Source organism: Antechinus flavipes, chromosome 5 (genome assembly GCF_016432865.1).
Source record: "Antechinus flavipes isolate AdamAnt ecotype Samford, QLD, Australia chromosome 5, AdamAnt_v2, whole genome shotgun sequence".
NCBI lineage: Eukaryota > Metazoa > Chordata > Mammalia > Dasyuromorphia > Dasyuridae > Antechinus > Antechinus flavipes.
This window is the reverse complement of record NC_067402.1, coordinates 35,761,296-36,304,600: the sequence shown is the minus strand read 5'-3', so window position 1 is coordinate 36,304,600 and position 543,305 is coordinate 35,761,296. Positions and strand designations below refer to the sequence as shown.

Genomic DNA, 543,305 nt, shown 5'->3' with positions numbered 1-543,305 from the left:
CCCTCCTCTTGTTACTGGAAGCTCCTAAGATTTAAAAGGGTGGGAGCCTTAAGGATCAGTACCTTTGCTTAGTCCTTTGAGGATTAAGCAGGCAGGCCTAGGAAGAAGCTGGAACTTAATAGCTAGTCTTCTTTCCATCTAACTCCCAAGACCACAGTCCCTACCCTCAAGCATCTCCCTTTTCTTCACTGGATTAATTTTTAAGATTGAAAAACTTGTGACTTGCCCTAGTCAAGTGTCTCTAACTTTGATCCTCATATAACCTCCTGAGTGTTTTGGACTAAAAGGTCTGAAAGGTTCCTTTCCACTCTAGTCTTTGAGCCTGGGATGAAGCGCCCTTGGTGTACATCTATACATCTCTGCTCTCCTTCATTTGTGTTCTCCAATCAGTTCCTCAGTCAGACTGCTTGGGGATATCTCAGGATGCCCAGAGCAGCTTCCTGAGGCAAAGGGGGGAAAGCAAGGGTCTGCTAGTAAATGTTTAACACCAGTTGTCCTATAGGAGAGGAAATCTAGCAAGACATACTGCATCATTTAATCTGAACATTAACATTTTCCCATTGTGTAGAGGGTCACAGTCAATGGGGAAACTCTGGGTGAGGTATAAGACCCTTCAGCCCAGAAGGAATCTGCTGACAATGTCTGGCTTGGTTCCCCATCTCCTTTAAGGGCTCTCGGCCTTCCTGAGAAGTCAGAGGGCAGTGACAAACAGTGTTGAGATTGAAGCAGAATGATACCAGGTGGAAGTGATACTAGGCGGCAAGCTCCGTACAATAGCAAGTTGTTCATGTGGTCCCACGAGCTCAGTGTTGTTTTTGTTACATTATAAAAAGGGGAAAGTCCTTGAAATAAATGACTCCATTTTCCACCATCCTCTGAAGTCCCGCCTCATCACTTCTCCACTAGGAAGGTATATTTTAATCACCCCAGTGTGGGGGCTCTAAAAAGCAGGACACAACACCGTTGTTTTCTCAAATCCAGATAAAAAGCAAATGCAAAAATATCGAGCCCTAACTTGTAGTTTGCCGATTTCCAAGATGTAAAAATCTCATGCTGAAAATGCAACAATTGGCTCTTGCCTGCTGCTCCCAGCATACCACGGGGTGAAATGTTCCCCTTTAGAGGATTGTTCTTCATGGCCAAGGGCACGGTCTCAGAGGTCTTAAACCCCAGAACTAAATCTGCTTCTCTTTTAGGTGAACCATGCTGGCTATATATATTCTCTGGGATTTCCCCAGAAATAAGAAGTGAAAGGGGGAAAAACACCTCTGACCTGTTACCTTGAAAAGGGAAGCAAATCTTGCGGTGATTTTTTCCATCTTTTCTAAATCTCACTCTGTGAAGTACAGTCTGCTAATTAAATCGGAAGCTATCAATCCACAAGAATTTATTAAAGTGCCTACTTTGTGTTGGAGATACAAGTACAGAACATGAAACAATCCCTATTTCCAAGAATCATCCAAAGCTGTCTGTGTGGGGAAATGTGCCAGGAGAAGCAGCCAATGTCTCAGGCAGAGACAGAGAGGAAGCACTGATTGCTCAAAGACCCTGAAGTACTAAATTCTTGCCCTCAGCACCGGATCCAAGCCTGGCAAGGGAGCCAGGGGTACTGTCTTACCGTCAGGAGGAGATTCCTACCTGAGCATCAGAATGACTGTATAAGTCATTGTGAGGTTGATGTAATACTTTAAGTGAAGTGTGCAAAGCACTTTCTGGGATTTCATCTGACCTTCACAACAACTCTGGGAGGTAGGTGCTACTACTAATGCCTTTTTACAGATGAGGAAACTAAGGCTGCATGAGATTATTCTACTTGCCCAGAGTCACATAGCTAGCAAATGCCCGAGGCAAGCTCCTCACTCAGCTCTTCCTAATTTCGATCCCCAAACTCTATCTACTCTGCCACCTATTAGGACCATCTGTTCATCTAGCTGTATTTGTCTGTCTATTTACCTATATCTATCTATATCTGTCTTTCTATTGGTCTGTTCTGTCTACCTAATTAGCTGTCTATATCTGTCAGTCTATTCCTATTTACCCACCTATCTATCTGTATCTATTACTTATCTATTTAATCTCTCTCTATATATCTACCTACTACTGTCTAGTTCTAGCTACCTACTTATCTATCTGTCTCTTGTCCATCTATATCTACCTATTTATCTATGCCTGTCTGTCTATGTGCCTAATTGTCTATCTAGCATCATCACAAGAATTCAAGAGAGCTAACGCAAAGCAGAGGAGGACGGTGGGCGATTCTGGGCTCAGGGCTTTGGATTTGGGTTAGGGGGTACTCCCAATGGCTTGGCTGCCCCCCTGGGCACACTGATTTTGTGGTCAGCTCTTAGTAGAGTCTGGCCTGTGCCTTACAAGTTATTCTGCATGTATCTCATTGTACTCCAGAGCAATGTTCCTAAAAATCTAGGCACAAATTAAATTCTATTTTAAATGTTCTCCAAGAGCTTACAATTCACTCCTACGGTGAATCTTTCTTGGAGCAAATAATTACCCCCTTATGCACGTGGGTGTTTTAAATATTAGCATTTTCATGAACAACCAGTCCCCAATTTTCAGTTTCCTCTTTTTATTCCTGCCTAATCAAGGATATACCTTGTTCCATAAGAGTGGAAAGGATTCTGGGTTTGGAGTCGGAAGGACCTGAGTTCAAATTGGACCTCAGACACTTCCTAGTTGTGTGACCCTGGGTGAGCCATTTCACCCTGTTTGCCTCAGTTTCCCCATCTGTAAAATGAACTGAAAAAGGAAATGGCAAAACCGCTCTAGTATCTTTGCCCCCCCCCAAAACCCAAAAAGGGTCACAAAGGGCCTGACCCAGCTGAACAACAACCAAGAGTGACACGGTGAAAGGGCCCCAGACTTAGACAGGAGAGTCTTATGTTTGAATGTTGCCTCTGTCACTTGCTGGCTGAAAGTGAGAAAGTTCTTTCTCTCTGAGGTTCCATTTCCTCATTTGTAGACAAGATGAAAGGCCTCTCAAGACCATAGATAGAGGCCTTGGAGTCAGGTCCTGTCTCTCAGGTATATTTATATGGAGGGAGAGAAGTCCAGTACTGCTGCTTTATGGGACACAGAACATAATTCTACTTTAAATCATGCTAAAGATTCACAATTGTTTCAGCTTCACTATATGTCTATTGTATGAGTGTGGACACATACTCCATTGATGCAGCTTCCCTTGCCTTAATATATTGTCTTTGGGGATAGCAGCGGCTGAATAAATCCACTATCTTCTGTCCAACCCAGTGAGAAATGGTTACAAAGTTAGCTGGACTGGTCCTCAGGAAGAATTGAGCCTGTGCCTGAAGGCAGGCAAGCTTGGCAGAACCTGCCAGGGCTCACATTCCCCCTGGCAAAGTCTTTGTGAAATCATGATAAATGAATGAAAAAAGCAATTGGAATAAAAAAAAAACTGGCATGTGATGAATGCTGGGGATAGAGTTGCAAAAGTAAGTCAGGAGCTACCCTCAAGAAGCTTCCATTCTAATTGTAAGAATAATCCACATGGAAGAGTAGTAACCAAGGAAGGGTCTTGGGGCCTGAGAAATCAAAGGAATGGAGAATTTTTTTTTATTATTATCCTTCATATAGCTAAGAAATATCTGAAACTAGATTTGAATTCTGGTCTTCCCGACTCCAGATCAGTCACTCTATCCATATACCACCCAGTTGCCCCATAGGCCAGTCCATTGATCTGACCTTTCCAGAAGCAATTAGTCAATCAACCAGCGTTTATTTGGGCCTCTTTGCTCTCCTCTAAGGACTTAAGTACAAAGAATGAAACAATCAATACTCACCATGAACTTATATTATAATGGGAGACACAAAAAGGACATTAAAAATCCCTGTAACATAATTATAAAATTCACAAATATATGTATATGTATAGACAAGCTAATTTACATATACATGTAAAATGAACTGGAAAAGGAAATGGTAAAATCACTTTAGAGTATCTTTGCCAAAAATATCCAAAAGCATCACAAAGGGCCTGACCCAGCCTGGGATGAGATCACTAGTGATTGGGGAGATGAAGAAAAGCTTTACATAGATGATGGCACCTAAACAGCCTCTTAGAAGAGAAGGACTTTATGACATAAGGAAAACAAAATGAATTCCATGCATCACCAGGACCAGGAGAAGGCCCAGAAATGGGAGCAATATTGGTATGGATTTGATGAGTGTACCCAAAATAAGAGGAAGAAAACGGAGGCGGGATACTGTGTAGGGGCCACACCAGTACAAGATGGCAGGTGTACTATGGTCCACTCTGGGGGGCTCACAGTCATCAACCCCAGCTCCAGAGCCAGAAGCTCAGCCTGGAGCTGGAGTGCCAGAGCTGAGTCCCAGTGATCAGGGGCACAATTTCCAGAAATATCAGAGAACTGCCTCTTTCTAGGAGACATTGGAAGAGGACTTCAATGAAGGTCAGCTGCCCATATCTGTGATACCTCTGATACGAAATCCTCAGTCACGGGAACCATCCTACACATGGCATAATTGCTACTAGAAAATACAGCCTGTTTTATTATGCTCCACTCCTGAGACCCACTGCAGCAAAGCCGGGGGACCTCCTGCCCAGGAGCTTGCTTTGAAATAACAAATAAGCCTTGCCCCTGGGTGTGGGCCCAGTCACACTGGTGCCCAGGAGGCAGCAGATTGATAGATGACTGAGGCCCTGTGGAAAATCCCCAAAAAATGATATCTGGAAACAGCCTTTCCGGCACCCACTGATATCCTGTTTATTTTTGTAACTTCATTTCTGTTTGTTTCCGTCCTGAGGATACTGGCCCAGAAATAAGGTATGAGTCTGTTCCTTGTCCACTCCCTCTCTGAAGTCACAAGTCATACTCAGTACCTCCAGAACACCCGATGGCCATTTAAAATGAAGGATGCAATCGGGCAGGATGAGACTGTTACGTCTTTATCTGATGCTCAGTTTCAAGGTCCCTCTCCTTCAGTGGCCCCGACAATGCTAGCTCCCTGAGGCTTGGTGGAATGGGTTGGAATTTTGAAGCCCAAAACAAAGTTTTCAGAAGCAGCCATATTACTCTTTGATGGCCCAGAACTGAACAGGACCTACGCCACGTCAGGAAAGATTGAAAGAACTAGAGAGGTCATAAACCATAGATTACAGACTTAGAAAAATTCTTCTAATCCACCCCTCTAATTTTACAGATGAGTAAACTGAAGTGCATAAGGATTAGTGATTTGCCTGAGATTACATAGGGAGTAAACATGAAGAGACAGAATTTGAAACTGGATTCTTTTACACTTTATAACCAGAGTTCTTTTCACTGGTTTAGTCAATCAATCAGTTAATCAATCAAATTTCTACTATGTTCCAGGCACTGTGCTATTCCCTAGGAATATGGATACAATGAAAAGCTATAGTTAGTTGTTTTATACTGCTCTGAGATATCTGCAAAGTGTCTTAAAATATCATCTCATTTGATATCCACAACAACCCTGGAAAGAGGGAGCTATTATTACTTCCATTTGACAGGAAATTGAGGCAAACAGGGTTAAGTGACATGCCCAGAGTCACACGGGTAATAAATATCTGAGGTTACCTTTGAATTCAGGTCTTCTTGACTCCTGGTCTAACATGCCAGCTGCTTCAAATAATAAATAAAATGAATCCACCGGACTGACAACGAGCTCACTATTTAATGGGGAGGATAACAGGTATGTTAAAAAAAAATAAAAACAGCATAAATTTAAAGTGAATCAATGCAAATATACATACAAGGTGGTTTGGGAGGACACAAGTGTTGAGGGAATCAGGAAGGATTTCTTGCAGAAGATGGGATCTGATTGGCTTCTTCAGGACCACAGAAGGCAGAGGAGAAGCATGGTGACTGTCTTAGAAGTGTGTAAAAGGCTGTCCCAGGGGAAGAGGAGCCAGATTTCTGCTTGGCCTAGGAGGGTAGCACCAAGAGCAATAGAAATGGATTTGGGCTGAGTGTAAGGAAAAACATCCCTTAGATGTTTTTAGAATTCCCCCTTCTCTCAAAGTAGTGGGCTGCCATTAAGTGGTGCATTCTCACTCATTTGAGATCTTCCAAACAGACCAGATGAAGATTTGGGGGATATGTAGATAAAAGATTCTTATTCAGGTAGGATTTGAACTAGTAGTCTCCTGAGATCAATCACCATTTATTAAGTGCCTACTGTATGCCCAGAAGCAAAAGGACAGCCCCTGGACTTTGGGGTGTGCTCAAACAGTGAGAAAGGGGAAAATGAAATCCAGGCCAGCTCTCTATCCATTATACCACACTGCCTTTTAATGTCATTCTAGTCAGTGCAAAGTCATTATGACTCTCATTCTGTCCTTTAGAGCGATGGACCCCAGCCTGGCCTGTTAATGTTTTCTTATTAAAAGGGCTTCAATTTTCTTTTCACACAACTTAGTAATGGCCAAAGCCAATCTGGTGTTTATGGATGCCCAGCCTTGTCCCGAGCTCCGTGCTAAGTATCACAGAAGTCCAGGATCAGATCTGAGCCCACAAAGAGCTTCTAGTCTTCACGGGGGGCTCAGACAAGCCGGATGCTGCCTCTCCGGACACAATCTGAGAATGTGTGGGTCCGTTCTTGCACAGTCTTTTCATCATTTCATCATCATTTTGGTTGCTTTTCTCTGACCCTTCTCCGAGGGATGCTACAGCTCACACTGATGCAACACCTACTGTGTGCCAGGCGCTGGTCTAAGCACTTTCCAGATATCATCTCATTTGACCCCAAAATCAGAGAATACTTCAAAGCCTCTGGCTCTGTGGCAGAGTACAGGGCTTTAATCCCACTGGTATTTGTCTGTTTGTGATGTGCTCTTATCCACGTGGATCCCTTTTCCTGTTGTAACCCCAATCCCACCACAGCCTTTGGGCTTAGTAGGGTGGGTTGAACTTTGAGACTCCAGAGCAAATATTTCAGAAGGATGTTTGCTTTTGAGAGGGGGTCTCGCTATCTCCCTCAAGATGGAAGTAGCGCTCCCATTTTGGGGTGGGTCCCATTGTAGATCAGTAGCGGGGCATTCACTCACTCTATTTCTTTCCATTCTGAACCTGGTGTTTCCTCCCTTATCCCCCCCCCCCCCAATGGGCTTATCCTGCTGGGACCAAACTGAATGTGGGCATCCCCCTGGCGTAGCCTGCTGCCACTCTCCAGCTGCAGGCCTCCACCAGCCTCAGTCCCCCCTTTAGCAGATATTGCAGGCATGTGCCACACTACCAGAACAGAAGGGATTGTTTACTTTTCAAATGTGGAAAGCTACATAGATCTTCCAGAGAGAGGGAGATTCAGAGGATGAGGGTCAGGAGTCCTTGACTCCGGACAATCTGCTGAGGAACGAGATTGATTAGTGTAAGAAACAAAATATCTTCCCAAGAACTCCACTGACTCACTGACGAATGCAGGAAAGCTTTATTTTACATTCTTGCAAGAATGGGTGCCTGGGTCAATAGAAACACCTTGGTCACTCCATTTCCTATTCTGAAGCACAAGTCCCTCCCCTGAATTGGATGTTACAGAAGTTACCCAACATGAATCTCCACTTTTCATTACATAGCCAGTCCCTGCCCCAAAGGAGCTTCCATTCCAGGAGGGGAAGATAACGGGAGGGCTGAGGGCAAAGAACAAAAGATTCTTTTCAAATCTCAGGTGTCTGCCCCCAAGGAGCCTCTATTCTAGAAGGGGGGAGATAACTTCTACCCTTGATTGTTCTTTGTGGGTTTCAGTTTCTAATTTAAGTTTCATTTCTCCAATTTAATTTTCATAACAGTGGGAACCAAAATGCCCATTCACTTCTCACACTTAGCTTGGAAAAGAGAAAGCTCGGAGAACCAGAGGGCTAACCCCCCAATACTGAAGGGCTGTCATGGGGAAGAGGGGTTAGCTGGGTTCTGTTGGCTCTCTGAAGTCAGATCCAGGAACAACAGGGGGAGATTAGCAAGAGGCAAGTATGAGGGCTAAGTCTGGAGAAACTTCCCAAGAATTAGAGTTATGCAAAAAATGCAGTGGGCTATCCCCCCCCCCCCCCCCCCCCATCACGAGCAGACCTTCAAGCAAGTCGCTGGTTTTATTAAATAAAGCAGGATTCGTTTACAGGGGGAGACTAGGTGGTTGCTAGGGTCTCGTGATCTAAAAATCTGAGATTATGAAATAGCTAACACAATCTGGGCAGCTAGATGGAGGAAAGGTGCCAGGGCCAGGAGCCAGCAAGATCCAAATTCAAATTCAGCCTCAGACCCTTCCTAGCTGTGTCACTCTAGGCAAGTCACTTAACTGTATGCCTCAGTTTCCTCATCTGTAAAATGAACTAGAGCAGGAAATGGCAAGCGACTCCAGTATCTCTGCCAAGAAAAACCCCAAATAGGATCACGAAGAGTCGGACAGACCTGGAATCACTGAACAACAAATACCCCTCCAATGACAAGCCAGGGTTTTGATGTGGGTAGAATGCAGGTCCTGGAATCAGGAAGACTCAGGCTGAATTTTGCATAAGATATCTACCAGTTTTGTGACCAGGAGCAAATGCCCTAAACTCTCCAACACTGTTTCCTTATCTGTAAAATGGAAAGCTATCTCACCAGATTAGTGGGAGGATCAAATGAGATCATGGTGATTAATCAGTTTATTTGATCATTAGTCCAACCAGTCATTAGATGCTTACTGTATACTACGCATTGTCGAGGCTCTGGGGGCATGCAGACAAAAATCTAACACTCCTTGCCTTCAAGGCATATTCTATAAGAGAAACAACACGCACAATATAAGTGTGTACAAAACAAATGCATGGCATTGATTGCATTTATTAATGATTAACTTATTGGATGGGATAAACCGAGTGAAGACCTCTCATGGGAATGTGGCTTCCACTTATACCCTAATGGTGACTTAAAACTTTGCAACAATAAATGGAGCTATAGCTAAAAAGTTGCAGGTATTCCATTGTCTTGGATATTTCCCCTCCTGTTTCCCCTCCACTTATTAATTAGCATTTAAGACCTTAATGGGTAAAGAATTTGTTATTTACTAATATTCTTTTGTTTCTGGGGAAATCAGGACTCCCCCAGACAATGGAAGAAAAAAATGGGAGGGGAGAGGGCTTCTGGTTATGGGCTAGCTAATCTTGTGTTCTGCAGTTTGTGCTTTGCACTCCTCTACTGACACCTTGTCTATTGGAGTTGCCCTTTCTCTGGAGATCATAATAAATCCCTTTTTTGCTTTTTTTATCTTGAGAGTCTCTGATTTTAATTTGGGTAATAGTCACTGTCCCACACACTTATTAATAAAAGTGTGTATTTATTATATTTGTTAAGAAATCTATATTGATAAAGACATAGTACTTGCATTTAATATTATATCCATTAATTAATATGTCATTTATTAATAAATATGTGCATTTATTGCTTTTATTAATATACATACTTGTTAATTTATTAATAACTGATTTATTAATCAGTGCATGTATTTATTACATTTTTAATAAATCCATATTAATAAATGCATAGCATTTATTGCATTTATAATAAATATGTTGGAATTATTAAATATATCAATGCATCATGGTATTTATTGAAATGATTAGTGATTAATTAAATGGTAATTTGAATATGGATATTGATAATGTGGTTGTATGTTATTTCATTTATTATACTTATTAATCAATGCACTGTTCCATTTATTGATAAATATAAGGTATGTATTACAGAGGGCTTTTATGGGGAGAGTTCATGCCAGTCATGGAGACTAGTTCAAAGAAAAACAATGGCTCCCTATGCCGGGGAATAGCAAAGCCAGTTTGGGTGGACCATAGAGTTGATGAAAGGGTGTGCAATATAAAATAAGTCTGGAAAAGCAGGTTGGATCCAGGCTGTGAAGGGCTTCCCATGATAAATAGAAGCATTGGACATGTTTGATCCTAGCGGTGATGGGAAGCCACTGGGGTTTATGGAACAAGGAGAATAACAAATGTCTCTGCTCTATCCTATGGAGGGGTAGAAGCCAAGAAATCATGGGTTGGAATTATCACTGAAGGGCTGCTGTGGTGGAGGATAGATCAGAGATGGGGAAACTTTCAAGGCAGAGATCAGTTTACAAGGGAGTGATTGCAAGAGTCCCCCAAGAGGTGATGAGCTCTTAATGTAAGGGTCAATGGAGAGGAAGGTGGGAATGGACCTTTAACCCCATTATTAATGGTAAGATGTGTTTGGGTGGGACAGGGAAGTCAATGGGTGTCCCTAAAGCCTTTTTCTCTTTTCTCACCCCTTCTGCCCAAGCATGATTGGTAACAACTTTGGTTGACATGAATCCAAATCCATCCAGTTTCCCCAGAGGGATTCTTAGAGATTTAAGAAGACAATTGAGGAGAAATACAGCTATTTCCACATTAAATTCCCTTCTCAATCAATTAATTAAGCTCTTCCCATGTCCTCAGTACTTCCCCCATACTGGCCAGCTCTCTGTTCCCTTGCACATACGCCTCACCTCCCACCTTTTCTAGGCTGCCTCCCATTCCTGGAGTGTGCTCTCCCTTTACCTCTACTTTTAACCCCTTCTAGACTCAGCTTGTGGAGCTTCTTCCTGGAGCCTTTTCCTGCTTTCCCTCTGCATTTATTTGGTATTTATGCCTTTCATTTCCATAGATTGTAAACTCCTTGAGGGCAGGAACAATTTCCATTTTTGTTGGGATCCCAGTACTGTGGCACATAGTAAGCACTTAATAAATACTCAATGAATCCAATCTAATGATGAATCAGACATGATTTTTCCTCTCTTCCTCCTCCTCACAAGGACCTTACAATCTACTTGATAGATAAGACCCATAAAATAATTAAAACCTACAGCAGCATATCATAGATGCTGGTGTTACTTGTTTGGCTGTGTTCCATCACGTCTGGCTCTTCATGATCCCGTTCTGGGATTTTCTTAGCAGAGATATCACAGTGGTTTGCCATTTCCTTCTCTAGGTTGACAGATGAGGTAACAGAGGCAAAGAGGTTGAAGTGACTTGCCCAGGATCACACATCTAGAAAGTGTCTGAGGTCACCTAACTCTGGGCCAAATACTCTATGAATTCCTAAATACCAAGCCAGCTATTTTTCCTCAGAGTTTGTTGTCCTCTCAGGGAGGTGAACTTTGCTGGCTATAAGTAAGAAGATCTGCAACACCTGTTTCATTTCTGTTTATATTTTTAAATATGTTAATATATTTATTATTAATAATAATATATGAATAATATATATGTAGAGAGAGAAGCTCCCAGCAAGCTATGGCCCAAAAGAAAAGTGTGACTGCTGCTCTCAATCAAGAAAACCTACCATGTCCTGGAAGAAGCCTGGTGTTTTTCTCACTGGGATACCTCAAGAGATATACTTCTTATCTCTGGGCATTTCTTTCCTTCTAATAGAAATACGATGGAAAAACAAGGAGTCAAGTGGCCAAAAGGGGATTTGCTAGTTAGGTTCTAGGCAGTGGGAAGGGTCTTACATGATTTTGGCCAAGTCCCTTCTCTGTGTGCCTCAGTTTCCTCATCTGTAAAAAGAAGAGATGGATCTGTCCAGTCGCTCCCTGTTCTGATTCCTATGGGAGTGACCTTATTGGTCATGGGAGTTCCCCAGCCAGGAAATTATTATCTCCAAAGAGATATCTAGTTTCATCTCTCCCAGGAGACTTGCAAAGAATCATCGTTTTTATAGATGGGAAGGATCTAGAGGTCATGTAGCCCAGACAGGGGAGGGATAAAACATGGTCCTCAGACTGGAAAACCAACACTGTCCATCTCAGCACACACAGCAACGTGCCCTCAGAGGGCACCATAGTACACAGAGTGTCATCTTCCCAAGTTCAAATCCAGCCTCCAACACCAGCTGTGTGACGCTGGCCAAGTCCCTTTGTCCTGTTTGAGTCCGTTTCCTTGTCTGGAAAATAAGCTGGAGAAGGAAATGGCAAACCACTCCAGGGTCTTTCCCAAGAAAACCCCAAATGGGGTCATGTAGCATCGGACATGACTGAACAACTATGCTCTCAGACAGATGACTTCTTAAAAATAAAGAAATCATGTGGATCAGAAATAAAACATGTTATCTTCCCCACTCCCATCATTTCTAATGACTTCGGTTTCCTCCACTGTAAAACGGGGCTCAACACAGCCCCTACTTCCCAGGATTGTTGAAAGGATCAAATGAGACGCCCTTACTACAGGGCCCAGCCCAGAGTAAGCATTTAGTAAATTCTCGTTTCCTTCCTCAATTCAGGAATGAGTATAACAATTGTTTGTACCTGCGGTGTTCAGAAACATGGCAGCCCCAACACTGCCAAGAAGTACTTTTCCATCCCTTGATGAAAAAATAAAATATATTTGCTTGGAGTCAGGAGGCCCCGGGTTTCAGTCCTATCACACTCTGGCTGCGTGATCATAGGCAAGTTACTGGAAGTCTCCATAGGCAGGTAACTTTCTAAGACTAGAAATCACAGCTGAGGTGCCCATCTGATGAATGGGAGGGATTTCCATCCCAGACATTCCCCAGACCAACATAACCCCAAATTCCAGCTAAAACAAAACAAAACAAAAATACAAGAAATTTAAAAAGACAAAGTTTTGTTTTCAAAAGACTTCAAGGAGAAACAGGAGCCAATCCTTTAAAACACACACACACACACCTCAAATTAAAGGCTTTCTTCTGTAACCTTGTGCCTCAGTCTCTCTGAGGCCGGCCTGGAATTGGGCTCTGGGATGCACCAGCTGCCCCGGGGGTCCAGTCTCATGCTACTTGGCCATCCATCTGCTGATTAATTTCATCTGAGCAGCTCATCAGTATGCGGGAAGCAGCCAAGCAGAAATCCATCTCCACATCCCCAGTATCGATAGGGAGCAAACCCAGAGAGGGGAGCCGGCAGCTGCTGAGAAGTGAGAGATTTGCAAATTGGCTTTTCCCATCTGCAGGGAGACTTACCAACGTGTACCCCAGCGGGTTCCTTTCGTGCTGGAGGTGATGGGCTCGCCCCCCTGCCATGCCATCCCAAGGAAATCTGGGAATACAGCAGGGCTGCTAATGAGAAAAATGGGGCAAGGGAAAAGCAAGACAGTTTTCCCAAACAAGACACTGATGTCTTTTGTTGGAGAATCCAAAGCAACATTTCCATCCCAGAATTTTGTTATTTTCTCTGGAAACACTTGGGTTTTTATGGCATATGCCCAGAATAGCCCACACATAAACACACACACAAACACACCCCAAGGTGATAGGGAAACAGTAATAGAATATAGTCACGTCCAAGCATCCATTCTGAATGTAGAATTTGGGCTAGTTGTGTCTTTAATTCAGATCATGGATTGGGCCAAGTAGGAAAGCTGAAAAAGATTGCGTGCTAGGTCATTACCAAGTTTGTCTGGAATGAACAGGCCCCATGGCCAGAAACCAATTTAAGCACACAATGTAAGTATTCCTCCTTAGATTTATCAGGAAGTCTTGAGACCTTGAAAGACAAGGAGTCTGGGGCCAGGCAGGAGGAGCATCTGCCCCTTCGCCTGCCTCTTCCCTGGGATTGCCCCTCTGAGATGAGTCTCCCCTAACATGCGTGGACCCTTTTCTTTCAAAATGAGCCTCACCCCAGTCCCTTGGGCTGTCTTGATTAAGCTCCATGAGACATCATCGCTGTTCTTGATTCCAACCCAGTAGGAACTTTTCAAGGTAGTGGAGCAAAAACCAATTTAGTCCCAACCCCGAGTGACTTAATATCTAAATGTTTCTTTTCTTTAAAATGAGGGTGTTGGAGCAGAGGACGGCTAGGTTCCTTCCAGCTGCAACATCCAGTGAGTCTCAGTGACCACCAGCTCTGAAGCCATCACAGGAAGTGGGGGGAGGAGGGGAAGAAAAGCTCCTTATCCCATGGATATTTCATTAGCTTTGTCACTTTCATCCAATCATGTTGGCCTCCATTCATAATTGAAATGTATGGTTTCCATCTAAAAAGCCCTGCAGTGCTTTGAATGGGCTACCTTCAAAATTGGCTGTCAAGCGATGTCCAAAGAGGATAGCCAGTCTGAAAAATTGATTTGCAAGTAATGTCCAAGGGTGTTAGTGATGCTGACTTTCTAGGCTCTGCTTTCAGACAGAATCAGAAATAGAATTAAGTGGCTCTACAGGAAACAGGGAACACAGGCTCAGAGATTTATAGCTGAAAAGGAGACTTGAAGGGGCTCATCCTCTAAAATCCATAAACTTGTTTTTTAGAATATGATAATTGCTTTTCAGTGTAAGTGTAATTCTTATTTTATGCATAAAAACATTCTTCTAAGAAGGATCCATAGGCTTTCCAGACATGTCACAAAGATCCAGGACACAAAAAATGTTTTAAAAACCCGATTAATCCACCTCACCCCCATTTTACAAATTAAGAAACTAAGGTCAAGAGAGTTTAAGTTTCTTGTCAATGTCATACAGGTAGTAAACGGACCTGATTAAAGGGCTTTGGACTTCAAATGAGATAATATTTGTGAAGCACTTTGCCAAGTGCTTAATAAATGCTTTTTCTTTTCCTCTCTCCTTCCCCTGCTAGATGGGAGGTAACATTTGGTAAACTTATGGTCCACTGAACAGACACCATGGAATCATAAAAAGTGCAATGAATTTGGAGGTTGGGAAGATGTATGTATTGAAATCTCTGCTCAGCTACTTACTAATTTTGTGACCTGAAGATGGTCTCCCTACCACCCTCACTTAATTTCCCAGTAACGTGAAGGAGTTGAACAATTCAATTCAAATCAACTTCACAAGCATTTATTAAAAACTTAGTAGGCTCTAGGCAAGATCAATCAAGCAATTTATAACCATTTATTAATTGTTGTTCAGGGCCCTCTGTACTAGAAGCTGGGGACACAGAGACAGAAATGAAAAAGTCCCTACTTCAAGGAGTTTACAATCTAGTCGAAAGATATTTACACAAATTTTAATTTGTAACTGTATTTGTTTATATAAGTACATATAAATTTTAAAATTATAAGATAACAATAAAACAAAACATTAAAATTTAAAATTTATGTATGTTTATGTAAATAGCTATACTCAAAATATATATGAAGTTGTATTTAATCTTTAAGATCTTTCTATTTTAAAATATTGTGATGCCTCAAAGACCCAAGGGTTTTCTCAGCCCTCTCAGGAAGGGTGGGGCAGGCAGAAGGCATTAAGCGTTAAGTTGTAATGCTTTCCTTTTTATACCCTGAAACTTTCTTTTCCTTGCTGTTCAGTCAATTTTTAATCAAAATCCCATTTAGACTTTTTTGTCAGAGAAACTGGAGTGGTTTGCCATTTCCTTCCCCATGTCATTTTATAAATATGCAAACAGGGCTAAGTGACTTATCCAGGGTCATACAGCTAGTAAAAATCTGAGGTCCTTCAGACCTGGTGCTCTAGTCATTGCATCACCCAATTGCCCCAGCAACTTTCTAGTTAATCACCCTTCATCGAACAATACATATATGGAAACTCCCCCCACCTGCTCCTTCTGATATTTAAAATTAAAATTGCCTGTTTATTTAACAAGAGACAAGACTTACTAGTAACAGGTAACTGGGTTGCCCATGAAAAAAGAAACAGAAAATCTGTTCTAATCATTGATGAGAAGAGTTAATAGATGAGAACTTTAGGTTAGAAGGTACTCCCTCCCAACTTTCCAGGTATCCTGGAAACTCTAAGAAAGCCTTGTGACTCTAGCCCTCTTTTTATGATAGAGTGAAGGAAACGAGGACCATAATGAAGAGCTCATACAAGACAATCATGAGGAATAAGGCCGCCTCATCTCCCAGGGGCCTCCTTTCAATTCACAGAAAGGAAGTACCAAACCCATCATTACTCTGGGCTGTTCCAATGAGAATCAGCAATAACTGAGAAAGGAAGCCATCATTAGCATCGCTCCAAGCAATTTCAGGACAAGCCATCATTTGGGAACCTGTGGTTCCACAAAGAGGCTCGTGTAATTTCTGAAAACTTGGTTTTCTTGATTTAACAAGTGCAAAGCTTATTTTAATTAATAACAATAATGCTTTACAAACTAACTTCATTTGATCCTCACAACAGCCTCATGAATGATCCCCATTTTGTAGCAGAGGAAACTGTAGGGACTTAAATAACTTTCCCAAGTGCCTGCAGGGTTACCTGAATATGGATTTTTCTGCAGATACAGTGCTTCAACTACTATATCAGGCCACCTTTCAGGTCTTTAAGACATCTGGATGGCTGAAAGTACATTGCTGAGTGATGGACAAATTATACTATACTAGTAAGGTTGTCTGGCAAAAGAGAAACTTCTTTTTAGATAATTAAGTAACTCCATCACCTAAATTAGCTTTCAAAATAGCATAGAACTCCACTGTAAAAACAATTAGTCCTTCATTTACAGCCTTGCATTCTCAGTGGCTATCAGCTTTCCTTCAATTCTAATAATCAAGTCGATCTAATCAATAGAACAAATCATGTAATTCTAATAAGTCATTTCAGAGAGATAAGACCTGGTACTTCCCCAACTAATAAACCAATTACCAAGCCTTTATAATAGTAACTTATGTTGGGCCAGCACTGAGCTAAGTGCTAATTACACAAAAAGAAAAATGAAATAGTTCCTGCCCTCTAGGAGCTTACATTCTAATGGGCCAGTCAACCTGAACAAAACTAGATCTGAGATACCTGCAGAGAAGATAAGGTAGACAGCAGGGTCCTGAAGGTAATGGTGGATGGGAAGGCTCTGGCAGTTGGGGAGCAGAAAAGACCTCCTGAAAAAGGTGGTCTGGGAGCCGAGTCTTGAAGGAGAATCCAGGAAGCAGAAGTGAGGGGAGAGAACATGAAGGGTCAGCGGAAAAACAACAACAACATGGCGCCAAGAGATGGAATGTTGTATACAAGGAAAGCAAGTCAGTATGGTTGACCAAAAATAGGAAGGGCTCAGGTTGGGAAAGGCTTTAAATGCCAACTGGAGGAGTCTGCATTGGAGCCCAGAGTTGAGTAGAGAGAGGGTCAAAATGGCACTTTAAGAAAATCGCTTGGGCCATTGAGTGGAGAATGGATTGCCATGAAAAGACTTGAGCTCGAAAAACAATGAGAAGGCGAAGTGATTGTCCAGGTGAGAGGTTATAAACATGGGAAGGTCTCTGTTTATAGGAACAGAAGGGGATCTCTCCTATGAGAGATGTTGTAGAGGGGAAAACAACAGGCTTTGCCATCTGATGGGATATAAGGGGGGAATGAAGCGAGTTAGTTATCAAGGATGGCCAGGGTTGTGGCCCTCAACATTGGAAAAGTAGTAACACCCTTGACAGTAAGAGGTCAGTTTAGTGTGGCTTTTAAGGGAAATATAATGAGTTCTGTTTTAGACATGTGAAAGGAGAAGCGGTATTCAGTCCTGTGGCTTCTGACCCCAGATCCAGCATTTTTTCTGTTGTACCCCATTACATTCTATCATGGTGAGTAAGAAGTAGCCTCTCCCTGCACCGTGCCATTTAACAGAGATTAAGTTAATCCCATCCCAGAGCAAGCCCACCAACATCCCCGCTATCAGTACCAGGAGAGGAAGCCAATCTGGACAAAGACCATGATCTCCAACTGCAGCAAAAAACCCCATTTCCCATTGTTTGGCTTCTGGGGAGGGTCACTCAGGAACAGGAATGTGATCCATATGGTCAGTGAGAAAGACATATCCAGACTGGGAAATAGAATGCATTGAGTGGAGATTATTCACTATCCCCAAAAGAGATTCATGAAGAAAAAAAATCTTAAAGAGAGAAATTTGCTTATGTCGAACTGACTTTTGACATTTGACTTTTTTATCTTTTTAAGTTACTTGTGGAATTTTAGTAGTATATGGATTACAAAATGACCACTCATGAGTCCAAAGGCCCAACAAAGGAGCAGGCTAGCTACTTCCCGAGTGAGAGAGAGCTGATGAATTCAAGATGCAGAAAGAGAAACCCATTCTTGGACAAAACCAATGTGGGATTTTGTTTTGCTTGACTGCATATTATTACATGCATTTTGTTTTTCTTTCTTTTTTTAAATCTACTGTGAAGTAGAGGGAGAAAAAAAATCAATGCTTGCTAATTGAAAAAAAAAAAAGTTTTAAAAATGGTTTTCATTAGCCACGGACATTTGGAGGCAACCAGGATCTCACCAGAGAAATTGCTCAGTCCTTCCCTTTAGCTCCATAACCTTCATGCTTCGCAACGACAACACTGAGATGCTGAATGCCGTTATCTTGCATTTAAAGTCTACTCCGGCAGTTCCCATTTCCCAGCCTTCTCCTGTTCCGACCTTTTTCTTCCCCTGAGTCTTTGAAGAAAACAAAGATGAATGAGTTAGGGACTTTATGAAACTATTCCAAGCCTTGAGCTCTGAACTAACTTGGAAGAGGCACCAAGGCTAATTGGAAGCACATATTAAAATGAACACAAGATGGTGGGGGGGAGGGAGAATTATTTTTAAAAATAAAGAAAGAATACAAGATTGCCTTTTGTTCACAGAGACCTTGTGACTGAGCCACCTTCAACTTTCTGTGCTGTTTTTGTAAGTCAGCGACTCTGGATTTGTCTTCTCCCAGCCAGGTCCTTTCTCCGGGGCTGTTCGGACCAATGGTACATGCATTTTTGAGATAGCAGGCTGTGGGCACGGAACAAACAGAGCCAGCCAACTGATCCTTGTCAATCACGATCCATAGCCTTGGACTTTTTCACACTGAGCCCGAAGCTCACCCAAGTATCTCACATTGAAATTAAAGTTGCTTTTTAATTTAAACCAAACCAAAAATATCACAACTCGGCAACAACAGAGCAAGCAAGAGAAGCTGGTTGAGGAGTTAATTTGCTACATTCATAGTCCTTGGAATGAAATGTTTTTAAAAGTTCAAATATCCTTGATATAAAACATATGTGTGGGTGGCCTTTGACGCCACTGTGTGAATCAGGAAAAAATGACCCATGATCAAATCCATCCAGATAATAACTGGCATCTATATAGGACTTTAACTTCAGAATGGGAAACTGAGTCTCAGAGAAGTTATTTGTGTAAGATCATATAGCTAAGACATACCAGGGACGAGATTCAAAGTCAGATTTTCCTGAACAGTTTGGGGCTGCCTTAAGTTAGACAGGTCTCCATAGAGTTGGTGGTTAAATTCTGGATAAGCAAATCTTCTAAAGCAAGAATTCTTAATTGGTGTGTGTGTGGGGGATGTTTGAATCCCTTTGGCACTGTAGTGAAATCTATAGACTCCCCCTTTCCAGAATCTGAACGCATAAAATAAAATAAAATACACAGGAATACAAAGAGACTGGTGATATTAAAGTACACTAATCCAAATACGTTTCTAAAACTAAATGTTCAGGCCCCAGGTTAAGAACTCCTGTTATCTAAAGCCCAACTCCTGAAACTATGACTCACGACTGCATCCCGAGTCTTGTAACTGAATGTGGAGATTGTGAAATTACGATTTATTATTAATTAATGTTTGCTTTGTATACCTATTTTATATACCTTGTGGTCACATAAAAATTTCTTGGATGAAAAAAATTTCTTCAAAGGGTCGCGAATGGAAAAGGTTTTAAGAGCTTTGGAAACTACCCATAGTAAAAATCAAGGATATAGAAGCAAAACAGAAATTAAGAGGTTTACAATGATCAGCAAATATCCAAATTAACTCCCCCCAATACACACACACACACACACACACACACACACACACACACACTTCTTCTTTCCTTCTCTGTCCCATTATAATCCAGTGAAGAAAAAGAGATACCATTGGTTTCCCTTCTCCATTCAATATTTGCAAGTGTGATTAAACCCACATCCCAGACAGGGCTTTAAAATGATCCCATTTCTAGCAGAAATTTCTGACTCCCATTTGAAAAGGATCAGAGAAAAGCAGTCAGAACAGTGAGAGGGGGTGACTGGCCTGTCCTAGCTCCCTACCCAATCATGAGTCTCTGGTGGGCCCAGATAACAGCTTGTGCTCATTTTGGACTATTGTCTGTAAAACCTACAGCAAAGCAAAGTATAAAGTAATCAATAGATACTAGGGTTGTTAAGTGGCACCATGCTGCCCAGTGACAGACTTGGAATCAAGAAGTTTCATCTGAATTTAAATCCAGCCTCAGACACTAGCTGTGTGACTTTGGACATGTCACCGCACCCTGTGGGTGCCTCAGTTTCCCCATTTGTCAAACAAGCTGGGAAAAAAAATGGCAAATGACTCCAATATCTATGTCAAGAAAACCCCAAATGGGGTCAGGGAGAGTCAGACATGACAACCACAAGCCAATATGTATCAGATTGATTGGTTCATTTATTGGTTTGGCCTTTTTACTACTGAGTGCAGGAAACAGATTTCAGTGTCTTTGTGAGGGCATAAGAAGGCATTAACAAGCAATTATTCATCTCCACAAAATTATGGTCTTAAATTGTAGTCACAGAAAGGAAACCCATATAAGGTTGGCCCCAGATAAGGGGTATAAAAAGACATTTTCTCTCCCAACACCAAGTGGCATCCATGGGTGTGGAACATTATATATACTTTCAGAATTTTTTTTTAATACATATGCACTGCGTTTGCTTTTCCCCCCCTTCTTTTAAAGAATTATTCACTACAATGGATGGTGCTCTGAGAGGGGAGAGAGGAAAAATCTAGGGAGAAATTCAGTCTGTGCAAAAACAATTATCAATTAATGTTTGGTCTGTATACCTATTTTATATTCCTTGGTGGCCATTTAACAATTTCTTTGAACAAGGCTCTCCTCCTCCCAGGGAGTAAAACTGTATCAGGAGTTTCTTTCGAGAGGTTCCCATTCTGAAATTCTCAAATTTAGTAATATTTTTTAAAAATAGATTTCTTTATCAATATCTTTTGTTCTTCAATGAACAAAATATCCCTGTCTCTTTCCCTTTTCCCCCCTGCTATAGAGTCATCCCTTATACAATGATTTTTTAAGTGAAAAAGAGAAAAAGTAAAATCAGCAAAATGATCAACATGTAAAAACTACTGGCATTGTATGCAATGTTCCATTCTGATGGAAGCTGATGTATGCAAGGAGTGGAGAGATGTGTTTTCATATATTTTCCCCCTGTGGGCTAAGTTAATTCTTTATCATTTTGCAAAATTCACTTTTTCTTAAAAAATTTAAGCCTTATTCAAGTGATTCCCAGGAAACACTCTAATGGGAGAGCAAAGCCAATAAGTTGTGTGAACAGAGCACAGGATGGATGGAAAGGAGACTGGTCTTTCTATGGAGCTAAAGAAATGAATAGTTAAAGTCATATAGGGATGAAGGATCAAGAAGATCTGAAAGTCTACAAAATTCTCAGAGACCCATTTAGATGAGTAAATTAAAAAACTTTACAAGGAGTAATAAAGATTTGTATTAAAGTAGAAAGAGTAGTCTTGACACTCCCTTTGCTCTCAAAATTTTGCTCATCAGGATATTCTGATCTATTTTGTCACAAATACCTAGAAATGCTCAAAATATGTTGATATTTTATTGTAACATTTTTGTATATATTACATTTTAAAAGAGCCAGTTCTAAAATAATATCATAGCAAAGAGAAGTTTGCGGTGTGGGGAGGGAGGGAAGGCAAAAAACTTAATTCTATGTAATTTGTGGCCTATGGCTGACATGGATTAGATCCTGGAGGGAAATCTATCCCTAAAGTATCAGGTCCTATCCTTGGCTCATGGTCCCTACTTGGAATGTTTCAGAAAAATCTCCAAATATAATAATGTATAGCTAATGAAAATACTTCCCCAAATATAGATGATAGGGTCCTTTACTCCTACAGAAACACTCAAGATAACAGAGTACATTTTGGTCACGGAACACTTTTGATTTTCCCTCATAGAAAATAAAAAAGGTACAAGCTAATTAGATGTACAAATAAAAAATACTAAAATAGTTCATTTCAAGGAGAGAAGTAAGCTAAACGTCAGTATGAGGGAAACATTGACACTGCAGTGGAATCCCTCTCTCCCACAGGGTCATTTACAATCTGTCTTTCCTGGGCTCAAAGTGCCATGTTGTGGTTTACATACCCCTAGAAGTTAAATATACTTTGGGATCTGTTAAAAAAAATTCTTTTAAATTATAGGTTTTTATTTTCAAAATATATATGTGGATAATTTTTGACATTCACTCCTACAAACCCCTGTGTTCTAATTTTTTCCTTCCCTTCCTCCCCCCTCCTCCAGTCAGCAAGTGAGCCAATATAGTTAAATATATGCAATTCCTCTCTCTATATATTTCTACAATCACACTGCACGAGAAAAACCAGATCCAAAAGGGAAGAAAACAAGAAAATAAAATGCAAGCAAACAACAGAAAGAGTGAAAATGCTATGTTGTGATCCACATTCAGTTCCCACAGTTCTCTCTCTGGGTACAGATGACTTTCTTCATCATAAGATCATTGGAACAGGTTTGAATCTTTCATTGTTGACGAGAGCCACGTGCATCAGAATTGTCCATCTCTTTTCTGTGAAACTTAGTCTATCCGAGAAACTCCCTGGTCTTGTTCCTCATGTAGGATGCTTCTCAAGAGTTTGTGGACCATCTCCTTCTCCACCCTGCATCAGGAAATTGCATTCTAGAACGTCCGATCTTAGAACTCTTGGACTTGAAAGCTCTTAAACCTGGGATTATCCACAAGCTGCTGCTGCCCAGGAAATCTCTCTTCTATGGTCAGCGGGTTAGATTCCAGGATGATGCTGCCCAGAAAACTCAAAATATCCCCCCTTCTATGCAATAGTTTGGGGTTCATCATGGTGACTAATCCAAGGTCCCACAAGTAGCAAGTGGCTGAGCTGGTTGACTTCAAATCCAACCCCCAATCCATTACCTTCTCTCTCTCTTTTTTTTCCTTTGTGTCACCAACATTTCATTCTTGAAAGTGGACCATTCTTGTTAGGCCAACTCCTATGTGAGACACTTCCTTTCTATGAATATTATCAAATCTATTCTCTAAAAGTCCAGATTGCATGTGAAATTATGCTAGATTTTTCTTCTCTCTAACAAATTTTTCAGGGGAGTAGCTATAAACCCCAATGATTCCATCATTTCTCTACTTAAACAACATTGTGATTAAAATCTAGTCCAAAGGAGAATTCTCTTTTTGGTTCATTAATTTTTCAAAGGAAGAAATGATCATCAGAAGAAATTGGAACATTATTAGCTGCTTTTCTTTTGGCTAAACCAGAATTCCAGCAGAAAGCTGAAGAAAGAAATCCTTAGATCATCACGTAATTCCTCAGGGCAAGCTTGTGATCTATTTCCTAAACCAGCTCCAGGCAAAATAGCAGAAGGAGGCAAAGTTTATCAACTAATAACTAATTCTCATCTTGACAGACCCTTGCTTTTTCAGCCTCTTTCTCTACATATTATTCCAAGCAATTTGCATTCACACTGGTCCACAAATCTCCATCTTTCCCTTCTCCTTAGCAGTCAACACACACACAAGTAGCTACTCCCATTTTCCAATTCCACCCCAATCTACCATCTATGACCCAGCTTCTTAAGCTGTGGGTCATGATTCCCCTATGGGGTCATAACCCCATACAATTATAGATCTCCTAACTGTATGTGGGAATCACAAAATTATGGTTTATTATTAGTAAATGTTTGATTTTTATCCCTGTTTTATATCCCTATATATCTGGAATCACAAGAAAAAAAAATTGGGGGAGAAAAGGGTCCACTAAGTAGAAAAAGTTTAAGCCTGATCTATGGGAAGGAGGCAATGCTTCCTTTCGATTCTCTTTATCTTCTTTAGAGTGCAATGAAATAGAAAGAAAATCATATTGTAGCCACAAGCAATTGGGTACGGATTTCAATTCTACAGAGAAACAAGATATACGATAACTAAATTTCTGCAAATAAAAAAATTTTTAAAGGAGACAAATATTGTCCAGATACAATGATCGAGGTTGGTTTCAGATGACCAATTTTAAAACACACACCCTTCCTTTTTATTTAAAAAAAAAATGGTAAACTCTTAACACTGGAAAATTTTATGTACTTTCTGTTGAAATTTTCATGTCAGATTTCCTTAAGTATTGTTTATGGGAAGGAGGTGGCTCATTGGGAGTCAACTGATGTGTCAAAAAAAAATAGCAATAAAAATATTTATTAAACTCTGATCCTGCTACTTCCTGTCAGCGTGACTTGGCAAGCCACCTTGCCTGAATTTTTCTATTTCCTCATCTGAAAATTGAGGGGGTTAAGGTAGATGATCTCCAAGATCCCTTTAGTGTATGGTATGGCAGTTAGTCAATCTGATCACCAATATTAAAGTTAGTGGGTGCTGATGAGATTAAGAGATTCTGGGATAGAACCTAGCAGTAACTGGCCCCGTACCTGCTCTCCCAGGGCACTTGGCTAACGACAACACTGGCCTTGCTAGTCTCTACACTCACCACTCCATCTTCCAGGCCTGGAATGCTCTCCTTCTTTGTCCCTTGGCTTCCATCACAACTCTGCTCAAGCCCCACCTCCTACAGGAGACCCTTCCTGACCCCCCTTCTCAGTGGCTAAAACCTTCCCCTGTCCTTATATTTATATTGTAGTTATCTGCTATATGGCTGTTTCTCCTCTTAGAAAGTAAGATCCCTGAGAACAAGGACTGTGATTTTGCTTTTCCTTGTATGCCCTAGCACAGGACACAGTACCTGGATAACACGGTACAGGTCTGATAAATGCTTACTGACCGGCCAGGCTGAGTTGCATGGAATGGGAGACCTGAATGGGATCTCAGGTCCAACTCCCTAGAAGCCCAGGAGATTAAGTCACCTGCCTCCAATCCCACCAGAAATAAGCAAGATTTGAACTTCAAACCTCAGAGCTAGTGCTATCTGACTGGACCCTGTTGTCTCTCCCCCCTCCCCCCAAGTCCTTCAGAGAGACAAGACCACCCTTGGCTTCCTTTATGGGAGAGATTGTAATGTTTTCTACATTCATAGTTAAACTAATTCAGGAACTCTGAGTTCAACAAAAAGGAAAAAAAAAAGGCCAGAGGAGTCTGGGAAATGGGCTGTGTTTCCTGCTCTCTGTACTTAGCCAGCCCAAGGAGAGAGTGCCACCTTTCTCCTTGGTCTGCTGGCCCCGAGTACAGCTGTTTTCTGATTTCTGAAGGCTCCCAGTGAGCTGCCCGAAGGACCAAGTCCAAATTCCTTAGCTTGATATTCAAGGCACCTCCCAGGTCAGATGGGCTTTTTATCTGATTTACTACTTTCCACTTATTTACTATTGCCTTATCTCCTCCTGTTATTCCTACCTCTGATACACAGACACACCCTCAGGATCCCTCTCCTTCCAAACATGTCCTGTGTTCCCCACCTTGGCTGATGTTCTCCGAAAAGATGCTCCTCCTTTCCCCTCCCTCTAGTCCATCAATTAACAAGTACCTGCTGCTGGCTTCTGCAAATACAAAATCAAAACAATTCTAGAACCTTGGGGGAGGCTGGGAAATCCCGAGGTGGGGAAGAGTAATCTGGGGAAAGAATACAGAAGGTGGTATTTAGATTGGGAGATATTCCTTCGCACCTCTGCAAAAACTCAATCGGGAATCTAGCCCTCTCAGGATCAAAGTAGTTAATATAACTGGAGGGAATCTCAGTGGGCTTTTCCTCATTCACAGATAAGAAAAGCACCTGTACCATAATGTCCAGAGCACAGGGCCTGGAATCAGACTGCTGAACCCCCTTCCTGTTACAGGTTGGACCAGATGCCACAAAGACCAAGATAAATCCATCTACTGGGTCTTACTTATCAACAACGTGTCATGGAATGGGTTTAAAGGAAAAAGTAAAACCGAAAATGAGCTCATGATGTAATATCATGGAAGGTAACTCCACTAGGCTTCTCCTTATGAGAACTCGGTTGTCATGACCTACAAAAGTCACCTGTCTTGGAAGAAATGCAAGGTAATTATTTAGTTGCCTGAAAAGAACACTTTGGGTTGTACTGAAAACAATAGTAATTGCAGAGTAAGTCTTCTTCCCTCCTTCGGTGATGGCTCCTGAGAGTCCCAGTAATTATCTTTTGTCTTGGATGAGCACAGCCCACCTACCATTCTTGTTCCAGGACACGGACATGTATGCAAGCCTCCTCCACTGGAGGAGGCAGTCAGCCCCCGGGGATGGAGGGAAAGAACTCGTGCTGAGGAAACTAAAGATGCTCTTGATAGCACTTGGAGCCATTGGTCTTAAAGATGTCCCTGTTTTCAGAAAATGAGAAATTGTTCTGTTGGCTGTGGTGATTGTCTTTGGTTCTGTCCTAATGAAGATTTCTAAATGGCTCAATAGATAGAGCACCAGATTTGGAGTCAGAAAGACCTGAATTCAAATTCTGCCTCAGATACTTATTAGCTGTATGATCCTGGGTAAGGATCTTAACCTTTGTTTATCTCAGTTTCTTCATCTGTAAAATGAACTGGAGAATGAAATGGCAAACTACTCTAGTATCTTTGCCAAGAAAATCTCAAATGGGGTCACAAAGACTCAAACACAACTGAAAAACAACTACACAACAGCACTGACTTAGATAATGAAATACATGGCATGTTTATCAAACTCACTGCCAGCACAAAGGCTTATGGTAAGGTTAGGATAAAGATAAGGAGAATTAGGATGATAAAATTGAAATTTTAAAAAAGTATTGATGAGCTAGAAAAATAATAGAATCAAATTTAATAGTGACAAAGCCACTTCCAAAGAATCAGCTTCCCAATCACAAATTAGGGAAGATATGACCAGATAACATTTCATCTGAAAAAGATCTGGGGGTTTTAGTAAACCACATGCTCAATAAGTCCATGATAAGACCCACAATAAGAACAACAAGATTAACACAATCTTTGGTTATATTAAGAAAGAAATATTGACTGAAATTAGGGAAGTGTTCATCACTCCAGGTTCTCTCCTCTAGTCAGTCTGGATTACTGTATTCAGTTCTAGGTACCTATTGATAAGGTGGGGAACATACAGAAGAGAGTGACTAGAAGTATAGAGGATTCTATAATTATTATTTATTAGACATCGATAACTTGCAAGATTTTACAGAGATCGGAGCTAGACAACAACCCAGATCTGAGAGAGAACCAAACCTGCAGGCAAAAAAGATACAAAAGAAGCATCCACTTAGGAGCATCACCTCATTCTAGCTTCTCAAAGTAAGTCAAAACTTTGTGGAAGGAGAAATTTGGTGCTCAGTTGAGCGCCACCAAAACAAAAACCAAAACCCTGCATACAGATGAAAACAAACAAATTCACATCGGCATCATGGAAAAACCCAGCAATCTCTATAATTTAACAGTATGAGTCATCTCCTCAAAGATTTGGGGAAATTGCAAAATTAGAAAATGTGTAGGTTTGATAATAATTATTCAAATAAACTCCTGACTGGAAAAAAGCAGAATTCTGTCAAGTGTTGTTAGTTTTTTAATTTAAGTATTGAGCTGTGTTGGGATTGGGGAAATTATTCCTTTGAGATTTTAGTTAAAATAAATAAGAAGCCTTAGATTATTTTCACTAGTTTCGGCTTTAAAGTTAATAATGCTCTAAGTTGCCCTGAACTCAATATACAGCTATTATAGAAAAAGCGCCGATCTTAGAACTGGGAAAAGCCAAGATCAAATCTGGCTTCAGATACTAATTAGCTGTGGGACCTTAGGCAAGTAATTTAAATTATGTCTGCCTCAGTTTGCTGATCTGTAAAATGATTACACATTTTACTGTTGTTGTAAGGATAAAATGAGATGGTATTTGTAAAAGTGATTTTCAGACCTTTAAGCACTATATAAATGTTAACTAGTATTATTGTTTAAATTTTGATTATGACACAAAACTATAAGTGAATAAATGAGTCACCTCTGAATCCTTCTGGTCCTATAGAAAAACATACAGGCAAAAACTTGCCAAGGAATTTTGTTCTCCCAGAGTCATGAGAAAGCGGAGCCCTCCGTCCAGGACCAGAGCTCAAGACGCTGTTCCAAAAAGAAACATACAGACTCATGACACAAGGGAAAGGGATCCCGGTCTCTAAAAACTGTGAACAGGGATTAGCCAGAACAAATACAGTTCAGGCAAGAGCTCCCCAGCTCTTTATCGATCTAAAGCCCAGCCCTATCAATCTGGCAGGAACAAGGGCATGAGTCTCTGGAAAAGGAGCATTTTATACCTGTTGTTCTAAGCTGCAGTGGGGAAAAACCGATATGGGTGTGGGACTTGAACTCCTCAGGAAGACCTGAATTCTGTTACTGGGCCAAATATTTACTAGCTGTGTAACACTGGATAAGTCACATGTCCTTTGGCAGTTCTGTTTACTCATCTATAAAATGAGATGGTTGGACTTAATGACTTGTAGGGCTCTTTCCAGCTTTCAATCTGCCATTCCTCTGGCAACTTGTCTCCAGATGAGGGAGACTTCTTTCGAGTTTGTCAGTCTCTTTGCCCAAGGTCTGTGGCTGCTCAAGGACTGAAGGGTCATTCTGCATTTTGTTGTCACAAAAGCGACAGCTTCGGTTCCTGGTCACTTCCTGCCTCCATGTTTATTCCTTACCCGGGCATCATAGTGGTTCAGATTTTACCATTAAATATGTATTCCCTTGGATTAAACACTGATCTGCTCTCTTCTTTTTAAATGCTATTTCAAATATTCCATACAAATAATGTATTTCAAAATAACTTAAAATACTACACTATAAAGTCCAGTAGAATGTAATCTCCATGAAGGCAGATGTTTCATTGGCTGATGTTTTTGTTCCTTCCTGAACCTTAGCACAGTGCCTTTAACATAGTAGGTGTTTAATAAATATTAACCAAATTGTATTGAACTAGCACTTTAGAATGAATTTCTATACCAAGTTGCTTTCCTCCCTGAAAGGAAAAACCTGGGGTTCTAGGAAAAGATCCAAGAAATTACCAAGATCAATCAGGATTATTGATTCAGAGCCATGGGGGGGAGGGTGTTAGGAAATAGAAAGGTCGCCTGTTTCCTAGGGTGAAAGAGGGGGGCTTTCCTGGCCCTCACCATTGGGCTTATGAATAGGGTAGGTATGATTTTAGGGTTTCAGGAAAGCCTCTGTTACATTGTATTAGATCACCATAAATCAGCCCCACACAGGATCCCAGTTGAATAAAGACTGATTATAATAATAGCTAATATTTACGAAGTGCTTTGAAGTTTGCAAAGCACTTCACACATATGATACTGTGAGATCACAGCAACCCTGTAAGGAAGGTGCTGTTATTATTCCTATTTTACAGATGAGGAAACTGAAATAGGTAAAAGTAAAGTAACTTGCCCAGACTTACATTATATAGTAAATGTCAACAGCAAGATTGGAATTGAGGCTTTCATGACTCCAGATTCACTGTTCTGTCTCCAAGTTATCACTCAGCTACTTCTAAAGACCTTAAAGGTCTTTTCTAACTCAGTTCTATGATTCTTGGGTTCCAAGTGTCTTCTGAATGCTGAGAAACAACACGGGGGAAGGGAGCAGCAAAACCAGAATATCATTGAGTTTTGAAATGAATTATCTTCTAGGTCATACTCTGTGAAGTTTGGTTAAAGAAGCTGGGGATGTGGAGCTAGAGAAGAAGTGGAGAGAGAGCAGACACCGGTTGTCTCTAAATACTTGAACATTTTATCCTGCACGAACCAGATTAGACTTGTCTTGCCTGGCCCCAGAAGGCAGAACTGGAAACAGCAAAAATTTCAAAGGAGCAGATTTCGAGGGAGATTTAGATTTAGAGCAAGAAGGGTCTCTAGAGATTATCAAGCCCAAGCCACTCATTTTACAAATGGAGAAACTGAGACTGAGAAATTAAGGGACCTGCCCAAAGTAACACAGGGAATAAGTGGTTCAGCAAGGACCAGGGTCCTCTGACTCCAAATATAAAGGGCATCTCAGGAAGAGCCAGCACCAGTGGAGCCAGTCTCTCTCCTCTTCCCTCTGTCCCCAATTTATTTCATTCCCAGTCCACAAGCAACACCTGTGTCAGTAAAGGCCGCCCTGCAGCTCCTTCAAGTTTATGATTCCCAGCTGTGGAGGCTCCCGGAGAATTGACCTGCCCCTTCACCCAGGCCTGGTCCTTAACAATTCATGATACAAAAAAAGGAGCCCGGGCTCCCTGAGGAAACGCCGTCTCCCAGCGGGGATTCCCTGAATCATCAGCATCAGCATCAGGAGGGTGGGGACCCTTCCCAGGGGGGGTCAGATGGCTGCCTCTCTGCAGGGACAGTGAGTACGAATGCCAGGGTCCCACAACTCCCCATGTGATCTACATGAATATTCACAAGCACGGAGGCCGGGTACCCGGTCAGCAAGTGCCAAGAAAGCAGTGTGTGTGTGCATGGGGCGTCAGTAAAAAGTCCTGCAGGAAGGTGACGCCGCACCGGCCACAGGGCACTCTCCACAGCATGACCCCAGCTTAGCAAAACCAGAGCCGCCCCACAGAGGAGGTGGGAACGTCAGGGGTGCTGCTTGCTGTGGATCCTGATTTAACCTTGTGTGCGATGGTTCTTAATAATAATGAAAATCAATAATAATCCCCCATCTATGTAGCCAGGGCTTCAAGGTCACTTGGATCCTTGCTTTCTACTCCCACATATTACCTATGTGTCTGCCCTGTACTAAAAACGTACAAGTGAAAATGAAACGATCCCTGCTCTTTAAGAGGATTTAAGAACCAACTACTCGATCAGGTATTTATGAAGTGCCTACTATGTGCCTTACTAGGGGTACAAGCACAAAGAATGAAACAATCCCTGCCCTCAAGCTTACATTCTAAGGAGAGATAAGTGCATGTAAAAACGTAAATGGCATAAATACAAAGAAAATAGACATGAATATGTCCAAAGTAGCCAAAAACAAGGAACTTGGGAGGGGCAGCATTAGGTTTTGCAGGGATAAGGAGAGGTTTTTTGCAGAAGATCCTTCAGTGCATCTTGAAGAGACTCTGTGAAACAGGGATAGGAGAAGGGGCTTGGTGGGGGAGGGAGGGAGGAGGGGAGCGTCCTGTGGAAAAAAGCCAGAAGGTGGGTTTGGATCAGAGAATCTGGGCAGGGGAGGGTGACTAGAAATATGGGAAAGATAGAGCAGGTGATAAAGGGCTTTCAGTGTCAAACAGAGGATGTTGTGTTTGGTCCAGGTGGATGTAGGCGGCTGGTGCAGCTCCAGACAGTTCTCACATCACCGAGCCAGAGAACTCAAGGCCAGTGGACATGGTCTGAATGCAGGTCTCAGGTCCCAGGCCACCACAGGGCCGATTATCTCATCATGGATACAAGAGCACTCAGTTCTGTGACTGAACAGCTCAGGAGAGCAGGGAGCCTCCCCACGGCAATTGTCCTTTCTGGCTTCTGGCTGGCTCCCTTATCTGTGGCCCAAGTCCTGGGAGGCTCCCCCTCCAATCCCTTGGAATCTTCCTGGAAGAACAGAATGAACCGGAGGCAGATGAGCTGCGAATTCAGCCCATAAGCTGCCAAATTATCCTTCAGGCTGGTCCACAAACTGGAAAACGAACGCCCATCACTCTCTAGCGGATCATAATGTGGATCCGGATTCGCCCTCCCTTCCCTTTCTTGCCCCTTGTTTTACCTTCCCTAAAACGAAAGGGCATTTCTTCAGCTTCTGTTTCTAAGTGCCTTCGGGAGGGCTGAGAGAGACCTCGGATGGTACCCAGTCTGATGCCTTTATGTCCTGGTACACTGGATGGATGAACATGAGTTCAAATGCAACCTCAGACAACTACAAGCTGTGTGATTCTAGTCAAGTCATGGAATCTTGCTTTCCTCAGTTTCCTCAATTGTAAAATTATAAATTTGATAATTTTAAATTATAAATTATATAATAAATAATGGCACTTACATAAATAATTGTTTAGAAATCATGAATTTATAATAAATTATAACACTTAGCTCCCAGAGTTGTTATGAAGAACAAATGAGATAACAACTGTAAAGCATTTAGCCCAGTGTACATAGTCAGCAGTACATAAATGATGACTATTATTATTATTATTATTACAAATGAGGAGACAAAGGTTCAGAAAGGTCAATGACTTGACCAGAGTTACCAGGATATAAGGTAAAGCTAGCATTTCAATCCAGGCTAGGGTGACCAGGACTTTGCCATAAGGAGCCATCATGCTAGGGGAGGACCCGTCCTTCCCATTACAATCCTCCAGCCTGTTAGCTGCCCGATGTATGGTATAGATACCTGTCTGCTCCTACTTTTCCATCCACTTTTAGGCTGCCACCCTGGGGGACCAGAACGCTACAGAAAGTGTCAGAAGTAGCCGTTCAGGCAAGAAATGTTTGTTACCTCGCTATTCTTCTTTGTTACCAGGGACAGTTCACAGAGAACGAGTGGGGACAGGGTGGTCTACTGGGAAATAACCATCAGGAAAAATGAAAGGACATCAATAAAACATCTTTTAAAAAACTTAATGCAGTTCCCAAGGACTTGTGATGAAAAATGTGATCCAGCTCAGAGAAAGACCTATCAGAGTCTAAATGCAGATTGAATATCCTTTTTTATTCTTATTTTTCTTGGGTTTTTTTTGGCCTGAATTTTCCTTCATGATGTGATTAATATGGAAATATAAGTTTTATAACTGCACATATATAATCGACATCAAGTTGCTTGCCTTCTCAATAAGGGGGGAGAGGAGGAAAAAGGAAGAAAGAGAAGATAGAACTCAAAATTTTAAAAAACCTAAATGTTAAAAATACATGTAATTGCTGCAACCCATTCAACATGTAAAGGACTGCTTGCCATCTGGGGGAAAGGGTGGAGGGAGGGAGGGGAAAAATCGGAACAGAAGTGAATGCAAGGGATAATGCTGTAAAAAAAATTACCCTGGCACGCGTTCTATCAATAAAATGTTATTTAAAAAAAATACATGTAATTGGGGGGAAAAAGTAAATAAAAAACCTCCACAAAATAACTCAATGCAAAGTTTTAACAGTAAGGATCCCATACAAATGGATGGATTAACTTCCCCAAGGACTCAGTTCAGGTTTCTTTTGAATTTATGGTCTATTTTAACCAGTCATCTTTTTATCATCCATAGGGACAGACCTAAAAAGGGATCCCTCCCTGGGGATCCTGTGGGAGGAGATGTCAGGAAATTAAGTGGGACATATCACTCTAAACAGATGCTCTTGAGAGCTGCTCATCATATCCAAAGTTTCAGGATTAGCTGCCCTTCCACCTCACTCCTGCCCCCACCTTTGACCAGTTATTCCTACAATTTGGTCCCCAGAGAAAAGGGCAGATTCCGGGGCTCCTGCCCAGTCACAGTAAAAGGCCCCTCATCATCACCTGAATAAGCAGAGGCAGGATGCTCCCCTAGCACCTTACGGTGACCCCAAATCAGGACGAGGCATATTTCATCTGATTCTAACTTTGACAGGGCAGTCATTCCTTTTTGAAATGAATTCTAAGATTTAGAACAAGAAAGGGGCCCTAGACCTCTCATTTTTCAAAGAAAGAAATGCAGAGTCCCAGAGAATCCAAGAGGAATGGGTTATGGGAATTTCAACATAATTATTACCAGCAGAGCTACCACCAGGAATCTTGGCATCCAGGGCAAATTGAATTGGCATCGGATGCAGAAAGGCACAGAAGTACCCACTGGAACAGAGCTACGGATCTCAGGATCCCCTGATTCCCCAGGCGGGTCCCCAAGTCTGGCAGAGACATGACATAGCCCTGGTTGCATATAATCCTATCAGAAATAGAGATAGGATTAATTCCAGAAGCTCTATCCACCTGGGATCACTGACAGTTCTCAATTTCCAATTTTCCAAATCCCCGGAGCAGGTAGAGACCAATGCAGTAAGAATTCGGAAGGTAAGTGAGCCCCAGAAGAGGGGCTTTTGACAGAATTTGGCAGCCTAAAGAGTGGATGAAAAAGTAGGAGCAGCCACATGTCCATAATTTCATGGAGCTAATAGGCAGGAGGATTGTAATGGGGAGGACATGTGCTGCCCCCAGTATGATAGCTTCTTAAAGCAAAGTCCAGATCATCCTAGCCTAGTTAGAGCTGCCGACTGGAGGCAGTAGGATATATTATTCAATAGAATGTTAGACTAGGAATCAGGGACTGTGTTTAAATTCACTCTCATCAGGTATATGGTCATGGGATATGACCATAATTTCCCTGAGTTTCAGTTTCTTCATCTGTGAAATGGAGATAATAGTAGTAACCTAGTATGCCTCTTGCAAAACACAAATAAGATAAAGTATCTCAAGTGCTCTTCAGACTTAAAAGTACTGTGTATATGTTGTTGTACCCTGTCCAAAGTCAACATGGCCAGTGACAATATTAGGGCTAGCCCTGGGGCTAGGGCCCAAACTACACTCACCCTTATCCTAATTCCTGCAACATTTCAATTTGAGTGAAATTAATTTAAGATAAACATTAAGAGTAGCAGTGAAGAGAAGAGTAAAAAAAAAAAAAACCCACTATTAAACTTTGGGATTTTCCCCTCCAATTTATTTTATTCAAAGAAATAAGAAAAAAGAAAAACAATACAAAACAAAAGAGAATATTATCATGTGCCCAGCAGAACATCAGGAAAGCTTCAAAATATATAACAAATACCAATTTAAGAAAGCATATATAGTATATAGAAGAAATTATATTCATAAGTGTCCATCTTTACTTCCTTGTAAATTGTTCTTTGTCCTCTGTTGCACACCTTTTTTTACTTTATTCTTTTTTTCCCCCTTTCATCCTACTCCCACCTCCAAGCAGGCTATACTTAAGAAAGGATATATATATATATATATATATATACATATATACACATTTATACACAGACACATAGACACATACATATCTCCTTTTCATCCCCACCACCATTCCCAAATAGGCAATCGCCAAGAAAAGATTTATTTATGTATGTGTGTATATATATATATATATATATATATATATATATATATATATATACACACACATACATACACAAATTCAGACACACATATACCCCACATACACCTGTCTTTCCTATACCTGCTGACTCTTTCATTAAATTCTGCTCCATAATTTGGTTTACTATTGGTTTACTATTACTTAACCTCCCCCCACCCAGGGATCCCTCCTTTGTCTTCGTCCCTCACCATTTGCTTCCCCATCTACCTATCCTTCCCTCCCTAATTTCTTTATAGATTTTGGAGGGTACTATACTCTTTATATTATATTATATATATATATATATATATATATATATATATATATATATATTGCCTATTGAACCCATTCCCGATATGTGTAAGTTTTCAGAACTTTGAGCCTTCCTCCCCCACTCTAGTGCCTCTATATTCTTCCTCTGCACCTCATTTGTATAACATATTTATATAATTATTATATAATCATATTATAATTCTGATAAGTCTTAAACAATTCTAATTTTAGCTCCAGTGTATTTGAATTGGTTTTTCTTGTTTCTTGCAACATTTTCTCTTTGATCTAGGGGTTTTGAGATTTGACAACATTCCAGTGTGTTTTCCACAAAGGATCTCTTTGATGTGGTGATCAGTGGATTTGTGGTGAATCTGGATGATGAGGAGCATAGAAGTACCCTTCACAGATAGGGGAGTTCAGAAGGAGGGAAGTTTAGGGGGAAAGAGAATGCGTTTTAATGAAAGACCTGAGTAATAATCTCCAACTTCAGTGGAGAATCTTCATCCTAATGCAGTTTAACTAACTCTCTACTCTGGGTTTGAAGCACCCATTCATGGAGATTATCAAAGTCCTGTACTTTTTTCTCTTTTGTATATAGTCCAACCAAAGAGGCAGGGGGGCGGGGGAAGATGAAGTGGAAACATCTCTTATTTCTTCTGTTATCTTGTTCATTTGCTCAGGAGAGGAGATGGACTAATGTGAAGATTTTGGGTGAAGATCCAGGAATTTAAATTACCCAGATTATCACTGCAGAACAACTTTCTAAGATTATGTCCTGCATTCTTGTGTCAAGGTTCTCTTTTTTGTAATAACTTTCTGATAATCCAATTATTCTTATATTTTCTTTTCTTGATCTGTTCTTCATATGTTGTTTTTCTTATAAGATGTTTCACATTATGTTCTATTTTTCCCATTCTTTATAATCTATTTTGTTACATCTTGGCCTCACATAACTTCACTGGCTTCCACTAGCCTGATACTAATTTTCAAAGAACAATTTTCGTCTTTGAAATCTGTACCTCCTTTTCTAATTGGTTAACTTTTTTTTTTCATAATCTTCTTGGTTTTTTTGGATAGCTTTAATTTTTTTTCTTTAGTTTTTCCTCAACTACTCTCATTTGATTTTTTAATTCCTTTTTTGAGTTCTTCTATAAATTCTTTTTGGGCAAGGAGCCATTTCGTGTTACTCTTTGGGGTACAAGCTTTATTTTTCTTTTACTAAAGTGTCCTCCTTTGAAGATGAATTACGATCTTTTCTGTTCTCATGTTTTTTCTTCTTTACCAGTTCTTTTTTTTTTTTTTTTTTTTTTTAAATAAGAGGTATTAGTGTAAGCACCTGTAATCATGGAGTGGGGGAATGGTGTCTCAAGCTTCCCTTCAACTCTCCACTCTGACCAGGAACCCCAAACCAAGAGCTCCCCCTCTTGCAAGTGCCCACAGCCAGCAGTGCCCCTACCCACTGCCTCTGCACTCACCCTGTGCTGGTTCCTTCTCGCCCAGGGCAGCAACTCTGCAGCTGGGCCTGGAGTTCCCAATCAGCCAGAGTTCACTCTATCTTAGGGGACTCAAACCCTGACTCCACAAATAGTCCAGGAGGTTAAGTTTCTGTGGTTCCTGCAGAGGCTCCAGTCACCCCACACCCATCTCGCCTGAGGAGTCCCCACTTGATGCTTCTTCAGAGCTAGTCCAGAGGGGTTTGCCCTTCAAGCAGGTTAATCCCCAGGCCAGGGTCTTTCTTCAGATCTTCTAGAGTTGTACCAGGTGGACCCCAGTTCTGCCCCAAGTCTTCTTGGTTTTTTACCAGTCTATGTTCACCCCAAGCGCAAATTTGTTCTGTTTGTGGGAAAAATCGGGAGAGCTTAAAATTTATCAATCTACTCCGCCATCTTCCCAGAATCCTCCCCCCACCATTAAACTTTGAAAGGCACAGGGTCTGATGAGCTGGGAAATCCATGGCAGAAGATTCTCTGCTCATTGTATCCAAGGAAAGAGCTTGATGGGCAATTAAGGAACTGGAGTCCCACAATGTCTGAGAGGTCTGCATTGATGTGAATGTGATAGTTCGGAGGCCAGATGGGAAATTAGAGACCTGAGTTCGAAGCTTAGCTCTGACCCTTACAAACTGTAAGCTAATTGGCAGAACTTCCTCTCCAATCCTCAGTGTTCTCATGTGTGAAATGGGGATGATAATATTTGGATAGACAGTGCCAATATGATAATTACTCGTTTCAGAACTGAAAAGGAAGAAGAGATAAGGTTGTATTGTATTTAGAAAACTGTTTAGGTGTTTTAAATAACTGGCATAATAATAACAATAGCTAGCATGTATCTAGTACTTCAGGGGTTATAAAGTACTTTTAATCTCATGAGATCCTTCTGACAACATAGTGAGTTAGATGTTATTATTCCTATTTTACAGATGAGGAAACCGACTGAAAGGTGTTAAGTGACTTGTCCAGAGACATATAGAAAGATCATATTAGTGATGGAATACTTCCAATTACACAGTCCTAGGGAACACTGATCAAAGACTGCCCAGTCTTTCTGGAAGTAATAAAGAAACCAAGAAATGGTGTTCAAGTTTATGATGGCCCATGTACTCTCCTCACAATGACCTTGCAGAAATGACCCTGGCCATTTACCTCCCATGGGGGAAATGCCTTCATACTTGTCTGATAGTAAGGGTCAGGGGTTCAATTTAATGCACACATAGTTTTTAGCAGCAAGGTGAGAGGAAGACTGGGGATTATAGCCTTAGTGGAGGATGGAAGCTTAGCAATCAGTCATCCAATCTGAGCCATTCATTTTATAGATGAGAAAGTTGAGACCCAAACTAGGAAGTGATTTACCCCCAAGTCATGCAAGGAGTAACTCACAGTGGCAGAATTGGAGCCCAGGTCCTCAAAAATCAATCATCTTTCCACTGTACCATATTGCTTCTCCAGTGAGAAATCAGGATAGATTCCCTAAAAGCAAAGCCCACCTCTTGTGCCTCTCCCCTGCTCCCTAAAGCCACACTTCCCTTAGAAAGTATCTGAGATGCTTCAAGTCCCTTCATTGCTTCCCCATTGATAATCCCAAGTGTTCTGGAACAGGGGAACCTCCAATGAAAGTTCTTGATTTTTCCTTGCAGGGATCTGAACATTTTTGCTGATGCTTTGGGAGGGATACATGGGAGTAAGGAGATTGTTAGGAACCAGAAAGATCACTGGGATTCCCCTACTATTTTCTATTTGATGGGATTACCATCAAAGCAGGGCTTCTTGCAGGGGTCCTCAAACTACGGCAGCAGGCCACATTCGGCAGCTGATGACATTTATCCCCCTCACCCAGGGCTATGAAGTTTCTTTATTTAAAGGCCCACAAAACAAAGTTTTAGTTTTTACTACAATCCGGCCCTCCAACAGTCTGAGGGACAGTGAACTGACCCCTTATTTAAAAAGTTTGAGGACCCCTGACTGGGGTCTATGAACTGATATACATTTGTTCATTTATTTATATGTATTTATGTATATATAATTGCATTTCAATGCAGTTGGTTTCTTTTGTGATTCATTGCATTTCATTTTATGCATTTAAAGATATTATCCTAAGAAGGTCTGGAGGGGTCCATGACACCCCCAAAGTTAGGAACTCTTGCATTGAAGCTTTGACCTTAAGAGAAAAGAAAGGGAAACTTATCTGAGTAGTTAGGGGGAGTGGGGGGGGTGGGGGATACAAATTCTGAGATATGATTGGAGGGTGAAGATACGGGCCCCTAGGCAACCAACATTCACGGAAAGATGGAGCCAACGAGTGAAGGACAATCAGTAGCTCTGAGAACTCAAGAGATAGTGGGAACTTGGTGGATGCTCCGGAGCGCCCTCTGGTGCTCAGTCCTGCTCATCTCATTTGCATCAATCTCATCACCACGTTTGGCTGCAATTTTTTGAATCGTTTATAGATCTATAGATCTAATGGGTCAATAGTTACAAGTAACTAATGGAGCCTATTACCCAGCGAGCAATGGTGATAAACTCAAGGTGGGCGCGACTACACTAAGGCGTGTTGCCCACAAATAATTGTGCAGGAGATGAGGCAACGGAATGTGGGCGACAGAGAACAGCTTTGAATTCTGTCCCCAGACACTGGTTGTGTGATTCAGAGCAAGTCGCTCGACCTTGCTGAGCCTCAGTTTCCTCATCTGTAAAATAAAGGAGCTAGATGAGCTGACCCTCAGCGTTCAAAGTCTACAATTCTGTGATAAATGGCAGAAAGGATCATGTCAAAGAGACAGAGTCCCAGAGAAGGGGGAGAGATGACCATGTAGCAAGTGACGCTCAACCTGAGCGTGCCATTAGTGTCTGAGTAATATCTAGTGATCATTCTAGAGGAAAGGCCCAGGCGCAGCGGATGGACACTTCCAAGAGTCATGCAGATGAATGGACAATATCCCCCCACCCCTCAGGAAGTGCCCATCAAAGTATCAAAGCCTTCAATATCTGTACCTCCTAGGTAACCTTGCTATGGATAAAATGCCTCATAGTTTTTACTCATTTATTAGCATTTGTTGGGAGAATCCTTCCCTACTTGCTGTCTCCAAGTGAAGGAGAGAACGTGGGGATTGCCTGAACTCTAGGGAAACCTCAGTCTTTCTGGGTAAGGGCTGGAAATCCACCTGTCCCCTTCTCTACATACTGTTTCATTTGGCGATCTCATCAGCTCCCAGGGATTCAGTTATCATCTCTAGGAAGACAGTTTTCAGATCTATTTGTGACTAATAGTCACAAACTATTAGACATTTTGAATTATACGGCCCATAAACATGTTAAACTCAGCATATCAAAAACTGAACTATCTTTTCCCCAAAAAAAACTCCCCTTTTCCAACTCCCACATCCTCCTAGAGTCATAATGAGGTGCTGTCTTCAATTCCCAGTTCTCTCTCACCCTCTATATCGAACTGATTATCTGTCAAGTCCTGAAATTTCTACCTTTGCAACATGTCTTATAGAAGCTCCTTTCTCTCCTCTGACACCGCCATGACTGGTGCAGCTCCTCTTCCCCACACCAGGATAACTGCAAAAGCCTTCCTTCTTGATCCAATTTTTCTTATATAGCAACATAACTGTATAAATACGTATACATATATTGGATTTAACATATTTAACATGTATTGGATTACCTGCATCTAGGGGAAGGGGGGTGGGAGAAAGGAGGGGAAAATTTTGGAACAAAAGGTTTTGCAAGGATCAGTGTTGAAAAATTACCCATGCATATGTTTTATAAATAAAAAGCTTTAATCAGAAAAAAAAAAGAAAAGAAAAATATATTAGGTACTATGCTAAGTGCTTGGGGGGGGGGGGGGGACGTGAACCTATATCCAAGCTCTGTATCCAAGGAGCCTCAAACCCTTTTCCCATCAAATACTAGTTCCACAATGAATACACATAGAGAAATAGGAAAGAAACTCATTTATCCAAATCATAGACAAATGGAAACCAGAGAAGAATATGTAGAGGAACATAGCACACAACAATGAGTAAGGAGTAAGGGATTGGGATCGAGGTAATATAGCTCAATAGAGAGACAGAGACAAAGACAGAGACAAGAATCAGAGACATGAACCGAGACAAAGAGATAGAGAGACGGAAAGAGAGTTCCAGATCTCACCTAAGGGGAAATCTCTCCACTCCCTCACCCCCCAACCCCCACTCCCACCCAGCCTCGGTGTTATGCCACAGTTCTCTTTAACTGTCCTGACTCAGTTTCCCTGTCTCAGTTTCCTTAACTGTTCTGTCTCTGACCCAGTAAAACTAAGGATTATTCGCTCTCGGGTTATAAATTAGCAAGATAAAAGAGTTGTTATGCCACAGTTCTCTTTAACTGTCCTGACTCAGTTTCTCTGTCTCAGTTTCTATTATCTACCCAGGTCCTGAGCCCCCCTCAGGCCTAGGTGGAGAAAGAGTGTCCACTGTAGGCGGGACTGAGGCTGAAGAACCGCTTCCTTTTTTTTTTTTCCTCAAGGAACAGACCCAGGTCCTGAGCCCCCCTCAGGCCTAGGTGGAGACCGAGAGGTCTCTAATCTCTAATCCAGTTCTCAGTTTCTATTATCTCGGTAGGACCTCCAAATTGTAATGCCGGAGAAACTGAGAAATTGTAATGCAGGGAAACTGAGTCAGGACAGTTAAAGAAAACTGTGGCATAACATCGGTAGCAAGTTCTAAAGATTGTAAAGACTGAGCTACTGTAGGGAGAGTATCTCTAAATGGAACCTAGACTTGGACATTTTCCTCCCTGACGGAAAGGAAATTCCATCATTTGCCCTATTTAGGTTTAGTGGGACTTTTAACCCCTCCCTTTTTTATTCAACCCCTGAGTTCAGTACCTGGGCTCCTGCCAGCGTTCTGCATTGCATGAAGTATGAAGGAAGATACGGACCCTTGGGGGGCTTTGGGGAGACAAGACATAGAAACTTGAAGTAATTAGAGAACAGTGCAGACAACACAAGAAAATTAATCTGGATCGATGGGCAAGAGGGAAAAAATGGATTTTTTTCGACCTGGAAAAGTCTAAATAAAGAAGGCGAGGAAATTACACCAATTTGTAAAAGCCACCTCCACAACTCTTAGAGGAGGACGGCCTTGAACCTGGGACCACGAGCTGCTAAGGCCGACAGCCTCCCCACTACACCACCTACTTGGCAGGCAGAGGAGCGTCTGTAATTTCTGTGTTCCTCGCAACAGCCTGCAGATTTAGGATTTCATTCTCTCCAGGCGATCTCAGGCTGTCTCTCCCCAAAGGGCTTTTCCTCTGGAGTTGCCCGGATCTTTTAGAACAAAGAGAGAATTTGAAGCATTTATTTAAAAATGACAGATGGGACCCGGGAGTAAGGGGAGCCCCGCACAAGGGTAGAAGGGGGACATCTCCAGGCAGCTGGTGGCTTTAACTTTGGGGACCTAAAAAAAAAAAAAAAGGGATCATTCGGTCCACCTCTTGAACATTTAGCTTGCAGCTTTTGTAGAAACAAACCAAAAACCTCATCTATTTTTTCAGTGGCTTTCTTTTTTCCCATTGCCAATAAAGATGAAGAAAAATTAAAAAGTATTTCTGGAATAGACATAACACGCCAAGGAAGGCTCAGTTCCTAAGATTTTAAATGTGTAATTTTTTAAATTAAAAAAAAGTGTATTTGATTTTTAAAATTAGCATTTAGCGAACAACACAACAACAACAAAAAAAAAAACTTCTGGGAGAGGGGGGGAAGACTTTTGTAAAGTCACAAATGACCCGCGGCGTGAAAGCTGAGCTGGGGAGCACCCCGAGAAAACCAGGACGAAGGCCGTCCCCGCCCCCACGCCGGCGCGAGCCGGACGTCCCGGGTCCGCCAGGGATACATTGTAACACTCTAGGGCGCCCACCTGGGCCTGCGGCGCCTGCGCAGGGCAGGTAAGGCCGGGGCATTTCCCCTTCACTCTGGACGTTTCAACTTGAAACTTCCAAGCGGTTGATCGATTTCTTGCGGGAGCTCGCGCGCTCCCCCAGCCCCCTCCCGCGCGGGCTCCTCCTCGGGCGCTAACCTTTGGACTTAGTCTTCCGTTCTTTACCATTCATCTCGTTCCTTTGTCCGTGGCGGCGCCGTGGCTTAGTTGGTTAAAGCGCCTGTCTAGTAAACAGGAGATCCTGGGTTCGAATCCCAGCGGTGCCTGGGTCCTCTTAGGGGGAACGCGCCTCTTATTATTCCCCGTCTCTATGTCACGGAAGGTGGGAATCCGCTCCGTTTCTAAAAGTTTGGAAGCCCCCATCCCTCCTGCTTCTCAGGTACCCGCAAGGTCAAACTTTGGGGGTGCGGGACAGCCACCTCTCTGGAGTGTGGACCCCTGGCACGAACCTATTTTCCACCCTTACGGTGCTTACAACTTATAATCCCTCCGCCCGTCCCCGTCAGGGAGCAAGCATCCTTTTACCTCCTAAATTTTACTTGCCCTTCTCCCACCGCTCTCCTTAGAAATGATCTCATTTCCCTCTTCACCTCGTCCCCAGCTGAGGCACCTCCCCTGGACGTAAAAGCCCCGGCACTCTCCCGTTAACATCTTCCCAATCAATCAGTCAATATGCAATTATTAAGTACCTCTCTTGGTCACTGGACTGAGAATCAGAAAGCCCCGGGATCATGATCTTCCCTCACCCACTTACTATTCATTTAATTAATTAACCTCCGTGCCTCAGTTTCCTTATCTGTAAAAGTAGGGAGTTGGCCCGGATGGCCTCCTTGCGGTTTCGCATCTATATATAATCCTATCATACCATGTGCTCAACTATAGGGATAGGAGGAAAATGGATTGACATCTAACACACATACACACATTACCAATATAAATAAATGTAATTTGTGGAAGAAGTCCTAGGAGAGGGGCAGGAAGGATCTCCAGTAGAAAATGGTACTTCCGCTGAGGTTTTGTTGAAGGTCAAAAGGAGACCCCCAAGAGACAGGTGTCTCAAAAGGATCTGCAGGGTTGAAGTCATCTCCAAGTCAAGGGGCAAAATTCATCGTCATTATAACATTTAAGCTGGCTGAGTTCCAAAAGGATTTAGCAAAGAACCAGGAGCAAGGAGACAAATTCGTCCGGTTCTTCCTGTCACTGATTGGCTCATTTTATGGCCCAGAGGTCGAACCGAGGGGTGGTCTGTTCACTATTATCTCAGGAATCTGGTTATCACTGACCAGCAGATCATCTGACAGTCAGCAAAGTTTGTAGGACTATCCTAAGGCCAGAAGACTTTAGAATCATCGACAGATTGTTAGAACCAAACCCCTCTAAGGTCAGGGGACTCCATCGCTGCTGTGTTTCCCTTAGAAGTTGTACCCCATCAGTTTGAAAGAAGGGAGGGGCAGACAAAAAGTGTAAAATATTAGCACATCTGCAGTTCAATTACTTTGGCTCCAACAACATGGGGGGAAAGGGGGAAACTTTCACTTAAATCATCAACAAGCATTCATTAAATAAATGAAAAAAAATACGATAGAGAACAAGTATTTACTAAATACTTATTATATACCAGGTATTTTATAATTACCATCTTATTTTTTCCTCACAGAAACCATCAGAGGTGGGTGTATTATGAGCCCCATTTTACAGATGAGGAGATTGAGGCAGATAAAGCTAAATGGCTTGCCCAAGGTCACATATATAGGAAGTGTCAGACACCGTATTTGAATTCCTATTTCTCCAGTCCAAAGCTCCTCCACAGCCTGTTCCTATACCTATTGTGTCCATCATTCTAAGAGCCTGAAATACAAACACAAAAGTAATGAGTGTCTTTAATTTTGTAGAACTCACATTCTAACCTAGGCCCTCCTTGCCTTTCTGGTTTGATCCAGTGACATTGGTCTGGTCCTTCCTTGATTCTGGACATTTTCTTGGGGCTATACCCCAGATTTGCCACACTTTTCCTCCTCTGCTCTGACTACTGGACCTCCCTAGTTTCCTTTAAGTCCCATTTAAAATTCCCCCTCCTACAGAAAGTCTTCGCCAAATGCTCCCCTGCTACTGCTTTTTTTTCCTACTTATCCTGTCTAGATCTTACTTTGTACATGTTGCTTTGCTTGTCTCTTTTTGTAATCCTTGCCTTTCCACATGTCTAGCTCCCAGCAGGTGCTTAATCAATGTTGATTGATCAGAGAGACACTTAAAGGTAAGTGGTCTTGAAGAGGTACTTGGAGGGGTAGCAATTCCTCCTACAAGACTGAATTCTTTTTTTAAAAAAATCTTTTAGATTGAATTCTTTAATGGAGTCGAGGATTGTTTTTCTTGAGAGGATTAGATAGATTATATAGATTTTGAAATAGAAGGGATCTCAAAGTCCATACAAGAAGTAGCTGGGTGGCTCAGTGAATAGAGGGCTAGGTGGGGAGCCAGGAAAACCTGAGTTCAAATCAGCTGCAGACATTTATAAATTCCATTTACATAGTACCCTTCTATAACTCCAGTAGGTTGTATGTTCCTCGAAGGCAGGGAGTGCTTTGCCTGGTCATTGTAACCCTCACTACTTGCTTAACATAAAACGGATGCTGATGAAAAGCTTTAATAAATTGTCAACCTGAACTCCTCTTCCAAGATCTAGAAAAATTGAGTGGAATAGTAAAATAATAATAATAATAATAATAAGCTTTGTTTTCTATGGTTTGTACTCTGCCACCTAAATCATACTTGTCCCGTTGTCATTTTCAATTTCACAAACTTTTTTTATGTTTAAAAACAAAATCCCTATTCAGAAATTCAATGAACATGCCTGCTATGTGCAAGGGAGTATGCTTAGGCATGGGGGTGCCTTGAATTGAAGGACTGGATTTGGAGTTAGGAAGACCTGGTGGTGAATCTTGCCTCTGATGCCTGCTACTTGGGTGGCTGTGGGCACAGTTAGGCTCTCTGAGCTCCAGCTTCCTCATCAGGGATAGGAGGGAACCAGGAGGATGGACTTTGTTCTTGTTCAGTCTTATGTGGATCTTCGTGATCCTGTTATTATTATTATTATACCTTTTTATTGACAGAACCCATGCCTGGGTAATTTTTTTACAACATTATCCCTTGCACTCACTTCTGTTTTGATTCTCCCCCTCCCTCTCTCCACCCCCTCCTCTAAATGGCAAACAGTCTTATACGTGTTAAATATGTTATAGTATATACTAGATACAATATATGTGTGCAGATCCGTACTCTTGTTGCACAAGAAGAATTGGATTCAGAAGGTAAAAAAATAACTTGGGAAGAAAAACAAAAAATGCAAACAGTTTACATTCATTTCCCAGTGTTCCGTCTCTGGGTGTAGCTGCTTCTGTCCATCATTGATCAATTGGAACTGAGTTAGATCTTCTCTTTGTCAAAGAAATCCACTTCTATCAGAATACATCCTCATACAGTATCCTTGTTGAAGTATATAATGATCTCCTGGTTCTGCTCATCTCACTCAGCATCAGTTCATGTAAGTCTCGCCAGTCCTCTCTGTATTCATCCTGTTGGTCATTTCTTACAGAACAATAATATTCTGTAACATTCATATGCCACAATTTACCCAGCCATTCTCCACTTGAAGGGCATCCATTCATTTTCCAGTTTCTAGCCACTACAAAAAGGACTTTTAAAGGCTATGTCTTAAAAGTCTTGCTTGACCTCAGGTTGTAAAGGAGGTTTACTTAGGCCTGTAGTTTCTGTACAACAGAGTTTGAAGGACTTCATGTGAGTTCTCCCTTATAAAGACTTCCAAGGATAGATTCTGGCAATAGAAGAGAACTATTTCATTAATGGCTCTAAGAAATAAATTGTAGGCACTAAAAATAAACTTTTCACATTTGCTTAATTTTATCAGTGGAAAGAGACTGTTTCAAAGGGAGTTAAAGAATTGATACCAAAAATTAGTTTGCCAGTAGTCTCAATAGATTTGGAGTCATATTGCTGAGACTTAATTTTTTTAAAAAAATTATCTGTCAGCATTCAGTGGCAAGTTATTTTAGATAACCAAAAATGCAGCCTACATGATTGATTCTCCCACAAAAAAGTCTCACACCTAGAAATTTTCCACAAGTTTTTTTGATATTGATTTTTTTTTTACATTAAGCCTTCTTTCTCAATATATGTCTTCCTCTATATAGACAGCCATTTCTTATAACAGGCTAGGAGATTTTCTTGGCAAAGATACTGGAGCAGTTTGCTATTTCCTTCTTCATAAGTGAAGTAACATAGTCCAGGTCCCAAAGCTAATAATGTTTGAAGCTGTATTTGAACTCAGGTCTTCTCAACACCAGTCCTAGGGCTCTATCCACTGAGCCACCTAGCTATCTCCCAGGCAAACAAGGTTAAGTGACTTGTAGCCCAGATGCCAGAGCTAATAAACTGGATTTGAACTCATTTCCCTGACTCCAACTGTGCTCTGTACCACCCAATGACCCATGGCATAATAATCATGGTGGTGATCCGTAAAACCCTCTGGAAGTGGGCAGTGTGTCTTAGTTTCTCAGTCACATTTTGAACTTTAAAATCTTTTACATTCACTCTATCACTATCATGTGGTAAGAAAAAAAAAAACAATAGTGAGTAAACAAAACAAAATCATTACAAACATGAGAGAAAAGAAGAGGAAAACACACTTTGGCAGCTATTTTCAGACAACATTTGACCACTTTTGTTGAGTTATTTTAGTTGAGTCCAGATTTTTGTGACCTCCTTTTAGGGTTTTCTTGGCAAGGATATTGGACTGCTTTGTGATTTCCTTCTCCAGTTCATTTTACAGATAAGGAAACTGAAGCAAATAGGATTAGGTGACTTAATCAAGGTCACACATAGTAGCTGAACTCAGGACTTCCAGAGTACTGTCTAGCCACTACAGATACCTGATTTATCCCTGATGTCCTGCCCTCCTAACCCTGACAGTGTTATCATGAGAGGTCTTGGCAATGCTCCCCTCACTGTGTGCTCTGTGCTGTGGGCTGCTCAGTGAAGCCAGTGGGCCCAGAGAAGCAGAAAGGAGGGGGGACAATATGGATTTGGGAAACACCCTGGGCGCCCATTCAAATGTGCACCAAACACTAATTTTCCCACACACCTACCAAAGAGACCTAATATCGCTGTACATAGGTTACAAGAGGACCTAATATAGATGGACTTTAATTTTCAGTTTTAAGTGACTCACCAATGACTTCCCTATCTCATAGGTATTAGCCATTAGCCACCCATTAGTCTATCCCACCACTACTGCCAAGCCCTTCTCCTTAGTGTGTTATCTTCCCTCCTTAGAATATAATCTATAGGAAGGCAGGGATTGTTTTACTTGCTTATATATGTCCCTAGAAGTTTATCTATGATGAACTTGGCACATACTAAGCTCTTAGAAAAGCCCCACTTATCTCTCCATCCATCCATCCGTCTATCTATTACAGAAATTCAATTAAAGGCAATTTCTTCAATTCATCTTTCTTGCAACCTTTTTTTTTCCCTTCAGAAATTGGGCTGCCCCCTGCAAATAGTCTTGAAAAGTGAGTCCTTTGTGCCCCAAGCAAACATACAAACTTGTGTGTTTTCCTTCCAAGAAAGGCAACCTGTACCTCAGGAAGGTACTTTCATTATCCATGTTCTGGGAAGCTGGCAGACAGCATAGAAGTTAGCATCTGCTAATTTAGCTATCTTTGGAAATCTTTTTTTAAGACTGACTTCATAACAAGGCTCTCTCTCCCCGTGCCCCCTAATACATATCCATTCAGTTCCCACTAAAGTCCATCTTCAGTGTAGAAAATAATAGCAGCTGTGGTTCATATCTGACTGGATTGAAGATGCAGCTGTTTGTCTTTCTGAGAGTTTAAGCTCAGTTCTAAATTGGTCTGTTCCTTAAAAAGGACATAATCTCCCACTGCTCCCAACACACACACAGAGTAACCTCTGAATCTGGCATAGAAATGGAAATGCAAAATGTTCAATTTTGCCTCCAACTCTCAGGAAAGGCTGGGGAGTCTATTATGACCTTCACAAAAAAAGAATGTGATTGATTGCACATTATGACTAGACTAGAGGTAGGAGGAAAGTTTTAGAGAAGATGTACAAAGGACTGTCTTATCTCCTCTCTCTGTCTCTCTCTGTCTCTATGTCCTATTTGTCTCTCTTGCCTTTTTTTTTTTTTTTTCCTGTAGCTAAGCCATTATTTTCTGTTGGAGATCCCTATGCTTGCTTCTCTGCCAGAAGTCACACAGATCGTGTGTGGTACCACCCTCCCCCCCTTTCTACCTCTGTGTGACTTCACACCAAGTAAGCCCGACAGATTTAAGGAGGTATTTATAATCTAATTCCATTCTGCTTGCAAGACTGTTTGGAAGTCTACAAAGTTAAGATCAGCATTAATAATTATGTTCTCAATTTAGAGAACTCATTTTGGAAGGATTTACATTTCTATTGTGTTAAGAATTTCCCTGCTCTAAGGCATTGTTGGAATTATGACATGAGCCAATCATTCTGGAAAGCAATTTATAACTATGCCCAAAGAGCTATCAAACTGTGCACACCCTTTGATCCAGCAATGTCTCTATTGGTCCTATATCCCCAAAAGATCATAAAAGAGAGAAAATAACTCACGTGTGCAAAAATGTTTGTGGCAGCCCTTTTTGTAGTGGCAAGAAACTGGAAACTGAGTGGATGCCCATTAGTTGGGGAATGGCTGAATGAGTTATGGTTTATGAATATTATGGAATATTATTGTTCTGTAAGAAATGACCAGCAGGAGGATTTCAGAGAGGCTTGGAGAGAATTACATGAACTGATGCTGAGTGAAATGAGCAGAACCAGGAGAATATTGTACATGGTGACAAGATTATATAATGATCAATTCTGATGGATGTGGCTCTTTTCAACAATGAGATGATCCAGGCTACTTCCAATGGTCTTGTGAGGAAGAAAGTTATCCACAACCAGAGAGAGAACTGTGGGAACTGAGTGTGGATCACAACATAGCATTTTCACTCTTTCTGTTGATGTTTGTTTGTATTTTCTTTTCTTTTTTTCTTTTTGATCTAATTTTCTTGTGCAGCAAGATAATTGTATAAATATGTATGTATATATTGGATTTAACATAAAATTTAACATGTTTAACATATGTTGGATTACTTGCCATCTAGGGAAGGGGGTGAGGGGAAGGGGAAAATTGGAACACGAGGATTTTGCAAGAGTCAATGCTGAAAAATCATCCATGCATATGTTTTTAAAATTAAAAAGCTTTAATAAAAAAAAAAACCTCCTGGAAACAAAATTTAAAAAATAAATAAAAAATAATTTCCCTGCAAATCCATAAACAAATACCCTTCCTCTTGTTAACAGACTAGTAGAAGGCAATCATGTTTGTTTTATTGAATGAGATTCAATTTAATATAAATAACAGTATATCGCTATTTACTGAAAGAATTGCTGACCGGGAAGGGAATTCTTGCTCACTTCTGAACAATATTCATAAAAGGTAATGGGGATGTGAAGCAGTGTTGATAAGAGTGCCAAAGGAATGCTGCTAGCATAGGTTAATATTCAGACCAGTTAAGAAAATGATGTCATTGAAATTCAATGGAAATTCAAGGAAAGCCTTCTGTGGCTTAGGGAACCTTGGTTTTGTGAAAAGACGTTCCTTCTGGCTCAGTAGTGTCTAGACAATGAACAGTTGCTGGGTCAAAAGCCTAACAATAACTTCAGGAGAAGGCAGAGCTCTGCCACCACCAATTTTCAGTCATGTTCCTACCGACATGGATGCTTGTGTTTGTTATGGTGATTAAGGCGAGGATGGAAGAAGCCAGTTGAAAGCGATTGGTCTTTACTGCCACCTGGCGAACACAACATCAATACCACCCATGCCTTTGATCTCAGTGCTTTCCAAGCCCTACCTGGCCACTGATGGAGGCATCCTGGAATTAACTTGGCTAAGGACGAGTAACCCGTGGTGATCTTGTTCTTCTTTTAAATAATATAAGATGATTCTCTCTGGGAGAAAGAGCAGGTTTCTCGGGGAGCTTTTCTTGGAGGCAGCTTTAGTATCAGTTTGGATCAATAATTACCCCAAATGCAGCCAGCTGGTAAAAATACAAACGTTTATTTTCTCCTTTCAAAAATAGCCTAGTTAGTTGAGGCCTCTTTCTCTGCTTGATTCCAAGAGCTCTTGCAGTTTTGTCCTTTGCTTCTGCCTCTGCTTTCTTCAGTCTTCAATCCAGCTCCACTCTTCATGTAATTCCGCTGAAATCTGTCCGAGAGCCTCTGTCTGTTTCTTTTATACGAGAGAGAGGAATTATGGGTTTCTTCCCAGAGTGCTCTCTGGACCTTCAAGGGAGGTGTGAATTCACAAAGTTAGAAAGTTTACTTTGTGAATCTCACATACTTGTGAACTCCAATGAGTAAAGGTGTGAACACAAGCATTGTATTAATTAGTTCTACTTAGTACCTTGTTTCAGGTTCTGCCCAAAACATCTTCTTGTAAGATCAGATCAATAATCTATCAACTCTAATGAGTTAGCAGTTTGTAAAGATTCCAACAGTAACCCAGCTGGCCATGCCCTTCTCTAATTGCCCTGGCTCCGGGACTGCCAGCCTTAAAGCACCAGAAAATGGACTTACGCGTCTTCCCATCAAGGGCTTGGTAATTCAGGTAGCAGTGAGAATCTGCTGCCTTGTGGCTCCACTCAGAATTCCTAGGAATCTGAGAGGTAGATTCTCGGTCAGTCAATTTGGACAAAAAGAAGTTAGCCCGTTTTCCCGAAATTAAGTGAACTACTACAGAAGAGTAAAACAGAACAAACTCATCTGTGCGCCAAAGTTTGTGGTCACCATGTCTGCTTTCTCGCATCCATTCAGGCTTTATCGCACCCTCTTCCCCCCAGAAGTTCCTGTCCCACTCCTGCTTATCCTGTTGGGTGCCCTGGAAGTTCTGTTCTACTTATGTCATGCAGGAAATCACCTTCCATGTATTTTGTATTTTTTTATATGTATATGTATTTCCTCCCAGAAGAATGTAAGCTGCTGAAGGCTGGTATTCTTATCTTGTTTTTGTATCTTTAGTACTTGACATAGTGACTGGTACATAGTACTTAATGTTTACTGAAATTCTTTTAAAAGTCTGATATGACGAATTAATAAAGTACTTTGTGGTTTGGCTTTTTCCCACGACAATTCTGCAAGATGGATCCTATCACTGCTTGCCATCTGGAGGGAAGGAGGGGAAAAATCGGAACAGAAGTGAGTGCAAGGGATAATGTTGTAAAGAATTATCCTGGCATGGGCTCTGTCAATAAAAATTTATAATTATTTTTTTAAAAAGCTGGGGTTCTATCAATCATTAGGCAGAAGCAGCATCTAGCTGTGTTCTCTAAAATTGAGGCAGTCGCTCAGTACGTTGAAAACACAACACATATTCTCTCAACTCTCTTTTTTTTTCCTGCTAGTCTGTGGAATCCCACTGTGCTCTAATGGACAGGCTTGGAAGTAGGAAGGGGGTTCAGAGCCTGCTCTGGACAGTTCCCATGTGTGGCCGTCCATGGTCAAACAGGTCACCAGTCCTCCCTGAGTCTGCATTTCTTCATCTATCAAGGGGGAGGATTGGATTAAGTGCCCTCTATTAGGACTTCCTGCTCCAGATGTAGCATCTAGGAGAGAAATTTTCCTGCGAAGTGTTTCCACTATTTGGCTACACTCCTGGGTGGTTATTTCATCTGGGCAAAGCGGGGGTGCTTTGGCTGTATGAAAAAAAGCTTTATCCGGTGTCAGGCAAATACAAATACAAATACAAGAAGCCCACCAGTCCCATTCCAAGAAGCTTCATACTCGAAAGACACAGAGAAGGGAGCGATGTTTTGGTCTGGGAGGTCACAGTGGAGGTGCAGGACAAGTAGGTTTGGAAAAGGGAAAGGAAAAAGTGTGTATTTTAGCCAGAGAAGCCCGATTCATCTCATGGCATCAAGTTCCACAGACAACAGGGGAGGCTCCAAGCTTCAGAAGTGTGTGAGCAGGTGGGAGAAGGCCACAATTTTTCACATTTGCCTACAGCTAACAAGTATCAGTCCTGGCTCTGATCCTGGCAACATTCAGTTTTACCCAGTGTCTTAGTTCTCTGCTCTGGATTTTTCTGTTTTTCTGTGAAGAAAAGTCAATTGTTGCTCCAATATATTCTAACCACCTTTTCTCATCTGTCCTGGAGCTGTCATTGGGTCATCCAGGAGTGTCCTTGGACTTCTAAGAGGGCCCTGACGGCTCCTGGGTATTCAACCTGTGAGATCAATTGTCCCTCTGTTGTCTCACCTTGCAACTAAGTCTTACTGCACTTATCAAAATAAGTAGCTGGGTCCTAAAACCAACATAGCAGGCCTAATGAAAATCAGGCAGAGTGAAAAGAGAGTTAATATATTCTGTCTTCATTCTATTCTCTTGTAGACTTTTCTAGAGGCATCTGTGTTTGTGGCCAAACACTGTATTTGCTGGAGGCAGATACATCTGTTCCTAGCCCAAGGATGTGGGGAGCAGTGAAGAGAACACACTCTCATACTTTCCCGAAAAAGAACAAATGACAATGACAAGATTCAGAAAATAAACAATCTCCTGCTGAAACATACATTTTGAGGGTTCCCCCCCAAATGAATTCCTCCCTTTTCCTCCCATTCCCATAAAAGTTCAGAGAAGATTACAAAATAAATTTATTAAAAATGTCTTTGTTTTCAATAAAAATATAAATTCGACTTTTCTCTTGGCTTGTTTTAAAATAATTCCCAAAATAACCATTTATGGGACATCATAGTGCACAAGGACAAACAGAATTCGGGAGCCTGGAGCTGACAGTGAAGAACAGAACAACTGCTCTTCAAATGGCAAGGTTAACCCCACACTCTTTAATAATCCAGTCCTTTAAGTTCTCTTCTACTCAAAGGACAGTTCCATAATCTGCTGGGGAAATCTGCATTTGTGGTAAAATTAAGCTGTACTGGGATCTTCCTCTAGACTTTTCTAATAGTTCAACCGTGGAAATCAAGTTAGCAGCAAGGTACTGTCCAGCTAGACAAGAGATATCAAGATCTTGTCCTTCTGGATCTCAAAAGCCATGAGCCACATCTTCTATTTCCCCTGGTGTGTGTACACCTCCCGACTGTATTTACTGAAACAAGACTGGGGTACTTGGCTCCCACTCTCTTCAGTCTTGGGAGGGCGACTAGTATCTCCTGCTGGCACATGGTCCTGCGTGCCTGAGGGTTCAACACCCAACGTGCCAGTGGGTCAGCATCACATGATGACTCCCTCCAGTGAAGGACTTCATGGTTCCTTGCATGGAGTCAACTTAGGAGACATGGAGGGCAACAAATGGGAGCACAAGACCGAGAGCTAACTTGGCTAAAATTTCAAGCTGCTGCCCATTAGTCATGAAAGGTATCCCCTAGAATGTTCTTGAACAAAGGGGTAGGCCGGTTGCATGACCGAGAGGGCTCCCAAATCCCCATGGGCAACCCTGAGCAGGGGTCCTAAACCTCTGTCTGTATCTCAGACCCTCTGGGAGTCTGTGAAACCTAGAACACCTGTTCTCAGAATCATGTTGTTAAATGCATGAGATGCATAGGATTACAAAGAAGACCAAATGTACTGAAATATGTTTGAGAAAAGTTCCCCAACACAAGGTAAGAAGTCTGACCCAAGAAGGCTTCCAGTGGGTGCTGGGGAACCTCCATAGAGCACCTGGGGAGGACCCGGACAAGAACTGGGGAGAATGGGGTGTGGATGGCCTGTGCTCTCACATTGGAGGAAAGGTCCCCATCTGGGAGATTGCAGATCCCCTGAAAAACTGGATTCCTAAATTGTGACTAAACTATTAACTTTTAACCGTGAGCCTCTGCCCCAAGTTGTTTGATTCTGTGAAGGACTAAGACTTGTAGCCACAATAGCGAGAATTACGGTGTTCTTGGAGGCTTCCGAAATTTGCTCTGAAGAAAAACTCTTGGTACACATAGGCCTTCTTTTTTATTCACAGTTTCTCGGAGCACATACTCATTGACCACTTCTTCATATCCTGTTGCCTTGAAGAGCTGAGCCAGGAATCCTAGAAGAGACAAAGTAAATGGCACTGATGATCTCAGGAGAGCTTTTCGATCTCCTCACCAAGTCATGGCAGAGTAGGAAGATAAGAGCATGTTTTTACTTCAAACAAGTGAATATTTTACTTTGACATTTTAGGGGAGATTACACTTGGGGAGATATATATGGAAAAGGAAGACAACATGATCCTATTTCCTTCAAGCTTGTTTTTTATACTCACAAATAGAGTATTTTAATTCACAACAAATGGTTTCATAGGCTCGTGAACTGGAAGGTTCCTCTTTTCCAAGGCCACACATAATGATGGAGCAGAGCCAGAATGAAAAAAGTTTCTGACTCCAAGCTCTAAGTGGTTTCTGTGACCCCACATGGTCACTCACCCAAAGACTCCTTCTCTTCCAGATCACACATTTCTAGCATAAAGTGGGATAGTTCCAACTTGCCTTCCACATGTGCAGGGTAGGTTTCCCATTTAATTCATTTCAATGACCATCTAGGAAATACCTGCTCTGTGCCCAGCACAGTGCACTAATGATCCTTCAAAAGATGAGCAAGCATTCATTAAGCCCCTACTACATATGAGGCAGGGGTTGAACAATGTACCATGTCCCCATTTAAGTAAAAAGAAAAGACAAGAATTTGAAAAGAGGCTATGCTCAAAAAAACACTCAACCCCTGGCTGGTTTACTCTCAGCACCTCATTAATTCTGTTCCTCAAGCAGGAGAACTCAAGTAAAAAGCCTGGTGACTGTCATAACATCTTTCCTCTCCCATGAAATGAAGACTGAGTCCAAAGCACTCTAATGTACAATCATCCCTAACCCAGTGGCCCTTTAGAAGGTCTTGGCTTAAGAAACAATAAAGTGGAAGGTCTTAAACACCTTTAAAAAACTTCCCTCATTCATTTCAGTCTCAGGAGATTTGTTTTCCATGGCACCCTTGCCTACCTACCAGAGCCTGCTGTCCCCCTCGAGCTCCTGATAATTAAACATAGCCCACCTGACTGTTGCTGCACCCTTTTCCTCCTCCTCTCCGCAACAAACTGTTCTCCAAGCCACTTCAGGCTGCATTTCCTCTTGACAGCGTCTTCCTACCCACCTTCACCTCTGGCTCTCCTCCCAGCCATTGAACAGAAGTGGCTTTGTGTGGTGTTCTTGTTCTTCTTTAAAATATAGAAGTGAGTTCTCTCTGGGAGAGAGGGTGTAGGTTTCTTGGGGGAGGTTTTCTTGGAGGCAGTCTTTGTTGCAGTTGAAAGTAATAATCACCCAAATGCAGCCAGCTGATAAAAATGCAAACGTTTATTTTCTCCTTTCAAAATAGCCCGGTTAGTTGAGGTCTATCTCTGTGCTTGGTTCCAAGAGCTCCCTCCGAATGTCTCCAAATCCAAAGGTTTTGTCCTTCAGCCTCTGCCTCTGCTTTCTTCAGCCTCCAGAGCCAGCACCACTCTTCATGTAATTCCGGTGAAATCTGTCCAAGAGCCTCTGGCTCTTTTTTCCGAGAGAGAGGAATTGTGGGATACGAGAGAGAGGGATTATGGGTTTTCTCCCATAGTGCTCTCTGGCCCTAAGAGCTTCAAGGGAGGTGTGAATTCAGATATCTCATACTAAACCCTGAAATTTCCCAAACGTGTGAACTCCAATGAGTAAAGGTGCAAACACAAGCATGGTATCAATTAGTTCTACTTAGTACCTTGTTTCAGGTTCTGGCCCAAAACATCATCTTGTAAGATCAGATCAATAATCTATCAACTCTAATGAGTTAGCAGTTTGTAAAGATTCCAACAGCTTTGAAAGGTCCCCAATGACTCACTTCTCCTTAAATCCAGTGTCTTTTCTTTATTCTCATGCTCCCTGACTTTGGCGGGCTCTGTCCCTGTTGAATATCCCCTCTATGATGCTGTCTGTAATACATGGCTTCTTTTCCACCCTCATGTATTACTGAACCTCTCACCACTCACCAGCCCAGTACTCTCTTTCTTTATTTCTCCATTTTTTAATTCAGAAATAATATCCATTTTATGGAATTTACATGAGCCCTTCTAAATTCTGTCCCTCTTCTTCCTAGTCCTTTATCTCTAGGGTCTAGATATTTTTGTTAGATGACTTGGCTTCCCTTCCAAAAACCTAAGAATTATAATTCAGACAATTGAAGAGTTACAAAAAAGCACTTTAAAAGGAAATGACCCTTTTATTTTTCTTACCATCAGTAAAGAAATACGCTCTGGTGCCATCTTGTCTAACGTAAAAATTTTCTCCCAGCTTGTTGCCAGCTTTAAACCGAAGCATCGCATGATCGTTCATCCCATAGTCACGAAACAAGACACATTTACCTGGCTTTAACACCTAGTAAACACAAGCATATATTGCACATTATTTCCATGTATTAAGTAAAAGTTCACTAAAAAATTGAGTCAAGTGAAATCTCCTTAGTTAAAATGTTATTAATTCAAGCTTGTGGAAGTTCTGAGCTGAGTCAAACTGGATTATAGCTGTGACGTGTGGCACAACAATCAAATGAATGAATAAAAGGAGACTGCAGGCTAAGTTTTTTAAGAGAATGAATTCTGAACACAATTTTTAGTGGTTGTATCCATTCCCGCAAATGCTTTGAGAAAAAAAAAATTCTAGGTTCAAGGCTTTATCTAGAAGGAACTTTTCCTTTGCAAAGTTATTTCAGAAAAGAAAGATCCTTTCTTTGCCAAAGGCCATATTCTCTAACACTTAAGTATTGTTCTAAATAACAGGATTTAATTGCTACATGTTGCATGTTACTTAGGGGCCATCAGATCTTCAAAAATGAGTATTTTATAAACCTATGTTAAGCAGGTAAGCTTCTTAAGGTTAGGAAGGCTGACTTTTTCTCTATATTCTCTAATCGTCACTACAAGTCCAGTTCATCTGTGGCTAGCCTGAAGCTAACCAGTTTCATTTTCTAGGACCAAAAGGCATGAGGTATCATTTGCAACCCATTCAATTTTCCTTTTAAAGTACTAAAATTTGTTACCCTATGTCCACATGAGAAATATTTTAACTATTATTCAAAGTTTATCTGTCAACCCCATGAAGCAATTATTAAGTGTCTGAATCAATTTACAACATTTTTTTTTTCTATTTACAAAAATTGCTTTGACTTGCATCATCTCCAGAGTAAAGACTCAGTTTTTGATCTCTAACACAGGAACAGTACAATGGACTGCAAGAAAGGTGTTCCCCAAGAGCTTTCCAGGGAGCATGATTTCAAAGCCACCTTATCAGGCCCTCATCTACCTTGTAAACATTTTGCAAGACCAGGTGCATCTTGTCAGGATGAACAGCAGAAAGCACAAATATCAAGGTGACCACGTCGACAGAGGCTGCTGGGACATGTTCCAGGAGATCATCTTGGGTTAGATCACAATGGAACGCCTTACATCGCTCAGCATCATACAGAGGGTTTTGCTATTCCGTAGGGAAGGGAGAAAAACACGACAAATGGTTTCATAATTAAAACATGGCAACACTGAAATAATTCAAATTCAACATTTATTATGTATACTACATGCAAATAATTGTATTAGACGATGGGAAAACCAAGAAAAAAATTAGATTGTCCTTGCCTTTACACTAATGGGGAGGGCTCGAACTGAATTAACCCAACAGTATAAATTAACTTCATGAAAACATGGTGTCAAATGAAGCTCTTTAACAGAGGGCAGTGACTTTGGCAATAATAGGTATAAATCAAGTAATAAGCCAAATGTCACTGGCTGTTTCATTATATTATGGATAATGGTGGTCATATTATAACATCGTAACACAGTTTTAAATAATGGTTTGGTTACAGCATATGCAATTGATACTATGGGAAATAAATGTCAGAGCAAAGTTATACAGGATATGCCCCTGCTACAGAGTATAGAGAAAGGATTACTTGTAGTTCATTAAATCTCTCATAAAGTAACTAATTCGCAAATACTGCTAGAAATCATAGGCTCTCTTTCTTGCCCCTGGCATTTTATAAGTCTCAAACACTTAAGTATTGTTCAAAATAACAGGATTTAATGGCTACATGTTGCATTTTACTTAGGGGCCATCAGATCTTCAAAAATGAGTATTTTATAAGCCTATGTTAGCAGGTAAGCTTCTTAAGGTTAGGAAGGCTGACTTTTTCTCAGTAACCATGGAGTATCTAGTATATAGTAAATACTTGGAAAATGCTTGGTGACTGATAGAGGGTCAAAGAGATAGTTTTTAAAAAAAAAAAAAAGCCCAAGCCCCAAATCAAAAAGGATAATCTATGGTCACTTCTTAGTAATTTAAGAGCTGACTATCCATTTGGAAAACTAGATAAGCCCAGTGGGTATGAGCAAGCAAACATCAAGGAAGGGCGTGCCCATACTCCTCCCTCCTGACATTCTCAGCCTCCTAAGCAGGGGCCCATGGCAGTGCTTCCCCAAACTACTCAGGCTCCCTGGGAGCAGTCATCAGTCTGAAAGTGGAAGGACAAACAAAAATCTCCTTAATCATAAGAAATTTCTTCTCTAGCTCCCTCAGAGCCAGCTACATCAAGGATATTAAAGCTAAGAATGGGAGGGGAAGAAGGGAAAAGTCCTGTTTCTGCAGCTGTAGGCTCCCATTCTGTCTTTCTTCTTCTTCACCCAATCAAATTCTTCTTGTAGCCCTCAGGAAGGTACAAATGGAGCCCAAATTCACCTCCTCCTCTCCTTCTCTCACTGCCCATTATTTCTGTTCACCAAAACCCCAAAAAGCAAATGAATTAAGGAAGAAGGCCCAGAGTCAGTAGGAGGTGGTGGGAAGCAGAACTGGGCCATGTTCCCTTCCTTTCCAACCTCATGGCTATCTTGAGGTTTGGGATCACATGGCTTTTAGCTCTCAGCATGTACTTTCAAGTATTTCAATCTTGAGAGACTGCACGGGGAAGGGAACAGAAAGCTGGTTTCAAAGTCGGGAAAAGCTGGATTACAGTCCTGCCTCCAGCTTCTCCTGGTGTGACATGGGACAGGTCCCGCAGGCTTTCAGGGCTTGGCCCAGGCAAGCTGAGTGGCCTATACTCCAGGTCTAGTATGTTATGTACATCCACACAAACACACACAAGAGTGAAGATATATACTTGTATAGAAGCATCCACATTTGTGTGTTCTAACACATCATAAAATATAATTTTTTGTCAAGACAGCTTACAACTTTGTGAAGACATCCTTTTGGCTCATGTTTATGATAATGATTATCTCCTCTAAAGTCCATTCAAAATATTCCTGCTCTGAGGCTAACACACACACACACACACACACACACACACACACACACACACACACAATATGTAAGTACATGTATATATTTTATGCCATCAACTTTTCATGGTCTAAGTGGACTACCAGCTCAGGATGAGTCAGCAGCCCCCAAACAAACGTGGTTGGGATAAGAGCACAGGCCCCCTGGATGTTGGTGAAGGATCTGCTCTCAGAAGCCCCTGGCTCTACAATGTACCTTTTCCTCCATGAGAGAAAGGCCAAACTTAAGGAAATTCTACCATGGGCAAAGTCTTCAAGCCTCTTCTGGGGGTTGGAAGCCAAGTGTTCAAGAAAGACAAAGTTTTGCTGTCCAGCCCTGGTCAGAGCACAGAGGACAGACCAAGTCTTTTTACGGGGTTCCCTGGATGACGCCACTTCCTCCTAGAACAGGGATCATGAAGCTGTAGGACCTGGTACCGCCCAAGCCAAAACAGGAGCAGCTGACAGAAGTGGGGTGTTTGGCTGCGGACGTGAGAGCCGCCTGCAAATGCCTGAAACCTGACCCACAGGCCTGTCTTGCTGAGCCCTGGAGGACAGATGGAAACTGCAGGAAGGCAGATTTCAGGGCAACACCAGCAAAGATATTTCACAGTTAGTGCTGATCTAAAATAGGAGTGGATCACTGAGTCTTCACGGTACACTTGCTGAAGATGTCCTTTCAAAGTCTCTTCTATCTGCCATTCTATGCTTCCAAATCAAGAGTCGGTTGTCAGAGGTCATGAGCTGGGTGAGCAAACTTCTCCCTTTTTTTTGCCAGTTACCCAAACGGTCACTACCTAAAAGCTGCTGGCAGAAGAATTAATCTTGCAGTTGCAGTATTCGATGTCCACACAACCAATTTTCCCTTTCACAATTAGCACTAAATGGTAACATCAGTTAAAAGAGCAAAGAATTAATTAATTTAGCCTGGATTGTGCTCAAACTTGTATGGAAACAGGCAGTTTTTCTCTGCTGAGAAACCTCCTTCTTAAAGAAATATTATCACATGCCTATTACACCAACCTTAACGTACTCGATGGCCCGGGGTGAGAAGTCACAGGCGTAAGCAAAGATGTTTAGATCTTCTTCTAGAAGTGGGAATAGACAGTTTCCAACCCCACAGCCAGCTTCAAGGATAGTCAACTTCTGATCATCAAACTGGGGGAAAGAATAAGAGACTGTTGTATTTGCATGATCAGCAAAAGAAACTGATAATCCTCTTTCATTAAAAATTCAGGTCTTATATATGAATAGAAAGCATATGATAATTTCATATTCTATTTCTGTTCTCTTAATTTGTGATAGATTAAGTTTCAGCTGGTTTGTTGGCCAGCTGTATTCTCCATGTCACAAGCACCAATTTAGCTTAATAAGATGCCCAGGTTTAGGACGCTCAGAAGAACAGAAAAGCTCCCCCTTGACTAGACTGCTAAGCATTTAATGAATCTTGACACCTGAGACCCAATTATTGGTATTTATTCAGTACCCACAAAGTCAACTATAGTCAACCAACTTATTAGTGTCTACTGTGTGCTAAGACTGTGCAGTGCTGGTACTTCTGGGCAGGAGAGGGGCCTCAGGAGTCTCTGACACTGCTGGGTCCAGTAACTCGGCTCCCTAACCCCATAAATTACAAAGGGCATCAGCCCCGGGAGTCCCTGCTCCCTCTTCAGGCCTCATCTTTCAAATGAGAGGCAGTGTCAGAGGGCTTACCTCCCTACAGGACCTCAGTTCCTCGAACTCTCTGGTGGTCCAGTGTCTATCTCTGAAGAAATTGGTACTATTTCTCTTGTAAAACAGGTCCCAGTTCTTCTGGGCCTCTTTTTCCAGTTTGGCTTGTTTAAAGGCAGACACTACAGGACCACTGCCCTTTTGCTTGGCCGGTTCTCCAGGACCCAGAAGCCTGGTGGCTTGTCCTTTCTCACCAAGTGGATCCTCTCCACAGCTGGACATTGCCGACTGCGATCTTGTCCAAGAGCCCTCAGGCTTCTCATTCCCCGACAAACTCATCTTCCCACAGCCCTTTTTGAGGAGAATTTCTTTTAACTATGTTTGCCCATATTCATTTTCAGGAAACCGAATAGGCTTCCATAGCTCAAGCCAGCTCGGGAGCTAAAAAAGGAATAAAAATGAAAGTTCAATGAGAAGCGAAACATTTTGAGGTGGATAAGGTAAAATGAGATAGAATTGATAAAGCAGATCGACAAATGAAGTGGCTAACTCCCACTTAGCAACAATCCAGGTCTTACTGCCCGATGAAAGCAGGGGATACTTTTATATTTCATTCCTGTGGTTTTTTGGAACTTTAGAAGTTACAAAGTAACTGGTTTGCTGTCTGCGGTTTTAAGTGTAGCACACAGGAGGGGCGATAATGACAGGACTGCAAAGCCCCTGGCCCGGGGGCTGGCACACAGTAGGCGCTTCGGTGGCTGTTACTTGCACGGCCCCCGAGGCCAGCCTGCTCTCACCTAAAGCCTGGCTTGGCCGGCACGGGGCTCCGATCCATGTTTATTAAGAGCCTACTCCGAGTTCTCTGCCTAATTTTCTTTGCCCCCATTGAGTGGGAACAAGGAAATAATGGCAAATGTTGAGGGGTTTGATATCCATTCCCCCTCCCCCCCAGGGCCCCGCGGGTCCTCCTGCCCCCTCCCCCCTCGTGGTGCTCCTAGAGCGTAAGCCCCTGAGGGCAGGCCTCTCTCGGCATTTCCAGGGCTGGGCGCCCCCGATTTTACAGATAAGGAAACTGAGGCCCAAGGACGTTGGGGAGAGTCTTGCCCACGGGGGCGCTGCTAGATCCGAACCGGGTTATTCGACTCCACCCGGATCTTGGCACCCAGTTTTTGCAAACCGGGCGGGGTGAAGAGGAGAGGGGAAGGAGAGAGTTGCGCGTCGCCACACAGCTAGTGAGTGGAGGGTCCAGACAAGGACTCGGGTTTCGAGGGCCTCAGTTTCCTCATCTGCAGGATGGACGCGACCCTCCCTACCTGGCGTTTCCTACCTCCCTGACTAGTGGCGAGAAAGGAACTCGAGAGTCCAGAGCGGTCTGGGCCGGCGGAGAAGGCACGTGCCCCGCCCCCAGAGAAGAACACCCCGCGGGCGGACCGGAAGTGCCCTCAGCCACGGGTCTCGGTCGGAACGATTTTGTCACGACACTTCTCCTCCCCCTTCCGGTAGGGGCGGAAGCTCCGCCCCATTTCGCTTAGATTCCACCCCCGGCGCGGCGTCAGGGCAGAAGGCGATTCCGGCTTCTGTGGAGGGTCGCACCCGCCCCCCTCGGCCTCACAGCGGAGCGGTGTCCCCGTTGCACCGGTCCCCCGGCCTCTGCCGGAAGTGCTGGCCGGCCCTCAGGGCGGGGGCAGTACTGAGGAAGCCCGGGCAGGAGTTGCACCGGGCGGTGACTAGAGGCCGCTTCCCCCGACGGGGAAAGGGCCATGAACGGCACCGCGAACCCGCTGCTGGACCGAGAGGAGCACGGCCTGAAACTCGGCGAGAGCTTCGAGAAGAGGCCCAAGTCCTCCTTCCACACGATCCGCTGTAAGTGCGCGCTGGGCCGGGCGCCCCGGGGCGGAGGGGAGGGGACTCTGGTCAGGGCCCCCCACCCGAGATGGAACCTTCCCCCAGTCTGGGCCTTCCAGGATGGAACCTTCCTAAGAACCCCTCCCCCCACTCCTCCTCATGGAGCCTCCCTCGAACCTCCGCGGGACCTTCCCGAGATCCCCCTTGGGGCGGGCGCCTCCTCCCCACTCTGAACCTCTGCCCCCGCAGGCCGGAGAGGTCTCTGGAGATGGACACTGCCGAGGGGGGCGGGGAGGAAGGGGAGGGATGGGGGAGGGCTGCAGCGGAGCAGGAGGAAACCCCCGGGGAGGGAAGAGGGTGGACGTGGCTTTAAACCTGGTCTTTCTGGACTGGCCGGGAGGGGGAGGGGCGCGTCCCTCCGCGTCCCTCGTAAAGCCAGGGGCCCCCCTCATGATGGAGGCCCTACGCCCCGGGCTAATCGGGGTAAGGTGACCTGCCCGGGGTCACACAACCGAGCTCTGATCCTCCAGATCCCGAGGCACCCCACAAGTCTCTTCTGGGACTCCCAGCTGGCGGAGGGGGCAGGGTCCGTGCCTCTGAACCCCGGGGGTTCCCTTTTTGGGGGGACCCTGATGTCCGGGTGACCCCTCCCCCCAGCTCGCAGAGCGGGGTGGCCGTATACCTACAGACCCTGAGTCCCTCCCATCTACTCAGTCCCTCTCGTCAGACACGGCAGAAAAGACACGGTTATCCCCGACAAGTCTAGAACCCCATGCCGGATAAATGACATAATGTACCGGGGAGCCCCTTAAGAATCTCCTTTTTAATGAATTCACCCTTGTGGGTGTGAAAGAGTGGTTGGGGTAGGAACGCATCCCCGCAGAGCCAGAAACACCAACCCGCCTTTTGTCATCTTCAGATGATTTCAAACCAGCCTCCATAGACACATCGTGCGAAGGGGAGCTCCAGGTGGGCAAGGGGGACGAGGTCACCATCACGCTGCCGCACATCCCCGTGAGTCCGGCTCTGGTCTGTGTTGTCTGTCCTGGGGGAATCTGAAGGGGGGAGTGATGTTGGAGGTGCTGGGATCAAGTTTTCTCAGGGGGCCCCTCTAGCCTGTGCAGGGCCGGCAGCCCCCAGCCCAGAGTGGCCGGGGCCGGCAGAGGGGGAAAGCCCGCTTTTGTCTCGGAATCTCCGAGCTGGCCCGTTTGCTGCCCATTGGTGTGCCATCATGCTGCCATCCCTGGGGAAGTACAAAAGCCAAATCTGAAGTCAGTCCAGAGTATTCCATATTCACAATTTTAATGGTAGGAAAAAGATGGAACTACTTCTTCAAATTAGTTGAGGAATTTTAAAAAATGTTTTCATGTTCCCTGACCATTTTAAAAGATAGTCACTTGTCTAATCTGTGTTTGTTCTGTATGTCATTTTGAGATTACTGTCTTGTTCTTTTACTTTAAACAGGGATCTACGCCTCCAATGACAGTTTTCAAAGGAAACAAAAGACCATATCAGAAAGACTGTGTTCTCATCATTAATCATGACACTGGCGAATATGTGTTGGAAAAACTCAGTAGCAGCATTCAGGTCAAGAAGACAAGGTATGTATCCAATGAGTCCATACCAGCATCCCACCACTTGGCCCATCTGCCACAGAGCCATCCCAGGCTCTCTTGTGAGATGGGAGAATAGGCCCTGGGTCTCTGCTATCAGTAGAAGGGTTGGTTTAGTAGATAATTCCTAGCAAGTTCCTTGAAGCACCCAGGGGTTATCAATCTGTCCGGGGCACAGACTTGAAAGTGCCAGCTCTTCTCAACTCCAGCAGTCCATCCACTGCCGTGTTGCCTTCCTCAGGGGTACCAAGGTGGAGAATGAAACTCAAAGGGCCAAAGTTAAAACTGGCTCAGGGTCATATGGTGAGGAAGGGCAGTACTCAGAGCCCAGTGGACTTGTTCCAATTGTTGTGCTCCATCAGGGAAGATACTTACCTTTCCCTTGGTTACATCAGTTCAGTTATCGGGTTCATTCATATGTTTTCGAGTATAAGTTACCGCATGAAGTGTACTTTTCTCTAAACAAAATCTGAACCACACAAAATAATTTTCTGAATTGTCGTTTTGTTGACATGTTTGAGAAAACAGACTTTCTTCATTTTCAGAAAGATTGTGTGTTCTAAAGATGATTAATGCTTTGTTGAAAATGTGGGTTGAAATAGGAAAATCTGGAGACAGAAGATTTTGGCACCTAGCATTGTAATGGAAAAAGAATATTATCATAGAGACTTTTACTAGGGTGAAAGAACAAACTCTAAGCATGAAGTAGTATAGATGACTGTATTTAAAATGCATAATTTAGTCTTCATGTGTAACAGAACCAGAGAGCTTTAGTTCATTGGAACATTCCTCAACTTTATAATCTAGGCTCGTTAAATATTTTGCACTTGTTTCAGAGCTGAGGGAAGCAGCAAAATCCAGGCACGAATGGAACAACCCCCTGCACGGGCACCACCACCTCCCATACCATTTAGAGCCCCAATGAAGCCACCGATTGGACCAAAAACCTCTCCTGTGAAAGATAACCCTTCCCCTGAACCCCAGTTGGATGACATTAAGAGAGGTAAATAACGGTTTGTGAAATCTTTCTCTTCAAGAAAAATAGACAAGAAGAAGTCTAACCACCAAGGGGTCTTATAAGCATCTGTGCTGTAATTTGGTGCTTGGGATTTCCACATAAGGATTCTGCTTTTCAAGACACAAAGATACGAGCTGTACTTGTTCTGCTTGGGGACTTCCCAGGATGCTTAGGAAGGTTATTTCAGGAATTAGTGACTTGAAATCCCTGAACAGTTCAGAATTTAAACAAACACATACTGTGGACATGAAACACACACAAGGCAAAATATTAAACCTCTGTGGTCAGTTGGGAAGCCTTGAATATCATGGAGTTTCCTCATTGTGGGAGTGTTACCTTGGGAATAAAAGGCCATATTTATAAATATTGATTGTTTCGTTCACATTATTCTTTGTTGAAGATGTGTGGATGTGAGCAAGGGTGATAGAATTGAGCAACAGTAAGACCTGGTGAATCAGGCCCTGTCTTGTATCTCCCATTAAAATGTAAGCTCTTTGAGAACAAGAATCGAGGTAGTTGATTGATGGGAATTTTGGGTAACTCTTCCCAGTTACCCTCAGGTACTTCCTCTGGAAAATGTGACATTTAGTACCTTCCATTGGAGGGATATTTTGAGACTGAGTCACACTACAAGTCTATGAAATGCTTCAAACGTTGCAGATGCTAATAGACATCAATAGATGAGATAGGAAGGGGCATTGATAAGTAGTCCCTTCTGAATAGTTTCCTGTTAGCAAAGGGCTCCACAAACCAGATGGTGAATATAAAAAACAAAATGAAAACCAGGCACTAATGCCGTTTCAGTTTTCAGTCTTCAGGAATTCTCTGTGATACTTTCTGTTACAGGCATTAAGAACGTTTTTTCTTAGGGTGTTCAGGCTATTTTTCTGACTTAACTGGAATGTCAAAAACTCCCTCTCTTTATTTGAGTAGTAATTATGGATCGTGAATACCTAATCAGATCTGGTTATACAAATATATATATTTCCTGTTGGAAACAAGTGAATAGATTGTACCATATGTGGCCAGGAAGATACATGAATGAATGTATGAAACAGGTAGATTCCAGCAATGGATAATGTGTTTGCAAGAACAATTAAAATACAGACTTGATTTTAAATCCTGCAATTGCATTTTAGCCAAATCTGTTGGCAAGACACGATTTATAAAATGTTAAAGTGTCTTCCTACAGATGTTCTTAACAGTGGAGTGGAGTAGAACTTGTAGTGACCTCAAATGCCATTTATATCTAGTCCAGCCCCCTTAAGAGGGGGAAATAAGAGTCCCTGGCAATTAAATGGCTCATCTCCTATCACTCAGGTGTAAGGACCAGAGACAGGATTCGAGCCCTCAAGCTCCAGAGACAGGCTGCCTCAGCAGTCTGGCATTTTCTTCTCCATGTGATCAGTGTCATTTACATCTCGGTTCCTTCTGTTCCTAGGATCTTAAAAGGCCTTGAGAAGATTGATTCAGCATATTGGTTTCTTTGGAGATGTGAACTTTTTGGCTCACATTTTGAATCTTTTCTCCTTATTAACAGTTTCATATTATAAATGAAATCACATGTGTGTGTGTGTGTGTGTGTGTGTGTGTGTGTGCATATATGTGTATAAATTCATATAATAAATGCATAGTTTGCAGAAATTTTAAATACTATACCTTAAGAATGTAGCAGGACCTGTTTCTCTCCTAATCCACCAGCTGCCATTCTGTTTCAGAGCTGAGAGCCGAGGTGGAGATCATCGAGCAGATGAGCAGCAGCAGCGGCAGCAGCTCCTCTGATTCGGAGAGCTCCTCGGGCAGTGATGATGACGACAGTTCTAGCAGCGAAGGCGAGGAGCCGGCCGCCCGAGCCTCGCCCTCCCAGCCTCCTCACCAGCAGTTCAGTCACAGAAACCCTGTGGCCAATGGCACCAGCCGCCCCCCCGGGAATAACCAGCTAATGAACACATTGCGTAAGTGGGGAGCAGCCCGGGCCCCTCTGCTCAGTCATGTAGTAGCAGCCACTTGGCCCCACATCAGGTCCCAGCCCAAATTCACTTCAGTTTTTGGATTGAATTTTACACTGTTGACTCATACTAAGGCTTAGGAATATCAGTATAAAAAGGAATATTCTCATTGTTCACTGTATCTGAAGAAATATGGAATATCAACAGTTATATGTGACCCGTAGGAATTTGGGGGTTGTGGGAGATTCTGATCACTAAAGAGGACAGTGATTATTGACTCCAGTGTATATCAGGGACATCGTCAAGCATAAACTGGTCTTTTAGCATTCTCTCTGCACACATGCAGCTGAATTCCCAAAAATGCTGTCCCAGATGTTTGCACAGCCAAGTTTAGAGTCAGTCTGGCCTAATAATTCAGGGTTCTTTGTACTTTTCCCGTTTCCTTGAGAGTCTCAGTCGCCCAGCCTCGTAGATGCTGTGACCTCCCGTGAACACCTCATCTCGGAGAAAGCCTCTTACCTGAGGCTGCCAGAACCTGCTTTATGAAATTCTTTTGTATTTCTTATATATGTAGATATAGATATCATCTCTCCCCCAACAGAGTGTAAGCTTCTTGAAAGCAGGGACTGTGTCTTTTTTGTATGTTATGTCACCAGGATGTTCCCCAGCAGCTAGCATATTTTTTAGTCCTGACAATTTTCTTCATTGGCATGAGAGACTCCCCATACCAGCCAGTGCAGCAGCTGTTCTGCTGCTGATAGTCTCAAAGAGTCTTTGGGGACATGCTGAAGGGACCAGCTCTGGGTGATAGTCCACAAGACTTGAATCTAGGTCTTCCAGCACACATTGATGGCATATTACACATTTAATGCTTGCTGATTTTTGTCCTCAGTGGAGGGGTGCCTCCATTGGCCCAGGGGGCTCTGGCCACGAGGAATGGGCACGGGAGTAGGAAGGGGTTCAGGCACTAAGTTTCTGGCAGTATTTTACCGCAGCCAATTAAAAAGAGAAGAGGAAGAGGAAGGCCAGTCTTGATGGGGAGGTTCTGTTGAGTCTTTCTATGCCCCTAATCTGATTATACTGCCTGTCTTTACTGATGAATGTTTTTCCCTATTGTGTTTAATCTGTGGAGGAATTGGAAGCTCTGACAGTAACAGTGAGGAAACTAATTGAGTTAGCTCTGCTCCTGTTATAAGAATTGGTGGTTCAGCTGAGTTAACTCATCACAAGCAGATACAAATTAAATGTAATGTCTCTCCCCAATCCCCATTGCTGATCCAAGCATATGTAATTATAGGTTTCTTACAGTTTCAGCATTACTGAAACCCAACCCAGCAGCATCACTGTATTAAATTAATAAAATTGGGGAGTCTATCATAATACTAACCAAAATAATTTTTTTAAAAAGGTGTCCTTGTAAGTTTTAAAAGATAATTCTTTACTTGGTGATGTTGAATACTGGCAGCCAAAGAATTTTTAGGCATTAGCTTTTAATTCTGTGATTTTGCTTTTGATCTGTTCTCACAGGAAATGATTTGCAACTAAGTGAGTCTGGCAGTGACAGCGATGACTAGCATTGGAGCTTCCTGCATCTGTCTCTGGTAGAACACCCGGGAACTGGAGGACACAAGCAGAAACCCACCACCAAGGAGAGCACTTGGCCATTAGTGAGCCCTGAATTGTCACTGAGCCCGAGCAGGAGTGCTCTTGTATATATTATGTGAATACAGTTTTAAAAGTTTTACCTAGGTCTGTAGAATAACCCTGTAGGAGGGTTTTGTTGTTTTTTGGTTAACATTGTGGATGGAAAACCTGATCAGTTGGTGGGGTGGGGAATTGAGGGTATGAGGTGTTGGGTGTCTTGGTTATTCATAGGTTGAGTGATAGATATCCTTGGCAGTCACTAGTTTGGACGTGTCATCTTCATTGCCGAAGCAAATTCTTTGGCCTTTGGGGGGGAAAACAGCACCCTAAAGTGTATCAAAGTCTCTTCTAATTATTGACTATCTGAAGAGGAAGGTTGTAACCTTCCTTGCCTAATTAGACCTGACAGACCAGTAGAGACGAATTTAATCATAGATTTTCAGAGGTAGAGAGAACATTATATATGATCCAGACCAAGTGGGGAAGTATTAAGAGAGCCTGAGGCACACTTCTACTTAATAATAGAGATAGATGTAAAACCCAAGATTCCAGCACTTTCTGTACTGTACCATAATGCCTCCCATTATATTTAATTAATCCAATATTTATTGAACACCTACTGTGTGCAGAGCTTAGGTATGTAGCAGAATCAATGATCTGTGTACATAGAGCAATCAGATACATATTGGAGCTTTGTAGCTAGACTGTGAAAGTCATGACTACCGTGTTACTTCTAGTTTGAATTTGGGCCAGTAAAAGCTGGCTCTGTACAAGACAGAAGAACCTTATGTGGAGGAGCAGTGACTGTATGAAATTGGAGTTATAAGAGAAAACCATGAGTCCGTGTCCAGCTTTCATTGGACATAATTGATTCAGTGGATTTTAAAAGGAATGAGTTTTTAAAAAAAAGAAATAATAGGAATGGGTATAAGTAATAGGGGTTAGAGGAGAAAACTACTGAATGTATGAACTAGAAGTGAGTTTTTAAAAATATCCCAGGAGGAGTTTAAAAGTATCAAACAAGAGTACCATAACTCTACTTGATTTGGGGATTCCCCTTCCCCCTACACCCCCATGCTTTTTATACAACTATGTTAAATTACAAATTGTATTTTTACATAGCTGGAAGCAAGACAAAATATGCCCTATTTTGTACAGATCATCTACAAAATTCTTAAAATACTGACAAAATGAAAAGGTTGTTCTAGGATAGCAATCCTAAGTTACAATTAAGTGTACCTTATTAAATGGACATGCAGCAGGTCTCCCTACAATCTAAACGAACATCCCATTGCCAATAATTAGAATACATTTTTCTAAGTACAAGAAAATTCTTTTGCTTATGTTTGCTGAGCATATAGATTTCAAACTAATTTCTGGCCTATTGCCTTCCTGACATGCCTCCTTTTCATTCCCACCATTTCCCTACCTGTCAACTCTTTGATAGCAGTTCTGAAGTAGAAGGAAAATTTGAGTCTAAACATGGGATACAAGACACATGGGGGAAGCTCAAAGGCATACTATTAAGTGGAGTCATAGTTAGAGAGCCAGAGGAAGGGGGGAAAAAACTCTGCTTTCCCCTTACAGATTGTCCAAAGAAAGCTGGGAGTTCAAGTAAGGGGGAATAAACCTCATTGCCTTGTGACCTTTAAGTACTTTTTGATTCTTACCCAAATCTCAGGCTTTTAGATTGAATTTAATGGAGTTGAGAATTTATTTATAATGAATTTATAATTTATTTATAATCTGTTGGTAGTATTGACATTGGACAATACCATTATCAGTTTATGTTGTTGCTGGAAATAAGGAATATTTAAATATTTCACTACTATTATTAACTTGCCCAATTCTTTGAGCCAGATTTCAGTCATTTGAACTAAGGTTTCTGTGTAAGCTTTTAATTTTAAATAAAACTAATACTAAAAGAAGCAGACAGAGCCTTGGTTCTAACGTCTCCAAGTTAAGATGCTCATTTGCTAATCTCTAAAAAGGATTGTGTAAACGCATTATTTGCACATAGCACTATGGTTAGTTATTCAGATATAGTAGACTGGTAGGGGAAATATGGAGGATAGGACATTCCAAGAATATGCACACTTTGGATGACAACTTGGACATGGGAGCCATAGGTGTTTTCAATGTTTTGAAGCATCTTATGGAATTTTTCAAAATTTTCTTTTATTTGTTATTTGTCTCCCATCCTTTTGTGTTTGTTCAGAGACCGGTGGTCATAGTGGTTAGTGAGAAATCTCAGAATTTTGTCTTTTGGAAATACTTGTTATGCTTAAATTATACATCTAAAATCATAGGAGGGTTTGGATACTAGCAAACTCGAGATTTTTAGCTGAAACCAAGACTACTTATTCTTTATTTGCCTTTTGTCTATAACAATCTCGTGTTTTTGTATGGTGTTTATATTTGCTTGTCTTTGGTGGTGGGAAAACTTAAGACTCCAGAATCCTTATTTTCTTGATTATTTTCCTTGATTAAGGTAATAGAGTCAATAGGATGTGTGTGTGTATATATGTGTGTGTGTTTGTGATGTATTTATATGTTGTCTTGAAAGAAATATTCTCATGTGGATGTATATTAGGGTATAGTAAAAATGGAATTATTCCAGTGTGGTATGGTAGATGACATTTTGAAACTCAGGTGCAGATTGAAATAAAAGTTCCGGAGAATAATGTTCATCACTTGCCATTTCCCCATCATCATTTTTGTTCTGAGTTCATTTTTAACAATTTAACTTAAAGTTGCCTGGCTCTGTGATTACAATTTTTAAAATCTTGTGCCTAGAGTTTTATTTTCATAGCTGCTTTACTATAGGGTAGACATATGCATGTTTACATTTATGTAAAATATTTGCAGTGTAAAGTTTTATAGTTTACTCTTTTAAAAAAATCACTATATTTAAATAAGAAATTAAAGTCAGCAATTCTTCTTTTGTCTTGTTTTTGTTTTTCTTTCTTAAGCTAGAAATAATAAAAATAACTTTTCATACTTGAACCTAATGGCAATGGAATCTTAAAACTGGATATTTAGGGCCCTGAGGAACAGTCCATAGAACACTGGCCCTGCAGTCATGAGTACCTGAGTTCAGATTTGACCTGGGATGCTTGACAATTGCAGTGTGACCTTGGACAAGCCCCTTAACCAAAATCAAAAACAAAAACAAAAAAAAAAAAAACGGATATCACTAAATTCAGAAAGCTTGCAATGCTAGTAAAATTTGAAAATAAATAGTTAAAGGAATAGCTTATGATCACTATGAAGAGGAGAAAGGGAGATTCATCAAAAACAAATTATACTAAACTAATTTCATTTCCTTTTTGACAATATCACTAGAGTAGGATCTAGGGAACCTCTGTGGAGACCCAGATATTAATAGCTCATTTGCCAGAGTTATAGTTGCCTTGTAAACAGGATGAAAGGATATAGATTAGTGATATAATGGATTGGAACATGTTGATTGAACCCAGACAAGGAGAGACCAGCATGAGGCAGTAGAAATCATTCAGAAGACTTACCGGCTCTACGACTCTGGATGAGACACAGCATCTCTTTGTAGTAAAGGGGCTGGATCAGGTGATTTCCAAGATCTCGAGGGGCACTTTATGAAAGCCACTGAATAGCTGTCACAAGATAGAACTCTGTTGGAGGGCCACACAGTTCTGTTCCTTGGCATTGTTTTGGAGACCTTTAAAGAAATCAACACTTTGAATGATTATACATTTTTTATGCTTATTGAATGACATAAAGCCACAACTAGCCAATATTTAGATGACAGAATTAGAATCAAAAAGATCTTGAGCTGGAATGTTGACAAAAGCCAACAAGATGAAGCTGGATAGGAATAAAGATAAAGTCATTCCCTTAGCTTAAGAGAAAGCAACTATCCAAAAACAGAATGAGGCAAAATTGTTAAATAGCATTTTCTAAGTGGGAAAATCAGGTTAGTAGACCAAAAATCAAGTTAGGAGATCTAGAGTCAAAGAGGTGATTGATAATGTTACTACTTTTTCTGGATCAGCCCAAATATGATCAACTGTGGCCAGTGCTGGGGACCATTCTAAGGGTCATTGACAAATTAGAGCATGTGCAAAAAAGACTTGAAACCATGACATAGACAAGTGGAAGAACGTCATGATAACTGGAAGAAGAGAAGGCTTAGGAGGGAGATGATTGCTTTCTTCAAATACTTTAAGAGTTGTTAAGCAGAAGAGGCATCAATTGTATCCTGTCATGCACCAAAGCACAGAACAAGGACCATTGAATGGGACATTAATAGAAGCAGATTTGGGCCAACAAATAAAATCTTCCTAATTAGAGCCATCCCTATAGAATTAGCTGTCTCAAAAAAATAATGAGTTCCAAGTCTTTGCTGAAGGTCTTCAAGTAAAGGCTGTGTGGATATAGTAAAAAGCATTCTTTTGGCTAATGGTCAGCGCTCCGGTGTTCCAACTGTGAGTCTACAATTTTTTAAAGCACAGCTGGCATTTACAAATTCATCTCTTTCATCGATTCCCTTTGCCAGATAGGCATGCAAGCAGTAGGAAACCAAGCATTTCGCTTGGCACAAGCCTGAGATTTGGCCAGCCTTTGAGGCCATTCTGGCAAGCTCCATATTTTTCTGTGAAAGCAAGCCCCTATCCTCAAGCAAGTGCATCATGTTACACTTATTCTTCCTTCACTCAAAGGGCATTGTAGAGGTGCACAGTGGATTTAAACAGACCTGCAATTACCAACAAGGACTGCTGAATTTCTGGTCATAAGGATAATATGGAAGGACCTAGAGGAACCTGGTTCTCCCACAAGCATTTCGGCAAAGATCTGTAAGTGCACCAGATTGAAGAGTGATCCAGAGGAACATCAGCAAACTCTTCCATCTTATCCAGAACTGTCCATGGAGGTGGCCAAAAGCCTGCAGATACTGAGGGGAGATAGAAGCCAATACAAGTTAACTGTGGGAGCTCTGAACTGAGACATACCAGGAGAGTCAGAAACCAGGCCAATCCAGCAAATTAGTTACTTGCAGGGGTTATGCCAGGGGATGTCATTTTCTTGGCAAAGACACTGGAGTGGTTTGCCATTTCCTTCTCAATTCATTTCACAGATGAGGAATCTGACACTGTTAAGTGACTTGTTCAGGGGCAGCTAATAAATGTCAGACTGGATTTGAACTCAAAGATGAGATTTCTTGACTCTAAATATCTAGCTGCCCAACAGTTGTGAGAGCTTATCTATCTTGTTTTTACTTAGTCTGCCATCTTGAGGAGACTTAACAATTTCATAAGAAAAGAAATAGGACAAATTTGGCTTACAGATTAAAGTGTAAAAGTATATACTATCAAGGATAGCAGTCATTTAAAACAGTTTGACTAAAGACAATTTTATTTCCAATCCAGACTATGACTGATAAAAATCTGGGTAGAATATTTAAAAAAAAAAAAAAAAAGACACGTCTTTGCTTTGCTATAACTACAGAATAAAGTAAAAATAGAAATCACCAATCATTTCCACTTTCTGAAAGAAACCCCAAATCAGAAACACTCAGAATCAAAATTCAGAGTATCCAAGTCAAAGAAAAAAAAGTGCCGTGAACAGCCAGAAACAGAGTTCAGGGACCAAGGAATCACAGTCAGAATCACACAGGACTGCTGTAACTACTGACTACTAACAAAGGAGAGAGGTTCAATCTCCTAAATGGTAAAAGATAAGATTTTTTACAAGAAATAATTTACCTGCAAAACTAAGCATTATTGTACAAAGGAGAAAAAATGGGCCTTGAGGAAGAATTTCCAAGCATTCCTGATAAAAAGACCAGAGGTAAGTAGAATTTTTTAATTGTAAGCACAGGAGATAAAAGAAGCCCAGAAAAGTAAATACCTTTGGGCATTTGGAAGGGACTTAATGATAATGAAACACATGCTAATAGAAGTGATGAATGTCTCTTAAATCCCATTATGTTTAGGGGTCACAGGGAATGACACAATTAAAAAGGGAGTGGATTTTGTTAGATCTTCTTGGGTTTAAGAGGCAAAAAAAGAATATTTTGAGGAAGAAATGAAGAAGAAGGGAAGGAAGTGACTTGCATAATTGAGGTATAAGAGAAAGTAAGCATACTGGCTAAGAGGGACCGGGCATCTCATGAACCTCATGTTTACCTGATTTGGGACAGTGAAGGTTCATTGTAAACACTGCTGTAGAAATATATTACATTCAGTAGGGAAAAGGGCTAGGACAAGAAAAAGGAAGGGGTGGGTAAAAAAAGGGTGATTGATTGGAGAGGTAAAAATCAGTGAAGCAAACTAACATTAAGATGTGGAGGGATTAAAAATCGAGAGCAGAACTAGCCATCAGGCTGTAGACCAAGAGAGGCTGAGGAGAGGCAGCAGACCGTTTTAGTTACAGCTCACTAGGAATCCATCATTTACTTACCATCATCATCTTTATTTGCAAATGGAAGCAAAGAGGAAAAAAAGGTATGAAGTTTTGATGGAGGGAAAAACAATCATTATAGTGAATTTGGATGGCATAAACTCACTAGTCAAAAGGAATGGGTAGCAGAATGGATTAAAAAACATTGCTAATAAACACTCAAAAAATTACAGTTAAAACAAAGTGTTGGAACTGAATTTATTATGCTTTGGGTAAATTTTAAAAAGCAGGGAGTGACAGTTATGACCTCAGACAAGGCAAGAGTAAAAATACACAGGTTGGATGGAGATAATAAGTAGGGAAGCTTCATTATGTTTATAAATCCAAATAAAGTAATATCAATAATTTATATGCACTGAATAATATATCATCTAAGTACTTAAAGGAAAAGTTAACCAAATGACTACAAAATTTTAATAGTTCAAGGTCTTAATTTTGGCTCGACGTGACCCTTTCATATTTGGATACATCTAATAAAAAGATAAGAACAGTAAGGACTTGAATAAACTTTTAAAAAATTGGATGTTATTGATCCTTGGCAAGTACTGAATGGAATAGAAAGAATTATACAATATCACTCAGTTGTACAAGTCACATTTACAAAAATCAAATGTGCTATGGCATTAAAAAAAAAAACTACAAAATTCAAAGAAGCAGAAATATTTTAAAGTAATTTCTATATTTTTTATATCATGTACATTTCCTCATACATCTTTTCCCTCCCTCCATTTAGAGAGCCATCCTTTATAACAAAGAATTTCTTTTAAGAGGAAGGAAAAAAATTTTCTCAAAAGCAATTAAGACATTTAAAAAAATTATGTTTATACATAATGTTCCATACCTGTGGACCCCTATTTCTACAAAAGAGCCAGGGGGATGTTTTTTTTCCATTTATTTATTTTTGAAACTAAAGTGGTATCAATATTCAATCCATTGTTCCTATACAAGTTAGGATAAGTTTTTACTTAAAGGGTATTGAACCCCCTCCTTAATTGATTCAGGGGACTAAATCATCTGGTCACTTGAGTATAAGATTTTTGAGGAACTCCAGAAGCTGGAGGTCATCATGGCAATTCAGGAGGAGAGTTTGGTTCAGAATGAAACAATTTGATCCTCAATTATATACTTTTAATGAATGTCCCTCTGCTATGGTTGAGTTAATCTCCATTTGTTTATCATTAATAGCTCATAGCTCCTGTATCATTCCATTACCACATAAAAACTAGTGGGGCACTGGCCTAAGTAAGAAACCAGTCTTTATGATTTTACCATTTACAATCTTATTTTCTGGTTGTTCTTTCCATTTGTTGTAGTCATTGTGTATATTGTTTTCCTTACTCTGCTTCACTTTGCATCAATTCACATAAGTCTTTTATGGCACAATGATATTTTATTGCATTTATGAACTACAATTTATATAATATATATATATATCCCAATTCATGGGCATCTACTTTGTTTCCAGTTCTTTGTTAACACAAAAACTATCAACATTAATATTTTAATGTAGAGGGAGCTCTTTTAAAGTCACTATTTGCATAGTCACAAATTGGAAAAATGAAGTATTTAACATTCTTTACTCTCCTGTAAAATAACAAATATAATTAATAAAGAGCACTTGAAGAAAGAAGTCAAACTTAAATGGAGATTAATTAATCCTAAAGGATGCATGGGTAAAAGAAGAAAAACAATGAAACAACATATGAAGACTTTTGGGATGCTGCCTCAAGGTAATCCTTGGGGAGAAGTTTATATTTTGAAATGTTTATCAACAAAAGAAAAAAGAAATCGATGACAAAGGCATGCAACTTTAAAAAAAAAAAACTAGAAAAACAACAAGTCAGAAAACCTTATCTGAGCACAAAAATAAAAATTCTGAAAATCAAAAATAGGAAATGAAGAAAAAACATGTTGAGTTGATAAACTGGCATTTTGGGGGAAAAAACTTAATAATAAATAGCTTATTTAGTCAAAGATAAAAGAAAGCCAAATTGACAAAAAAAAAAGATGCAAAAAATAAAATTATTATTAACTTTTGTTCAATTTTATGCCAACAAAAATGATAGATGAAATGCACTACTATTTATAAAATATAAAATGCCTAGATTAACCTAACAAATTTAAACAGCTCCTAAAACTTTTATGTCTTAAATAACCAAAAAATCCCTTTAATTTTAATGAATTTCTGGCACAAGTAGCTATTGCCTTAATTTTAATAAGCAATATCATCTATCTAAAACCAAAAACTAACATCATCTGTCATGGGGAAATGCTATATCAGTAATATCAAGGGTAACACAAGGATGTTTACTGCCCTCCCTGTTATCTGATGAAGTTCTAGAAATTATAACTATAATAGTAAGATAAGCACAGACAAAGAAGAAAACAAAATTATCACTTTTTCAGATGACATTTTACTTCAAAAACCCTAGAGATTCAATTAAAATTAATTAAAACAGTAACCAGCAACACATGGATATAAAATAAGCCCACACAAATCATCAGTGTTTCTACATAGTATCAATAATATCCAGACATGGAAAAAGGACTTCCAGTCAAAATTACTACAGAATATATAAAATATCTCAAATTCCACTTACCAAAACACACACAGAAATTATATTAATATAACTACAAGACACTTTGCAGAAATACACAAAGACTTAAATAATCGTACAGACATTGATTGTTCATTGTTGAGTAAAGTTAATGTGATAAAAATGACAATGCTACCCAAATTGACTTATAGATTCAATGCCATGGCAATCAAACTACCAAATAATTATTTTATAGAACTATACATAATAATAGTAAAATTATTTTGTAGGAACAAAATATCAAGAACTTCAAAATAAATAATAAAAAAAATGGAAAGGAAGGGGACTTAAAAGTATTAGATTTCAAACTATTCTACAAAGCAGTAATCAAATAATCTGGTACTAGTTAAAAAATAGAAAAATTGATCTGTGGAGAAAATTAGGTCCAAAAGTCCCAGAAACAAAAAATGTTGTATGGTAGTCAACAAATCTCTGGACACAACCATAGAGGTAAGAACTCAATATATGACAAAAACTGCTAGGAAAATTAGAAAACAGTTTGGGAGAATTTGGGTTTAAACTGGCATCTCACACCATACACCATAACAAATTATAAATTATCCTGGACTTAGATATAAAAAAATATATATATAAACAAATTAGAGAAGGAAGGAGGTACCTGTAAGAGCTCTTGAACAAGCAAGGAATTGAGATATTTGTAAAAAATAAAATAAAATAAAATAAAATAAAACAATAATTTTGATTTTGTACAATCAAAAAAATTTTGCACACAAAAAAAAGCGAATGCAATTAGAACTTGAAATAGATAACTTGGAAAAATCCTTGCAGCAAATTTTTTGATTAAACCAAATCTAATATTGAAGACGCAGGGAACTGATATATCAGAGAATATGAACTAGGCATGTCTCAAAAGAAATGTAAGCTATCGACAACACATGAAAAAATGATCCAAATCATAATAATAAGAGATATGGAGATTAAAATGATTTTCTATTTTATCATCATCAGATTAAGATGGCTTAAAAAAAAAAAAAAAAGTATGACAAGTGTGGGAAGATTGACCGACTAGTGCCCTGCTGGGGAAGGTATATAAACGGATCCAACTAGATTGGAAAGCAATTTGGAACTATATTCCCAAATTCATTAAACTGCAGACTCTTTGACCTAGGGTTACCATTTTTAGTTATATATTTTAGAGAGACTAAAAATAGATGGAAAGGATTCATTATAGAAAAATAATTTATAGCAATATTTTTTGGTGTCACAAAGACCTGGAAACAAAGTCTGAACAAATTATGGCATTTGACTATAACCTTATTCTTTGAGAAATGACAAAAAAGAACAGATTTAGAGAAACAGAGGAAAACTTGCATAAATTGATGTGCAGAGTGAAATGAACAAGAACCAGAAGAACAATTGTAAAGGAAAACAAATTTGAACAACTTAAGAACCAAACATTACTTTGTATGACTGAAGATGGATTCTTCCTACTTCTTGGCAGAGAGGCGGTAGGCTGTCCGTGCAGAAAGAAATATATTTTCAGATAGTCTTAAGGCATGAATTTGTTTTATTTAATTATACTTTTAATTACTTAGAGAACTGGCCAGAGGGGTTAGTAATAGTAATTTTAAGAAATAAAATTAAAGAAAATCATCAGTGAAACATTTGAAAAAACACACAAGAAAAATCAGTAATGCTCAGAAGAAAGGAAGACGCAGACAGTCTTGATATCATGTTAAATTTAATGTATAATTTTTAAAAAGAAACAAATGTGATTGAAATTAAGTTTCATATACAATTTTTTGCTGTTCTTTATAAATGAAAATATTCACATCTGTCAAATTAATGAAAAAGGAAAGACAAGACCCAAAAGATTATGAGAGATTAGCTTATTTAACAAGCTTTGATACATCTGGACAAACAAAAACCCCAAGAGACATTTTCTACATTCTGGTACTAAAATTCACATGGTAAGAGACTGCAAGGATGAATATGATTTATCTCCATTCCTACTCCCCAATCTCCTGATTCCATTTCACACCAAAATCTTGACTAACCTGCATGTTTGGGTTCTGAACAACAGCTTGAAGAGCGTTGGGTTTGGAAATAGGAGACAGGGATTCCGTCTGTGTCCAAGAAGTTTCTGCTCTATGGGCCCATTCTTTCTAATAGGGTAAATGTGGTAATAATGTTCACACCACCTACCTCACAGGATTGTTAGAAGGAAACAATGAGCTCAACATTTCTATAGCAAGTTCAAGTGGACAAAGTGCTTTTGTGTTCACTCTCACATGAGTGTTCTAGCAATGCTGGAGGTAGGGACTATCACTATTATTTTTTCTACTTTACAAAAAAAGAAATTTCAAGTTAGGGGTTAATTGCTTTGCCCGTGGGCATGCATTTGAACTCAGATATTATTGACTCTTGTTTTATCTATTACAACAAAGGAAACCTTAAAGTATTTATTTTTAAGGAGGAAAAAAAAGGACTTCACAAGACGGAACCTAATTATAAATCTGTAATTTTATAACAAACATAGAATAGCCCAAAAGAACAAAAACTTGCTATTATCTGACATAGAAGAATTTTATTGTGTGTACATTGTGCAATTTGGTCAGTTCCAAGTCTATATGGTTGATATATTAAATGTGTATTTTAAGATTACAGGGCTAAAAAGGAAAAGCATGTGTAACAGGAAGGACATGTCTGTATGCTGTACACTTCAGCTCTCAAAAAAATATCCTCCCAGGAGAACCTCCTTTGCTTTAGCGACATGGAAGAAAAGCCCTCAGAAGGACGAGAAGATGGACCCCCAGGGATCTTCCTGTGCAGAGATGGCACATCCAGGAATAAGCACATGCCCAAGAGCCCCTGTGGCAGCAACACAGTTAGCAGCAGAAGCTATTTTATGGGGCACAAAAACCCATGGTAGTAGACAATGGTTATAGACAAAGGAGCCCTGCGAGGTGTGTGGTGTGAACATTTTCATCTATCCATCTCTCCCTAAAGGAGCTATCCAACAGAACATGCCTCCTCTGGTTCATTCTCTGTCCACAAAGATAGCACAAACATGGATGAGCCATTAAATCGTGATTTTACAAAATCTCCACCGACCCGCCCACAATTTCTGAGCACGCAGGTCCTGTTTGTGAGCATTTAAGAAGATGTCTTCATCACTACGTAGAAAGGCGTATCAAGGATTGGACAGCAGTCACAGACAGAGGCAAAGGATGTTAGAAGTGGAAGCCTTCAGGGTCAGCATGTTTACTGCGTCCCCCAAACTGACACACAGGATTACTTAACTCACTCCCAACCACTCCCCATGCCCCAAGCTTTGCTCTGGCCACCTCTGTCTCCCGCCAAAGTGCTCCATGCTAGCTAAATTTAAAAAAACCAAAATCCTTTTTTTTCTCCTTCAAAAAATTTCAAATTACCCCACTTAAGATAATAGGAGTCAACTTGTGCCATCATAGAGGATTAGTAAGAGATTTAAACCCAAACTGTCACTCACCACCTGTCCAGCAGTGTTTAGCCACACTGAACAAACCACTATGCAAAAGCCAGTCACCGGGAGTGAATGAACTGCCTTTATTCCTTGTGAATCCCATGTCGGGCACAGAGCAGTGGTTCCTCCCCACCTGATGAAAGGGTAGTGTTCTGGTGGTTGACACCAGTCGGAGACGTTCTCACCTGCATCCAGTCTTGGAGAGACTGAGTCTAAGCCGTGCTCATCAGTGCACGAAGGAGACACGCCTTCATTTGGAATCCACATCGTAAACTGGGACACCCATTGCACCGGCAGCTCACCCCTGCAGCCCATAGACATGCACCTTCCCTGCCCTGTCTGGATGGGTTTGTATGAAAAACACAGAACATCCTGCACACAACAAGCCACTTGGTAGTTTTAGCGAGCAGAGACCACTATCGCTAATGCTGCGGGGACAGAGATCAGAACGTTTGTGGCTTCTTCACGAGACAGAACACAAGGCCCTGCCAGCCCGACAATTCACAGGCCTAACGGACTCGCGAGTGGAGAAACTGGGCGCTCCCCTCTGCAGACGCAGCACTAAGACCCGCCCGTGATTCCTGCCCCCGGAGAAGCGCCACGACTCACTAGAGAAAGCGGAGAAGCACAGAGACAGTTTCACACAATAAGGATGGGGTTTTCTGAAGGACGGAGGAGATGGTGGGAAAACTGGCTGGGAACTATACAAGAGAATGGTGTGGAGGGGTGGTCACCGGGATTAGGGGACGAAGCTCAGCCCAGAGAAATGGAACCACCAGAGAGACAAGGAAGGCTGGGATGCAGAAACAGGCCCTAGGAGAGGTTTCCCAGCTAGTCCAGAGAGGTCTCAGTAAGCCTTTGTTCTCATGGAAGTCAAAATGGAACCGATGTTTCATGTTTTTTTTGAAGCTGGCTCTGAAGTCTGAGGGAGCCAGTGGCTGCTCGGTCTGGGGTTGAATCAGCTTCTCCCCAAGGAGGATGGCCGCATGCCCTCCGTAGTCTCTCACCCGAGAGCTGACCAGTAGCCAAGAGTCCTCCATGACGGCCCAGGAGCCGTCGGTGCTCCGTGTCGCCCAAGTCTGCCCTGTCGTGTGGTCCTGACGTGGCCCAAGGTCAGGGGAGGAGGGAAGAGTCTTGTCACGACCACCACGCCAAGAGACGACTGAAAGCTGCAGATCAAAACTCAATTCAGAAGCACCCCGAAGCCTGTGGATGGAGAGTGCTCCGCTGAGGCGTCCCTGTCTCCTCGGCTCGTTTTCTGGAGGATGGAGATGGGTGGCTGTTTTCCGGCAGAATTGCCTTGACGGTGGGGCAGCAGGCCAGCTCCCAAAGGGAGCCGTGAGATGCCTTCTACGTTTTGGATTAAGACAAGGATACAGTGGTCCATTTTTCTTCCAGTCGGAACTAATGAAACGTACGTCTCCGATAGCTGTCAGCAGCAAGATGGTTGGTTTTTGTTTTCTTCATGCAGAATTTGGCATTTCTATGCCAGTCTGAAATAGCATTTTAGCAGCTGCTGTCCATTCCACACCCTGCATCCCTTCATGTGAAATAGCGACATGGTGTGGAGTCAATATAACAGTGGGAAGTGCATTTCAATTCCCCATAAGACCTGAGACAAAAAAGAGAACCTTGGGTCAGGAAGAATTCTACAATTACCATGGGATCTTGCGCTCTGAGAGGTGGAAGGAGCCTGAATGATAACAGCTAGCACTGAGAGCTTTACAAACACCATCATCCTCAGGACAACTGTGGGAGGTAGGTGCTATTCTCATCTCCATTTTACACAAGAGGAAACTGAGAGACGGAGGTAATCTCTCGGGAAGTAAGCTGGAATTGGATTGAATTCATATCTTCCTGGCTCCGAGCTAAGCACTCTATGCACTGGACCATGTGGATACCTCCTTAGAGATCATCTTGTCCCCAGACAAATTTTGGGTACAACCCCATATGGAGTCTTGTAACTGAATATGAAGGTTGCAAAATTATGATTTATTTTCAGTAAATGTTTGATTTATATAGCAGTCTCATATACCTATATACCCAAGGGTTGCATAAAAATTTGTCAGGTGAAAAGGGGTCATGAGTGGGAAAAGTTTAAAAAGCCCTGGTCTAGTCCAAAAGCTCTTTACTTTTTGTCATTGACCCCTTTGGGCAGTGTCCAGTGAACCCTGTGGACCCCTTCTCAAATTCTGACTTTAAATGAACAAAATGAAATACAGAGGATTGCAAAAAAATACTATTTAGGAATAATCTACTTATATCTATTATATAAAATATAAATAAATATAATCTAAATAATTACAAATTTTTTAAATGTAATAAAAACATAGCTTGAAATCAAATTTTTAGATCTCTGGGTTGGGAATTCAGACCCCAAATGAATTCCTGGTCTAGTGGAATGCACTCACATTTCACAGATGAAAAACAACAACAACAACAAAAAAAAATTCAAATAGGTGAAATCAAAGAACTGGGATTTTAGCCTAAATTTTTCTCCAGTGCCAATGAGAAGGAGCCTTTAAGAAGTTCTCTTTTGAGGGAGGAGTTGTTATAAGTAATTGCCCAATAAACATTTATCAAGCACCTACTATGTGCCAGTCACCATCCTAAGTGCTTAGGACACAAAGAGAGGCAAAGACAAGGAGTTTACAATCTAATGGAATTATAATTGTCCATTATAAAAGTCAGTCATCCCAACCTTGGCTTCTCTTCCCCCCCTCCACATTTAACCTCCAGGAAGGCATTTCCCTCTTTTTGACGGCCGCACCCCTGTGTTAATGCCCAGCCAGAGTCCTCCGTAATCCTTCTCTTATTCTTCATTGCCCACGCTGCCAGTATTTGGCTAAGTCTTCTTGGTTCTCCCCCGTGTACAAGCGTAAATGATTTTTTTCCTTCCCTCATACGGCCATCACCTACTCGGACCCTTATCTCCTCTCTCCCCAGCCTCGTGATAGCCCCGACTGATTTCCACAATTCCAGTCTCTGCCCTCGTATGGCCTCAGACACAGATCTCACCACGTCATTCCCTTGCTCAGATCCATTCAGTGGTTCTCTGTGGCCTTGAGAATAAAAGACGTTTCCTAGCCTGGAATTTCCAGTTCTTGACAGTCTGGTTCCTCCTAACAGCCTGGCGCTTTGCCCTCTCTATCCCGGACGGACTGGATGAGGAGCTTTCCCTGGGCTTCCTTGAATTCCTACAAACCATTTCATTCTACAACATTCTCCCTGCTCATCTTTGCCTATTTTTTTTCCCACGGAGCCTCTGAGCCCGGGGGTCGGAGCCCTCTCCCTCCTCAGCTTTTCCTAGACTTCTCAGCGCCTTGTGCTGTGTTTATGTGCGCACAGGGGAGACAATCGGCTCCTCTCCAGCCCAGGCGAGCCGAGCTCCTGAAGAGAAGGGGCGGTTTTCTGTCCCGGCACCCTCGGGGTCCAGCACGGGGCCGCGCAGTGTTTGTGCACCGGGGTTTGGGATGGAAAGGGGGGTGTCTGCCCCACCCAACCCCGAGCATGACTTCAGCTTCCCACAATCCCCCTGCAGCCTCCAAACCTGGTTAATGAGTAGCCACTGCTGGATCCCTCCTCTACAGACATGATAGCTGACAGGAAACAGGAGGAAGGCTGATGGGGGAGAAAGCCTCTCCGAGGACAGATGAGGCCGGGAATAATCAGGAGATAATGTGATGAGCAGCGCTGGCTGGATGCACCAAACGTGCCCCCCTCCCATCGGGCTCCAGAGCCTGGCTTCCCAGGAGGGCAGCCTCCCACGTGCCGCCCTAGCCGTCAGGAGAGCCACCTTTCACCAACGCGGATGGCCACCAGCCTCGGCCCTTCAGCTTCCTGCAATCTCTGGGGCTCCTCTTGGCTCTGTTCGGTTCATCCCACTGCTTTTCTTCCCTCTCCCAGGATGCAATATTTCTCTAGTGTGGAAAGCCCAACCAGTCTCCCTTGGGGGAGGGAGGGAATCCACTGGGACCTATTTCTCCACCTCTCCCAGAAAACACCGCGCCCCCTTCTTTATCAATGAGAAGCGTTATTCCCATTAGCCTCTGAACTCCTTGGCATCGTCTGTCTTTCTTCGCTGCCCTGGTGCTCAGCACAGTGCCGGGCACTTAGTAGGTGCTGACCTGTTCATTTAGAATGCAGAAAGGAATGGGTCCCTCAGCACAGCGGGGTCCCTCGCTTGGGTACAACCCCATAGGGAGTTGTTTTGAGTATCTGGAGACACTGGAGAGCCTCAAGTTCAAGGTTATCTTAGGCCAGCCTCCTCCTTTTCTGGAGGCACAGAAGCAAAGCAGCCTGTTCCTGGACATGGGGCTGGTCAACAGACGAGAACTAGGGCTGGGGACGCAGGCTCCTCCTCCGAGTCTGTCACCTCCCGACAGCAGAGGATGGAGGCCGTGGGCTGTCCACTGGTGGGCCAGTCCTTCCCCATGGGACCAGTCCATCTCTTTTTTTTCCCTAATCATAGCATTCATTGGGCTCCTCCTCCATCATTTATAATCATCGCGTGCAACGTATTTACACCTGCCATGAGCCTTTCGTTATTTGTGGGTAATCTTCAACCTGAAGGATCACTCCCCTACCCCCATTATCTCCTCTCTGTGGATGCTGGAGGTGGCTCAGTGGATACAGCACTGGACCTGGCTAAGTTAGGAAGCCGTGACTTAAACCCGGCCTCAGACACCCTGTGGGATCCTGGACAAATAACGTAATTCCAGAACACCCGTTTTCTCATCTAAAAAATAGGGGAAACAATGGCGGCCATCTTGCAGGGAGGTTATTGTGAGAATATAGGTTCTTGTTTGTGAGAATATACTTTCTTGAGGATAGGGAATCTGTCTCTCCTTCTAGCTCCGGCTCTTTACATGGTACCAGATAGAGACTGGACCCGTGATTTCACAGGCATAAGGCGCCTTGGTGAGGAGCTTCTTCTGCCAGGGCAGACTGGCCCCTTTCCTTTAACCGAGTTCTCTAGAAACCTGAGAAGCTATTAAGTGTTTGATCCAGGCTTGTGCTGCAAGTATATATACAAGGTAGCACTTGAACCCAGGCCTTTCTGCTTCCATGGCCAGTCTACTCTCACAGGCACACATTATGTGTTTAATAGTTGCTCATTGATTAACTGGTTTTCACAAAATTAAGGCTTTCCACATTGATTTTTTTTTTCTTTCCAATCATATTTCCCTTTCCCAAAGGGCAACTTCAGTGACAAAGCAGTGGAAGGAATTGCCCGAGATTATAGTTACTGAGAGCAGGAGACTCATCTCTCCTAATTCCAGCCCAAGAATGGAAAAAGGAAAATAGTTGAACAAGGAATTGTCTGACAAAAATGCCAGCCCAGGTAGCTTTTGAGTGCAACAGGTTACCTGCCAGAGTTCAAGCCAGACGTTAATCAGGATGTTGGACTGGACGAGGGCTGCTGAATGGGTAGAAATAGTTTTGAAAAGCGGTTTGTGGCTGGGTGGCTGCTAAGAATGGGTTAACACAAAAGCTGGGCCTATGTGAGCTTTTCTTTCTTTTTTTAATCTCTTCCTTTATCTTCCTTGAGACAATATAATATCTTGTAAGATATCATTCAGTATTCAGAAACCCAGGCTCTTTCTATGGAAAGCTCTTTTTCAGCTGCCTAATTTGAGACTACCAGGAAGAAAGCCCATGGAAAATCTCTCATTTTTGGAAATGTGATCGGACCAAGAGTATGCAAGGACAGTGTTTTATTCTTCATCACATCCCTTCGGCTCTTACTGCAGTTATCTTAGATACAGTAAGTACTCAATAGTCATTTGTTCAATCTGATGCAATTGCTTTGTTGCTCGTGACTCTCTTTCCATTCACCCCTAATTTCTCTCTCCAAACTCATGGTCAAGGAAGCACAAGTATTCAACATCATTTGGGGGCAGAGGGTAAAGAAGGTTTTCTCATGAAATTTTTAAAAAATCATGCATAGGAACAGATAGCTTTGTCCTTGCATCGGCTCAAGAGTGATGCAAACTGCTTTCCCCTCCCTCTATCCCTGTGGGCACAGCATGCTCCCAGGAGAAATAATTTGTGCTTTCAAGTAATTGTGGCCGAGACAAAAACTGACTTGCTTAAATCCCTTTTGCATACACTCAAACAAGGTATCGCGGCATCCCTACCCGGGGAGATAGGTCTCGCAAGTCAGATAGCCAAAGTCCCTTCCGTCACAGTCTTCCACACCTTCGTGCCGATAGCCGTCGCCACAATACGCTCGATGACATCCTAAGCGGGCACAGGAAGACAGCAGCGCTCAGGTGAATGGGGAGACTGGCTTTGGGTCCCCTTCCTGCCTCATCAAGGAGGACGCCATAGCTAAAAGGCCTTTTGCAGTTAGCAAGAACTTGTGTATTAAGATCTATCGACTGGGCTACGTCGATCAGCGACCTCCATGTACGAGGTTGAGAGGTTGGGGGAAGTCAACAGCCAGAGCCAGAGACCCAAATTATTTGCAGTGGGACTCTGCAGTTTAAATGAGTGTAAGTTGTTAAAAGGTATGTCTGGTCCACTCATTTGTGTGGGAAAGAAAGAGGCAACTGATGGACCACCCCAACCCTTATTACTACCCTTTCCCTGCCCTTATTCACTTCATTACTCGTCAGTGTCTCTACTGATGAAGAAACTGGATAGAACTCAAATCATCTCATTTGGAGGAGCCTCTGGCAAACACGCTCTCCCGACAATTAGAGAAGACCCTTCGCCTTCCTCCCAAAAGCCTGTGTGCCGACATCCTCTGCACCCCCGTTCCTGACGTAATCCCTGAGCCTGCCCGTCCTTCTCACTGAGACTCGCCTCCTGGCCCAGGGCACCTGGCCCGCACTTACTGATGCAGTCGTCAGCCACCATGTTGTTGCCATCATCACACTCTTCCCCGGGCTGTAGGACTCCGTCTCCACAAGAGCTGCCTTCGTCTACAGGGTAATCCACAGGATAGAAAGGGGTAAGCTATCCAAACAAACACACAACAATTACCGGGAGAGGACAACAGACTTCCAAGGAACAAGAAAGAAAACATTTGAAACGATGGAGTCTGAATGCATAATATTTTCAGTTTTGTTTTTTTCTTTCTCATGGTTTTTCCCTTTTATTCTGATTCTTCTTTCACAATATGACTAATGTTTAATATAATTATATAGCTATAATCTATTACAGATTGTCATCTTGAGAAGAGAGAAAAAATGTAAATCAAAATATCATAAAATGAAATCTTGAAATCTAATAAACTAAAAAAAAAGAAAAACTTTGAAAAAGAATACATTTGAACTTGGAAATAAATATATTTGGGGCAGGGGAGTACAAGGGAAACACTACCAAGGCGGCAATAGTATTCCACATAGGTTTTATTAAATTGCCAGAGGATCTCTGGCTGAGGGGAAATCTGGTGTCTTGGATAGAGAGTTAATGTGGAATCAGGAAGCCCAGGATTCAGTTCCTGTCTCTAATTTTCCCGTCCTGGCTATGTGAACATGGCAAAGCATTTAGCCTCTCTCAGTTTCAGTTTCCTCATCTGAGTAAAATGAGTAAGATAGAGGAAGGAAAAGAATTTGGAATTCAATATTGAATTAGAAAAAGTAAATTAGTATAATAATACCTATATGGTACGTATCCCATAGGCTTGTAATAAGATTCAAAGGAGACTGCAAACTTTGAAGCATTTTTAAAATGCTGCCAATTATTTCCAAAAGTTGAAAAAGTTTGACTTTTCACTGAATTAAGGAAGGTAGTCTGGTATTAAAGAGGCCAGGATTGCACTGGCAAATATGGGCTCTGGGAAATCTCTACCTTGAGCTTATCTTTAGGCTTTTGTTCAAAAATATAGAGGGAAAAAAACTCAACAGAGAAGTGGGATAATGTTCTGAGCAGTGAGAGCTAAGGACCTTCTTCCTATCTTTCTGGTAGCAGGAGTCATAGAAGGTGTGTGGCTCCCCATATATGTGGCCAAATCCTGTGATCTTCTGATTTCTTGCAGACTCTTAGAGTGGATCCTGAAATGATCCCTTGGATTACCTGGATGGGGAGCCAACCAACATTGTCCTTGAAATAGAGAGCTCGCTGGTCTTTGCGAAAAGCGATGGCGTTTCGGGTGTTCAGACGCTCCAGCTCCTCCCTATTGTTCACCACAAAAATCTGCCCAAAGAAGAGATCAGTGAGGACTCCAGCCAAAGGTTCTCTAGAGCAGAAAGGAAATAGTTGGAAAGGAAACAAAACCCCCAGCCCCAAGGCCTTTGATCAATGGATCCCATTGATCATGACTACTTTCTCGGAGACACTAAGATTTGAGTTTCCACTCTGAAAGTCCATATTGGAAGGAATGATTCATTTGGAAGGGTCTCCACTGGGCCGTTGCTCAGGACTGCCGAGGAGCTTGAGCACAGATTCACCATCAGCCATTGTCATCAAACTAGCCTTACCACGGGCACTCGGGGGTAGTTCGGTCCGTGCTCATATTCCTCATAGGACGGGCTATTCACATTCACGGAGGAGCGACAGAGACATCTCCCCGGAGGTCCAGGAGGTCCTTTTTCCCCTTTGGGTCCAATTATAGATTGTTCTGGAAAACAAAATACCAGGCCACCCTGTTTTACGGCAGACGTCCAAAAAGCTGGTTCCTGGAGACAGCGCACTACGTCTTTAACAGGATGGTTAATGAGAGCCGACATTAATACCCATGTACCTTGTGTGATCTTTACAACAACCCTAAGGAGGAAGGCATTTTGAGCTCTGTTACAAATGGGGAAACTGAAGCAAAGACAGATTAAGTGACTGTCCAGGATCATTCCGCTAGTAAATGTCTGAGGCCGGATCGACTTGAGGCTCCGTGCTCTCTACAGTTTTTTGCCCAGTCAATGGTTACAATGGAAAGAACCTTGGATGTACCTGAGGGAGAGTGACTTTTAAAACTGCTTTAATTTTTAGACTTTTTTGTTTCGATGAAAGCTAGTGTGGTATAGAAGCCAGGACAATCCTGCTGTGACACATGCTGGCTGTGGAGCCCCGGAGGCATTCCACCCCCCTGTTCCAGGCAATATTCCGAAGTACAGAAAAGGTGCCGGTCTACATTAGTGGAGAGAGAAATTCCCTATTCCAATGAAATTCCAAATCCTTCCTACTCCTCTCCCTTAGGATCAACATTTATAAAGTTCCTACTACGTGTTAAGTGCTAGAACATAGGTTTCTGTCTCAAGGATTCCGCCTACATCTGAATCTCACAAAGGCTGTGCAGACATTAGTTGGCAAGGATGAAGACTTCGGCTCAATCCCAAACATACTAAGTGCACCCTGGGCGAGGTATTGTGGGTGCAAAGGCCAAAACAAAGCACTTCTGCCCTCAAGGACCTCCCAGTCTACTGGCAGGACACATCATACACACAGATAATTAATAAAAAGTCACTTCACGAAGGAGAAAGTGCTAACAAAGGGGGATTCTGGGAAGCCACCCTATAAGGGGAGACACTGAATGGAACTTGAAGCAGGGGGTCCAAGGAGACGAGATTAGCTGCAGATGCATCCTAGGCCTACAGAAGCCTGCCGACTTGGGTCCAGAAATTAGCCCCCCATGAGCCCCTGGGAGGGGGTGGGCAGCCAGCACTCATGGCTTCACCAACACGCTGTGGGAGTCCAGACAGGAACTTGACCCCAAATGGTCCCTCCAGGACCCCAGGTTAGTTGGGACACAGGGAGAAAACCAATGCTCCCAAGTGTCCATGGAGTCGAGGAGGGGAACGGATCACGGGCAGCGGATGCCCCCTACCTGAAGCTGGTTCTCCTGGGGGCCCAGGTTTGCCAGGAGGTCCGGGCCGGCCAGGTGGACCTGTCACTCCAGAGTCGCCCTTCGGTCCCTGGTGGGGAGGAAAGTGCGGGGTGTTAGGCTTTTTGACAGGTCAGCTGAACTCTACGCTCCCAACTCCACCATCTCGCACTCAGTCCCAGAACAAGAGAGAGCAATCTGCAGCAGGAAACCACGAGGCTCTTGTGAGAGAGGGGGTCTTTTAAGAGAGAAGGTGGGAGGCTCCTGAACCCACTTTATTTTACTAAGAATGAAGAAAAAAGAGATTTGGAGAGGTCACGTACTGGGAAGCTTTTTCCTAGTCCTTGTGAGCTTCCAGTGTCCTCCTCTGCTACAATCCCCCCAACAACCAGCGTGTAACACCCCCCTTAACAGCTGGGGGGCCCAGTGGCTCAAGTATTGGACCTGAAGTCAGGAAGATCTGGATTCAAATCCAGTCTCAGACACTTAGTTGCTGTCACTTACCTGTTTGCCTCAGTTTCCTCATCTGTAAAATGGGATAATAATAGCACTCACCTTGGAGGATCAAATGAGGTACTATTTGTAAAGCACTTGGCACAGTGCCCGGCACATAGTAGGTACCATATAAATGCTTTTGATTCTCTCAACCAAACAACATGAATGGAACCACCAGATCACCGTGTAATGTGAGTGTTCAGAGAAGGTCGTTCACATGGGGGGCAAAAGGGAAAGGTTTTGTGGGGGCTGAGAGTCAGCTGGGCAAAAAGAGGGAGACTGTTACAGAGCAAGTCGCACAGGGACGGAAGAGGGGGACCACGAGGAGACAGTGACCAGGCCCAGGATGGAGTCCCCGGACCTCGGCCAGCTCTGGCTCTGCTGCCTGTAACCCAAGGTCAAACGCCACTTCTCAGATCCTCAGTTTCTTCGTCTGTAAAATGAGTGTGAGAATCCCTGCCCCGGCCCTCATGGGGACCCCGAGAGGTTCAAATGTGAAAGAGTTTTTGTGGGAAGGAGGAAGAGCCCCAGCCTAAGGACAAAGCTCCTCTCTGAGCCAACATTACATCATCTGTAAAGGAAGTCACTGAACGGACCATCTCCTCCACAGTGGGGGGAGCAGAGTGCTGGCAACCCTAGGGCTCCCAGGGCCGTCACAGCGCGCTAACAAGTCCCCAAAGTCCAGCAGGAGGCGGCGGCCAGACCCGCGCCCCTCAGACCTCCACGGCCCAGCCCCAGTGCCCCTCGCGTCTGCCGCCCACCAAGGAGAAGGAAGAGCTTAAGGGAAAGGACTAAAACCAACAATCCGACCACTGGCAAAGGCTACGGTGGCCCGTGCATGAGAACGGCACCAGGGCGCAGGGCCACGGCCCGTCTGCTCTAGTTCCCAAAGTCCTCTCCAAGGACACAGTTCTACAGGGCTCGCACTCAAGCGGCCGCACGAGGAGCCGTGCACACGAGGCGGACGCTGGGCTCGGTGCTTCCTATCACTGACCGGGGTGACCCAGAGGCCTGTGCCGCAGAACGGCCATCAGTGAGCAGCAGCTGCCAAGGGCCAAGTACACGTGTAACGGGAATCCCCTTCCCCGAGTCAGTCGCTTTACAAGCCTGACTTTTCCCATTTTCCTACAGGACAGAGACGACTACTTTTATAACACCAAACCTCAAAAAGGCTCGTGCAGCACGGAGCTCTGGTGTGTGTGTGTGTGTGTGTGTGTACAGATATATATATAAAACTATAACTATACACACACACACACACACACACACATAGACCTATATATATATGAATGAGATTTCCCAAGTACCCGCACCTTGGCCTTGTGTCCAGAGCCCGAGACTTGGTGAACGAAGCAGGGCTTGTTTCCTCCCTGTAACCCAGCCCTCGGCCAGGCACTAATCACCTTTAGGGTCTAAGCAGGACAGTGATTGATGCCCCCCGTACCTTTGGCCTGGATTCCCTGCCCACAAGCCAGCTTTGGCAGGCTGGCCCTCCTGATGAAATACAATCCCCCAGCCCCGAAGCAGCCCCTTCCCCGGGCCCCCTCCCCGTCAAGCCTGAAGGAGTGACTTTCCTCCTCGGGAACGCGGCCCCTTCTTTGGGGTTCCTGGCCCATCTCAAGTCTGGGGGGATTTGGGTTCTTTTTAAAATCTTGGGGAGAGAGAGGTCCCGATTCAGTCTCACTCTAAGGCTCCTTTCGGAGCTGGAGCGTTCAATGAGATCACCAAGATGGGTCTCGAATGAAAGGAAATCACACCTTCTTAATATAGCTACTCAGGGGCTTTTTTTAGCCAGCAATGCGAGCTAGCTCCAGGACGGGAAGCGGGGCGGGGGGAGCTGGCTGCCACCCCTGGTTCCTGCCCAAACAGCCCCTGACCACTTCCCAGTTAGATAACAGGGAAGGTCTCCGCGAACACACTCGCGCCACCCAAAAAACGGGCTTTCCTGGGACGTGTGAGTGACGGGAGGAGTCACTCCTCCCTCTGGGTGCCCACCTTCAGGCCGCGAGGTCCTGGGCTCCGGAGGCAGAATAAAGCAGCTTCTTAGACAAAGCCAACGAAGGCCGATTCTGCAAATTTGTGCCCAGGCTCCTTCCCATCGCACCTCGCCCTCCAGAGTAAGAGGGGATGGAAGGGAGAGAAAGAGAGATTTCACTGACTGAAAAAATAAATTAAAAACTTTGAAGACTTTCTCAAGGGGATCACAAGAATGAGGTCCCCTTCCAGGCTGAATTAGAGAACCTCCATTTTTGTTTTGGTCTGAATCTGGGGTTTCCTCACATGGGGACTTGGAAAGCTTCCTCTCCTCCCCGGTGCAGACTGGCAACCCTTGGAGGACTTGGGCAGGGCACCGAGAGGCGCACGGACGGCACACGGCAATGGGAAGCGAGGTGCCCCCGGCTACAGATTATGGTGCTCGTGGACCTCTGGTTTCTCTACAGGGCAAACTGCCATAACTAAGAGCCTTTCTTCTTTCAGACTTCTCAGAGCAAGCAAACGTGACCTCGAAATCTCACATCCACCCTCAGAAGCACGAGCCCATGGGGGTCTTCGCTGCCAAGGAAGGCCCGGCCCCAAAGGAAGCGGCTCAGCCCATCAGCCCGCTGCCCCTGGGCAGGGGCCGTGAGCACATTGGGGAACGATGGGAACCTTTCCCGGGGACGATGATTTCACTTGACTCGTTTGCGAAGAAAGCCCCCAAGAACAGCACGGCCCGTGAGGTCACGACCGAACAACCCCCACAGCAAACATGGGGCCCCCAAGAAGGGGCCCCCCGAGACGCCGCGCGGCCTGGCGGAATGAGGATTCAGGCCAGAAAGCCTGGTTCGGATTCTCACTTTTCTCCTTTCTCCCAGGCGACATGGCCCATCTCACACAAGATTTACAAGTGATGTTTAGGATAGGAGCCGGCGTGCCAGCAAGACGGTGTGAACCTCAACCAGGACAGCCGTGGCTCTTCCCAGCAGCCGTGGCTCCGAGACGATTCCCACAGGCTCAGGTTGGAAACTGCCATCCGCGCCCCGAGAGCCACGAGACCGAATGTGGCCCGGAACTCCGCATTTTCATTTGGGGGCATTTCCCCTTTTTCTTCTCTTTGGTGGCTTTTCCCTTTTGTTCTGATTTTTTCCCCCAACATGACTCATATGGAAATATATTAAAAATTGATTATACACGAATAACTTATATCAGATTGCTCACTATCTTGGTGGGGTGGAGGCAAGGGAAGGAGGGAGAAAAAATGAGAACCCCAAATCTCACCAAAAATGAATGTCGAAAACCATCACATAACTGGAAAAACAACATGTCATTAAAAGAAAAGAAAACAAAGCAGCCAACCGAGAGTGAACTTAACTTCCCAAACCACAAGCACCTGCACTGACAATGTTTAGACCCCTACTGTATACGGAAGCAAGCAGGGAGCAGTACCAGGATGCTGGGCCTGGACACTTGGCTGTCTGGCCTCAGACACTTAGCGGCTGTGTGACTGTCACTGGGCAGTTACTTTACTCTGTTTTCCTCAGTTTCTTCATCTGTCAAATGGGCTGCAGAAGGAAATGGCAAAGCACCCTAATATCTCTGCCAGGAAATCCCCAGTTGGGACCACCAAGAGTCAGGCTCGACTGAGCAACAACGTCCCGTGCCGAGCACTAGGCGTTCTTTGGTGCCTCCGGGACACGGCCAGAGCTGGCCAGCCCCTACAGTGCTGGGTTAGACCCGTGCCGGAGTAAACGAAGGATGAAGGGCGACTTCACCCCTAGGATGCACGTAGCCATCCCTGGACAGTTTCGGTCCCTCTATGGAAGCGGTGCAACAAGGGGTGGAGCGTCGGGTTGGAAGTCGGGAAACTCAGATTCCATCTCATCTGGGAACTTGGTTTCTGGGTCTTACTCTGCCCAGAGCAGAACCTAATCAGCCTTGGAGGAGGAAGTCTCCACACCTAGAGTGCCACGTGGCTGTTGGTAGGGTTCTCTTGCTTTGGGGCAGCCACGGGAAGAGCCAAGGGCCCCTCTGCTCATGACGTAATGGGGGTCAGGATGGTCCAAGGGAGTCAGGGACACTGAATTATTTTCCTCCATCTTTCTTTTTTAGCTTTAATTTAGTTTTTATTGGGATTCATATTGAACAGGGACTGCCAAGTCTATAAGCCCAAAGGGCAAAGGGCACTCATTCCAATTCTTTGCTCAACGTAGAGAAGCAAACTGGAAGATTCAAGTTTCAAAACTCTGTTTCGGATTTTCCAGCCCGGTTGTCCGATCTGTCTGTGAATGTACCTGGAAACTCAGTCTGCCTTTTTCTGCAGAGGCAAAACTGAGACAGGCTAGCAGGGAGTGCCGAGACCTCCTAGCCTCGGGATATGGAAAGGCCTGATGGAAGGGCTGGGGCTGGCAATGGAGGACGACTCCTGCCCACCCTTCTCTTCCAAGGACCTTTCAACTCGATTGATTTTAGATGGATGGGAAACCTGAGAGTCATCACCACACAGAAGGCAGGGCAGCCAGCCTAGGAGTCAGAAGCCTTGGATTGGAGCTCCAGCTCCGACATTTAGGAAGAGTTCGGCCCGAGCAAAACTTTTGACCTTGGCTTACCCATTTACAAAATAGAAAAGCAGGGGCAGCTGGATGGTGCAGTGGGTAGAGCACCAGCCCTGAAGTCAGGACTTGAATTCAAATCTGGCCTCAGACACTTAATACTTCCTAGCTGTGTGACCCTGGGCAAGTCACTTAACCCCCATTGCCTCAGCAAAAAAAAAAAAAAACCCAAAACTCAAAACCAAAACAGAAAAACAAAGTAGAAAAGCATTTTGTAAGCTTTTAAGTACTGTTATCCATGTAAGCTATTATAAGGTGAGCTGGTGTGGTGGAATGGTGGAAAGGAACATGCATTTATTAAGTACCTACTATATATGAACATGCATTTATTAAGTACCTACTATATATGAACATGCATTTATTAAGTACCTATTATATATTAGGTGCCAAGCTAGTACTTTGACCTTTTATCCATATCTGATGAGTCAAAATGCATTTGGAGTTAAAAGAACCGGCTTTCTGTTAGAGCTCTACTACTTACTACCAACCAACCTTATAACTTTGGGCAAGTCCTTTAAGTTTGAAATCCCATGATTTTTGTCTATTATTAGACTCCAAAAGAACAACCCCTTTAAAGAACAACCTGTTTAATGGATTGTTCAGAAAACAGCGGGCACAAACTTAGGCCTGTGAGCTCAGTCCTGTGGAATGGACGTTTGTAAGGGAAACCCCAAGGTGGGTTAGGCCAGCCGGAACCCCAAAAGGGACATACCCCGGGCCCTCCCTTCAACTCTGCAGGGCAGAGTTCCTGCCCCTTCCCCACCACAGCTCTGTAACTGTGAAACTCCCTCACAGGAGCCGTTCTGAAGGGCTCACCCCGGAGAAAGCGGGCCGGCTAATGACCAAGAAGGGACACTTCTCCCTTACTCCTGGTGATGAGAGAGAGAAAGATGGAGAGCCAGAGACATAGATGGAGACACAGGAGACACCAAAGGGGACACCAAGGGGGAGGGGCCCGAGCACGATCCCATGGCCGCGTGCACCAGGGAGCCGGCAGGTTCTCCCTTTGTTACTATGGAACTTCTTTATCCCGGCTCCCAGCGGGGAGGACAGATAATCAGCTTCCGAGTCTGGCCACTGGTAGAGCCATTTCTCAGAGCCCAGTCCTTCCCCAAGTGAACAATTTATAAAGCTGAAGGAAGAACAGCTTTGAACCAAAGTTAAAACAAACCAACCCAGAACACCAAGAACTCGCCCGTCTGAAACGGGGCGGGACCGCGGACATCCTAAAGCTTTCAGCAGATCCCGGCGTCATGAATGTGTTCTCCCGACCCCGGGTTCTAGCTCCTCGGCACCGGCAACGTCCCCCTCCACCCGATGCTGCTTAAACGCGTCCCTCCTTTGCGCTCGAGCACCCTCGGGCCAATTTACCGTTCCTAGTGCCTAATACCGCACGGGGCAAAAAGTCGGCGCTTAATAAATGCTCGTCAAAGAACGAAGGGACCACGGGGAAACGTTGCTGTTCCTCTGGCCGGGCTCCTCCAGATTGCAACCTGATGAGAAGTGCCTCGGTGGCCTGAGCCTTCTCAGCCATTCCCACCGGGTTGGGGGTGTGTGCCCATTATACAGACTGCAAGATCACTAAAGCCGTAGAGCCCGGCCAAGTCCTAGGCAGCTGTTTCATTTAAAAGCTAGTGCTTCCGCAGCTTCATGAATACTTACAGGTGCTACATTATTTTGTCCTCACAACAACCCTGGCTGTGGTTACTAATTAACTCCATTTAACAGAGGAGAAACTGAGGCACGTGCAAAGCCGGTCACTCTCTAAGGCCACAATGAAACCAGGTCTTCCTGCCTCCCCAGCCAGGTCCCAGCCAGGTCTAGACCCGAATCCAACCGTAGGGCTCGGTCCCTTTCAGTTCTAACATCTGGGAATTTTGTGAACTAATCCCTTCTCTCAGAAGGCGTCAGAAAAAGGGGCAGAAATGGGTCGTGTCATTAACTGGATCTGGCAGAAAATGGACTTGTCTCTTACAGAGACAAAGGGGCAGCCTCCCCCGGAAGCCCTCTAATTTACTACAGAACCCAGAAGGTAGAAAGGACAGTTTTGTTTCCATGCCTCAAGAGATGGGGCAGAAGAGCAGACTGTAAAAACTAGCAAATATCCCTTTTTAAATTTAATGATAGTAAAAATATTTTTATCATAAACCAAAAGATTCTTTTATTAATTTAAAAAATCTTTTGTTTTTTATTATAGCTTTTTATTGACAGAGCATATGCATGGGTAATTGTAAAAATAATTTTTAAAAGAAAACTTGAGGAAGGAGGAATGTGGCCCACCAGACATGTGGTCCACTAAGACATTTAGCTCTTCATGAGGGCAGAACAGCTGGTAAGCTCTGCTCACTTCTCTCCTGGTGGACAGAGCAGCAGCTGTAATAGCTCTCTATGTGAGGGGAGGGGTGAGAAGATATCTGGGGGTGGTTGGGCAGAGAGGGGTGGTCGTATTTGGTTTAAAGCCAGGAGATTGGCCTGGGGACCCACCCATGGGACCAAGAGGACTCCATCTAAGTCTGATATTTTTGTGCTTTTTGTATAATCCTTTTAGGGTCATCATTAAGAATTATGCCCTCTATCCACAGGAGTTATTTGTATATTTGGATGTCTGCACAGACCTAGACAGTTTCCCCCAAATCTTATTAAATTAAATTATTAATATTATTAATTTACTATTTATTATTGAATTAAAATCCCTATCGGTCCCAGGTTCAATGGTGTCCCTCAATAACAGAGCTGCTCAGGATGAGGCAGCAGTCTGCTCTGCCCCCAGATCCCTTCCAGGGACCCATGTAAATATTCTGGCCAAGGAAAGGAGAGAATAAGGAAAAAAAATACCTGGAGAGCTCGTGATTTACACCAAATCGACCCTTAGCTGGAAAATTAAAGCAAAGAGCCCTGGGCTGATGCCTTCTGAGTCAAGGTCAAATCCTTCCTTGACCATTTACTTCTTGTGTGGCCTCCCACACAACAGCATCAGTTTTCTCATCTGTTAAATGAGGTTGTTGCCTTAATGACCTCTAAGGTTCTGTCCAGCTTTAAATCCATGATCCTCCAAGGCCCTCAGTTTCCCCTTTTGATTCACTGAAACCAGGCTTTAGTGACCCAAAACGTCCATTGGACTCCTCTGGTCTGATCCATTTCTAACTGCCCTCTCCCTACCTGCCTGCAACCCAAACAGCCCATGGCAGGAGATGACCCAGTCCGTGATGGATAATGATATTTTCCTTTCTTTCTCAAACCAGCTCAGTTGTGTGTGTGCCCATTATACAGACTGCAAGGTCACTAAAGGCAACTGAAGGGAGGAGGTAAAACACGGGGCCCTTACTTGCTTGCCTCGTTTTCCTGGTCTTCCTGTAGGTCCCCTGGGTCCTGACGTACCAGGCTCTCCCTTTGGACCCATTTCTCCCTGCAGAGAAAAAAGAGAGGGATGAGAAACATCAGGGAAGGAGGAAAGGCACTTCTAGTCAACTGGATTCTATTCAGTAGAACATTTATTCCAAACTTAATATTCACAGAGAAAAGGTGGAGGTGGATGGCGGGGTATGGATAAGGATGATGAGGGAGAAGGAAGTCTGGGCAAAGAAGGCCTGAGCAGTGGCTGAAGCCGAGCAATGGATTCCCTCTTCTCCCGGAGCCCGGCCAAGATAGAGGAACGTGGGTATAAGACAGGAAAATGTCTGGGCCCTATTTGCTTACTCTGTAACCAAAGCATATGCTCAGAAGAAGCTGAAAAGAACCACAAACACTCAGGAAAGAATTTTATCAGAGCATCCTTCTCTTACTCTCGATTTCCCCGTTTTTGTCCCAGGAACTTCATCTGTGGGTCTGGAACAATCCTTGTCAGGCCCACAGTGCTCTATCCGAGCAGGGTTCTGGAGTGCTAGTGACTCTAGATTAAACCCTCTGTTAGATCTCTCTACACAATTGTTTTCCTTCCCTTAAATCCCAATTATTTTGGGTGCTACCTCCTTTCCATTTTATTTTCATGGAACTTTGGTGGGGTTACATTTTCCTGACTTACGGCCAGAAGGCGGGTATGGGGGGATTACAGCACACGAGCAGCGATGACTCGTGTGGAAGGAGTAGATTAAGAAACATGGTAAAGAAAATGGGTGATAGGAAAGGGTGGTGGGTGGGTGGGTCACGTAACAAGAAAGAAGGCGAGATGACAGACGGATGCCCGAGTGCCATCGCTGGTGCCCTTCACACGGAAAGGTCTCCCGAGCTGGATGGATGTTCTTGGGAGGATTTATGGGGGGAGACGGACGAGATCTGTCCCAGAGTCGGCTGGGTGTGGCCATATGGTCTCACGGTGAGTATTTTTCATTAAAAGTCATGAAGAAAGCAAGTGGAAAAATATCCCTAACTGAAGATCTGCCAAATGTACCAACTGCAAAAATTCAGCAAAACCTTAAAATATCCCATTTCTCCCATTAGGCCTTGCGTCTCTCCCCTACTTCCACTCAAGACTCCCTATGTCTGACTGCTTGTTATTATTTTTTGGACACGTCTACTAGGTGACAGCAAGTTCATCCGTTCTCTACAGGGCTAAATGCCCTGCCAAGGCCTACTGATTTATAATTACCATTGGAAAGACAAAGGGCATTTGTCAGAGGTCAGGCCAGAGCACACAAGGCAAACAGCTGCCCCAATATTTATCAAGCTTGTGTTTTTGACATTCAGAAACCTGATAGAAATCCCCAGCAAGAACCAGCATAAAAGAACAATGTATTTAAAAAAAAAAAAAAAAACCCAATCTTATACAGCTGAAATCAGTTTCTGTTAAGTGTAGATGATCCCTGAGTTTATTCCTTGCTAGGTATTATGTATCCTCCCTTCCAACCGGCTCTCCCCAAATCCCTGAGTTCCTGCCCTTCCCCACTCCACCATTAGCTTTAGATAAAAGGGAGTGAGATAATTCAAACAGATAAAAGTTAAATTTGTTGTGAAATTAAAGACATTTAAATATCATATCCTTATCCCCTCCTCCTCCCTTAAATGTTTTAAAATTCCTATTTAAACTAAATTAGGCAGCTGTCTAAGAAGTAGTTCAAATAAAAGGCTTATTTGATTTTTCCATAACATCTGAGGCTCCTTTGTAAGGGGTCTGTGGGGCAGTGAGAGGAAAGAGCATAGGGGAAAATATGTCAAGTATCTTACTTCTCATTGCCCCACAGATCCCTTACAAACAGGATGAAAAGTGACCTTTTTAACCCAGAATAGTAGTCAAAGGGAAACGGTCTGGGGGGACTGTCCCCTCTGGAAACTCCCTGGCCTCTGCAAAAGTTCTGTGCCAGCACACACACACACACACACACACACACACACACACACACACACGTGTTATTTATATTTTTATGTAACTATCCCTAGGACTCGATTAGTACAAATTCCTGCAATCCGACCCTGCCTTTCTCCGACCGGAAACAGCCAGCATTTTCTTGATCTAATTTCTCTCCCAAGACTCAATTATGGGGATCATATATAGCCCTGTCTTAAAGGAGCATGTCCAAGGATGGAAGAGAGCATTCTTTAAATTGCAGGGGTAATTACCGGAGCGAGCGGGGAGAGAGCCGTCCCACCGGCTCTCCCATTTTCTCCCGGCTGCAATGAATTGAATTCTCTCTAGAATTATTTAACCTAATAAGAAGGAAAGTTTTTTTTTTTTTCATGTTATCAAGGTGATGATGAAATATAATATTTTCTCCAATATATGACAGCCCTGCCAGCGAGATGGGAACAGTATAAAAATGTGCTAGAATTCTGAAAATATGGAAAATTGGGAGCTTACAAAAAAAACGATTCTATCAGCCTGTCTTAAATACGAAGGGGATGAAATTTAAGCCCCGAATCAGTCTCTCCATTGTCCTTCCCCAGAATCCAGAGGCAACATCTTACGTTAGGAGAGAACAGCGCCCATGGATCTCCCCCCTTTCCCCTCCCTGCTTCCTCGGACCTTCTAGTACTTACTTTCTGTCCCAGCATCCCAGGAAGGCCCGGAAAACCCTGCCAAGAGAACAGAGGTGAGAATCAAGTGCGGAAGGGTGATTATCTACGTCAGGTGTGGAGGGAGCCAGCTCCCATGAGGCTTTTCAAACTGCAGCCTCCCCCGTCAATCAGGCCGGGGCACAGCTGCTCCCCCATCTGGCTAATCGCCCCAAATCATTACCTTTTCTCCTTTGGGGCCCAGGATGCCCTGGTCACCTTTGGAGCCCTGGGAGAAAAGCATAGGAGAGACAGGTTACCTTAACGTGTTAACGGGAAAGAATCCCAGAACCCTAGAACTGAGGTCCGGAGAAATGAGCTAAATGACTTCCCAAGGGTCACAGCCAGTAAGTGAGCACGGTAGGATCTGAACTCAGGTCTCCAGACCCAGACTGAAGGCTCTAACTTCTACTCCACATTCAAACACGTTGGATACTGAGCCGTAAGAGCCCGGTCCCTCTGCCCTGGGCTATCTCTCCGACTTTGGCCAAGCCAGTTTCCCCTCCTGGGAAACCTCCTCGGTACCTCAGTTTCCACATCTGCACAGGAGTCGGACACAACCGCCTCCAAGTTCCCTTCCAGCCCACAGCCCATGATGCTGGGGCTCGGTCCCTCCTTCAGAGAATAAGGAGGAGAGAGCCGCCCTGCAAGCCCAGGCCCCCCCACAGCCCCCAGCTCCCCCCTGAGTTCAGTGTCTGGCCACAGCCCAGAACTGCCCCCCAGGATTTTGCTGTATGTGATCTTGGTGGGAGCAGGAGAATGGATGCTCTGGAGGATGGAGAAAAGGCCAGACCACTTGGGTACCTGAAAGAGGTGGGAATTGAGGGAAGGTGGGATGTCAGCTCTGCCTCCACCTGCCTTTGGGGGGGCCGTGGTGGGAGAGGCCATCGGGCCTCAGTGCCCGGGCTCCCCCGGCTCATAAGTGTCCTAGCTGCCCCCTCCCCTGCTTTTTGACTGGGCTGAAGACCCGGGTGGGCTTCAGGCCTAGCAGACACTTCTCCTTCTCCTTCTCCTCTGCGAGCAATCGCCCCTTGCCTCTGAAGGAGGCCCGAGGGGTCAAATGGCTGGAAGGGGGGCTGCCCTCTGAGGGGGCCGTTCCCAGATGAGCCTGGCTGCCCCGGGCGTGGTGTAGAGGGGCTTCCTGGAAGCTCAAGATTAGCTTTTAATCACTTTTTACTTTCTATGTGCTGCAAAGCTGGGCCGCTTGTCAGAAAGGAACACTCAAGTGTAGCTGAGTGGAAGGAGCATTTCACTGATTCTCCTCAGAGCCTGGGGGAGAGGGATGGGAAGAGGCACTGTGGGCCTGAAGGCCACAAGAAGGGCGATTATCCGCAGCCCTGGGGCCCGAGGCTGGGAGGGGAAGGAGGGGAGCCGTCCCCGACCCAGTCGCTGCTAACAAACCCGGCTGCGGCTCAGGCCTGGGGTCCCTGGATGGGCTGTGTTTTTGCTAATAAGCAGAGTCCTCCTCCCCCTCCTCATCACCACTGCAAGGCTGAGTGTGCAAAGTGTGTTACCAACAGTATTGCTCTTTATCCTTCCAACAGCCTTGGGAGGTGGGCACCGTCATCGTCCCCAGTTTACAGATGGGCAAACCGAGGCAGAGCCTTTAAGTGATTTGCTCAGGGTCCCCCAGCTCTCAGGTGCTAGCATCTCCTGGCTCCCCCGCTAGGCCATTATGGTCATGGTGACGGATGTACTGGGCAAACACGGCCTGGTCCATCCATCCAAGGAGAAAGGAGGGAAGGAAACAAGCATTTACTAAGCTCCTACTGTGTGCCAGACACCGCTAAGGGCTTCACAATGGAAGCTCTCCTCAGCCCTGGAGGGAGATGCTGTTGTGATCCCATTTTACAGAAGAGAAACTAAGGCAGCAAGTGTCCGAGGCTGCATTTGGCCGGCGCCCTGGCCACTGTGCCCCCCGCTGCCTCTGAGCCCACCATCTGACCCTCACCCCAAAAGAACCTTCCTCAGCCTCCCTGTGAGGAGGCTTGGGGTCGTCCCACTGGGGGAAAGGTCGGAAGTGGTGGGGAATGTCAAACAGAATCCGCAGGATCAAGTCCCTCCGATTCTGGAAGGGCTGCCCCCCGGGAGACCTCAGCAGAGGCTGGGTGGCCACTTGTTGGCCACGGAATGGAAGGGGCTCCTCTGGGGCCCCGTGTCCGGCTCCCGTGCCGTCCCTGGTGCTGCGCGGCCCGGGGGCCTCTGCCGCCAGGATTCCGCAGCGCCCCGTCCTGAGCCGGGGGGCTTCCTGGCCAAACGCACCGGCAGGGCGGTGGCAAGGACCCCCTGCCCTGGAGACAAGGGCCCAGGCTCCGCTGACGAGCTGTCGGGCTGAGGGGTGCCGCGTATAAGTAAATGTGATCGACAAAGGCCTCTGCTGACCCCCTCGCTGCCAGCAGGGAGCTTCTCTATCATCGTTCTGAGGAATCGTCCCAGAAGAACCTGGACCTGCCCAGACCGCTGCGGCCGCTCAGCAAGGTCTAGGAAACCAGGGCCCACCCGTGGCAACAAAGGCACCGGAGCGCTTTACAAGCCCAAGCCCGGAGTAGGAAGAGCCGGCCCTTTCCCCACCCACCATGAGCAGGTCCAACAAGGACAGACCAGGAGCTGCAGAATTCCCCCGGGCATCAGTATCTAAGGTGGTGGCAGCATCTGGCTCTCCCTGCCCCCTTTCTTTGTGAGGGAAGGCCCAGACATCGTTATCATTCCTTACACACCCTATTAGGCCATTTTCCAGCAGGGCTTGGTACGAGCCTATGGCTAACTTCCCGGGCCAGGACCCATCTCCCTCACCTGTTCTGGAGCATGGTGCCGGCCAGATGCCAGCTCCTAAAGAAATGGCCGCCCAGCCATCCTCTGCCCTCAGCCTCCCTCCCTCCCTCCCAGCCTCCGCCCTCAGCCTCCCTCCCTCCCTCCCAGCCAGCCTCCACCCTCAGCCTCCCTCCCTCCCAGCCAGCCTCCGCCCTCAGCCTCCCTCCCTCCCTCCCAGCCAGCCTCCGCCCTCAGCCTGCCTCCCTCCCTCCAGCCAGCCTCCGCCCTCAGCCTCCCTCCCTCCCAGCCAGCCTCCGCCCTCAGCCTGCCTCCCTCCCAGCCAGCCTCCGCCCTCAGCCTCCCTCCCTCCCAGCCAGCCTCCACCCTCAGCCTCCCTCCCTCCCTCCCAGCCAGCCTCCACCCTCAGCCTCCCTCCCTCCCAGCCAGCCTCCGCCCTCAGCCTCCCTCCCAGCCATCCTCTGGCCCTCAGCCTGCCTCCCTCCCTCCCAGCCAGCCTCCGCCCTCAGCCTCCCTCCCTCCCTCCCAGCCAGCCTCTGCCCTCAGTCTCCCTCCCTCCCTCCCAGCCATCCTCTGGCCCTCAGCCTGCCTCCCTCCCTCCCAGCCAGCCTCCGCCCTCAGCCTCCCTCCTCCCTCCCAGCCATCCTCTGGCCTCAGCCTGCCTCCCTCCCTCCAGCCAGCCTCCGCCCTCAGCCTCCCTCCTCCCTCCCAGCCAGCCTCCGCCCTCAGCCTGCCTCCCTCCCTCCCAGCCAGCCTCCGCCCTCAGCCTCCCTCCTCCCAGCCAGCCTCCGCCCTCAGCCTGCCTCCCTCCCAGCCAGCCTCCGCCCTCAGCCTCCCTCCCTCCCAGCCAGCCTCCACCCTCAGCCTCCCTCCCTCCCTCCCAGCCAGCCTCCACCCTCAGCCTCCCTCCCTCCCACCAGCCTCCGCCCTCAGCCTCCCTCCCAGCCATCCTCTGGCCCTCAGCCTGCCTCCCTCCCTCCCAGCCAGCCTCCGCCTCAGCCTCCCTCCTCCCTCCCTCCCAGCCAGCCTCTGCCCTCAGTCTCCCTCCCTCCCTCCCAGCCATCCTCTGGCCCTCAGCCTGCCTCCCTCCCTCCCAGCCAGCCTCCGCCCTCAGCCTCCCTTCCTCCCTCCCAGCCATCCTCTGGCCCTCAGCCTGCCTCCCTCCCTCCCAGCCAGCCTCCGCCCTCAGCCTCCCTTCCTCCCTCCCAGCCATCCTCTGGCCCTCAGCCTCCCTCCCTCCCAGCCAGCCTCCACCCTCAGCCTCCCTCCCTCCCTCCCAGCCAGCCTCCACCCTCAGCCTCCCTCCCTCCCTCCCAGCCAGCCTCCGCCCTCAGCCTCCCTCCCTCCCTCCCAGCCATCCTCTGGCCCTCAGCCTCCCTCCCTCCCAGCCAGCCTCCGCCCTCAGCCTCCCTCCCAGCCATCCTCTGGCCCTCAGCCTCCCTCCCTCCCAGCCAGCCTCCGCCCTCAGCCTCCCTCCCAGCCAGCCTCTGGCCCTCAGTCTCCCTCCCTCCCAGCCAGCCTCCGCCCTCAGCCTCCTCCCTCCCTCCCAGCCATCCTCTGGCCCTCAGCCTCCCTCCCTCCCAGCCAGCCTCCGCCCTCAGCCTCCCTCCCAGCCATCCTCTGGCCCTCAGCCTCCCTCCCTCCCAGCCAGCCTCCGCCCTCAGCCTCCCTCCCTCATCCCTTCCCAACCTCCCTTAGCACTTACAAAACCATTTTCTAATGGACCATCTTATTGTCACACTGACCTTTTCCCCTCTGATGCCGGGGTGACCCTGAAAGAAAGCAGAAAGCCTTTTACACCCCGCACCGCCTGCATCTTCTACAATTAGCTCTTGGGTGAAGGACTAGGGCGAGCAATGGCGGTCAGAATTCGGGGTAGGCAGGTGGCTCTGCGGCTGGGATGGGAGGGACCCCCTGTTTTCCCTTGTACGTTCTAGAAGGTGTGATCATGGCTTCCATCGGGGCCTCTTCCCCTTTCTTTTGCTTTCCCGGGCTTCCGGCCGCTGCAGGCACGAGGCTTTTCCCCCTGAATATGACTCTTGTGGACAGTATTGCTGGGGAAGCACTTCAGAACGGGCCAAGAAGCCCCCCAGAAGGAAAGAACTGCAGCTAAAGCCTTTAACAGCAAGTCAGAAATCTCCACAAGGCTTTGTTCATGGCTTGGAGGTGACTGTGGAGCCTGGAGTAGAAGCACTGGCAAGGTTCACAGTGCCGGAAAGGTTTTGGGGGGACGGTCCTGGCAACAGTTCAAGGCTAGATTCTGAGGGATAACTGAGCTAAGGGTAGAGAGATTCATCAACATTAGGGGGGCTATTCAGCGATGTCCTTTGTCCATGACAACCCATGACACTCCCCCCCTTTCTCTTCTCCCTCTATTTCTCTGTCTCTCTTTCTTTCTCTCCCCCAGGTGTCTTTCTCTCTGTCTTTGTCTAGCTGTCTCTCTCTCTTTTTCCCTTTGTGCGTCTCCCTGTCTCTCCTCCCCTCCATCTCCACAGCTCCTCCTCCTCTCTTCCTTTTGTGCATTCCTCTCCCTTTTTCTCTCTCTTTGTATATGTACAGATACATACACATATATGTGAGTCAGAAAACTTTTTACACCCTCCGACCTTGAACAAATGAATGAATGGAAAAAGCATTTGTTAGGTACTTCTCCAGTGCAAAGAACTAAATGTTGGTGATACAAATAAATTAAAAAAAAAAAAGACAGAACCTGTTTTTAGGAACAACTAGCTCACTACCGGGGCTCATATAATTTAAAAATATTATGGATAGAAAAAAACAACAATGAACCTGTCCAAAAAGATATCTGGCAATGGTGACAGTGTTCAAAATAATCTATGAATTCAATAACATAAGAAAGTCTTAGTTTTAAATGGCAAAACAATGAACTGGGAATGGCTGAACACATTGTGGAACATAAATGTAATGGACAGTTTTGTGCTCTGAGAAATGACCAATATGAAAAGTATAAAAAATAAGAAACCTGTTTGACCAAAGAACCAAATGTACACACTGACTATAACTAGGCAAGTAATATAATACTATTTGCTTGTGTTAAACATGAGCTAGCACAGATCCACTGATAACTTAGAGACTCAGAGGGTCATCGAGAATCACAGAGATTAAGTGAGTTTCCCATAATCATCCAGTTAGTAAGTGTCAGAAGTGGGATCTGAGCTTCAGACTTTCTGAAGCAAAGTCTAGGATTCTACCCACTATGCAGTTCTGCTTTCCAATAATGAGAACAGCAACAGCAAAATTCATAAAAATAAAAGAAATAAAAGATCAGTAGATGAAAGAGAGAGAGAAAGAAAGAGATAGAGGGAGAGGGAGCAGCTGATTTGGATGCCATCTTGTTAAAGTTACACTGCGTATTTTTAAACTGCAAATGACAGAAATTTATCAAAATACAGTTGTATTTTTTATTCTCATTTGTTCTTTTGAAAATCTGTTTTTTTGACTTTTAAAGCTTTAGATAATAATAAAAAACTAATAAACACATTTTACCGATGACATTACCCTTTGCTAAACCTTTACCCAGAACTGGGAACAAGTAAACCCAAGGTACTCTTGTTTCCAGGTCACTTTCTGGTGAAGAGGTTAATAAAGAGTGACTGGTATGAATATATCAGGGGAACAGGTAAAAACAAGGCTGGACCCTTCACAAACAGTGTCCCTGAAGAAGTGAGAGCTAATTGGAGGACCAGGATGAAGTAAGAGGGGACCCAATGAACAAACAAGTATCACTAGCCAGGGGCATGAGTACTGAGTGATCTCTTCCCACCAGGCATTCGCCATCAAAGCATAGACTGGAGGCTTTCACATTGAAGCTAGGAAACTGGCAATGAACTTGAGGATCCAAAAGCTCCCGTGATTAGCCCAAAGATAATCCAATGGGAGCTGCAAAGATATCTGGATGCTCTGCCAGCTACATCATGCTAAGGAAGACATTGATTAGGTCTCATCGGTGACATGGGGCTGAACCGTGGAGGAATTACAGTCACAAAGGGGGCTTAGAAAGGCATCCTTAAATCTTGGAGTCCCTTTCTCTGCCTTTATTCTCCCCCTTTCTTCTATTCTGTATTCTGCTATATTCTGCTGCTGTTTATACCCACAGTCTGCCTAGTGTTAACTTTAGACTTTATGGTTTCAATAGATAATTGGAAAACAAAATCGGAAAATGTTCCAGTTCACAAACCTGGGAGCCCACAGGTCCTCTTGTACCTGGTAATCCCATCAAGCCCAAATCACCTTTTTCACCCTGGGGGGAGAGAGAGAGAGAGAGAGAGAGAGAGAGAGAGAGTGAGTTATGTCTCCTACTGGAACCAGCTGTCCAGAGCTATTTGATCATTAGTAAGTAAGGGACCTGGGCAAACTCACCCATGGACAGAGTAGACAGCAACCTCCAGATAGGATTAGAAGCTTGAAAACCTGTCTTTATTTTATTTATTTTGGGGGGGGGGGAGGTTGAGGCAATTGGGGTTAAATGACTTGCCCAGGGTCACACAGCCAGGAAGTGTTATGTGTCTGAGGTCAGATTTTATCTCAGGTCCCCCCAACTTCAGGGTTGATGCTTTATTCACTGCACCATCTAGCTGCCCCCTGATCCTCTTTATCTCAAACCTTCCTTACTTGATCCCTAAAATCCTGTGAAAAGGGGATAAAATCTTTCATTTACTTATGAGAGTTCAGGCTAACAATATAAATATCTTTTCACAAGGCGACAGATCACTGAGTCTCAGAGTTGGAAATCCCCTTCTACATTTCCCCCCACAAATGGCATCTAGCTTTTGCTGAAATCTCTAGTAAGGGGGAACACATGCCCCATCCAATTTGGAAGAACTTAAAAAGGACGCCTGCCCCTTATCCAAAGCCCAAATTCAGCCTTTGGCAGCCACAGTGGCTGCCATATTAATACTTTCTGGATTTCACTTCTAGAATTTTGAGCAAAGCAAAAGATAATAGGATCATAGATTTTAGACTTGAAAGAGAGTTTGGAAGCCCCCTATTCTAACACTCTCTTTATTCAACTGAAGAAACTGAGGCTTTGAGAAGCTGACTTCTTAGAGTCACAGTGAGAACCAGGATTCCAATCCAGCTCCTAGGTATCAAAATGTAGGATCCAAAAGCTCCCGTGAACAGCCCAAAAATAACCCACTGGAAGTTGCAAAGATACGCTGGATGCTCTGCCAGCTACACCATGCTAAGGAAGACATTGATTTGGTCTAATCGGTGACATGGGGCTAAATCAAAATGTAGTTTCAGAGAATATATCTCCAGTTTCATAATGGAAACTAGAAAGGAAGGCACAGAATCTGAGAGCTGAGAAAGTCCTCCACTTCTCTCAAGAAAACAGAATTCCCTTGGCTGAAGTTTACCCCAGAGTTCCTAGAGCAGCTATCTATTGCATTAAGAAGGAAGACCTGTAGATCTCTCTCCTTTGTCCCTCTCAAGTGCTTCTCTTTCCAATTTTGAGGGTTTATTCAAAGATTCTCACACCAACATACCCTTTGGTCTTGTCCAAAGACCCAAACTTTCTTTTTTTCAACTGTCCCTTCCTTTTTGACACCTGCTAATGTAGCCTAACTGCTCTATTTCTATAAGAACCCAGAACCAGTAAGATTTGCAAGGGTAAATAAATGGCTGGTGCTTGACTTGGGGCTTGGGGCAGCACCTAGAGGCGGGGATGGGAGGGCAGAGATTCTCTGCTGTTTGGAGGGTTTCAGAGAAGGAGACCCTGAGCAAAGATCCTTTCTAGAACCTCCCCAGCACTGGGTATACAGTCCCTGCTTAGGCAGTCCCACTGGGGAGCCCATCCCTATGGGGTAAGGTCACATAGATTGGAACACATAATTCCTGACTCTATGGCCCAGTGCTTTTTCCAGTAAATCACGCTTCCTCTCTGCACCCTGGGGCGGGGAGGGGGCACAGCGGCAGGAGACAAGGCAGATAATCTTCCCCCCTCCTCCTCATCCTTCTGTTGGCACCCCAAGCTTTTCTGCATGGCTCCTAGCAGCTGGTGTCCCATCTTCCTCTCCCCTTGTTGATTTAGGGCAAAATGAGGTCCAAGGAGTTCAGCACTTACCTGAGATCCAGTAGGGCCTGGCCAGCCCACAGGCCCAGGCATTCCGGGGGCTCCTGGAGGGCCGGGTCTCCCCTTTAAAGACCAACAACAAGAACCATGACAATGGTTAGTTTCCCTCGGAAGCTGGAGTCCCTTAAAGGTTTCACTTTAACTTTTGAGCTTCACTATAACTGAGGTCAGCATCATGCTTCCCATTTTGTAGATGAGGAAACTGAAGTTCAGAAAAATTAAATGAGTTTCCCATAATCCTACAACTATTAAACATTGGAGGTAGTCTGCAAACCCAAGCACATCTCTGCCGACTGCTCCATGCTGATTTTTTAGACTGTACATGGAATCAGACTATTGAAAAGAGGGGAATTGGACTCTCTTGGAACAAATCTCTGACTCCTCATAACTTACAAAACATCTTTCTGTTTCTGGTTCCCATCTAAGGCAAACTCTTTGGCATGTTCTCCCTGCTCCCAGGTCAACATCTAGCAGAAATTATTATTATTATTAATTTTTTTTTTTGCTGAGGCAATTGGGGTTAAGTGACTTGCTCAGGGTCACACAGCTAGGAAGTGTGAAGTGTCTGAGGTCAAATTTGAACTCAGGTCCTCCTGACTTCAGGGCTGGGGCTCTATCCACTGCACCACCTAGCTGTCCCATAAATTATTAATTTTTTTGTCACTGATTCTTTAATGTCTGGCAGATTTCTCAGAAGAATATTATTCCTTAATTATATTTATTAAAATATAAGATAACAAAGGAAATCAATTATATTGAAATAGTTTGGGATGGAAAATACCATCTGCATCCAGAGAGAGAACTATGGAGACTGAATGTGGATTGAAGCAGAGGATTTTCACCTTTTGTTTGTTTGTTTTTTTCTTTCTCATTTTCCTTTGGTCTGATTTTTCTTGTACAACATGACAAATACAGAAATATGTTTAAAAGGATTATATATATTTAATATATATCAGATGCTTGCTGTCTTGGAGAGGGGGAAGATAAGAGAGAGAGAAAGAAAAATTTGGAACACAAAGTCTTAAAAGATGAATGTGGAATGTGGATATGTATTTGGAAAAATAAAATACTATTGAAAATTTAAAAACAGAAAGTTATCAAAATATTCCAAAAAAACAAGTACACAAACTCCAAGTTAAGAACTCTTGCCATACAAGATGGGCTGATTGCATGCACTTGGAAAATGTGATGGGGAAGGGAGAGAGGGCCTATGGATCTTCAGGAATTTCTGTTTTCACCCAGGAAATCTTCCTACCCTTTTCTTTGGGGGCTCTTCTCAAGGAGACACCATGGGAGGGAGGGAGGGAGGGAGGAAGGGAGGGAGGAAGGAAGGAAGGAAAGAGGAGTGGAGGGAGGGAGAAAGGAAACCCAGAACTTATTTATTTAAAACAGAACCAGAAAAATATACTTACCTTTCTCCCTGGCCGGCCGAGCTCCCCCTGTGGAAGGAAAGGGCAGGTCAGAGGTAGGAGTGTCAGAGTTGTGGCAATGACTTTTTAGTTCACACCCTTGTGTTCTCTGCTTTGGTCACAGATCTAGAATGGCAGGAGAACTCAGCGGTCATCCAGAACCACCTCATCCTCTAACAGATGAGAGGTTCTCAGAGACCAAGTGACGGTCCAGAGTGACACACCAAAGCCTCTGGCCCCCAAAGCCTCCAACCCCCAAGGCTTCTGCCCCCCAAAGCCTCCAAACCCCAAGGCTTCTGCCCCCCAAAGCCTCTGGCCCCCAAGGCTTCTGCCCCCCAAAGCTTCTAGCCTCCAAAGCCTCTGGCCCCCAAGGCCTCTGCCCCCCAAAGCCTCTGGCCCCAAGACCTCTGGCCCCCAAAGCCTCTGGCCCCAAGACCTCTGGCCCCCAAAGCCTCTGGCCCCCAAGGCTTCTGCCCCCCAAAGCCTCCAAACCCCAAGGCTTCTGCCCCCCAAAGCCTCTGGCCCCCAAGGCTTCTGCCCCCCAAAGCTTCTAGCCTCCAAAGCCTCTGGCCCCCAAGGCCTCTGCCCCCAAGACCTCTGGCCCCCAAAGCCTCTGCCCCCCAAGGCCTCTGGTCCCCAAAGCCAGCTTCTCCCTGCTCTGCTTATCCTTTCACAGCATCCAGGTGTTTCAGCAGCATAACTGGAAGGCCAGTGAAAAGCTGAGCCCACCTGTGATTGGCCAGGACCCCTCAGGGCCTTCTCCCTCTGCACCCCAGTAGGACGTCACCAGATAGAAGAGGGGCTGTAAAATCTTCTGGGCCAGATGGGGGTTTCTCCAGTGGAACCAGAGAATACAAGGAGCCTCCCCATTACCGCTTTGCTGTTTGTCCCTGCTGCCGGCTTGTAGTTTGGGGGCAGATTTGCAGCCATATCCCTCCTCACGTCCCTGGAGAAGACTTTCAAGTCTTCTCTGGTAACAGGCCAATGTCTCACCCCCTTAAAGGCCCCAATAGGAGCCAATCTGGCCTTGTCCCCCCCTTCCCCTCAACACACTCACAAACCCTCAGACTCAGACTCTGTCGGCCGCAGGCAGTACTCACTTTCTCCCCTTTGGGTCCTCTCACTCCAGGAGTCCCTGGGGGACCCTACACGAGGGAGAAAATAAAACTCAGTGAGTGTAGGGGACGTCTCCACGCACAGATTCCATCTCCCCCGGAGCTTGTGGATGAGTCAGCCCCAGGACACGTTTGTCACGGAGCAGCCGGACCGGGGAAGAGCCAGGGCTGGAACCAGAAGCCCTGTTGCTCCGCTGCTTTCTGTTGCTGTGACTTGGGGAAGACCAACAACTGTGCTCGATGACCTTTGTGTTTGCAGTGTCCCTCTGAGGCGAGCCGAGAGGCTGAGTGTGGAGGGGGGACGGTGGGGGGGGGGGGCAGTGCCTAGGGGCTTGTGCCGGGCTAAGTGGACACACTTTCCACGATCAGCCCCAGAAAACCCCAAATTCCTCTAGAACCAACTCTTTCTTCCTCTTCCCCGTCTCTGCATCCGCTCGGGTTCCATTCTGGACTTTGTTTTCCCAAGACCGCCATACTGGCCATCCTCACAGACTTCCTGCTCCTACCTCCACCTTTTCCGAGACAGAAACTCTCCCGGGTTTATTTTCCTTCCTGGGCTATTCAGTTTGTGGGTAATACCCAGAGTACCCCCGGCACTGGAAAAGAACCTTTGAAAAGTCATCAAATGACCTTATTTTGGAAAAGAAGGGAGGGCTCCTGTCTCAATGGCTGACCTACCCAACCTTCCCAGGCTGCTTCCAGCCAGACCCTCAGGCTTTGGCTACTGCACACACAAACTCTTCTTGGAGTCCTGGGGCCGAACCTAATCAGCAACAACCTGGGAAATCTTCCTACTCTGCATTATCACCAAAATGCCTTTTTGATTGTGTGATGGTCTGACTCTCCTCACTAAAATGCGGTGATTCAGAACAATTCCCATAGACTTGCAATGGGAAATGTCATCCACATCTAGAGAGAGAACCATGGAGACCCAATGGCAATCAAAACTATTTTCATCTTTTTGTTCTTGTTTTTTCTTTGTGGTTTTTCCCTTTTGTCCTGATTTTTCTTTCACAACATGTTTCAGATGTTAAAAATTCATTGTACGTGTATAATCTATATTAGTTTCTTTGCTATCTTGGAGAAAGGAGAGATAAGTGAGGGAAGAGAAGAAAAAAATGGAATTCCAAATCTTATACAAATGAATGTTGAAAATTATCTTTACCTGTCATTTGAAATATACTATACCATTAAAATAAAAATTTTATAATTTAAAATAAAAATAAAATGGCTTCTCAAAACAGGAGGAGCTGTCCCAGAAAAGTTGGCATTTGTATTCCTTGGGTCAGCCACAAAGCTGAGACTAGCTTTGGCTTAGAAATGAGGAGTCCTGCAGAGCGAGCAATACTACCACTTGTAATGATCCTTCCAAGAGTTATTTTCTGCTCTGTCCATCTGGGAGAGGCCCACTCAGCTAATTGCTTTTTAAAGTCCTCAGAATTGAGTGGTGAGGGGTGAGGGCAGAAATCCATCAAAATTCCCAGCCACATCCTTGAAGTCTGAGACCTTCAGCTACCGTGCTGACTGTGGATTCTCTTTGAATTGTGGGAATGAAGAGATTTGTTCAGGATGGCAAAGAAGTAATCCTTCCCCACCTTCCCCCCCCCATTTCTTTTGGGGGTTTTAATTTCATTCTTAAGGTAGCAGAACAGATCACATTTCTTTTCACAAGGTATATAGGCAACAAGCATTCTAGAATCATGGCTCTAGAACAAGGCTCAAAAACAATCTTTTCTTTTATGTGAACTAGAGTTCTAGAAATATTTGTGTTTTCCTTCATACCAGCTGCAGGTTCTAAGATGTCCTGTGTTTTCTTTTATGTAGGCTCAAGTTTCTAGAACAGCCAGGTTTTCTTTTATTTAAATTACAGGTTCTAGTACATTCTGAAATGCAGCTGACTAAACCACTTTCCCCATCTGTAGCTCTCTCAGGTCACTAGGACACAACCCTCTGGGAAAGTAACTGGTGGAATTTCTCTAAACTCCATTTTATAAATGAGAAAACCGAGACTCAGAAACCAGGCTGCCAGGTCATTCCCTATTCAACTATACAATGATACCCTATTAGATCTAGGATCAAGGGTAAAATCTTCTTTTCAGTTTTTAAATCCCTGAATAATCTGGTCCTTTCCTACCTTTCCAATCTTCTTACACCTTAACCCCCTTGCACATACTCTTCTATTCAATGATGCTGACCCCCTGTCTGACTTCCATCTCTTGGTTCTCACTGTCCCCCAGGTCTGGAACACTCCCCTTCCCATCTCTACCTTCCGGTTATCCTGGTGTTCGCTAAAATCTCATCTTTTACAATTCTTTTTTTAAAAATTAATTGTTTTATTTTTTCTGGTTATAACATATATGTTAACTTTTAAAACACACATTTCTTTATGAATCATGTTGGATGAAAAAAATCAGTACAAAGGAAAAAAACCACAAAAGAGAAAAAAAAGAAAAAAGAAGTGAACATAACATGTGCTGATTTACATTTAATCTCTATCAATCTTTTTCTGGATGCAGATGGTGTTTTCTGTCTAAATGTTATTGTGATTGCCTTGGATTTCTCAGTTCTTCATTTTAGTGCCTTCCCTCTAATATTGCCTCCAATTCCATCTGTCTCTCTGTAACTGGTTTGCAATAACTGTTAGCAGATCTCTCCTCCTTTAGACGGTGAGCTCCTTGAGGGAAGAGACTGCTTTGTTTTGTTTTTTGCCTTTCTTCCACACTTAGTACAATGTCTGACACACACAGAAGACAGCTACTAAATGCTTGCTGATTTGATCTGCTAGTTGATTTACCACGGCTTGCTCAGGGTCACCCAGAGAATAAATATTAAAGTTGAGATTTGAACCCAAGACTAGTCTTTTCCCACTATTCTATTATATTTACTATTAATGCTCATAAGAAAAAGTGCTTCCTGTACTAAGAGGAGCAGAGACCTTTATTCACAAAGAAATATTTCCTTCTGATAAATTGCCTGACCAATCTCCTTTTGGTGTCTTCCTCCTGCAAGCATTCATACAAGCTCTGAGGCCAGTCTAGGACCTTTGTGGCTCTGGAATTTGTCTCTGTGCTCTCACGAGGAAGATGCATTTGATTCTTTAATATTTGTGAAAGGTGGAATTGGAACATTAGGACCAAGCATCCATTTTCCTACACTCAAAAGAAATCTCTCCCTCAGGTGCCTTGGCAAGAATTTCTATGGAATATAATCACTCATGAGTTGGAGAGAGGCCCTGGCCCCAAAGGCTTTGAGAGAGTTGATGTGGACATTAGGGAGTTAACAACAGTGATGCACACATATATGTAAGATACTAAGACTACAATGACAAAAATGAAACTGGTCTTGCCCTCAAGAGTCTCAGTGGCTCTTACATATTCCTTTAATCTATTTCCTGCTTCAATTATTGTCTCTGACAGCTCCTTAGTTTTCTTCATTTTTATGGGGAAGAATGCTTGGTGCTAATTCTCAGGAGCATCCTGAGAGTAGGAGTAGAAAGAGAACTCTTCAGAAGTCCGGTTCTGTGCATACCTCCCTGATATTGCTTTTGCCATCTGATGGATCCAACACAATAGAAAATGGTCAAGAAGAGGAATTTATCTTCCAGTCAAACTCTAATTCAATGTATCACCTCCTTCAGAAACACTTCTCATGTCTGAACAACCTCCTTCCTCAGTGTAGCTTTTCCTGATTCTGTCAGTTGAAAAGATTCCCTGCTTCTTCAAATTTTTCTTTAGCATTTTGTCTGCACCCCTTCTAAGAATTCCCTATCTCATATTAGTCTTATCTGTATATATATCCTATTTTCTTTCTAAATATAAGCTCCTTGAAAACAGGAGCTGCTTTGTTTTGTCTCTGTTTGCTTATTACTTAGCATACTACCTTGAATAGAATTGAACCAAACTGAAAATTCAGCATATTCTTCTGGGCCTGAATGATGGAGTTGGAGGCACAAACTAAGAAAGTATCAAGATGATCTACTTTTGAAAAGAAAATGTTAAGGGAAGCAAAAACCAGCATAGAATAAGTCCCATATAGAATGGAAGCTCCTTGAAGGCAAAAACCGCTTTCATTTTAGAACTGTATCCCCAGTGGCTAGCATGGTAACTGAGTGCAGAGGTACTTTAAAAAGATTTATCTAATTTAGTTTCATTAAATGTAGCTTAGTGCTTTAAACAGAACACTAAGAGTGCTATAAGGAAGATACTAACCTGGGGGCCTGGAAGCCCAGGGGGGCCAAGAGATTCTTGAACACACGGAGACTGGGTTGTCTGTAACTCTAGAAAGAAGTCTGGCATATCTGGGGAGAGAAGCTTCAACAGAAAACAATGTACAGGATGGAAGATTAGAGCCAGAGTCTAAGTGACACGGTCCCCAGCTCACCAGATAGATCTCCTCAAGAACTAGCCTGTTACCTTTCCTTTCTTCCAGCCACACCTTTTGGTATTCTTTTGTGTTCCTGGGAGCATTAAATGGCCTGTCCTGGACAGGCAATGGCAACTTCTAAGAAGTTAGGAAGCTCTAACTATGTGTATATGTTACCAGGTTTGGTTTTTCTTGCTTTTCATTGGTGAGAAGAGAGTTAGAAGGGAGAGAAAATCAGTGTTTGTCCACTGAGAAAAAAACATTTAAACAAATTAGGGAATTTGTTGTAGTATCCTTCACACCGAATCTGGAAGCTTCCTGGGTGGCCTGAGAGTCCTAAGGAGGGGGCACATATACCTCTCAATAGCTATATTTTCCTTTCCACCTAAAGTGCCCTACCCTCAGGTGGAGGCTCCAGACACAGGAATGGGAAACTAGGGTAATCAGTGGCCTCTGCCTCTCTAAAATGGTTGATATGTTTAGGTAATGAGAGAATTTTACTGGCCAGTAAATGGTTAAAGCAGAAAAAAGCAAAGAGAGGAAAACTCTACTTCCCAGGTAAAGCTGATAAGAACTGAGAAAATGGAAAGTTACAAATAATTTTCCATTTTTTTCAAGGGCATCCATCCTGGAGAGACATTGATAATTTTACAATTTCGAATAACAAATGAAAAGAAATTCCCTGCAGTAGTTGATATTTTCAACAGAAAGTCCCCCAAATCCCCTAAACCCTTAGATAAACAGGCCAACGCCTAAGCCTATAAAACACAACTGCTGTCGGGGACTATCTGAAGAGCTGAGATAAACAATGTTTTTATACTGATCGGGAAAAGGCACTGGAAACAGAGTTTTTTGGTCTGAAGAAGAATTCTGCAACTCCCTCCTCAAACAAGTTCCAAGGTACTCACAGAAGTCCGGCCCCCTCTGAAAAATGGCAGTGGAAACATTGGTGGAGGAGGAGGGATCACGAGGCAGCATCCTTTCTGATTACCTCGTTTCTTCTCTTCTAAGCCGGGAAGGGCTGTGCAAAGAAAGCTGTCATTCAGTGCCAGGATGTGGGAAAGAAGACTTAGATTCAGGGACAGGTGGTATATATGTACTAAGAAATTGTCCAATTGTCCAATTGTCATTGGATTGTGACCACTGGGATCAGGCCATCTATGATTCATAAGATGCTTCATAACTTGCCTAGTTTAATTAAGAGGTTTAATAAGTATTTTGATCAATTTGGTCCAAATATGCTAATTCTATCCCTAGTAAATATTTACTAAGCACATACTTAAAAAAAAAACCACCAAACAAACAAAAAACCACCAAACAACACCATAAGGGAGCTTACAGTAATGATAAAGATGATTACTCACAGCATGAAAAGACTGACAAAATATTTCCCAGGAAAGTGGTGAAAGTGTTAACATGCCCTAGTAAACATATAGGGAAAATGAAGCTTAAAGAAGTTAGGTCATCCCAAAGCAATCCCAATAAACTTTGGACAGAAAATGCCATCTGCATACAGAAAAAGAACTAAGGAGATTGAATGTAAATCAACACATGCTATATTTATTTTTTTCTCTCCCATGATTTTTCCCTTTTGCTCTGATTTTTCTCTCCCAACATGATTCATAAAGCAATGTGTATTAAAAATAAACAAATTTAAAAATAAAAATTTAAAAAAGAAGTTAGTTATTTGTCCAAGGTCACACAGGCATTAAATGGCACAGCTAAGATCTACTTACTTACTCTATTTTGTTGTATCATGGAGTCCAAAGCTCTTTTCACTGTTTTATTCAATTCAACACACTTTTTCTAAGTGCCTACCATGTGGCAGGAACTATACTGTATTGTTTAAAACCCGGTAGGAACAAGCATTGAATACAAATATCAGTACAAGGCAGTCTATGCAACATTAATGGTAAAAATGAAGAGTTCTTTGGAGGGAAGAAGCTGGAGTGATCAGGAAATCTATCAAAGGACAGAATATTTGAACTGGAATTTAAGGCAGGGGTTCTTAATCTGTATAAACTTCAGGATGTCTATGACCTTGGATGGAGGAGAAAAAAATGACATCTTTATTTTCATGAATCTTTGTAAACAACCATGTATGTTTCATGCATTAAAAAACATGATTCTGAGGAATCCATCAGCTTCAGCAGATTCTATTTTTGGCACCACACAGGTAAGAACCCTGAAAAAGTTATTTCAACAGGACAGGGAGAACCCAGACTAAGGATCAGAAAGGTGGGCAATTATCTGGAATATGACTGGAGACAGGGATACAAAACAAAAGATATTTCTTCTTATTTTTCATAGATGCACTTACATTTAAAGCCAGAAAGTGTCATGCTTTGTGGAATATGATATTTGTTTTGTGATAACTCTGAAGACTCGAGACCCCCACTAGCCAGCAAGGTACAAGGGGTGCACTTTGTGCACAGGGAAAACAGATGCCTTTGCACAGCCTGATAGCAGGCTAAAAGGAAGACAAAGGCAAAGATGAGGAGGTGCTACTACAGTAAGGAAGCCAATTGAGATATGGCAGGAGAGGAAAGGGAGGGGAGGAGGAGGAGGAAGGACGAGTGAGCGAGTGCAGCTGTCTACACTAGAAGAGTGCATTAATGGAACTGCCTTAGCCAAAAGTGTTAGTATATTTAAAGGACACAAGCAATAGTACTTGATGGGGTATCTGAAACTGCAACGCAGTTTAACCAGTATTGGGAAACAGAGGGGTAGTCAGATAATGGGAGGGAAGAGCAAATGGCAAAGTTTAGGTGCCCAGTGTGTTTCCCTCCTTTGCATCTCAGGGTTTTTGGTTGGGGTGTTGTGATATCCTGTGCTCTAGGGGCAAATATCCCTACACCCACTTCCATTATACTCTCTCCTAGAAGAGAAACTGGGAAGGCTGCAGAGCACCAGGACTCAGAAACACCATTTGAAACAAAATTTGACCTTATCAACTTTTTATTATGGTTTGAGCCTTGTGGGAAGGAAGTGGGAAGGCACTAGCAAGCAGGACCATTATTCACTATATTACCCCTCTGCTGTCTTTTGCATATTATGGTACATTATCAAGACCTGTCAATCCTACTTCTGTAGCATCTCTTGTCTATTTCATCGTTGCAGCATCTCTTGTCAATTTCACCTTTGTAGCATCTCTTGTTGATTTCATCTTTGCAGTATCTCTTGTTTTCATCTTTGCAGCATCTTTTGTCTATTTCAGCTTGGGCAGCATCTCTTGTTGATTTCATTTTTGCAACATCTCTTGATTTCAGCCTTTCAGCTCTCTTATTGATTTCATCTTTGTAACATCTCTTGTCTATTTCATCTTTGCAGCAATTTTTGTCTATTTCACCTCTGCAGCATTTCTTGTTGATTTCATCTTTGCAACATCTTTTATCTATTTTACCTCTACAGCATCTCTTGTTGATTTCATTTTTGCAACATCTCTTGCAGATGTCATTTTTGCAACATCTCTTACAGATTTCATCTTTGTAACATCTCTTACAGATTTCATCTCTGCAGCATCTCTTGTTGATTTCATCTTTGCAACACCTCTCCACATCTCTCTGGCTGCTGCCTCCCTGACACAGATTTGCCTTCATCCCTTTATGCTTAAATTATTGCAATAGCTGCCGGGGTGTGTCTGCCTCAAGTCTCTCTGCACTCTAATCCATCCTTCAATCATTCAGCTATCAGTGATTTTCCTAAAGCACAGGTCTGACGATGTCATCCCTCCTACTCAGTAAGTTCCAGTGGTTCCCTATTAAGTTCAGGATGAGTACAAAATGCTGAGCGTGGCATTCAAAATCCTTCATTTCCAAGACCCTTCCTATGGTTTCAGTCTTCTTACACATTATCCCCCCCCCCCCACGTCCTCTTTGATTCAGTGACACTGGCCTCCTAGCTATTCCATGAACAAGAACTTCCAATCCTTGGTTCTGGGTTTTTTGCCTGACTATCTGACATGTCTGGAACACTTTCCCTCCTCAACTTTGCCTACTCTCGTTCCTTGGCTTCCTTTAACTACCTACTAAAATACTACCTTCTACCTATCTCTCTTAATTCTAGTACCTTCTCTCTGTTATTTACAGGCATACCTCATTTTACTGTGTTTCACTGTATTGCCTGTTGCAGATATTGAGTTTATTTTTGTTTTTTGTTTTATGAATTGAAGGTTTGTAGAAATCCTGCATGAAGCAAGTCTATCATTGTCATTTTCCCAAGCAGCATGTACTCGCATTGTTACTGTGTCACATTTTGATAAATTGTCACAATATTTCAAAATTTTCTTTATTATTACATCTGTTATGGTGATTTGTGACCAGTGATCTTTGATGTCACTATTGTAATTGTTTTGTAGTATCATGGAACCATGGCCACAAGACAGTGAACTTCACATGTCTTCTGACTGCTCCACGACTAGCCATTCCCCATCTCTCTCCCTCTCCTTCCATCCTCCTATTGACGGAGACATAACACTATCAAAATAAGGCCAATTAATAATCCTACGATAGCCTCTAACAGTTCATGTGAAAGGAAGAGTTGATCAAAGGGACAAACTTCCTTGTTTATTTTAAGAAATTGCCAGGGCTACCCCAATCTTCAGCTGCCACCATCCTGATGAGTCAGCAGCCATCAACACTAGGCAAGAACCTCCACCAACAAAAAAGATTACAATTTAGGGAAGACTCAGATGACAGCATTTTTAAGCAATAGGTATTTTTTTAAATTAAGGAATGTCCATCTTTAAAGACATAATACTACTGCACACCAAATAGGCTAATATACTGTACTATAATGTAAACAAAACTTTTATATGCTTTGGGAAACCAAAAACTTCATGTGGCTCACTCTATTGTGGTATTCTCTTTACTGCTATGGTCTGGAACCTGTATTTCCTATTTATCCTGTATGTATCTTGTTTGCATGCATTTATTTACGTATTGTTTTCCCTTTTAGATTGTGGCCTCCTTGAGAGCAGGGACTGTCTCCAGCACTTTGCAAAGTGCCTGGCACAGTATTAAGTGTTTAATAAAAGTTTATTGATTGATTGCTAATTGACTGATGGATTGAATTCCCTGAAGTGTCCCCTCTGCTTCCCAAACACCCTACTTTTTCATTTTCTATCTTCCTGCAGCCTCAGGCTAGTAGTACTAGCTTCTTCACAGGATGAAGCCCTACTACTGGAAGGGGATCAAGAGAATTGTGAAGCCTCTTATTTTACCAATAAGGAAACTGAGGAAGTGTTTGGTCCAGGGTCACTCAAAGAGTTCTTGGCTGGGATTTGCTCTCAGATCCCTTGCCTCTGAATCCAGCACTCATTTCCTTTGAACCATGTAGCCTTCAAATGGAAGAGTTTCTCAACTCTAATAATACCCAATTATCGAGATCCTCCAATTTTCTTGAATTCCCTTCCTAAACTGATGCTTTGCCGGAGCTGGTTGCTACTGGAGGTCCAGAAGAGAAGGCTCCTTTTTATTAGGGGGAGAAAACGTGCAACAGGCCGGAATCCTGGGACCTATTTAAGGCTCCCCGGTTCCTGTTTGTCATTAGTTCCTTCCCGGCTGTGATGACCAGAACTGCTTTCCTTGTGAGAGGGGGAGAGCAAGTGGGAGCTGACAGCTGAGGCTCGAGGGGGCAATTTTCAGCGGTGCTTCTGGAAACCCCAGGAGGGCAGCTCGGGATGGGAGGGGGAGGCTAGCTCAGAGAGGTAGGCAGATTAGCGGGGCTATTTGCATTTGCTGCAATTTATCGATTTTCCACTCCATATATAGCCTCGGAGTCTTACCTCCTCCCTACCCATTAATGGAGGGGCCAACGATTCCAAAGCCCTTTGAGACTCACGTCTAATACCTGGGCTTTCCCAGAAGGCTGAAATTTGAAAAGCAAAGAGACCCTATCCCGGCCCGGGCAACGGGGTGACCTCAGTGCTGGGGCTGGCCTGGAGCCCCCACCTCCCCCTCTGCTCGGGCATCCCCCACCCCCACCCCCATGTCACTCTACATCACTTTGCTCAGGCAATCCCAATCTATTTCTGCCTAAGCTGACTCCATGGAGCTGTTTGTTTTTAGCACAGTCTAGTTTATTTACGGCTCGTTCCAGCTCGGAATATTTCCACCAGGTGGACACGGATGGAAACAAGGCTGCCCTGGCAAGTGAGCTCAGAGCTTCGAGTGGATTCTGTCTGCAGGGGATCAGGGGGCCCCTCCTCAGCCCCTGCTGCCTGCTGCTCCCACTCCAGAGCCTCTGAATTCTGGCTAGAGAAGCAACCCCCCCAATTAGCATGCTGTCATGGAGACAATGATCCCAGATTTAGATGATCCAGGGGGTCAGCTAGTCCAAACGTCTCATTTGTCAAATGAGGAAACTGAGTCAGGCAGCGATTGTGACTTGCTTAAGGACAATTACAAGAAAAAATCAGAAGAAACCAGGTCTTCCCCATCCCAGCAGTTTTCCCACTACATCCTGCCGTCTTCACACTGGCTCCCATTCAAATGTTCTCAGTCCCAAATCATGCCCCTGCCCCCCATCTCCAAGTTCATATTGTGGGGAGGGGTTCCGATTGCTCAGTAAACCTCCAAGTTACTGACATTCCCTGCCAAAATGGTTAGAAATAACAGTGGTTCCTATGCTGGCTTTAAACAAATATCTTTGCTTCTCAGATAGGCTGACTGTTTTTAAGAATCCTTCCCACCATAAAACAAACAAGGCGGAGAAACTGAGGAACGGGTTAGTGAAAGTACAAATTGGCAGGACAGAAAGGAGATGGATGGGATCAAAGATAATGGATCCTCTATTCTCAATTGTGGACCGCGGGCTTTTGAGGAGATTTCCAAGGCTCCTTCCAATGCCCAAAGGTTTTTGGCTATATGAATGCAAATGCTGGATCATGCAGACCCGCTAGTATGCAAGTTGCATATTAGTCACAGCCATAATTTCCTACGGTTAATTATTTCTAGTCCTGCTCTTGCTCCAGCAAAGGTAACGATGAGAAATTAGGAGCCACTGAAAAAAAGAAAAAACAGGCAGGAAGTTGGAGATCGCAAATCCATTCGTCAGGTTCATCATCCAGACCTTGCTTTGGGGACTCTGGACATGGGTGCAAAGATGCACATCTGTGGGCAAGGGAAGGGGGAAAAGGGATGCTCAAATCAGCTCACCTTATTCCCTAGTCACCACGACAGAAAAGTTCAAAAATCTGGGCTAAACCGCCCTGTGGGGAGTTACAGGGAATTTGCCTTCCCTGAGGAGCCCTTCACTCTACAGCCAGCCCAATTTTTCAGCCCATTCCTTCCCTTTCCCCTCCCCCATCCATTAAGGGCCTTTGAAGGGTGGGGAGCAGGAGCTCTGCAAGGAGCGTCAGAGAAACTCTACTTTAGAGAAAGGCATAATGGAGATTCCCCGAGCCTCCTCGGGCTGCGGGTGCTGGTCCTCGCAAAAGCTGAGGAGTCCAGAATTGCTTTGGGGAGGTGTGTGACAGGTGGGGGGGGGGAGGGAAGGAGGGATCAGAAGCAATGCAAGCAATCAGCTTGCGTATTTGCTCTCTTCCCAGGTAGCTCTCGTGCCCAGAGACCAGACAGGCTGCAGAAGCAAGACCCGAGAGCCTCCGCTGGCTGCAGCCTGGGGCCCCATCACCGAGCAGGCCCCCGAGGGAGACTGGGAGGGAGGCGGCCGGGGCCCAGCGCAACAGCGGGCAGGTGACTTCACGTGTGTCCCTCCCTGCTACCTGCTGCTGCAAAGGCAGCTCACGGGAGATGCGGTGGCGACGCTTGGAGCCGAGTGGGCAGTGTGGGCGAGCGTCGGGGGCATACGCGGGGGCACACGCGAATGCCCGCACCTGCCGGCGGTCCTCAGCCATCTACGCGCACATGCATTCAGGCGCGCACTCGCGAGCGGGGGTCCCCCCTACTAGCTCCGCAACCTACAGCATCTGAATCCCCCCGCGCCACTTGTAAGAACTCCAGAGAGTGCTCGGAAGGTCCGGCCCCTTTTGGCCGGTTGTTTTTCCAAGAAGCCCAAGACACCTTCCCTCTTTCCCTCCCTCCCTCCCGGCTCCGCTTTTCCCCCTTTTCCTCCTCCCTCCCTCCTTGCACTCACCCATACAGGTGGAGTAATAGAGCAGCCCCGAGATGGTGAAGAGATGGGAAGGCCTGAAGGACGGGCTGGCCATAGCGGACCCAGCAAGTCAGGGTCAGGAGGAGGAGAGGGGGCACAGGAGGAGGAGAGGGGGCACAGCCCAGGCTCAGGAGCCCCGCTCTCTGTCCGCTCCCGGAGCCCGCAGCATGTGCTGTGTGCCGGGAGCCGCCTCCCCCGGCCAATGAGAGCTTTAAATATCTCCGGCTGCTCGCTGCCCCACAGGCCAACGGTCCAGGGGCCAGCCCAGAGCTGTCTCTCCCCAGCTTGAATGGACAGGCAGCCTGTCCCGGCGGTGAATGAACCAGGGGGCGGAGCGACGGCCCGAGGGCCTTCCCTCCCCCACGCCCCCAAAGTCAGCCCGGCCGCCGGGAGTCAGAGCCCGCCCAGCTGAAGCGCCCTTGGTCCGCAGAGCTTTCGCCCGCTCCGGGGCCCGGCTCCCGCCCCCCGGCCGTCTCTGGAGAGACCTTGGCCAGTCTTGTCTTAAGCGGGGCCGGGTCGTTAATGACGCCCTTTCAGTTGGCTCCGGGTTTGGGCCGAGTGACAGTTCGGGAAACTGGAGTCAAAGAGGCCCAAAGTTGTCTGACCGGCCACGTGACAGCAGTGACAGCTACCGGCGTCTGAAGGCTCGGCCATGGGCGCTCCCCGGGAGAGCCAGCCGGCATTTCTCCGGCACCTTAAAGCTTCCAAAGCGCTTTGAAAATATCTGACCCTATGGGTCCTCATCGCGACCCCGCAAAGTAAGTCCTATTATACCAATGAGGCAACTGAGGCAGAGAGAGCTTAAATGACTTGCTTAGGAACCACACAACCAAGAAGTGTCTGAGGCAGAATTTGAACTCAGGTCTTCAGAAGGGGAAAGTCCTTCCCCTCTCCCTATTTTATAGAAGGGGAAACTAAGGCCCAGAGAGCATAAGTGATTTGCCCCAAATCATGCAGACAACAATAGGTCGTGGTGGTGGGATTTGAATTCAGGTCTTCTGCCTTCAAACGCAGCACTTCCCCCCCAAACGCCACTGCCCATCTGTGCTCCTTTCCCTTATACATGGGGAGTAATGAGACCATCTCTACAAGCCAAAGGTCTCCTTGTCTTCCAGTCAAACATTGTCTAATAGAGTTGGGAAAAATAATCTATAATAATTTATTTATTTAATATTTTCCTCCAGTTATATTCAAAATAATTTTTTACATTTGTTTTTCAGATTTTTGAGTTCTAGATTCTCTCCCTTATCTCCACCCAAACTATGCAAAACAAATAATCTACATTACAACAATAATCTACATGACAAATAAATAAATAATCTACAAAAGGCATAATTCAGTGATTGGGGATCAGGATTATTTTGGACTGGCAGTGAATACTCCAAGATACATTGTGTACTATGCAAAAATAAAAAGTTCTTAAACCTACTTAGAAAAGAGTAAATTAAAAAAAAAAAAAAAAAAAAGACTGCTCTATGCCTGAAAACATAGATTTCTTTAGTCTTCCTCTTTTGTTTTTCCACTCAAACTCCATCATGAACTTTCTGAGAAATCAGAGAAAGCCAGAATGGAACACTGCAGATCTCATTCCACTTTCAATGATAATTGTAGAAAATGGAGCAATACCACTTTTTCTGAAACTGTCCCTGCGTGGTTCTGGCTAACGCAGCCCCTGGGTCTGCAGATCTCAACTTTGTTGGCCCAGCCATCACTACCAGTATCATCATCATCATCCCAGCCACCACCAGACAGAACAGTTAAGACCCTGGCAACCTGGAGACGTCATAGAATGAGTCATGTGGGATAGTTAATGTTTCTAAATAGCCAAGAACCTCCCTCCCCCTCCCCTTAAATAGCACAACTTATGTTCTAATCCTTTTGTATAGAAATCTTCTCAAGATACTTTATGAATATGAACGCATTGAACATTAGGTTCTGAGTTTTTTTTAATGAGACAGTTGGATCGGATGACCTCGAAGGGTTCCTTCAGCTCTAAAACTCCCTGAATCTATAACAGGGCCTTCTCTCAGTGTTTCAGGTTTGTCATTAGGAATATTCATGATTGTGGCTGCCCATCCATTGGAGAATGGCTGAGTAAGTTATGGTCTATGAATGTTATGGAATATTATTGTTCTGTAAGAAACAATCAGCAGGAGGATTTTAGAGAAACCTGGAGAGACTTATATGAACTGATGCTGAGTGAAGTGAGCAGAACCAGGAGATCATCGTACACAGAGACAGCAAGATTGGGTGATGATCAATTGTGATGGATGTGACTCTTTTCAATAGGTGATTCAGGCCAGTTTCAATGGCTTTGTATTGGAGAGAGCCATCTGCACCCAGAGAGAGCAAGCACTGTGGGGACTGAGTGTGGATCACAACCATCCACAACGGTCTTCACTTGTTTTGTTTTTTTTGTTGTTTGCTTGTTTGTTTGTTTTTTCTTTCTCTTTTTTCTCTTTGATCTGATTTTTCTTGTGCAGCATAATAATTGCGAAACTATGTAGAGAAGAATTGCACAGGTTTAACATATAATGGATTACTTGCTGTCTAAGGGAGGGGAGTGGGGAGAAAGTTTTGTACAAAGTTTTGCAAGGATGAATGTTGAAATTATGCATAGGTTTTGAAAACAAAAGGCTTTTAAAAATGAAATCCATTTCTCTTTGATATCCTCAAAAGAAATTAAGATGAGGGGGAAATATTCATGATTATTCTGTATTGTAATCTAGTGATGATGGGGCTTACTAAATGAGGTTCACTTATGCCAAATGACTGCTATGGTTTGGGACTTTATAAACATATATTTTCTGACTTCCCTTTTACTGTCTGTTCTTTCTCCTGGGGCCAGTTTGACTGCTTGAGTGAAGACACTTTCTCTCTAATTATTATTTGCTTCTTTTGATGCATTCTGGACTAAGAAAATACACTAAGTTTGATAGAATTGTGTGCAAGGTAAGGGTTAATTGGTTCTGAGAGACTATATTATTAGTATATGTAGGAGCCTTTTAGAGTCAGCAATTCTGGCAGTAAGGGTCTTTGAAAACCACTGGAAAGTCTCATGGACCCTCTAGGACAAGGGATGGGTGGCCTTTCAGAGTGGCAGCCATAATGGTCCTTCTCCCCATTGTGCTGGACAGAGCTGGAGTCGAATGAAAAGGTCACAGTCACCTAGTTCTTGGAGGTTTCTGAAAGTCCTTCCCCTCAGTCAAGACTGAGTCGTTTGTTCCACTTCTGATACCAGCCCATCTTACCTTCTCTGTCTTTCATGAGGACAAAAATAAACCGGAGATCTGAGGCTGTCACCTTATCTTCCCCGGGGAACTCATAGGTCTTAGTGGCCCAGTGGGAAGAGCCCTGGATTTGGAGTCCAAGGTTAGACTTACTATCCTGGCAAGTCATTGCTCAGTTTTCTCACGTGTTAAAATCAGCTGACCTCTACCCTGCTGAATTCTGTATTCTAATGAATTTAGATATCTTCCAGAAACAGCTCCATCATTTCCCAGACAAAATCAGAGATTCAGAGAAAGAAAGGTGGCCACAATGGAAAGAGTATGGACCCAGGGAGCCCTGAATTCAAATTCTACCTGGGCAACCACTTCAACTCTGTCAGTTCCAGTTTTCTCCTCTTTAGATGGCATACTAATATTTATTTCAAAAATTAACCAACCAACAAGCATTTATTAAGCACCTACTCTGGGCCATATTAGATGTTGGGAATGCAAGTCCAAAGAACAAAATGGTTCTCACTAACTGGAAACTAAAATTCTCATGGGGGAGATGATAAGCACACATATCAATATAAATATAATAAAGAGAGAGAGAGAGAAAAGAGAAGAGAAGAGAAGAGAGCGAGAGAGCGAGAGAGAGCACATACAAAGTAGTTAAAGACAAGGTGGATTGGGAGGGAGGGCATGAGCATTTGGGGGAGGGGAATAAAAAAAGGTTTCTTGCAGAAGAAAGACTCTGGGGGCAGACTGAGATATTTTCTGGACACAACCAATGCAGGGTTTTATTTTTCTTTCTTGCTGTTGCAATGGAGAATCAAGAGCAAAGTGGGAGGTAGTGAAGGCAGATTTTTGTTTATAGAAAAAAATAGATTTTAAATTTAAAAAAAAAAGTGGCAATAGATTGGATATCTGAGATAAGGGAGGGTAATGATGAGGTTATGTACCTAAGAGGCTGGAAGGATGGTTGGCGCATTTATTTATTTATTTTTACTGAGGCAATTGGAATTAAGTGACTTGCCTAGGGTTATACAGCTAAGAAGCATTAAATGTCTGAGGCCAGATTTGAACTCAGGTCCTCCTGACTTTAGGGCTGGTGCTCTATCCTATTCCCCAATTGATGCATTTATTAAGTGCTTACTATATGCTAGTCACTGTTCCAAGTAACTTACAACCATCCTAGGAGACACCTGCTATTAGTAGACTTATTTTACATTTGAGGAAATTGAGGTAGCCAGAGGCGAGACGATCCAGTGCTCCGTGCACTATGGCTACCTGGGCAGCCAATAAACATTTAGTGATGTGAGACTGGAGCTCAGGGTCGAATAGAAATGATCTGGGAGTCATTAGTATAGAAAGTGCAGATTGAAGCATACTTTTTTAACTTTATTTTTAATGTTTTAGGGTTTGTTTTGTGATCTGTGTTCTCTTTTGCAATGGGGCTAATACAGAAGCATGTTTTGCATGATTGTACATGTATAATCTATATCAAAATGCTTGTCTTCTCAAGGTAGGAGGAAAAAAGGGAATTTAAAACTCAAAAACTATTAAAAATGAAAGTTAAAAATTATCTTCACATGTAATTGAGAAAAAAATTCTTTAAAAAAGAAAAAGAAATAGCCTAGAGGTGCTGATATGGTTCCTAAATAAGAGGATGTGTTAAAAGATCTATTTACTTCAGGATACTTTCCCTGGATTGATATAAGTATCCAACAAAATATGTAAAACAAACAGACACCTCCCAAACCCGAAGTCTCCATATAAACGCATTTGCTCTTATTATTCAGGCTGAAGGATCCCTGAGGAGCTGGCCTGAGACCGAGTCCAGTGTTCCGCTTTTGACGTAGCCTCTCCCCCCAGCTTCTGAGTCAGCCCTAGAATTCAGGGAGTGGACAGATGGGACCCCGAGACACCCAAGAGCCTGCCGCGTGTTTTATCCCTCAGCACCCCCAGATGGACGGCTCAGGGAGCAAAGGTCAGAGGGCTGGGGCCTCCCTGACCCCTCCTGTACATTTCAGGCTTGGCCATGACGCTGCACAAGCTGGACTTCCGGCCTTCCTGTCCACGGGCCGCCCAGGGGCTCTCTGCTTCTGCTGCCCGGGCCTGAGCTCTGTCAATTATCCAGCTCCTCATTCACAGCTCCCGCAACTCTTCCTTCATTTGGCTGTTTGTTATATCACAGGCTGTCCATAAGCAGATTAGCCCAGACTGGGAAGCTGCACAGAACCCTGCCTCAAGGACCCACAGGAGCTGGAGAGGGGGCCTGGAGGACGGAGGGCCTGCCTTCTGTCACATTCCCCCGGGTTGGAAAGTACCAGTTGCCCCCGTGCGGCGTTGCTGGGCCTTTCTCTTTTCTCCCGCGTGTTGGTAGAGTTTTAGCCCAGCATGGCCCACTCTCCCAGGGTGCCTGCCGGACAGCACAGCTGGGCTTCCCTCAGGGTTCCATCCTTCTCAAGGGCAGGGCCTTTGGCACAGGGGTGCCATACACTCTTCCATAACACCTCCCAACTGAAGGCTGGAAGTTCCCTCCAAAGGGCCATCCCAGAGAAACTGAGAACACTTATATGAGCAAAGACAGAGGGACGGCAGAGGGAAGGAGGGCAACAATCCACACAATGATCACAATGTCGTAAAACCAAAGCAGCGACCAAGGACGAGCAGGGGGTCTTTGAGGATTCCCAGATTCAAAAGGAGACAAACTTCCGGAGGTGGCTAATCTGGGAGGTTTTTTGCCTCACTATTCGTGTTTATTCCAAAGGTTTTTGTTTTGACTGAGAAAAGGGCAGAGGTTTTTTGTTTTTTTTTGTTTTGTTTTGTTTTTGGCTTTGTATTCCCAGCCTCTAGCATTGCTCTGCTCAGAGGAGAGCCTTAATAACATATTGATTGAATTAAATTGGTGACTTGGATGGATAATTTTCTGATTCTTCATTTCATTTGGATGTGAGGAGGGTGAGAATGAATGATCTGTCCATATAATTTTTTCTGCTGTTTGGTTCTTGTTAAAAGTTTGTTATTTGATTTATAGTTTGGGGTCTGTTCTGCCGGTAGGCTGGGCACCGGGAGGAAAGCTTGAACTCTATTTTCTCCCCCCACCGAAACAAAATAACTTAGGAACTCCATTCCCATGTATTAAGAGCCTTCTGCACCCTTTGAAATCAAAACACTCCTCTGGGTCAAAACAGGTAAACTGACTGATCACAAACTCAACATTTCCAAAATTAATATCATTTCTCCCTCCAAATTTCCCTTCCAATCAATTTTCCTATTTCTCTTAATGGCAACATCCTCCTCTCAATCATCTGGACTCGAAACTTTGAAGTTAACCTTTGTTCATATGTACATTTGCCCAGGCTTCCCCCTGCAACTGGAGGGGGGGGCTTCCTCCTCACCCCCATCTTTCAAAGCACACCATCCCTACTCCTCATACCACCTCCAAACCTTTATTCTGCATTCACTCATCAAAACCCTACCATTGTTTCCGGAAAGATAGAAAGGGGATCTCCATTAACTGACCTTTGGAGCGACTCCCCATGCCAGGGACTCCTCAGGTCTCACTTCCTCCGTTACCACTAGTGCGTGTGTGTGTGTGGGGGGTGCATGTTGTTTCTCACATTAGAATGCAAACTCCTGGAAGGCAGGACCGTGTCACCTTTTCCAGGGACGTTGCCAAAGGTTTGGAAAGCACTTTAATGCTTTTTCTTTGATCCTCTTATACATCCATTTCAATTCCCGCTTTCAAGGCTCTTCTCAAAAGTCCCTTCCTCAGGAGGCCCTTCATGATTTCCCCAGCTTCGAGCCCTCTCTCCTTTCTCTATCACTCTGAAAGTTTTTTGTCTGTTCTCTCCTTCCCATCTGCCCACCTTTATCGCTGAACAGGGTCTTAGCGGTCAACTCCTAGGAACCTGAGGCTCAGTAAGACTAAGTGACTTAAGTACCGGGTCAAAGACAGGATTTGGACCAAAACCTTTGCCTTCCACTGTATCATTCCTGCTTTCTGGTCTTAGTCTCCCCATCTGTAAAATGGATGATTTGCAAGCCATTCTCCAATTGATAAATGGTCAAAGGATATGAACAGACAATTTTCAGAGGATGAGATTGAAACTATTACCACTCATATGAAAGAGTGTTCCAAATCATTATTGATCAGAGAAATGCAAATTAAGACAACTCTGAGATACCACTACACACCTGTCAGATTGGCTAAGATGACAGGAAAAAATAATGATGAATGTTGGAGGGGATGCGGAAAACTGGGACACTGATGCATTGTTGGTGGAGTTGTGAACGAATCCAACCATTCTGGAGAGCAATCTGGAATTATGCCCAAAAAATTATCAAATTGTGCATACCCTTTGATCCAGCAGTGTTACTTCTGGGCTTATATCCCAAAGAAATACTAAAGAAGGGAAAGGGACCTGTATGTGCCAAAATGTTTGTAGCAGCCCTGTTTGTAGTGGCTAGAAACTGGAAAATGAATGGATGCCATCAATTGGAGAATGGCTGGGTAAATTGTGGTATATGAATGTTATGGAATATTATTGTTCTGTAAGAAATGACCAGCAGGATGAATACAGAGAGGACTGGCGAGACTTACATGAACTGATGCTAAGTGAAATGAGCAGAACCAGGAGATCATTATACACTTCGACAACGATATTGTATGAGGACATATTTTGATGGAAGTGGATTTCTTTGACAAAGAGACCTGAGTTTCAATTGATAAATGACGGACAAAAGCAGCTACCCCCAAAGAAAGAACACTGGGAAACGAATGTAAACTATCTGCATTTTTGTTTTTCTTCCCGGATTATTTATACCTTCTGAACCCAATTCTCCCTACGCAACAAGAGAACTGTTCGGTTCTGCAAACATATATTGTATCTAGGATATACTGCAACATATCCAACATATAAAGGACTGCTTGCCATCTAGGGGAGGGGGTGGAGGGAGGGAGGGGGGAAAAAAATCGGAACAGAAACGAGTGTCAATATAATGTAATTATTAAATAAAAAATTAAAAAAAAAATAATAAAATGGATGATTTGAACTAGGTAACCTTTAGGAGCTCTCCCAGCTTTATGCCTGTGATTCTCTGATTCCAATGAAAAGCTGAGATTAGACTTTTTTCTTTCTTTCTTTTTTTCTCAATAGTATTTTATTTTTTCCAAATTCATGTAAAGATACTTTTCAGCATTCCTTTTTGTAAAACTTTGTGTTCCACATTTTTCTCCCTCCCTTCCCTACCTCCCCCTCTGCAAAATAACAAGCAATCTGATATAGGTTAAATATGTGCAATTCTTTTAAACATATTTCTGTATTTGTCAGGTTGTACAAGAAAAGTCAGACCAAAAGGGGGAAAAAAACATGAGAAACAAACAAGGTAAAAATACTCTGCTTTGATCCACATTTCGTCTCCAGACTTTCTTTCTGGATGTGGATGGCATTTCCCACCCTAAGGCAATTGGAATTGCCTTGGATTATTGAGAAAAGTCAAATCCATCAGAATTGATCCTCATACAGTATTGTTGTTGAAGTGTATAATGATCTCCTGGTCCTGCTCATTTCCCTCAGCATCAGTTCGTGTAAGTCTCTCCAGGCCTTTCTGAAATCATCTTGCTGGGTCATTTCTTACAGAACAATAATATTCCATCATATTCATATACCACAACTTATTCAGCCATTCCCCAACTGATGGACATCCATTCAGTACCCAGTTCCTTGCCACTACACAAAGGGCTGCCACAGAGTGATTCTCCATTCCCCTTGCCACAGAGAGCAGATCTTTCAAGTGCACCTGACATTCTCTCTGTCATTCAAGGCTCAGTTCAACAGCCACCTCCCCCATGAAGCCAGCCCTGATCTCCTCATGGGAAACGATTCTCTCTTCCTCAAACTATGCAGAGACATTCTGGGCTTCTCCTGTTCTAGTCCATGTATTTATATCCGTGTCATCTCTCACTTAGCGATTGTAAGCTCCATGAGGAGCTCCCATGGGGACCCCCTCCCCATCCCGCCCTTCTACCAGTTCCTTGGGGGGGCTCTGCTTAATAACATTCCATGTACAGAGTGGAGTTGCTGCACTCCCCTCCAGGGCCGCCTGCCCCAAGGTCCCCGGGGCCGCCCCCAGGTGTCACGCCGATGTCTCTGTGCTGCTCTGGGCTTCCTCAGGCTGTGGGAAGCTGCTCTGGGAGCCGCCTTCCCCAGGACACCTTCCAGGAGCTGTCTGCCCTTGTCTTCATCAGGCCTGCTTCCACTCCAAGCTGGGCTCCCGAGGAACGTCTTCCCGGCAGATTGCACTCCATTCACCTTTCCTAGGAAGCCTGGTTTGCATTAGGGTTGGCTTTGGGCTCCTTGTCATGGCCACGCAGAACTTGGAGGGTGGGCTGATTCTGAGCGTCATGGTGGGGGGGGGGCCCTCCCTGGGGGTACCTGGGCCGCCTGGCTCCTCCCTGGTCCCCAGCAGAAAGCATTGGGCTGGCTGGTTCGGAGGATCCCTCCCAGATGTTCTCTCTTTGATGTGAAGATGGAAGCACCAGGACCCAGAGCAGGGAATATGGGGATCCCTGGATGGGTGACAGACCCCGGCTCCCACTAACTTGGTCTCATTCCTCTGGAAGCCTCCCTGTGAGATGAGGGGCTTGGGTCCCCCCAATCTGAGGGCACAATATCTCATTAGGATTGTCCCGACCCAGTGAGCCCCCTCGGACAAGGTGAGGCTGTCTGTGAAGATCTGAAGGATTCCCTAGTTTTCTGAACCATCCAAACGGATAGCAGCCCACTTCCCTTCCCTTCCCTTCCCTTCCCTCCACTTCGCTTCACTTGGAGGATTCACCCCCAGGTGCTATAGCCTCTGACATCTTCCACCCCTAAGGACAAAACTACTTTGCACAAGAGGTGAGACACTTTTATGACTCCCCTAAAATGTTTGCCCACCAGAGGTGGATGGCGATGGAGGAAAGCACCCTGGCTGAGCAGTCCGAGGGTGTGGGTTCAAATGCTGCCTCTGAGCTTTCTGGCTTTGACCTCAGGCAGTGTTCTTAATGTGAGCAGTTTCCCAAACTCTGCCATGGGAGAGTCAGATAAGTCTTCCATCTCCGGAACCTCGCCCACCTGGGCACATCCTTGGAGACCACAGGAAGAGTAACAGACTTTGAGGGGAATTACAGGGAAATGAAATTATCAGGTGTCGGAGATCACAGGGCCAGCCCAACCCCCTTAATGTTACATCAAGCGGCCCAGAATTTCGCATCTGGGAGAGTTCTGATGGCCACTTAGTCAAACCCCTGCCCAGAGGAGACTCCCCTCCCTCCCAACCGAGCTGACAAGCAGGGGGCTGCTGGGCTATTGCCGGGAAATCCCCTCGGGCCCAGCAGCTCTGGGTGAGCCGCAGAGAGGTGGGGTCCTGCCCAAGAGAACGCTGGCCTTCTCGAGCCCAGTTCTAATGATGCTAAACTGTGTGATCTGGCCCCAACCTCACGGGACCCCTTCAAGTCCAAACTATGAAGTCTTTGGTGACTTATCAAAGGTCACCGGGCAGTTACCAGCGGAGACCTAACTAGGAAGACCTCACACACTGAGCCAGCGCCCGAAGTCTGCGAAGCGCTCAACAGAGAGCATCCCCTTTCACAGCTAACGTTTCTATAATGCTTACTGGGTGCCAGTTGTAAGTCCTCAGCACAAGCCTGGAAGGAGGGGCTGCCATTATCCCCATTTTCCAGATGGAGCAAAGATGAAGTGACCGGCTAAAACAGCTAGAAGTGTCTGAGGCAGAACTCGAACTTGGACTTTCCGACTGCAGCCAGTCTCCTTTTTAGACAGCAGCATCCTTCCCTGAGGGGCTTCCTGGCTACTTGATGTTTGTCAGCTCCCTTTGCTCCCCCACTCCTTTTTTTACACTCATGTTGACCTTCAGTGTTCTGGGCCTGGCTTCCTTCACCCTGGATTTGGAGGCAAAGCTCTGTTGGCCACTTGCTAACCTTGTACCACCCTAAATAAGTTCCTTCAACCTCTGGATGTCCAGAGTGACATGTGGACCCCGGGCTGGCTGCCACAGCTCAAGGGGAAGAGCCATGTAATCAGAAACCTGGGCAGAGCCGGCTTCCGGCCTCCGTGCCGGGCTCCCCCGGGCCCTGCTCCCGAGAGGGGCCCCAGTGCTCCAGCTGGCCCAGGCCTCTTCTCTCCTTGGACTGACAGGCCCAGCCTGTCCCGGCCACCACCTGCCAGGACGCTGCCCTGGGCTCGGTCACTCACAAGCAAGCAGAAGGACACGGCCGCCCAGAAGGCTTGGACTCTCTCCCCCAGAGTCCTTCCATTCCTGCTGGCAGAATATTCTGATGCTCTCAGCAAGGCAGCTGGGCCCAAGGCAAGGCCATGCTCTCTCTCTCTGCTGGGGGTTTTGGTCTGTTTTTCATACTGGCCCCTTTCCCACTGAACCATGGGAAGTGATGTCAAGTTCACCACCTGACAAGAAACTGAGACAAGCAGGACTAAAAGTAATGATTTCCTACATACATGTGGATAGCAGCTAAAGGTCATTAAAAACCTTCACTATACCTGACTATATTTTTTTCTCAATATTTTATTTTTCCAAATACATGTAAAGATAGTTTTCTTTTTTCCTTTTAAAAAATATTTTACTTTTCCTCAATTACAAGTAAAAAAAAATTTTAACATTCACGTTTTTTTTTTTCAGTTTTGAGTTTCAAATTCTATCCCTTCCTCCCATCCCTATCCCCTTCCTGAGATGCTAAGCAATTTAATATAGGTTAAACATGTGCAATCATATAAAACATTTCCATATTAATCGCTTTTCAAAGAAAAGTTAAACAAAAAAAAGTGAAAAATAATATTCTTCAGTCTGTATCCGGGTGCTTAGGAGTTCTTTGTCTGGAGCATCTTTTCATCATACATCTTTTGGATTGTCTCGAATCACTGTATTGCTGACAATAGCTAAGTTGTTCACGGTGTTCACTATACAATATTGTTGTTACTGTGTACAGTGTTCTCCTGGTTCTGCTCACTTCACACTATGTCATTTCATAGAAGTCTTTCCAGATTTTTCTGAAATAATCCTGCTCATTGTTTCTTATAGTACAATGATACTTCATTCCAATCTTACACCACAAGTAAAGACAGTTTTCAATATTTCAGTTTTTTGGGAGGCAATTTAATCATTTTATTAACAAGGTCAATAGATTATTAAAAAGAATGACCATCTCTCTTCTAGATCACTTTATCAAGGATTTCTTGGGACTTATGAGGGGAGACACTATAAAAGGGAAAAAATGTCAAAAAAGACAACCCCCTTTAATAACATTGACAAAATCCAAGAGGGCAGTCCCCTTTGATAAGTAGACTTTATAGATAAAAGATGCAAAGGAAAAATGAGAAGTCTCCCTTCCTCTACATGCATCTGATGCAGCCCTGTGGCTCTGGTCTATTCTTCTCCAGCTCAGGTCACTTGTAGAAGTTTCCCGTAAAATTGATCTCAAAACAAGTTACTTTACTAATAGATAAGTCAACATTCATTTTTGTAAGACTTTGTGTTTCAAGTTTTTCTTTCTCCCTTCTTTATCTCCCTCTTCTCCAAGACATAAAGCAATCTGATATAGGTACATGTGCAGTCCTTTTAAACATATTTCCATATTTGTCAGGCCAAAGAGAAAACCAGTCCAAAGAGAAAAAAAAGAAAAAAGAAAAAAAAAACACAAGAAAGAAACAAATAAAAAAATGTGAAAACACTATGCTTTCATCCACATTCAGTTTCCATAGTTCTCTTATCTGAATGTGGTTAGCTCTCTTCATCTCAAGATCCCTGGAACTGGCCTGAATTACTCATTGTTTAAAAGAGCCACGTCCATCAGAATTGATCATTGTATAATCTTATTGTTGCCATTTATGATGATCTGGTTCTGCTCATTTCATTCAGCATCAGTTCATGTGACTCTCTCCAGGCCTTTCTGAAATCATCCTGCTGGTCGTTTCTTATAGAACAACAATATTCCATAATATTCATATACCACAATTTATTCAGCCATTCTCTAATTGATGGGCATCCACTCAGTTTCCAATTCCTTGCCACTACAAACAGGGCTGCCACAAACATTTGTGCACATATAGGTCCCTTTCCCTTCTTTATGATCCCTTTGGGATATAAGCCCAGTAGAAACACTGCTGGATCAAAGGGTATACACCATTTGATGACTCTTTGGGCATAGTTCCAAACTGCTCTCCAGAATGGTTGGATCAGTTCATAACTCCACCAACAATGTATCAGTGTCCCAGTTTTCCCACATCTCTTCCAACATTTGTCATTATCTTCTCTTGTCATTTCATCCTCTCCTTTGGCCCTTTTTACTACAAAAAAAGTGCTGCTAAGGTATTTCATTGTATATGGAGCCTTTCTTTTTTGTCATTGACTCCTTAGGATATATTTCCAGCAGCGGAATCTCTAAGCCGAAGGAGAGCCATAATTGCAAAGTGCTTTCCCAAATGTTTATTTCAGTTTGCAGCTCTACCAACAGTTCACTAGTGTGCTCCAAATTGACTATTCCTATCTGTTGTTACCATTACCATCTTACTGAGCTTGAAGTAAAATCTTAGAGTTCTTTTTATTTGCATTTCTCTTATTATTAGTTATCGGTAGCATATAATTGTTAATTGTTTGCAATTCTTTTGAGAACTGATTATTCATATTCTTTGATTATTTATTTACCAGAGGATGGCTTTGCCCTCCACTCCTAATCAATCCTCCTTCTTTCTCTTTCTCTCTTCTTCCTTCCTCCAGCCAAAGAAGACTTCACATGACTGCCAGAGTTATCTTCCTCATCACAGATCTGGTCAAGTTACTGCTAGGCTCAGTGGCTTCCTGTCATCCTCCTTCCACTTTCAGCCTCAAATGCTCTCAGGCTGATCTAGCTGTAACAGGTCTCTCACTAAGCAAACTTCAAACTCTATCTGTCACTCCAGGACCTCCATAATCTTTTGCCACCCAAGTCTGGCTTTACTTATCTCTTATGTCTACTATCTATTCCTCCCAGAGCCCCCCCTACATATCTTTAGCTTTCCATCAGGCAGTCTCCCAGGTCCTGAATAACCTCTCTAATCCCTCTTCCCCCTTCTTGAGTTTTTTAAGGGAGTTAATTTTTAATTTCAACATCATCTCTCCCAAGGATCCTGGCCTGATCAGGCCAGCAAAGCCTTTAAAAACAGAACTCACAAAACAATCCACATCTCTTTCTCCAAACACTTTTTTGAATCTACACACTCTTTGGTGGACCAGTGCAGACCTGCAGCTTACACCCAAGACAATAATACAAATAAATACAATAACACAAATAAAAATAATACATGATATTTTGTATCACTTATATTTCCTCTTGCATCTTCTGCTCCCCTCAGTCCACAGCACCATCTCTTATAAAACAGAGTCACAGCTTATAAATATTCTATTTATAGTGTGGTCTTGGCTAAGGCATCACCCTCCCTATGTCTACTTCCTCATCTACACCTGTATTTTTGATAGCTCTAAGGAAAGACCTGTGAGATTCATCTTGTGGTTTCACCATCCCCTCCGTATTCATCTCCCCTCAAATACTAGACAACCACCCACAGAATAATAACAGCTCGGATTTCCATAGCATTTTTAGGTGGGTAGATGCTATTATTATCCTCAGTTTATAGAGGAGGAAACTGAGACTTGTTTGTGGTTGCAGAACTAAAGCATACTGGAAGCAGAATTCAAACTTTCGTTTTCCCAACTGCAAATCCAGCACATTATTCTCTGTATATCTGGCTGGTTTATCTTTAGTGAGCAATGGATTGGGGCTTGGAGGGGCAGACATGAGGCTGGGAACTCCTCTGACTGGCCCCAGGGTCTGGGGCTGCCACCAAGGTGATTGTGAACTCACAGAATGGATTAAAGACCTCTCCTCACTTACTTCCTTAAGGAACCAAAGATGGTAGGCTCCAAGCACCTGCTGGGAAGGCTCCTGGGTACTATTTGTGCACAGGTGGCTGAGAATGCAAGGCTGCCTTCCATAGCCTCCCTTAGCCACACATTAACAAATGTGTGACTATTGTGATCTTCTTTCTACAAGAATACAACTTCTATTTCCTTCTACTTGTCTTAATAGGGTTTTGTAAGAAAACCACTTAAGCTACTGAGATACAAGGAAATCCTCTTAATTATATTAATCCTCTTTATCATTATTATTTATCATTATAGTACTTTAAAACTTGCCAAATATTTTAGATATTCTACCTCATTTGAAGCTCATAATAATTCTGAGGTGGATGACACTCATTTAATAGATGAGGAAACTCAGATTGAGAGAAGTTCTGTGATTTCCCATGCTTGCAGTTAAGCAATAAGGACTGGGGGAACTGAGTGTGGACCCCAACATAACACTTTCACTCTTTTTGTTATTGTTTGCTTGCATTTTTTTTTACTGGTTTAATTTGATTTTTTGGATGTGGCAAGATAATTGTATAAATATGTATGTATATACTGGATTTAACATATATTTTTACCATGTTTAACATATATTGGATTATTTGCCATCTAGGGGAGAGGGTAGGGGAAGGGAAGGAAAATTGGAACACAAGGATTTTGCAAGAGCTAATGTTGAAGAATTGTCCATGCATATGTTTTGAAAAATAAAAAGCTTTAATAAAGAAAAAAAAAGGAAATGCATTTCCCTACTTTGGCTGAGAAATGGGAGACTTATTGGTGTGAAACGTAGCTGATGTTTGCTTGGCTTTGTTTATCTATATTTTTTTTCTTCCTTGTAAGCAAAAGTGAATGTGGGAGGAGGGAACAGAAGAGGGGCATATTGGGAAATGACTATGACATAGAGCCAAAAAGCATTAATACAACTTGAAAAACAAAAATGCTGGTGGAGGGAGAGGGATTATCGCTGAAGGAATGTTTTTTTTTTTTTTTTTTGACCTCATCCAGGAAGACATCAGCTTTGAGAATTTGAGTCATCATTTGTCCAAATGACCCAGGGCAAGCATAGAAGGAGCAGATAAATGTCATTACAAGGCTAAGGGAACAGAAAGAAAGCTCTTAACTCTCTTGTCTGTGTCTTTTTTCTTAACTTAATTAAGGGGACAGGCATAAATCCCTAAGTGCTATTAAACTGTCTAGTCAGGAGGCACAGGGAGGGTATGAGAGTTGGGGAGCCTGTTTTATAAGATAATTCTATAGGATTGGTCCTTGGCCAACAACAAAACTCCCTGGCTGCCTCCCAGAGCAAGAACAGATAATTTCCAGTAACAGCTGGATGGAAAGACCCTCTATTTCCAGCTGCTGGAGTCATCTGTTTTTGTTTTGATGATGAGATTTAAATGAGGAAGGAGTTACGGGGTCAGACGTCTTCAGTGGTTTACTCAGCTTCCCTCCCAGGACTTGCTCTTCTTGAACCTCATCATATTCAACATGGATGGAAGACATCCACAGTGAGGAGAGCAGGGCAGTGATCGCCTTCATCCTTGGGAGCAGGTCACCATGTTCCCAGGATCCTGTGCGACCTGAGACAAGTCCCCAAGTCTGGGCTCTGTTCCCCCCTCTATAAAAAGAGGGCATTGGGCAGGATGGACTCCGGGGTCCCTTCCAGCTTGAAATTGCTGAGATTTGGTCATTTCTGGCTGCACGTCCCATAATAATCTCAAAATTAAAATGACTGACCCGAGATTCATTATTTCTTGCCCAAAGTCATGCTGTTCTGTTTCAGTGAAGGGGTGCCCCTGTCCTTCTAGTGCCCCATCCCTGGTATTCTTCAATTCTCTGCCCTCTCCATTTGGAATCTAACCAATGGCTGAATCTTGCAGATTCTACTATCACTCCATCTCCCTCTCCGACCCTCTTCTCTCCTCCCCATGGCCTCGTTGCCTCTCACCTAAACTAGTGTAGGGATCCCAACTGGTCTCAAATCTCTCCCCTTGCCAGTCACCCTCCATACATATTTTCCCCCAACACAGGTTCCAGATTCTGGCTTAAGAAGCTTCCCTGGCACCGGGCTGCTGCTAATATACAATATCAAATCCTCCATTTGGCATTCAGAGCTCTCGCAGGCTGGTTGTATGGGCTTGCTCTTCCTGGGACATGACGTTCTGTCTCCCTCCTTCACTCCTTTGCTCTAACTCCCTGTCAGGGCTTGAATGCCCCACTCCTTCCCTCTCTCTCCTCCAACTGTCCTTAGCTCCCAATTTAAAGCTCAGCTCAGCCACTTCCTCCACGACTGCGTTTGAAGGGATCTCAGAGGTCCATTTTAGAGGTCATTTTACAAATGAAGAAGCTGAGTGCAGAGAAGTTTAGTTGACTTCTCCAGAATCACCACTAAGAAGGATCTGAGGCAAGATTCAAACCCAGGGCTCCCCGACTTCCAGGTTCCTGGAGCTCCTCAAAAGAGGAACTCTTCCACTTTTGTCTTGGACTCCCCAGTCTGTTAAGTGCCAGCAGCTTCATGAATGGACCCTGGTCTTATAGAGGCAGTAACGGAAGCCAAGGGAGGTGAAGAGTCTCCTGGTCCCAGAGCAGGGAAATGGCAGGGTTTGAACCAGCCTCCCAGACAGGGCTCTTGTCCCGACCCAGCCGTTCGTCCAGAGCTCCCCGGCACCTGGTGCTAGAGCCGCCCTGCATCCCCCACAACCTGGATCTTGGAGCATCAGCTTTTTGGTGGGATCCAGATGCCATCGGGCCAGAACCAGAACCAGCCGATATGAAAGAGCAAGATTGAAGCCAAGCCAGAAAAGAAATGGATTTGTGCTGCAAGTCTAATAATCAAGAAGCCTGTCTCTCCTTAAGAACAGCAAAACAGACAACGTGTTCTCAAGGGCGTCTCATGGGCCCTGAAGGAATTCCACATTTTTAACCAGGGAGTGAGCCTCAGTTCCCAGCTCTGTAAAATGGGAAGGCTGGACCTGGCCTTGGACAGGCCTCCTGGCTCCCACCCTGTGACCACGGGCCCCTCGGGTCGGCTGTCACACTGTCTAGCCTGGAACCTCTCCTACCATCACCACCACACCCTCCGCGCTGAGCTCTGCCCTCATCCTGCCCTCAGCATCCTTCCTGGCAGAGAGTACAGCCCTAATCAGGCCTTGTTCATTTATTGGGGTAAATGGCGCCCAGAAAGACGACCTCCGGATGCTGATGTTTTCTGCACCTTGGGAGCCTCTTACCCAAGGGCAGGATCGTGGCTGATGAGAGGCCCTGCTGGTGGGCCTGTCTGCCCCGGGAGAGCGCCCTGCCAGCCGGGAGCTGATCCTAAGGGAGCAACCCTCAGGAGGCCTTCCTGGGCGCCAGATCCTGACCCAGCGTCCTCCAGTAACCAGATCTCCAAGGTCATGGGGTATGAGACCGTTGGCTCCACCTCCGGACTAATTCAGCAGAAAGCTCCAACGCCCGTGACTGATTTAGAACACAAACCTGAGCTTCATTCGGCAGGGAAGCTCCTCCCAGCAGCAGCCTAGGAACTCATTAGCCCAGGTCACCCCCCACGTTCACGCCTCAGACACGGACAGGCCGAGGATGCCCTGTCTACACCGGCAGAATAACGCAGGGAACCAGTGCAAGTGCCAGATAACTCAGGCAAGCTCTGACCCTCCTCCTCCCCAACTCCAACACACAAAATCCCTGTGTCTCAATTACTTATGACTTCTATCATTCAAATAACTGCCTTGATCCTCTCATGCTCAGTGTGTGAAAATTAGCCAGGCCAGCATCGTAGGGAGAACCCTGGGAGCTGGGGGACTGGGGTTCCCCGGGCCATAGTGACAGACTCCAAGTTCTTGGCAAGAAGCCATCTTGGCCAAGCCCACTTTTCTATTTGGTCCCATTATTTATGGAGGCTGGCCCAGGAATGGGCAAGGTGGGGAATCACTCACTCCTCCAGACTACATCGTCAGCACTTTCCAAGTGCCACATCTCGGGGCAAGGTCCGGACAGCCCTGCTCGTTCACCACAAGCTGTGTGATTATGGGGTCCCCCCCACCTTTTTTTTTGCAAGGCATTTGGGGCTAAGTGACTTGTCCAGAGGCACACAGTTGGAAAGTGCTAAGAGCCTGAAGGCGGATTTGAACTCAGGACCTCCTGCTGCAGGGCCAGAGCTCCATCCTGCACTCCATCGAGCTGCCTCAGTGCTCCCTTTAGATGCTCTCTACCAGCTGGCACCTTCCGTTGTCTCTGCCCTGTGGCCTGGTGGCCGGCGAGCCCTCCAGGCTGGGTGACTAAGCAGGCCCGGGAGGCTCGTCACACTTGTCCTGGATGACTTTCTCTGAAGGGAGAAAGAGACCACCTGCTATGTAAGACGGTGGCCCATGACCACAGGACGTTCCCGGGAATGAGTCCCCAGGTCGGCCCCAGCCAGGATGGTCTGGTCCCATGCAGCAGAGGGGCTTGGCAGGGCCATCCTGGGACATGGAATGACCTTCCATGGCCCCGTCTCACTGTTCCCCAGTAGTCAGATCCCATAACTTGGCAGCCAGAGAATTGCCTTTCCTGTTGCACTTCCTTTAGAAACGGAGCATCAGAAGTGGGAAAGCTGACGGGACATTTCCCCAACTTCTAGGAAGGCAGGAAACCGTGTGCTCAGCAGAACTCCCGGAAGGGGCAGTGGAACTGCTGGCAGCGCCAGCAGTAAGGGAACATGGCAAGGGAGAGCATGACCAACTCCCGGAGCTCCCGTGCTTTTTACACCCAGACTTTTGACTTTTTTTAACCATCAAGCTGACCTTCAGTTGTACAAGAAGGTGATCCATCATCCCTGCTTCCCAGATCATTACCAATGGTGGGATGCCCTGGGGAGGTGTGAGGACCTGGGTAAAAGTGCTTCCCCTCATCCCATCCCTCCCAAAAGAAAAGGGACAGATGTCTTTTTTTCCAGAACCTGCCGACCACAAGTCTCCCGAGTCCATGTGGCTCATTCTGTGGCTAGGGCAGTACCCGCCTACAGCACCGCTGGGTAGCATTCATTTTTTAAAATGTTGAGTTTGAAATTCTCTTCCTCTCTCTTGCCCATCCCTCCCCCTCCTTGGGAAGGCAATTAATTGGATAACAAGTATACGTGTACTTCACAATTTTTTGAGCCCAAACTTTCTCATCTGTAACATCAAGATAATAACAACTGTAACATTTACCAGACTCCTATTGCAGGGGGTTGTTTGACAATTAGGTGATAGGATGCCTGTACCGTTCCCTGCAATCATAGAGTGCACTATATTTGAGTTATTATTACTAAAACCAATAAATTGAGAATAAAGCAGGTGCTATTGTGACGATCAAGCTTAATGAAAGCAAAGGCACTCTAGAAATGTAGGAGTAAAAATTACATTTATATGTGTATATATACTAATCTGTTCTATCAACTTGTTGATTAGACTTAAAATATTCAATAAAGTCAAGATATCACTTCAATAATAATTCATCAAAAGTAACAGGTCTTCCCATTCATTCTAGAGACTTATTATATTTAATAAAATCAAGATATCATTTCAACAATGACTTATCAAAAGTAACACAGGTCTTCCCATTCATTCTAGAGACTTATTATATTTAATAAAATCAAGATATCATTTCAACAATGACTTATCAAAAGTAACACAGGTCTTCCCATTCATTCTGGAGACTTATGTTTATGAGTTCATATAAAATATTGAGTAATAGAGTTTTTTCTCTCCCAGATAATATGTTAAAAGAAAGAAGAAGACTCAAAGCATACAGATGAGTTCAGGAGGAAAGAGAACAGTGAATGGGACAATGAATTCCCTGATAAAAAAGAGAGCAGGTCCTGAGGGCCAGGAGATAATGGCCCGGGATCTGGATTAGGTGATCCATCTGAAGGGAAGAGATGCTACTTAGATGGTAGAGGGAGAACCCAGTTGTGGGAATGGGGGTGGGATGTGGATTTGGCCATCCTGCTTCCCTATCCTTAGGAGGAATGAGAAGACGTTCAGCTCTAAGCTAACATTTACAAGTTTCTTCCCATGACCATATGAGCAAGCCAATGGATGGATGACCTGTGTGCTGTAAGAACAGCCATGGAATGGATCTGAGGGAAAGCCAACCAGCCCACTGGGGTGAGTCCATTTAGAGCCCAGGTTCTTAACCTGTGGTCCGTGAACTTCTTTCTCTAAAAATATTTTGCTAGCTGTGTACTGATATAATTTCCTTTGTTATCCCATGTATTTTATTTTATGCCTTTAAAAACACAATTCTGTTGTGAATACATCCAGCCATTCTGGAGAACGATTTGGAACTATACTCAAAAAGCTATCAAACTGTGCATACCCTTTTACCCTGCAGTGTTACTACTGGGCTTATACCCCAAAGAGATACTAAAGAAGGGAAAGGGACCTGTATGTGCCAAAATGTTTGTGGCAGGTCTCTTTGTGGTGGCCAGAAACTGGAAACTGAGTGACTGCCCATCAGTTGGAGAATGGCTGAAGAAATTGTGGTATATAAATGTTACTGAATAAATTGTGGTATACAAATGTTATGGAATATTATTGTTCTGTAAGAAATGACCAGCAGGATGAATACAGAGAGGACTGGCGAGACTTATATGAACTGATGCTGAGTGAAATGAGCAGAATCAGGAGATCATTATACACTTCAACAACGATACTATATGATGATCAATTCTGATGAACGTGGCCCTCTTCAACAATGAGATGAACCAAATCAGTCCCATTTGTTCAATAATGAATAGAACCAGCTATACCCAGAGAAATAACTCTGAGAAATGAGTGTGAATCACTACGTAGCATTTCCACTCCCTCTGTTTTTGCCCGCTTACATTTTTGATTTCATTCTCAGGTTATTTTTACCTTATTTCTAAGTTCAATTTTTCTTGTGCAGCAAAATAATTGTAAAGATACGTATACATATATTGTGTTTAACATATACTTTAACATATTTAACATGTGTTGGTCTACCTGCCATCTGGTGGAGGAGAAAAGTTGGAACAAAAGGTTTTGCAATTGTCAATGCTGAAAAAAAAAAAGCTATAATAAAAAAAAATCTATTTTTTAAAAAGCCACAATTTTGAAGAGAATTCCTAGACCTTATCAGCTACCAAGAGATCCATGACAGGTCAAAGATTAAGAGCTTGTTGTAGAGGATTTATGAGGAGATAAGAATCAAGAGTTTTGGTAAATAATGTGTTCAGGAGAATAATCATTTCAATGTGTGATCACAAATCGACTGAGATATGGAAATGTTGCATTTTCCTCCCAGAATGCTGTGAGAATTAAAGTGAGATCTGATGTGTGTTTCTCAAGCTTAGGGGTATTATAAATGTTAGACAGTGTGACTAGTTTTCCACATAACTGAATGGGTAGAGGGTTCAACAGGATGGGTGATTTATTCATAAGACTTAAGGACTGATGGCAGCGAAACTTAGAACTCCTTAGAAGTCTCCTTACATAAATACGAATGATTGCTTTATTACCTAGAAGAAAAATGGATATTCGAATGGGAGAAGGCTGGGAAGTCCATTATGAGACCATTTAAAGAATAACCAATTACTATCAAGCACAGACAAATAGCTCTGCCACATGCCTGGATGAGTCCAGTCTCCCTTCCTCCCCCCCCAACAATTCTCTGGCTACTTTCCATGGCCAAACTGTAAATATCCTTAATATTGTTTGTATCATGTAGGATGAATATACAAAAAGCTCTGCCTTGGTGAAACTAAAACCATCCAGGCAGCAAACGTTCAAAAATTCAGGCTTACCCTCCCAACTTCCTGACCCTTTCGTATTTTTAAATTATTAGATCTTTGTGTCCACACCACTCGAGGACAGAATGACTTCAGGACAAACTCCTGTGAATCCATCGCTGGAAGGGCAAAGGGCTTCTGAGTGGCACCTCAGGGAAAAGCCAATTACTGGGAGCAGATTGCTGCTGAGTTGTCCACATTTCGGTGCTTTACTGAGTGGATCCAGCTCTCTTAACATTTTGGGCATTTCCTAGTGAAGCAATGCCAGTGTCTCTTGGGGCAATCCATGGGTTCTGGGAGGACCATGGGCTGACCCGGGCCTTTGAGCTTTGGGAGATGGATCCTGGGAAGGTTTCCTCCACCCTGCTGTTTAACAGATGCCAGATATTCCAGCTTTAACCACCTCCTTCCTCCACCCTTCCAGGCAGAGAGCCATGAAGATCCTAGAAGTTAGAGCTGGAAGCGAGTTCATCAGCTCATCCAGTCCCAAGTATTCCCATTTTTCAGGGGAGGAATTAAAGCCTGGGAAGGTAAGTGACTTGTGCAGTCACAAAGTAGCAAAGAGCAGGGGCGTTTGAATCCAGGTCCCCAGCGTCTTCCCCGTGAAATCAACCCTGACAACTGCAAAAAGCCCCAGAGAGGAGTCTTGTATTCACATAGAATCATGTGTCCGGACATTTTACACAAGGACCGTGATTTGCCCCCATGGCAGCCTTGAGTCTTATTGATAACATATGCCCCTCCCTGCATCACTGGTGATTGGTGGCTCTTCTTGAAGAAGAAGAGGAAGGAGAGGGAAGACTTTGGACAAGAACCCGGGCCAGGGGGGACTCAGGTGCAGTGGGGGGCCCTGTTTGGTTCTTCCTCCGGCTTAGACTGAGCTCGGCCTGGAGAGAGGGAGGCTGGGAAAGCAGAGACTGAGGTTGATAGTGAAAATAAATTAACCTGGTTCTCTGCCTCTGTCTTCTGGACTTTCCTCGGGAAGGGAAACTTCTCTAGGAAAAGGTGGGCTCCTTGAGGGCAGGGGCCTGTTTAATCATCCCTGGTCTTTGCACTCAGCGAGTGCTGAACAAAAGCCAGTGGAACAAACGCATCGATCAGAGCTCAGTTATCACCCACCTCCTATTTTCACTTCCACAACTTGACCCTTAAATCTGTATCCCCACCCCACAGACCCCACAGACCCGCCAGCAGCTGCCCCCGCCCCGAGCTCCAGTCTCTCCTCTCCTGCAGGATTGTCTCCACTCACTGCAGAGCTGGAACTTCCACCTTCCATCTTGTTTCCACACACAAAGGCCGGCCAGACCCCCCAGGCCGCCTTGCTAGCATCCACATCCTCCTGCCTCCTGCAGGGCTGTCAGGGGGATGCCAGGGAGTTTGTTCCCAACGAGGGTCCATCCAACTCTTGATCTCACCTTTCTTCCGTCCGACCTTACAAGCCCCCTTCCCTCTGCTTGACCCTTTTGATTGTTCCATGATTTCTCATGTCAATAAGGGCGCTTTTTGGGACTGGACTGGGATGGGTGCTCCTGCGCACTCTCCCGATAACTAGCTGGTACTTCCTCCACGTACTCTGCGTCCCTTGGCACCCTGCTCCTTCCCTCTCTCCTCCTTTCTGCTCTCCCTCTCCTGATTTCAGGATCTGTAACGTGACCACCCGTTAGGTCTTCCCTCTCAGCACCAGACATCCCTGATATTGTGACTATGGACTTCACTTAATGACAATTCCAGGGGTATGAAATGCCTCCCACTGCTCACCGCTATGTGACCTTGGACAAGGCTGTCACATGAAGGTCTGACTGGGGCCTCTGGGGTCCCTTCCAGCTCCAACTTGAGCCCCACTCGTGTCTCCATCTGCTTATTGGATATTCCCAATGAGATGATCTGGAAATATCTCAGATTGGACATAGTGCCCCCCAACTGGTCTTACTAGCTTTTCCAATCCAAATCCAACCTCCCTCAAAACTTGGCTATTTCTGTCAAGGTCATCCCCATTTTCATCATTGACATCTATGATGCTGGAGTATTCTTGACTTTGGACTAGAGGTAATAGGGAGCCACTGGGGATTAGTGAGGAAGTAGAAGGGTGACATAGTCAGAACTGTGCTTTATGAAGTTCTTTGGCAGCTAAGTGGAAGTGGAGTCAGAGATATCAACTAGCAGCTTTTGCCAGTCCCAATGTGAGGGGATGAGGGTCTACCGCTGGTTTCAGTTTATTCATCTTTAAATGGGGCCCCTTTTGTGCTAAATCTATGACTTCACCAATAAAATACGTAGATTTTGCTTGTTGCTTAAGACTCGATGCTGGAGATGTTCTAGTTGAGGAAGCCAGAAAAGTGAGGGAAGAGCTACTTCACTGGGTAACTAGAACATAATCCACCAAATCAACTATTTTACTTCTTGTCCTTCATTTTGAGTGGCTAGAGCACTTTTATCTCCATAAAATAGGGACAATGGTTCCTCTAGCACTTGTCTCCGAGGCTAGGAAGATGACAAGGGAAAACCCCAAATAAATCTAACACATCATTGTGGAGGAACAGAGTGAGAGCTGGCATTTTCTCAAGTCACTGCCAATTGCCAGAGTTCTCTAAGCCCCCAACACCCCTTTTCAAAGAGGAGAAAATCAATTAATCAAAAATCACTTAGTGCCTCCTATGTGCCAGAAGCCATGTGCAACAGGCCTTGCCCTCAAAAGGAAGACGATACACAAAAGTCTGTACAAAATGAAGAGCTGGCCGAGGGGAAGTGCTCTGTCCCAGGGCCCCCAGGGCCCAGAAGTCTCCTATCTCCCCTTTTCAGCCTGTTCTTCCCACTCCACTTCCCATGGTGTCTTACTGAGCTTTTCTTAAAACAAGGATGAGGACCCTTGGCCCCAGAAAGACTTGTGGGTGCAGACACCCTTCCCTTCTGGGGGTTATGTCATGCTGCTGCCCTTAGATGCCAACTTCCTCTCTCCAGCTTCTTTCTACTTGGTGGTTATAGCACAGACAACCAGCCCTCCTGGGGCTCCTCTGTCCCTTCTTGCCAGCATCTTCCCACAAATGAAAGCCCAAAACCAGAAGCCACCCATCCAAGACTCTTCTCCCTTGCTTTGAGGAGGAGCAGTCAGTTTCCCCCTTTTGTTTCTTGAGGATTTTCTAAGCAGGGATTCTGGATGACTGAAAATCACATCAGGTTAGGGACATCTCCCCTGGACCAGATGAGGGGGCCGGCTCCCAGGGACAAGGCTGGGGACTCTTTTTAGGAGCAGTCTTATACAGGGACTCTTTTTTCTCTCTCTTCTCTGTCTGCCTGTCATTGAAAGAGATAGCCTCATGCAGTAAATGTGCAGCGAGCCTCCCTTCATCCCCAGGGGCTGACAAGGCAGTGGGTTTTTAAACGGAGGCTTGGACTGGGCAGTCTGAGAGCAAGTTGGGACAGGGAGTTGAGGGTTTTTCCAGGAAAGAGACAAAACAGCGAACTGAAAGAGGGAGGCAAAACCAACCGGACCTTCCTTCTAGCCCAGAGCCCAACTAGAGCCTGGCTGACGGCTAGCTGGCGGCTAAGAGATCCCAAACACTTTCAGCAAACAGACTGAGAGTGCTGACATCACTCACCTTCTGAAATGGGCAAGAGGCAGTCAAGAAAATCCGTCTGAGCCAACACGAGGGAGAGGAAAATCTGGAGAGAAATCCCCAAAGTGACCGGCCTCAACACCATGCTGCCGGGGTCCAGGAATTCCAAGCCAGCGCCAGGGCTGCTCTGGGTTTGGGGCCGTTTTCTCTCTCTCGGCCTTTCTCCTTGACTGGCTGAGCAATGTGGATCTCTCTCTCTTCACCCTCCTCTCCCTGTTCCAAGTCATTTCAAAGAAAGAATGCCAACCATTTCCCATGAAATCTCCCTACACCAGACGGGGTTATTTATATTTAACTCAAGCTGCGGATCAAATGCCCAGATTAAAATGAAAATCTTGCAATTTTATTTTTCAGACAGCTCTAACTGGATGCTTGTAACGTTGTGGAGGGGGAAATGGGAATGTAATCCAAATTATTAGAGGCAGATATATGGGTTGGTTATCCTCCATCATTTAACCACTTCATAACACAGTATGAACCCAATCAACTGGTCCAGTGACAACGAGGGTCCATGTGCTGCCAAACTCTGCCTTTTTCCACTGAGCACATTTTCCCTTTGTCATCCCTCTGGTGACAAATACCATACCTTAACCTTGGAGACTTCTACCATTGTCCCTTTAGATAAGTAGTCTCAAACTATATATATATATATATATATATATATATATATATATATATATATATTATATATATATATGTATATATATATGTATATATATATATAGCATACTATATATTATATAGTATATTTTACATATATATGTGTAAAATGGGAATTATATTCCAACAAAATTAAGTTTCCTTTGCAATCATATATTTTAAAAATATATTATTCTAAGAAGGGGTCCATGGGTTTCCCTGGACTGGACCATGATAAAACTAATAGAAATGATTATTTCTCTTTTATATTAATAACCAATTATTACTGGGGAGATTCAGGATGTTTTACTATCCTTACTCTACACTAGGTCAAATCAGCCTCAGAAGAACGAGGCTGGGCATGGGGATGGGCATGGGGTGAGAGGAGAGCCTTTATCTAGATTGCCCAGGCTTATGGAGGTGGTCTAAGAGTAAAAGTGACATAATCAAAGTCACATCTTCCAGACTCTTATTATAATAACAATAACAATAACAATTAGTGAGAGAATTAATATTGTAATGAGAGATAGGCTTATTCAATATTAATTCTCTCACTAATTGTTAACCAATTGTTAACCACCTATTAGGAATACCCACTCTTCCAAGGGTATGTAAGCATCCAGAGGTCTCCAGGAGGGGTCTTCGGTTGATGACAGAAGGCCAAATAGAGGGCATTAAAATTATGCCACTTCCAATAAAAGAGACTGAGACAGAACTCTGAGCCAATGGCATTTTATTAAAGGACTCATGGTCCCCTCCAATGAAGTGGACCTCAGGTTTTCCTCACGATCTGAAATGATTCTTCCTTCCAGGACCCTCTTTTATAGGGCTAGATGTCCAGATATTCAAGAACAGCTCTACCAAATACAGAATAATTCCTGACATGTGACACATGAGCTAAAATAAACAACATAATAGTTAGCAGGGCCACAAATTGGGTAAAGCGAGCAATATCTCCACACAAGATGGACAGGCTTCTCCTTAAACAGGAGAAAATGGTACAAGCTAAGACAATCAATGACCATGGTCACCGGCTCCTATTGGACAAGAGTCTGGTCCAAAGGCACAAGAATGTTTGGGGGGGACTTTCCGTGTAATTGTCATCTCTGGGCTTGGCCACGTGACAAGGAAAAAGCAGGGTGCAAGGATTTCAGCTAACTTCCTCTGATTAAGCAAGTGAACTCAGAATCTGCACTCACAGCTCTGGGACCTTAGATACAGAACTTTGATACGATTCCAGTAAACTGATTAATACTGACTAGAATACAGGAGGGGTCCAAATGAATTATTTCTCACATACCCCTTCAATCCCCAGATTCTCTGGATCGTTACAACCTGGATGCATGGAGGGCAGTCCCCCATGGGCGACGCAAAACCAGAAGGGGGCAGTCCCCTTACTGAGGCGCAAGGGAGACATTAGTGAAGAGGGGAAATGGGCACAAGTCATGACATGATGTTTATGTTCCCTTTGATTCGACATTAACTCCTAATAAATATATAATGATTATCTGAGGTGACTCTCCCATTAGCTAAGGGTCCTCCTATTAAAGCATGCCCTTCGAGAGATGAAAATTGAGGGTCCCCAGGCCATCTGGTCAAGCACAGCATCGTCTTCTGCCCTACGTGAGTTCTGGAAATCTGAGTCTGTGGAAAAGTTATTCCGTCCTGGTGATGCACGGCCTTGGATACGGTCCTCTGGGGATCTCTCCTCTTGGGAATTCTAGAAGGAGTGGGACTTCAGAGCAGCTACAAGTGCATTTGCTTCTCCAGTTCAGGTCACTTGCAGAGATCTCTGTTAAACATCTCTGACAAAATGGATCTAAATACAAATCTAGTTTGTTGTTACAATAACAGGTTAGGTAGTAAGAGCCAACTTAAATCTTAGTAGCACTATTATAAACATCACTAGATCAGAGAATTTATATTTTAGGTCAACAAATTCAAGTAACTAAATTTTTTTTAAAAATTCTCAACCCAAATTTTATATTTTCATATATAATTATCTCTCTTTGATGTAGATGAAAAAAGTTCAAGGCACTTAATTTTATATTTCTAAAACAAGTTTTGTTGCTAGATAAGCTCTAAAAGGGGCTTCTTCCTTCTAGATCTATGTCTCAGGTGACAAGACTTAAGTCGAACTCAATATAAAATAGAGCTATAAGAAGAGTTATTATTAAAAATATGCAATTCACTTAAAACATCACAAAAATTTAACTGTTGCATCAGGAAGGCCTAAATTTTAAAAAAAATGAATCTTTCTCTCTCTTAATATTATAAATAGATGTTTCAATTTTTTACACAAAAAATTTATAATCCAATTTTGTGACATCTCTCTATATATATTTGAAAGAATGTTATCTGAATCAAAAATCACCATAGGATTCAATTTTTTTCTTCTTTTTTTAAACACTTGTCCTTATCAGTGGAATTTGCTATGTGAGGAGAAAGGCAGGGACATAGCAGCATTAGTTTTGTTTGATTTTAAGTATGAGTCATTAGGAGCTAATTGTGTGACAGGATGTTAGAACCAGGTTCAGAATTAACAGGTAGGAAAACTTATTTATAAAGATGGGGACAAGTCAAGAGAATCCTACCTTCACCTTCGCAAGGTCGTTCTCTCCACTTTCCCAGAGACATCCACCTGTGGCAGTCTTCAGACTGCAGGGGCACATGGCATTTCCCATAAATGATGAACTAGCAGCCTTATGCAGGGTCAAGACATTTACATCTGGTTTCAAGACTTAGATAACAGCATAGTGAAGTCCCAAGAGATTCTTCCTCAAAGAGCAAATTCTACTAAATATAATTTAGGGCTAGATAATTGTTGTTTTTCTCATATATTAACTTCAAAATCTCATCTAGAAATTTTTTTAAAACTATTCACAAATTGCATCTATTCAAAGCCATCACTCCAACCATCATTCCCGCCTTGGTCTTCAGACAAAGCCAAAGGAAAAACATCAGACTATTTCTAGAATACAATGGGATGAGAATGAGATGAGATGCCCCTCAGCAGAGTCCATGTAGATACATAAGTCATACCTGGGCACAATTTCCTTGGTGAAAGCTCTGGTACTAGGGAACAGTTTAACCTTGGTCAAGAATTTGCTTGGGCACAATAATCACCTTTTTATGTAAGTAGTCCAAGAAGGGTTCTAGCTAACATAAGGCCAAGGTGACTTAAAAGGCAAGCTGATTATAAGCTCCACAAGTCAGACAGTGGCTGCCACGCAAGTTGCCACTGGGATGGTGTCTGAAATAACCCACTCTTATTTAATTAAATCTGTTATCCCTTGTGTGCTACGATTCCTCCTCCAACCCCTTTATAAATTCAAAACGATACTTGATGTGAACATTCTGGGAAGGAGTGCCCTACCTTCCAGTCGCCCAGACCCAAGAGACCTGTTTAGCTTTGTACTGCTATTTCTATTTCTTCATTACAAGTTCATACACAGTGAATACTTGGTTTGGTAATGGCATTAAAAGATATACGAGTTTCCAAATGATCCCAAATGACATCTACTTTACTATTCAAAAGTATCATTTCTCTACTTTGGTGGGAAAAGCCCTAGTTCCTCAAATGGCAGTGCTATAGTTTCACAATACCCTGTCAAAAGGGCTCACCCTAAAGAACTTCACAGACAAAGCTCTCCCAAGAATATTTTACCATGCTTTTCTCCCAACAGGGAGTCATCTTTAACTATTATTTTCTATTTAAAAAAAAATACCCCAATATCATATAATAGATATATTTATAATGTAACAGTGTTCACATTGAAGAGGAAAAAATATATTCTAACAGTTTCTTTTAGCCTTTTCTCATTTAAAACATCACCAAATATGTGATAATAATTCTAAATTATTATATAAAATAATTCTAAAACTTATCAATTCACAGAAAGTCATTTATCTTATTAACCCCAATATCTTCATGGTAATCACAGTAGTTTAAGTAGTGCCTATCATATGCCAGACCTTTTCTATATTTGGAAAGTTGCTTAAGCCTGTTTTTAGTAATACTTGAAAATCGTTAGCTTATATTTTCCCCAATTTTGTTAACATTCCATGCCAATTAGAAAAAGTACCTATAAATGGGATACCATTTGTTTAATTATATTCCCACAAGGTCTGAATAATATAGTGCTCATCTTTTACATAAGCCAGGCTCTGTGTTAAATATTTTACAATGTGGGTTTCTCCCAACAACCCTGGGAGATAGGTTTAAATATTTATTATTTTCTTTGTATACATACAAGGACTAATTTAATTTACTACCATTATAATATTTTCAGTCCAATCAATTTTGGTTCTTAATGACTAGTGGCAATACCTAAACATCACTTAGTACCAAGTTCATTTTTAGTTGGCTTACATTAAAAAAAAATTTCATGGTAGTCTCAATTTCCCTTTTTTTTTTTTGAGTTATCCAAAGAAACCAATTACTTTAAATTTTCTCAATTTATTGATCCTCTAATTTAACAATTTAAACCAGAGCACAGAGATAATCCTTTCTCTATCAATCAATCAACATGCATTTTATGAAACATATTTTGCAGTGTTATGTTGATTGGGGAAGGAAGATAGGTGGCAACTATCAAAGGAGCATTGCTTAAGAATTATTACTAAATCTTGTCTAATTCAGTGGGATTAAGACCCTCTCTGAAATTTCCTTTTCAAAATTCCAAAACCCTTTACTTTGAAACCCAGAATTTACACTGAAAGTGCAAATAGACTCCAACTTTCTTTCCCATCCACTCATCTTTAACTTTTTTTATTTCCTTAAGCAAAATGAATCTTTCTTTCTTCTTCCCTACTTAATTTCTCTCATAAACTCCTTTTTGGTTCTTTAATGATTATGATGGGAGGAACCCTGAACCGGTCCTCGGACTTTGAAGGGAAGAAACTCTCCTCTAGGAGAAGGCCGCCTCAGGGAATCAAGATGACACAGCTTCATTCTGTTATCTTGGTGGGACTAATTGAGTCCAGGACCCCTCCTACTTAGCTCAAACTTAAGTGGTCTCTTTCGATTGGAAATCTAGGCCTAGGGACAGTGACAACATTGAAGAAATTTCATTCAATTGATCTCTTATTTAAAAAGGGCAATTTTAAACTCATGATTTGCAGAGGCCTGAAGCAGAATCATGCTGTGCCAAGGGACCTCTCTTCCCTTGGCACAGCTGCCTACCAGGACCCCTGCCCACTGTGAAGAGGCATTCTCTTCTCAGTGATAAACCTTTTGTTATCTTTCTGCCAAGATTTCTCTGCTAGGACCTTTACCTCTGCCAGGACTGACTTCTCAGTGCCAATAAAACTTCCTTTTTGCCAAACTTTTTGGGTTGGTGAATTCTTTCATGTTGAACCTGTGCTAACCAGAAGGGGATTCTCACACCTCAACCCTCTTCACTGCCATTAACCACATCAGTTACAAATGCACAATTCAACCTAGTATCTTTAAGGACTTTTAAGCAATCAGTTCGTTAAAATCACATAGTTTTATTTTGTTTTTGTAGGTAATAGGCAAATAAACTCAAAAACAACTCATTCTGCACAAGTTTCTCATTGTAGGTGTCATAGATTTTAGCAAGCAGAATGATTTTAGAGAAAAAAAAAATCCTCTCTCTCTAAAATTAACCTATTTTTTCCCTCTCACAACATGGCTAATTTGAAAATATGTTTAAAATGATTTTGTTTGTATCAGATTTCTTGCTGTCTTGGGGGGAAAGGAAGGTAGAGGAAAGGGGAAAAAACAAAATTTGGAACTCAAAATCTTACAGAAGTGAATGTTGAAAGCTATCTTTGCATGTAGTTGGAAAAATGAAATACTATTATTAAATTTTTTCTAAAGTGATAGTGCCCAATGTAAAAAAAAAAAATTTAAACATCTTTTATGCTGGAAAAAGCACTCATCTAACTATTTTGGCAATGCCCAAAGGATGTGGTCAAATTGCACTACTGGAAAACTATTTGAAGGAGATTGTATTGATCTGAAGAGCTCAGAGTGTAACTTTTTCTGTTTCCCTTTAAATCACTCAAAATTAAGTACTTTGTTTCTTTTCCCTCTGAAAATTTCAATATTTAATACCTTTGTAAGTCATGTGCTCATTTAATTTAGATCTTTTCTGAGAGCTCTCCATTAGGTGTGCTTATTCTGAGATCTATCTTTCGAATTATACATATTCTTCAGTTCTAGCTTCAATAATTCTCTCCCTAACTTACTATAGCCTTATTATACAATTTGAATTTATTTTCACTAACCAATTAATTTCAACACAAGTTTTATTGTGTTTCTAATTTACCTAAAAAATTGATTTAAATTGTAGTGGTATCGCTGAATTTCACCAACCTTCAGGTGTTATCTGATTTCAAACTGAGTTTTCTTTTTCTGGGAGCATACTAGGATTCATCTTTAATCTGAGTCTTAATCAAAACTTGATTGGTGCCCAGGCTGTTTGTTTAAAAGCAGCAAACAACAGAAAGATAAATGAACTCCAATTCTATTCACATTTATCCTTTGCTGAAGATGGTCTAAAATTTCCTTATTCTGCCTTTTAATTATATTTTTTCCTATAATAAATTTATCCCAACTCTAAGTATTCCCTTATTCTATACTAAAATTAAAATTAATTTTACAAACTTATTTCTCAAAACTTTAGACTTAGAAACTGACTAGCTGAAACTTCTCTAGGTTTAGAAAATTTCTTTTAAAATTCTGAGTTATGGAATTATTTAAACTCACAAGATTTTTAAATGAATTTCTCCTATAGTATTTCCTAAGATTTTCTTAACACTTCCCTGAATTCCTATTTACCTGAATCTTTTTCAAATCTATCTCATGACTAATGAGACAAACCTTAAAATGCAAACTTCAGCTTTAAAGCAATCCCTATCGCTAGTTATTTTTTTAAAAGGTCCCTTTGTTGCTGTCATTATTTTCATTGAACTCTACAGAGTTGGGTAGTTTCCTATAAGCTCTTCAAATTTATTCTTTATGAAGTCATCCAAATTTAGAAATGAAAGAAATTTCATTATTCCGGTTTCCCCCACAAATTTGGTTTTCAATCTTTTTTTTTATCTTAGTTTTCAATTAATTTCTGTATCTATCTTTTGTCTCCAACATGGCCAGTATTGATAAGAGAGAGAGAGAAAAAAAAAAAAAGAAAGATTTGTCTTCTAAGCCTTTTTTTTTTTTTTTTGGTAGCCTGTTTCTTTTGGTGTCATCATTTATAAAAAAGACACTACAGAACATGTAACAAGACACAACATTAAATCCGTCCTGAACTTCTCCTAAGATTTTGAAAGTAAGATCTTACCTGTCTCCTCTATAAAGTATAGATTTTATAACCCATTAATTTCCTAATTATGTTAATTTAGTAATAATACAAAATTGCTTTAGTCTAATTTGCCAGTTGATTTCACTTTATATTTATTCTCTAATATTCATCTATAACTTTCTAAGTAGTTAAAATTTCCATGCTTTGGCCAAAACGTTTTGTATTTTCAAACCAAACTTTACAAAGCTTAATAGATCTTTCATTAGTCTTCCTCCTGACAGGGAGTCCAACTTAGTCCTAACTGGATAGTGTAGGACACAGTGCCCCTTTATACCTGACCCCATCTTTCCTGCAGACATCCTCAACCAGAATTTGCACTTACTCAGAGGAACTTCCCCTAAGAAAATTGGACTAGATTCCTGAGGACCCTGCCTTATTTTACTGGCTGTTCCTTCTGAGAAGCTCCCCAACTGATGGCTCTGGAAATTACCTCCCTCAAATATGAAGCAAGGGGAGTAATTTCCTAGTGCCTGAGACCCACCCACATGGGCATCTTTCCTACAGCTTACATGGTAATATTCAGAGGTTTGTTCTGGCAAATTATATCTATTGTTTCTATATCTATATATTGTTTAATACCTCCAGAAAATTTCACTGCTTGTCAATATCTGAGCAAACTACTCTAAGCAATCATAAGCGAAGATAACCTTTTGCTTTCCTCATCGCTGTAAAACTAAAATGAGTCTTCTTAGGGCAGAAGAGAGTGGGATTGCTCCCAGAATGGTCACATGTCCTGCCAGCTTAATGTTGTGGTAGGGAATCTCTCTCCTAAAACCGATCGCTCTCTCAAGATGGTGTCAGAGTGTTAGTGTGGGAAATCATTTCCCCAAACTCTACCCATCAAGGGATTGATCATAGGATGGGTTCCTTGACATACTGTGAGCCATTGAAAGTTCTCCCTCAACCAATTTAGGCAATTTCTCTACCAATAATAAGAATGACTTAATTATACCTTGCTAAAAGAATTTAAGGGCAAAAAAATCTATTTTAATTCTGCCAACAGGAAATTTTAAAATTAGGTAAGTGGATAGATGGCTGAAAATGAAGAATTAGCAATTCCACTGCTGAATCTTAACAAAATGAAAGAAAAATGGAGAAGGAAAAAAGCCTAGTAATCTGTTTAAAGAATTAAAATTATGGATGTTATAATTTTTGCAATACAGAATGAGTGCTCCAGAGCTTATAAATTTAGATAAATTAGCCACAAATTCAAATAGTCCCTCTTAGCCCAATTGGGGAGACCCTTCTTAATGAAAATGAACTTGGGGCAAATCAGAGCAGACTCACAATCTTGAAGAGTGAGGGGAACCTCCCGGGGCCTGTATCCATGGGGGAGTCATCAATAAGAATTTGACCTGGGATGAACTTCCTTTTGGGGTCCCTTACAGGGGCTGGCCAAAAGAGCCTGGGATTCATGTATCATTATCCCACCAGAGTTGCCATCAATATGGGGATTAAAATTATCCCATTTACAATAAAAGAGACTGAGGCAGAACTCTGAGCCAATGGTACTTTATTAAAGGGCTCATGATCCCCTCCAAAGAAGTGGACCTCAGGTTTTCCTCACGATCTGAGGTGCCTCCTCCTTCCAGAGCCTATTTTTATAGGACCAAATGTCCATTCAAAAATAGCTCTACCAAATAATGATGCCATTGATTGATATGCAACAGATAAGCTAAAATAAACAAAATAATATGTCAGCAGGGTCAGAAGTTGGATGAAGCAAGGAATATCTCTACACAAGATGGAAAGGCTTCTCCTTAGACTAGGCAGGATGAAATAGTATAAGCTATCACAATCTAAGTGGTCGGAAGATGGTCACCTGCTCCTACTGGACAAGAGAGTGGTCCAAAGGCACAAGAATGTTTTGGGGGACTTTCCATGTAGTTGTCACCGTGACAAGGAAAAACAAGGGTGGAGGATCTTTAACTTCCTCTAGTTAAACAACTATAACTAAGTTCACTTAAAAAAAAAAAAAAACTTAGAATCTGTAGCTCATGGCTTTGGGGTCTTATATACAGAACTTCAATTAATACTGATTGAAATAGGGAAGAAGTCCAAATGAATTATTTCTCACAAAAGGAACATCATTTTATTAAATATTTGCTAGCCATAATTAATAAAATGATTAATTACCCAGAAATTGTCTCTTGAATGTTGTATTCATCACATAACAAAGGTTAAGAATACCTACTTTTAAAAAAAGTGAGTTAAATTTTAAGATGCCACTTTCTATAAAGATTTTTTAACATTTCTCGGTAGAAGGAGTCTCTTGTTTGTGTCCAGACCTAAGTACAAGAGATTCTCAGGCTAATTGATAATATGAGGACTCGTTTGTCAATTTGTATTTCAAGAAATTTGATCATATCACATCCTATCTTAGGTCATGCACAGTTGTCCCGATGAAAGTTTTGATATCTAGAAATGATTACTTTTTACTTTGTCAAAAAGTTGATGGCTGGGTAGGCAGACGACGGGCCTTGGGGTCAGAAAGGCCTTGCCTCAAGTCTCCACCTGGCGCCTCCTGGATCTGCTCCACACTAACTGCTTAGGGCCTTGGGTATTTCCTTACACTCGTGAATTGAAAAGTAGGTGCCCCTATTCCTGGGGGAGGGCATTTCTTTACTAGAAGTTCCCCACGCTAATGACATCAGACCCTGTTGCAGTGACCTGAGGATAAATCAAATTTCAGCGGGTGCAGCTGATGGCTGGGTTGAAGTGAATTTTCATGTCTTGAGTGTCTTACAAGAGTTCCCCTGAGAAGTGCTTGAGGTGGCCTGGCAGCCCCTGACAATTAGGATTCTGTTCCTGTGGCAGCTAAGGGGACCTACAGCACACAGAGCGCAGAATCTGGAGTCAAGAAGACCCTACTTCAAATCAAGCTTCAGATACTATCTAATGACCTTGGGGCAAGTCACTTAACCTAGGTCTGCCTCAGTTTCCTCAACTGTCAAAAGGGGATAACAATAGTATCTACCTCACAGAATTGTTGTGAGGATCAAATGAGATAATATTTGTAAAAAGTCATTAGCACAGTTCCTGGCAAATAGGAGGCACTTACAGCTTGTCTCCTTCCTCACTGTGTGGTAAGGACAACTGGGGGGCCTACTGAGGGCCCCCAATGCCCCAGTCAGGATGAGGGGAGCTAGGGTTCCTTTGATTACAATCAGAGAGAATGGGAAAGGATCCATCTCATAGGTTAGGACAGACATGAGGTGGATGCTTTAGGACAAGGGTATTCACCTTTTATTTATGTTTTTGTATCTTGTATCTCTTTGGCAGTCTAGTGACCCCTTCTCAGAAGAATGCTTTTAAATGCATAGAGTAAAATAGAGAGGGTTACCAAAGGAAACCAATTATATTGAAATACATCAGAATTTCTTAAAAGTTTGTATTTCAGAACCCCTGCTTTAGAAGGAAAGTCTGTGTTTTAGAAGAAAAGCAAAAGAATCCACTCTGGTTATTACTAGAGTAGAAGAAAAGGAGCTTCTGTTTGGGCAGCTCACTCTTGAAAGATTTAGCTCAAAAGACAGGGGATCATGGGTTAAGTCAGGATGAGGGGATTCCCAAGCTCTCCCTGCTTACTTCCCAGAGTGGAAAAGGAAGCTGGGGGACATTTGCTGGGGGGGGGGGGGGGGAAGGCACTGGGTTTGCTGACAACACAGGGAAAGTAGCCTGCCTTCTTAAGTGGAGAGCACCCTGGACTTGGAATCAAGAAAGCTGGAGTGAGAATTCCGGGGCAGACACGAGTCATGTGTCCCTGGCTGCAATCTCAGTTTCCCAGGGTGTAAGATGAGAATACAAAAACACTTTGTCCAAGGTGGAATGAGGGGCAAGTAAGACCACCCAGAAAGCACGGCCAAAGCTCAGCTTTATTATAGAGTGTTAGTAGCTATCCCCACTACCATTCTAACCATGATGCCGTCCTGGCCCGCAGCGGAGCTAACCTTGGCCAGATGGACAAGACACTCCGACTCAACGGCCAGAGTGGCCGGGCTCTGCGCCCGCCCTGAGCAGCTGTCTGTCCGTTGTCTACATCTCCACAGACACCCTAGAAAGGAGGCCCCTGGAGAACACGGACCATCTCACAAAAGACAGGTTCAGAGATGGCTAAGAAACCGGGAGGATGGCTGGCTCTAAGCAGGAGAGCTGGAATCTGAGCCGGGGCCCTGGGACTCCAAAAATAAAAGATGAGTCATCAAGAGGAGCCAGCGCATAATGGTAGGGAGCACAGAGGCTTGGACAACCCCAGGAATAGCTGAGGCTGGGTTCTGCTTCCCTCATTTCTTGAATCACCATGGGGCAAGTTGCTCCTCCCCAACCTCCATCAGCCTCAGTTTCCTCATCTGAATCCATGACCCTGTGAAAAACTCCCCATAACCAAGTTCTCCAGTTTTCAAGGCCAATCAATAAGCTGTGTATTGGGGTCAGCCTGACCCTGGCACTCAGAAGCCTGCCGCCCCCTTGCCTATGTCCGCCCTCCTCTGGGCTCCTGGGACCTGGCTGGCAGCATTCCCTGGCCCTGGGCAGGCCGAGCCTGCCAGCGGGGTCCTGGGTTGGGTGGGCTCAGCCTGCTGCTGGCATGACAAACCAGCAGGGCCGCTTTAAACCCACGGTACAATATTCTCTGCCCTACGCCCTATCCCCCTCATGTGGGCTTAGTCGGGAAGACTCTGTCACACATTTTCCAGCTGTGTGACCCCAGCCTCAACTTCCTCCTCCATAAAATGGGGATGATGATAGCATTCACCTCCCCAGCTGTGGTGGGGATTAAATGAGATGAGTGTAAAAAGCCGCTGTTGTTACCACTGGGGCTGTTTGGGGCTTGTTACTGTTGTCTCATCGAGCTCACTGGTTACCGACCCCCCGGCTCCCGATGTCTTTGGCATGAAAACTATTCTAACAGTGACGTGTGAAAGCACAGGAGATATCCGGAAATGTGACCCACAGATCATGTCACCGAAAACTCGACAATCAACAACTCAAAAGACTGGACTCTTTGGCCAACCTTGTCCAAGCAGCTGAGACAACCTCAGAATTCACGGGACCCAATGACTAAGAACCAAGAACACAGGAGGAGGAATGAGCTAGGGCGCTGAACCTGCCCGCATTTCCTCGGCATTTACTCGCCGTGCCATCTTTGAGGAACTTTGACCCTTCCCATTGTCAGTTTCCTCCTCTTAAAATGGGGCTAATACTACATAGTTTTGAGCCTCAGGGGGCTGGTGTCTGGATCAAATGAGGTCACCTAGATAAAGAAAGCACTTTATAAAACTTAAAAGTGCCACAGAAATGCCAGCACTCCCCCTCCTGTCACAAGAGACAGTGGGGTGTGGTAGATAGTGGGCCAGCCTTCAAGCTCGGAAAACCGGCTTTGAATTCTACCTTTGGGACTATGAGACTGGGAGAAGCCACTTCACTTCTCTGATGTCCAAACCTGTGATGGCAGAGAGTTTCTTTATTCTGATAAAAGCACAGGTCCACTCCCTTTTCCCCTTCACTACCAGGAATAATAATGAAGGAACTCCATAGAACAAAATTATTCCTGGTTCTTTGAGAGCCAAACAGAACAAGTCTAATCCTTTTTATGACATATCCTCTCTACTCAAATGATCACATAGACCTTGATTTCCCTACCTCAGAGTTCCCGCCAATAGCCATTCCCCTAGCACCTCTTGTCCATGACCTCCCCTAAATCCTCCAAAATGGGCACAACCAATATATTGAGGTTTTTCTTTGATTTTTTTCTGACCCTGTGAGGAGACCAGTGGAGTGTTCTGGCTGTCCACCTCACATTCTTTCTCTTGTCACCTGACCAGCATGGTTTTTCCCTAGTCACACAATTCACTGATGACTTAATTTACTTTTGTTCTATGGAGTTCCTTCATTATTAAGTCAGAGTCCCCGTACTCCTGTCCTTTGTGTGGAATTCATCTTTAATTGTAGGCTTTAGTGTTCCAGGTCTCAGTGTCAGAGAGCAATATTGGAAAAAAAAAAATGTTGAGATAGAAAATATCTATTGGTATGGGAAGCATGGGGTTGGTAAAAAAAATGTTTTTTCCAAAAAGAATCCAGCTCACTTTTTCCCTCTTTTTCAACTCTGGGCCCAGCTCCTTGTCTAGAACCTATATATAAGCCCACTTTTGAACAATTTTTATTAGATGTCCACTCAGATATATCCATGTTAAAATTTAGGCAATAGACATATTTCACCCATTTCCTCTTCCCTGTGTAGATGGTCAGGTCAAGCTCCTTTGAGTGATTTAAAATCTCTTCCAAGAGTCTCTACAATTTGTAGTCTTGGGATTTGATTAAATAAATATAATTTCATCTACAAAGTGGAGCATGTGGAGGACCTCCCCATCTACTCTAAAGCTGTCCTTAAACCACACTCTTTCTTCCATAAACAGTGGCAAATTTGTTGGGTAAATATACATATCCCTGTTTTATGTTTCACTTGACCCTCATCAGACAGATGCTGAACAACAGTTGTTACAACTTTCAAGAGATTTTGAATATAAATACAACATAAGGATGGGAGATACAACCATGTAAGTTGTAAGATGTAAGATCAACCTTCTAAGAGAACCTATAAGTATGGTAGCTTGTTCTGCAAAGTTGAATGGTTTTTTTCCCCCATAATCAACAATGAGCCCAATGGGATCTTGTATTTTTTTGAGTCAGCTGTGAGATGGTAAAGATGCTGTCCACTGTCAAAAAAAAGTTTGCAAAATCCTGCTTGTTCTCTACCAATACCCTCAACGAGGAGGTCTTCAATTCATGTTCAGATAAACCTCATAAATGTTTTGAATAGGTGAGAAACTCAGCATATAGGTTGACAGTTGTTATTCTCTTCTTCATTCCTTTTTGAGATCAACGAGGTCTGAAGTTCTTTTTTCCACATCCTTGGCATTTACTTCCTTCAGATAAATGAATCTCTCAATGCTTTTTGGTTGTGTTGTCTCTAGCAGTGATATCTTTTCTCTATTTTAATTCAATCCAACTGCTCCTCTCACCACTCTTCTTCTTAATACCTACCATCTCTCTTTCTTCTGTGATTATGCTGCTAGGGTCCAAATGTGGTAGTTTCACTATTTTTGATGGAAAAACAGTTTGTTGTGATAGTTTTTGCAGATCTTTTCCATTTTTCTTCTATTTGTAGTTCTTTGTTTTGATTCTTAAATATCCTTGGGATTACTTTGCTTAGTAGAGTATCTTCGTTCTCTTGCCAAGCTTCCTTCAGACTGGTTTCCTCATAGTTTTGCCATCTGAGAAGCAGAATAACTCAGATCTTTCTGTTTTGCCATAGACATTTAAACACTCTCAAGTCTCTCCAAGCTAAATCCCAATTTCATCAACTGACCCTCACAAATATCAGGCCTTTTACTCCTGCTCCCTCTGGAAACTCTCTAGTTTACCAATGGCCTTCCTAAAAGGCAGTAGCCAGAACTAAACACAGTATTTTAGATGTGGTCTGACCAGATAAGAGAACAGTGGTTTTATTTTCTCCTAAGAACTGAGAGCTTTGTGTCTCATTATAGCCCAGGGGTGAATCAAAAAATCTGCAGATTTTTCTGTAAATGCAGTTTGACTACAAATCCCCTATCCTTTACTTGGGAAGTTAATTTTTTTTTTTAATACAAGAGTTAGAAGTTCATCTCTTAAAAGTCTCTTTTATAGAATGACCCAATATTCCACCTGACTTGCTTTTCATGAGGAAAGATATAGCAATCAGGGGCAACACAAGTTTAGAATATATACTAATCCATAAAATCTTTGGTGAAAGATTATGAGCAGTAGGTTCTGATAATGTTTTGCTTAACCGATTTTCTTTTTTTATAAGGGAAGGCACAATTGAAAATTGACATTGGAATAAAAAAGTAAAAAGCAGCAACATAACATGAAAGAAAAGGGATAGAAAAAATAAAGAAAAGAAGAAAGGGAGAGAGGGAAGAAAAAAAAGAAAATTCAGAGAGTCTCATAATATCTCCAAAAGCATATTTGGAGAATTTTACAATGATTTTTACTTTTTGACTTCTTTTTAGTTGAAGAATTATTCTTCTGGCAATTAAATAGTAATCTAGCCTAACGAGCTTTTTGATGAAAGCCTGAAAGGTCATGAAATTGCCTATACAATTTGTTTCTATTTCTGTTCTATGGACAGGAATAGGAATGTGACTGTATTGGGCTTTCTAGGATTCTAATTACAAGAGAATCCCCCGAGTCAATGGAGAAATCTATCAAACATATCCTGCAGGAGGAGAAACTAAAGAAACGTTTTCCCGATCATTCCAAACTCAAGAAAAACAATGAAGCTCTGGAACTAGAACACATCATCGTGGAAGAGGAAAACAAGAAATACTATTTAGAAATATTTCAACTCTGAAATTTCTCTGGAGAAACAGAGAAAGTGAATTCCAAAAACTAGAGCTGCAAAGAAAAAAAAAGATTGGGAAGATAAAATGCTGAATTCAAGCAGGATTACCAAAAGACTTATGCCAACATGGTGAAAGAGTCCAGTTCTGGGGAAAACAATGAAACTCTGGAACTAGAACACATCATTGTGGAAGAGGAAAACAAGGAACTCTTTATGTATAATGCTTCAACTCCAGAAATTCCCTGGAGAAACAGAATGTGAATTCCAAAAACTGGAGCTACAAACAAAGAAGACTGGGAAGAGAAAATGCTGAAATTCCGTGAGGACATCAAAGAACCGTGCAGCATGAAAAATAATGGAAGATATAGAAAAAGAAAATGTCATTGATGAGGAGAATTTTATTTATGAAAACGTTGACTCTGGTATACTGGAAATCCAGAAAGACTGAATTCAAAACCCAACAACTATTTGTAACATCACTTTTGAAAAACGCTGCCGAGAAATACTTTGAAAATCAGCGAAACTAAATGACAGAAATGATGGCTAAAAAATTCCCTGAAGAGGAAGACTTTTCCTGAGAAGGAAATCCTCCCTGAAAAGGAAGTGAATGCAGGGCGACAAAAAAGTTCCCTGAGGAGGAAGTCTTTCCTGAGAAGGAAATCCTCCCTGCAAAGGAAGTCAATGAAGGAAATTTGGACAAAAAAATTCCCTGAAGAGGAAGACTTTTCCTGAGTAGGAAATTATCCCTGAAAAGGAAGTGAATGCAGGAAATTTCGACAAAAAATTCCCTGAGGAGGAAGACATTCCTGAGAAGGAAATCCTCCCTGCAAAGGTAGCAGAAGTGGAAGAAAAAAGAACAACAGAAGAAAATGAAGGAACTAAGGGAAATTCAGAACTTCAGGTGAATAAAGAACAAGAACCACCTATAATATTATTAGAAACCCAAAATTCTTCAGTTCAGTTCTAGAACTTTGAGAGGACCACTACTGAAGAAGCCCACAAGATGTTTTGGAACCACTTGCTTTCAAACCCTCAGGAAAAAACTGAGCAAGGGGCCAAAAGAAAGAAAAAACAAAAGGATTGAGAATTTTTTCCCTTGATAAAACCCACAAATATCACACCGCACCATGGAAAGATTTCCATTAACTCACCGGTACAGATTGCAGACTGGAAAACAGAGCATGTGCAAATATGGCATAGACTGGTATTCCAACCGTTTACCTCTGGATGGATAGATAGTCCTTAGAACAACAGCCCCCTGAAGAGATCTGCCCTCATAAATAGCCATGATAGGAAGAAGATTCTGAAAGCAATCAAAAGGCTCAAAGATCATGAGGCAGCCCAGGAAAAAGAGAATGAGAGAAAAGTTGCCATAAGGATTGGAATTCATGAGATTCCTCTACTCTAGAAATATTCCCTACCGGGTATTTTGCTCCACTCGAGTCTCCGATTCCCCGTGTGTCATCTACTAGGGATCCTATGATTTCTGCTCATTCTGTAGCTCCTTGTTAGCTCCATATATCCCAGGCCTCTGAACCCCAGTGATCTTTCTTCCTTCATTGAAGAGCAGAGATTCTCCATTTGCTCCCGGAGCATGTATATGCTCCTACGGTCCTCGGCCTAAGAGCTCCCTCAGGACCACCCCCAAAGCGCTCCGATTTTAGTAAGTCTTTCCAGCAGACAGGAAAAATCTACACCCAGCTTTTTTTCTCCATGATCAGGAGTAAAGAAAATGAAGAAATCTTTAAAGTCAGTGGGAACAGAATGGGGAGGATTGGGGCAAAAAAGACTTTAAAGAAACTCCGAACAATGAAGCTGGGATAGGAAGATGTCTTCATCACTACTGGCTGACGACACTGGTTTATTTAGAACTGCAGCAGCTAACTGGGCCCTTGGGAGAAGAGCCGGCTCTCGATGAGCCTCTTGGGGCAGGTGAGCAGGCTTCCCCTGCTGCCACCCACTATAGGGTCAACAAAGATTTCAAACTATCCCACTCCAGGGTGTGCTGGGGAGAGACAGTGTAGAGCATGGCCCTCAGAAGTACCCTTTTCAAGGGCATGATGATCCTAACAGAGGAAGCCCTGGCGGGAACAGGGAGGGCCCTGGCAAGGGCTGGGCTATACAAGTACAGCATCCAAATGGGGGAAGGCAGCGGCAGGGCTGGGCGTGAGAGTTTGGAGAGGACTTGTGCAGTCTCCTAACAGGATACTTATTATCTCTGCCTGCATTGTACAAGAGGTAGATTGTTTCTACCATCTCATCACGTTTACAACATACTAACATAAAATGTGACTCCGTAAAGTATGCTTATAAGCATTGTGGCAATAACATTTATGTGAATTTGATTTTTTTCATGGTAAAGAAAGACGTCAGAAATATTTATGGATATGCTATGTAACCTGACAAGTGGTGATTTCCCCCCTTTAGGGGATAACGGAGAAAGAAGTCAGAAAAAAGACACGGTGGAAAGAGAATGGTTGCTATCTAGAGTTGTAGAACCTGTAGATCTCTCTCACTCTGCCAGAGAGAGAGAGACTTAATGACCGGGGTACTGTCCGGAAATAGAGACATCAGAGGCCATTTCTGGCCCAGATCAGAGCACTTCAGCTAAGAACTATAGCTGCAGGACAGAAGGAGTCAGAAAGACAGGGCTCACAGAGCAGACTGGGGGGAGCTCCTCCAAAGAGGGGGAGACAAGGCTTTTGAGCCACAGCTATTTCCAAGGAAGAGGGTGATGGTCTCAGGGAGCTGGTGAGTAGGCGGGAAGCCTAGGATCCCGGTGAACGCTGTACGCTGTGCAGGGGATCAGGTTGCCCTCAAGATAGCCAGAGTTGAGGAGCAGTTGGAGTGGAGAAAACTCTCCAGTTGTACCAGCAGCACTTCAGGGAAAGGTGGCAGCAAGCCAAGCTACAGGCCAAGCTACCATGGCCAAGAAGACTTCAGTTGGGCCAGTCCCAAAGAGAAGTCGAGTATCACTCAGAAGTGAGCTGTTTTCCACCTAGTCCTGGAGGCGTATTTCATAAGAGCATCTCTCCAAACAAAGGCTGGGCTACATGAGCACAAGATCCAAACATAAAGGCAGCGGCAGGCCTGGGCATGAGAGCTTGGAGAGGACTTGTGCTGTCTCCTAACTGTATACTTATGCATCAGTTTTATTTACTTATACTCTGCTTTGACTATATAAGAGTCATGTTATGATTTGGTCATGTTTACAACATAGTAATATGATGTGATTCCATAAAGTATGCTTGTAAAACACAATATAATTGGCAATAACATATATGGGAATTTCTGATTTTTTTCATGTAGTCTTGTCACAAAAATTCCCGCTATAAGCAGACAATTGCATGTGTTTTTCTTTTATCTCTTCATCCCTGTGTCTTTCATTGTCTAGTGAACTAAAAATTGTTTTGTAGGGGCAGATTGCAAATTATGCCTGGACTTTGCTATGATTTAACTAAAACCTTTTTCTTATTAAAAAAAAAAGAAAGAAAGAAAAAGGAAAGAAAAGAAGGAAGGAAGGAAGAAAAGAAAGAAAGAAAGAAAAAGAAAGGAAGAAAGGAAGGAAAATGGAAGGAAAGAAAAGAAAAGAAAAGGACAGAAAGGAGAGAAGAAAATTAAGCAAGCACATGTCTTGAAGGCAGCCAACTGGACTGGCTGGAATGCGTTTTATTCCACTCCATATCACCTTGAACAAATCATTTGTTGTTATTTCTCTTCTCTTTTCTCATCTGTACAACTGGGGGACTGGACTTGGTTATCTTAAGCACCTTCTAAGCCCTGACATTCTAGTCTAGGAGAAAGCTGGCCCCCGGATTTAGAGTCAGAGGATTTGGATTTCCATTCCAGCTCTACTCCTTATCAGATTCCTCACTGGTAAAAAAGATGGACCACCTGATCTCCAAAGGCAGAGAGGCTGGGATCCTGGTATGGTTTAGCCCTTTACGGCCACAAGGGGGTGATGAATCCTCATCAGTAGCAATAAAAGGCACCGTCCCAATGAGTGATGGGACAGTTTGGCTGGAGGATATATTCCCTGGGGATTCCCTGCCCCCGCTCCCTGGGGTCTCTGGTCCCTTCTTGGGATCAAGCACTGAGAAGCTGAGTGAAGAAGGATGTGCTTCTTTTCACCCCCTTTCTGGTACAGGCCTGAGTGTCCTGAATAGTCTGGCCCCAGTCTCCCCAGACACGGGCAATCACTGTATTTCTGTACAATCTCATTATCTTATGCTCAGATACAATAATTTGAAGTATCATTAACGGTCTAAGAAGAGAGAAGAAAAACCATATAATCCACGCACGACCTTATGTTGGGGGGCTGACCGAGTTGGGAGGAAGGCTGTTTCTGCCCTAAACAAAGAGCTTTTAAAACTCCCAGCCTGTAAGTAATGCTAAAAGTAATAGCAGGCAGAGGGTTATTGATTGGCTCTGCCCTGGAAAATGGAATTAGGAACCTGGCCTTCCTGCTTACAGATTAGTGATGATTCAATTAACTGGAGAGGGGGCTTCATTTTCAAGTCCACCCACTCATCCTCAGCAGATCTGTCCTTGGGCCAGGAGAGATGACTATGGGTGAAGATGAGTTAAGGGTGCCCAGGGTCCCCAGGGAGCACAGAAGGGGCATGGGGTGAACAGGGGCTTTTTTAGTTCCAAGGACAGAAAATCTGCATGAGAGCAGGAAGGAAATGAGAACCAATCCAAGGATTTAACATCTAGTGGTAGCTCTAAGTTTTCACAACAGCTCTGGAAAATAGTGGAAGTATTGAAAAGTAGCAAAGTGGTGCACAGGCTACTTCCAGTTTGGAAGGCTGGAAGACCTGAGTTCAAATTCAGCCTCAGATACTTACTAGCTGTGTAACTCTGGGCAAGTCACTTAACTCAGCCTCAGGTTCCTCATCTGTAAAATGGGGATGATAATAGCACTTATCAGGGTTTTTATGATATGAGATCTGTAAAACTTAAAGTACTATATAAACACTATTATTATTATCTTTATTTTATAGCTGAGGGATCTGAGACTGAGGAGCTAAAATGGTCAGTCAGTACTTTGTAAAACTTAAAGCACTATATAAACACCATTATTATTATTATTATTATTATTATTATCTCTCTTTTATAGTTCAGAGATCTGAGATTAAGGAGCTAAAATGGTTTTCTGCCCCATAGTCAGTAAATGGCAGATGAAGGATAAAAATTCAGGTCTTCTGACTTTAGTAAGACAAATTTTCTTTCCCCAAACCATGTTGCTCAATTACTTCAGCTGTGTCCAGCAGGATGCTGCCTCTATTCTCTCTATAAATTTCCACAAACAACCAAAGTTTGACCTGGACCAGGGCCATTTCCAGTTTAGAGGATGCTAGAGAGATTAACGGCAGTCTGGGGGACATTCTGGAAAGTTCAGTTGTTGCCCAGCAGTTTGGGGGTTGTTATAAGCCTTGGACCTAAGAGAGCCAGGAGAAGACCTTTTAACCTTCTGAAGATGATGAGATTTGAGTCATCTTTTCTTTCCTTTTTTCCCCTCATCTGGATCCTCACTGTTGCTAAGCAGTCCTTCCATGCTTTCCTTATGAACTCACTCTCCTTCTCTCCACAATGGCTCCCCCAAACCTTTTTATCCCTCCTCTAACCCCTAGGCTCCCCTCCCCTCCTCTGTCAGCCACGCTAGTGAGCTCCCTCTTCCCTTCCTCATTGCTCATGACCAACACGCCTTCTGTCACTGCCTTCTTGGCCTAGCTTGACTGAAGCGGCCTTTCTCCTTACCCAAGCCAACCCTCTTCTTGTTCAAACGATCCCAATTCCATCTATCTCCAAAATTCTGACCCCTTCTGCCGTGCCAGTTCTCTCATTTACTTTCAACCTCCCTCTATTCAATGGCTCCTTCCCTACTGTCTACAAACTCGCCCATGTCTTTCCCATCCTGAAAAAACCTCTCTGGGTCCTTCCATTGCTGCATCGTCCTCTACCTCTCTTGCCCTTTGTAGACTAACCTGAGAAGGTTATCTCCCACTTTTTCTCCTCTTACTCCCTTCTTGATCCTTTGTAATCTAGCTTCTGCCCTTTTTATTGCACTGAAATTGTCCTCTCCAAAGTTACTCATAACCTCTCAGTTGCCCAATCCAGGGGCTTTTCTCAATGTTCTTCCTCCTTGACCTCTGCAGCCTCTGACACTCCTTTGGTCCCTCTCTCCTCCCAGATACTTTCTGCTCTCCAGTTTTTCAGGTTGCCTCTCTCTCCTAGTTCCCCTGTTGCCTAGATGATCCCTCCTCCCCAATTTTTTTTGCTAGATCTTCTTCCAGAACAGTTCCTCTAAGTCTAGATGTCCCAAAGGATTCTGTCCTGGACCTCTTCTCTTCTCCCTTTATACAACTTCACTTGGTGAGCTGACTCCCAAGGATTTAATTTCCAGATTTGCTGACCATTCTCAAGTCCCCTATCCCGGCCTAGCTTCTCTCCTGACCTCCATACTCACAACCCCAGCTGCCTTTCTCAGATGTTGATCTGGTTGTCCAGGAGATAGCTTAGTCACAGGTCCAAAATAGAACTTGCTCTCTCTTTCCTCCTAAACATTCCTTCCATCTTGTACCTTCCCCATGACAGTAGAGGGCAACACCATCCTTGCAGGCCGGTCATCCTGGATTCCTCACTCTCTCATTCCTCATCTCCAACAGTTGCCAAAAATTGGTTGATTTCATCTGCCACATTTCTCAAATATGCCCCTTCTTCACCTCTGACACTTCCCCCCCCCCAAGTACGGGCCCTCATCACCTCACATCTGTGTCTGCTTGCCTCAAGCCTCTCCCCACTCCTGGCCAAGCTCCATTTGGTCATAAAATGATTTTCCGAAAACATATATCCCACCATGTCACCCCCTACTCAATCTAACTCCAGCGGCTCCCCCTAAGACTTCCAAGATCAAATTAAAAATCATCTGCTTGGCATTGAAAGCCCTTTACTTACGACCTTGCTCCCTTCTACTTTTCCAGTCTCCTCACACCTTCTTCTAGACATGTGCTCTTTCATTCGTAACACTGGCCCCTGGGCTGTAGCACCTCTCAGCTTTGGGTATTCTCTTGGCTATCCCCCATGCCTAGAACGCTCTCTTGCTCTCCTCTCTATTGACTTCCCTGGGTTCCTTTAAGTTCCAACTAAAATTTCTTCTTCTACAGGGAGCCTTTCCTAACTTCTCAATTCCACCCAGTTCCTCTGTAACTATCTCCTCAATTATTACCTTGCATTTGGCCTGTTGGTACATATTTATTTGCTTTTTCTCTGCTCCATGATATCATAAGCTTCTTGAGGGCAGGCAGGGACTGTCATTTAGCTCTTTTAGTATTCCCAACATGTAGCACAGTACCTGGCACACAGTGGCTGCCTAATGTCTATTGATTGCTTGACTTGTAGGAGTTGAGCTGAAAGACTGGTAAGATTGGTGGTATTCAACAGTAACAGAGAAGATGGCAGGTGGAGGTAGGACTTGGAGGAAAGATAAATTAGGTCAGCTTTAGACATGTTAAGTTTAAGATGTCTACAGAAAAACCAGTTCCAGGTGTCTAATTAAGCAGCTGGTGCTCTGAGACTGGAGATCAGGAGAAATGTTAAGAGTTGGATAAATACATTAGAGAATCATCTCCATAGAGACGATGACTGGATCCATGGGAACTGATGATATAGAGGGAAAAAGCTGACCCAGGGGGGCACCCCAAGGACAGCAACAGTTAGGGGGTGTGATCTGGACAAATATGCAGCAAAGGAGACTGAGAAGTGGCCAGATAGATGAGACTAGCACCTGAAGAGCCTAGTATCACAAAGTCTAGACAGGGAAAGATCTCCAGGAAAACAGTGGCTGATGGTAGCAAAGGCTACAGAGAGGTCAAGACAAATGACCGCTGGGGGAAAAAAGAAAACAAATCTACATTAGATTTGTCAACTAAGAAATCACTGTAACTCTGGAGAAGGCTGTGTCTGTAGAATGATGAGTTCAGAAGCCAGACTGTAAATGGTTTTAGGAGTGAGAAAAGAAGTGGGTGGCCTTCAGAAAGAGCTCAGTTACAGAAGGGAGTAGAGATAAAGGACTAGCAGAGAGGCTAAGTTCTAGCAATAATAGTTTTTAAAACATTCAGGAGATATGTATGGTTGTAGGCAGTAGGGAAACAGTCCAGAGGGAGAGACTGAAGTTAATAGTGGGAGTGATAAAGGGGGCAAGCTGGTGGAGAAGATAAGACCAACTGGATTCAAGAGGCCATGCAAAGGGGATTTGTTGTGGTAAACAGAAGGTGGCCACCTTATTCTAGAACGGGGTAGAGGAGAGATATTAGGAAAAGATATCAGAAGGATCTAAGGTTAGCAAGAGGGGAAAGGGGAAAGCTCTCAGGAAATGGCTTCAATTTTTTCAGTTAAGTATGAGGTGAGATTCTCTCCTGAAAGGGTGGAGGGAAGTGGAGCTACTTGAGACTTGAGGAGGGATGAAAAGTTGTGGATGAGAAGCTATGGTGAGTAGAACAGTGAGTGAATAAGGCAGGTGTGAAAGGATTGCCTGGCAGCAGTGAATGCCCAATGAAGACTGTGTAACTGAAGTTTCTAGGAAGCCAGTCAATACCACTGCACTCCGATTTCATTCAGGAGTATGTAAAAAGGTGCAAAGGTAGAAAATCGTGGGAGAGATTACTTCCTTGGATTCAATAATGGATCTTGGAAGGGCATAGTAGGCAACAAGATAAAGGGATGAGGACCTCAAGTGTGAGACATGGAGTTGAACTAGTTTACCAAAGTGTGCGGAGTGGAGTAGAGATAAAGTGAAGAACTTCCAAGAATGTTTAAATTCCTCTTCTGTATTTTAGTTTCTCTAGGTCTCTGTGACCTGCATAAGTATACTGAGTAGTAGCCAATATGTACTTAGATTTTAGATATATGTATTTAACCTAAAATGATGACATTTATCGCTCTTCAAGTTATCAATGTTTAGACAACTAGTTACTTGATGTATGGTTCCTCCCGGAACTAGGGAATCAGCTGTTTTGGGCACAAATAACATCCAATTAAGGTGGGGGGGGCACCTATCTCTTAATGTTCCCCCAACCCATGATGTAATCCTTTGTAACTAAAACCTATAAAAACTGTATATCTTCTCCTAATTCTTTAGCCCTTCTACCGTGAGCTCTCTCTTTCCCTCCTCATGGTGGAACTGCTCATTCTCATGAGAATTTATTAAATAACTTTTCTGCTTTTTACTTCGAGAGGTCTCTGAGTAGTCGTTTTTGGATAGGATTTTCTATCCCTCACAAAAGGGCCAAGATAGGGAAGAAAGCAGAGGGTAGTCAGGGAAGGGATCAAAGTGGGAAGAAAGAACTCACACCACTATTTGGAGTTGCAAGTCAGAGAAAAAGACATGGGATGACAATAGATCAGTGTGATCCCTGAAAATCTGAAAATTCATAAACAGAAGTGGAACACTTAGGGCATGTGGCAAGACCAAAGGTGTGGCTCTCCTTGTGTAACTCGGGGAGGTAAAATGAGTAAGTTGGAGAACTACCAGCTTAAGGGGTTTGAGGAACTATCAACATATACATTGAAATCCCCTAATATAAAAGGAATGGGAAAAGAGAAAGACTGTTGCCAAGCACTGAACCCAGAGGAAAGAAAAGAGCATCCTGGGGGTTGGTGGAGCTTGACAATACTGACTATCCTCAGAAGAGGTTTCTGAGTGGTGATGGGACAGGGAGAGGTCAGAAGTGGTCATGGGGTGCAAGAACTTTTCTCATTCCCCATCATGATCAATGAGTTGGGCTGTAACTGGTCCTCAAAGGACAGCCAAGGAAGCTTCAATTATCAGGAGAGAACTAGGTTTCAAGAAGTGACAGAGGAAGAGGAGTGAGGAAGGAAAAAGTTTTGGATAAAAACAAGTTGTTTTCCAGAGGACATGGGGGCTAGGCAGAGATTGGGGCTGGGGATGAATGGCTGCCACGGAGGGAGGCAGATGCTTAAGACTGTCCAGGATCCTCCCTGAAGTCCCACCTTGGGGCCAAGAGGTCTGACAGCAGGCAGAAGCAGGGGAAGGTCCAGAGAGGAGCTGGCACTTTAAGGTGGGCCTGAGCCTGGCACAACCTCTGGAGCCCTAGAGAACAACAGGATGAGCTGGTTCCACATTCCCAGGTGGACTGTCTAGGCTGAAGGCAGAGGTCTCAGGCAGGTGACCCAGAGTAGGCCCGCGGGGGACTGCCTGGAAGTCTTTGGGGAGAAAGCTCCTGGATGATTCTTGTCCAGGCTTTCCTTCAAGGGGGTCTCTGCCCAATATGCCAGGGACCTTCCTCAGTTTCTGATGGAGTCCTCAGGGCACCACTGGAGTCTGTCTGACCCTCGCTGTGTGGCTAGCTTGTCTTGTTTTTGGTTTTTTGAGGCTATTCTTCTCCATCACTTCTTCCTAATTCCTGGACTGTTCCGTGTGACGGCCTATTTTTCAGTGAGTGATTTTCAGTTTCCTCAGACGCCGCAGAGGCATTATTCACAACAAAGTAGCCACCTTGAATTCTACTTTATGTACAGGATGGTGGTCTGTCCTTGATATCAGGGAGGTGACTTCATGACACCCAACTGAAGTGGATCTAAGGGAGGGAGGGCTGGGCAAAGTCTTCACCTTCACTTTCTTCTCCAGAACCCTCTGGGCCCAGCGACCACATATAGACCAGAACGACTGGAGATGGCGCTCAGTGTTTCAAGCTAAGTTCTTTCCTGGGTCTCAGTCTGACTGAAACAACACTCAATCAGTGATTAGGGCAAGGTAGGAAATGAGGCAGAGAATGGCCCAACAGTCTGGGATGGGAATAATTTAGATGCGGACATTCTGTTCTCCCTCGCTAGGGCATTAGCTCCTTGAGGACAGAGATAACTTCCTTTTGTCTGTATCTCTAGTATCACTTTAAAATGAAACTAAAATGTTTACAAAGTTTAATTTGTATATTTTCATAGAAACTCCTAGATTGACATCAGTCCTTCAGATTTAGGTAACATGGAATATTCCATCCCTTCCATCTTTACGGGCTTCACCCCAGGGCCCTGTATAACATGAGTGCAGAAGAAGGCTTAGAGGAAGGAGAGAAGCTGGAGCATGGGGGGAGGTACTGGGGTCCTAAGTCAGCAAAGGATGATCCTGAGAACCGACCCGAGTTACTGAAGCAACTGCTGCTGAGGGAGGCTGGCCTGTTCTGGAAACCTCTCACTGCTCAACACATTAGGCTTGGAGCTGAGCCAGGGTATGAAGAGTCGGAAAGGGTGTAGGGGCAGATGGCCTCTGCTTCCCCAATGATCACTAGGCCAGGCATAGAGGAAACTAGAGGCTCACTGGGGGAGACCAGACCAAATTAGTGGAGAAAGGGGGCTGGCCATTCACCATGTAGCTTCCTGCACTGGCTCATGCCCCAGATCTACTCACATTTGGCTCTCTGACCACGTGATGGAGAATTTGGCTGAATGTGGTTGGGCTGAATGTGCCAAGACAGAGGGCCAAAGTCCCAAGATCCCAGTATTTGGAGGAAGAAACCCGGAGCAAAGCCAGGAGGCAGCAGTTGTGGAAACTTACTGGCAGGAGGACGGTGGGAAGCCATGAGTCTGTGTCATCATGAAAGTGAATCAATGAAAGGACTTCCTGAAGAAAAAAACAGTCACCCACCTCTGGAATAAAAGCTGGCCAGTGGGAGGGAAGAGCGGGGAAGAGGATTCCCTGGGAGAAAAAACTTGCAGGCTCACAGAACCATGACTAAAATTGGGAAAGCAGTCTGCTCGGGAAGCCTGAACAGGAGGAGAAATGTGCAAAACACCATCTGTCACTTCTCTGCACAAGCTGATGGCTTTAACTCCTTGTGGCCCAGCCATGCTGGATTGTAGAAACAAAGACTGGCTGCTCCCGAGCAACTTGTCAAGCCCTCTGCCACATCTATTACCATGAGGCAACCCCATCCTGATCAGGTCACCTCCATCTCTCCTCAGCTCTCCTCCATTTCTATCCTTCCTTTTCCCTCCTTTCTTTCATCCTTCTCTCCTTTCCTTCCTCTTCCTCCCTTCCTCTTTCCCTTCCTTTATTCTTCCCTCCTTTGCTTCCTTTCTACAGACCTTTATTTCTGAAATACTACTATGTGGAAAGCATTGTGCTGGGGAATGAGGAAACAGATGTTCATATAAACACCAAGCTAGGGAAATGAGAGCAAGGACGGCTATGGCCCCCCTGGGCCTGTCTCCTTTTACACAGTTCTAGTACACTTAAGGTTTCTAGTAAGAACTGGCTGCCAAAATTTTCTGGCAAGCTTGGTGTGACTTATTTAAAAATTCTACTTTCCTCATCCTGAGTGGACCTTTCTGGTCCGTTTTAGAGATCCTGCTTTTGATAATGGTCCATGCTACCTGACTCCATCGCCTGACCTGTGTGGTATGACAACAGATACAGGAGGCTTTCTGAAAATCCTATCTAAACTCAGCCTGCAGTGGCTTTGGGACTCCACTATTTGTCTCAGCTGCCAACTGGCATGTCGCCTCATGAGACAAGGGGTGGGGAGGGGAAAGGAAGGCAAAATCCCTAAACGCACTACTTGTATCAACATTCTAGCCCATTCTAATGCTGCTACTTGCCATTCACCTGAACCCGGCCCTCAATTTGGAGGACATTCCCCTGACTTCTAACAAGACCCACCTCTTGCTAGAGACTATCCCTTGTCCCTAAGGCTGCTAAGGCCTTCTTCTTTCCCATTACCTTCATATAGGACAGATCTTGTATGATCCTAGTTATTTACATATTATTACCTCCATTCGAATAGCATTCCCAAGAGCAGGAAATGCTTTTTTGCCCTTCTTTGTATCTCCAAGGTTTTAGCCCAATAGCCTGATGGCTGGCTGATCTTTCCATATGGTCTAGGCCTTAGCTTTACTCTGCATCTCCAGAAAGCTCCTGTAGATCACCAGCACACTCTGGTAGACTGGCATCTACTCAGAACCAAAGCTCATCAGCCTCCCTTCCTTTCTTTAGACCAACTAAACACCTAGTTAAATCAAAATAAGTAATTAAGTAAAATAAACGACAGGAGAAATCCACCTCCCTCCCCTTACGTGCAGGAGTAAAATTTCTTAAAGCAAACTACTTCTCTGAATTCTTTTCATAAGGCATGGTACAGCAGAAGAGTGCTGATTCTGGGGGATGGGACAGTGTTGAGACTTTGCTATTGGCACAAGTTCCCATAAACTTTGGGATTTATGCCAATAGCAAAGTCTCGATATTGTCCCATCGTAAACTTTGCTCCCTCAATTTGAGGAGTTCTTGACACCACAATTCTCCTTAACCACTTAAAATTAGCTTTACAAAGAAATCTGACCTTTCTAGTGAACAAACTATCTGGTCTCCTCCACTAAAATGCCTTTCTGATGTTTCACCAAGGCATGGAGGGAGTATCAAATCTATTTATTTTGGGTATTTAAAACTTAAATGTGAAGTGAGAAAAAACAAAATAGAAAAGAAAATCAAAAAAAGAAAACAAAACAAAAAACCATTTTTATATACCCAGCAGAGCATCAGGGAAGATTCAAAATATGTAACAATAAATTTCTATTTCAAGAAAGCACATATGATAAAAGACAACATTGCATTCATAACTGTCTATTTTTTCTTTACATCCTTGTAGTTTTCTCTGTTCTCTGCTGTGTATTTTTTACTTGGTTCTTTTTTTTCTCACACGCCCCCTCCTTCCCATTCCCCTCAAGCAGGCTGCAGTTAAGCATGGACATATGCATGAATGTAGATTTCTCTCTTGATTGAATCCTTTTTGAGGTTGACTTTGAGATACCTCTACTTTTTATTCTAATAAATTCTATTCCTGATCATTGTTATGTCTGTGTTTATCTCTTATTTTCTATTCCTAATACTTCTACCTATTGATTTGCCTTAACACCTCCCTGTTCCCCTACTACTCCCAAAGATCTCTTATCTTCTATCCCAACTTTACCCTCCCTCTTTATCATATTCCCATTAATCTAAATACCCTTCTGTACCTTACCTTATCCCCTCCCTTCTACACTCCCACCTTATCCTATTCTATCTCCCTTTAGTTCTTTATAGATCCTTCTTGATAAATTTTATCTATTAACCCATTCACAATGTGAGTATGTTTTCAGAGTTACCAGGCCTTTTCCCCCCATTTAATTCTTCTGCGTGGGTTCTCGCTATCGTACCTCATTCCTGTAACACAATTACTATTTTTACCTTTTACTAGACAGTTTTCCTTTTTAGAATCACATCATACTCAGCTCTACATCAGTCTTTCTTTTGGGCTAACCAATTACTAATATAAAATTTAAACATATGGTTTACACTTCCATGCACAAAAAAAATTGTCCTTATTTAGTCATGAAAGTAGTCTTTGATCTTGGATCTTATATGTTAAAATTTTCTATTGATTCAGGTTTGTTTGAGTCAAAATCCCGAAAATCTGACAGTTCCCTGGATGTCCATTTTTAATTTTGCTGAATATAATATTTTTTGGCCACAACCCTTGTTCTTTTGATTGTTAATATATGCTATTCGAGGACCTGTGATTTTTTATTGTAGCTGCTGATAAATCTTGTGCAATTCTTATTGTAGTTTCAGCAATAATCTGAATTGGTTTTGTTGTTGCCTCTAAAATTTTCTCTTTGATCTGAGGGCTCTGAAATTTGGTGCTGTTTCTTTTTATTTTCCTTGTAAGTTTTTTTGAGTTGAGTGGTGGATTTCTATTTCTTCTTTCCTTTCTTGTTGTACTACTTCAGGATAATTTTGAAAATTATTTCTTATACTATTGTGTCAAAGTTCTTTTTTTGGTGGGAGTATAAAATCTTATATTCCTACCAAGCTGAAGGCTTCAAAAATATAGGCCTGGATGATCAAGGGAGAAATAGCATAGATTAAGTTTGGAGAGCCTTATCAGTTCTCTCAACTGTAAAATGGGGATAATAATAGCATCTTAAGTCTCAAGATTGTGGTAAATGATACAAATGATAGCTATTATTTATAAATGATGGCTATCATTGTCATCATCACGAGAAGGTTGGATGTTAGGGAATGAGTTTTTTTGACCACAGGAACTCATGGGCTTTATCCAAGCAGCACAGGTGGTTTGCTTTTTGTATTATGGGAGACGAACTCATCAATATGAGCTTAAGAACTGAAGCACTATTGAAATTTGAGGGCAATTGATGAAATAAAGCTGGAAAGGTTGGCTAATACACCAGACAATTCTTGATAGAATGAAAGGTCCTCATGGGCCTTTGTATTCTGGTACCCAGAACCGTGCTTTGTCCAAAGAAGGGACTTGATAAATGCTTACTAATTGACCATGACAGTCAGGATTCAAAAGATCTTCACAAACTGTGATATCAGGAAGGAAGGAAGAATGCGGTCTGACTATTGTTCCCAAAACTCTATATCCACGTATATGGGAAGAGTACAAGCAGAAAGCAAAATGTGCCAACTGGAAGACACCGTGGCAACCATCTGGCTGGAGCCAAACTAGACAGGGCTTTTAAATGTAAAGAGATGAGTTGGTATTTATCTTAGAAAGAATCAATTACTAAAGGTTTTACAATGGGGAAGTAAGTAGAGAGCTTCAGAAACCTCCATTTGATAGTCTTGTGGACTGTGGATTGCATTTGGGACAGTAATGCAGGAAGACTGACTGGGAGGTGACTGAAATGAAGTGAGTGAGAAATAAGGAGGGCTTGTGTCTTGGTGAGTGGATGAGTGGAGAGGATACAGCAAAGAAACTGAGGCTCCATGCCAAGAAAAACTTCCTAACAATCACAGTCCCTTCAAAGGTAAAGAGGCTGCCTCCAGAAAGAATGGATTCTCCATCATTAGAAGCATTGAAGCAAAGGGTAGATACCAGCTTGGTGGATACACTGTGGAGGGGACACTTGTTCAGGCAGGGACTTTGCTATGTATCCCATTCCTTATTAATAATCTGAAAATGTGTGCTTCTCTAAGGAATTATTTTCTCTTTTGCTTGTCAGAACAAGGGAACAAAAATAATACTAACATGATTACATGAAACAGAATCACCCTCAATTTTCTTTGCCTGTAAGTCATCAAGTAGCAAAGATGGATGGTGTAGTGTACAGACTGTTGGAGTTGGCAGGAGGAAGATGAATTCAAATCATGTTTGGCCACTCACTAGCTGTGTGACCCTGGACAAGTCACTGGTTGACTCAGTTTCTTCTATTGCAAAATAGATAATTGTTGTTTAGTTGTGTCTCATTCTTTGTGATTCTGCAGACCAAGGCACGCTAATCCTATTCATGGGGTTTTCTTGGCAAAGATACTGGAGTAGTTTGCTATTCCCTTCTTCAGTGGATTAAGGAAAACAGTGGCTAAGTGACTTCAGACTGCAATTGAACTCTGGTCTTCCTGAATCCAGGCCCAGTGCTCTACTGATTGTCCTCTGGTTGCCTGGGAAGTCAAGAAAAGAACTAATTTTGGAGGGATCTGGAGGAGTTTTTTCTGATTGTTCATTTTTTGGCTGTTAGTCCTAACACTTTAGCTTAAACTGTCTCCCAAAGATTCAGTCAAGTAGATGACAGGCTGGAGTCTAACATCCAGGAAGGAATTCCTTAGTAAAGAGAATTATTTTGTAATGGGAACAATCACTCCTAACTTAAGAGCCAGCAAAATATGGCAGAAGTGAATTTGGAATTGATGAAATAGGGTTCACTCATGGTGTAAACCCCGGGCAAATTCGTCCCTCAAGCCTACAGTTCCAAAACTAAGAGGTGGGATTAGATGATCTTCAAGGCACTCATAGCTCTAAAGCTTGTGATTTTTGCACATTGGATCCTTAAAGGATGCAGTTCCTATGCTCTATTATGTTCTGATACTCTATATATTTGGACTTGGGTAAAAAAAATAGTTAAGAGTGGCCCACTGGATAAGAGTCTGGAGACAAAGAGACCTGAGTTGAAATCCAGGCTTAGACACTTACGAATTGTATGACCCTGAGCAAATCAATCATGGCTGTCTCAGTTTTCTCATCTGTAAAATGAGCCAGAGAAGGAAACGGCAAAGCACTCCAGTATCTTCAACAAGAAAACCTCAAATGGGGTCATGAAGCATTAGATATGACTGAACAACAACAACAAAATGATACATTACAGCAAAGAGGAAGAAGGAATATTATTGCCTATAACAATAATGGATATAATATTTTCACTTTGAAAGGTCACCACAAATGTTTATATTTTTCTTACTAGTAATACTCTGTAGAATACATAAACCAAAATGGCACAAAGAAAAGTGGCACTTCCCTTTCACTTTTATAAAGCAAAAGAAAATAAGTTCAGAATAACATAGTCAAGTCCAAGTATCATGCCTGTCATTAAAACAACATTTGGGTCAAAGGTTAAGAACTAAATGGTTCAACTGTCTTTTGTTATCTATCCCTATTATAGTCCTTCACTGGGGAACAGCTAAGAAGGCAGTATCACCAAGTCCACATCACCAGTTGCTATGGTGACAGGTCAATCTCCATGGCCCCCCTCCCTATTCTACTCTCCAGCTGTATATTCTTCATACTTATCAAGCATGTGGACAGTAGGCTTCTTTCCATCCATGATCTACATGGCCAGATGAATGACCGATATCCACAAGCTTTATCATTGCCAAACAAAACAGAAGCAGGTACCATTTAAGTCAAAGAACTAATGCAAATCAATTGTTTTGTCATAGCAAACACAATCTTGCCAATAATTTCTTGGTTAGGGATAGACACCAGTAAGTCTTTTAGCTAAATCCCTGACTTCTCTTTCCATATTTAAGGTCACAAAGCACAGCCCCTCAAAACGAAATCTTCTAAAGAGTGTGATCTAGGATACTGGATAGTTATGTTCCAATTCAAAAATCCATTTAAGCAACTATCTGGAATGATGCTGAGAAAAGATGAATCTGCCAATTCAATAGCTTTGTGCAATACTGCAATATCATACGGCTTTTCCTTTTAGATCATCATCATAAAAGCTCCATTTATTTGGGCATTCCTCTGTGTGCCAAGCACTTTACAAATACTATCTCATTTGATCCTCACAGCAACCCGGGACTGGAGGGGCTATCATTATCATCCCCATTTTACAGAGGAGAAAACTGGTTCAGACAGGGTTTAAATGACTTGGCCAAAGTCACACAGACACTAGATTTTAACTTGAATCTTCCTGACTCCAGGCTCATGTTCTATCTACAGCACCACAGAGTGGACTCAATTTATGCTGTCTCCATCTTGTTTGCACATAGCTGTTTGCATGTTGTAAACCCTTAAAAGCAGGGACTGGTTCTTTTGGGGGGGGGAGGGGTTGAAAGAGGGGATTATCTACAGAGTTTAGGACAGTGTCTAGGACATAGTGTTTAAGAATTGTCTGTTGACTGATCTGACCAAATTAAATTAAAACTTCTATTTTAAATGAAGCCACTCCTGATACCATTTTTCTTCTGTCAATCATAAAGAGCGTTTGGGGAAAAAAAAGTTTACAATAACCTGGGGTAAGAGAAAAGGGAATAAATACCCCAATTTAGCAAAAGAGGAAACTGAGGCACATAGTAAATAAGACAAGGAATGTAGAGGAGCAATTTAGGACTCATGATTTATTATATAGGTCTTCCCATTAGGCATTACAGCACTCTATATAAAGTGTTTTACTTTTTTAAAAAGTTCTTTTTAAAATGTACCTAATTTTAGGAATGGATTTAAACAGATGTTGGTTTTATGCAAAACAAAGTGGCTTATTATACCATGATTTATAAGATTTTCATTTTTACCATATCTTTAAATAACTATTTTCACTGAATAATCCTGGTAAAAATATTGCAAATCTTTTTTGTCTAATTCGAATAGTTTTTTTCTTCTTTTGCTTCATACAGTTAGAAAAACTGAAATAATGTTGCTATGTGCTATGGATAATAGCCTTCACCCAGCTGAAAAGGATGGATTCCTCAAGGCCTCCCACTGACAGCTTCGGTCACATATTAGAACGAGTTAGCCAGTGGAAATCCTAAGAAAAGAGAAGAAGGATTAGGGCAGCAGATACTCAGCCATGAGCATAGTCATCTGGCAGGGAATCTTTGTCACAGGCTGCTTCTTCAGGTCCCGTTCTGGCAAGAATGAAGAAGGTGGATTAGCTGTGTACATTTACTTCACTTGCTTAAACACAGATCATTTTAAAACTGTGGGTATCTCCTCACCAGATGAGTCTCTCAATCTCGCCTTGCTGAAGAAGATCGTCTTCGGAGTTACGTGCCCATATCCAAAACCAAACCCACATCTGGCTCCACTCTCTGTGGAGCTGGTTCCCACTGCATCCACTTGGCTGGTGGACCTTGGGCACAAAGTACTTCTGTGGGGCCAGGCTCAATCAGCAAGTGCCCACTATATACTGGCACTGTGCTAAGTGCTGGGGACAGAAAGAGGCAAAAGATAGTTCCTGCCTTCAAAGAGCTCACAATCTAATGGGGAAGACAACAAACAAATCTGCACAAATCAGTTACCCAGGGAATAATTAAGAGAGGGAAGACACTGGAATTAAGAAGGCTTTCTGAAGCCAGAACTTAGGGAAATTTGTGGGGATCAACCAACAGAGCAAAGAGAGCCAGAGAAAGGACCAAGAGCCAAGACCTTGAGTCTTTTGTTTCCTGAACAGCCACAAAGTCAGTGCCACTAGAGTGAAGAGGACATATGGGGAGAGGGGAATTAGGGGGAATCCCAAACAGAGGGCTGTGTATTTGCTTCTAGAGGCCACAGGCAGTGACATCACCAAACTTTTAGAAAAATCCAGTTAGTGGCTGGAGGATGGAGGGAGGCCGACTCAGCACTTTATTGCAAAGTCTCACCAGGAGCAGCCAAAGGCCTGCACTAGGGTGGTCAGTGCCCAAAGCACAGACTGCCGGGGAGGATGTGCCAGAACTCCTATTTCTGATGGGAGACGGCGGTAAAAACCACTGGGAGCAGGGCCCCAGTGCAAGAAGGCTTCTAGCAATCATGTAAACGAGGACCGATGGGTCTTGTGGCTTGATTCTCCACACCTTCCCAGAATGTACTTCTAGATCCTTCTCTATTAGCTACAGTATTGGATAGAGGTTAGAGGTTCAAAAGTCATTTGACCTCCAATGACAGGAGAAGATAACAGGAAGTTTGGATACTGTATGGTAATGTTCCAATTCAAGGATACATTAAAGCAATGTTAAGGTGAAAGAATTTATAACATCCACATCAGGGAGACACTTTGTACAAAGAGTAAGGCTTAATTCTCCGTGGTAAATGTTCCCAAACAATGTAGACTGTGGCACAGGTAGTAATTAAAATAGTCAAGCTTTTAAATCTATTTCAAAATGCTTTCATAACTTGAATTTTAAAATGTTATGAAAATATTTTGAGATGAATATAACTATAAGGGGATCCTCATCAAGCCATCTAAAAAAAGGAAATCTGGCAATTTTCCTCAACCAATATTCAAGAGAAAGAGATGGCATTTTTTTCAAAAAGTAGATGAGTGGAACAGAATAACGAAAGAAGAATCAGAAACAAATGAGATCAGTAGCTCAGAGTTTGATAAAGTCAATAGCATAAATAACTTGGGAGAGAACTCCCTAATTTCAAAAGGATTTTGTTATTTCGTGGTCACATTGGAAAGATAAAATACTGTTAAAAAAAATGAGAGGTCATTGAAAATGCAATTGCTCATAATTATTCTATATAAAGTCGTTTCTGGCTCCAAAATGAAAGAACAGATGGAAGAAGTAAAGAAGGCATTCCAGTCAAAAGGAAAATGTTTTCTAGAGTTTCTAGCATTCTAGACTTTTCCATAGTTCAGATATAATAACAATGCAATCAGAGTCAAGAGATGGAACTATCCCACAAAATTGTTCTGATTGCATGTTTATGAGGTCATCTGATTAGTGGCCTTCTGGGAACTTTACTCCCTTCCTGGTAGTACTACTCGGCAGAGGGGCCACACATGCTCCCCCACCACAAAAGTACCGTCTATCCTTCTTTGCAAATTTGTCTCCTCACTAAAATGTGTTTGTAACCCCCTCAGCCTTTCAGATTTGTTTGTAGATCTGTAGAGTGGAAAAAAACCAAAATGTGAATTGCCCAATGCACATGGTCTTTGCTGACATCGAATATGGTAACAATATGTCTTCTTGTTTCAGCTCCATCTTTTTCACCATCTAGCTAGTGCCACGTTTCCCGCTGTGTGCTTTTTGCTGATGCATTTTCTATTTAGAACAGCCTATGTCCAGTGTTCCTAAACTCAAGAAGGATGTGACATGAATTAGAGAGGCTTCGGTCAGACATGAGTCACTGCTGTCAGTTCAAGGTTAATGAATCAACCTTTGTTGCACCCACTGATCTCTGGGCCAGAATCCCCCAGTATTTCCCCTAGGAGCAATGGTCCAGTGTTACCAGAACAGGTTCCCAGGGCCTTTAGAGAACACAACTACTGTGTGTAATTCACTGGCCCCATGGTGGGCCTTGGTTGGCCTGCCTTAGTTCACCTGGTGAAATGAAATGAGTCAAAAACAGGGCCTAAGACTCCCAAGGGGCAGCAATCCTTGTCTCAGTGAGCCTCAAAGTGGGCCCCAACCCTTAGGGCTCACTGTAGCAGCAGCGCCTGCCAGCGCCTCTGCCCCCCACTCTCTTCAGCCCATCGTCATCTTCCTTTGCTTTCCCTTCTGCAAACTTCTCTGGGTTCTCCTCACAGCCTCGGATGCCTTGTTATGAAGAGGGAGTCACTGCAGAATGCCCGAGTGGTTGCTAGAGAGTGCCCGTGGAAAGGACCCAGGCCCCACTCCTAACTTATGAAAAGGAACAAAGTGACTGGGAACATAAGGCCATGGCCAGAACGTGGAGGCTGGGTTTGGAAACGGTGGAGTGCACAGCCAAAGGGAAAGCGCAGGCAATGCCAATTGAGAGGTGTAGAGGCAAAGGTCTGTGTGGAGTGGAGTAGAAATAAAATGAAGAACTTCCAGCTGTGTGGAGTGGAGTAGAGATAAGTGAAGAACTTCCAAGAATGTTTAAATTCCTCTTCTATATTTTAGTTCCTCTAGGTCTCTGTGACCTGCTTAAGTATGTTGAGGAGTAGCCAATATGTACTTACATTTTAGATATATGTATTTAACCTAGAATGATGACATTTATCGCTGTTCAAGTTATCAATGCTTAGACAACTAGTTGCCTGATGTATGGTTCCTCCCGGAACTAGGGAATCTGCTGTTTTTGGCACAAATAACATCCAATTAAGGGGGAGGGGGCACCTTTCTCTTAATGCTCTCCAACTCATGATGTAATCCTTTGTAACTAAAACTTATAAAAACTGTATATCTTATTCCTTTCTTTAGCCCTTCTACCGTGAGCTTTCTCTCTTTTTCCCTCCTCTTAGTGGAACTGCTCACTCTCATGAGAATTTATTAAATAAAACAACTTTTCTGCTTTTTACTTCGAGAGGTCTCTGAGTAGTCATTTTTGGATAGGATTTTCTATCCCTCACAGATACATGTGGGTGTTGGAGTTCACCATTAAATGGCACCTTTGCCTTTGTTCTCAATCAACCACAATAACAACAGGCACAAAAGTTAACATTTATCTGCCACCTCAAGGTCCTCATGTGCTACAAAGTTTACCAAGTACTCGCCATGTGGATCTGAAATGTACATTTTGGAGGGCTGTGTTTGGGTATCTGTTAGGGAGCATCATTTGTGCCAAGGCAAGTTGTGACGTACTTAATGGAAAGCCAGCCCTCAAGTAAGAAAGGCCTAGATTCAAGTCCACCTTAGACCCCTGGTGGCTAGGCAGCCCAAGACAAAGCCCTGACCTCTCTCAGTATCTGCTTCTTGGCTGATCTGTTTTGGAAAAGGGAATTTCTTCACTGAAATTCCCTATACCAATAAAATCACAGATTTAGTCCAAAAAAACTGTTATTAAAAGTATTTCCATGAATTGGAAATGGGATTCAAGTAATTTAATGAAGCAATCAAAACCTATAGAAGGTAGCAATGTTTAACACCCTTCCTATTTTTCTGGCTACTATTTCTCCTTTCTAAGTATTAACTTAGAGGACATTACAACTATAAAAATCAGGGAGGAAAAAATGACAAGAACTCCATTAAATCCATTTCTTAAAGATGTCAGCAAACGTTTTAAAAGCCTTCTGATCAAGTCTCTGCCCTTTTTCTAAGAAGGAAGTCAGAGCTAATTGGAATCACAACATTGGGGGCATTTTGGTGGTCAGTGAAGATGGCAGCCACTAGAGGAAGCGCCTTTGGCCACCCTCAGGCCACCACTGAGTACCAGCCCTGACCCAAAATTTGAGGAGAACTGGAGGATTCTCAGCTTGGTGGGAATGTTTCCTTCCTCACTAATATGGGTAGCACTTACCTGTTTCTTCCGACTGGCTTGAGGCTCAATCATAACGTTGATAAGAGATGGCACTGTTTTCTCAGCTAAGCTTGTTCTTAGAGCATTCTGCAGCTCTCCTGGAGTTTGCACAAAATATCCCTTGCCTCCAAACGCAGTCATAATCTGCTCATAACGGGAATTTGGCAGGAGAGAAACTGGAGGGGCCCTGAAAAAGGCAAGTAAATGATCACTAATATTTACTGATATTCTGAAATAATTTATTGAATTGGAATAAAAACTTACGCTTATTATATAAATATATATATAATTATATATACATATATATAATTCTACAGGCTTTTTTTTAAACTTGTAAAATAAGTTCACAAAATAAGTCAAATACTGACTCGAATACAAAGTAATAAAAAAAAAAGCTAACTAAACAAGAGTTAACTAAGGAAACTGTCAGGAAAAGTGAGAATTCAAGAAAGTTATTAGAATAATAGTAAGCCATTTGAACAGAACAATGAAAAATTATACATGACAGAGAATCTTGAAAGGAAAATAACAAAGAGGGAAAAATTTTTTTATGAAGATTTCTGAAAAAATTTGAAACAAAAGGTAAATTTTCAGCCACTGCTCAAAGAACGTCAATTATTCAACAACGGAGGTGGCAGCACCAATGTAGACGGGAGAGTCCAGAAGTCAGATAGATTTGGATCACACTCAACACAAGCCAGAATAGGAAGTCAAGTCTTCCTGATGATTCAGGAGAGGAAAATCCAGTAAGAATGTTAAAACATTGCTGCTGTTTATTTCTTATATCTTACTTTGTGTGATATTAATAGTCATACTAATCCTGGCAGGCATCTTTGTTTTATTCAGTGTTCATTTCAAATTTCAAACAAATCTTAGCAACTTGATCAAGCCTTGGAAGTTTAATAGTTTCCCCCCAAATAGTATTTTATTTTTCCAAATACATGTAAAGATAGTTTTCAATATACATTTTTGCAAAACTTGGCATTCAAAATTTTTCTCTCTCCCTTTCTCACCCAAGGAAGCAAGCAATCTGATATAGGTTAAATATATGCAATCCTTTTAAACATATTTCCATATCTGTCATGTTATGCAAGAAAAATCAGACCAAAAGAAAAAAAACACAAGATATAAAAAACCAAAAAGCTTAAAAAACTATGCTTTAATCCACATATAGTCTCTGTAGTTCTCTGGATGACTGGCATTTTCAATATTAAGTGTATTAGAATTATTTAATGCCCTTTCTAATTAGTGTTATTGCACTGGATTAATTTCATTATAATAGAAATGGCAAACCACTCCAGTATCTTTGCAAAAAAATACCAAATGGGGTCACAGAGTCAGACATGACTAAAACATTTTAACAATAACACTGCATTCATTAGATAAGAATATTCCAAAACTTTACCACCAAAAAACAACAAAACCAACTACAAACAAATCCCAAATCCCCAAATAATTCCAACGTTAGAGTAAAGTACAGGTCTGGAATCCCAGCGTCAGGGGTTCTTGGAATGGTTTCACCTCTACAAGGTCCCAGATGAAGACTCAAAGCCGAGAGTGTGTAGGAAGGGAAGTTTTGCCTCAAGAGTTTTTGAAAGTTAATTTTATCTTTGATTTTTAACTATGAGCTTTTATTGATGTCTTTTGTTTTTTATATCATCACTGTCCTTCCTTTTCTCAAAGAGCTACCCCATTTAAAATTAATATTTTTATAGACAAAAAAAGGGGAAAATATCATTACAACTGTTCAGTATATTGAAAAACTCTGAAACTCTGCACAATGTGCCAAACCGTGGTCCATTCTCTCACATCTCTGGAGCCAAGCTTGTTCTTGTAGTTTTTCTAACTTGCAATTTTCTGGTGTGCCATTCTTTCTATTTACACGGTTGAAATTATTGTGTATTCTGTTTTCTTGTCTCTGGCTTACTTTACTCATGCATTCATTCTTTCTTTTTTGGAGGCAATCAGGGTGAAGTGATTTGTCCGGAGTCACACAATTACTAAATTCTATCTAAGGTCCTCCTGAACTGCAGGAATGATACTCTATCCACTGCACCACCAGAGACAACCCTCATACATTAACACTCCATTGATTAATACCCAATTAGCATAGTAATGCTCCATTACATTCATGTCCTATGATTTATTTTAGCCATTTCCCAATTAATGGACATCTACTTTGTTTCTAATTTTCTATCACAAAGAGGGTTATTATACATTTTTTAGCATATAAGGGGTCTTCTTATTAATGGCTTCTTTTGAAGAGATATGCCTCATTGTGGAATCTTTAGGTCAAAGACTGGATATATTTTAATCACTTGATTTTTATAATTCTAAATTGCTCTTCAAAATGGTTATATTGTAATGCCAGAGAAACTGAGGCAAGATGGAGATTAGAGAGTTTTTAATATTTTTTGAAAGGGAGAGATTTACTGGGACCGAATGGATCCATGATTTGGTCCCAGGGCTTGGAGACTATGTCTCCAAGAATCTAGTAGCCAATATGAGTGACCAAGGCAGGGGCAGAGTCAGGGTGCTGAGAGTGGGAACAGGACTATGGATCTGGTTCTGACAGGGTCGGGGGAGGCATGTGGGACATCTGATAAATTGGGATTACAGAATGGGGAGAGGCACCCAACAGAAGATCTTTCTCCTTATCTGGATCATCATGATTAGGAGGAAGGGATAGTGTTGCAGGATTGAGCAGAACAATTCAGGGAAACCGAGGCAGGACAATTTAGAAAACTGAGTCAGGATAATAAAAGAGAACTGTGGCACAATACCAATTTACAATTCCACCAACCATGCAACATGCCCTATTATAGTTTCCTACAACCCATCCAACATTAATGACTGCCCTGCCCTTTTTTAATCAAATTTGCAGAGTATAGGTAAGCCTCAATACTTTTTGATTTGCTTTTTTCTTATTAGTAATCTGGAGCACTTTTTCATGTGACTGTGAATACTTGAGTTCTCTTGAGGACTGACTGTCACTATGCTTTGACTATGGGTCTTTTGTGAAGTTGCTAGTGGTCATAATATAATAAGGACTTTGTCTCACTGATCTTTGTGGAGGATGGGCCACCTGATCTGGGGAAAATTCCGAAAAAATTATTCCCCTCCCCTCTACCTGGTTCCCACAGGAAATTCCCACTTCCCAATTGATCTGGGAATCACTTTGGTCTGGGAAATAATTACCATCCTTTATTGATTTGAAAATTAGCCCCTAATGGCTCCCTGGCCCAAACCAGAGAAGGCTGGATAAAAGTCAACATTCTGTACCCAAACCTTTGCTAATTCCTATCAGGAACTGGCCCACTGAGTGGCTTCTCAATGTAAATAAACCCATTTTTTGTCAAAAAAACCCCAAAAAACCGACTTCACTTGGAGGTCAGGACTGTGAATTCTCTCTCTCAAAAACCTATGACACTGACACTGGCCTGGGGTCCCCATTGCTGTTAAGGGTATCTCTTATTCTTTAACAGTCATACATAGTCCCCCAAAAAACTATTGTCTGTACAGAAGATTTTCAGTTTTACATAATCAAATTTATCTATTTTCTCTTTTATGACTCTTTCATTTAAGACTTCATCGCCTACCTACAAGCTGTGAGAGTTGTATAATGTTTTTCTTTTAATGCTTTTATAGTGTCATCTTTAATATTAAGGTCTTGCATCCAGTAATAATGTATTGTGAAGTATGGTATAAGGCAGGGGTCCTCAAACTTTTTAAATAGGGGGCCAGTTCACTGTCCCTCAGACTGTTGGAGGGTCGGACTATAGTAAAATCAAAAAGTTTGTTGTGTGGGCCTTTAAATAAAGAAATTTCATAGCCCTGGGTGAGGGGATAAACATCCTCAGCTGCTGCATCTGGTCCAAGGGCCGTAGTTTGAAGACCCCTGTTAAGGTGTTAAGTCTAAGCTTAATTTCTACCATACTGCTTTCTAGTTTACCTAGAAGTTTTTATCAGACAGAGTTCTTTCTTAAGTAACTTATATTTTCACCTTTAGACTGCTTGCTATCTTGGGGGGGGGGGGGGGAAGGAGGGAGGGAGGGGAAAAAACGAAACATAAGTGATTGCAAGGGATAATGCTGTGTAAAAATTATCCTGGCATGGATTCTGTCAATACAAAGTTATTATTAAATAAAATTAAATAAAAATATATATATATATTTTCACCTTTATCCAACTGGATTATTTAACGCCACTGTTTCTGATTCTTTCCTGTCTAGTCTGTCACACTACTCTACTTTCTATTTTTTAACCAAGACAAGATGGTTTTTTGTAGAAGGCTGGCAGGTCCATGCCCATACTGGCTCACCATCTCTAACACCTGTGGAGGGCCCGTAGGTCCAAGCCATGTTGGCTTACCATCTCCCTAATAATTGAAAAGACATATTAAGTAAAAATCAGGATAATCTCGATGGAGAAGCCAAGCAATAGAAACAAGGCTTTTTTAATTATACTATTTACCCCTAAACAATGAATGAAGGACATACTTGAGGTAATACATTATTAGTATGATAATTTCTGCTGTTTACTACTCTGTTTCAAAAATACCTTAGTAAAGTTAAAACATTGCAACTATTTGCAATTCTGTTGATGAGCATCACAATTAGGCTATTTACAACTCTGTGAATAAGGCTCTTGGTCTGGATGGTTGGGGTGGATATACTGAAATGTCAAAATATTTTGTCAGTGTCAAAGTATGGAATGAGCTTTAAGCCAGGAGGGATATGATGTCAACTGAAGCCAGGCAGTAGTTACACTAGCCTAAAAGATATATTAAGCTGGCACTCAGATTAATAAAATGAGGACTGCAAAGCAGATTTTCTGCCTGGCCTTGGGTTACCCACACTCTTGTTTTTCACTGGAGCTGGACTCCAACAGGTTTTGATGACTGTGCTTCATTATACAGTTTGAAGCCTAGAAGTGCTAATTCTTCTTCATCTCTATATCTTTTCCCTTGATATCTTAGATTTTTTGTGTTTTTTTTTAAATGAATTTTGTTATTATTTTATTAAGTTCTATAAAGTATCTCCAATACACTTTGGCATAGCATTAAACTCTATTAAATTAATTTTAGTAGTATTATCATTTTTACCATGTTGGCCCTTTAGTTTTAAATGTTTTTAAATTTAAAGTAGTTCGGAGTCTTCTGGACTTTCCAAGCAGTAAAAGTTATAGTCTCCAAGATATAAACTCCTGAAAACTGTAAGTTATTTTAGTTCAATTGATGAAGTCTAGATTTGGGGTATCTAAATGAAATTAGGGTTTAGTTGAGGTCTAGTGGCAGGTTTGGGGTACAGGGAGTCAAATAGAGCTCTCCTGCAACCCTCCTGGGTTTGGCACAAGGATATTGAGTTAAATGAAGTCTAGTGGTGGCGCGAGTCCCCAATAAAAGAATATTGGGCTGAAAAGCTAGATTGATAAAAGAGGTTTATTATGGGGTTTGGAAGTAAGGTTAAAGTATAGTTAAGGAAATAGGTAAAGGTAGAGATAAGAAGGGCACCGGACACAGGATTCCAGTGGACAGAGGGTCCTGGCATGCCAGGCATAAGGCTGGCATGTTTGGGATCTCTTCCAAGAGGGGGGTCCCAGCTTGGCCCTTTTATAATGGGAGATTTAGCTATTGGGGCCTGTGGGTATAGCCAAAAGTTGGCTCAGATGCAGGTGAGGCTGGGCCTGTATCTACTATTGGAATTCAAAGGAACCAGGATTTGTGAATCAAAAAGTCCTTGATTGATAATTACATTAACTAGGAGAGGTTAAGAATCAGAAAAAGAAAGGAATAAGTCAATTCTTAAATGGACCACACGCGCATCACAATGACTGCAAATTCATACAAATCACTGCACTTCACAATATGATTCCTGTGATATTTGGAAGAGGATGAGGCAGATGACACAGTTGTCATGGAGGCAGTTAACCAAAATGACCTTATGATAGAATATATCCAAAAGCACACTTGTCCTCATAGAGTGAGACATCTTAAATTAGGCCTGCTCCTGCCAAAGCAGACTTTTTAATCACCACAGGTGATAGAAGGAATCTGTGTTAGCAGCAATCACATAAATGCTGCTAACTAAATTCTGTATACATTTAAAGCCAACTGTAGATAAGTCAATTTATAAATGGAGAAAAATGGAGGTAGAGCAAAATAAATGACAATTCCAAATCATTTACATTTGGTTCTGGAATACAATATAATACAACACAATATAGGATGCACTTACATACACAAATTCAGCACCACATCCATCTTAATCTGGCCCTATCATCAACAACCAGGACTCAGCAAGTTAGTAGAGAGAAGAAAGTCCTGGGTCATTATAGATTACGTACAAAACTTATCATCACACTCATAAGTGACCTGCTGCAACAGATTAGGATCTCTAATGGTTAGATTTTATATTTAAACAATGGTTTTATCTATTTCTTTTCACTTACAAGATCTAGACAATTTATTTTCTTATCTGAACTTGACAAAGATTTAGATTCTTATAAAACATCAATTAAATGAATAGCATTGTATAAAGAACTATCCTTGAGGAGGCAAAAGCCTATAGACTGTATGAAAAACATTTTAAAAATGATTTTAAAACTAAACAAATACAAGAATGGAAAATATACTGAAATTCTGAAAATATGTTTGTCAGTGAATCAATGTCGAAATTTTATGATACTCACACTTGGGAAATTTCTCCAAGTTTTGTTATCTCGTTCCAGGTATCTGCATCAAAGCCTTGATAAATTCCATTATTGTTCACCACAATGAGAAGAATTGGCAAATTATGCCTAAAACAAATGAGAAGAAACTAGATTTAGTGGTGTGGATTCAAATCATGGCTCTTGTATTTACTATGCCCATGTGACCCTAAAAAAGTAAGTCACTTAATTTTCCTTGGTCTCAATCTCCCTGCCTATAAAGTGAAGTAGTTGGACTGGATGACCACTGAACTGCTTTCAAATTTTAGAAATATGACCTAGGAAATCAATCTTTTACAGCTCTAAACCAATTTCCTATCTTTATCTAACATTTAGGCAAGAACTACTTTATTTTTCCCCTCAAAAGTTTTTTATTTTTCCAAACACACATAGTTTCCTACATTTAATTGTGTTGTGGAATTTTGTGTTCCAAAATTTTTTCCCTTCCTCCCTTACCTCCCCCCGCGCTAAGACAGCAAGCAAATTGATATAGATTAAACATGTACAATCCTTTTAAACATATTTCCATATTTATCATATCATACAAGAAAAATCAGACCATGAGAAAGAAAAAGAGCAAGCCAACAAAAAAGGTGAAAATGCTATGCTTCAATCCACATTTAGTCTTCATAGTTCTTCCTCTAAATGGGGATGGCATTTTCTATCCCAAATCTATTGGAATTGAATCAATGCATTCCTGAGGAGAACCAAGTTCATCAAAGATGATCATCACATAATTTTGTTGTTACTATGTACAGCGTGCAAAACTTAAAAAAAATCTTTACATATATAAATTTCATCTTAAAACTCATTGCTAGGACTCTGAATGAAACTGTATACAGATGAAATGTGGATTTATAAGATAATGCTACATAGCCTCAGTTTGATTATAAGAAAATGAATATAAATAACCACTGGGCTACAGACCTCTAAAAGGCTTATATAAAATTATTATAAATGGTCTCTATATGAATAAAAAGCAAACATACCTTTCTTTACGTTGAATAATGATTTTTTGAAACCACATCTGTGACTATAAAAGTACCAATCCAATTAAAAGTGAAAAAAACCAACATTTTGGAAAAATTAGTAGTTGACTATTTTTCTAAGTTTGCAAAGTATTTTTACATACACTTTCTCATTTGAAAATAATTATTACTGAAATTTGAGTCCTATAGGTCTTGAAGAAAAAGCCTGTCCATGGAGGGGAAGGCATGCTGTGACTTTGTGGGCTCTTCTATTTGTGAGCACTCTCTAAAGGATTATGCTTTAAAGAATGAAAAGTAAGGTGATCTCAGACAAACTTTGGGATGACTCTATCAGTGGCATTAGGACTTAAGAAAACAAATTGTCATGATCTTTATATTTTTTTTCTAGCATGTAATAAAGTTGCAGTTAGCATGTCTATACATACATAATTTCTCTTATGTAGGAAAAACTGGAATGTATCATTTTCACCTGCAGATAGTTTCCACTTCCATGCCAGAGAATCCAAATGCACTGTCTCCTTCCACACAGACCACACGTTTTTCTGGATTTCTGTCTTTAGTCACCAATGCAGCAGCAATAGCGAAGCCCAAACCAACTCCCATTGTTCCAAAAGTACCAGCATCCAATCTATAGGGAAAATGCTCAAATGATTTCTTTCCTCAGAAGAAAAATTAACTCTACAGAACAGCAAGACTATAGATCTTCATAATCATTTCGAGCTTAGCCAATAAACTACTTGAGAAAAATTTGAAAGTCAGATAAATGCATTTCAAATCATTTTAGAATGAAAGTTATTGTACAATTGTCAAAGACAGTCAATAGAAAAATTCCATATGACTATAATTTCAAATTTTAAAATTAACTTTCACACAAAGCAGGAAACACATACTTAAAACAAAAAACTAATTTTGATCTTAAAATTAAATATAAGTTTACATTTATAAATTTATAAAGAAAATACATTTGTCCCATTAATAATAAACATAGTCATTGATACATTGAAAAATTTAGTGAATGTAAGTTAATTCATCAAGTACACATATATCCATGCACATAAATAATGGCAGTTATCTTAAAAGAAAATTTTGGTTTTTTTACCTATGTCGAGGAAGGTAGTTTTGAAGCACAGTCCGTCCAATGTCCATAGTATTTGCTCCTTCACTTACTATAATACAGTCTCTTGGTAATTGTTCTTGTACATGGTAGAATACTGTGTAATAATTCATAGGCAAGGATTTTTGCGATGCTAACTCCTAAAATTAGAGGAAATCATTAAAGGAGCATATTTAATATGCTTATAAATGACTGTCAGGAAGATATTTTTAATAATAACTTTTAATTTTCAAAATACCTGCAAAGATAAGTTTTCAACATTCACCTTTAAAAACCCTTATGTTCCAAATTTTTCTCCCTCCCTTTCTCCTACCCTCTTTCCCTGGACAGCAAGTAATCTGATATAGATTGTGCAATTCTTCTAAACATATTTCCACATTTATCAAGAAGGTATTCTGAGAGGACCAACTAATTCTTATTTTTGGAATTCATTGCTTTTCTACATCCCACTCTTAAAATCTTGAAGTCTTCTTCCAAATTCAGTTCACATCACCTTGTATATGAATGAGGTCTTTCTCCAAATGTAATATATCTGACCTCAACAAAATTATTGTATATTTATGCATTTATTTTTAATATATACTTATATATAACATACACTTATATGTGTACATATTATCTCCTCCTATCCAGTCTATTGTCTGAAAACTCTATGAGGCCTCACTCTGTCTCCATTAATAACTGGTGCACAGGAGGCATTTAATAAATGCTTCCTGGGGCAGCTAGGTGGCACAGTGGATAGAGCACTAGTCCTGAAATCAGAAGGACCTGAGTTCAAATCTGGTCTTGGACACTTAACACTTCCTAGCTGTGTGACTTTGGATAAGTCACTTAACCCCAATTGCCTCAGCAAAATAAAATAAAATAAATAAAAATTAAAAATAAAAATAAATGCTTGCTGATTGACGGACTCCTAAGATACATATATATGGATGGATCTGTAAAGAATAGTATAGTAAGTACAAAGACAGGATAAAAAGAGGGAAAGATCTTTTTCCTCCCCTCTTCTCAGAAAAATATGATTCATGAAAATGTGATAAGAGGAAAACTTGCTAGTTATTATTAATTAGAGAAACTGTCACTGACTAAAAATTTTAGCAGCTGACCTGATGAGTGAACTCCAAAGCTTGTAATGGTTGACATGTAGTGTTTTATTATTGCTTAGATTCCCAGAGCAGTCTGTAAAGTTACCCCACTCTGAAGATGAAGAAACTGAGGCTGAAAGAGCTGATATCATTTCCCCTAAAGCACAGTTGGTAAGCAGACAAAAGTGGGACTCTGGATTTTGACTCCAAATCTAGCTAGATCTCACCCAGTCATCACATCTGAGCATCTCCCCAAAGATTTCTCATTACCTTGGATGCTTCTTCATTGCTCTTCATTTTTTCTCTTAATACCTTCCACCATCCAGCATTAGAAGGATATTGCCATGGCCTTTTGTTGTATTGTTCTAAAAGCTAAGAAATAATCTTAAATTAGCATAAAAAAGCCTATATGATACACATATCATTTGTACTTTTAACTTTTTTTTTTAAAAGGAAACTATTTTTTTAAGTTAATTTTAATCTTTTTAAAAGTTAGGGTTGTTTTTTAAGTCAACTTATAAAGTGTGAAATTTATTATCATTTCAATAAAGAATCCCTTCAGATAGTGAAATGCTCGTAGGACAGGGTATATCATTCCATTTTTCTCCACACTTCCAGACTGACTTATCAAAAGGTAAAGCATTTCCTAGCTCCACACACACCCATTAATAGGCAAAGATGGAACTCCATCATCTCATTCCTAACAATGGACCAGGTTCCCCTAAAATCTCCAACAAAAAGAAAAAGCTCATCCTGATGTGGGGCAGTATTTAGTTTATAGTTTTCTATCCTGCAATCAAGATAAACACTATTATTTGACTATGAGAGCTATTCTGACAAAAAAGCCTAGCTAAACCAAATCCTCTTAAAACAGAAATTAAAATATTGCAAAAAGATCACCCGCAAAGAGAGAAGAGAATAAGAATACTAAGATTTGGACAGTCTCAAATTATAGGTGGTTGTTAAGGACCATGCCTAGATGAAAGGGCAGGTCAATTCCCCAAGAGCCTCCACAGCTGTGAATCATAAACTTGAAGGAGTTGCAAAGGAGCCTTTACTGACACAGGTGTTGCTTGTGGACTGGGAATGAAATAAATTGGAGGCAGAGGGAAGAGGAGAGAGGTCAGATAATACAATTGCCTCTCAGTCTCCTTGTATCATCATCATCATCATCATCATCATCATCATCATCGTCATCGTCATCAATCATCAATCATCAATCATCAATCATCATCCATCATCAATCATCATCATCATCCTCTCACATGAAGGGATTCATTCTGCTGATCTGAGTTGGATCCCCAGCATCCACTAGCAGGTGGCTCAGTATGGCAACTGATGGTAAATTTGCATCAATGGATTTTCTTTTTTTTTTTTGACTAAAGAAATACTGAGACTTCCTGTTTTCTGTAAATTACTGAAGGACTAAATAATATTCTTCTTGCACTAGAAAGCAAATTGGGGGAGGGGGAAGAAAGGGAAGTAAGAAATATTCACAGGTTACTATGATAGAAAAATCTTATGGTATATAATACCAAGAAATATGGTTGCCAAATTTCATTTGGAGCTCCCAAAGGAAAGCTTTTTTTGTTCTTAATTCATATAGTTTCCAAAAATTCCAAATTTGCAAGTAAATATGGATAGGAAGAGTTTTAATTTCATATTTCCAAGTGAGTCACATAGTTTGGATTTAACAAAAAAATAAACATTCATACTCAATTGATTCAAAAAAAGTTTTAAAGAACTGAAGGTTCTAAAAATGCCCATATAAATGATGAGGTGCGAGAATTGGGGTGGGAGATCCCCTCTGCTTGGAGGCGCAGGTTCTATGCGAATGAATTTGCAAACCCAAAATCTGTGTGGCAAAAAGGGATTTATTGGCACTGAGAAGCTAGCTAGCTAGGAAGACAGACTTCTTTAGTGAGCAAACCATCCTGTTAGGAAGATAGCAAAGGTTAACATTGAGAAGAGAATATCTTCACCAGTGGGCATGGTTTCTTAAGGTCTGCAAAAGATATCTGGGCATGTAGCCCTAGATATATTGGGGCTTGCTTTGATCTTTGGCCAGGAGATGGGGGCCAACTCCTGAGAGACTGATTTTCAATTCAATTTAAAATTGAATGAGATTACTTAAGTGGGAGTTTGAGCCATAGAGTTGTTTTGGGCAATTCAATGGAGGGTGATTGACAACATCTCCAATTGAATGAGACCACTTAACTGGGAATTTACAGGCTTTTCCCAGGGTCTGAGAGTGCCTCTCCCCCCACCCCCTCCAAGGGGACATGGTTTACATCCTGAGCCCCCCAAAAGCTCAGTTTATGTCATAAGGAAACTAAAACCAAGGTCTTACCTGTGCAGTGACAGCATTTATATCACCTAATAGAGCTGCAGCAGGTTTAACATTATTCCCCAGCTCTTCTGCACAGATATCAACCTACAATGAGATGCCAATAGTGGGAAAACAAGGTGAGTTAGTTCTTTAACAAGTATAATAATTCAATCAGAAAATTTATATTCAGCTCCATGTAATGAATGTTCATTATTCTTGAAGAAGGCTGTAGCAGGCAAAAAAAGTCCTACAAAAAGTGGCCTCTCAGCAAAAGAAAAAAACAACGAAAGCATGAAATAATGTAACTTGACCATTAGATTAGGTCAGTGTAAATGAGGCCTAGTTTTAAGTTTGTCTTCCTGAAACTCTGACACAGATTTTATTTCAGTATCTCCACACTGAGAGTAGTCAATGTGATTATTTCAAACCTGATAGAGAGGAAAGCTTTTATCAATTCTGTACAAATTCTACCTCAACCAACAAAGCAGCAACTCATTCCCATTTGTCTAGAAGTCAGAATTTCAGATGTTTGGGACAAATGGAATATAGATTTAGATATTAACCCCAAGATAAACAAAAATAGCCTCTGGGTGAACCCAAAGCTTTGTAAGATACTCTTAATTAAATTCAACTCAACAATTCAACAAAAATTTAGTAAAGGTGTCCCTGTATTTTCCAGCACTTGAGACACAAAGGCACCACGTAAAAAATGAAAATTGTCCTTGCTCCCCAAAGAATAGAAATAGCATGTACATAGGTAAGTAAATACAAGTTGCAGAGTAAACAAAAGTAATTTGGGAGAAGAAGGAATAGGACATTTGGGAGGACAATGAGGAATCTATGTAGGAAGTGGTACTTAAACTGAGCTCAGAGATCCCAAAAGGGGAATGTGAGGACAAAGAGCATCCTAGGCATGGAGGACAGCTCCAGGACATTAAGTCACGTATGGGGAATAATACACAGGTCAGTTTAGCTGGAAGAGTTAATGAAAAGAAGTAATGGAAATTAAGTCTGTTAAGACAGATTGTAACCAGAATGTGACAAGGCATCAATAAAATTTACACTAACAACTGTTTCCCCTCTTATAAAGACAATTCAGTATACTTGCACAAGTAGATTGAAAGTAGTACGTTTTTGCTCACTCTAGTTTTTGAAAATGGTTCCAATTAATTAAAAGGAAGCCTATCCAAAAAACATCTACCAACAACTAGTGGAGATTATAAGAAGATAGTACAAGTATTCTTAAAAAAAAAAAAAAACAACTTTCATTTAAATTTCTTTCCTACTCAGACCTGGATAATCTGCACATCAGCTTGATATCTTGGTGGGAGTCCAAAATGCAAAATCCAATTTAATCTGGCACCAAGTAATATGATTACATCAGCATGTTGCAATGCCCTGATAAAAGAATGAAAAGATAAAAGATGACAAAAATCGTATATAATAATTTAATGTTACATTAGTATTAATAAAATCTTATATGATACTTATTATTAACAATTAATATTTTAAAAGTAGTACACTCAATTTTTTGGAAAATCTAAACAGATAATTTGTCACTACAGAAATAAGTATAAAACCTATTTCATCTTTCATGCTAAAAATATTTAATTAAAATTCATTTATTTTTTTAAAGTATCTTTTTTGATCACTATGTTCTAAGTAAGGGAACACATTTAAAAAATCACAATTGATGTGTGTTCTATTTTCTCTGACTTCTCAATCTTTATTGTTACAAAGATTCATCTATCTGTTTTTAATTACTAAAACAATTTAAAGTCTGTTTTGGGGCTGAGAAAATGCTTCTGAATTAAGCTTGTGCTATGAAAACATCTATTCATCACAATCATGTTGTCCATGATATTACACTATGGAATTCAAGAAGTTTAGATTAAGATATACTGAGCCTCTACTTATAGACTTTAACTTAATGGGAAGATAAGATGATTATTTCAAACTATTCATTAGCCTCCTTCCTGTCATCATTCTCTTCTCCCTTACATCATCCAGCCTTCGCATCTCTGATTACGTCCTGTTACTGGCCTAAATGTCTTCAGGGTCCTTCAGGTACAAATATCTTGATGTGGCATATGATATCCTACACAATTAGATGCAACCTACTTTGCAGATTAATACCACACAAATTCCCTTAACAGTCTATGGTCCAGTCAAACTAAGTCCCTATTGTCATTTGTCTCTGGGCCTTTTCAGGGGATACAAAGAGAAAAACAAAGCACTCTACTCTAAAGGCTCTTGTTGCTACATTCATTTTCTAATCAGACTACATCTGATTCTATTTTTATTATCTCCAGAACATAGTACAACACTGTGCAAATGGTTGTTAAATTCAATAACAAATGCATTAAAAAATAATTTATGTAGGACAACTTCAAGGTCGGCCTAAAACATAAAAAATCTGAGTTAGGGTTATTTCTTATGTTCAGGTGTTTTTCAGTCATCAGACCTTCGTGGCTACATTTGGGGTTTTCTTGGCAAAGATGCTGGAATGGTTTGCCATTCCCTTCTCTGGCTCATTTTACAGATGAGGAAACTGAGGCAAACAGGGTGAAGTGACTTGCCTAGTCACCCAGCTAGAAAGTGTCTGACGCCAGACTTGCTCTCAGAGGAACTTTCCTAACTCCATGCCCAGCGGTCCTCTGTGCCACCTAGCTGCTTCAGATTATTTCTAGAGAAATGATTTTATAAATTTCAAGTACACACTAATTACTAATAAAAGCTTTCTAGATCTAAGTCCTATGAAATCTGATTTAATCAACAGCCAAAAAATGTAGAGAATGCAATATAGTTTGTGCACAATGCAGCAATGATTAATTATTTTAAGTAGTGTGTCAGTTTGTAATTTAGGTTATAGTACTTAAAGGCTTATGACAAAATCTGAATTAATGGAATAGTTTATAGCAGCTAAGGGGTACAATACATAGAGTGCTGAGTCTACAGTTCAAATGTGGCCTCAGACAATTTATAAGATGAGTGACTGGAAAAATCACCTGATCTGTTCTAGTTTCAGTTTCTTCAACTATAAAATAGGGATGAATAATAGCATCATCTGGAGAGGGTATGTAAAGTGAAACCATATTTGCAAAGTGCTTTGTACATCTTAAAATGCTATATAAAAACTAATTCTTATCGTCATCATCAACATCATTACTATGACTACAGTTTTACTGTCCAGGAACTAGGAAAAAAGATCACAGGATTTCAGCAATCCATGAAAAAAAATTCCTCTCTACAACATGGGTGGCAAACATTCAGCCTTGGCATGAAGACATCCAGTGAGGGGGTCACGTCTTCACCACCCTCTGTGATGGCCCATTCCACTTCTGAATCCCTCTACTTATCAGAAAGCTTTTTCTTCTATCCAACTATATTTGTCTCTTTGCTATTCCTAGTGGTTTCTTCCAATTCTGTATTCTGGGAACAAATAGAATCCAGCTCTTTCCTCTCTTCTACATCAAATATTTAACAACAGTTATTATGGCTCCCCCAACCCCCAAGTCTTTTCTTTCCTGGCCAAATATCCCCAGACCCTTCAATGTTCAGATGACATACAAAGTCAAGTTTTGAGTCCACTTGAAGGACTGGCACATGACTCCCAGTTGGCAGATACACAGCCAACAAGCTCTAAAAGTTTTTCATTGATCTCAGCAATAAGCACATTTATGATGTTTCCAAATATACTCCCTATTAACTTATTGGCAGGATGGAATGGTGGGGCAATTATGGCTCGCCACACATATTTTTTTCTTAAGCTTACTTCAATTGGTTTCATAATAACTGTCAAAGGAAGCCTATTTTCATTATACAGTAGAGCTGAGCTGCAGGGTGTTTTAGGACTGATTAAAAAGATGGGTGTGATGACATAATATTTTCACTCTTTCTATTAATGTTTGCTTGTATTTTTATTTTCTTCTTCTCAGGTTATTTTTATCTTCTTTCTAAATCCGATCTTTCCTGTGCAACAAGATAACTGTATAAATATGTATACATATATTGTATTTAACATATACTTTAACATATTCAATATGTATGGGACTACCTGCCATCTAGGGAAGGGGGTGGAGGGAAGGAGGGGAAAAATTGGAACAGAAGGTTTTTTTTTTAATAGCTTTTTATTTACAAGTTATATTCATGGGTAATTTTACAGCATTGACAATTGTCAAACCTTTTGGAACAGAAGGTTTTGCAAGGATCAGTGTTGAAAAATTACCCATGCATATATTTTGTATATAAAAAGTTATAATTAAAAAAAAAAAAAAAAAGATGGCTGTGATTTCATTGCATGATATTCTGTTCAATTCTTTTAATGAATTCTTCCTGGATTCATTAGGGTCATAAAAACCTAGATGACGTTAAACCACCTGTAGAATTTACAATTTGGCATCCCACCAACCTGGATCTGGCTGCAGCCACACAGTTGGGATGGTTGTCGGGAACAACACCTTTACCCATGGGTGTGGGCAAAAATGGCAAGCCACACTGCTCGACCAGTTTTCTGATGTTCTCTTCAGCATGTGCATAAGCAGCACCTGGAACCAGAACAAGAAATATGGGAAAAGCTCCTTGGGTAACCTTTGCGTAAACATCTCCTCTACAACTCATGGAGAATTACTTGTTTATACATGCCAGGATGTTTTTCTTCTTACCTCTTAAATTTTTTTTTTCTTCCTAACTTCCCCTGGCTGGAGGAGCAGCAGCCACAGAGGATCCTAATCCCTCAACTGATCAGCATGGAAGTTTTAATTTTCTCCACTTCTGATCTGGGCAGGTTCACCCCACCCCATTTAGGCAATCTGATGCCCTCCTTTGCTCCTCCATCCCAGAGCTCATCATATTGATTGTGGACTTAGTGCAGACACTTTATTACCATAGTCCATAAAGGACAGAGTTCCCGAGCTCAAGCAATCCACTAAAACCAATCAAAGCTTCTCCCAGGAGCAGGGATTACAGGCATGAAATACCACACCTGATCCTCCTCTCTCTATTAAGTATTATTCTAAAATGATTGCTATGATTTTGGTTTTCTTTTTAAATACTTGAAAAAAAATTACTTTATCTGAATTATCCCCAAATACTCTTTATCTTCAATCTTTTACTGATTCTGTTTTCACTATGCCCAAGTATCTAATACATTCATTGATTTTTCAGGCATAATTATTTTTCACATAGATGAATATAATACTAAGAACTTGGAGAAAGAAAACACATCAGTTAATTTTTATTTTCCAGACTTGTGATTTCCCGGTGAAGAAAGCCCCCATGTGCCTGCAAAGCAGTGCTCGTCTACATCTCATGGTATTTGGCCACTGAGAGTGAAGTGAAATGAAGTGAAGTGATGGATACCAGAGTAAGGCCAGTTCTCTAGCTTCTGGGGGCTCCTATGGGTGAGACTGAGATACCCAAAAATACTTAGGAAAAATGTCTGATTCAGAGAAGAAATTTGTAATCTACTGCTTTGTTCACAATTTTCTGAAAATCTTTTATGTGAGAATTTCTTAAGAAAAAAAAAAAACTCTTGGAATCCACAGGTAACCCTATCACATAACTAACACATGTGGTCAATGGATAAAAAAATTGTATTCCAATTTCCTATGGAATTGTTTGATAAGTAAGTGTGAGGCTAGGAAACTTATCCTGAGTAAGACACTAAAGTATGTCTGCCTCAATTTCCTCATCTGTAAAGTGAGCTGGAGAAGGAAATGGCAAACTCCACCAATATCTTTGCCAGTAAAAGCCCCTTATGGGATCATGAAGAGTGACTGTAAAAGAGTGACCAGCAAAGAAGACTGGAAATTTCCCAATGGAATTCACAGGCATTTTCGAGTTCGAAAATTCATTCATTACCTTTTCCGATGATAAGGAGGGGCTGCTTTGCGTTCCGGATGATGGATGCTGCTGCAGATACGGCAGAAGTATCTGCCATGTTAACTGGAGGGGGCAGGCAGCATCCCACATATCTGCCAAAAAGAACCTTCACTTGTGTTATCAAATAAAACAAGGGTCTTCAGCCTTCGAACACTAACAAGCCTGACTTCCTGGCCTGCCTTTGCACTGAACTGCCTAATGTTAGACCATTAAAGAGGAAGTTAAAGTGGGAAAAGGTCAAAGTTGGTCATTATATTTAGACATAATTTTTATCTATTAAATAAATGCACAATCATTGGTTTTTAAGTCAAAATACGCCTAAATAAGTTGGACTAAGAGGGAAAAAAAAACCCTAAGGTTTTATTCTATTCCTAATCATTTTCCACTGCATAGACGAATAGCATCACCTGAGTAGCGAGCCTGCTTTGTCTGATTTTCCCACCTACAGAAATGTTCCCTGGTAAATTTGGGCCTTAAGGAAGGAAACAAGGTTTTCTTCAGCACCCACTGTATGCCAGACACTGTGCTAACTAAGCAAGCACTTCTAAAATATTCTCTCAGGTGATGCTCACAACACCTTTGGGAGGTAGGTGCCATTATGATCCCTGTTTTACAGCCGAGGAAGGAAATAGAGTATTTTTTTTTTTTTTTTTTTGGTCAATACAGTAGTTTCTGATGAGATTATTCAGACAGGCAAACCAGCCTAGCTGATACAGCATGGTTCTCTGAGACAAAGAAAAAATTACAATGTTCTAGGCAAGTCAATATTATTACAGCCAGCCTTGGCTGCATCATCAGGGCATCCTAAGGGAAAGATGGGGACAGCAATCGCCAGATAACTGATACCAGCAATATTTCCTCAACTACTACCTACCCTTAGATCAAATGGAAAGTGCCCAGCCATACCCTGAATTTTAGGGTATCAGGAATAGCAATTTTGACCATAAATCCTGCTTCCTGCCTGGACCTCCAGTCATTATCAAGGGGAACAATCACGGTGATGAAAGGACTCATATCCCTCACACCAATGCCACGTGCTGCCCAGCTTCCACCGCCTGACAGGCAAGCCCGAGAATCCTACGAGAGGAACCACCTTCTAGCTGAGCCCCCATTGTCACTGCCCTGGGAAGCAATCCCCATAAAGATGAAACCAAGGAACTATTGCTGAAGCTCTAGGGCTGGAAAAAGTTCTTTCCACCAAAGTCCTTGACATTCTCAAATGCTTCGAGATCACGAACAGATTCGATTTTGTCAGTGGAACTGACATTAAAGCAGAGACAGGACCATCTGCTTTTGTCCTGCCCCTTTAACCCACCATGGGACTGACCTTTCCACCTGCCCCACAAATTTCTCTACTTGTTGTCTCTTCTAGGAGAATGTGACCTTCTTGAGAGTAGGGGCTTACTGGTCTATTTGTGCCTAGCAGTGTTGTGTACATTTTAAGTGCTTCCTAAATGCTTTTTCATTCATTCAATGAAAGGAAATGGGAAGGGCTAAATGGTGTCCTAAGCTTTTTAAAGTGGTGAACAAGATAAAGAAATGCAAGGGAGAATGAAGCAAGCATAACACTATTGTGGGTTGATCTGTTTTTTTTTGTTGTTGTTGTTGTTTTTTTAAGGTTGAAACAAAAGAGAGTCATGTACTGAAATGAGATTGAATACTATCCTGAAATTCTGACCCCAAAGAAGGCTCAGATGTGAGAGACTAATTTCTTTTTTCTTTCAGTAAACAGCTCTAGATGTAGATCTTCTATACTTCAAGGAGCTATCATTCCACCAGTATTGACAACCACTCTATCAACACAAATTCCAAATCAGGGAATGTCAGAGTTGTTACAGCTCCCCAAATATGTGTGGTGTATATATATATATATATATACATACACACATGGAGCTAGGATAGGCTTCAGACACAAGCTCATCAGGATTGTGCTTTACTAAGATGACCTCTTAGATTTGTTAACTTTAGAGAAAAAAAATAATTGTGGGTCACACTGAGATTATACAATTCTTTCAATGTAACTTTTTTTTTTTTTGGTAATTATCTGTATTTTCTATTCTGTATTTAAAAACACCATCTTGCAGTGGGATCCATGATCCAGTCCTTCTCTTCCATGCCAGAATTAGTTAGGTGTCAAAGTAAGACTTTTAGGTAGATAATGCTAGTATTTCACAATATAAAATAACCCCAATGGTTCTCTGAACTGACATAATCTCTGGTTACTGTGAAAAAACAAACAAAACAAAACTTGTGGAGAGTGTGGGTAACTACTTTCTAGAGATAACAAATACATTATTAAGTAGCTCGCTATTATTCTCTAAATGTTACAGTAGAATCATTTTATTGGGGGAAAAAAAGAATCAAAATGCCCTTTCTATTATGATCCTTTTAACCAAAAGTTGAATTCAGATACTTTCCATAATCACAGAACCTTAGAGCAGGAAAAGTCAACACAAACCATTTTACCCACAAAGGCAAGGAATAATTGACCCCCCCCGAGGTAAGGTGAATAGTCCAAAATCATGTTGGTGGCAGAGCCTCATCTCTAGGTTGAGCCCTTCCTAAATCCTTGGCTTTCTCCTCGATATAATCACATTCATCATCAGCTTGATCTAAATCTTTCAGAAGCTACATCATGACATTCAAAATCAGCATATTCCCACACAAAATGTGAAAAGCTAACATAGAAATACAATAATAAAATGAAATTAGCCTCTATGCAAGGCTCAATTTAATTAAAAGGAAATAGGCTTAAAGGATTAAAGAAACTTAAAAAAAAAAAAAAAAAAAACCTTGATTGTTATTTCTTGTAAGGTAAGTCAAATATCTGGAAATACTTTAATCTAATTAGAAAAGTTTCACTCTAACAATTACTCACTTTATAGAGCTTGCATTCACTTGTAAGTTCACAAAGTCTCCAGGTATGTCAACATAGCAGGCACCTGGTCGACCATAAATACTGGTTCTCACAGCCTAAATTTATTGCAAAATAGTAGAGGCACATATTAGTATTTTTAAAGATCTTAATCTACATGATTTTATTTTATTTTCTCTTTTAATGTTATGAAATGAATAATTTTCTAAATTTCCCAGCTTATTTAATACTATATTAGTAACACAGGTTTCATGTCCAAAATGAGAGATCTTTGAAAAGGTAACAAATTACACTGAGCCCACAATGGAAAATAATAATTATGGCTCACACTGAAGCCTTGCAAGCCAGATTTGGAGAGGAAATATAGCCTATATTTGGACCATACTGAAAATTAGAGTAAAAGTAGACAAATGAATTATCTAGGATGTTGGCCTTGGGATTTGGAAATTCATGTGGATCCCACCTCAGACCTATTAGCGGGACCCTGGAAAAGACAGTGCACCTCTCTCTCTCCCATAGTTTTCCCATCTGTGTTACTGTGACAATCACAAACCCTTCAAGTGCTAATATAAAGGCAAATTGTTATTATTGGTGGGGAAAGCGAGGGAATATTTCTATAGCACCGACTATATACTACGCCCTGCACTAAATGCTTTGCAACTATTATCTCACTTGATCCTTACAGCAAGCTTTTGATATAGGTGCTGTTATTCCTATTTTATAGCTGAGGAAAGGGAGGCAAACAAATGGGGGAAAAACCCAATCAAAAATAGAATGAAACTAAAATTTCTCTCCAATGACACTGTCTTTAATTAAAAGGAAGATCAATCTACATTACTGAGGTCTTAAGTCTTATTTCTCATTATTTTTACTCTTAAAAATGACCTACTGTCATGAATTCACATTTTTGCATTCAAAAATTTTTATGCTGTCTCCCCAGCAAAGGTAGCTGTGGCCTGTCAACTCTGTGGATGAATTTCTGTGCCTCACTGTTTAGAGTCAGCTCAGTATGGAATTACCCATATCAAAGTTGGTCATCAGCATTTCTCTTGTAAGGTAATATTAAAAGTGTTCATCATTTACCTCAACTCTTTTCTCAACTATAAAGAGTATTACCAGTATGGAACATACAGGTTGGGACCATGGAAGGTGAACAAAATATTTTTTTATGAAGAACTTTTGTTCTCTGGTGCATATTATGCTGTTTCTTTAATCAAGAGAAATGTTAAACATCTTTAAAAGATGCAACAGGCAAAATTAATAGTCCATGAAAAGCAACTCATTTTTAAAGTATCTGGCAATGTTCCTATTTGTTATATTTTACTAACTGGAAGGACATTAACAAGCTTTCAAGCATTAAAAATAACTCCCAAATTATGGACAACTTACAATTCTATACCATACCTTTTCAATAACAAAGGGAATAGCTTCTACACTGCTTGGTCTGACAGACAGCTTGCAGTATAATCTACAAGCTTCAACCTATATACAAAAAAAGAGAAAGGGTTCAAATTCAATCCACCAACCACAATATTCTTCTACATAGAAACAAAAATAATAATCATGGCTTTCCATTACAGTAGCAAGTAACAGAATATAAATGGTTAATACCCCAAAATAATAATCAATAGAACTTAAAGATTAAGGCTCTGGAAGCAGAGGGCCTGGATTCATACCCTGCCTCCTTATCTTTGGGCAACCATTCTGGGCATCAGTTCCTTTGCTATAAAAGAAAGGATCTGAACCACAAAACCTTCTTAAGTCCTGTGCAGCTCTATGAAGAAGCAACAGTCTTTTGTATTAAGGACAATATTTCTAAACTGGCAAAGAGAAATCTGAAATCATCTAGTATTTCCACTTTTCCAGAACTCAGCGTTTCTCCAAACATCAAACTCAATCATGGTAAGTATAAAATGCTAGGAAAATATTTTAAAGCTGATAGTGAGATAGAAGCAGGATCAAGGATTCCTGGAAGTTAAAGAACAAGAGGTGTAGGTTAAATGTGGATGTCTTCCACGGTTGCATCCTTGCCCCTCTCCATTTCTCTGTCCTGTTCTTTCATAGTTTTGATTATCACCCCAAGGCAGCCAAATAACTTTTTGCTAGAAGGATACATTACCTGCTCAGCTATTCAGTAGTCCAGTGTGACCCCGGACAAATTTATTTACTTCTCAGCCTCAATTTCCTTATCTATAAAATGAGGATGCTGAGTGATAGTATTTACTTTCCAGGCAATCAGATCAGTGAAAAAAATTAGGTAAAGTGCTTTGCAAACCTTGAAGTGCTATGTAAATGTTGACTACAACAATGAAAATAATACAGTAAACCTCTTTTAGCATGTTGGTCACACCTTCATATAAGGATTTTTTTTGTGTGTGTGTGTGTCTTATTTTTAAAGTTGTATTTCAAAAATGAAGTCAATTGTTATTTAAAATTAAGTTGTTTTTGTTTCTTTGAATTGATGAATAAAAACATTCTTTCAGGTTAAATATTCATTCAATATTTACTTTAAGAATCATTCATGTCCTGGGGATGTGAGCCACCAAATAAAATGTCCTAAATCTCTGTTTCTTTCCTAACTTCCAGTCTGGCAGCACTAACAGCCTGTGGACCACTCCACTTGGCTATCCTACCAGTCCCCCATACTGGTCAGGTCAAAAACAGAACTTGGGGTTGTTCCCCAACCCCAATTATATTGACCTCTCTTCTCAAGTTTCAGTCTTCCCAGGCCCTTGACCGTGATCCTATCCGACTCATCACTATTCCTCCCCACTAGTGTCTCAGCAGTTGCCAAGTCCTAATCTTTTTATTTCCACATTGCCCTTTGCCCTTTGTCCTCCTCTCTACTCACAATGCTCACAGGCTGGCTCAGATTCCCATGATCTTTTATCTGCACAGTTGCATCAGTTTCTGTGTCTCCTGCTCTGATCAGCCTTCCTGCACCTACCCAATGCACACATTTGATGAAATTGCCATTTGTCCTTCCTGCTTGGGTTCATCTGCACAAAAACCTTTGGCCCTTAGGCATGCCTGGTGTCTGTCTCTGATCTGCCTTCTTCAGTTTTATCTTCTATTACCAACAAGAAGCAGCATCTGTTAAGTGCATCTATCTGAAGGGATGAGACACTCATTATTCAAGTGGTTTTGTGATTTCACTGATTTGGAGTTTCACAGCCCTGCTCATCCACCACAGGGTAACAAACTAATGTGCTAAAGATTTCCTCAATTTTTTCCTGCTATTGGAACACTTGTCTTGGACGCCTGCTGGCTCTCACCCTCACCACCAGCCTCTCTTCTCTGCCTAAACCATTATTTCTCCAAGACTTTTTTTTAGTACTTTCTTCTTCAAAGTTCCTTCCTGCCTGTGGCTCACTCCCATCTGCCACGTACTTGTCCAGTGCTCTCTATATGACATTCAGTTTTAATTCTGCAGAGACAAATTTATTCCAAATCTTGCTGCCATCCAGCAACTCTGGTAGAATGTTGATGTTAAGTTAAGACAGGGCTTCCAGGAAGCTTGAAATTATTAAAGAAGCCTTCCAAGTTCCTGAAGGCAATTGAGCAATGTTCTCCTGTTTAACTGTGCGCCTAACCCACAGGAATGCAGCAGTCTTGCCTTCCTGAGACACCCACCAAGGGACGAGGCTGCCCATCCAAATGGATATCACAGGCTAACAGACACATTCTTGGTGTTTCTGTATGGATGCTTCTAGGAAGCTTTGCAATATTCCAGGATTTAATGTATCCCTCACAAGGACCCCCAGAGATGGCATTTCAGCATCCATGAGAGAATCCCTCTGTACCCTGGATTCTTCCATGGGTCTTCTGAGTCCTAGCCACAAAACACTTTTGTCCTAGAATTCATCTGAGCATTAAGATAAGAGAGTCATTCATCAGGGTTGCTTCTGGTGTTTTTTAATGAGATTGCAGGCAGTGAAGCAATATAGCAAAACACTGGTAGGAGAGGAAACATCAGAGGTTTGAAATCTTTTGGAAGTCGAGGAACCCATGTTATTCTCAATGTTTTTTGAATTTCTCCCTCCCCAAAAGTTTACACAATTAGTATCAAATGATTAAGAAAAATACATTAAAAAAACTACCAACTCCAATAACATTTTAAAATTAATGTGTATTCTACTTGAATTTACAAGAACATCTATATATTCCTGAAAAAGACTTAACACACATAGATGAAAGAGAGGATTTATTCAGTCCCCAGAAGGCAGGTTCACTTATTTGTGGATTTGTGTGTCTTTCTGCATGGACTCATTTTCTCCAAAGTCTGCAGCTCAGACACAAGCAATGGCATTAAGGAATAAGACTGAATTTTACACTGAATGCTACATGCTACATGAAGCTAATTATGGCCAAGTACCTGGGGGAACTCCTGGAAGGCTCCCATCATTTCTTGATTACAGTCAGAAGATCCACCAACAACAATCAGAGGCCTGAAATAAAATATTTTAAAACAAAGATAAATTTCCTAAAATTCCCCTGAGTGGTTGATTCTAAGAACGATAAAAAGGAGACAAGCTGAAAAGCTTTGCACTAAACATGTCCAACCTGAGTAGACGGCTGAGTGTTAATAGAGTAGAGGACATGGGGGGGGAGGGAGAGGGAGAAGGGCTTGAGGTACTGTGAGGGATCTACGAGACAAAAAGACAGGAGAACAGCATCAAATCATATATTCCTCATAGAACCAAATGGAGGGTTAAAGTTGGGAGACACTTTAGAAACAGTGGAGCACACAGAAAGATCAAAGGACCTACCCACCGGCTTCCCAGGGACAGGAAGTGGCAGGGAGGACATCTGAACACAGGGCCTCTGATGCCAAAGCCAGTGCTCACCATACTCTCTCCATTTCATCCATAAAACAAACATTTATTCAAAGAAGTCCTGTCATAACAATGTCATTGGGGAAAGAAATGTAAACACTTCTTGTAGAGTGAGCTCTCAGAGGGCCAGGGGATGCCTGAAAGGGAACGTGACTCAGTCTGGTATTTCCCATAGGTGATACTCTTCCGCCTGAATCTCCTCCCAGGGCCACCAAGCCAGAGCAGGCCCTGTACTACTGCAAGAGCCTCCCAATTCTCTTCTGACAGCACGGGTACTGAGCAGGTTACTTTCCGGCTTCTTGCACACTGGTGATTCCCTAGCCTGCTGGTTGGTCTGTAAATCCTTTCCTGGCCAGGCCAGGCTGGCCTCTGGAGTGTCCATTACACACTGCTCCCTTTCACACATGGGGAGTCCAGGCAGAGGGGCCTTTTGGATGTGCCTCCCACATGATATTCCAGCTCTCCTCTCTGTCCCTTTCCACTAAGGGTCCCCTCTCCCCCCCAGCCAAGCCAGGAGCACTCGAGGTACCCATCTGGTTTCCTTGTCTGAGGCCCAGGTCAAGTGCACCTTTTATATTACTGATATCATTACATTTGTCTCATGGTTCTAGTCCTATTAGCAATCTCCCCAGCTTTATGTATTTAACTGCTTCAATGAGTATACCTAGGTCATAACAAGAAACACTCCAGGCTTTCCTTCAGGCTACATGGCATTTAGAACTAGAATCCTCCTATCTGAAAGATAACCCTTGTCCCTTTTAAACCATTTAAAAAATTTGCTCCCTTTGTTTTTATATCACTTTCATTTCCAAATATGTCTCTCTTCCCTTAACTAGAAAGTCATGCCTTGTAACAATGATTAAAAGGGGGGAGAGGAACTTCAGCAAAAAAATAAGTAACATTTCGATCATGTCAGAAGAGATACAACATGACCCCAACACAGCCCTCCACCTCTGTAGAAAAAGAAAAAGGAGAATATTCTTTCCACTCACTTTCCAGGTCAAACTTGGTCACTATGATCTACAATGCAGTCAATTTGGGTTTTTGATTCTGTTGACAGTATTGGGGTCATTGTGTGCATTGTTTTCCTGCTTTCACTCACTTTCCTCTTCATTAGGTCATATTCTCCTTTCCATTTTTAGGTCTTTATTCCACTAGCTTTGTCTTCCAAAGAAGATCGAGTCCAAAGCTAGAATGTTACTTCCTACAAAGAATGAATAATGGCCCCAAAACATATAAAAGCCAGTGTCAGATGGATGCACTATCTTTCAGTCCAAGGACTTCTGGCATTTTCATACACTCATGGCTACATCCTCATTTTAATTTCATTTCACAGTGATCAAAGCACTGAATACATCAAGGCTTTCTTAAGCCTTTGGATAAGGCCCTTCCCTACTCTGGACAACAAATTCTTCTCAGATAAGAAATAAAGGCCAACTCAAGTTTCTTTCAGCCCCCAAATCTGGGCAAAACTAGTGAGACTGAGGGTTCACTCTCTTGAGGAGTAGTTCTCTTTACTATGCATACAATCACATTTAGTAAGGATTTAAAAAAAATTACTGAACTTGGAAAAAAAGATTTAATTTAAACGGAATTACCAACAGTTCATGTTTGCATTTGCCATTCCACCGAGTGCATGGATAAGACCTGGACCAGAAACCACAAGGCAAACTCCTGGCCTGAAAGAAAAGCATAATGAATTAGGAGGAGTGTGGGTATGATTAATATATATATATTTATTTATATGTAAATATAGATTATATGTAGAGGGAAAGCTCCTTAGATCTTAAAAGTGCCAAACAAATGTTAATAACAAATCACTTTATAAACAAACATGCAAATCTCCATGGAAATTTCAGTGTTATTTTAGGCCTTTTTCAGCTGTATTTCTACTTAGGAAAGAGGAACCACACCAGAGTATGTGACTAAGGTTATTTTGACCGCTGATGTATGTTCCTTAAGAACAGGAGACTTCATTTTTCTCTTTGGATCTCCAGAGTTTTTAGTACAACACTCCACATGTACCAGGCACTCAAATGCTTATCAAGAGAACTGGGCTCCTTTGTGAGCAGAGTATTTTAAGGAAATTGATGAGTAAGAGCGTTTCCAAAGAATGGAAACCAGAAGGGTAAAAGGCTTTGAGTTTATGAAACAAAGGAGGTGCCGAGGTGTTTGGTTTGAAGAAGAAAATCTTGTCAAGTGTCTGAGAAGCTGTGGAATGGGAGAGGAAGCCTGGCTGCAGGTGGTTGTAGAGGGTAGACTTGAGGGCCAGAAGTACCCCTCCTAGGTTCCCCTCCCTGGAGGTCTGTAGAGGCCCAGTACCCAGTCACTCTTGGATCTTCACATTGGGGATCATGATTAGGCCCCTCACAAAGGCTATGTTCTGTAATTCTGGGAGTATGAATTTTCTATTCTAGATTAAGACAGGAGTCGGAGGGCCTTGGATCAGATATTTCTAATAATATCTCAGAGGAACTGTTTTAGCAGCTTGGAGAAAAGCAGCTGGAGGCAAGATCAATTGGGAAATTGCAATACAGATAAGAAGGGACAAGGGTCTGAATGAGGCTAGGAGCTATGGGAGTGGAAAGGAGCTAGATCCAAGAGACAGGCCATGACTTAGCAACATTCAGGAAGGTCGCTTTGGTGGAGCTGGTGAAGTAGGAAACGGGAAGTCAGGCGTGACTATGAAATCTGAGTAACTGGGAGGATAATAGTGCTCGCTATTTTATGAATCAAAACACTCAACTATTATTTAAAAATCATCAAGAAAAATGGAAAAGATGAAAACAACTGTTTTTATTTATAGGATAAAGAACAAGATTTACTGGGGGAAAACTGTTGGAAAAGCCAATATTACTTGTTGTTCCCAGGTAACAACTGGCACCCAGACTGGAAGCAGCCTCTCACCTGCCAGATTAGGCCATAGACAGAAGAAAGGTGAGTTTCAAAGAGAGGGAAAGGGCAAGGAGGCTGATTACACACATGTGCTGGGCCCTAGGGAGGGGGACCTACTGTAGTGTGGCCAAATCTCCACCCTTGTGCCTCTGGCCACTCAGTCAGCTGTAGCCCTGACAATGGGAGATAATAGCATCAATGTGACAAATCTGATTCACTGCAAGGTTTCACGACCAGAACACAGATACAAAGGCCATTATCCATGCTGAGAACATTGATACTGGTACTGGTCAAAGCGATCCAGTGAAGTGGTTCTGGGAGTTTCTTGTGACTGGCCAAGGATCCTACTTAATCCTGAGCTCAAGGCATAGCTTGCTTAGGAAAGGGGAAACACACCAGAGTATGTGACTAAGGTTATTTTGATTGCTGATGTATGTTCCTTAAGAACAGGAGACTTCATTTTTCTCTTTGGATCTCCTGCTTTTGGAAAGCAGAGTGTCCCTGTTCCTCACCCTCAGCACAAAGGTGCCACTGTCACCAATTCTTCCTGACAAGTAATGTTTCCACTGTAAAACAGACCCTGGATTTGCTCAGTTAGCTATGGTTACCAATGAGAACAAAATAGAAATGTTCACGTTACCTGCCTGTTAGGTATCCCACGGCTGAGGCAGCATAAGAAGCCTAAGGAAAACAACAAAGACACTCAAGACATATTGGCACTCACTTGGAACCATCTGAACTACAATGCTGACCCATTCAACTTGAAGTAGTACACATCGAAAGGCCATTTCCACTCTTCCCCCTTGTTACGATCTCAAGCTTAGCAGTGGGCCTGGCACACAGTATATGCTTATTCAATAACTGACTGATTGAAAAGCTATTTATTGCAAACTGAATTTAATTAATATTTCCTGCCTGTTTTTCAGCATTTTAAGATTGACTGGCAGTTAATCATTTTTGACTACAACATTAAAGTAGGGTTTTACATTTAAACTCTGAACAAAACATTGGTCTTGCTAAATCTTGACTTTGCAATGTGTTCATTGGGTACTCTGTGAGTCTGGAAGCCTAATTCTTTTTTTTTATTATTATTATTTATAGCTTTTTATTTACAAGTTATATGCATGGGTAATTTTTCAGCATTGACAATTGCAAAACCTTTTGTTCCGACTTTTCCCCTCCTTCCCCCCACTCCCTCCCCCAGATGGCAGGTTGACCAATACATGTTAAATATGTTGAAGTATAAGTTAAATACAATATATGTATACATGTCCATACAGTTATTTTGCTGTACAAAAAGAATCGGACTTTGAAATAGTGTAGCATTAGCCTGTGAAGGAAATCAAAAATGTAGGCAGGCAAAAATAGAGGGATTGGGAATTCTATGTAATGGTTCATAGTCATCTCCCAGAGTTCTTTCCCTGGGTGTAGCTAGTTCAGTTCATTACTGCTCTATTGGAACTGACTTGGTTCATCTCATTGTTGAAGAGGGCCATGTTGGAAGTCTAATTCTTTACATATTGCTGCTACTTTTATTTATTTTCAAGGAAAACTAGCCAAGTATGCTATTGATGTCATCTTACTGCCAACAATAATTTCAACACATGGTAAATGTGCTGGCCATTTCAGAATAAACTGAACTCCAAAAATAAGGCCGTGCAAAGCATGTTAAAGATAATCCATTAAATAATTAGGCATGGATCCCAGTCCTCATCACTCTTTCAAGTGGAGGCTGATTGAGACATCTCCCAAAGTTAGTGCATACTTTGTATTTTTAATACATTTAAACACATTTAAAAATCTAGTCCAAACAAGCAAGTCATTCTCAGCCTGGGGCTGGGGGAAAGCACATCACACCACATTCTAACAACATATACACAACCCATAGATTGAGAAGCACCATGTTTTCATAAGAGAAGTGTGAGACCCAGATTCAGGAAAGACTTCACTTCCAGGTTAATGGCCATGGACACTCAGAGGCTCCCCTGCCTCAACTCCCTAACTACTGTTTAACTATCAAAGTTAGATGATTTGTTATTGGTTAAGACAATGATAATAGGGATAGCCCCTTCCACACCAGGCTGCTTTCACCCTGGATCACCTACTGCCCCATTGGGTAATGGGTTCTAGAAAGTGACCACTCACCTGCCCTACTCTGGACCCCACTTTCCAATTCTTCCCCATTAGAATGAAAACAGTAGCGAGATTACCAGGCCTGGAGTCAGGAGGATTCATCTTTACCAGTTTAAATCCAGCCTCAGACACTTGGTAGTTAGGTGACCCTGGGCAAGCCACTTCACCATGTTTGCCTCAGTCTCCCCACTACAAAATGAGCTAAAGAAATAGCAAACCACTCTAGTATTTTTGCCAAGAAAACCCCAAATGGGGTTCCAAAGAGTTAAACTGTAATGACTCAACAACAAATCCCTATTAGAACATATATTGTTTGAGGGCAGGAACCCTCAATTTCTGTATTCGTATTCCTTCTGAGCATAGTACTCAGCACTGAGTAAGTACTTAGTGCTTTTACATTCATTCAGTCACAAGAACTGCAATACTTAACTTTTCACAGGGTTGTTGGGAGGATCAAATGAGATAATATGCATAAAGTGCTTTGCAGATCTTAAAAATTTATATGACATGAGCTCTATTATACATTGAAATTGGACAATAAGGGGAACATAAAACCAGTGAAAATAGAGTAAAACCATGACATTGTGAAAACTTATCTGGTTTTAGGGTTAGGAGGCCTATGTTTAAGTTCAGGACTAACTTGAATCATTTTACTGGAGGAAAATCAACTCAATTTTCAGAGTTGCAGTTCCCTCATCTGCCATACAAGAATAATAAGACTTATACTATGCCCTGCTTATATTTATATTTTCTGAAGAAAATATTCCTATGTAATATTTTTTGCAGAGCTGTCATTTCTTAGAACTACCAGAGAGAATTGTCCTTTATGTCCTTCTGGTGAGCCATCTGCCTAAAGTACTAAAAGGTTAATTTGCCCAGGGTCATACCGCAGACAAGCATCGAGTCTGAATCCAGGTCTTTCTCACTGCAAGGCCATCTCCCTATTTATTAGATTATATGTCCTCTCTTACAAATAAATATAATTAATAAAAGCAAATTATTATTGTTCTTGGAACATCACATATAACAGTAAGTTTCCTGTGGAAAAAGACAAGAAATTGATTATGAAGTAGCTTTAAGATCATATGAAGATACTGTATTCACTCAAAGAATGAATGTCCCTTAAACCTTTCTGTTTCATTCATAGGATCACCTATTTAAAACTAGAAAGGACCTAAAAAAATCATCTTGTGCAACAGCCTCATTTTCTGGGGAGAAAATGGAAATCCAGCAAGACTAAAAGGAAGAAAGGGGTAGAGATTGAACCAGAGTTCTCTGTCTACAAATCCAGGATTCTCTCTATTAGACTACCCTGCAAAGGAAATCTAACAAGTGAAATTCCCAGCCATCTAATGGTCCATAGGAGGATCCAAGTGAGAGAGCTTTATTGTAAAGACCTCACTGCTTTATAACTCCTTTATAACAGCCCTTTCTGGCATAACTGTTCCACTCAAAGTTCATCAGCACAAACAGCCTGAAGCAGGAATATCTATAGAGAAAAGACTGGTTCTGGGAGCTCTGAACTGCCGTCCTGGAAGTCACCAAGAGCCACTTTTCACATATGTTCAACGAGTAACCTTGGGCAAGACACAATGTTCTTGAACTTCAAGTTCCTCATCTATAAAAGTATTAAAGCTGTAATTCCTATTGAGGCGATGCCCATCAATTGAGAAATGCTGAATAAATTATGTATGTGATCATGATGGAATATTGTTCTATGGCAAGTGATGAATAGAATGCTCTCAGAAAAGCCTGCAAAGTCCTCCATGAACTCAAGCAGTGAACTGTGCTGCATACAAAGTAAGAATAATACTGTAAGATGATCCACTATGAATGATTTCACTATTCTCAGCAATACAATGATCCACGATAACTCTGAAGGACTTTGGATGAAAAATGTTATCCATCCCCAGAGAAAGAATTGATAATGTCTGGAGACACATTGAAGCAAGCTTTTACAAAGTAACTCACATCACATTGATTTCTCAATGAATAGTAGGGGATGGGGAAGAAAGAAGGGAGAGGATTTGGAATTCAGAGTTTTAAAAATGAATGTGAAAAATTGTTTTGTCATGTAGCTGAGGAAAAATTAAATACTAAATAAAATTTCCAAAAAAAAATAGCAACTGTAATTCCTACTTCATAGTGTTGTTGTGAGGTTCAAATGTGGGAATGTATGTGAAAAGCTTTGCAAAGTTTAAAGTGTTTTATAAATGTCTATGTGCTGTTGTTAATGTGGGGTCTGCTCATTTATGTTTAAAAAATATTTTGATAGCTGTATTTCAACTGGTTTCCTTTGCAATTACATATGATATATATACATATACATAGATGTGTATGAATGTATGCACACAAGCACGTAAATACATCTATACATATTATATAAACACACAAGTACATTTACGCACACACAGAGCATCATTTCACTACACTGCCGCTGGCTCATCACTTTGTCTTCCAGAAGGAGCCGCATTTTGACTTGAGTGCGAATCCCACCCACGATGGTCTGCTGCCGTTGGGCCAGTCCCCTCCTTTCTCTGACCTCAGTTTACCAATCTGTAAAAAGAGAGGCTGCGCTAGGGGCCAGCTGGTGTTGGGGGGAGGGGGCTCCCACTCACCGCCTGCTCGTTCCTCATGCCGACGTACTTGATGCCCACCGCCTGGGCAGCCACGGCGATCTCGGTCACGGGGATGCCCACGACGCCAAACATGTACTCCACGTTCTAGGGGCGAGAGGAGCAGGTGGTCGGCGGGGGCGTGGCTGCCCGCCCCCACGCCGTCAGTTTTCCCCTCCGGCTCCGAATCAAGGACCCCACTCCACCCCCACCCTTACCCGTCGTGGCCTAGGTCCGCGAAGAATTCCCCAGTGACCCTCTAACGGGCTCGCCCTTCCGCGCGCGGGTCATTCTCACCTGTTTTTTCAGCGCCTGGGCAATGACCTCGGCGCCAGACACCGTCTTTAGGTTCTCGCTGTCTCCCGCCACCCGATTCGAAGCCATCTTCCCTCAGGTGACGGCTCGGGCCGAGAAGGGAATCCTACGCCTTTAAACCCTCCTCCCTTCGCCCCGGGCCCGCTATCACCAATGGCCAACAGCCTTTTTTATGATTGACAGAAAGACTGACCAACCACAGAGAAAGGGGTGAGGCCACAGGCATCTTGTATGGTTTGTCAACAACCTTTCTCCAATCAGAACTCAGTTCTCTTAGAGGACCAAAGTCCTCGTGGATGATGAGGGGCCCGAGCTGAGACCCTGAAGACATGAAGGCCTTTTCCAAGCGGAACAGGTTAGTGGGCACAGCGAGGGGAGCGGTGGTTCTTGGCACGCGGGCGCCTCCGCCGCGCCACAGCCTCCGCAGCCAGTCACTACCCGGCTCCAGCAGGGTGCGGGGCTAGGAGGGCGGGCGCGTGTGCAGGAGAGGAACCTGTCACGCTTCCCCAACGGTCATTCGCTCGCGGCTCCCGCTGGCTCGGCCCCCCTCCCCTCCTCTCGGCCCCGCCGAACCTCGAAGGCCGGCTCTCCCTGCCTGTCTATTTCGTGTGCTCGCCAATGGGAGCCCACGGACGGGACCCGCCCTCCTCTCCTACCCCCTGGAGCTCCTACGCCTGGAGCTCTGCTCGCCTCGGCCGTTAGAGGGCGGGGTCAATAAGGAGCAGGTCCCAGTGAGAAATCTGCGGACTGCTTGGCTCTGAAAACCGCCGAGCTCCTCGGAGCCCCAGTTAGTAACAGCACCGGCCCCCCAGAGTTGTTGGAGGGATCGAATGCAAACGTTTCGCAAAACCTTGTAGCTATTTGTAAATAATGAAATAGTGGCGGGCATTTATGGAGCGCTTGCTGTGTACAGACACTGTGCTCATTTATAAAGTTGGTTTATCCACTTATAATAATAACTGTAGCACTTATCCAGGTCTCCTTATGAAGAAGCTGGATGATAATGATACTGGTAACTAGCCCTCACTGTGTACAGGCACTGTGCTAATTTATAAAGAGGCTGGTTTACCCACTTATAGTGATAGTAATACCGATAACTAGCATTTATGTAGCACTTACAGTGAACAAACCCTGTGCAATTTATTTATTTATTTATTTTTGGGTAACTTTTGAGAATTTAGTGTTTTCTCTCATGATTAACTTTTCACATTTTCATTTAAAGAATAGAAAACTATGATATATATGGAACACTATGTGTCACTGGATTTTCTGTACTTTGAGTGGAAATGAACTCATTTACAATAAAAGAATCTGATTTATAAAATGTCAAAAGCAGTGGCAAAATTAGACTTAGCCTCTTCCTAACTCTGCCTAATAAGATGGAAGAAAAGGAGAGCTTGAAAAAAGAGAAGCTGGGGGTGGGGAATAAGGATGAAGTGAAACAGAGTTGTTTGGGGAGATTTATTCCCCATTCCACTAAAAGTCTCCACTCTGTAGGTACACTTCAGCTCTTTATATAGCCCTGTGCTAATTTATAAAGAAGCTGGTTTACACAGTAATAATAACGATGAAGATAGTGATATTGATAACTAGCACTTACAGGCACTGTGCTAATTTATTTATTTTTATTATATCTTTTTATTTGTAAAACATGCATGGGTAATTTTTCAACACTGATCCTTGCAAAACCTTCTGTTCCAACTTTTCCCCTCCTTCCTCCCACTAGCTGGTAGGTAGTCCCATACATGTTAAATATGTTAAAGTATAGGTTATATATGTATACATATGTATAGTTATCTTGTGCTAATTTATAAAGAAGCTGGTTTACCTAGTTATAAAAGTAATGATGCGGCAGCTAGATGGCACAGTGAATAGAACATGGGCCCTGAAGTCAGGAAGATCTGACTTCAAATCCCACCCCAGACACTTAATACTTCCTAGCTATGTGACCCTGAGCAAGTCATTTAACCCCAATTGCCTTAGCAAAAAAAAAAAAAAAAAAAGTAATGACAGTAATATCTATAATAGCATTTATGTAGCACTTACTGTATACAGGCCTTGTACTAATTGTGAAGAGGCTGTTTCACCCAATTTGTATAATAACAGCAGCAACTAGCCTTCATGTTTCCAAAGTCCTTTCTATAACCTGATGTCATTTGATCTGCATGACCATCTTGGGAGGTAGATGACCTTAGGCAGGGGTCCTCAAACTTTGTAAATAGGGGGCCAGTAGTCCCTCAGACTGTTGGAGGGCCGGACTATAGTAAAAACAAAAACTTTTGTTTTGTGGGCCTTTAAATAAAGAAACTTCATAGCCCTGGGTGAGGGGGATAATCGTCCTCAGCTGCTGCATCTGGCCTGCGGGCTTTAGTTTGAGGACCCCTGCCTTAGAACATCCTTTTTCTTATTGTGGTTCAGTCATTTTTTGGTCCTGTCTGACTCTTTGTGTTCCTATTTGGGATTTTCTCAGCAAAAGATAAAGGAGCAGTTTTGCTATTTTCTTTTCCAGCTCATTTTACAGATGGGAAAACTGAGGCAAGCAGGTGAAGTGACCCGCCCAGGATCACCCAACTGGGAAGGGTCTGAGGCCAGGTGAAAACACTGGCCCATACCCATTTTGCCTGACAGAAAATCTGTGCCTCTCCTTATTGCAAAACCAAAGCCAGATCAAGGAGCACTTAAGTGCTTACTGTGTGGTTTCAGAGACAGCAGCAGACCTTCCCATCTCCTAAGGAGCTCCCTCTCTAGAGGTATAATATTCACTCTAAAATGTTCTCTATTTCTGTTTTTTGGGGGTCTCTGGAGGCAGCCTTTTAGTTCAGTAATCACCACACGAGTAGCCAGAGGTTAAAGTCCAAATCCTTTATTATCTCTTTCAAAGTCTTGTCTCTTTTCCTGGGGCTTTGGCTAGCTTAGTTGGAGGCCTTCCAGAGTCTTAGTTCCGAGAGCTTGAGCTCCTGCCTTCTTCTCTAGCCTCTGAATCTCTCTGAATTCCAAGGGTTTGTGCTTCAACTTCCAGCTACAACAAAGGTGGAAGATGAAATGAATCTGTCTCAGCCTCCGAGAGCTTCTAGTGCACTTGTCCTTTCTGGGCCTGAGAGCTTCTTGCTGTGCTGTACACTGGCTACACACCAATCATTATATCACTAGGAAACCATTATTTGTTGTAGAATTAAATCAATGCTAAATTAGATTTAACCACTGTCTCCTCAATCACTTAGTATCTTGTTTCAAGTTCTAGCCCATAACATCTTATAGAATCAGATCAATCATACTGAACCACGCTAAATTAGATAATTATTGTCTCTATCAGTTCCACTGACTTAGTACCTTGTAAGAATCCTTTGTTTCAAGTTCAGAGTTCTGGCCCATAACATAGAAGTGGACAGTTGGCCATCTCTTTTACTAAATGAGACATCTGAGAGATTAAAGGGAGAGAACCAGCAGAGAGGGGCCAGTGGAGTTCTTGTAGCAAGTCTTAGCTGAAGCGGGAAGAGAACACAAGGACCACCACGCCTGTGGCTGGGAGATGGGGCATCTTCTTGTTGGATAGCCAGCCGCGAGACCGGGAGGAACAGGAGGGAGGTACAAGAAGCCTGGGGTGGTTGGAAGGGACCCATTGATAAGGTTTTAAAAGTCCAACAACAGGTTTTACCTGCTGTGTAATGACTCTTTTCAACCAGTTCAAGAAACATTTATCAAACTCTCCTGTCCCAGATGGGGAAAGGAATGTCCAAAGATCACACAGGTGGTGACTGTAGTTGGAAATGGAAACAGAGGTTGGGAGATTCCTGAGCCAAAGATTCACTTAATCAGATCAGCCAGTGGGGGAGGAGGGAAAGTTTGTTGGAAGAAAAACTGGGCTGTGTTTGTTTATACAATCTCTGACCTTAAAACAGCTTTCAACTCATGGTGCAAAGTTCCCTTGTTTGGTTAGACATTCTGTTATGATTCCACAAAATGTACCGAGCTGTTCTTCTTAGCTTGAGACAAGAGCGGCAGAGTTTTAATCATTTTATATCATGGAACATGGGAACAAGAACTGAGTCTGATTTTTTTTTTGAGTATCCCCAGACTTAGCACATTCTCTGGCCCATAATAAGCCTTTAATAAATGTTTATTGATTAATTATTGTTATTGTGATATACATCATTACAGAATCCTAAAGGAATATCATTTAAGAATTTTGCAAAGAACATTACCAACATTTCTTTATTACTTCTTTGGAGTAGGTTTTTTTTTTTTTCATCCTTAATTGTGAAAGTCTGCATTTATTCAGTTCATTCACTAAAATATGGTAGGAAGGGTTGTCTCTCATTTGGTGGATTTGGTGAAGATTTGATAAGAATTTATTTGAATTTAAATTCTGTGCTTTCTATCTAGAAAGAGTGCAGAGAAACCTGAAATGCCTTCTGGATAGCAGAAACCATTTTGGTTTAGTTTGTAGCTGTACAGTCCTTCACTTGGATACAATTCTTTGTGACCTGTGGATTATATTGTACCGATCCTGTCCATGAGGTTTTCTTGGCAAAGATACTAGAGTACTTGGCCATTTCCGCCTCCAGTGAATTAAGGCAACACAGTTGTGACTTTGCTAAAGTCATACAGCTTGTAAATATATGAGGCTGGATTTGAATTCAGGTTTTCCTGACTCTAAGCCCAGGGCTCTATCTACTAGACCACCTAGTTGCCCTTTAGTTTAGTTGTTTTGCTTGTTTGTTTTAAGTTTAGTCTTTCAGTTTTTAAAAATCTTGGCAGAGAACTGGAATGATTTGCCATTTCCGTCTCCTTATTTTACAGATGCAGAAACTGAGGCAGACGGGGCAAAATGACTTGCCCAAGGTCACCCAGTTAGGGCATGTCTGAGACCAGATTTGAATTCAGAGAGATGCTCTGGGCAATATGGTACCCTCTAGTAGTCCTTGGTTTATAAAAATTTCATTGGTCCTAGAAGGTCTGATCCCGCTGTGATTGACCTTTGGCCCGCTCTGTTTCCCATTTGGACCAGTTTGCTCCACCTTAAGTAATCTAGGCCCATGGGTCTCCTTAAGTAACCTGGCTGGGCCTCCAGCCTTGGCTTCTTGAGGTACAGATCCTGGCCCGCCACTTGGATGATTACAACAAAGTCCTTCCGCCTCCTTAGAGTGTTCTGCATCTGCTGCCCTTTGGTCGGTGGCGCTCTCCAGTGACCCAGAAAACCCCGGGGGGAGCGAGGGGCTACATCCAAACAAGGCGGGGGAGGGAAAGAAAAGTCTCCAAGCAGGGCCGATGACATTGGCATTGGTGCCAGGAGGCAGACCTGGGTTTTGTTCTGGTTCTTCCATTCATTTTCTGTGTGATTTGAATGTCACTTAGCTCACCCAAACCAAGCTGGTGGAGCTAGATAACCAAGATTCTCTCAAACTATCTTTCCATGACTGTTTTAAAACCAGTAGGATTATGGACCCCGCTTGTAGCTCCAATATTAGAAACATCAGACACATTAGAGAGAGAGCAGCTAAAAAGCCTTAAATGGTCACAACTGACAGAATGGATGCTTAGTGAGGAAAGATCTTTAAAGGTTTGAAGAAAGTGCCAGGAATTTTTGGTGTGAAATCTGTCCTGTAGGACAGTGGAGCCATCCTCAAATAGAAAAGGCCATAAAGGGACCTTAGGACCCCAGTGGGCAGCCCACTGACCCAGAAAACCACGCACATTCTATGGTTCTGTTTTTATTAACACACCAATACATTAAAATCAGGCAGGAGCTGCTCCATTTTCATTTGCTTTGAGTTGGGTGTTTAGTGCCTCTGGTCTAGTGGATAGGCTCCTTACTGTCAAGTCAAGAACACCTGAGTTCAACATCAATAAGTAACATATGTAGCATATGTCAGACACTGTGCTAAGCACTTTACAATTACTATCTCATTTGATCCCCACAACAACTCTGGGAGGATGGTGCTATTATTACCCCCATTTTACAGATGAGGAGATTGAGGCAAAGTTAAATGGTGTTCCTCACTTCTCATCTGTAATGGGCCAGAACTCTGAAACAAGGATTCTTTACAAGGTGTTAACTGAGTGGAATTGATAAAACAATGGTTATCTAATTTAGCATGGTGATTAATAGTTCTCTAGTTCAGTATGATTGAATTAATCTTACAACAAACAATGGTTCCGTAATGATATGATTTATACTATGAGGAATGGATTTAATTCTAATAGAGTATTTAAGAGGCCAGAGTCAGACCTAGAGGGGGGATCCAACAGATTGGGAGACAGACTGGGAGAAGACAGAGGGCTGGAGCTGGCTGGCCTGTCCTCCTGCTTCCCCCATGAGACCAAGGCCTATCTGAAGGTCCCCTAGAGAGCTAGCCAAGCCCCAGACAAGGAGACAGGACAGCCACCAGGAGGCTCTTTATCTTCCAGTGTGTTTCCCAGATCCCATAGCTTTTATATATCTATTATAATTACATCATTGTAAGTGTGACTTTTGTAGAACTATATTAAGTACTAAGTACATGTACTGAACTAGAGAACTATTAATTACCATGCTAAACTAGATAACCTTTGTCATCGATTCCTCTGAGTTAGCACCTTGTTTCAAGTATGCTTCTCCAGCGTTCTGCTTCTCTACGCTCCTCCTCCTCACCCCACCTGGGGTATGTGATGCTCTTGACCTGCTCTCTGGGGATTCCCTCTCTTTGGAATATTGGGGCTCCTCCTTCTGCTGGCTCCCCTTGGACATGACCCGGGTTCTTTCTTCAGCTCCTTTGCTGGATCTTTAACCAATTGGCACTCCCTTCCCCCTTGCCTCTAGGCTCCATCTCACCTCTTTTCTGTGCCAAGGGTTTCTCCATTTCTGGCCCAGTCTTTTCCCTGAGCTCAGTCCCATGTCACCCATTGCCTACTGCACATTTCAAACAGAATGGTTTTTTTCCTTTATTAAAGCTTTTTATTTTTCAAAACATATGCGTGGACAATTCCTTCAACATTAGCCCTTGCAAAACCTTGTGTTCCAATTTCCCCCCTCCCCCACACCCTCCTCTAGATGGCATGTAGTCCAATATATGTTAAACATGGTAGAAATATGTTAAATCCAATCCATGCATACATAGTTGTACAATTATCCTGCTGCACAAGAAAAATCAAACCCGTAAAAAAAAAGAGAGAGAAACAAAATAAACTGCGAGCAAACCACAAACAGAGTGAAACTAGCACGTTGTGGTCCACACTCAGTTCCCACAGGCCTCTCTGCGTGCCGACGGCTCTCTTCACAGCTGAACAATTGGAACTGGCCTGAATCATCTCATTGTTGGAGAGCCGCGTCCGTCGGAATCGATCATCATATAGTCTTCTTGTTACATCTAACAATGTTTTACAGACATTTCAAACTCATCTTTCCTGAAAACTCTCCATTCACCAAAATAGCCGTATTTCTGGGGAAGGCGTCCGCCCTTGCCGGTCTCCCCGTTCCCTGTGCCAGAGGGGCCCTCCTCCCTGGCCTCCGCCCCCCAGAACCACTCCCTTTGAGGGGCAGCCCAAGCATGCCTTCGGAGCGGAGCCCCCTCCCACGCCGCCTTGTGTCTGTTTTGTATCTGTTTTCTCTAAATGAAGGGTCTCTAGATTGACACATGATTGCCGCCGGTAAGGATGGTTTCTCTTATATCGTTTATTCGCGGTCCCCGGCACGTAGTTAGCACGCTCACGAGTTATACTCATCTTTGTGCCTCAGGGAATCTCGGGGCATCCGTCAGAGCGCCTCTCTTGCAGGTAGGGGGCCCCCGACCTTTCATTCGTGCTTCTCTGTGCACACGTGGGTCCCCGGACGCTCCCGTGGGTCCCTGGGCGCTCCCGTGGGTCCCTGGGCGTTCCCGTGGGTCCCCGGCGCTCCCGTGGGTCCCGGGCGTTCCCGTGGGTCCCCGGCGTTCCCGTGGGTCCCGGGCGCCCCCGTGGGTCCCCGGGCGTTCCCGTGGGTCCCCGGGCGCTCCCGTGGGTCCTCGGCGCTCCCGTGGGTCCCTGGGCGCTCCCGTGGGTCCCGGGCGCCCCCGTGGGTCCCGGGCGTTCCCGTGGGTCCCCGGCGCCCCCGTGGGAGTGCGTCACATTTGTGCCCCGTGACCGCGGCCCCAGTGTGCCCAGTACGCGCGTCTCCGCTCCGTAACTTCAGCTTATGGGATGGAGACTAAATGGGGAGAACTGCGGCCCGCCCAGTTTGGAAAACGGCTCCTGGATTTCCCGGACATAATGGGAGGGCAAAGGAGGACTGGGAGAAAAGCGCCTGCGAAGCCTTCCGGGGCTGACAGCTGTCAGCAACACTGAACGTCTCCGGAGGGTGGCGATAAAGAGCCGGATTTTCCAAGTCCCGGCGCCCTGCTACCTGAGGAGCCCAGAACTCAGGCGCTCGTCCTCTGCGACATCGTGTCCTACTCCCAACATGAAAGGTCTGGGGGGCCATTTGCGGTAGGGCAAGGAAAGAAAGGGCACCTAGATGTTCCATATACAAGTATTTTTGGCTTCAATTATAGATGAGTCTCTTTTAAAAAAATCTATTTTCCATTTATTTCCTTCTCAATTTTGGTTAATATAAAAACAAGTAAAGCTAAATGTTATCTTCTTCCACATTTTCCTGGTAAAAAAAATAAAATTCGTTAGCCTCAATGGTATTATTTGGATACAAAAAATTTCTTGATTTTATTTTTTAGAAAATCCTTGTTTTTCTCTCAGATATAATACAAACTATCTATATACCAAGTTCTTGGTGACAATGGAAATCCCTACTTGGTATGACATTTCCTCTGCTGTATTTTTTTTTTTTTATCTTCCTTTCTTATTCGTGGGAATAAAGGAAAGAGAGGCAGGTTCATGTTGATAGGATCTTTCACTTAAAATAAGACAGAAAAAGAAGACAACTGGGCTATTTATAAATTCCCCAAATGGGTGCCTGTCTTTACATTTTATTGCATAAGATACCGCAAACAGTGTCAGTGTGTATGAGAAAGACGGTTTATGCCACCTACTCAATATGAATTATTTGCCAAATAGAAGGAAAAAATCCACTTTTCCTCTCTGGATATTGATTCAGCTTCCACATAGAGAAAAATTACCCTTATTATAGTGATTAGTACCAAGTGCTTTTCATTATGCAGTAAAAATTCATCTCCTCTGCCTCAGAGGCACAGTTTCCAAGAAAACAATGAGCTCTACTTTTGGAAAGGTACTTCGTGATACCATTTTGGTAGCTAACATCTTCACAGTAGTGAGGTTCACTGGCTTCCGGGGGAGGGCTTGTGATAGCCGGCCATGTCACTTTTGGGAGTTCCGTGATTACCTCTGCCTCTGGGCTGTCCGTCTGATGGTTTCTGGTGCCAGGCTCCAATATCACCTTTGCCTCTTCCTGGCTGGCAGTTTTCCCCAGCACCTGCAATTTCTTCCATCCTTTGTAACCGGTTAACACATGGCTTTGTTCCATGGGCCAACCTAATCATCGAGCTTATCACAAGCATAGTTTTCAGCTGTTTTTTTTCAAGCTGAAACCTGTATTCCTTTTTCCTTACCTCATTCTGGTTGTATCTTTTCCAGCACAAATGCTTAGTATTCCTTATTTCACTCCAGTTCCACAGACATTTAAGACATATCTGCTATTTGTAAGGCACTGGAGGGGTTAGGGATTCAAAGACAAATGAAAGGATCCACCTCTATGGACTTAACAATTTTTAACTGTGGTGATATAAGCTATCTCTGAGTAAGTGATAAATTGCTCTTGAATTTGGCAGCCTTCACTAAGCTTTTCTAATTGTTTTCTTTGTAGAGGGGAGCCATTCCACAGTACATAGATGATTAACAGAAACTTTCCAAAACCTTTCTGATAAAAAAAATCCATGATATGATAATCACTCAACCTATAGTGAAAAGGTTGTGAAACAAAAGAGTTTTCTTAGAATCTTTATCTAAAGAATCTCCCTTTTCTTCCCTTCTTTACTGATGTTAGGATTGAAGTGAAGGAAGGCCTTACAAAGTCAGCAGTCTCATTCTCTCCTGGAAAGATCAGGAAGACGGAGGTGACCTTGATGCAGAGGGTGACCCTGGCCTTATTAAACTAAGGTCCTTCCAGGTCTCAGCTTATTTTAGCTAAGGAGAGGGAGGGGGTGAGAAGAAAGCAAGTCTAGACCTCTTCCTGATGGGATTGTGCTTTTGGAGAAGGAAGCACAAACAATCTGAGGAGGAGGAGCTGCAGCTGGCCAGGTCCCTCCCACCTTCTTCCTTCCCTTTTTTTCCTTTCCTGCCCTGAGAGTTTTGCATCCTTGTGGGTGACCAGACTTCCACTTGGAGCTAAGGTAAGACTGTCCCTGCCTCTACCCAAGCCTTGCTGTGTATCTTTCTTCTGCTGTGGCTCCATTTTGAGAACTCTTGAATAACCTTCGAATGTCTCCATCTGTTCCAACTCCAAACCTTGACTTAATAGCGGCCTGAGCCTGGGCCCTTAGACTTGCTAGTTCAGCGAGGTTCTTCTCTTACCAAATGGCAAGTAACCCTTAAACCAAAACAAACAATATTTCTCTATTATGTTACGTTATGTTAAATATATCATATTTATGCATATGCATATGCAATATGATCTCTTGCTGTAGGTGTGTTGCAAAACCCACTCTGAGAGCCTGGAGGGATTTCTGGCCTCTAATTTCATGTGACTGTCTTCTGGGAAATCATTTTAACTTCTTTTGCTTAAAACCTCTGCTTTTTCATTTCTTAAAAAAAGTTCATTTTCCTTACATCTTTGAGTATTATGTTTCTTAAAAGATGCTCATTATAACCAGTAGTGAAGGTAGAATTATTGCAACAGAAAAGTGAATTAAAACATGTCCTTCAAATGCATGCACATGTTTAACATATATTGGAAGCTTGCTGTCTAAGGGACGAGGAGAGGGAAGGAGAAATATTTGGAACACAAGGTTTTGCAAGGGTGGATGTTGAAAATTATCTTTGCATGAATTTTAAAAAATAAAAAGTTATTACTGAAAAAAAGTGACCTTCAATTCCAAAAATGCTATCCACATCCAAAGAACTATGGAATCTGAATGCAGATTCCATATTTTCACTTTTATTTTGTTTTTTTCTTTCTCATGGCTTTATCCTTTTGCTTAGATTTTTTTACAACACGACTAAAGTAGAAAGGTTTATTTTTATGTTTACTTTATATATTTCCTATACTTATGGAGTCATAGCTGCTACCCCAGCCCCAATAATCCTGTCATTTTTTTCTCTTTCATTAGAACAAAAGGATCTTTTCCCATGATTGTCTAACCTCTGAGATTATCTTATCTGCTCCGCCCAATTATCCTGTTTTTTTCATCTCATTCTGCTGAGTTACCCTTCCCTCTTAAGGAGGAAATCTGCAGGGTATGTCACCCCTTATCCCAAATAAATATCAAATAAATGCCTGTGCTTGATTTAAAGATGGTTTCAAGCCCCGGGAGCCCAACTTCTTTAGCCTCCTCCAACAACCTATATCAGATGGTTTGCTTGGGAAGGAGGGAAAGGAGGGAGGGAAAAAAATGGCAATAAAAATCTTAATCAAGTAAATGTTGAAAAAACTATCTTTAAAAAATAAAATGAAAAAGTAAATTCAAAAAGATGACCTTTTCCATTCTGGGCTTGTCTTCAAGCTTACTTCATAGGAAAGAAAGCTTATCAATTCTACTTTGTTTCTTCCTGGGACTCGTGATCTGTCACTGAAAGACTCCTTGTTCATCCCCTCTGTGTTTCTTCTGAAATCCCCAAGTAGGGTGCCAACCAATCTTGGGAATTGACAATCTGGATGTTCTGTTTGTGTGTGTATTAGGTGGCCAGAAATGCCCCAGAGATGAGTGGTGAGAAGGCTCTCATTCTGAGAAATGGGGGATGTTGAGTCCAAACTGGGTCCTTCTTACACCTTGTATACGCATTCTGTAGCTCTATAGATAATATTCTCATCCTTAAAGTTGGTGGAGTTATTTCACTGGTCTTCAGCAACCATCAAAAATTGCCAAGTTTCATTATTTGTTTCCCAGGTATCTCAGCACCTTCCTAGTTCAGAACCTAATCCCATTAAAAAGAGGCTCTTTACCGGCCTCCTTGATTTCCATCTTTTCCTGCTCCAGTCATTCTCACCATTGTAAGTGAATGTCCTCAAGCCTGCGCCCAATCTTATCCTTCCTGATATGTAAACTTGGTGGTTCCCTGATTACTTGCAGACTTCAGCTTTGCAAATCAAAACCCCAAGCTACCTTTGGCCTTGGATGCCATGGCCTCCCACTTTTCCTTTCCAACCTATTACCCATCCCCCTCTGCAGTCTCTCAGACAGACCTTAACTCCCTGTTCAAGCAGGAATCATCACCTTCTCTAGGAGACATTTCTGGTGCCTCTGCTGCTATTCCAGCACCTAAATCATCCTCTCTCTCTTTTACACCCACTCTTCCCCTTCCCTCCCTTTCCCCACGGATGTATTGTCTTTCCTCAAAGTTCCTTGGGGTCTAAGATTCCAAGAAGCATCTTTTTATCCCTAGCATCCAGCATAGTTCCTGCCCCATAGGAGGAAGCTTTATTGATGAATTGATTTCTGATATTAAAACCAGCCCATTACCCACAATGCCACTTGCTTCTTGGCATAAAAATACAGGGAAGTTAAATTTGGTCATTTCTAAAAGCAAAGAAAAAGCAGTGTTTAATGGGAAACTTTTTTTTTTGTCTGCTTATAAATGACAACAGTAATCCTCATCTGAGCCGGTCAGCATATTAAAAAAAAATGTACTCAAGGAAATAAGATTTAGCTTTTAAATTTGTTACTAAGAAAAATGCCAGTGAAATCTGTAATTCATTTCTGTTTATAGCTATAATTTTTATTACTCTGGTCATTTTGTAGATTTTAGTCAGCGCAGATGGATGAGCTAAAATAGTGAGAAACTGAACCATACCAATTATAATCAATGTTATTAGTTAAAGTTGAATATGGAGCGAGAGAAGTGAATGATAGTAAGGTTTTGTTGAAAATTGTGGCCAACACTGGGCTTTTTAGAAATGGCTGGGAATTAGTGAAGAGTGCTATTTGAAACTTAGATTGGGACATGTTTAAAGAGAAACACATGCCCTTTTATTAGGGACATGAAACAAAATCTCTCAGTCCTAGTTTAGTTGGGTGTCTGGATTCAATTGTCAGGATTAATAAATCACAGCTGCAAATGTTAAATTCCTGGCATGATTCTTGATTCAACAGTTTTCCCCTTGTCTGTTGTGTTTCAGATTTATTGCCCGCATTATGCTTGGAGCCTGGTATAAACTCGGTCTTTTCCTCTTGTGTTATCAAATTATCTCCTTGGAAGGCCATCCTGAAGGCCATTATATCGCCGCTGTCTATGAGCACCGGTCAATACTGACTCCGAACCCTAAAGTCCTCAGGGATCGAGAGTCAGCACTGAGACTCATGAACCGGAATCTAGATCTGTATGAAGAACAAGTAATGGCCGCAGCAAAGGAGGTGAGAAAACTTGTCCCGTTGTGAGACTAATAATATCTGACCATGACCCGGTTGTAGGTTGAGCAACAGGGTCCTTTGCTAGCAAGCCTTTGTATCTTCCTTCTCTAGGTCAGGAAATTGAGGCCGAGGTCACTTACGCATCATCACTGGCAATTAAGTGTTTGAATTGAGAACCAAGCAGGGTCTCTACCAAGTAGGCCACACTGCCTCTCAAACAGAGGAACCGAAGCAACTTTTTTTTTTTTTTTTGCAGTTCAACTTTTTATTTTAATAAAATCAGAATATGCACAGCACATGCAGTGCTAGCATCTAAACTAATACAGTAAGCAATTACTAAGCCTACAGTGACTTGAAGTTCAATCTTTACATTCAATAAGTTTAAATCCATTCTTGCATATGACTTGAATCCTTATTTATGAACTGAAAATATTGCTGGCTGATAACTTGCTAAAATGTTACCGCTGAATGTACAAATCACTGATTATGCCAATACAACAAAGATAACCACATGTTTCAGGACCGCAATGTGCCAGACATTCACGCAGAAAAAACAAAACAAAAAACAAACAAAAAAACCCACATACAACTAAGCAACAAACATCTGAGAATCTGGACACTTCACATCAGAGGTTAGAAGTGTTTCATTAAGACAAGTGTATCAAAACCTTGGCAGGTTTTAATTTCAAGTTGCCAATTTTGTTTTACTAACATCAGAAAGTTATGGCCACACTGGCAATGCCGGGTCTGCTTAATTTGACTTAAGTGTTTAATATGACTTAACATTAAAAGCTCACACTATCCCAAAATATATAATTTCATGCATATGGTGACATTCAACATTCAAGTGCCGGGTGTGCCTTTAAGTCAGATCAACCAAATTATTCGTGACATCTTCCTTATGTCTTAAGGCATTCACAATTTACACTGAAAGGTAATCATTTACAATCAATTTGTTGCCTTCAGATTTTCAGACACAAAATTCCAGGCCCATATTGAGAAAATAAAGAACCTGTCTTTAGGCAGTTCACAGAACAAGCTGATTTGAGGCAGCCCCGAACTCAAATGTACAAAAGGGACTATCGGAGTCTGCTTTGCTCATGACTCATTTCCTACTCCTACCAAGGAGAATGGATAAGCAAAAGAAATCAACTCAGTTGGGGCACAGAAAAGGAAAATGTTTTGTCAAATGTTACTATGAGGTTGAGTCTCTTAGTGTGTGGGATAGGTTGGATGCAAGACCCCCTTCCCAATGAACTAATCAGAGATGGCATCAGGTACAAAGAGAAAGCATTTACCAACTCCTCCCAAGTGCAGCGTTTAAAAGCAAAAGACTTGAGCCTTCTCATTGGATAACTAAAAGAATATAACCATCTTTGACCAATTGTTACCAATGTTGGCCGCCTCCCTCGGGTCATGTCACCTACCATTTCCTGTATCCCAGGGTTCAAAGTTCATCCCTTCAGAGATCAAATAACTTCCCCAAGATCTCAATTCTGGGAATAGGGATCATGTGGCTCAATACTGAAAAATACTTCACCCAGTCAGTTCCATTCAATAGGGAAACTTATTTGAAGAAAAATTAAAAGGTTTTAAATCTAGTTATAAATTTCTCAAACTGAGCAATGGAGTGACTGGGAGTCCCCCGAGGTGAATTTAGGTGCGTCTGATAACTGGGTTGAAGAGACAAATCCATGGCAGGCTCAATCCCAAGGCCAGCTTCGATAGCTAGGGTACCGAGGAGCCCTCCTCAAGTGTGCCAGAACCCTGGAACTACACAGCATGCTGACCGAATTGAAGGATGGCACATTTGGACCTGGTTTAGTGGAAAGGGTTCAGGGCCTGGATTTGAATCTCATTTCCTTGGTATTTATTTGTGTGATCACTGGAGAGTCAGTGTAGCAACTCATCCGCCAAATGATAATAGCAGTACTTAACCCCAAAGGGTTGCAGAGGGAAGCAGCTGACATCATGTTTTTTAAAAAGCACTTTGCAGAACCTTGAAGCTTCGTGTAAAATGTCAGCCTTTGTTATTCAGTACATCGTGCAGTCTATTTATATCTTTACCCAGAGGCCAAAAAACAAAGGAATTAAAATGATTCACGGGAGGGAACATCTATGCTGGCTGTAACTTCCTGGGAATTCTTGATTCCCTTTGCAAAAGAGACACTTGTGTTATAGTTGGTTAATGTTGGGCTTGGTCTTTCCAAAAAGAAGATCCTGAGCTCCAAGAGCAAGACTGGGTTTTGTCTTTTTTTGTTTTCCAAGTGCTTGGCATGGTACCTAGTACTCAGTAGGTGATTAATAGATGCTTGCTAACTTTTAACTTGGTTTCCTATTCAATTTCTCACTCTGCTTAGAAAATACAAGTTCATTTAATATTAACTTGAACAAAACATAATTTGGTTCATCATTTTGCCACAGAAAATAATAATCATTTCAAACTGAAATGCCTTCCGACTTAGCTACTCTCTGAGATGCTTCTTGACTTTGCTGCTTCTCTCTCTCCCTCTCCTTTCCTCTCTCCCTCTCTTTCTTCTCTCCCTCCCTTCCTCCTTCTCCCCCCACATTGGTACCAACTGTCAAGGGCTGAAATAGGGAGTCATTTAAGTGAATTTCAGGAGACACTGGTGGATTAAAGTCGTCATCCTTCCACTTGAGCTCTTTCAGCAGAGGTCCCCCTGTGAGTGCCAGGCCTTTTTAATCAGTCTAAGATTCTCTTACCGAGAACTTCACTGACTCACTGATGAATGCAGGAAAGATTTTATTTCATATTCTTGCAATAGGTTTCAATTTTTCATTCTATTTTAATATTAATATTTCTAATTTTCACAATTCTGAAAACTAAATCTTCATTCAATTCTTAGGCCAGGGACTTGTGTCTCTGTCAATTCAAGGAAGAGCTTCTGGGTTGGTCTCTGTTCTTAAGGTAATTCTTCAATTTGCAGGTGGGACAGTTATTCCTCAATATAACTTGTTTGTATAGAGTGTAATGTAAAACGCTTTGTTCCTCATATGACAATTAAAAACATCATCTAGGCCTTTCCTCTAATCACATTGTATTTTGACCTTTTAATTGACAGGGGGTGCAGATTATCGTATTTCCAGAAGATGGGATTCATGGATTCAACTTCACCCGAGATTCCCTTTACCCATTTCTGGACTTCCTTCCATCTCTCCAGTCTGAGGAATGGAATCCATGCCTGGAACCAGATAAGTTCAATGACACGGAGGTGGGTGCTACAGGTTTGCCTCTTCTTAAAGCTAAGTGAATAGAATTTAGGTCAGTTGTGGGATAAGAAACAATAACTGAATGGTCTTAAGTCTCTAAGAGAAATTCTGGAAGCTTCAAAAGAAGTTTGGGGAGTATTCTGAAGACTATTCACCTATATCAGGAAATAAGTCAAAATCCAGGAAATCTTTTTTAAAGTATTCATTTATTGATATTTTCCTCATTCCTTCAGATACAAAATAAGTTGTTGAAGATCTTCCATTATTTCTGCCACAGGACTAGACATGCAATAAATCTTCCTTAATTAATTGGGAGAATTATCAATGGGTGCTCAATTCATGTATTCATTCAACAGATATTTATAAAGTATATCACACAGAGCGAGGTGTTGTACTATTACTGAGCTAAGATAAGCTTTCTGCCATCAAAGAGTTTACCATCCCACAATTTGGTACAATAACTGTACTGTGCAACATCATGATAAGTTCATTAGAGAGTTACTAAACCAAGTGATTCTCCAGGGGAGATTTCCAGCAGTAGTTCTTTTGATTTGTTTTTAAAGAAAAGATATTTCAGCTGCCATGTAGACAACACTTTGGTGTTCTGCAAAGTATTTTATTTATATTCTCTTATCCTCACTACAACCCCTGGAGGTGGGTGTGAGTATTAATTCTCATTCTTTATTTTACATGTGAAGAAATTAAATCTCAGGGATAGTGAGATGCTTATCCCAAATCACGAGAGAGAGAGAGAGAGAGAGAGATGCAGAAAGAAAAACATAGGTAGATGGAGACTTCTTATTATTTATATTATTTATAGTGACACACTACTATGTGTCAAGCAGGGTGCCAGCATAGAGCTCAGAGGCAGTCCTAACGGGTCCCTTTGCCTCAAATCTCTCCTGTTTCCAGTTCATTCTCCACAAAGCTCTTATCTGTCCCATAAATTACCGTGATGAGGGTAGGGGCTGAACCTGTGATTTCCTTGATTTGGCAGACCCCAAATGAGGTAACACCCTGTACCAAATCATGTTGACACCTTCTCTGTAACTTACAGCCTTGGAGAATTCCATGTACAAGTAAAATGATTTCTTTGGTAGTCACTCAGCTGGTGAGTCAGAAATGGGACTGGAATCAAGGTCTTCAAGGCTTTGAAGCTGACTCTCCTGCCACTGCACTACGCTACTCCTATAACCAATCTCCTCTCCCCTAGCAGAATCTCTCCTGCACACTGATGTCAGGTTTATTTTAGCCATATATAGTTGTTCCCCTAGTAAAAAACAAAAAAACCCCAAAAAACAACTTTATAAGGCTTTCTACTGCTTACTCCCTGGATTCAAATTCTCTAAATTCCTGTGATCTTTTCCAAACTTTCTGCTTCAGGTTTCTGTGACTCCCTTCATGTGCACCCAGTGTTCTACCTGCTCATCCCCCAAGATTTCCTGTGCTTTCCCATATCCTGATCTCTGTAATTCTGTATATCTGCAATGCAATGTTTCTACACCTGCCACTTAGGAAATGGCCTCCTCCTGACAAGACAGACTACATCATGATCTCTCAGTGAAAAATGCTTCTATCTTGCCTGCCTTTGATACATCTCTTACAAATGTATAATCTCTTATGGTTCAGCCGTGTCTGCTTCCATACAATCTGATATGGACTCTGTCCATGGGCTCTTCTTGGCCAAGAAACTGAAGTCTGTCCCCAATTCATAGATGAGGAACTGAAGCAAAGTGACATCTCCAGAATCTCCCAGATAATAAATATCCTAAGTCACATTTGAATTCAAATCTTCCTGAATTTTCAGGTCAGTGATTTCTCCACTGCCTCTAAGTATTTTTATATTTATTTATAGGTTACATAACACATTATAATGTTTATTTGTATGCATTTGATAGGTTTCTTATTCTTTCCCATTATATTTAAGCACTTTGAAGGCAGAAATAGCATCTAGTTCATCTTTGTTTCCTTTGTTCCTAGCATAGTCCTTCACATATAACATAGTAGTTACTTAAGACTGGCTTGTTTCATTGCCTTAAAATTTACACAAAAGTTAAAAAAAAAATTTAAAAAAAAGTTTTTCCCTGGAGAGACGATATACTAGATGGAATGCTGGGTCTGGAAATAGGAAGACCTGCGTTCAAAGATGACTTTACTTACTAGCTTTTTGACCCTGGACAAGTCACTTAACCCTGGTTTACCTCAGTTTCCTTATTTATAAAGTGGGGATGATAATAGCACCTACTTCTCAGGGTTGTTGTGAGGTTCAAATGGATTAGCATTTGTACAACACAAATGTTAAAGCATATAAATGCTATTAGCTCTTATCATCATCATCATCGATGAGTTTCTTGATATATGGAAGGCCAATGACAAGTAATATATACCAGTATTCTCCTTATTTATTTTTTATTTGTCAATTTGGTTTGCTAGGTCCTCCAGCGGTTGAGTTGTATGGCCATCATGGGCCAAATGTACTTGGTGGCTAATCTGGGAACCAAGCAGCCTTGTAACAGTAGTGATGCACATTGCCCAGCTGATGGACGGTATCAATTCAATACTAATGTCGTGTTTAGTGATAATGGCACCTTTGTCACCAGCTATCGCAAGCAAAACCTCTATTTTGAATATGCTTTTGATACTCCTCCTGAAGTTGATTACAGCACCTTTGATACACCTTTTGCTGACAAGTTTGGCATTTTTATTTGCTTCGATATATTGTTCTTTGAACCAGCTGTGAGGCTCGTGAAGGACTATGGAGTCAAACATGTTGTGTTTACAGCTGCATGGATGAACCAGCTCCCGCTCCTGGCAAGTATTGAGATCCAACAGGCTTTTGCAGTTGCTTTCAACGTCAATGTTCTGGCAGTAAATAACCACCACCCGTCCTTGGGCATGACGGGCAGTGGCATTCATAGCCCGCGGAGGTCCTTTTGGTACCACAACATGGAGAGTCCTGAAGGCAAACTCATCATAGCCAAGATATCTGACCCCCCCGCAGACGCAGAGCTTCTGTGGAACGACACGAGCAGTACTTACGAGTCCTACAGAGACTTCTTCTCCAAAGAGCCTAACTGTGAGAATGACACAGATGCTCCCTGTAACGGATTCCCGGGATGGAGCCACGAGGCGGTGCCTTCCTTCCACTCTACGATGATGTATGACAATTTCACTCTGGTACCTGCTTGGGAAGAGCAAGGCAGCCTCCAAGTCTGTTCCAATTCCCTCTGTTGTTATGTGGATTACCAGAGGCACGTCTTATCGGACGATTTTTATGCTCTTGGGGTCTTTGATGATCTTCACACAGTACATGGCACTTACTATGTTCAAGCATGTGCTCTGGTGAAATGTGGTGGCCCCCAATTTGAGACCTGTGGACACGAAATAACAAATGCTACTGATACTTTTGACTTTCACCTCTGGGGAAATTTCAGTACCTCCTATGTGTTTCCTATATTACTGACTTCTGGAATGACACTGGAAATCCCAGGCCAACTGGGCTGGGAAGGCAGCCATTACTTCATGAGGAAAAATCAGTTGTCTGAAGGGTTACTTACAGCTGCTTTGTATGGACGCTGGTATGAGAGGGATTAGTATAACCAACTAGTCCATGGGATGAGTAACTTGGGATAAGTCATATTCAAAAGCAAAAATCATCTTCATTGTTTAGGGTTCTGGGTGCACAGATGGACACCAGCTGAGTCGAAGGATGCTGTTAATAATGTAAAAGAAAGGGATGCTTGCTTCCAAAGGCAGACATTTTGGCACTATGGAAAGAAGTAACATCATGGGTAGATCTCCTTTGTTCCATTTCTTTTAAACATGAATTCCAGAGACAGTTTCAAGTAATCTGTGATCAATTTTTAACGTCCTTTAGAAACTACTAGCCATTTAAAGCCATAAGACCTGTAGTACAAATGGAATTTGTTTAAATGGGCACTGTCTCCAGAAAAGCTAGAATTCTCAGTTTATTCCCTTTCCTAATGACTTAGAAATTAAAAACAGGGACCTTAGACAATTGCATGGAAAAAAAAATTTCAGAAAAACAGTGCCAGATGGTAGGTGGAAGATGATAGAAGCATTCAAAAACAATAAATTGGCATTTAAAAAAAATCTGATGGACTCTAGTATTTGCCTCATTATCTTGTCAGCCAGGAAATAAATGGGAAAGGGATCATGACAAAGTGATGGGAAATCAATTAACAGAAACTTTGAGTTGAACTGAATTTTGACCGTGGTTTTGGGAAACAAAGTAGTAAAACTCATTTTAGGCTATAACATATACATAGGTGTCTCCACCTGTATTTTGTGTTACTTTGTGACAAGCTATAGTATATTTAGAAAACCTGGCACTTTTGAATATGGTGAAAGTTAACCAAAATACTTTTGCATTACCTACTTTGATCATATATAATGGAGAAGGTGAGATTTTGAATTCATTGAATCCATTTATTTTCAGTTAGTTAGAAAGTTAACACTTGTTTACTTCCAAGTTTAGAAAACTAACTTTTCTAAACTTGTATGTATTTTCCCATCATTTAATGTCATTTCTAAGCTCTAAGAATAAAACATGCCATGCTGGCTTCCTTTTTAATTGTGTTAAGAATTTATTAGGTTCATTTCTATTCGTATGAAATAATGGTCTAAATCACTACTGATTAGGGAAATACAAATTAAGACAACTTTGAGATAGCACATTACACCTTTCAGATTCGGTAAGATGACAGAAAAAGGTAATGGTAAATATTGGAAGGGATGTGGGAAAATTGGGATACTAATGCATTGTTGAAGTTGTGAACTGATCCAGTCATTGTGCAAAGTAATTTGGAACTATCCTTAGAGGGCCATAAATTGGTGCATACTCTTTGACCCAACACTCTTCTCCTGGTTCTGAATTCCAAAGAGATCATAAAAGAGGGAAAAGGACCCACTAGTACAGAAATTTTTGTAGAAACACTTTTTGTAGAGTCAGGAGACTGGAAATTGAGTAGATGCCCCTCTGTGGCTGAATAAGTTATGGTATATAAATGTGATGCAATATTATAGTTGCATAGGAAATGATAAGCAGGCTGATTTCAGAAAAGCCTGGAAAGACTTATGAACTGATAGGCTGAATAACGTGAATAGAACCAAAAAGACATTGTACACAGTAATAAGATTTTGTGATGATCAACTGTCATGGACCTGGCTCTTCTCAACAATGGATGATTTAAAGCAATTCCAATTGACTTGGGATGGAAAATGCTGTCCACATCTAGAGATGCAACTATGGAGACTGAATGTAGATAGAATAGTATTTTTACTTTTGCTTGCTTGTTTTTCTTTCTTGTGGCTTTTCCCTTTTTGTCTAATTTTTCTTTCACAACATGAAAAATATGCAAATAAATTTAAAAGAATTCCATATATTTAACCTATATCAGATTGCTTGCTGTGTTAGGGAGGAGGGAGGGAGAAAAATTTGGAGCACAAAGCCCTACAAAAATAAATGTTGAAAACTATCTTTACATGTATCTAGAAAAATAAAATACTATTAGGAAAAAACATACTGTCATGGAGGAAAAAGAAGAATTAGGTTCAATAGGAGCAGGAAATTAGTTTTACATACATAGGCCTCCAGCCACCAAAGTATTCTTAACATTTGATTCTCATCATCTTACCAGGTAAGCATACCACACATCTTTTGATTAGGACATACTACTAGATTTGTCAAAAATAAATGTAAGCTTCCTTTTAGTATGGAAATCCAAACTAGTAAATAACACAATTTTTTTTTCCCCCAGTAATGTACAATAATCATCCATAACAATAACATGGTCATTTCAGGATCTGGAGGGAAGAAGAAATAAACAAGCAGAATGAGCAAAGACTGAGGCAGGTGAGAAAGTCTGATATGCCAGACAAAGGCACTGAAAAGGACCTGGTTATAGGCAAATAAACGTTTTGAGAAGGGGGAATGGGAAGGATTTTTTTTTTTTTTTTAAGTAGCATTTTAAGGAGACTCTAGTGTGTGCTTAATGTATGACAATAAAGGCAAGAAACCATTAGGAGATTCAGATGTGAGGTGAGAAAGGCCATGGGAGTATGAACTGACAGAAAGAGATGGATGCAAAGATCATTCAAAGGAAAAATCAGTGGGATTTGGTAACCAGAGAAACAGAAATCAAAGATGTAGGGTTGTGGTATTTATCTCTGAAAATGATGAAAATAATCATCAGACATAGCTTTTTTTTTTTTTTTTTTTTTTTTTTTTAACTTTTCATAGATTCTTTTGGCAGTCTGTTAAAACCTAATACTACAGTGGTTTGTTGACTACTTTAATCACAGAAGTAATAAACACTATATATCAGAGACTGGTGATAACAGACATGACATTTGGTTGTGGAGTTTTTTTTTCCCTCCTTTCAGGTTTTCACAGATATCTTGAGATCTCTCCACATACCCCAGTTTAAGAATCCCATGCTTAATCAAGCTCTATTGTATCACAGATGAGACGAAAGAATAAAAAGGTTGTGACTTGTACAACATCACACATTTACTAACAGATTCATAATTTGAACTCAGATTTGTGACTTCAAATCCTGAATTCACATAACCTCTATTATCTAATTCACATAGCTAGTATCAATACAACTCAACATGTTTACTAGCTTACTTTTAAATAAAGACTTTCTAGTCACTCTCCCCAAGTAGCTATTCAGGCTTCTTTGAATATATTTTTATGTTGTATTTTTGAGTTATTGGTACAAAATTTTAACAGCTCCTTTTGTATTCTGGACATCAATTTTCTCTCTACCACAGAGACTAATTTTATTGGTATAGGCAACTGTTGGATGAAGAAATTACTTCAACCAAAGCAGGTAAGAACCTTTTCTGAAATCTACAGTCTACACCAAAGGGTAAAGCACAAACCCAGTTGTTTGACTCATCATGATTCCATTTGGGGTTTTCATGGCAGAGATCCAGGAATGGTTTGTCATTTCCTTTTCCAGCGCATTTTACCTATGAGGAAACTGAGGCAGATAGGATGGAGTGACTGGCCCAGGGTTACACAGCTAGGAAATGTCTAAGACTAGATTTGAACCCAGGAAGAGGTATCTTCCTGATTGCAGGGCCGGTGCTCTGTGTACCATGGCACCACCTGGCTGCCCCTTTCCTTGTCCAGAGTCACACAGTATGTGTCAAGCATAAGATTTGAAGCTAAGTTTTCCTGGCTTTGAAACTAGCTCTCTACCCACTATACTGCCTTTATTTTATCTGCCATATGTATTTTTCCCAATGTGTTTTTTCTCTAATAAAAATTAAACCATTTATATATTACACAGATTTTCAAAATTTTTATAGTAGAGAATCAGCACATCTATTCTGTTCCAAAAATTTGTCATGACTGTTGGAAAAAAACTTGCATTTCACTGTGACAAGAAACAATTTGTTGGTTAAACATCTGCTGTTTAGCTGAATTTCAGGTGTAAGATGTGTGAATAAATTCATTTCACATCAGATTGCCAACCAGTTTTCCCCGAGTATTTATCTCATTTTTTCCTGAGTAATCATTTTCTTCACATTCATCACTAATCTTATCCACATCTGGTTTGATGTTTTGTGTTATTTGCTCTATTCCATTGATCTGGTTCTTTTTTATTCCCTTATATTAGCTATATAAATATGTAATGTAAAAAAAAATATATATATATAATATAAATATAAATAAAAGCTATGAGTAGCAAGACCACCATTATCAGCTTTTCCACTCTCATGACTTTTGTCCATTTATTTTTCCAACTAATTTCATTATGGTTTGATAATCCTATAAATTTCATAGTGATTTGAGTGGTATTGCATTAAATAATTGTTATTTTTAATGTGTCAAATAATAATTCATGAACATTGAATGTTCCTCCAAGTATTTGTTTTTGCTCATTTCAGACATAGTTTTTTTAATTGTCATTACACAAATCTGAATAATTTCTGGGTAAGTTAATTCCCAAGTATTTTATGGTTCTTATTAATGAAAATAAGAAATTTCTTAATCTTTATTGCTGGTAGTGGGCTAATCTCATATCTTTGCTGACTATTATTTCAATTTATTTTTTGGTTGAGATATTTTAAACTCTTCCCTAGTTTTTTTTTTAAACTTTTTTTTTTTAAGTCTTTATTTTATAATTGGCAGGTCTTGACAGAACTGATCTCACGCTACACAACGAAGTCTCAAACTTATTTCTCCACTTTCAGATGCAGAATTGCCTAGTCTCCCAGTCCCCCATTGCCATGGTTTAAGAGAATCAGGGACGACCAGGGCAGTTCACCATTCTCCCCCTTCTATTCCAATGGTTTCTCTGTCTCCACCACAGGGTTTTTTTTTTTTTTTTTTTTTGGCAGAAGGAAGTCCCTTACTTGGCCAAAAGCCCTAAGAAACTTCAGAAATTTCTGGGTAATGCCTGCTCACTAACATCATGAGGTCACTAGGTCTCCATGGAAAGGGCCCTGGGGTAGGAGTTTCATAGGAAATACTTCAAGTGATACTTTGATATTCTAAGACTCTGAAGTAATAGAAATATTAAACCCAGGGGAATATTTCATCCAATAAAGACACAATTCATGAACAACAGAACAGCATTTGTGCTCAATTAAAATACTCCTTTCTAAAGAGTGGTTGCAATGTAAATTCTCAGTGACTAACAAAAGCTCTGACTCTTGCTGAATTGTGGTGTACATTCCATCTAAATGGATGCCGTACTTAGGGGCAAAATATGCTGGGATTTTGACATTTGAAAATAAAATCAGCTAATGAACAAAAGGTCCTTGTGCAGGCCAATGCTTAATTGCAACATTCACTAAAAGATGAGTTTTGATGATCAATATTTATGGTTGACCCAGCCCAATCCAGTGAGCATTTCAACCAGTTCCTTACTACGTCCAAGGCAGTTGTCAGAGTGCTGCTGATACAAAGGCAGAATGAAAAATACATCTGTCCTCAAGAAACTTATTGTATTTGAGGGAAATAAAGCCTGTAAACAGATAAATTATCTTCATAATAAATTGAAGAGGGAAATTAAAGTGTTCATCAAGATAAACATCCCAAGAAGTGGTAGCTCAGCAGAGCTCAGCAGAGCCTGAAGAGTGGAACAAAGGAGACAGTGCAATTCCAGGCAAGAAGGGTATCAGGGTATCCTGTACAAAAGTAAAAAGGCATAGTAAAAAGGAGATGGCATACCAGACTTGGGGAATGGCAAGTAGCCCGATTTACCTGGGACATAATATTTGAAGGGAAAGCTGGACATAATAAGGCTGGAAAAGCAGACTAAGGAATTTGCATTTTATTCTTGGGGCAATCGAGAACAATGGAAAGTTCTTGTATAGGAGTTTCATAGTCAGATGTGCTTTAGAAAAATCATTTTGGCAACGACATAATGGAAAAAATGAGAAAGACTGGAAATTTAGAGTCCATGTTAGAGGTGTTGCAATGGTCCAGCCAAGAATTAATGGGGGACCATTGCAACACCTCTAACGCTAGTGTAAGTGTTGGGAAGGCGAGAAATCTATCATGTAGAGAGAGAATGGACAAGATATGGCACCTGGTTGGATATAAAAGATGAGGCTGCAAATAGCTAGATGCTTCATGAAGAGTATATTCTCTTCTTTTGGACCTCTTCAGAGGGTGGATGGTCACTTCTCAGGTGTGTTGGCTAGGTGGGTTGCATAGTGTCTTTTGTTAGGTTTTGGAGTAGATAGCCTTTGAGGTTTTTTCCAATTCTAAATTCCGTGATTCTATGAATCAGTGACTCTATGGGAGCTGATGAGATCACCAAGTCAAAGGGGTCACCCGCAATTAGAAGAGACAACATGATGATCCAGGAAGTAAAACTGAGAAGTAGTTAGGAGAAATAGGACAGAGCAGTGTTATAAAATTGAAGAAATAATGAGAATTCAGGAGGGAGAGAGGAAAGGATTAGTCAGTATTAAAGACTATAGAAATGTTAAGCAGGAGAAAAGAAGGTCATTAGATTTAGGAATTAAGAGATCATTGACAATCTTGGAGAGCAGATTCAGTTGAGTAATGAAATCAAAGTCATCCTAGAAGGAGTTGAAAAGTGAAAAAGTGGACTAGGAGTTTGGCTCTGAAGGGTGAACAGAGGACAAAGAGTTTTAGGGAATGATATGATGAAGTGAAGATGTTTTATGCTTGGGGGGACGCTTTGGCATGTTTGTAGATAGCAGTGAAGGTAACAGACAGAGAAAAACTCGAAGAGATGGAAGTGGTTAAAGTTTGGGGCAAACTGATGGAGAAGGGCAGGGATGATACCAAAGGCATAAGAAGAGAGGCTGCTTTTGAGATGGAGCATAGAAGAAGCCTTTTTTTGTGGGGGTGGAGGGAGTAAAGCAACATGTCTACTAAGGAGGGGAGCTGGATAAGAAAACATATAATGTGTAGAATATTTGACTCAATTAGGAAACAGTACAGGGGTTGCCACACAGCAATGAAGTATGTACTTAGATATTATCTTTGACAGGAGGCTGTGTTTCTACCTCTCCATGTCCCTACCTTTGTTGTTCAGTTGTTGCAGTTTTGTCCAACTATGTGTGACCCCACATTTGGGGCTTTCTCAGCAAAGACTGGAGTGGTTGGCTATTTCCTTCTCCAGCTCATTTTACAGATGAGAGAACTGAGGCAGAACTTTTCCAGGCTCATACAGCTAGGAAGCATCTGAGGCCAGATTTGACCTCATGTCTTCCTGGCAGGCACTCTTTCCAGTATCTCCTATTTAAGCATTTATAGGCTCAAGAACTGAAGGAATTTAAATATTATTCCAGGATCATTGCCAAGGGGAGAGATGAAGCTAGGGACTTGTCTAACCACCTCAGGCATTGAAAGATGTCATAAGAACCAATGTTTGCTCATGGAAGAAATATATCCCTAGAAACAAGTACAAGTTTTGCTTCTAAAACTAAATCAATCATTTATAAAAAACTTACAATATTAAAAACCTTTCCCAACTATTACAGCTAATCTACTTAACTGTGTTCCAAGATTCATTTTCAGATTTATCCAAAGCTTTGTTCTTTCTAACTATATACTCATAACTTTGACACAACTGTTTACTGCCTCTTCTGCATTTTACCACTTGGCCTTACTAGTTAGTTGACAAGACTATTAACATTCACTTTTCTTGGTACTGGGAATAAGAAGTTAAAAATGAAAAGTCTTGGCCCACAAAGAACTGATACTCTTTATCACTGCTACTACTATAAAAGAGTATTTTCATCTTTTACCCATATGGATCAACTCACTATAGCTGGAACTTTCCAAATAAAATATCCCTTGGACTTCATTAGGTCTTATTTTTTATTCCCTTCTTAAAAGATAACTCCTTGAGGTCAGGAACTATTTTAGTATCTATATCCGTAGTGTTTTGCACAGTCCATGATACAGGAAGTGCTTTTTTAATAAATCCTTTTTCATTAATTCATGCCTGATAAAATTGATTCCAACAACTCCTTTATTTAGCCTTCCTTAAAAAAGCTGTAAAACTATTTAGATACAACTCCTTTTTGGGCCTTGTTTTGTTTATAAACAGTCTTGATACATCAAAGATTCTTTTTTTCTAATCATGTTATAGTCTCATTGGTGCCATTTACATACATTTAGGATTACCATACTTCCATTTATTGCCTTTTAGAGTATTATTTATAACTGATTATTGTAACAAATTTCATAATTCATGGTCATACTGTTTCACTGAGCAGTCATGGATGTTAAAAACACAGGCTTTTCTGACAGCAATCATACCAGAAATTGTCAATAAGTGATACTTTGGCTGTGGCAGCCAATTTACTAATAATTAAGCCTTCAAATTTTGACGACTACTACATACCTGCAACAACAACAAAATTATTTTTTGATCTTCATCTACAGGGAAGATTCTGAGATAAGCACAGTCTGGGTTGACGTTTCCCACTCTTGGAATAAAACAGGCTTGAATTATTATTATTATTTTTTTGGTGAGGCAATTGGGGTTAAGAAACTTGCCCAGGGTCACACAGCTAGGAAGTGTTAAGTGTCTGAGGCTGGATTTGAACTCAGGTTCTCCTGATTTCAGGGATGGTACTCTATCTACTGCCCCAAATCTTGAATTTTATTTTTTTTTTACTTTTTACAAGAGAAGACTTCATAAAAAAAGCACTCATACTTACCATGACAGGCAGTGAGGACAGGCAGACATGAATATGTTGCAAACTCCATCAAGAGAAAGAGAGGGAAGACCTATCCAGACCCTAAAGTATGGCAGTAGATGCCATATACAATCAGACAGGAGAGTCATCTGGATGTACTGTATCACAGGCAAATATTTATGCAGACTGGGCATTCTGTTCACATGGCTGTCAAGACTGAGATTAATGTCTTAACTTCTCACTTTTCTCATCCACTATATTTGAACTCATTCCTTTGTTCCTGTAGAAAAGATAGTAAAGACCACCAAAAATGTGCATAATAGGCATACAGTAACTTATATTTTTGTGGTGATATTTTCACAAGAGTCCCATAAAGTAGGAACAGTAGTCTCCCAATTTTATAATTGAGGAATTTCTGTTAATTACAAAGGAAATTAAAGTCATAAACACTGGCAAAGGGAAGACAAAATTTTCCCTATTTGTGGAAAATGTTTTACTTAGAAAAATCTGGAGAATCAGAAAAGAAAGCAAAAATAGCTTCAGCAAAGTAGCAGTATACAAAAAAGATTTATAAAAACTAGCAGCATTTTTGTATAGCAATAGCAAAATTGAGGAGCAAATTTTAGAGAGAGAGAGGAGATGCTATTACTAAGTACAAAATCAAGGAAATATCGGGGGGGTCATCTATCAGGACATATACAAGAACTTATATAAATGCCAAGTACAAAACATTATCTAAAGAATGCAATTGCACGAATATTGCTCATGGCTTGCAGCAATACAATAAAAGTACAATCTTGATTACTTTCCTTATTTAGTAGTATGTCAAGCAACTAACCAAGGGGCTACTTTAGAGCTCTACAAAATAAAAACAATCATTTGAAGCACTAGAATTTCAAAGGAAATGATGAAAAGAAGGCAGAAATAGAATAATAACCACAAACTATTACAAACTGATAATTAAAAAAAAAAATAGAAAAATATCCCAGGGACATAACAGACTAGGTAAGCAAAATTCAGAAACAATTAAATTCTATCAATCAGTTATGATTTGATAACCTTAGACCATAAGCTACTTGGGGAAGAATTCTCTATTTGACAAGAAGTTCTGGTAAAATTAGAAAGGAGTCTTGATAAAAAAAATTTTTTAAATACTTATTGAAGGTTATATCATTCAAAAAAGCTAGAGGAGAATGGAAGCTAATGCCTTTCACAACTCTAGCACAGCACAGAAAAAGATCACGTGATAATTTTGATTACAGAAAATTGAAAAGCTTTTACACAAAATCAGTGAGGCTAGGTTAAGGGCCTGTTGATTGAGAAAAATTCTAATGGTATGGTAAAATAATACTAACATTTTACAATGGTTACCATGTGTTAGAGTCTATTCTAAATATTTTACAACCATCTCATTTGATCTTCACAATCCACTGTGTTTTGTATGCATATGGATAAATGACAATGGAGATGAAAAATTCATTTTCCAAACCACATCACCTGCTCTTGTTCTCGACTTCCTCATTCTCATCCCACTGGAACAGGGATTCCTGAACCTGGAATCATGCTGGAACCGGACACTTACATCATTTCTGGGCTACTTCCACTTTGAGATGACACTCCTATATTCCTCTCGTGTCATTTACTAAATGAATGAATGCAAGTTCCTTTGGACAGCTAGGGCTCTCTGACTTTTTTATTTTTTTGGTATTCGTATTCCTGTCCTTCTTGCCACAACCAAAAGAATTAAATTCTAAATAACCACTGGAAAAGACTACTACTTCAAATCACTAGTAAGAAATGTAAATCAAAACCGCTCTGAGGAGTCACCTTCTATTCATCAAATCTGCAAAGATGACAAAGGGTTGAATATGTTGGAGAGGTTATGGGAAGAAAGTCTTTTGTGTAGCTGTGAATTAGTTGAACGATTGTGTCAAGTAGTTTGTAATTATCTTAAGAAAGCATCTAAAATGTCCATACCTTATGACCCAGATATCCCACAGCTAGGTATATATTGTAAAGAGGCCAGACAGAAAAAGAAGTCCCATATACACCAAGAGGCATTTAAACTGGTAATTCAAGAGGGGTATTTATAAATTGAGCAACAGCTAAACACAGTATGGTACATGGATGTAATGGATAGTACTACGCAATTAAAAAAACTCCAACAAGAAATATGACAAGTCAGAAGCATGGGAAAAGTTCACCAAAGTTGGCCTCCAAGAAAAGCTGAAGAAATGTAGCTCCCTCATTTCACTCCAGAGGTGAGTGACCATGGTTGTTAAATGGTATACATTAGGCAAAGAGAAGATGGCAGATAATTTTGTTAAACTGTGTTTTTCCATCTTTCTTTTAAAATTTTTGTAGCAAGAAGGACTTGATCAGAAGGAAAAACAGATATTCAGAAATGTACGGGATATAAATATAAGTTATCAATAAAAAAACTTTTTAAATGTTTAATGACAAAGTTGAAAGAAAATGATCAAACTATAAAAAGTAAACCAAAGGGACTAACCTTGAACCCTGTGTGATTTAAATCATTCTAAAAGGACATCTGAAAAGAAACATGGCACCCAATATTTTGCTATTCATCCCTTTAGAGCTGGCAGCTACCAATGTCCTCATTGTTTAAATGAGGAATATGAAGTTAAGGAGTACTGAAGTGATTTATTTGCTCAAAGTCACATAGTTCCTAAGTGCTGGGATTCTGATTCCACAACCAGGACTCTTTCAGCAATGTCTGGTGGGATCAACCCTAGTTAAGTCTCAAAGAAAGGAATCCAGTAGACTTAAAACTACTTGTTTTCTGCCAATTTAATTCAATCGGCACTTTTACAGGAACTCTGTCCATGGATAGGACAGGTGGAAGCTCAGAGAAAGGCATTTGGAGAGAGCAGGAAAATAAAGGTGCATAAAACAAGGATCCTATTCTCAAGGATTTTCTAGTCCATATTACAAAGTCTATAAAAAGGCTTTTTAAATTTTTCATACTTGCAAACACCTTTTTTGCCCAAGAAATTTTTATGCTATACCTTCTTGAATCTGGAGTGTTTGTCGGTATTTGTGCATTTGAAGTGCAGAGTGTGTATGTGTTCAGAACAAAGGCTGCAATTCAGTCCCATGATGTAACATGGGCAAGCACTGCCAGAAAACACCTCAGATTCATTACACATTTGATTTTGAATTAATTTTTGGTCATAATTCAGAGATCTTTTGCTGCTGCCAAATTTTTCCCCCATGCAGTTACTCAACCCCATATGTGGTCATGACCAACAGTTTAAGAAAGTTTTGGTCTATAATACTAGCCTTAAAAATGTGTACGTGTAAAAATGTGAATTTTCAAAAATAAATTCAGGTCACTATAGGACATTTTTTCCTGAGAAACTTTAGTCTTCTTCCATTTTTAAATCTTTTAAAAAATCTTTTTCAAAGATGGTGATATATGGATAAAATTCATTTATACAGGATTCCTTCAATTTAAGTCCTTCAGGCATTTTTTTCAATGAGCGATTACAACAATAATTATAAACAGCATTCATATATTTATACAAAGAGATTTACTGTTTATAAAGCACATTCAATGCACGATAGGAAATGTTATCTTAATTCTGCAGAAAAAGAAAAAGGCTTTAGGAGGATTGGGTGACCTGAGGCTTATCCTATGAGGGACACTTACTTACTTGATTTCATATTCATTTTGTATATCTCTATATAGAGATATATAAACAGATCTATATCCTAGTGCTTGGCCTATCAGAAGCAGCACTTAATGCCTGATATGATATAAATGAAACAAATTAATTCTCTTCTGTTTTAAAAACAGGTTGGAGAGAGTTTAAGATACAATACATATCTTCAAATAGATAAAAAACTGTAATGGAGAAGATAGGCCTGGAAGACAGAGTTCTAGCCATAAAGTAAAAATGACAAGGAGGCAGAGTTCTGCTTAAGGAATCACTTAAAATTAATTGGAACTTTTCAAAAATGGAAAAGACAAGTCTTGTGAGATATTGTAAATTGCCCATCGCTAGAAATATTCAAGCAGAAGCTGGATTGCATGTATGGGGTTCCTCAATTATGTGGGTGCTATAATGTTCTTTACAATCCTGATAATCTATAATAAATATGCCCTCCAAAAATTATGGGATGGGAAAGAATATATGTATAATCTCTACCATCCTATTACTTTTCAAAGGATACTTTATGGAACATGCAGTGTGTAGTCAATTAAAAAAACAAATCTACTTCATCATAAAAGATCAAGCTAAGTTTGTCATACATTATATCTGTATAATGGAAAAGTGGAATATCAAAGATCATTTCTGTCATTTTGTCTGACATGGTAAGAAATAGTCAAGTTCAAAGGAAAAAAATTTTGACAAAAGTAGCCAAAATCCTAGAAATGTTTCTTTAAAAACAGCACTTAGGTATGATGTACACAGATAGATATAAATACATCATTCATTAAATACAACTCACATCTGGGTTTTATTATACTCCGTAAAATATACAGGAATCTTGATGTACTGAAAGAGTGCAAGTATACAGTATTCAAGCAATCACTATTTCTATGTACATGCTCATTAATTATTCAAAAACCCCACAAAATTATCAAATAGATCAAAATACTGTTCTGTGTTTTCACACTTTTATGTTCAGAAAACCAGCTGATAATTTACAATGTCATTAAGGTTTCCAGTTTCACCATTAAAAAAAAAAAAAGAAAAAATAAAATTGGGAATCAATTTGCCGCAATTTATTGTACTTTCTCTGACATGCAAGATGGCCTTAACATGACTGAGCAATTTCACTTGAAAAGTGAATTATGGTTAAAAGCAGAACCAAATAAAATAGTTACCTTCCTAACAATTCAAACCTCAGTTTTCTTCGAAAAGTTTGTAATCCTCTTTCATTTGTCGGGAAATCTTCAGCAGACTGACTCGCTGACCCCAATCCTCCTCCTCCTTTCTATCAAGAGTGGTGTGCTATCAAAGACATGTCTGAACAGGATCCACATGTTTGCATTTGTATTAAAAAAAAAAAAAAAAGTTGAACAACAAATAATTCTTCCAAAGAACCTGACATTACACCTTTGGAAAATAGGGGATATATATATTTTTGATTTTCACCATACTTCTGGATTTAAATAATATGAAACAAATGTAATGAGGAGGCACAAAAAATAATTTCAGTAACCAAAGTACATGTTATAAAAAAAATGGATGAGTTGCTGGAGGAAAAAAAATTATTTTCCGGACCAGACAGACAGCTGCAACAGGGTGTCATGAAATGACCTTCCAATTTGCATTAAGTTTCACTGTTCCCTAGCAGTCTTTTCAGCATATTTTAAATAACAATAGCTCAATTTTAAATTCTAAATTTAACCATCTAAAACTGTGCAACAATAATTATCTCGGGTTCCCCCCCCTCCATTCTTTTTTTTTTTTTTTTTTACACTGTACATGTATCAACCCTGGCTGCATCAGTTAACTGGTTTTCAATTTTAACATTATAAAAGTATGACAATTTTTTCTTTAAAATTTTATCTAAAAGAAAAAACAAAACTTAAAAATACATCTGCTTTCTCTCATTGTACATTTAAATACAGTATCAGAAGGCTTTCAGATTTTTGCTTTTTTTTTGTTTTTTTAAAAATCAAACTTTAAAACCAAATTTGAACTTCATTTTTAGAAATATTACAGTTTGGTTTAGATAAGTTTTCAATTAACCTATTCCAGTTTCCACAAAAAAGTTATTAGATTAAAAAACCTTTAAGTTATTTGGTCCTTTGGCAATTTGCTGTGCAACAATGCCTACTGTACCAAACTTTTATTGCCTTCAGATTGAATTAGTTTTATTGATAGGGTTTTAAATGTAGTGTCCTTTTTTCTTGTACAATAGTGTTGCTTGTCTACACAGACTAGCATGTATAGTGTCCCAAAATTACGTCTTACTCCTCAACACCAAATTAAACCAAGTTGTCTTGACATTACTTTTAGCTCTGAATTTCAAGTCCACTTCAAGGCTTTATCAAGTAGCTCCTTTTAAAAAACTTGGCTTTAAAAATCTTCTTCTACATGTCAGCATGTAGACTCTCCACTACGAGCCCTCTTCCTTGAGGCTGATTTTGCATTTGAACACAAAGTGCTCTTTTCTGGGACTGGACTTGGTCTTCACACAAGAAACCATTCAGTAAGTCTCTGAATCAGAATCATTAAGTTCATCCTCTTCCGTGTAAGGGTAGCCATCTTCCCTGCCAATGTTGTTGAAACTGCAGTAAGAACTATGCTCACTGCGCATGATTGGCAAGGGGTCAAAGGTGACAGTCTTTGAGGTGTTAGTGTAATGATTAATGGCACTGAACGTTAGGGACGGAATTGTGCTACTTGATGAAATAGGCATCATGGTGGCCAGAATGAGGGCTAGACAATCAGCCACATCCTTATTGGGAGCACAGGCCAAAGCTGGGGTGTACCCTAGAATTAAACATAAAATGAAATCCTTAAAACAGATTTTATTCAAAGTTTCTTAGAAAATCAAAGGATCACCAATCTTAATATATGCCTAAAAAACAAAAAAACTTACTTATATAAAACCTTGAGGAAACATTTTTATTGGTTTCCTTCATATTTTTTAATCCTGTATATTTTTATGCACATATTCAAACTTAATTTATAAACACTGTCGTCATTAAATATTAAACCTATGACTTCAGAGAGCCAGCTCAGTTCTCTAGTGACTAGTGTCACTACAGTGAATATCGCAGAGCTACTGAATGTCAGTCAACAAGCATCTAGCCAGGACTTCTATGTGCCATGCACTGTAAGGACCAAGGATCCAAAGAAAGGCATAAGAAAGCTACTATTCCAAAGGAGACAAGATGTAAATAGCCAGTTGAATACATCCAGAGGGCACTAAAAGTAATCTCAGAAGCCAAGTCACTCACAGCTGAGAGACCATGAAAGAGCTCTTCAGGAAGACAGACTTGAACAGAGTTCCGAACAAGCGGGAGACATGAACAGGCAAAGGGAGAGCAGGAAATGGGAGATGATGGGAAACAAGGAATGGGCCAGTGAAGCATCCTGGGGTCCCAGGTACAACTAGGAGTGTGGTGGAGAGGTCTGGGCCCAGGAGTCAGCAAGCCCTGAATTCCAATATGGCCTCATATAATTCTGAGAAAGTCATTTTTCTCTGAGTGCCTCAGTTTCCTCATCTGTGAGGAAATGGCAAAACTGCTCCCATGTCTCTGCCAAAAAAAGCCTTAAATGGGGGCATGAAGAATTGAAAAAAAAAATAAACAACCATAACCACAACCACAGCAGCTGGGTTACTAAGGGGACTGGGGAGGAGAAGAAAGTCTAAAAATGGAAAGGCAGGAAGGACCACCTATCCAAGTCCTGTGGTTTCTGTTAAGACACAACTTTGCTCACTGGGCCTTCCCAGCGGTAGCTGCCCATGTACTGTGTCTACTGGCTCCCACTGATTTGTCTCTGTCTCATGCACTCCATGAGACTGCAGGCTCATGTGAAAACCCTCTGGTCAGAAACTCAAGGCACCTGAAGAACCTGCTTTCTGAGTCTGACCCCTGACCCCTTCTCTTGAAGGAGTCTCCTGACCCCCATTTAAGGCTTTTTTGGGCAGAGACATGGGAGCAGTTTTGCCATTTGCCAGAATCAGTGCCAGGGGCTCCCTATGACTTTCAGAACTTGTTTGGCTTCCAACCCTTCATAGCTCAGCTCTGGAAGCCCTTGCCTTTGATCTGATGACCCAGGCCACCTTCACGTCCGTGGCTGGCAGTCTCTCCCTTCTATCTCCTCCTCCTGACTTCCTTCGAGCCTCAGCTCATGTCCCACTTTCTTCATAAACACTCTTCTTTCTGGGTTTAACCTATCTATAACTTATTTGTATAGCTGTCTGCATGTCATATTCCACACAAGGCTGGGAGAGCAAAAAATTAAATACTTTTTGCCTTTCTTTGTAACCCCAGAGCTCAGTGTAGTGCTTAGCACACAGCAGGCACTAAATGTTCATTGACTGATCAACTTGGTAAAATCCATTATCTGCTACATACATCCAGTAGCAGAGATTTCCAAATTATACTTTAGGTGTCTCAACTTCACTTAACATATAATTTTATATATTTTTAAAAAATTAAATTGACTAGTTTCTAAAAATAAAGGTATAGTGTAAACCTATAGTTTTTGATGCATGCACAGAATTAATAAAATCAATTCAGATGATTTTAATCAGCTTTATGTAAAAATCTTCCTCAGATTTCAGAAATCCTTCAGTTCCTTAGCTGTGAATTTCCTGATTGTCCTATCCTGTTGGCATTAGCATTTTGCAAGCTGCATTCTGAAGAAACAAGAGCTCTAGATTTCGCACAAGAGAGACACGGTATTTGTGAGTCTTGACTTTCTGACATAATCATATGACCCCAAGAAAGTCAATCTCAGCTCAGAATTTGTTTTGTCATTTTAAAATATGGATGACAAAATTACAGATCCTCAGAATTGCAAAGAGATCCTCAGGGGACTAGCCTACTTATAAATAAATTAAAATCAACTCTACGAAATTTCCCCCTCGTAGTGAATTCTATTTTGCTTGAAGATTTCTAAGAAAACCTTTCTTCTAAGACAACCCATTCCACTTTGGGGCTAGTTCTAATTTTGGGTTTTTTTCTTTCTACTGAATCTAAATATCTCTTTCTCTGTAACTCCAACTACTGTTTTTGTTGCTTTTTGGCTAAGTAAAGGAAGTCCAATCTTTCTCCAAAATAATATCTCTTATTTAAAAGAAAGTTATTATGTCTTCCCCAATCTTTCTCTTCTCTAAGTTAAACTCTCTTCTCTAAGTTAAACTATCTTAAATTCCTCTGATAATCTTTGTATCATTTCAAGACCTTTTCTAGTCCTGCTCACATATGTATACATGGACCTGATGGAGAAAATAATCCTCACACTATCTATGTTACAGATTTTTGCTTTATAAATACTAAAGTACTGCATAATGTGAATGCTTATTCCCAGTACTCAACAATAATGATTTTATATCCCCTCACATGAAATGCAGATCACCCAAAAGCAATGAAGCACTTAAAATCATTTAAATTTAGATTTATATCAAGCAATGAGACAGAGACCTTACCATTTTCATCTACAGCAAGCACACTTGCTCCTTTTCCCAAAAGTTCTTGTACTACTACCGTGAGTCCATTTCTGGCAGCAACATGTAAGGGTCTGAAAAAGCAAACACACATGGTTGATCATGAGTAATTTTGCAGCTGCATGGAAAAATGCAACAATTTAACTGACTAAACTGTCACTTTATAAATAAAAAGATAAACCTGTGCATAGGCACAGAATCCTCAATGAGATAGAGTGTCAGACTAGATGCCAAAACAGAGTGGGAAGATCCACACTGGAATGAGGAAAAGAGACTGATCTAAATAGCAAAACTAGACATTTAATTAGCAGTCCAAATATAAGCTGTAATAGTTCCTCCTGCCAATCTAGCCCGTACAACTCTAGGAATTACAGAGTTGAAGAGGACATCAAAAGTCATCTAATTTCACCTCTTAACCAAAAACATGAATCTCATTTAATCATCTCTGATTAGTAATCATCTAGAATCTATCTGAATAACTCCAATGATGGGGAAGAGAATTTGCTACTTACTGAAGCAGCCCAATTTACCTTAAAGAAACCTAGTTGACAATTTTTTCTAATTTACAGTTAAATCTGCCTCCCTGTAACTTTCACCCATTGGTCTTTCTTACAATACCATAAACCCCAAAAGAATAAAAAATGACTATTATACAGTGGGCTATGATAACCAACTGATATAGTGGCTCTAAGCAGGCTGTCACATGTCATTAACTAACAGAGAACTTTGAAAATGAACAGAATAAAAGATGTCATCAGGGAAATGTGTGATAGGAAGCTGGGGATGACTGCCCAAGTGCTGTTCCAACAGACAGCTTATCGATTGTCACTTAAGGCCAATCCCCCTCTGGACACACTGAGTATCTGAAGACAGTGATCATCTCTTTTTCAACCTAAAAGTCCTCAATAGCTTCAATTAGTATGATCAGTATGACTCTGGGGACTCTTGCCACATCTTTTTCAGGACATACTCCAGAAATGCACAGGCCTGACCATCTTCCTCCCTACTCAAGTGACTTCCAGTCACTATCTCTATCACACCAGACTGCTTTTTATGACTCCATTATGACCTATTTTTCTTTCTTAAGGTCTGACTTGGCTAGGATGGCCTCCTTACCCTTAGAATGGAAGCATTCCTAACCCACTGACCTGCCAGCACTTTGACTCCAGGCAGACTCATACTTGTTCCATATATGACACTGGGTTTCTCCTGATTACCACTGAAGGCCGTGCTCATACTCTAGAGGCAGAGAATGATGGCTTCATGTTCTCTTCAGACCTTCATACATTGCTGAGCACATGGCAAACACTCAATAAATGCTTGTTTTCTACTTGATCTCTATTAAAATTTTATCTTGTAGCTTCCACTCACAATTCCATTCTTCAAGATATTCCTATGTAACATTTTTTTCATCTATTATATTAGTTTAGCAATGTCAATCCTATCCTTCCCAGGTTATTATATCACTTTTATAGATGGTTTTGCCTAAAATATTTCAAAAGTATTATGAATCTTTTTGATTGGTAAAAATTAAATCTTATCAGTTTTAATAATTTATGAATTGCAACTATTCACTCATCCACACCATCCACAGACACAAAATTCACTCATCACTTTACATTTATATCCTGGTATATCAAAGCAGAAATGAGAAATACTCACGTTTGCAAAGCTGCATTGGTTGCATTGATGAGGTTTCTATCTGTTATCTTTTCCAGGATTAACAAGGCACTAGTTTCATGACCCTAAAAATAGAACCCAAAACTTTCTTTTTGAAAACTTAATCTTATTTATGACAAATTTTACATGTGTCATGTATTACCCTGGTTAACAGTTAGTGAACAGTTAAATCTTGATTTCTTATAAATATTTATTTTAGAGGCTAACAGGTTAAAAGCAACGACTTCTGTCCCGATTACAATTTTCAATATATCAAAATATTTTTGTTGATATATAAAAACTTGATTTATATGATTAATGATAAAGATTTTGCCCCAATCAATTTAAAATTCATTTTTATTGTACTATACTCTCTAATAATCCTGTATACAGTATTCAATAATACCACTGCTTAAAATTTTTTTTTAAAAATGAAAACATGTACCTACCTTACTGCATGCCAAATGGAGTGCTGTGTTTTTACTGTTATCTTGTAGAGTCAGGTCTGCATTAGCACTGCTAACTAGCATCTCTGTGGGGAAGAAGAGAATTAGAAGGAGGGGAAATTGCAGAAATTCTTACATAAGGAACATCATCTCAGTAATATAATCATGTTGAAATGAAGAATATGAAGTGAAAACAAAAAAGAATCCCAAAATATCTGTAGCAACAGCACGCCAGTTTATAAAATATAATCAAGCAAAACAATTCAACTAGACTTGGAAACCTCAAGTTTCAATTTATTGGGGCAAATGAAAACATTAGTCAATGACTAAAAATTTAGTTAGCAAGGGGCAGCTAGGTGGAACAGTGGATAGACCACCAGCTCTGAAGTCGGGAGGATCTGAGTTCAAATCTGGCCTCAGGCACACTTCTTAAGCTGTGTGACTCTGGGCAAGTCCCTTGATCCCAATTGCCTCTGCAACCCCCCCCCCCAAAAAAAAGAAAAATTTAGTTATTAAGATTTGTAAATTTCAGTAGCAAATACTACATAGTACTTTGTTTATTCTACAAACACCAATTGTGCCCTTTCCTGTAGAAAGTTACTTTTGACTTTGTGCATTACATGTAATTAATATGATTTACAGGAATAATGGAATCCCTTTCATTTCTTTACCAACAGTATTTGTCTGTCCATTCTCCGCAGCCATCATTAGAGGTGTTTTGCCAGAAGAATCTACAGAATTTACTTGAGCGTTATGACTGAGGAGCAGCTGTAAACACTCTACATGATCTGTGAAGGCAGCTGCATGAAGAGGGGTTCTGTAATACAACAAAACTCACAGTTATTAAAGTTTCACACTTTTTATTACTAGAATAAAATTATTCTTCAGTTTTGTAGACTTTTAGAGTTGTGAAAGAATTTTTAAGATAACTGGTTCACTCATTTTCTCCAATAACAAATTCTTGAATTTTACAAATTATTAATTTAAGGTTGAGAGGGTAAATTCAATTTCATACTTCCAGCAAATGGGACAGACCTGAATCTCTCCTGATTCTTAGTTTAGTATTCTTTTAAAAAATTTCAGACTATAATAAAATTATTTCCAAGACAGAAATTGGTTGGCAAATTGACTTGGAACATTTTCCCTCACATTCTTCCTATATATAACATTTATATGCTAGTAACTCAAGTGGACCTTGAATTAGAAATGATTAGTATACTAGAGATAATTTTTTGTATCATTGATCTTATTTGTCAAATAAACATGCTTCTAGGAAAAAAATGAAGAAATCTTTTCATTTGAACTAGATGCAATAAAATACATTCAGGCTTTTCTAGTATAACAAACTATCCTGAACTCTATTAGGTTTAAAAAAAACTTATGCATGTTTACCCCAAAACAAATAATAACAGGATAACAACAACAATAATAATAACAATAAATAATAACAGGACTGGAACTAACATATTAAGAAGGCTAATTCTTACAAAAAGCAAGCTATGATGAGTGAGTTCTTACCTTCCTTTTGAATCTGTTGAATTTACAATGCCAGTGCCCAATGTATCTATTAACATTTCAGCAGCACTTTCATTATCATTTATCCTATGAAAAACAAAAAGCTGGTTACTTAGGGTTCAAGCGAATTTATTTTTAGTGTTATAAACAAATGTGATTTATTTTGGCTTTCTTACACAGCACAATGTAATGGGCTGAAAGAATTTCCTTCCATTTTCTGGAAGACTTCCTGTTCCAAGAGAAGTTCAACGCACGTTTCGTGTCCTAAATAAGTAAAAAATAAACAAACATAAAAACTTATTAAAATTCAAAGTTATTAAAGCTAAGCTAAATGTATGTGATGGGACTTAAAACATTAAAATGGCCAATTTATTAAAATCTTAAGGCAGCATACCATATTCAGGTATATCTGGTCATCAGAGGGAAACTGTAAGACACCTACTTAGAACAACAATAGTGGCAGCTTATCAGCATTTTATAATGTTATCCCTATCACTAGTTCTCTTATTTTTTCTTAAGTCTGAAAATTTTTGTGTCAATAGAGTCAGTTTATACATCACCATGTCTGAATATATCCTTTCTTCCTTCTCTACTCATTAAACACTGCTTGCAAGAAAGAATTTTGAGAAAAAAATGCAACTTAGTAAAATCAAGTCAAGTCAACAAGTCATCAAGCACTTAACTACATCCCAGGCACTGCTTTAAAGGATACAGAGATGAGCAAAAAAGAAAGACATCCCTGCTATCAATGAGCTTACATTCTAATCATCAGAAGCAGAGTAAGGAGGGAAAGACTGATGGATACCTGGCCTGGATCCTTCCTGCATGGAAGTTTCAGGAAAATTCACCAGGAGCATGAGCTGCAGGCCAAAAGGTGCTGTTAGGGTCAGAAGGCAGTTAAGTGATGGTGGCAAGAGTCAATGCAGACCGGGGAGACAAAGGATGTTGGGTTAGCTAGGGCTCTTCTTAATCTATCAACTGTTTTGACAATTTATGCAATATTCCCAAGTCCAGAGGAAAAAGGGGGTGGGGGAGGGGAGGAGGTAGGCTGCATTTTCTTGCCTCTTTCTATGGCAAGTGAATGAGTCTAGTTTCTGAGGCCCAGACTAATTAAGCATGGAAAAGTTTATCATCAGTAGATTAGGCACTTGGTGAAAGTATTCCTTAAAGAGTGGTAAAGTCAAGTTGGAAGAGATGATTTTGTTGTATGGCCAAAGACATCAAGAAACATAATTTCATGGGACAATGTCATCTCATATTGCTGAACTCATGAAAAGACAACCATAAAAATGATTGTGGCATATTTGCTAACATTGACTTTAGAGGATAAAGACAAATTCCATGAAGAATTTAGTAAGCCTAAACAAACTAAAATAACATATTCTCAGTGACTTCAATACAAAGGATGGTGAAAAATAATTTGAAAACATGGAAGGGAATGAGAAAAGACTTGTAGATTACATAGAAGCTTCATATCTTTATATCGTGAATAATTTTTTTGAGAAAAGAATTAGTAGGGAGAATTACATAACTTACTCTCAAAAAGAAACTGAATAAACTATAAATGAGATAGATTTACAAATGAATTCTATCATTTAAGGAATAACTAATTCCATTATTATTTAAATTATATGAATAGGAAAAGAGATCCTATCAAATCTCTTAAATGATACAAATACAACTGAATACAAACACCCTAAGAGAATGTGTGTGCATGCGCGTGTATATGAGTGCATGTGGACATGCGTGGATGCTAAATGATAAATAAAATGGAGAAGGAAATTATCTTTTGGATATATGGACAGAAGAGCATGACCAAACCAGGAATAGATTAGAAGATAAAATGAACATTTAAACACAAAAAATTAAAAAGTTTTTGTACAAATAAAACCAATGCAGTTAAAATTAGGAAACAGCTGGGGGAAAAATCTTCACAACAAATTTCTCTGACAAAGGTCTCATTTCTAACACAATTAATGATTAATTTATGAGAAAAAGAGCCATTTCCAAGAAAAAAAATGGACAAAGAAACTGAAGTAATGAAGATGTTAAATTCCAAATCATGAATAATTAGAGAGATGCCAATTAAAGCAACTCTGAGGTTCTTCCTTACATGCTTCAGACTGGCAAAGATGTTAATAATGGAAATTATACATTAGAGTGGTTAAAGAAAAATATTAATCATGTACCACTGGAAGCTGTGCTAACAATTTAGCTACCTTTTTTCCTTAAAGTTTTTAGGTTTGAATCTTCGGGCATTCACAATCTGTCTTTCTAACCTCATGCTGCATTATATTCCGTGTCCACACACCCCTTCTGATACTATGTGACTCAGCTATACCAACTTTCCTTGTACTTCCCACCTCTCTAGGCGGTGGCCTAGAAAGCTTTCCCTTCTAATGGAGGGTCTTAGAATCCCTGGCTTCCCTCGATCACAGAGCTCAAATGCCACCTTCTGTTGAAAACTACTTCATCTATTCAATCTCCATGTCTTTGTGCCAGATATCCGCAATATCTGACTCACAAAATCCCTCACCTCAACTCAAAATACCACCTTCTTCTCAACAGTTTCCCTGATCCTTCTATTTTTAGTGCTTTACTCATTTAAAAATCTTGTATTTATTTGTATTATGTACTTATTGTATATACTTGTTTTCCTCATTAGAAAGTAAGCTGCTAAATAGGGTTTATATATATCCTCAGGGCCTAGCATAATACCAAGCATAAAGCAGGTATTTAATAAATCTTTGCTGATTGATATTTATATAAATAGTGGAAATGATACAAGTGCAAGGAAAGAACTTATTATAAAGAAAATAGCTAAACTGGATGAAATAGAAGTAAAGTCTTTACTCAACAAAAGCATAATGTATCTTAAGGGAAAAAGATCTTTAGGAGGAAAATATGATAAAAACACTGACATCCACAATCTATGAGATCTGACATGAATATAATATAAGTAATCATTTATCCACTGTGAAAGGGATAAAAAGTACTATACTAAGAGAAATATTCATTACACTGTCTGAAATACAACTTTAAACTCATATATTGGCATAAATAACTTCAAAACAATGAAATTAAAGATTGATGGGCTGTAGGGATTAGGCATGTGAAGTATTGGGTTACAAGAGGAGGAAGAACAAGGATGGGGACAAGGCAATCCTTTTAATCCTAACTGATTTATATTCTCTACTTTTTCTTTTCCTGCTCTCCTCAAACCTCTGGTTGTTATCAACTTTGCTCCCCCAAGACACACCTGTTCTTTCCTCCATCTCCCAGACTCTGTGCTGTGGCCTAGAAGGCTTTCCCTTCTAATGGAGGGTCTTAGAATCCCAGACTTCCCTAAATCACTAGAGCTCAAAAGGCCATCTTCTATTGAGAAGGTCCCCTCCCACCTCACCACCTGTTAAACTTCTATCCTCATAGTACATGTCAATTATACCTATTTATATACATCTTGTTCCCCTCATCTGAATATAAACTCTTTAGGGATGGGACTAATTTTTCTTTGTATACTCAGAATTTAGCATAGTGCTTGATCTCAGAGTAGGTGGTTGATGCTAATTATTTGATTCATTGTCTCCTTCCAGAGCCGCTTTGTATTGATTTTCTTGGTTTTGGTTTTTAATAGGGGACAGAGAAACAAATAATTAGCCACTTATTAATCAACCAATAGGTCTTATACTAAGCAGGAGCTGAGATTAAAAAAAAATAAATAAGGTTCCTGCCTATTTAGGAGTCTTCCATTCTTATGTAGGAGATACAATATCATCAAGGAAAAGTGAATTCATTTGGCTTAAATAAATCAACTGATCATGCTCAGAGATGAAAAGGGAAATTGTGCTATGCATAAGAGATACCTTGTGAGATGGAAAGTTGTGAACAGAAAAAACCAAATATGCCAATCTAGTTAGAACCAAGTAAATAAATTTACCAGAGTAAATAATGAACATAAAAAGTGAAGCTGGGACCAAGAACTTAAGGGCATTTAATATCAATCCTGTTTTGCAAAGTTAAGTTTGAGTCACCTATGGAATATTCAGTTGAAAAGGTTTTATAGACAGTTGGAACTCAGGAAAGGTGACAGTCAAGTATGTAGATCTAGCAGTCATCTAAATGAGAAATAGCATTCGCATCCATATAAAGGAATGAGATTATTCAGGAAGAGTACAAAGACAAGATGACAGAAAAGTACTGGGGTACACTTAGGCTTCACAAAAGAACGTGAAAATGATTAATCCAACAGGAAAAAAACGCAAGAATAGTTATTTTGTTCACATTTATATAGAGTTTCTTTTTACTAAACTTTAGTTTATAGAGTTAGTATTTTATTTTTTGGTATAGTTTTTCAGTGGTTATCAGATGCTATAAAATCTTATTTTATTGCCTCATGGTAACCTGGAGATGACTATACATTTTTGCAGGTAAGAGAAGGCATATAGATAAATTCTAACATGCTGCAAAGTATGGTACTGGAAAAAGTTTATGTCTATTCTAAGAATCAGACTACTTAAGTTTGGAGAGGCCCATTTTTAAGAGGCTGGCCATGGGAATCTATGAAACAAAGAAAAATACAAAACAGTCTTTAGTTTTGTGAAACCCCATTCTACTTCAGCACTGGACAGGAATCTCATATTAAGATTAAAAAATGAGACCTAAAAAGTGTCTTCCAAGCTGACGACAATAGCTCAGCCTAAGCTTCCACTTGCTATAAGATTTAGTAGCCAAAGTTAAAGATAATGTTAATAAACACCTAAAGATATGATGATTCATACCCACACCATTCTGCCTTTATCAGTGTTGAAGTAGAATGATGAAAATTTTCATTTTAAAAAATTTAGGAAAATTTAGTAGAAGTGGAGTATACCAAATAATCTAATGAAAAAAATGATACTGAATACATTGTAATAAAGAAGAAACTACTGGTTACTAATTTATGAATTATTCAATTCATATCAATTGTTTGTGGAAAGTCAGCTTATTGACATACGTAAAGAACAAAATCAACACCCAACTAGAAGGAAAGGAGACAAATGATATGTCACTAAAGCAACATCAATTTGATTTTTATTTAAACAAGTTGACACTAAAAGAGAAAGAAAAAAAGTTATAGGGAGAAATAAAACAGTAAAACTTTAATAGTTATAGATTTCATTGTATCCCTTTCACTCTAGAAAAATCTAATAATTCACATGTCTCTTTCACTCTCCTAAAAACCTCAAACAAGGAAGGAGCTAGGGACTTGTAACAGGTTACATGATAGATCTCTGGAAATTACTGCATAGAAACACAGGGGTATATGTATTTCTCAGCTGTGCATGGCAACTTTATTAATCCTAAAAAATTAAAGGATCTGACAATTTCAAAGATAATAAAAAATGATGACAACATTCCAAAATATTTGGAATAATGCTTAGAAAAACTATTTACATTTCTATATACTTTCTTTGAGAGATAAAACAAATAAAATATTTTCTTCAAGAGAATTGCAGCCATATCTAACAAAACAAACTTCTATGAAGTTTTTGAGTTCTTTGAGAAAAAAATAGGCAAGTAAAGACTGCATTTTCATAGCCACACAACTGATTGAAAGCTGTAGACTGTAAAATTCCTCTGTGTTTATAGCTTTTTGACTTTGGGAAGGCTTAAAACTACTCAAGTATTTCCCATGCATATGCCAAAGTCATAGGAGATATCTTTGAAAGATAAAATAACAGAAAATTTCTTCTCTACATGGTGATCTCAAGCAAGGTATAAAACAGAAAGGTTATAGGCTTTCAAAAAGTGGTTATTACCAATTGTGGAGGACGTTCAGCATCAGAAAAACAAAAAGAAAGAATTCTCTATAGATTCTTAATGAACATTCATTAAGTTTTATTCACAGGATAAACAAAAATCTTGATCCCTGAAATCAGTATTAATCTGATGGTCAAATTTTAAGAATGAAAAAACCTGATAAGTAACATACAGAGCCAGAATTGGGAATCTGAACAGGGCTTTGACCCAAAATGAGTAGTCTAGAAGACACAAGAAGGCACACATCTCTACAGTACAGTAGAAACAAACAAGAGATGTAGTTGGCAGATACCACAATAGATTTCCTTCCCATTCTCTGTACCATAAAAAACACATCTTTATGGTTTCTGTCCTATCTCTATAAGTCACAGTGCTTTCCTTCACTAAGCATTGTAATCTTTTAAGCCCCACACCATCTTCCCTCCCATGATATGTGGGAGAGGAACTTAGCTGAAGACTTTCTGGTGGAGTACAAAGAGCAAATTATTCCAAAAATGATGGATAGAGCTAGATGATCCCTTGGTTTTTCCAAGGATACTTAGCCCAACACTTAATAATTATGGAGTTCATTGAGGAGGTTCCACAGATGTGTCCTAGGGTTTGGTAAAATCACATACAAAAGTTCTTTAAAAGCCCTTAGGCTATAAATTCTATCCCTAAGGCATTATAGTAATCTTGTTCCAACAAGAGACTATTTTTTTCCTTTACACCATAATCACAAAGTTGATGTGAGGATACATGTGCTGCTTTGCTTTAAATAGTCACTGATGAGTCAATTGCCAAAGAAGTTAAGTATGGCTACAGTCTTATACTTTGAAGTCAGGCTTATAAATGAAGTGACTGAAGGAATAGTAATAATTGGATTTATGTAGTGATAAGAATTCAAAGCACTTAGGCTAGCTAATAAATTTTCTTCTCTTTTTGGTTAAGCAACATTAAAAAGTGTTATAGCTATTTCTGAAATATTAAGATGTTAAGACAGATGAAGTTTTATCATTCCTGTTAGTATAGTTTTGGAAGTTGAAACAGTGAGATAAAGGCAAGGAACAATGGGATTGTAATCTGAGCCTCCTTAGTCACAGAAATAGAAAATCTCCTAAGAATTTTAAAACTAATTAAGCGCCTTTAAAGAGGGTTTTTTTTTTTTTAAATGAGTCAATTATAGAGAGACAGGATAGGTAGGAGAAGAGCAAAGCCAAATCTTAAATTTTCTAGTTAGCAGAATGGATGTGAGAGAAATTTCCAAATTTCAAGAAAACAAATCAAATATTTATTACAAATTTAATGACTATCAATAAAAAACAAAGGAATAAACATAACATTTACCTGATACCAATGTCAAAAAAAGTATATTGTAACACAAAAAAACACAAAGACAACCTAAACACCATAGTACTTGCACTATACACAATATATTACAGAATAAACAAAACCATAGACCAATTCAAGGCTGACAACCTTTTATAAAATAAATCTGGATAGCTTGTTAACTTAATTTTTATCAATACTCCTTTCAAAAACAACCTTTAAAAATTATATTTTTAATAATGAGTTAATGTTAGTATAAATCAAAAGAATAGCTTCATATGAATTTCTCTTAATAGCTAAAAAAATCCTTTAATAATATTGCATAGTTAATGTAAAAATTTGTTTATTGTGATACCCTTTCTTCAAAGTTTTTCTTTCTTTTAAATATGCTGAATATCAGTATCCTGCCCATCTGATATAAAGATTTTATCTTATGATGTGTTTGTAAGACATACATGCATATTTCAGTTTGGAAAATATAAAACATTTCAATATTTTTCTAAATTTTAGAGTTTTTGGTCTTATTAGCATACTTATAACGGGCTAAGAATATACTCAAAATATTCAAATATATGGTACATTGAAAATAAATTTGCAATACTCTAATAAAGTGATTAATTTATTATACTTAATGACTTTTTAAAAATGATTTTTTCCCATAGCATTTCTGACATGGTAAATTATCATCTCTGCATAGATTGTTCACCCTACTAGAAAGTAAGTTTCTCAAGGACAGACTGGTTTGTCTTCTTTTGAACCCTAAAAATCAGCACAACCACTTATTGTCAGGTAGGTACAACAAGTGTTAAGTGTCTGCTAGCTGCCAAACACAATGCTCAACCCAAACACTCCCTGTCCTTAAGGAATTTCTATTCTAGGAGAGAGAACATAAAAACATGCAAGATGTTTATAAGGTGCAAACATAAATTAGCCAATCTTGGACAGAAAGATAGCAGTTAAGGAGACTGGGAAAGGGCTCCAATAGAAGGAGGCACTTTTGAGTAAAGAAGGAAATGAATTCCAAGAGGCTGGAGAAGGGATAGCTTTTCAGGCTTGGGGATTGGCCTGAACAGAAGCAGCAAAACTGCAGGAAGGGCACCAGCAAACTGAATTTCTTGATTCTGTAATCTGTGAGCTGCCTACTCATATAAAGGCTGAATGAAACCTGTTCTTCATATAAAGAAGAATACTTTACCATTGTAGCAGGCCCAGTGAAGTGATGTATAGCCATGATTGTCTGCTATGGCAGGAATGGCATCTGCAGATGCTGCTGCCTGTAACAGTGCTCCAAGAACACCAATGTGACCACAGGCTGCTGACAAATGTATGGGGGTCCGACCCCTACTGTCCCGCAGTAAACACTTGGCACCATGTTGAAGCAATGCATCTACACATTCTTCATGGCCTGTAACTGCCTGGAAAAGAAGTAATTTGTATATTGTATATTGGCATGACTATACAAAGAGCTACAATATAATCCCTATCCCCTATTGAAATGAGTATTATCTCACTATTGAAAAGTCATTGTCTTGACTTAACCTTATGTGAACTCATGATTGATATCACTGCTTTTGTTGAGTTCAATGAGAATGGTTCAAAATGTTATAAAATCAGAATTAGAGTAAAACAAGCTAAATGTTGAAAACTACTTTTACATATAATTGGGAAAAATACCATTAAGCTAAGAAAAGAATTAGATTAAATCTCATCTTTAATTCAAATATTTTTATTAAGATATATACAAAATTAATCTGGCATATTATTAAAAAATGGAAAAACCAATCAAATTTCAAAAAGTGAAATAATTCAGAAGGGATTGGAAAGACGCAAATGAAATAATGAGATAGTGGAGGAAAAAAAAAAATGGGACCAATGTTAACTGTGTGGGACCTTAGTTTCTTCATCTGTAAAGTACAGCATTGGGACTGATGATTTGAAGTTCTATGTTTTCAGTCACTGGGCATTTTCTTATCTAAAATCAATTAATGCAATCTGATGAAACTGTTCACTATGTCCTGAAAACTCTTTCCTACACATAGGTGAATTATTAGAGGTTATTTGACAGAAAAAAAAATTGTCTTACCCCTCTATGTAAGGCTGTTCTTCCCCACTTATCTTTGGCATCTACACTTGCTCCTTTGTTCAGTAGTGAATAAACACAATCCGTATGTCCATTCAGAACAGACAACATCAGGGGAGTCCTGAATAAAACAAGAAATAACATGGAGTACAAAAAAGAATTAATGATACTATCAGCAACCTTTCTTCTACTCTGAATAAAAATGAACCACAGTAGCATCTTTTAATTGTTCTAGATACAGATAATATTTCATGTATATATATATATATATAATACATACATTTATATCAAACTGTGTAACTGCATATGTCTAAATTAAAAATGTAGTACTCTTATGATACAGATATATTTAAAAAACTATTAATATCTATATCTAGAACAATTTAAAAAATATACATATATGGCCAAAAATATAAAATACATGGGAATTCATGTCCAAGAAAGAAAAAAAGAAAAAGTATTTTTTTAAAACTTACTGTCCATTTCCATCTTGAATGTCCACTGCATTCTGTGGCTCTGCATTCCCTATTAATAACCGTAAACACTCTGAATGACCATTTGTGGCTGTAAAGTAAAATATGAAGTTAATAGTGAAAATAATCATAAAAAATAATGATAGGGTTAAGATTTTAATCTTAGGTCAGGTTATCTAGAATTTAATAAGACACAATGTATGTGCAGGTACTTAAAAAAATTATGATATGAGATTATGTGGGGAGATCTTTTAAATGTTTTCCACTTGCAATTCCTTTTTGCCTGAGAAATTTTTACATGACTCTTGATGTATAGGTATATAAAATAGGGATACAAACCAAACATTTGCTGATAATAAATCATAATTGTGTGATTCCTGCAATTCAATTATGGGACCCCATATGGAATTATAGCCCACAGTTTAAGAAGCTTTCCTTTTAAAATAATGACAAGGATAATAATACCTATTCTACCTCTAAATTTATATTTTGATGATCTTATGGATCTATCTATATAGAACAACTAAATAATACCCAGAGCAAAATGTTTTAAAAGATCCAACATATACAAACTTGTTAGTTCCCATGTATATAGCCACAGAATTACAAATAGCAGCCCACTTTAAAGTTTGCAAAGTGCTATATAATAATTCATTTTAATCTCAGTAATAATACCATGAACCAGGTCCTATTATTATCCCCATTTCACAGGTGAGTAAAAGGCAGATGGAAGTTAACTGACATCCAATGTCACACAACTCATAAGTATCTGAGGCTGGATTTGAATTCACATGTTCTCGACTCCAGGCCTAGCACTCTGGTCACTTTCCTAAAGCTGGAAGGTACTTGGGATGTAACTCCCTTACCTGATAGGGTTCAATGCAGCCCAACCAAGGCTAAACCAAGTTATTAGGAATTAGCCTCCACTGTCTTTCTAATTTAAAAGTGACAGAAATAGCTATGTGGCTGTAATAAGGAGGATGCTCCAAAGAACTCTAGTATGTCCAGTGGAATACCTATTAATTAAGGTTTTTTGCTGCATCTAGGCTTTGCCTCAAATTTTTATTCAGAGCTCTTAGACTGTTAGTTGCCCTTATTCTTAAGAAATTAATGAATATTTCACACTTATGAATTTAGGGATGTCTTTACATTACCTTGCAGCCTATATTTTCAAATTGTTCCATTTTAATTTATATAGAATGTAATATTTAAGAAGGGTCTGCAATCTAATAGAGAAAATAAGACATGTACAAAAATATTGATATGGAATAAAAAGTGAAAATCTCATTCTCTCTTCATCACATATAGAAGAGAGTATGACTACACCTAAGAGAATGGCTGAAATCGAATAACTCAAAGCCAAGGAGTCTGTCTGGCCAAATGATATTGTTAGTATTATCAATGAAAATTCTTCAGTTTTTCAGACATATCATTAGTGGAAGAGCCATCCTTGCACTGAATCATAAAGCAGATACTACTACTTACATTTAAATATTTAGGTAAAGAGTAAACATAATGATGACCACAGACTTATGGTGACCACAATTTTTAAATATGAAATCTGAGCAGGCAGGCTGACAAAGGAATGATTCCTTTTATGAAATTTCATCAAAAGTTTAATTTTTTGTTGTTGTTGATTGTTTTTATTTCAAACATTTTGGAAGAAAAACAATTTTTTTAAAAACATAACTGAAGAGAACTGAAGAGAAAATGCCACTTGCAGCATATACTCTTTGCCTGCAAGCATTTGTAAGAGATGTACAATATATGGAGTAAATAACCCATAATATGTTTAAGTGGAGACTAGAGCTATGGCTGATTACAGATTGACCACGAGTACAGAAGGGAAAGAAGCAAGTTGGAATCAGATGCATGGTCAGCAGCAGATCTTCTGGTGGTCAGGCCATGCTCATAGCTGTGTGCATTTAGAATGCAAAAGAAACTATTACAACTTACATCAGCTATGCTAACATAACAGGCCTGGCAGGGCTGCATTCAAGTTAAAATTGCTCAGGTCCCCAGCTGGTCAGGCACCAGCAGCAAAGAGTCCCAAATTAATCAAATTCCTCTGGAAGTCATTCCTATTGAGTTCCTGTTGGTGGCAAAGCAGGTGCCCCACAGCTATTCCCCGATACCCTCGAGACTTCCACTGGAGGGCCTGCCCCTCTGCTCGAGGGAGCCATGACAGGTAGCTCCAAGGGGTCAGATTCACATGGGCATGCCTTACCATCCCGGCTACTCGATGCCTCTTTATAATTTTTTGGGGGCAAATCTAATAGAAACAACTGCTATGTGGTACTGTTTGATGCTGCTAAAAAACCTGAAAGACTAACTCTTAAAACAACATTTACCTCTGAGAACTCAATATCATAAATGCTAAAAATGGCTTTATAAATTTATTACGGGATCGAGGGAACTGATAGTCTATCTAGTGTGACCTCTCAATTTGCAGACAGAGAGACTAAAGACCAGCAAGATAACCATCTGATCGCGTTCACTTTGGGACTGGGATCATTAATATACCTGCGGCATGGATAGGCGTCCTCTTCACCACATAATCCTTGACTAAGATTGAGGCTCCCTGATTAATGAGCACATCCACACACTCCACATGGCCTTTAAAGGCTGCAAGATCTAAAGGTGTCCTTCCATTGTTGTTCCGCACATCAAGGTCTAACAAAGATTGTACCAACACTTCTAGTGCTTGATGGTGACCATGATAGGCCTGAAAGAAAAAAAACTGTCTAAGCCACACCAAATAGACTGTCTTTAAAGTATTTTAGAAAGCACAAAGGAAATACATTCTTTATATTACTATGTTTTAGATGAATCCTAACAATTCTCTCAATTGACCTACTTAGTTTATTAAAAGTTAAGACAACATTTACAACTGTTAATACAGTTGTATTATAAATATAATTGTTGTATACATATAAAATATATATATTTTAAATAATTTTTATTGACAGAACCTATGCCAGGGTAATTTTTTACAACATTATCCCTTGCACTCTCTTCTGTTCTGACTTTTCCCCTCCCTCTCTTCACCCCCTTCCCCAGATGGCAAGCAGTCCTATACGTGTTAAATAGGTTACCCAATTGCATTTATAGATGGAGAATGCAGCACTCAGCGTAACTTAGTTAACTGAAGGGATAATTTCAATTCAAGTCAAATAGTTGTTCAGTCATTTCAATTATGACCCCAATTTAGGGTTTTGGTGGCAAAGACATTGGAGATTTTCACCATTTTCTTTTCCAGCTCATTTTCTAGATGAGGAAATTGAATCAAACAAGAGGAAGTGACTGCCAGAGTCACTCAGGTAGTGAGTATCTGAGGCTAGATTTGAACTCACGTCTTCCTGCCTTTAGACCCAGAACTCTATCTTTAATCACAATTCACTCAAGTCAAAATGTCAAAAGATTTATCAGCATTACATAAGTATACAAAAGGTATACTGTCCACTTAACATAGTGCATGAAACACAGTAGGGAAAGTGGCTGTGTTAAAGACACTGATTAATAGTGATTTTGTGTGTTATGTTGGTTGATCAATCTTTTAATTATATACTTTTAGGAACAAAATTATCTCCTATGCACATATCCCTAACCTGAGAGATAGCCTCCAAAACAGAACCAACACAGAGAGACATTACATGAAACATACTCTAATTTAAATCAGGTAAAGTTTCAAAAGTTCAAGCAACGACAAGTATTTTTTTTTAAGTTTGATTTAAACTTTACAATTAGAGAAGTTCTGAAAAGCAAGAAAACATTGGCAAGTTTGTTAAAAATAATTTGTGCTAAAAATGAAAGTTGTCTCTGATTCTTTAAAGTGTCAGAATTAAACCCAGCTTCTCTTTCAAAATTAACCAGTCCTCCACTTCTTGCTCACTATAAGGTAGTGGTACAGAGAATAGACGAAATACTCAATGGAAAAGAGGTTTTGGAAAATTAACATGAAGCTTTTCCTTGATAAAACCTTGAGTTATTTACATTGATATATTGAACCCTCTCCATAGAGTAACTTAAGACAGCTTTCAAAGTTAGCTTTGTGTTTTTCTCATAATATAAATGGAAAGAGCATTTTCTAAATTTCTATGGAAGAAATTCAACCAATGTAAAGAAATAGAATCCAGATGTTCCATCCAAGATTGGGGGACCATAAATCTGAAAAATGAGGGTCCATTCTTTTTTTTTTTTTTTTTTTAACTTTTTAATTTTCAAAACTTGCTGTCTCAAAACAATCTCCAAATTGTCAAATCTAATTCCTCCTCAATCCTATGGCCTTTGACACGATCACCCTTTCCCCATGATACTCTTTCCTCTTCTAGTTTTCCTCCTGGGAACTGCATTACTCCTACTCATCTCCACATCTATCTCACAGCTCTTGTTGCCCATGAATGGTCCCTTTATGCTCTGTCCTGGTCCTCTTTTCTATATTACTTGGTGATCTCATCAGGTCTTATGGACTTGATTATTGTGTTTATGTTGAAGAATGATGCAGAGAATCTGAGAAGAGTCAAGGAAGTAAAAAAGCCAAGGAAGATCACAAGGAAGCAGGAACAAAACCCATCCAATTGAGTTACCTATGAGTCAATACTAGTTTTAGGGGATCATTATAATGATAATGAATTTTAAACAAGAAATAATGCTCTGTAGATGGGTCCTATCACCACTATCTGAAGTTAAGTATCAAAAGAATAAGAGAAGAGGAGCAGCACAGTACAGTGGATACAGCACTGGCCTAGAGGCAGGAGGGCCTGCATTCAAATCCAGCCTCAGACACTCACTGCCGAGTCTCTGATCTAACTGGAACAGAACAGATTATGTGCCAAGCACTATACTAAATGTTGGGAATACAAATAGCATTTGCAATTGAAGAACTGAAGCTCTAATCAGGAAGAGTTCAGCTAACATGGGTAGATGATGCAAGCATAAGGAAGATGGCAACACCCAGGATTCTCAAGAGCACAGCAGCAGGAGAGAAAAGGTCCAAAGGTCTTCCAACTTATGGCTAATAATGTAGTTAAGGCTCCCTGATCTCCCAGACCACATGACTATCTGGTTGGCTTAGACTTCTGAACACTTGTAACTGTATGAGTGTCTGAGCACATATTTTCTATCTGTACATTTTATTGCTATAATTTCAAAATAATTTTACATGATTTTATTTGATACTGTTGACTATATGAAAAATTCATCTGGAAAATAAAGAATTAAGTAATTTAAGGAAACAATACTTACAGCTAAGTGCAAAGGGCTTATTGGTGCTCTGTTATCTGAATCATTTAACATATCCGTACCCGAGGTTTCCATTAGCTAAAGGGAAAAAAAGTCACATTTTAAATGTGGAAAAAAATGCTACCTTAAAAACAATCACTGAGATTTTTAAAAATCCCCATTAAAAGTGCCTAGAAAAATGAAAGATTGTAATTTGTAGGACTGAGTGATATTTGAAAATATAACCAAAAAGAGTTGGAGTAAAGTTAACATCCTTTCAATCCTACTTGAATTTTTCCTGTTATCAGTTTCCTCCGATTATGCCTTCTATATGTAACACAAAGATATAGGCCCAGTTAAAGCCATTATGAATGTGTAATACAGGAGGAAGGATAATCTTATGGAAATTCAGGAGAAAAAAAAAAACAACCAGATGAGATCTGCTTGTCTGCTCCAGAATCATATCTAATCTGCTATAAAATATTTCATGCAGCATATACTTACAACATCTAAAGGAGTTTCACTGGCAATCTGAAATAAATTTCAAAAAGAAAGAATAATTTTATACAGTATTACTAATAATTAACATTCAATATCAAATATTAAAAGGCATCCAAATTTGCAGAGAGCTCTGTTATTGTTTTGATGTAATATGTATTGGTTACATGATTCTGGGCAATTTCATAGCTAATAGAGTAGATTTGAAGTTTACAAAATATTCTTACTTACATCTTTATAGGATAAGTAATATACTATGGCTGATATTTTATATGAAACAAACATTTAAATTGCATTTCTTGATTTTTTTTTAAACACCGAGTAAGGTATTTATAACATGGACAAAAGAATTTACTCAAAACATACCTATATCTGAAACTAAAATTCTCTTAAATTTAGGTTCTAAATCTGTAACATATGCAGGACAGCAATCTTTCCTTCTTACCTTTTATTCCCTGTCATTTTTTTTCTTATAGGAATCACTTAAGTTTCGGATTTGTTTTTTAAAATGCTTAAGTAAGCTCTGACCGGAAGAATCTGTTTCAGCATAAATGCCCATTAGTGTACTCTATATTTTGTTCTGAAGGGTCTTCAGAGGCCAGTGTGATGAAAAAGTCTTGTACAGGATCACACACCTGTTAAGTAGTGTCTGAGGTGGAATTTGAACTTGGTGCCCTATAAACTATATCACATAAGCTGCTTTGGGTTAGAGTCAAGTAGAGTAAATGGTATGTAACAAATCAAACCTAAATACATGAAGTTGATGTTTCTTTTGCAGAGGTAAATCTTAGATCAATATTTTCCTCAACCAAGAAGATGCTTCCTTCACCACTTCCCAAAAATCCTGGGAAGACATGGCAGGCATCAGTGAGAAAGAAATAAAAGAGTAAGAGTAAGGGAAGAAGATAACCAGTTCTCATTTCTTCATTTCTACTTCCTTCTACAAAAAGAGCCAAATTAGTTAGATCAAGTATGAATTTAAGAAATATATAAATTTTGGAAATGTGAATTTTAAAGACAATTGTACTCTAATTAGCTTTCTATAGTTTAAACTAATTCAACTGAACAAAAACTAGAGCCATTATTCAAATTACTGGGAATATAAAGATGAAAAGGGCAGGACCTATAATTGAATAGTAGTATAAGTCAAGAAAACCAGCTAGAAGGTGATGTCAATCAAGCATTTTTAACATGTTTATTATGTGTCAAGCACTATTCTAAAGGCTAGGAATATGAAGAAAAACAAAAACAAAAATAATTCCTATCCTCAAAAAGCTTATACTCTAATGAAGAGGGAAATATAATAAATACAATAAATATGGTGTAGATGACAAATAAGTTTGAGAGAGAAAAGCATTATTAATAGGAGAAACCTGGAAATTTTATTTAATTTTTTTTTTGCAGGAAGTGGAAGTTTAATTTAGAAATTCAACAAAAAGCTGTAAGAAAATGAGGGAGAAATCATTTTTAAATGATTAGGAACAGAGAGATTTTAAGATGAACTTTGAAAGGACAGATGAAGCAATGGAAGGAGATGTGGACATGGAGGATAACATGCAAATAAATGTCAAAAGGCTTGTATAGGCAATGGGGTCAAGATGTAGAATACATATATGTGAAAAGAAACTTAGTTTTTATTTTTTATCTCACAGTGAAGGTTTTGAGGGAAAAAATGATGCAAAACAGATTGGTATATTGGAATATTGTTAACAGTGAATGGAAAATATGGAGTGGAGGGGCAGGTACATCAGTGAGAAAGTAATTGCAGGAATCCAAGTGAGACGTCAAGGAATGAACTAGAGCAGCAACTATGTGAGTTGAAGGGATGGACTTAATGTTGTCAAGGTAAAATTGATAGAATGTAGTTAATGATTGGAAGTGAAAGGGTGAGAGAAAGGAAAGAACCTTAATGACTAGGAAGACTGGTAATATAAATAATAAAAAATGTCAAATTCTAGGTGTGACAGTGCAATATCCAAGAAGGGTTATCTACTAAAAAAGGTAAAAATGTGGGACCATAGTCGAGAAAGATCAGGGATAGAACAGATTTGGTTGTCTTCTATCAAAAGTCTAAGCCATGCAAGTGGAGGAGACTGTCAAGGAGAGAGCAAAAAGAAGGCCAAGGACCGAGGTCTGGAAGGTGGACAAAGTAAGGGAGAAGAACAGTAGTCAGAGAGCCAGGAAAGGCAGGGTCACAGAAGCTGAGGTTAGAGAGAATCAAGAACTAAGATCATCAAGAGGGTCAGATACTAACAGAAAGAACCATGAGGGTGAAGTAGGAACAAAGACCTCATCATGTCACTGATGGCCTGAAATTAAGCAGTTTGGGGAAAACAAAGAACAGAAAATTGACTAAAAGGGGCCAAGAAAATGGGTGATAAGAAGTAAAGATTCCAAGTGTAAACTTTTCTTAGAAACAGATTAGTGAAGGAGAGAAAGATGAGGTCAGTGGCAGAAAAAAGCAAAGTTCAGAGGAGAGCACAGCATGGTTTGTTTTTTTTTAAAACCAGTCATCTTTCCTTCTTTCCTGAGACCCAATCTATGGTCCTAGGGAGCAGAGTAGATTGAATGTGGGCCTGGACTCAGTAAGATCTGGTAATCCAGCCTCAGACACTAGCTGTGGGATCCTGGACAAGCCATTCAAATCTCTGTTTGCCACAGCTTCCTCATTTGTAAAATCGATATTACAGTAGCACCTACTTCTCAGGATTGATGTGAGGATTAAGAGATATAATTGTAAAGTATTCGGCATCATTTATCACATAGTAAGCTCATATAAATATTAATTATTACTATTGTTATCATTAGGTTGTTTTTCAATTTATGTTTATCTATCTGCACAAGAAAATTCTCTTACCAGTTCAAGACATAAACGGTGACCATAAGCAGCAGAATAATGAACTGCATTATATCCTTGTTTGTCACGGATTCCTGGATTTGCATCATTTCTTAATAGGTATTCCAGGCACCTACAGAGTGACAACAAAATTCAGAATCTTAACATCTTATATTTTAACTAATAGTTAAAAAAAAAATTTAGTAGATAGAATATATTTGTTTACATGTAACTATTCTCTCTTAGAAAATATCAATAGTCACATGGCAGATTATAAATATTTCTATGTAACTATAACCTTACTTCTTTAAGTATGGATCTTCCCAGTCACAGCTGGCTACAACAACCATCTTCCTCCTCTTTCCTCACAACTCTTTGGGGAGGAGGATAAAAGGGGAAATCCTCTCTGCAGGAAGGAAGAGCTCTCCTGATGATACTGTTTTACCTCTGCACTACTGTTATACTCTAGATAAAAGTTATTCCTAGTTAAAGCTCTAATAATATTTACAAGCCCTTGTCTCACCCACTTCCCCAAAAGCAAGCAACAAATGAGATAACATGGTTCAGAAGATTATGAATCTAGAATTATAAGAAATTTCAGATATTCCAACCACCTTCTTATTAAGGCTCACACCCACCCAAGGTTACAGAGGTAGTAAACAGAGACAAGATATTAATGAAATGCTTCCAATTTAAAAATCTCATCTTTCCATCATAACATAGAATGTCAAATGTATTATTATCTTTTCACTATTTCTTTTATAACCAAAAGAGCTATAAACACATTGAAAAATACAACACTCTTGAGAATTTCATGATTCCCAAACACTACTGTGTGATGACTAGAAACAGTAATGATTGTAAAAAACATTAACAACAATAAACCAAAAACCAAGATTGGAAATCATTTAGCAAGAGATGGGGTGTAAAGAGAAATAGAGGAATAATTGTGTGATGTGTATATTGGGATAGTAATATTAGAGATAATAGTTGAATAGGTGAATAGATGAATAGCATTCATGGGAGCTGATATGGCAACCAAGAAACAGAACTCAATTCACTAATCATTTTTAATATATACTATGGGCCAACACTGTGCTTGTTGCTAGGAACACAAAAGATAAAAATGGAAGTCATCTCTGTTCTCAAGGAGTTTCCATTGCTTTGGTCAGAAAAACACATACAAAGGTAAATGAAGACCAATTATGCACCAAGTAAACAAAGTAATTTTTGTATTTTAGTTTTGGGGGACTACAAACAATTGAAAGGATCGTTAAGTATTAAATACTGAACACAAAGTCCTGAGTGACTAGCTGGTTCGAGGGAGGTGAGAATTAAATCAGAAATTAATGACAGAGGAGAATTGCAGTATTTCTCTCTTGTCTAGGATTCCCAAGATTTGGGGTGATTTCATTGTAGGGCTTTTTAACAAATCCCATTTTTAACTTGCAAGGCTTATATACTGGGTTTTCTCTTCATAACACAGGTACCAATTTAACACAAACATTCATTTGGAGAAGGCTTGCCTGCTAAATGTACACTAATTTAAGGCTACAAAACATTACAAAAGAACTGCCATTAGAAAGGTCTACCTTTTGATAAAATATTACAAATCTTTTGATAGACCTTTCTAATGGCAGTTCTTCTTTTGTAATATTGTATCTATTCAGGAGACATAAAAGATAGATTTAAAAAGGTGGACCAATCATGTAGCATGATGAACTTCCTAAGTATCCAGACAATCTCAATAATGTAGAGGAAGGCTCCTCAGGATAGGACACAATTTACATGATTAGAAGAAATGTCCATCTTTCTAAGTAAATTCACTGGTAAATGTGGAATCTCTGTCCAAAACTAGAGGTGATGCTATTAGAAGAACTAAAGTAGATTCTTGTCTATTTCACTATATATGATATTCAATGTCACTTTACATTGGTGACATACTTTAAAAATTTATGATCTTGGACCAAAACCTAAGCCTTCTGAGTCTCAATCATTTTCTTCTATTGTCAGCCGGTCAACTAACATTTATTAAGCACTTACTTAAGCAAGTACTGCGCTAAGTGCTGGGAATAAAAATTAAGCTTCCTTCAAAATGAAAAGGAATACAATAGGGATAGGAAGACTATTGGTTAAGGAGGACAGACTTATAGCAAAAAAACGGAAACAAAAAGGTCCATCAGAGAATGGTTTTTAAAGCAATATGACATTCAAAATAACGAATGGAAAATTATCTTACAGTGTTAAATGACAAATACAAAGAATTTAGAGAAATTTGGGAAGACTCAGTTGGTCATCAAGAAGTTGATTTTTAAAAAAGAGATTCTAGAAATATCAGATGAAGGGAAGGGATTACAGTATATCAAAGGAGTACGATGATGAAATCATAGGGTCTTTAAAAATATTGAAGGGATATTTGAGTATGTCTACATATGCTTAAGTTCTATTACTTTATTATAATCATGCTATAAATTCATTGTTATGTCAAATATGAAATATATTAAACAAATATTTTACCCATGGGAATCATTTAAATCTGATCAAGTTTATTAGTCATATACAACAATAAAACAGAAATAATTCTATATAGAGAACAAAATTATCTTGTAAGCAGAATATTACTTCAAGATAATGACTTAATGCTCCATTAAGTGCTGAAACAAAGTTATTTTTGGAAAATAAACACCTTTGTGAAGAGGGATTTTTTAATATAGCAAAAAGCGTTTCAGTGAAAATGCTTTATATATAGTGAAAATGTACATATAAGCAAGCAATCTCATTCAAAAAAGTCTTAACCTTCAGAAGCTCTGAATTCGCGCTGGTCCCTAGAAAAAGAAGGAAATACCTACAACTATCTCTTCTGATTCACCCTCAAAACAGGGATAAAATTAGCTTATAGGGGAGTTACTGAATAAGCACACTTTCACTGGTCTCTTGCCCTTTCAAGTATCAACTTCATGAGAAAGATATGAATAAAATTTAATGAGAAACTTAAACAACATTGAAGGCTGTTTTAAAGAAACTTTGTTTCTATAAAACTTGCTTAGTGAGCAATTGAAGGGGAAAAACCCCAAAATGCACAATGTCAATGAAATATAAGTTATGCACTTTAGAAGCATACAGTGTAAAAGTGGAAAAACATGTTAAATAAATGCAAAATTTCTTCCTTTTGGAAGCGTTCTCTACTCTCAAACCACTTGCTTTCTTGTCCTATTACTCATACCTTGTCATATCTCAATCCTGGATTACTCATACCAGCTGCATGAAGGAGCTGGAAGAATTCATGCAATTCATTTAATTAGGTCCATGAAAAATTTATGTCATTTAACCTCAATTGGCAAGTTCTCTTATTCCTCCGTTTGACATCCCAGGTTCCAGATACTACTTTTCTGTGAAAACAACCTGTTGAGTATGAGATGCTATTCTTCCAAAGGCACAAGAATCCTTGCCATCATTCCCAATTCTTCCTCACATACTCCGCACTTATCTCCTTGCTAATGTCAGCTCCTCTTTGCACATGCCTTTGATCCTTGCAGAGTGCAACCTCTTTCTTCTATTCTTTAGTCATCAATTCTTTTTCATATATTGCTGAGCCAATTTCTCTATCTTTATAAACCCTTCATTAAAATCTGCTAGCCAGTGAACTGTGCTGTTAAGTTCCCTCTCTCTTCTTCCTATTCCACCCTCCCTCTTTCTCTCCCTCTCTCCTTTTTCAGCCTGACTTCTAGAAAAAGTCTATACGTCTCCCTTCCATGGTCTTTCCTTTCCATCTGGCCTCTGAATTTACTCAACTGAAAATGCTCTCTTAAAATAGGCCAAGTTAAACTGTCAAATTTGATGATCTTTATCTTTTTTAACCTTGTGAGATAGGAGCTATAACACTTTATTTTCTCCTGGTTCTTCTGATAGCAATCTGGCCCTTCTCATTGCCTTAAATGACTTTGTGAAGCTCCTACCTCCTAAGAGCAAGGCCTTCCCTGGGCACTTAAGTCTCTAGTATTATATCAACAATGGCTTATTAGACATATCCCCCAACATGCCTCAAACTCAGTGTGTCTAAAATGAAACTCATTTTTCCTTCTCACCAAACCCACCATTCTTTCAAACTTTATTTCTGTCAGATCTTTGACATACTTACCTGTAGCCATACTATCAATAAGTCTTGGAAGATATATTATAATTCTGTTCTTTCTGACTTTAGGAAAGTTTTCCTTTTATAAATGACTATTTAATATTTTATTTTCCCCCAGTTATATATAATACAACTTTTTTATTTTATACAAAATATATGTATGGGTAATTTTTCTGACCATCTTTCTGGTCCTTCCATAATATCAGCATCCTCACTTTCCCTACTCTACACTGTTAATCAGCTGCCATATCTCCCTGTTTCTACCTTCTCAACATCTCTCACAAGTGACTGTACCTCTCCACTCACATAGCCTTTCACTTTAGCTCATGTTCCCATTGTCTTTCTCTTTTTGGCTAGGTTGTCTATTCTCACCAGTCAAAAGTTAAAAACAACAACAAAAAAAGTGAGCAGCCCTGCCTTTTCCATTGCCAGGTGTCATCATCCCATTCATCTTGGTCCGTTTTTGATTTTCCTCTTTTTCCTAAAAGAAACCATTATTGCTTTAATTACCTTTCTTTGATGGTCCAAACTAATCCTGAGATGGAGTACTCCTGAAACCACAGGTTTGTAATACATCTGTTATCTGCCCTCATGCAGATAAATATTCTGTATTTTTAAAGGCAATTTCAGATTTTTAAGCAAAATCCATCAATAGCAACCATTAGGCAACCTTCCATACCTCTGGTTGTTTTCATTTTAAAAGGGAGAAAGTGAGTTTCACTATTTGTCCCTTAAAACAATTTGATTTTATTTATGGTTTTCGTCTAGTTTTGCCATCTATTTTAAGATTGATATTGTTTTCTTTATAAAGAAAAACAAAACTCCTTTAACAAATATAGTACAGCAAAACACATTTCTGTATGTAAAATACTCACTTATCAGAAAATGGATAAGCAAATTTCTTTCATCACATGTACTCTGGAATTACGATTGGTTATTATTGTAATCAGAATTCTTAGATCTCTTAAAGCTGTTGTCGGCATTGTATAAATTTTCTTTGTCCTATTCATTTCACCCTATATCAGTTTATACAAGTCTCTCCAGTTACCTCTGAAATAAACTCCTTTATCTTTTCTTATAGTATTCTATTACTTATTACTTTTATATACCATAACTTGTTTAGCCATTCCCCGATTAATGGACCACTCCCCCCCCCCCCCTCTAGTTTTCAACTCTTAATCCGAGCAAAAAGAACCACTATATATATTTTTGTAAGACCCATATAGTGTTCTGCTTAGGACTAATTCCTCCCTTAATCTACCTTCCTTTTATTTTCCCTGTTTCTTTTTTCTCTTTGTATTTTATTACAAAGTGAAATGTATTTTTGAATCCAATCATGTATGTAATATTCTCTCCTTTGACCAGTTCAAAAGGGAATAAGGTTCCAAGTTTCAGCTACTCTCTCACCTCTTATACTGAAACTCAGAGGGACAGGTATCATTTCTCAAATATTAGAATGCAAGCAGTTTATTCTTAATCCCTTATGAGTGTTCACTTTTACCTTTTCATGTTGACTCCTACGTTTGAACTTCAAAGTTTTAGTTTTGGTCTTTTCATCAGAAAGTCCGTTTTCCCTCTGTATGATCACACACAGTTTTGCTGGGTGAGTTATCTTGGCTGTAAGCACATATTACTTTGCTGTCCTGAATATTGTATTCCAAGTTCTTTGCTCGTTTACATTGGTGGCTGCTATATCATCCATGATCTTGATCATGGTTCCTTGGTACATTATTTCTGGATATTTGTATTCTGTACAGTTCTAAAAAATTTGTGGATCTAAAACATCTGGACAGTTTTCTGTTTCGGTTCTTTTTATAGTCATGGCAGTTTGATGCTATGCAAATTTTTTCTTGATCTGTTCTCCAGATCACTTGGGTTTTACAATGGGATAGCTTACATTTGTTTCTTATATTTTTTCATTCTTCTAACTTTGCTTAACATTTCTTGTTGTTTCATTAAGTCACTGACTTCTATTTTATGGAATCTAATTTTTGGAGAAACTATTGCTGATAGTTTTATACCTCCTTGGCCAAGAAATAATTCCCTTTCCAAATCTTTCTTTCTTCTCCATAGTTTTCTAGTTTCTTTTCCAGTTTCCATTCAGGTTTTTTGTTTCAATGAAAAAAAGAAGTTCCTAAGAAGTCTAGTTGAATTTATGCCTTAATTGTGTTTTTATTGAGCCTTTTTTTCTCTTGTAAATATTTTAAAGTTTATCTCTTTTAGATGTGCCTTTTGAACATCCTTACTTTTTACAATAGCTTTTTGTGGTGAGATATTTTTTTTTTATTTGCTACTTCTTTCAGTTTAGTTTGAGCCTTTGGACTTTATATTAAAAGTCAGGTTTTGTGCACTTCCAGAGGAATGTCCAGACTAGTGGTGCTGCTTCTTTCTTGGGATAATGAATATATTCTAGAATACAGAGAGAACTCAAGTTGGGAATCTGAGAGTTTTAGGTACTTGGAAAATGGTTTGATCTAGGACAAAGCCTAATTACTGTCCCTCTCAAGTGAACTTTGAATTTTCTTGGACATGGATTTGGGTCTGAGTTATACACCATAAGCTTGCCCATGTGAAGTCCCAGGACACTTCTGCAATACTCAAGCATCAACAGGCAACTGGAGCACTACTGGTTTAGAGTGACAGAATGATAGCCTTCCCTTTGGTCTGGGATGCCTATCCTGCTTGTTCCTCTGCTAGAAATGACTCAGCTCCCAAGGTTATTAGGTACACAGCCCTAAACCTTTTCTTAAACCCTAAAATGCTAACCCCCATTTAGGCAAAGTTCCTTTCCTCTATTCTCTTCTAGTACCTGAGATTGCATGGTAAGAGATACAGCAGCCAGCTGGTACATATTCTCATACTCTATACAAGATTATGAGTCTCCATGGAGGATCTGGGACCTTATCTTGCCTTAAGTGTATAGCCTCTCCCTGTGCTAGAATATTCTTGACTAGTATGGACCTCTCTGTCTGGCCCAGAAAAATGACTTACTGTGTTTCTTTCTTTCTTTCTTTTTGGTGAGGTGGGCATTTTTTCATAATTCATTCTGGCACTTTTTCCTCAATCTATTTAGGAAACACCCCTCTGCCCCCCATATTTTTTTACATTGGGGTAGTGGGGAGTAAGAAGCTCATTGTATTTTCTAGATAGGCTGCTATTTTGGTTCTCGCAGAACTGTGATTTTCATTGATAATCATTATTATATCTTTCTCTTGATTCTACTTCTTGAAACTAGTTCAAACAAGTGTTCTTATGTTTCTCTGAAATCCTTAGGTTCATCTTTTTATGGTACCATAATGTGCCATTAAACATAAAATATACAATTTGTTCAATCATTCCCCAATCAATAGAACTCTTAAAAATTATGTATAACTTTAGTCCTATCTATTTCGATATTTCCTCTCTTTACTCCTTATCAAAAAATCAAGATTAAAAAAAAAAAAATCCTTTACAGAGCTAAATGATATGATGGTTAGAGTACCAGTCCTGAACTCAAAATGATCTGAGTTCAAACCTGGCTTCAGACATTTAACACTAGCTGTGTGACCCTGGGCAAGTCACTTAACCCCAATTGCCTTGCCATAAACAAATAAATGAATGAATTTTGAATGCAACTCTGCTGAATTCACCTATAGAAATTTAGATTTTTTTGGAATCCTACGCTCTTCTCCCTTGATACTGTCTTTTCTCTCCTGGTTCTCCAATCTATCTGATCACATGCCTTAGTTTTTGTTAATGGATCTTCAACCAAGAGCAATACCTAATGTCATAGATGATTTTATACTGGGCAAGTGGTGATCTTATCAGCTCCCAAGGATCAACCCTAGACTAATGACTCTCAAACCTACTTATTCAGTCTAACACCTCATCTGTTCTCCTTCTCACATGCCCATGGACATTTTGAACTGAATATTCCATTGACACCTTAAATTCAACATGTTCATTTCCCCCCCAAATCCTATCCCCTTCCTAACTTCCCTCTTACAATTTAAGGCAAACCATTCTCCTTTCTTTATGCTTGCTACTAAATGCTCCTCATTATAGTGAAAGAATTTCCCTCTTACTCCCCCCAAGGAAATTGGGGTTAAGTGACTTGCCCAGGGTCATATAGCTAGGAAGTGTTAAGTGTCTTGAGGCTGGATTTGAACTCAGGTCTTCCTAACTTCAGGGCTGGCACTCTATCCACTGCACACCTAACTGACCCTACAGTGAAAGAAATTAACCAAATCCAAAAAAGACACATGTCTTTTTCTTATTTAGATTTCAGAGAGGAAAAGACTTAAGAATTTAATACAGAACACCTCAAAGAGAGGCTTACCTAATCACATAGGATCACAACTCACAACCATCCTTGTAAGACTCCTTATTTTCTCTCCCCACCCAGATTCAGTCAGTTGTTATGTCCTGTCATTTTTATTCTGGCAACATCTCTCAAACAGACAACTCCTTTTATCCCCCTCCCCCTTCCCAACACACACACACCTTTTCTCTGACACTGTCACCACTATGATGCTGGTTCATTGGCTCATGTCTAGAATACTGCCATCGCCTTCTGGTGGGCTTTCCTGCTTCGAAGCTCTCTTTACTCCAATCAACTGTTAAAATAATTTGCCTCAAGTGCAAACCTGACCATATCATCTCCTGGGTTTAATAAATTCTAGTGGCTCTATCATCTCTTTCTAGGATCCAACTTAAAATCATCTGTTTGGCATTCATAACACATACCTATCACTTTCCAATCTTCTTATACCTTTCCCCAGCCCCGACATTCTCTGTGAGCTAGTAACACCAATCTCTTTGCTGTTCCTTAAAGGAAACACTCCCTCCTAGTTACCTCCTAGATAAACTCTTACCTTCCACAACAGGGATGGGAACAGCCAGTCGCTGTATAAGGTCTGTGAAATGATTTTGTCTGGTCCTGACTAGCCAACTGTAGTTCTAGATATTATTTTAGAAATGAGTTAAAATTTTGACCAAATATAGCAGACTAATTTTTAAGTTGATAAACTTAAATGAATATTCAAATGGCCACTGGCAGAAAAAAAAAAGTCCTTAGCCTTGTTTAAAGGAAGCCTTTCCTGATCCCCCAGAATTCTAGTGCTGTCCTTTACTGATAATCTCCAATTTATCTTGTATATAGCTGATCTGTACATAATTGTTTGCATTTTGTCTTTCTCATTAGACTGTGATCTTTTTGAGAGCAGGGATTGTCTATTGCCCTTTTTTTTTTTTGTATTCCTACTATTTAGAACAGCTCTGGCACATAAATGGTTGGTACTTTTTGTTGATTACTCATTGTCTCTCTGAGCCTTTAGATAGCTGTTTTCCCCCAAATCTAGGTTTAAGTATGACTATGTCTGAATTTATTCTCTCCTTCTTTATAATGAATTCTAAAATAAAATGAAGATCCCCTAACAAGGGTCCTCTCATTTCATCATGAGCAATCATTACTCCTAGATAGGTCAGCTGGGCTACAGGAAATGTTGTGTGCAGCTAGGATGGCATGGGTTGGAATTTGAGCTGATAGATGGCAAGTAGATAGAATGGGCAGGAAAAACCATGATTTAAGAACAAACATTTGCCAGATAAATAATTTTTCCTATTTGGACACAGAGGTACATAATATAAATGATGCTACATCTTTAAAGAAATAAAGGTTGGTATGTTAAGAATTTCTGAAGCACTGAAAGAGTGCCTTGGGGATACAGAGCCTGGCACCACTGGAATTTGTTTTTTGGGGCAGCTAGATGGCTCAGTGGAGAGAGCACCAGTCTTGGGAGTTAGGAGAACCTGAGTTAAAATCTGACTTCAGACACATAACATTTCTAGCTGTGTGACCCTGTGTGTAAAAGAGAAATAGAGAAAGAAAACTTTTTTTGATGTACAGAAGGAATCATCAAAGTCATACTTACTTGCCATCTGTGTCTGAGGTGGCTGCATAGTGCAGAGGGGTACAGCCTCTCTCATCCAGGTCATTCACACTGGCTCCTGACCCCACAAGAGCAAACAGGCACTGGTAATTACAGTTGGCTGCAGCATAGTGGAGGGGCGTTCTTCCATGTCCATTTCAAAAAAGAGACACAGATACCAGTAAACAACTTCAGAAATAAAGGCAGATTTTATTAAGTTCTGACTGTATGCAGACACAGATTAACTTCTATGAAGCATATGTAGAAGATTGACCACAGTCTAATCAGAAGATCAGTAGGAGAGAATCAGGGAGCAGGGAAGAGAGAAAATGGATATTCCTGTTCTAAATACATAAAACTGGAAGGAAATGAAATACAAAGGTAACATACAATAAGAAAGAGTTTTTGTGGAATTGATTGTTCTCAAACCTATATAAGTTTATTTGTCAGGATAATAAGCTTCATTTCCCTTTACTATAAAGAGAGTTTTAAGTCAACTCTAATTACCTAGGCAATTCCAGGCTTGAGCACCTTGAATACTCTTTATCTGCTCTCTATAACCTTTCAGGAACTGTGTGCTCAGGCAATACAAACTAATTTTAATTTCAGTCACATTAAGGGATAATTAAGAAGGTAAATCTGCTACAAAAGCATTACATAACTACACATGAATCTATAAAATTAAAATTTTCCATTAGCACCCATAATAAAGACCACTTTATGTTGCATTTCAAAATAATCATGAAGTCATAGATTTTTAATTTCTCCTTTCCTCTCATATTAGCTAATAATCTCTTTTATATTTATTTCCTTAGTATAGAATCCCAAACGCATTGTTTTTATACATATCCATACCCCCTCCCTACAGAAAGCATATGCATAAATAGAATAAGCATTGGTCACCACTGGGTGACATGCCCTGCTGGTTTGTGATCTTTCTTCTTCACTTAATCAACAAAAAATAAGGGACATTAAGTTTTTGAGTGATTTCTCCACTGTTAAGTTTTAAAGAAACTCTTGTCATTTGTTATGACAAGAGGAAACCTCAGTATTTGGGAGGTGGGGGGAGGTGAGGGTGGGGTGAGTGAAAGGGGATTTGGAAGAGGATAATAAGATGGCAATAAAGCACTCTGGACTCTGATGAAGTGACCATTCTCTTAGTCCAACTCAGCTCTCTTGCACCCTCCTCAGCCCTATTCTCAGTGTCTTCTCACATACCAGCTCTTTGCCCAACGCTGACAAAAAAGCCACTTTCCATTTCTCTTACATACCTTCCCTTGGTGCTGGCCCCTCCAAAAATAAGGAATATCTGTCAGCTTCCTTGCTACAGAAAAAGCCCAAGGAGAATCTGTGCCCTCAACTTCTCTTACTCACTTCTTAACCCCAGGCAACCTGCCTTATCATTGCTAAACACTGTGGCCTTTTCACAGTGAGGACCCTGCTGACTTTGCCCTCCTTTTAGATAGTCACTTGAGCCTTGCTTTTTCTACCTCCTGGTTCTCCTACTTATATCTCATCCTTTGGTTCTTCTCAGTCCCCTCTTTCAAGGCACCCCAAGCAGTATGTCCTAGGTTCTCCAACATTCTGTATATTTTCTTTCTTTACGGTCTCATCAAAAGTACAATTTTAACTAAAAAAGCAGATGATTTTCAACATTTACAATTTCAGTCCTTATCTGTTCCTAAGCTCCAGTTTTATATCTCCAGTTGTCAGATGGACATCCTCACACATGGCTGTCAAATAGGTATTTCTACATCAACTGTCCAAGGAAATTAAATATATTCCCTCCCCCTCCCCCCCAACATAAAAGTTCCTTCAAATATTCTTTCTGTTGAGAGCATTTCCAGCTTTCAAGTCACTCAGATTCCCTTGGGAGTCATTCAATCAATCAAATATTTATTAAGGTATCACATTAAGGTATATGTCCCAATATAAACCACCCAAAATTCCTGCTTACAAGAAATTCACACAAAAATGGGGAATGCAACAAATATGTAGATAAATATGTAACTATATGTGACACAAAAATATTCAAAGTAACTAAATACAAAGTTAATATTTAGCAGTTGAAAGTCATCAAGTAGCCTTCACGAAGAAGGTGGTATTTAAACTGCAGCCTAAAGGAAGGTTATGTAGACTGACAGAACGTTAGGAGTTCAGAATACTGGAAGGTTGGCTATTTTTTTCTTCAACTCACTTTATAGATGAGGAAATGAAACAGACAGGGTTAAGTGATTTGCCCAGGGTCACATAGCTAGGAAGGGACCAGATTTGAAGACAGGAAGAGGAATCTTCTTGACTCCAGACTTGACTAAGGGCACTCTATTCACTGTGCTTGGCCTCCTGCCTAATGAAGACCTCATTCTCTTCCTGACAAAACTATTGTAATAACAGCATCCCAACTAGTCTCTTTACTTTGTTTGTCTCTCCCAAAATCTTCTTCCACATGGCTATCAAAATGATCATTCATTGCCTCTAAGATAAAAGGAACATTTAAAAATCTCTACATCATCTGGCTCTAGCACATTTTAAAAGCTCTATCACCGGGCTGTGCTATAAACATGAGCTACATACCATTTACGTTCTGGACAACACTGTTTACATAGGCTGTGTGTCCTGCTGGGGATGCTCTCGCCTCTCAGCTTTGGGGCTCAGGTGAGGCACTAATTCTACAGGAGGTCCTTCTCCTCTGGCTTTCAGAGCTCCTATTCTAAACACCTTGCTTTAGATCCAAAGTAGAATGCAGTGTCCTTTCCTTAAGGGAAAGGACTATTCTGTTTTTGTCTCTGAATATACAGTGTGCCTTGGATCCAGTTGGTGTTATTAAACATGCGTTTTACTAAATTGGCCACATGAGAGTGAGTGATTAGGATGTAACTTTTAAATTTGCATTAAAATCCTCAATGTCACTGACATATTGCCTACTTGAGTACTGCTTTCTCACTGAAGAATCATTAATTAACATTAGAGACAGTCTTTTCTGGTTTCCATATTATGGCACATAAAGTCATGAACAGCATTTTTGGATAAAATAAAAAGGAAAGCAAATGAAGTCACAAAATTAAAGTGAACAAAATATATTACATCCTACCTCCCAAATTTATCCTTTTTGTTGAAGTCTGAGCCAGTGTTAAGTAGAAGATTTAGGCACTCCAAATTCCTAGTAATAGCAAAATAAGCTTAATTAAATGTCTTATAAAAGTTTAAGATAATCCTCTTTCAACAACAAAAATCAATACTTTTCAAACTGAATTTAATTAGATGACAATGATCTTTATAAACATGAAACATTATTAACTAATAGCAGAAAAAAAAGTTAAGTTTTAAAAGAGCACCTTTTATACTACAAGTAATGGAACATGTTAATGGAACTTAAAAGATAAAACTTGTGCAATCTAAACTTTTAAAGTCACATGTTAGAGCTATGGTGAATAAGTCAGTAATAACAAAGAATTGAAATATCTTGTACTTCAAAATATTTTCTCCTCTTACTCTACATGCCTTACAACATAAAAATTACAGTGAAGCTGCAGAATTTGAATTGACTTTTAGAGTATTAAAATACACCTTTAGTCAGGAGCTTTGATAACTCATGTCAATTAAAAATTATGAAATGTGAGTTTGGGATTAAGGTTCTTGCAAAATTACCTTTTTTTTTTTTTTGGCTGAGGCAATTGGAGTTAGGTGACTTGCCCAGGGTCACACAGCTAGATCATGTTAAGTGTCTAAGGCCAGATTTTAACTCAGCACCTCCTGACTTCAGAACTGGTACTCTATCCACTGTGCCACTTAGCTGCCCCTTAAAACCATTTTCTCATAAATTACTGAGATAATTTGATAGATCTTGTCTTTTAAGCCTCCTTATCTAACAGCCTTGGAATCATAGCAATAGTACATTTTCTCTACTGCAAGCAGAAGGAATACATATAACTGTGGATTACCATATAATTGAATATGAGGAGAAAGGTGGTCATAAAATTATGATTTATTATCATGAAATGTTTGATTTATATATTTATTTTATATACTTATATACCTGGGGTCATGTAAAAATTTCTTAAGGCAAAAAAAGAGTTTCAAGTTTTAAGAAGTACTGTTTTAGGCCTGAAGAAATGGCAGGACAAAGCATGTTGAGCCTGCCAGAGAATCAGGATTCAACATAATCATGGCAGTTGGTGAGAGTCTGACTTCGAGAATAATAAGCTGTTTGCATTATATGGAGGATGGACTGGAGAAGAAAAAAATTTAAATACAACTACTTAGGAAGTACTATAATATTTCAGGTAAAGTAATGATGCAAAGACAGGGAAAAACATCAAGAAGGAAACCACTAGAACAATTCAGTGATTGACTAGAGGAATATAATATCTTATCAAAGAGAAGAGAGGGAAAAAGGAATGGTGATGGTGGTAGGGGGAAATAGTGAAACTTCTAAGTGAAGCAGGAAAATGAGGAGATACGATTTGGTAAAGGAGACTTTTGACATCAGTTTGGGAAGTGGCAAGGGTGAAATCAGTGAGAGAGAGAATAAGTTCTGAGTTTAAAGGGAATGATTACAACATATGAATTTATGAATGAATTATGCATTTATATAACATGTATACAGATGTGTAGCCTAGGGAAACTAGGATTTCAATCATCAGAAGAGGAAGTTACCTTGTTCTGCTGGAACAGAATTAATACATGTAACAGTCCATTCAGACTGAGAAATGGGCTTCATTTTAATTGGGCAGACTTTATTACTGTCTTCTCTCTCTTTCTCAAACTCATGTCCTCTTGACCCTTCATCTAGCACTCTTTCCTTTCCACTCTGCTATAGCTGTCAGAATACAGGATGCTGACTTAATAACTGAACCTTTCTGTGTTTGAATATCCTCTGACATCCCGAAAAAATAAAACGGAATAGCACCAGAATCAATATGCCTAAGCACATTCTTCCTGGCTGACTGACTGTCTTTTTTTTTTTTTTTCTGAGGCAATTGGGGTTGAGTGACTTGCTCACAGTCATACAGCTAAGAAGTGTTAAGTGACTGAGACCAGATTTGAACTCAGGTCTTCCTGACTTCAGAGCTGATGCTATATCCATACACCAACTAGCTGCCCCTGACTTTCTTTTTCTAATTCAATTCCAGTATCTTCTTGGCTCCTATGTCATGTTTATTGACAATTACCAAAAGTGATGGGAGAAAAAACTGCTATGACCAGTTGATTTTTTAAAAAAATATAAATTTGTGAAACATACCCTCCAGCTGCAGCAGCATGAAGACAAGTTCTGCCAAAATCATCTGGGGTATCTATGTCAAATCCTAAAGAAATAATTAAATATTTAGGGAAATAAAACATAAACCAAAGTTCTGCTAAAATAATCTAGAAAATTCCCATGCAAGTGTCATGCATAGCATAATGACAGAGCTTGATACTTCTTGATACATACTTCTTGGTGATGTACAAATTAGAAAGAACTTTATATTTTATGATGACTTATTACTGTTATTTGAGGTTTCATACAAGTCCTAGAAAAAAATTTTTTTTTGGGTAATGCTTTATTTTACCTCTGGTTACTAATTGGAAGAAGATGCAAAAGTAAACAATACTCACATTCAAGCTTTTATGTAACTGTTAGTAGGAAACAGTAATGAATTTAATCAATAACAATACCTAATCTAGTGCATTAATTTTTTAAAAAATATATTAAAAGGCTTTCTCAGGGCTATTTTATCAGCATTCTCGACTACAACTTTTATAGTATGCCTACCTGACTCCAAGAGATCACACTATTTTAAGGGTAAATATAGGTTTCTTTGGCTGACCTAGTTTGGGAATATCTTCTGATTTCTTGTTCTAATTAACAATGTAAACTCTCCTCTGAAAATGGGATTCTGTTCTATCTACATCCTTTTGTTTGATGAATTCTGACATATCACATAGAACATGAGTTCTTGACCTTTTTGTATCACAGACACTTTGGCAATCTGGGGAGCTGGTGGGATCCTTTTCATAATACTGTTTGTTGTCAATTTTCATAATGGAAGGAAATAATAAGTTTTTGTCAGAAATTAGTGAAATAGAGTTGTTCAATGTTCATCTTCGACAAAGGTCTCAATTCTCAAATATATAGAACATTAATTCAAATTTATAAGAATACAAGTCATTCCCCAATTGAAAAATGGTCAAAGGACATGAACGATAAGTTTTTGTCATATGAAGAAGTGCTCTAAATTGGTATTGATTAGATAAATACAAATGACCACTTCCTACCTATCAGAGCAGCTAATATGATTTTTTAAAAAAGTAAAGTGATAAATGTAGAAGGATGTGGGAAAATCGGGACACCAGTGCACTGTTAGTGGAATTGTGAACTGATGCAACTATTCTGGAGAGCAATTTGAATCTATACCCAAAGGACTATAAAAGTATGTATACTCTTTTGACCCAGCAATATCAGCACAAGATCTGTATCCCACAGAAAGCCAAAAAAAGGAAAAAGGACCTATATATACAAAAATATTTTTAGTAACTCTTTTTGTGGTTGCAGGAAATTGATGGGAATTTCAACGATTGAGGTACAGCTGACCAAGCTGTGGGATATGATTATGATGGAACACTGCTGTCCTACACTAATGATGAGTAAAACTCCTTTTAGAAAAAAACAGAACCAGAAGAACATTGTACACAGTAACGGCAATACTACACAATGATCAATTGTGAATGACTCAATAACACAGTAAACTAAGACAATTCCAAAAGATGAAAAATGCTAGCTATCCCAGAAAAAGAACTGATGAATGGAGATCAAAGCATATTATTTTTTCATGCTTTTCCTGCCTTGGGTCTGTGCCTTCTATCACAATATGATTAATATAGTAATAAGTTTTGTATGATTGATCATGTATAACCTATATCAAATTGCTTAATGTCTCAAGAATGGGGGAGGCAGAAAGAAAATTTGGAAATCAAAAATTTTTTAAATGAATGTAAATATTTAACACGTATTGGACTGCCTGCCAACTAAGGGAGCGGGGGTGGGGGAAGGAAGGGACAATTTGGAACAGAAGGTTTTGCAAGGGTCAATGTTGAAAAATTACCCATGCATATGTTTTGTAAATAAAAAGCTTTAATAAAAAAAAATAAAATGGATGTTAAAGATTGTTTCTCCATGTAACAGGGGAAAAATAAAATACATATATTTTTAAAAACAGAATTGTTTTTTTTAACATGCATTTATATAACAGTATAAAGCGTGAATTAAAATAACAGGAAGAATCAATAATTATCTCCATCCAGAGAGGTTAATGAAAACAGGTTTTTTCCTTCTCCATCTAAGTTTATATACTTTTTGAAAATTATACAAAGAATCCTGGGTGTCTGGTATCTATAGATCCCAGGCTAAATACCCTTGATTATAGATATAAATTTCAACTTGCTCCTGACAAAACAAAATAGTTTATTAGAATGTGAATTTCATCATATATTCAATGACACCACAAAATCTAAAAATGGGGAAAAGGATTTGACAGTTCAAACTTCTTCTTAGCTATATTTTCTTCTCCAAGTCCACTAACTAGGGTGAACAAATGCAGCAATTAGAAATACTGAATTTTTCTATTAGCTCACAGAGACTTGTGTAATTATGTTCTTTTCCTCTTTAAAAACGCTCATTTTAAAAATCAAAACTTCAATATTATAGTGGGAAAGAGCTGGCTTTAGCTACAAGCAGAATAAACAGCCGTCTTATTTAAAAAATAAAGCATTTTAAAAAAATATATGTTCTATATATAGTTCTGTCATACAAAAATATAAAAATTCATAATTTGCTTACCTGAAGAAAGAAGTTTCCTACAACAATCTGAAAAACCACTTAATGCTGCCAAATGGAGAGGAAACATTCCATGTATGCCCCGCCTAAAGCAGATATTATGGTATACTGATTAAAATAAAAGCAAATTATATTTTTTAAAACTCTCTGGGGTAAGTAGGATAAAAATAGTTCTTATACTACTAAAAAATAGACATCACTTTTGAGACTAAAGAAAACTACATTTTTACATGCATTTCAATTATGTTCAATTGAAAGTTTTGAAAGAAATATCTTATTTTTATTAACGTATTATTACTTTCCATATTAAAAATAATGAAAAGGTGTTATTATAATCACAAGGTTAATGACTACAAAACCATAAAGCTCATGTTTGGGGAAAAAACATTTTTAAAAAAGTTATAAAAATCCACATTTTTTTTATTATCTCATATTATCAAATTAATGACAAACCACTTGAACCACTGTATTAATAAACAAATAGAGGAAATTCAGGCAGACTGATAATCAGCCAACTATTTCTTCCTCCAACTCTCATAACATATCTTTCCTTAAAAAAAATCAAATATGTTATAATGATTTGTTTCATTCTTTACTGTGTAAGCAGACACCATCCCACTTGAAAATGACTTACTTTGCTGTGTCAGCACCACTTGTAATGAGAGTGTTGATAAGTAGTTCATGGCCATATCGAGCTGCTATGTGCAAAGGAGTATTTCCATTCTTATCTTTACAGTCTATTTCTGCTCCTACAATAAAACATATCTAAGTCAGATCTATATAGCTGAACATCAGATTATATCAAATAGAATGGAATATTTTATGGTTTTCTCTCAATTCCTTCTAATTCACAATTTATATTGATATTCAAATGTTAACTAAAATACCATTTCTTTCCCCCTACAAGTGTAACCATATTAATACTCATATTAAAATCATTTCAGTAACAACCCTATTTTAAAAGTTCATTTTTTTGCTAATAGCTAAAGACTACACCAATTTAACTCAAAACAACTATTTATTGGGTTCTATATTTCTATTACTTAAAATAGATGACTATCACTTTCTTAAAATAATCTGTCATGACATTTTAAATTAACATATTGCAACTAGTAAATACAAAACAGAAAGAGCACCAACACCCACAACAATAAAATAATATCTAAGTAACGACAAAGAAATAGGCTTATTGCCCATTAACCTAAAACAAAGAAATCAACTTAAAAAGGAACTGCTAATATTTAAGATGAATTTTCTTTCTACATTCCATTAAGAAAAACAGAAGAGAAAAAACTAATGAAAAGTAAGGAAACACAAGAATTCTTATTGTTTAGTGGGATTTGAAGCCAAACATGGAGATATTTGTTTTAATATGGCAATAGCTCATAACATGCAGAGATGCTTGGTTTTTTTTTTTTTTTTTTTTTTGTTTTTGGTTCTGTTTTGTTTTATTTTCTAAAGATCAGTTTATAACTACATCTGAAAACAGAAACAAAAATACTTTTTACCACTCTGGATAATGGTTTGTGATCTTGAGAATCTGCCATGGATTGCTGTCATGTGCAATGGTGTCTTCCCATCTTTGCTCTAAAGAAATACAATTAAAAAGAAGTCACTCTACTACTTTTTATATATCAAAGTACATTGACAATGGCTAGAATTGAAGCCAGATTTTTTTCTTGTGTGTGTGGGTGCGCATAACTGTTGTGTAGCTTTGAAATACTATAATTTCAATTAAGATATTAAAAAGTAACCTAGTAGAAGAGCACATACAAAGAATCAGTCTTCAATTCAGGTCACTGTAAAAAAGACTAAGCAGAAAAAGCATGAACTACTTCAACAAAGAAAAGAACTTAATGTACAGATTTCACTGTGAAATATATGTTTTAAGCATAAATTAATTGTTGAGATAACTAAGTAAAATGTTAAAGAAATAAAGTGGCTTTTATATGTGATATTAGATTTGAGAAATTTTAAAAATGAAAACATTTAAGTCCTTGAAGGACAATGAAAGATCTTGTATCTAAACCATCATATTTAAAAGAAAATTATTATATCAGGGGCTGGGGAAAACATTTAATTATCTGGTCCACTAAGCCTATCATTCAATCATTACTCGATTGTAAATATCATGGGGGTAAGGGTTTGGGGTTAAGAAAACTGTACAATTTCTTTCATTTTTCTCTTTCCAGACACCAAGAAACCGATAAGTAAAATGCAGTCATTTAACATTTTTGTTAAATTGAAACACCAATCTGTTATTTATGAAATATACTATAAGAGTCAGTAGCATCAAGCTATCTGCACTAGAGGAACAGAGACAAAAGGCCATAGAGAAACTTCTTTCATTCTTTGAGCATGAGACAAAGAATCTCCAGGACAGAGACAAAGATTAGACCTGTGGCTTTATTGATGGATGGAGACTGTCCCTCTAAAAGCTCAGCATCATCTGGATGGCATCATCTCTATAACCCTCAGAGAGTTGTCTAAAACACTATATTCTATGACTTGTCCAGTGCCTCGCAGGAAGCACTGTACCAGATGTAGGGCTTGGATTTCAGTATCCTGGGCACTGTGATCTCTGCCATGAGAAACCTAGTGGTGCAGAAATTAAAAGGCTGGGCCTAGAGGCAGACCCAGTCTCAGGTTCTTACTAGCTGTGTAATTCTGCCTCAGTTTTCTCAACTACACATGTGGATAATCACAGCACACATCTCATAGGATTGTTGTGAGATCAAATCAGCTATCCACAACAAAATTAACAGGCATGCGTCAATGAAAAAAAGGAAACATAAAATTAAATTAATGTGTTGTCTAAAAGGATATAAGAATGTTTTACTTCAAAATTCAAAAACATGACTTTCCAAATGAAGTTTCTGAGAAAAGTTATTATTAAACTGAGACTGCATCTTTAAAATGTATGTGAAGATAAATTAATTGTATGGGTACACTTGTCAGTGTCAATGAGATCCTCAAAATTATTTCCTAACTTCCTTTCTTCAAAGGGATCCTAAACACTACAGTAAGGAATAGTGATTTAGCATATTGGCAAGACAGATTTGTTACCAAAGTGCTTCCTGTTTTTAGGCTTTCATTTATCAATTTTCCAAGTATTTATACTTTCATTTTGTGGTTGCTTTTGCAGGCCACAAGACCATATGAATGTATGATAAATAAATCATGAAGCAATCAGTGAGAATATCTCTGAATTACTCAGAGCTAATTCAATTCCATTTAGTGGGCAAGGTGATTGAGGTTTTGGGAGCATTTTCTCCAGAGGGAAGAAAAAAATGACCTCTTAGTAATACAATTTTTTCAAATTGTTAAAGTTAAAGGATGTTTGTTCACATTTACAGCTCTGATGTAAATATTTAAGGTATGCATAGCAACCAACTTTCAAAAATAATTTACATGTCCATACCTTCATGTTCACATCAGCCCCATTTCCAACCAGGAGCTCCAAGCACAGGGCACCATGTGTCGATGCTGCAGCAAAGTGTAAGGGAGTAAATCCTTTCTCATTCGTTTGATTGACATGAGCACCACAATCTATAAGTTCATTCACAACCACATCTTGTCCATTATAGCAGGCTACATGAAGAGGTGTATTTCCATAAGCATTAGGTTCATTCATCTATCAGACAAAGGAGAGAGCTGGTGAGCACATCTGCAACTGTCCCTTCTGTACTTGTAATGGGGAACGCAAAGAAAGGAATGTTTTTAAGGCTGAGTTTCTTCATAGGTAAAATGGGGACAGTATTCCTTGTAATAGCTCAACTCAGGTTTTGGGGAACATTGCACTCCACTCAGAAGCCCTGTACTAGACTACTTGAGATACTGGCTGGTGATCTTGGACAAGTGCCTTCCTCGCTAAGCATTCTTCTGTGAAATGGCTTCCTCCCTCATAGGGTTGTTGTGAGGACCAAATAACACAATAAGTAAATCTTAAAGCATTGTATAAATGCCAGCCACTATTCCAGACCCCACAGGGTTGCCAAGATATCCAAAATATAAACTAAAAAACAAACTTTATCGAGAACTGCCAAGTATGATCAATAACTAACTCTCTGAGATGGTAGTTATCATCCCTCATTTACATTTGATTCAATGTTGAAAAATAAGCAAGTCACACAGTAGTAAAGCAGAGAATTCTGCTCCTTAAATGCATTATAACACATTACCTTTTATGAAAGGAATATGCTATAGAGCTGAGATAAACAATTTTTGAAATAGTTTTCTTGGGAAACAATTGTGTTAATAATAAAACAATCTTTTTATATTAAGCCATAAGATGGCAATCGCATGAATAGAGAATGTAATCTGTATGTATACATTGATGATAACTATTTTCTTAAAAACAATAACACATTCTTTACAATTAACATTGTAAAAATCTTACAATTTTTATTGAAGAGTTATGGACATTAAATTAAAAATCATAAAATATAAATGAACTAAGTTTTAAACCTTATAACATTACCAATCACACTTTTCTATTGTTAATAATTTCTCAAATTAAACCATTTATTTGAAAATAATTTACAATTCAAATTGAAGGCATAAATTGAAAACTCCGGTATCTCTATAATAATTTATGCTTCCTATTTCTCTAAAGAACTCCCAAAAGATTATTTGCAGTAATGTATGTATGAATGTGTGTGCATGTGCTTATGAATGCATGTGTGTATATACACATATCTCTTTGTATTGTGTGGGTAAACACACGTATAGATGGACTAAAAACTAAAAACATAAAGCATGGAAAACTCATTTTTAAACAATGAGTGTAATCTGTGATATATTTTTTATTTGCCCAATTCATATTAAGTGAATGAAATTTCTACATACTTTACAGACTTAAAAATTGGCATTTTTCAAAAAGGCAAAGACTGTTTTTAGAAAGAATTGGCTCAACCAAATGGAAAGGCTACTGTTAGCACATTTCAATGCTTTGCCTGGTATGGTTTTCATTGATGTTGTGATTATCATGTTTTCCTGGTCCTGCCAAATATATATATATATATATGTTTGCAGTTTCTATACCTCCTTTCCAGCACCTAACATAGTGTAGTTAGCAGGTAATTAAGAAATGCTTCTTAAATGAATGGTTTTAAAAAGTCCATTCTATTTAGCACCATGGAATTCACTTGTATAAAGTGGAAAAAAAATCAGAAAAATAAAGATTGTTCTAATAAACAGTTTTCTAAGTATTTTGTTATTGGAGTTTTCAAGGAAAAAAAAAAATCCAGACTTTTCTGTAGTTCCATTTTTAAAGAAATACTGTGATATATTAGCCATACTTCAGGGTTAACTGAACCCCCATTCAAAATGCTCACTAAAAAGGCACAAAATATGTGCAATATTCTTTTCCATTAGTTTACTTAAAGCAAAGATTTCATATCCTATATTGATAAAACAAAACAAAAAACAATAATCTTAAATGTGTTAAAATAGTGACAACAAAATTAACAGGCATGCGTCAATGAAAAAAGGAAACATAAAATTAAATCAATGTGTTGTCAAAGGATATAAGAATGTTTTACTTCAGAATTCAAAAACATGACTTTCCAAATGAAGTTTCTGAGAAAAGTTATTATTAAACTGAGACTGCATCTTTAAAATGTATGTGAAGATAAATTAATTGTATGGGTACACTTGTCCACACATGTCTTCAACTACTTTCTCTCTCTTTACTAGTTTCCTACTTCTGTGTTTTGTCTGCACATAGCTCTATATTCAAAAAATATAATCAAGTCTGGTTAGAATTACCGCAAGGAAAAAGAGCAACAGCTCTCTTTTGGGGGTATATCACAGAAGCGTCAGTGTGTAACACTTATCTTGTTTGCTTGAAAGGGTTTTTTGCTTCCTCCAGTTCTCAGCTGTATTTCAGATGTCTGAAATTGCTGGATAAGTGAGGTGTTTCTAAGAAGGTATTGGATCAATCATAATAAAACTAACTTTTTCGACAAGCTGTTCAGTAGGAAGATAGAATCTCCTGGACCCTACAGCAGAAACAGAGGTGAAGAACTCGTAACTACATCTAAAAGAAAAATTTCTACCAACTGAAGGTACTTATGCTCAAAAAATACTTCAGGGCACCCTTTTTATCTCATAAGTAAAATTGCCCACTTCCTACTCAATTATATTCCTGTTGAATAGCTAAACTGCAAAATCAACCATTAGAATGGAGGGCAGAGTCTAGATTGTTGCCTTTTTAAAAAATCCCCAGCCCTTAGAACTTAGCAGGCTACAATGTAGGTGCAAATGTTTAGTAAACTGAATTGAATATAATGGATTGTTTTCATATTTAAAGACACATTCAACAAAAGGAAAAATTTTAAGAAGCAATTAAAACACAGGGAAAATTTCTATATTACGCTGACCAATAATACAAAATTAGATACTGTCCTTTTCAAAGCTTTTCCTGCACTTACATCAACACCGAGATCTAGAAGATATTTCACGACACTGATCATTCCACTAGAAGCAGCAGCATGAAGAGGCGTATAAGATTTCTTATCTTTACATGTAACTTCAGCTCCATGAGCGACAAGCAATTTCACAACTTCAATGTGACCTGAAATTAGTGAGTAAAGATAAATAGTCCTATCTTTTTCATTGCTGTATATGTCTTTATCTGTATAAAGTCAATAAATATACATTTTGGTTTCCCCTTACCCCCTATTAGAAAATCATAGAAAATGAATATACAGGACAATAATAAAAAATAAAGGTAATTGGATTTGGAAGGGGAAGGGAACATAAAAGAACTACTATTATCGATGATGACTTTCATGCATATTAATTTCAAATTTATGGATAATCATCCTTCACTATGACTAATTTGCAAATCACAAACTTTCTAAAATGGTTTAAAACAATGATTATTTATGATTTCTTATACTTTCCAAGTTATTTAATCCTACAAGCTTAATATTTAGAACCCTGTGAACTCTAAGTCCATCCAGAGCTCATTCTGTTCCTATAGTCACACATATCTAAGGCATACTCAATTGTCTTATCATGTAGTTGCTAATGTGCATGTGAGTTTATTCTAAGCTAATATCCTCCCAAACTCTTCACATCTCGCCCTTACTTCTTCTGATCTTTCAAAAGTTTCCATAACTCACAGCCTGGTACTTAATCATTTTGATTTTGCCCATGGGCCCTAGTAACTATGAAAACATCTGTTGTGAATTTTTCACATTATGATCCACTATCCCGCAACCTATTACTTCTTCAGGAATATTCTTTTATTTAAAATAATGAAAGTATTTGACTTCACTCTGTTTTGAGGCGCTACAAAACCCTATAATGATCTGGGTCAGTATGATACTGTAAGTATTCAGTAGCAGAATATTTTTATATCATTCAAATAATCCTTCTTCAATGCAAACTTCTCTGTGTGTGTGTGTGTGTGTGTGTGTGTGTGTGTGTGTAGAGAAAGAATGACTTAAAATGTAAGTTACAACAGCTTTAAATTTTTAGCAAACTTCTATAATTGGGCTTTTAATTAATATTAAGACACTAAAATCAGGCACAGGAAATGGAATTCTAAAGTGTAGTTTGCTCACCACAACAGGATCTTAGAGGGTGAAACTGAGAGAGTAAAGAAGTAGGAAGCAATTGTGCAGCATGATAAATGTGGAAAACTGTTTAGAAGGACATGTTTAATCTATATTGAATTACTTGCTGTCTAGGGGAAAAGGGGGTAGAGTGAAGGGAGGGAGTTTTTGCAAGAGTTTTGCAAGAGTGAATGTTGAAAATTATCTTTGCATGTATTTTGAAAATAAAAGGCTATTAATACATTTTTAAAAAAGAAACTAAAAATAAAAAAAAAGTAGGAAACAATATAGCTGAATTCAAAACTCTTCCAAACAAATCTAGAAGATACATTAGAATGATTCTTGATAAGATCCAGAAAAAGTCTGGAGCAGCTCAGCACTGGGAAACATGAGAGGTCTGCTGACACTGGCAACAGGACTGAGGCAGTAAAACACTGTGCCTAGAACACTCCAGTGCCCGGAGAGGGAGCACATCAAAAAGCAAAAGGAGGTTCCAGATTCAGACAAGGCCACACCCAGACCCAAATAGGACACTATGATGGGATAAGTGCTATCTAGCAGTTTCATCAACTACTCAGTTATAGATCACAGATTCATGGCAGACTGAGAATAGGACATGAAAATGGTGAAGGGAGAGGAGATAAAGTACAGTTTTCAGATAGAAAGGTTCTGGGTAGTATCCATAAAAATGAAATTCAGAAGCAAGCAGCAGCAGGATAGTCCACATCCTGGGAGCTGAACAAGGTCTCAGATTCAGCTTCTAGCCTCATCTGGCCTCTTGAAATCTGGAGAGGCCAAAAGAGACTCAGGGATCCTATAATTCTGTCACTATTAACTGGTATGAGTATAGTAACAAATATCTTGTTGTTAAAATTCCAGGTCAGGAATTTGCAGAGATCACACCTGAAGGAAAGTAATCAAACTTTTGTCCTGAAGCAGATTATTCTAGGAGGACAGAAAGCTATTGGGTCCCTTAGCCTATCCCTGAAATCCTGGAATAACAAAACAAATCTTTATGTCAAGTTTAGACTTGACATAAGAAGTAGGCTGCAGGAATGAGCAAACAAACAAACAAAAAAAAGAGCCTCACCATAATAAACAAATGCAGAAGAGAAAACAATAACAAATAATTTGTCAAAATGAAAATACCTGAAAAAGATGAAGTTTAAAAAAAAAGTTAAAATGTTTTAATAAATGAAATGTGAAATAAATAAATGAGGAGAAAATTGGCAAATAAATGAGAACCACGGGGTAAAAAACGGGAAAGGGAATTAATACTTGGCAAAAAATGAAGAAAATCTTTCCTAAGCATCACACTCCCTGTAAATTAAAATGGACCAAAGAAAAGCAATGATTCTAAAAACAAGACATTAAAATAAAATGTGGAAAAAATGGAAAATGTCAAACTTGTCATTGCAAAAACAATTGACCTGTAAAAAAAAGATCAAGGAGATAAAAAAATTAAGAATCAGTGGACTATCTTAATACTATGATCAAAAAAAGAGCCTGCAAATCATCACAATTCATGAAAAATTTAAACTATGAATTCAGAGCTCTTAGAAACAGAAGATTAGACTAAATAGACATGGAAAGAATTCACTGGTTATGTTCTGAAAGAATGCCTAAAATTAAAACATCCAGGAACATCATAGTCCAAATCCTGAACTTTTAGACCAAAGAAATACTATTGCAAGCAACCAGAAAAAAAGGAATTCAAATACTGAAAAACCACAGTTAGACACCATCATAAAGTAGTGAGGAGCTTAGAATACAGTATTTGAGAAGGGAAAGATACAAGCTTACAACAAAGAATAACTTACCCAGCAAAACTGAGTACAATGCTATAGAGGAAAAATAAACCTTTGATGAAACAGTACTTCAAAGAATTCCTGATGAAAAGATCCAAATTGTGTAGAAATTCTTAAGTTCAAACACAAGAGTGAGAGGTAGCATAAAAAGATAAACATTATAATGAACATGATAAAGAACTAAAAAAGGATAAACTGCTTACTTTCAAATACATGTGTCTATTCTGAATCTTATCATCCTGGGCCACAGAGGCAGTATAATTAGAGAAGGCCTGGGAGTGATTCTGTTGCATTACTTGGTGTCTTGATCTTAAGAGAAGAATGGAGAGAAGAGAAGAAGAACATACAGAAGGAGAATGAAAAGAAAGATTAGGGAAAATTATCTCGCATAATGAGTGAGCAACCAGAAGTTTTAATAAATACAGTCTGATAGGGTTGAGAGTTGAGAGGAGGGTGGAGAAACTGACACTTCAACCGCACTCTTACCTGAATTGGTCAAAGGGGCCGCCCCAAAATTGAGAAATGGCTGAAAAAGTTATACTATATGAATATGATGGATTAATATTACATTGTAAGAAGTGATGGAGAAAACTTCAGAAAAACCTGAGAAGACCTATCAAATAAAATAAAGCGATTTGTTTTTCTTTGTCTCAAGTGTGTTTGGGAGGTAGGGGGATGACACTAAAAGGGAGTGATAGGGTGGAAAAGTGAGAGGGCAGATTTTTGTTGATTGAAATCAATAAAATATGATTTAAAAAAATTAAAAACCTCTGCAGATAGATAGAAGGCATAGACAGGACTGTTGTAAATTTCAGGTGCTTCATTCTAGAATATGTATTATATTTCTTCACACTGAATAACGTTATTTAATTTTTCTGTTCTTTTTATAAGTATCACCGGACAACATATTACAATGTTTCAGATGGATACTTAATTAAATCTATTGCCATATCAATGAAAATATAGAAGACAATACATAATTTTAATACATAAAACAGAAAAAACTTTACAAAAATAAAATCTACATAGCTAGGATCATAAGGGAAGCTATTGATTAGTTGAAAAAAATCTTTGCAACAAATATATCTGATATAAAATATATACAGGGAATGAATGCACATGTAAAATAAAATCATTCCCTAGAAGAGAAACATAAAAGAAGATGAGTATTTTTCAAAAGGAAAATTGCCAGTTGTTAATATGAAAGACTACTCAAAATCATTAATAATCATCACCCAACTTTAACATTTCACCTAATCCACATATATAGCAAAGTGGCAAAGATGACTACTTACAAAGGCAATGGAAAAGGCATCCACTACTATACCGTCAATGAAAATGAATTGGCTCAAACATTTGTGATAAGAGTGATAAGAAAGTGAGAGATGTTTTTTCATTTTGCCCAAGATAGAAAAAAGATCCCATAAATAATAAACAATGGGCATTTATTGGGAATTTAAATACCAGTTTCTATGTTAAGCAAGGTAAAGACAAAGGTGAAAAAACTTCTGCACTTACATTCTAATAACACTTTTGATAAGAGTAGAAACCTGGAAATTAAGTAATGCCCAATCACATGGGAAATGTTTTAAAAGACTGCGGTATAGAAAGGGACCTGTATGTGCCAAAATGTTTGTGGCAGCCCTGTTTGTAGTGGCTAGAAGCTGGAAAATGAAAGGATGTCCATCAATTGGAGAATGGTTGAGTAAAATGAATGTTATGGAATATTATTGTTCTGTAAGGAACGACCAGCAGGATGATTACAGAGAGGACTGGCGAGACTTACATGAACTGATGCTGAGTGAAATGAGCAGAACCAGGAGATCATTATATACCTCAACAACGATACTGTTTGAGGATGTATTCTGATGGAAGTGGATCTCTTCGATAAAGAGAGCCTTAATTGATCAAAGATGGACAGAAGCAGCTACACCCAGAAAAAGAACACTGGGAAATGAATATAAACTGCTTGCAGTTTTGTTTTTCTTCCCGGGTTATTTATACCTTCTGAATTCAATTCTCCCTGTGCAACAAGAAAACTGTTCGGTCCTGCACACATATATTGTATCTAGTATATACTGTAACCCATTCAACATGTAAAGGACTGCTTTCCATCTGGGGGAAGGGGTGGAGGGAGGGAGGGGAAAAATTGGAACAGAAGTGAATGCAAGGGATAATGCTGTAAAAAATTACCCTGGCATGCGTTTTATCAATAAAAAGTTATTAAAAAAAAAAAAGACTGTGGTATATTATTATAACAGAATAATACTATACTAAAATAATAATATTGATAAGTAACATTTTAATGGCACCTATTATGGCAGTGAACATTGTTATCTTGGAACATAAGTGCTACTCATCCCCATTTTAGAGATGAAGAAATTGAGACAGACAGAGGTTAAGTGACTTGCCTGGGGACCTATAGCAAGTGTCCCAAGCTATTATGAATTCAAGTCTTCCTGATTCTAAGCCTATAACTCTTCTGTGCCACCAGCTGACCCAGAAAAAAGAAAAGATAAATGCAATGAATTTGAAGGGGGGGAAAGTCATTAGAATTAAGGAGATACAAAATTGAATCAAGCAGAAAACAATATATGCAATAAATAAAATATAGAAATGGAATTGAACTTGTCAGTACCAAGTCTTGCATGGAAAGATATGAGAAAACTTAATTCTTTCTTTCCTTTTTTTTTTTTTTCCCCCAAGGATGGATGATTGGAGAGGGAGGGGAAAGGGAAAAAAGGGAAGGAAATTGAGACGAAGGCATAGTGTATACAACCAGCCACAACTGATATGACCATAGATTTTTCTTACAAAAGAAGCCACTGAGAAGGCGGGAAAGGGATGTATGTAGAAATGATTGTGATGTAAAAACAAAATGTATTAGTTAAAAAAAAAAAAAAAAGCTTTCTTAAACCACGGACAAATCCCCATCAACACTGAATTTATGTATTCAAATAACAGAAACAAAACAAAAAACATTTTAAAAATAGCTGTTTCAATAACTTTAAAAAACTGTGGCAGCTGGAGGCACAAGGAACAAAGGCACAAGGAACAAAGTACTGCCAGGAAGTCAAGAGTTTTATTAGTATTACACAGAAATTGCTGATGATTTGTATGGATTTGCTTTATATTCTGTAAATTTGTAGTTGTTTCAATTAATTTTTTAGTTGTCCCTTTAGGATTCTTTAATTACATCACACTCGAAGAAAGCAATAATTTTGTTTCTGCTTAACCTATTTATAGTTTCCCTAATTTCAAACCAACTCTGAATTAATAGTAGAAAGCAAACGGTCATAAAGTATAAATTTATTAGAGGTTATTATAATCTCTCTTGCTAATATTTATAATTTAGATCATAAGATATTTGGAGGCAAAGGGTATCTTTTGTCTCTTTTTTGTATATCCAGAACTTGGCATGATATCTGGCCCATAAGAGGTACTTAAATATTTTTCATTGGGGCTATTGGTCTAGAGAGTCATTTCTGTTTTGACTCTCCCTGGTTGATGTATCAAGACCATATCACTGTCATAAAAGGAATTTGATTGCAAAAAAAAATACCAAGAGATCCAAACAATTTGTTATATTGTAATTATTGTTTGTTTCATGTAAAACAGACTAAAATGACTGGTGAAATATTAACTGGTCATGAATAAGGAATAAGGAAAGCCAATATAATGAAATTTACAATACTATCTAAATTATTATTCAATGTTATAGCAATAAAAACCAGCAAAGGTGAAGGAGAGAGAGGGGAGAGAAAGAAAGAAGAGAGAAGAGAAAGAAATAATGAAATTAGAGGCAGCAAGGTAGCAACTGGAAAGTACCAGGCCTGGAGTCAGAAATTCATGATTTCAAATCTGGCCTCAGACACTAACTTTTATGACTCTGGGCACCCATTTGCCTCAGTTTCCTAATCATCTAGTTTATTTTATAAAATGAACTAGAGAAGGAAATGAAATGGCAAACCATTTCAGTATCCTTGCCAAAATAACTAAACAACCTCCAAATGGGATCACAAAGAATCAATTAAAACAACAAAAAATGAAATTCATATGGAGGCAAAAAAGTTTAAAATGTCAAGAAAAATAATGAAAAGATGTGGAAACAACTGAGGGCCTAGCAGTACCAGATTTTAAACCACAGTACAAAGAATTATAAATAAAAGTTGATAACATATTTAACATGTATTGGACTACCTGCCTGCTAAGGGAGGGTGTTGGGGGAAGGAGGGGAAAATTTGGAACAAAAGATTAGGCAAGGGTCAATGTTGGAAAAATCACCCATGCATATGTTTTGTAAATAAAAAGCTTTATTTAAAAAAAACCCACAATTTAAAAAAAACAACTTGATACTGATTAAAAAATAAAACACCAATTAGTGGTTAAAAATCAGATATATAATACACACAAACAAATGTACCTAATACCAGCTATAGTCTAAGGACTTAGTGATAATGATTAAAAAAGTGTCAAAGCAATGACTAAAGCAGAAAGGGAAAAATCATCAAGGTTTATTAGAACTACCAAGCAAAATTTGAATTCTATCAAAAAGAGAAAAATCAAACAGTACACATAACTGAAATTCATTCTTATTGCAAGTAAGTATATTTCTTTGTGACCCTAATTGGGGTTACAATTAGGGTCACAAACTACACTGAAGCAGTTTGCCATCTCCTTCATAATTCATTTTACAGATGAGGAACAAACAAACAGGGCCAAGTGACTTAATCAGGTTCACATAGCTTGTAAGCTTCTGAGGCTGGATTTGAGCCCAAGAAGATGAGTCTTTCTGTTTTCAGGCTCTGTTACCACCTAGCTGTGCCAATCTTATGTATACTGCTTTTTCCCCCACTATATATGTTGAAATGTTTATGTTTGATGGGTTTTTACTAAGACAGAATATTTTAAAATGTTTTTATCTAAGGAAGAAATCATGCCAACAAATATTTCCTGGGTCATTTAGACCGGGTATTATGGTAGGCATCTTATTTAAAGGAAAACACTTCCAGAAATTTTCCTTAAAACATTTCAAAACATAACTTACAATATGTGAGGAAACACTGTAAGGGATCCCTGATGAAGAACAGTAGAAAGAGAGAGAGAAGAAAACAAAACAGTGCCACACGAACCAGTTGATGGCCTAGGCTTGACATATCGAAAATAAAGTAATCACTATACAGATCTGAACAATAACTGATTGTAGCAGAATAGCTTGATGGTAGGTAGAATTGCATAAAATAAATATATTATGAAAGAATATGGTCAAGAGTTAAGGAGAACCTGTAGTAAGATTGGACTTGTAAAACAGAAGTATAGTTAACCAAATGGACTGCCATTATTCAAAGAATGCATAATCAGAGAAGTCACATTCTGTCCCCTCCTCCTGTGTAAACTTTGTGTCATTTTTAATCTAGCTCGCTGCTTTGCAAATGAAAGGAGGAAGAGATCTATGAGTTTTTTTACTCAATGTGCATCAACAGAATAGTTGGAAAGCGTAGCTCAGAGAGCATGAAGCAACCACACCTACCAAAAAACCCCAAACCAGGGGCCCAGAGCTACATAAACTCTTATTCTGGACAAGAACAATAGAGGTAGCTTGTTGTTCTTTTCTATCTTCCCTTTCTGTCAAAAGCTCCAAATCAAGTCTTGAAGCAGGAAAGAGTTTGCATACTATAATAAATTTAATTTACACTGTAATAGAATACTGAAAGCACTTCTCATTACCATTTATTTGGGATCACCATCTATATATAGACACACATATATTACATACATATCATACACACATATACTCACTTCCCCCAGGAGAGAAGTGGTACTCTTTGTCCATTTCTCCACAATAAATACATTCACATAATACACTTTCAAGTTTACCATATACTCCTCAGCTACTATATAGTAAATTACTATGAAACCAATCTCCTGATACCAAGTCTTGAATTAAGGATTTAATTAGTAAAATAAGCAATAATTATTCAAGTCAAATGCAGTGGATTTGGCATCAGGAAGTCAAGTCAATAAGCATTTACTAGTAAGCACCCACCATGTGCTAAACATTGTGTTAAGCACCAGAAATACAGAAAAAGACAAAAAGGGAACCTCTGCTCTGAAATAATTCCTATTTTAATGGGGGAGACAATAACAGCTATATACAAAACAAGCTATATGTTAATTTTCTTCAGTTTGTCCTATCACTTAGGAGTGTCAAAAAAGGTTTCTTGCAGAAAATGGTATTATAGCTGAGACTTGAAAGAGTCCAGGGAAGCCAGGAGTTACTGTACATCAGGAAGGAGAGTATTACAGATATGGGAAACGGCCAAGGAAAGTGACCAGAGTCCAGAAATGGGAGCGTCTTGTGTGAGGAAGAGCAAAGAAGTCAGTCGTAGGATTGCCAATTTATGGTGAAAGAAGTCAGATGGAAGAAGATCAGAAAAGAAGAGTTATGAAGCACTTCCAAAGTGAGAGAACTTTATGTTTGATCTGAGAGGCACGTTATTGAGGAGGGGGCATAAATGGACAGTGCCACTTCAGGGAGACTGAAGAGCAATGCAGCCAACCAGAAATTACTCTACAAGGCCAGGTGTAAGGGAGTGAGGGCTTATACCAGGTGGCAGCAGCAGTAGAAAGGGAGCAAAGCTAACGCTTCAAGGGTAGGATCAACAGGACAGGAAAACTTGGAATCTTGCTTTAGTTGTTACCCAACTGGGTTCTAAGTCATCCTTAACTTTTTTTATCTCAATTTTCTTATCTATAAAATAAGGAAAACAGTTTCTACTTCACTAAGCTATTGTGAGAGTCAAATATCATCACTTTATAACCCTTTAAGTCTATATAAAGGTTTCTATTGTACTATTATCATTAGAGTTATTGGTGACCTAGGAGGACCAACAAATAAAGGTTAGTCTTTCATCACATTTCTTATGAGTTCTGAAGTAACTTTGCAGCTAAGAAAAATAATTACAAATGTGTAAGATAAAAAATATGATTTAGAATTATAAACATATGATACATTATTCATTTAGGAAGTACAAATGTGAAATGCTTTAGTACAGTGGCCAGCCCATAGGAGACAAGTAATAACTGATTATTTAAAAGGCTAAAAATTCATGTACAATTAATCTTCAACATTCATGGGACAAGCATTCCTGTGACTTTCTTAGTAACTTCATTTCAAATTGTTATTAGCAACCATGCACATTCAAGACTATTTGACATCTGATCCAATGGAAAGTAACATTTAGGTTAAAAGAATTTTCTTTTCTTTATTTATTTGTGATATTGTAGATCTTGTGTTATGAAAAGTGCATACTGTCTGAAATTGGTTTTTAAAATAGAAATAGTAGCATAAAAGGTCACAAATTTAGAGAATCACTAGTGAGAAAAAATGTTTTCAATATTACCAAAATTATTATAAAATGCTTTGCATTTTATAGGTTATTTCAGGGCTACTATCCTAGAAAAACTATAATTATCGGAATTAATGTTTTTGTTATAAAAATGTATATATGCACATTGTTGGTGGAATTGTGAATACATCCAACCATTCAGAAGAGCAATTTGGAACTATGCTCAAAAAGTTATCAAACTGTGCATACCCTTTGATCCAGCAGTTTACTACTGGGCTTATATCCCAAAGAGATCATAAAGAAGGGAAAGGGATTTGTATATGCATAAATGTTTGTGGCAGCCCTCTTTGTAATGGCCAGAAATTGTAAACTGAGTAGATGCCCATCAATTGGAGAATGGCTTAATAAATTGTGGTATATGAATATTATGGAATATTATTGTTCGGTAAGAAATGACCAACAGGACAATTTCAGAAAGGCCTGGAGAGATTCACATGAACTGATGCTGAGTGAAACGAGCAGGGCTAGGAGATCATTATATACTTCAACAACAATACTATATGATGATCAAGTCTGATGGACCTGGCCATTTTCAGCAATGAGATGAACCAAATCAGTTCCAATTGAGCAGTAATGAACTGAACCAGCTATGCCCAGCGAAAGAACTCTGGGAGATGACTAAGAACCATTACATTGAATTCCCAATCCCTATATTTTTGCCTGCCTGAATTTTGGATTTCCTTCACAAGCTAATTGTACAATATTTCAGAGTCCGATTCTTTTCGTACAGCAAAATAATGGTTTGGTCATGTATACTTATTGTGTATCTAATTTATACTTTAATATATTTAACATCTACTGGTCATCCTGCATCTAGGGGAAGGGGTGGGGGGAAGGAGGGGAAAAATTGGAACAAAAGGTTCAGCAATTGTCAATGCTGTAAAATTACCCATACGTATAACTTGTAAACAAAAAGCTATTAAAAAATTTATATATATATATATATGTATATATATATATATATATATATATATATATATATATATATATATATATATATATATATATATATATATACACACACACACATGCAGAAAAGTATATTTTCAGCAACCTCTAGCAAAAGATTAATTTTTGGTGGGCACTGGAAATCTAAGCCCTTAGGTTCAATGTAGTAACAACTGTTTCATGCCATTTTCTAGGAAGATATCCCCACAATATCTGAGGACTGACTATACACTATATATTCAACATTTCATTTCAATAGATTCAAATAGCACTGGACACAGCCTTAAAATAATGGTATGTGTAAAATATGTAAAATGGTAATGGTAAGTAATTATGTAACTACTCCCTATATTTTGTTCTTTCATTTTTTTCCTTAACTTCTATAAGAATAATTCAGTCATTCAATCACAAGAATTATAATACGTAATTTACAAAACATAATACAAAAATGAAATAAAGATACATACCCATATATGCTGCCCAATGAATAGCTCGTCTGTCCTTCTTGTCAAATGCATTAATATTGGCACCTCTGGATAGCAGTAAGTTGACCATCTGGGAGAAACAATAAAACTTCACATGAATGCATAAAATTGAGATGTTCTCAATTAACTTTTTGGGGAGCACATGATTTTTTTTTTTTAATGTAAAAAAACATCTACTGAGTCCACAAGAAAGTAATTGGACTACCTGTACCCATTCAATAAGAAAAAGTAAAATGCCTAAAGGAAGTAAGCTAAAGAAGCATTTATTAAGTGTGAACAATGTGCTAGGCACTGTGTGTTAAGTACTTTATAGTCATCTCATTTAATCCTTATAACCACCCTGGTAGGTAGATATTGTTATTATACCCAATTTTACAGGTAAGGAAACTAAGAAAAACAGAAGTGAAGTCACTTGCTCAGGTTAACACAGCTAATAAATGTCTGAGGCTGGATTTGAACTCAGATCCTCCCAACTCCAGGCCCAAACCTCTGCTTTCTCTATTATGCCACCAAGCTACCCCAAAGGATATTAAGGATTCAATAATGCTTTTAATTTGTAAATTTGGACTTGATAATTTTTACTTAAATTTCCTACAAACTAAAAAATTTTGTCATCTTGTGATAAATAGTAAGAAAAATAAACCAAAGAAAGACAACATAGCAGCCTGGCACTTAATTTTCATAATCCTCACTGAAAGTTGAATTTGTTAATTGACTATAATTGTGGGATAAAAGACAAAACTTCTAAAATAACAATAATTAAGAAACAAATGTCTGTTGAAATGATAGTTTTGTTATGGCTATGAGGAAAAATGAAATCCAAATTCAAACTTATAAAATACTAAATAATTATTAAATGATTGCATACCTCAACATGTCCACTGAATGCTGCATGATGCAAAGCTGTCCTGCCAGCTCTATCGGACACATTTACGTTGCTTAGGAGGGGCACCAAAGCTTCAGCACATTGGACAGCTTTGTTTGCAGCAGCTATGTGTAAAGGAGTTTGCCAATTTTTATCACGAGCATTAACATCTGCTGAATGCTTCAACAATACCTGGACAGCTTCCTGAAAAATATGTGTAAATAAAAATTAGTGGAAAAGGATAGAATAGTTCTAAAAATATGCAAATACCCACTGAGAAAATTAAGATTAAATGATAATGATGTTTGGAATTTATAATCACAAAAATTACTATTAATAAACTTTAACAAATACCGAAAAATTGAAGGTTCTCTTAAGGATGTAATAGAGACAAATCAATCATGTAAAACTGTGACTTAACCATTCAAATAACTTAAGCTTTATCTCTGGATATTTCAGATTGCTCACTTCCCCAAAACAAAGTAATTCTTATTGTTAATTCTTGTTTATAGGAATAAAAAAGTAAAAATTTCTTTAGCAAATGACGTTTTTTTTTACCTATTTCTCCACTACAAGTTTGAATTTCTTAATATTACCTCCCTTTATTCCTTAAAATTCAATTCAACAAGCATTTAGTTGCTAAAGATACAGTGAAAAAAAAAATTGCTGCCCTTATTGAATCCTTTGGTGGATTCAACATATTCACATATAAATTAATTTATAAGATAATTTGACAAAGGAGAGAGTACTAATAAAATTGTATTCAGCTTTGGAAAGGAAGATATTTCAAAGTTGGGATCAAGAAGGGAACATAATGCCAAAATGTTTGTGGCAGCCCTGTTTGTAGTGACTAGAAGCTGGAAAATGAATGATGTCCATCAATTGGAGAATGGTTGAGTAAATTGTGGTATATGAATGTTATGGAATATTATTGTTCTGTAAGGAATGACCAGCAGGATGAATACAGAGAGAACTGGCGAGACTTACATCAACTGATGCTAAATGAAATGAGCAGAACCAGGAGATCATTATATACCTCAACAATGATACTGTTTGAGGATGTATTCTGATGGAAGTGGATCTCTTTGTTAAAGAGAGCTAATTCAGTTTCAATTGATCAAGGATGGACAGAAGCAGCTACACCCAAAGAAAGAACACTGGGAAATGAATATAAACTGCTTGCATTTTTGTTTTTCTTCCCGGGTTATTTATACCTTCTGAATCCAATTCTCCCTGTGCAACAAGAAAACTGTTCGGTTCTACACACATATATTGTATCTAGGATATACTGTAACCTATTCAACATGTAAAGGACTGCTTGCCATCTGGGGGAGGGGGTGAAGGGAGGGAGGGGAAAAATTGGAACAGAAATGAGTGCAAGGAATAATGCTATAAAAAATTACCCTGGCATGGGTTCTATCAATAAAAAGTTGGTAAAAAAAAAAAGGGGGAACATAAATATCATTTGGCCATCAGTGGCACAGCAGGAGTTGTCTGGTAAGATGAAGAAAACTGCCTGTGTGGTACTGGAGAGGACTAGCTTCTTATGTAGAAGTAGCAAATGATCAGACTCATACTTGAGAAAGTCTTCTGTCAGCTTCAGAGGAAAGTAGGAGTTGAATAAGCATTTATTCAGGATCTACTGTATGCAACACACTGTGCTAAGCACTTAACAACAATGATCTCATTTGAGGTTCACAACAACCCATGAGGTAGATGCCATTATCATCTCCATTTTTTACACAGAAGAAAACTAAAGTGGATCAAATATATTTTTAGACTAAGTAGTTTTAAAATTGGTGAGTAAGAGATACTTAAGGAATGTGGGAGAAGAGATATCCATTGGGCAAGGTTTAAGGGAAGAGAGAGAGGAAAGAGAAAAGAATGGAAGGAAGAGGGAAAAAAAGACATAGGAGAGAAGAAGAGGAGGGAGAGAAAACTTTCTTTCACATACTATTCTGGCCTTCATTTACTCTTTACTCATTTGCACGTCCTATTTGCAATAGGCTTAACAGATGTTCAGTCTTACACTGATGATCTTCAGATGCCTGCAACACATATCCATCTTTAGCTCCACAACTGATATGTTTCCTTTCCCCTTTATCCAGGTGCTTCGCTCCTCTATGAAGCTTCTCTTGTACCTCAAAGTCACCAATTTTATTCTAGTGATTTTCCATCTCATAGTTTTATGTTTTTTGGTGTGGTTTTTTCCTGCATACCCCACTCTCACAATCAAAATGTAAGTTTCTTAAGAGAAAGGATTGTTTTTTTCATTTTTGCCTCCTGATGCTTAACAAAGCATCTTACACACATCAGAACCAACAAACCATCTTACACACATTAGAACTATGATACATTTTTACTGCATCATACTCTGAATACATAATTGTTGTGACTTAGAACCCTATGCATTAAATAACCACCTCTAGTTTTTCGATAAAGACACTAAGGTCTGAGATGTTATAAGACCTTGGCCAGAGTAACAGTGTAAGGTTTTTGATGCTTTTTCCACATCTCAATATGAATTAATTTGTGAAAAATCATGACATGGTAGGGAAAAGAATCACTGAAGTACTTTGAACAGAAAAGTTACTAAAATTTCTTGTAACTGTAGTATTTTTACTGGTACGTTCTCGGTTACCATGACTTAATTATATTAGTGAATATCCAAACACATAGGAAGCAATAGTACAGAAGCAACATGGTCTCATAAATCAAAAGTAAGCCTCAGAGCTTGAGAGTTTCCTAGAGGGTTGTGAATAAAAGATACCTTAGGAGAGAAATGATCTTTATCAAATGAGTTGTTTATAATAGGAGTTGGGGGAAGGATACCTGGATATACTGTTGCCTACACAGGATGCTAGAGACTCAAATTTTCCCATTTGTGGAGAAAAGTAAGTTTTTATGGTTCCCTTTGCTAGCAATAGTATGGCCACAAGATAACCATTTCTTCAAAAATTATGCAATTAAAAAACATTTCATACCTCGCTACAAGATGCAACTGCTCTGTGTAAAGGAGTCAACCATTTGCTGTCTTTGGCATTAACTCTAGCTCCTGCAACAAGAAAAAAAAAGTTAATTTTTTTAAATTAAAAATTATTTCCTTAAAATCATTATACCAAAAATATTAACAGATTGTGTTTCAAACATTATGATAAAATTAAGAGTTAAGAACAAATTTATAGTTACAAGGTGAAATTATTTTAGAACTCAGATAAATATACTTAAAGTAGCATGAACTTACCAATATATTTTTCTATAACTAGCCAAATGATTACTCGAAAGCACATGTTCAGATCTCATCAATTCCTTTCTCAATACTTCTGGCAAACAATTATTTCCTTCATTCTATTACCAACTTGAACTACTGAAATTAACTCCTGACAGGCTTCTCACTTCATATTCCACATTTTCTCCTTATTCTATACTATCACCCATACTGTCATCAGACTAATATTCATTCATGGATCTGGTCACTCCTGTTCAACTGCTCCCTAAAATGACCATTGGCTAATGACCTTTTATTTGGCATTTAAGACCCTCTAAAATTTGGCATATTCCACCTACTTTAGTTCATATTATTCACCATTTCTTTTCCAATGAGTTATTTGTGTACTAACTCAAAAAGTGCCCTTCCAGTTATATAGCAAAATCCAAACAAGAATTTTTCATTGATTTTAGCTTTTCCTATTTAGGTACTTAGGTTAATCTCCTTTTTGGATTTTTCTTTTTCTAAAACATTTTGATAATTATTTTTAGTATAAATGACTTCTTTTATAATTCAACACATTTTATTTTATGCAATTAAAAATATGATTCTGAAAGTGGTCAATAGGCTCCACCAAACTGCTGAGGGCTTCATGACACACACACATAAAACTCTCAATACTAGAGTGCTTTCACCTTACATTTAGACTGTGCAACAGTGGCATATATCTTAAAGGAACATAGATTTCTTTATTTTATGCTTCACTTGATGCTTCAAGACACTGAGCAGTTCAACTTAATTTTTTCCTATTGAATTTCCAAAGGAAAGCATTAGCATTCTGTTTTTCATAAACAAATACTAATAATAAGATTTTGTAGTATCCAGTGCAACTCCCCAACCCCAACATCAATTATGAGATTGTATAGTTACAGTCTGCTATAGAGAATCATTGCAAAAGTTTTCCTCTTACCTCAACATACATGTAGATCATCCTATGAAGAGTTTATAAAGATGAAAAAGCAAATATAGTTCTCAGTCATCTACTTTTTGGGGTTTATACTGTCCATGACATTTCTTCCCTCTCCCCCATTCTTTTGAGATAATTTCTAAAGTAATCTATCAATGACATTTTTAATATTTACACCAACTTCACCATGGTTCTGTATATACTTGGTATTGCCATTCATCCTATCATCCTTAAGATAATTTGTATTTATTTATATAGACTTTGGAGACAGATATTGGAGCTAAATGTGCTATCATTAGTAACAAAAAGGAGAATTCACTTTTTGAAAAAAACTGCTAGAAAAACTTGAATGCAGTTTGGCAAAAAAAGAGGTCTAGATCAACATCTTGCACCATACACTAAAATAACCACAAAAGGATACATGACTTGCATATTGAAGTCTACCTCAAAACAAACAAATAACTAAAAGGACCTAACAATTTAATTTTATCTAATTTAAGAAAGCAGCTTATGGGAGATGGTTGATTCAGTACTCAACACTTCAACAGATCATATGCCCTTCACTAAAGTGCTAATAAAATGCTTTTTTTCAGACTCTTGATTGAGGTTGCACCTTGTATTCACCTTGCTTAATTGATTTACACATACTTTTACTAATTTACACAAACCATTAGAAGCTGTATTTTATGACATGCAAGTAAATCATACATATTTTTTGGAAGATGATGGTCTTGGTGGCTTTGTTTATGTTTCACAAAGGCAAGTCCTATTATAACTCTAAAGGATAAAGCAATTTGATTTGTATACACTGTGGAAAGGCAATATTGAATTGGAAGTTCAGATCTTAATTGCTGCTTACTAGTATTTTGACTTTGATAAAATTATTTCTCTTTTCAATTTACTCATTTATGAAAAGAATAGGTTGTGCTAGACTTGCTAACCTAAAATCTTGTGTTCTATGAAACTTTTCCAAAAATATAACCTAACAGAAGTTCATGGATTGTCTACAATGTCACCACTATTACCTGTCATGGATAAAGGCAAGAGCTCACTCAAAAATGCTTTCAGGTTTAGGCTATTCAATCTAGAATGTTCAAGAATCCCATACGAGTAATTGATAAGGAAATAAACAAAAAATTAGTTTTGAAAGTAACATGTTGAATTGTACTTAAAAAAAAAAGTGAGCTATACAAAATAGATTCAATATCATATATAATGCTTTTTTGGCATTCTTTAGTGTTATTCTTTCATTTTCAGTCATCATGACTCCTTTGGGGTTTTCTTGGCAAAGATAATGAACTGGCTCAACATTTCCTTCTCAAGTTAATTTTACAGATGAGTAAACTAAGGCAAACAGGATTAAGTGGCGTGCTCAGATCATATACCTAGTGTCTGAGGCTAGATTTAAACTCAGGAAGATAACTACTTCTGACTTCATGCCCAGCACTCTATCCACTCTGCCAACTTAGCTGCTTCATTTTATTTTATATATGGAAATATTTTGGGATTGAATTTTGGTTTTTAGTATTGATAAAATTCAGAATAAAAAAAAAGTTTATTCCCTTAGCTGGGAGGTAAATTAACACAAAGATGAAGGGCCTTTCCTGCACAGACACAACTTTCACTTCAAACTTCTACTCCTCAGACTCAGAGTCCTTTTTCTTTCAAGATACAGTTCAAGAATGACCTTTTAAATAATGCCTTTTCTGATCCCCCCAATAGGTAGTGCTCTCTCTCTCTCAAACTACCCTGTATGTAATTATTCAAATTATTTATTTATTTTGGTATTTATTTGATTTTTATTTACTCTGTCCATATACTCATTACCTTCAACATAGAAGTAAAAGGTTTCTACAAATAGATATCACTTCATGCTTTGAGGTTGTTTCTCACACACTATCTGACTCAAGCCTATAACTCTTTCCATTCTCATCACCTCCTTGCTTTTTTTTAAAGTCTAGCTGAAGTCCACCTGCTATGCTTATGATTGATATTGCCTTGCCTCTGGATATATCTATATCTATCTATCTATCTATCTATCTATCTATATATATATATATATCTTGTTTGTCTCCCCTCCACTAGATTGCTCCTTGAGAGCAGGTACTGTTTTCTTGCCTTTCTTTGTGCACTCAAGAATTAGGTACATTCTGCATCTCAGAAGCTATCATAGTGCCTGGTACACAGTACACAAGAGTATTCTTGATTGATTTTCATGCTCTTCTATTCTTGCCTACCCAGCTCTGTTTTTGGAAATCCAATTATAATGTTGCTCAATGTTAAAAAATATATACATATACAAAATTTGTCACGGTTTTTGTTTGTTTTTAAACAGTGTTACAGTTACATCTTGGGGCAATTAGTTCCTTTGGAGCAATGTTGTAATTGGTAATGTAAATTAACATTGTTTATTTCAAAGGTATGTTTGTTACAGTAACCTTAGGAAGATTATAGCTATGTAACCAAGTGCAAAGATATATCATACATAAAACAAGATTCCAGAAAAGGAAAAGAATATGGTGGTTGTGATATCACAAAGAAAAGGTAAAAGTTCCTTTAATAATGGGATGAATTCATTTTCTTCTCACTACACTTTCACACTTACCACTTTAGTCCGTTTTCTCTTTTCTGCTATTTCATTCAGTTTAAAAATAAACTCACTAGAAAGAAAAAGGTCCTCACTTCTTCATAAAACCTTCCCCAGCTAATCCATTATCCCTATGACATTATACCAAACTCTACTTGTCTCCATTTATAATTGTCATTAAATGCTATCTGTAATATGATTCACTGTAATAAGGCAGTGGAAAACAAAATTTGGATAGCTATGAAGACTAGACAGGATTCTTTACTTAATGTAATAGCCCACTGAGAAATGTTATAAAGTTCTCAATCGCAATGTGCAATTAGCATGACCAATATGCATGTCTTTTCAGGTGGCTTCTGTGCTTATTCTGTTCATTTTCTCTAGTCTGTTTCCTCTGCCTCCCATTAGGGATTCTCAGTTCTAGTGACCCATCACTGCCCTACCATTGACTGGACCAATTCACAGCTTCAGCCACAATACCTTTGCATACCTCATTTTCTTCTGGTGACTTTCTGCCTATAAAGGTGCATAAAGGAAATGTACACTGTTCTAAATTTGGCGACACTTTCTAGTCTAATCTAATTTTTAACTTCCCTTCTTTCAGCAAAAGTGAATTTTGTTTTAAGTTTGTTTTAAGTTTGGATCATCTAGCTCTCTTGCTAACTCCAGAAAAATGGCACGATCTTTTCCACGGCATCTGTTTGAGTTTAGAATTCATGTGGATGCACCAGCCTGAGTTCGTGGATTCACTTTCCAATCCTGAACATGTTTTCAGTCAAATCAAGAAGCCTCCTGATGGCTCATATTTCTATTTTATTCTTTAACGACAAACCAGACAATATAAAATCAGTGTAGAAAATATTCACACTACCAAAGAAGCACAATTATTTAACCCCAAAATTCACAAAATACAACTTTTCCTCAAACTACATTCAGAATTTCTTGAAAAATTTTCACATCCTACTAACAAATGATAGGGGAAAAAATGGAGCCATCAATCTATTAGAGATGCCCCCAAAGTTACAACACCAAAGTGGAGGCAGCCAGGATAATGCTTTATGTTGACAATGATTCCTAAAATCCAAAGGATAGCTGGACTCATAATTATCTGGGATAATATCTAAATAGTTCTTTTAAAAATGAAGAGAGTAAAGAAATGAAATCTTAATACCAAGGCAGACAATTCAATAGAAAGCTGAATAATAAGTGAAACTTTTTTATGAAAGAATTTTGTAACTTATTTTTATCTGAATTCCAAATTTCATCTTCCAGAGAAACATTTTATAATCTGCATCTTTGCAGGCTGAAATGGGTCTGCAACGATGTTTTCAAAAAATGCAAAGATAAAGAGGCTCTGTGACAATAAAAACAAAATAATTTAGTCAAATCAGTAATGATTTGTTTGGGTTACCCACTAAAATTTTCTAGTTTTTAAAAAATACTTGAGAATCAGTTAAATTTTTGTTGACACCGTTTTTTCCTTTTCTTCAATGGAGCATGGCACTTAGCAGGCCAGTTTTATATCAAAATAATGAGAAGGAAATACAAAAAGTTTTACTATCTCAAATGAAAAAGTTAATTGATTGTTGACAACAGTTTAAGAAACAGAACCTTCTATCATAAAACAGAGAAAATCCAGGGAAAAACCACAGACATAATCATTAGATAATGAGAATGAATTTCAAATTCCTTATAGCCAGAGACTGAATGAATGACCTCCATAATCTGGCTCTGACTTTCCTTTTCACCCCTTACAAATTCCAAGTTCTAGCCAAACCAAACTCCCTTACCTCCTTGCCCTTCTACATATGGAAAGATACTTTGTGGCTTCTAAAATAAATTCCTCTCACTGAAAACATGATGAAAAGTCTTGCAGAGATTTCCTTAATTTCTCACAGTCAAAAGTGACTTCTTTTGTTATTTAACACTGTGCCCTGTGTATTATATATCAACTTGATTTTTGAACAAAATATGTGTACATTTCTTGTCCCAAGATCAAACCTGCAAACTAAACTTTATTTTTGCTCTCTGTCACTTTTATTTTATATATAGAAATCACTTAATACATATTATGTTAACTTTATCTACATAAGTGATTCCCAGTGGTTTTTATCCTTCAAATCCTTTTCAATAATAACAAAAAGAAAACATATTATGGATCCCTTGGGTAATTTAATATACTACTCATAGTTATAACTTTTGCCCCATAAGCTCCAAATTAAAATCTGCATTTTACAGCTATAATTATATTATAAATTTTTATTCTGGTTATAATTATTAAGACTCTAAATATAAAATTGTAAGATAATTATTAGTATTTTATGTAGAACAGTCTATAATAATTTAAAAAATAAGCCAGTAAGACTTCATATGCTTATTATTATGTGCACTTAATATATTATAACTTTGAAAATGTTTACATAATAATCACATGCAAACTAAATTTCAGTGTTGAACTTTATTTAAACAAAGGTAATATATGACTCAATACCATACAGTTTTTTTGTTTGTTTTTGGTGAGGCAATTGGGGTTAAGTGACTTGCCCAGGGTCATACAGGTAGGAAGTGTTAAGTGTCTGAGGCCAGATTTGAATTCAGGTCCTCCTGACTTCAGGGCTGGTGTTCTAACTGCTGCACCATTTAGCTGCCCCTACCATACAATTTTAAAACTAGTTCCACACTGAACTCTCTTGATAAAAGAGAGAAATTCAAAATTTTAGACATTTAGCCAGATGATGAAAATGAATAGCTAGTTACAATATGAAATATTTACTTTTCTATTAACTGTTTCATTTTTTAAAAATCCACAAGAATAATGTTTACATATAAACTAACTTTTGTAAGACAAAAATCTCCATGACTTTCTTTTCCTCTACCACTTCCACACCAGTTATACTTTCTCAGAAACTGGTGTTTAATCAATACTACCAATTATTTCATTTGAAAATCTGCCAAAGTATCACAATTGGAGAATAAGTTTAAATTAAAAAACAGACTTTAATACTGCAATGAAAAGGAATATAAAAAGTTTGTTTCTGCAGAACATTTATACTGAGTCCATGATGGTTTCAAGATAGTGTGTAATGTACATGTCCACAGATCAGGACTGTTTAATAGCTGATATTTGCACCACAAAAATGCAAATGCACAGAAGAGCTTGGTCATATGATTACACAGATGAAGTATGATTACAAAATAACAGAATGGAACAAGGGAGTTATTCTACTGCAATGTATGAAAATCAATTGTATGCAAATACACCTGAGCATTTACTGGGAAATGGTTCAAACTTAAATATTGAGCCCTTGTGGTAGTTTAGAAACAAAAGGGTAACAAATTGAGAAACTACAAGAACACAATGTCCTTAATCAGAAGCACAGTCTGGTGTAATAGCTGCACAAACACCCAAATCATTATCCATATAATCATGATGACTTTGAGTCATATAATATGACAAATACACACATGCTTTTTGTCATAAAAGAAAAATATATTTGTGACATAACTGGGCACTTATGTACTGTTTAAGGCATCATTAAAGAATGTGAACTTTTTGGACCATTGTTTAAATTACTAAATGAGAATCACTGATCTAATGTTAATGAGGAAAGATAAAGCTTTTTCTCTTTTCATTTCTGAATAATAACAGTAAATAGCCTATATAAGTCATATAAGCTTGTTTCAAGTTCTGTCTGAAATAAACACTGGCTAAGATACTAGGCAAGTCTTTAAACTTTTTTAGGTGTTCCAGGACAAATATGGCTATAAGTTGCAGTCAGTCAATAAGCATTTATCAAGGACATATCTGGTGCCAGTATTATGCTGAGTCCAAGGGGTATGAAGAAAAACAATACCCTCTAAGAATTTATACTCCAATAGGGAAGACAAGAAGCAAAAAACTACTTAATATAAAGTAAATACAGAATAAATGGGAGACAGAGATCTATATTGTGTTCTGGATGAAGACACCTACCCAAATTGCTACAAGTGAAGTTCAGAAAATTTATTAGAATCTCAAGAATCAGACCATCCTGTTCTATAAGCAAAAAGGACAATAAAGATGCTCACAGCAGGAGGGCCACTCCCTAGAGAGTGCTCACAGTTTTTATACATTTCAGACAAAGAACCCCCCAAACCCCACCTTCTATATGTTGTGATTGGTTACATAAATCTCTATTCCTCTATTTGGTCAGTGGAATGCAGTGGATAAGGTGATGGTATAGCTTCTTTGGCCACTTTTTTTAAATCCCTTCTTTGGACAATGGAATGTAGGCCTTATCTAAAATCACACTCTGGAGAAGACAAAACTGAGACCTTTAGGCTTCAACTAATTTAGCTAACAGTCACTGATCAATTGGTGCTTAATCTGTAAGTTCTTCATCTTTTCCACACAATTGGAAGAGCTAGTTTCTTTAAGAGAAACTCTCCATACTAGTGAAATAACAGATCTCAATTTAATAGCAACAATAGTATCTGCCAGAATTGTAAAGTTGTTTTCAGTCCCTCCCAGAGCACAGGAAATATAGCCAGCACCCTGATAAATTGGGCCATGAGCCAAATCCTAGCCTTTCTCTTCTCTAAAGATCAATGAAGCCCCATTTTGGCTGTTTACCAAAAGCAGTGAGGCCAACAGCCTTAGGTCATGTTATCAGGCCAGGAGTGGATGGGGGGTTAAAAGTGTGAGAAATACTGAAAAGTTGGGTTTCCACAGAGTGGGGCAAGCTTCAAGGTAGGGTGGGATTTCAGAATGTAAGAGGTTAAGGAAAATTCTACAGAACAATTAAGTGATCAATAGGAACCTTGAACAAACAAGGAATTGGGGGGCTAGGATGGCAAAGGGAGATTCAGCCAATCAGAAAGAGTCTTCTGCTTTTGAGAAAAGCACAAACTACAGATAATAGCCAATCCAGCCCAAACTAGTTGACCAAATCACTCTTGCACCTGACCTGCTTAACAGATTAACTGAATATGAAACAATACACCCTGTAGGAGTTTTCTGCCATTTTTGAACATGAGATGAATGAGGGAAGGAAACATATTTATATATATTTAGGGGAAAACACATAGGGGCATTTAAGAAAGACTGTAACCAGAAAGGGAAACCCCCCCCATCCACTCCGAAGGGAGGGGCTATGCCAAGCTAACAAGTATAAAGCTTCTCTCCCTTCTGTACTCAAGGGTCCCTCTTTCTGAGGAGTGGAGTCTACTTCTGGCCAGAAACATTAAGACAATTCCTTATTTTCCTCAATATCTGATTTTCAGAATCAAAGGGAGGGGAAAAAAAGAGGTGGAGAGAATAAGACTTGAATCTACATGTCTAATCTTTCAGTTTCTCCTGAGCTTAAAGCTCACAGGGGAAATGTTACACCTGTATTTTCACCCTTAATTGAAACCTGGCTTTTCTCACCATTCTTAATGTAGACCACAAAACAGATATTTTCTTATCACACTACAGTTGCTCTAGCTATCTAGATAATCACTCCTCCCTCAAAGATATTGTGATTAGACTGGTCTGTTACATACATCCAATCTCCCACAGAAGGCATTTCCCAGCTCAGCTGCTTGTCAGGTCCTCTGCCCTGCCAACATCACTTGGTGTATTTTTGTGTTTACTTAAGTGTGCACATATTCATCACTCAAGGAAATGTAAGGGCCTTCAGCAGAGAGACTGTTTTCCTTTAGTCTTTGTCTAATATGCCTGTAGGTACTTAATACTGGATGAATTTACTTTTTAACAACAATAATAATAGCTTTTTGTTTTTCAAAAATATAAGCAAAGCACATTTACTGTCCCAAATTTCTCTCTCTCTTCTAGACAGCAAGTAATTCAATATAGGTTAAACACGTGCAATTCTTCTAAACTTCCACACAAATTCCTTTTACTTGAAAAAGGACTGCTGCAAAAATGTTTGGTTTGGGGCATTGGGAACAGGGCAGTTTCAAACTGCTCTCCAGAATGGTTGGATCAGTTCACAATTCCACCAACAATGTATTAATGTCCCAGTTTTCCCACATTCCCTCCAAAATGCATTATCTTAGCCAATCTGAGAAATGGTACTTCAGAGTTGTCTTAATTTGCATTTCTCTAATCAATATGATTTGGGGTATTTTTTTATATGACTAGAAAGGGTTTTTGATTTCCTTATCTGATAATTCTCTGTTCATACCCTTTGACTATTTATTAACTGGGGAGTGGCTTGTATTCTCTACAAATCTTAGAAATGAGGCCTTTATCAGAAACACTGAATATAATTTTTTCCCCCAGTTTTGTTTCTCTTCTAATCTAAGCTGCATTGGTTTTGTTTGTGCAAAACCTTTTTAATTTAATATAATGAAATTATCCACTTTGCATTTACATCATGCTCTTCTTTGGCCATAAATTCCTTCTTTCTCCACAGATCTGAGAAGTAAGACTATCCTTTGTTCTTCTAATTTGCTTACAGTATCACCCTTTATATCTAAATAATGAAACCATTTCAACTTTATCTTGGTATGCCTAGTTTCTGCCATACTAATTTCCAGTTTCCCAGCAATTTTTGTCAAATACTGAGTTCTTATTTCAGAATGCTGGCTGAATTTAGCTAAAAATAGGTTTTTCTTCAGGAACATCTTTGAGAGTCAGACTTCATTCTTCACAAGTCATAACATTACATAACCACCCACTAAAATATGGGCCACAACCTCTGAACAAAACATAAGGTAAAATAAATCTAATCAATCAAGTATTTATAAGCATCTACCAGATGCCAGAAATTATGGCAGGTACACAAAGAAAAGTGAAAAGGTCACTGCTTTCAAAGAGTCTGAAACTCACCATCCAGAAGAGTCAAGTGTATAAATCAGAGAGAGTGAGTTATGGTTTTAATGCAATATCTTGTTGTTCAATCATTTTTCAGTTGTATTCAACCCTTCTTGACCTCATTTGGGGTTTTCTTGGGAAAGATAATGGAGTGGTTTGTCATTTTCTTCTCTAGTTCCAGATGAGGAAAGCAAGAAAAACAGAGTTAAGTGACTTACCTAGAGTGACACAGCTAAGACGCTGAGGCCAGATTTGAATTCAGGAAAGCTTAACTAAGTAGTACCACCCAGTTGCCCCAATGAAACATTTCAGAAAAAAAGGAAATTCTGCAATGCAAAATTTTATGTAATAAAATCAAAGGGCTTATGGGGACAAAAATTCATCAGTGATACTTGGGGGGGAAAAACCAACCTAACAAAAATGGTAGCATTGTGTTTTACCTGTAAAATAGTAAGAAAAACATAAATGCTACACTAAATAATGGTTGTGTCTAAAACCTCAAGCATCTATTCAGCTTGTTCCCATGGCTCCAGGCTTGCAGAGTCAATGGCTATGAGGGAGAGGGCAACTGCAACTCCAGGACACGGCTGCTGTTTCTCAAACAAAATTACACATAAGCAAACAAGAAATTTGGGTAATATTCAAATTGCTCCCCAATATGTCAATCTTGTCAGAAGAAATTTGTGTTTTCAAAATAAGCATTACAGTAAAATAAGCATTACAGTATATAGGTTGATACAAGGAACATTGGGAACAAGACAGCAGGTATAGAAGGAAGAAAAAGGACTTGATGTGGAAAGGTGATCTTTTACTTGTAACTCTATGAGATAGAAGGGAGGTAAGTGTACATCCAAACATTCAGAACAGTCAATACAAAGGCTAGGGCACATGAAGCATTATGAATGAGGAAGACTAACGATACTATTTTGAATAGATCACAGCATACATGGAGGGGTGCAAAGATAGGTTGAGGGAAAGCTGCAAAGGTCTTTAAATTACCAAAAAAGGGAAGAATTTGAATTAATATTAGCGAAAAAGAAAGATAATAGTCTTCTCTATGATCAGACCTAAAGTTAAGAAATATCACTTTGGAAGATATATGGAGGAAGGATTGGAATTGGAGAATCATTGAGTTCTTCTAGGCAAGGATACTAAGTAGAAAGTTAAAGTCTAGGTAAGAGATAAAGGAGGACTCAATTATGGTAGTATGTGTATGATGGGTAAGAAGGAGAGGAATAAGAGAGAAATGATGGTGATACTGTGATACTATTTAGCAATCAAATGGCTATGTAGGAATGATCAAGATGATATCATGTTTAATTAGAATGACTGGAAGGATGGTGGTACATTTGAAAGATACAAAAACAGACTACACAAAGAGGATTATTTTCCCTTAATTTTAACTCCCTTTGAAAATGAGTTTACAAGGTACTTTCAAGCACTAAATCTGTGATCCTATGATAATATCACTGGATCATAGATTTAGTGCTTGAAAGTATCTTGTAATTGGAATTATACTCGTGTTAAAAAGATGGGCCTTTGTTTCAGAGAAGAAGCTGCTATTGTTAAAATCACTGCACAATCTTCCAAAATTCAGTATAGTCTGTCAGCTTCCCCCTATTCAACATAGGGCCCAAAGAACTATCCACAAACATGTCCAAGATACAGGTACTGCTAGACCAGTTCTGTGGTTTGTTCATTTGGGGAATGAGTTGTAGTTTGGGGGAAAAAAAGATACATTTCAATTGAACCAGCTACACCCAGTGAAAGAACTCTGGGAGATGACTATGAACCATTACATATAATTCCCAATCCCTATACTTTTGTCTGCCTGCATTTTTGATTTTCTTCACAGGCTAATAGTACATTATTTCAAACTCCGATTCTTTTTGTACAGCAAAATAGCTGTTAGGACATGGGAAGGGATGGAGGGAAGGAGGGGAAAAATTGGAACAAAAGGTTTGGCAATTGTCAATGCTGTAAAATTCTGTGAATGAAATGTATCTTTTTTTAAAATAGCTTTTTATTTACAAATTATGTGTAAATAAAAAGCTATAAAAAAAAGATACATTTCATCCACAGAATTTTTTTGATGTGGATATTTAAGCGAATAATCTGGGTGATTATACATCACATAAGGTTCTCCTTAGAGCTCAATGAAATCAGCATGTTATTGACAAATAACAGTATACAGAGCATGCCATCATTTATAATATCTCTTCCACCTAAACTACAGGCCCAAAATGGTTTTTTAAAAAAAGTTTTTACTGACATCATTTTCATTTTATAATTCTTCTTAATATTCCTCTCCAAGGTCATTCTATATTATAAACAATATTTCTTAACACAAAAGAAAAAAAATTCTGCATAGCTTGTCAATACACAAAATAATATAAATATATAATGGGGGGAAGGATGTTCTCATATGATGGAAAATGAGGCTGAAAAGAAAACAAAGATAAAATATAAATAAATGAGTTTGTCTCATTCTAGAAATATTAGGAAATAAAAAGATCAATTCTAGTCTTAAGAAAATAATTTTGGTAGCAGTACAGCAGATGAAGTTGAAAGACAACTGAGGCTACTCACCTGCAATGGCAACTTAGGAGAGGGGAACCAAAACCAAAACTACCAGAATAAAGAAAAAGGTTGACTGCAAGAGACGCCACAGAGGGAAAAAAACAGCAAAATGTAGCAAATAGCTAGATGTGTAAATGAGGAAAACCAAGGCCCTGAGTAACTAAAATTACAAAACTGAGAGACTGAAAGAATTGTGATACCTGTACTAGAAGTGGGAAAGAAGGGGGAGTTTGAAGGGAAAGGTAATGAATTTAATTTTCGATCTACTGAGAGTTGAGACAATGCTGGGATATCCAGATTAAGATGTCCAATAGGCAATTGGTTATGTGAAGCAAGGGAAGAAACTGGAGCTAGATATGTATCTCTGGGAGTCCTAAGCATAGAGATGATAATTAAACCTATGGGAACTAAAGAGGTCCCTAAGAAAGTAGAAAGGGGGAGGCTAGGAAAGAGCCCTGTGGAAACACTGACATATACCATCGGGATCATGATCTCGATAATGATCCACCAAAGAACACTGGTTCAGAAGTTAGCAGAGATTTAGGAGACAGTCAGGAAAGTCCAAAGAAGAGAAAACATCCAAAAGGAGAGAATGCTAAAAAAGTATTTTTTATAGTCTGCTTCACAGTTATTGTGAAAATAATGCTTTGTAACAATAATATGCTATGCATGAAATATTATTATGGGCTCTTTGTTTTAACACAACGAACTAGAAATTCAGAAAACACAATCAGTCCAATATGTATACTAGTTCATGATTGGGGATTAAAAACAGAATGTGATGTGGCAAAAGGGACATCTGTGATTCTGTTGACCTTTTGGTACTTTTAAGCAACTCTCTAAGATCATTAATAGCTGAGAAGATCCTGATATGCACAGAAAAGAGATCACTTTCTTTGTAATTTCTTATGCAAAGATTCTACCCTAATTCCCATCTCTAACAGTGGCAACAAAACTTGAATTTGAATTGTGACCCAAATATTCACTAGTTGGATGCTCTTGGGCTCATATCTACCCATATTTAGTCTCTAAGCCTTGGCTTTCAAATATGAAAAAAAGGGATATTCATTTCATCTACCAATGAGGGTTACTGACACTTTTAAAAAATGTATTTCATTTATGTGAGTTTCTAGGTATTTTCTACTTCTACAGATTTGTGATTTCCTCCAAGAGGGTATATGGAAACCTATGTTCTTATCCTTTATAACATATACAACACTGTCCTTATCTCCTAAACACTTCTCCATAATGGGTCTATGCAAAATAGTTTGTCTTCATTTAGGTTTGTTTTTTAAAAACCATGAGTAGTTATCTCTATCACATATGAGATGTCCATTTATTATCTCAATCTCCCTATAGGATGATTTCACATTTTCAGGCCTTATAAAAAGGCTTTTCAGGCCACTTCTTTTAACAATTTGTGGGTGATAATAAGCTGTAGTCTGCTTATATCTACCATAAATTTCTCTATTTTGCTGAATTGGCTTTTTCCCCTCTTTTTTATGGGGGATGTTTTACTAGGTATGTGAGGGAAAATATTCTGAAATTATTGTGATGTAAAAAACAATATAAACAAAAATATGCTTTAGAAACAATATATACCTTAAAAATTACTGAAAGTTCTATTTAATTCTCCAATTTCAATTTTGTCATCTACTTCCCATTAATTATGCAGACAAATCATTGTTCATCTGCAATGCCTATAAACACTACAATAGAAAATATATACACTGATAGAGTAATTAAGTACTTAACAGAACTTTGTATCATTAAAAAAGTCACATTATTCATCTAATTGGAATACTTTCTGTGTGGATCATAAACTGAATTTTTAGGGGATGATAATGAATTTCTATGAAGGGAAAAACACCAATTCAACAAAACTATCCAAAACATTGATGTATATCTGACACACAATGTGAGATGGAGGCCAAAACAAATCTTTTCAATAGTACTATTCTAACTTCAAATCAGAAAACCGAAATCTCGGGAGAATCAAGATTTGAGATGATCCAAAAATCAATGAGTTAAATAAAATAAGTCCAAATGCAGCGAATCTAAAAACAAAAAAACCCCCAGATGTATGTTGGCATATTATTTCCCATATATATGTTCTGGTTCTTCTAGTTTTATCTATATATATTCCTGAGATATTTTGCCTTATGGTCTTACAGGCACTTGAGAAACTTGGATTTTGTTTTGTTTTTCTGCTGTATTTATCCACTTTATGTTGCAGTGATGCTTATAACTACCCATCTTCTTTAGAGAATAAAACAAGTATTATCTTAGTGTTTGTCTGGAAAGGCTATTCAGTGTTGATTGGCTATCTAAATCTATTTAACTACCTTCAGTCACTCTGCTTGAATTGAACTCTCAACTTTTAATCTAATCTCTGCTTATACATGATTACTTAACTAGTTAGCTAGTCAACTCAGTTGAACAAAAACTTAATGAGGACCTATTATGGAGTATCCTTCCAAAGAATAACTTTTCTCTCAGGAACTTATTAAAATACGTCCCACCAAAAACTTATATGAACTGATGTAGCGAACAATTTAAACAATAGGAATGTTACAAGGAGAGAAATGTATTTAAAAAAATACATGATTCCTTTTCAAAAAGTAGTAATTAAAATGAGTATCTCAACCTCTTTGTGGTAACTATAGTGAAACTAATATATATACCCCCAAAATATGTATCCTAAAAGTAGTTCTGATGCTATCTATTCAAAAGAAACAAACTCCAACCAAATGATGATTTCATCACTAAAGCAAGTCACATTCAAAAAGTTCAAAATTTTGTGAATTTTGAAGTGAAGGTTTGTTGTTTAACTCTTTAAATGTAAAAATTCATTTAAAAAGGAAATTGAGGAGGCAGGTAGATGGTGCAGTGGATAAAGTACCAGCCTTGAAGTCAGGATTTCAAATCTGACCTCAAACACTTAACACTTCCTAGTTGCATGACCCTGGGCAAGTCACATAAACCCCAGTTGCCTCAGAGGCAAAAAAGGAAATTGAATACTTCCATATAGAAGCTGTTTTAAAATGCTTCCGTTAAAAAAAAGCAAATTAGCATATGAGTTACACATGACAGGACTGACACGGAATTTAACCAAAAGCATTAAAAATTCTCAATGTTAGGTCATGAATATTAAATTAGACTAAAAATGATTTTATTTTTAATATTATTCAACAAAATGAATAATCTTCTTGGGAAATGGCTATAAAACAAAAATTTCTAATTCAGACATTATAAAATGAAATATTTCAGAGAAAGGAGGATTTTGGAAAGAAATGGAACAAGTTTCAAGGGTGTGTGTGTGTGTGTGTGCACAGTGAATCACTGCTAGGGATTCAGTACTTAATTCTACTTAGTTGACAGCTAATGAAGGTGGAAAGAAGGAGAAAAGGGTAATAGTACCTTTCTGTCTCTGCATCAAGTCAATATATGGAAAACTAGATCCAGTAAACATTTCAGTGTGTAATCAACTATGCTGCTTTCAATTTCATAAGCTCAAATCTTCAAATAAGAAATGTTCTACTGTCTAATGTCAGTGGTGATTCAAGCAAGAGGAGGAATGGGGATGGGGGAAAGAACAGCGGGGAAGGGAAGGGAAAAGGAAAGGATAACCATTTCTTCTACTTTTAATTTTAGTGCTCTTACATTTAAAAAAGGTTTAAAAAAAAGTTAATTTTAAAAAACATTAAAAAAAACTTAATAAAAGATTAGTTTCTACCCATGCAAACAAACAAGAAAAACCAAATCATGGTGAATATTTTGTTTACAATTTACTTTGGCAAATATTAAGTGAATACAAACTTAGATAATATACTTTATTAAATAATGCTTAACATACCAGATAAAATAAGTAGTTCAATAATCTCTGCATCTCCCAGATAAGCAGCAGCATGTAATGGTGTCCTCTTTTCATTGTCCTATGATAAGAAGGGGAGAAAAGTTTTAAATAGGAAATTCTTTTTACTTTTTTTTTTTAAGAGGAAAAGATACCAATATCAATTCCCAAAGTTGAAATGATCATTTCCCCTAACTTTTGAAGATATACAGAAAAACCATAAAGCAAGAGCCATGAAATCTTCCATTAGTGTATCAGTTAAAAGACAGAAAGCATCAGACATTAAGAGAGTTAGGACAGCTTCTTATGAAATGATTTCATATTTTATCTAAACAATGAAAGATGTACAATCCACCTCTTTTTCATATTATTTTCATTCAATCTTTGAACTTGCAATTTAGCAACACCAAATTTCATACAACTTAAGCCATACTGATTTTAGGTAAAAATTCACTTCTAGAAACCATCATTAAACGCTCTCATTTTACATGTGAGGAAAGTAGGGACCATGAAGTGATTTGCATAAGTAATAAGTGAAAAGAGTCTGCATTCAATTAGCCATCAATCCAATGTTCTTTGTACTAAAAGATAATGTCATACTTCGGATTTGATTCCATCTTGAACAAGCTTTATGAATTGTAAAATATGTAAAGATGAGTTGTTGTTATTGACAGACCATCTACTACTAGCTTCAAAATGCACCAAGACTCTTGGAACACCTGGTATATTGTATATTAGATGGAAATTCAGTGAGAAACATTTGTTTACTTTGTTCAAAATATCAATTAAGTAATTTTGAAAATCCTGAACTATTTAATTTATTGAGAAAGGGGAACGTTTCAGGCCAGAAAGGTTAGAGTAAAGAAGAGGATAAACATGACCATGAACTTTGTCAAGAAAGTATATAATTATGAAAATTAATTGAATGCTTGTAAATTCTAAAGCTAAAAATGGACCGGTACATTTGTTTTAGGGAATATTAACAAAATGCATGGAAAGCTACAGGCAACAAACCAAATAAAACCTAAAACATCATTTGGATATGATCAAGGAGAGATGAAAAAAGGAGAATAGGAGACAAAATTAAATATTCAAACAGGTACGTGTCAATTAAATATGAGGAAGCATAATGATTTATTGCCTCCTCAATGATTTATTATACTAACTGAATCCAACAGAACCTTTTATAATAGCAACAACAGAAAAACAAAATGGATACTAATTGAGTGAACAAATTGCAGTATATGAATGCAATAACACTGAAGGAAAAATTCCAACAAGATAATCACATCAAAACAACTACCAACACCACCAAGAAACATTACTGGCCTCAGTTTATTCCCTGCTACTTACAAACCAATCTCAACCAAAGGAGAGAGTCCCAGATGTTACAACATCAGACTGCTTTCATCAAGATCTGTGGGATCACCCAATATGGGATCACCATCTATTCCCTCTGTATGTGAGATTCTTGCTTCTCATAATTACACATCTAATTCAGTTTATGCCCTATTCATTGTGGTGCTGAAAGGAAAAGTCATAAACTATTATCAAACAGACTTTGCACTTGATATGGTGCAGTCAGAGCAAAATAAGAGTTGGAGAATGGAGGGACTTAGGGGGACCTCTGCCAACTATTGCTATAAAGAATATTCTCTAATACACAATAAAGGCATATTAGAAATGGAGAATAATAAAAACTTGAATCACAAGAAATGAAAATAGATTTAGCTACAAGGACCAGGGAAGAGACTGAAAAGTTTACTTTTAAAAATGAAGAAAAAGACATAAGATGAAATTACAACTCATGAGGAAAATCTTAGAAAATCAACAGCTTAGAATTTAGAAAACCTTATCAAAGTAATGGATATTATGAAAAATCATGGAAAAGAGAAAGCACACAACAACTATCATCATCTTGACACAAGAAATATTACGCAAGACCAAAATACCTGGTAGAATATGAGATAACTATTGCATGTGTGTGTGTGTGTATGTGTGTGTATGTATGTGTGTGTGTGTACCTGCCTGTGTGACAGACAGACATTACAATTCTTGAACTTTATTAAACTCATTGGGGAAGCTAGAGGACTCCTACGAGAAAAAACAAATTGGATGTAGCAAGCAAGAGAATTTTGGTGCAGTTTTAAGAACAGAAGTATGAGGTAAAGGGGAGGGGAAGATTTTGTAGAGAATCTGGTAGGTCTGGTTAGGGCAAAGCAATGCATGGAATTCTAGAAAGTCTCTTTTTATACTAGACATGAGTGTTTTTTTGTTTTTAATTGTTTTTGCCCAGTCTTGGCTTGAGTAGGCTTTTGATTCAGAGAGGAAAAGTGTCCAGAGGGCTGAGCGGATTTGAGCCCAACAAAAATACTTGTTATAAGTTTCTTCTCTTTTTGTCATAAAGTACCACCTGAAAAAGAAAGCCTCTCAATTCAACACATCCGGAAATGCCAAGGCTAAACATAAAACACAAGGGATTTAGAAGCATGGGAAGATATATTTAAACTAATACAAAGCAAAATAATCAGAACCAGAACACACCAATGAAAATCACAATGTAAAGGAAAGCAACTAAACAATATTAATAAGTAATTATTAGTTTCAGTATCTGAGAGCAGAATTTGTCAATGCACAAAATAGTATAAAATATAAAATATGTAATGAGGTGTTCTCATATATCCTTTTGTAAAGAGGTGGGAATATAGATACATAATATAGTATTATATGTTAAATACTGTGTAGGTGTGTACTTGTTAAGGACAAACTACAGTATAAAAACAAAGGACAATGATGATGATAAATGATTTAAAAATATTCATTTTTTACTTATCCTTAAAAAGGACTGCACATAGTTAACATATCAAATTGCTTGCTGTCTAAAAGAGGAGGGAGGGAAGAGAAGGAAAGGAGGGAGAACTAATCTTTTATTTTTTTCCAATTAAATTTTTATTTTCAATAACAGGAATACCTTAATTCCCGATAAAAATTCTTTCCTGCATAAGTATTAAGGATTAGGTATATAATTCTAACATTACAAAAATCTTATAACTAACTCAAAAATAAAACATGAAAAAAGTGTAAATAGAACAGGGAATATAATCTGTTATCTTCAACTTGTTTTCACTTAATTATGCTGAAAAGAAAACTATACTGGTTTCCTCGTTACAGGTTTTTTTTGGAAAAAAAAAACAACTCATAAATAATTTTGTTGAGAAGGTCTTCTTTGGTTATAAAAGAATATAAATACAGTAATAATTGTTATAGGCCTTATCGTAAAGAAAATGCAACAGTCCAAGTAACCATATTATTATACTTTGTAGGCTTGGGAAAGTGAGACAAAAGAACACTAATCCCAGTTTTCTGCAACAGTGACTTTTTTAAGTCATCTTCAATTTTTTTCTTAAAATTTTGAAGCAGAATTAAGATTCAGCTTGGACATCACAAAAATTAAGCTCAAATATTCAAATATCTCATTAAATTGAAGCTCTTTCCAAAGATGCAGATTGTAATCTATCCATGTCTATCTTATGATACTCTCATAGAAGTCCATTGATATCTTTGATATTTCTATTAAGATAGCAGCAGAATACTCTGGCTATCATGACCTGACAAGCAAGTTGCTTATCTTCTATCATATTTTCCCTGATGATCTCCTTTACTTTTTTTTTCTTTGCCATTTTTAACTGGCTATCTACTGTGGCTTGAATTATATACCTCTTTGCTAATTTCAGAAGAATTGTTCTTTATTTCATCACTTACTCAAAGCTTTTAAACATAATCATAAATGAAAATGGATGACACAATTTCCACCTTTCTGGAGGGGGAAGAAAGGGTGAAGAAAAAGATATCTTAGAATAATTACTTAAAATAAGTGGATATAGAAACATGGTGGAAAGGCTCATCTCAGGTTTTAATACCATAGTTTAAAAAAAAAATTCTAAAGGGATGATAATTCATGCATAAGTTTCAATGTGATTAAGGCGAGTTGGCCAATTTGATGGCAGTGGTCTACAACAGAACCCTTCAACTCTAAATTACAATTTAAAAAAAATTACCAGATTGTCTACAGACCACCTCATAAAACAGGCAACTAAATCCAAGACAGCTGAACAAGAAACTGGCTATTTAAATAGATATTAAGATGCTTGCCCTGTTTCTTTCTATCTCCCTGATTATAGAGTTATGCTTATTATTTATGGTTTCTTGCAATGTCCTGACCCTTTTGAAAAGGTTACCTAAGAGACAGAATTAGGATTCTGTATGTTTCAATATTAACTTTTTTTTTTGAGGGGGGGTTATTTTGGCTATAAGCACCCCTGAATTTAGTTTCCTATTTTGTATAGAATTAAATGCCTATTATAATACCTAAGTCAAGGGTACAAACTTTTAACTGACTCACAAGTAAAAATACTGACTAAAGAAACTTAGCAGACAAGAAAAGGAAGCAAGAAACACAATTTAAATGAAAATAGATATTTGGTAGCCCAATTTTGGTGATATTCCATAAGGAGTATCAAAGAAAGGAAATACTGAGGAAAAAATAGGAACCATAATCATTTTGTAATGTCTTAATGAAATGACACCTTACCACCTAGGGACCTAATTGTGAAAAGTCCTCAACCTCTATTTAAAAAGATTAAAAAATACATAGGAAACTATGCAATGACACAGAAGCAGATGGACTCATCCACCTTTATAACTATTTATAGTCCTTGAATAAGAGACAACAGAAAGTCTTGTCTAACTAGTTACATAAACCCTTTGTTTTGTTTAAAAGGATTTCTTTAACAATTGTAAAACACAGAAACACTGCAATCCTGCCATTCTACAGCCCTTCTCTAATCCTCTCACTGATTTTTTACTATGGCTCTAAAGTCTCTTTCCAAGATATACTATAAGCATTTGGACAATAATGAACAAAGAGTTAACTCAATTCAATATATTTAGTTTTACTCGTTTTGGACTCAAGATAACACACTGAAACAAGCATTGAAAATGATTTTGCTGCTAAGTCCTCAACAGTTTTCTGGGTATAAGGCAAGTACACACTTGAGAAGATCCCTCCACTTCTGGGGACATCTCAACTGAAGAGTTCCTCTTAGGAAATTTCAAGTTGAGGAAGTACCCATGTCAGTCAAGTTCACTCCTAGATCAACAGATTTTGTGACTTTTTCTCCCTTACCCCTGGAAGGTTATCTTCTCCCATATTTCTGACTTTTCAGTTTCCTTTTATGTTACTTGATCCTACTAGAATTTTAAGTTCCTTGAGGGCAGAGGACTCTCCTAGCATGGCACACAGTATCAATATACAGTAAGGTATTAGTGAATTCCTATTAATTTGAATTGAAATAACTATATACTGCTATACCCAAAAAACTATAAAACCGCATATACCCTTTGATCCAATAATATCACTACAATGTCTATCCCAAAGAAAAAAAGGAAAAAGGACCCACCATGTACATTAAAATGTTCATAGCAGTTCTTTTTGTGGTGGAATTGTATGGATGCCCATCAACTAGAGACTGGCTGAACAAGTTATGGTATATGACTATTGTTCTATAAGGAATGATTTCAGAAAAACCTGGAAAGACTTGCTAAGTGAAGTGATCCGAATCAGAAGAACAATGTACACAATAACTGCAATTCTATGTGACAATCAATTGGATTGTTGATGGACTTAGCTCTTCTCAATGTGGTGATTCAAGACAATTCCAATAGTTGTAGGATGGAAAATGCTATCTGCATCCAGAGAGAGAACTATGGAGATAAAATGTGGATCAAAACATAGTCTTTTCACCTTTGATTTTTCCTTTCTCATAGATTTCCCCCCCTTCCCCCTTGGATATTATTGTTTTCTTACACAACATGACAAATATGGAAATATTAAAAAGAATTGCACATAATTAACTTACATCAAATTGCTTACTAAGGGAGTAGGGAGTGAAGGGAAGGAGGGAGAAAAATTTGGAACTCAAAATCTTAAAAAATTAATACTGAAAGACATCTGTACATGCCATTAGAAAAAAATCAAGTGCCAAAAAATTATGTTCTGGCCATGAATGAACAAAAAAATTTCTAATGAAGTAGAGCAATACAAACTTTACTAACATTAATAACATCGTTTCTGTAAAAAAGTTTTTTTATTTATTGTTATAAGGCAACAATCTCTATGAGTGATTTAAAAGAACTGTCACTATCAATACACTATGTTAAAAAAAAAAAAAAGCTCATCCATTGCATTAAAAATAGTATTAGGCACTATATATTTTTAAATGTTGGGGGTAACTAGAAAGCAGTCTGGCACATATTAAGCTTAGATGAAGACCTTATACAATTCCATAATCCAGTCTACATGGAAATATGATCTTACTATTATAGATTACATTATAAGTAAAAATGTAAGAGAAATAGATCATATTCCTTCCACAGCTTTGGGCAAGAGATGTGTTATTAATCAGATAAGAGAGAAAGGCAATTACAAAAGATAAAAAAGATAACAATTATTTGAAATTGAAAAGATAACACAGACAACATTAATGCAGAAGAAAAAGAGTCAAATGGGGAAAAAATATAATTTTTTTCCTTAAAAGGTTTGATATCCAAGATATACAAACAACTTAAGAAATACAAACATGCATATCAAGGCACACATGTACACACACCCACATATACAACTAACAGTCATTCTTTAATCAACGGTTAAAGGATATAAACAAAAAATTTTCAAAAGAAATGTAAAGTGTTCTCTTATAACTGCTTTGAAGAATAAAAAGAAATTGAATTGGGAACATAAGGACCTTTAGAAATTTGGTCAAAGAGAACATATTTATGTATCCAGGACAATGCAGATTTTGTGACCTATTTACAGAAAAGCAAGGAATTCCACCTGAGGGGGTCCCTTCATAAAATCTCATATTTCATTTCTGAAAACTAAAATATTACTTCTTTGGTCTGAGTATCAGAAATGAGATCTTGTGTCTCAAACTGAACATTAATTGCTAAATTGAAAAGTCTCATTAAAATTTACAAATAAATATAGCTAATACAGGAAACATGTTTTTGTTTTTTAAATTTTAAATTTTCTTACCAACCTATTTCAGTAAAAGTATGTTCTCTGGATGGCTATTAACAGTAAAGACACTGATGTGGACTTCTGCACTATATTCTTAGAAGTACAGGCCCACAGAGCACTTTGTTCCTCAGACAGCTCTCTTACTAGTTGGGATTGAAGGAGTATACCGAGAAGTCATAGTCCATCATTAAGGGATGCTATTTCTTTTGGTTTACAGATCAATCTAGTCATCATTGGTTGCCATTAGACATCATCCTTTTCAGGGCTGCTCATCTACCTTGTCTAACCAGTCGTCTAATTCTCACCTGTGGCTCTCCAAGCGGCTATATAGCATGCACAAAAGCCACACTTTGGCAAAACCATTTCAGCAGAGGCTAAACCAAAATTGAGAGTAATAGGTCTCAAGCCTATCAAATCAGGGAACTGGGGAAAAGGGGTGTCTACCCACAAATTTATGAAAACTTCCCCCCAAGAAATGGAGGGATGAGAACAATTTGACTTAATGGCCATGAAAGTAAAAGTAATTGAAGCAAGCACTGTGGAGCACTTATAGCTTGTTCAGATATTGAAGACTCCAAGGGTATCTCCCAACCACTGCCAGACATCCTGACTTCTATCTTGCAACTCCAATATTACACTCTACCTCACTTGAGTCCAATTCATCAAGACATACAACAGTATGACTATACAAAAGCTAGATGAAACTTCTCTGTAGGGTACATGCCATAAAAATTTATAATTAAGAGCCAAGTCAATTGAAATTTTGTAGTATTCATGAATCTCTTGGTTCATATATTTAAGAATTTATGTGATTTGTGTATGCATTTTCCTAAAATTATCCATTTTCTATTTGTACTCTTCAAGTACATTAAAATAATATATTCTTCCTTAAGGAAGGAAACTGTCCAGTTCAATATATGAAAGCCTATAGGATCATCTGATATACAGATGAAGAAATTCAGGTTCTGAGAGACAATTTATAGAAATTGCTCATGACCAAGTAGCTAATATGCATTAGCAGGATCGTCTAATCAGCTCTTTTCAAGTCTATTGCTCTCACATAAACCCTATTATACTAAGTATCTTTTATTATTATTATGAAAAAAAAAACAAAAATTAGATATTCCAAAGTCTACTAAACAGTTGTTTTTTCCCCCACAATCAATATGAAAATTTTAACATGATAAATATAATTTCCATTTGTGTTTTAGGAATAATTTACTGTAATCATATTATAATTAAAGAAAATCATTAAAAGCATAGGACTTATACCTAGAAGAGAATGTGGAGATAATCTAGTTAACATTCCTCAGAGCAGGGAGTGTTAAAGTGGCCTGCCCCAAAGTCAGTAGCAGAGCTACTTGATAGTGTTCTTCCCACTCCAGTGAACTGCCTTCAAACTGGCTGAGTTACATTTTAACGGATAGTCCTTAGAATGTAACTAATATGTATATATATTATCTATAACCACATGTAAATATATATATGTACATATGTGATTATATATATATAATCTATAACTAATATATATTATCTATAACTAATGACCTAGTCCTAATGACCAAGTTTGAAAAGTCAGTCTAATATGCCTATACCTGTTAATGGAAAGAAATGTGCTAAAAGCACAAATGACAAGAAAAAGAATAGCAAGCCATAAACAATCAAATTATTTTCATAATAATTGTGATATATATATATATAAATACTAAAGTTAAACATTTAATAAAATGAAGCATAAGTATGTACTTATTTTCTATGTAGTTTTTCTGGTGTGTGTGAGAAAGAGAAAGAGAAAGAGAGAGAGAGGGAGAGAGAGAGAGAGAGGAGAGGAAGGGAGAGAGAGAGGGAAAGAGAGGGAGAAAAAGGGAGAGGAGATCTTTGAACATGGGTCTTTATTGCTTTCCCTCAACGTCATGGTAGATCTGTTTTATATCAAAATTCAAAACTCATTTGTCTCACAAAGCAATCTTTATTTAGGCTTTTATCTTCATATGTCTAAGGACCATTATGTTACATAAATTTGACTATCAACACAGAGAGTAAGCCAAATATTATTCACTTGACTAAAATTTTACTGTTATTTCAATTATAGCATAGAGGTGATCCAGACTTCTCTAAAGCAAACTGGCAGATCTTACAAAGTGGAAAGACTTCAAAGTACACGTCAGGTAATGGAATCTATGAAATCTGAGAAGCCACAGTAAGTTCTGAAAAATGCTACTAAGACAAAAAAAACCATTGCTATCAACAATGCCTATATAGAGATAAAAATCATAGGTGTGTATAATAAAAATGCAAAACATTTTTGATGACTAAGTTGACTTTTTCTCAAAGCAGTTTTTAAACTGTTAATATACAAAAGTCTCTGTAAAAGAAGAAAATTGATGTTATAAACCTACATTCTTTTATTTTTAGTAACATCATCATCTTATAGAATATTACAAATCTACAACTCACAGAATCACAAGAGTAGAAGCCAGGAAAGACTTTAGATATAATATAATCCAATGGCTTTATCTGACAAAGAAGGAAACCAAAATTCAGCAAGTCAAGGGACTTGTCCAAGATTTGCAGTTTTTTGTGCAATCATCTTTTTTGCTGCATTGTTATAAATTTAAAGAAAAGTAGTAGAAAATAGTACATATGATGAAAAGTAACAAATTAAAGGCATATCCCCCAAAGTCTTCCTACTCCCTAAAATTAAAGATTAAAATTAAAATTAAGAAATAGTATTGTAGTCCTATTTGGCCAGTGCTCCATTTGCAACATGATTACAATGAAACAAATTATCCTGGTCATATGAAAAATGTTCTAAATCACTACTGATTATAGAGAAATGTAAATTAAAACAACTAACCATCTTGTTGAAGTCTAGATTTGGGGTACCTAAATGAAATTAAGGTTTAGTTGAGGTCTAGTGGCAGGTTTGAGGTATGGGGAGTCAAATGGAGCTCCCCTGCAACCACCTTGGATTCAACGCAAGGATACAGCGGTAAATGAGGTCTAGTAGTGGTGCGAGTCCCCAATAAAAGCATTTATTGGCCCGAGAGCTAGACTGATAAAAGAGGTTTATTATTGGGTTTGGAAGTAAGGAGATAAGTGTAGGTAGAGATAAGGAGGGCACCAGACAGAGGGTCCTCACATGGCTAGCATGTTTGGGACCTCTGCAAAGAGGGGGTCCCAGCTGTCCTTTTTATAAAGGGAGATTTAACTCGAGGGGCTTTTGAATGTAGCCCCAAAATTGGCTCAGATCTGGGTGAGGCTGGGACAGGCCCGGATCTTCTATTGGAATACAAAGGGACCAAGATTTGTGAGTTAAACTAGGAGGGGGTGGGAATCTAGAAAGCACTCTTTCCCACATCAATCTCACAACTATTAGATTAGCTAAGATGACAAGAAAAGATAATGATAGAAGGAGTGTGGGAAAAGAGACACTTATACATTGTTAGTGGAGTTGGAAGTAAACCAGTCATTCTGGAGAACAATTTGGAAATATGCTCAATGGACTATCAAACTGTGTGGATCTGTATGTCAGGGTGATCATAAAAAAGGGAAAAGGACCCCCATGTACAAAAATTTCTGTAGCATCTCTTTTTGTAGGGGCAAGGAATTGGAAATTAAATGGATGCCTATCAATTGGGGAATGACCAAATAAGTTATGGTATGACTTTTAAGTTATGATATATGAATGTAATGGAAGTGGTCTATAAGAAATGATAAACAGGCTGATTTCAGAAAAGCCTGGATACACTTATGTGAAATGAGGCTAAATGAAGTGAGTGGAACCGAGAGAACATTGTACACATTAACAGCAACTTAGTTCTTAGCAATGTGATGATCCAAGACAATTCCAATAGACTTGGGATGGATAATGCCATCTGCATGGAGACTGAATGTGAATCGAAGCATACCATTTTCACCTTTTTGTTATTTGCTTTATTCTTTCTTGTGTTTTTTTTTTCCTTTTTGTTCTGATTTTTCTTTCAGGATATGACGGATATGAAAATATATTTAAAACGAGTGCACATGTATAACTTATATCATACTGCTTGCCACCTTGAGGAGGGGAAGGTTGAAAAAAGGGAAAAGTTTGGAACGCAAATATTCAAAAATGTTGAAAAATGTTGAAAACTATCTTTACACTAATGCAAACAAGATTAGAAGGGAAGCAACAAACTGGGAAAACATTTTCACAGTTAAAGGTTCTGATAAAGGCCTCATTTCCAAAATATATAGAGAACTGACTCAAATTTATAAGAAATCAAGCCATTCTCCAATTGATAAATGGTCAAAGGATATGAACAGACAATTTTCAGAGGATGAGATTGAAACTATTACCACTCATATGAAAGAGTGTTCCAAATCATTATTGATCAGAGAAATGCAAATTAAGACAACTCTGAGATACCACTACACACCTGTCAGATTGGCTAAGATGACAGGAAAAAATAATGATGAATGTTGGAGGGGATGCGGGAAAACTGGGACACTAATGCATTGTTGGTGGAGTTGTGAACGAATCCAACCATTCTGGAGAGCAATCTGGAATTATGCCCAAAAAATTATCAAAATGTGCATATCCTTTGATCCAGCAGTGTTTCTATTGGGCTTATATCCCAAAGAAATACTAAAGAAGGGAAAGGGACCTGTATGTGCCAAAATGTTTGTAGCAGCCCTGTTTGTAGTGGCTAGAAACTGGAAAATGAATGGATGCCCATCAATTGGAGAATGGCTGGGTAAATTGTGGTATATGAATGTTATGGAATATTATTGTTCTGTAAGAAATGACCAGCAGGATGAATACAGAGAGGCTTGGAGAGACCTTCATGAACTGATGCTAAGTGAAATGAGCAGAACCAGGAGATCATTATACACTTCGACAACGATATTGTATGAGGACATATTTTGATGGAAGTGGATTTCTTTGACAAAGAGACCTGAGTTTCAATTGATAAATGACGGACAAAAGCAGCTACACCCAAAGAAAGAACACTGGGAAACGAATGTGAACTATCTGCATTTTTGTTTTTCTTCCCGGATTATTTATACCTTCTGAATCCAATTCTCCCTACGCAACAAGAGAACTGTTCGGTTCTGCAAACATATATTGTATCTAGGATATACTGCAACATATCCAACATATAAAGGACTGCTTGCCATCTAGGGGAGGGGGTGGAGGGAGGGAGGGGAAAAAAATCGGAACAGAAATGAGTGTCAATATAATGTAATTATTAAATAAAAAAACTTAATAAAAAAAAAAAAAAAAAAAAGAAAACTATCTTTACATGTACTTGTAAAATAAAACACTACTGAGGAAAAAAAAATCCAACTATGGATATAAAGACTATGGTTTGGCAAGGGCAAAATTGGCAATAGGATAAAGGGGTATGTGACCAAGAAAACAATATAAAAGTTGAAATGGTTTGCTTACAAAGACTGATACATAGCAAGAACTAGCAAAACAATTCATATGATGTTGCAATAAAAAAAGAAAAAAAACTTTAAGAACTCTGATTAATGCAATTACCAATCATGACTCCATTAGACTGATGGATGAATCAAGCAGAGAGGGGCAGAATGATAAAGATCCAACAAAGCAAACAGATGGACTTGATTTGCTTAATTATATTTGTTACAAAGAAAGGTTTTGAATGGTGGTGGTAAAGAGTTAGGGAAGGTGGGGGGAATTAGTACTGATGATGTCAAATAATAGAATTGAAAAAAGTACACCAAACATTTAAATTATAGGGGTCCTCAAACTACAGCCTGTGGGCCAGATGTGGCAGCTGAGGATGTTTATCCCCCTCACCAAGGGCTATGAATTTTCTTTATTTAAAGGCCCACAAAACAAAGTTTTTGTTTTTACTATAGTCTGGCCCTCCAACAGTCTGAGGGACAGTGAACTGGCCCCCTATTTAAAATATATTTTAAATATATGTTTATTTAATTTTATTAAATTTAATAATTAATTATTAATTAATTTACAGCTTGTTCAGATATTGAATTTTAAAATATATTTAGAAGAAAGCAAAAGGAAGCTCAGATATATAGGGTAGTATTATTACTCATGGATTAAACTCTTATATGTACTTTAAAAAATATACACATAATTGAGTTTCTTCTTTGTATTTGGATATATTCTTTTGTTAATGTTTGTCAAGGTCAAGAGAAAAAATAAAAACTGTCTAAATTCTTTGCTTTCACTTAGCATCCTTCTTCCATGCATTCTCAACTCTGCAATCTGGATTCTATCCTCATCATTCAAATGAAAACAGCCTCTCCCAAGTTACCAGTGATGTTGTAATTGCCAAATCTGATGGTATTTTCTTAGTCCTTGCCCTTCTTAACCTGTATGCTACACTTTGGTACTGTTGATTACTTTTCTCCACTATCCTCTTTCTTTGCTTTTTCCTCACACTACAATTCACCTCTCTTCTGATTCTCCTGTAATCTGATTGATTCTTCTCCGTTTTTTTTTTTTTTTTCCTTTTTCCTGCCTCATCATCTGTATCACACCCCATCCCACAGTGATTAACTACAAAGATTCCCCAAGGTTGTGTTCTGAGCGTCCCCTTGTCAGGCATACATGGCCACAGAGAATGCAGATTTCCATATTCTGAACTTGTCATTTTCCCTACTTCTCACTAGGAGACTAAAAAGCCAAAAATCCAATCAATTTCTTACTCTGGCTTCTAAATGTCTCTTGCTAGTATCTACAACGTCTCTCCCACACACCTATTCTCTTCTATTTTCAGTCACCACCTTAATTTAATCACATCTCATCGGAGCTACTGTAGTGACCCCCCTAATTGGTCTTCCTGTTACCCAGGATCCATCCATCAGCCAAAGTGATTTTCAAGCACAGATCCAATTATATGAGTTACCCTACTCAATAAACTGAACTGACTCCCTAAAACCTAGCTGCAAGTTATCTTTCCATCCTTACTATATGTTACTGTTTTTGCTGCACTCTGTGATCCAGACACAGTAGTGAGCACATTCACCCATACCACTCCTTCCCCCATTATAGTGCCTTTCTATTAGCAAAATCAAAATCCCTAGTATTCATGCTCTTATACTTTGGCTTCACAAAATACTTCTTTTCCTTTGTAAAATTCAGTAGAAAAACTACCTTCCACAAGACACTTTTCCTGATTCCCCTCCCCTAATTGTTACCACCCTCCCTCCCTAACTACTTAGGATTTATACACTTTATTTTTATTTTGTCCTATGTATATACACATGTACACACATACACTCTCCAAATCAAACCACACATTGTCTGCCTCAATAAATAAAATGTAAGCACTTTCATAACAGATGTTTTTTCATTAGTTATAATTCTTTATGTTGTTACTGTTCAGGCCTCTCAATCACATCCAACTTTACTGACCCCATTTTGAGTTTTCTTGGTCTGGAGGGATTTGCTATTTCCTTCTTTGGCTTATTTGACACATGAGGAAACCGAGGCAAAAAAAGGTTAAGTCACTTGCCCAAGGTCACATAGCTAGGAAGTATCTGAGGCCACATCTGTACTCAGATCTTCCTCACCAGATTACAGGCCCAGCACTGTGCATTGTGCAATCTAGCTGCTCCATTGTTTTTATATCCAATCCCTAATACTAAGTCCCTTAGTCCTTCCTTAATAACATTCACTAGGGCTATGAATAAATGAAGTCATCTGAAAGTGGCCAAAGCACAAACTAATCTGTATTCCTTTCTCAATTTTTGAAATATGGGGGAAATTTCAAATGAAGTTAAGCAACAATAGATTCCCCATAGAGACTCATAGCTAAGCTTCAGGGATAAAGAACACAAAATACAAGTTTAAAATAATTGCCATTGTTAGCATCTTGGGTATAAAATTAGCTGTGATGATAAACTGGTAACTTATACAAGTTTATTTTTTATTATTTAAAAGATAAAAACCAGTAAATATTCAGGCCTAAAAAGATATTATTGTAAAATATTCTTTATATTATGTAACAGAAGTGACCAAATTAATTATCAGCTAACTAGTATTTTAAAAAAACAACACTAATTACTTAAATTATAATAAGTTACAGAGAAAACAGCATCAAAATCACATCCATTTGGGTAGACTAAAAATCAAAATTAACACAATCTTGCCCATATAGGAAGAGAGGATCTGCATGAGAATTCTAAGCCACTTTCAATGATGAAATGCATCCTGACTGGTCCAACTTTCACTTATTAATTCAACAAATATTTTATTAAACATTTACTATGTGGTAAGCAGTATGTTAAGCATGGGGATAGAAAAAAACAAAACAAAAACAAAAATCAGTCTTTGTCTTCAAAGAGCTTATATTTTGATGGGAAAGACAACATATAAATAATTAGATACATATAAGATATGTGCAGAGTGGATAGAAAGTAATCCTAAAAGACAAGACAATAGGAACAAGGAAGGCGAGGAAAGAACTCAAAAATAGATAGTATTTGAGAAGTTTCTCGAAAGAAGCCAGGAAAACAAAAACATACCATGTAAAAGGTCCAAATTTCCCAGGCTTGTTGGATAACTTGTATAAAGACAAAGAAGATAGAAACCAGAGTTTAAGGAATTATAAATAGGCCAGTGTTTCTAGAACAATGATTAAGGTCTAAAGAGGACCATACCCCCTTCTTCTCAAAACATAACAACAACAACAAAAAACAACAAAAAAAAAACACATTCAGAAGACTTTTAAACAGCACTTGTCCTCAAGAAATGCTTACATTCTAATGAGGAAGACTACTCCATCATGTGTAAAATCACTTCCTAATCTTTGGCATTCTATGATTCAGCACCAAAAAAGAATGCTAACAAAAATTTTCAAGTTTTCCAAACACTTTAATGATATTTTGATAGGTCTAGACATATCTAACATGTAATGTGATTTCAATGCCTTTTCATTATAAATGGCATCATTCTGCTGTTTATTGTTTTTTGATGCATTTGAATCAAGAGTTGAAAGAATGTTGTAGTATAAAATATTAGTTTTTAAGTAACAAAATGAGTATTTTAGATGAGTTGCTTATCAAAAATGACTTCATAATTTGACAACATAAGAACTACCTCCCCAGTTTAAGATTACAACTTAGAATAATATAGGTTTTTTTTTTTTTTTTTTTTAAGAGTACTCATCAAATTACTCTGTGGAAGGAGAGAGGGAGGAAAGAACAGAAATCAAAAAGAAAAGAGAGAACAAATACCCATGTGTCCCAAAAAGCAAATTGTAGACAAGAAGAAAAGGTTTTTATTTTTACTTATTCACTTACAATGTAAACATCAAATTATTTCTTCATCACCATATCTGAATGTTTAATAGTCCTTGTTTCATGGTTAACGATTGGTCAAATTATAACTCATGCTATCCCTACCTCCAAAGACAACTGATGGATCTGAAGTGCAATTTGAAGAATAATTGTCTCACTTTCTCTATTTTTCTTGATTTAAAAAATACAACTAATATGGAAATATTTTAAATTGTGGCACATGTGTAATTTGATATCACAATGGAAGGAAGGGACATAATTTGAAACTCAAAATTTTAAAAGAAAAGAATATCAAAAATAATAAATTGAGGGAAGGGAGGCTTGCACCAACAAAGTCACATTAATCATTTTTTCCAACCTAGGTTAGTTGTCACAATGACACAAAAAGATCAGTGGACACTGGGATAAGGTCTGGTCATGAGTGGCTGCATGGAGCCTTCTAGGCACAGAACTGTGTCCAAAAGCAAGAGAAAGAGACCGTGCACTCCCAGACATAGATACAATGGGGAAAGATACCAACTGGCAGTTATGTTGTTATCCAGCTCAGTTTCAAAGACAGATAAGGTTAATAAAAGGATCTGTGTCTTCAATGGTAAGAAGGGTGTGGAGGGCAAAGCTGATTCAGGAGCAAGCAGCAACAGTTTAGTTCTGAAGCCTGGAGAAGAAAAGCCAAGACTACAATACCAGAGGATCCTGCAGTTCTAAGATTCTGAACCAGCAAAAAAAATCATAGTTGGCTGATAGTAGATGATCCCAATAGTCTGTCACTAAAACCCAAAGTCAGATTAGGAATTTGCTGAAAGACTAGGGAAACAGCAATAAGATGTTACCCTGCATCAGATCGCTCAGGACATAATGAATGCTTGTAGTCCTCAGCCTGAGATTCAAGAAAAAGAAAACATTGAAAAATCTAACAAAATAGCAACAGAACAAGCTCCAATCTTTCCTCCAAAAGTGCACAAACCTAGGCACTAAGATCAAGTCCAAAATTCAGAAAGTAGCCTGGAAGAATGAGCAAAGAGAAAAAGAATCCCAACATACAAAGTTATTATGGTGACAGGGATGCTCAAAACACAAAGAAGAAAACTATTCCAGAACAAGAAAAGGCTAAATGAATTGGAAAAAAAAATTCAAAGAGAATCTTTGGAAAAGATGAATCAAGTTTAAAAAAAAAAAAAGAATCATGATTTGTCATGAAACAAGAGCTCTAGGGGAAATAACTGGAAAAGAATTTCAACTTTGGATGAAAGAATGGAAAAAAAAAATTAACACCTTGGAAAATAAGTATGGAAAGATAACTTGCAACTAAGTTTTAGGGAGTCAGTTCAGTTTATTGAGTAGGGTAACTCATATAATTGGATCTGTGCTTGAAAATCACTTTGGCTGAAACAGAGGATTTTGAAGCATTCCTATTGAAAAGACAAGCTATATAAAAACTTTGAAATTTAAAAACAGGCATAAGAATAAATGTGAGATGGTTAATATGAATGGAAAATGATAAAGAACTAAACAAGAATTAATAGGGGAAATAATACATATGGTCCCCACTGAATTCTATTAAGGGTTATATCTGACTCTTCATGATCTGATTGACTATAATAGCACAGTAGTGCTGTCCATGGGGGGATTTTCTTAAGATACTGGGTTTGCCATTTTCTTCCCCAATGGATTAAGGCAAACAGAAGTTAAATGACTGACCCTCCAAAATTAGTCGCAGAGCTACTGTGGCCAGATCTGGAGTTCAAACATTCCTGGTTCTACTCCCAGCACTCTATCCAATGAGTTCCCATTTGGAATTTTCTTGACAAAGATACAAGAGTGGTTTTCCATTTTTTTCTGCAGCTCATTTTACAGATGATGTTCAGTGTTTCATGATCACTGACCCATGATTACTGAGAACTAACAATGAAACCAACATGCCATTCATCCTCCAGAGAAAGAGGTGAAGGAAATTAAGTGAAGAACAGGAAACACAAACACACACACACACACACACACACACACAAAATGTGTAAATTTATTTTGCTTAACTATATATGTTTGTAAGAACAGCTTCTTCAAGTATCAAATGGAGGTCAGGAGGTTATGTTAGGAAGAGGGATTTTTGCTAATTTCTAAAAATAATTTTTAAAAGACAATGCAGATGGACAATGAGAGCAACATATAAATGAATAGGAGAAGAGTGGGCAAGACTGCATTTGTGCAAGTATCTTTAACAACCCTAATCTACTCCTTCAAACAAAATCACTTTGATATTAATACTTGCCACATGGTTATGAGTAATAGAACACCAGAACTTCTAAAGAACATGAAGAACATAAAGAACAGTACATGAAGTCCCATTTTAACAAATGAGCATAGCCTATTAATGACATAAAGTATATCAGCAGAGAAAAGTAGGACAGGAAAAGGAGATGAGGCTAGTCATGTAAGTAAGATCAAGAGACAACAGCTTACATGCTCCACTCCCAAAGATCTAGAGTAAGATCTTTATTGTATCCAAGTGAACCCTCTCTTAATGGTCTTTGGGAGAGGAGGCAAAGAAAAAAAGTAATTATGATCTATGGTTTGCATAGCAACAACACTGATGAAATAACAGATCAATCTTAAAATATAATTTTTATCTAGTCAAGGAAATAAAGTATACTTTTCTTGTGGATGTTCTTTTAACGCTTAAGTACTATTAAAATATGATTATCAAGAGTTCAACTGTTTCACAACAAAGAACAAAAAAATATGCTTTCATAAGTTAAATAGCTCCAAAATGACCATACTTTGATAATTCTGGACAAAATTATTAAGCATATCATATGCACTTTAAAATAATATCTGGTATATTGTGACTTTTACTTAATCTCTCACGAAACTTAGAGATCTAAACACTTATAATGAGAACTGAAGAGATTAAGTAAATGATGAGCAGAAAACCTCTCTCATTTCCTCTTTAATATTATTTACAAACTAGCTTTTTACTATTGTTGGAAAGAAAAAATAGGGGGAATTTTTTTTTTTTGAAATGTGCTAAGAGAATAAAAAGAATCAATGAATCTTAAAAGTTAAACTATTCATTTACATAACATTTCAACTTCCATAATCTCAATTATCTAGAATATAGTCATAAACTTGGAAGATAACAGTATCACCTCCTCCCTTCTCCCTCAAGTATAGGGGTTATAATTCCCACAAAACACAAATACAATTAATGATTCTTTCTGCAAAAAATCTTTCAAACTCACTAATTGACTGCAAAAAATTATAGCCAATGTTAGTAACAAGGAAACCATAACATATAACTAATCCAGAATTGAATATATTCTTTAAAAGGAAAGGACAACACTTTTGTTTATTGTGTTGCTTGTGTAAGAGGAACAAAAATGGGAAAAAAAGTCTTTTTACTTAGAGCTGAATATTCAAACTCACAAACCCCAGTTTTATTAGAGCTACTTTCTAGATCACATGAAATAGCAAGACACTACTTTATTCACAATACTACAGAGGAACACTTGTTTCAGAGGCAATGCATTAATGGGCCTGATTATACTAAAGTAAATTGCTAACTTTTAAAAAAGATATAATAATATTTTTTAATGGCCCAGGTGCAATTTACTGATTTTTGGAAAGTTCTTTTTAAAAATGAACTATAATAGTAATTCCAGGCCTGAAAGATCATTTGCAAAAACTACAATAACAAAGCTTATAAACTATTCTCCTTTTAACAGTAGCAGAGTATAATCAAACAAAGGAAAATTTGTTTATGTGTGCTCAATATCTCTTTACAACTACATTCATTTATAGGAAGAGAGCTCAGATTTCAACTTCAGGGGAAAAAAGTTTGCAACGAACATCTATGTCATTAATTACTTTTTATGATTATATATCACCATATTTTCACAGAAGAATCATTTTTTTCTTTTACTTGAAAACTGTGTAAAAGAGAAGCCTTAAAAATACAATTCAAGTTTGAACATTATCTAAATTTAACTCTGCTTTTTATTACCTGAAAGTTAACATCTTCTTTCTTAAATATTAGTGCCCGAACTTCATCAGGATCTCCATTAAATATAGCTTGAACCAGTGATGGCTAAAATATAAAAGAAAAGGGGTATAAAAAAATCATCTTTGGCCACAAATGCTTTACAAAACATTCCTGCTTTTAGTAACAGACATTAAATTTTTAAGTAAAAAAGAATAAAAGTCATAGAATGTTTTCTCTGTTCCCACTTCACTAATAATTGAAAACCAATATCTAGCAACACTATCTTTTCAAACTGCACAAATGATCACCTTTAGAGGGAAAAAAGGTCCACCTGGGAAAAATCATTAATATAGTTTAGCTACAAGGAAATAGTTTATCAATCCAGATAAATTTGAATTTTTAAGACTATCTATTAATCTTATCAATAAATAAGATTATTTCAATAAAGAATCTAAAATACACAGGCCCAATTATTTCATTCAGCTAATTGCCATACAATTTAGGGGTCCATTAAAACAAAGCCTCCTTGAAAACATTTTGCTGGGGAGTTCAGAAATAAAATTTTACCACTGATTAGCATAAGAGTTCACAATCTAGAAGTTTACAAAAATGACTCAGTTCTCCTGTTTTTAGACCAAGTACAGTATGTCTGAATGACATGATTAACACACATAAACACGTGTAAGTCTAAATATAAGTTTCCTAATCAACAGCATAAGTATCTATGATAGGATATCATGTTCTACTAGGCAAAGAAGAAGCAGTTGACAACAGCTTTTAAAACAAGGCTAAAGATAACACAGTATGAGATAAAGTTGTACATGTAAACAATACACAAGCTAATACAGTAAATTCCAGGCCTTCCGTGTTACTAGTAGTAGCCAGTCTCTCCCAAAAGAGGCAGAATTGCCAATTCCTACTTGTTACCTCAATTTCACAAACTACAGACTAGACATGGAAAAAAGGAACTAAAAGTCAAAATATATGTATTTATCCTTTAGGCTACAAGCAGTTTACGGTCAGACTGAAAGTTTTATAAATACAAGGTTAATTTTTTTTTTCAAGGCTAAAAATATGTAGCTTCTATACTATCTGAATGATTTTTTTAATCTTCCAAGAATATCAGAAATGTATTCACTTTGCCTTATGACATGGTAAACATAAAACCAAACTAAATAAAAAATAATATAAATTCTATTGTCTATTCTTTAAAATGCAAAAAAAAAAAAAAAAAAAAGAAAGAAATCACTTATACTATACCAGAATACAAACTACTTAAGAAACTATTACATCTTACCAATACATTTCCAGAAGCTGAAGATGGAAGGAATTTATTTTCCTGAGGCAATTTAGAAACAAATGGTGGAGATTCATCTTCTATCTCCTCCAAAACAACAATACACACCCGACTCATCCGTTTAAAACACTATATTTCAAATTATATAGCAAAAGTTACAGTTGGTATAGCACAAGTAGTATGTCTTCCTCTTCTGTACACACTTGAGAACATTGTGTGTACTACAGCTGGCATTTAAAAGTTAATTTTAAACTTCAATTTTTCCAGTGGTAATTGACTCCCACAGCTTTAAAACATCTCTAAAATTGCCAAGTCCTATTAGTCTGTTCAAAGTCACCAGCTCTTTATTACAGAAATTATTAGTAAAAACCAAAACAAAACCTTTTAAAACTAATAATGCCAGGTATAATCTAAATTCATTTGAAAAATTACCCTCTAAAAAGTATGTTTCTTTAGTATCACTTCTCTTCACAGAAGAATTTTGTTAGCACAGAGAAGTCATTGTTTGGGGTGACATGACACCACTTTGTATCGACTGAAAGGAGAAGCAACTGCAGTGACAGAGTCGATCCCAGCTATCCCCAATCCAGACAAGGTCAATTTGGTCACGTATAGCTGGCTTTCTTTGAGCTGAAAACAAAATTCAAAAATCTCACTATTCTATCTTCACCTTGTCAAGTTTTCATTTCTTGAGTTTCACTGGTCTCAATGCTGATGTACTCCAGAAAAAATTCATCTGTGCTCAGCACAAATTCAGAACATGGAGCTCAGAGGTTAACAATTCTTTCTATGTTTAAAAAATAAACCCGCTCTTCTGCATCAACAGTAAAGCTGCAATAAATTTACACACGATGAGTCAGACTATGAGGAACAACGATTAGATACTTGGTTATTAGAATATGGCCTGTTTAATCGAGATTTCCCAAAGGACAAAAATGCAGATAGCTCTATTTTCATCAATAGCACAGGCAATGCAGAGCCTTCATGCCTCCTCCATCAAGCAGCAGTTGGCTGTGGCTGCTCTAGCAAACAACCCACAACAAGAAAGGTCTTAGCAAAAAAAAAAAAAAAAAAAAAATCTTAACGGTTTGAGAAGAAGCTATGAAGCTCAAATAACTGTTCAAATCACTGCTTTAGCCTTTTCCTCCACAAAGTAGTTTATCACTTGAGTGTTTCCTTTGATCTCTGCATGAATCCAGCTTCCATTATACAGTCCTCCTTCAGGAGAAAAAAAATCCTCCGTGCATCTTCTTCCCGGCTACTCTTTTATTCAAACATCTGGGTCGGTGCCAATCCAGTTTCCTTCCACTGCTAACCTTTATAGTAGATTTCAGATGTTTCCGTGTTCAGTAGATGATCTTGAAAAAGCCGCAAACCCCTCTGAATGAACTGATCGTTAAAAAAGAAAGATGAAAAATCAACCACAGGACCTGAGAAATCAGCCCCACAGCAGCATTCTGCCTGAGCCCAGTCTGAAGAGCAGACTGCAGCCCCGCAGGATAAAATGCCTAGTAATGCTCACATGTTACACTTACCACAGAACGGAGCCACTGCTCAGGATGTAACTTCCTTTAGCCCCCCCCCAACCCCTCAAAGAGCCACAGTTGTAAAGTCTTAGAATCCCCGTGCCAGTTCTGTGACTAATTCAGATGAAACTAAAAAATTCTTAGCTGAAAAATAGTGTGCTTTTAACATTTTCCACTAAAAGCCACAAAGAAATCTGGTATCCTGGTATACTGCCTCTGCTGACTAACATCCCTTTATGCAAGTAAACAGTTCCAAACAGCTTAAATGTTTTCATATGTTACTATATAGAAGCCATTTAACTCTTTTCATGCTTAACCAGAATTGTTAAAAATGGATTATTTCCTTGCAAAACGAATATCAGTATTTAGGGATTTAGAGATAAGAGTAAATTTACAATCAAATATATAATAAAACAGATATTTAGCTAGACACACACTTAGGCTAAACTTCTGTTACTTACACAATTTTGATAATTATGGAACCACAAATATTCTGTAGGAAATTTCAAGCCAGAATTTCCACTTTTTTTTCCTACTAACTGCATAGTACTAGCAAGTGTATAATCTCCTTATATCTCAGTATCTTCATAAATAAAACTGGGATAATAATGGTTCAGCCAGTATATATGTAAATACTGTAAAAACTATGTAAATGATTTTATTATCATTATTAAAGAAATGAGAGTCTTTTGTGATCTTGTAAATTTATCATTTTGTATCTTTTAAAAAGTAGTTGTGTTTCCCCCTAATATTCACGAAGTGCCTACTATATTCCAACTATTATGCAAAATGCTAGGGATACAAAAAGGGAGGAAAGACCCTGTTCTCAAAAAACTCATAGTCTAATATGGGGGAAAACAAGATATGACAAACAGGATATGACCCCCCCCCCAAAAAAAAAGACAAAAAAATTCTGGAAATTCTGTTCTTTGATATATACGTGTGTGTATATACGTGTGTATATGTTTATTATTGATTTTAATCCATGACTGCTGCATATTAGCAAACAGGCACTGTTCCTCTACTAGTGCCAGAAAGATTCTTCTCTACAACAGTTCAAAAGCCATAGCTATATCATGCTGCATCCCCACATATAAGAGAAATGAAGGAAAGAAGTTAGGTTACCTATATAAGATATCTCCCAACTTTAAAGATCTCAGTCACATCATATGAAGCAAAGCCTTAAGAATGTGTATTACCTTAATGAAGTGAGTTCTTAGCTTATGGTTCAGGTGACAGACTAAGAGAATAAGGAAGGGAGAAAACATTATACAGCACTATCTATATGCCAAGCATCCTCTCATTTGATCCTCAAAACAATTATCACAATTCTGAAAGATGAGAAAACTGAGATAAACAAATTAAGCAACTTGCCCAGGGTCATACAACCAGTAAAGTTATCTGAGGTCACATTTTAACTCGGGTCTCCCTGAGTTCAGACCCAAGCTCTATTTACTGCCCCTTTAAAGTCCCTCAATCAAGCATATTATTTTAATTTGTACTCAGGTTTTACTCCCTCCTTAAGAAGTGACTTCAGTACCTGGGCTCCCAGTTTTAATCCACCACAACATTTGATCTCTTAGTATGACCCCACCTTGATGCACTTTTACTCATATCCCAACTTGGCCTGAGGGGGAACTGGAAGACTCCTTGCTTTTCACTGCCACTTCCAGACTCTCCCTTTACCATCATCACTCAGTAACCGCTTCTTAACTTTCCAAATTTATCACCCAATCCATGCAGGCTCCCACACAACCACCAACCTCCTTTCTTCCTCAGTTCAGTGTCTGGCTGTATCACAATCTTTCTCTCCACAACTCCTGCTCTCACACTAGAGATTACACAGACACACACACACACACACACAGACACACACACACACACACACACACACAAGAGAACACACACATTGGTTGCTGTTTCTTCAAATGTCTTAACTTCATCTGCTCAATTCCCACGACCTATTTATTCCTTTACGTCATCTCAGCTACGCACAAAGGTGGTCATGTCCTTAACAAGGTTATCACAACACATATGGTTCATTTCCATGTTAACTCAGAAATTTCTTTCTCATCATAATTTCTTATTATACCCACTTTACCTTCTGCCTTACAAACCTAATTTTTTTTTTTTCAGTCTCCCTATGACTTCTATTCCCTTCATCTTTCGGTTCTTTCCTAGGCTCTCACTCTCTACTGGCTACAGTCTTTCCTACCTTAATCCCATCTATGAACCATTCTCTTCTCTCTTCTTATCCCTAATCAAATCTTGACAAAGTCCCACCATATGCCACTTTCACTGATTGGAGCTCAGGAAAATCAGGATCAGTGCTAAGTGGATCCACTAACACTTGTTACTTGGATTCTTACTACAGCAAGGCAAAAATTCTACAACTCTCTAACTGGTTCAATCAATATCCCACTCCCCAAAGTACTGTTCCAAACACTCAAGTTTTCCACTTCACTTTGTTCATTCCATCCCTCCCTTCTAAGAGTACTTCACCAAAAAAGGTCACCCTTATGTCCTCTTTCTCTTCACTCAACCTCAGTTAATCACAAACATATTTAAGTTTCAACTGTAAAATAGGGATCTACTTCCAAGAATTATTGTGATGATCAAGCAAGTTAATTGTAAAGTGCTTAGCATAGTGCCTAGCACGTAGAAATATATACATTGATAAATACAGACCCTGGAGTCAGGAGGACTGGAGTTCAAATAAGACCTCAGACACAATACTTACTAGCTGTGTGACTCTGGGAAAGTCACTTAACCCCAATTGCCTAGATATAGATAGAATGAATGAATTATGAATAAGTAAATAATTGATTGAATAAAAAAAAAAGTAAAAATCTTACTTTTTGATACTATCATACTTGACAGGCATCATCTTTACTTTTCCTCCATTTTTCAGGGTTAAACTCCTCCAGAAAACAATCTACACAATTGTTACCTCTTTCATGTCTCTTCTAAAACCTTTTGCATTCTGGCTTCCCAGCTCGTTATTAAACTGAAATAGCTTTCTCCAAATATCAATGATATCTACTTATCGATCTAAATGGCCTTTTCTCAGTTTTCATCCTTTCTGACTTCTCTACAGGATCTGACACTATTGAGTATCTTCGCCTTTTAGTTACTCTCTTTTCATTTCTTTTCATCTTCCTCCACCCCTCTTTTCCTGTTTATCTCTTCTGATTCTCCTCAATCAACTGTTGCTTTGTCATCCTCATTTGCTTGCTCTTCACCCATGTCATGCCCACTAGGCATCACTGGATACTAACGTGTCTTCTTGCCTTTCCCCTTGATATTATCTTAATGATCATCTCTATGCAGATGTTTCCAAGATCCATAAATATCCTTTGTTCTCTCTTAAAGCCGGTCTCAGCACCAACTGCCTTTTAGACACCTTGAACATTATGTCCCTTAGGTTTCTCAAACTCAACAGTGTCTAAAATACAACTCATTTCTTCTTACCTTCTAATACTATCATCCTTCTGGCCAATCAGGTCAACAATCTTGGTCACATCCACAACTCCTAACTTTCACTCACCCCACATAGCTAATCTATTATCCAATCTTATTTCCTCCTCCATGCCTCTCATATCTACCTCCTTCTTTCCCATGGTACAGTCAACACCCTAGTTCATATTTCATTACCTTTTGCCTAGATAAATTCAATAGCCTTCTAACTAGTCTCCCTGCCTCAAATCTCTTTGTGACAGCTCCCCCTAAGCTCAATGGCTCTCCATTAAACAAACTATGGCATGCCAACATACTCCTTAAAGAGGTCAACCCCACTAATCAAAAGTTAAAGACATAGAGTGATATAGTACTTGGGTACTATATGAACATAAATACAAAATATTCTTTCTACAAATACAGATCTAAATAATAAAAAAATCTAAATTTAATTTGAATAGTAATTGCTCGTTTTTAGTCTAAACCAAATACAATAAAAATTACAATGCTACCTGAATTAATTTACTTTTTCAATTCCATACCAATCAAATGACCAAAGGATAATTTTATAGAGCTAGAAAAATAAAAATTAATCTTGAGGACTATAAGGTCAGGAATATTAAGGAAATTAATGGGAGAAAAATCAGAAAGAAAAGGACCAAAAAGTGTCATATTAACCCGTACCAATGCAATAGTCACCAAAACAAGTGGTTAAAAGAAGTTAATCAACGGATTAGATCGTCTATAATATACACTAAAAATGAGAATTGTGTAGCCTAGGATCTGATAAAATTGAATATCCTAACTCTGGGCAAAAATTCGCTATTTTTCGAAAATTGCTGGGACAACTGGAAAACATTCCAGAAACAAAAAAAGATGAATAAACAAAGTATAGACTAACATCTCACATCATTTAGAAGTTTAGCTCCAAAAGAGTTCACAACTTAGACATAAAGGATTATATATTAACAAATTACCTGTAACCTTATGAAGAGGAAAAATTCATGACCAAATAGAAAAGGGTCACAGAAGATAAAATATATAATTTTGATCATAAAATTAACAGGTTTTTACATAAATAAAATAATGCGGCTAAAGTTAGAAAAGAAGCAGGTAAATTGGGAGGGAAGAGGAATTTTTTATTAAACAAGTTCTCTGATAAAGGTCTCATTTCCAAACTATATAGAGAACTGACTCTCTAATAAAAATAAATCTTTCTCTGTCATGCCTCAGTTTTCTTTTATTGCCTTGATTCAGTTTCCCTAATTATCCTGACTCAGTCCTGCCTCGGTTTCTCAGCTCTGTAAAAGTCCCCTCCCTCTTTATCAGAATACTTGATAAGGATAAAAGATCTGATGTTTTAGAATATCAGAATTCCTCTACCCATCCCAAGCTATTAGAATGTCAGATACTGTCTTATCAAGATGCCTCTCCCCATGTCCAGGGTGCTTCCCCCTGATTATGTCATCCCATCTCTGGTGGCTCACCCCACTCTGTCAGAGTCCAGTTCCCACTCTCAGTACCCTGACTCCGCCCCTGCCTCAGTCTACCCTCTGTGTCTGAGCCACGTGTATATATGTCATTGAGAACTCTGCTCATTTAGCCCTGGGACCAAACCATGGATCCAATTTGATCCCAGTATGTCTCTCCATTTAATAAACTATTAAATACTCTCTAATCTCTATCTTGCTCAGTTTCTCCAGCATTACATTTCCAATGAAGAGTTTTTTAGAGGAAGAAATTATCAAATATGTATATTAAAAAAACAAACACCTAAATCACTAAGGAGATAAAGAATAGAGCATTGGCCCTGGAGCTAGGAAGATTTCAGGAGTTCCATTCCGAGGCACTTACTAGCTAGCTATGTGACTCTAGGCAAGTCAATTAACCCTGTCTGCCTCAGTTCCCTTATCTGTCAAAGGAGCTAGAAAAGGAAATGGAAAACCACTCTGGTATATCTGCCAACAAAACCTCAAATGGAGTCACAAAATGTTGGACACCATCTGAAACTACTGAATAACAATAATAAAAATCTTTACGTATTAGAGAAATGCAAATAAAAATTCTGAAACTCCACATCATATCTATCAGATTGGCAAAGCTGACAAAAAATGAAAATGGCAAATGCTGGAAAGGCAATAAGAAAACAAGTATATTGAGGCAGAACTGTAAACTGGACCAGACAGTGTGGAAAACATTTTATGATAATGCCCCCCAAATGCATATCCTTTGACCCAGCAGATTTATACTCAGATATCAAAAGAAAAAGGAAAAACTGAAAACTGAAGGGATATCTATCAATTAAGAAATGGCTAAATAAATTATGGTATATAAATGTGATTTTTTTATAAGAAATGATGAAGGGAATAGTTTCAGAAAAAGCTCGAAAGACTTGTATTATTGATGCAGAGTGAAGTGGGTAGAACCAAAAGAATTAATTTTGATAGTAAAAATAATGTAAAGACAACCAACTCTGAAAGTCTTAGGAAGACTAACCATTATTCCAGAGGAACAACCACCTCCTGGTAAAGAGCCTTGAAAATGCAGAATGAAACATTTTTGGGGAAGGGGGAGACAATGTAGAAAGTAGTAGTTTTTTTTTTTTGGGGGGGGAGAAAGCACCTATTTGTATATACCAATTTGTAACAAGAGATTTTATGTTTCTTGCTTTAGGGGGGAAAAAGGGGGAAATATTAACTTGAAAAAATATAATGCAGCAATGTTCTGAAAAGAATACAAATAATAATAAAGAATACAATAATAATCCTTTGATTTCCCCACTAATTTATTCCTAAAGCATAATTCTTATGAAATATAATACTTTGCACAATTCCATAATTAATTTTTTAAATTACTGACATTTGGACTTATTAATTAGTTTTTAAATAATGAGCCTCAGAAATCACCACTGTAATGACTAATACTTGTGGCAATAATGGCCAATTTCAGCAAGAAAATCATAATATCTAACTCATTGTTTCCCAACTAGCATGCTAAAGACATTACTCATATATCCTGGCAAACATTTCCCCCCACAATTCAGTTCCTGTTTTTCCTTCATAGATCGATTAATGCTATTCTAAATATCTTTTCTTTTGTTAACACTCATCCTTCTTTCACATCTTCCTTGCCTAACTAGAACTTTATAATGAAAGGAGCACTATACTTGAACCTTCCAAGTCCTAGCTTCAGTGTCTCTAGCTGTATAAAACCTTGCCAGTCACATAACTTCTTTTCTTCATGTGCACTCTCCTCATTTTTTTCTCATATAAAAAAGATAATATTTATACTACTTGTATACTTAAGAAGCCGCAAAATACAAAGTATTTTGTATATCATAAATTCAATCTTAATGAGTTATTTTTACTACTATTCTCAAAGAATTGTATCAAATAAGGTAAATCTGTAGCCTAAAAGTATTCTCTTTCCTCTACACGGTCCTAATGAATTTGTCATTGTCACTCATTTTACTTTCTTCTTTTTCTCAACATTATTGTAAATGCAGTTTTTTTTTTTCCAAAGGACTTTACACGTTCCTGAATTTTCTTTTGGTGAAGTTGTATTCTCTTTTTGACTCTTCTCCATACATTCACATCAAATCAATTTTAACAAAGTGATTTTAAAAAATTAATCAAAAGAATGATAAGCACTAAACTCTACAGCACCTTGAGCAATTAAGTCATTGGATCCCAATTTCTTCATCAAACAACGAGTATAACACTTATGCTATCTATATCTCAGGTTTAACATTAAGGTAAAATGAAATGCATAATGCAGCACTGAAAGTGCATGAATGTCAGATACTAGGAAGGCAGCATGATGTAATATAAAGGCAAAAGCTTTTTCACTAATTGTCAGATCTTGTGTTAAGTTAATTCTCCTCTTTATAAACAAGTCACCTAAGGTCCATGACCAAACCTAAATCTCTTTATGATCCCACAACTGTAATCAAGGACTGAAAACCTATCAACCTATCCCAATTTAATTCTCAATGGAGTTCCTAACAAATGTTTCACAAATGGAACACAGAACTATTTTTATATAAATTTATTACAAATGGTAGATAATCCCACTAGGGGTACAGATAATTGCCAAGAATTAATTCAAGCAGGACAATACCACAACACATATAGGAAGACTCCACCTACAAAGAACTTTTAAGCATACTAGTGAATTTCAAAGTAACCTGCAAATAGCGGCCTCAATTTTGATAGTCATATTTCTTTCTTTCTTTTGTTGCTGAAGCAATTGGGGTTAAGTGACTTGCCCAGGGTGACACAGCTAGGAAGTATTAAGTGTCTGAGGCCATATTTGAACTCGGGTCCTCCTGACTTCAGCACTGGTACTCTATCCACTGCACCACCTCATTGCCCTGATATAGTCATATTTCTGAAACAAATTATTAAAACTTGAAAAAAAATCACTATCCCAATGCAGTAGTACAATTGTAATGCCTCTTTTATCTAGTACCATCACAGAAATAAACTGTTCCAGATAAGTCAATTTTCCAGTTAACTTTTTAAACATCATTTTAACATTTTTTCTTTTACAGAAATTTTTCCATAGTATTATTCTTTCTTTTCTTAATTGTTGTTTATCCTTCATTCTTGAAGAGGACCATGATGACTTCAAGGAGGTGGCGCCATGATATACAAGTGAATTGGACTTGAGTGAGGGAGGGCTATGCAATGTCACCTGCCTCACTTTCCCTTCTGAAGCCATCTGGCCCAGTGTCAAGATATAGACCAAGATGAATGGAGAGACCTTTTCTTAGTAAACTGAAAGCAATTTTGTTGATGACTCTGGGTCATCATTATCAACATCAATTATACAGTGAACTCAGAAGAATTAGACTGCATTTCCTAATTTGATAAAGTGTACAATCTTGAGCAAATGAAATCACTTCTCAGTTTCAGTTTCCTCAATTACTAAACAGAACTGATACTACTACTTAAACTTTCCACTTAAGCCATAATGCATATGGCAAGATGTTCCAAAAGTCTTGATATAGTTTTAAGCTCCTAAAGCTTATAGCTTTTATTCATTTCTTTTTCACTTATGACCTACCAAAACTTAAAACTGAGGATTTTTGGAACATATAAACATATAAATATCTCAGGGCATGATATTTAAGCCTTGAGAGCTATTGTGGTATATATTCTAGTTGCTGTTTATATTATTTCCTTGAACCTAGCTGTCAGGTGACACCTTTCAGTAGTATCAATATGTTCCTTTCTAGGAACTTTCCCCACTTCCTATTCAACTTACAACATTGTCTCTCTGTTGTGCAAAAAACTAAAAGTTGCCAAGGGAAAGAATGTTATCAATTTTGTTAAGTCAGTAACTTGAGTCTCAAATGCTTTTATTAGACTCTGGGTGTAGGATGGCTATACTTCTTTCTTTCTAGATTGAAATTCATTAGTTTTGTAATTTACTTTTGCTCAAAGATTGCTCAGAGACTTCTTCAACACTTGAAGTTCTGCAGTTGGGTGGCTGAAGTTCTCATAAATCTCATTGCAAGGTACGAAATAAAGTAGTATAAAATGTATACAATCCATATGCTAGCATGTCTATTGTCTCTATCATGAAACAGATTATCTTTATAGGAAACATAATTGGGTTCTGGTGATGTATTAAACTGTTCATCCTTACAAATGGACAGAAGCTTACCAATTGTAATGACAAAATTTGCCTCAATTTTTATTCGAAAATCAATGAGATGTTTAACTTCAGAATGTCAAAGTCACATATGCAAGTTTTAGTATGTGTCTTCCAGGGTTTTGCTTTAAGCTTATACATTGCCTAACACCACTATACAAATGATTCCCAAAGTATTTATACCTCACTCTCCTATGAGCTCCCAGTACCCTACTTGTAATGTTTTATAATATCTTCCACCTAAAATATGTACCTCTCCCACAATTTCTCCTTTTCAATGGTACCACTTCTTGTCCCATTTCCTCTTACAAACACATTATCATGAGTCATATCTTTAACTCTTCTCTCTCAACTCACACATTTAATCAATTAAATCCTGCCATTTTTAACATGATGTAACTTATGTCTGGGCTCTCTTTCCTTCACTCCCTCACAAACTGCCCCAAATTCATTAGTCTTCCCTTAATTCTTTTTCATTTAAAACTAGTTCCCAAGGCTTTCTGCCTTCCATGTAATTTAGCAATCTACGATCAAGTTAGTATTTTATAATGCCTGTCAAGTCAAGTTCCAGAAACTAGTGTTCAAGACTCCCTGCAATCTGACTCCAAACTTTGCCCTGTTTGCATATAACAGTGGCCCCACACTCCATATTCTAGCCAAAATGAATTATGTTCTTTCTTATGTCTCACTACATCTATTCATACCAGTAGCCCCCATACCTAAATGCCTCTTGGGGCCCATTCACATGCCTGTTTTCTTTCCAAGTCCAACTTAAGATGCCACCTCACTCCCTGATACTACCACTGAGTTAAAAGCAATTTCTTCTCTTGCTCTTCAAGTGTCTCATGGCATTCTGCCTCTACTTGTGCTCAATCTATTTGTCCTTCCTTCCTCACTTCCCACCCCGAATTAGATCATAAGCTACTTGAGGACTTTTGTTTTTGTGCCTTTATAATAGCAAGTACCTAGACTTCATAGACATTTGTTGAATGAACACTTAGTTGAATATTAATTCCACTGTAAACTGAATTGATAGAAATTTTATGCTACTTCTTTATAATCATCTAAGGTGCATGATTAAACCTAAATCTCTTTATGATCCCACAACTGTAATTAAGGACCTAAAACCTATCAACCTATCCCAATTTAATTCTCAATGAAGCTCCTAACAAATGTTTCACAAATGGAACCCAGAACTATTTTTATATAAATTTATTACAAAAGATAGATAATCCCATTGGGGTACAGATAATTGCCAAGAATTAGCTCAAACAGGACAATACCACAACACATGCATCTACTTGAATAAATACATTTAGATAGTTCTAAGAAATAGCATAGGCAGGGAAGACTATCTATCCACAAAGAACTTTTAAACATACTAGTGAATTCCAAAGTAACTTGCAAATAGTGCCTCAATTTTGATAGTCGTTATTTCTTTCTTTCTTTCTTTTTTTTTTTTGCTGAGGCAATTGGAGTTATGTGAATTTCCTATTTCAAAAATTACAGTTTATTATAAAGCTATTCTCATTTTTCATAATTGGTTCCCCAATAACATAACTTTAGGTGAAACACTGTGGAGGGCAGACACTTACTTCTAAGTAACAATATCATTAATGGAAAATAAGATTCCTGGCCAACTTAAATTCAGACTATGGAAATTTTAAAAGTTATATCATCTTTGTAGCGTTGATGTCGACTATCTTCTTCTTAATCTTCTTTAAAGAATCTTTTCTTTTCACTTGATAAATGGTCAAAGGCTATGAACAGACAATTCTCAGATGAAGAAATTGAAACTATTTCTAGCCATATGAAAAGATGCTCCAAGTCATTATTAATCAAAGAAATGGAAATTAAGACAACTCTGAGATATCACTACACACCTGTCAGATTGGCTAGAATGACAGGGAAAGATAACGCGGAATGTTGGAGGGGATGTGGGAAAACAGGGACACTGATACATTTTTGGTGGAATTGTGAATACATCCTGCCATTTTGGAGAGCAATTTGGAACTATGCTCAAAAAGTTATCAAACTGTGCATACCCTTTGATCCAGAAATGCTACTACTAGGCTTACACCCCAAAGAGATACTAAAGAAGGGAAAGGGACCTGCATGTGCCAAAATGTTTGTGGCAGCCCAGTTTGTAGTGGCTAGAAACTGGAAATTGAATGGATGCCCATCAATGGGAGAATGGCTGGGTAAATTGTGGTACATGAATGTGTTGGAATATTATTGTTCTGTAAGAAATGACCAGCAGGATGAATACAGAGAGGCTTGGAGAGACTTACATGAACTGATGTTAAGTGAAATGAGCAGAACCAGGAAATCATTATATACTTCAACAATGATACGGTATGAGGATCTATTCTGATGGAAGTGGATATCTTCGACAAAGAGATCTAACTCTGTGTTTCAATTGATCAATGATGGACAAAAGCAGCTACACCAGAGAAGGAACACTGGGAAATGAATGTAAACTGTTTGCATTTTTGTTTTTCTTCCCGGGCTATTTTTACTTTCTGAATCCAATTTTTCCTGTGCAACAAGAGAACTGTTCGGTTCTGCACACATATATTGTATCTAGGATATACAGTAACCTATTTAACATGTATAGGACTGCTTACCATCTTGGGGAGGGGGTGGAGAGAGGGAGGGGAAAAGTCGGAACAGAAGTGAGTGCAAGGGATAATGTTGTAAAAAAAATTACCCAGGCATGGGTTCTGTCAATAAAAAGTTATAATTACGAAAAAAAATAAATAAAATAACATTATTTTATGATTTAAAAAAAAAAAAGAATCTTTCCTTTTCTATCACTGAAAGTTTAGTGACAGATAGTGGAAATTAAAGGGATAAATTCCACATGTGCCCTGGTATGATGGGCTTTGGGGAAGGGAAAAAGGGATTTAGAAGAAAGAGCAAAGGTAAAAGTTAAGAGAGCAGCCATGAGTTCCTGAATCTGAAACTATAATCAAACTACGACCTCTCCTCATCAGCATTCTGGGTACATGTACTACCTACCTTATGCTTATAAAACATGAAAAGATGTACATAAAGTATAGAAAGAAGTGCTAAAACTTAAAGCACCATACAAATGAGTTAATGAATCATTCTCTATATGATTATTTTTAAGTATGAATCATAAAGATCTATAAAAAATTTATACTGCTTAATAAAGCCAGATTAAAAAAAATATCAGTTATGTAAGCGAATGAAGATATCTATGCATCATGACATGAATAATCTATATCTTTAAAACGGCTACAAATGTCCACTAATATCAACCTTATATTCAAATCCAAAGGAAAGAATTTCCTCTCCTTAATATACTAAACCAATATTTTACACAGAAAATAGAAATGATGTAATGGAAGAGAAAAAATTAGATCTACTAAGTTTCACAAAAATGAAAACTACTTAACCCAAATACTTCATATGCATGACTGCCTTCCAGGGGAATCATTATCACCACATATGTAACATTAGAGGTTTTGTAGTAAATAAAGTGCTGTATTTGGGAATCAGGAAGACCTTAGTTCAACTCCTGCCTCAGATTCTTACTAGCTGTATGATCCTGGCCAAGTTACTTAATTGTTTTATGCCTCAGTTTCCTTGTCAGTAAAATGGAAAAATAATGTTGTAATCCAAGAAAATAACTTATGCAAAGCACTTTGCAAACTTTAAAGGACTATATAAAAATCAGTCTAAGTATTATCTACACTTTTTACCAAGTATCAAATGAAAAGTCAAAGAAATGTTAATGCATTGTTCAGAGTTCTGAATAGGTTTGTCAATTCTGGAAAATATAAAATTACACCACCAAATTCCACAAATGATACATACTCTTTAATTCAGAAATACTACTACTAAGCCTATGAACTTATCTCTCAAAGAAAAGAAAAGGTTTATTTGTTTTTAAAAAATGTTTACAGGCACTCTTTTTGTAGTAGCATATACCTGGAAAAGAACTGGAAACTAAGGTAGTAATATGTACAAAAATATCTATAGTAGCTCTTTTCTGTAATAATTAAGAACTAGAAAGTAATGGGATGTACACCATTGCTCCCATTGTAATTTCCCAGAATTATTGAAGAATGGTTTTAGAGAATTCCGGAAAGTTTTATGAACTATTAGTAGAATCAGCAAAAAAGTACACATACGCACACAAATAATATTATAAAGACAAATAACTAAAATTGCCTCAAGAACTAAGAGAAATGCAATGACCAATAATTACATCAGAGGACCAATGATGCTACCAAGCTGCAGTGATGGCTTAAAATGCAGGAGACATGCATTTCTGACAAAGACTACAGGATTTTTTTCTGTTTGACTAACATTTATTACAAGGCTTGTTTTTTTTTCCCCTCACAATTGGGGAAAAGAAATACTAGTTAATTAAAAAATGAAATAACTAATAATGAAACAAAGGGAATGTCTATCAATTGGAGAATGATGAAACAAATGCTAGTATATAAATGTTAGAATTTTATTGTGTTTGAGTTTCAAAGAAATCTAGTAAGATTCTGAGAAAAATTTCTACAACAGTGTGAAGACAAAAATTTTGATCAATATAATCATGATTTCACAAAAGGAATCAAACATGTTATCCATATGGGACAGAGGTGATAGATTCAAGGTACAGAATAAAATAGATATTTTTCGACTTGGCCATTATCAAACTATTTTTGCTTGACTGCATATTTACACAGTGCTTCCTTTTGTTTTACAATTGGAAGAAATTGTATTTGAAAATATGTAAATAAAATAAAATTTTACTGTTTAGTTAATTAAAAAAAAATAATCACAAACAAAACACTCAATTTTGAGAGGCTGAAGATGACTTTTGTCATTTTTTTGGGTTTTTTTTGTTTCCAGAGTCCAGCTAGGTGGTACACTGGACTAGAATTTGGAGGATGAATTCAAATTCAGCCTCAGACACTTACTAGCTGTATGATCCTGGGCAAGTCACTTAACCCCTATATGCCTCCGTTTCATCATCTTTAAAAATGGGTATAATAGCGGTCATTCCCCAAAACATGCCAACCCCAGGACTACTGTGAGAAGAAAGAATATTTGTAAAGCTTTCTGCAATTAAACCTTAAAGTTCTAATAAACTTTTTTCTTAAAGAAGCAAAAATTCTAATTCAGAGGCAACTTAGGAAGGTTTGGATGAAGATATGCATAACAAGAAGTAAAACCAGAATAACAAATTCCAGTGACAACAAAAAAGACAATAATACTGAAAGAACTCCCATCAATGCAGTGAACAATTGTGATTTTGGAGGCTTGATACTCTTGTTCATAGCAATGAACAATATGTTCAATGGAGTATGTACTTAGATGTGGTTAACATAATTTGTATTGTGTAATTGTTATATGTTATTATATGTTAGGCAACAAGATTCTTTTGGAAGTCAGGTAGAAATCATTGGGAAGTAACGGATGTAGAAAAAATTTCATTAAGACTTTTTTTTTTAATAGAAGCATAATCCTAGTAGAAAACAGATCTGTTTGAATTCCTATATCGTCTAGTCTAGCACTTAGCCCATATCTGGTACATAGTAGTCCCCTAATAAATGCTTACTGACTGGTTGGCATGACTATAGTACTTTTTTTAAACAAGAAAAGAAAAATCCTGATACTTCTACCTCCTGATATGTTTCCAGGAGAACAGAAAATTCATTTAAATTCAGATGTGTTAAAATGGGCTCTTAACTGTCATCAACAAAAAGAAAACTGGAGCTTTCAAATTTAGATTTAAAAGCAAAGTTCGTTCTTTTTCAATACAAGATAGCCCAGTAAGGAGGAAAATAAGACCAAACTCATGAAGTCAAAAGGGGACAGGAAGATAATCCACTTGTTCCAAAGAAGAGAAGCAAGAACTGCTTTTAAAGAGAAGGGATGCTGAGAACCCACTTCAATCCAAAAATGACCTTCACACTCTGTACTTACTACTCCTTTGAACAGAAAACTCCAAAACACCAGTCTCAGTGGTGAGGACCTAATGATCAAAGGAGCTAGCACAGTTATGACTATGTTAGCATTCAGATGGATGGCAAAAGAGGGTGAAAATCATGTCCATGACAACACAGAAGTGGGCAGCAAGTCCTGACATGAGTTAGTGTAAGCATTTTTATTCTGACAGGGAAGAAAAGATGCTTTTTCAAAACTCCGACACAGAATTGTCTCTGTCCTTACAATTTTACCTTTCTATAAAAGTAGATGAAAGTGATAATGAGGACATTTTTACAGACTATGGAAAAAATTCCTCAGGACAAACATAGTCAATAAAAATTACTTAAGCACTGTACTATGCTAAAGTGATAGAGATACAAATAAAACACATTGCCATTAAGGAGTTTATCTAGCTCCTCTAATTCTTTTACTTCTGCTAATTATCTCCATTTCATCCAGGATGAATACAGAGAGGCTTGGGGAGACTTAAATGAACTGATGCTAAGTGAAATGAGCAGAACCTGGAGATCTGTATACACTTCAACAACAATACTGTATAAGGATGTATTCTGACGGAAGTGGATATCTTCGACAAAGAGAAGATCCAATTCAGTTCCAACTGATCAATGATGGACAGAATCAGCTACACCCAGAGAAGGAACACTGGAAAATGAATGTGGACTACTTGCATTTTTGCTTTTCTTCCCAGGTTATTTTTACCTTCTGAATCCATTTTTTCTTGTGTGACAAGAGAACTGTACGGATCTTCACACATATTTTAACTAAGATATACTTTAACATGTTTAACATGTATGAGACTGCCTGCCATCTAGGGGAAGGGTTGAGGGAGGGAAGGGAAAAGTTAGAACAGAAGTGAGTGGAAAGGACAATGTTGTAAAAATTACCCATGCATATGTTCTGTCAATAAAAAGTTATAATTTAAAAAAAAGAAAGAAATATTTGATCGGTTGAGTGATCCTAGTTTCCCTTCTCAAGATTTTCTTTAGTTTTATCAGTTCCCCTCACAAACTTAGTACAATATTTAAAATGTGATCTAACCAGGGCAATAGATGCCTTCATTCTGTACTCTATGCCTCAATTGTAGCTTAAGGTCATATTATCCTTTTTGATTGATACAACTAGATCTTGTGCCTGCTCTGGGCAAGTAATTATAATTGATGACATCAACTTGGATGCAGCAGGAGTTAAGGTCCGGATGAGTCCAAAAGACTGTTTTAGGCTGTTTTAAGTAGCATTGTATAGGAAGTGAAATTTCTGTGTGTGTCCTCAGTTCCTGAGTGATGAAGATCGAGATGAATGATGATGATCCAAAAGAAGATTCTAAGAAGATTAGTCAGCTAAGAAGAGATCCAAACCCAGAGAGGAGATATAGGCAAGAGATGAGGGTAGTTACTGTGTTCATGCTGCAGGATGGTGACAGTAATGATAAAATAAAGGCCTAAAGAAGAAAGAATTCATAAGCAAACTATTGGGGAGGTGGGGAGGGAGGGAGAGGAGGAAGAAAAGAAAAAGAAGAGGCTCAGAACTCTCCAAAGGGAGCTCCAAACGGGAAGAGGATTCTAGGGATATTTTCATTTACCATTGGCTCCTATGCATGACATAACACCAGGAACATCATGCCTCCCCTAGGATGAAATGAGCTCATCCTGTTCATTACTTTTTCAATATCTTCAGTTACTTCTCTCCTTTAATTGGAGGCTACAGCAGTCAAGACCTCCTTTTATCCAGATAACTTTATTTACCATCATCTACTCTTTGGTTTTACTCCTTGAATAGTATACTTTCCAACCTTGCAATGTAAGCTAAAGAACTTAGATCATAGAAAGTTTCCTATAAAAATTAATTTTAATCGACACTTCAAGAAAAATAGGGAAATTGGTAGAATTGAAGAGGGATAGTATTTTCTGGCATGTTAAGACAGCCAGAGACAATACCAGGAGCTCAGAGAGAGTATCTTGTTTGTGGAGCAAAGAAGCTAGGATCATTGGCCTGAAGAATAGGTAAAGGGGAAGTATAAAAAGGAAGGGAAAAGGTTGGAGGAGAGGTAGGCTCAGAAGAGATCTGAATGCCAAAAAGCATTTTGTATTTGATCCTGAAGGTGACAGAAGTCACTAGAAGGAAGGATATAAGCAGACTATGCTTTAGCAAAATAATTTTGGTGACTGACAAGAGAAGAGGCAGGAATGAGAAGAGACTTGAAGCAGGGAAATGTCCTATGAGAATTATTGAAAAAAAAAACTAGCAAAAAAGAACCTTGCTACTAGATACAAATAACTTTAGCAAAGTTGTAGGATGTAAAATAAATCCACATAAATCATCAGCATTTCTGTATGTCACCAACAAAATCTTTATCAACTTACCCTTCATTATCTGGTCCCCTCTTATCTTTCCAGTTTTTCTATTATTTTCAAAGTACTCAAGAGTACAATGACAGTAATCCTTGAGTAATCCCTTATTATGGGGTACTAGATGCCTTCCCTCTATTGATTATCTCTCCAATTTATGCTGTATCTTATAATTGTTTGCAGGCTGTTTTCCTCATTAGGGAAGCTAGGTGAACTAGAGAAAGACATGGCAAAACCATTCCAGTAACCTTCCCAAGAAAACCCTATCCAGAACACAAAAAGTTGGACACAACCGAAAAATGACTGAACTGAATCCCTTGGACTGAGTTTCTTTTTTTTTTGTTTGTTTGTATGTGTTTTGTTGTCGTGTGTATGTTTTAATCTTTTATTTTGTGTTGCTAGAGCTTAGCACGTTGTCTCCAACACCCATTAGCCTTTAATGAATATGTGTTACTCCACCTGACTGAATAAACTGTTCTTCATGCCTGGAATACTCTTTCTCCTCATCTCAGCTCAAGGCCTACTTTCTCCAGGAAGCCTTTCCCAGTCATCCTTAAAAGCTAATAGCTTCTTACTGAGATTACATACAATTAACCTTGTATATTTTTGTACATTAATGCTATAATTTTTCTTCATAATGAGTCTTTCCTCATAAACTAACATGTCTCATTTATTATTAAAAAGTATCTATTTGATATCATTAATGTACTTAACATTAAAAAAAAGTTTGTCTCTGAGGGAAATTTGTCTCCAGTCTTGCTATATGCTGGCATATTTCTCTCACATTAGTAAAATCTGAAAAAAGCAAAAGAAAACTGAAAAATTCGTTGAAACCCTTATCTAACAAAATGTGGTTTTTCAATACTAGAAAAAACCAGAGTATAGCGTTATGACATCCTCAAAACTGAAGGGGAAATTTTCCAGTTAAAAATAAGTTGCTATAGTTACCAAGTGTTTTGCCCTTATAAGCAGGACTTAAATGAAATGTCTGTGGAATTCCCACGTGTACAGTAAAAAGCAGTTGGGAGTATACATCAGTTATTTCACACACAAATTAGGACTCTACCACTTCCGTTTCAAAGTAGCTATTATTTGGGAAACACTAGAGAATATGATTCATGTTTTTTCTGGGTGGAGATAGAAATGCTGAATGTAACTATTTAAAAATCCTAACTGATGACTCACAACAGTTTGGGGGTCCGTTTTTGTATTTTCTGTCCTTTCTTTTTTTTTTAAACCAAGTAATTATACTTAAAGAGTTCATTCCATTGTTTCAACATGGGAAATATGAGGTATTTTTAAAAAGTGATTTTCATTCTAGCTGTAAATAAATTCAAGACTCTGGTAAGTTGGTGAAATACCTTTCCTAAATAAACTCACAACTTACTAATGTTCTTTCAGTGGAGACAGAGTGAACTCTTTTTGAAGCAACATACTCTGAAACCCTTAAATGGAATGATGGGGCCCCACTGAGAATTGTCAACTTGCCCATTCCCAACTGTGTATATAGTTTAACTGGCTGCCAAATACTGTGGCTCTCAGTACTTGTACATATACATACACACACACACACACATACACACACACACACACACACACTTCTTAGATGTCAGTTTTTGGATTCTGTACTTCAGAATTAAGTATTTAAATAACACTCTAGGATGTTATGTGGAAGAAAAAAAAATTATCCCATTATCCTTTCGTGATCTTTAAAGAAGTAACAATTTTGTGTTCTTTGCATATTTTAATGTTACTTATTTCTTTTCAAGAATAGAGGCAGAAGGAGTAGCAAGCATTATAACGTCTACTATCTCTCTTGATCCTCATAATGACCTTAAGAGGTAGGTGCTATTTTATCCCCATTTTAAAGCTGAGGCAGAGAGGCAGCTAAGCTGCACAAAGGATAGAGGCCAAAGCTTGAGTCAGGAAGTTCAAATCTGATCTCAATTCTTTCCTAACTAGGTAACCCCCAAGCATATCACAGCTTGCCTTCAGTCACCAAAGTGATTTTCCTAAAGACCATGATGTTGGCTCTCTTTTGACTCAAACTCCAATGGCATTCAAATCTCTTCATACCCCAGCTCCTTTTTTATTTCCAGGCTTCTCACTCTTTTCTAATCAAACTGGCCTCCAGATACTCCAATCTTCTACAGGTCCCCCTCGCCTCCTCACTCCCCAGTTTTGTCCATGCCTAGAATGTTCTTCCTCAACTCTACCTACCACCTTCCTTGGCTTCCTTTAAGATCTAACTAAAATTCCATCTATAAGCAACTTTTAAGCCTCTTAATTCCAGTGCTTTCCCTCAATTAAGCATTACTTCTTATTTATTGCCATATATAACTTTTACATATATTTGTATGTTTGCTTTGTTTATTTTTTTCTCTCTCCAATTAAGCAGTGAGCTCCTTGAAGAAATAATCTGTCTTTTGCCAGTTCAAAGCACACCTCGGTGCTGAGCACACAGAATGCCGTTGTACTTTCACAGACGTAGATACACCCAAATGAGGAAAGTTCATGCAGGTCAGCACCTTCTCTTACAGTGTCACAAAGTTGTCAGAGATCACTGAGAAGTTAAGTAGCTTGCCTAGGTCACAGTAAAATATGTTTCAGAGGGGAGACTTGAGGAAACATAGTCAAAATGCAGAGTTTCCAAGTCAAAGGAAAAAAAAATGCAGACAGCCAAAAAGAAAAAATTAAAGTTCTAGGGAACTACAGACAGGTCACACAAAAAATTGCTTCTATTTTAATATAAGGAGATGATACATGTGCCCCCTATCATGAAGGGTTATAAAGTAATCTAATAAAGTATAGCCTGGGAATGATTCTGTGATCTTGCTGATCACGAAGACTGGACAAGAGGAAGAGGAATATAAGAGAGATGGGGCGTAAGGGGAGATTATTTCACATAATCAGGGTACATAAGTATCATCTACATAAATAGGAGATAGCTGATAAAGGGAACAGTTGACACTTCAACCTCCTCTTATATAAATTGGTCAAAGGAGGCAAGATATTACACACACACACACACACACACACACACACTGAAATCTTTTATTCAACAAGAAAATAGGACACAAAAAGAGAAAAGGGAGACTAAGAGAAGGGAAGATTAAGGGAGAGACTAGTCCTAAGCAAAATAAAACAAAACAAAAATTTGTGCACTCTGATTATGTGAGATTACAAAAAATTATACTTTCCTTTGCCTTAGCCCTTCCCCCCACTACCCACATTATATTCCTCTTCCCCTCTTTTTCCAATCTTCTATGACTAAGAAATATTCATTTAGCTTACAGGAAAAGATAAAAATTTCTTTATGCCATTTAGTTTACTCCACTCATTCCCTCCTTTTCAACTTCCTTTTGTGTATATAATTTTCCCCCATCAAATCAGGATAACTGGAGATGGACCTAAATGTAGGTGGAAATCTGGGCCTTTTGAATCTAAGGTCCTCATTTAATCCTCCTAAAGGATAAGTGTAATGGGCTGAGGCTTGAGTTGATGCACTGAGGTCCCAAGCACATGAGGCTAAATAGTAATTGGACCATACTCTATTAATATATAAGCTTGGAGAAAGAATGGCCCCCACCCACTCTTTGTGCAAGTCCTGATGTGTTGTATAGGAAATGACGATTTTGGTGGGTGGAGGCAGGGGAGTGGAAAAGGAAGGGGAGGAGAGACTTTGGGATTGCCATTGCCATGGTCGGCTCGCTTCTCTTCTTAGCTGGCTTCCTGTCGCAGCTGCCCATATTTGCTATCGCAATCTTTATTCACCTCTCCACTTCAATAAATATTGAAGATTTTTCCCTTAACCTGAATTCCTGACTCCGGCTGATTTTAAATACGCGGTCATTACAGATAAGATCTGTCTTTTTCATATTTATGTCTCCAGGGCTTAACATTGTGCCTGGCACACATAGATACTTAATAATTATATATTGGCTGATTGTCTCAAAGCTCTTTTAGCATGGTAGAATCTACCAGAGTTAATTGATGCTTTATCTTTTGACTGTTATTTAATAAGAACATTCAAAAGTATTATCACCTTTAGTAAGCCCAATCAGATGAAAAACCCCAGAATAAAGAAAAGAATTTGTTGACAATGGCTCTGTCACTTTGGAAGCTAGGTATATTGCAAGAAAATTTGTGAAATGATCTTAATATTAGTTTATTTTTTGAGACTACTATAAGTTAGAGACATTTTAACCCAGTCTTCTAGCTTTCTAGTTTATAGTACTTTTAGAAAGTGACAAAAGAGTTTAAACTATCAAGGATGAAAATAATTTAAGATTATTGAAATGTCATGTTTTTCATTTTTATATTCAAAGGTTCTGATAAAGGCCTCATTTCTAAAATATATAGAGAATTGACTCAAATTTATAATAGTTCAAGCCATTCTCCGATTGATAAATGGTCAAAGGATATGAACAATTTTCAGATGAAGAAATTAAAACTATTTCTAGTCAAATGAAAAAGTGCTCCAAATCAGTACTGATCAGAGAAATGCAAATTAAGACAACTCTGAGATACCACTACACACCTATCAGATTGGTTAAGATGACAGGAAAAGATAATGATGAATGTTGGAGGGGATGTGGGAAAACTGGGACACTGATACATTGTTGGTAGAACTGTGAACAGATCCAACCATTCTGGAGAGTAACTTGGAACTATCCTCAAAAAGTTATCAAACTGTGCATACCCCTTTGAACCCAAAGTGTTTAAATTATGGTATATGAATGTTATGGAATATTATTATTCTGTAAGAAACGACTAGCAGTGTGATTTCAGAGAGGCCTGGAGAGACTTACATAAACTTCTCTTATTGAAATGAGCAGAACCAGGAGATCATTATACATGGCAACAACAAGACTGAACAATGATCAATTCCAATGGAAGTGACTCTCTTCAACAATGAGATGATTCAGGCCAGTTCCAATTGTTCAGTGATGAAGAGAGCCATCTGTACTCAGAGCTGTGGGAACAAAGTGTGGAACACAACATAGCATTCTCGCTCTCTGTTGTTATTTGCTTGCGTTTTGTTTTCCTTCTCAGTTTTTCTTTTCCTTCCTTCTTGATCTGATTTTTCTTGTGCAGCAAGATAATTGTATAAATATATATACATATATTGGACTTAACATATATTTTAACATACTTAACATGTATTGGACTACCTGCCGGCTAAGGGAGGGGATGGGAAAAAGGGGAAAATTTGGAACAGAAGGTTTTGCAAAGGTCATTGAAAAATTAACCATGCATGTTTTGTATATAAAAAGCTATAATTAAAAAAATAAGTCATGTTTTCACAGAAATAACATTTAGAAATCATTTAAAAAATATAATGGGGTCTTAGGTCAACTTTTTCAACACCACAGGCTTGGATATTTAAAAAAAAAAAGGCTACCAAAAAATGAAATGAAGGAAAGATATTTTAAATGCCTACTATGCACAAGCATTCAATAATAAGAAGTGGATATACTTTTTTTTTCTCCCAAGCGACAATCCCTTCCCTTACATAGCTTATATTAATAAGGGAAGCCAATAGATATAGAAGAGTAATAACCAAAAAAAGATGTTTTCTTTGGGGAAGATGAGAGGTGGGAAGAGATACACAAATGGTGGCAAATAAATATCAAGAAGATGTGAGTGGATGAATGAGATTTAAAGCTGAAGCACCATCTGGTGTTCTAGGGATCGTTTTTAAACACATGGAACTAAACAGTTTGTACAAATTCACCTACTTATCAATTGGGTTGAGCCCCATATTGCAGGAGTTTAAAAAATGAATGGATTGAGACTTCCTCAAGGATTGCAAACTAGGTTTTGGAAGAACCAATTCTCAAATCCAGTAGTGAAGAAAAATGAGTCAAATATGGAAGGCAAATGTTGAGTTACTCTGGGTAGATGATTAAATGAGATACAAAACTAACATTTCTTAATTTTATACACATAGCTATGCTTAAAAAAAAAAAAAAAAACTGGCAGTATAAAAAAGTACAATTATGTCCAACTAAATCTATATGAATTGCCTGCAGAGGAATCACTGAAAAAGAATTTTGATTGGTTTATACTCAAACACTATTTTCCCTTGGTGGAAAGTAATATTTATTTTTGATGCTAATGCAGAACACAAATATCAAAAGCAAGAATCTGCTGCCCCCTAGTGATACACACTAGGATTTCGTAATGTCTGCTCTAATAACAAAACCAAAAAAACTTTTTAAGAAATGGTTGATTTGACTGTGTATGCGAATAAAAATTTAAGACTAGAACTTTATTTGACCTAGTATGCTATGAATTGTGCCAAGCCAAGTCATTATGTCTTCTAACATAATGCAAAGAAATGAATTTCAATTTACTTTTAAGTGAAGTCAGAAGTCCTTGAAATAAATGCAACACTTTTAATACCTACAATCAACTGTAAGAAGGATTGTAGGAGGGATAAAGAATTATTTGGTCATTAAAAAACTACAGAACAAAAATATACAATGCTATTTAGTCCTCTGTGGCTATTTCTGACTTCTCTAAAGACATGCCAAAGAAACAGAAAAGGAGTCAGTTTTCAGACTATCAATTAAATGAATGTTTATTCATTTGATTGTCTAGTGAACAAGATCAAAGAGCAAAGATTCTCAACTGTAAACCTTTTTTAAAATTTTAATAACTCCATTTCAACATAATCTGATTGTTTTATTATATTAAGACATTCTTCTAGGAAGAAGTCCAGAGGTTACCACAGATTGTCAAAGGACTTCATGACACAAAAAAGGACAACCCTGCTACAAAGGAGCTAACAATGCCAATCTTCACAATCTTAGAACTGTATCATGATATAGTAACTACTTTGCAGCACTAAAATTTACAAAGCTTTGTATATGTATTACTTCATTTGAACCTTAGAGCAACAAATACTTTTAAGTATTATTATCTCCATTTTACAGAAGAAGAAATTAAGGAGACACAGAAAGATTTTGTCACATGCCCATGGACACATAGTTATCAAAAATGGAATTTGAATCCAGATCTTCTTCAAAGTACATTCTAAGTACTAATTCAGAAAAATTGCTAGAGTAGCTAGCTGACCTTAATAAATTTAAATTACCTGGATTAGAAGGACTATATCTTGGGTACATAAATGTCAAGGCTGAGGCCCTTACTAGTAATGGCACCTGAAAAACTGAAAAGAATGAAGGTGTCATGAGATGAGAATACAAATATCTTCTTTAAAAAGAGGAAAATAAAGTCTGCAAACTTTCAAAAAGTCAATAGGCTTGACATCAATTCCTTAGAAAATACTGCAAGGGATTATTACAGAGATGAGTGGTTAAAAAAAACAACAACTACCAACTTAGAATAGAGATCACAAAATTCTAGTACATGGTTTCATCAGAAGCAAATCACACCAGACTAACCAACCTTCCTATTTTATCAGGACTACTAAACTACTAGATTAGAGAATGCCACAAATTGTTTATCTTTATTTAAGTAAAATGTTTGATAAAGTATCTTTCACTTTATAAAAAAACAATGGACAGTTGTATAGTTATATTGATTTGGAATTAGCTGAATGGTCATATTCAAAAAAGTAGTCACATGATTCAATGTCAAATGGATGAGGTTTCCAGAGGAATCTGTATTCTAGGAAATCTATATTAATATCGCTATGATGCAGTTGACTTGGATAAAGGCATAAATGAATGAAATGCTCATCAAACACACACAAAGCTGGAAATTATAATATAATGGATGACAAAGCCAGGAATCACAAAACTCCCGAAAGGCTAAAACAGACAAAGGTAAAAATTCAAAATTCACTCAAATACAAAATCAACAGTTTCACAAATACAAGACTGGCAAACAATGGCTAGAGAACTCTTTGGGGAAAAAAAAAGAGATGGTACTTTAGTGGACAACAGTGTATCACAATGAAATATCCTTTATCAGGTGAGTGAGGAAGTCATCATCTATCTGATTTTTGCCCCAGTCCCACTATCTCCAAAGTATTTGTATTGTTTTTGAACATCCTCTCTTAGACAGGATACCTGGAGTGCATACTAAATGAGGAATACATGAAATAGAAGCTCAGCCTTAGGGCATACATGCTGCTTTCTTCAAGTTTTTGAAGGGTTATGGGCAAAATAATCTGTGAAAACTGAAAAGAAAAAAAGATTTAGGCTTGATATCAGGAAAAGCTTCCTAAAAATGACAGGTATCCATTAAGTAAAAAGGGCTGCTTTGAAAAGTAGTGAATTATGAATTCTCCCTTATTGGAGGTCTTCAAGCAGATGTTGAATGTTCATTTATTAGATAACTTAATAATGAGAATTCTTTTTCAGGCATATGATAATGTTTGTGAAATAAGGTGATTCCTTCTAATTCTGGTTTTTGGGGGCACAGTGAGTTAATTCAATTTAGTTAGGATAGTAATTTTAATCCTTTTCCTTTTGGGGGCAGCAAACACTAAAAGGAGAAATGACAAGTAAAGTAATTTAGTTACCTAACTTATTAGCAATACAAAAGCAGATTCTTGCTCAAGTCAAAGTGCTTTTAACAGTTTTAAGATTGCACAGAAATCCCATTATATAGAATTTTAATGTCTGCTTAAATCACACAAAGAAGCAAGTAATACATTAAATAACATCCTCACATTTTACAGATCAGGAAACTGCAGCTCAGAGAGATCATTACTTGCCCATCTTTGCATGCCTAGTAAATGTCTGAAGGGAAATTTGAATATGGGCCTCCTCCATCAAAATCGAGGGCTTTATCCCTGCAATATCATACTGCAAAAGCATTTTATTGACCCCTAAAAATTTAGTCTCACTACACATGCTGATTGGCATAGCTTGATCATAGAAGTCTACAATTAAAGGAACAAACTTCTCTGTAAATATAATTATAGAATTTGAGAGTAAGTCTTAATTCCTTAAAAATTCTCTGAATGGTCTTATATATTTACAATTTAGCAAAATGCAATGTAATAAAAGTCATTAGTATTAGTGTAAAGGAAAAATATTTTATAGTTCATTAATAAAATTCTATTTTCTTATTTAGCTAAACTCATCATACTCAATCGCCAAAAACACGAATGCTTCTACCTAGGCTAGTAATTTGTAATGCCTATTACAAAACAGTAAAAATCACAAGGTGTTTTAGTTGTTACTAACAGCAAAACAATTGAAAAAGCAATTAACTGCTTTCATTCTTTGAAAACATTTATACAGCAAAATATGAAGCAAATCTAGTAATTTGTTGATAATCATAACTATTAAACTTTCAAGGACCAATCTGTTAATATCATATCTGGATTCAAATGAGGTCGACAATTCACACATAGCATCTATACATGCAAATTTGTCAACAGATGCACTCATCTTTATTTTCATCTAAAACTTTATGACATCTACACTTGGTGACTATTTTTGACAACCAGCCTTTTCCAACATGCTATATAATGTTTGAGAAGATTGACTGTGGAATCAGAAGTCCTGTCTCTGACATATACTACCTGTGGGACTATGGATAAGCACCTTAAGACAATACCTTAAGAATATAAAGTTACAGACTACTTGCAGATCTGTTTTGGCAGAGTATATTTTCACATCAGAGTTCCCTACACTAATAAAATCATAATTACTAGCCATTTTCCCTTCACCACTAAAAACTAAAAAACAAAGCCTTCCTTCTATAGAAAATAAAAACAAATGTTAATTATTGTTCAACTGACAAAAGCCTGATTGAAAACTTATTTTCTGGGTTGCCAGTGAGACAAAGATTTCATGGCATTTTTGCCATGTGCCAAAAAAAAAAGCATGTACCAATAAATTTCAGGTTGTACTATAGTGGTGCATGAAATAGAAGAAAAGGATCAGTTGGATATAGTTTCATTTTGTGACAGTAATAGTTGATTGTGACTAAGTAGGTTAACCCAGTCTTGATTTATTTTTAGTTTATGGAATAGGCATATTTCTGTTACATAGTACAACATAAAGGTGATTTGTACATGAAACTGCAACTTACTACCTTTTAAATGGAAAGTAAATATATAGTTATTATGTGAATTGCTTTTTTAAAATTATTTTTTAATTTTTCATTCCCATCAGACAAACTGGTTTAATTAAGTCTCTGATGGGCTGGATTTGACTCCACTCATAGGTGTTTACTTGTTCTTTTTTGGGGGTCAGGTCTAATTTTATGATTTTTACAAATAGATATTACTCCAAAGATATATGTACAAGAAAGTCACAAAAATATTTCAAGGATCAATCAAGCTCAAAATGAAGTTGGATCAGTCATAGAAAAGCAAAAAATAAAAAAAAAATAAAAAAAATAAAAAAACCAAACACAGTAGTTAGAATCATAAAGAACTGATATTTTGGTGCAAAGCTGCCTAATTATTTCTCAAAAACAAGCAAAGAATTTTAGAGGGACTTGGAAGTCAGCTGGAGGATTTGTTATTGATTACCCTACAGGACAGTGCAAACTCCTTGAAGTTGAAATAACTTTGAGAAGTCATAAAAAAAATAAACAAACAAAAAAAGTTGCACACCACTGTAATAAAGAAAAAACTAGTCAAAGGCAAGATGGTGAAACCCCCCCCCCCACACACACACACACAAAACAAACAAACAAACAAATTACCCAAAAATTAGTGCTGAAGATTAAATGGCAGGAGTCAGGATTAGAACTTAATCCTTCTGAAACATAAATCCAATAACCTTTCCTTTCTACTATGCACCTTCCTACGTCCATTGGCTCACTCTGGAGAACCTCTCCTCCCCCTCTCGCATTCCCCCTTTAAGCAGCCAGAACCTATCCAACCTATCCAAACTGCTGACTGCTCACATGCCTAGGGTGAGAAGGAAATCCCAATCTGGAATTCCTCTTCAGTGAAAAGGAGATCATTAGACTTAACTCTGCCTCCTGGCACTCCATCTACCCAATACAGTCACTTGGCCTATTGACTTAATACCTGTCCCTGGGCCTCACTCCATATCCCATCTGCACTCACCTAAGACCTTTCTATACATGTGTGTCAAAAAAGTCACCTATATACATGGGTATACAACCACCTTCGCCCCCACTTCCCCCCCCAGAGATGAATTTTCTTTGATGTTATTTCTCCCAATTAGAGTATGAGGTCCGTGAGAGTAGGGCCTGGCTATCCTTTTCTATTTATATTGCCAGCACAGAGACTGACACACAATAAATGCTAAATAGGTGTTCATTTATTCATTTATCTGGATAAAATAGTTCTTAACATAATTAGAAATGTGATTTACTCACATTAATAACAGCTAGTACTTATATAGCACTTCCAGATTTGCAAAAACACTTTACAAATGATCCCATTTTATCATCACATCTACCCTGAAAGAAAGGTAGGGAGAGATTACTATTATCCCCATTTTATTAATAAAGAAACAGTTATATGACTTGCCCAATATCATACAACTAATAAGTTTCTGAGTCTAGATTTAAAATCCAGGTCTCTTCCTGATTTCTAGTCCAGCAATCTATCCAGTGAGTCTCATAAGCTGCACATATACCTATACATGTAAATTCTACTTGTCATCACTCATCAATTCTGCTTACCGATGTAGGTAATGCACAGCCTGAAAGAGCCGTAACATTTGATTTTTGGCAAATCTCCCTTCTGGGAGATTTATGTATATAAATATACATAATAAAAGGAGATGTGTGTAATTATATATCTACCTTCTTAATTAAGATTTTACACGTAGTCACAGGAGATGCTATGAAGAAAACCAGAATTACAAAATAGTGACAACCAAGAAATGATTCTCCAAACCATAAATAAGAGAAATACACATCAAAACATCTCATACCCAGCAAACTGGCAATGATGACAAAAGATAAGAAGTCTACATTGGAGTTGTGGGCCTACAATACCTACAATAACGCAACTATTCTGGAAAGCAATTTGGTATTATGCAAGTAAAATGGCTAAAATATCTATCCATACCCTTTAACCAAAATATTTATAGCAGCTCTTTGTATGGTGGCAAAGAACTGGAAACAATGTGAATTGGATAAACAAATTGTGGTATATGAATATAATGGAGTATCACTATGTTATGAATATGATGGTTCTAGAAGCATAGCAAGGCTTACAAACAACTGATGCAAAAAGAAATAAGAACTGGAAGAACATATATAATAACTACAACAATATAAGTAGAAACGGACCACCATAAAAATAGAAAACAAAGAGAAAATTTACAAAGAACACACACACTTGGTCTACCCCGCCAAAATATGTGAAAACCTCTCATCCAATTCCTCTGCAGATATAGAGAACCCACAAGAATGAAATACTGACTGCATGTACTGACATGTTCTGATTGGGTTTTCTGTTTATTCTTTCATTTTCCTCCTCTTTTTAAAAAACAGCTTCGTTATAAAGGATGGTTTTATAGGACATATGTATAGAAAGGATTACAGGGAGAAATTCTGGAAATACAAAAGTGAACTCATTCTCCACCCCCCCAATTCACCCCTTTTACCAACCTTCCCTATTTCCATCAAAGGCACCATTTAACCTTCCAATTATCTAAGTTCACAACTTTGATGTCACCCTAAATACTCTAATTTTGATTACTCAAACTGATCTAATCAATTACCAAATCTTCAATCTCTACAATCTCTCTCATACACGGTTCCATCTCTCCTCTCCTAGAATTGCATCACATTACTCTTCCTGATTAAACTTTCATCCCATTCCAATCTATTCCCCACCCAACTACCCCATATTCAAATTCCAATGGCTCCTTACAGATAATATCTCCAGTAAGCTGATCTACCTTTTTACACATTATTTACTTCCATTTACACTGATTTATCATTTTTTTAGTGTTCTTCACTCCCCATATTCCATCTCCCATCTCCATGCCTTTGCATTGGCTATCTCCCACAATTAGAGTGTTCTCCAAACCCTGTCTGGGATTACTTATTAGCTGTGTGACTATATAAGTCACATACCAAAAATTCTCCCTTGGCCCCAGCATTATCTTTGGAGAACGAGAAAATTGAATTTGATGAGTTTAAGGGTCCCTTTCAGCTCTAAATACACTCTGCCTCTTGAAATTTCTGATTTTCAGTTCAGGATCCCTCAAACTACTCCTTCCTCTAAAATAACACTGTATCTGCTCTGCTCTGTATGTATCTACATATGTATATGTTGTTTCACCTTTTCCTTTAGGTCAGGAAAAGGTCTTTTGTATGCATAACTAGGGTAACACATACTAGGTTCTGAATAAATGCTTGCTAAAAGCTTCACATGTCCCTAAATTCCATACTTTTATATTACAGTAGATTACAATTATTCAAAATATCATTATCAAAACATTATCAAAATTATGGTAATGGGTAAAAGAAGGTAATACGGTTCTTTCAATTACTATATGCTAACTCGGCAGAATCTAAAGTCCTCAGCTTGTCATTCAAAAACCTTCTACCTTCCTTGCACTCACTTCTGTTCCGATTTAAAAGACAAACAAACCAAAAAAACCTTCTACCAAGAATGACTATAATGATGATACAAAGTGGCCACTAGAAGGTCACTATCCACGAAAAACTAAAAACTGCCAAAGCCCAATATCAGAAATTGTTCAGCAGATCCAGCCATTCTGGAGAGTAATTTGGAACAGTGCTCAAAAAGTTATCAAACTATGCATGCATACCCTTTTATTCAGCTTATCTATCGGCTTATATCCCAAAGAGATATTAAAGGAGAAAAAGAGAACATGTGCTAAAATGTTTGTGACAGCCCTTTTTGTAGTGGCAAGGGACTGGAAACTGAATGGATGCCCATCAATTGGAGAATGGCTGAATAAATTGTGGTATGGAATATTATTGTTCTGTAAGAAACGATCAGGAGGATGATCAGAGAGGCCTGGAGAGACTTACATGAACTAATGCTAAGTGAAATGAGCAGAACCAAGAGATTATTGTACATGGCAACATCAACATTATACAACAATCATTTCTAACGAACGTGACTCTTTATACTAATGAGATGATTGATGGCCAGTTACAATGATCTTGTAATAAGAGAGCCATCTACACTCAGAGAGAGAACTGTGGGAACTGAGTGTGGAACACAACATAGCATTTATGATGTTGTTCGCTTGCATTTTTTCTTACTTTATTACTTTCTTTTTTTGATCTGATTTCTCTTATGCAGCAAAAGAATTGTATAAATATGTTTATACATATTGGATTTAATTGTTAAGGAGCAGGTCAATTCTCCAAGAGCCTCCACAGCTGCGGATCATAGAATCAGCTGCAGGGCAGCCTTTGCTGACACAGGTGTTGCAGACTGGGAATGAAATAAATTGGAGGCAGATGAGAGAGGTCAGAAAACACACCAGCCTCTCACTCGGAGAGATCAGAGAACAGCAACTGCCTCTCAGTTTCTATGTATCATCCTCTCACAAGAAAAGATCCAGTATGGGTTGGATCTCCAGCAGCCACTGTCAGGTGGCTTCCGTTCGTATTACAATATTTAACATATATTCTAACATGCTGAACATATATTGAATTGCTTGTCATCTAAGGGAGGGAATGGGGGGACGGAAGAGAAAATTTAAAACAAGGTATTGACAAGAGTGGATGCTGACAAATATCTATGTATATGTTTTGAAAATAAAAAGCTTTTAAAATCAAAACAATGTTTATGATGAATACAGAAAGGCACAGAAGATGTTTATGAACTGATTCAATGTGAAATAATAGTTCAAAAACTATCATACAATGATTACAAGAACATTAAAAAAACAGAACAAGGCAAACAGAATTGAATGCCAGGAAATTACAGACCACACTAGGCTCCAAAGGAGAGACAGACAGAAAGTCTATCTTACAGAGATGGGAGTATAAGGCACTAATATCAGACTGCTTTTCAATATGCTCTTTTTGAAATTTTTTTCCCTCTTATTCTTTGTCATAAGGGATAGTTCACTGAAAGGATAAGGGAAAGACATTCCAAAATATTATGTAAAAACAAAAGATTTAAGTATGTGTACACATCTATATATGTATACATAACATAAATAACAGATTAGTTTTAGCAAAGTTCTTGACCCAAAAATCAGATAACTATTTTTAAAAAAATACTTCAACAACTATATTTCAATATAATTCATTTCCTTTATAGTCTAATATATTTTATTCAACATGTGTAAAAACACTGTTTTGCCAATGGGTCAAAAGACTTCATCAGACTGCCAAAAAAGATCCCTAACAAAAGGTTAAAAGTTCCTACGATACAGGGTCGGGTCAAGTCAGGTCACTGCCAAAAATTCATTTTTGAGAAGCTTGGACTCACTGATCAATACAGATTTAGTAATGAAAAAATAGAAATCACCTAGCACAGCAGTTTGCAAAATTTTAGCATTTACTGAGTACCTAAGACAGCCAGGATCAAAAGTCCAGAAACTAATTTGTCTTCAAAAGTTTAATGCCCCAAATCCCATACTAAAAATACAAATATCAAAATGTACACCAAACACTATAACCTCCAAATCACCTGGGAATGACAATATCTTGAAATAGAACTAAACTACATGGTTACAGGAAGTACCTATCAATTTCTCCCATGTTCCTCATACCAGCAATTCAAAACAAAAAATTCTGAAGATGCTTTTGTGAAGTCTACAGAAGATAAGCCTGCATTCATTCAATTACAAAAATCATTCATTTCATCTATCAGAAAATAATTTACTAAACTCTAAAGATTAATTAGGATAATGACTAGTTCCAACTTCACAGGAAATAAACATGAGGAAAAAAATGCTATTTCTCTAGTAACAATTATTATGATAGCAATTCAATTCAAACCAACAGGCATTTACTTACCACCTATTGTACTCCAGGCATTATGTTAGGAGTTTGACATATGAAGAAAAAAATGAAACAGCTCACCTCTTCAAAGCCCAAGGAACTTCTAATCTCCCAGAAGGAAACAGCATATACAAAGAGAAATAAATTTGCAACATATACAAAGTAAATAGAAAATAATATTCCAAAAGGATCAACAGCTAGAAAGACAATGGTAGAAAGGGGCACAGGAGCTGAGGCTTAAAGAAGCAACTGTTTTCCAAGAAGTCAAGGTCCAGAGGGGAGTTTATACTAATATGGGGGATAGCATCTGGAAAGACACAGAAATGGGAAATACCATGTGCAGAAAACATCAGGAGGATCAAATTTAGCTGGGAAGACAATTTGAAGATTTTTTTTTTTGTGCAAAGAGTTTAAAATATTCAAGAGGAAAGTTTATATTTTATAATTACTATTAGTTGGAACAGTGAACAGGGTATTGGATTTGAAATTAGGAAGACTGGAGTTCAAATACTACCTCTAATATTTATTAGCTGAGTGATCTTACTCAAGTCACTTTAACCACTCTTTCAGTTCTTTTCACCTACAAAATATTAAAAATAACAATACCTGAGGATTGTTGTCAGGCTCAAATGAGAGTTATACACATAAATCACTATCTAAATGCTAGATGCTGCCACCAATGCTACTACTAGAACTAATATTATTTATAATTAAAAAGCTGTAGATAATGACTACTCCTATAATCATCAAAAAGCTTTCCTTCTACATTAACAAGCAACCTGAAATCAATAACAGGGAATTTCTTAAGTGAGACTTAGCCATCTTCCTCCTTAACTATGGGATGAGCTCCTTGTCCATCCCACAGCAGCTATCCAAGATGGACACATTAACAGACTGACTCAAGAAGCTCTGTACTCATAGCTTCACATCCTAATACACACAGTATTTGTTTTTCACAAACTTTTTTTTTCCAGACAAAAATATATCTCTCAACAAAAGATGACATTCATTCTAAACTTCTTTTCTCCATACTCTTTTTATCTTGTAGCATTCACTGAAAAACGGCCCTCACTATCCCAGGCCAGCTTCTCCAGACTTCTCCTTCACTTATACTCCGACCAGGTGTGATACTTCCTACCAGATTCACCACTACCATCATCATTCAGCATCTTCTCCTTCTCAGAGATAACATGCATTTTCAAAATGATCACCTAATCTCAATTCTGGTGGCTGTTATTTATAGACCTCCTCCTAGATTAATCTTCCTTTCCTCAATGAGTTCAGTGCTTGACCCACAGTTTTTTTTCCTACCAAATTCTTGCTCTCCTACTAGGTACTAAAACATATGTATCGAAGCTCCCTCAAAGGACTTTCTCACCTTGGAACATTCTTCCACCATGTCAGCGGCCTTCTCCCATTAGTGAGTCTCCTTTGGAATTATTGTTTTGGGGGAGGGCCCAGGTCAGCCAAGCTTCATTCCCCTCTAGGGGGGATTTCTGACTTTCAGTTCTCCTCCTGCCTTATACTATAAAATTCTAGTAGATGAACAACTTGTTAATTCTTATCCTGTTTCTTTAAACACAGCCTCTATCATACAAGACAATGCCTTTAAATGACAAATATCTACTTTGACTTCTAGAATATAACACTTCCTGAAACTGTTATTTTTATCATTTCTATAATAAGTTAGATAAAACAAAACTAACCATAGTAACCATGGTCATGAATATTTACAACATATTTAAATCAGAATATATACTTTACAATAAAGAAGTTCTTAGGTACCTGTTCTTTCAACTGTTCTACACATGGCATGGATTCACAACTATCTGGTTCCCTCTCCTCTGGATATTTCCCAGTTTATAAATGTTCTTCTGTGGATCAAGAACTGAAAGAGGTCCATTATTTCCTATTATCTCAATGCTATGCTTATTATTAATGGAACCTAAGAACAACTACATAACAGTCACTTGGTTTAAACGAAGATATCTTAACAATAGGAGCAGCTAGGTAGCACAATAAATAAGAATGTGATGCCTGGAATCAAAATCACTCATCTTCCTAAATTCAAATCTGGCCTCATGCTCTAACTGGGTGACCTTGGACAAATCACTTAGCTCCTGTCCACCTCAGTTTCCTCACCTATAAAATGAGCTAGAGAAGGAAATCACAAACCACTCTAGGATTCTTGCCAAGAAAACCCCAAATATAGCCAGGAAGAGTCGTACATTATTGAAAAATGACTCAAATTTTTAACTATAAAATTTAATTGAGCTAAAAAATTGTCCTCAGATTTTTCCATTTTATCTATTTGGATAATATTGATATTGTGCTCATGTTCTAAGGAAAAGGAAAAAAGAAATGTGTTATTTGTTATATTTAATATTTACCTACTTTCGAACAGCCCATCATTTAAGTTATTACTATTTCAGGCACTGAGCTAAGAGATAGGAATACAAAGAAAAGCAAAAATATTCTTTACACTCAATCTAAAATAAGTTTCTACAAAGATATGTAACTATCTACATTTATTCCTACACACACACACACACACACACACACACACACACACACACACACACACGACTGAAGACCATTTCAAAGCTAAATCAGAAAAACACTTCAAAAGATGAGATTTTAGTTGATCCTTGAAGGGACAGCCAGGGAAGCCAGGAGGTAGAGGCGAAAAGAAAAGTGAATAAAATGTAAGAAGACTGGAAAGATTGAAAAGGGCCATCTTACAAAGGGTTTTAAAAACCATGGAGGATGAAATGGACTGAAAGATTTGTGGTAGAGCTCAACCAAAAGACTACTTGCAACAGATCCAGGAGTAAAGTGAAAAGGGCTTGCGCAGTAGGTGGGAGCACTGTTAGAGGGGAGACTGCTGTTATTTGTTTTCCAGTTGTGACCAACTCTTGTAGCCTAGGTCACACCGCTACTAAGTACCTGAAGTTAGATTTTTAACTCTATCTACCATGCCATCTAGATGCTCCAGAGGAAGGTAGAAACAGTAGGACATGTCAAATGACTGAACATGAAGGATGAAAGGAAGTCAGGAGTCAAAAATGGTATCAGGTTGGCAAGATTGATAGGGTGGTAGGATGGTGAGGAAGTTATGAAGAGGGAAGGGTTTAGGTGGAAAGATAACGAATTCTGTTTTGGATATGGGTTTAAAATGTCTATGGGATGTGTGGTTGTCTAATAGGTAGAGATGCAAGAATAACGTTCAGAAGAGAGATTAGCATTATATAAAAAGATTTATCTGTATAGAAATTTCTAGATTACTGAATCCTTGGGAACTAATGAGATGATCAAGTAAAATGGTATATACAAAGAAGGCCCAGGACATGACCAGAAAAAGGATTCAGCAAAAGAGACTCTGGGGATGGCCAGACATGCAGAAAAACCAGTGAAAAGTAAACTGAGAAAAAAGTCCCTTCAAATCTAAGAGTTAAAGACAGTTAGATGAAGCAGTGGATAGAATACCAACCCTGGAGTCAGTGGATCTGAGTTCTAATTTAACTTCAAACACTTAAGGCTTACTAGCTATGTTACTCTGGCAAGTCACTTAACCCCAATTGCCTTGCCAAAAAAAAAAAAAAAAAAAAAACCCTACAAATCCGAGTTTATGATTCTCTAATCAATTCTGATCCTCTTCATTTGTTGGAAATTTTTTAAATTGTAAGTCTAACTTATTACTTTTATTATTATAGAGTTAATTAATCTTTCTGTTTTGGTATGTAGATTCCAAATTTAGGAAAGAATTCTGCCGAGTTGTGTATGTGCCTTAGAGGAGGGCAGTGAGGAAGGTACCTCTAATTTTAATGCAGTTACCCATAACCAAATATTTAAAAAAAGATAAAAAAATTCCTCTAGAGAAAACCCAAACACAACACTTTAACTTGTGGTAGCAAAGAATAGGAAACGAAGTGATCATCTATTGATTAGGAAATAACTGTTTTAAAAATGCTACTTGGAGGAGGAGTGGAGATTTCTCATTTCATTGGTGTAACTATGTCAGAGGCAAAACTTTAATGGTAGTCTTTCTGACTTCAAGGCCAGTCTTTGATCCATTACAACCATACTGCCTTTCAGAATATTACTGTGCAAAAATATAAGAAATTCAGAGACATATAAGAAGATTTGTGTGAAAGGACACATGGAAGAAAAGCAGAAATAAGCAGAAGCAAAACACTCTATGCTGCTCTATGCTCACTTTGCTTCCTGCTCACCTCCACCCCAGGGCTTTGCCTAGATAATGATTACTCTATTCTGACACCAACTCAATGACTGACATGTCCAAGTCCAGACTCAACCGATCATAAGAATCCTCAACCAGGACAATCATTTCACTCTTAGCTTATTTTATATATATGTTCCACCTCCAAAATGACTTATCTTGACACTAATTGTTCCAGTCTTCACAACAGATCCTCCAAATCTCCTGAATCCCAGCCCTAGACCATTCATCTGTTATCACCTCTCTTGCAAATGACCAAACTTCCCTTTTGATTTTCTTAATGTTTCTTTTCTTCCACACTTCTCTATGTCTTAAACCCATTCTGTTCTTTTCTTCCCTATGGGAAGAAATAAACTTTTCCTTCCCTCGTACAATCAAAGTCCAAGCTACACCAGTAATAAACACGCAGCAAAGCCAGAATCTGAATCAAGCTAATCAAGTGCTCTTTCACCTATACCAGTGGTCAGAAAACTATAGCCTCATTAGCTTTTGTATAGCCAGTGAGCTAAGGATGGTTTGTATACTTTAAAATAAAAGTTTTAGTGTATCTTAAAAAAAAAAAAAATTAAAATTCTGGTTTACAAAAGCAGGGGGCAAACCAGTGGTTCTCAAATCATCCTTTGCCAACCTCTGCACATGGAATTCAATAAAATGCTTTAGGACCTACACAAGTTTTTTGGATCCTAATTCTTATCAGATTTGTTAGCTACCTTAACTAATATTGTGTCATCCACAATCTTAATAAGCATATATTCTAGGTCTATCCAAGTTGTAAATGCAATGATAATGGAATTGCAATGTTAAATTTATTATCTTGCTTTTAAAAATTCCAAGCTCAACATGATTGAGATTCAGTTTTATCTGAATTTTTTTCTTATATGTGGAAATGATATTTATTGAAGGTTGTACAATTTCACGATAAATATCAGTGTCATTACATTATAATCTTTACAATACACGCAAGGTTTGAAGTCTGGAAGGTCTGTTCTCAAGACACTAGCTGTATGACCCTGAGCAAATGACTTAATTTTTTATTCCCTCAGTTTTCTTATCTGCAAAATGGAGATGATACAAATACAAGCACCTCTATAATAGTACCAATTGAGGCTCTGAATCAGGAACACCTGAGTTCAAACTTGGCCTCAGACATCTCCTAGTTGTGTGACCCGGCAAGTCACCTGATCTTGTTTGCGTCAGTTTCCATCTCTGTAAAATGAGGTGGAAAAGGAAATCACAAACCACTCCAGTGTCTTTGCCAAGAAAATCCCAAATGGAGTCATATAGAATCAAATGCAACAAAAAACAAAAGTACCAAGTGCTGTGTTAAATGCTGGGGATACAAAGAAAGACGATCTGGAAAGGGCAGGTATGACTGAATAATGGTGATCCAGTGGATCAAATGAGATAACATCTGTAAAGCACTAGCACAGTGCCTGGTACATGTAAGCATCATATTAAACTTCAGAGTGCTACTTAAATGTCAATAATCGATAGTCAAAAAATGTTATCTGCCAGGCACCAGGTTAAGTGCTAGGGATACAACTGCCCAGACAAAAACAACAACAACAACAACAAAAAAAAACAACCCACAATTAGGGCTTTCAAGGAGGCATGTGTGGCATAATGATGGAAGGCAACACAAAAGAAAGCTGAAAGGAAGGGAGAAGCTACAAAGAGAAGAGCCAATGAAGTCCTAAATGAGTATAGGTGGGTGTGAAATGAGGTGAGGTATGAGTAACAAGGCTGAATCTTACAAGATAATAGTTTCCAAAGGGTTTACTTAGGGCATAGTGGAGAAACCAAAGAGGCTCAAAATGTCAACTCTTACTATTATCATCATCCCCAAGTCTTTAGGGATCAGGCTATGAACACAGATAGGCCAGGGGCACAAATGCAGGAAGGCATCCTTAGTCACCAGATGCCACAGTATGATTATCTACTAGTTAAAAATAAATATTTGTTGAATATCATTATTTCATAAAATAGCAAAAGTAACTTGAATAGCTAGTCTAACTGTTTCATGAAGATCATCTCAAACCCACACACACCATTTTTTTTTAAACCTAGTTGTTTAACTCTACTAAGACTATAGTCTTATTTAACTTCTCACCATGATAAAGACATTATAGGAATTAACATCACACTTCAAAAATCACCCAAAGTTACAAGTAGAAAGTAGCAGAAGTGTAATGTGAACCCAGACAAACCCAGACAGTAGAGTTAAACAACTAGGTTTAAAAAAATGGTGTGTGTGGGTTTGAGATGATCTTCGTGAAACAGTTAGACTAGCTATTCAAGTTACTTTTGCTATTTTATGAAATAATGATATTCAATAAATATTTATTTTTAACTAGTAGATAATCATACTGTGGCATCTGGTGACTAAGGATGCCTTCCTGCATTTGTGCCCCTGGCCTATCTGTGTTCATAGCCTGATCCCTAAAGACTTGGGGATGTGAAAAACAGAAGACTAAAGTGAAAGCAGGTTTTTACCAATTCCTAAAGCTTACAGCTAAACTGTCCTGGCCTCAGCAGTTTGTCTTTAAGAAGCCTTCATCTACAGCACCTCATGGCACCCAAATATAGAGGGCAGGGGCTGTTATTTGCCCCTTCTTAACAGAGGTACTTCATAACTATTTATGAAGAATGTATATATTTGTATTTCTACAAAGAAAGTTTCAAATAATTATATCTTGACTAACAGTTTGCCTATCTTTCCTGAAAAATGCTTCTAAATGGTGCCTATGTCCTTTATGTCCTAGTTATTATCAAGCTTCACCCAAGAATTTAAAATATGTACCTTCCCTCACCTTACACCACCCCCACCCCAGAAGTAGATTAGAAAAATATATTTCAAATCCTCTCAAACTTACTTGCTATGTGGGCTGATTTTGCTTAATGGGAAAACAGGAGAACCAATGAATTCTTTTAAAAAAAAGATATCAACACATTCTTTTTTGGAGGAGATGGGGGAGAGAGATACATTCTTGTAAAGAGTTTCTGCTCTCTAAAAATAACAAAGTGAATATAAGTTCCCCATTTCTCCATATGGAGAAATTCAGGCCTTTACCAGCTCTATTCTGGCCTCCTGAAATTAATGAAGTAATATTACTAAATTCCAGTGGCTACCTACGCCCTTTAGAATAAAATACTAACTACTCTATCTGGCTTTTAAAACAAAGGGTTTAAAGGGAGGCTCCTCAGACTCATTCTGGACTACTTCTCTTCAACCATTCCATCTTCTGGCCAACCTGCTCCTCCTCACATACCATATGCCCTCTTCCAACTTGCCTGTCTTTCCCCAGGATGTCCCCAATGTCTCTTCTCCTCACTTTTTTTTTTTTTTTAATATCTAATTTCCTTGCAAGCTCTATTTAATTATGCACAACCTCCAACATTACGCAGACTGGTCCTAGGTAGTCCCCCCCACCTTGACACTCCTTCCCCAAACTCACCCCCTCTTTACTTTGTGTACAGATAGTATTTACTTATCTGTCTACTTCCCCTACCTTCCAAACTCCCCTCGGGGCAATTATTGATTTTGTATTCCCAAAACCTAGCACAAAGTTTTATGCATAGCAAGCATTTAAGAAATATTTGATAATGAAAGCTGTTAGTTGACAAATGGCATCATTTGATCCTTACATCACGGACAAACACATAAAGACAGAAATAACTGACAAGAGGGAAAGTTAGATGCTAATCCCCAAACTTACCCCTCTGGTAGAAAAATAAATAACAGCTACCAATCTTCTAAAGAAAAAGAGATGGGATTCAGAGCCACTTTAAGAGTCCCATATGCCAATGAAAATAAAATGTCTGCCTTTCCTTCCTGTGCTCTTGTTCAGTACTTTTATATCTACCTGAGAAGCAAACTACATATTCATTGTCCAAAATGGGAACCCTAACTTTCAACCTTTTCCTGAGTCACATATGTGAAGTTTCTTAATTAGGAAAACTCCATAAAAATAGTCATAACAACAATTTTTAGGTCAATCAAATATTTCTAAATTCCTCTTATGTGTCAAAAACTAAACTAAGCTGATAATCACAAAAACAAAAATAAAACTGTTTCTGTCCTGGAAGAGCTGATTACACTCTAAAGGGATGATGTTGACAGATAAATGCATAGAAGAGATATACAAAATAAATACATAATGGAAGGGGTGAGAACAGCATAGGGAATTAAGAAAAAGCCTCTTATAGGAGGTAATACCAGAGATGAAGTCTTGAGGAAAAGAAATCTATGCCAGAGATGGAGGGGAAGAAGGAAAGAAAAGACTATCTTTTTCCTTTTCTATTTGTATCTCCAGCACTTAGCACAGTAATTTTCACAGAGTAATCATTTAATAAATGTTTGCAATTCTTTCCTCTCCTAAACCTGTTACAATTCTACTTCAGACCTTATCATTATACCCTAAACAGTACCTTCCAAAGTGTGATCCATCTCATTTACCAAATCCAATGGCCTTTTCCCAATCCTCATTCCCCTTGATCTCTGGGCACAATCTTCAGCTACATGTTCTTTTCCCTCTAGGTTTTCAGTGTACCCTCTCTGACCCCTCCTCTGTCTTCCTCCTTTGCTATATTCTCCTTCCAGATCACACTCTTTAAGAAATAATAGGTTATCTCCCAGGGTTGTATCATGAACCCTCTATACTCCTTTTGACTCAGTGATCTCCTATGAATTTGATAATTAAATCACCTCGATGCAGATTCTCAAATCTACTGATCTGTCCCAACCTTTCTGCACTTCTGAACATAAGAGGTACTGTCGATTGATTTTCAGTCATGGAAGCAGGAGAAGGAATGTTGCTTATAGGTAACAGCCAAAAGGTTAGTTTGGTTAGAGCACAGCCTGCATTGGGGGAATAGTTAGACAAAAGGGAGTCGCTGAAAATTCTTGAGCAGGGGAGTGAGATCTTCTGACCTGTGCTTTAGGACTGTCAATTCAGCAAGTATGTGAATGACAAATTAAAGAGGGAAAATCTGAATTGACCTCTATATTAAAGCCACATTGAATTTATTCACACATCTTTTTTTCTTGACTTTTTCATTTTTAAAAACTGCCTTTTTTTAAACTATAGAGTGTTTTTAAACAAGTAGTGATGCCAAGTCCCCTTCTATTCTCAAACCAATTTTTTCAAAAGGGAACCAACCATTGAAGATTTCTAGGAAGTAATATTATTAGATCTGTGCATAAGGAAAAATTAGGATGATGGGGAGGAGAAAATAGATCTAGTGTTGGAATCCTTATAAAGTGCTAATTTAGCATGGTATTTAGCAAATCTTCTAGCTCACTAATGTATTTAAATACTCACTGGAGTTCACACATTTGGGAGATTTCAGGGTTTAGTATGAGAAATCCGAATTCACCCCTCCCTAAATCCCTGCCTCCAGAAGGAGGAGTCAATCTGTGGGAGATCATATATAAAGAGGCTCTTAGCTTCGGGTTAGTGAGAGTTACTTTGGAACATTGCCAGGGATCAGAGAGGAGCACTTTGGGAGGAAGCCCACAAGCCCTCTCTCAGAGGCAAGAGAGAGTCATTTCATCAGGTTTGCTGGCTGGGGCTGAAGAAAACATAGGCAGAAGCAAAGGACAAAGCTGCAAGAGCTCTTGAAAACTAACCAGGCGAGAATGGCTGGGTAAATTGTGGTATATGAATGTTATGGAATATTATTGTTCTGTAAGAAATGACCAGCAGGATGAATACAGAGAGACTGGCGAGACTTACATGAACTGATGCTAAGTGAAATGAGCAGAACCAGGAGATCATTATACACTTCGACAACGATATTGTATGAGGACATATTTTGATGGAAGTGGATTTCTTTGACAAAGAGACCTGAGTTTCAATTGATAAACGATGGACAAAAGCAGCTACACCCAAAGAAAGAACACTGGGAAACGAATGTGAACTATCTGCATTTTTGTTTTTCTTCCCGGGTTATTTATACCTTCTGAATCCAATTCTCCCTATGCAACAAGAGAACTGTTCGGTTCTGCAAACATATATTGTATCTAGGATATACTGCAACATATCCAACATATAAAGGACTGCTTGCCATCTAGGGGAGGAGGTGGAGGGAAAAAAAAAATCGGAACAGAAACGAGTGTCAATATAAAGTAATTATTAAATAAAAATTAAAAAAAAAAAAGAAAAAGAAAATAAAGCACTGAAATGTAAAAAAAAAAAAAAAAAAAAAAACCAGAAAACTAACCAGGCTATATTGAAGACAATAAAAGATCTGAACTTGAAGCACCTGGCTGCATTTGGGTGATTATTACTTTTAACTGAAACTAAGGCTGCCTCCAGAAAACCTCCCCAAGAAACCTGCTCCCAGAGAGAATCATTATATTTTAAAGAAGAAACACACTACAATCTAGATTCAAGATTCCCAAAATATTTTACTTCCCGGGACATTACTGATTGAAGAATTAATGTTATCCCATAATAAGTGATGTCAATAGAAATGTAATAGGGATTATAAAATATAAAGCCAGAAGGAACCTTAAAGATCATATAGTCCAACCAACTCATTTTAAAAAGAATCATAAAAGGCTCACAAAATGGGAATTAAGGCTTTCAAATTAAAAGACAGAGAATGAAAGCTACTCAAATGATATATCATCAATGCACAATGTTAGTCACACTGCAGAAATCTTAAATTCATGAAAGACTTTAAAAATTCTTTGATACTTCTTTCATCAGTTTAAAAACAGTTAACAGGCAAGGTACAATAGTGCTAGGGACAAAAAGAAATGCAAATCCAACAGACCCTGCCACCAAAGTGTTCACATTCTAAAGTGAGACAGACACTGCACAGCTAACAATTCACATAAGGGATAGAAAGAGAAAAATGGAGGTAATCTCAAAAAGACAATGGGAGTTGGGGGAAAAAAGAATGGTAGAATCAGGAAAAAAGATATGAGCTGACACTTAAAAGAAGCAGGAGGCAGAGGTGAGAAGGAAGAACATTCCAGACAATAAACAATGAAAAGGCACAGAGCACAGAGGAGGCAGAGTACATAGAGGAGAGTAAAGTGTAAAAAACTAGAAGTGTAGGAAGGGCCAATTATACTTTACATACCAAACAGAGGTTTTCATATTTAATCCTAGAGATAATAAGAAAGCCACTAGAGTTTACTAAGAGAATATAAGGTATAGGAAAACTACTTTAGCAGCTGAGCAAAGAACTGATCTAGATTGGACAATAAACTTCAAAAAGCATGTACCTCAAAGGAGAGGAGATTATTGGGTAATGATGGGAGACAGTCTAGAAGTGGCAGGGATAAAGAGCGAAGAGGGAAGAATCATTCAAATTTCCTCACCACAACTAATCTGGGTTATAAATTAAAATGCAGGAGACTCGTTTCATTTTGTGCCAAAAAAAACCACAAGGAATGAAAAAGGAAAAGATTTAGTATGAAAACAAATGTGCTTGCTAATTATGGAGCAAGTATTCCATGAAACACAATGGAAAGGTGAGAGATCTGGAGTGGAATGATATACTGAAAGAAAAGAGATAAAGTTGAGAGGGATGGGAGTAAAGAAGCAGAAGAAAGTTAAGGGAGTGAATGGGGTTAGTATGTGGACAGTCCTGCATTCAAAATCACTACAATAGAGAGAATGTAAGGAAATGTGAATGGGTTCAGAAAGAGCAGCCATAGCTGGAGAGAAGTCTTGTTGAGGGAGGCAGGTGATTAAACTGTTTCAAGTGCTCCCTTTAAGCTCCAACCCATATCTCATAATATGTCCTATGAGATTCAGGAGGCATTTTCTGTGGGTCACAAATCTGTTGCTTCTATTCCTCCCTTCCTATTGAGGTCCCTTCTTCACCCCCTCATACTTTAGAAAGTAGTCAAATTTATTTAGAATCCCAGCTCTTGGCACTTTATTATTTGACTCTGGATAAATAACTCACTCTGGGGCTAAAACCCAATCTATAAGAATTTATCTAAGAGGCAGCTAGATGGCGCAGTGGATAGAGCACCACTTTCTTCAACTGTAAGATAAGTAAGCTGGCTACTTAGATGATCTCTAACATTTTTTCCCAGCTCTAAATCTAAGCTCTCATAGAACTTCTGTAAACAAATTAAAGAGAACCTAGAATTTTTATTGCTTTTATTACTTTAAACTGACTTAAAATTGATTTGAGCCTTACCCTAATAAATGGTTCTCTAGTATGAAGAATCCTTTAGTATCTGCTTAAAATAGTAGTAATTTACTATGCTCAAAAAGTTATCAAACTGTGCATACCCTTTGATCCAGCAGTGTTTCTACTGGGCTTATACCCCAAAGAGATACTAAAGAAGGGAAAGGGACCTGTATGTGCCAAAATATTTGTGGCAGCCCTGTTTGTAGTGGATAGAAGCTGGAAAATGAATGGATGCCCATCAATTGGAGAATGGTTGAGTAAATTGTGGTATATGAATGTTATGGAATATTGTTGTTCTGTAAGGAATGACCAGCAGGATGAATACAGAGAGGACTGGCGAGACTTACATCAACTGATGCTAAGTGAAATGAGCAGAACCAGGAGATCATTATATACCTCAACAATGATACTGTTTGAGGATGTATTCTGATGAAAGTGGATCTCTTCAATAAAGAGAGCTAATTCAGTTTCAATCGATCAAGAATGGACAGAAGCAGCTACACCCAAAGAAAGAACACTGGGAAATGAACATAAACTGCTTGCATTTTTGTTTTTCTTCCCGGGTTATTTATACCTTCTGAATCCAATTTTCCCTGTGCAACAAGAAAACTGTTCGGTTCTGCACACGTATATTGTATCCAGGATATACTGTAACCTATTCAACATGTAAAGGACTGCTTGCCATCTGGGGGGTGGAGAGAGGGAGGGGAAAAATCGGAACAGAAGTGAGTGCAAGGGATAATGCTGTAAAAAATTACCCTGGCATGGGTTCTGTCAATAAAAAGTTATTTTAAAAAAATAAATAAAATAAAAATAGTAGTAATTTTATTCCTTTTTTGAATCAGCATTCGATAAACAATACAAATAGGGAAAGGGTGAGCAGGAGAGGAATTTTTTAAAAATCAACTAGTAAGGCCTCATTTCCAAAATATATAGCAAATTGACTCTAATTTATAAGAAATCAAGCCATTCTCCATTTGATAAATGGTCAAAAGATATGAACAGACAATTTTCAAATGATGAAATTGAAACTATTTCCACTCATATGAAAGAATGTTCCAAATCACTCTTGCAACAAGAGAACTTCGGTTCTGCACACATATATCGTATCTAGAATATACTATAACGTTTAACATGTATAAGACTGCCTGCCATCTAGGGGAAGGAGTAAGGGAGGGAAGGGAAAAGTTGGAACAGAAGTGAGTGCAAGAGATATTGCTGTAAAAAAATTACCCATGCATATGTACTGTCAATAAAAAGTTATAATTTTAAAAAATCAACTAGGAAAATAAATTATTTAATAAACTGCTCCCAAAATTTAGTATAAATGATAATCTCCTGAATCAAGGGTTTTATCAAGGGTTAAAAGTTGCCTGCTCTCCAAAACACAATTGCTGGTTTTTTTCCTCCTGGCTGGAGGAGTTCTGAAAATCTATAAAACATAACCACAATAAGTACATTTTTGCTTTCTGAAGAGTTGCAAAGTAACTCAAAAAAGCAAAAAGCTGTTTGTTTTTCTGTCCAACAAGAAATGAAAAGAAAAGGGCTTAAATTGACAACAGGGAGAATAAGGATAAGGGGAAAAGATCCCTTTATAACAAATCTCACAAGACATAGCATTGCGGAAATATCCTGATTTCCAATCTTCAAAACATAAAAAAAAGCACCACCTCTATAATGTGCCTTGGCTATAAGAAAATAACTGACTTGGAAAGTCAGTAAGGGAATGCAGAAGGTACATGACTATCTCTAACACTTCCCTCACTTTCTAGCTAGAGCACATTGAATGCCTACTATATACTAAGCTATGCTAAGCACTAAATACAAAGAAAGGCAAAAATAGTCTACAAGTTAATGAAGTGTTATTTTATTAAGGGGTTTGATAGCTTAGATGTCTTCTAGTTAAAATGCCTAAGATGTCAAAAGCAAGACCATCAGTTTAAGAAATAAACTATTAAAATAAAAAACCCTGAGGGGAAAAAAAAAGTCAATTATTCCTCCTACTCCCTGACTATACAAAGCACACACATTATTTTATTTTAATTACTGGCCATATAACTATTTTGTAGACTCAAATTGCAGAAAGCAGTAGAATTACATATGGCTCTGTCAGAGAATTTGTTAACAAGACTGAATCTTAGATATAGAGCTAGAAGGATCCTCAAAGAGCCCCATCTCCATTTGAACTCGGGTCCTTCTGACTTCAGGGCCGGTGCTCTATCCATTGTACTATCTAGCTGCCCCCATCTCCCTTATTTTTCAATTGAGGAAAAGCAAAACCTGTGTTTACAAAAAGTTATTATACAGAACTTTCCTTAGTATTAGTAACTAGACCATTATAGTGATAATTCTATTTTATGCATCTGAGAAAAATCTTCACGATACTGCTAAAACCCAATCTATAAGAATTTATCTAAGAGGCAGCTAGATGGCCCAGTGGATAGAGCACCAGCCCTTAAGTCAGGAGACCCAAGTTCAAATCTGGTCTCAGACACTTAATACTTCCTAGTTGTGTGACCCTGGGCAAGTCACTTAACAAGTCACTTAACCTCAATTGCCTAAGGAAAAAAAAAAAAGAATTCATCTAACAATTTATTGTGTGTTCAGCATTGCTAGCAATGTGGGGCAGAAAAAGAAAAAAAAGACACTTTTTAAACTATTTCTTTTTTTAAAAATCTATTTACTTTGCAACATGGCTGGCTAATATGGAAATATATTTTGCATATTTTCATCTGTATAACTGGTGTCAAATTGTTTGATTTCTCAAAGGATAAAGGGTGAAAGAGGAAAGATTTTTTAAAAATGAATATTAGAAAGTTTTTGTATATATTAGCAAGTTTAGAAATTGGAAAATATTTAATGAAATATATATTTTAAAATTTTCAGACAGTTTAAAAATAAAAAAAACAAGAACTTATCAAGTGCCTATTATAAGCCAAGATTGTTCTAATGCAATTTACAAATATTATCTCATTTAATTCACAACCCTGAGAAATAAGTGCTATTATTTCCCTCATTTTACAGTTGTGGAAACTGAAGCAGATAAAGATTAAGTGGTTTAAGTCACCCAGCTAGTAAACATCTGTGGCTGGATTTAAACTATGGTAGGCACTGGGGAAAATAAATGACTTAGGTAATACTTGGTCCTTGTCCTCATGGAGTTTATTAGGAGGGGCTTAAAAAAAGATTGGGGAAAAAGGAGCTAAGGAGATGAATGAATGCAAAGGTAACTCCCAGATTGAGCTTAGCTGACTGAAGGAATAGTAATCTCAGTGACAGAACCAAGAGAAGTCAATTTCCAATGGAAATATAATAGGTTTAATTTTAAGCATGTTAAATCTATTCTTTATAAGGGAACATCCTAGAAAAAAGGAAGTTGTGAATGAGATTAAAATTTAAGCTTAGAAAGAAAAAAAAGAAGAAAATGGTTGTTTAGAGGTGAGCCCTTTGCACAGTCAATCCAGATAATCACCAGCCTTCTTCCCAGGCACCCAGGCTAGGGATCATCTCTGACTGCTTATTCTCTCTCATTTCTCAACATCCATTCCGTTGTCAAGACCTACCTAGCAACTCTTCTCAGACACACATCCCACCGAAGTTCAGGCCCTTATTATTTCCTGCCTACTGGTAAGTCGGCCTGCCCCCAAGTCTCTCCTCATTCCAGTCCATCCTTCACTCTGCTTGCCAAAAGGATATTTCTAAAGCACAAGTCTGTTTAGGAAAGACCAGCACCACCACCCTGTACAATAAATACCAGAGACTCCTTTTCTTCTCCAGGATCAAATAGAAAATCCTTTGTTTGGAGTTGAAAGCCCTTCATAATCAACTTCCCCCTTTCCAAACAAAACCCAAACCTCAAACCCCCTTCTTCCTTTCCAGTCTTTCCCACACCTTACTCTCTCTACCACTTTATACTCTGAGCCAGTGACACTAGATTTCCTGGCACTCCTCAAACAAGACCCTCCATATCTCAACTCGTGACATTTTCCACAGACTGTCTCTTCCCCCCATAACTGGAATTCTGTTCTCACTCTAAACACTACTGGTCTCCTTGATTTGCTTCAAGTCCCAGCTAAGATTCTACCTTCCACAGGAAACCTTTCCACTTTCCCTTAATTCAAGTGCCTTCCCTCTGCCCATTCTCTCAGATGTTATCTGCATCCTGCCTGCTTATAGACAATGGTTTTTGCATGATGTCTTCCCCCCATTTCTTGAGGGCCTGGCACAGATGGGTTTTACTGGGGTTCATCTCTTACTCCCCCCTGCATTTGTTCACAGTCTATCCCCTAAAATGTTTGCTCCCAGTTCTCCATCCATTTAATTAGGACCCAAGTGCCTATCCCTACTTAGGTGGTCTTGGACAGAGTCCTTTCACCTCCAAAGCCTGTTTCTTTTTCTGTAAAATGAGAAGACCTGCAAGTTTCTTTTCTGCTCTAAATCTTGATGATTCTATTCTTTGACTTGTTGTATTACATCTGCTATGTTGGGGGCCTAAGTCCTGAATACAATTACACAAACATTTCAACTAATTTGGAATTAGTGATTATTCAAACAGGGCAGGCCTGTCTATACTCAAGTTTTCACTTTTGCTTTGTGGAAAAATTCAATTTGTAAAATATTTTAAAAGAAATAAATTGATGTTACTTTTGAGTCCATAATTATTCAAACCTTTAGCTAATAAAATTGTTATCTAGAGGCCCACTAAAACTTGATTTGATGAAAGAATCATCTACAATTAGAATAGTTTACAAAAGCCGTATCATTTTAAGTCATTTTTATACTTAGACACATTTTTAAAAAGTAGATCTAACATTACCACTTCAATCTTGTTAAGTAATTTTGTGCAATATTAAAAAAGCATCAAAGTTTAGATGATCAAAAACTGGCTTTAGCAGTTTTTAACATGCCACACACTGGCTTATACAAAGTAAGTCAATTAAATTCTCAATACCACAGATAAAGGAGGAAGGGCAATTAGATGGTACAGTGGTATAGTGGATTCCAGTCCTGGAATCAAGAATTTAAATCCAATCTCAGACATGATTAGCTTTATGACCCTGGGCAAGTCACTTAACTCAGACTGCTTCCCCCCACCCTAATTAAAAAAAAAAAAAAAGAGCTAGAGAAGGAAATGGCAAATCTCTAATATCTTGCCAAGAAAATCCTGAATGGAGTCAGAGTAGTTAGACATGACTAAGTTGCTTCAACAACTATAAGTATCGACCTACTTTAGAGGAATAATTTCCTCATCAAGACCAATTAAAAAATTAAAATAAAGTTATAAATTTGAAGTTTTGCTATAGTCAATTATCCACAACTGAATCACACACATTGTACATTAACATTTTCTTTTACTTTTCCAAAGCATTTTGTTCTAATTTGGATCATGGTTATCTATGTATCTATCTTATCTGTGCTTTCTAGACAATAACCTTGAGTTTATGAACTAGCTTATGAACATGTTCTATGTTAAACATAGCTAGCAGAGTGAATTGTAGCTGTTATTCCATCCTTTCAACAACAAAGAGTTGTGCCCCTATTTGGGTTTTCTTGGCAAAGATACTTTAGTAGTTTGCCATTTCTTTCTCCAGTTAATTTTACAAATGAAGAAACTGAGGGAAATAGTTAAGTAATTTGCCCACAGCCACACAGCTAAGTGTTTGAGGTCATATTTGAATTCACAAAGATGAATCTTCCTGACTTCAGACCTGGCTATCTAGCCACTGTGTCATTTAGCAGCCCAAATTGTAGGTAGCAGACAGTCTGGGTAAAACCAAATATACATAATTCAAAACCCCAAACCTACTTTTCCTTTCATACAAACTACCTTTCTCTACAACCCAAGTAGTGTTTATGTTGTTATAAAATTTAAAGGGGGACAAATCTGCTGGAAGAAATAAGCCACCAATATACACCAAATCCAAATGTTCATCTACCACTCCCAGAGTAAGTTATTGTGACTACATTAATATGACTCCTTGGTATAAATTTGTAACACAGCTATATTTTAATTCAAGAAGTATTATTAAAGGTGCCTAAAGAGAAAGTTTTGTGTTAGATGCCGAGTATAAAAGACAAAAACAAAGTATTCCCTGTTCTTGAGGAACTTACTTTCATCTAAATGATGTAACATAACCAATTAGAATTACCAAATATTCAAATGGATTTATAATTTCATTAATATGGGTAAAATTTCCAACAATGCAGATCATCTACATTGGTGTAGTAAGGAGACGCAAAGGAAAGCTCATTTAAGCAACTGAATCAAACCCTTCACACCTAAATCCCCGACTACTTATATCTCTTCCCCCTTTTATTTCTCACTCCATGGCCATCTATACAACCTCCCTCACCCAAACACCTTTCACCAAAATGGCCAGTAACCTCTTAACTGCCAACTCTAATGTTTTTCCACTCAGTTCTCATCCTCCTCAGCGTTATCCCCAATGTTTTACACACTACTGACCATGCTCTCCCTTTTCTGGATACCCTTTTCCCTGGACTTTGACCACACTACTCTCTCCTAGTTCTACTCTTACCCAATTGTTCTGAGACTCTTTTCCTGGATTATCATCTATATCATATTCCATAACTATGTGTACCCCAAAATTCTGTTTGGGACTTTTTCTTTTTCCTTTCTACTCTCAGTAATGATCATCTCTACACAGATGACCATTAATGTGCAGTCCAATTGCCTACCAGACATTTCAAACTGGGTTTCTTAGACATCTCAAACTCAACATGTCCAAAACAAAACTCATCATTAAAACTCTTTCTTTTCCCCCATCAACCTATTTTTGTCAAAGGGCAATGTAATTTTTCCAGTCTTGCTGATTTCTGATTTATAATCTCAAATTATCCTTCATTTCTCAAGCTTACTTACCACGGCTCTAACGTCCAATCAGTTGCCAAAACTTGTCCCACCCATCTCCACATTCTTTCTCTCTGCTAATCTAGATACCTTAATTCAGGCCTTTTTAATTTCTCATCCTGGTGTGTCTTAAGATCCGCACTATCAGATCATACTTTTCACACTATCAAAGCAATTTTCCTTAAAGCTAGATCAAGTATAAAATCAACTCCAGTGACTTCCTAATGATTGTAGGATAAAAATATAAACTTCTCTCTTTAGCTTTTAAATCCCTTCTCAACTTGGCCTCAACCTCTCTTTTTAGCCTCACTGGCTTAAAAAAAAAATACAAATAAATAGATGATGACCATCATCCTCCCCCACACTTCCGTTCACCATCTGAAATAGGCTTTTCTCATGTACACCTTACAGAGTTCCCTCTCTTCCTTCAAAACACAAATCAAGTATCTTCTACATGAAGCCTTTCCTAAATTCTCTCAATTGCTATTGTCCTCCCTCCTCTCAAATTACTTTGTATTTAACTACTTTATATTTATTCTGTATATACTTCTATGTGGCCTTATCTCTCCAATTAGAGTAGAACATCTTAGTGAGTAGGGATAGTTTCAGTTACTGTATTTGTGTCTTCAGTGCTTGGAATGCAATAGGTACTTAATACATGCTTGTTGCTACCAAAAATGAAGACACCCGGGAATAAGCACAAAGAAGGGTATTGGGAAAGAAAGAAAAAAAGGCTAGCAAAGTAGAGAGATAATCAGAATAAGAAGCAGAGAAATATACAATGTGGCTAGATAATGAGAGGATGCCCATCAAATGGGGAAAAGCTGAGTAAAGTGTAGGAAATGAATGCAAGAGACTTGCAATGTTACATAGTTACTAAGTGTCTAAGACTGGATTTGAATTTGTCTTCCTGATTCCAGAACAGTGAGCCACCTTGCTGTCCCCTATAACTTCAATATTATAAAAACAAACAATTTTGAAGATTTTATAAACTGAAAAAGACTAAAATAAGCAGAACAAAAAGAATGAACAATTTATACAGTAACAAAAAACAAACTACTTTATACAGTAACAAAAAACAAACTACTATGAAAGTTTTTAAACATTCCGTTCAACACAATGACCATTCATGATTCCAGTAGAACTGATAGATTCAGGTCATAGAATGAGCAATATATTTTTGGACACAGCTAACTGGGAAATTTGTTTTTGATATATGTTAATAAGGATTTGGGGTAAAGGGGAAATAGCTTTTTCAAAAATCACCAAATAAACCTTTCCCATTAGCTTCTCCCTTCTGCGCTTCCCCTCCAAATTTAAAGGGTGAATGAGACTGGAAATATTAGTCTGCAAAGGCTGTGAATGACTTTAAAGGAATGGTGGTACAAAAGTAGGCAGATTAAAAGAAATGGTAAATTTAGGAGAAAAGTTAATGAAATGTTTTGAGAATGGTGCATCAAAGATGCTTGATGCTTATAGGGCATCTGTTCAAGGAATAGAATAGGCCTCCTTCACTTGAGGCAGAGAAAGCCAAGTAGCATGACAGAAAGGATGGAAAGGTGGGATTTAGATTTCAAGAGACTCTAAATCCAGGCAGTAGGGAGTCATTTAAGGCCTTTCCTTAAGGGTGTGACACAATCAGACCTGTGTCTTAAAAAGATAATTTTGGTAACTGTGTGTTAAAAGGATGAAAAATGGAAGCAAGGTAACCAATTAAAAGGCTATAAAAGTCAACTCAACTATTCATGCAAATGCAGTGAATAATCTACATTAAGATGAGATTGACTATGAGTTCACTTCTACTCAAAACATACATTTAATGTGCTCAGTATGTTAATTTGTGCCATGTTGGCAAAATAATCACCTAACTAAACTCACTACTTCAAACTTTTCTCAATTTTCTCTCTTGCATAAACTAATCTTTAAAACTCATGACTCTCTCCTGCCTACCATACAAAGTCCAATCTCCTGGACATAGTAATCAAGATCTGGTACTATTTATCCTAACTACTCCACTTACTATTTTCACTGCCTTTCAAAGTAGTCTCTTTACTGTCACCCCACAAAAATTCTATTCACTTCTACTTCTTACCATCATCCCACCAATATTTTTTTTCACTTCCACTCCTCTTTTTTGTTTACTATCACCATCTCCCTTTCTCTCTTCTCTATACCTCTAAATTTTTTTCTTTATCAATCTGGATTGTGCCAATCACATTCTTCCTTCAAGTCCCAGTTCAAATCCTACCTGGTCCAGAACGTTTCTAACCATTTTTAGTCCATATTAGTATCTCCCTCTTATTAATTTCTATAAGATCTGAAGCAGAGGCACCCAACCTTTTTTTTTTTTTGAAAGAGGAGCTACTTTTTTAATTTTATGAAGTTTTGAGACCATACAGAAGGAAAGGTATTGAAGCCAGTGGAATCTTATGAATGTTAACAGAAAAGTACCAGCTATACTAGTCCCTCCTACTGGAAATACCCTGAAATCTGGCAGAGGGCATTCTAGAAGCAAAAACTGTCTAATTATCTTCAATATCTATTTAGGTAGAGATTAAGAATGTAACTTATTAATTTTATTATTAGTACTATTAATATCTCTAGTACTTTGGTGTATATTATCTTAAAATTGTAGGGTTTAAGAAGGTAGGACTCATACCATTTTTCTTCCAAAGGAGCTGGGTCCACAATAAATGAAAATAAATACCTGTTGATACTTTTCCTAAATATGTTCTTCAGCTGTTTTCTATGCATTTAAAGTAGATTCCTTAAGATAAAAAATCCTCTCCCTTTTCCTCCCTTAAAATCTTCCTAAAGTGCTTAGTACAGCGCTATGGACACATTAAAATATTTTTTGTTCCCTCTAAAGCAGTGATTAAGTTGCTCTCACCCAACTGCAATTCGTTCCCCAAGACCTATAAGAAGTTTTAATTTATCTGTGCTCAAAAGTAGTACCAGTTACATCAAAACCCCAACCCACGTAAGTAATACAGAACAATTGAGAATATGAGATCAATGAGAATAGATGTAGTCAACTCACAGGTATAAAAAAAAAAAAAAGTACTGTTCTTTGATTACTCTAACATAAAAAATGTTTAATTCCCCCAAAGCAAACATTCTGATATGAAATAATTTATGCCAAAGTGGGACAGCCCTAAATAATGGATAGAAGCCATCTCTCATGAAGATCTAGGTTCAAGTGCCACCTCAGATATATTGAATGATGGGTCAACCAGATTGGGTCATAACCTCTCAGTGCCCCAGACTTTTGTTGCACAACAGGTGCTAATTTGCATTAATAGAGGGAGTATCTCAATGGGAGGTCCCTACACCAATGAAATGACAGGATTAGATCCCACCCTCCCCAAAGTATAGAAATCCATGGTCTAAACAGCAACTAGGTACATCTAAGAGACCCTCAAAACAGATATTTAAAGTGATATGAAATAAAAATAATTTATTTTTAAAATGAAGAGTTCTATAAAATAAGATTACCACAAATTTAGATAAGTTAAATTTCTCTTCAATGAAAGTATGCTATATGAATCACGACTGGCTAATAGTTATCCAGTATTACAGGCAGAACCATTTCCTTCATGGTGTGGTCAAAAAAAAAAAAAAAAAACCAATGGAATCTTTTAAGTAAAATTTTGTCTCCTCTATAGCAAGTACTATACACAAATTATAAACTCATCCTCAAGAACTACCATTTTGTTTCCAGTTTTGGAACCAATGCCAACACTCTGCAGCAGAATATAAATACTTATTTTATTGATTTTAGTTCACACTTGGTCTTGATCAAGTCACTGAACCTTTTGGAATCTGTTTCCTCTTAAAAAAAAAAAAAAAACGGGAATCTAACCATATGACCTCTAAGATCCTAAAGGAATGAGAGCATTCCTAAATGAAATTGCAAAGGGAGGAATGGGGGGGGGGAGGGGCAGACATTGTCACTTCTCCAAAAGATGAGAAATTAATATAAAATGTACATAAGTTGGAAACAGTTCTATATTTATCCCCACCTACAAAAAATAAGTACTATATTCTAGTGCTTCCTACCCCCATAATTACATAAGTCAGAGAGGACTGTTTAATCAAAAGCTTATTTTGATATATATTAGAAGGTCTGGTTCCTACCAAGGACTAAAGTTGGACTTGTAATTTCTCTGATACTGATGGGGAAATTTTCTCTATACAGGTAGGTACCTTTTCTGCAACTTAATAGTCATGGAAAGAGATGCTTAGGGCAACCAAAGGTCAAGTGCCAAACTAACCCAAACTACAGATATTAAAAGTAGGACCTGAATCCACTTGTTTTAAGAAGCTTATATATAAATAGCACAGTTTTTATAGAATACAGAAATGCCATCAACTTCAAAACTATTCTTTAAATCAGCTGATCAGGCAAAAAAAATGTCCATAAGAACCAAGAAGCCCACTTCTTAGCTATGACTTTCTTCTAATTTCTCCGCCATAAAAAGAAATTGTACATTCACTTAGACTCAGAATTTCTAAGGATTCTTCCCACTCTAAAATATTAGACACACAGAAGAAGCTTTAAGCTTTACTAGTTTAAAACAAGAGGTTGAGTCATTTCAGTCTCAGCATCCCTTCTAATTGCTATTCTATTATTCATAAGTTTATATAGAAATATAAGATTTGCAAAACACTGCACATGTTATCTCATTTGATCCTTACCAACAATGCTGTGAGGTGGATACCATGATCATTCCCATTTTATGGATGAGGAAAATGAGGAAAACAGTTGGTGTTTGAGGTAGGATTTAAACTTAGGTCTTCTTGATTCCATAGCTAACGCTGAAAGTCACTGCACCAACTATATCTATCTATCTATATCTATCTATATATTGTAGCAGGCAGGATGACTCAAGGAAACAGTTTGCCACTAGAAATCAAAATGAATTAATTTTTAGATTTTTTCTCAAAATCCACTAAAGAAAGTCTGAGGGCAGGTTTACCAGATTCATATTAGTGATTATATAATGAAATCCTATAATGGGTGGGTTCTAAACCATGTAATTGCATTCATGACTTAATTTCATTTATTTTGGTAACCTTAGTATTTAAAAATCTCATAATATCACTAAATATTTTTCAACTAAAATGTTTTCAGCCATCATGTTGTTTTATGATTTCCCCCCCAGTTTCACAAACACAAAAGTGCTGGTGCAATTGGACTTCAGCATTTGAGTTATTTGCATTGAGATTTCAAAAGAACAAGACCACAAGCAAAACAGTAGATTTTGTAAAGTCTATTGAAGTTGTAGGGGTACTAAACTATATGAATCAAATACAATCTCTTTCCTTACATTTTAATCATTAATTACTTAGGGGGCAGTATTCGTGAGGCAGTATCATTGGAGAACGCTGAAGAATAGTAGAAAATTTGGCTACCTGAATTGCATGTTATATAGTGTAATGCACATTAAACTTACAGAAGATGGGAGAAACAGTTTTTGAGAGAAATCAACTTAAATTGAAATTACCTGCAAGTAATTTAAGTATTTTTTAAAATGGACATTTTAAACGAGATTGCATCTCTTTTGATAAACACACACCACAAGCCAAGACAGCAGGCAGTTTTTTCAGTGTCATGCCCTGATGATGTCAACACCAGCTGGTACCCTCCTCTTGCTACCAAAGATACATAATTTCAGGCAGTTATCAATGGAGACCAAGCTGGATATAAAATAAAGCTTCATATACTCGATGCAACAGTTTTCAGCACTAAACATCTGGATGTATATACTCTTGAGAGGCAGAAGTTTTTGCATGTGGAGGCTCAAATGTCCTCCCACCCATACTCTGACAAACAGCATTGCATTCTACGTTTCAATGCATAAGTTCAATTTAAAATATTTCGAAGCTTTTGTTTTAAAAAACACGCAAAGTTCCTAGCAGAAGCGACCTTTCCAGTTAGGAACGAAGCAAACACGTGGGTAAACTGAGGCACACGGATATTTTTGTCGGGGGGTCACACAGCTCTCCAATCCTGGAGGAAGAACAGCCGAGCGTTCTTCCTTTAAACAAATGTTTCGAGTCCAACAACCGACAGCTCCCATTCATCGCAGCCCGCGCCGCTCCCTCGCCGTTCCCGGCAGGAGCCGAGGCTCATTTAAAGTTCACAAAGAAAACGTGTTCCTAGCCAACCCGGGAAGAACTGGTCTCTCCCGGCCCCGGGGTCGTCTCCGGCCCCGGCAGAGGACGCCTCCGGCAGGGATGCCCGCCCCGCCCGGGATCCCGGCCCCGGGGACTGAGCAGGCCCCACCTGGCGCGGGGGCGGGGCGGCCTCCAGGTGCCCCCCCGCAGCGCGCGCGCACACGCACGTGCACACGCGCGCCCCCCGGCCCCCGCCCTCCCGCTGCCCTTCACCCACCTGGTCTCGGAGTTTGAGGAATACCATGGCGGGCACGGCCGCCACCGCGCACCATCCAGCGGACGCCTCCGCGCCCCGCGCCAGCTTGGGCAGGGGGCGCGGCCCGGCCGCCGAGGGGCGAACCGGGCGAGAGTCCGGTGAGGGCGGCCGAGGGGCGCGGGGCCGGGGGCGGCGGCCGAAGGGTGCCGCCTGCTGCTGCTGCTGTCGTGGCCGCTGCTCCTCCCGCTGCTGCCCCTGTCCCTGTCCCTGTCCCTTCTCCGTTCCTTTCTCCCCAGCTACCGCCGCCGCCTCGGCCGCTTGCCCTGCCCCTAATGCCCCGGCCCCGGCGGCAGCATCCCAACTCCACTCCACAACATTACCGCCACCGCCACTCACCACCACCGCCCGCCCCGATTGGCCCCAGCGCGGGGGACAGGCCCAGAGTAAGCGGCGCCGGGATTGGCCGCGCCGCCTCCGGGCCCGCCCTCCCGCTCCCTCGCTCGCTCACCTTCTTCCCCCTCCCCCGCCGCCCCCAGCGGGGGACCGAAGCCCGGGGGGGAGGGAAAAGGGGAGGGGTCGTGCGTGCGCGCGCGACCCCGTGCCTGGGGCCCCGGAGCGGGCCTGGGAGCGGAGGGAACGGGCGGGTGGAAGAGGGAGCTCGGGGGCGCGGGGGTGTGCCCGGACATCGCACGTGGAGGTGGAGAAGGGAGGAAGGACGCGCCCCCTCTTTATGGAGGGCCGGAGCGCGCGCGCGTGTCACCTGCGGGGAGGAGACCCGGGACACGCGCAGCATGTGAGCAGGAGAAGGGGCTCCTTTGTGCCGGGCTGCAGGTGCTGCCCACGCCGGGGCTCCTCGGGTCCTCCCGGAGGATGCGGGGAAAGGGCGTGGGGCTCCTCCACGTGCGGGCGTGTCTCCTGCTCGCCCTTGCAGAAAACCTCGGATGTGGAGTTAAATAAATCATGCCCAAGCATCCGCAGAAACAAACAGCTTTTTCTTTAATTCTGCTCCCATTGCCAACGTGGGGGAGGGGGCGGTGGATGGCTTTTTTTCCTGCATCTGCGTTTGCCACCTCCCCTCCTGCCCCCTGGTTAAGAAAGGATACAGATGGTTTGGAACACAAAAGTCTGACGTCATGCTTGCTTCTAAAATTCTCCCCCACGTAGCCTCGCATCAGTTATGTCTCAAAGGACAGATTTTTATAGAGAAAATATTGATTTGAGGCCGGTGAGAACTCGTCTTCAACAGAAATCTGGAAGAAATTCAGCCTTCCTAAGAGAATCTGTCAATTCATAATGGCTTTAGGGGATTCTAGATGATCAAACAACAAAAACCCTCCCACCCATCCCCCCAAAAAAGGAAAAGGGGATTTCATATTCACAATAACAGAATGAATTTAATAACTTTCTAAGGCTGCTCACTAATTTCAAAATGGGTATTTAATTCAGTATAAAAGTTTCTCAGATCTTCAATCCTTACAAATATTTATAGCTATTAGCAATCAATCCAAAATAGCATTCAAGTTACCCTAAAGCTAACAATGACTCTCTTTTGATATTGGGTTAAAATGGGATTACAACTCAGCTGAGCAAGATTTTATGTTGAACATAATCTTGACCAAATCATTGTTTCCGCACATCTCATTGTCTCCATCCATCGAATAGGGAGTGTGGGTCTTATCAGTTCAGTGAGAATGAGTGAATCCATTTTGAAGTGCACAATGCTAGAGCAAGAATATGTCTTGAATTGAAGCTGTCCAAAATACAGGCAGTTAATAATGCTACAATGCTTGGTGGTTACAAAGTACTTTGTAATCTTACCTTTGTAAAGAGTTACTATAGACTAGGAAAGGCATAGTTATAGGCAAGGTGTGGAGGAATTTAACTACATTCATCCATTCTAGACAGTACTTTATAGAAGCATGAACTTGGTCCTTGGTTTATAAATTTACCCAAGATTTTCACCTCTAAGCTCAAAGTTCTTGAAATGTACAATGACTAAGGGATTGCTGGGGAAGAATTTTTTTAAGAATGTGAAGGCTATGAAAGTTTGAATCTTAATTACAGTTTTGGTTTGAGTTTTAATAGTCCTGAAACTGAGATAATGAAACTTTATACTGCATTTTCTTAAGTTTCTCTTTAAAAAATAATGAATGGCAACCCTCTTATAAAGCATTATTCATGAAACCATCTTAGATGTTGCTCTTGTTCATCAGCATTCTAGAAAATTTGGTTTCCTTGTCCCTGTTATAGAATTTTGCAGTCTAATTGGAGAGAGACAGAGACAGAAAGAGAGAGAAAAGAAAGACAGAGACAGAGAGAGAATGATATTATACATTACTGTGGCAGTGATGCATAGTGAATAGACTCGAGCTTAGAATCAGGAAGACCTGGTATAAATGGCCTGTTCATCACTTTTTGTTCAGTCTGAATAGACTCGAGCTTAGAATCAGGAAGACCTGGTATATATGGCCTGTTCATCACTTTTTGTTCAGTCATGTCTCACTCTTGGTGATCCCATTTGGAGTTTTCTTGTCAAAGATACTAGTAGTTTGCCATTTGCTCCTCCAGCTCATTTTACAGATGAGAAAACAGGAAAACAGGGTGAAGTGACTTGCCCAGGGTCACATAGCTGGTAAGTGTCTGAGATATTTGAATTAAGGAAGATGAGTCTTCCTGATTCCAGGCCAGGTACTCTATATACAATTCTTTTTAATCAGTGCTAGCTATGTGAAACTGGGCATATCTCTTAACTTTTCTGTATTTTAGGCAACTCCCAAAAACATCTAGATCATGTAATCTCTCTTTTTTTTTAAAATAACTTTTTATTGACAGAACCCATGCCAGGGTAATTTTTTACAGCATTATCCCTTGCACTCACTTCTGTTCTGATTTTTCCTCTCCCTCTCTCCACCCCCTCCCCAAGATGGCAAGCAGTTCTTTACATGTTAAATAGGTTACAGTATTAGAGCATGTAATCTCAACTTGACTAAAATGCTTTCAACAATAAGCCATTTGTGAATGCCCCAGATCTTCTCTCATCTTGATATTTTATATCTCCTCTGTATGTTTGTACACATAAACATACATATGTATTTACTGATCTGTCTACATATTGTTTCCCTCCAGTAAAATGTAAGCTCTTTTAGGAAATGAATGAGCTATTATTTTGTTCTTTTTATTTTTGTCTCCTTAGCCCTTATCAATCAAGCACATAATAGGTATTTGATAAATGGTTATTGAATTAAGTTCCTAAAACATATTTACTTAGTCTACTAAGTAAAAAGAATTTCTAGCTCATGTTTCCAATGCTGAAGAAATCCCAAATCCTTTGAATATTAATTTAAGACAATATGAAATTAAGTTCTAAATTGTGTGAAAATGTCCATACAACATAGAGAAGAATACATGTGTCCATAGAATACTTAAAGGAAAGTCAGTAGAGGTTGGAGAAATCAGAAACTCAATCAGGGTCTAAGTGTTCCATATCCTCTGTGGGTCAGGCACCCATGCTAGGTGCTAGACTACAAAGACAAACATTAGGGTCCTTGTCCTCAAGGAGCTAATATTTATTAGCATTTTCTCTACTACTCCTCCAGGAGAATGTAAATTGTTCCTCCCCAGCAATAAACTGGGAAAACATTTTTAACATTCAAAACATTTTTAACATTTTAACATTCTGATAAAGGCCTCATTTCTAAAATATATAGAGAATTGACTCAAATTTATAATAGCTCAATTGATAAATGGTCAAAGGATATAAACAGACAATTTTCAGATGAAAAAAATTGAAACTATTTGTAGTCATATGAAAAGATGTTCCAAATCACTAGTCATCAGAGAAATGCAAATTAAGACAATTCTGAGATACCACTACATACTTGTCCAGATTAGCTAAGATTACAGGAAAATATAATGACGAATGTTGGAGGAGATATGGGAAAACTGGGTCACTGATAACATTGTTGGTGGAATTGTGAATGGATCCAACCATTCTGGAGAACAATTTGGAACTATGCTCAAAAAGTTGTCAAACTGTGCATACCCTTTGACCCAGCAATGTTTCTACTGGGTTTATACCCCAAAGAGATCTTAAAGGAGGGAAAGAGACCTACATGTGCAAAAATTTTTGTGGCAGCTCTTTTTGTAGGGCTGGAAACTGGAAACTGAGTGGATGCCCATCAGTTGGAGAATGGCTGAATAAGTTATGGTCTATGAATGTTATGGAATATTATTGTTCTATAAGAAATGACCAGCAGGATGATTTCAGAGAGGCCCAGAGAGACATGAATTGATGCTAAGTGAAATGAGCAGAACCAGGAGAACATTACACATGACAACAACAAGACTATGCGATGATCAATTCTGATGGATGTGGCTCTCTTCAACAATGAGATGATTAAAACCAGTTCCAATTGTTCAATAATGAAGAGAGCCATCTATACCAGAGAAAGGACTGTGGGAACTGAGTGTGGACCACAACATAGCATTCTTACTCTCTCTGTTGTGGTTTGCTTGCATTTTGTTTTCTTTTCTTCCTTTTTGATCTGATTTTTCTTGTGCAGCAAGAGAACTGTATAAATATGTATACATATATTGCATTTAACATATACTTTAACATATTTAACATATATCTGCCATCTAGGGGATGGAGTAGGGGGAAGGAGGGGATAATTTGGAATGAAGGTTTTGCAAGGGTTAATGTTGAAAAATTACCCATGCATATATTTTGTAAATAAAAAGCTTTAATTTAAAAAAAAAGGAAAGATTAGGGGGAAAATTGTTTCTCCCCTACCCCAGAAGAATGCATATTCCATGAGGGCAAAGACTATTTCATATTGGTCTTTATCTTCAGTGCCTAGCATTAGCTAATAATAATTATCAACATTTATATAGCACTTATCATTTGCCAAGTGCCAAATATCTCTTTTGATTTCACAACAACCCTGGGAGGTAGGTGTTATTATCACAATCAGCTCCCAAAGCAAAGCAAAGGTTAACTGACTTGTCTAAGGTCACCCAGCTAGTAAATAACTGCTACTATAATATGCAATGCTCTATCAACTGTACCATCTAGGTGCCTCTGTAAAGTAAAAGCAATTAGATCTTAGTAGCACCAAAGCCTTATTTAGCTTGTTCATTCTTGGATCTCACAACATGAACATCTCTTCTGATCACACATTTTCTCAATGATGTATGTTCCTTCTTGAAGATTTGCAGCAGCCTACTTGCTCTTCCCCTTTTATCTTCCCCATTAGCAAACTAAGTTTATACCTTTATAGCTCCAGTATTTAGCATAGTGTCTAGTATTATGGTAGGAGCTTGAAAAATGTGTATTGTCCAATTGACACTATGTGACTGTTGTCCTTTATATCACTACAGCTTCGATTTCTTTGAAATTGTGGTGTATCCGCATTTGCAACTGTGTAGCATCAATACAAGTTTTATATGAAAAACATTTCTTTGTACCAAGAATAAATTTGGAATTATTAAAGGCTCTGTGTAATTTCTGAAATGTAATCTATCCTATTCTCTTTCCTGCTATTCAGGAATATTCAGGAATGTAAGAATTCCTGCAATTCTATGCCCAAATGATGATCCATAGGAAATACTAGTAGTTAAAAATATATAATAATATACTTACTCATTTGTCCAGCATTATGGAGCACTTAGTTTGTGCCCATCAGATTTCAGGTCCTAATCAATTCGATAGATATTTTTCATCATTTAGTTTTTCTTTATGAATTATAGGGATAAGCTCTTTTTAATAATCGAGGATCCCATTGAGATGAGCCTATAAATTCCTGGAACTTGTTGCAATCAGCACAATAATAAAAGAAGCACTTAGCAGTAGAAAATATAAATAGGCAGACATAGCTTTGGGAATGAAGAAGAGGATTAGTCACAGTACTATGTCAGGATGGATTTTTATCATGTTCTTTCTATAAAAATTATATTTTAAAAAAGCTATAGATGTTATCCATGTGTTCTTGATCACTCTGGTCACTTACCTCTCTCTTTTGACAGTGCAAGTATTTGTTGAATGTAAACCTTGTGCCCCAAGGTTGAAATGCCTGCAGAATCATGTAGCACAATGAGCTTCTCATGCACATTTTTGATATTCCTTTACTGTGTGACTGAATGATCTAGTACATGTCTCTCATTATGCAGATCTAGGTATTCAGTACTAAGCTTTGTCTGCATTCTCCCAGAAAAATCAGAATCTCTAAAGATGATGACGTTTCTTTGTGCACCACTGAGCATCAAAAGAAAAACAAAATTTTTCTGGACCAGAAAAAAAATTTTTTTAAAATAACTTTTTATTGACAGAATCCATACCAGGGTAATTTTTTACAGCATTATCCCTTGCACTCACTTCTGTTCCGATTTTTCCCCTCCCTCCTTTCACTCCCTCCCCCAGATGGCAAGCAGTCCTTTACATGTTGAATAGGTTACAGTATATCCTAGATACAATATATGTGTGCAGAACCGAACAGTTTTCTTGGTGCACAGGGAGAATTGGATTCAGAAGATATAAATAACCCGGGAAGAAAAACAAAAATGCAAGCAGTTTATATTCATTTCCCAGTGTTCTTTCTTTGGGTGTAGCTGCTTCTGTCCATCCTTGATCAATTGAAACTGAATTAATTCTCTTTATCGAAGAGATCTACTTCCATCAGAATACATCCTCAAACAGTATTGTTGTTGAAGTATATAATGATCTCCTGGTTCTGCTCATTTCACTTAGCATCAGATGTTCATGTAAGTCTCGCCAGTCCTCTCTGTATTCATCCTGCTGGTCATTCCTTACAGAACAATAATATTCCATAACATTCATATACCACAATTTACTCAACCATTCTCCACTTGATGGGCATCCATTCATTTTCCAGCTTCTAGCCACTACAAACAGTACTGCCACAAACATTTTGGCACATACAGGTCCCTTTCCCTTCTTTAGTATCTCTTTGGGGTATAAGGCCAGTAGAAACACTGCTGGATCAAAGGGTATGCACAGTTTGATAACTTTTTGAGCATAGTTCCAAATTGCTCTCCAGAATGGCTGGATGTGTTCCAGTTCCACTAACAATGTATCAGTGTCCCTGTTTTCCCATATCCCCTCCAACATTCCGCATTATCTTTCCCTGTCACTCTAACCAATCTGACAGGTGTGTAGTGGTATCTCAGAGTTGTCTTAATTTGCATTTCTCTGATTAATAATGATTTGGAGCATATTTTCATATGTCTATAAATAGTTTCAATTTCTTTGTCTGAGAATTGTCTGTTCATATCCTTTGACCATTTATCAATTGGAGAATGGTTTGATTTCTTATAAATTAGAGTCAATTCTCTATATATTTTGGAAACGAGACCTTTATCAGAACCTTTGATTGTAAAAATGTTTTCCCAGTTTATTGTTTCCCTTCTAATCTTGTCTGCATTTGTTTTGTTTGTACAAAAACTTTTCAATTTGATATAATCAAAATTTTCTATTTTGTGGTCAATAGTGATCTCTAGTTCTCTTTTGGTTATAAATTCCTCCCTCTTCCAGAGGTCTGAGAGGTAAACTATCCTATGCTCTTCCAATTTATTTATAATCTCATTCTTTATGCCTAGGTCATGAACCCATTTTGACCTTATCTTAGTGTATGGTGTTAAGTGTGGGTCAATGCCTAGTTTCTGCCATATTAATTTCCAATTTTCCCAGCAATTTTTGTCAAATAATACGTTCTTATCCCCAAAACTGGGGTTTTTGGGTTTGAACACTATATTATTAAAGTTATTGGCTGTTTTGTCCTTTGAACCTAACTTATTCCATTGATCAACTAGTCTATTTCTTAGCCAATACCAGATGGTTTTAGTAACTGCTGCTTTATAATATAATTTTAGATCTGGTACAGCTAGGCCACCTTCATTTGATTTTTTTTCATTAATTCCCTTGAAATTCTTGACCTTTTGTTTTTCCATATGAACTTTGTTGTTATTTTTTCTAGTTCATCAAAGTATTTTTTTGGGAGTCTGATTGGTATAGCACTAAATAAATAGATTAATTTAGGTAGTATTGTCATCTTTATTATATTTGCTTGCCCAATCCAAGAGCATTTAATATTTTTCCAGTTGGTTAGATCAGACTTAATTTGTGTGGAAAGTGTTTTGTAGTTTTGCTCATAAAGTTTCTGATTTTCCCTTGGCAGATAGATTCCTAAATATTTTATACAAGTAGTTACTTTAAATGGAATTTCTTTTTGTAACTCTAACTGTTGGGTTTTGTTAGTGATATATAAGAATCCTGATGACTTATGTGGGTTTATTTTGTATCCTGCAATTTTGCTGAAGGTGTGGATTGTTTCTAATAACTTTTTAGTAGAGTCTCTGGGGTTCTCTAAGTACCATCATATCATCAGCAAAGAGTGACAGTTTGGTTTCCTCATTGCCTATTCTTATTCCTTTAATCTCTTTCTCAACTCTTATTGCCAAAGCTAGCATTTCTAATACAATATTAAATAGTAACGGTGATAGTGGGCAACCTTGTTTCACTCCTGATCTTATTGGGAATGGTTGCAGTTTGTCCCCGTTACATATGATGCTTACTGCTGGTTTTAAATAGATGCTACTGTATTTTAAGGAAAAGTCCATTTATTCCTATACTCTCAAGAGTTTTTAATGGATGTTGGATTTTATCAAATGCTTTTTCTGCATCTATTGAGATGATCATATGGTTTTTGCTAATTTGATTATTAATATGGCCAATTATACTGATAATTTTCCTAATATTGAGCCAGCCCTGCATTCCTGGTATAAATCCTACTTGATCGTGGTGTATTATCCTGGGGATGATTTTCTATAGTCTTTTTGCTAATATCTTATTTAAGATTTTAGCATCAATATTCATTAGGGAGACGGGTCTATAATTTTCTTTCTCTGTTTTCAACCTATCTGGTTTAGGTATCAGTACCATGTCTGTGTCATAAAAGGAATTTGGTAGGACTTCTTCATTCTCTATTTTTTCAAATAGTTTATAAAGCATTGGGGCTAATTGTTCTTTGAATGTTTGGTAGAATTCACATGTAAATCCATCTGGTCCCAGGGATTTTTTTTAGGGAGTTGATTTATTTTTCTGAAATGGGACTATTTAAGCAATTTACTTCCTCCTCTGATAATCTGGGAAGCTTATATTTTTGGAGGTAGTCATCCATTTTGCTTAGGTTATCAAATTTATTGGCATAAAGTTGGGCAAAGTAACCCCTTATTATTTCTTTAATTTCCTCTTCATCAATGGAAAGTTCTCCCTTTTCATTTTTAAGACTACTCATTTGATTTCTCTCTCTCCTTTTTCTAATCAGATTTACCAAAGGTTTATCAGTTTTATTGGTTTTTTCATAAAACCAACTCTGTTTTATTTATTAGTTCAATTGTTTTTTTACTTTGTATATTATTAATTTCTCCTTTTAATTTTAGAATTTCAAGTTTAGTAATTGATTGGGGGTTTTTAATTTGGTCTTTTTCTAGCTTTTTAAGTTGTAGGCCCAATTCATTGATCTTCTCTTTTTCTATTTTATTCAAGTAAACCTCTAAGTGGACCAGAAAAATTAAAAAGAGAAGGTAATAGAGGTGAAAATTAGTTCCACCACTGGCCAAATTGGCTTTTGTTTGGAGTATCTCCTTATCTTTGTTCTTTATATATGACACTTAAAGGAGAAGAATGCTCAAACAATGGACAGTATTAGTTCTTCAGCCAGGAATAACTCCTATTTTAAATAAATAAACTTTCATTCTGGGTTATAAATCAATCTCTTTGAATTTAGTCAGCACAAATTATTCTTCAGAACCTGACCATTATTTCCTCTCTGAGTTTTCATGACTTATTTTCTTGGTTATCCCCCTAGCTGTCTAACTGTTCCTTCTCAGTTTCTTGTGGTCAATCTTCAGCCTTCTGTTTTGAGTGTCCCCTAAGGTTCTATCTTTCTGATCTCTCTTCTCTTTTTATCTTATAGTATGGTGATATTATTGGTTCCCATGGATTCTCTATGCTGATGGTTCCAAAATCTCTATGTCTAGCCATTCTCTTTTTTCTGTGATCAAACACTGCCATCTTCAACTACTTATTCAACACCTCAATTTGGATATCCCATTGGCATATCAAACTTACCACATCCAAAGTAGAATTCACTGTCCTTCTTTCCAAATACTCCCCTCTTCTGAACTTTCCTATCATTGTGAGTAGTACTTCCATAGTTTTAAAACCTCAGCATCTTTCTGAACTCTTCAGTTTCATTCATTCTTATGTAATATATATATATTATATATTATAATCTCTCTATGATTACTTTTGCCAGTTTTTGCCATTTCTACCTTACCAATATCTTGTATATCTACAACTCTAGTCTGGGCACCCAATACCTCTCACTAAGCTTTGTTTGTATTCTCCCAGAAAAATCAGGATCTCTAAGGAGGACCTCAGATCTTTGTCTACCTCTGGGCAACAGGAGGAAAATAAAATGTGTCTGGACCAAAAAAATTCTAAGGGGAAGATAATGGGAGTGAAAACTAGTACCACAACTGGCCAAATTGGTTTTTGCCTCACCTTTTCTGCTCAGCTCTATCTTTTAAACTGCTGCCAAAGTGGCTTTCCTCAAGATAAGGTTCATTATATCATCTTGGCTTCCCCTATGACTCTCATACACATTCAATAAACTCTGGTGTTTTCCTATTATCTCTAAGATTAAATATAACATTTTCTTGTTAAGATTTAAAATTTTCCACAACTCTGTCCTTTTTTTGCTTTCTAAAATACAGCACTGGGCATCTTTTCTAGTTTATCCTCCATACCTGGAAATCTCCCTGCTCTACTCAGCCTACTGTCCTCCCTGCATTCCTTTAAGCCTCATCTAAAATCCTGTCTTTTACTGGAACCCTTCCCCAACCCCTCTTAATTTTAGGGCCTTCTATTGATTTTTTTTCTTATTTAGCTTATCTTATTTATATAGCTTATTTTGTATAATTTCATTTGCATTTTGTTCCTGCTCCCCTTTAAATTGTAAACTCCTCGAAGGCAGAAACTGTCTCTCACCTCTTTGTGTCCCCAGCATTTTAGCCCAGGGTCTGGCACATAGTAGGTACAGAATTGGTTGGTTGGTTATTGTATTTCTTTCTCAAAAAGGACCAAAATGACATCACTATGTTAGGGTCAAGTTCCTACTGTGGCTTATAAGGCCAAGATGAACTTGGAATGCTCTACCATAGTTCAGGCACAAATAGTCCATATGAACTTTTGTTCATATGAATATCTAGCATATCTTTCGAGCTATTTCAATTCTTTCTTCACTCATAGAGCATAATATCTTTTCTCACAAAGGCATACCATGCTGGTGTCCACCATGTTGGACGATCAATTTTAAAGTTCTTAAGAGAGACCTTGAGAGAGTGTCCTTGAATCACTTTTTCTCACTACCATGTGAGTACTTACCCTGTGGGAGTTCTCCATAAAATAGTCTTTTTGGCAAATGCACATTCGGTATTCAAACAATGTGGCCAGCCCAATGGAGTTGAGCTTTTTGTAGTAGAGTTGGAATGCTTGGCGTTTAGTTCAAGAAAGGACCTCAGTGTCTGATATCTTATCCTGTCAGGTGATCTTCAGAGTCTTTCTAAGACAATTCAAATGGAAGTGATTTAGTGTCTTATCATGATACTGGCATATTATCCAGGTCTCATCAACATATAGCAATGAGATACAGAATAAATGTTTATTAATGTAGATTGTCTTCTCACACTTAACTCCCCTCCATAGACTCTGTGGTCCAGAGATATGCACTTCCTCTTATATCTTATACCTTCTCTGGGCCCTCACACTATTTTCTTTCTATGCCTGAAATTCCTTCTCTCTTCACCTCTACCTCTGAATTTCTGGCTTTTGTCAAGGCTCAGCTCAAAACCTTCTGTAGGAGGTTTTCCCAAACTCTCCATCTGCTAGTTTCTTTTCTTCTGAGATCACCATCCATCTAGTCTGTATATATCATGTATGTACCTATTTATTTATATGTTGTTTTACCTTCTTATGGAAGCTCCTTTTTGTGTTTTAAATTTTGTTTATATCATTAATGTTTATTACAAGGCTAATGAAAATCAAGCATTTAATAAATATTGGTTGAACAATTAATTGATTGATCACTATGGATGACTGGTAAAATCGAGTTTCAGAAACTGTCAAGGTGAGAATCATACCAGAGATCCATAGTGCTGCCAAAATATAGACACCCAAGAGGTCCAGGCTGAGCAGTCAACAATGCCCACTTTCTCATCCTATAACACTATCTTTAAAACCAAGAGTTCTTAACTCAAGTTTTGAGAATCCTTATGAACTCCTTCTCAGACAAATGTTTTTAAATGCACAAAATAAAGTTCATAAAGAAGAAACTAATTACATTAAGATACAGTTAATAAAATATTTTAAAAGATACAGTTAATAAAATATTAAAAGCAAAAAAAAAAATTCATGGGAGTAGCTAAATGGTGAAGTAGATAGAGTGCAAGCTCTTGAGTCAGGAGACCTGAGTTCAAATTTGACCTCGGATATTTGACATTTGGCCTCTAGCTGTGTGACTCTGGGCAAGTACCAAATACCTCATCCCCTCCTCCCCCCCCCCCCCAAAAAAAAAAAAAAAAGTTCATGGACTTCAGGTTTAGAACTTGTTTTAAACATTTGATGATTTTTTTTTAATTACAAGGTTTTTAAAGAATTCTTGTAACTTTGTAGCTCCCCCATATTTGTTATTTTTATCTCTTTGCCAAGGGTTGTGTGGTTACTTAGGGCGTAGGAGAAATTGGGAGCCTGCCTCCTGTTTCAAAGTGGGCCTAGGAAAAGAATCTTGTTTGGAAGAATAACAAGGACAATCACAACAACAAAAAAGAGAGGCCTGTCATATCACACAGTTTTACATGTCGTCTACATTACATTGCATGTACTAAGTGATCAATAAATACTGGTAGTTTGATAGACTGCTCACTCATATAATACTATCATATCTGTTTTCTTGACTATTCTCAAAATGGATATAATAGAAAGAGTACTGAATTTGGAGTCAGAAAAAATCTGTTATATCATAGTTGCATAGACAGAGCCAAGTCAATTGACTTCTTTGAAAGTCATTTTCATCTTTCACCTCCCTTTTCCCATCCTGGTTATCCCTAACTTCTCTGACACAGCTTCCTGGCCTGAGGGCAGAAAAGGACCCAGCCAAGTATAATCAGGGCCTCTCAGACTTGGTGAGCACCTGAAAGCATGCAAGTCACCAAACCCTGATGACATACTCACCAGCCACATTTGCCATTGTATCTTACTGTGTATTCTTGCTGAGTCTGGGCAAAATCAACTTCCTGTGTTCAATGACTCCCAAGTATCTCATATAGTCTCAAGATCCAATCTGAATTAAGAAGGTTTGGAGATTGAAACCTCATCTATAACACAATGGAGAGAGCAGATATTCCTAAAATGATTTTATGAAAGCTGCTTGTATTATCCTTCAGGGAGGCAGTGTGAACAGTGAGCATGGCTTCAGATCTTGTCTTTGTCATGTGACCTGAAAGATCCAGGGCAAAGTCACTTTACCTCTTAATTTCTTGATCTATAAATTTAGAGAATTGGACTAAATAATCTCTTAGTGCCTTTCCATCTCTAAATCTATGATTCCATGATTCTTACAAGATTGTTTTAAGAATTAATTCATCAATAAGTCTTTGTCAATAAGTTATTAATAACAATAAACATTATCATTACCAAAAATATTTCTATTATTATCTATTTCTGTTATTTAAGTTAGATATTTATTTTATATGATTAAATTACATATAACAATATATGCTTATTGTTATTTAGGGGACAATAATAATAAAAGCTTTTAGTACTTTAGTAATTTTAATATTTTAAGGTTTGCCAAGATCTCCACACATTTTATGTCATTTGATCCTCACAAAAATCTTGAAATATAGATACTTTTATTATAAGCATTTTACAGATGAGGGAACTAGATTAAGTGACTTAACTAGGATCACATAGTTAGTAAATGTTTGAGGCAGGGTTGAACTCAGGTTTTCCTAAAGTTAGGTCTACTCTATCTTAGCTGCCTAAACAAATAATACAATAAATCGAGTAAGATAATTATGTTAATTATAATCAAGTACAGTGGATAGTCTTTGCATGAAAGATTTGGAGTTAAAAGACCTGAGGTGAGTCCTGGATCACCACTTCACCAGTTAAATAACATTAGGTAAATTATTTAACCTTCCTAAGCCTCAGTTTCCTCACTTGTAAAATAAGCTTGAGCTAAATTCCCTCTAAAGTACTTTCTAGTTTTTTTAGTCTTGAATAATAAATACTACATTTAATAACAAATATGAACTTTTCTTAATCCTTTTTGACACTTTGTTGTCCAATGTAACCTAATAAAGACCCAGACTTTATATCATCTTGACCTTTTCATTCCATGGGTCATAAAAACATGGGATCACAAATTTATTAGTCCATGTAAGAGACAGAATTGAACCCTGTTCTAAGTTCCAATTCAAGATTCTATTAATTACACCATTCTGCTTTTCACAGTCTGCACAATATCCAATACAGAAAAGTGTCATTCTCTAAATCAGAGATTACCTGGTGGACACTGAAGACTGACTACTGAGCCAGGAAAAGTTATACATTTTAGATTTTACAGGGGAGACAGCATTTATTATCTCTCTCCTGGGACATGTCATTCTTTCTGAGCTAAGCATCCTTTCCCTATGCTGACCTAGGTGAACTAGAAACTGGATTTCAAAGTCTTAGCTGCTTCTCTGCCTTGTTTTTCTTTCCTGAACATGGGTGACCAAGTAACAATCCTGAGATGGACATTTCTAGCTTTGAAGCCAATATGAAAAGTTTGAGAGGTCCAGGATTCTAGGACTTTTATTAGTAGCAACTGCATTTGGGAGAAAAAACCCTGGCAACTACTATAGTGCTTTTTGAGAAGGATGATCACTAGCAGAAGGAGCTCATCCTTCATCTCATCTTGGCAAAAGACACAGATCTGGATGAAATTGTTTGAAAAAAGAAAAAGACAGAGACAGCCAGACACCAGACAGACAGAGACAGAGACAGACAAAAACAGAGACACAAAGAGAGACAGAGAAGGGGAGGGAGGAAGGAAGGAGAAAAAAAAGGGAAGGAAGGAAGAGGAGAAAAAGGAAAGAAGGAAGGAAGGAAGAAATGAAGGGAAGGAGGGAGGGAGGAAGAAAAGAAGGGAGGAAGGAAAGGAGGAAAAAAAGCAATTTGGAGGCAATGCAGATTTAAGGTAAAAGTGAAATGTCTAGTGCTTCAATGTTCATGTTTTGAAATTTTAAGTATCTAACTCCCAGAGAGTATAATAATAGTTTTAAGTTAATTTTGATACTACCATGAACTTATAAGTTTTTGTGTTTTTGCTATTTCTTCTATGTGGAGAAAATAAATAGCTGTCTTTTGCCTAACATATATCTTTTCTTGAAATTTTGATGAAGGGGTAGAAAGAGTACTATTGTTTAAGGAAGAAAACAAAAGAGCCTGATCCCTCTTTTTAGAGACCAGCTCTATTAAAAATGAACCCATCCTTGAGCTGAGAGGTGACACTTGGTAAATGAGAAAAGCAAGCATACTGGTCCCACCCTCCTCTTCCCAATTTAGCAGCGGCTTGTGAGGAGGCTCAGTGGATAGAGTGCCAGACTTGGGGTCAGGAATACTCCTCTTCTTGAGCTCAAATCCAGGCTCAGACACTTACTAGTTGGGTGACCCTAGGCAAGTCACTTAATTTTGCTTGTTTGCTTCAGTTGTAAAATAAGTGGGAGAAGAAAATGGCAAACACTCCAATATCTTGGCCAAGAAAACCCCAAATAGGGTTGCAAAGAGTCAGTACTACTGACATATCTAACAGTTTTTGGACATACTAGGGACTTAATATTTGAACTGAAATGAATAGATGATCTTTAAGATCCCTTCTAGTTTTAATGGCTATGAACCTTTAAGTATAAACATTAACTAAAATTCTAGGTATTATTCAGATTATGTGAATAGTTTATGAAAAAGAAAGGCATTTTTGATGATTTTCAAAGGGGTCAAGACTTTCTTTCCCAAGTTCAGGCCATAGTTGTTCTTTATGTCTAGGAAATGTTTTGAACAAAAGTCCCATTACATTCCCACCATTCCTACATAGATACACCATGAGCTAGGTAATCAGCTGGGAAAAGAATGAAAACCAGGATTACTTTAGTTTGAAGGGCAGATATATCTTCCAGAAGAAAAGGGAAGAAGGTAATTGTCTGACCCAGGAGAAAAGGGAAAATTATGGAAACCTAACCTAAGGAAGAAAATAATTTTCTACAGCCAGAATTAGTAATGGAAGTTTACCATTGCTTACAAATTTTTCTTTCTTGTTCCATGTATATTGCAAATTTTGCATAGATAATTATTAAATTGGTATTAAAAGTAAAATTTACTTTTAAAAAAGATCTTCCATTTGAAAAAAAGTTATTTGTAGATTGTAGGAAATTTCTGAGGAAATCCAAAGTAGTCAAATTGCTTACTATAGCTCAGTGTCTGCCAAAGCCTTTATTGTCTTGAAGGAAACACCAATAAATATTACCTTCCTTCTGGATAGTCCAGCCTCAAAATACAAATCCAAATTAAAGATATCAACAGAGTCTCTGTTCGGAGACAGAGAAATAGGTGTGCCTTGTCAGATGACCCCAAGGAGGATGGAGTTGGCTTCTAGACCAAAGCACCTATAAGCTACTAAAGAATAGGTATGAATCCTATCTCAAAAGTAGTCCAACGTCAGTTAATGCAAGAGCAACAAATGTAAAGAATTGTTCTATTTCCAGAGCAGACAGCTCGAGATTTACAACCTAATTCTCCCAATTTCCAGTGGGATCCATGATTAGAGAACCAGACCTGAAACTCTAACAAGGAAGCTTGCCATTTATTAGTGCTTAGTGGTGGAGTTCTTTCAAGAACACATTTCTAAATTCAACAGCATTCTTGCCTTTGCTGGCACAGGCCTATTATAAAAGTTGGCAAGAAGCCCATCAGTATTACAACATCATTCTAAATCTCAACTAACCTTAAGCACACAATCCCAAAAACAGTTCTGTGCAGTTCTTTTACAAAGTCTTTCAGACTGTCTTGCATACCTTATTAATTTTTTTGGTTGTGCTTTAGTATGCACTATCTTTATTTTATTTATTACTGTGGCTTTTCACAAAGGGAGGCTGTAAAAATCAACAAATGCAATAGCACATCAATGAAAATATTTCCTATGTTTTTCTCCCATGAGAGAAACTCACATTGATTTTTTGTAATTTTTATTGTAGTTGAAAGTTATAGAAGGAAATTTTACTTTTGAGAAGAAAAAATTTTCAAGTTTTTCCCAACAAAACACTTTCATAACTTATGCATAGTTAGTCACATGTAAACATGAGTCAAACAAATACCTTTATAATCTTAAAAGATGAAGAGGCTGGGGGAAAACCAAGACTCTTAGAAACACACAAAAAAAATGCCTGTCTTTGTCAACTTGGGGGAGTTGTGATGATTTTTTGGAAAGATAAAAAGCATTTATCTGACATCAAAGAATGTGAAACAGATAGCTTGTATTGATCCTACATCATAATAAACAATTTTATGTCTGTGGATTCTATTTTTTTCTGTTCTCTTAAAAAAACAAAATCTGTTTAAATGAAATCTTCATGACAAAAAATTTCAAGTCAGATGAGGTCAGCCTACTTTGATTGTTAATTGTTTGATCAACATATATGTATCATTTTTGTTTATGTTCCAGTTCTAAAATAAATTAGTTTTGCATTTTTCAATTGTCACGATATGGATAAAGCTTTCCACTTATTTCCAGACTAGAGGAGACCACAGAGATCATCTAGTCTAATTCACACATGATCAGCAATCCCTCTGACAATTACCTAATTTAGGTAAATTTAGGTAAATTTACTTGAAGAAAAGCACCATGTCTGCCTTATATATTTTCTCTAAGCCAAATATCTCCAATTCCTTCAACTAGTCTTGGATAACATGGTTGTTAATGTCCTCATCATTCTAGCCATCTGCCTCTGAACACAATCCAGTTTTTCAATGTTCTTTCTAAAGTATAATACCCAGAACTGACCGTCATATTTCCAATGTGTTTTATCAGGATGGAATATGATAGAACCATGATTTCCTATCAATGGGCTTCTGCAACAACCTAGTATCATTTTGTAGTTTTTGGCAAACATGTTAGTATGCTGTTGAATCATATTGAGTTTACAATCCATTAAAAAAAATCCTTCAAATAAACTGTTAACCTAATTACTTAAACTGGATTTGATATTTATGAAGTTTATAAGAGAAGCCACCATTGATTATGGGGGTAGATTCCAGTCATATTCACTCCCCCTTTCCAACATCAACTCTTCTTTCATTAGAAAGTGGACTATCTTGCTTATATCTCCAGAGTTTATCACTACTTGACATATATACCAGGTGTTTTGTTGCTATTATTGGTGATACATTACTTTAATTGTATCTTGTTGTGTGCTTTCTAGAGCCCCCAAGTTGGGGTGCCAAAATATGCCATCCAGACTAGCTCTCTGGAGGATCCCAGGACCAGCCTGAATCCTTGGTCTTAGTGGAGGAATAATGAGGCAAGACTCATGTGGATGGTCAAAGCAGGGAGTGTGTTTATTCCAAATTTTCTCACCTTTATATATCCTAATGCCCTTATATAACCAAAGCAACACTGTGCATGCCCTAACTATATACTGCACGTGTGGGACCACATAAACAACTTGCTATTGTGTGTAGATGACTCTTTGCCACTTGGTGTTACTCTGCTTCAATTGCAACACAGGTTGTCACCGCCCCCTGACTTCTCAGGAAGACCAAGAGCTTAGGAGAGATGGGGAGCTGAGCCAGACATTGTCAGCAGGTTCCCTCTAGGCTGAAAGGTCTCATACCTTACCCAGAGTTCCCCCACTGTCTGTAGCCCTCTACAGTATCTAAATCTCCATGATTCTTTTTTGGAGTTTTCTTGGCAAAGAGACTGGAATGATTTGCCATTTCTTCTCCAGTGCCATCATCTTTTAGATGAATGAATGGATGGATAGATGGATGGATGGAAAAAGCATAGCAAGTGCTTAATCAATGCTTTTTCATTCATTCAATTATCTATAAAATGAGGGCATTGGATTATATTGCCCTTTCTTTTTTGAAGACTGAAAAACACATGAAACACACTGGTGACAATTCCCTATTGGTTGATCAGGCTAGACTTCATTCTTCTAGATATTCTCCAACTTGATTATGCTTTTCCTATTATGTAATGCCCAGAATTAAATACAATCTCCATATGGGGTCTTCTTTCAATGCAGTATAATGTAGCTATCACCTGTCTCAGTCCAGACACTATTCTTCTAATTCCACATTGGAGCAAATTAGTTTAGTTTTGTTTTGTTTTAATTTCCTCATTTTACTATTGAGTTTCCAATTTTTCAATCCCTCAAATCTTTTCAGCTGAATAATCACTGAAAGAAGGACAGCTCAATTCTCATTTATTTCCTGTAGATTATGTTCTAGAAAATTATAAATTTGGAGGACATTTCTGGGTCCTAATGTTGGTCAGAAATGAATAGACTTTAGCATGATATCTTAAACTCCTTCTCCCTTCGTCTCCCTTTTCCTCTGCCTCCCTCTATGAAATGAGGGAGTCTTTAAATGTATGTCTAGTTGTGAGATTATATTCTGTATTGTCACATTTATTGCAGCAATATTCAGTTAAAAATGAAATTCAAAATGACGGAATTGCATCTTATTTTTGAGAAATAAGTTGGGTTTTGTGTGGGGGGGGTGTGGGGGGGGCAAACAATGTGATTTCTCAGAGACTATACACTAAAGTAGGTGAAGCCTTAGGCCTTAGTTTCAATTTCCTAGAAATCACGTGACTTTAAATTGTAACTTTTTGCTTGCTTACCTCATCTCTTGTCAGCCCATTATCACCCTCCCCACCATATAAGTGAAAAAGTAACCACCAATCTAGAATAAAAGTTTTACATAAGGGTATTTTGGGGAGGGGCTGGGTAGTGCTTGCTTATTTAACTTGAGCTCTCCTTCTGGACTTACCAGGAGTGGGGACTGCCCGCTTCTCGAGATTCTAATAAAACCTTTCTACCTTTACTTTGAGAGCTCTCCAAAGTAGTAATTTTGGGTTAGTCTTTGTATCCCACACAATTTAAAATGTTATTGGACTTTGGAAACTATATTTGAGGGGTGATGATTTTGGAGGCATGAATGATGATACTGAGCCATCCTTGCCTAATCATTTCAATATTGCATGCTAGGTTTTGAAGCAAAGATGATCTGGATAAAAACAATAATAACTAATATATCTTAAAGTATCTCTTCTTTTTTCTCTTCATGATCAGAAGCTCTGCTTAGTTTTGTATCCATGAACATCATACCTCCTTTAAAATAAACTGATCTTCTGAAATTCATCAGAAGTATAAAAAATGACTTAAGTTTTGATACTCTACACTTTTTCAACTCATCCTCAGTTATCTTTCCTCTCTGATCGGAGGACTGAAGAGTAGTAGCAATGCCCAATTAGTGATTAAGATTAGGGAAGAAATGAGGCAAAGAACGGTCTCTTTTAGCTAAATTTAAAAAAAAAAATCTAGAAGAGGAAGAATCTCAGGGTTTCTGGCAAAACCCAAAACAATTGCTGTTTACATTTACTCTGAGCCAATCAGGGTTCAAACAACGACCAAGTGAGGCTTGGGCTGGGACCCATTAATCAATGAGAGCAGAGTGAGTTGAGTTTAAGACTTGGTCCTTAAGAAAAAAGTCTCCAGCATAGCCCTCCTCCCTTTAAAACAATTCACTGGCATGTCATGGCATTGCCTCCCTGATGTCATGGTCCTCTTTCAGAAAAAAGGACAAACAGCTTCTGGGTGTATTGTAGTTGTCCCACTGGGGACCCAACAGGAACTGGTCATTTGGGAAACACAGATCCTTTTTTTGCTGTTCTTCTCCTTTCTTTTCTTTCTTTTTTATCTTCTCTTTCCTCTATCCACATAAGGTATCATATTCATATATACACATATACAAATATTACATCTATCTATCTATCTACCTCTATGTATACATCTTTGTCTCTGTTTCTGTGTGTGTGTATATATACATACATACATACATACATACATATATATACTTAGGTAAAAGAGCCCATTCTCTGCCTCATTTTTTCTAGCTTTAATCTTAAGTGTAAGATTAGCTTAGTTTAGCAATAGCTTTAATCAATGATTGAGCAGTCAAAGTGAGACCTATTAAATACCCTAGGTTAAAAAGTCCTAAGTCTCCTATTTGCATCCAGGCCATCTTCAGTTGTCTTGATCTAACCTGGCTACCCGACCCAGATGGCTCTGAAGGGGAAAGTGAGGCAGGTGACCTTGCCCAATCCTACCCCACTTAAATCCAACTCACTTGCCCAGCTTACAAAACATCAGGACCTTATGATCATCTAATCCAGATTATGTGGTGTTGTCTTCCTATTTTGTTATTTTCATTTCAGATTACTAAATTTGATAATAAAGTGTGTATATGTTTTAGTTAAATATTTATAATGTTTCAAATGGATACCTGTCATTTTGCTTGTTAAATAAAATCTTCCTGATGTGGCAGTTTCAGAATAGTGATAAAATCAAGATTGTCTAATTTCAAGATTGCATTATGACTATATTCAGTACAAACTTAAAATTCCTTTTACAAATACTTTCCTGATCTCAGACACAAAGATAATGGACATAGTTTACTTGTTTGTCCATTTAATGCACTTTATGGACACCTAGGATTTTATGAAATTATCTGCAGCTACAGCAAGGATTGATCACATTGGACATTTCCCAGAAATCCAATATCACATGATCTCTAAGCTTCATTTGCCCAGGACCCTTCATCCCTTTGAAGGTATATCTGTTCCTGATACCTATGGGTCCAATTCTTCTGTCATATGTTAACCCGATAGCTTATGAAGCAATTTAGGAATCTGTGGAAAGACAAGACTCATATAAATGTCAAGTGCTATCATTTTTAGTCTTCTCACAAGGGCAACATTTATACACTTCAGAAGGTAGGCTGAGAAGGGACTTAAATTCTCTTTATAAGAATGACCATAACAACGAAATTTGGGGGGACAACTCGGAAAGTCACGATTCTGCAGGTGCTATCAAATAGCTTTATTGGGGCTTGCATTCTGACAGGGGTCCTAAAACATATACCATGTCTCTTCACCCTTATATCTTCTCTAATATGAATGTTGCATACATATTTATAACTCTGCAGTAAAAGTAAACTTTATTACCATGAACAACATTGAAATAATTCAGGGCACTACATTTTATAGAGCAACTAGAAGCTATAGGATTCAGCGATATAAACATAACAGGGATATGAGTCTTTGCTATTGTGGCTAGGGTAAGCTATAAATCTAGAGCAAATGTATAGGTCCCTAAAGAGAAGTGAAGCTTACCACATGGGAAAGTTTCCTTGGCTATCTATGAGTTTGACTGTGAGCCCTTTTTTCTGGAGTGTAATAATATGCCTGCTCTACATTCTATGCCCTGTTAGCTTGATGCTTGCGTATAGGAGAGCTAAACACAAGTTATATTCTGAGGTTTGCAGGGCAATCCTTAGTTGAGATATGAATCAAAGAATCTGATTATTGAGATGCCTCCAAGATAAGGTTTGTGCCCAGATTCTGGCAAAGGGTTCCATGTATGTCTTCAATCAATAAGATGGAAATGAAGAACAACAGGGATGTAATGGAGATGCAGAAGAACAATTAATGCCTTGGACATATTTCTAGTTGCAGATCTGGAGACTGAGGCTGGGGCCATAATGATAAATGCCCTGGAATTTACAGTCAAAGTACTGGAGTGCGACACAGTATTCTATGACAACTCTATGTCTGAATCATAATGCCTAGGGAAGTACCAACACTAACAGTATTCATCACACTTCTGGGAATCTCGAGGGCTAGTATATACATGAAACCTTTCCTGAGTTCTTTGACTTATCCTGTATACTAGTACCTCCTCCTTTTCCTAGCAAGGAGCAAGGAAGGAAATAAGTATCTGTTAATGTGCCAGGCACTGTGCTAAGTACTTTACAAATATTATCTCATTTGATCCTCAAAAAGCCTGAGAGGGGGAATTGTTATTCCCATTTTACAGGTGAGGAAACTGGGGCAGATAGGTGTTAAGTAACTTGCCCAGAATCACATAGTTGGTGTTTAAGGCCAGATTTGAATTTAATAGTCTTCTAACTACTTTGTGTATTTTTATATGAGATATATATATATGTGTGTATATATATATATATATATGTATGTATGTAGTATATCTTTGGATCTATCATGTGTTTGTGTGTGTGTGTGTGTATATATATATATATATATATATATATATGTATGCGTGTGTGTGTGTGTGTGTGTGTGCGCGGTGTCTATATATCTCTATCTTCTATCTTTATTATTAGACTATAAGAGAGAGGGATTATTCCACTTTTGTCATTATATCCCCATCTCCTAACACAGTCTGCCATATAGTACAAAAAAAGTTTTCTCACAAAGCACATAGTAGGATGCTTAATATCAAGGTTTTTTTTTTTTTTTGATTGATTGATTTTTGTGTATAAATACCTTATATCAAGTAATTTTACTTTGAATATGAGCAGTGTAAGGGAGCCCAACCAAATTTCAGACTCACAGTTAGGTGAATCAGAAACCACACTTCCAATCACTCTTAACCTACAGAGTCATCCATAAGCCCTGAACCATTTAGCATAATATAATGGGCTCCTAGAGAAGTTAGCCTTTTTGAAGAGTTTCCAGTGGTATGAAAGAATCGAATGCAGTTTTAGAGGGGGCAACAGAGAACTAGTTGTCTAAAACAAAATCCTTTATCAGGTCTCTCTTACTTCTCACTGCCCTCTTGCAGGCTGCCTTGGACGTGGAGACACTCCCCCTGATCTTCTGAAGTGCCAATGGTCCAGAAATTTATTTCTCCCTGACTTTGGAATGTGTTTTTGTACTCAGATGGTGTTTGGGTACGACCGGGTGTGTCTCCTGTCCTGGGAATTCATAACAAGACTTCAAACAAAATATCAGTGCCACACTGTGAAAACCCAACCAGGAAAAAGCTGGAAAGCTATACGGTTTCATTGAGTTGCCCACCAGCTCATTTTTTTCTTTCTTTTTTCTTGTCTTGACACTTAGATGAAATGCGATCTCTGCATCTTTGACAGATGAACTCTCTGCTTGACTGATGAACAGCAATGAGGGCTTTGAGGATGACTCTGCAGACTCCCAGGCTAGTTGGCTCATGACTTCTTGGGAGAGGTGGGCAGAGAAGTAATTAAGTGTGTTTAAAGGCAGTCTTTTTGGGTAGCTGAGCTGGAACTGGGGGAAGAAAGACTATGTATGACTCAGGAGGAAACTCCAAACTGCTGCGGGCTGGATTAAGAGTAAATCAGTAGGAGGTGAGAAAGTCAAGTGGAGGGCTTTTAAAAATGCCTGTAATCTGCCAAGTGGATGATCAAAGCAGGTTATAAATATCTAAAGGAACAATGAATTCATTTAGGAAAGTTATTTTTTAGAAAAAAGATGAGTCATAAAGCATGGAAAGCATGTTGGATTTGGAGTCAGGGACCCTGGGTTTGAATCTTGGTACCCCTTGGCAGATAACTTTGGGCATAGCCTCAATTTGTTCACCTGTAAAATGAAGGGGTTAAAATCTGATGACAATTGTTATGCCCTGAATAAAATTATTATGGCCACCCCTCCCCTTCCTTGCCATTAGGACTGGAAATTGAATTTTACATACCATTGTGACACAAGGATAGAAAAGAAAAACAATGTCTAGGTGCTCACCACTCTGACTCCATCCTTATCCAAAACTACCCTGGAATAGAATTGTTATTTTGCCCCCTGCCTAAAAACCTAAATTATAGTCCCTATGTATCTAAGAATGGTTTTACTCCCTTCTCTGACAGGAAATGAGCCAGAATACTAGATTGACTCCTCTCTCTCAGCTCTCTCTCTCTCTCTCTCTCTCTCTCTCTGAAGTAGACAATAGCTAAAAAACATTAGACTAATTGCCTTTTCAGCTTCTGTATCCTGCTTACAAATGCTAATTAGCTAAAAACCCTATATAAATTCTCTGCCTCAGTCCCTCGGGGCCAAATGATTTTGAACGTGACTTCCATTGGGTGGACTAGTCTGAACTCTCCACATTAAAAGATTAAAAACCAATCTCTGTCTTGCCTCAGTTTCTCTGGCATTAAACATTTAAGATCTCCATCCGTCTTAAAATCTTTGATGCTATGGATATTGGATTTGATTTCAGTAGGGGAAAATAGAAATCCATTATTATTGCACTGACTTCTTTGGGGAAATAAAAATTCTCAATGATTAGTGCTCATCCTTTTTAAATGTCAATATTCTTTTTAAAAAATCATTTAAAAAAATTCAACAAATATTTGTAAAGTACAAGAAATTATGCTAGGCTAATAGAAAGATAAAAATTAAATAGTATCCATCCTCAAAGAATTAATGTCCTATTAGAGCAATAGAAATCTTTTTAAAATGTCTTATTTACTTCCTACCTTAGAAAAGAGTTTGCTGAGTATAACATAATCTTTCCTTGATAATTTGGAGTCATAGTGAACGACCATTATTGTACCATGTTATCATACAATGATGCCCTCAGAGTTTAGTGTAAGATATAGGACTATTTACCTCTACACTTCAATGTCCTCCGAGTGCTGGTTTTTAAGAGTTTTATCTGCATTGTCTCACTGTGAAACTCCAGTCAGGAAAATGATGGGAAATTTCTTGCATTGTACTAATTTCTAAAAGTCCACTTTCTTCCCTGCCGAATACTTTTTGGATTTAAAGTTGCAGAAAACAGGTAAGAAAGCTTCTCAGAAAAATCTCTAAAATAAGAGGCAGTAGGCTCCCATGAAGACCTGAGGACTAGGGAAAATAGGTGGATTTTGATCATTGAACTTGTGGTTTTTCCTTTGATGCTAGTCTCTCTTTTAAAACCTTTCAGATTCTCAGATGTGTCCTAAGTGTCTGAGACTGCCAAAAACTTACATGCCAGAAAAATGGAGAGTTACTGCAGTGTAAGGAAATATTTCATGTGTGTTTTGAGAAAGCACCTCTTATAAAACAGTATCCTACCTACAATGACCAAAATTTTCACTGGTTCTACAGAATGAAAATCAAAAGGTAATATTTGTACTTGTTTCACTGTATTTATTTATTTATTCACCTGTCTTTCTATCTAGTCTAAATCTATCTTGTCTATCTTTTTATCATCTTTCTTGTCTATTATCTAACTTGTCTGTGTATCTATAATCCATTTTGTCTGTCTGTCTATCAATCTATGTTTGTTTATCTATCTTTCTACCATATCTATCATATCATGGCTGTCTATATCTATCTGCCATCTATATTGCCTGTCTATCTATCTTGCCTGCCAATATATGTATCATCTATCTATATCTATTAATCTATCATCTATCAATCTAACCTTCTATCTACCTATGTATCTATGTATCCTTCATCTATCTTGTCTACTTATCTATTTATCCAATATGTCTACCTAGTCTATCTATCAATCTATCATTCTATCTCTCTATCCACTATTTTTCATCTAGCTTGTCTACTTATTTATACAATATGTTTCTCTAGTCTGTTTATCAATGTATTATTATATTTCTCTATCTACCTATTTATCGATCATCTATCTTGTTTGCCTATTTATCCAGTGTCTATCTAGTCTCTGTCTATCTATCTATCTATCTATCTATCTATCTATGTATCATCTATCCTTTCTTCCCCTCACTCCACTCTCTCTCCCTCTCCTTCTCTCTCTTTTGTAAGGAAAAGCCTCTTTAGGATGTAGTTAAATCTTAGTCTTTTGGATGACATGCTGCTATTTTCTCTAAGTGGGAAACATTTCCTGTCCTGGCAATCAGATGGCTTGGTGATCCAATCAATGTCTCCCAAAACTAACTACCATAATGTAGCCTATTATTAGTGCTAAATCTGAAATAATTCCAACTTTACATTTGACTAAACACTTCACTTTCAGTTTAAACAGGTTTGGAGAATTACAGTTCAAATATGAGATTATAATTAATCTTATGGCTATGCTTTTTTGGAGTTTTGATCACCTCTGAAACAAACAAATAGAATCTCTGAAATAAATTAAAATAAAGGCACAAATCCTAGATTTGCCCATTTTAAAATGAGCAAAATAAAATGAAATGTTCTAAATATTAGTATCATACTCCAAACTTTTCATACAGAATTGGACAATCCTAATAAATCTCAAATATTTTAAAACTTACATATCCTTATAGGAGCAACTAAGTAGAGAAGTAGATAGAATATTAGGTCTGGAGAAAGGAAGATTTCTCTTCCTGAGTTCAAATTTGACTTTAGACACTATCTCTATGAGTCTGGGCAAGTTATTTCATGCTATTTGCCTCAATTTCCTTATCTGTAAAATTTGTGGGATAGCTATGACCCTTACCCAAACTAAAATCAGAGACTCTCAAAGTAGAAAATCAAAAAAGGATTTATTACATTCTCATGAGAAAGGGCAACTCCCAACTAGCAAGGTGTCATCAGGAAAGGAGTGCAAAGCACAAACTGTAAAACACAAGATTATATCGCCCCTAACACAGAAGCTCCTCCCCCTACTTTCCCTGGACCTTCTTTCCATCAGCTGGGAGCCCACACTCCCATTCTGTCATGAAAATCTACCCCAGAGACCAAGAATACTAGTCAATAACACACTCTTTACCATATTAGTTACTTAAATGCTAATGAAAAAGTGTGTATATGGGGCAGGGGACAGAAGGGGAATGTAAGTTTATCTAAGATAATTGAATACCAGCAGCTTTTAGCTATAGCTCAACTTGTTGTTGCAAAGTTTCAAATCATAATTAGGCTTAGGTTAAGGCCATATTCTTATAAGAAGTCTTCACTCAGTTCAACCCTTTCAATTCCTTCTCTTATTTATTAATCTTTCAAGACCTCTCACACCTTTCTTGATACATTTCCTCCACCATCTCATTCTTAATCTCCAATCCCTCTAGTCTGCTAACAAATTCAGTGCCTTTATCTTCTGGTTAGTAATTATTTTGACCATGGCCTGGAGTCTAATGAGCCTATTCATCATACAAATTGGGATTCTGTATTCCCAACTCCCATCTGGAGGTCACCTCTCATCCCAACCATTGTGTCCCCAGTCACTGGAGTAGGTAACCCTTCACAAATAAATATGCCTATCACGAAAGTCAGCAACAACAAAAGTACTAAAAGGAACAGACAGATATATGCATCTCGCAACAGATAGATACTAAGCCAAATACTCACCTACTTATTTGGAATATAATGACCATATATTTTCAGACTGAAAACTGTAAGATCTTACATGCTTGAATTGTGCTCATGAGTTCTACTGATCACTTGCTCTGATAATAAAAACTTGCTATAAGAGGAAAAAGCAAATACATGATTATAATAACATCAAAACTGGTCCTTCAGGACTCAACCTGAAAGCACATACATGACAGGATAAAGCATCCTTAGCTCACTTTGACTTTAGGTAATTGTATGCAGTAACAATTCCATCTTATAGCCAGACTGAGAAATAATCAGGTGGGTTCTTATTCAAAGAAACACCACTGGAAAACTGAGTCAGAAGGATTCCACTTTAAACAGAGGCCAAGGTTGTCCTCCCAGCTCCTGCCCAGATATTAACCTCTACCTGTAACAATTCAAGATCACATTCTTCTGAGTAGCTTGTGGCATATTTCTTTCAGATGATGGATTACTGGCTTGATGATTCATCAAACAATCATACCTGAATTCAAAACTCCAAATAACATCAGCTATGGTCCCAATAGATTTTTATCTCAAATAGCAAATCTCATTAATCAAAGCTTCAAGTGAATTTAGCTGTCAAGGCTCACATACCCTAAATAAATATTGACTATAATCTTACATTGATAACAGTAAGAGATTCACCCTAGAAAGTTCACAGTTTAACTTTGTATCTAAGTAGATGGTTTTAAAATTAACATTACACAAATCATTTTATTTTAAGATGCTCAATAATCAATTTATATCAAAACATGTTCAGATTTTAACCATGTTCAAAGGGACAAAGACATAAACCACTGTTTTCAGACTCTCCCTAAACAATGGGAACAGCTATAAGATGTCTCAATACAACCAATTAAAACTCATGTAGAATATAAACTATAGAAATAGGTAGGACTGTTCTGATTTCACATTAAAGAACCACATCAGAATTAACATTAGTAATTTCTTCATAAAAGTGTTAATTCAACTTTCTCCAATCTAGGAATCCCTATAAATAATAGATACAACATCAATATTGTTGAAATTACTCTAAGCACAATTAATCTCTCTTCCTACCAAAACATTCCTAATTGCCCTGGTGCAAAGTCAATTTAAGAGGTTATAAATTGTCCTTAACAGTCTATTCTTGGGGTTCCTCCCCAGGTTCTTTAACCCTAGTGTTCTCAGCCTCCGGCCTGTAGTCTCTGTCATCTTGGAACTGCAGACTCCAAAGGTGTTGTTTGGGCCAGCAATCCTTGCTTTCTAAGGGCTAAATGGAATGAGGACACTGCCAGTCTATAATTCCTTAAAAACTTATCCTTTGTTTCAAAAGAGGGTATTTTCCTTTTTCCTCCCTAATAAAGTAAAACAAACAGCACCTCATATAGGAAAAGTCCCATATCACTTCTGGGGACAATTCTAATTCTTTAACAAAGTAATAAGCAAACATTTAGCCCAATGCAATTTAGTATTTAACATTAATTTAGTAATCCATTTCTTAAGAACTTGATTCATTCTTTCCACTTTCCCTAATGAGGGCAGATGCCCAGGTGTATGGAATTGCCATTCAATTTGCAATCTCTCCCCATTATTTCTTATAAAACCTTAAAAATGACACATGTGCTATTATCAAAATTATTAGTCTCTACCAATCCATACTTAGGTACAATTTGTTCTAATGTTATTCTACTAGCCCTTCTTAAGATAGTAGATTTAGGGGGAAAGCTTCCATATATCCTATCAAATGGTCCATTATAACCAATAAATATTTCAGTTTTCCCACTGATGTCCATATTATTAAAACCTAACTTGAATATTCTAAAGCCAGCCTTCCGCCTTCTGGAGGGATACTCCTCAATACCTTCTTATTTATCTTTAGACATATTATATATCTTTCAGATACAATTTGTTTTGAAATAAAACATATTCCTATGCAAATTTTCTTGTTTTTATTTCTTTGTTAAAGGGAGAAAGCAAAATAAACATTAAGATTCAGAATATAGGTAATATCTAAATAACTTTGGATCAGATTTCACAGAATTTATTCCACATAACAGTATTTAATAATTTTCTTTTTGTTCTTTCTTTTAAATTTTGGTACTTCATCTCAATTCTTCTTAAAGGGCTATCTTCTGGGACAGTAGACAGGTTTTTGGAGCCAGCTACTTTAGATTATTCCTGTCCCATGACTCAGTATCTTGTCCTCTTTGATGGAGGATTCACTGTAGCTTACCAAAGGGAAATAGGATCACTCCTATAGACTCTAACCACTTAATGTCTTCCAGTCTCAATCCTAGGCACTCAAGAGGCTCACCAGTTCTTGTCAAAAGGAAAGTACTCTTATGGATTTAGTCTCTTCCCCCTTCCCTCACAAGTTTCTTGTCTTCTTGGGTTGTGCATTACTTACCCTGACTGTAAATGTTTCTCCACTAGGTTATTTTCTGAGCTGAATTAAACCTCTGTCTTTGCTAACCCACTTACTTCTGATTTTGCTTTCTCCAAGTTTTTCTCTTTGGGAATTCACCTGACTAGAGGTAAGAGTTCTGATCCAAGTCCAAGGACCACCAGAGAACTCTCCAGAGTGTGCCTGTCCAAAGATTTGGAATGGGAGAGATCCCTCCCAAACAGGAAATATCCCAGATGAGCCACCAAAACTGTGTGGGACAGCTATGACTTCTACCCACATTAAAATCAGAGACTGTCAACATAGAAAAGCAAAAAAGGATTTATTACAATCTGGAGAGAAAGTGCAACTCCCAACAGACAAGGTGTCATCAGTAAAGAAATGCAAAGTACAAACTGCAAAACACAAGATTATATAGACCCTAACACAGAAGCCCTCCCCCTATTTTTCCTGGACCTTCTTCCCATTAGCTGGAAGTCTGGACTCCCATTCTGTCATGAAAATCTACCCTAGAGACAAAGAATATTAGTCAATAACATACTCTTTACTGTATTAGGTCAATTACTTAAATGCTAATGAAAAGATCAGGGATGGGCAGAGCAGGAGAAAAATGTAAGTGTATTTAACTTGAATATCTGCAGCTTTTAGCTATAGTTCAACTTGTTATTGCAAAGTCTCAAGTCACAATTAGGGCTTAGGTTGAGGCCACATTCTTATAAGAGTTCTTCACTCAGTTCATCCCATTCAAGATGAAGAAGAAAATAGTCAAACCATTTCAGGACTCTGCCAAGAAAACCCCAAATGGAGTCTAGAAGAGTTGGTCAGTATTGAAAAATGAAATAGCCTTGGGATAACATAATTAATAATATCATACATATCTACTAGTTAAACTTCTATCAAATTTAATTGTATAAATATTTTCTTGTATTTGCTCCACTCTTATCTTTGCCTCTAGTATTCCTTGGTTTCTTTAAAAGCTCAAAAAAGATGTCTTGTCTCATAGAACAAGTTTCTTAATTTTTTTCCACTTACATTCCCTTTTAACCAAGAAATTTTTATGTGACATTGGGCATATGGGAATATAAATAGGTTTACACATCAAACATTTACTGATAATAACATAATTTTGCAATTGTTACATTCAGTTTTAAGACCCCTAGATGGGATCAATCCCATGATTTAAGAAACTGGGCTAAAGAAAGTCTATTCTGATTGTCCTCTTTGCAAATACTTCCCCCCTATGAAATACATAGCATTTACTTTAATTTTTTTAACTTTTAATTTTTAATTAAATTAATTTTTAATTATTTCCAGTAATAGAATATTAGCTCTTGGAGGCTATGTGCTATTTTTGTATATATAACATAAAGCACAAGGTTAGCCACAGAATAGGAATTTAATAAATGCTTGTTGAATGAATGAACAGAGCTATAAACTTTGGGAGAAAAGGTCTTTGAATTATGAATGGAAGGAGAGATTTGATCAGGGCTTCTCTGACTAATTGAGTTCTTTGATCCAGTAGTTGAAGTTAAGGATATTAAAATTTGAATGATTTATTTTCATATGAAAGGGTGAGGAAACTTGGATAGAAGCATTGGCAGGCATTTGATTAAAGGCATGGATAACTTTTGTGCCTTTTGTCCACCCACTCATTTAGGAGATAATCTCTGTAAAGCCTGAAAATATAAAAACTGAGAAAGGTCATGTTTTGGAAGAATTCAACTTTTAAAGATGTTCTTGTTCTTGAGGGTTGTTCCTCTTTACTTGGTGGGAGTAGCAGGAGAGATGGAAAGAGAATTTCTCTAACCTTGGTACCTTACAACAGAAGCATAGGGCCACAGGAGACATGTGCTTATATGCAGCCTGAGAGGAATTTAAATCCATGGTTAATATAAGAAACAAAATATTTTATCAAAAACTCCACTGATGCATTGATGAATGCAAGAAAGATTTATTTTATATTCTTGCAAGAATGGGTGTCTAGGTGAGTAAATACAATTTTGAAACTTCAAAGACAGTATTTTATTTCCTATCCTGAAGCACAAGTCCCTGCCCTGATTTCCCATTAATTGGATATTACAGAAGTTACAGGACATAAATCTCTATTCTTCATTACATATGTACTCAGCCTGCCTCAAAGCAGCTTCTATTAGAAGAGAGAAGATAACAGAGGGAGGCTAAAAGCAAAGAACAAATTATTCTTTTCAAATCTCAGGTCACTATCCCTGATTACAAAAGGCTGTCCCTGTCCCCAAGAAGCTTACATTCTTTTGGGGGAAGATAAATTCTATCTTTGATTATTACTTGATGTCCATGTAGATTTCAGTTTTCTAATTTATTTCATTTCTCCAGTTTAATTTTCGTAACCAAAATGCCCATCCATTTCTCACAGTAGACATAGTCATAAAACAAGCATTTCTTTTGTTAATCTCAGGAAGAGAGGGAGGGTTGAGTAGCTGCTAAAAGCTGTTATACTGAGAGGGAGGGAAAAAGTAAAAGAGAGGGAAGAAAACTTAAGTAACAGGATTGTCTGATGTAAAGCAATCTCTCTGGAACTTGCAATTGTACCTCTCAGTAAGCCCTGAAGGCATCACTATCTGATGGCTTCATGTTCATAATGGTGACCCCAAGTCAGCCAGAAAAGATTAAATGGTGTTCAGATAGTGCTTAAAACAGCAAGAAATGTGAAAAAAAAAAGCCTCTTTTTTTTCTTAAAAAAGATTTCTATCATAATTTTATTTATTTATTTTTAATAATAGCTTTTTATTTTCAAAATATATGCAAAGATAGTTTTCAAAATTCACCCTTGTAAAAATCTTATGTTCCAAATTTTTCTTCCTCCCTTCCCTCCACCTTCTCCCCTAGACAACAAGTAATTCAATGTAGATTAAACATTTGCAGTTCTTCTATACATATTTCTACATTTATCATGCTGCACAAGAAAAAGCAGATCAAAAGGGAAAAAATGAGAAAGAAAAAAGAAGCAAGCAAACAGCAACAACAAAAACAAAAGTGTAATGACCGCGTATTTAAAATCAGCCAGAGTCAGGAATTCAGGTTAAGGGAAAAATCTTCAATCTTTATTGACGTGAAGAGATGAATAAGGATTGTGATAGCAACATGGGCAAGAAAGATTGCGATAGCAATATGGGCAGCTGCGACAGAAAGCCAGCTAACAGAGGGGGATCTGAGCTGAAGGGGCGATGCAATGGCAATGCAAGCAGTCTCTCCTTCCCCTTCCTTTTCCACTCCCCTGCCTCCCCCCACCAAAATCGTCATTTCCTATACAACATATCAGGACTTGCACAAAGAGTGGGCGGGGGCCATTCTTTCTCCAAGCTTATATATTAATAGAGTATGGTCCAATTACTATTTAGCCTCATGTGCTTGGGACCTCAGTGCATCAACTTAAGCCTCAGCCCATTACACAAAAGGGTAAAAAACCATGTTGTGATTCACATTCAGTTCCCACAGTCCTCTCTCAGGATGCAGATGCCTCTGTTCATCACAAGTATATTGGAATTGGTCTAAATTACCTCATTGTTGAAAAGAGCCAATTCCCTCCCAGTTGATGATCACATAATCTTCTTGTCCCATGTAGACAGACTTAGCTTAACACAGCTCTTTTTTTTTTTCAGGTGGGTTAAACAAAAGACATCTACAAACTCTAGTCAGAGATGTCACCTTGTCAATAAAGGTATATCATTCATGTATTCAAAGCTATGGTTTTTTCAATAGCAATGTGTGGCTGTGAGAGTTAGACTATAAGGAAAGCTGAGCACCACAGAATCAATGGTTTCAAATTAAGGTGTTGGAGATGATTTTTGAGAGTCCCTTGGACAATAAAGAAATCAAGTGAGTCGATGCTTAAAGAAATGAATTCAGGCTACTCACTGGAAGGTCAAATACTGAAGCTGAAGCTTAAATATTTTGGCTACACAATGAAAAGATAATACTTGCTGGAAAAGTCCCTGATGTTGGGAAAGATTGAAGCCAAAGGAGGAGACGGCAAAGGATGAAATACATAGATAGTGTTATGGAAGCAGTGAACATAAGCATGGAGAGACTTTGAGAGATAGTAAATAATAGAAGGACCTGGCATGTTATGGTCCATGGGGTCAAAAAGACAGCTACAATTGAAATGACTAGACAATAATAAAAGCTTTTGGCTCTGGCACTATCAATGTGACCTCATCAAAACGTCTATGGGTCTTGTTTTTCTTATTTATAAAATAGGAATATTGGATTGATGAACTGGAAAGTCACTTCCAGCTCTACCAGACTTTGTTCCTAATTGAAACAGAGTGACAGGGCATTGACTTGAAGAACTCAAAAAGAAACTAATACCCCAGAGCTATTGAACTCTAATCTTGATGTTGATTTGAAATGTGAACTCTGCCCTGATCTGGCTTTCAGTGAAATCTGATTTTTAGTAATGCCATGGAAATTCCCCAAAGTTAGTAATATGGGGTAAAAAGAAAAAGAAAAATCAGCACAGGGCTAAAAATAAATTTAAGTATTGTGAAATTTTATTTTGATCATCAGTCAAGTGTAGTATGAAATATCCTTTCCTTTCAGTTGAAAGTTATTTGGCTGGGATTTTTCTGTCTTCTTGTCATTATAATTTGTGTTATGCTGAGCATAATCTGTATTCAGCATTGACCTTTTTATAGGTCATTAAATGCTGATTTTGTGATAATGATGAAACATGTGAAGATTAAGGGAATAAGTTAACAGAAGGGTTGGCAGTTCTGGGGATATGAAAGGCTATAAGAATGCAGAGAGGGGAAGAAGGAGATTCCATGAAAGACTGAAAGGGTGGAGTCAAGCATAAGGGAGGGCCCAACCTAAGAAATACTCAGAAGTCAAGATATGAGATTTGGATTTAGACACAATTAGTAAAATGAAATTGGACACACTAGAGGTCAGGTGTAGCAGTAATTCTGAAATAAAACAGATGGATGATAAGAAGAATATAGAAGGCTAAGCCAAGATACAGGATTTAATCATGAATTAAGAGCTGGAAAGAATTTTAGATATGCTATAATCTAAACCCCTCATTTTAAAAAGAGAAAACTGAGACTCAGAGACTTATCAAAGATCGCACAGGTAGCAAAATGGTCAAAAAAGAAGAAAAGGTAAGTCTTGGTAACAGGGGGAAGGTCAGGAACAAGCCAACAAGTTAATACCAGACTCATAGCATCAGTAACAAGAAGACTTGAATAATTGAGATAATCCTCTGCATAGCAAATGGATTTTTATACATTCTCTCCTATGGGCAGAAGCAATCTTTAGACATAGGAAACCAAAAGTTCACAGCTAGATAAGTAGGTGCATCTGTCTGGAAAGCAGAGTGTGGTTAGATAGAAACAACATGATGATAGAGCACCCCCAACCACCCTAGAATTAAAGCCATAGTCCTAAGCAATCTCAAAAACATTGGTAAGCAGTTAAAAATAAATCCTGCAAGGCTGCTCCTCCATGCTTCTCTATTGCCACACTGTCACTGCAGGATACACAATTAGACTCCCCGACAAGCTGAAGAGTTAAGGGATTGGGAACTAATCCAGGGACTCAGGATGCTAATCTGAGCCACTGGATAGACAGCATTTGTTGTTCAGTTGTGTCTGAATCTTTGTGATTCCATTTGGGGTTTTCTTGGCAGAGATGTGGGAGTGGTTTGCCATTTCCTTCTCCAGCTCATTTTACAGATGGAGAACTGAAGCAAACAGGGCAAGTGACTTGCCCAGAGTCACAAGCTAGTGAATGTCTGAGACCAGATTCGAACTCAGGAATGTGAACTTTAGTATTATTAGACAATAGTAGAAATCAAGCAATACATAACCATCTCAGGACAAGTTTAAATCAGACTGGGACAAATTTGTGGCTTAAAAGTTGAGATCATGTAAGGTGTGGATTGGGGTAGATGCTGGTATCAGATATAATCAAAGACAAGACAAGAATCAAAGCAAGTGGAATCAACAAGCTGGGTAGAAAATGAGCTTTTTAATACTTTCAAGAAGAGCTTCAGGCAGAGGTAGTTCAGTACTCTGGATAGCTACCTGATTCCGTGTCTATATGAGGCTGAGAACTGTTATCCTCAGATATCTACTTTTATATCATACATCCCTCTGCCTCACCACTTCCACCTATGTAATTCTGGCTATTGATTATTAAACCCTCAATATTTACAAGAGGTTAGGGCTCTTTTTTTTCATGCTGTGGCATTTTGAAAGGGACTAATGTCAATGAGGAACACAAAAACATGTAATTCAGTTAGGCATGAACTTGGTAGGTAATGGTTTGCATAATAATGCTAGAGTTCTTATTTATCAAGCTTGAGATCAATGTACCCAGTAAGGTTGTGTCAAGAACAACAATAGCTAACATTCATATGGTACTTACTACATGCCAGGAATGATACTCAGTGCTTTACTATAGTTATCTCAAGTGATCCTCACAACAATCCTGGGAGGTAAATGCTATCATTGTCCCCATTTTATAGATGAGGAAACTGAAACAAACCAAAATTAAGTGACTTGCTCAAGTCACACAGCAAGTCAATGTCTGAAGCTGGATTGTCAAGAGTTTTCATAGTATCTGACCCAGTCTCCTTTGGTATCCATTTTGACTGCCACATGGCTCATAGTGATAGTAGTAAGAAATCAAAATATAGATCATGAGTGCATGGAAGTACCTATAAATACTTTTCTTGTATGGTTTGTGGAAGCAGAGAAGGGTCATAGCAGGAGCATGATCCAGCATATTTCAACTTGTAGCAGCAAAACTTTTATAACTCATGACTGAACCATAGCTCTCAGTTCCCAAAGGTCAGGTTCAATTGTGCAGCATTCTCACTAAGAATCTCTCTGGCAAGTGCTAACAGTTGAAATTCATGCCCTGCATCTCTCCCCAGCACATCCCCCAGGATTCACCTTGAGTTAGGTATCCATCACAAAGGGAAAAGGTCCTAGCTCCCATACAAGCTAATATTTTAATTATTTACTATTTTAATTAGATATAAGACAAGCCTTATGTGATGACAAAAAATGGAAAAGAAACTGTATTTCTCTTCCTTTATCTCTCTGGTTGATGCCCAGTCTCGTCAAGCACTTATAATAACACTTATAGTGTTCTATACTATAGTATAGTACTTCCTCAAGAATCCGCTATGAAAAAAAAGCACTTAAACTTTAGGGAGAATTGCTTCTCTCCCTGGTCATTCAGGATAAATAATTCAGAATACCAGAGAAAGGCAAGATTCAGGGCTGCTTTTCCATGTCATGGCTTTGTCCCTTGGCATGGATCTCCACTCCAGGAACTCCTGGAGTTCCTGGTCTAGGAACTCCTCTACTTAGTCAACTTCATCTGTCACATGGTTCTCTGAAGGACCTGCACAACTATACAAGCCTCTCCCCAGGTAACTAACATGTGTTTGTTAGTTGCCCCTCTTTTCTCTGTATCTCTGGGTCTTTAGTATTCAGGGGTAATACTTTTTCAAAGTCCACACCCAAGGGCAGAACTCAGGTCTAAGAATTAGCTTTAATTCTAATAAGTCATGAAACATCAATTTGTTTCTAATTTGAAATCAGTTTAACTAGGGACAAGTCAAGTTCATATATTACTTCCAGAACAGAAGCCTATGGCTGGGGTAAAAAGAATCAAAACTAAGGAAATTTATATCTGGCTGAAAATCAAGATTCCATAATCTAGATAATATCTCACCTTGTTCAGAATGTAATAGAGGGACGAAGGTTCCTTCTGGGATCACATCAGGGAACACCCACTACATTGTCTGAGTTATCCAATTAATCTCTGCTAGCAGTTGTGGTGATTAGAAGTGGCTTAAGTAGAAATGAGTGACTTGGAATGAAATATAAAGATTACATTTTTCTGGAGAGGAAAATTGGCAAAGAAGATAGATAATGTACTTGCAAAAATGTACCTGAATGAAAAATCACAAAAGATTTAAGGAAGGTGGAGGAGATGTTCACAATTACACATGAATAGTCACATAATTAAAAAATCAGAGACCTAGAGCTAAAGAAGCCCCCTACAGTCAAATAACTAACTCCCTCATTTTATAGATGAAGAAATAGACAGTGAGGGTGATTTTCCCCATGTCACATGAGTATTAAGCATCACAGGCAGAATTTGAACTCATGTCTTCTCAATCCATAACCAGTGGTTTGTTTTTGTTTCATTTTGTTTTTTTCCCCTTTGGGAAACTCCCTGCCCAGGCCTTGTCCATTTCCCCATATTCAAGGCTAAAGAAAATGCGAGGAGGTTTGGTTCATGTAACTAGATGATTAACTGTGAGAATGATGACAGACAAGTTAAATTTAGATAAAGAAACAGATTCAGTGGCAACTTGACAGAATTCTTCACCAATTTCCTTGTAATAGAGCCTGAAAGGATGTCAGAAAAAAGGGGAAGGTTCTAGATTCCCTCTTTCTAAGACCTACTTGACCTATGTATGAGTCTCCAGTGCCTACCCCTCCAAGGAGTGGGGTTCTTTGTCATTCCCATTTGGGGATACACTGTCCCCAGTGAAACAGTAAGAATAGGAACTAACAGCTATCTCTGGCATTACCAGTAGGGATATACTATTTCTAAGCATGATTTTGTACTGAAGTTTTGAGAAATATAGTTGAATCTTTGTATTGTTGATAATGCTACATTAAAGACAGCATTAGATTAGGGGTCAGACACTGGATTCAAATCCTGTCTCTACCACTCACTTAACCTCCACTGATCCCAAAATGAGAAATGCTTGGATCAGAAGACATCTGAAGTCTTTTCCAGGTGTAAATCTATGATCTTAAATAGAAATGCTTCTTTTATAAGGACTAATCAAAGTTTAATAGCCAACTCTGAAAAAAGCATAACACACTTTTATTTTTAATTTACATCATTAACATTTTCTCCCTCCCTTTCTTTTTTTTAATTTTATTTTTTAAAATAGGTTTTTATATACAAAATATATACATCGGTAATTTTTCTTTTTTTTTTTAATTTTTATTTAATAATTACTTTATATTGACAGAATCCATACCAGGGTAATTTTTTTTTACAACATTATCCCTTGCACTCATTTCTGTTCTGATTTTTCCCCTCCCTCCTTCTACCCCCTCCCCTAGATGGCAAGCAGTCCTATATATGTTGGATATGTTGCAGTATATCCTAGATACAATATATGTTTGCAGAACCGAACAGTTCTCTTGTTGCACAGGGAGTATTGGATTCAGAAGGTATAAATAACCCGGGAAGAAAAACAAAAATGCAGATAGTTCACATTCGTTTCCCAGTGTTCTTTCTTTGGGTGTAGCTGCTTCTGTCGGTCATTTATCAACTGAAACTCAGGTCTCTTTGTCAAAGAAATCCACTTCCATCAAAATATGTCCTCATACAATATCGTTGTTGAAGTGTATAATGATCTCCTAGTTCTGCTCATTTCACTTAGCATCAATTCATGTAAATCTCGCCAGTCCTCTCTGTATTCATCCTGCTGGTCATTTCTTACAGAACAATAATATTCCATCACATTCATATATCATAACTTATTTAGCCATTCCCCAACTGATGGGCATCTAATCCATTTCAGTTTCTAGCCACTACAAAGAGGGCTACCACAAACATTTTTGCACATCTGGGTTTCTTTCTTTCCTTTATGATCTCTTTGGGGTATAAGCCCAGTAGAAACACTGCTGGATCAAAGGGTATGCACAGTTTGATAACTTTTTGGGCATAGTTCCAGATTGCTCTCCAGAATGGTTGGATTCGTTCACAACTCCACCAACAATGCATTAGTGTCCCAGTTTTCCCGCATCCCCTCCAACATTCATCATTATTTTTTCCTGTCATTTTAGCCAATCTGACAGGTGTGTAGTGGTATCTCAGAGTTGTCTTAATTTGCATTTCTCTGATCAATAATGATTTGGAACACTCTTTCATATGAGTGGTAATAGTTTCGATTTCATCCTCTGAAAATTGTCTGTTCATATCCTTTGACCATTTATCAATTGGAGAATGGCTTGATTTCTTATAAATTTGAGTCAGTTCTTTATATATTTTGGAAATGAGGCCTTTATCAGAACCTTTAACTGTGAAGAATACATCGGTAATTTTTCAACACTAACCTTTGCAAAAACTTCTGTTCCAACTTTTCCCCTCCTTCCTCTCATCCCATCCCCTAAATGGCCGGTAGTCCCATACATGTTAAATAAGTTAAAGTATATGTTAAATATAATATATGTATATATATTTATACAGTTATCTTATTGCACAGGAAAGATGGGATTTAGAAAGAAGATAAAAATAATCTGAGAAGAAAAATAACAAAAATGCAAGCAAATAATAACAGAAAGAGTGGAAATGTTATGTTGTGGTCCACACATTTCCCAGTGTTCTTTCTCTGGGTGTAGCTGGTTCTGTTCATTACAGATCAATTGGCACTGATTTGGATCCTCTCATTGTTGAAGAGAGCCACATCCATCAGAATTGATCCTCATATAGTATTCTTGTTGAAGTGCAGAATGATCTCCTAGCTCATTTCACTCAGCATCAGTTCATGTAAGTCTCTCGAGCCCTCTCTGAAATCATCCTGCTGTTCATTTCTTATAGTACAATAATATTCCACAACATTCATATTCCACAATTTACTCAGCCATTCCCCAATTGGTGGGCATCCATTCAATTTCCAGTTTCTGGCCACTACGAAAATCTCCCTCCCTTTCTTAAGTCTAGATAATCAGTGCATATGTAAACTATATCAGATTGTTTGCTATCTTGGGAAGGGGGAAGATAAGGGAGTGAAAGAGAAAAAAAAAATCGGAACACAAAATCTAACAAAAATAAATATTGAAAACTATATTTACTTGTAATTGAAAAAATAAAATGCTTATTGTATTTAAAAAGTCTAGACAATCAACAAAATAAATCAAACTTGGATTTATATCATTTGCCAATTGTTGAGGTGTAAATGCTGAGTGTTAGTCAGTTCTCATCAGGAAGTTCAAGCTAATCCTAGCACAGTCCTGGATCTGGATCTAGGAATCTAGTAGTAGAAAAATCAAGTATAGGATCATAGATTTTGAGCTAGAAGGAACCCTAAAGATAATCTAGCATACTTCTTTTTTTATAGCTTTTTATGTACAAGATATATGCATGGGTAATTTTTCAGCACTGACAATCGCAAAACCTTTTGTTCCACCTTTTCACCTCCTACTCCCTGCCCCTTCCCCCAGATGGCAGGTTGACCAATACATATTAAATATAACATACCTCTTTCATTTTAAAAATAAGGAAATGGATCTAGAGAAATAAAGTGACTTTCACACCCAAAATGAAGTAGATCTATTAGTATTTGAACTGAAGTCCTATTGTGCTAAAACCAGTGCTTTTTCTATTGTGCTTTATCAATTATTGTCACTAACTTTCAAATACATTTTCCACACACACAGCATTTATTTTGTACTACTAAGATGGGGTACTAGACATTTCCAAATTAAATGCTACATAAAGTAATAGTTATGTAGGATTATAATAATTGTCTTTTATAAATTTTTAAATAAATGTCATTATCTTCATTCTGTGCTTTTGAAATTAGGATTTAGAAAAAATTAAGTGGGTCATATTTGCTCAGGAACCTCTGACCTATAACATGGAAAAAGAATAGTGCCATAGAATGAATGCTATATTTGTACCTGGGTTTGAATTCCATGTTGGTCACTTATTTACCACCTTATTCAACCTCTCTGTGACTTAGTTTCCTTATTTATAAAATAAAGTGGCTGGTCATTAGAGTCCTCAAATCTATAGTACTTCCAAGTGTGCTCAAACAGGTGAAAATTTAATTGGGAAATGCTTAGCAATAAAAATACAAATATGATACAGCACAGATATTATTAATTTCTGATTTTCTGAGTTAATATGTGTAGCAGGAGTCTATCTCTATTTGAGCTTGATTCCACTGGTCTCCATACTCTCTCAAATCCCATCATAGGATCCATCTTTTTTCCTAAGTAGGTTAACTTAGTATTTTGATCAACAATTCTTACTAACTAGGAAGTAAATTCACTTGCTTCTAAATAAAACAAAATTTTAAATTGCATGCTATTAGTATTTTAATTTAACATTTTGTATCCTCTAAATTCGCATCTATAAAATTAGTTAGAGAAGAAAAAGGCAAGCCACTCTAGTATCTTTGCCAAGAAAATCACAATTGGGATTATGAAGTCAGGTGTGATTGAAAATGATGGAATAACAACAATCCTTTAAAGAAATGCCAATGTACTCTTTATGTTTGTTTCTTAAAGTTATTATTATAACACTCTCACTAATACTTACTTTGGTTAATCAAAGACTATGACCAATGCAAAACAGAATCCTTTCATAGCCTAGTTAACAGTTTGTGAATTGCTTTGGCCAAAAGGATTCATCATTCCCAAGAGATGAACAGTTCCTGACCTATGCAAGCTGGTCCTTGGGTTCTTTAGGTTGGTACTATGACCTACTAGACTTTAAGCAGCTACTATAGTCTTTGATGACTCAAAGTCCCCACCATTCAAGTCATAATGAGGCATCATAGGAAGAACTAAGATCATCTGAGCTAATTGTAATTGTTTATTACTTAATAGATAGTTTAAAAAATCATCAATCAAAATTGAATTAATGGGTATAAATTACAGTTAATGTAATTCATTTAATTTTATTAAATTAAGTTACTATTATGTTCCAAATACTGTACTTAATACTGGGATTACAAAGTCTAAAAACCAATGGTTCCTTAGTCCCTGTTCTCAAGTAGCTTGTATTTTAGGAGAGGGAAGCGAGATACATGTGACATGTACATTGACAAATAAATGCAAAATAAATAAACAAAGGAAATACAAAGTAAGTTTTGGTAGGAGAAAACTGTCAAATGAGATACATAGGCATTTAATAAATGCCTATTTATTGATTGATCAGGAAAGAACCTTTAAAGGAAGTGACATCTGAGGCAAGTATTGCAGAGGGCTAGGAATCAGAAGAGACAGAGATGAGGAAGGAAAACATATGCCTGAGGAAGTCTCTAAAAAGAAGCAAACTATAGAAGATCACACATAAAAGGAATAAAAAGTAGACTGATCTGGCCATGATACAGATTGTATGAAGTAAAGCACCATAAATCATTCTAGAAAGATGAGGAGGAGCAAGATCATTAAGAGTTTTAAATATCTAACAAAGGAGTTTATATTTCATCCTGGAATCAGTAGGGAGCCATTGATGTTTCCATAGCAGTAGAATGACATAGCTAGTTAGGAAACTATTATAATACTCCAAGTGAGAGGGGATGAGGCCCTGAACTAGGGTATCAGCTATGTGGGTGGAAATTTGGGGATGAAGGAGGAAGATGCTGTGGAGAGACTGACAGGACTTGGTGAGTGGTTGGATCTATGATGTTTAAAAAGCGTGAAATTTCTGAGTAATTAATAATTTCATTAATAATGCTAGCATTTTATTAATAAAAGAGGTTTAGTGGCACTCTCAAATGCCAAAGATAGTTGTGGTGGTGGACTCATGGCTTATATGCCTCTGAAAAAGTGGATTAAACTTGCAAATTGGAAATTGTGAGGATGTTCATCAATTGAAGAATGGCTGAACAAGTTGTGGTATGTGAATGTGCTAGAATATCATTGTTCTATAAAAAATGATGAGCAGGTGGATTTCAGGAAAATGTGGAAATACTTATATAAACTGATGCTGAGAGAAATGAGCAGAACCAGAAGAACATTGTTACACAGTAATAGCAACACTGTACAGTGATCAACTTTGAAAGACTGAGCTATTCTTAGGAATACAATGGTTAGAGACAATTCCAAAAGACTTGTGATGGAAAATGCTGTCCATATCCAGAAAAAGAACTATGGAGTCTGAATGCTGATCAAAGCATACTATTTTTTACTCCTGTTTTGTTTTTTCTTTCTCATGTTTGTTTTTCCTTTCTCATGTTTGTTTTTCTTTTATGATTTTTTTAAAAATAATGGCTTTTTTAATTTTCAAAATACATGCAAAGATTGTTTTCTACATTCACTCTTGCAAAACCTTGTGTTCCAAATTTTTCTCCTCCCTTCCCTCCACCCCTCTCCCTTAGACAGCAAATAATCCAATATAGGTTAAACACATGCAATTTTTGTAGACAGGTTCTGATTCTTCTTCCACAAAATGACTAATGTGGAAATATATTTGCATATATATAACCTATATCAGATTGCTTGCTGTCTTGGGGAGGGAGGAGGGAAAGGAGGAAGGGAGAAAACTTTGGAACTCAAAATCTTACAAAAATGAATGTTGAAAACTATCTTTACATATAATTGGAAAAAAAAATTAAGAGCTAAAAAAAAAAAAGAATGTAAACTTCCTGAGGGCATTAATAAGCAATTTTTTTTTTTGGCTGAGGCAATTGGGGTTAAGTGACTTGCCCAGGGTCACACATCTAGGGAGATTAGATTTGAACTCAGGCTCTCCTGACCTATCTATCCACTGCATAACCTAGCTGCCCCAATAAGTGATTTTTGAATGAAAAAGTTACATATTTATTCATATTCTCTCTCTGTCCCTGTGTCTTTCTGTTTCTCTGTCTGTCTTTCTTTCTCTCTTGAGCTGGACCTGTAATTTTATCAGTATGGGAAACTTTCTATGGAGAAACAGTCAATGAAATTATAAATATTTTAAACCCATTAGAAACCCAGAACATTAAGAAAACTATAGGATTTAGAGATAGAAGAGACTTTACGTATCACCCAATCCAAGCATCTAATTTAATAGATGAGGAAACTTGGACTTTAAGAGATGAAAAGGGTTTGTCCTATGTAAATTATAAGTGGCAGATTCAGGACTGAAACTTTTTTTTAGACACAGAAAACTCTTTGGAGAATGGCATATATATTTTAAATTTCTGCAGTGACATCTATCCACTGCCAGACATATTTCATAGGAGATACAGGTCCCTCATCTCCAAGTGTCTTTGCCATATGCTTATATTGTCACATAAATCCTTGGTCCACTGCGCCCACTCCAAGAATGCAAACTAGCAGGAAGCTCCAAATAATCAGTCCCTTTGAAACAACCTGAGAAGTACTAAATCTTTTTTTTTTTTTAACTACTCCCAAATATGTTAATGAAGTTGCCAGGCAGCTTCCAATTCCCAAGTCTTCTCCTGTTGCAGAAGTATCATCAGCCTTCTCATTCAGAGAATGTTTTCATTGCCAGTGGAAAGGACAAGTCAGTGGTGAATAACTCATGCTCTGTGAATTTTAAAAGCCATAATTGTAGCAGCTCAAGAGGAAAACACAGGACACTCCTTCTACCAGCTCCCAGCATCTTTAAATAGCAGCTCTCCATATCTGGTAAGGTTAGTGGTTTGATTCAATTAATCAATCAATCAAATCAACCCATCCCCACTTAAAGTAAGTGTTTAGATGCTATTTTGATGCCTTAACCAGATGTGAACATTTCTGAATTAATCATAAATCTCCCAACTTGAAGTATGGAAAAAGCCTTTGCTCAATTGAGAAAGTTCAAAGTCACAGGATGAACTGGAGAGACATCACATTGTATTGTGTTCAGCTAGGTTGAAGAAACTACTCTGCCCAGTGGGCCATCTATAAAATGGTGGATGGTTCAGAGCACAGGGATTTGAATATGTAGGCAGCTAATAGGATTCAGAGCCAGAGAAGGCCTTTGTGAACTTTAAAGCATTGGAGTATTTGGATGTGGGATGAACATCCTCCATTCTCTCAGTTTCCACGTACCCTGGAAGTTGAAGACAGATTAGAAAAAGAAGGAAAAGCATATTTGAGGCAGTATACTTAAAAGGAACATTTTAAGGATTCCAGAACCAGAATCTAGGAGTTGCTGAGGTTTCCTCTTTGCCACATGTGTTCTGCAAGCTGGAACCTATTTCCCCCTGGACTCTATATTTACTAGTGAGATATGCCCTTAATTCGGGTAAATATTTTATACCAGCTATATCGCCATAATTAATAGCTATTCCTAAAAGCTAATTAAGTCTGGCTAACTAATTTTTGATTAATTACTTATTTTAGCAAACAGTTATTTTCTTCCCTAACTTCCTCTCTGTATTTAAAAAAAATTGAAAAAAGCAAAACTCTGTAACAAATATGCATGGTCAAGAAAAACCAGTTCCTGCAAAAGTCATGCAACATCTATATTTATGGGCATATGTGTGTGTATATATATGACACATACTGTATATTATTCTGCAGTCTTGAGTCATTTATCTTTCTGACAGGGAGTGGATAAAATGCTTCATTATCAATCTTCTGGAATCCTTAATTAAACTTTTAAAGTCTTTCAAATGAATTATCTCTACAGATATTGCATAAATTATTGTATAAATTGTTTTGGTTCAGCTCACTTCACTCTGCATCAGTTCATATAAATGTTCCCAGTTTCTCTAAAAGTATCCCTTTTTCTTACAGCACAGTAGTATTTTAACTATATTCATGATGATAGATAAATGGATGGATGGTTGAATGGATACATGGATGATTGGAAGAATCGATGGGACAGGAATAGATAGACAGATAAATGAACAGACAGACAGGATAAGGAAAGAGACAGGGAGAGAGAGAAAGAAAAAAAGAGAGGGGGGAAAGAGACACAGATTAGATAGATGAGATGGAAAGATCAAGAACAAGCATTGATTAAACCCTTGATATGGACTAGATACTCCACTGAATACTACAAAATACAATATAAAGGATTGAGAAAAATTATTTTACTGTTATATTAATAGCCAATTATTCATTTGAGATCCATGTTTTTCTCCTTTATTTTCTCATTTAAAAGTAAAGTCAGGGGTAGCAAGGTGGCGCAATGGATAGAGTACTAGCTCTGAAGTCAGGAGAACCTGAGTTCAAATTTGGCCTCAGACACAACACTTCCTAGCTGTGTGACCTGGGCAAGTCACTTAATCCCAATTGCCTCAGCAAAATAAACAAACAAAAATGTAAAAGTAAAGTCAGTTTCTAAAAAAAGTCAGTCTCTGAAAGATGTGATTGATTGATGAGATTGTCACAGCATTCAAGGTACATGCTCTTGAATTTTGGATAGGATTTTGTCACACCAGGAAATCTTCTGTTTAGAGTGTAAATAGAATTCAGTCCAGGTGAGTTCTTATGGTGAGAGCCCCTATCCTTGTAGCATTCCATTAGAGCTTGGGGTGATCCATCTCTTGAAGGAGAAAAACATCCGGAGTGGTCTGGATGGAGATGGAATTCCTTGTCTAGATTACTGGAGGTGGCTGAATCTCTTGATCAAGACACATTCTCAGCAGAAGGAGTCAAAGACTTCTAGTCCACCTCCTTATTAAATGTCCATTAATAAGATTGAGTTTTCACTTGTTAGGGGTATTCCCTTTTTAAAAAATTTTAAGGTATTTTGGTGCTCCATTATTTCCCCTTTGGTTCCTGAAACCATTGACCATCAATTGATTGATTACCAGCTAGCCAAATTAATTAATTATTCATTACCCAGAAACTCTCTCAGGGTTTCTCACTGACTTTACATTCTAGCAATTCACAAAGAGAAGCTTTATGGAAGAGAAAGCAGAAGGAGTGGGAAGAATTTTGATAGTAATCTGGTGCATAAATGACCCGGAAATGGCATGGAATCGGCTCCAAGGCTGTGAATTGGGGGAAATGAGCCTGTTGGAGTATGTAGAAGCAGCACTGTTAAGAGAGGGCTGGGTTGGATGAGGTCAAAGATTCTTCACCTTTTTTGAATTAAGTCTCCCTTTGACAGTTTGGTGAAATCTATGGGCCCCTTCTCAGAATAATGTTAATAAATGTATAAAATAAAATTTAGGATTGAAAAACAATTGAAAGCAATTACATAGAAATATAGTTATTAAAAGTATTAAAACAAAAACAAAAATACATTTCCAGACCCTAGATTAAGAATCTTGAAACTAAAAAATAGATATCCAAGTCTCTTTCATCTTTAAATCCTATGATGATGTAAATAGTGGTAAAGAGTCAATTTATATTTCCAAAGAAGAGAAGACTAGAGCTCAATTATGTCAACTACAAGAAGAGGGACTCATAGAGGAAACGCGGGTCTGACCAACGGTTAAAGAGTAAGGGAGCAAGCGCGTATTTTTGAGATCGAGCCGATTTTGCCATGGGGGACGGGGAGAAGGGCAAGATCTTCATGCCCAGTGTGCCCAGTGCCACACGGTGGAGAAGGGGGGCAAGCACAAGACTGTACCTGGCTGGGCTCTTGGGTTGCAAGACCAGCCAGGCCACGGGCTTCACCTACACAGATGCCAACAAGAACAGAGACATCACCTGGGGAGACGATACCTTGATGGAGTACCTGGAAAATCCCAAGAAGTACATCCTGGGCACAAAGATGATCTTCGTGGACATTAAAAAGAAGAGAGAAAGGGAAGACTTGATGGCCTACCTCAAGAAGACCACCAATGAGTAAAAGTTGTCTGCTGCCTTATTTATTAACAGAAGGAGAAGTTGCCCCAATATTTCTTTTCTTTTTTGACATGCACCATAACAACCTTATTTAAATTGGTTTCATCTACTGGAGAATTTTGATCATGAATGGTTGTTTTAAAATTTTGTTCAGTCCTAATAAAGGAGTGGTCATAATTACAGCCATAACCAACCTATCACACTTTTCTGTTCTTTTAAAAGATTTGATTGAGCGATTTTATCCAGGGCAATGTGCTTCACCTCTTGTCTCTGAAAGTTTTGACCAAATCTGGCTTCTAAACAGGGAAGGCCGTTTAATAGCTTCATATGGCTTTGACTTGTAGAATACCTGGGATGGGGGCCGCTGCTTTATCCTTTGGGAAAAGTGCTCTCCAACCTGTCCATGCCAAAAGGCATTTCCAACTTAAATTGCTTTATTTTCCATCCACAAAAGGCCTATTACAATGATTTAATTAAGTGCTGCCTTTAAATTGTTGAAAAATATTTTGGTGTTTTGTGTGTGTGTGTGTGTGTGTGTGTGTGTTTTTTTTTTAACCTGAGTAAAGAACATCTCAGTGTGAGCCATTTTTGAGTTGGGACTGAGGAAGCACAGATGAGTTCAGCCAAAGGATGGACCTTCTTTTAATCTCACTTGTCCCTTAGGATTCACTTTTAAGACCTGTTGAACTTAAAGTGTGCAGACATGTTCTATAGTATGTGAATAGTGGTCTTGACTCATTGGAGAGTTCAGCTGTAAAGGTGTACCATTGGTACATCTGCTCAATGATGTGATCATAAGACTTAATTCAGCAATTAAACACTTGTGAATATTTAAAAAAAAAAGAAGAAGAGGGACTCATTTTAATAATAAGACCTTTAGCACCATGATGGTGAGACATTAGAATGCCTTGTTATATGAAAGGAAGTCTTGGACAGACTTTGTTAAATGATTGGAAATTTGTTTTTAGGGGGTACAAATTTCAACTTACTAATCTTTTGTTGTCACAGTAGTGAAGGAATGGTGCATGTGCTGCCAAAAGGGAAGGAAGACTTGGGTGCAATGTTCCGGCAGGAGTAGTAAGCTTGGGCTTTTGGTTGTATTAAGGGAAGGAAGGCAGGCACACAGTCTCACTATATGCAAGAGGGTACTGAGAGCCAAAGCAACTGAGCTGCTCATCACACAAGTAGTAAGTGTCAAAGCTGGGATTTGAACCCAGGTCCTGACAACACATATGTATATGCACAAATACCTATATATACATATATAAATTATATACACGTGTGTCTAAAATATATAATATAGATTTATGTGTATTGTACTTTGTGTATATGTATGAAAAGAGATAGAGAGAAGGAGAGCGTGTCTAAAATATATAATATAGATTTATGTGTATTGTACTTTGTGTATATGTATGAAAAGAGATAGAGAGGAGGAGAGAGGGGAGAGACAAGGAGAAAGAGAGGGAGGAGAGAGAGCCTCAATATAGATAGTGCTGACCCAGGACCAAAAGTGGAGAAAAAAGAACATCATATGGTTTCATTTCACAGGTGCATTTAGTACAGCTGAAATGAATATACATAATGTACAGTCATAAAAGATTAAAATAGTCTTCTGGATCTCAGCCAATTTAAAACTTTGGTATGATATTTTGTCCAATACTCTAGCATAATAACTGTTTTCTGTTTCTGTCTCTATGAATATACACACAAATGTATTTGAACATATATTTTTATATTTAGAACTCCTGGACCTTTAATATCATAAAATTGAACCTCTTTATTTTGGGCTGAGAAAGTTGAGGGTCAGAGAAGTTAAATGTTTTGCTTAGGGTCACACTATTTAGTGTCTGAGGCAAAATTGAAATTCCAAGGCCAGTTTAGTTCTCTATTCATTATGCAACTTCCTTTCCTCCCCTTTCTTCTGTTCTCTCTCTGTTTCTCTCTGTCTCTCTCTCTCTGTCTCTCTGTCTGTTTCTGTCTGTCTCTCTCTCTCTGTTTCTCTCTGTCTGTCTCTCTCTCTCTCTCTGTCTGTCTCTGTCTCTCCCTCACTTTCCCCTTGTCTCTCCCCTTTCTCCTCCTCTCTATCTCTTTTTCATACATATACACAAAGTACAATACACATAAATCTATATTATATATTTTAGACACACATGTGTATATAATTTATATATGTATATATAGGTATTTGTGCATATACACACATGTGTGTTGTCAGGACCTGGGTTCAAATCCAAGCTTTGACACTTACTACTTGTGTGACTATGAGCAGCTCAGTTGCTTTGGCTCTCAGTTCCCTCTTGCATAAAGGACCAGATAAATGACCTTTGAGACCCATTGCAGCTCTGACTATGATCCCAAGAGTCCAGTCACAGAGATTATACATAGAAACAATGACTAAATTCCTAAATCTTCTCTTCTTCCAAGGTTCAGCTGAGGTGCCTCCTCTCTTCTTGAAAGCTTTTTTTTTTTTTTAAACTTTCCTGGCTCTTAATGTTTTCTTTCTCCTCAAGTTATCTTGTATAGATTTTCTGTCTCTGTGACATAGACCTTCCATAGTAGAATATCAGTTTCTCAAGGGCAGGGATTATTTGGTTTTCTATCCCTAATGACTTGTACTTGGTAGGTGCTTAACTCTTGTTGTTTGTCCTTCTCAAAGACAACCATGACATCAGGGAGGTGATAACATGATAGTCAGGTGAATTGGATTGGAGTGAGGAAAGGCTATGGAAAGTCACCATTCTCACTCTCTGGCCTTCTGAGTCCAGTGGTCAGATGTAGATCAGGATGACTGGAGAAGGCCATGAACCCAGTTTTTCCAAGCTAAGATCTTCAACAAGTCCCACTTTGACTGAGGCAATATCCATTCAAAGATTAAGACTAGATTAGAAATGAGGCAGAGAATGGCCTTTTTCACTTAGTCAAAAAAAAAAGTAATCAGTCTGGAAGGGACAGACCTTCAAGGTTTCTGGCCAGAATAGAAGCAACTGTTTAATCAATATTAATTGGATTTCTTGGTATTGGATATTGAGGTGGAAGAAGTGGAAGCAAAGATAAGCCTGTCAATTTGGCCCATCCGCTTAGGGCCAGGACTGCTCTCTTTCTGAGATGCATTAAATACAACACTGCCAACAAGTAACTTGTCCTGAGCCTCCCTGAACTGCACCAGCTTTCACGTCGGGCTGCATCAGCCCGCTCATTCATGTCCAACTCAGGCTTAGCACCAAGGTGTGACAATGAATTCCAGTCTACCCCGCAGGAGGACATAGATCATCCGTGTCAATACAGGAGAACAGGCTTCTGTCTCTCTGAGAGAGGGAGCAGTGCGTGAGGAGACTGGATCTGTGATTTTATTAATACAGGGAACTTCAAGGTGAGGAAACTGCCTTCTACCAATTTTGATATCTTTGGGGCAACTTAAAAGTCTTAGAGAGAGTTTCCTTGAACAGTGAGAATGTTTAATGACTTGCCAAGAGAGGTTGATCAAGTATATATCTGGGTGTCATTTAAATACAGGTTTTTCAGGCTTTGGGCCCCAGCTCTCTCCATTATGCCAAATTATCTCTCATTAGAGAAGAGATTTTATTCAAATACGTATTTCTGGAAGAGGTTTTTCCTTTCCACCTCCACCTCCTTTTCCCTTCCATTAACATTGTATCTATGATATTAACAGTTGTTGCATATTTTCTCTTCCATTAGAAATTGAGTTACCTAAGGGACTTTTCATATATATATATATATAATTTATTTTTTGCTTTTCTTTTGTATCCCCTATACTTAACATAATGCCTGACCCATGGCAAATGCTTAGTAAGTACTTATGCACTTACAATTCATCTGAGAAGATCACTCCAACCTTACTATTCCTCCAGAGCAGGTAAATAAAGATTAAGTATATTAAGATATGCTTAATATAATTAGAATCTGTCGATAAGTTAATCAACCAACAAGTAAGCATTGCCTATCGTGGGTCAATTGTTCACTTGCTTGTTTCTTTGTTTTTAAAGTAGCTCAGACTTTCTTGACCCTATTTAGGGTTTTCAGATACAGGAGGGGTTTGCCATTTCCTTTTTCAGCTCATTTTACAGATGAAGAAACTGAGGAGACATGGTGAAGTGACTTGCCCAGAGTCACACAACTAGTAAAATATCTGAGGCATATTTGAACTCCATTCCTCCTGAATCCAAAGTTAACACTATCTATTGTGCCAGTTAGACACAGTGATAAACACTGGTGATATAAAGAAATAAAAATGTGATATTGTCAGTCCTCTAGGAGCTTACTTTCTGTGGATATAGAGGTTGGGAAGAAAGAGTCTGTGTATCTGAGACTTTTTCTTTGTTTTTGCCCAACCTGGACTTCTTTCTCTCAATGAATCCAAATCTTTATTCTTTTTAAAAATTTATTTTTATTTATTTAATTAAATATTTCCCTATTATATGCAAAACTATTTTTAAAATTTTGAGTTCTAAATTCTCTCCCTCACCCCTGGAGAAGGCCACTAATATACCATAAATGCTTCTTCTTTGTGCAAGTCCTGATGTGTTGTATAGGAAATGACGATTTTGGTGGGTGGAGGCAGGGGAGTGGAAAAGGTAAGGGGAAGGAGAGATTTTTGGTATTGCTTTGCCACGATTTGCTCAGCTCACATCTCTCTCTGCTAGCTGGCTTCCTGTTTGTTTCTCTTCTTCTTTTTGCTTTTTTTTTGCTGAGGTAGTTGGGGTTAATTGACTTGCCCATGGTCATACAACCAAGAATTATTAAGTGTCTGAGGCTGGATCTGAACTCAGGTCCTCTTGACTTCAAGGCTGGTACTCTATCCACTGAGCCATCTCCTCCTTTTCCACTCCCCTGCCTCCACCCACCAAAATCGTCATTTCCTATACAACACATCAGGACTTGCACAAAGAGTGGGTGGGGGCCATTCTCTCTCCAAGCTTATCTATTAATAGAGTATGGTCCAATTACTATTTAGCCTCATGTGCTTGGGACCTCAGTGCATCAACTCAAGCCTCAGCCCATTACACTTCCTTAGAGCAATGCTCAAGGACCAGCTCCTCCAAGATGATTTGCCCTCCTCATTTCAGAATCAAAGATATTGTATGTTTAAAGAGGAATGGAGTGATGAGGTATAAGGTTGAATGAGGGAAATTTTGGGCTTGGCCAATCTCAAGTAGGTAAAATTTGTTTTTGGTGCTCTTTTTATAGGATTTCCTGTCCTTACCTTTCTTACTTCCCCTCCCATTGTCATTTGAAATAATATTTTCTTGTTTTTTTTTTTTTTTAAATGAGGTTTTTTTGGAATGGACATATCTATACTTCCTAGCTCTCTGACCTCTGTGACCTTAACTTCTGTTTGCCTCATTTCCTCAACAGCAACCCAGAGATAATAACAGCACTTACCTTCCAGAGTTGCTGGGAGGACTAAATGAAATAATAATTGTAAAATGCTTTGCACAGTGTATAGCACATAAGCTCTATATAAATGCTAGCTTTGTTATTATTTATTAAAGGTACATATTGGGAACAGAAATGATATGTTTTAAAATTACAACAAAGACATGAATGAATATGGCTACTCATTGGCATGAGAGTTTAGAGATTAGAGGTAGAAGACAAAAGGACACTGAGGACTTCAACCCCTCCTTATTTATTTATTTGTTTGTTTTAAATAATAGCTTTTTATTTTCAAAATATATACTGATAGTTTTCTTTATTTATTTTTATTATTTCATTCATTTATTTATTTGTTTGCATATACATATGTATATGTATATGTGTGTGTATATATATATATATATATGTATATGTATGTATTTATTGATGAGACGATTAGGGTTAAGTGACTTGTCTGGTTAACTGAGATTACATTTGAACTCAGCTCCTCCTGACTTCAAGGCTGGTGCTCTATCCATTGCACCACCGAACTGCCCCGGAGATAGTTTTCAAAACTTACCCTTGCAAAACCTTGTGTTTTAAATTTTTCTCCCTCCCTTCTCTAGACATCAAGTATTCCAATTCATGTTAAACATGTGCAATTCTTCTATACATGTTTCTACAATTTTCATGCTGTACAAGAAAAATCAGATCAAAAAGGAAAAAAATGAAAAAGAAAACAAAATGCAAGCAAACAAAAACAAAAAGTGAAAATGCTACGTTGTGGTCCACAGTCTCCACAATCCTCTCTCTGGATGTAGATGACTCTCTTCCTCACCGTCTACTGAAACTGGCCTGAATCACCTCATTGTTGAAAAGAGCCATGTCTATCAGAGTTGATCATCCCAAAATCTTGCTGTTGCAGTGTACAATGATCTGCTGGTTCGACTCACTTCACTTAGCATCAGTTCATGTAATTCTCTCCATCCTCCTGATCTGAAATCTGAAATCAGCCTGCTGATCATTTCTTATAGAACAAATATTCCATTACATTCATATACTATAACTTATTCAGCCATTCCCTAACTGATGGACATCCACTCAGGTTTTTTTTTTTTTTTTAAGAACCAGTAATAGATCTTTAATGGATTTGATAAATACTTTATGGAGGATTTATGGAAAGATAGAGATAAAAATGACACAGAGGAGAAGATATGGATGAATTTGTATGGCATGGTGGATAGAATGTCGTACTTAGCAGTAGGAAGGCTGGGTTTGGTTCCTGCTTCAGATACCTAAAATCCATGTTATCCTGGGCAAATCACTTAAGGAAAGGGGTTGGCCTAAGGGCCTTTTCCTATATGATTGTATAATTTCACTCTGTGCTGGTGGAGGAGGAAATGCTCAATTCAATTCCATTTAATTGACATTTATTCAGAGCCTACTCTGCAGCAGCAAGGCTCTGTGCTGGGTGACTGGATTCTGGAAGAATGATGAAGTAATTAGAAGGGAAAGCTGAAAAGCTCCCTGGGAAAGCTGTGAATTTGGAGGTGGTCAGGAAAGACCTCCCACAGGAGGGAAGGAGGGAGTGTGGGAGCTGAATCTTGAATAAAGATAAAAGTTCAAAGGAAAAAGGGAAGGCATTCTAGGCATGAAGTCAAACCTGTATGTGATCATGGAGCCAGGAGATGGAATGCTGAGTCCAGGCAAGAGGAGGAAGCCCATTTGGCTGGGATATAATATGAAGGACAGTAATATGAGCTCCCCAGGGAACTGGGGTAGAAGCCAGATTGAGAAGGGCTTGAAACGCCAGACTAAGGGATTTGGATTAATTTTTGAGCTGGTCCCATTTAGGTGGATTTATCTTTGATTAAAGTTGTTTGTTTACTTTTCTGGAGAAATTTCTTTTCAAACCTCTATGTTCTCCAATCTATGAGTGTGAAGGAAGTGAAGGAGTTGGGGGAGTCAAGACAAGCAGCCAGATACAAAGGGCAACGAATGGAGACTGGGTGGGCAGGAAGGAGGGAGAAGGAGCTTGCCCATCCCCTGAGCCAGGTAGATGTTGTCACATTGCCCATGGCATGGGATGCATTTCCCCCAATTCAGAGCCCTCTCTCCGCACCCTGCTGCTTCCCCGCTGGCCTCTGGCTGCCCGAGGGCTGGTACTGTCCCTCCCAGGCCTGTCCTGCCCAGGTAGTGTCCTTTGTTCCTGAACTTTCCTTCTATCCTTACTCCTCAGTATCGAGATGTACCTCTCTATTCCCTCAGGACTCTGCTCTCTCTGATTTCTGGGGTGACAACAGTAGACAAAAGAATCTCGCCAGTGTCAGTGAGAAGGAGATAGCCCTCTGGCTTTCCTACCCTCTCAGGTGACAGATGCTTGTTTTTAACAGTGGCCTTTTGAAATGAAGCCACACCCTATTACCAAGATTCTGAAGACCTGGGCTAGAATTCTGTCTCTGACACTCAGGACATTGGACAAATCACAGGCTTACTGAGCTTCTGTTTCCTCCTCATGAAATATGGTCTCTGAAGATCCTTGTAGTTTTGAGCTGAGATCATATAATCACATGGAATTACAAATCTCTTATTTAAATTTTTTTTCGTATACTTCGGATTTTAGCCAAGTGTATGCTGGAGCCTTGGAAATTAGCTTTACTTGTCCAGGATTGAAAAAGTGATGGAGAAAAATGTTAATAATGAAAATTAAATTTAGAAATGTCTCTTTGTTCTCTGAGGTATCACCTCACCTCTCAGATTGGCTAAAATGACAGGAAAAGATAATGATAAATTTTGGAGGGGGTGTGGGAAAACTGGGACCCTAATACATTGCTGGTGGAGTTGTGAAATGATCCCACTATTCTGGAGAGCACTTTGGATCTATGCTCAAAGGTGCTATAAAACTGTGCATATTTTGATCCAGCAGTTTCACTACTGGGTCTGCATCCCAAAGAGATCATAAAAAAGGGAAAAGGATCCATATGTGCAAAAATTGTTTGTCGCAGCTCTTTTTGTAATGGCAAGGAATTGGAAAATGAGTAAATGCCCATCAGCTGGGGAATAGCTGAATAAATTATGATATATGAAGGTTAAAAGAATATTATTGTTCTATAAGAAATGATGAGCAGGCTGATTTCAGAAAAGCCTGAAAAGACATATTATCTGATGCTGTGAAGTGAGCTTTTTTTTTTTTTAAGAGAACATTATACACAATAACAACAAGATTATGTGATGATTAATTGTGATGAACTTGACTTCTCAACAATGCAGTGATTCAATGAAATTCCAATAGACTTCAGATAGAAAATGCCATCCACATCCAGAGAGAGAACTCTGGAGACTGAATGTGGATTAAAGCATGATATTGTTACCTTTTTTGTTCATTTGTTTTTCCTTTCTTGGTTTTTTCCTTTTTTGGTCTGATTTTCCTTTCACAATATGACAAATATGAAAATAAGTTTCAGAGGATTGCACATATTTAACCTATATCAGATTGCTTGCTGTCTTGGGGATGGGGGAGGTAAGGGAAAGAGAGAGAAAAATTTGGAAGACATAGTCTTACAAAAATGAAAGTTGAAAACTACCTTTACATGTATTTGGAAAAATAAAATACAGTTGAAAAAATATGTTCATAGACATTTACTTTCACTTCTGATTATAGAAGTTGAGGAACTCCAATCAATCAACAAGCATTTTAGAGTATGTATCTTTTGCCAGGCAGTGGGGAGAAATGGAAGGCTGAGAGACCAATTTGGAGGTTGCTGCAATACTCCAGAGGAGAGATTGATTAAGTGATCAAGGTAATAGTTGTTTGAAGAGATATAAAGGACCAGATTCAAAAGATGTCAAAGTATAACTACTAGTATAGCATTAGCTGAGGGCATAGGAATTGTTTAAAAATTAAAATGCATATTTATAATGTTTTTATTAAGAACCAAACACCTACATCCAGACTGACAGTGAGACTTCATTTTTGTATTTAGAAAGGGGAATTGGCTTCATTTGGGAATGGGTTGGGGAACGTCCTATTGTTGGATCAGCAACCCTTGAAGGTTGCTAGTAATTTGGAGGGCTGCATGACATGGTAGTTAGCATTTTGGGCCTGGCATTAGAAAGTCTTAGACTCAAGTCCTGCTTCAGACATTTACTAGATGGGCAGGTGACAACCACTCAGAATGTCAGTTTCCTGTTATCCACAGAAATGGAATAAAGATGAAAACCATAATAATCTTAGGATTATTGTGAGAGTCATATGAGATATTATATGTAAAGTACTTTACAATTCTTAAATCCATGTGGACATGGGAGCTATTTCTATTAATAATCTCAGGCAAACCCTTTTTTCTCCTCTATAAAATGAGGGCATTGGACCAGTTGACTTCTGAATTTCTCCCCAGTTCTAATGCTCCTGGACTCTCGGGGTTGGTGGCCATTTCAGTGCAATCACTCCTTGGACCCATAATGGTTCTACAAGGATATTCACAGATTTTGTTCACAAAACAAGTCAGCTAAATCCATTTCCAGTGATTGAGATAGGTTATGACTTCACTGATAAGATGTTTGTATTTTAAAAACAGATGGTGACCAAATATGACTTTGCGAACTACATTGATACCCTTCCCTCCCCTTTGCAAATGGTCAGATTTTGCCAGAAGCAGAGTTGGTCACTTTTCCTTTCTAAGCTTCTTTTCAGACTGAGATTTTCAATTACTGGATGTGAAGATTGCCAAGCTCCACCTATGTTGGGGAGATATTTCCTTCATTTTCTTAGTGTGCACTGTGACCTTGACATGATGTGATTGTAGAGCTTATAAATAGAAAGTTGTGTTGTTGTTGTTGCACATACATGTGTTTTAATAAACCATTTGAATAGAATCACTGGCTGTGGCAAGAAGAAAAGCTGTTTTGATTTTATTATTTAAAAAGATATGTCTACTGTCTTTTCTTTTATTTTTGCTGTGTTGACACTTGTGGAATCCAGGAATTTTCTTTTCTGGTCTCTATTCTTGGGACTAAAGGTTCTTTTGAAGTGTGTTGATTTTGTAAACAAAGAGATCTGGTATCACAAAAAAAAAGAAAGAAAAGGGGAAAAAAAAAAAAACCCAAGAACTTTCCTTCCAGGATGTAAACATCTAAGCAGCAGAAATTCCAGGAACTAAAAGATTAACCAATGTGAAAACATTTTTTCCCTTGGATTTTTTTTTTTTTTAAGAATTTTCCCTTTCCTAGTGAAATTTCTCCTTCGACACTCAAAAAACACTGATTTACAAATATTTGCTATAAAATATCTTTATTCCAAAGGCAACTGCATAGTGTCTCTTGAAATCATTATTTAATGGAATCAAAGAATTTAGGAGTAGAAGGGTTCTGAGAGGGGACATAATCCTTATTTTATAGAGGGAAAAATCTGAGACTCAAAAGAGAAGAAGTTATTTGCCCAAGATCAGATAGATAAATGGATAGATAGAGACAGATAATAAATGGATAATAGATTAATGGATAGATAATTAGATGAATGAAATATAGATTGTAGATGGATGAATAGTTAGAGGATATAGATGGATAGATAGATAATGATGGATGGATGGATGGATGATGGACAAATGGATTGATACATGAATGGATAGTTATATGGTAAGTGGATAGGTAGATAGATGGATAGATGGCTGGATAGAGAGATAGATGATAAATGAATATAGATAGATAACAATCATTCATAAAATTCTTACTATCTGCCAGGAACTGTGCTAAGTACTGGGGGGGGAGGGGGTATCATTATAAGAAATGAAGTTGGCTTTTGCCCTCAAGGAACTTGCATTCTAATGAGGAAAGACAACAGATAAATGGGGAGCTGGAAAGGAGAGAAGATGGTGGAGATGAAAGCTGGAATTGTGAGGGCATTCATTGATAGAGATGGTCTAGAAGTAAAGGGAAGCATCCTGTTAAGATTAGGTAAAAATGAGCCTATCATTTAAGTATGGAATATAAGATATGAAGTCCAAAGTTCCTGGGGCAGAGGTAGAGATGGTGGTCAGGGTAAAAATGGCATGGTATGGATATTACAGGGAGGTGACTAATGACACAGTAACTAATAATTACTGGTTAGTGGTAGAGCCAGGAGTAGGAATCCTTTTTGGAGGTTTTTCTTATTTGACTTCCTACTTATTGCTTTTCTATGTGTCTGACCTTGGCTGGGCCACTTACCTTCTTTGTGTCTTAGTTTCCTTATCTGTGAAAAGAGGGAGTTGCATCAGATGACCTCTAAAATCTCCAGCTCTAAATCTATGATTCTCTTTTCTTTCTTTATTAAGTTCTTATCTGATGTTTTTATCACTATTTGAGCATGAACTCAAGAATTTTTGTTAATGATCTATTTTGCTTGTGAAGAAAGCACCACAGAACCAAGTGTTTTTGTAAGCACAAAGAAACTTTCAGAATCTTTTAATGGACTCATTATTAACTTTCTTAATGAGGAAAATGGAAATGTTATTCTTAGTGTTCAACTCCCGAGTCTGAATTAAGTAAAAACCTGTTTGACTGGAAGTCACAAGACTATGTTTATGAGCACAAAACTATGTTTTACGAACATTCATAGAAGGGACTTTACAGACAGATCAGCTAGACTGACCCCAGTCATTTTATGGATGAGAGCACAGAGGCCCCAAGAAATGAGCAGGCTGGTTCCATTGATGTTAGAGAGAGGCCTGTGGCTATAGAATGACATGAATCACACCCTTGGTTATGGAGCTACAGATCTCAGCTTAGAGCCGAAGTGGAAAGTGCTAGATTGAGAGTCAGTATCTGGGCTGAAATCTCAATTCTCCTCCACTAACTGCCTATGTGACTTTGGGTGAGTGGCCTTTAACTCAATTTCTTTTCTTCTCTCCTCTCTTCTTCTTCCCATCCCTCTACTGTCTCTTTTCCCTTCCTCCCTCTTTTCTTTTCTTTTCTCTTTTTTCTTTTCTTTCCTTTTCTTTCATCTCCTCTCCTCTTCCCTTTTTTTCTTCTCTCTCCTCTTCTCACCTCTCCTTTCCTCTCTTCTATCCTTCCATTCTCTCCTCTTTGCTTTTCTTCCCTTTCCTCCTCTCTCTTCTTTTTCTCTCTTCACTTCCTTTTCTTTTCCTTCCCTTTCCCTCCCCTCCCCATTTCAGTTTACTCATGGGTACAATGAAGGGATTGGACAGCACAACTTTTGTGATCTTTTTCAGCACAAATTCAGGTGTCCTTCCTTCTAGATCTATATTTGTTTCAATGAACCATGGTGCTATCTTAAAAAATTAATATGTTTAACTTCCCAAAATCTTGTTGCTTTGCTTTTGTGCCTATTGGGGCTAACAAGGCACTCACTGAAAAATGTCAAAATATCTGAAAAGAAACATTTAGAAAGACTAATAATTCCATTCAGGTTGATACTCCCAACCTTTCCATGGGCTGTGGCCAAAAAACTCATCTCCAATGACCAACTTCTTGTTGATGAACCCTTCTGAACTTAGCTGATCTTTCTCCTGAGTCAAGTCAAATGTTCCTCCCTGAACCAATACTGTAAGCCTTGCCAGTCTGGTATAACCTGCTAGAACTTCAATTGTTCTGATGGAATATGGGAGCATTTTCTTTCTTTTTCCCTTTGAAATCTTTGCATTTTTTTAAGATTGTCCTGTTATGGATCAATTTCTCCAATTCAACAATCCCTTAATTCCTCCAATATAAATTTAATCTGTTTACATGCTAGGTAGACCACTAAAAAACATAACCTTTCCATCTATTTTGCTCTGCCTCTTTGTGAGTATCTCTCTTTGTTTCTTTCTGTCTGTCTCTGTTTCTCTTCTATCTGTCTGTCTATCTGTTTCTGTCTTTCTGTCTCTGATGTTTAATCATATTCATATAGAATCCTAAAGGCAGCTTTATCAGCAACCTCCTAAAACCCCTTTTCTTCTTTTCTAAAGCCTAGGGAATGTAAAGTCCCATTCTGCTCTGTCACTGCAGTGGGGAAGCCAATTAGGGCAATGAAAGCACACGCTAGCCTAGTAAGTTAATTGGTACCTGCTTTTTAAATGACCAGTCCTTAATAAAATGACTGTTGGAGCAGCTCTCCTCTCCCCTCAACAGCAGAGCATGTGGGCTGTGCATCAGGAAGCTGCTAGGAAACTTGGGTGGGGGGAAGCTCCACTTCATACTCCCAGTACACAGAAGGATTTTGAAACAGTTCAGAATTGCTGTATCTGGCATAGCCCACCCACTTACGCTCCAGGATGTAGGAGGTAGAGCCAGGTGGGTGTTTTGTTCCCAAGGAAGATGGAAGGGGGCTGGCTTTCACTTATTGTCAGTCCCCTATTATGGGTCTTGAAGCTCTCTCAACTATGGGAGAAATATTATGAAAAGATTGAAATATTCAAACTATAAAGCATAATTTGTTCATTCCTTATGTAATGCTTTTTATTTTTATTGATATCTTATTGTTTTTACATCACTTTCTTTTCTGAATCAATCTTCTTAGCCAATAAATCATTCCCTATAACAGAGAAAAAGAAAAAAACAAAAACAAAAACAGTAGAAAAGACAATCAACCAACATGCCTGCAGGAAATATGCAACTTTTTACACCTATGGGTCTCCCCCTCAATTTCTGCAAAAAGGGAAAGAGAAGAGCATGAAGTGTTTTTTAGATCAATCACAAGAATCTATGAACCATCTGCTATTTGAAGGATGCAGTGTTAAGCACTGTGGATGATAAAAAGAAGCATATCATGGGCAATTTCTGCCCTCAGGAAGATTATATAAACTAATTGGAGAGGAAAGACAAATATAAAGCAAAGTTAATTATGAATGTAAATAAATACATGACTGGTGGCAACAGGCAAGTCAGGCAGTTACTGCAATTATCTCATTTGACTTTCAGAATAATTCTGGTAGGTAGCTGCTATTATTATCCCGATTTTACAGTCGAGGAAACTGAGGCAGACAGAGGTTGTCACGTGCTCACTGTCACACAGCTAATAAGTGACTGAGGTTGGATTTGAACTTCATGACCTCAGGATTAGTGCTTTATACACTGAGTCAACCACCTGCACATAATAATATTTAATAAGTGTTTGTTGACTGATTATATCACTCATTTGGCATTAGCCAGGTACTTATTTGATAATTAAATTTCATTCATTCTTTTAGATCATTCTAAATGTTCCATTCCCCAGAGATAGGGAATGTAAGATAGGATTCTTTTCATTCTCAATCTATAGTTTAATAATTCAGGTGTGAGGTCCTAGATCAGGAAGCCTTACCTTCCTAAGCTCAAAGATGGCCTCAGACAAATACTAGCTGTGTGACACTGGACAAGTCACTTAATACTGTTTGCCTCAGTTTTATCATCTGTAAAATGATCTGGAGAAGGAAATGGCAAACCACTTCAGTGTCTTTGCCAAGAAAACTCCAAAATGAGGTCACAAACATGAATGGGAAAAAAAAAAAAAAAAAAAAAAAGCCTGAACAGTAACAAAGGTGATAACTAGGAGAGGAAAGGAAAAAGAAAGAACAGAGTCAATGAAAGATGGTGATTGATCAGTTGCCAAAGGCTAAGGAGAAAGAAGAATTAAAGAAAACTACAAGAGACTATATCTGGTGACTGGAAAATAATTTAATAAATATTCTATCTATCTATCTATCTATATCTTTATATCTAGATATATCTTTCTATATGTGGAACCATCAGTTACAACAAATAGTGATAAGTTTGCTCACTTTGGCAGTATACTTTCCAGGGATGTCCAGAGTGTTAATGAGATTGACACATGCATTGCCAGAGCTAGCTCGGTGTTTAGAAGGCTCTGAAGGAAAGTGTGGGAGAAAAGAGTAATTAGACTGACTACCAGACTGAAGGTGTACAGACCCCTCGTGCTGACCTCATTGTAGTGTGCCTGAGAAACCTGAACAGTATACAGGTGCCATGCCAGGAAACAGGATCACTTCCGTTTGAATTGTCTTAGGAAGATTCTGAAGCTCACCTGGCGGGATAAGATGCCCCAAAAGGAAGTCCTTTCTCAAACTAAACTTCCCAGCATTCCAACTCCACTGCAGAGGGCACAACTCCATTGGGCCGATCACATTGTTCGAACGCCAAATGTGCACTTGCCGAAAAGACTATTTTGTGGAGAACTGACACAGGGCAAGCGCTCACAAGATGGTCAGAAAAAGCGATACAAGGACATTTTCAAGGAGTTTTTAGCATTGGTTGTCTGACATGAGAGACTCTGGCACGAGACTTCCCAGAATGCCCTCATCAGAAAAGGCGCTCTGCTCTATGAACAAAGCAGAATTGAATTAATTCAGAAGAAATGTGAAATGTGCAAAATTAGAGAATCCTCTCAAATATTCATAGGGCTCATATTGGTCTGATCAGTCACAGTTGGACACACTGTAACTTGACTCTAACATAGTGATGTTGTTTTTGGTCCTCTTCAAGAATGAAGAACAACTATCTATCTGCTGTCTATCTATCCTACCTATTTGTCCATATATTTATTGAAAAATTATCCATCACTTATCAGATGATGGATTCAAGATGTAGGATGAGATGTGCATTTTGGGGCATGGCCAGTGAAGGAATTTATTTTGCTCCATGATGTATATTTGTTACAGGGATTTTCTTTCTTTCTTTTTTTTTTTTCACATAGGAGGTAGGGATAGAAGGGATATAAAATACCTGCTTATTCATTTAAAAAAATTAAAATTTTAATGAAAAAAAGTTTGTTTTTGTAGAAATGGAGAAGTTCTGACAATTTCACACAAGAGGTAGAATTTAAGCTAAGCCCGTTTTACTTTGGCAGGAAAAGGTTAAGCTTCATTTTAGGCATACTGAGAGTGAAGTGATTCCAGGATACCTCTGTGTGAATCTCTAACAGGCAGTTGGAAGAGAGGAGTGACAGAATTTTGGAGATGGAAAAAACCTTAGGGGTCCCTTCGTCTACCTCCCACTTAGTGAATAATCCATTCTCCAACATCCCTGACAGATGGTCATCCAGACTGAGCTTAAATAACTCTAGTGAAGGAGAGCTCATTCCCCACCCTTCCAGGGCTTACTCTTTTGCTATTAGACAGCTTTACTGGTAAGAAAGAGTTCTCCCCACCTGCTCCCCGCCTATGATGACATGAACTCTGCCTGCTTCTAGCTTTCACTGTTTGGTTCTAATCAGGTTTCAAGAAGCACCATAAAACAAGTGTGCTTCCTTTCTAGTTGGCAGTCATTCAAATATTTGAAGATTTCAATCATGCCTCCTTTTGATTGTCTTTAAGCTAAACACATCTTACTCTGTCAACTATCCTTCATAGAACAATCTTTCTGGAACTCATTCAGGCTGTTAGATAAGCTTACTAGAAATTTTCAGGTTTCTGGGTTAAAAATCCATATACATACATATATGACATGGGAGAACTTTTTTTATATATATATTATTTTATTTTATAATAACTTTATATTGACAGAACCCATGCCAGGGTAATTTTTTTTTTTTACATTATCCCTTGCACTCGCTTCTGTTCCGATTTTTCCCTTCCCTCCTTCCACCCCCTCCCCAAGATGGCAAACAGTCCTCTATATGTTAGGTATGTTGCAGTGATATGGGAGAACTTAACCTGTTTCTCAAGCTATTTTGATCAGCCATCTTCATTTCATCTGCCAGCGACAGTAAAATCCAATTTGTAAATTCCCCTTTGTGCTTCCCCTACATCTTTTTTTTTTTTTTTTTTAATTTTAGGCAACATGAGTTAAGTGACTTGCCCAGAGTTTGAGGTACTAAATTGAGGTAGATTTCAACTCAGATCCTCTTGACTCAGGAGTCTGTGCTCTAACCACTGCACCATCTAGCTGCCTCTACCCCTACTGTTTAATGGATAATATGACTATTAAGACAATTTGAGAGTTATTAAGTTCTTCTGCTTTGGACTGAAAGTACCAGCAAATATCACCAGTATATCATATTTTTGTGCGAGGTTTGTGATCTGTTTCTTGAGTTCCCCATCTGATTCTTCTTTCTGCCCAAGTGATCTATAGCATCCCATTCCAATTATCACTTTCAGTCTCCATTTCTTTTTTTTTTTTGGATGCATGAACCATTTATTAAGTATTTACTATGCACTGAGCACAAGAGTTACAAATAGTTGAGGCTCTATTTATTTTCACCAAACTGCTATTTACTATAATTCTTAAATTTCCTCACAGAAAAATTTCAAAAGTTTGAGGATTTATGAGCAGTGTATGTTTATGTTGCTCATGTAGGTTATTCATATGTAAATCTGGGTTTATCTAAATGTGGCTTGAGGAGAGATTTTGATAGAAATCTTGGCAATCACCCACCCTTCTTCAAGGGAAACTGTCATTCCTACCTTAAAGAGAGAAGAAGAGGCTATGAGCTAGCAGGGGTCCTCAAACTTTTTAAATAGGGGGTCAGTTCACTGTCCCTCAGACTGTTGGAGGGCTGGGCTATAGTAAAAAACAAAAACTTTGTTTTGTGGGCCTTTAAAGAAAGTTCATAGCCCTGGGTGAGGGGGATAATTGTCCTCAGCTGCGCATCTGGCCCAGGGTCCACAGTTTGAGGACCCCTGCCTTTGCTCTCCTCAGAAAGTGGTACTGAACCATAATTATGCCTATTTGCCACAATTTTACTGAGCTAGGGAAAATGACTTTTTTCATAGATTGAAACTACTTTTCTGGTCAATATCCCTTAAAGAGGAAGGGGTACTTTAAACTTCCATCTGAAGACTTGGTTCTTTTCACCAGATGCTAATTTCATAAAGACCATCACAAATAATAAATGGTGAGTGAACCCATTTATCCATCCTGAGAGTAAACAGAAATAAGAGAAATTATACAGATGAGAATATGCCAGACGATACACATAGGCTCTCCCCCGGGGAGTATAGATGGCTCAAACAAGAGAAAGAAGCCTCTGTCTCACCAAGGGAAATTCTCCAAAGACTCTAGGAAGGCAAGCTGGAAATAGGAACATTTTGAAGCACTGGGCTTTCTCTTATAAATCTGCATACACTAAGCACTTATTATATGCTGGGCACTGTGTTACTTTTGGGGATACAAAAAAAAAAAAGCAAAAGATAGTCCAGTTTCTCAAAGAGCTCCCAACCCAATGGGTAAGAGAATAAACAAACATATATACAAAGCAAGCTATACACAGAATACTTAGGAAACAATTAATAATTTAAAATAATAAAAATTAATAATAAAAATTAAAATAATAATAATAAAATAATTAAAAATAAAAATAATAAAAAATTAAATACTAATTAAATAATAAATAAAAAGAGGCTAGGATTAAAAGTTATTAGGGAGGGCCACCAGTAGAAGATGAGGTTTAATTTGGAATTTAAATGAAGCCAGAGAAGTCAGTAGTCAGAGGGGAGAAAAGAGAGCATTTCAGGCATATGAAAGAGCCAGAAAAGATGGCTGGAACAGAGAGATGGAGTATATTGCTTGCGTAACAGCCAGGAGGCCAGTGTAATAGGATTAAAAGGACTATGTCCAAAAGTAAGGTGTAAGAAGAATGGAAAGGTAGGAGGGGGTTTGGGTAATGAAGGCTTTGAGCACAAAATAAAGGATTTTGTATTTGATCTTGGAGTTGACAGGAAGCCAATGGAGTTTATTGAATAGGAGGGGGGCTGGGGTAACATGGTTGGACCTGCACTTTGGGAAAAGTAGCTGAATGGAGGATAATTTGGGTCACCCCCTTCAACCTCCTAGCAACTACGGTAAAAGTCCAGTTATGAGGTGATGAGGGCCTGCATAAAGGGGTGACAGTGTCAGAGGGCCAAATTCGAGAGATGTTGCAGAGGTGAAATAGATAGTCCTTGGCCATAATTTTGATTTTGGAGGGGAGAGAGTAAGAAATCCAGGTGGATCTTTAGGCTTTGGGCCTGAGGAACTGTGAGGATGGGATTGCCCTCTACACTAATAGAGAAGTAGAACCTAGGAAAGATTTAGCAGGAAAGAGAAATAAATCTGTTTTGGACATGTTTCTTTTAAGATGTTTATTGCATGTCCAGTTTAAGATGTGTGAAAGACAGCTGGAGATGGAAGATTAGAGGTCAGCAGAAAGATTGGGGCAGGATGGGTAGGTTTTAGAATCATCAGCACATAATTAGTCATTAAATCGAAGGGAGTTGATGAGATCACCCAATGAAATAATATAGAGGGAGATGAGGGCTCTTGAGGGACACCTATGGTATCCTTTTTGAAGGAGGATCCAGCAAAAGAGAGCAGATAGGGAAAAGAATCAGGAAAAGAGGGGGGTCCTGAAAACCTTCAGAGAAGAGAGTGTCAAGGAGGAAAGAGGGACCAACAGTGGGGCTGCAGAGAGTCTTTCAACATCTGTTCTCTTTCTCTTCTGATTTCTTCCCAGACAGAGACTGGAACACTGTGTGTTCTCTCTGAAGATGGGAAAAAAACCATGTCTCTTTTCTCCTAAGACACTAAGCATCTAGCCATCATTCTTACTACCAAGGAGAAAAGTCTTTTTTCTTCTTCTCAGGGGTATTTTATTGTTTCCAAATATATGTAAAGATAGTTTTCAACATTCATTTTTGTAAAACTTTGTGTTTCAAATTTTTATCTCTTCTTTTCTTACCTCCCCCCTCCCCAAGATAGCAAGTAATCTGATATGAGTTAATGTTGTGATAAGGGAGCCACTTGCCAGTGGTTGCTGGAGGTGTAACTCAGACCTGTAGGATGGATTTCATCATGTGAGAGGATGATGATGATACTAGGAAACTAAGAGGCAGTTGCGTTGTCTGACCTCTCTCCTCTTGTCTCTTGCCTCCATTTTATTTCCCAATCCACAAAGAACACCTGTATCAGCAAAGACTGCCCTGCAACTCCCTCAAGTCACCATCCACAGCTGCGGAAGCTCTTGGGAGAAGTGACCTGCTCCTTCACCTAGGGATGGTCCTTAACAAGTTAAATACAATTCAGTTCTTTTAAACTTATTTCCATATATATCATGTTGTACAAAAAAAAAAAAAAAAAAAAATCAGACCAAAAGGGAAAAAGCCATGAGAAAGAAAACAAACAACAAAAAAGATGAAAATATTATGTTTTGATCCATATTTAGTCTCCATAGTTCTCCCTCTGGATGCAGATGGCATTTTCCATCCCAAGTCTATGGGAATTATCTTTTTTAAAAATAGATTTTTATTTTCAAAATATAATCAAAGATAGTTTTCAACATTCATCCTTGTAAAATCCTGTGTTCCAAATTTTTCTCTCCTTCTTTCCCCTACCCCTTTCCTTAGACAGCAAGTAATCCAATATATGTCAAACATGTACAATTCTATACATATATGGGAATTGTCTTGAATCATCACATTACCGAGAAGTGTCAAGTCCATTACATTGATCATCACATAATCTTGTTGTTAATGTGTACAATGTTCTCTTGATTCTACTCACTTCACTCAGCATCAGTTCATATATATGAACTTCCAGGATAGAAAAGTCTTTAACTAAATTTTTTTCAACCAAAAAAATCTTTTTCTCTCTCTCCCTATCCTTCCCCCATTGCAAAAGGAAAAAAAAAAAAAACACACAACAACACCCATGTAACAAATATGGATAATCAAGTGAAACAGACTCTTGAAGTAGCCATGCCCCAAATCTTCTGTTCCAATCTACACTTTGCACACATTCATCAGGAACCGGAGGGCATGTTTCATCATAAGATACAATCTAATCACCTGTAACCTTTCTTGTCTTCTTACAACTTATTCCCCAACAGTACACGTTTTGATCTAGTGATGGCTTCCTGGTTGTTCCCCAACAATATACTCCATTTCTCATTTTCTGGCATTTTTTTGTGGCTACCTCTTATGGCAGGAAGTTTTTCTCTGCTTCACTTGAACTATAAACTTCCCTGTCTTCCTTTAAGTCTCATTTTTTTCTTTGGAAACCTTTTCTAATGACTTTTAATCTTAGTGTTTTCCCTATATTAATTAGTTCAAATTTATCCTGTATATGGCTTTTTTTTTTAAACAAATTTGTTTCTATGTTGTCTCCCCCATTAGACTGTAAAATCCTTGATCTTTTGTCTCTTTTTGTATCTCTAATATTTATCAAAGTACCTGGGAACATAATAAGCATTTAATAACTGTTTAGTGAGTGATTCATTGAAGTGAATCTTATACAAACAAATATCCCAAGACTTGGACCCAGGGTTACATCTAATTTCTTTGGTATAAATACTTCCTCTACTTAATTTGTGCTACTCTTCAGAGTTTAGGAGTTATAGCCAGTCAGAAATTAATCACCCTGAAACAAGGCTGATAGTGAAACTCTCTGGAATTATCTAGGTTGGTTTGTCACTGGACCTAACGCAATCATTTTCCAGTTTGATCAAATCATTTATGATATGTGTTCCACTAACATACTCTTTGAGAACCCCAAAAGTAGATTTTTTTGAAAAAAATAAATTTTATTTATATTTTAAAATTTTTATCTCCTAAATTTCAATCTGTATCTTTCTGTCTCCCCCTCCCAGGTAGATATCTTATTTAACTAATCATTTTTTTAAAAAAGAAAAACAGAAAGAAGATATTCTAAAAACCAGGAGAACTCATTAATATATCAAAACAAATTGACAATATATGCAACATTCCACACTTGTACTTCCCATATCTACAAAGGAGTTGGAAAAGGAGTCTTATAGTCTCCTTTTAGTCTTTTAGACTCATATCTTTGGGGCTATGTTTATTTTCTCCCCTCCCCCTTTACCTATTCCTGGAACCTGTGCTTTTCTTTTCTTTTCTTTTCTCTACCCCTACTTAGCTATACCTAATTTTTTATAATTTCACGACATTTGTTTTCCATGTTTTGTGGTTGGAGTTCTTTCTATTTACATTGTTATAGTCATTGTGCATATTTTACCCCTAGTTCTAGAGACTTCATTTTACATCAGCTCAAATAAGTTGTTCCATGCTCTTCTATAGTCATTATATTTATCATTTCTTATAGCATGGAAATAAATCATTCCATTCCATTAACTTACCACAATTTGTTTAGCTAATCCCCAATTGTAGACATTTATTTTGTTTCCAGTTCTTTGTATTACAAAAAATGCTATTACAGATATTTTGGTGAGACAATTCCATTGAAAACTTGATGGAAAAATGTTATCTTTTTCCAGAAAGATGACTGATGAAATCTGACTGCAGATTGAAATATATATATTTTTTTACTTTCTCTAATTTTCTTTTATTTTTGTCTGTGTTTTCTTTTGCAACATGGCTAATATAGAAATATGTTTTGCATGATATCACATTAATCAACATCATATTGTTTATCTTCTCAAGGAAAAGAAAAGAACAGTAGGGAGAAAAAGCATTTTCTTAGGCCTTGATTTTTTAAAAAAAAAAGTTTTAAAAATTGGCATAAATGGGCATTTCCCTTTTTGGGGGGAAGCATTTCTTTTTATCATGGATCTTAATCTCACCCAATTTCAATACCCTTCTCTTAGGATAAATATTATTTTAGAATCATAGTATCTTAGAAAGGAGGGGAGTGAGAGATTTAAAGGGACAAATTATGTCTATTCCTTTTTCTGTGGATAGCGTTGATTAAATGTCTGAACACAAAAAGCAACCTGACCTCATTACTGTATTTAACACATATTTAGGCTACAGTTTAGTACTGTTGGGATTTAAATTCAGTACACGAAGAAGACATGCTCAAGGTAGTTCCCATAACTTATTTCTGTCTAAACTGCAAAGAGAAAAAGTTTATTTTCCATTTACCAAATTGCATCCATTCTGCACAATAAATGGAGATTGATTTTCTTGGCATTCTTGGCAAATGAAGTATTTAATGGGAATACCATGCATTTATGCTATGTAGATAAGATATTAAATTATGGTACTTGAAGAAACCCAAGAAAATCAGATTGCTTTTAACAGGAATATTACTCTTCCCAACACCCATAAGATGTGTTTTAGTATCTTAAAACCTGACATTTTATAACCTACATTACCAATCCAGATGCCTATTTCATGTATTGCTTTGTTTCTGATCCAGTTAAATGTCAACAAGTCCATTTTCCTAAATCTAAGCTTTTCCTCTGTCAACTAAAGTTCTCAAAAAAATTCTTCAGGGATACTGAATGAGAGAGAGAGTTATTAGGGAATCTGTCAAAATCTACAAAATTGTATAACATGGAATATGATTTGCCTGTATACTCCCAAAATGACAACATTTGGGGGGGGGGATTATTTGATAGCCCATGAATTTTTTGTCCTATAGAGAACAAATATATATAATTTTCTCTTCAATGGGATGATTGTTTCTCTACTAAATTAAGGTTGATTTTATATATACTCATAATCATACTGCTAAATGCCATTTTAAATAGACAATTATAATTGTATGTAGCATTCTTTCAATATAAAAACAGGCCTAATTTCCTCCATCTTGCTCCTACTTTTCCCCAGCCTTGCCTTATTCCACAGAATTCTGGATGCTCTGAGGGGTATTTTTAGACTGTATCAATGTATTTTAACCTAAGAGTGTCCCTCAGTCAAATTAATTTGGAAAATGCCACACAAACCCATTATTGAGCAGCAGCATTTACATATAAAATCATTTTTACCAATGCTTGAAACTTGAAAGTGCTTGAAAACTGCCTGGCAAGTGCGTGTTTCCCATGTTTACCTTATTGATCCGTCTGTGTAAATACTTTTTTGGGGACAAAGATTAATTTTAGTTTTGTTTTTTAGTTTAATTTTATTCCTGTTTTCCCCAATCTGACTTGTACAGATTCAAAATTGGGCATTCTGACATAATTAGAAAGAAGAGCACAGGGTTTGGAATAGGAAACCTGGATTTGAATCTCTGTCATTTACCAGCCAGGAGACTTTGAGCCAGTCGCTTAAGTCACTCGGTTTCAATTTCTGAGGAACTGAATCAGATCAATTATGAGTCTCAGTTTCCTAATCCATAAAGTAGGGATAAGACTACCTATAAAACATGGCAAAAGTAGGTGAATTGGAAACTTACACTGTTGGAATCTTTACAAATTGTTAAGTCATTAGAGTTGATAGAGACAATAATTATCTAATTGAGCAAGGTTCAGTATGATTAATCTGCTCCTACAAGGAGATGTTATGGGCCAGAAGAAACAAGGTACTAAGTGGAACTGAGAAACAATGCTTGTGTTCACACCTTTACTCATTGGAGTTCACACGTTTGGGAGATTTCAGGGTTTAGTATGAGATATCTGAATTCATCCCTTCCTTGAAGCTCTTAGGGCCAGAGAGCACTTTGGGAGAAAACCCATAATCCCACTCTCTTGTATCCCACAATCCCACTCTTGGAGAAGGAGCATAAACAGAACTTCAGGGAGCCAGTCAAATGAGTTACTTTGGAACATTGACTGGGGTGGGAGAGGAGCACTCTGGGAGGAACTCCACACACCCTCTCTCCGAGGCAAGAGAGATTCATTGCATCTTCCACCTTGGAGCTGGCTGGAAGCTGAAGGACAAACCTTTTGATTTGGAGACATTCGGAGGGAGCTCTTAGAACCAAGGAGAGAGAGAGGCCTCTAAGAAAACTAACGGGGCTATATTGGAGACAATAAAAGATCTGAACTTTTAGCAGCTGGCTGCATTTGGGTGATTATTGATTTTAATTGAAACTAAGGCTGCCTCCAGAAAACCTCCCCGAGAAACCTGCTTTCTCCCAGAGAGAACCATTATTTTAAAGAAAAAGAACACCACATTACACCATACTTTAAAATATCTATGGTGTCGTTCATATGGGTATTTTTTCCAATAATGCAGATTGAATGCCATTCATACCATTAGGCATTCTCCAAACTCCCCCACCACCCCCTGCCATGAACCAAAGTCCACATAGGTATATTGTTATTGAATCATCAAGATAACCAGCATTTATTAAGGGAGGACTATCACCTCTGGTGTAAAGGCTTGCCAAATCCTTTGCTCATCCACCTTTGGGGTCCATTTTCCCCCAGCTCTCAGCTGTGACTCCAGAAGCTGTAGCAGGGGCCATACACTGGAAAACTTGTCTTGGTATATGGGCTATACCATGTTGGTAGATGGGCTAACCTAAGTTGAGAGCAAACCTGTCAATGAGTTAGAGGGGTGGCCACCCTAAGAATGGGAAGACTTTCCCCTGCAGAATGGGTGGATGAGAGCAATTTGCCCCAATGGCCATGAAGGCAGCCAATCTTAGTCATTTTTTTAATAGTATTTTATTTTTCCAAATACATGTAAAAATAGTTTTCAATCCTGTGTTGTAAAACCCTGTGTTCAAAATTTTTCTCTCCTTCCTCGCCAACCCCCACCCCCCAAGACAACTAGCAATCCAATAGAGGTTGAACATATGCAAACTTTTTTTTTTTTTTTTTTTGCTGAGGCAATTGGAGTTAAGTGACTTGCCCAAGGTCACACAGCTAGGAAGTGTTTGTGATCACATTTGAACTCAGGTCCTCCTGACTTCAAGGCTGGTGCTCTATCCACTGAGCCACCTAGCTGCCCCTAATGTGTAAACTTCTTAAGCATACTTCTGTACCTATCATGCTATGCAAGAAAAATTGGGTCACAAGGGGAAAACCCCAAGAAAAATTAAACAAAACCACATGGTTGAGAAGAACCAAATCCATCACAGTTTGACCTTATTCATTTAAATCAATAATATGTAAATTTCCTAATGCTTCATAGATGAATTTATGTTTTTAACTTGAGGAGGAGGAAAAAAGATGTTAGGGAGTGGAGAGAAAGTAATGCAACTACTATTGTACTACTATTGCACAAGACAACTCTCCCATGGTATATCATATGTGCTAAATAAATGCTTTTTCATTTATTCATTCTGTTTATGGAGATCTTAATATTTGTTTCTTGAATTTATCAAGGTTAGGCTAAGATTGATAGAAGTTTCTTGGATGGATGGGAATCCTTAATTTTCCACAAAGTATTATGTTCTCAAATTTTAGGAGATTAATATTCCTTTACACTCTTAAAAATTATTAAATACCCCAAAGAGCTTTTGCTTATGTGAGTTTTATCCATTATTTCTCATGTTTAAAATTAGAATGTCTTAGTACTATCATGAAAATAATTTTGCATCTTGGACCCTATGGGTCTCTGGACTGAACTTTGAGAATCACGAATCTAGTCCAGTGGTATCAAATAAACTCAAATGGACAATGGCCACTAATCTTACATAAGTGTCCCTGCAGACTGTGTATTGGTTTAATTTAAAATGCAATGTTATCTATGCTTTATTATATTTTATTTATTTTGCTACCTACTTCCAAATCACATTTTAATCTCCCTTCAGGAGTGTTATGGGATGCACATGGTCAGGTGTTCACCAATCCTTTCATTTCACTTTTGAAAAGAATGAAGCTTCGAAAGGGACCCAAAGAACTTCAGACAATGTAAAGAAATGTGGAGTCGTGTGGGATTTTCCCACGTTTGTTCCCACAAAAATAGTGGTAGAAGCAGATTTGGATGTGCATCTCCTGACTCCCTGGCTAGTGTTCTGAAATTCCAGATACCCCGGCTGTGGTATGTGGTATCTGGGGTCAGAGGTTATTCAAGACCAAAAAAAATCCTAAATGTTAGATTTTTGCCAAGTGGGAAGGGACAGGAACATGGGAGAACTTTTAGGATCGGGCTAAAGAAGACAGAGAAAGAAGATCCAAATAGTTTTCCAGGAAATGTGATCATTAAAAACAATCTGCAGAATTTGTTTAGCTTCTTTTTTCTCCGAGATTATTTGCCTAAATTCCTGCATAATAATTTCTGCTTTCCTTTCAGTTCACTGGTATAAAAAAATGAGCACACAAAAAATACAGTCAACATTGGAAGGAGCTTGGGCTGGGTACTTTGTGTTCTATTATTGCTGGGGTTTGGAGAAATCTTCCTATCTATCTCTAATAAGGGGAAGAGAGGGAATAAGCATTTATATAGCATCCATTATGTGCCAAGTATCATATTAAACACTGTTGGAAATATCATCTCCTTTGATCCTTACAACAACTATGAGGTAAAGGCTACTATTATTCCCATTTCATATTTGAAGAAACAGAGGCAAACAGGGGTTTAAAAACTTATCCAGATCACATAGCTAGGAAATATCTGGGACCATATTTGAAATCAAGTCTTCCTGACTTCAGGCCTAGACTGTCTACCAGCTGCCTCTGAGATATAAACAAGTCCTGAGATAGTATATATTTATACATAGAGACATACTTAATCCGGGTTAAGAACTGCAGACCTGGACTCAGAGATTTTGCTCAATCTTTTTCCCCGCTCAAAAAAAGTTTTTCTTTTTTCTCCTGAACTACATATAAAAGCAATATTAAGTATTTTTTTTGAGTTTCAAATTCCTTCCCACTCTTCTTTTTCCCCTCCTTGAGAAGGCAATCACTTTGCTATGAATTATACATATGCAATCATGCAAAATATATTTTCATATTAGCCATGTTGCAAAAGAAAATACAAACCAACAGCAACAAGAACCCAACAAGAAAATAGAGAAAGTTTTTTTTTTTTTTTTAAATAAAAGCTTTGTTCTGCATTCAATTTTCATCAGTTCTTTGCCTGGCATTTTGGGCGTTTTCATTGTAAATCTTTCAGAATTATCATGTTTGATTGGATTGCTTCTTGGTTCCTATCTCTTCCCGAGGTTCCCCCTCAATATCAGAATCTTGTTCTTCTAAGGAATCTTGAAGGTTAAAAGACAGATACAGGGAGACATACAGAGACAGAGGCAGAGAGGGAGAGATAGAGACAAGAGCTACACATAGAGATAGAGACAGAGACAGACAGATTCAGAGATAGGGAGATAGAGACAGAGGGAGAAAGAGAGAGACACAGAAACAGAAACAGAGATTGCTATAAAGAGACAGAGACAGGGACAGAGACAGGGACAGAGAGACACAGAAAAGAAAGAGACAGAAACAGACATACAGAGATTGAATGACATACTCTGCCTAAGAAAACGCTAAATAGAGAACAAACTTAATTTGACACCCCCCCCCAAAAAAAAAGCAAAAAAAAAAAAAAAAAAAGCAAAGGATTATCAGCCAGACATTAGATAATCAAGACAACTTCCCTTTCATCTCTAAAAGATCTTTCCTTTTCCCCAAGGGCCTCTCCAGTCTTCCAGGAATAGCAATGCCCTGAGCATGCTGAAGAATCTGGATTGTTTATAAGCCAAGTATTTCCTTCTCTTGGTGGGTCCTGCCTTCCATCTGAACCTACACCATTACAGCATCCAGCCAAGGGACAGGTCTTGGTTGTTCTCTTAAAACTTGGTTTCCTTTTATATGGCTCCTTCTTCTCTTTTACATCTCTCTCTCTCTTATCATTGCTCCTCCATCTTTCAAGCCCCTCTCCTTCTAACCTTCAATTCCTAATCAATGTGTCTCCTTTTGACAACTCTTCTTAGTCTTCATGAAAGGGCGGAAGGGGATGTTACCTATTTCCTTGGAGGGTCTGTGTAAACAGTGAAGTTTCTCTTCAGGTAGCCAAGTCCAGATCTGTGTGTATTGGTCCTCTCCACAGATTTGGAGATTTGGTCTCCAAAAGCAGGGTTTCAGGGGTGGGAAACTGAGTCAGTATCAAATCAAAGGCCTTATTGGGGAGTCAGAGAAAGGAGCATTCTTCATTCAGGAATTCAAGGAATTCATAGCTTTACTTCCATTATGGGATCTGACACACAAGGTACAATGTAATAAAGAGTTATCTGTAGGATGTGAAGAAAGCAGCTCAGAAATATACTTGAGAGACCCAATTGTTACATTTTTAACAAGAGCCTCAAAAATGGAGCTTAATTTATTGCTTTGTTGATTGTTGAGATCTGAGAAAAATAGTAGAGAAAATTTTAATAGTGCAGGCTATTTAAAAATGTTGTTGGAATGTCTTCCCCTCTTTTCTAGAGAGCTGGTTGTTAAACATTAACCAGCACACCCTTGCCTGTGAACTATATAAGGAAGTATGACATATTAGAAAAAAGCACCAGAGATTAGGATTCACTAGCCCGGTTTCTAGAAATAGCTTTGACATTAACTAGCCAGGTCATTTCATTCAAATCACTCACCCCTGGCATTTGGAAATTCATTATTCATCTGGCAAGGGAGACTAATAATCTCCAAATTTAAAGGCTTATTTGTGAGATCAAAGGTCCCTTCCAACATTCCCTCCCCCCCAAAAAAAAAAAATCTAGAAATTTATGCATGTGAAAAGTTTGGAAGAGAACAGAATCTTCAAATAAACTTTGCTGGCAGACAGCACAGGGCAAAAGTGTCTCTGGCCAGGGGATCCGATGACCCTAGCGCCTTGCTGAGGCTTCCTTCTTGAGCTGTAAAACCGGGATAATATTTACAGTATCTCCTAGGGATGTTGGGATATCCCATGAAATCCTAAAAGCTCGAATGTCATGCAAAGTGTTATGCAAATACTGCTCTTATATTACAGTGTGAGATCCTGCTTCCTCTTAAGGGACCATACAACCCCCAAAGTTAAGCGTCCAAATGTGGAGACAGGAAGGCCTTTGGACCAACACTTAAAAATAAAATTAAAATTAAGTTCTCAGTGATTTTCCCTAGGGCTTGGCTGGATAGAGAACTATTAGTGTCAGGGCTCATATTTGCCCCGGGCAAAGAGGAAGCTGGTTGCAATCCTCCCAGCGTGCCCTCCTGTAACTTCTCTCCCTGTCGCTTTTTAGAGGTCAGTGGAAGTCATTTGTTTGCTGGGATTGAAGGCAGTAGGAGAGCTGAATGTGGAGTTGGTGGAGATGAGTTCAAATTGAGAGAGAGACAGACAGAAAAAAAAGGAGAGTTAGAGATGGAGAAAGACAGAGACAGAAATGGAGACAAAGAGAGAGAGAGACATACAGAGAGACACACAGAGAGACAGAGGCAGAGGGGAAGAGACAGAGACAGAGAGCCACACATAGAATCAGAGACAGAGACAGATAAAGAAACAAACAAAAAGACTGATACAGAGAGACAGATAGAGACAGAGACAGAGATAGAGACAGGGACAGAGAGAGACAGGGACAGAGAGAGACAGAGACTGAGAGAGATAAAGACATACATAGAGACAGAAACAGACACAGACACAGACACAGACACACAGAGAGAGATAGAGAGGCACAGAGGCAGAGATGCAGAGAGATACAGAGAGAGACAGAGAAAGACAGACAGAGAGGAAGAAACAGAGACAGAGAGAGCCATACATAGAATCAGAGACAGAGACAGATAAAGAAACAAACAAAGACTGATACAGAGAGACAGATAGAGACAGAGACAGAGACAGAGATAGAGACAGGACAGAGAGAGACAGAGACAAAGACATACATAGAAACAGAAACAGAAATAGACACATAGAGACAAAAAGAAACAGAGACAGACAGAGAGAGAGAGGAAGGAAGGAAGGAAGGGAAGAAAGGAAGGAAAGAGAGAGGGAGAGACAGGGACAGAGAGAAACACAGAGACAAAAAAAAAGAGACAAAAAGACAAATGCTAGAATCCATTTAATGAAGAAAAAGTAATTTATCTATGGGGAAACCTCCTCTCTGCAGTACTAGAGTGGCTTCTTCCTCCTATCCTGCTAAGGCAAAACCCATAGATCTCAATGGTCCCAGGTGATTCCCTTCTCCTTCCATGTAGAATGAGCTGCAGCCACCTCTTCAAGATCTAGCTCATGGGAACAGGCTGGGGAACTAGAGGAAGCAGAAGCACCTTGGGAGAGGATAGATAAGGAAGGCTGCAAAGAGCATGGTAACCTTCATTTAGCTAGATTTTTTTTCCCTCATAGTTGTCAGATGTGGATGCCACTGGGACTTTGGAAAGAAAGTGTTAATTGGTCATCAGAGGTGGGTGACAAAGTTCTCCTTAGCTTGGAGGAAGAGGTGGGAAGATGTTTATTGATGCTTTAACCCTGGCTTGGGAGCTTCTGGGGAAGGAGAAATGATAATGTAGTACAGACACAGTGTAGAGGAAGTTGGTCACAAGATATAGAATAAGAATAACAAAGTATCTCCCCTGAGGTGAAGGATTATGGGTGTGAAATATTACATGCATCAGACTTTGGTTAGCTTTGTTGAACTGTTGGATGTTTTCTCTTGCTTATTCTGTTATGAGGAAAAGTTCTCTGGGAGTGGAAGGGGAGGTTACATATTGAAAAATGAAGATGATATAAAAATGAAAGATAGCAACATAAAATAAAATAACGACAGCGGCCCAAACATGTCTTTTCCTGTACATGTGAAGATGAGAAGAGTTCTTTCATGACCTACATGGAGTGTCCAGTGTTTACCTTTCTGCTGTGGCCAGGGGATTGCTGTTCATGCTTTATCTACTCCAGACACATTGGACAGAGTTGTAGAGATGACTTATGAGGCAGAGAGAAACCGGCTCTCTCCTCATCCTCTGACTTGAGGCTGCTACCCAAATGCTACCCACAAGCATGAGGAGGCTGGTCGCCGTGGCAACCTGCATCTAACCCCATTCTGCTTCCTTTCTGTGTTCCGGTGGCATCAAATGCAATTTCTTCAGTAGTAAAGGTACATCCTTCACTAAAAGTCAAACCAGTTGGATTCTGGTCCCAACCTTCCTCAAATTCCCTTGCCTTTATCTGTTTTGGGGGGTAAGGGTGGGGAGGGTTTGGGAAAGGGCCTGCCTGAATCTGTGATTTCTCTAGTCTGAGGAAAATTCCAGTATTGATTCTCTCTTCATAATTATAGATAACTTATTGATATCAAAAATTTAGAGCCTTTAGAGTTTTTAGTCTGGAGCACTGAGATATTAAGGGACTTACCCGGAGTCTACTTCCCAGAGAGAGCAGCTGGGTGGCTCAATGAATAGAGTGCCAACCCTGGAGTCAGAAAGAGTCACTTCCATGAGTTTAAATCTGCCCTCAGACACCTACTAGCTGTGTGAGCCTGGATAAGTCACTTAACCCTCTTTACCTCAGTTTCCTCATCTGTAAAATGAGCTGGAGAGAAAATGGCAAACCACATCAAGTAAACTCCAAATGAGATCATATGAAGAGTCAGACAGAACTGAAAATAACTTTTTTTTTTCCTGAGGCAATTGGAATTAAGTTACTTGCCTAGGGTCACATAGTCTTCCTATGTTGGGAGAGGGGATTTGGATACCAAAAGCATATTGGGATTCCAGGACTCTCCCTGTACAGCTCACCAAATGATGGGGTACAGAATGCAGGATCCCCAAAGTACATGGAGGTCTTGGGCCAATGTTATGGATTGTCTCAAAAGAATTTGTAGGCTTAAGCCACTTCCAAATCAAAAAGCTGTTGACAGCAGGGTATCTCTAAAAAGGATTCAGCACCCAAAAAAGTGTTATGGGAGGGTGTTGAGGTACAGATAGATTATTTTACAGGGAAATATAACCTCAGGGGTTGACATCATAACTTGGCCTTTTAATTGGATGGTAATCAGTAGGGTTTGTCAATGCAAAGGATTGGATTTACTAGGACTACTTCAACAAGAGCCTACTTAGGATAATGATAGGTCTAATCAAAATTAAAAAGTCCCTTTCTATTCCTATCAGTGTACTTCCCTGCTTGCCTCAGGGAATAGCTTGGTTTACAGATTGTTTTCAGCAGTTCAGACTCTGTATCAATGCCCACCTAGCTACAAGTATCTCATTATTGGTACCTAACACCATGCCTGGCACACAATGGTTGAGTCATTTCAGTCATGTGACCCCATTTGGGGTTTTCTTGGCAACGATACTGGAATATTTGCCATTTCCTTCTCTTGCATATTTTGCAGATGAGGAAACTGAGGCAAACAAGGTGAAGTGACTTTCCAGAGTCACACAGCTCAAGATAGCTCTGAACTCAAGAAGATGAGTTCCTGACTTCAGACTGGGTGCTCTATCCATCTTGCCACTGAGCTGCCCTTGGTACTCAATAAATGCTTGCTGATTGATTTCAATTGTTACTTAAAGCCACCCATTCTTTGCTTTTATGAATGTTACAAAATACTAACCATGCTAACTAAAAGCATAAAAATGAAAACAAAAGAATTAATACATGTACCTCTCCCCAGCCACCAATATACCTAGTATTAGGTGCCTGTAAGTCCTAGAGATTCAATGCTGACTCTAGTGAGAACGCAGGTTTTCCTTCCTTAGCTTCTGTCTCTTTTTTCTACTCCCATCTTCACTTCCAGGATAGGTTTGAAAAAAAAAAAAAGAGAGAGAGAGAGACAGTGAGATGAGACACTGTATTGTTGCCATTTCCCAGATGGGCAGAGATGCCTTTCCTATGGAAGGGGGGAGAGGGAAGGGGATTCAAGGCCCAATTCAGTTATCTGCTAGTTACTTCTTAGACACTTGCTAAGATAATGTTGATCCTCAAATATGAAAACTCATGAAAGCTCAAGTTTTTGAAAGGGCTCAGATTAAACCAGTGAGGCAGATATAAAAAGAAGGGGAAAAGATATACCTTAATGAGATTTAAACTATAATCACTTATTATAATTCATTTAATTCAATTCAATAAATATTTATTAAACCTATTTGCAAAACACTGCTAGGCACTTGGAATGGTCCCCCGCCCTCAATACCTCCTTTAGGAAGCTGCACCAAATTCACCTCTGATTCCTATTCAGTCAATCAATAGGACTACCTAGACAGCTAGGTGATGTGGTGGGTGGAGAACTGAGTCTGGAATCAGCGGAGACCCAAATTTAAATCTACTCTCAGATACTTAATAGTGACCACACCAGACAAGTCAGTTAATCCCTATTTGTCTAAGTTTCTTCAATTGTGAAATGGGCTAATAACAGTGGCTATTTCCCAGGAATGTTGTGGTGATCGAATAAGATGATATTTGTGAAGAGATTAGCATAGAGGCACACACCCTCACACACATATATAAATATTATATGTATTTTTCTCTTGCTCTTGTTCTCTCTTTCTCTCTTCTCTGTCTTTCTCTATCTCTCTTGCTCTTGCTCTCTCTCTCTCTCTCTCTGTCTGTCTCTGTTTCTCTCTATTTCTCTCTCTGTCTCTCTCTTTCTCTCTCTCTCTTGCTCTTTCTCAGTCTGTGTGGGAGTCTGTCTCTGTCTCCATAAATGTATGTATCGATATATATGTATGTATACAGATACACACACACACACACACACACACACACACACACACACATATGCACTATACTATTCTCAAGGGCTTAGAATGGGGTGCTGGTACCCTGTGTCTTTCCCTCTATATTTCCTGGATCCTCAGGCCATCTGCACAATATGGCTAGGCCCTCGGGATCATAGCTACAGTGGACTTCAGTTGCCACTCACTCCAAAGCCTTCATTAAGTGACTCCCTGGTGTCACACAGTCAGTAAATGTCCGAAGCAGAAATTCCAGCTTTGTGCTGCTCATCTCTAACTCCACCTCCAATGGACTAACTTCAAGTCCAATACTCTGTCCATGATGCCATGCTGCGTATAGATCTAGTCAGAGTCTTCCTGTTCCTGTGTCATTTCATAAGTACATCCTAGCTGAATTTTTATGGAACATTGGTCCAACCCACCAACTTCACATCCAAATTCAGGATCACAGTCTTGTCTCAGAGACCGCTAGGCTGGATTTATTTTTTTCACAAGACCATATGTTGGTCTTAGTGGGGAGGGTCCAAGACCTTTCCCTTTAAATCTCAGTAATTGCTCTTGGTGATTTTTCCCATTGAATTTATCAGTTCGTTTACAGCTAAAATGGAGCTTCTAAGACTGCCAGGGTCTCTAGGTTGCTCTTTGGCTAGAACACTGAACTTAGAATGCTCTTCAAAAGTTCTAATCTGGCCTCAGATACTTACTAGCTGTGTGACTCTGGGCAACTTTACCCTGTGTGCCTCAGTTTCCTCATCTGTAAAATGTGCTGGAGAAGGAAATGGCAAAATCCTTTTTGCCAAGAAAACCCCAAATGGGATCATGAAGAGTCAGATGATACTTAAAACAATAATAAAGCTATCCATTCACCTGGCCTGAGAAGCATAGTCTCTAGCATGAATTGGATAAATATGGAAGGTATTTTCAACTATTACTACAAAGGGTATATCAATATATAAAGATGGAGGATCAGTTGGTTGGTGTGGTGTGCTATATAGTGGGGATTCCTTCAGGTATGGATTGGATTAAATGGCCATAGGATTCTTCTGACTCCCCCAGGGTTTTAGTCTTCCCCCAGGGTTTTAGTCTTCGTCTAGGTAACTTTAGAAACCAAAATACCCCCCTTCCCCCCAAACCAAAATCTCTCCTAATTTCCTTGAGGGCAGAATGTTTTCACTTCTGCATCTGTATCCTCAGCACTGGGCACTTTGTAAATGCTTAATAAAAGCTTTTTACTTGTTCACTCATACGGTAATAACAATAAATGATTAAATAAGTCACTGCAACCCAAGCTTTCCAACCCTTTCCTGGTTCAGGATATATTTTTTTCTATTTCTTTTCATATTCCCCTGACAAAAGAAAAAAGCCCTTTGGTTCTATTTTTCCCCAATGTAATTATGCTGATTAGTGTTCCATATGGAGTGGGAACCATTGTTTTGGAGCACCCTGCTACTCAGTAACCTATTGAGCTGTAAGTGTTTATGTTTTTCATTTCCTGGACATTCTCTGACACTAGTAGATAAAGATCAAGCCTCCGTATTTGTTGAAAGTTACAGTTTGTGATAAGCTTAAAGATCGAGATGCAGTAAATACCCTAGTCATGGCAGAAAAAAATGACCTTTGAGAATCTTGCAAGGTCAGAATAAATACTGGAGGAGGAGGAGGAGAATGACAAGGATGATCCATGAATTCATTTAATTTATCTTTTTACCTCCAAAGCTAATTTTTAAAAGCCAGAATCCTAGTCTTTATTCCAACCCAATCTAGGAAATATTTATTAAAGCCCTATATTTTTAGATTCAATCTCTGGTAGAGATTCAATTGGGCACAGTGTGTAAAATTTCAGGCTTGGATTGAAGAAGATCTGAGTCTAATTCTGCCTCAGAAACTTTTTGTTTGTTTTTTATTCTCAAAGAGGACTATGGCCTCAGAAGGTGATGTCATGGATTGGATTTAAATGAAGGAGGGCTGTGCAAATTCATCAGGTTCACTATCTCCTCTGGAGCCTTCTGGGCCCAGTGGAAAGATATAGATCAAGATGACTGGAGATGGCTCCGGATTTCTTGGCCTTTTAAAGATAGGGTCTTTCCCAGAACTGTACTTATTTTTATGAGGCCGGGCAAGTCAATTATCCTCTGTTAAGCTTAGTTTTCTCTCATGAAAAATAGGAATAATGATCAAAAAGAGATAATGCATGTAAAATAGTGCAGCCCTTCAGGAGCCATATAAATGTCAGCTCCTTCACTTGGATGTCATGGCAGCATTTCCTTGATGTCACAAATGTCTTCGAGAGAGAAGGACAAACAATAAATGTCATTTATTATGTATGGGAGAGACAAACAGTTCCTGGTGTCAAGGAGCTTACATTCTACTGGTGGAAACCAAAATGTAAACAAATAAGTATAGGACAGATTAATTTACAGAGGCAGCTATTTATAAACAAAAGTGTTTTTTCCCTTATGTTTAAATTTTGCCATTTTATTTTCTATAATTGGGATCTAGGCTTAGTAAATATATCCACATCTGATCAAGGCAAAGAAATCCTCCTTAAATCATTATTCTCAAAAACCCAACTATAAGCTAACCAACAATAGACAATTATTCCTTATTGTGGACATTAGATTATACAATCTTTACCCTTGAAACAGGTTATGGCTTAAGTGAATTAATGAATTTTTAAAAAATTAACATGATGAACATAAGCATATGGCAGTTGAGGTTTAGACAATTGCTCTGGATTTCACTTGCATTAAGGGTCTTTGAACAAAATTCAGCTTCCTTGGGAGTGGGGAATAGGGGCTTGGCTATAAATACAAGGCTCTAGTTTTCCCTTACCCTGCCAGCTCTCTGAAACAGTTCGTTCCACTCCAATAAGCATTTATTAAGCACCTACTATCCACCAGGCATTGGGCTGGATGCTGGGCCTCCTAAGAGCTTAATGTGGATGGGGGAAAGAGATAGGATGAGGAGATAGGAATATCTGAAGTATTCTATGAGGAGAGGAATAGAAAAGTAGGCAGCATGGCTGATGCAACATAGGAATAGGAGAAATCTCATTTTTTCCTTGAAGAGTACACTAACAGAGGTGAGGCAGTTGGAAAAGACACATCTTTAGTGTTATAGTGTGATGCACCTTTGGAATCAATAGCCAATGGTCCTGCATAGATGATATTTCCCTTTCTTAGGATCGTGGAATGGTGGAGCTGGAAGACTTTAGAGATCATCCAGTTTAACTTCTTCAATTTACAGATCAGGAAACTGAGGTTCAGTGACAGGGAAGTGTCACTACTATATAAGTAATAGCTATCAGAGTTGGGGTTCAAATCCTGGTTTTCTATAGTGCTTTTTCATTGTATTCCAGTCTTGCCTCTGGTCAAATCTCCACTCCTCATCTTGTAGAAGAGGAAGTTCAATCTCAGAGAAAGGAAGTGGCTTATCTTGAGATCAGTTAGGAAGAGAGCCAAAATTAGGATGTGGGTCACCTGACTCCTGTGCTTCTAGATAGCCCTGGTGATGCTTTTAAGTAAAGAAAACCTAACCCCAAACACTGTAATGGAATGGAAATGTTGCTGGACTGGGAGTCAAGAGTGAAGTCTGAAGCTTGTCTCCGCCGTTAATGTGCTTGGCCACTTTGAATACTTCATCTCTCTCGATCTTGATTTCTTCATCTATTAAATGAAGGGGATTATTAGGCAATCATCAGAGCCCTCTAAGTCCCCCAATTCTATAATTTAAAAAAACATATTTCAAATGTTGTAAAAGAAAAATTAGACCAAAAAGACCATGAGAAAGAAAAGGCAAACTAACAAAACAAGGTGAAAATAGTCTGCTTTGATCCACATTCAGTCCCCATAGTTCTCCAGATGCAGATGTCATTTTCCATTCCAAGTCCTTTGAAACTGTCTTGAATCACCACATTGCTGAGAAGAGTAAAGTCCATCACAGATATTGTGTAGATAGTATTTTCCATCCCAAGTCTATTGGAACTGTCTTGAATCACTGCATTGCTAAGAAGAACCAAGTCCATCACGGTTGATCATCCCATAATCTTGTGTTATTATGAACAGTGTTCTCCTGGTTCTGTTCACTTTACTCAGCATCAGTTCATGTAAGTCTTTCCAGGCTTTTCTGAAATCTGTCTCCTCCTCATTTCTTATAAAATAATATTTCATTATCTTCGTATACTACAGCATATTCAATCATTCCCCAACTGATGGGCATCCACTCAGTTTCTAACTCCTTGCCACACACAAGGAGCTGCTATGAACACAAAATTCTATAATCTTGTGGACATGTTTTCTTTAGGATGCAGAGGCTCTCCCTCATGACCACTAATAGGAAGCAGGGCAATTGATTCTCAAATCCACCTGTTCCTCTTTTACAGTGGCTTGGAACCAGACAAACAGAACCAATGACCCAGGGCTTTTGCATTAAGGTTTCCAAACAGACCCTCTTATGGCAAAGCTGACTGGGCTGTTAGGAGATAGAATTAGAGAGCCAGGTGAAACCTTTTTGCATGTAGCTTCAGTGGCCCCAGAGACGGTTTTCTTATGTGTTTATATTTTTCCGTGTTGGATTTATCCTCCTGGGGAGAGTTTGGTGTAGTGAACTATTTTGTAAGCAGTTGGAGGTCAGAAGACATAGCTCACACTAATGTAAAGAATCATAAGAACCCTGTTACCAGCTAAGTGATGGCCTTGTCCTTGAAAACATCCCGTGAGCCCTTTCCTATTTTCCTAGGTGTGCTTGGGCCATAGGTTAATGGAGCCTGGAAAACAGAGGCTTTATAAGACTCTAACCCCTTATATCATTTAGGAAATGATGGCAGAGTTCATGGTCCTGTTATTATTCATGCTGAGACTCTGAGATGCTACTATTATATCAATAAGAACTTGTATTTATATAGTTCTTAAAATTTGTAAAATGCTTTCCTCTTATCCAGCCTCTGTGGATACCAATACTATAGCCACAGCAGTAGCAGAATAGCACATGGTAAGGTTGGGATAAGTTGGGCCTATAATGGAATTTTAAGAAAAACATTTTTTTACTTTTTTTTTTTTTTTTTTTTTTTTGCTAAGGCAATTGGGGTTAAGTGACTTGCCCAGGGTCACACAGCTAAGAAGTGTTAAGTGTCTGAGATCAGATTTGAACTCAGGTCCTCCTGACTTCTGGCACTCCCTAGGTGCCCCATTTTTTAACTTAAAAAAAATACATGCTTTATTAATTGAGTTTGGTTTTTATGACATAGGCAATGGGGAATTACTGGTGATTTTTGAACCTGTCCTGATAAATGATGTTTTGGGAAGATTAATTTAATAGCAGTGTACAGAATGAAGTGAAAGATAAGGCTAGGTAGAAAGCAACAGATTAGGCATGTACACCTGAATGGCAATATTGCAATAGGGATTCAAACATGAAAAAAATGCATTAAAGAAAGGACCAGCAAGACTGATCAGAAATGAAAAACCAGGGAGAAGAAAGAGTTAAAGATGATTGAGATTTTGAGTGTAGGTGAGAGGAAGATTAGGTTATTGGGGAAAAGTAGGGAATCTAGAGGGAAAATCTGTTTAGTGGCAAGATGATACGTTTATTTCTTGAAATGTTAAGTCCTAGGTGATGGCAAAACTGTAGGAAATCAGGTAAAACTAGACAAAAAATGGAAAGTCTAAGACCAAATCTAAGCCAGCGAGTCAAGTTTGGAAACATGGATTATGAATGCAGTTCCTGGGCCCATGCTACTCTTCACACAAAAGCTCCTAAATTTATCTCAGGTCTCAGGCATCTTACAGATCACTACCCACTCAAAACTCCAGTTCACAAATTCCTACTAACACGTCAACTTCCCAGCCAGAAGAGACATTGGTTAAAAATGAAAGACATTTGATCACACAGCAAGGCAAATAGATGACAAGAAAAGATTCTTCTGAGCACAGATAGGATATACACTCCACAGGTTATGATAACCAGAGAAGATGAGTCCACATGCAGAGAACATGTGGGACTGGAATTCATGCATGGAGGGCATACCCATCAGGAAATCTGGATGACCAGAATACAATGGTAGAGATACCTGGTAAGGGAACAGTTGTGGTTGAGCAACTCATATCTCTGATTTCCATCAATCAATAAACATTAATGATGTACCTGTATTGTGCCATGTCCTTTTATTATATTATATATTTTTTTGCTGCCAATAATTTCTTTGATATCTGTTGGATTGTTTTTACTAGGTATCTTTGCTCACTTTCTCTCGTGATTATTGGGCTCCAGCACTTCGGGGCCATTTCCTGTTTTCTACCCCCATAAGGCACAGTGATAAGAAAGCTTCTCACTGACAAGAGAAGGTTGGAGTTCTTTTAGTGCACAGCTGGGACCATGATCCATCATACCTAGCCAAGAGAGACCGTTCTTTTCACTAATTTTTGTCTGGTATGGATTTGAGTTTCACTGTCTCAAACAAGTATATATCTAGAAAACTAAATTATCTCAGAAAATTAAATTACTCTCACATCCTTGATTATGAAATGTTCCCCATCCAAGGTCCTTTTTGATTGGCTTGCAAATTAAACCAGGAGAAGAACAAAAATTCTGGTGAATTAACTAGACTATATTCTTTACTTTATTATATATATAACACCAGCAATGGAATTCTGACTTGTGTGTTCCATTCTAACTGTATTTCTGGCTGTTATTTTGTTGTTGTTCAGGTGTTTCAGTCATGTTTGTCTCTCTGGAACCACATTTGGGATTTGCTTGGCAAAGATACTGAAGTACTTCGCCATTTCCTTCTATAGTTCATTTTACAGATGAGGAAACGGAAACAAAAAGGATTAAGTGACTTGCCCAGGATCACAGTTTGTGAGTGTCTAAAGCTGGATTTGAACTCAGATTCCCTGACTCAAGGTCTAGTATTCTATCCACTGTGCCCCCTAACTGCCCTATAAGTCTCATAGAGAAGGCTGAGAGTAGCCAAGACAGCAAAGGAGAAATTGTAAAGAGGAAAAAGCAGAGGGCTGAGCACTCACATGAGGAGATTTTACATTAATATAATCAGTCATTAATATGTCATCTATGTGAACTAATCATCTATGTACATGAATAAAGAGAGTGGGGGGATTTGAATAACAAAAATATGTACTTCTCTATTTTGGTTTTGCATACATTCTTCTTGGAAGAGATGGATTTGGAATAAGATGGAATTATGAGAATATAGCTAATTTTCATAGAAACTTATATATATATATTTTTAAAGGAAATAGCTCCTTCAAATGGCTGGTCCTGCATTTGTTGGCTAAGGGAGGAACCAAATGCTTTTTTCTCTCTTTACTTGGTATAGAGATATGAAAAACAAAAAACTAATCCTCTGGGTAGAAAATGGAGAGCCACTGGAATCAAATCAAATAGAAGAAGGATTTGATCTTCCAAACTTGATACTTTTGAGTTTAGGGAGAGCGGAAAAGAGAAAATATACACACCTTCTGTCCTAGAAGCCTCTGTGAGATCCCTTATTGGACAAAATGAGAATCTTCAATTTGGATTGATTAGGGCTTAGCAAAACAGCAGCTGCAATGGCCAGATGCCAGTCAACTCATCTATGCATGGGGCAAGAAAGAACAATTTTATTTGATTCAATATAATTTAATAAACTTTTATTTTGATTCCTACTATATACAAGACCCTGAGAAAAGGATGAAATGTCCTATCAGGAAAATGCAGTCAGATTTAGCCTGTATCTAGTAGAGAGATATTATAGCCAAAAAGCTTTTCTATCTTCTACTAAGCAATTAATACTGCTCTTTTTTTCATCAAAATGCAGACTCACTCCCCACTTCCCATAGCATTTTCTCTTAAGCTGTAGGGACAATTTAACCCCACCCTTGACATATGCGTTAATGACTGCTAATGTAATAATCTTCCTTTTAATAAATGAGAATCCACATGAAAATGGCCAGATAGGAGCCACCAGGAGTCCCAAGTGTCTTATCGTAGTCTTTAATGGGAATATTAAGGGCACTGAGAAGAAAAACGGGATGCTGGTGGGATGAAGAGGCCTATTTTTTCTTTAATGTAATAGAAGTTCACTGCTGGGAAGGATAATTCATTGATCTAGTTCACTAATTGTAAGGAGCTGGTGATTTCTCAAGCTAAGTAATGCATTTCCTTTCAGAAGCAAAGGAAATGATTTGGTATACAACAATTGTAGGCTTGTAAGGATGGGATGTGGAGTGCCTCCATATCCAGGAGTGTCGCACAAACAGGTTCAGTGCTTGCAATCCATAGGTAGTCACGCTCCTTAGAAACTCTTCCCCTTAGAATTCTTAGTTGAAGGTTCAATGTTATCTTGTTTAACTTCAAATGAGATCAAATGAGATAATAATTGTAAAGTGCTTAGTGAGGGCCTTGCACATAGTAGGCATTTAGTAACTGTTTGTTCCTTTCCCTTCCCCTTAACTCTGTGTTCAAAATATTTGGCTACGAGTTGGACTGTTGCTAACTTTAAATGGTTTCTGAAGATTCTGAAAAAAGCAGGAAGTTAAAAAAAATATCCTGGAAGCTTAGTATGAGCAGTTCTTCCCCTACAGCTTCAAGCTAAGGAAGTCCAATAACAGTGGGAGGGAGTGGGTGGTTTCAGGTCTCTTAGAGAGAATAGAATGGAAGGAAGGAAGACACTCTCTTTAAAGAAATCCTGGGCAGAAGGTTCATTTATCATTTTCCCTCAGAGGAAAAGATGCTTTGGTAAAAGGAAGACAATCAAGACACAGGTCCTTCTTGCTACTAGCCTGATCTTTCTCTGATAATCGGCAGAAGGAGCTGAAAAGGAAACATTGGATACTCCATTTTGGATTTGGATGATTGCTTCAATGCTTTTTCAATGTAATTTATGCTGCAGTCTAGATACCACCCCATGACATCGTTGAAATTCATCAAAAAATAAAATAAAAAAGGACTACAACAAAAACAACAGCAATAATTACTATGCTCTAGGGATACACAGGACAAGAAGGACAGTCTCTGCTTTCAAGGAGCTCATTATCTAACGGGAGAAGAAAACGGGGAGTGGGGGAGGGGAGTTAAAAGCAAGCAGTACTGCCCATGAAAAGTAGGGAGTGAGTCAGAAAGCCCACGTTCTGCCCCTTCTAAAGGAAAGCTTGGGAAGAGTCCAATCAGCTGAGATAGACGGCCTGGAAGGTTTAGCAGAAGAGTACTAGTTGTTAAGCTTCCATCCTGGGCTACCAAGAAAATATTTCAGAATGAGTCCCCTAGCTCATGTAGAGATACAAAGGGCGAAGGAATGAGACATAGCCTAGAACAGAGATGGAGTTAAGAGACATTGGAAGTACCCATAAAGATTCTTGGGAGCCTTGGAGCAATGTGTTGAGAGTACAATTGGGCTGTAGTATAGGGCAAAACAGACTGAACTTGGTCCCTGGTTCCAGCTTTGTGGCCTTCAGGATATCACTTCTCTAGAACTCAACTTCCCCATCTGTAAAATGGGAAAGTTATTCTAGAGGATACTTAAGCAGGATATTCTCTGCTTTAAAAGTCAGGAAAAGGGAAAGTAGAATAACTCGGACATCCTACTGTCCCTTTGACCCAACTCTCTTCCAATATGATCTAAATAAGTTTCCCTTTAGCCAGTCTTAAGCTAATGTAATTTCAGGATCAAGAGAAAAGGACCTTTCTTCCCAGCCTCTCCAATGCCTTCCCTCTGGTACTATTTGACGGCTGATCAGAGCTGGAAGACCAAGATTAACTCTCTCAATTTATAGATAAAGAAATCAAAGTGAGCAAAATGATTTGCCCAAAGCCATAGAGGCAGGATGTAGCAGAGCAGAACACTTACCCCATGACTCCAAGTTCATGAGCCTTTCCAAAATTCCCTGGTGCTCTTAAATGTTAAAGTCTTGACCACCAGCTAAGTTGTAAAGACTTACCTGAAGTCACAGAAGCAGGAAGAGGCAGAGCTAGGGCTCCAGAGCCAATGCCCCTTCCTATCACACCCTGCAATCTGCCTTCCCCAAACCTTTTATTATTCTTGTCATTATCATTATGATTTTTTTTTTTTACAGAGCAGCTTTATGTCCCCTCCTCCCGCTGATGTTGAAGACCAGCCTTTAATTAAGATCATTAGAAAAGGCTTGAAATGCTTGGACTGTTGCAGTTAGCATTCTGAGATGAGTGAGATTTCAGTCCAAGAGTCACTCTGGTAGCCAATGCTTCCCAGTCTGGGAGTGGGGAGAGTTAGAGAATAGGAAGATTTGGGGTCCTGAAAATGGGAAGCAAGGTCCCCATTGGGGTATACAAAAGTTAAGAAGCATAGCTAGAAAAAAGAAACTTCTGGTGCTTTACTGTATTGCCTCAGGCTCGGACAGATAGAAGCTGTGGGCGAAGGTACTATGTGTCCTTCCTGGCAGTGGAGGTGCCTGCCTTGGCAGGACCCACTGTACCCAATCAGTTCTGCTCTGTCTCTTCGCCAGCCCAGCACCCTGCTCCTGTTCCTCCTGCCCTTTGATCTCTGAACAAGACTTACCTGGGAGAGTCATACTACGTTAATTTCCATTAGGGGACTTCTCTTAGAATTACACTCTCCTCCCCAAGTTTTCTGGGTAATCACAGGCACCTTGGCTCTCTCCCAGCTCCTGACTATCATCACTGATATTTGCCAGTTTGCTGTTTCCCACCTTGCTTAAGTAGCTTTAAGGGAAGGGAAGCTAAGTAGTACAGTGGATAAAACACCAGCCCTGAAGTCAAGAGGACTTGAGGGAGGAAAAGTAGAAAGAAGAGGAGGAGAAGGAGAAAGAAGGAGGAAAAAAAAGAGGAGGAGGAAGAAAAAGAGATGTCTTTTCAGTGATTACTGCTTTTCCTTCTCCCTTAGTCCAAATACTTTGGATCAAAGTTGCTACCTAGTCTGTTTTATATATCAGAAAACTGAAGTCCTATGACAAATGACTTCTCCAAGGTCATAGAGATAGTAAGCATCAGAGGTGAGATTTGAACTCTGTCCTCTGACTTTAAAGTGGGTTTTTTTTTTTTTTTAAGTACTCACACTACCTCCCTTATTGGGGGAAGCTAGGTGCTGGGAGATAGCTAGGTAGCACAGAGGATAGAATAACAGACCTGGAGTCTAGAAGACTCATCTTCCTGAATTCAAATTTGACCTCAGACACATGCTAGCCGTGTGATGTTGGACAACTCATTTCACCCTATTTGCCTCAATTTCCTCATTTGTAAAATGAACTGAAGAAGGAAGCATGAACCCTTCCAGTATCTCTGCCAAGAAAACCCCAAATGGGGTGCAGCCAGATGGTGCAGTGGACAGGGCACTGGCCCTGGCGTCAGGAGGACTTGCACTCAAATCTGGCCTCAGACTCTTAACATTAACTATATATGTGATCCTGGGCAAGTCACTTCAATAATCACCTCACAAAAAAAAATAAATAAACCGAAAAACAAATGCAAATTGGGTCATGAAGGGCTGACTGAAAAATGATTGGATACCATCAGTGTGCAGGCTCTATCCCTCAGCTCTTTGAAGGCAGGGCCAGTTTTGCTTTTTGTCTTTGTATGGTCAGACCCTTGTCCAAACTGGATGCCTTTGGACTGAATTCAGTTGACTTCTCCCCAGATCTTTGCCTTTGTGGCACGTATCTGTGTCATCAGTGACTGATTGTGCACTAGTGACATCGTGAAATTAAAGGGGGCTTTTTTGAGTGTTGTTTCACTGAAAAAAAGTGCAGTTGTGGGGGGGGGGGGAGGAGGGGAAGAAGGGAGAGAAGAATCACTTGCTGAGCAAAATGCTATGTTAATGCCCATGATTGTGTTGTTGCTTGAACAGCAGGCACGGTGAAATTCGTTGCTCTTCGCAGAATTTGTTCTACAGCTAGAAGTCCCATTCTTCCCCCAAAAGGGCTCTTGCTGATTTCACAGCATTAGTAGGATCATATTTTAGTGGCCAGCTCCTTCCTCCCCTCCCTTCAGGGCAGCTGCAAACACAAGGAGGAGGATATTTACCAAGTTAGATCCAGAGAGTCATACTAAAGTGTGAGTTGTTTTTTTTTTTTTTAAACCAGGAGAATATTGTCCTCCTTGCGAAATATTAGTCTTTCCCCTCCCTCCTCTCTTCTTATCAGATCTCTAATATCATGAGTGTGAAAGCACAGTTTGTGTTCCAAAGGTTTATTCTCACACATTTTCCAACAATGGAAATTTCCTAGTTGGCAACTTTTCTGTGGCTGCAATCGTGGCTGGCATTTGCATAACATGGCACTCGAATGTTTTCAAGTCCCTTTACAGATATCCTCTCATCTGGTTGGCCCAGCCACCCTATGGAGGATAACAGGTGCTTTGACTGTTTTATAAAAGGGGAAACTGAGCAGCAGCGGGGTTATCCTACGACTCATAAGTACTTGAAGTGAGATTTGAACTCAGATTCTCCTGATTCTTAGCCAAGTTCATGCTCCCCTCCACCACTCTGCTTCCTTCCCTCAGAGTTGATGGGGATGCACCCATTTATTCTGGGTAAATCCATCTACTGCAAATTGTCAACATCTGCAAGGCAGGCAAAAGATCCCTCCTGAAAGAAACTCCCTGCAGCTAAAGATGGATTTTCTGCTTTCCACAGATCCCTGACTTTATCCTCACTCTAAGGCCATGCTTCCTTGTTTCTGACTTATGACTATCAGGACATTGCCTACGATCAGAATAACTATTATTTATACTGAGTGAAGCCTGGGGGTGTTGGATTTCCAGCTGTGAGGACTGCTTTTGGTTTTCTTCCTCATTGCCACGTGGTATTTCCCATCTTATCAGGTGGTGTTCCTCTAAGTATTTACATGTGTATTTTATTTCTGGGAGTTGTATATTTTTTTTTTTTTTGAGGCAATTGGGGTTAAGTAACTTGCTCAGAGTCACACGGTTGGGAAATATTAAGTGTCTGAGACCAGATTTGAATCCAGGTCCTCCTAACTTCAGGGCTGGTGTTCTATCCACTGCACTACCCAGCTGCCCCAAGTAGTATAATCTTTATAGGAAAAGGGACTTGATATATTTTCCATTACTGTAGGGAATTCCCCATGAGGAACCTTACAACAAGCCTGGAAGAGAACTTCTATAGATATGATTGTTTCCATTTTACAGATGAGAAAACTGGAGCTCTGAGAGGGGCCTCAAACATTTATATTTTTTTATTATAGCTTTTTATTTACAAGATATATGCATGGGTAATTTTTCAGCATTGACAATTGCCAAACCTTTTGTTCCAATTTTCCCCCTCCTTCCCCTCACCCTCTCCCCCAGATGGCAGGTTGACCAATACATGTTAAATATGTTAAAGTATAAGTTAAATACAATATACAGCATCAACCATTTAGAGTGAAAGGGCCTGAAGTGTACTTAAGTCATCTGTTCAACTTTGTAATTTTATAGATGAGAAAGTAAGGTGTAAACCTTGTCCAGGGTCACATGGTTAACAATACCTGACATAGGATTCAAACTAAGTTCTTTCTGTCCCTAAATTCCAGTGCCCTATCTACTTCCTCATCCTGTCTTCTACCTATTTTAATTAAACCCCTTTCCTTTTTTATTCTTGCCACCATGATGAGCTTTTTACATAAATTCTTATGAATTATGGCTTATTTCCATTCCCAGGCTGGCCAATTTTAAAAGTGGCAAATGGAAGTCATATACCTAAAAAGTGGGCTTCTTTTTATTTTTTATTAAAGCTTTTTATTTTTAAAACATAAGCATGTATAATTTTTCAACACTGACCCTTGCAAAACTTTCTGTTCCAAATTTTTCCCTCCTTCCCCCCACCCTCTCCCCTAGATGACAAGTAGTTCAATACATGTTAAATATGTTAAAATATATGTTAAATCTAATATATATATATATGTATATATATATACATACATATTTATACGATTATCTTGCTGCATAAGAAAAACCAGATCAAAAAGGAAAAAAATGAGAAAAAAAAACAAAATGCAAGCAAACAACAACAAAAAGAGTGAAAATGTTATGTTGTGGTCCACACTCAATTCCCCCAGTCCTCTCTGGGTGTAGATGACTCTCTTCATCACAAGATCATTGGACCTGGCTTGAATCACCTTATTGTTAAAAAGAGCCTCGTCCATCAGGGTTTATCATCGTATAATCTTCTTGTTGCCGTGTACAATGAATGATCTGGTTCTGCTCATTTCACTTAGCATCAGTTCCTTTAAGTCTCTCCAGGCCTCTCTAAAATAATTCTGCTGGTCATTTCTTATAGAACAATAATATTCCATCACATTCATATATCATAACTTATTTAGCCATTCCCCAACTGATGGGCATCTAATCCATTTCAGTTTCTAGCCTCTACAAAGAGGGCTACCACAAACATTTTTGCACATCTGGGTCTCTTTCTTTCCTTTATGATCTCTTTGGGATATAAGCCCAGTAGATACACTGCTGGATCAAAGGGTATGCACAGTTTGATAACTTTTTGGGCATAATTCCAAATTGCTCTCCAGAATGGCTGGATCTGTTCACAATTCCACCAACAATGTAATAGTGTCCCAGTTTTCCCACATCCACTCCAATATTCCACATCATCTTTTCCTGTCATCTTAGCCAATCTGAGAGGGGTGTAGTGATATCTGAGAGTTGTTTTAATTTGCATTTCTCTGATCAATAGTGATTTAAAACACAAAAGTGGGCTTCTTAGCTAAAACACGCCCAAAGTATTCATGAAACACACACAAACTTCAAGAGTTTTTGTACATCATTCACTCTATGGCTTGGGCTTCTTAAGAGAGATCACAATTTTTTACAAAGCAACTTATGGAAATTCAGAGTCAATGATTTAAGAATTTATTGAATACAGACTAGGAGTCCAGCACCAGACCTCAGATGTCTTGGTTGGTGAGTAAAAATCTATCTGGTTTCATGATAGACCATATTTCATATTCTTTCGAACCTTGTTACCCAGATGATCTTGTTACCTGTCCTGAACAATAAAGAAATTGATACTACCACTGCTTCTGGAAATCAAACACTTTAATATGGGAATACCTTTGATAGTGTGTTATTTATTTAGCCTTTTAACATAAATGGTGTTATTTAAGAGCTAAAGGCAACTTTATTTTAGAGACAAGTTATATAAATAAAAACACATCTATAGGGGCTTGAGATCTAGAGTGGTGAGTCTGAGAAGTGTAGGCCTCACAAAAGGGTTTCCCCAAAGATCCTGAGAAAATCTGAATTCAGCCTCATTGTGGTGTTCTTTCTCTGGGAACCTAGACCTATCATTGAAGATAGATTGGAGTGATTGAGCCAGTACAGGGAATGTTTTCATGTACTTTGTATATCTCTTGAGATGTTTAAACATTACAGATCAAAGCATTGTTCTTTGGCTATCCCTCTGTTATATGTGTTTTCTCTTCCATTAGAAAATAAACATATTGAGGGCAAGTACTATTTTGCTTTTAAAAGTATTTTTATCTCCAGTACTTATCACAGTACTTGTGTGTTAGACCTTAAATTCTTTTCTCACTCATTTATTATTATAATCATTCATTGTTAAAGATAAAGAATTATAAGGTATGGTTCTTACCTTCAAGTTTTATAAAGTTGTGAACACATATAATCTTCATCTTCATGTGAACACTAGGAAAATTTAGATACAGAAGGGTGTGATTTACTTGAGATCTCCTAGTGAGCCAATTCTTCTGATTTTTATAATTAGAAGTTTACAACTCTGCTTTTAATTAACTGCCTATAAGTCACTGGAAAGTCACTTAATTTGTCTGTGTGTCATTTTCCCATCCATATGTATAGTATCTTATACTTCTCATATCAGACACACATGTATGTATCCATGCATATGAATGCATTCTCTGGGTTTAGCTCAGATTTCAACTTGCCCTCATGTGATAGATCTAGATTCCCAGAAAAAGACCACCACAATGGGGTTGAATTCACATTTTCTCAGGATCCTTGAAGAAATCCTGTTGTGAGGACATATATTTCTCAGACTCACCCCTTTAAGTCTTGAGCCCCCATGTATGTGTTTCTATTTATATAATTTGTCTCTAACAATAATGTCACCTTTAGAGCTTAAGTATCATTTATTTTAAAAGGCAAAGGAAATAATAAAACTATCATAAGTGTTCATATAAATAAAGCAAAATATGAAAAATAAGTACATTATAATTCACACATAGACCTGGGTTATATCATCCTATCAAGGGACTCAGTATCTTTGGAGGAGAATGGGAACACATAGGATCCTGTCAAGGTAACCTATGAATGAGGAAAATCCACGTGTTTAAGGTCATTTACAATTCTGGAATTGTAAACTTTGTTGTCCTCAAGGACTGTCAAAAAAAATTTGCTGAATGTGACTTCTCTCTTAAATAAAGGCTTTCCCTGCAAAGTTGAGCTGATCTAGTTGGACTTGAGTGACATTTCACTGGACATGATGTCTCAGCCAAACTAGTTAATCCACTGGGTCACTTCTCTGGTTCTCTGCTTCCAAGCTGTTCCTTTGATCAGCTAGATTTATTTCTCAACAGCAGCTGTAATGTCCATCACTTTCAGTTTCGAGCTTAACTAATACAATCCCCAAACTTATCTTTTCACTTTTCTTTTCTCATTTGTCTAGATTCCCATTCCAACCGTCTTTAAAATTATTTTATGAGAAGTTTATGAGAAGTAATAAAATTCTTATCTTCTAGCTATAATCAGATAAAGTGGATTTGTCTCAAAATCATCAAATAGTTTTAGTGTTTGTATCTCCCCGGTTTGTATAGTTTATCACATTCAGATCTCAACAGTAACTCACTGTTTATCTCAGACCTGAGTCTGAAAGTAACTACTTAAGAAACTGTTTCTTAGAGTTACTGTTTCTCTAAGGATTCTTAGTATATTTAACTTAGCAATAAGCCTTAAAGGGACAGTACATTGCATGTTAAATGAAAGGCTTGGACGAAATAAGGTCAAAAGTCTCTTTTGACTTTAAATTCTGTGATCTTAGTGCTGGCATTTTACAGATGAAGTAACATGATCAAGGAGGTTAAGTACCTTGGGTCACATAGCTGGTACCTAATGTACTTCAGTGCTCAATATCCTTTCTAGTATATCCTGCTTCTCACAGAGCTCTTACGATCCACTGGGATTATAGTTTGCACATATTAAACAATTGAAGAAGATTATAAAACAAGGTGCATTGAGTATTAAATGGTAAGGCGCAGGATAAGAGATCAGAAAATAAGATCAATGAGAAATAAGAGTAATGGAGGAAGATTTCATGGAAAAATTAAAACATGGAAGAAGAGTAAAATTTGAAATAGGCAAAGATAAGAATTTATCATTTAGTGTCTCCCAGAGGTTACCTGGCTTTTCAAAGGTTTAGACAGTTCTTGAAAGTCCAGAGATGTTATTCGTAGAAACAACCTGTGGATCAGTTCATCTAAATTGTACTAGGTGATCTTGCATCCAATTTTCTTCTCTCTAGAGAAGGAATAGCTCTGATTGAGCAATAAGTCAAAAAATATTAATAAAGTGACTTACTATGGGTAGGACACTGTGCTAGTGCTACAGAAACAAATATGAAAAAGAAAGTTTCTGCCCTCATGAAGCGTATAATCAATGAAGAAAGACAACATACAAAAGGAAATTAAAAGTGGAACTTAAAGGGATATTGGCCACACTTCTTTGGACTGGACTCCATTATGCCCCTGATTTTTATTAGAATACTCATTATTCTGAGAGATTGTGGTTGTTCAGTCATAGCTGACTCTTTGTGATTCTATTTGAAATGAATCTTTGTTCTTTTGAATTTGGGGGGCAAAAACTGGAATGGTTTGTTCTTTCCTTCTCCAGTTCATTTTTAAAATGAGGATTTGAGGCAAACAGAGTTAAGTGAAATGTCTAAGCTCTCACAGCTAGTAACAGCCATGGTTCCCATATCTCTTCAGTATCCTTTGTGCTTCTTATTGGATGGTAGAGCAAAGGACTCTCCAAAGCCTCTATTTAAAAGGGGCTCCAGGCCAGCCATCTCTTCATTTTCTACCCAACAGCACTCTTTCTGACTATATACCATCATACTCCCTACCTCATCATAACCTCTACTCTTTCCCACCTCCTTTAGTAGCTTCATTAGCTTCTCTTATTTGATCATAAGTTCCTTGAGAGCAGAAACTTTTTTTTTCTCATATTTTTATCTCAGCACTTAGTACATGTGCCCTGCACATAGCAAGTACTTAATATGGATTGATTTACTGAGTGACTGATCAGAACTACATTTTCTTTAGAGAGAGGAAATTGGAAGCAAAATCAAGTCAGATGAACAGCCTCATTTAGGCTCTGATAACGCTCCTCTTTACTTACCTGGTCAAATCTAGTAAATGCTCTATAGGGGTATAAAAGCATTTCCAGTTATGAATCAAGACCAACAAAGACTCCTCTCTCCCTCTCCTCCCACCACAAAGACAACTCGAGGGGAGAAAATCTTGAAACCCCAGCCATAGATATTGTTACATTACTCTGCCTCTTAGCTTTCATTGGTCTCTCCTTGACCCTTAGTCCATTGATCTTGATCACGGTGTCCATTGACAGGCCAGTTTTATCACTGAGTTCTCCCAAATCTGAAAATGTAGAACAATTTCTTCATACTACCAAATAACCACAAATACCAACCACCTTCCTGCTTCTAGCTGTCTTAAATACTCCCGTCTCTTCCATGTAGGCATTGTTCTCACTGTTGATTTTGAAGAATCTCCTCCAAAAAAGTGTCTCCCATTCATGTGTTAAGATCATACAAGATTCTTCGACAGGTGCAACAACAGATACCTTTGCTCCCTGATCTTCTGATTGGCAATAGCCAAACCGTTACTATGCTTGCCATAAGGGTTTGCCCCTGTTGTACAGGGCATCCGATGTAGAGTCCAAATGGAGGAGGAATTCTCTATAGAAGACGAGGGTCTCCAGATTCTAAGGTACCCGGTTGGAAATACTAGTGCAATCAGGAACTCATCTTTCCACGTGTTCCTTTCATTCCCACACCACATACACTTACAGGAAGAACGTGATCTGTGCAGGCTTCCTGTCCTCCATCACCCAATCCTGCTGTCCATCACCCAGTCCTGCTATACTCTGCTCTCACCCTGATATGGGCTGTGAAGAGCTCGGGGAGCGGCAAGCAGCAGGACAAGGGAATGTCTTATCCTATCCACCCCCTCTCAAGACATGTTGATTTATTTTCAGCAACTGCAGAAGTCTGAGAAGCAGCATTGGATCCAATTCATTCCTGCCATTAAGTTACACAATCGTTTCTGGGCAAAACTTGGTTTTAATTAGGAAATTAAGACTATACTGCTTGGGGAAACCATATGCCGAGCCACATGTGTGAAAAATCAGATATTCACGAATGTATCTTATAGTTGTAAGAACCATAATAAGAAACTGTCTTCTCTGACCCAAGAGCTTAGAAAAATTCCAAGTCATCTCTCTGTAGTTCCACCCCCATATAGCCCCAACCTTTTGGTCCAGATCCAAAACGATTAGTTTTTCTTCCCCATCTCAGATTTAAAGAATTAAGGCTGAAATTGCTTTATCTATGCAAAATAGGAGAATTCATATCCAAATAGCAAGTTCACTTAAAAAAAAAAGACGTTCTGGATTGTTATAAATGAGAGCAAACAGAAAGGAAGAAGTAAGAGGAAGTAAGGGCAAAGGTCAAATGCTAGACCATGGCCATCTAGGAAACTGAGCCTAGAAGAAGGCTGTTTGGCTGCTCTACTCTATCCAGACTAGTTAGCAGCATTTAGGCTACCCAAGAGGGTGGGGATCAACGTGAGGATGGAGGTAGGGAGGTACCTAATACTTCCAAAGACTTCTGCTAATTTTAAACAATTGATGAGCCATTAAGTGTTCATTTATTTTGGAGAGAGGGCACCTGCACTTGGAGAAATTAGGACAAGTTTCCTGTAAACGTGTGTTTGAGGTGGATTTTGAAGGAAGTTCAGGATTCTAAGGATGGAGTGCATTTCGGGCATGGGAGGCATCCAGTGTGAGGGCATGGAGAAGAAAAGCACAAGGGCATTTGGGCGTGACTGAGAGTGTGGTGGGGAGAGAAGGAATGATGGAAGGTGTCAGCACCATAATGTGAAGGGCTTTAAAAGCCGATAGAGAGGCAGTTAGCTGACACAGTGGATCGAACACTGGCCCTGGAGTCAGAAGAACCTGAGTTCAAAGATGGCTTCAGACACTCAGTCACTTACCCTGTTTGCCTCCAAATTAAAAAGAGTCAATCAACAAGCTTTTATTTAGTACCTACTCTATGTCAGGCACTGAGCTAAACACTGGGAATACAAAGAAAGGCAAAAATAAGACCCTACTTTTCAGTCTAATGAAATCTAGCACAGGAGTTTGTCTTTGACCCTAGAAAAAAGAGTTAATGGAGTGGACTGAATTGGGTGACACACGTTGTTGTTGCTCAGTTGTTTTTCAGTCATGTCTGATTCTTTGTGATCCCATTTTGGGGTTTTCTTGATAAAGATACTGACGTGTTTTTCCTATTTCCTTCTCCAACTCAGCAAAACAGGGTTGAATGACCTGCCCAAGTTCACATAGCTAGGAAGTGTCTGAGGCTGGATTTGACTTCATGAAGATGAGTCCTCCTGATTCTAGCCCTAGTGCTCTGTGCACCATGGCACCCCGAGCTGTGCATGGCCAATAAGGTAATTATTTGGGAGTTACCAACAGTGGAGGACAAGGAAAAGCTTCAAGTGGGAGGAGGCACTGAGTTTTAAGGAAGTTAGTAAAGTAAATACCGGACATAGACAAGATAAATACAGAGTGATTTGTGTTGGGGGCGGGGAGCGGGGTGCTACAAGGTTTACAAATTACTTCCTTTCACAACATTCTTGTGAGGTAGGTAATGTCATTCTTGTCGACCACATTTTACAAGAGAGGAAAATGAAACTCAATTATTGATTGTGCCATAAGCTACTGTGTGACTTCCAGCTGATCACGTTACTTTTGGTCCCAGTTGCTTTGGAGGAGAATCTTCCATTCCATAAATCCTGTGAGAGAAGAGGTTAAATGGTCACACACTGAAGGGGACTTTACAGATCCTCTATTCTAATCCCTCATTCATGGATGGGGACTCTAACACCAAGAATGTCAGAGACTTATTACCAGAGTCATACACAGGCTCACACAGAGCTGGCTCTGGTTCCCTGTACTATTTATTTCATCCATCCTTTGTTCTTTTTCATATCAACTATTTATTATTTCACTCCTCACAAGAATCAGTACTCTATAATTAATAGGGAAGCATGAAGGTAGGAGGAAACATTCCAAACATAAGATGATTTTAAAATTTAATTTTCTTTCAATTAATAAAAAACAATATTTTATCTTTTCCCATTTCTCACCACTCAGTTGAAAAAAAAAAAAGGAAAAAAAAAATCTTTGTATGCATAGTCAAGCAAAACAAGTGACCACATCGGCTAGGTCCAAAATATATATGCCTCTTTCTTCACTTGGAATCCATTGCTTTTCTGTAAGGAGATGGGCAAAATGTTTCCTCTGGACCTTTGGAATCATGGTTGGTCATTGGACCATTCAGAATTCTTGTGTCCTTAAAAGTTGTTTGTCTTTACAATCTGTTGCTGACATGTAAATTGTTCTTCTGCTTCTACTCCTTTCATTCTGCATCAGTTCATAGAAGTCTTCTCAGATTTCTCTGAAATGGGGTCTGTCATCATTTCTAATGGAACAATAGTATTCCACCTCATTCATGTACCATAATAGGACAAAGTACTAAGAATCTCAAAATCTAAGGAACTGGTCTATCTCTCTCTGAGAGTTGCGATGACCACAGGCCCACCTCACTGCTTGTTCTCACTCCCACTAGCTTCCAAGATCCACACTGGTTTCTGAATAAACTGGGGCTTTCTCTGGGGAATTCTCTGCTCTTGCTCCTTCTGGGTTCAAAGCCTCAAAAAGCTGCACCTGTTTCTCTTGGGTTTTTGGTCTTTTGGCTTTTCTCGATGGTCCCCTTTGCTCGTGCCTATGGGTTTCTGAATGACTTTTTGTAAATTTCCATGATGAAAGAAGTCACTTCCTGTAGTTTGCTTCTTGGTTTTTTTGAATGTTTTTCCATCTGATCCTATCTTGAGATTTTTACTGGCGTGGGGGTGTGGGAGCCGGATGGTTCGCCTTTCCTCAAAGCAGCTCTCTCGGTCGGAAGCCCCACAAAAAGTGTTGCTATAAATATATTGTTTTGCAGGGATCCTTTCTTCTGTCTTTGATTTCCTTGGGCTACATGCCCAGTAGTAGGATCTCCGGATCAAAGATTGTGGCTTTTCTTCCTTAATTCCCAGTCATCTTCCAGAACAATGAGACCAATCCACAGCTTCACCAATAGTGTACTAGTATAGCAGCCCTTCCTGCAGAAAATTCTCCTTTTGTGGTTGAGATAGAGATGATAATGATGGCTGACAATAACCAGATGGCCAGACTGCCACTACCTCCATCATTTGACTCAAGAGAACCCATTCTTACCTTTTTATATTTCTAGGTCATTGGGGGATATTGACATATAAGTCCTACTTTGAGCCATCAAGGACTTTCCAATCTAGGGGAGACAATAAACACACACGAAATAATCAGAGAACAAGATAATATATAATTTATAAGATTAAGGACAATTTCTTAACCATTCAGAAATGAATGGGCAGCTGCCTTGGAGAATGGACAAAAAACTCAATTTGATTTTAATGATTTATAAACTCCTGTGGGTTCTATTCCCTCCAGAATCAAACACAAACTCCTCTATTTAGCATTTGAAGGTCTTTACTGTGTAGCTGCTTCCTGCCTTTCCCAGTCTTCTTATATATTACTCTACTCTCTGTACTCTATGGTACAGTCATACACATCTTTTTACTCTTCGATTAGCTTTTTTTTTTTTTTTTTTTAACATAGCAGCCATCATACTGTCTTATATTGAATTTGTGGTCAATTAAACCCTTAGTAATTTTTGTTTCTGAATATGAACTGCCAAGGAGCCAAGCCTCTCCCATCCCATCTGCTACTTAAAAATCATTAAATTTTAGAGATGAAAGATGGGAAGAATATGAGAGATGGAATCCTAGGATGTGGCTTCCATTATTCAGGTATAAGAGAGTTTCAGAAGTTCTTTCCAACTGAGAGACTTTGATTTTCTGATCGTAGAGTTGAGTGCTGGTGGAAACCACTATGATTATCTTTTCTAACCCCCTTATTTTATACATAAGGAGGTCAAGAAAGAAGAAATGAGGGGCAGCTAGGTGGGCACATTGAATAGACCACCAGCCCTGAAGTCAGAAGGACCTGAGTTCAAATCTCACTTCAGACACTTAACACTTCCTAGCTGTGTGACCCTGGGCAAGTCACTTAACCCCAATTGCCTCAGCAAAAAAAAAAAAGAAAGAAAAAAGAAAAAAAGAAAAAAAAAAAAGAGAGAGAAAATGATCCTTACAAATGTTATAGAAGTTTAAGTTCAGAATTGGTATTGGAACCCAGATCCTCATCCTCCAAATTTGTGACTTTTTCATCATACTGTACTTCTAATGCTTATTAGATACATAAAAGCAGAAGAATTACTCTCCTTCTCTGAGCTCTAATTTTTCCATCTATAAAATCAGGATAACAATATTTGTATTATGTTTTTCTGAAGCAATTGGAGGTGTTTCACTATCTATTCTCTGGGACCAGGATGAGTGTCAGCCATCACCATCATCACCATCACCATTATCACCATCATCTTCATCATCATCATTTTTGTCAGTTCACTGACTACCAGTCAGTGGGATTGCCTTGGATCACTGAAATGCTGAGAAGAATCAAATCTTTCAGAGTTGCTCATTGCACAGTCTTGCTATTACTGTGTACAATGTATTCCTGGTTCTATTTGCAGATCAAGATTTCTTAATCCAAAGTCCACAGGTCTATGGAGAGACTTCAGGAAATCTATAAAGTTGGATAGGAAAAAAATACCTCTTTATTTTCATTAATTTTGAATTGAAATTTATCATACTCTCCAATTAAAAATGTGGGCAAAAAAAATGATTCTGAGAAGGTACCCTTAGGTGCCTTAGGTTTTAGCAGACTGCCAGAGGAGCCCATGAATGAATGAAGGCTAAGAACCCTGCTGGATAAAGTCTCCATGGCTCACTTTCATCTGATTGGTAATTCCTCAGTTTAAGAAAACAAAATAAAACAAAGAACTATTGCTAAGGCTGATTTCAGAAAAGCTTGAAAAGAGTTATATCAACTGATGCTGAGTGAAGTGAGCAGAACCAAGAGAACACAGCAACAACAAGGTTATGTGATGATCAACTCGTATTTTCATCTTTATTATTTGTTTGTTTGTCCTCATAGTTTTTTTTTTTTTTTTTGGTCTGATTTTTCTTGTACAAGCTGACAAATATAGAAATATGTTTAAAAGCATTGCATATATTTAACCTATATCAGATTATTGTTGTCTTGGGGAGAGGAGAGATGAGGGAGGTGAGAGAAAAAGTTGGAACAGAAAGTCTTACAAAAAATGAATGTTAAAAACTCTCTTTACATGTTTTTTGGGAAAATAAAACATTATTAAAATCAAAGAAAAAAGAACTATTAATAGGAAAGTATTATCCGACTGGGGAATAGCCAAACAAATTATGGTTTATGAATCTAATAGAATACTATTTGATGAGAGAAATGATAAAGGGGAGGGTTTTAGAGAAACTTAGAAAGACTTGCATGAACTGATGCAGAGCAAAGTGAGCAGCATCAGTAGAATAGTGTACAGTACAGCAACAACACTGCAAAGATAAAGATTTAAGAACAAAGACTCAAGATCAATTTAGCAATCAACCATGATTCCAGATGATAATAATAATAGCTAGCACTTACATAGCTATGGACCTCATATTGAAATCCTCCCAGGGATAGAAGGTTGGGAAGCCATGATGAATTCCTTAGTAGCTCAACTCCAGTACTTAACGAGGGAAGGTACACATCAGTAAGAATGAAGGGACTTTCTGGCAGTATAGGAGTAGAGTCAAGAGGAAGGACATGGGATTTGGAATCTGGGGATTTGGGTTCAAATCCTGCTCTGCTATTTACTGCCCGATCTTGGACAGATCACTTAAACTATCTGAACTTTAGTTTATCTGTAAGAGGAGGAAATTACTTATTCTTGAGGATATTGATGTTCCCTTTCAGCTCTAAATCCATGTGGGTCATAGCAGTGTTGGGATATACTAAAAATGGTGGGGTCCTGGGTCATGTGTTGCAATGTTGTCTCTGAAAGAATTCAGCCTTAAACTGTCTCCAAACCAAGCAAGGTCATTTATTTGGACATTTACTTGGAGGTAAGAGATGACATATTTTGCATACCCTTTCCTTAAATGAGACCGGCAAGCCAGCAGAATGAAGATAGGGTCTATAGAGAGAAGGGGAAGTAAGAAAGAACAGGACTATTGGGCAAAGTAAGAAAATTGGGCAATCTCAGATATCTTTGGACAGATATTTCAGATAAGATATGGAAAAAATCCCTGTGATTAGGCTGCAAGTCAAGATATCACCTTTCTGATCTCATTGATCTTCTTTGTGAAGGATAAATGATTATCTGGAGTAGTTTGCCATTTCCTCCTCCAATCCAATTTACAGATGAGGAAAAGTCCTTTTGTTCTATAGAGCTGGATAGTGGGGCTGGGGTAAGCTAGCTATGCACGGGAAAAGATGAAAGGCTCCTTTGTAGAGTCAGGATACTGGAGGTTGAGGCAACAGTTAAGATTCTCTTCACTACCCAATACCTCAACTTGGAAAGAAATGGGAGAAATTTCAAAATTTCCAAGCTCCCAGATGACCATCGCAAATGTTGGTGATACGACTCTTTCTTCCAAATTCCTCTTTCCCCACTTTTGGAAACTTTGCTGCTATCTCCTATGCTTATCCAAAGTCCTTGAGACTTTGAGGAAAGAGAGGAGAAGGCAAGCGAAATAGTCCTTTCAGGTTTGCAGTGTGTTTTGTTCTTGTTGCTGTTGCTCTATTTTCAGTTGAGTTTGACTCTTTGTGATCTTATTTGGGGTTTTCTTAGCAGAGATACTGGAGTGATTTGCCATTTCCTTTTCCTTCTCATTTTACAGGTGAGGAAACTGATGGCCAATAGGGTTAAATGACTCATCCAGGGTCAAACAGGGTCTGAGGCTGGATTTAAAGCGAGGTCTTCCTGGCTTCCATTGCTTGATTCATTATAATATCTAGATGCCTTAGAGCAGAAATATCAACATGTTATGCTAAGGGAACACTCCCAAGTGCTGCCCAAACCAGATTAAAAGGTAGTTGGGAAATAGTTAACAAGATAATTAAACAATAAAACAGAGAGAATGTTAACATGTGTTATTCTAAGTCAATATGTAGTTTTTAGGGATCTTTGTGTAGGGCTAAGTGATCCCTGTTTCTATTTGGAGACAGCTAGGAGACACAGTCTAAGGAGACTTAGAAGGCTGAGTCAGGCTTAGCTTTGAGTTCAAATCTGGTCTCAGACTTTTACTAGATGTATGACCCTGGACAACTCATATAGTCCAATTTGCCTCTGTTCCCTCATCTGTAAAATGGGCTAGAGGAGGAAATGGCAAACCATTCCAGTTGTTGTTAGTCCTTCACGAGGAAAACTGAAGGGACCAGGAAGGGGATATCTTGACTTGCAAGCAAATTGGATTTAAGGGCAGCAAGGCTTGTGCAAAGTCATCAGACTCTCTCCTTACTCCAGGGTCATCTGAATCCAGTGGTCTGGCATGAATCTGGCAAAAGGTGTCATGAACGGTCAGACACAAATGAAATGATTGGACAACAATAACATGAATCTCATCCCCTTCCTCTCCCCAGAGAGTGAGGTAGTTTGTAAATTTGTGATTGTATCTTTTGAAGTGAATATTTCCTTGTACAAGCTCATCTGACTATTGGTGGCCAAATGGAATGGGAATTCAGAGGACCATACCCTACAACTGGGAGAACACTATCAGTGGAGGTCTGAGCCCTTTGCCTAGAGACCCCTAATCCCTTTAAATGAACTAGAGAATCCTGGGGGAGGAGTGAAATGTAGCACCTAGCTTTCAGGGAGCCAGGGGCAGGATGGCCATATAATTGCCATATTTTTAGTCTCTAGGTATAATGGAAAGTCTTAAATGTGTTCCTAAGAGAATAAAGGAACATGGCCAGGAGCCTATTCTGCATCTGTCCTTTTACTTCAGATTTATCTCTTGCTCTGTGCTGGATTTCCTGGCCTCATTCAGGTAATGAATAGGTCTTTAAGGTATCCCTGCCTCTGCTACCAGAAAATTGATTTTTTCCGCAGGATTTGATTTAATTTAATAGTTACGACATGGTGGCACTTGGGCCATTTGGGTGTCAACCTCAGCTTTAATTAAGAGTTCATAATTCTGGACTCATTTGGATGCTTCAAGGATCTGTGTTTTCCACACAGATTACAATATCTCCACAGTTTAATAAAAGCTATTTGAGAATTTATTTGGTTAGAGAATCTACCTCAACCTGGTTAGAGCCGGTTGGTCTTTAGAAAAAAAGTTCTGTTCTATTGAGAGAGCCACATTTTAACTTTTCTGGTTTGACAGGCTGTCACTGATGGGCTTACCTGCCCAGCTTTTGAAAATTCAGGCTCATCTGATGGTCAGGAGCAGGCTCTGGAGGAAGCCCTTAAAGCCAGGTGAAGAAAGTGGTCTTAAGTATTATGATCACCTTCATTTTACAAATGTGAAAATGGAGGCTTGGAGAGATTAAGTGACTGACTTATTCAAAGTCACACTAGCAAATCAGTGTCAGAACTGGGCCTAGAACCAAGGGCTTCTAAGGAACTTTTACATTAAAAAAAAATTTACTGACATTTTCCCCTTTTATATCCTTTTAAATCCCTTTCCCTCCCCACCTCAGGGAGATATTTCTCATATCTATGGATGGGAAGCCACTAAGGCCTCAGGAGTGAAATCCTATTATGAATATTATTAATTTCCTATTTTGAACCCTTAGGTTTCCCTTGAATTAAAGACCTCATCAGTCTTCCTTGAATTGAAGATAATCCATCTCAAGGAGGAATCTAAGGCTTGTTTATGACAGGAGAGTGAGGATGTCTTCTTGTTTAATTCAATTAAGAGCTTTATGTCTTCTCTACCCTTGACCAGGCAGAAAGAGTAAAAAAGTTAATGGTTTCAGGAAGATATTTCTCCAAGGCTGTGCTAATAGTTTTATTATAGTTCTGTTTAAATCAAAGCTTCTTAAATTGGGGGGGGGGGGTCTGACCCCACTTGGGGTCATGTAACTGAATGTGGGGGATCATGAAATATTAAATTATCGATCAACTCAGGAAAATGTTGAAGTCCTCTGCATCCTGTAATATCACCTATCCCAAGATCTACTTTTTAATGTAAAAATAAACACATACATACATCTCATTTGTATGCAAATTTGCTTCCATCTTTAATAAATGATAAAATTATATATATATCAAAGCATTTGCTTTGATATGGGTACCTATGCTGGGCGGCCATTTGCCAATGTCTCCCATGATTGTGGGATGAGGAAACCAAAGGTCCTGGGTTCAAACCTCAGCTTTTCTTAGTATTTGTGTGATAATCCAGGAGATTATCATTTCTGTCATACTATGTGTACAAATGGCAGCCATCAGAAGGTTGGGAAACTCCTCTGCCTTTCCCCTGCCATGTCTTCCTAGACCTGAGACACACATTGAAGTTTCTTGTCCTTATTGAACTGTGCTGCTAATGCTAGAACACTTCAGGGCTTTTTTTGTTTTTTTCTGGAGCCTTCTCTGTCAGAAAACCTTTGGAAAATTCATAATCAGGGAATGCTCTGCTGCAAGAGGTTCAAATGCTCCACAGATCACTTTTTCCTATTGAAGTCATCCTCACATCTCAGCAGCCCGGAGCCCCATGTCCCAGAGCAGAAAGCCAGCCTGCAGATCTTCAAGCCATAGGGTTACAGTCTTGAGAGCTGGAAGGTAACTCCAAGGTCAGCTAGATCCAGCCTTCATTTTATAGATGAGAAAATGGAGGTCCAAACAAAGGTATTATGTCCAGAATCACACCATACATAGTAAAGCCTGAATTTGAACCTGGTTACTCACATTGTGATCCTAGAACTCTCTCCTCAGTTTAGGTAATTTTCTTTTTGTTATGAGGAAAGCCATTATTAGAATCTGGAATAAAATTCTCAAGAGTCCCACGTGCTCTCTCCATCCCAAACACGTTGTTTAATAGAAATTGGTTATTATTTTTTCTTACTCTTGTGATATAATAATAGCTAATATTTATATGGGGCAGCTAGGGGGTGCCATAGTGAATAATAGTTAGGAGGACTCATCTTCCTGACTTCAAACCTGGTCTCAGACACTTGCTAGCTGGGTGATCCTGGGCAGGTCTCTTAACCATGTTTGCCTGTTTCCTCCTCTGTAAAATGAGATGGAGAAGGAAATGACAAACCAATCCAGTCTCTCTGCCAAGAAAACCCCAGATGGAGTCAGGAAGAGTCAGACATGATTGAACAACCACAAGAACAAGAAGGAATGTATTTCAACTCTGGAGAACAGTCAGATCAAAGGCATGAAACTAGGAGATGGAAGGTCATGTGTTAGAAAGAAAGGTCAGTTTGGCTGGATCACAGAGTGCTAGAGAAAAAATGTACAACAAAACTAGAAAGAAAGGTTGGGGCCACGTTATGAAGAGTTTTAATTCAAATCCAATCTATAAGTTTTTATTATGTACCTACTGTGTGCCAAGCACAATGAAGTAAAAGCAAGAAGTTCATAATCATGTGTGTGAGAGATGAGAGACAAACAAAAATGAAGAGAGACAGAGACAGAGAGACAAAGAGAGAGACATACACACACCTAGAGAAGGGGAGAGACAGAAGAAAAAAGACAGACACACACAGAGACAGAAAGAGAGAGAGAGAGAGACAGAAAGAGAGAGAGAGAGAGAGAGAGAGAGAGAGAGAGAGAGAGAACAGAGAGTGACAGAGAAAAACAGAGATAGAGAGAGACTCACAGAGAAAGGGAGAGACAGAAAGACAGAAAACAGAGACAAAGAGAGAGGGAGAAAGGCAGAGAGACATAAACACACGGGAAAAGGGAGAGAGAAGAGACAGAAAACAGAGACACAAAGAAAGAAAAAAAAACAGAGCGAGAAATAGAGAGACAGACAGATAGACAGAAATATTGATAAAATCACTCTGAGGCAAGCAGGGAAGAGCACTGACAGGGATCAGTTCACCTTTACCAGTCCCATGCCCTGTAGAAGTGGTGGGCAGCCCCACCTTGCTGGGCCCAGTCAGAAATCCAAGTTATGTGGAATCCACAAGGTTAAATTTCCCCTCTAAACCTATCCACAACCGACTCCATCTTTCCTGGTCCCCTTTGGGTTTGGCTCACCACAGGACTCTGCTTCATGGTATCTTTCTCCTTACCCTATTTCTCCCCCAGGCCTCATGGTATCTTTCTCCTTCTTATATCTGACTAATTCTTTTAGAGAATTAAACTCCTTTAAGGATTTAGCCAGCTAATGAACGGCTTACCTCACTTCATGGTGCATTTCCTTTCTCCTGGTTAATTGTGAGTTCCACTGAGGAACTTGTCTTTTCCATTGTTGATCTTTAAAACCTTTTGCTCCCTGTATGTTGTCTCAAATTTATTTCAATTTTACTGCTCTTGGTGCCTATTTTACCTCTTCATTTGTCTATAACCTCTTCACTAAAAAATATCTTTTGCCAAAAGAGAAAGGTCATTGTGAATTCATCAAGTGACCAAACCCCAACATTTGGGGCCATTCGTTCACTTCAATTTGAACATTTGGTGCTGAACATCAGTCTCATCAGAGGGAGTGTGAGGAAGGAGGAAGGGGAAGAGGTGGTCAGCAGCTTGTGGTCCAGCACAGGCCTGTGAGTCCACGAGTCTCCCCTTAGACGTCAATATCTGAGTTGAACTGGTATGAAAGCTAGAGATGCTAAGAAGTGGAGGTGAGATACATGGCAGGTAGAAAGGAAGGTCTGGGAGATGGGAAGCTGAGTTTGACAAATAGGCCAAATTGCCTTGGAATGAATTGTCTATATGAAGATTAGTGATGGGATGGGAGTAGCCTGAAGCCAGAAGGTGAAGCTCTTTCATCTATCCATCCATCCACCTATCAATCCACCCTTCCATCCTTCCATCCACTCTTCCATCCATCCATCCTTCCATCCTTCCTTCCATCCCTCCATCCCTTCCTCCCTCCATCCATCCATTTTATTTAATTTCTATTATGTGCTGCTAGTGGCCCAGTGAATTGAGAAGCAGGCCTGGAGGCAGGAAGATGTAAGTTCAAATGCAGCCTCAACACTTAGTAGCTGGGAGACTTTGGGAAATTTACTTATTCGTTTGCCTCAGTTTCCTCATCTGTAAAATGAGCTGGAGAAGGAAATGGCAAATCTCTCCAGGGTCTTTGCCAAGAAAACTCCAAATGCAGATACAACTGAACAACACCACCTCTATACTAGGCAATGTGTTAAAGCCCTGGGGATACAAAGAGGGGAAAAGGTGCCCTTTCCCCTCAGGGAGCTTACAATCTAATGGGGGAAATAACAATAAAGCAAAGTATACAAAATAAGTTCTATACACATAGGAAATATTAAAGGGGAAAAAGCACTAAAATTGAGAATGTCGGAAAGACTTTAATGACCCAAAGAGGAATTTGTATTTTATCTTAAGAGCAAATGGTCAGACCCGGGCATTATGAAGATTTTATTTTTTATTTTTTGGCAGCTACGTCAAGGAGAGATTGGAAAATGGAAGCTGGGAGTCAATTAGGAGGCTCTTGCTATAGTGCCTGAGGCTGACAAAAGATCAAAACTCCCTGTTTGCCCTCAAGGCCCTGCCCACTCCTTCAGGGATTGAGCCCAAAGAATGACAGCATTCTTTGCAGACTCCATAGAGGGAACAGGAACACTCAGACTGAGGTAGGGGTGGAGCAGAGGAATCAGGTAGCATTACCTGATTGTCTTTAACTGACTTTGCTGGTAACTTCTTCCCCAGATGCCTTTGTTGCATCTTCACTTTCTCCTCTCCAACTCATGAACTGGCTAATGTTAAAAAAAGGGGGAGGAAGGGAGAAGTTAAACTTCTTCCCTAATCAAGCAAGATTTTTATTTTAAAGAACAAACAAACAAAAATCAAAGAATTTTAAGTGAAAGCTTTTATTTTTAAGCCTCCTAGTATTTAGTGATTGATTCAAATCTTTTTCTCATCCACAAGTGCTAATGTGTGCTTATTCCTAATAAAATCCCCCCAAGTCCTGGTGGGGGTGGCTCCCCAAACAAAATGTAGCAGCATTTCCCTGGGGATTGTAAAATTCATTTCAGAACACGTTCTCCCCTCTGATAACATATGAACTTTATTTCCATATTATCAGAATCCTCCATGGACTTCAGAGCATGAATTTCAAAATCAGGACTTCTTGTTTCCCTAATCAATGCCTGGAAACATTCTCCCATGTGGTCCTCAGTCTGTCTCTGTCTCTCAGCTTCTGATTTTTTCAGAGCTCCTCAGTAATTTCCGTGGCTGGTCCATGCCATTAGATCGGAGCCTATCCGTCACTGGGTTCCACTGTGCAGAAACCAGGGGCACTTTGGCTTCATTGTCTTGCACCAGACCCACAGCATTATGCCAGATAATTACAGTCCCCATCAATCTTAGGACCTGCAGAGACAAGAGACTGACACATGTAGGTCAGCCCCCTGGGCCCTCCCTCTTCACAAGGCAAAAGAGATCAGACCAAGAGCTTGTGGAGAGGGGGTTCCTGAAACCTTCTGGAAAGTTTCAGCTTTGCTCGCTCATATAAATCAATTATATTCAATTTTTTTCTGGGTCAAATCAATTTCAATTTCTTGTTCCTTAAGCAAGATTTGCTATTTTCTTTAAAGTCCAAAGAATTAATTTCCTATCTCCCCTCTCATGAATGTAGCTGATAGCCTTTTTCTAGTCTTGAGGTTTCTAAAGGGTTTTCTTTGTAAACAAAGTGAAGAAATAGTTTAAGGGAAGGGGGCAGGCACTGGTCCCTTTCCTCCCTAACATTGATATAATCATAGAAAACAGAGTAGTTAAGAGAGGCAACGAGGTGTACACGATGTTAACCTTTCTCTGAAAGAATGCTGGAGGAGATAACTGTGCTTCTGGATGGACACTGAGAGGATTTGGTTGGAGAATTCAGGATTTCACAAGAGGCTCATTGGAGGGGAGAAGTAGCTGTGAAAGGCAGGACCCTGGCAGTGGACAAGAGTCGTGGCAAAGAGAT

At 38.9% G+C, this 543,305-nt stretch overlaps 6 protein-coding genes, 2 long non-coding RNA genes, 1 other non-coding gene and 1 pseudogene across 21 annotated transcripts; 5 read left to right on the top strand and 5 right to left on the bottom strand.

Annotated features, from left to right (window-relative positions):
• Positions 1-42,859: 42,859 nt before the first annotated feature.
• On the top strand, positions 42,860-42,933 carry TRNAT-AGU (transfer RNA threonine (anticodon AGU)). The gene has a single exon. It is a non-coding gene; the product is annotated as a tRNA-Thr (tRNA).
• Positions 42,934-53,407: 10,474 nt separating this feature from the next.
• Positions 53,408-63,251, bottom strand: METTL6 (methyltransferase 6, methylcytidine). Of its 3 annotated transcripts, none has more exons than XR_007947848.1 (7): positions 63,062-63,251; positions 61,791-62,189; positions 61,101-61,235; positions 58,075-58,245; positions 57,009-57,150; positions 55,907-56,295; positions 54,717-54,812 (listed from the first exon to the last, which is right to left on the bottom strand). XR_007947848.1 is itself a non-coding variant. In XM_051963126.1 (6 exons), exons 2-6 carry the CDS (start codon positions 62,085-62,087, stop codon positions 54,664-54,666), a joined length of 894 nt encoding a protein of 297 aa, XP_051819086.1. In that variant the 5' UTR covers positions 62,088-62,189; positions 63,076-63,251; the 3' UTR covers positions 53,408-54,663. The 3 variants fall into 3 exon arrangements, 1 of the variants encoding a protein (XP_051819086.1); XR_007947847.1 differs by having other exon boundaries at positions 63,076-63,251; XM_051963126.1 differs by lacking the exon at positions 55,907-56,295 and having other exon boundaries at positions 53,408-54,812; positions 63,076-63,251.
• A 162-nt stretch (positions 63,252-63,413) lies between these two features.
• EAF1 (ELL associated factor 1) lies at positions 63,414-72,758 on the top strand. Its single transcript, XM_051963127.1, has 6 exons — positions 63,414-63,611; positions 64,513-64,607; positions 65,058-65,194; positions 66,043-66,209; positions 67,943-68,179; positions 69,701-72,758. The coding sequence occupies exons 1-6, from the start codon at positions 63,509-63,511 to the stop codon at positions 69,745-69,747; spliced, it is 786 nt and encodes a 261-aa protein (XP_051819087.1). The 5' UTR covers positions 63,414-63,508; the 3' UTR covers positions 69,748-72,758.
• Positions 72,759-80,537: 7,779 nt separating this feature from the next.
• COLQ (collagen like tail subunit of asymmetric acetylcholinesterase) lies at positions 80,538-153,842 on the bottom strand. 6 transcript variants are annotated; one of them, XM_051963123.1, is made up of 17 exons: positions 153,555-153,840; positions 119,811-119,923; positions 118,749-118,850; positions 114,526-114,570; positions 113,429-113,455; positions 112,008-112,079; positions 110,121-110,183; positions 107,668-107,694; positions 103,338-103,382; positions 103,139-103,174; positions 100,494-100,574; positions 92,088-92,175; positions 90,748-90,887; positions 90,344-90,463; positions 89,161-89,247; positions 88,459-88,561; positions 80,538-83,930 (listed from the first exon to the last, which is right to left on the bottom strand). In XM_051963123.1, exons 1-16 carry the CDS (start codon positions 153,655-153,657, stop codon positions 88,481-88,483), a joined length of 1,230 nt encoding a protein of 409 aa, XP_051819083.1. In that variant the 5' UTR covers positions 153,658-153,840; the 3' UTR covers positions 80,538-83,930; positions 88,459-88,480. The 6 variants fall into 6 exon arrangements, with proteins under 6 accessions (XP_051819083.1, XP_051819080.1, XP_051819081.1 ...); XM_051963120.1 differs by having other exon boundaries at positions 89,161-89,281; positions 153,555-153,838; XM_051963121.1 differs by lacking the exon at positions 153,555-153,840 and adding an exon at positions 126,997-127,258 and having other exon boundaries at positions 89,161-89,281.
• On the top strand, positions 127,435-133,151 carry LOC127539122 (uncharacterized). The gene is made up of 3 exons (XR_007947849.1): positions 127,435-127,772; positions 129,304-129,407; positions 132,026-133,151. It is a non-coding gene; the product is annotated as an uncharacterized LOC127539122 (long non-coding RNA).
• A 1,085-nt stretch (positions 153,843-154,927) lies between the features above and the next one.
• HACL1 (2-hydroxyacyl-CoA lyase 1) lies at positions 154,928-227,278 on the bottom strand. Of its 2 annotated transcripts, none has more exons than XM_051963117.1 (17): positions 227,095-227,278; positions 226,801-226,905; positions 222,690-222,730; positions 220,753-220,833; positions 218,695-218,767; positions 215,724-215,801; positions 214,323-214,417; positions 211,424-211,536; positions 209,973-210,108; positions 206,854-206,959; positions 205,583-205,666; positions 203,503-203,604; positions 202,133-202,287; positions 201,503-201,661; positions 200,027-200,134; positions 193,337-193,523; positions 154,928-156,042 (listed from the first exon to the last, which is right to left on the bottom strand). In XM_051963117.1, the coding sequence occupies exons 1-17, from the start codon at positions 227,179-227,181 to the stop codon at positions 156,031-156,033; spliced, it is 1,722 nt and encodes a 573-aa protein (XP_051819077.1). In that variant the 5' UTR covers positions 227,182-227,278; the 3' UTR covers positions 154,928-156,030. The 2 variants fall into 2 exon arrangements, with proteins under 2 accessions (XP_051819077.1, XP_051819076.1); XM_051963116.1 differs by lacking the exon at positions 154,928-156,042 and adding an exon at positions 188,525-188,957.
• Positions 227,279-227,375: 97 nt separating this feature from the next.
• BTD (biotinidase) lies at positions 227,376-249,235 on the top strand. Of its 2 annotated transcripts, none has more exons than XM_051963118.1 (4): positions 227,376-227,467; positions 240,368-240,602; positions 243,683-243,832; positions 246,264-249,235. In XM_051963118.1, the coding sequence occupies exons 1-4, from the start codon at positions 227,442-227,444 to the stop codon at positions 247,422-247,424; spliced, it is 1,572 nt and encodes a 523-aa protein (XP_051819078.1). In that variant the 5' UTR covers positions 227,376-227,441; the 3' UTR covers positions 247,425-249,235. The 2 variants fall into 2 exon arrangements, with proteins under 2 accessions (XP_051819078.1, XP_051819079.1); XM_051963119.1 differs by lacking the exon at positions 227,376-227,467 and adding an exon at positions 237,307-237,425.
• Positions 249,236-260,459: 11,224 nt separating this feature from the next.
• On the bottom strand, positions 260,460-426,162 carry ANKRD28 (ankyrin repeat domain 28). 2 transcript variants are annotated; one of them, XM_051963115.1, is made up of 28 exons: positions 426,052-426,162; positions 364,280-364,363; positions 343,929-344,007; positions 326,916-326,986; positions 323,935-324,135; positions 323,049-323,136; positions 311,286-311,428; positions 308,273-308,485; positions 306,360-306,438; positions 305,486-305,600; positions 304,855-304,937; positions 302,278-302,341; positions 300,127-300,195; positions 297,039-297,179; positions 287,016-287,127; positions 284,165-284,191; positions 283,685-283,759; positions 280,964-281,165; positions 278,444-278,531; positions 277,971-278,088; positions 277,083-277,302; positions 268,957-269,044; positions 268,784-268,867; positions 267,937-268,082; positions 267,269-267,351; positions 266,823-266,905; positions 265,143-265,234; positions 260,460-262,471 (listed from the first exon to the last, which is right to left on the bottom strand). In XM_051963115.1, exons 1-28 carry the CDS (start codon positions 426,076-426,078, stop codon positions 262,185-262,187), a joined length of 3,162 nt encoding a protein of 1,053 aa, XP_051819075.1. In that variant the 5' UTR covers positions 426,079-426,162; the 3' UTR covers positions 260,460-262,184. The 2 variants fall into 2 exon arrangements, with proteins under 2 accessions (XP_051819075.1, XP_051819074.1); XM_051963114.1 differs by lacking the exon at positions 426,052-426,162 and adding an exon at positions 365,556-367,029.
• Positions 426,163-432,379: 6,217 nt separating this feature from the next.
• On the bottom strand, positions 432,380-519,871 carry LOC127564236 (uncharacterized). 3 transcript variants are annotated; one of them, XR_007954214.1, is made up of 4 exons: positions 519,779-519,871; positions 517,410-517,526; positions 437,495-437,672; positions 432,380-432,833 (listed from the first exon to the last, which is right to left on the bottom strand). It is a non-coding gene; the product is annotated as an uncharacterized LOC127564236 (long non-coding RNA). The 3 variants fall into 3 exon arrangements; XR_007954213.1 differs by lacking the exons at positions 432,380-432,833; positions 437,495-437,672 and adding exons at positions 485,541-489,291; positions 490,517-490,602; XR_007954212.1 differs by lacking the exons at positions 432,380-432,833; positions 437,495-437,672 and adding an exon at positions 485,541-490,602.
• Positions 475,105-475,413, top strand: LOC127564235 (cytochrome c-like; annotated as a pseudogene).
• Positions 519,872-543,305: the final 23,434 nt, after the last annotated feature.

What these genes read in the sequence shown, in the direction of transcription:
- METTL6 (XM_051963126.1), bottom strand. Translation starts at nt 62,087, where the DNA reads ATGAGTTTGTCGGGGAATGAGAAGCCTGAGGGCTCTTGGACAAGATCG. An exon ending in AACTGAGGTCCTGTAGGGAG is followed by an intron (nt 61,236 to 61,790) that starts GTAAGCCCTCTG and finishes TCTTTCCCCCAG; the next exon opens with TTTGATGATCAGAAGTTGAC. An exon ending in GGGCCATCGAGTACGTTAAG is followed by an intron (nt 58,246 to 61,100) that starts GTTGGTGTAATA and finishes CCTACGGAATAG; the next exon opens with CAAAACCCTCTGTATGATGC.
- EAF1 (XM_051963127.1), top strand. Translation starts at nt 63,509, where the DNA reads ATGAACGGCACCGCGAACCCGCTGCTGGACCGAGAGGAGCACGGCCTG. An exon ending in GTTGGATGACATTAAGAGAG is followed by an intron (nt 66,210 to 67,942) that starts GTAAATAACGGT and finishes ATTCTGTTTCAG; the next exon opens with AGCTGAGAGCCGAGGTGGAG. An exon ending in CCAGCTAATGAACACATTGC is followed by an intron (nt 68,180 to 69,700) that starts GTAAGTGGGGAG and finishes CTGTTCTCACAG; the next exon opens with GAAATGATTTGCAACTAAGT.
- COLQ (XM_051963120.1), bottom strand. Translation starts at nt 153,657, where the DNA reads ATGGTGTTGAGGCCGGTCACTTTGGGGATTTCTCTCCAGATTTTCCTC. An exon ending in CTGGGATGCTGGGACAGAAA is followed by an intron (nt 100,575 to 103,138) that starts GTAAGTACTAGA and finishes TTTTCTCTGCAG; the next exon opens with GGAGAAATGGGTCCAAAGGG. An exon ending in TGCGAGACCTATCTCCCCGG is followed by an intron (nt 83,931 to 88,458) that starts GTAGGGATGCCG and finishes TTTTTGTCTCAG; the next exon opens with GTCTTATGGGGAATTGAAAT.
- HACL1 (XM_051963116.1), bottom strand. Translation starts at nt 227,181, where the DNA reads ATGGCTTCGAATCGGGTGGCGGGAGACAGCGAGAACCTAAAGACGGTG. An exon ending in GCAATGAAGAAGCATCCAAG is followed by an intron (nt 202,288 to 203,502) that starts GTAATGAGAAAT and finishes CTCTAATTTTAG; the next exon opens with GAGTTAGCATCGCAAAAATC. An exon ending in GAAGTGGAAACTATCTGCAG is followed by an intron (nt 200,135 to 201,502) that starts GTGAAAATGATA and finishes CATTTGTTTTAG; the next exon opens with GCATAATTTGCCAATTCTTC.
- BTD (XM_051963118.1), top strand. Translation starts at nt 227,442, where the DNA reads ATGAAGGCCTTTTCCAAGCGGAACAG. An exon ending in GCCTTTTCCAAGCGGAACAG is followed by an intron (nt 227,468 to 240,367) that starts GTTAGTGGGCAC and finishes GTTGTGTTTCAG; the next exon opens with ATTTATTGCCCGCATTATGC. An exon ending in TAATGGCCGCAGCAAAGGAG is followed by an intron (nt 240,603 to 243,682) that starts GTGAGAAAACTT and finishes TTTAATTGACAG; the next exon opens with GGGGTGCAGATTATCGTATT.
- ANKRD28 (XM_051963114.1), bottom strand. Translation starts at nt 365,672, where the DNA reads ATGAGTCGGGTGTGTATTGTTGTTTTGGAGGAGATAGAAGATGAATCT. An exon ending in GGGCTGATGTGAACATGAAG is followed by an intron (nt 306,439 to 308,272) that starts GTATGGACATGT and finishes GTATTTCTTTAG; the next exon opens with AGCAAAGATGGGAAGACACC. An exon ending in ACCTCAGACACAGATGGCAA is followed by an intron (nt 287,128 to 297,038) that starts GTAAGTATGACT and finishes GTCACTCTGTAG; the next exon opens with GTGCCTGGAATACCTATTAA.